Below are 458,952 nucleotides of genomic sequence, written 5' to 3'. Positions count from 1 at the left end.
GAGAAAACAGAACAAATACAACTTTTCAATACCAAGTGCTGACAAGGATGCAAAGGACGGGCCCTTTCACACACCGCTGGTGGAAATGCAAAATGTTACAGCTTCTTTGGAAAATAGTTTGGAAGTTTCTCATAAAGTTAAACACACACTTATTATATGACCTAGAAATTCCACTTCTAGGTGTTTACCCAAGAGAAATGAAAACTTATGTTCCTACACAGAAAATTATATGTGGATGTTTATAGCTATTTTATTTATAATTGTCAAAATTTGGAAACAACCGAGATGTCCAGTAACTGGTTAGTGGATGAACAAATTGTAGTTCATCATATTCTGGAATGCTACTCAGCAATAGAAAGGAACAGATTACTGGAAATGCAACAACATAGATGAATCTCAATGGAATATGCTAAGGGAAAGACACCAGACTCCACAGGTTCATACTGTCTGATTCCATTTATATGACATTTGAAAGAAGGCAAAACCACGTAAAAGAGATTGGTGGTTATTAGAGGCTGGCGATGGGGAAAGGGTTGAATACAAAGGAGCAGGAGGGATGTTTTTGGGTGGGGAGGCTGTTCCATATTTTGATTGTAATGTACATTGCACACTAGAAATGATGAATTGTATTACATATAAATTATACCTCAATGAAAAAAAAGGCTTGAGACCTACTTTCAAATTTAGCATTTATAAAATAGTAATCCAATGATTCCAGGTACTCTTAGAATATGGAAATACTATCTCTGTCTTTTTGACTAATTATTAAGCACTCAAAATGAGAAAAGGAAGCTTACCAAACTTAGTTTGTATAGAAGAAACTAGTGTGAGTATTCCTTTAGCAGAAATCTAAATAAAGTTTTTTTCTGGACATATTTATAGGCCTGCTTGCATATTTGCCTCCCTAATATAGCTGTTAAGAATAAGAAATCTGCCCATTTTCCATTTCAACTAGGAGTGTTTTTCATTTGCATTTTCTGTGTGTATGCAGCATAAATTCTGTTGCCTCATTTTACACCTTTTGTTGTTTCTGACTGCTGCATTTGCAAATCATGTTTAATTTTGTTTGCCCAGAATAACAATGCTTATATATATATATGTATATATTCACACTTCACATTCTTATAGTAATAGAAGAGGTTTAACGCACTTCTGTCCTCTGAGGAAGCTTGTGGTAAAACAGGAGAAACATTATGAATAATTAAAAATATGATATTTACTCCAGGAGAAAGACAAATCTTTGAAAAATCTCTGCTGGCAGAAAGCTTCACAATCAAGAACCACATCCTTATAAATAAATTGCTAGTCTTTTCGGGTGTCAGGGGATTTCACAGTCAGATATTAATGGGATAAAGGTGCTCAACTTGATCATTATACGTGGAAAGGAGGATCGAGTTCCTTCTTGTTCACTGTGATCATTCTTCATTGTTAGCTAACAAGTAGGTACCAGATGCTTAGCTGTGTCCAAAAAAGAGCTATAAAAGAATAAAAGAATAAGCAGGATTCTAGAGTAAAGGAGTTTATTCTGAGAGATTTCATTTCCAAATATTCAGATCTGAGGAAATTAAATTTTCTTCCCATAGAAGCCTGATACCTTGGATGTGATTGGCCATTTGGTTTAGCATATTTTGCATAGTATTACAGAAAAACCTCTCTATTTTCTTAGGTAAGGAATTACAGTCAATTGAAGAAAAAAGTGGTCAGTCAGTCATCTGGGTCTATCAGTAGATATAGTAATTGACTGAGATTCAGTGGACTGGGGAGCCAGCTCCACCTGTGACATTAACTAGCTGTGTGACTTCTGAACAAGTCACTTAACCTATCTGGGGCCTGAGTTTTCATAGGTGTACAATGATGGGGTTGAATCTCATAATCTCTAAAATCAGCTACACTTCTAAAATCATTGCTGATTATCCATGAAATATCCGTGTTAATTTACATGAATACAATGAACTGAAGCTATATTAATATAATTAAATGTTTGATAATACAGAATGTATTTTAAAAATCTGCATGCTTTAGAGTCATTACTATGAACAGTGTGGCAAAGTTCCCATTAAACAGAAGTTTCAAATTTATAGAATCCTAGTTAAATTAGCTTTTTTTAAAAAAGATTTATTTTATGTATTTATTCTGCACCCCTTTTTGTTTGCACTGGCTGTCTGCTCTGTAACCATTTGCTGTGTACTTTCTGTGCCTGCCTGTCTTCTCTTTAGGAGGCACTGGGAACTGAACCTGGGACCTCTCATGTGGGAAAGAGGCACTCAATCACTTGAGTCACCACTGCTCCCTGCTTTGTTGTGTCTCTCACTGTGTTTCCTCTTCATGTTTCCTTGTGGCATCATCTTGTTGCATCAACTTACCGTGCCAGCCCGTTGTACCAGCCCATCATGCCAGCTTGCTGTTTTGCTTGTCTTCTCCAGGAGGCACTTGGAATCGAACCTGGGACCTCCTGTGTGGAAGGCAGTAGCTCAATTGCTTGAGCCACATTTGCTTCCCTTAATTAGCTTTTGTGTGTATATGTGCTTAATATACTTCCTTATTTTTTAAAAAAGACACTTAGATTACATAAATGTTACATAAAAAATATAGGGGATTCCCATGGGTCTTGCTCCCTACCCCTCCCACATTTTCCCACATTAACAACATCCTTCATTAGTGTGGTACTTTTATTACAATCGATGAACACATTTTGGAGAATTGCCATTAAGTGTGGATTATGGTTTACATTATAGTTTATACTCTCTCCCACACAATTTGGTAAGTTATAGCAAGATATATAATGGTCTGTATCTGTCACTGCAATGTCATTCCCAAGTTCCAAAAATGCCCCCATATTACACCTGTTTTTCTCTCTCTCTGCCCTCAGAAGCTCCAGTGGCCACTGCCTCCACATCAATGATATAAGTTCTTCCATTGCTAAAATCACAATAAGTCCATAATAGAACACCAGGACGTCTATTCTAGTCCTCCATTCATTCCCCAATCCTGAGGGGAATGAATCTACTTCTAGTGAGAGGGAGCTTAGATCCCATGGGGCAGATGGATGGGACTATCTTGCTTGCAGTTGCAAATTCTGTTTCTTGGGATGGTCATTATCCATCATCATCTCCTTGTTAGTTGTCCTGGATGAATACAATGAACTGGAGAGTAGGTGTTGTGACTCTGTTGAGATTCAGGGCCCAGTGGACTCATGGATAGCTCAAAGATTTAAGTCTCTTGGGCATATGCCTATCAACTCTAGTACTAACTATAGGTTCAAAAGAAGGGGCAGAAGAGCCATGTGTAGGGAAACCACAAGTGAGTCTAACTCTGCCACACTGGGGAGCATAAATTCCAAAGTAGGGTCCACTGCCAGATCACCAAACTCCTGAGCTATCAGCCCTGCCTATACTGTCTGGATGCCTCAGAGCCCCCAGGAGCCCCACTATTTGAGGCAATATTTACTTTGGCAGTCAATGAGATCCTGCTGAGATGTACATAAGCATAACCCCTGGAATGACCTCAAGACTCACTTTGAAGTCTCAGCCATTTAAACTCATTGTCTTTACCTTTTCCCCCTTTTGCTAAGGTCTGTTTCCATTTGCATTGCTAGCTGATGCTTGATAGTAACCCTTTGGTGCCAGGAAGGCTCATCCCTGGGAGTCCTGTCCCACTCTGTGGGAAAGTTACCTAAATTAGCTTTTACAAGTACTTTTCAAATATAAGATTTTACCTGTAATGAAAATTTTTACACTAATTTTAATAATGCAAAACCCAATTCTGCAATAAACCAGGAAAGAAAGAGATGCAAATCCCTTATAGATTGGTTGAGGTAATTTAGAGATAACATTATGACAATTGTCAATCAGTCCAGGTCCCTTTCACCAATTTGAAATTCAGATTATAGGCAGTGTTTACTAAAATTTTAGACAACAGAGAATTTTCTGATCAACTCCAGGTGGGCATCTGCAATACATTCTGTGTGGATTTTGTTACAGTCAATTGATTTAGAATCCAACAAATTAATTTAAAAAGTCAATAGAGTTAATCTCCTTTCATAGGATTATGCTAGTTGAAAATTGTGATACTTTGGGTCAGTACCAAGTTGAAGTTTACATTTCCTTCCTTCCTTTCTCCCTCATTCTAGTCTTCCTTCCAGAAGCATTTATTGACTGGTTACTAAGCCAGTCACTGCTATTCAATAGCTATCGCAAGCTATTCAAAACAAATAAAACAAAAATCACTGCCCTTTGGGAGGGGAACAATCTATTAGGCAAAACAGATAAATAATTTTTTGATTATAAAATTATGTGACAATTTATTGATAAAGACATACATAAATCATTAGGGGAGAATTTATTTATAGTGGCCTTGTCACACACATGCAAAAGTTTCTTTGAAATTACCACTCTATATCAAATTTCAGAGAAAATCTTTTAACGATTTTGAAGCATTTTTGAAGCTCTAGGTTTACATATGTATATCATTCTCATCCATTTTTGAAAACAGATACAAGAACCTATACTTAAAAAAAAGTCCCTATGGTTTTGTAGTTGCTATTAGTAGGAAAAACTGAAAGTAACAAAGCCACATTTAAAAATTGTTTTTGAGAGAATGGTCATCTGATTTTGGTGAAAATGAAGAGAGGTATGCAATTTTCATACATCTCTGGTGAGGAGTATAAATTGGCATGACCTTTCTGTAGGGCAAAATGGCATGGTATAGCAAAAGGTTTAAAAATGTACATATTTTGATCCAGCAAATTTAGCCTAAGAAAATAACTGAGAATGAATGCAAAGATTCAGCTTTAAGTATATACATATTTAGGATTGTTACATCTTTTTGGTGAATTGACCCTTTTATCACTGTGATGTTCTTTATTCCTACTACAGTGGACCGTGTAAGATTCTGAAGAGAAATCAATAGAGAGATACAAATAAATGAAATGCCTGTTTTAAGAAGTGGAATTCTGGAAAGCATACATTCTTTCACCTACTATTGAGATCTGCTGCTTAGGATTCTGCTAAGGTACATGTTAATTATAATTATAATTATAATTTTTGTAGAAATATCTTCTATTATTAATAGTCTGAGACACAAGACTTCTAATTAGGCATGAAACAAACAACAGTTAACTTTTCCAAAGTGTTCATAATCATATTAGGGGTTTTCTAAAATATAAATGGCTTCTATAAAATCCAAATGATTTATTATATGATCCCATTGGATAAATTTTATTGCTTTCCTAAAGTGGGTGGTTTTGCACTTTATCTTAATATTTTTGAGCACCCTTTGAGTTTATATTATAGCATTTAAAAATCATCAATACTAAATGACTATGCAGAATGCCTAACACAAATAAAGAAACTAAGCTACGTTGCCATCTTTAGACCAAATCTTCCATACCCAATTATCTGGATATTCTGATGAGAATTAATTGAGCTCAAGGTTGTGCTGACACCTTGTGTCTAAATATATTTGAAAGAAATTTTGCAAAGTTAAAAGAATCCAAATAGAAAACATAATGTGCAACGAGTTCTGCTTCACCACTGCTATGGTTTGAATTTTTTCTTGATTATATTCAGTCACCTAATTCTGTGTACTATTGTTTGGTGTTGCAATGTAGAAAAAATGTTCATGTTCTGAGTAATATAATCATATTATAAAAGTAGATCTCTTTAACATATTTAAAACAAAGGGTGTTATCAACACCTTTCACTTTTTCTGTTTCTCTTTAACTCATTAACCATTTAGGAAATAATAATTTTAAATGTTTTGAAGCTAATTGAGAATGGGAAGCACAACCATTTACTGTAATTCTGTACAAAATATACAAGTTTCAAATGTACATAGTTATTTCCACAAAAAAGATTCAGGACTATTAACTTGGTTGAGCACCTACCATATGCCAGATACCGTTCAATGTTTACAAGCTTTGTCATTTAACAAACAAGATTCATATTACATAGGAGCACCTTGGGCAGGTCCCATCCATCCATTCTCCTCTAGGTACCAAAAACTGCCTTTTTGCCACATTTTGAGCTAGCCTGGAAGCAAAAGATAGGCTTAGCTGATCTCCATTTGAGGTCTCTGACATTACTAAATCTTCGTTGAGGGTTCCATTCTCTAAATATTCTTGAGAGTACTGAAGATTGATTACAGAGAAATGGACATGGCTCAACTGATAGAGCATCCATCCACCATATGGAGGTGCAGTGTTCGATCCCCAGGGCCTCCCAACCCGTGTGGTAAGCTGGCCCACATGCAGTGCTGCCACGTACAAGGAGTGTTATGCCACGCAGGGGCGCCCCCGTTTAGGGGAGCCCCACATGCAAGGAGTGTGCCCCATAAGGAGAGCTGCCCCATGTGAAAAAGCACAGTCTGCCCAGGAGTGGCACTGCACACACAAAGAGCTGATGCAGCAAGATGATGCAACAACAAAAAAGAGATGCAGTTTCCCAGTGCTGCCAGATAATGCAAGTGGATGCAGAAAAATACACAGAGAACAGACAAGGGGGAGGAAGGGGAGAGAAACAAATAAAAAATAAAATCTTAAAAAAAAAAAGATTGATTATGTATGTATCTGAGACTTAGTTTTCACTGACGTGTGGGTTGAGGGATAATGCCAGGGTCCTCCTGGAAGCTCACCTTTACACCTATTACCCATCCAATGCCATCTCACTGACTGTGGCCTAATTCTGTAAAAATCTGCCAATATCCTAGTGTCACCGAATCCACTGGTGTCATCATAGGTTGGCTCCAAGTCATCTGGGAATCCATGAAATGAAAGGCAGAATGTGCTCTCATTTGTTAGACTGAGACATTTTCCTACAACAAAGTGGTTGTGGCCTGAGGAATATGTCTTTAATGCTTCAGCTCTTTCAGTTCATAAATGTATGGACACTTTTGCCCCAAGATAGGACCAAATTGGTATGACCTTTCTATAGGGCAATATGCCATGGTTTATCAAAGGGTTTAAAAATGTACATATTTTGATCCAGCAAATTTCAAGAAAAATTGGCTTGGGAGGACTTCTTTTACCAGCTATGGGAACCAATATCCCTTCCATTGAACTTCGGGCCTTGATGCTGAATATGGCTTGAAAGTCTGAACAACAATATATTAGTCAAATGTAGAGAACAGCATCCACTCTTATTCATAGACCTCTTGGAAAAACTGAAGAAAGAAACCAGGCTTAGCTTCTAGGGATGACTCTTAGATCCACCAAAGAATTAGCTGCCGCAGGACTGCCAGCCTGTGCCATGATCAAGAAACTATTAATCAGGACCCTTCTATGCTACATCTTTTGGCTTTAGAATCATTCCACCTCTGTGACAATCAATAAACTACCTGCCAAACTGGAATGCTGCCTGAATTAATTTTCTATTGCTGCAAAAAATAGCATCACACACTTAGTGGATTAAAACAACACCCATTTATGATTTTACTGTTCCGTAGGTCAGAAGTCAGAGCAGGGCTCAACTGGATTCTCTGTTCAAGGACTCATCAGGCTGAAATTGAGCTTATGGCTGGAGTTTCAATCTCATCTGATTGTTCGGATCCTCTTCCAAACTCACAGGTTGTTGGCAGAATACAGATCCTTGTGGTTGTAGGAACTGAGGTCTCTGCTTTCTGGCTGTAAACTGGGGCTGTTCTCTTCTCAAGGTTGTCTGCCCTTCCCTGCCACATGGCTTTCTCCACATGTTCCTTCAGGGCCAGAAGGAGAGCATCTCTCTGATTGCTGGTAAGGACTCACCTGATTTTCAGGTCAGATTTACCCAGGATAATCTCCATAACTTAAAGTCAATTGATTAGTGGCTTTTATTATGTCTTCCAAACCCCATCACCATAGCACTGAGATTAGTGTTTTACTGAATAACTGGGAGATGTATACACCAGGGGTGGGACTGCTAAGGCCATCTTAAATTCTGCCTACCACAGTCCATCTTAGCTGCTGACTGTAGAACCTCACTGTCTTGGCCATGATGTACACCAGCAAAAGGGATGCCTCTTGGTTTGTTTCTCTGCTTACTATACTTGGCATAACATCAGTAAACCTAACTGCAAGGGAGTGGAGGAAATGTAGTTTTTAGCTTTTCAACCTTTGCTGTAATAATAAATGAAGTTGAAATGGATGGTGCATGAACGAATTCTTGATATCTACAATAACCCTGGTTATAGGTAAAGATGACTGCAAATTCTTTGCTATTGCTCCCATTAAGAGATGGAGCTTAATTTCACTCCCCTTGAATCTGGGATGGCCATAGTTGACTGCTTGACAAATAGAATGGGGCAGAATTGACATTCTAATACTTCTGAGACTAGGTCATAAGATACTTTGCAACTTCTACCTGGGCCCCTGGTACACTTGTTCTTGGAGCCCTGATCAACCTTCCAAAAATCCCGAATAGCTTGAGGCCACCATGCTGTAAGGACAACCAAGCTATTGCCTAGCCTGTTCTAGCCTCCAGCCATTCACAGTGGTCCCAGACATCATGGAATAGAGATGAATCACTTTCACTGTGCAATGTTTGAGTTGCTGACCCATGGGTTCATGAGCAAAATAAATGGTTGTTGCTTTGAGTAGTTGCTTACATAGCAATAGATAATTGTAACAGGTTTTGGTATCAAGAGTGGGTTGCTGCTTCAACAAAACCTAAAACATAAGAAATTGGTTTACAATTGGGTGGCAGGTAGAAGTTTCAAAGTCCTTGAGGAGACTGTGTGTAGAAACTGGAAGGAAACTGTTAGTGAGGGCTTGAAGGATGGTGAGGAAAATGCTAATCGAGGCTGGAGGAAAGGGCACTTGAGTAATGTCCTGGAAGAGCATTAGACACATTTTTGCCTGTAGTAATGTCGGGAAGAAAATGATCTCGAGGATCTGGCTAAATAGATTTTGAGGAAAAATGATCTAAGGGCTACTTGGCTTCCTCTACTTGCCTATGATAAAACATGAGACATGAGAGAAGAATTAAAGATACAACTGTAGGCTGAATGATCCAAGATGGTGTCAGAGTAGCTAAGGCAGGGCCCAGATCTCTAGCAAAATAAGGGAGAAGGCATAAAAGTTGTCCGAGAGAGCTGCTTTGGGGCCCTGCAGACCAGGAGATTGCCACATGCATCTCTAGGAGGGACTGGGTATGCAGTGATGGAGAGGCCAGAGGGAAAACCAAGAGGTGACACCCCCATGGCTGGAAAAGCCACCCATCCCCCGCTCCGAGGTAAACCGCTTTGGTAAAGCCTGCGGCTGAGCAGCCAACCAAGAGGGGAAAAGGGCTGAGTGTGGCTTCTCTTCAGTGAATGTAACTACCATAACTCAGTGGTTCAGAAGAGCGAGTGGAAATGGAAGTCATCTCTGTGGAAGGGTTTGCCAAGGGGCGCCATCTGCTGTCCAGCCAAGAAAGTGAAGGGAGACTGGCCTGCCTTTCCTGTTTCTTTCCCAGGCACCACAGATCTATCTGGTCAAACCCCATTAGCGGCAACCTGCCCCAGTTCTGATTACTTAGGGCAATCTTAGAGTTTTAGAAAAAAATTAAACTAAAAATTGAAGAAGATCTGCAAAATAAAACCACTAGGCAAGAGAGAAATTGAATAGAGCAAAATCACCAACATAATCAAATGCCTAGATAGCAAAAGAAGAAAACAACCCATACTAAGAAACAGGAAGATGCTGCCCAGCCAAAGGAACAAACCAAGAACCCAGATGAGACACAGGATTTAAGACAACTAATCAGTGATGTTCACATAAACCTCCTTAATCAATTTAAGGAGATGAAGGAGGATATGTCTAAAGAGATAAAGGATATTAAAGTGACACTGTGTGAGCATGAAGAACAATTTGAAAAAAAAAAGTAACAGAACTTAAGGGAATGAAAGACACAATGGATGAGATTAAAAATACATTAGAGACATATAACAGCAAATTTGAAATGTTAGAAGAAAAAACAAATGAATTCAAAGACAGAATTCTCCCAAAAGGAGAATGGAAGAGGGGCAGAAAAAATATTTGAGGAAATGTTGACTGAAAATTTTCCAAACCTTATGAAAGAAATGAATATCAATATTCAAGAAGGACAATGTACACCAAACAGAAGAAATCCAAACAGACCTACTCCAAGACATCTACTATTCAGAATGTCAAAGCCCAAAGATAAAGGAAGGATTTTGAAAGCAGCAAGAGAAAAGCAACTCATTACATAGAAGGGTGCCTCAATACGGCTAAGTGCCAATCTCATCAGAAACCATGGAAGCGGGAAACGGACTTTGGCCCAGTGGTTAGGGCGTCCGTCTACCACATGGGAGGTCCGCGGTTCAAGCCCCGGGCCTCCTTGACCCGTGTGGAGCTGGCCCATGCGCAGTGCTGATGCACGCAAGGAGTGCCGTGCCACACAGGGGTGTCCCCCGAGTAGGGGAGCCCCACGCGCAAGGAGTGCACCCATAAGGAGAGCCGCCCAGCGCGAAGGAGGGAGCAGCCTGCCGAGGAATGGCGCTGCCCATACTTCCTGTGCCGCTGATGACAACAGAAGCGGACAAAGAAACAAGACGCAGCAAAAAGACACAGAAAAACAGACAACCGGGGGAGGGGAGGGGAATTAAATAAATAAAAATAAATCTTTAAAAAAAAAGAAACCATGGAGGCAAGAAGGCAGTGGTAGGATATATTTAAGGTACTGAAAGAGAAAAACTGCCAGCCAAGAATTCTTTACCCAGCAAAACTATTCATCAGAAATGAAGGTGAGTTTAAAGTCTTTACAGACAAACAAAAAAGATTACCAAGAGACCACATGTCCAAGAGATATTAAAAAGTGTGTTACTGTCTGAAAGGAAACGACAAGAGAGAAAGCCCTGGAGAAGAGTGGAGAAATGAAGAGCGTAAGTAAGAGATACTGACAGGATTAAAAAAGAGACAAAAGTAAGATATGATAAGAGAAAGCCAAGGGATAAAATGGACAAAGTAAATAACACCATTACAGTAGTAACACTGAATGTTAAAGGCTTGAACTATCCAAGTAAAAGACATAGACTGACAGAATAGGTAAACAACAACAACAACAACAATGTGAACCATCTATTTGTTGTCTCCAAGAGACTCACCTTAGACACACAGACACAATCAGGCTGAAAGTGAAAGGTTGGAAAAAGATATTTCACACTAATAGCAATCAAAAAAGAGTGGACAGAGTGGGTGTAGCTCAGCAGTTGAGCCCCTGCTTTGGATGTATGAGGTCCCTCCTAAAAAAAAAAAGAGTGGGAGTAGCAAAACAAAAATAGGATAAATAGATTTCAAATGAAAAACTTATAAGAGATGAAGAAAGTTACTATATATTAATAAAAGGGATAATTCACCAAGTGGAAATAACTATAATAAATATTTATGCACCTAACATATTTGCAGCAAAATACATGAGACACACATTGGCAAAACTGAAAGGAAAAATAAATGTCTCTACAGATTTCAACACTCCACCTTCAGCATTAGATAGAACATCTGGATAGAGGATGAATAAGGAACCTGAGAGCTTGAATAATATGACAAATGAACTGGATCTAGTGGATATTTATAGAGCATTACACCCCAAAACATCAGGATATACATTCTTCTTAAGTGCTCATGGTATCACCAGGATAGACCATATGCTGGGATAGATCATATGTAATTATAAGTCAGATCTCAGTAAGTTTAAAAATATTGAAATTAAACACAACAGCTTTTTTTTCTGATCATAATGGAATAAAGCTGGAAAATAGTAACAGGTAGAAAAAGGGGAAATTCATAAACATATGGAGATTTAACAATATGCTCTTAAATAATCAGCAGGTCAAAGAAGAAATTGCAAGAGAAATCAGTAAATACCACAACACAATGAAAACAAGAAGATAACATATCAAAACTTAAGGGATACAGCAAAGGCAGTGCTGAAATGGAACTTTATATCCCTCAATGCTTATACTAAAAAAGAAGAAAGAACTAAAATTAAGGCTTAACTGCACACCTTGAGGAACTAGAAAAAGGTCAGCAAACCAATCCCAAAGCAAGCAGAGGGAAAGAAATAATAAAGATTAGAGAATAAATAAATGAAATGGATAATTTAAAAAAAATAGAGAAATCAACAGAACTAAAAGTTGGTTCTTTGAGAAGATCAACAAAATCGATAAACTCTTACCTAGATTAACAAAGAAAAAAAGAAGATGCACATAAATATAATCAGAAATGAGAAGGGGGACATAACCACCAACTCAGAGAAATAAGAGAGATCATAAGAGGATAATATGAACAACTGTATGCCAAAAAACTAGATAACACTGATGAAATAGAGCAAGTCCTAGAAAAACATGAACAAACCACACTGACCCTAGAAGAAATTGAAGACCTTAACAAACTGATCACAGATAAAGAAATTGAAACAGTCATCACTAACCTCCCAAAGATGAAAAGTCTAGGATCAGATAGCTTCACAGGTGAATTTTACGAATCATTTAAAGAAGATCTAATACCAGTCTTGCTCAAACTCTTCCAAAACATTGAACAGGAAGGAATGCTACAAACTCATACTATGAAGCTAACATCACCCTAAAACCATAAAAGCCAAATAAATATATTACAAAAAAAGAAAAGCACAGATCAATTTCTCTAATGAATATAGATGCAAAAGTCCTCAACAAAATACTTGCTAACTAAATAAAAAATACATTAAAAATGACACATCACAATCAAGTGGGCTTTATACCAGGTATACAAGGATAGTTCAACAGTAGAAAATCAAGAAGTGTCATACACTAAATTAATGATTGAAGAAGAAAAATCATATGATCACTTCAATAGATGCAGAAAAGGCATTTGACAAAACACAACATTCTTTCTTGGCAAAAACGCTCCAAAATACAGGAATAGAAGGAAACCTTTTCAATATAAGTGTATATATGAAAAACCCACAGCTAACATTGTACCCAGTGGAGAAATACTGAAAACTTTTCTGCTGAGATCAGGAACAAGACAAGGATGCCCACTCCTTCCACTGTTATTCAGTATTGTGCTCGAAGTTCTAACTGGAGCAATTAAGCTAGGAAAAGAAATAAAAGGTATCCAAGTAGGAAAAGAAGAAGTAAAATTTTGCTATTCACTGGTGATATGAGCCTATACTTAGAAAATCTCAGAAAATACACAACAAAACTGTTAGAATTTATAATTTCAGCAAAGTAGAACTTATAGATGATTTCAGCAAAATATGCAAAAAACCAATAGCGTTTCTATACACTATTAATGAGCAATCTGTAGAGGAAATCAGGAAAAAAATCCATTTATAATAGCAACTAAAGGAGCCAAATATTTAGGAATTAACTTAACCAAGAACATAAAGGACCTGTATTCAGAAAACTATAAAATCGTACTAAAAGAAACCAAAAATGATCTAAATAATTGGAAGGATATTTCAAGTTCATGGACTGGAAGACTAAATATCATTGAAATGTCAGTTCCACCCAAACTGATCTATAGATTTAATGCAATCCTGATAATAATTCCAATAACCTTCTTTGTAGAATTGGGAAAGCCAATTATCAAATTTATCTGGAAGAGTAATAATAGTCCCCAAATAGCCAAAAATATCTTTAAAAAGAAGAATGAAGTTGGAGGACTTTTACATCTAAACTTTAAGGCATATTATTTAGTTAGAGTGGTAAAAATAGCACAGTACTGGCATAAAGATAGATTGACCAATGGAATAAAATTGTGAGTTCAGAAATAGACCCATCAAGTGATTTTTGACAAGGCTGTCTAACCTGCTCAAGTGGGTCAGAACAGCCTATTCTGCAAATGGTGCTTGGGAAACTAGATACGCATATCTACAAGAAAGAAAGGGACCCCTATCTCACCCCTTATATAAAAATTAATTCAAAGTGAATCAAGGGCCTAAATATAAAAACCAGAGCCATAAAACTCCTAGAAGAAAATGTAGGGAAACATCTTCAAGATCTAGTGATTGGTGGTGGTTTCTTGGACTTTGCACCCAAAGCATGAGGAACAAAAGAAAATATAGATATATAGGAATGCCTCAAAAATAAACACATTTTTGCTTCAAACGATTTTGTTAGGAAGGTGAAAAGGCAGCTAACTCAATGAGAAAAAATCTTTGGAAACCACATATCTGACAAGGGGTTGATCTTCATGGTATACAAAGAGATCATACAACTTAAAGGCAAAATGACAAGCAATCCAATTTTTTAAAATGGGCAAAAGAATTCAATAGACACTTTTTTCTCAAGTGGAAATACAAATGGCCAAAAGACACATGAAACAATGTTTATCACCACTAGCTATTAGGGGAATGCAGTTCAAAATTACAATGAGATAACATTTCACACCATACAGAATGGCCATTACCAAAAGAAAGAGCAAAATTCTAAGTGCTGGAGAGAATGTAGAGAAATAGGTGGGAGTAAAATGGTACATCCTCTGTGGAAGACAGTTTGGTGATTCCTCAGGAAACTGAATATAGAACTGCCATATGATCCAGAAATCCTGCTACTAGGAATATATTTAGAAGAACTGAAAGCAAGGACGTGAAAATATACTTGTACACTGATGTTCATAGTGATATTCTTCACAATAGCTAAAAAATGGAAACAACCTAAGTATCATCCAACAGATAAATGGAATAACAAGATATATAATATTCATATGATGGAATATTATTCAGCTGTAGGAAGAAATCAATTGGAGAAGAACATCATAACATGGAGGAAACATGAGGATATTATGTTGAGTGAAATAAGCCAGACACAAAAGGATGAATATTGTATGGTCTCACTGATATGAACTAAATACAATGAGTAGACTTATGGAGTTGGACTATGAAGTATAGGTTGGTGGGAGATGGAATGATTGAGCAGGGGAAGATGATACTGGATGTTCATTGAATGTTTATTGAAGTCAAATGTAAATACCTGGTAATGGATGGACTTGATGGTAACACATTACAACGAGTGTAACAAACACTGCTAATTTTTGGATGCAATTGTGGCTGAAAAACATAGTCTAGGGAGGTTAATAGTTGGAGGACAACTGGAGGATAATATAGGAAATGTGTAACAATGACTTTTGGTAGTAGATGAGAATTGTGTTTAATAATATAAATACAGGAATGCCCTACCATAAGGTGTTAAGAATGTGGTAATACATGGGAAAATTTAATATATAGATAAAACTACAAAAACATTATAGTTTTTTTTTGTAGCAAAAGCAAAGAAGGTACTATATTAATGCTAATAAGGAGACATTGACTGTATCATTTACTTAAGCTGTGTTCATCTGTGTTTCTTTCTGAACTCTAAAGGAATAGTTGAGGTAGTTTTTGGAATTAGATGAGATAAAAGTGCCTAGACAGGACTTTTTAGGAGTGATGGCTTCCATAACTTGTTGAGCTGCCTTTTTCTGTTATTTTATTTTTTGAATTTGAAATAAAGTTCGAATTTTTAAAAAGATAAAAATGTTCAATTTTGGAGAATTTCAAGAACATATTATGGAGCCAGGACTTCCTGGGTTTGAAAATAAAGTTGTTTCTTGTCCCCAGGATATTTAAGCAAATGATGCTTAAAGTAGGAAATGGCTTCAGAGCCAAGGAACTGTTGATATGGGTCTGTGTTTGGATTTCATAAATCTTATGAATTTGTCATAAATAAATATATTCAATTAACATACATTACTGAAGCAATATTTAAGTGATATGCAATGTATAATAAATGTGGTAAACAATAAACAAAGTCAGGCAATGCTTTTTAGTCCTGAGATCACACGTTCATTCTAAGACTGAAAATGCTTGACAGTTGATTCTGCATTTGAAGTTTCTAGGTTACATCAGGATTTAGCCCCATGTCCAGGTAGATAACAGATACGGTGATTTCTGTTCAGAGGAAGAAACCAGGAAAGTTAATTTTATAAAGTTGAGAGAAACTGATATATAGCTACAGTCAAGAATTATTTAGTTGGCCAAAGTGATAAATCTAAGTGTTTTTTGGGGTGCCTTAGGGAGCATCTGTACTTTAACAAGGCCTCCTCTATGGGTGATTTCAAAGCACATAAACAGGGAAGCGCATGTGGCTCAATGCATAGAGTGTCCGCCTACTACACAGGAGGTCCAGGGTTTGGTACCCAGGCCTCCTGACCTGTGTGGTGAGCTGGCCTACCCACAGTGCTGCCGTGCACAAGGAGTGCCGTACCACACAGGAGTGTCCCCCACATAGACGAGCCCCATGTGCAAGGAGTGTGTCCCGCAAGGAGAGCTGCCCCATATGAGAAAAGGGCAGCCTGCCCAGGAGTGGCCGCACACACTGAGAGCTGATGCAGCAAGATGACACAACAGAAAGAGACACAGATTCCTGGTGCTGCTGACAAGAATGCAAGCAGACACAGAAGAACACACAGCGAATGGACACAGAGAGCAGACAACAGGGGAGAAGGGGAGAGAAATAAATAAAATAAATCTTTAAAAATAAAAGCACGTAAATGCCCAAGACCTCTCTCTGTGGTGCAGTCGATTAGTGTGCTTGGCTGCTAACTAAGAGGTTGGTGGTGGAGCCCACCCAGGGGAGGCTCAGCACTTTGAACACTGATCCCTGAACTTACGACTCGTTTGTGGGTATTGCCTTGAGAGCAGGTGCTGCTCAGTGTTTGAGCACCTGAGGTCCCACGTTCAATCCCCCATACATCCTAAAAAAAAAAAAAGCTTAAGAACCACCAGCTGCAAGACCTGAAAAAGCAGTGCCTTTTTCCTATACTTTCTCTACCACCCGACTTCCACACGCCCTTCAAGACATTTTGCTCTGTTGCTGTTAGAGAGAGACCCATTTAGAACAAAATAAAAATCAAGAAGCCTCAGAAATAACTTTATTGGGAACAAAATGATTTTGTTGTTAGTTGAATTGAGAAAGCAACAACCACCATCCACTGAAGGATTTCAAGAAATACAGACGAAAAACTCTGGATAAACCAAATGTTTTTTCTTCCTTTCTATGCCTCAAGCCCCAGGTAATTTCTAATGAATTTTGTATCTTTGTAATTTCTAATGAATTTGGCACTATTTTAGTTAACATTTAATTTTCATGCCTTGAGCCCCTGACATATTGAAATACATCACTGTGACTATATTATTCCACCCAATGGCTTTTATGGAAGATATCGTCTTTACTTAATATTAATATTTTTTTTTTTTTTTTTTTTTAAAGATTTATTTATTTATTTAATTTCCCCCCCTCCCCTGGTTGTCTGTTCTTGGTGTCTATTTGCTGCGTCTTGTTTCTTTGTCCGCTTCTGTTGTCGTTAGCGGCACGGGAAGTGTGGGCGGCGCCATTCCTGGGCAGGCTGTTCTTTCTTTTCACGCTGGGTGGCTTTCCTCACGGGCGCACTCCTTGCGCGTGGGGCTCCCCCACGCGGGGGACACCCTTGCGTGGCACGGCACTCCTTGCGCGCATCAGCGCTGCGCATGGCCAGCTCCACACAGGTCAAGGAGGCCCGGGGTTTGAACCGCGGACCTCCCATATGGTAGACGGACGCCCTAACCACTGGGCCAAAGTCCGTTTCCTCTTAATATTAATATTACTGCATTCAGAGCTCCCATTCAATGCAATTTAGCAGGCATTTTATTTCAAAACTATCATATGAAACAATTTGCCCTTCAATACCGTTTATTCTGCTGCTGTCAAAGAGAAACCCATTTAAAACAAAATCAAAGAGAGAATCAGAAATAACTTTATTGGGAACAAAGTGACTGTTTGTAGTTGCATTGAGAAGGCACTGATGACCATCCACTAATGGACTGCAAGAAATACAGACTAAAAAACCTTGAATTAGATGAATAACCAAATACATTTTCGCTTTTAAAAATTTTCTATAAATTATTGATAATCTGTACAGTGTTGAGGTTTCTTAGCCAGAAAATGTTCTCAATAACAAAATGGAGTCAACAGAAGAATCAACAAAAAAAGAAGACCATCTAACTTTGAAAAAATGGGTAAATGCTTAAAGGTAGGAGAGGAAGCTGAGGAGTTGTATCAGCCCTCCTAACAATGGCTCATGTGATGTAAACAGGGAAAAAATCTCCTAGTTTCTTTAAAATCATACTTAAACTTAAAAAAAACAACCCTGACTCATGAACCTTCCTATGATGTATACATATGGCCTCCAAGGTTGTGTGTTTCCTTCCTCTTCAATTAGGGCAGAGGACCACGAAATGGTGGGGGCGCTGTGTAATAGTCACACGGTCCCGACTGAAGGCTCTCATATTAGGCAAGCTTGTTTGACATGTAAATAAGTATTAAAAATTTTTTTAATGTTTTAAAAGCTGAACCAGTATTACTAATATGATTCAAATGTTATACCTAAATAGTAAGTGAATAAAGAAAAGCACCTGTGTAAACCTGCTAAGTTTTCACTATTCCACAACTCATCACTGACATAGTCAACCTTGAGTCAGAAGCTTTTTTATAACTTATTCTGCTTCTCAAAAGCCTATTCAGAGTGACTACAGTGCTCCAGAGTTCTGTATTGTCTCGAGCATCTACATCCCTGTGGTCATTCTTCTCCTGTAGCTATTGTGATTTTGTGAGATGATTCTGCTCTGACTGTTCCCAGCTAATGAGACTAAATGACTATAATTGACCTTTTCCTATTTTCTGTTTTTCTTGCCTTTAAGCCTATAAATGGCAGAGAGGAGACAAGGATACATATGCCCAGTAACTGCTGGTCAAGTCATAGTTAGAATATTTCAAAAGAAGAGGCATCTTCCCTATTCCTAGAGAATATTCTCAATACAGTTAGGTGTCTCAAATATATTAATAGCAAAAAGGACTATATACTACATACTTCTCAGGGATTTCCTTAAAAGTATGTTATCAGGGAAGCGGACTTGGCTCAATGGAAAGGGCGTCCGCCTACCACATGGGAGGTCTGCGGTTCAAACCCCAGGCCTCCTTTACCCGTGTGGAGCTGGCCCATGTGCAGTGCTGATGCATGCAAGGAGTGCCCTGCCATGCAGGGGTGTCCCCGCATAGGGGAGCCCCATGCGCAAGGAGTGCGCCCCATAAGGAGAGCTGCCCAGCACAAAAGAAAGTGCAGCCTGCCCAGGAATGGCGCCGCACACATGGAGAGCTGATGCAGCAAGATAACACAATAAAAAGAAACACAGATTTCTGGTGCCGCTGATAAGGATGGAAGCGGTCACAGAAGAACATGCAGGGAATGGACACAGAGAGCAGACAACTGGGGTTGGGGGAAGGGGAAAGAAATAAATAAAAAACAAATCCTTAAAAAAAAGGTATATATCAGATATGTCCTCCTTTGGACACAGAGTTTAGCAAGATAGCTCCTTAGAACCAACTTTTAAAAGACTATTTCTTGGAAGAATTACAATGCAATTAGATTGTTCTATATACTCTTGGATTATAATCACAGAAAGTATATAGGACTTGATTCTTTTCATAGAAATGTGCTTGTAAGAAGAAAATCAAGCAGACTAATACTTAATGATCTTAAGGTCTCACAATGTTTTCACAAAATCCTTGGGAGGTGTTGGGGAGCCTGAGGAATCAACTAGTCTATCCCTTGCAGCAAAATTTAAATCTCTACTTAATAAGTGATCTGATTTTATATAATACATAAAGTTAATCTAACCATTATGATTGAGTCAAAGTAGAAATGCATTCAATTACACATGTAAATATTCTAATATAAAGGGTTGCAATTAGAATTACATGTAGGTTCAAATAGACTTTCCAGTGATGATGTCTTTGCTCAAAATATTTTAAAAAACCTTTTGCAGTTTGAAAGCCTCTACTTCATTCTTCTCAATACCTTTATTATAACTACTTAAAAATGGATTTGATCTTCAAAAAATATTTTTTAAAAAATCATTTGGAATCCAGACTGTGAGTAAGATACAGGCTGAAACTGTAGGTTAAAACTAAGTAATATCCCTCAAAGGCCATGTGTCCAGCTTTTATTTCCCAATGACGGTCACCATAATACATCACCGCTCCAGGTTCTTTTTTACAATGGGACGTTAATGCTTCTCTCAGCAAGCAGTAGGTTCTGTGTTGCCTCCGCTCATACTTGGGCAGATTTAGTGGGTGTGTCAGTCAACAGAATGGAGGAAGTGACACTTGAGGCTTCTGAGGCTATGTCGCAGTGCCACTCACTCCTGCCTGGTTCTCCTGGGACCCCTACCCTTGAGCCCCAGCCACTATGCTGTGAGGCCTCTCCCAAGGAGAGGGCATGTGCAGGTACCCCACTTGGGCCCTGGACATGTGAATGAGACAGGTTTCAGGTGAGTTCAGGCTCGACCCATGGAGGCATTTCTGGCCTGTGAGTTATTCCAGTTGACATCGTGTGAGTCCGGGATGAGCTGTCTCTGCTGAGCTCTGCCTAAATTGCACGTTCATGTGCAAAATAAATGACTGTTGGTGTTTTAAGCTACTAAGTATGGGGTGGTTTGTTCCTCAGGAATAGCGGACTGGAACAGCTTTTGGTACCTGGAGATGAGGAACTGCCAAAACAAGACCTTAACCCTGTAGCACTGGCTCTGGGACTGGGTGGCGGGCAGTAGCTGGCAGGACCTTGAGAAGCCTGTCAGGGAGGGCTGAGAAGAAACTGAGGAAACCATTCCCGGAAGCCAGAGGAACAAAGACCTCTGTTTTATAAGGGAGGAGAGTTGTCACTATTGTCACCTGCAGTAATGTAGAAAATAGGAAGTATATCTAATGCATTCAATAATCTAGTTAAGGAGATTTGCAGGCAGAATATTGAAAGTGCCACCTGACCTCTCACTGGCTATGAAAAAATGAAAGAGAAGAAAGATAAGAGGACGATTAAATGTAAGAAGCCAGGACTTGCGGGGTGTGAAAATTAAACTGTTTCTCATTTCCAGCCTCTCCAGATGGTAAATGGTGCTCAAATTTAGAAATGGCTTCTAGGCAAATTAATGGTGCTGCAGAAACCATGTGGTCTACGTAAGAAGCTACGAGTGTGACTGGAAATCTCTTTGATAAGACCTGAGAAAGAAAGGTGGTGTTTTACAGACATTTTCAAATAGGCAAAAATTCTAGGGATCTTAAGGAAGTGCCTCACCGGCCCTCCTGTTAAACAATAGCACATCTAAAGCTCGTAAGTGTGCTTTCCCATAGCAGCCCCACAGAGGCCTGGCTAAAGAAGGATTTATCTTGGAGGGATTTCTGTGTATGACTTTTGTCCAATGGATTGAATTAAGAATTGATATGCAAAAATCCCATATGATTTCATAAAATTATACTGATTGGACCGAAAGGGAAAATGACGATACAAAATGAAAAGAGGTCCTGAGACATCCAAACTTCTATGGGCAGGAAGTAGGCTGATAAAACCACTCAGAGGCAAACATGGGCTATTTTTATGGGAAAGGAAGGACTATCAGAGCAGACTCATTTTTGAACATAATGTCAACAGTGCTTATTGCCTGCCTGTCCTATCATCGTATGCTGGGTGTATGTGGGATGTATCACCTGTCTATTTTACAGTGCTTCAGAATTCTACTCAAAGAACTGAACTTAAGACACTGTCCCTGAGGAGTCTCATCCACACTTAGACTTGATTTAAATGATGATATCCTGAACTTTAAGTAAATGTCATATTGGTAAGAGGCTTAGGACTCTTGGAGGAGGGGTTGAGTGTATTCAATATGTGGGAAAGATGGAAACTCTTGTGGCCAGAGGGTGGACTGTGGTAGAATCTATTTTCCAAAGATGGTCACCGTAACATGCTCTTACAAAGTGACATTGGCACTCCTCTCATTGAATTGTGGCGTCAACATGCTAGTCTCTGAACCAAGATAGAACTTTGTGACTGTGTCCACCAATAGGATGTGAAAGAAGTGATGGCATATGACATTGAGGCTAGGTCATAAAAATAACGCACACGTCTGTCTTATTCTTTTGGAGGGCTTGTTCTCAGAAACGAGGCACTAGGATGTGAGGAAGTCAAGCAGCTGCATGTAAAGGTTCCAGCTGAAGTCTCAGATGACAGCCAACTTCAGCCACCAGATATGAGAGTGAGAAAGTCTTCAGATGATTCCAGGGTCTAGTAGGAAGTCACCTTCAGCCTTTGAGTGACCCCAGTTGATGCCATGTAGAACAGACAGAAGCTGTCCCTGGCATGCCCAGTACAAACTTGCAGATTCATAAGCAACCAAGTGATTGTCAGTTTTTAAAGTCACTTAATTTAGAGTGGTTTGTTATGCAGCCCTAGAAAACTGGAACAAAGAGAATGGAAAAACCGTGGCACATCTATCCAGTCATAAAAAGGGAAGAAAGAATTACTGGTAGATACATACCATAATACAGATGAATCTTGTAGACCTTATGCTGAGCAAAAGAAGTTGAACACAAAGAGCACACACAGTTTGAGTGCATTTATTTGAAGTTCTAGAACAGATAAAATTAATCTAAGATGAATAAATTGAATAGTGGTTGCCTCTGAGTGCAACTAAGAAGCGGCAAAAGGAAACTTTTTGGGAAGACAGAAATGGCCCGTAGTGTGATAGAGGTGTGGGTTATAATGGTGCATCTATTTGTCAAAATTGTCCAGCTAAAAAAATTGTACAATTAACATTTGTGTATTTTGATGTATATAAATCTTATCTTAAAAATTTAAAAAGTAATAAATAAAACCTGAGTGGAGGGCAGGGAGTGTGTAAAGATACAGATCATACAAAAATGACAAAATTTTGGCAACTACTAAAGCTGGGTGAATGGTACATGAAGGCTCATTATACCATTCTTTTTATTCTGCGTATGTTTTAAATTTCCCGTACAAAATTTTTTTAAAAGGAAAAAAACCTACTAATTTTGGTATTCATAATGAGGTTTGACTACTAAACAATAATATGTTTTTCTTAAATGGCTGCTAAACAGGCTCTGTAAATAATTCCAAAAGAATATGTTTCCAAAATGTTTTGAATAAGATGGTATTATCTAAATACATGACTAGCATTCCTTGTTTTTAGACTACCAAAGAAGAAGGTTGACTGGATGGACTGTGTGAATATTTGTTTTCACAATCAATTTTCTTATTTTATATGGTTCAACTTTTTACTTTAAGCAGTTTGTACATTTTTTCATTATTTCATAGTTATTTGGAATTACAGATGGAATTAGACAAGTTGAAAGGATGTTATACTGAGTAGGGTAGGCCTTTAATCCAATATGACTGGTATCTTTCTAAGAAGGCAGGAGGAGATACAGACACACAGCTGAGGGGAGAATGTCATGGATTGCCAGCAAACACCAGAAACTAGAAGAGGATTAGGGGGAAGCATGGCCCCACTGACACCTTGATTTGGGACTTCTGGCCTCCAGAACTGTGGGATAATTTTTTTTTTCCCTAGGACATACAGGGGATTGATCCCAGGACCTTGTACATGGGAAGCAGGCACTGACCAATGAGCTACATTCACTCCCAATGAGAAGAGGGGAGTTTTCATTTTTTAAAAAAGATTTATTTATTTACTTCTCCCTCCTCCCTCCATTGTCTCCTTTCTGTGTCCAGTCGCTGTGTGTTCTTCTGTGTCTGCTTGTATTCTCATTAAGGCAGCTCTGGGAACTGATCCTGGGACCTTCCAGAGTGGGAGAGAGGCGATCATTCTCTTGCGCCACCTCAGCTCCCTGGTCTGTTGCATCTTTCATGCTCTCTCCTGTGTGTCTCTTTTTGTTGTGTCATCTTGCTGTGCCAGTTCTCCGCAGGGGCCAGCACTCCTGTGCGGGGCAGCACTCCATGCAGGCCAGCACTCCGTGTGGGCCAATTCACCACATGGGCCAGTTTGCCTTCACCACGAAGTCCTTGGCATCGAATCCTGGACCTCCTATATGGTAGGTGGGAGCCCAATTGCTTGAGCCACATCTGCTTCCCTGTTTATTTTGTTTTTAGGAGGTACTGGGAATTGAACCCCAGAACTCATACTTGGGAAGGAGGTGCTCAACCACTTGAGCCACCTCTGCTCCTCGCTGTTGTTTTAAGCCACTCAGTTTGTGGGAGTTTGTTACAGCAGCCCTAGGAAACTAAGCCATATACCACAGGCATATAACAAATTTATCCAGATTACAAATAATTTGAAATTTGATTAAGCTCAAATTCATATCTTCTGTTTAGATTTTTTTACGTGAGCTCCAGACTTGCACATGCAGTGGCCTACTGGAAATTGTCTCTGGGGTGGTCCCTCAGGCAATCGCAAATAAACTTAGCTCTGTCTCTTCGGAGAGGCTCATCATTTAATCTCTCCTGGTAGAAAGCAACACCCCCTATCTAGGCACCCAAACCAGAAACTGAGTGTCTTCCTAGACGTTTCCCCCTTCTTCATCTTCCACATCTAGTCAGTTACCAAGGCTTGTTCCTGTTGAACAGTTCCTCTTTCTCCTTCTCTACATTCCTTCTGCTGCTACCCTAGATCAGGTTCTCAACATTTCTCACTTAAATTACTGCAACAGCCTATTAACAGGTCTGCTTCCAGATTCTCCCTTTGCTTCAACCCTCCTTCCAAATGGCTACAAGAATGGTCTTAAAGCCAAATAAAGACACCACAAGAAAGGAAAATTACAGACCAATTTCTCTAATGAACCTAGACGCAAAAATACTTAACAAAATACTTGCTAATCGTATTCAACAACACAAATGAATTATACACCATGACCAAGTGGGATTTATTCCAGGTATGCAAGGATGGTTCAACATAAGAAAATCAATTAATGTGATACACCATATAAACAGATTGAAGGAAAAAAACCACATGATTATATCTATAGATGCAGAAAAGGCATTTGACAAAATACAGCACCCCTTCTTGATAAAAACACTCCAAAAGATCGGAATACAAGGAAATTTTTTGAACATGATAAAGAGTATATATGAAAAACCTACAGCCAACATTGTTTACAATGGCGAAATCCTGAAATCCTTTCCTCTAAACTCAGGAACAAGACAAGGATGCCCATTGTCTCCGCTCCTATTTAACATTGTCTTGGAAGTACTTGCACGAGCACTGAGGCAAGAACCAGATATAAAAGGCATTCAAATTGGAAGGGAAGAAGTCAAAATTTCATTATTTGCAGATGACATGATCTTATACATAGAAAACCCTGAGAGATCTACAACAAAGCTTCTAGAACTCATAAATGAGTTCAGCAAAGTCGCAGGTTATAAGATCAATGCGCAAAAATCAGTAGCATTTCTGTACACCAATAATGAGCAAGATCAGGAGGAAATCAAGAAACAAATACCATTCACAATAGTAAATAAAAAAATCAAATACTTAGGAATAAATTTAACTAAAGAGGTAAAAAAGTTATACACCGAGAACTATACAAGACTGTTCAAGGAAATCAAAGAAGACTTAAATAAATGGAATAATATTCCTTGTTCATGGATAGGAAGACTGAATATTATTAAGATGTCTATCCTACCAAAACTGATCTACACATTCAATGCAATCCCAATAAAAATCAACACAGCCTTCTTTAAGGAACTAGAAAAACTAACTATGAAATTTATTTGGAAAGGAAAGAGGCCCTGAATAGCCAAAGACATATTGAAAAAGAAAAATGAAATAGGAAGAATCACACTTCCTGACTTCAAAACATACTACAAAGCTACAGTAGTGAAAATAGCATGGTATTGGCATAAGGAGAGACACACAGACCAATGGAATCGAATTGAAAGTTCAGATATAGAACCTCAGGTATATAGCCATATAATATTCGATAAAGCCACCAAACCCTCTCAACTGGGAGAGAATGGCCTATTCAACAAATGGTGCCTGGAGAACTGGATAGCCATATGTAGAAGAATGAAAGAGGATTACCATCTCACACCTTATACAAAGATCAACTCAAGATGGATCAAAGACCTAAATATAAGAGCCAAGACCATAAAGATCTTGGAAAGAAGTGTAGGGAAACATCTACAGGACCTTGTAATAGGAAATGGCTTTATGAACTTTACACCAGAAGCACGAGCAGCAAAAGAACAAATAGATAAATGGGACTTCCTTAAAATTAAAGCCTTCTGCACCTCAAAGGAGTTTGTCAAGAAAGTAAAAAGGGAACCCACACAATGGGAGAAAATATTTGGCAACCATATATCTGATAAGAGGCTTATAACTTGCATATATAAAGAACTCATAAATCTTGAAAACAAAAAGATAAACAACCCATTTAAAAAATGGGAAAAAGATTTAAACAGACACTTCTCCAAAGAAGAAATACAAATGGCTAAAAAGCACATGAAAAAATGTTCCAAATCTCTAGCTATCAGGGAAATGCAAATCAAAACTACAATGAGATACCATCTTACTCCCATAAGATTGGCAGCTATGAAAAAAACAGAAGAATACAAATGCTGGAGAGGATGTGGAGAAAGGGGAACACTCATCCACTGCTGGTGGGAATGCAGAAGGATCCAACAATTCTGGAGGACAGTTTGGCGGTTTCTCAAAAAACTAACCATAGATTTGCCATATGACCAGCATTACCACTGCTGGGTATATACCCATCAGAACTGAAAACAAGGACACAAACAGATATATGTACACCAATGTTCACAGCAGCATTGTTTACTATCACCAAAAGTTGGAATCAATCCATATGTCCATCAACAGATGAGTGGATCAATAAAATGTGGTATATACACACAATGGAATACTACTCGGCTGTTAGAACAAATACACTACAATCACACGTGATAACATGGATGAACCTTGAGAATCTTATGTTGAGTGAAGCAACCCAGGCATTGAAGGACAAATACTGCATGACCTCAATGATATGAAATAAGCAAACTGCCTCAGAGAGCTAGACACCGGAAAAGAGGCTTACGGGAAATCGGGGGGTGGAGGAAAGATGTGAGTTAACGTCTGTAGGGGTGGAATCTGTGATGAGCTGGTGGTAAGTATGAGCACAAAGAAGGGACAAAATGGGGGCAAGGGGTTACCTTCGGGTGGGGCTTTGTGGGTTTGAGGGGGACTGGGGATGGGCAGAGGGGTAATATTGTCCAAAAATTGGGGGGAGGGAGGGGCAACATATGAACATGGGAGAGCGTCAGGTGTTCGTTGAGAACAAAATGTTGAGAAAATCGTTATCAAAGTATAAGTAGGAGGGTTACCTGTTTAGGATGCTCAGGGGCTATGGTCTGATGCGGGATGGACTCAGGGCGAATAGCTGAAGGCTCATTTTGCCAAGGTGGGTTGTACCATTGGGAAGAGACCCAAGAAGTGAGAGGTGGGGTGGACCCACATCCTGGGGAGGACTAATGCCGTCAAATAGAGAGAACTGTATCTCTAGTGAGAAAGGATGGCTCCCAGGGCATTAGGGTAGTTGAGAAAGTCAGGCCCTGAATACTGCTGCAAGTATCTCTGGACATGGCCTCTCGGGAAATCGAGATTGGCTGGCGTTGTGGGCCCCAAGGGGAGGGGAAAATGGATGTGGAATGGATGGAAACAAGGTAAATATGGGGGCAAGAGAGGAGTTTTGCGAGAGTACAGAAGATGAATATAAAACATGTAATATTACTCCAAAAACATATAGGGGACGACAGACTAATAATGTAAACCATAAGGCAAAACATAGGATAACTAAAAAAGTTAGAAAACTGTATAACCTAAAGTATGGACCACATAGTAAGCACAGATGTCATGTTGTTTGAAAGCTATTGTCTCGGAATCTGTACATCAGTTTCAGGAAATATAATATGAACAAGTTAAGTGATTATCGCTGTGGAAGGGAAAAGGTTTTATGGTGAATCTGGGGAAGTACTGTATATTGTATATATGAATTTCAGTGATCTAAGACTCTTGTGAAGCTAACATTATGTTGGGATTGACTTTACGGGAAGTTTTGGATCACAGAGTGGTTCAACAATGGCAGCGGAGGAATACTGATATAGGATGTTATTGATAGGATATGTATGGTTGACAGGGAGTGTTATACAGGACATATGCCCAGGGTATATAGTAATGTCTAGATACACTCATTGTGGAAACAATTAAAAACAATAGCTGGGGGGGGGGTACTGGGCCCCTGGCCGGGGGGACACTATCGTGGACCCTAGGGGAGCAGCGGCAGTCCCCCAGGTGCAACGGCAAGAACGAGGAAGGAAGGAGGGCCCAACAGTGGGCTCCTGATACTTATGGGTATGCTTTTGAGCCTATACACCTGCAATAAGAATAAGGCCTAGAGTAGCACTGTGCCTGGGAGTTTCCTCCTGACAGCCTTCATGTTACTCAAATGTGGCCACTCTCACAGCCAAACTCAGCATGTAGATGCAGTGCATTCCCCCCAGCGTGGGACATGACACCCAGGGATAAGCCTCCCTGGCACCGAGGGATCACTACCACATATCAGCTGAAGATGCAACTAGAAAAGGACCTTGAATTAAAGGTTCAACACGGATCAGCAGAATATCCCTGTCTACATATAACAACATGACTTCAAAATGCTGTTTGACCTAATGTAAGGGGGAAATGGAAAGGAGAAATGAGAATATAAGGCTATGAGTCTCTAAAAAAGAGTCTGGAGGTTGTCAGAAGGAATGCCCTTATGCACAACTGAGCAGAGTCTGAGAGACAGATAAAGTAGATACAACCCCAGGTATTGGTTCTTTTGAGGGATAAAGAGACCCACGGGTCCTATGGTCATGGCAGATGGGGTTCACTGCCATGGCAGATGGCCCTTCTTTGGAGCTGGTGTTTCTGAGTGATGGAATTGGACTCAGAGGGGATCTCTTTTCACAAGACTTGCATGCTACTTTAATGGAATTGTAGTTGGTGCTGGGGTTTTAGATATATTTAGGGGTTCTGAATCTCTGGACTGATAATATGACACCCAGGCCCAGAGCCTCAACAGACTTCAGCTCCTACACTTTGATTTATTGGACTTACCCCACTCAGCTAACATCGAGTTGAAGAAGGTCAGCCACCACACCATGGAGCCTAGAGTGTCTACAACTGAAAGCAGGAGGAGTGCATCCAGTATCCATGTCGAATCTAAGCCCCCACTTGACATAGATGTGCAATGGACACAACCAATCCAGTGTCCACAGAGACAATGTGGAATGGGTGTGGGAAGGGTAGCCATGGTGGCAGCTGGGTGTGGGGAATGGGAGGAAGAGATGAGATGTGGAGGCGTTTTCGGGATGAGGAGATGTCCTGGGTGGTGCTTCACGGACAATTACGGGACATTGTAGATCCCCCCAGGGCCCACTGGATGGAACATGGGAGAGTGTGGGCTATGATGTGGACCATTGACTAGGGGTGCAGTGATGCTCAGAGATGTACTTACTGGGTGCAATGGATGTGTCACGATGATGGGAGAGAGTGTTGCTGTGGGGGGAGTGGGGGGTGGGGGTGGGGGGTTGAATAGGACCTCATATTTTTTTAATGTAATTTAAAAAAAAATAATAAAAAAAAAATAAAGAAATCTTACATCTCAAAAAAAAAAAAAAAGAATGGTCTTAATAAAATGCAAATTTCATCATGTTATTGTCTTGCTTAAAACCCTTCAGGGACTCTCCATTGCCTACTGGTAAATGTGAAACTTTTGGCAAGGGTAACAATGCCCTCTATGATCTCTTCTCTGCTTATCTCTACAGCTTTATCTTTCACTATTCCTCCTCACTTGTTATGCTCCAGCCATGACAGATGACTTATGGTGCTCCTAAAGCAGCATGCTGCTTTATGTCTTCATGCCAGTGTTCAAACTGCTCTCTCTCTCATCCCACTTTCTTAGAAACTATGTATTTCTCTTTCTAGACTCCTCTCACGGATTATATACTTGTTGAATCCTTTCCTGATGCTCCCCCTGCAAGAGAAGAACTGACCATTATTTCATTTATGACCCCTCAGTACCCTTTAGGAACTTCGATCATTTCATCTTCAACAATTTATTGCCTCTTTTTCTTTTTGTTATCTTATTTGTCTCCTTCTCCTAGACCCCATGCTGTTTTTGAGAAAGATCATATCTTATTTGTATTTGTTATTTGTATTTATGTCCCTACAACTATATACAGTCTCTAACACATAGTTTACATTCAATAACTATTTGTCAAATGAATCAAAGCCCAGGCAAATATAGTTTTATTTGCTATTCTACTTTTATGAAAAAGGCAATTAATAAGGAAAAAATCAAATATCTCAAAATCAGTAGTAGAGATTCAGATTATAAAGTCCTCTGAAAAGTATGCAGATTTCCACAAAGAATATTCCCCTCTCCTCCAAATTTTGTCTGTAATCCTAGCACTTGTAAAACTGGAAAAAACTAATATCCTAATAAAGATTCTCGGATCCTGCTTCTGATTCATTATAAAAATATTTTCAGTGAAGTTTGATATATATTTTTTTGCTTTTAAATTCTCCAGAAAGCTATATATGAATGAATGGTATGCAAAGTAAGACAACGTCCAGTTAACAGCATGTGAAATTATTTGGGTGAATAAAAATGATCTGTGTTGTATATCTCTAGAGCAATTGCAGCACAATACTGTCCGGTGTTTAAAAATATCTCTCAAAAATAATATAGGGTGAATAAAAATTTTGTTTGAAAACCTATAAATACTTAAGATTAATGCTCATAGTCATTTTGTGATTTAGAAATAATAAGTAAGATAATTGGTAAAAATACAGAGCCATAAGGTAAGTCCTTATCTATTTTGACCCTTGATAGACTACTGGAAACAAGCTCAGATTTCATAAATTAAGACCTGGATGCCTGCCCTTTAAGATTGGGAACAAGGAAAGGATTCCTCTGTCACCACTGTTATTCAACATTGTTCTGGAATTCCTAGTTAATCCAATAAGTCAAGAAAAGGAAATAAAACATGTACAGAGTGGGAAAGAAGAAATAAAACTGTCTTTGTTCGCAGACGACTTTGTCTATTATTGTCCCTACAGAAGATCTCAAAGAATTGACCAAAAAAAAAAAAACCCTCCTGGAACTAATAAGAGAGTATAGTAAGGTCTCAGGATACAAGGTTAAAATTGGATTGAAATAAAAAAACCAATAACCATTTATAATAGCACTAAAAAGAAAGGAAGTACTTGGTATAAATCTAAGAAAACATATATAGAGTCTATAGGTGGAAAAACTATAAAACTCTGAAGAAATAAATTATCTAAAGATCTGTATAAATGGAGAGATTTTATGTTCTAGGATTAGAAGATAATCCTAGAAGATTCACTATTAAGAGGTCAATTCTTCCCAAGTTGATCCAATGATTCATGCAATCCCAGTCAAAATCGTAGTAAGCTGTTTTGTACAATTGGCAAACTGATTACAAATTTTATATGGGAAGGCAAAAAGAAGTCTAGAACAGCTAATACAATACTAAAGTAGAACAAAGATTATGCATTGTACCTAATTTCAAGACTTATTATAAGACTATAGTAATCAAGACAGCATGGATTTAGTAAAAGACTAGACATGGAAATTAATGGAAAGGAATAGGGAGCTCAGAAATAGACCCATACAATGTGTCACGATGATGGGAACGAGTGTTGTTGGGGGGGGAGAGGGGGGGTGGGGGGATGGGGTTGAATGGGACCTCACATATATATTTTTAATGTAATATTATTACAAAGTCAATAAAAAATAAAAAAATTAAAAAAAAAAAAAAAGAAATAGACCCATACAAACATAAGTCAACTGGTCTTAGACAAAGGAGCAAAGGCAATTCAATGGAGAAAGAATAATCTTATCACCAAAAGGAACTGGAAAAATTGGACAGCTATATGCAAAGAAATGAACTTAGACAAATTGGACAGCTACATGCAAAGAAATGAATTTAGACATGGACCTTACATCGTTTTTTAAAAAAATTAACTCAAAATGGATCATAGATATGAAAGTAAAACACTCTAAAATTTTTAGAAGAAAACAAAGAAAATCTAGGTGACCTTGAGTTTGGTGATGAGATTTTAGATACAACTCTAAAAAGCATAATCCATGAAAAAAAGATGTATAAGTTGAACTTTATTAAAATTAAACTTTTCTTCTCTGTGAAAGACACTGTTAAGATAATGAAAAGATGTGCCACAGATTTGCAAAACACATCTCATGAAGGACTTATATTCAAATATGCAAAGAATTCTTAAAATGCAATTAGATGAAAACAAATCAATTTAAAAATGGGAAAGGATCTGAACAGATACCTCACCAAAGATTATATATAATGGGAGTTGCAAACTAAAACCAGTGAGATACCCCCCACATACCTACTAGAATGGCAAACAACAACAACAACAAAATGATAACAATAATTGCAGGCAAAGATATGGAGCATTCATTGCTTATCAGAATGCAAAATGGTACAGCCATTTTGGAAGATAATTGGTAGGTTCTTACAAAGCAAAACAGTGTTATCATATGATGCAGCAATTGAGCTCCTAAATATTTACTCAACTGATCCAAAACCTTAAATTTCATGCAAAAACGTGCACGTAAATGTTTACAGCAGCTTTATTCACAATCATCAAAAACTGGAAGCAAATAAAATATCTTTTCATTAGATGAATGGATAAACAAACTGTGGTATATGCATACAATAAAATATTATATAGCAATAAAAGAAATGAACTATTAAGCCCCAAACAGACATGGATGAATCTTAAAAGCATATTGCTAGGTGAAAATTTATGTACTCTGTACCTACATAAGCCAGTTTGATAATTTATTAAATTAGGTGATAACGTATGCATAAGCCAGCTTGACAAGCTACCTAAGGTATGATTCAAAAATGGCAAAAATATATAGAGTTGGTAAAATGGTTATTGATTGCCAGGGGTTTGGAATGAGAACGGGAGAGCTGAATAGGTGAAGCATCAGAGATTTTTTTTAAGGATGGTGTAACTGTTCATTATGATACACTATGCATTTGTCAAAATTCATAGAACTTTATAGCACAAAAAGTGAACCTTAACGTATGAAACTTAAAAAAAATAATTTAGGAGACTGGAGAATCCCATGATAGAATGCAGAATCTGACAAAATGATCTAACTGTATCACAAACACATGGAACCACCTCACTGAAGGAGGCGGGGAAAAAGTTGCTGATCTAAGTAATCTTGGAAATGAGTGGAGTCTGTAAGAATAAAGGCAACAGACGCACTGGACCCTAATTTATAAAGCTGTTTCTCATGAAGGTATGAGTTAATAATTCTGATACCCATAGAACTATATAGCAGAAAGAGTGGTGTAAGCATACTAGAAATGAACAATTAAGTATATGGATGGTGGATGGTGGAAGGTGAAAGCCAGGTTTCTCACTGTTGGGGTGAGAGTTTACAGGTAAGCAAAGGGAGGAAGCTAGAATGATCCACGTGGTAACAGACTAGAGCTGAAAACATCAGTATGAACTCATGTTTAGGTTCTTTCATATGTTCCATATAGAAGTATTTATAGATATGTGCATATACACAGGTTAGTATACACAAATGTATTTCCTTGCTGTTAATTGAGAAGGCCTATATGCAATAACGCCCCAGTAGCAACAAGAACACTTATTGCCCAGATATTGATTTCTAATACCATTCTCTTTATACAAGGACCAGGGTTCCTTGGAGAAATGGCTGGTTCTAGCACTGGGACAGGAAATATACAAGATGCTCCTAGAGCATCTAGTAGTGTCAGAAATTAAGGAAGTGCTAAAAAATTAAAGAAAAGAAAACAACCCACCATGATGGCGATATTCCAAAGGGACATAGAAGCCAAGTGAAAGAACTCCCAATGGCCAACGCTGGAACAATTTGAGTAAAAACTAAAATACAGTAGTATTGGGTTATAACGCAAATGATAAAATATCCATGAGTCCATACTGAATAAACAATTGAATTAATAAATGTAGGAGAAGAGACAAATCTTCCATGCAGAGGAACGGCAAATAATTGATGTAGGTACTCTGTCCTCAAGAAGGCGGGGCATAATTCCTCATTCCTTAAGTGTGGATGCACAGTAACTTCCTTCTAAGGAGGTCAGTATACGAAGTGGGGAAAGAACAACTTTAGGTGGAGAAAACTGAGAAATACTATCTCAGCTAAGTGATCAAGGTCAACATAACAGTGCTAACTCACGCTCACTCGATATGAGGTGCTGGAAATGGCATGTTACCTCTGTCATCTTCCTCCCCTAAACTCATAATTTTGGTGTAATCATGAGAAAAATATCAGGTGAGGAACTTCCTACAAAATACCTGATCAGGACTCCTCAAAACTGTCAAAGTCATCAAAAACAAGGTAAGTGTAAGAGACTGTCTCAGTCAAAAGAATCTTGAGGCGACAATGACTAACTGGGTAACTCCGTACTATCTACATTTTTCCCGTAAATCTAAAGCTGTTCTAAAAGTTCATTTTAGCTTATTTTATTAATTTATTTTTTAAAATTGGGCAAAGAGTAGTATTGGCTTAGTATTGTTTTCCTATTAACAGTTTTAGCCAGGACAGAAAAAAAGATTTATCATTTAGTTAACCTGAACTCACACAGATTATGGGTTTTTTGTTTTTGTTTTCTTTTTTGCTATACAAGAATGCTTTTCCTTTCAGGTCTTACTGAAAATGTTTCTAAAATGTATTTGTATGTTTTCCTGCCTTGTTAAATAATGCATGCTAAACATAATCTGAACTTTCTTGGATGATTCTTTACAATTAAAGCAAATAGTTACTCCCCAAAAGACAAAAAAACAAAACAAAACAAGAAACTCAACTTCTCAAGGTCTCAAACTCAGTTAGAAACAAAGATTCATTAACATCTATTATGCCCCAGATATTGTTCTAGTCAGTGGGAATACAGCTGTGAATATGACAAATAGTTTCTGCTGCCAGGAAATTTACCTTTTAGGGAGAGGATGTGATTTTCAGCTCTGTGACTACGACTGCTTTGTGTATGACTCCTGCCACTTGTTCTAGTCCTTGCTTCTCTCCCAAATTCAAACCGTCATTTGAAATTCATGGGCATTTTTCATGAAACGTCGTTTGAAAAGTGTTGCAAATTGAATCATATTCCCTACAAAGACATGTTTGAGTCCTAACCCTGGTCCTGTGGGTGCGAACTCATTTGTGAATAGCATCTTTGAGTTATTAGGTATCAGATAAGGTGGTGAGCCCAGATTGAATCAGGATGGGCCTTAATTCCATATGAGTGGGAACTTTACAAGGATTGGAAATTTGGATGCGCAGCAGGAGACAGGAGACAGCGGGAGAGAGACAGGTGTGTACTGGAGGCAGAGTGAGCTATGGATTGCTGATAAACCACCACAGAACACGACAGACTTTGGAGAAAGCATGGCCCCACCATCACCTTGATTTTGTACTTCTAATCTCTAAAACTGTGAGATAATAAGTTCCTGCTGTTTAAGCCAAGCTGTCTAGTATCTGTTACAGCATCCCTGGAAAACTAAGACAAAATATCACCATAGCTAAACCTAACCATATCAAGCAGATCTCTACCCATAAAAATCCAGCTTCTTTCTCTCAACTTCAGCATTTGGTAGCACCATTCCTCACTCACCTGTTACTCAAATCACAACTTCTCCTATGCACTTTTCTCTCCCTCCATTTCATTAGTTTTCAAGTCTCAGAAACATTTCCTTTCCAATGTATCTCTCACTAATCTTTTTTCAAGCATTCTCCACCAACCTCAGCTAGGCTACAAGCATTCGCCCACATCTAGTTACTTGTGTATTTAAACATCTGGATTAAGAAAAAAGAGCTCCCTAACTGATATTCTGATTCTTATGCCCTATTATTCTAGACTTTAAAATCACTTCTCTGAATCTTATAGGGTTAAATCCAAAAGTCTGTAGACAGGATTCAAGGGTTTTGATGACCAAACAATCTGACCCTCATCTTGTTCCTCTATTATTTTTGTATCCTTGCCTTAACTTTTGTATGAAAGAAATCTTCTGGAAGAAAATGAGGCTCACCTGATTGTGGAGAAGAAAAGAATTTGTTCTCATTCTTGAAAGAAGGGGCACACAACCAGAAAACGAGGCTGGTGCCCTGAACAAAAGAAAATGATATAATTTATACCCCTAAGTCTAGCCCACAAGCCCTTCCTTTGTTTCTCCATAGATTGGATACTTCAGAGGTTATAGCCTATCCTAGGGGACTAACTTTCCTGCGCAAGTGCCCCAGCATTTTTTTTTTAAGATTTATTTCCCTCCCCCCTTCCCCCCCCCAGCGTCTGCTGTCTGTGTCCATTCGCTGCGTGTTCTTCTGTGTCCACTTCTATTCCCATCAGTAGCTTGGGAATCTGTCTTGTTTTGTTGCATCATCTTGTTGTGTCAGCTCTCTGTGTGTGCAGCGCCATTCTTGGGCAGGCTGCACTTTCTTTCGTGCTGGACGGCTCTCCTTATGGGGCGCACTCCTTGTGCATGGGGTGCCCCTACGTGGGGGACACCCCTGCGTGGCAGGGCACTCCTCATGCGCATCAGCACAGTGCAGTGTGGGCCAGCTACACACAGGTCAGGAGGTCCTGGGTTTGAACTGGGGACCTCCCATGTGGTAGGTGGACACTCTATCCATTGACCCAAGTCTGCTTCCCTGCCCCAGCTTTTTTTTTGTCTTTTTTTTAATATTACATTAAAAAAATATGGGGTCCTCATATACCCCCCACCCCCTCACCCCACTCCTCCCCCCATAACAACAATCTCCTCCTTCATCATGAGATATTCATTGCATTCAGTGAATACATCTCTGAGCACTACTGCACCTCATGGTCAATGGTCCACATCATAGCCCACACTCTCCCACGTTCCATCCAGTGCTGCCCCATCTTTTGATTAACAACTTCCCCCATCACATTCCAACCGTTTGGCTTTTACCTACTCCCTTTGCCAAATAAGGAATGGAATTTAGTGCTGAATTGGTATTGACTTAGCTCTTTCTTGTGCATCCGTTTTACCGGCTATAGAACTGGCTTAACCTGGGAGTGGGAGACTGAGGGAGTAGGCTGCCAGGTTACATTAATTAGTATTTTCTTCCTCCCTGCTTTATATTGCCCTTTATGTGAAAACTAACCTGGTCTCTGTCTCTTACACTTTGCTGAGCTATCTTCTATTGCTTGACTTCTTCCTCTCCTCACCCCATTAATATATTCCTCCAATGTTTTTATTACTTCTGGTCTGTCTCTGGGTTTGGTCTTAGATGAGCCTCTGGCCTTTGAACCATCACTTCATCTTGTGTCTTGGACCACAGTTTAGCTCGTTTCTCTTAGTTTTGTTAAGTTGGAGAGACGATCAAGTATTTCAAACCCAACAGTGATAAACCCATTCCTAAAAGTAACTCCTTCAGATAGTGCTGGTAGGCAGTGCTCATGAGACCTAACTCATTCTTTGGTTTTGGCCTCAAACAATGAGGTGTCAGGCTAAGTTTTGTCCTTTTGGCTATAGGATTAGTACACAGTGCCATCAAGACTTCCGCAGTTGCTAATTTAGAATGAATGAGCTTACCTGTTAGTGTAGGCTGGCTGCTGCAGGAACAAAATAGAAACAAAATGTGTAGCTCAACCATACACCAGACGTTTTTTTCTTGCTCATGTAACACTCTGTAGAACATATTATTGATTGATTGCCAAATTATCTTCAAGCAGTAATTCAAGGACTCAGGCTCCTTTCAGCTTGTAGGTCCACCATCCCCTAGGGCACTTATCATTAACTATAATCAGCTTATAGATGCAGAAAGAGCGCATAAAGAAGGTATTTGACCCGAAAATGACATATATCACTTCCATTCTCATTCCAGTTGGCTAGGACTCAGTCAGATAGCCACAGGTATTTGCAAAAAGCTGGAAAATGTATTCTAACTCTGTGTCCAGGAAGAGGAGAACAAAGATTTTGTTAAACAGGTTATAGTCTCCCTAAGGAAGACAATCTCAAGTCCCATCCAGTTATTGCAAACTTTCCAAAGTCCAGTATCTCTGGTGATGCACTCTCCATTCCATCAGGTCCAGTGAAGTATGAACTGAAAGATAACTGCCCCACACCTTGTCCCTCACCCCCAAATATACAATGTGAGGAGTCCGGTTTCTCACTGAAATCCAAAGGGTGACTTTTCAGGCCCAAAATAGGCATTACAAAGGCTTTTACCTGTCACGTCTCATGGGAAATGTGCACTCCCCACACAGGTGTGGTGCATAGCTGATGCACTGCAGTCTTTCAGGGAGCTGCAGCCAAGGACTCAGGACCCATCTCTGCATTCTTAACTTATGGTCTTCCCCAGGTGCCTCTGCTGAGAACCCCTTTTTGGAGGAAGGAAGGGGTGACCTTGAAGACACTTTTCTCCACTCTGACTCAGTACTTTTCTACTCGTAAGCCTCCCCTGGTGCTGCTCCACGGAGGGACACGGAACATGGGTGTGCTGTTTTGGAACCGTATATACCCCAGAAAAAGACATGCTCTTAGAGTTAATTCATTCCTGTGGATGTGAACCCACTCTAAGTAGGACTTTCTCATCAGCTTCCTTCAGTTAAGGTGTGTGGCCCACCTCAATCAAGATGGGTCTTAATCCTATTGTTAGAGTCCTTTAGCAGAGAATGAAATTCAGAAAGAAAGAGAAAAAGCCACAGGAGGCAAAAAGCTGAACCCAGAAGAGGAGAGACCAGGAGATGCGACCATGTACCCTGCCATGTGACAAGCAAAGGACCCCAGGATCGCCGGCAGCCAGCTCAGAACCCCACAGTCTCTGGGAGAAAGCATCGCTTTGATGATGTCTTGATGCCGTTAACAAACTTCCCTTGTTCAAGTTGATCCATTTCACAGTATTTGCTGAAGCAGCCTAGGAAACTAAAACCAGGAGGGAGCCAGTGCTTTTTCTCTGGGTTAACCTCTTTTCATTTGGGATTTTTTTAGTAAAGACATTATAGGTTTACAGAAAAATCATACAGATATATCCCACTCTCACACTCAGTTTTCTCTATTATTAGCACTTTGCATTAATGTGGTACTTCTATTGCAGTTGATGAAATAATATTACAATTGTACTATTAACTGTAATTCATTGCATTAGGGTTCACTGTGTTGTACGGTTTTATGTTGGTTTTTTTTTTTATTCTGGTAAAATATATACAACCTAAAATTTCCTCTTTTAAGCACATTCAAATACACAATGCAGGAGTGTTAATTATATTCAAAGTGTTGTGCAATTATTACCATCCATCACCTCAAATAGAACCTCTGTAGCAATTCAGTATTAACTCCCCATTCCCTATCCCCAACCTCGCCCCTGGAAATATGTATTCTAGTTTCTGACTCCATGAATTTGATCATTCTAATTATTTCATACAATATTCGTCCTTTTGCATCTGGTTTATTCCACTCAATGAGATGTCTTCAAGGTTCATCCATGTTGTTGCATGTATTAGAACATCTTTCTTTTTTTATAGCTGAATTGTATGTATATACCACATCTTGTTTATTAATTTGGTGGACACTTGGGTTGCTTCCTTCTTTTCACCATTATGAATAATGCTTCTATGTACATTGGTGCACAAATATATATTCGAGTCCCTGCTTTCAAATCGTTTGGGTTTATATCTAGAAGGGGGATTGGTGGATAGTATAGTGATTCTGTATTTTTGGAGGAATTGCTGAATTGTCTTCCATGGCACCTGAGCCATTTTACATTCCCACCAAAAAATGAACATGTGTTCCTATTTCTCCACATCCTCCCCAACACTTTTTATTTATTTATTTATTTTAATAGGAGCCATTCTAGTGGGTGTGAAATGGTATCTCACTGTGGTTTTGATTTGCATTTTTCTAATGCTAATGATGAGCACCTTTTCATGTGCTTATTGGCCATGTGTAGCACTTCTTTGGAGAGATACCATTTGCACATTTATTAATTGATCAATCTCTTGCTTCTATCATCACAGTAAGTGATTAAAGGCTTTACTGTTATTTCCAGTTCGACTGTTTCAATCAGCTACCTTCCACATCTGGCAGCTCAGCTCATCTCTTGACACAATGTAGGGAAGGAAAAGAACAATCACAATAAAAATTTTCAGTTGAAAAGGAGAAGAATGGGCATCATACGGTAGGCACTCCCTTATCCATTATTCTCAATGGTCACCTGCTCTGACTTCTGGGAAGTTTTTTCTTGTCATTATATTCCATGATCTCAGTTGAAATATTTATTGAGAATCATTTCCTTTTTTGTGCTATATAGCTTTCACAGCTTGCTTCATGAGCATGCAAGTTTATCCTGAGTTTCTCTGAAACAAGAGGTAACTCTTTTTAACATTTGTTCTTTGCCACCTGGTTGAACACCTTTGTTTATCTGAGCAGTCTTAATGGGTCTTTGTTACTCAGAATTTTCAGTCATATCTTAATTTTTCTTTAGGAGATACTGGGGATTGAACACAGGACCTTGTACATGGGGAGCAGGTGCTCATACACTGAGCCTCATCTGTGCCCCACCCCAACTCCTAATCTTTGAAGTCTAGAAGTAGACTTTTCCAATCTGAAAAGCACTTAATCTCTGGGCTCTCTCTATTCCTTTCAATCTCTGCTTGAAAACTACTGAACTCTTATCTGAGTTTACTGCTTTCTTGTAACACTTTTAGCAAAAAATATCTCAAATACACAGTTATTCTAGCTCTTTCAAATCATTTCCCCTAAACTACCAGATACGTAGCCACATCCGACACCCTTCAAAGTAAAATAGGCAACTGTTTTACCAAAGTTTTGCCGCTGCAGAATACGGACTTCAAGTTTTTCAGCCTACTCTATCATTTCCTCACTGGTGGCTGCTTGCCTTCTAGGATAGAACCCACTTGAAGGTACCACTATTTGTTTTAGATTCACTTGTTTACAGTAACAAATGGAGCCCAAAATTTATAATGGCTCACCCACAGAATTTTTTCTCATTTGTGTTAGCATTCCAAAACATACTTACATGATTGTCTCTTTTCGATGAAGTAAACCAGGATCTTCTCAACTTGTAGTTCTGCCATCCCCTAGGCTTCCATTTCCCTTTGCAACCAGCCAGTGGAAAGTGAAAGAAGGTATTAAAGCACAATTATTTATAAAAAAGCCTCCTAGAAACTGGTGCACATCCTCTCTTCTCATATTCCATTGGCTAAAACTCAGTTATATGGCCATGCCTAATTTGAAGGGAGGAGGAGAAATATAATTTAGCCATTATGACCAAGAAAGGAAACACGGATTTTGGTGAAAAGTTGACAGTATCTACCACATAATAAAATTTTTCTTGGTAGTTTTCCTCCCTTGTATATATTTTCCTTATTCTAACCAATAATATGCCTTCCTTTTTCCTTTTTTTTTCCTTTTAAGGTACTGGGGCCAGGAATTGAACCCAGGACTGCATATGTGGGAAGCTGGCGCTCAACCCCTGAGCCACGTTGGCTCTCCTGAGTTAGTTTTCCATTTGTTTGCTTGTTGTTTGTTTTTGTTGTTTTTATGAGGCACTAGGACCCAAACTGGGATCTCCCATGTGGGAAGCAGGTACCCAACTGCTTGAGCCACATCTGCTCCCCAATTATTTTTATAGGTTTATGAGATCATTACTTTGTCCCCATTTTTTTTTTGGCATTTAAGTATATTATCATACTATTGTAATTCATTGTAAAGTATTACTCAAAATATTCCACATATTTTACTGAGACCTTTTATTTTTAAACTGGGAACGACTTTATTTTCAAATGGAAACATCATGGAATATTTTCATAATCTAAGGAAAGAAAATGTTGACTTAAATATTATTTTTCATATTGGAGATCAAAGGAGCTATAATTAAACTGCAATTAAAAAAATAAACTTAAGTATACTAACATGGTGTAATGAGTAACTACCTAAACATGCCTGCAACAATATAAAGTGACAACTTAATAATTTGATAGAGTGCAGATGTGCCTATTTTGTGCTGGAATTTCATTTTATATCAACTGTAATTTTGTAAGTCATGACCCAGATGAAAATAACTTTTTTTCAAGTACTAAATAATCAATAAATCATTCCTAATTGAGCCATTGTTTACAATCTCAGAGTAATAATTTTGTGAATGTTGTGATATTGTGTGATTTCTGTGAACAAACTATTATTTTTGCTTTTAAAACCTTCCATATCTTAATGGAATCCAAAACTACTTGGAGGAAGAAGTCAGCAGTAACTACTGGGCAAGGATAGAAATTCCTTAAAGTGTAGTTGGAGATTAAGTTATGAACCCATTTATTTTAAGCAGATATATTTCATTATATGATTGTGTGCTTCAGTAAAGACAACTCATTACAAAATGAAAAAAAAAAAGAACACAGACCAATAGGGCATATCTTGAGCAAATAAAAATGAAAACACAACATACCAAAACTTACAGGGTGTAGCAAAGAGAGTGCTAAGAGAGAAATTTATACTTCCAAATGCTTACATTGAAGAAAGATCTCAAATCAGAGCCCTAACCTCAAAACTGAAGGACCTAGAAAATATGAACAAAATAAACCCAGTGTAAGCAGAAGGAAGGAAATAACAGAGATTAGAGTGTAGACACATGAAGTAGACAATAAAAAAAACAATAGGAACGATGAAACCAAAAGTTAGTTCTTAGAAAAGATCAATAAAACCCACAAACCTTTAGCTAGACTGACTAGGGAAAAAGAGACATCTAAAATCAGAAATCAAAGGGGGGAAATTACCACCAAACCCACATAAATAAAAAAGTTTATAAGAGGATACTACGAACAGGTATATGCCAACAAATCAGACAATTTGCATGAATGGACAAATTCCTCAAAACATACAAACACCTACACTCACTCTAGAAGAAATAAAAGATCTGAAGAGACCAATAGCAAGTAAAAAGATTGAATCGATAATAAAAAATCTCCCAATGAAGTCCAGAACCAGATGGCTTTACTTGGGAATTTTACCAAATATTTCAAGAAGAATTAATACCAATCCTGCTCAAACTCTTTCCCCCAAAATGATGAGGAAAGCACACTCCCTAACTCATTCAGTGAGGTCAAAATCATACTAATACCAAAGCCTGATGAAGATATCAAAAGAAAAGAAAATGACAGACCAGTATCTCTTATGAATATATGCAAAAGTCTTCAATATACTAGCAGACTGAACCCAATATTACATTAAAAGAATTATACACCATGATCAAGTGGGATTTATCCTAGGTGTGCAAGGTGGTCCAATGTAAGAAAATCAATTAATGTGATACACTTTAATAGAATGAAGGAGAAAACCTACATCTCAATTGATGTGGAAAAGATTTCTGACAAAATCCAGCACCGCTTCTTGATAAAAACACTCAAAAAGCTAGGAATAGAAGGAAACTTCTGCAACATATAGAGGGCATATATGAAAAATCTATCACTAACATCATACTCAATGGTGAAAGATTGAACTCTTTCCCTCTAAGATCAAGAAAAAGACAAGGAAGCCCAATGTCACAATGTCACGCTATTATTCAACAAAGTTCTGGAAGTTCTAGCCAGAGCAATCAGGTGAAAAAAAAAAAGTCATCCAAATTGGAAAGGAAGAATTACAACTTACCCTATTTGCAGATGACACGACCCTATCTATATATAGAAAATCCTGAAAAATCCACAACAAAGCTACTAGAGCTAATAAATGAATTCAGCAAGAGGCAGGTACAAGAGCAACATGCAGAAACCAGTAATGTTTCTATACACTAGCAATGAACTATGTAAAGAAGAAATCAAGAAAAAAAATTCCATTTACAATAACAACTAAAAGAATTCAATATCTAGGAATAATTTTAATCAAGTATATAAAGGATTTATATGTAGAAAGCTACAAAATATTGCTAAAAGAAATTAAAGAAGACCTAAATAAATGGAAGGATATTCCTTGTTCAGGGATTGGAAGATTAAATATTGCTAGGGTGTCAATTCTATCCAAAGCAATTTACAGATTCAATGCAATCCTAAACAAAATTATAAGAGCCTTCTTTACATAAATGTAAAAGCCAATCACCAAGCTTATATGGCAGGATAAGGGATCCCAAGTAGCCACATCCATCTTCAGAAAGAACAAAGTTGGAAGACTCATACTTCTGATTTTAAAACTTACTACAAAGCTTCTGTAAGAAAACCAGCATGGTACTGGCGTAAGAACAGACATATAGACCAATAATTGCATTGAGTGTTCAGAAATAGACCCTCACATCTATAGCCAATTGATTTTTTTTTATTTTTTAGGAGGTACCAGGGATTGAACCTGGGACCTTGCATGTGGGAAGCAGGCGCTCAACTACTGAACTACACCGCTCCCTGCAACTGATTTTTGACAAGGATGCCAAGTCCGCTCAATGGGGAAAGAACCGTTTCTTCAACAAATGGTCCTGAGAAAACTGGATATTCATATGCAGAATTAACTGAAAATGGGCCAAAGACCTAAATATAAGAACCAAAACTTAAAAATTCTAGAAGAAAACATAGGGGAGTATCTTCACGACCTTGTTTTAAGCAATGGTTTCTTAGACTTGACACCCAAAGCACAAGAAGAAAAGAAAAAAATAGCAAATATGATCTTATCAAAATTAAAAGAATTTGTATATAAAAGGACTCCATCATGAAAGTAAAAAGAGGAGAACCTACAGAACAGGAGAGAATATTTGGAAACCACATATCTAATAAGGGCTTAATATAGAGAATATATAAATAAATCCTACAACTCAACAACAAAAAGACAAACAACATAAAGATGGGAGAAAGACTTGAACAGACTGGTGGCATTGGATTGGGAAAAGTGGACATAATGGACAAAGGGTATGGGGAAAGGCAGGAAGAGATGAGAGGTGGAGGCGTCTTCGGGACATGGAGCTGCCCTGGATGGTGCTTCAGAGGTAATCACCGGACATTGTAAATCCTCACAGGGCCTACATGATGGAATAGAGGAGAGTATGGGCCATGATGTGAACCAATGTATATGAGGTGCAGAGGTGCCCAAAGATGTACTTACCAAATCCAATGGATGTGTCAGGATGATGGGAACGAGTGTTGTTGGGGGGGGAGAGGGGGGGTGGGGGGGTGGGGTTGAATGGGACCTCACATATATATTTTTAATGTAATATTATTACAAAGTCAATAAAAAATAAAAAAATTAAAAAAAAAAAAAAAAAGACTTGAACAGACATTTCTCCAAAGAAGATATACAAATGGCAAAAATACATGAAAAGGTGCTCAACTTCATTAGTCATTAGGGAAGTGCAAATCAAAACCAGAGCGAGATACCGTTTCACACGCACTAGAATGGCTACTGTTAAAAAAACGGAAAATAGCAAGGGTTGGAGAGGATGTGGAGAAGCAGGAACACTTGTTGCAGGCACTGCAGAAAAGAATTTGGCAGTACCTCAGAAAATTAAGTATAGATTTACAATATGACCTGGCAATCTCATTTCTAGGTATATAGCCCAAATAACTGAAAGCAGGTTATTTGCACACCAATGTTCAGAGCAGCATTATTAAAAATTGTGAAAAGAGGGAAGCAATCCAGGTGTCCACCAACAGATGAATGGATAAACAAAATGTGGTATATACATAAAATGGATTATTGCTCAGTCATAAAAAGGAGATGCTGACACATGTGACAACATAGATGGAACTTGAAGACATCATGTTGAGTGAAATAATCTAGACACAGAAGGACAAATATTGTATGATCTCACTGATAGGAAATAATTGGAAAAAGCAAATTCATAGACTTAGAAACCAGAATATCAGTTACTAAGAGCCAGGGTGGGGGTTAAGTAATGGGCAGTAAATATTTAATTGGTATATAGATTCTGTTTGTGGTGGTGGAAAAGTTTAAGTAATGGATGATCGTGATGGTAGTACAACATTCTGAACGTAATTAACACCTTTGAATTGTATACTTGAATGGGGTTTAAAGGGAAACTTTAGGTTGCATATATTACTAGGAAAAAAACCCCACAGTGAGCCCTAATGTAAACTATGGTCTACAGTAAATAATACAATTATAAAAATGTGCTTTTATCAATTTTAACAAAGGCACCGCAATAATGCAAAGTGTTGACAACAGTGAAAACTGCATGTGTGAGGGGGATATAAGGGAATTTATTTTCTGCATGGTTTTTCTGTAAACCGGTTATCACTGCTCTAACAAAAAAAAATTTTTTTTCATGTTAGGATTCTGGTTAATCTGGTTAATTCACGGGACTAAGGATTCAAAGACAATCAGAGAAAGAGAATGTTGCAACTTTAATTTCTGTTAATTTTAGAGCACCAAGAGTTTAAATTATTTTTATATGCAAAATAGTACTGTTTGTTATACACTTTTGTTGCTGGAAATAATAGGACAAGATGATGAAAAATGAAAAATATCTAACCTAAAGGTTTCTGGGAAGCAATAAAATAACTACCTAATTAAAATATAATAAAAATCAACCAACTACTATTGCCAAATAGAAAATGATTGTGTTAAATAGAATGACAATACAGATATGAATTATGACAAATTCGCATTAAATGAAAGAGTAAGACAGATAATAGTGTATACATAATGCATAAAGATAGTGAGATTGTTTTGAAGATATTTAGTTTCATTCTTGGTTTATTTTTGTATTTTAAAGGAAACTATTCTAAAATGTTTCAATTTGTTTGTAGTCTGTTTTTTTTTTTGAAGGTCAGATTTAACTAAAATTAAAGAAAATAATATGACCCAAACATTTGATGGCAATATTTTATAGCACATTTACACAACAGTCCTTTCAAACCTAAGATCGTAATAGCATTTACATACCTCCATTTGCCATTTTCTCCCATAACTGCAGTATTGTTTTTTCTTGTAATAGTCATGTTAACACTTACTTGTCAATGGTAAGAATCAGGGTTGATTTTTTTGTATCGTCAATAGAGAAGTCAGATCTTACCCATTCCATGTGAGTGCTAGAACGTGAAGAGATTTCTTATATGAAGTAAAGAAAAGTAACTTTTAACCCACACAAAAATTTATTCTCTGAAAAATTAAACTGCCATTAAAATCTTTTCAGAATAACATTAACATTATTTACACAGAAATCAGCAATTTCTTTATGTAATACAATCGTACAAGAAGAAAAAGGCACCGAGACAATCGGTGCAAAGAGAGTAGAAAAGTAGACATGGGAATAAAATGCAACATACAGCACATTTTCAATTACATGAAAATGATCGGATATATGCTCATTCTATAAAATGGATTGCTTCACACACATTTGTTTATATTTTTAACTAAAAATGCAAAATATGTGACAATCATACAACACTGTTTATAACCACACAGACACTCAATTGTATTAATAAGATCCCTTAATGGTTTAGAGAGTCACTAGCAAATATGTTGGAGACAATTTAAGACTAAAGAAAATGTTAATCAGCAGTATATTTCTTCAGGTTGTTTGAGAGTTTTGCTCACAGAGCATTTAAACGTCATCATACTGTTATATCCATTATTAGAAAAATATGTAAGAAAGCTCTGTAGAAACTATAATTTTATTAAGGAAGCTTCCTGAAACATACATAAAGCAAAATAAGAAAGAAAGAAAGAGAGGGGAAGGAGGAAGGAAAAGAGGAAGGGAAGAGGAAGAAAAGAAGAAAAAAAAGCAAAAGAAAGCAACAAAGGGAATATTCAAGAAAATACTTGACTAATTGCATTTTCCATGAAAACTACATAATTTTGAGAAATAAAACACAACACAAGAGTACTTAGCAAAGATGAACCTCATAGAGTTTTAGAAAAAGAGATTTCAACATTTATGAAGACTCTTAAAAATCATATAACTGTACTTCCCCAAATTAATGAAACTGAAAAGTAGTATTTCTACACTTTTTTTTCAGAATTCTTGTAAAAATCTATCCGAAATTTGGTTGTCTCCTCTATGATAGCTTTAAAGATTCCTCAAAATTGTTGCCACTCTATTATGTTAACAACATAAAGGAAAGTCACATTGATAAAATTATGCAGAAACATTATAAATTAATTTTGTAATGCAAGCTGCTGCTGAGATTTTTCTCTTGGTTTACTTAAAGTAATATTTATAATATCAAAATGCTCTTGTTGGGAGCAGATATTGCTCAGTGGTTGAGCTCCTGCTTCCCATATACTAGGCCCTGGGTTCAATTACCCGTGCCTCCTTTAAAATAAATAAATAAATAAAAATGCCGTTGGAACAATCAACATTATTTCTAGTGGTGCTTCAAATAAGTGTTCAAATACGTTAAATACTTTGACAGCCAATTTCTATGCAAAAGCTACTCTGGTCTTCCCTCACACAAGAAAACTGACATAATTCAGAATACTACAAATCCTCTCAATATTTATCTGAAAAGACTGCCCAAAACAAAAACAAGCACCATTTCCCTGCCCACCCCCACCCAGAAGCCCTATGTTTGTATGGTATTCACATCAGCGTTCTTTCTTTCTTTGAAATTGCCTGGTTATATCCACATGTAAAAAACTATAAATCTAAGGGTTTTACAGGACTTCTCACAAAATGTAAAATAAAAAGAATATGCAAGCTAGAGGGGGGAGGAAGACCAAAAGGAGAGAACATGTCATAATGACCTGAAGGTGGCTTCTATTCCATTATAACTGAGATCACACGGAGGTACTGCAGGTGGCATCCCGCATCAGGGCTCTGAGATGCTGGTCCCTTTACGCTCTGGGGGTCTTTCTCTTGTTGGTGCTTATGAATTATTTTCATCAACATTAATAAGCTTATGAACAGGAATCTCTGTCAGGATCTACCCTTAAGGGTACAAAAGGATTAGTTGTTACTGAAAATTACACCATCAAGAGGAAGGTAGCACACTGAGACACTGACAAATGAAGTGGTGTTGAGAGGTTCACAGCCATTCCCTTTCAATCAGACGTGAAAGGCAAAGAGAAATAATACATCTCAGAGATAAAGGAAAATTCCTATTTCCTCATTAAAGAAAACAGTCGTATTTAATATTAATTGCCTAGATTTATGAAAATAAGCACTCCAGCAAATCTGAACATATAAACTAATTTCAGAAAATTATTTTTTTCAGTGTATAATGGAGTATTATATTTCATCTATTGGGTATTCATTTTAAACACAATAAGTATCAGGTGAGACAGCACATGTTAAAGGAATAAACTGAATGGTGTTTAGGGTTTTTCTTTTTAAAGTCATCTTGAATATTTAAATGACAAACTCAAATAGCAAAACTAGGTTTACTGGTAATCAGAATAACAAATAAGAGGGTGAAGAAGGGCTCCAAAATAATAACGTATTATTAGGTATTTAAAGTACAGACTGTCAAACTGACATTGAGAAAAATGTCAAAAATCTTTCACAACTATTGTCACAGCAGTGACTTTGTTCTCATACTTAATTATTTAGAAATATACTAATTTTTATGTACTAAGGGGTTGGAATTCTATAGTAAAATTATGCCAAACTCCTGTTACATTAATAATCAGTTCCCTGCTCTGCTCCCAATCCATACCTGATTTTAGGGTACTACCCGCACTATTCGATGTAAGTGAACAACAACAACTATCACAGAACTATCTTACGGCTAAAGCGTTTTATGCCTTCCTCTTTTAATAAGAAAGCCAGTCTGGCCTCCCTACTGTCCAGTCCACGTGATTAAGAGAAAAAAGTCAGGGTATCCCATTTTGATAGATGTTATTCAGCTTTGAGGAGTTAACATCGGGTATCTAGGGCGAACGTTTACAGATAGGAATGGAAGGAAAGGCAAGGAGGAAGAAAGAATGTAAATTTTAAAAAAGACACACAGAGTAAGCTACAGTGTAAGAGAAAAAGAACTAGATTTTTTACACTCATTTTGGACTAACACTTTCAATTTATCAAACTCTACCACATTATGATTATATTAACCAGACCTCAAGCCATAGATCAGATCAAACACAGTCACAAAAACAGCCTCATTCTGTAATCATATTCCAAATATACAAATAACCTCATTTTTCAGAGGGCTAGTTTAGTGATCCTGGACCTTTGTGGGGGAAAAACTTTCAAAATGTAAAATATATTCACATAAAGACATGCAAAGTACAGAGAAGGAAGTGTGTTGACATTTGAAATGGGGGGCAATAGAAACTGATGTACCTTATCCACAGCATTTATTTTTAGAGAAAGAGGAGGATCTAAGGCTTCTGTATTAACTTGCTCTTTGAAATAGAGGTCCTTAAAAATGAGCACAGTAATAAAATAGAGATTAGAGCAGAGGTGCCAGAAGCATTGGTGTTTCTAGTGAAGAATCCGGGTCTGCAGTTCATCTGATGAACGTGGCAACTAGGAAGCCATTTCGCATGTTGCTCAAGAGAAGCAAGAAAGCTTACTACCCAGAAGACTACAAAAATGCTACCACCTAGGGTTACTTCTTTACATTTGCCTAAAGGTAAGTCTGATTTCCTTTAGAATACTGACAGAGACATAGTATAAATTCCTTACTTAGGAACAGGGCTTTCCATTTTGGTGAGGGTGGGAGGCAGGGGAAGGAGGTGGGGAGGGAGCTGGCAGACACGCTGCTGCTTTGCTAATTCACTTCAGAAACTCCAGAAGCCGTAAGCACCTCAAAGTCCCATCATGACTCCAACAAGTCAAGCTGTTTGACAAAAACTCATTTCCCATCTCTGTATTATGAAAAAGGTTCCAAGCTCTCTTTGTGAGGGTGTAGAAATGAGAATTCTTAAACCAAATCAATGATTAAACATCCAGGACTGTGCCAAACAGTGAAGGAGCTGCAGAGAAGTATATGGCATAGGATTTTTCACTAGTATGCTTCTAATTTATATGACAAGGCTTTAATGAGGACGTGAAAATAAATTCAGCGTTTGAAAGCCTTCTGTGGTAGGTAGGCCTCGTGATTAACCATTTGGAGAGCTTGTTGGGGGTTGATAGCATGTCTGGGACATTCTAACGTGTTACGTCAGGCTTCCCTCAATCTTCTCTTGATAAAGCTACTATTAATTGCAACAGGTACTTTGGCTTGTTTAATCCTCACCGCAGCTCAGTGAAGGGGCTTTTATCACCCTGCGTTTATGAATGAGAAGATGGCTGGCCTGAGAGAGAACATTAAGCTACTAAGTGGCACAATTTTAATACAGAGTTGTGATTCAACCTCTACTATTCTGCCATTATACTTCACTGTGGTCTTTACCCGACAAGAAGAAGCCTCATCTGCAAAAGTAATATCTTGATAAGACCACAGGACTCCTAATAATACAACTTGACTTGAGTATTAAGAGGTGAATTAAGAAAATAAAAGATTACCTCTTGGATACATTTAAATTTGGGGAGATGTATTCTTTTTCTTCCCCTAAATTGCATGGTAATCTGTATGCACACAAGAGAATTTCAAACCAAGGTTTAAATATCTTCATTTGACTTAATTCATTTAAACTCATAAAATAATAAAGGATTGAAACCTTATTAAATGGTACAAGTGGAAAGCAATATAACTGAAAAAAATTCTTTAAAAAATGGCCTAACACAACCTTTCTAACAGTAATGGGCTGAAATAAGATTTTCTTAGAATTCTCAGACTCACAATCTCTGCTTGACAAGGAAAGCTGACAGGGAAGGAGGAAGGTTGGCTGCAGCTATTACATTTTTAAAAAATTCATTAGAAATCTCCTATCTAAAAGGTCATGCTTTCCCCCCTCATCGTACAAAAAAAAAAAAGATGCAGTGTAGTTTATTGTTAAAGTAGCTTTTAAAGTGATCCTTTTTCTATTTTCACAACATGGAATGTGACTCTGTCATCAAACTTGTCTTTTAGATAAATATCTTCTCAGACATGCTCTTTGCCTTATATCTATCAGGTAAAGACAGACTGGAAGGAAATATTTGAACAATAATCCAAAGGAATTTGCAGGAATCATAAAACCACCACAATATGATTTATTATATATAACAAGGAACACTTTGAAAGAGTTATGCTGAATGTGAATGTACAGGAACTCATAATTAAATATCACTTTTTTCTATTCTCATTAAATATCATTCTTTTTCAGGAAGTGCAAGAAAAAGATCAATAACACTAACCCTAGTTTTATGCTCTCTTATTTATCACTATCATACTTAAGGATCTGATCCACAGGCACTGAAATATTCCTACCAGTAATTCTATATAATGAGCTCAATATTCCGTACAAGCATATCTCAGAATTTTCTGGGGAGCTTAATAAAACATAGATTTTTGGGCCCCATCTCAGACCAAATGAAATAGAATCTCTGGAGAAGGAGCTCTATAATACAAGTTATGGTAGCAAGATAATTCTTAAGCACACTAAAGTTTGGTGTTTTATATTTTGATCTTGGAGAGAATATGTACTGGAGTTTGATGAGAGTCTAACCTGTATTTGTACTTCAAGACCTAACCCAGGGGTTTTCTTCTCTAGAAAAATTTTCTGAACTCCTTGCATTTGTACTTCTCTTCTAACTCCCAAAGAAATCTGTGCATGACTCTGTCTTTAATGCTTTAGTATGCAAAATGAAATTACATCTTTCTGTGGCTCTCTTCCCATCTTAGAATGTGAGCACCATGAGGGCAAAAACTTAATCCATCAAATTTATTCTCTACACTGTAGCACTTAGGACAACACATAGCACATATTAGGTATGCATAAATATTGACTGAACGAAGGAATAAATAATATATGCATAACAAAGGATTCACAGAAATTTAGCCTCATATAACAGTATTATTGATTTCTGTCATAAGGAATTTAGTTCAACTCAATATTTATTGTATCCCTACTATGAACAAAGAGGCACATAAACCTAAAGCAAAGAATTTATTACAACTAGGGGAAAGGGAGGCATATGAAATAAAACTAGCTGTAATGCCAGTCAAGCCTTAATAAAGGATATAGAAGAAGCATAAATAAATTGCAATGGAAGCAGGCAGGAGACAAGTCTCTTCTCACCACTGAAATGAGTAAGATGTGGGCTACCAGATACAAGCTACCCACTTCACAGGGTAGAAAGATGATCATATACAATTAAAATTCCTTGGACTCCAAAGAGTAGTCAAGGAACAATCAAACTGATTAATACACTTAAATCAGTATAATTAAAGTCTAAAGTCACAGAGTAAATCAACCCCCAAGTCTTTGAAAACCAAAGTCATCTACAAAGCATGACACAAAGTGCCATTTGTGTCCCAAGAGGGAAAAAATCTTTTTTCCCCCCTTTTATTTCTCTTTCTGGAGGAGCATGTGTGTTAGTGTGTACTTTTCCTAGCTTTGCCATTCAATATTCTTTAAGGTGGGTAGGATTATCAAATTAGTATAATGTTGTCCTGATTTTCTTGGAACAAGGGGATGGCAACTGCAATATGCATAGTAATAAGGAGCATGGATTTTAGAGTAATTTACCCCCTGTGTTCTATGTATAGTGGATTTTATTTTTTAGGAGGTACTGGGGATTGAATCCAGGACCTTGTACATGGGAAGCAGGTACTCAACCACTGAGCTACACCAGCTCCCCTACTCCTGTGTTCTAATCCCACTTCTACTACTTACTGGAAAACCTTGGGCAAGTCTGCTTCAACTTTCTATATTGCAGTTTCTTCATCTGTAAAATGTTAAGATTACTTACCTCATAGTGTCGCTGTGAGAATTAAGCAATATAATGCATTAATGTGCTAGCTCTCAATAAATGATAGTTAACATCATCATTATTATAAATTTTGGTGGCAGAAATTCTGTTTTAAAATTAATTTTAAAAAGTGCTTTACCTTGTGCTCAACATTAAGTGTGCTTGGTGATGATGATACTGATGACTGCCTCCAGTGTAGGTCATAGGTGAACTTAGGATGGCAAATATTGGAAAACAGAAATGAAAACTTTTGGCAGAATAGTAACAATCAATGTGAAAATTCTCTATGGGTTGACTACCTAGTCTATATAGGCAAATGGTGACATACAAATGAATCTGTGTCCTTTTTATTAATATCTGGATATGGATCTTGAAAGAAAATCTGTTGGTGATTACTCTTCCTACTCTACTTAAATGTTCACCTTCGAACAGTTTACTTGAAACAGTCCAAGTTCATTTGAAAGACTAGTAACATTTGGTCCCCTCACCCACTTTTATTTTGAAGGACATGCTCAATTCTATTAGCACGTTCCCTTTTGGTGCTAATCTTACTCTGCAGTCATTGCTTATGCTTCTGATTTAATTGATTAGTGAAAAGAAAATAAGAGAATTGAGAAATTGATTTAACATTGGCCTGGGCATCTGTACACTCTCTGGTCCTACTTTAAGCGTGTATATTAATCAAAGTAGTTTAGACATTTTCTCATTGTTTTTCTTTTTATAAATTGTTTTATTTATTATTTTTGTCAAGAAATATAACATTATTGAGAGTTCGCCGAATGCATAGTAAGAAAATATGCAAATGAAGTTCATGCAAATCGTGGTTAGTACTGAAGACACGATTATCTAACAAAGCTTCTGAAAGTTAAGAGGAATGTTATACTAAGCAAAATTTTTACTGATTTGAAATACACTTTGTTTCCTAGACAGTAATAAACAGCTACATTTTTTAGACAAATAAAGCCTGTAACTCCAGGCTTAGGAGCTCAGATGGATGCCAGTCAATTGCCATATATGACTATCTTATTCTATAATAAAACTTAGGGGATTTTAACAGAACAATAAGAAAGTAGGTTGTCTTTTTCAAGTTTCTGAGCCAACACTGCTGCCAATTAGTAGACTCCTATTTGCTATAAATACTGAGACATAAGATTTTGCCTTTAAGCTTTCATGCAAATTCAAGCACACAAAAAAGCAGTACTGTCTTGTATATTAGATTCAGTAGAGTGAAGTGGGTCTCTTGAGCCCTATTTAATCCTTTTCTAAAAGAATAGACAATTTTGGGGGGAGTAATTACTCTAAGTTGTGTCAATCCACAGGAAAAAAAATGTACATCTTGCTAGGTGTAGAGGAAAATAGCAGCAAATAGCACCCAAAAACAAATATATTTTCTAGCAAATACACAGAAGAGAAAAATAATCCATAAACTTGAAAGCTGTTTTTCTGTTTGGTTATCTGAAAAAGTCAGGGAATCTTCACCTTTAAAAAAACTTTAAAAAATATCGTGTGTGTGTGTGTGTGTGTGTGTGTGTGTGTGGCAGGGGCGTGCATATTAAGTACACAGATTAGATGATTCATAATTGTTGAGGACTTGGTGGCTGGGGTAGAGGTAGAGTACTTTTTGATATTTAAAAATATGTCGATTACTTTTTAGGCCATATTGGATTTGATACTTACATCAGATAAAAGCCTAAGGACTATATCGAGGGACACACACAATTCTGGGAAAGGTCTAAAGAAAGATTAGATTTACCAAATAATTAGTTACATCTTTTCCTCCTCACTAAAAGTGAAAGCACCAAGCTGATCTTATTAATGTGTTTGATTTCTTTTGTTACAGCTACAAATAAGACTGATAACCTTTTTTATTAGGTGGATACGAGTTGTGAGCAATGCAGTCAGTTGTTTCAAAGCCAGAACAGATACTTGCAGCATTAAATGCCTAAATCCAATTTCCCAGTAAAATCTACATAACCCCCTTCAATTCTTTCTCCATACTGTTGCTGAAAATGCTTAAATAAGACATTTGTCTTCTGATTCATGCTCTAACTCTACAACCTGACTCCTTTATAAAAAAACCCTTGAAAAAGCTCATTGACAGAACAAAAGAATAGATTTTCCCCTTTAATGCAACTCGGTAACACCCAAAATAGCATTTATATTTTTTCTTATAGTGCATATGTACGAGTGTATAGACCTATCATTTTTTAAATTAAAAAACAAACATTAGGAGTTCATTGTCTTTTGTTCTTTTAAGGTCCTTCAGTATGGCCAAGCTAAAGTAATAATATCTATGCACAGTTTATATTATTATGGTAATAACAAGGTTAAGTTAGAATAATATATAGTATTTACTTGGGACAAGGAACAATAATATACTGCTTTTTAGTAAGTGGTAAATAGTATGATTTTGTCTAGTTAATTAGAAATAAGAAAGAGAAAAAATATTTTTCATATATATAAAACATATGCATATATTTAATAAAGTATACACATAAAATTATATATTGGGTAAGAAGCAAAATTAAAAAGAAAATAGCTTATAATTTTCCTGATTAACCAGAATTCCTAAATATAAAAACAAATGGAAGTGCTTTGTCATTAAAAAAATTAGTACTTTATATATCTTTACATAACTTCAGAGGAAATAAAGATCTTGTGACGCTATTCTGAGGAATCTTTACATTTATAAAAATTGAAGGCCTAATTTTGCAAATACAACTTTCAAGCTGTTTTAGCAAATTTAACTTACACGAAAGGCACAGGATGACATCACGTTGAAAAACGTATCTGTAAATTTCATAAAATCTAGTCACAAGTTACTAGAAACTGCAGAAGGAATCTCAGGACTGTTTTTAACATGATGTTCTGATTCAAACTGAGAACTGGATAGTCTGTATCACAAATACAAATTGAAGAGTGAAGACGGTTTAGAGAGAGAACAGTTTCTTGTTTTTAATGTTACCTGTTTTATGCAGTGTTGGTTACTAAATACTTAGAGCAGATAATTAAATTTTTCTTTAACTAGAGCTGTTTTCATTTTCAACAGCTTATCTGTTACTTTTCAGCATGTAAAAAACGTATTTTCACATGGCTACAGTTTTAAAGTCAATCACTGAAAGAAATTTTAAAGTAAACCCTGCTCTATTAGCTTCCTACATTGGAATACAAGAATACAGGAAGTGCTTTCAACAGAAAGTTACATAGTTCTACAGTACAACCTGTCTAAAAGACTTGCAAGGGACCAGTACAGTGACTTGGTCTCTTTGGATCAGGCAAAAGCAGAGGCAAATGAAGAAATGAGCTTTATTTTTAATAACATGTAAAAAAATTCCTTTATGAAAATGAATGCTTGTTTGCACTTAGATTTAGAGCTATTAAGAGTAACTGAGGCACAATAAAACTAAGTGCACAGAGGGAAAAATTTTGAAATAAAACAATTTTCAATGTGACTGAAACCCTTCACCTAGATCTGACTTACGACAGAATCGGAGAACTCCTTTTTTATGTTGAAGAGCATTACAAACACCAGGGAGTGGCCAGTCAAGGTTTGTTTTATAGCTAATATGTAGTGTAGTACTAAAGTAGTGTTGTGAGTAAAGTTTTGATTTTTAAAATTCACTTATAATTTTGATTTTTAATGAATGCACCGGCTTTTCTGCTAAAGTAAAATTAACTTCAAAACAAAAGCATGTTATTGGGGAGTGGATGTGGCTTACCCAGTTGAGCTCCCACCTCCCACATGGGAGGTCCTGGGTTTGGTTTCGGTGCTTTCTGAAAAAACAAAAATGAACAACAAGCAAAACAAATGGAAAAGCCAGCTTAGGGAAGCCGATGTGGCTCAGTGGTTGAATGCCAGCTTCCCAAATACAAGGTCCTGGGTTCAATCTCCCATACCGCAAATAAAACAAACAAAAAACAAAAAACAAAAACCCCATCATGTTATTTACTCTCTGGAGGACTATTTGTCTAATGATGACATAAGTTTCTCATTTTCCTCATCAAGCTCTACAGAAATACACCTTTTCTTCATTCATATCAGTATTAGATGCTCTTTCCACGGATTTTCATGTATTTGGTAGAATGTTGAATATGATTCTTCGAAGAACAGCTCTTCTAACGGCGACTAGGTGAAAACAGTAATGTTGTGATCAGAAACAATGCTGCCTTGGATTTTAACTGCACCTTGCGCCCATTCATCAGGACTCTAACAGTGCGTGCCACCTGCATACTTGCTGTCCTTTTGACTCTTTCATTTCAGTCCAGTGATTGAGTTCCTCTTCTCCAGAGCTATTCAGACCTAAAGAAATCCAGCCTATCATTTCTTTTCTTTTCATGCTGCGCTTGTTATACACAGAGAGTATCAGTGTCACATCAGAAAGTTGAAATAGGGCCACTTGGAAAACAAAGGTTTCTTTGTATACGGGATTTGGCTGCCCTCTGCGGATGGATGTCTTGCATTTGGACATCTCTTGACCCATGGAATTCAGGAGAGTTAACTTAACATATGTATCTACGGGAAAAAAAAACACACAACATACCACACATATCATTTGAAACAAACTCAACACAGCTTTCTAGTAACAGTTACTGAGAAGATTCAGTAGATACACTTTATAAGGATATGGTGTATACCATGTTTAATGGAAATTCAATCAATTCTATTTTGCTATAGATGCTAATAAAAATGTGTTAAGTACACAGAATGCTAAGTAGGCAGAAAATATTTTGGAGGAATAGCTGAGCCTCACTATCTCTAGATTACAGTTAGAATTTAAAGGTATACCTCATAATCCTTTCTCTATCCTCCCACCCCCATCCTTGGCCTCCCACTACCACCCATACCCGTGACCCTCCCCATAGAGCTTCACTAAGCAGGACGTCATAGCATTAATAAACACTCAGCAAGCTCAATTAGCCACAACACTGTAAAGCATTCCACTGTGTTTTCAGAGAATCAGAATAAACAAACAGAAATGAAGGCAAATGGTGAAGAAGGGAAAAGGAAGACAAGAATGCAAAGATGACATCAAAACAGCTTAGGATGGAATGTCAAAAAAATCTCTGCATGGATGTGGTTTATAAAATATGTTTTAAAAACATTTAAGGGCCAAAATAAAGCCAAATGTATTAAAGGCTCAAATTTTAGCAAACCAAGTAAGACTTTCTCCTGGTTTCATGCAAGAGTACATTTAATGTGCTTTTTGGATAGTCAAAATAAATACTATAGGGTTTCTTTTTGGCACAATTTAATGTGAAATTTTAAGTATGATCTCAACTATTTTCATGAATTGTTAAAAAAAACCAAATGGATGTGATGTTTAGTGTACGAAGTGAAACATAAGAGTTCACTGCCTGATTATTTGGGAGATAAATCCTCTCTTTTTTAGACCGTGTTTTCAAGTTCTTTAGACTCATGCAAATAGTCTTCAGCATGTTAATCCATCATGTGTACTTCACATAAAAATTTCAATTTTAAGGAAAATTGCAATACTTCTCACAAAATATCTACTTTATTTCTGTTGTATGAATCAAAATACAATGAAAGAAAAAACTTTTATTTTAAAAAGTTTTGCTTATTTTATAGATATCTGAATACCATCATCCATAATCAGAGATAAAGTCTAAGTTAGTTTTATTTAAAGTACCACAGATAAGAAATATGAATTTTTTGGAAACCAACATGGTGGACAGCTTCACTGCTGGCAAGTTTTAGGGTATTTTGTTTTTGCATGAAAAGACAACATCCAATTAGCCTCTACAGGAACTCACCTCGGATTATATAAACCTGTCCACCTATCAAGTGTTTTAGACAACAGAACAGTCCATCTGACAACAGGGGGTGGAAAGCAGTAAAAGAAATAATGACCAGATGTCAATCGTTGGGTGAAAGAGGGTCAAAGGTTAGAATTAAAGAGGAAACGCTGTTCACTGGAGCGGAAGAACACAAAACTTCAGCATTTTAATTCAGGTATAAGGCTGAACAAAAGAGTTGTTGGGAAAATCTTACAGAATGAGAATTTTTAAGGTCACTGTGTATTGTTAAACAAAAATTATACTGTTAAAAGATATCCTCTTGTCCTAAAGCACATTGAACATAGAATTATGCAAATTATCAGACTACAAAGGGCTGAATAAAAGGCATTTTAGGGTCATAATTATTATTATAATAAGTTTTAAGTTTATCCATGCAATATTTAATTTTTCAAATACTTTTATTACTTCCAGTGTAATACAAAATTATGCAACATAAAATATAACTATCAAAATTTTTGCTCTTGAATGTTGCTAATGTTTCTTTGGATGAAAGTGGATTATTCAGTATATAACATAGTGCAAAGCTTAGAACCTAGGTATATAGAAAAGGCCACCCAATCTTATATAAGATATACTGTTTAGAACAAAGTGATAAAACGGTCTCCTATTTTACTTTATAATAACTCCACTTCCATATAATTATAATTATTATAATAATTATTATTTTTAGGAGGAACAGGGGATTGAACCCAGGACCTCGTCCATGGGAAGCAGGCACTCAACCACTGCGCTACATCCACTCCTTCCATATAATTATTTTTAATGTTGGTTTATATTTACTTACTAGTTACTTTCTAGCCAATACCATTAACATCCTGATACTGAAGATGCAGTTGTAAAATAATGGTAATTGCTATAACCTATTCTTTTAACCTGAAAGATCCACTTCACATCGTGGATGCTAATTCTTCTAATGGCCATATCTCAGTTGATTCTTGGATATTTGAGATAATATTGCCTATCTTGTGATTAGTCATTCTTTCTTTACCTGTTTATTACCTGCTCCTCCCCCCCCCCCCTTCATTTTAGTTCTGGTTAGTGTTTCTCTGTTTCTATTACAGCAGCTATAGTAAGGATAGAAAGGCAAACATATCATTTCATTCTGCTACTTCTTTGGATCTCCAGTTAAATATTTATGTAAAAAAAAAAAAAATTAAACCATTTGCTAAAACAGGAGTGGCAAACTGATAGCCTGTGGCTAAATGTGACCCCAAATAATGTTTTGTTGATCTGGTACAGTATTAAAAACTTTTTGAATCTGAATATCTTAAGGCAGGGTGTCTCTCTCGCATTCATCACAGGCCTCAGCATGCTCCCAATCTTTCATCTATAAATTTTGCTCACTTGAGTTATATCCCAGGTAATTTGAGTTTGCCTTCTAAGTGGGCATTAATGAAGCTAATCAAGTCATTTCCAAATCTGTTTATTCAAGTCATTGCTTCTGAATTTTCCCCTCGGTAAAGAAATTCTGAAATTTCTCCTTCAGAGAAAGGGGACTGTAATAATTTCTTCTTTCTTTTAGGTACCTATTTCTGATTTGAGTCTCACAATAATCCTACATCATAGACAGGACCTTAATTCTACCTATAAAGAAATAGACTTAGAGGAGTTAGGTCACTTGTTCAAGGGTAGAAATATGGGTAGAATTCTAACCTACTGATTTGTAATCCAGGGGTAGATATAGTCTATGACATATGTAAGAAGCAAAGCTTCCAATATTACTTGGGGCAAGTCAAACTTATTTTTATGAGTTTTCACCTTCATTAAATGAAAGGCACTGCACACTCAGTTTTTAGGACATTTAGACATAAAGTGAGTTTAATCAAGGGTGGAAAAAGTTTCCCCTCTTTCAGTAATGACACTCAGAATAAAAACACTGCTTTGAGGAAGTATATGAGAAATGCTTAAGCAAATTTAAGGGGCATTAAAATTGAAGACTTCATTTCAATTTTTAGTTCAGGGTGTTCACAACTTTGATTTTAGAGACAGAAAAAATAAGCTACTATTTTTCCAGTTTTTCCCTCACAGGCATCAATCAACAGTTTGGAGGGTGCATTAGGTGACAATTCCTCTGCACTCCCATCACCGCCACACTCTTCACTGAACTGGAAGAGAGAGAGAAGAGAGGAGAGGGAGAGGCAGACAGGACAGAGGTAGCCATCTAGCTTTCCCTTCCTAGCATCCAAGGTCAGTATCAAATGGTCCCTTACTGTTTATCCTAGCAAAGACACTCCATTTAAGAAAAGTCTCTGCTGGCTATACTAGATTATCATTTTAGAGAAGGAAAAATGTGAAGCAACAGTTTCTTAAATTGTTAAGGGAGAAAAGAAGGGGAAATACAGGAGTATACATTAATTCATTGTACTACATGCAGACAGAAAACACATCAATCTTCAGTTAACAACAATAGCTATTTACATTCCTGTTAATATTTGTGGGATATTAGCCACTTTTTAAAACCCTGCAACTTCTTCTAGCATTAGAAAGTAATGGCTATGATAGGATAATTTATTCTAAAATCACTATGAGAAATTAAAAGTACTGTCACCTTACAGTTTATATTTTGAATTTCAAAATTTTCTACTTCCTAAATGACTGGAAATAGAAACCATGAAACAGATTAGCTGATGATTACACCATTTCATTTTGGTTGGTCAAGACAAAATGATGGGATTGAAGCCCTAACACTGAGAGTCCCACAAGTGCAGAAAATACTAGAATTAAAAAAATGTTTTTCACTCACTGGGTGGTCTGTTTGCTGCCAAGTTTTTGAAATGGCTGCCTTTTATCACTTCTGCTGAGAGTCTTCCAGTTGTGGCATTATAAAGCAGGCCAATGAGAATTTCTGGAACTGAGCCATGTTCGAGAGACTGGCATGAAGATGTACTTTCACTACAGGACATTTCTGACATGCTCATTTGGGAATCACAGTCCTGTAATCAAAAATGATATTTTAGTAGTATTTTGCAAAAGGGATAGATTAAAAGATACATTGTTAATTCAGTGTTTATTGGTATTAGGTAGGTAAATCACAATAAAGACAAGAGTTGAAAGTCAAATTCCCAAAACACCAAATTAGAAATATTGTCCTTTGCGTCTTTTAATCCCTAGATCTTTTTTCATTATACATTAGGCAAAGAAATAACAGGAGATGAGAAGGTTTTATAAATTTTTGCATTTTTATATGCAAGTCAGAGAAGATACATTTCTTAAACTCATAGGCATTAATGAACTAATTTCTGAATGTGAAAAATTTCTTAAAGACTTATGGACCTTAAAAGGTCGATCCATATTTTAAACTCAATTACATTAAATGTAAATGTCCTAATCATGTGATTAAAAACATTTTGATTAAACAAACAAAACAAAAGTTTCTGCTATTTCTAAACCAATAAGTATGGTTCTACATCAGAGATGTAGAAAAGTTGAAAATAAAAGGATGGAAAAATATTTACCATGCACATAATAACCAAAAGAAAACTGGTGTTGTTACATTAATACCATTCAAGGTTGGCTTCAAGGCAATAACAATTGCTAGAGATAAAATGGGATACTTTATAATGATAAAATTTTGATTTATCAGGAGGATATAATAATTGTAAATTTGCATGTTTTTAATAAAATGGGTTAAAATATAGAAAGCAAAAATTGACAGAACTAGAAAAAGAAATAGAGAAATTAACAATCAGTGGAGACTTTAGCACTTTGCACACCTCTCTCAGTAATAGATCAAACAAGCAGACAAAATAAATACAGCAATGATAGAGACAACTTGAATATTACGTACGCAAAATTGACCTTAAGGTCATTGTAAAACACCATAGCCAACAACTACAGAATACACATTTTCCCCAAGCACGCTCTGGAATAGCTACAGAAATAAAGGAAATCACAATCAATTTAAAAGGATAGATAAAAACCATTCAGAATATGTTTTTTTAATCAAGAAATAGAAACCATTCAGAATATGCTTTTTTATCAAGAAATCAAACTATTTTCTAGAGAAGAGCAAAATCCATGTATGTTTGGAAATTAAGGATACACTTCCAAATAACCCATGGGTATCTAAATGATAATGAAAGTAAATAAGTTCTTTGAAAAGACTAATAAAATTAATAAGCTTCTGGAAAGTCCAATTAAGAACAAAAATAGAGAAGGCACAAATAACATTTATTAGGAATGAAAAAGGGGACATCGTCACATATTCTAGAGACACTGAAAAGATAAAAGAATTGTATAAACAACTTTCTTCCAATAAATTTGCAAATCTGGATGAAATGGACATATTCCTAGAAAAATACAACTAACCAAAACAGACACAAGAAGAAATAGATCATTTGAATAGTCCTGTAACTATTGAAGAAACAAAATCTGTAACTTAAAACCTTTCCAAAATACACAACAAAACAAAAATTAAAAAAAAAAACCTTTAGCCTAGATTGCTTCACTAATGAATTCTAATAAATAATGCTAGTCCTATAAAAACTCTTCTCAATAGTAAAGAAAGAGGAAATAACCCCCCAATTCCTCTGTAAATCTAGCAAAACCTTAAAATCAAAACCTGACAAAGACATCTTAAAAAAAGAAAAATTACAGAATCCTCTCATCCATGAATGTAGATTCAAAAACCCTGAAAAACTATAAGTAAGCCAAATCCAGCAATATAAAAAAGGGAAATGATATCATAACTAAGCTTGGGTAATTCCAAAAAAAGGGAAATGATATCATAACTAAGCTTGGGTAATTCCAAGAATGTCCTTAACTAACAAAGAGTGCTTTAAGCAACATTATACTTAAGAGAAAAGTTTTGAATGTTTTCCTTTTGAAATTGGTAATGTGACAATGATGCCAATTTTTAGTTGACATTATATAGTGGCGTTCTCAGCCAGTGAAGGTTCTAGCCTTTTTAAAGGTAATTAAATGAAATAAAAGCCCTAATAATTCAGAAGGGGAGAAGATAAAACTGTTTTCATGTACAGATTAAATAATTATTTACATAGGAACCCAAAAAGAATTTACAGATAAATTGCAGTTACATATAAAGGTAAAATTCTAAAAATCCATATGTTCATATATACCACCAAGAAATCTGAAAACAAAATATATTAAAAATAGCATTCATTATAGAATAAAATATAAACTATCCAGGAATAAATACAATAAATGATCCATAAGGCCTCTGTATAGAAAGTCACAAAAATTACTGATAAAAATTTTTAAAGTGCTACATAAACAAACAAATATACTATGCTATTGTATTAGAAGGCTCAATTTTGAAAAATTCTCCCTAAACTTACCTGTAGATGAAATGCAATCCCAGACAAAATCCCAACAGGTTTCTTTGTGTAGCTTGACAAAGCTAATTCCATAATATATATGGAAATGCAAAGGCTCAAGAATATTCAAGAAAAATCTTGAAAAAGAAGACATGGTTGGAGGACTTGCTCTACTGAGTATCAAAATTTATTATAAAACCACAGTATATATAGCAATGCGACAGAAACAATGTTAAACAGAATAACAGAACAGAATAGAAAGCCCATAAGTAGACCTATGCATAGACGGATATGTGATTTACTATGAAGTTGGAACTACAAAGTAGTAGGGAAAGGATGATCCTTTAAATAAATGGTGTTTGGACAACATGGAATTAACTGAAAGTTTACCCTTACTTCAAAACATACTAAAAACGAATTCTAGATCTAAATGTAAAAGGTAAAACAATATACCTTCTATAAGTTAACCTAGGGAACTGTCTTCATGATCTCAGGGTAGGGAAAGACTTCCTAAAGAGGTCACCATAGCACTAACCCTAAGGGAAAAGACTGGTTAATCTGACAACATTAACAATTTCTGAGCTTCAACAGAAACTTTTAAGGTCGTGAAAAAGCAAACAATCCAATGGAAGAAGACATATTATAGCTCATAATGAGCTCATATCCAGACCGTGGGAGGAACACCTGTAAATCAAAAGAAAAAGACAATGCAATACAAACATGGACAGACACTTGGACCAGCCACTTCAGAAAATATTGGCCAATAAATAAACGAAATGATGTCCAACCTTTTTAATAATCAAGGAAACGGAAAGTAAAACCATGAAGTAACACTATACAACAAATGGATGACCTAAAATTAAAAAGTGTTACCACACCAAATGTGGTGAGGGTACAGAGAAATGAGAACTCTCATATTCCCCTGGTGCGAATGCAAAGTGATACTGCTTTTATTTATTTTTTTAAAGATTTATTTTTTATTTATTTCTCTCCCCTCCCTCTCAGTTGTCTGCTCTGTGTCCATTTGTTATGTGTTCTTCTGTGGCTGCTTCTATCCTTATGCACTGGGAATCTGTGTTTCTTTTTGTTGTGTCATCTTGCTGTGTCAGCTCTCCATGTGTGTGGCGCCATTCTTGGGCAGGCTGCACTTTCTTTCGTGCTGGGCGGCTCTCCTTATGGGGCGCACTCCTTGTGCGTGGGGCTCCCCTACGTGGGGGACACCCCTGCGTGGCAGGGCACTCCTTGCGCACATCAGCACTGTGCATGGGCCAGCTCCACACGGGTCAAGGAGGCCTGGGGTTTGAACCGCGGACCTCCCATGTGGTAGGCGGACGCCCTATCCATTGGGCCAAGTCCGCTTCTCTGATACTGCTTTTAAAAATGTTAAAAATGCATCTTGTATTATCTGGAAATTCCACTCCCATGTATATGTCCATCAGAAGATGTGCAATGTTTTTGAAGAGACAAGTGAAAAATGTCCATAGCAGCAAAATTCACAATGACCTCAAACTAGAAACAACTCACATGTTCATTACCAGTAGAAAAGAGAACATAATTTGTGGTGTTCATATAATGGAACACTATTAGGAAACGAAAACCAATTATAACTACATAATGCAAACATGAATTTGAGTAAAAAATGTTGGACCCAAAGGACAGTTAGCCACAAAATTCCATCTGTTTAAAATTTTAAAAAATATATAGATAAAACTAAACTGTAGGGTTTGAGATGTAAGACTAGATATAAAACTAATAGCAAGAAAGTGATTAACATAAAAGTCAAAATTGTACTTCACTCTGGGGCTTGGAAGAGAAGGAACAGTGACTGGGAAGGAACGTGAGGGAGGATTCTGAGGGTACTGGCAATGCTTTATTTCTTGACCTGGTTAATAGCCGCATGGCTTTTGCTGTGTGACCAAAAAACAAGCTGTATGTTTATTTTTTTACATAATTTTCTCATGTGTGTTGGGATTTACAAGAAGAAAGGGTTAGGCAAAGAATTACATGATGCAAGGACACAATACATACAAATTACCATACAATGATAAGATAATTATCTAGGACTTTCATTAAAGATTTCTAAAATCCATTCAGTGAGTGAAAACAACAACAACAACAAAAAAAAACCACACCAAACTATTCCCTATGATATAACAATGTGATTTTTAAAATGTTTTATACAAATATTCAAGTTTAAATCTACTATTGGCTGTATAAGTGATAGAGAAGAATTATTACGTACCTGAGAACTGAATTAACTCATTGGACTAATATTCAGAAAGATGAAATCTCCAGTTTCAAATCTAACTGAACTACAGAGTGTAAAGCCAAAAGAAATATGCATCTTATATTCCTAAATAGGGGTACACAAAACACAGTTTGGTATGCTTTCATGATAGTTGGAGGAGAAAACATAATTTTAGTAAGTTTCATCACTTATGAGAATAGTGTCAAAAAGAAGCTTGAGCACATTTGGGGCCTTTGCTACATTAGGTGACTATACTAGCTGCAGCTGATGGAATACTGTGAAACACATTTTTCATAATACAGGATTTTTCAAAAGGACTAGTTTAACCCAGTGTCAGATAACAAGACGTGATCCTATTATTTACTTCCCAACACGGGGCATGCTGCCCGTTTTGAGCAACAAAGTGATGCCCAAGAAAGTAACAGGAAGGGTCTTTTCTTGCTTGTGAGGAAAACAGCCAACGTCTTCCCACACTTCACTGCTGTACAAGAAATTTCCTTGTCTACAAGCCCAACAAAAAAGCCAGAGGAATAAGATATTTGGTAATCATATTCTATTTTGGTGGGCTCTGTTGAAATAGAGTAGTGTTTTAAGAACAGAAAAAACACTCTTCTCTGAACGAGTTCATTCTGAACTTCTACCTCGGAAGTGCCGCTCTCAAGCCTTTCCTCTCCTCTCAGCGTAACTGCCTGTCCAGAACTGGGAGAGCTGTACAGTCCAGAGCCACTGAACACAACGAAGTCATAAAAGCAAAAATAGACTAACTGTAGTGAAAACCAGTTAAATACAGATGCTGTATGCTCAAGCGGCACCTTTCCTCAGACTTCTCTCTCAGGGCGTGCGCATCAGCTCAGTACATCCAGGAACCTCTGCTACTCCCTCTGCAGATCCCATCATTAACCGATAATTAGGGCTTGCCCAGGTAGCAGTAACTGAGTAATTAACCCAAAGTCCAACAAATTCCAGTCATAATTAGGTTTACTTAAAGGAATAGTCCCACAGCCTCCCACAAGTAACTTCTTCCCATCTAGCCTAAATTTGATTTCTTTTTAATACCTTCCCTTCTTCCCCCTGAGTCCTCTGCCCTGGGGTGAAGGATTATAAGCAATTCTGTGAAAGTAGAGAAGAGTCTATATAATTTTTCAGGGAAAAAATAAGCTCTATAAAATGTTTACCATAACCAGAGTTGATGCTTTTGACAGACATTACATTTAATTAACGGTGCTAATAGGCTAAAATTAGATGGCAAATTGTAAATGTACAGGAAAAAATCATACTCAATACAACAGAACTCCTACTCAGTAAACATGCTAGGGTTTTTATTAACACAGAGCGGATTCCAGCTTATTTGTAACCACTTATACGCAATAATTTTAGGATGAAACTGCTCATCTGTACAATGATAATTGCTTTAAATTTGAATAGTTTTTGTTGAACTTGTTTTCACTGTGGCTGGAAGGTAGTTTTCGGTTTTTAATTTGATTTACACAGGAAATTCTTCCGTTAAGCTTTTCTGAGAATGGGAAGATAAGGGCACCGAGGCTGCTGAAATGCAAAACGCTGCTGCAGTGTGGCTGCTGCCACTGAAGGTGAGCTCGCCTCCCACGGCAGAGCTCCCTCCCTGGGGCCCTGTTCTAGCCCCAGGGAAGAGAACATCTACCAGCTAGTTAAGGAGGAGAGGCAATTTCAGGAGAGGTAAAGTCAGAGCAGCAGAACTACTCCAAACGCCCCTCCCCGCCAATCCAGTGCAAAGAGGAGTCTTCAGTAAGAGCGAAAACCCCAAATCTATCTAAGGCTGGCCAACTGGAACGAGCAAGAGATGGGTGGATAGTTCTAAATTTCAGGGTGGTGTTGGGAGCTAGTCTGCCTAAAATAGTAGTAAGCTTCGTCAAGACACTTGTGGTTGCAAATGACAGAATGTCCAACTTTAACTCGTTTAAGCATCAAAACGGCATTTATTGGCTTATGTAACTTAACAGTTAGGACAGAGGTTGCCTCAGGCACACCATGAGCCAGGACTCAACCCAAGTCACTAGGAACCAGTTTCCCTTCCTCCACTTCTAGGTTTGCTTTCCAAGTTTGGCTTCGTTCTCTGGTAGAGTCTTGCCACTGAGTTGCCAGACGGTTTCCAGCAGTCTGAGTATTCTGGCAAAGAGGAAGCCAGCTTTCGGACTGTTCGAACCCCAAACCCCAGAACTGCATGTTAGGGCATGAGAGATTTAATTCCATGGCTTTGGAATAAAGTCTACTTCATCGGAAGTACACAGGAGATCCCCCAACAAAATCAGGGTACGGGGGTTACAGAAGGAGCCAGGGATGCTAGGCAGGAACAACAGATGCCCACTACGGAGCCCAGCGAAGGGGCTGCTGGGCCCCGCCTTCGGCCTTGGCCTCTGGAGGCTCATTCGCTGTGCGATGCTGCTCTGTGGCTGCTGTTGCTCCACCTGTGAATACTTCCCTAACACACTTCGCTGGGTCAGACCTGTAGCCACTAGCCTTGCAGGAACCAAGGAGGGAAAGATGGCTCCGTGAAAGGGGATATTGGTACATTCCCAGAGCACAGCTTGACATTCAGGTTAGGCTAGGGTGATTAAAGGAAAAAAAGTAGAAAGGGCTTGTTTTTTCTTTCATAAGCTCAATATATTAGCACTGAAAACTGAATAGACCTGATCAGACTATGTAAGATATAAGAACAATTAATTGTAAAACAAAACAATATTTTATATCTTCAATATTTGATATCATGTGGAGATGGTCATGAAAAATTCCTGCTCTGATCAAAATAAATGTATTTTTATGCATGTATATGCACAAACATTATTTTTTGCCTCATTCAGTACAAAATGCTTAATTTGGGGTTTTTGCATATTATGCTTACAAGTGAGATTGCTTTATAAAGTTTCCGTTTTTCTTTTCTCTTGCTCTCCTGGAACAATATCTAGGTTACAAATATACATACACACGCATACACATACGTGTATGAATGTGTAAGCATATGTGTATAGATACATATTTTCTGAATGCAATTTGGAAATGGGTAATTTGGGGGTTTTGCATGTATGTTTTTAAGTGAGACTGGTTTATAATTTTTTAAAAGGTTTATTTTATTTCTCCCCGCCTTGTTTTGGACTTGCTGTCTGCTCTCTGTGTCTGTTCGTTGTGTGCTCATCTTCTTTTTAGGGGGCACAGGACCTTCCATGTGGGAGGGAGGTGCCCAATGGCTTGAGTCAACTCCCCTCCCCCTCGCTGTGTCTCTCATTGTATCTCTGCACTGTGCCATTTTGTTGCTTCTCTTCGTTGTGTCATCTTGTGTAGCTTACCGCACCAGCCCATCGCGTCAGCTCACTGTCTAGCTTGTCTTATTTAGGAGGCACTGGAACCCAACCAAGGACGTCCCACGCCGTAGGCGGACACCCAACTGCTGGAGCCACATCCACTTTCCTATAATTTTCTCTTCTCATGCTCTTATTGTCCAGCTTGGGGTCCAAGTTACCCAAGTCTCAAAAAAAGGTTTCCCTTTCTTTTCATTCTCTGAAATAGTTTATATAGCATAGGAATTATTTTTTCCTGAAGTTGGGTAAAAATTGCCTGTGCATAGAAGAGGTGGCATTGGATTGGGAAAAGTGGACATAATGGACAAAGGGTATGGGGAAAGGCAGGAAGAGATGAGAGGTGGAGGCGTCTTCGGGACATGGAGCTGCCCTGGATGGTGCTTCAGAGGTAATCACCGGACATTGTAAATCCTCACAGGGCCTACATGATGGAATAGAGGAGAGTATGGGCCATGATGTGAACCAATGTATATGAGGTGCAGAGGTGCCCAAAGATGTACTTACCAAATCCAATGGATGTGTCAGGATGATGGGAACGAGTGTTGTTGGGGGGGGGGAGAGGGGGGGTGGGGGGGTGGGGTTGAATGGGACCTCACATATATATTTTTAATGTAATATTATTACAAAGTCAATAAAAAATAAAAAAATTAAAAAAAAAAAAATTGCCTGTGCAACTCAACCATCTTTTCCTTTCTTTTAATGATATCTTTTTGACTACTGATTGAATTTCTTTAATTCAATTTCCATTTATTTCTAAGTTACGTTTGGAAATTTATATTCTTCTAGAAAATTGCTCAGTGCATCTAAGTTTTCAAATTTATTTTCCCAGAGTTATTCTCTTGTGATTTTTAAATCTCCACTGAACTAGCTCTGATGTCCTCCTTCTCATTTATCATTTTCTTTTTCTTTCCTGATCAATATCACCAGGATTTGTCTATTTTATTAGTTATTTCAACGACTCAACTTTTGCTTTTGTTAAATCTCTTTGCTGCTTTTCTTCCCTAAATTTCTGCTTGAAGTTTAATGGTGTTTGAGTTTGAGGGGAGCACCGCCTGTTACTTCACTTCCTATCGGTCTATTCCTCAGTCATGGATTTCTAGCCCACAGGTCTCCTTTGCGCTTCCGTGAATACACCACGCTCATTCTGGCCTTCCACACTGCCATCTTCTTTCTTTGTGGTTTCTATTTCTTCTTTTACCACTTAGTTCATTTAAGGCCTGCTTATTTTAAAATCTCTTTCACAGTGTTTATAAGTCCATGTTGAAGATGCCATTACACTGTTCTTTTGGGTCTGCTGACTGTCACTCGTGGTGAATGATGTTTATTCTCGTATGTCCTCCAATTAGTACAGTATTTACCATTCGAAAGGCACTTAATAAATACTGTTGAATGAAAATGAATGGTGAAAGACATGACATGACATGGGAAAAAAAACTGGACATGGGAAGCAGATGTGGCTCAACTGATAGAGCACCCGCCTACCATATGGAGGGTCCAGGGTTTGATACCCAGGGCCTCCTGACCCATGTGGTGGGCTGGCCCACATGCAGTGCTGCCACACACAAGGAGTACCGTGCCACACAGCAGTGCTCCCGCATAGAGGAGCCCCACGCACAAGGAGTGTGCCCCAAAAGGAGAGCCACTCTGCATGAAAAAAAAGCACAACTACCCAGGAGTGGTGCCGCACACACGGAGAGCTGATGCAGCAAGATGATGGAACAAGAATACGGCGGCAGACTTGGCCCAGTGGTTAGGGCGTCCGTCTACCACGTGGGAGGTCTGCGGTTCAAATCCCGGGCCTCCCTGACCCGTGTGGAGCTGGCCCATGTGCAGTGCTGATGTACGCAAGGAGTGCCCTGCCACACAAGAGTGTCCCCCATGTAAGGGAGCCCCACGCGCAAGGAGTGTGCCCCGTAAAGAGAGCCGCCCAGCATGAAAGAAAGTGTAGCCTGCCCAAGAATGGTGCTGCCCGCACGGAGAGCTGACACAACAAGATGACACAACAAAAAGAAACGCAGATTCCCGTGCCGCTGACAACAACAGAAGCGGACAAAGAAGATGATGCAGCAAACAGACACAGAGAACAGACAACCAGGGTGGGGGGGGAAGGGGAGAGAAATAGGTAAATAAATAAATCTTTAAAAAAAAAAAAAAAGAATAGACAGATTCCCTGTGCCACCTGACAATGCAAACAGATGCAGAAGAACAAACAGTGAATGGACACAGAGAGCAGACAACAGCGCCGGGGGGGGGGGGGGGGGGGACAGGGGGAGAATTAAATAAAATTAATCTTTAAAAACAAAAACAAACTGGACATATTCTGTATTCAGTGGAAAATAAGAGAGGCATTTTGAACTGGGGAGTAACATGCTCGGATCTGTGTTTTATTTATTTATTTATTTTTAAAGATTTATTTATTTATTTATTTCCCCCCCCTCCCCTGGTTGTCTGTTCTTGGTGTCTATTTGCTGCGTCTTGTGTCTTTGTCCGCTTCTGTTGTCGTCAGCGGCTCAGCGGCACGGGAAGTGTGGGCGGCTTTTCGCGCTGGGCGGCTCTCCTCACGGGCGCACTCCTTGCGCGTGGGGCTCCCTTACGCGGGGGACACCCTTGCGCGCATCAGCGCTGCACATGGCCAGCTCCACACGGGTCAAGGAGGCCCGGGGTTTGAACCGCGGACCTCCCATATGGTAGACGGACGCCCTAACCACTGGGCCAAAGTCCGTTTCCCGGATCTGTGTTTTAGAAAAAATAACATAAGGCCAAACATGTGACATCACTGAATGCCTGAGCAGTGATCACAATTTACTTAGTTATGCTTGTGATAGATAAATCTCTTCTTGAGATGATACTCATAGTGTGTCTTTCTGTATATTTTACACCTTGACCAAAAAAAAAATTGTAATTTTTACCCTGTAGCAAAATGCAGACTTTAATATTTTTTTTCTTAATAATCAATCTCAGAACTTTGTAATAATGAGTGTAAGCATATATGATTTTGGTAACCCAATAACTTTAGCACATATTAAGAAGTGACTTTTGTTTAAAAAGTAATGTAGCCTACTTCCCCAAGGTCTTACTGTTCTATCCTATTTCTGAAAATTGCAAAAGGCTTCTTTCTTGGAGATGCTGAGACAGTTGATTCACTGGCAATATGTACTAAGGTAGTAAAAACTCCCCACAAATGATCTCATTTATATATCTGGGGGAGGCTTAAGCCTTTTTAAATTGGTCACGAAACTTACAGAGTACTAGAATCTGTTATTCCTATGCAATTTTGTGCATTCAAAATGTTAAATATTCCCTTTAGTTTTAAATGAAATGATTTCAGTTTGCATTTTTAATATAAGTATAATGTTTTTACTATTAGAAAACTAAGTAGAATGCCAATTAGAACAGCCTTAAATTACTTTTAAATGTCTTCTAAGTTTTGGGTTATATTCTATTATCCTTAGGCTATCGTTTTTTTCAACTGTTGCTAGAAGAATCTATAGAATTTTCCTTTTAAAACATAGATTTAACTATTTAATAACTAAAATAAAAGAAATATATGTCTGTAAATGTTATAAAATAGAAAGGTAATATAGTATACTAGTAACAAAAGGAATCTTTGGGGTCTTCATTTACTATAGTGTGACTTTGGATAAAGTATTCAGCCATTGTGGCTTCAGTTTCCTTTTCTACAAAATGTGTAATAACTGCATCTACCTCCTTAGTAGTTACATCACTTGTTAACATATTGAAGAGCATCAATACATTTATTTGTACTGCAGGCTTAATTAATTATTGTTTATATCTTGAACTAAAGACTCACCTGGCATTTCTCTCCACCTGAGAAGTATCTGAGATTGCAGAGTAAGTTGTTTAAAAAAGATTTGAGTTCATTGGACTCACCTAGGACAATTAACAAGGAGATGATGATGGACAATGACCATCTCAAGGAAAAAAGAGTCTGCAACTGCAGGCAAAACAGTCCCATCCATCTGTCCCATAGAGTCTAAGAGCCCCCCTTCATGCAGAGATGGAGTGGGAATCGCCGTCCCAGAATCCTCAAGATTGGGGAATGAATGACGGAATAGAACAGACTTCCTGCTATTCTGCTATAGACTTATTGTGATTCTAGCAATGGAAGAACTTCTGTCATCAATGTGGAGACAGTGGTCACTGGAGGTTCTGAGGGGAGGGAGAGAGAAAAACAGGTGTAATTTGGGGGCATTTTCAGGACTTAGGAATTGTCTTGAATTACACTGCAATGACAGATACAGGTCATTATATATCTTGTAATATGTTATAAAAATTTGTGGGAGAGAGTGTAAACTACAGTGTAAACTATAATCCATGCTTAGTGGCAATGCTCCAAAATGTGTTCATCAATTGTAACAAATGTACCACACTGATGAAGGGTGTTGTCAATGTGTGAAAATGTGGGAGGGCTGAGGAGGGGGGCATATGGGAATCCCCTATATTTTCACGTAACATTTATGTAATCTAAGCATCTTTATAAAAATCAAAAACTATATTAAAAAAAGATTTGACAATTATAACCCCTTATTTATGTGAATTAGAATTTTCTCTATATTGCATAATTAACAAAAAAACAAATACATCAGATTGAATTTCAGAACAAAAGTAGCACTAAAATATATTATCAGCAATTGTATAAAAATTGTTCAAACAACCTTGTTATTCTTAATGTTTGATATTACAAGTAAATATTATAAAGTAAGACTTCTGTTAGCATAATTCTGCTTTTTTCTGCTGTATATAGTTGGATGACAAATAATATTTCATTTGAAATATAGGGTCCAAATACATTAAAAAGCTTGAAAACCACGTACCACACCGTTCCATCCTAATAACCTTCTGAAGGGTCATTTAAATGACCAAATCTTAAACATTGTAAGATTGTGCTGCCCCCTGCTGACCCAGTTTCTTCAACATATTTTGAAATTTCTGAGAGGACAAAACTTACACTTTAGTACTAAGTTAGGTAATCCTATGGTGGAAGACTGTAACAATGCAGATGATAAAATATTGAATGTAGCTCTAAATAATAAATGAAATTGGTCAAGATACTTAATTACTAACAATCCGATGGTGGGAACAAATGAATAATCAACTCCCAACTGTGTAATATTTAACAAATTTAGAGATATCATTCCAAATAACCACTACAATTACCACTGTTTAAAGTGTTACTGACACCTTGTGGAAAAATAGCAAAATATAGAATTTTTTTTTGCTTAAACTTCAGTGATTATTTCCCTGATTCTTGCACTGAATTAAGAGCAACTTGATCTTTATTTTCCCAGATTAAAATAATATTTGTATTTTGGTTGGGTGCAATGGACTAAAATTACATTGTTCCATTCTGCAAATCTTGGGAATTTTCTCTCTTTTAATCTCACATATACAATCAGACACATTCTAGTGTGTTTTGTTTTGTTTTTTAACTCCAGAAAGTATCTCAAAATTGGCTCTTTCTTTCTTCTAAAACTCCCCTAAGAGTCTTATCACTGAGTAGTGCAAAGAAATCAAAAGAAACAGAAGCAACTCCACCTGTTGCTAGCCCTAAGACTGGGTAACTCTCCTATTAAGAGTCTCATTTTTCTCCATTATAAAATAGAGATTCTTATTCATGGCCTGGCCAGTTAGAAGATAACATATAATATACGGTTTGAATATATTGTCCAGGGTGCATGGTAATGTTTGGATATACTCATAGTGGCAACAATTAAAAACCACAGCGGGGGGGGGGGGTGCTGGGTTCCTGGCCAGTGGTGCTCTGTCGTGGTCCCTAGGGGAGCAGCAACGGTCTCCCAGGTGCAGCGGCGGGGACTGGGAGGGAGTGGGGGTTCAACGGTGAGCCCCTGACACTAATGACTATGCTTGTGAGCTGATAAGCCTAAAATAAGAACAAGGCCTAGAGCAGCATTGTGCCCGGGAATTTCCTCCTGTCAGCCTTCATGTTACTCAAATGTGGCCAGTCTCGAAGCCAAACTCAGCATGTAAATGCAAGGCCTTCCCCCCAGCGTGGAACATGACACCCAGGGATGAGCCTCCCTGGCACCGAGGGACCACTATCAACTACCAACTGATGATGCAACTGGAAAATGACCTTATACGGAAGGTTCAATGCGGATCAGCAGAATATCCATGTCTACATAAAATAACATGACTTTAAAATGCTGTTTGACCTAATGTAAGGGGGAAATGGAAAGGAGAAATGAGTTTATATGGCTACGAGTCTCTAAAAAAGAGTCTGGAGGCTGTCAGAAGGATTGCCCTTATGCACAACTGAGCAGAGTCTGAGAGACAGATAAAGCAGATACAACCCCCAGGTATTGGTTCCTTTGAGGGCTAAAGAGACCCATGGGAGTTATGGCCATGGCCGATGGGGTTAACTACCAGGTCAGATGGCCCCTCTTTGGAACTGGTGTTTATGTGTGATGAATCTGGACTCAGATGGGATCTCTCTTCATAAGACTTTCATGCTAATGTGCTGGAGTTGCAGTTAGTGTTGGGGTTTAAGATATATTTAGGGGATTTGAATCTCTGGACTGACAATGTGATAGCCAGGTCCTGAGCCTCAACAGACTCCAGCACCTACAATCTGATTTATTGGACTCACCACACTCAGCTAAGATGGAGTTGAAGAAGGACAACCACCACACCATGGAGCCTAGAGTGATTACAACTGAAAGTGGGAGGATTGCATCCAGCATCCATGTGGAATCTGAGCCTCCTCTTGACATACAGGTGCAATGGACACAACCAATCCAATGTCCACATAGAAAAGGTGGCATTGGATTGGGAAAAGTGGACATGGTGGCTGATGGGTATGGGGAAAGGCAGGAAGAGAGGAGAGGTGGAGGCGTCTTTGGGACATGGAGCTGCCCTGGATGGTGCTCCAGGGGCAATCACCGGACATTGTAAATCCTCACAGGGCCCACTGGATGGAATGGGGGAGAGTATGGGCCATGATGTGGACCATTGACCATGAGGTGCAGAGGTGCCCAAAGATGTACTTACCAAATGCAATGGATGTGTCATGATGATGGGAATGAGTGTTGCTGGGGGGGGGGGGGGGGGGAGAGAGGTGGGGTGGGGGTGGTGGGGTTGAATGGGACCTCATATATATATTTTTTTAATGTAATATTATTACAAAGTCAATAAAAAAATAAAATAAAATAAAATAAAAAGAAAATGGGTAACTCTAAGATGGGATAACTACTTCTACAATACAATAGCATCTTAGTTAGCTGTCCCCATTCTAGTGCTTCCTGTACCCCACTCTCTATGCACACTGCCATGGGCTGTATGGAGTAGAACATGAGGGATTGGACGGACGGGGAGCGAGCAGGCGCAGGAGAGGTCTCCTCCTCAGTTAGATCTTCCTCCTTGTCTGCTTAGCCTGTTACTTTTGATTCTTGATTTCTGGCTTTGTAGTCCCCTTTCTGATAAAGCTCTTAGGTCTTCCGTCATTGAGCGACCATTTTGGATCAGCTTACCACACACTGTCACACCAACCTCTAAGCCGGGGAGGGAGAGCAGACACTGGCAATCTCGAGTTCCATAAAATGGGCTTTGATGGTGACATACTTCTCAAAAATACTTAAGGGAAGAATGGTGAAGTAAGGACTTCTGAAAATCAGTTCCTCCATGAAAGCAATAAGAATACTGGGGGAAAAACTGCCAAAATAAACTTTTCAAATCTCTGGAAATTAACCAAAGGTTTGCAACCATCAGAGGAGGGTTTATTCAAGAAAAATGGCTGAATCTCAGTAAGAACAATGAGCTTTCTAGTATTTTTCATTTATCATTCCTGGGATAAATTAATTTATCCCCCACCCCTCTCTCCCAGTTCCAGGATAACCTTGAAAACCAAAAGCCTCCTAACTATGGTACCTGTGAAAACCAGCAGTTTAGGAGACACTGGAGGGAGAAGAACAGGTTTGAAGCTCCCTAAAATCCCATCCTCGGTGAACGATCAATATTTTACTTGTATGACAGCTCCCTGAAAAGCTCCATTCTCATGATCTGTCTTTATTGGAGTTTGATCTTGCTTTACGAAAACAGAACAATTGTATCCTTAAGGTATTTGTTGGAAACAATCATTGACATCTGTTTAATAAGGCAACTATCTGAGACAGCAGTACCGACTGGGGCTAACATCTTAGAAAGAAGATCAGGGAATCAGGCAGCTAAAGGGGGCTTTGAAAAGCTAACCCTGAGGTTCTGCACATGCAGACAGGGAACGCCAAGGAAGAGGTGTGAGCTGTCTGCTGCACTGTTGATGGCAAGCCCCAACACACACACAGCCTCTCAGCAAGTGCTAGGGATTCAAGGCATTTAACAGGAAATCTCTAATAGCTGACCACTAACAGAACTGAACAGAGACTTCAGTTACTGCACACAGTAGAGATACAGATTACAGAATTAACCCATGCAAGTTACTAAACAAAAAGCAACAGCAACAAACTCTGGGCGTGAAGATAGCTGATTTCCAGAGTTGCTAATTATAATATTTAAAATAATCAGTATTCAACAAAACCTTGTGAGATGTAAAGAAAACAGGCACACACACAGTAAAAAAAATAAAGCAGTCAATAGAATTTACTCAGAAATTCCTTCTGAGAAAGCCCAGATATTTGGCTTATTAGATAGAACTTTAAAACAGCTATTTTACATATGTTTAAACAAAGAAAATAATGCCTAAGAATTAAAGGAAAGTATGAGAACAATGTCATACCAAATAGAAAATATTCCCTAAGAGATAGAAATCATAGAGTTGTAATAACTGAAATGAGAAATTCAAAAGAGGGACTCAATAGCAGATCTGCAACTGCAAAAGAATGAATGAGCAAATTTAAAAATAGGTCAATTGAGATTATCCAGTCTGAGACCGGAAAGAAAAAAGGATCTGAAAATGTCCCAAGTTTGATGAAAGATATTAATTGCATATCCAAGAGACTCAATGAACTCTAAGCAAGATAAACTAAAAGATATGCATATCTAAACACTAACAGTCAAACTGTAGAAAGCAAAAGACAAAGGGAAACTCTTGAAAGTAGCAAGAATAAAATGACTCATCCCATACAAGGGAATCTCAATAACATTAAGAGCTGATTTCTCATAAGAAATTATGGAGGCCAGGAGGAAGTGGGATAACATATTTTAAATGCTGAAAGAAAATGTCAATCAAGAATTCTATATCCAGCAAAACTATGTTTCAAAAGTGAAGGAGATAATAAGATATTTCCAGATAAATATAAACTGGAAGAATTCATCACTAGCATACCTTCCCTAAGAGAAAAAATGAAAGGTAGTCCCTCAGGCTGAAATGAAAGGCTTAGATTATAACTTGAATCCACAAGAGTAAACAAAACATTACAGTAAAAGTAACTCTACGGGTAAATATGGAAGACAGTATAAATCTGTTTTTGTTTGTAACTTGCCATAGGCTGAATAATGGCCTCCCAAAGATATCTATTTACTAACACCCAGAACCTATGAATATGTTACCTTATATGGCAAAAATGTTGCTGACTTTGCAGATGTGATTAAGTTAAAGATCTTGAGATGGGGATGTTGTTGTGGATTATCTGAGTGAGCCCAATATAATTACACGGGCCCTTACAAGAGAGGTAGAAAAGTCAAAGTCAGAGAAAAAGAGAGAAAGGAAAACCCGATAAGCCAAAACATGTGGACCATAATGAAAACTAAACCCCAAAGAAAACACTTTAAAATATTAGAATGTACAGAGTGCACCAAAGGTTTACAACACACACACAAAACCAGTAAATGATGGTCCATCCAAAGGAAGCAGATAAAAATCCAGAAACCATCAGACTTTGGAAATACTGGACAGAATTTTTAAAAAGTGATCTTCATATGTGCAAGAAGATAAAGGAAAGCCTAGAGAAAGAATTAAAGGCTATCAGGAAAATGATGAATGGACAATATGAGAATCTCAATAAAGAGAGAGAAAATTTTTTTAAAGGAACCCAAACGAAATACAGGAGTTGAAGACACAATAACTGAAATGAAAAATTCCCTAGAGGGTTTCAATAGTAATTAGAGATCGCAGAAAAAAGAATCCGTGAACTCAAAGAAAAGACGATGGAAATGATGCAGGCTAAAAGAAAAAATAATTTCAAAAAGCATACAGAGTCTAAGAGACCTGTGGGACAGCACCAAGCACACCAATATATACATAATCCGAGTCCCAGAAGGAGAAGAAAGAAAGGGGCAGAAGGAACATTCAAAGAAATAAAGGCAGAAAATTTTCCAAATTTAATCAAGGAGATGGATATGCACAAGGAAGAAATCTAATGAACTTGAAATCCTCCATCATCCCTTCACCAGCTGTGCAGGCCAGTCTATGCTCCCATTGTAGATCCTTGATCCCATTGCTGGAGGAAGGAGAGTTACCCTCAAGCATATCCTGGGAGCATGTATGTCTATGTCAGTCCATCTGGTGGCTGCCTGAAAGACTGAACCAGCATGTCTGTCGCAGGCTCGCTATCTGAGAAGTTGCCCTGTACACAGAAGGCAGCTCACAAAGCTCTCCTTCAGAACATGGTAGGAGAATAGTCAAATAGCAGCTGCCTGGGGCAAAGGTTTGCTGCTGTGAGACATACCATGTAATAGGGGAATTCCTAGGGTCATACATGGATGCCCAGGACAAGATGCACGTGCGGGAATTCCAGGGAGGACATTATGCTTATGCCTTGAAAGTTCACTAAACTTACTGTTAAGAAAACTAAGGTCTGAAGGATGGCACTTCCAAAAGCTAATCTGCAATGACTGAGAAAGGTGATTCTTTGGTTCTTTCTTTGTTTCTTCCTCTCTTTTTTGGTTAGTTCCTGGCATTCATGGAAACCTGTGTCAAAACACTAGCTGGGAACAAGCTTAAGGAACAGATGCCTCAGTGCCTAAATTTCAGAGACAAGAAACTAAAATATAAAAATGTTGAGGTTGTAACAAAAGATTACAAAACATTCAGAGAAACATATCAAAAAGTTTTAGAAAATGGTCCTAAATATGCTCAAAGAGCTAAAGAAAAACATCAATAAAGAGAAAGAAATTATAAAAAGAAACCAGAGGTGAAGATCACAGTAGCAGAAAAAAAAAATCCCTAAAGGGTTTCAAGAGCAGATTGGAGCTAGCAGAAGAAAGGATTCATGAACTTGAAGATAAGACAATTGAAATTATTTAGGCTGAAGAACAGAGAGAAAAAAGAATGAAGTGAACCAAGCCTGAGGAAGCTGTAGGAAACCATCAAGTATACCAATATGAGCATTATAGTTCTAAAAGGGGAAGAAAGTGATGAAAGAATATCTGAAGAAATAATGGCTGAAGACTTTCTAAATTTAATGAAAAACATGAATATACCTTTCCAACAAGCTCAATGAACTGAAAACAGGATAAACCCAAACAGGATCATGCTGCAGCATATTATAATCAAACTGTAGAATGCCAAAGATAAAGAATTCCAAAAGCCATGAGAGAGAAGCAATGTATCACGTACAAGAAAGCCTCAATAATATTGTGCTGATTTTTTCATTGAAAGCCATGGGAGCAAAAAGGCAAGTGATATGTCTTATCTAAAGTTCAGAAAGCAAAAAATTGCCAGGCAAGAATTCTAAATCTAGTAAAAATGTCCTTTAAAAAATGAGGGAAAGATTAAGACAGTCCCAGAAAAACAAAAGGTGAGGGGGTTTGTTACCATGAAGACTGTCCCTACAACAGATGTAAAGAGAATTCTGCAGGTTGAAAGGAAAGAAAAATAGACAATAGACTGAAGATGCATGAGGAAATAAAGATCTCCAATGAGGGTAAATATAAATGCCAGTATTATTGTGTTTTTGCTTTGTAGCCCCACAGTGTACTACATTACAGGATCTACAAGGCAAATGCATAAAATTTAATAAATCAGTGGTTTTGGACCCAATGTATAAACATGTAATTTGTGACAAGAATACATAAAGGTGGGGAGATGGAAGGGTATAGGAACATAGTCTGAGTATATGTTGAAGTTAAGAATTAGATTTTGGATATTAAATTTAAGCCTGGAGGAGTGGGTGTAGCTCAGTGGTTGAGCACCTGCTTTGCATGTTCAAGGTCCCAGGTTTAATCTCTGGTGCCTCCTAGAAAAAAAATTAAGCCTCATGGTATAAGTTCACAGAGACAAAAATTAAAGTATAGGTTGCCAGAGGGGCCGTAGGGGTTTACCTCCCCAGGAGAGGGGAGAGAGAGGGATGCAGCCTAAGGCAGATTCAACTTTGGCCAATGAATTTGGTCTGCTGTGTTCCACGAGCCCTTCCAGGCCAGGCGGGGCTGCGCCCTTAAGTGCCCCGGGAGGTGGCAAGGGACCAAAAGACCCAACTCTCACAAACCCTCCCTACTGATCGGGACTGCTTGTTGAGGACACAGAGGGGAGTGGAAAAGGGAGAGGACTGTCATTAAAGGTTTCAGAACAGCCTCAGAGAAAGTCTGATGTAGAAGGCTCTGAATAGCCTTGAGGCAGGATCCTCTGTCACGCTGTTGCCAGCAGCGTTGCAGTGAACACTCTCCAACCAGGGTTTTAACTGCGAAGGCTGCTGAAGAGCACCATCTGCTGGCAGGACAAGGATGTGCACGTGAGGAAAGTGAAAGTAAATAAGAGGCTTTTTCTGACCTTTACAACCTCCCTCCCAAAGGCCCTTGGAAGTGGGTCTGTAACCCATTACTGGGTCCATGACCTGAATTTGAGCAACTAAACAGTAACAATCCTAAACACCTAGAACAGGTTGAACTAAGAATCAAAGAATGGCAGTAACACATAGCCTACCACCACTAAATCCCTACGCAAGAGAGTGAAATTGAGCATCAGAGTAAACTTACTATCATAATCAGATGCCTAGACATCAGCAAAAATGTACAAGCCATACTAATAAAACAGAAGAAATGGTCCAAGCAAAGGAATATATTAAAACCCCAGATAAGACACAGGATTTCAGACAAATAATGAGGTTTTTACAAATCTCTTAAATCAAACTGAGTTGAAAGACAATATGGCCAAAGAGATAAATGGCATCAGGAAGACACTGTGTGAGCACAAAGAATCTGGAAACCTGAACAGAAAAATAACAGAGCTTATGGGAATGAAAGACACAATAGATGCAATAAAAAATACATTAGAGGGAGTGGATGTGGCTCAAGCAAGTGCACGCCTGCCTCCCACATGGGAGGTCTGGGCATGGTTCCTGGTGCCTCCTAAAGAGGATGAGCAAGACAGCATGCTGACGCAACAGACTGGCGAGGCAAGCTGATCAATGAGATGATGTGACAAGATGATGCAATGAGGAGACACAACAAGGAGACACAAGAAGCAGGGAGCAGATGTGGTTCAGGCAACTGGGCACCTTCCTCCCACATGGGAGGTCCTGGGTTCAGTTTCCAGTGCCTCCTAAAGGAAGACAAGCAAACACAGAGAGCACACAATGAGCAGACAGTGAACACAAAACAATGAGGGAGGAGGAGAGAAATAAAAAATAAAATGAACCTTTAAAAAATACCTAAGAGGCACACAACTGCAGACTTGAAACAATAGAAGAAAAATGAATGATGCAGAAGGCAGAACAGCTGAATTTGAAGAGAGAGAAGAAAAGAGAGAGAAAAGAATGGAAAAATTTGAATAGGGGCTTAGGGAGTTGAATGATAATATGAAGTGCAACAATATATGTATCATAGCAGTTCTAGAAGGAGAAGGGAAAAGGGGCAGAAAGAGTATCTGAGGAAATACTAGCTGGAAATTTTCCAAGTCTCATGAAAGAAATGAATTTATACATCCAAGATGTGCTGTGTACCCAATCAGAATAAATCCGAATAGACCTACTTCAAGACATATACTATTCAGAACGTCAAAGGTCAATATAAAGAAAATTCTGAGAGCAGCAAGGGAAAGCAAATTATCACATACAAGGGTCGCCCAGTAAGACTTAGTTTCTCATTATAAACCACTGAGGCAAGAAGATAGTGGTAGGATATAATTAGAAAACTGAAAGAGAAAAATTGCCAGCTGAGAATTCTTCAGCAAAATTGTCCTTTAAAAATGATCGTAAGTTTAAAACATCCACAAATAAACAGAAACTAAGAGAATTTATAAAAAAAGAATCCAACTTTGCAGGAAGCATTAAAGGGAGCCGTACAGCCCAAAAGAATAAGACAGGAGAGAGATAGGCATGGAGGAGAGTGCAGAAGGCAAGAATAGCAGAAAAGATAACCAAAAGGAGTAAAAAGACAGACAACAATAAGAGATGGTATATGAAAGTCAAAGAATAAAATGGTGGAAGTAAATAATGCATTTGCAGTAATATCACGGAATGTGAAGGATTAAACTCCCCAATCAAAACATATAGTAGGCTTACAGAATGGATGAAACAACATAAGCCATCCATATGCTGTCTACAAGACACTCACATTAGATCCAGGGATACAAACTGACTGAAAGTGAAAGGTTGGGTAAAGATACTCCATGCAAACAGTAATCAAAAACGAACAGGGATAGCTATAATAATATCAGACAAAACAGATTTTAAATGCACAGACTTTATGAGATACAGAAGGCCATTACATACTAATAAAAGGGACAATCCACCAGGAAGAAATAACAGTCATAAATATTTATGTGCCTAACCAAAATACATGAGGCAAACTTCGGCAAAACTGAAGGGAGAAACAGATATCTCTGCAGTAATTGCTGGAGACTTCAATACACCACTCACATCATTAGAACATCTAGACAGAAGATCAACAAGGAAACAGAGAACCTGAATAATATGATAAATTAACTAGACCTAACATACATAGAATATCACACCCAAACCAGTGGGTTATACATTCTTCTCAAGTCTTCATGGATCCTTCTCCAGGATAGATCACATGTTGGGTCACGAAGCACGTCTCAACAAATATAAAAAGACAGTAACTATACAAAGCACCTTCTCAGATTATAGTGGAATAAATCTGGAATCAATAATAGATGGGGGAAACAGACTTGGCCCAGTGGTTAGGGAGACGGTCTATCACATGGGAGGTCCGCGGTTCAAATCCCGGGCCTCCTTGACCCATGTGGAGCTGGCCCATGCACAGTGCTGATGCGCAAGGAGTGCCGTGCCACGCAGGGGTGTCCCCCGCGTGGGGGAGCCCCACGCGCAAGGAGTGCACCCATAAGGAGAGCCGCCCAGCGCGAAAGCAAGTGCAGCCTGCCCACGAATGGCGCCGCCCACACTTCCCGTGCCGCTGACGAAAACAGAAGTGGACAAAAGAAACAAGACGCAGCAAATAGACATAGAGAACAGACAACTGGGGAGGGGGGGAATTAAATAAAAAAATAAAATAAATCTTAAAAAAAAAACTGGTATTCACATTTCCAATTATCTAATAAGAATAAAAAAAAATAGATGGGGAAAGGGAAACCTTACAAATGTGTAGAAGCTAAACAACACACTCCTAAACAATCAGTAGGTCAAAAAAGAAATGGTAAGAGAAAGTAGTAAGTGTATGGAGATGAATGAAAACAAGAGCACAACTTATCAAAACTTACAGGATACAGAGAAGACAGTGCTGAGAGGGAAAGGTACAGTCCTAAACACCTATATTAAAAAAGAAGAAAGAGCTAAGATCAAATACCTAATTGAACACCTGGACGAACTAGAAAAAGTACAGCAAAACAATCCCAAAGCAAGCAGAGGAAAGAAATAATAAAGAGTAGAGCAGAAATAAATGAAGTTGAGAACAACAACAACAACAAAAAACAGAGAAAACGAACAAAACCAAAAGCTGGTTCTTTGAGAAGATCCACAAGATTGACAAACCCTTAGGCAGACTAACAAAGAAAAACAATAGGGAAGATGCAAATAAGTAAAATCAGAAATGAAAAGGGGAAGTTATGACTGAACCCACAGAAATGAAAAGAATCATAAGAGAATATTATGAGAAACTGTGCCAACAAACTAGACAATCTAGATGAAATGGACAAATTCCTGGAAACATGCAAACAACCTACATTGACTCTACACGAAAAAGAACTCAACAAACCAATCAAATTTAAAGAGAATGAATCAGTCATCAAAAATCTCCCAAGAAGGAAAAGTCCAGGACCAGATGGATTCACAGGTAAATTCTACCAAGCTTTTCAAGAAGAATCAACACTAATCCTGTTTAAACTCTTCCAAAAAAATTGAAGAGGATAGAAAATTACCCAACACATTTTATGAAACCAACATCACCCTAATACCAAAGCCAGATAAAGATACTACAGGAAAAGAAAATTACAGTTCAATCTTTCTAATGAATATAGATGCAAGAATTCTCAACAAAGTATTTATAAATAGAATCCCACAGCATATCAAATAATTAAACACCATGACCAAGTGGAATTTATTCCTGGTATGGAAGGGTGATTCAACACAAGGAAATCAATTAGCATAATATACCACACTAACAAATTGAAGGGGAAAAAAACACACGATATCTAGATCAAAGCAGAAAAGGCATTTGACAAAATCCAGCATCCATTCTTGATAAAACATTTTTAAAGACAGGAATTGAAGGAAAGTTCCTCAATAAGATAAAGGGCATATATGAAAAACGTACAGCCAACATCATACTCAATGGGGAACGGTTGAAAGCTTTCTCTCCAAGATCAGGGAACAAGACAAGGACGCCCACTGTCACCACTATTATTCAACATTGTACTGTGGTTCTAGCTAGAGCAATTAGATAAGGAAAAAAAGGTATCCAAATAGGAAAAGAGGAAGCAAAACTCTCACTATTCACAGATGGCATGACTCTATACTTAGAAAATTATGAAATATCTACAAAAAAACTACTTATACACATAGACAATTTCAGCAAAATCGCAGAATACAAGAGTGACATGCAAAAATCAATGTGTCTGTATATTAATACTGAACAATGTCAAGAGGAAATCAGGAAAAGAATGCCATTTACAATAGCAACAAAAAGACTCTAATACCTAGTAATAAATTTAAGCAAAGAAGTACAGGACCTATATTCAGAAACTACAAAACAATGCTGAAAAAAATCAAAGAAGTCCAAAACAAATGGAAAGACATTTCAAGTTCACAGACTGGAAGACTAAATATTGTAAAGATGTCACTCATACCCAAACTGATTTATAAATTCAATGCAATACCAATCAAAATTCCATAGCCTTGTTTACAGAAATTGCAAAGGCAATTAACAAATTTATTTGGAAGAGAAAGGGCACCCAAATAGACAAAAGATTCTAAATAAGAACAGTGGTGTGAGAGGACTCTTATTGCTGACCTTGAAACATCACAAAGCTACAGTGGTAAAAACAGCATGGTATTGGCATAAAGACAGACACAGTCCAGAAATCAACCCTCACCTCTATGGCCAACTGTTTTCTGACAAACCTATCAAGACCATGTTATTAGGACAAAACAGTCTCTTCAAAAAATGGTGCTGGGAGAACAGGATATTCATAACCAAATGACTCAAAGAAGACCTTTCCCTCACTCCCTATACAAAATCAACTCAAAATATAGGGAAACATCTTAAAGATCTTGTAATAGGTGGTGGTTTCTTGGCCCATACACCCAAAGCAAGAGCAACAAAATAAAAAATAGATAAATGGAACCTCCTCCAAATTAAACACAGGACTTTTTCAAAAGGGTGAAAAGGAAGCCAAATCAGTAGGAGAAAATATTTGGAAGTCACATATCCGATAAGAATTTCATATCCATGATATATAAAGAGATGCTACAACTCAACAATAAAAAGACAAAGGACCCGATTAAAAAATGAGCAAAAGACTTGAGTAGACATTTGTCCAAAGAAGAGAAACAAACAGCAAAAACAAACAAACAAAAAAACAACACATGAAAAAGTTTTAATGTCACTAGTGATTAGGGAAATGCAAATCCAAACTACAGTGAGATACCATTTCACACCTATTAGAATGACCAGTATTAAAAAGTCAGAGAACGACAAGTGTTGGAGAGGATGCAGAGAGATAGGAACATTTATTCTTTGTTTGTGGGAATGTATTACAGAATGATACAGCCAGTGTGGAAAGCTGTTTGGCAGTTCCTAAAGGTGAATACAGGCTTACTATGTGACTGGGCAATACCTCTTCTAGGTATATACCCAGAACTGAGAACAGTGACACGAAGAGACATCTGCACACCTATGGTCATAGCAGCATTATGCACAATTGCCAAAAGATGGAAACAACCCAGGTATCCCTCAACCAATGAATGGCTAAAATGTTGTATATACACACGATGGAATATTATGCAGCTATAAGGAGAAATGAGGTTGTGAACATACGACAACATAGATAAGCCTGGAGGACATTATGCTGAGTGAAGCAAGTCAGACACCAAGGGACAAATACCATATGATTGCACTATTATAAATTAAATATATTGTGTAAATTCATGGAGTTAATAACTAGAGTATAGGTCCTCAGAAACTAAAATGAGGTTAGAGAATAAACAGCTGAGGGCTTATCTGTGCAGAACTGGTAAAATGGTTGTTTGTAAATCTTTGGAAATGAATAGAAACGGTGAAAGCACACCACAGTGCTATCATATGGGTGTGAGAGTGGTTGAAAGGGAAGTCTAAGGGCATGTATATTAGCAGAAGGAAAAGCTAAAAAATGTAACATGGGACTATTACTGGAATAATGAAAATGCTCTAATAATGACTGAAGTGATGAATGCACAACTATGTGATTATACCAAATACCACTGACTGTTCACTTTGTATGGACCGTATGCTTTATTAATATATAAAATAAAATCGATTTGCTTAAAAAATTAAAGACCTTCATGGACAACTTCTTCCCAGTACAGTTATGTTTTAATTATATCAATTACAGTACATTTACAACCAGTAAATCAAGAGGTGGAGCACTTCCAACTCAAACCTAAAAAAAGGACCACTTCAAATTAACTTAAAAAATATTTTTAAAAATCTTCAAAGTAATTGCCCACACAACAATCTTGTATTGGCATCCCATTTCCTGCCATCTAAGGCAATGCAGACACAGGTAGTACTGAAAAATAAGTGTCCCAATACAAGGTATACAGATGAGGTAATTTACAACAATACAGAAGTTGTTACTCTGTAAACTGTTGCCCCTACCCAACCTTACTCAATTTTGTCTCCCACTGCACATACACACACGGTCTATAAGAAAGAATATGTGAGAGACCATATGTGGCCAGCAAAGCATAACATATTTAGTATCTGGCCCTTTAAAGAAAGTTTCTTTTGGCAGAGCAACAAAATGGAAGAAAAGTGGGTTCCTGTGTGACCATATGGAACAGAGCCTCCCCAGCTATCTCATTTGCTCACCTAGGAAGTGTTACACAAGAGGAAAAATGCATTCTATGAGCTTCTGCATTTTTGGGTCTCTTGTTTAGAGCAAATTAGCCTTATCCTAATTAATGTATCAGTATAGTTTTTTCTTCTACCTAATCTTTACATGTTTGCATTCTTCTGGTTTCTGTATATAACAGAAAAGGTGGTGTACCCCTCAGCAGCTATTGCATACAGAGTTCTACGTATACTTAGTCAGGTTTCATAGCCATACTGTTCAAATCTATAAACTTACTCAAATTTTGGGAACTGCTTTTCCATCACTCCTGAAAGGGGTGCACGAAAATCTCCCATTATGAAAGTGGATTTACCCATTTCGGTTTTATTTTTACTTTATAAATACTTCATTTATTTTTATTTTCTTAAATTGTAACTTTATATATACTTTAAAGCAATTTCATCCAGTACACACAAATTCCAAAACTTGTGAACTGAACATTTTACATTGTGATGTAATGTAGCTCTAGTAAAGTATTGTTAGCAGTATTTTTTAGCTTTGAATGCTATTTATATATCTCATAGCATCTTTTTATTTTCAACCCTTATGTAATGGTTGGGAGACAATTTTGCATATGTCTCTCAGGTTTCTGCACATATTTTGAGTGAGGCACTCATTGCCCTTTGTTTGGACTCTTTTCAGGGATGTCTGGATAGCAAATAGCCTTGGAAGATATGGTGTCTCTCTCCAGAATAAAGAGCAGGTTTGTTTGTAGTGTTGGAGAAAGTGAGCGTCTCTTGGGAACAAAGGACAGGCAGTCTCAGTGCCACTTTTAAATGTCCCATAAGCTCAGGGTTCCTCTCTTGTATGTAACTCACCACATGAGCATGCATCCCTCTGGATCCACCTGCACTGGCCCTAGGCTGACGCCAATGCGGCTGGCTATGCCATGAGCTAGAGAGTCCTTCGGCTCTGACCCAGGGGTCTTATGTCTCCGGCCAGCATCTGTTACACTGTGGCAGGCTAACTTGTTCACTGAAGGTGGTTAAAATCTCAGACCACTCACAGTTCTTGCGATTAATCTTATGTTTTAAATATTAATCTTTTAAAACAATACTCAGGTGAATTTATAAAAATCCATGTGACAATCATGGTCCTTAAGTAGTCCATTTACACATAATGCTATTACTGAAACCTGTTTTAATCTGTCATGTTCTTTTGTACTTTTTATTTTTACTAGCTTTTCTCTATTTTTCCTTCCTATTCTGTTAATTTTTTAATAATCATTTTTTAAGAATAATTTCTATACAAGATGAATGCAGTGATTTTAAGTAACAGTTCAAAAATTTTGACAAATATATACACCTGTGTATAAACATCTCTCAACCAAGATATATAACAAATCCTCAGAAAATGTTTCCTTGTGCTCTTTCTGAATCAATTTTCCCATCTCAGGCAACCACTGATCTGATTTTTATCACTACAGATTCATTTTTCTCTTCTCCAACTTCATACGAATGGAATTATATGGTGTGAATGTTTGTGTCTGCCTTCTTTTGCTCAGCATGTTTTTTTGTTTGTTTTTTTAAGATTTTTTATTTACTTCTTTCCCCTTCCGCCGTTGTCTGCTTTCTGCGTCCATTCACTGTTTGTGATCTTCTGTGTCCACCTGGATTCAGTGTCAGTGGCACTAGGAAACTGCGTCTCTTTTTGGTTGCATCATCTTGCTGCGTCAGTTCTGTGTACACAGCGCCACTTCTGGGCAGGCTGCACTTTTCCCCGTGTGGGACGGCTCTCCTTAAGAGGCGCAATCCTTGCGCGTGGGGCTCCCCTGTGCGGGGGACACCCTTGCATGGCACAGCACTCCTTGGGTGCATCAGCACTGCACGTGGGCCAGCTCACCACGTGGACCAGGAGGCCCTGGGTTTCAATCCTGGACTCCCATGTGGTAGGCTCTATCGGTTGAGCCAAATCCGCTTCCCTCAGCATGTTTTTGAGATCCAATCATACTGTTGTAGCAGTTCATTAATTTTTATTAATTATTACTCCATCACATGACTATACTACATTTTATCTATTCACCTGTTGAAGGACATCTAAGATGTTTCTAATTTTTACCTAATATTAATAGCTAAATAGGGGAGGGGAAAAAATAAATAGTAAAATCTTAAAAAAAAAAAAAAAAAAAAAAGGAATAACAGAAGCCAGGTTTTTTGCTATCCAAGAGGTAGTCACAAATGGGAATAGGGAAAAAATTAGAATGAACCCTGGGGCACTGGATTGAAGTTGGCGGTCTTGTTAAATGCATGGCTTTCACTATATAAATAGGTGTGTGTATGTGCACATACACATATATACTGTGATAGAATAGTAACTAAAAAATAGAGTAAATATTTCTTAAGTCTTGCCTCTATGACTATGAAAATGTGGTGTAAGCGAAGAAAGATACTTATTATGGTATACATCATACTAGTGTAAAGTTAATACTTCAAAAATCCACAGTTTCTGTCATATTTTATAACACCTTCTACTTCTATATTAGAAAGACTATGCAAACAAAAGGAAGAAGTATTTTTTTGAAATTATTCCTGCAATATAATAGGGACAAAATGTATTGTGAACTACGCCACAGGAAACGAAATTAACCTATCCTTGTGGAAAAAAAACAGGTAAAAAGTGGTGGTGATGGTAATAGCAGGAGTGATGATAATGATAATAATGATAATAACACAACTAATATTTAGTTAGTGCTTACTAAAGTCCCAGGTACATTGCTAATTACTTTACACAAATTAAGATCTCAAATCCACTCTCATCAAGGTATTAAGACAATGAGGATTTCAGTTTAAATTGATATACACCTTAAGTTTTAAATTTCTTTTCTTAAACTTTAATTTGGTCTTAAAAATTCTCTCATGTCACAAAACAGACGATTTGAAGATACATTCTGATTTAAACTTTGAATGTTATAATTTACTGACAAATGAAAGAGCAAAATATAATTTATGTTCATTAAAATATGAATATAGAAGCTTTCCTGAGAGTCTTAATGCAACTTCATATTGAATTCTCCAGCCATCTGAGTTATTTCATATAAAGTTATTACTGTTGTTTTGTACATATCCTCATAGAGCATTCAAAGTGGGTCCCAGGAAATGAAATGTTAATAGTTATATAAATAGCAATGCTTTCTATTTCACTTTATAATGATGTGTACTCTTTTGAAACAAATCTTTTAATGCTATCTTCCTTCCCTATGTCACTTTACAGTGTGAATATCAGAAGAGTTGAGGTGGGACGATACTATAAAGAGCGCTTGAGGACTGTTAAAGGGCCACTACCGTATTTTGAGATTCATGTTCCTAAAGGTTCAGTGAAGCCAGGAAGTGCTGAATTTATCAATTCCTGAAAATTTAGTTCTACTGTTTTCAGAACTACAATAAACTTTGTTTAAATAAAGCGAATCTACAGAAAATCTAGACTGCAATATTCTAGGCTACATATAATGAACACTGGTAAAAACTTTTTTCTTGTGGCTATGATGCGTTTTAAATTCTTTTAAAACATTTTGCCTCTTTTTCTGCTTTCAGAATATGCCAATCTTCAGATAAATGAAGTAGATAAGTGATTTTAATATTTTATAATACATCTGAAAAAAAAGTTTTGAAAGAAGTCAAAGACGATGAAAAGATTAATGTTTACTGGCATGTATGACCAATTTTCCTATTAAGGTATATTTCAAACTAATCAATAAACTCCAATTATTACTACAAGCATAACATTTCTGAAGAAACTGTTTTAAAGATGATTTTAAATAGTTAACAATTTGAATAGTTTTTGAAATAGTTTATGCTAACAACAATGCTTTGAGTGTCCTTTTTTTTTTCCCTCTCTCTCCCTCTCCCCCTCCCCCTTCCCTGCTGTTTTTTGTTGTCTGTGTCCATTTCCTGTCCGATCTTCTGTATCTATTTCTCTTTTGGTCTTCTCTTTTTTTCCTCTAGGATTCATCGTGATTCGATCCTGGGGACCTCTGATGTGGAGAGAGGTTCCCTGTCACTTGCGCCACCTCAGTTCCTGGTTTCTGTTGTGCCTGGCCTTCGCTCTCCCCTTTGTTTCTCTTTTGTTGCATCATCATCTTGCTGCCTGACTCCCTAGCGTGGGCACTCGTACAGGTGCTCGGCTCGCCGTGTGGGCACTCACACAGGCACTCGGTTTGCCACGTGGGCACTTGGCTCGCTGTGTGGGCACTTTTTTTTAACCAGGAAACTTTTTTTTTTAAATTAGGAGGCCCCAGGGATCACACCCAGGTCTTCCCATATGGTTAGCAGAAGCTCAATCACCTGAGCCACATCTGATTCTGAGTTTTCTTAATGACATGGTTAGTTTCCTATTAAATCTTATGGTCAGAACCAAAAGATATTTCAGAACTTGGCAGTTTTAGTCCTTATATCTATTCAGGAAATAAGAGTGAAGAGTAAGATACAGAGCTAAGCCATTCTACAGAGAAATGGCAATCAGTGTTGTTTAGGCATTAGAGTCACTGGTAGAGCTTTTCAAAGATAGGGACTTATATCCCACTCCCTGAAATTTTTTATTCAACAGGTCTACAGAGGGCCTGGGCATCTTTATTTTTAAAACTATCCAATTCATTCAAGTGTCACCAGGACTGAGAATCAAGACTGAGTGCATAGCCAAATAAGCATATCAGAAAGTGTGGTGGTTTGAAACTGTAGGTATCCCAGAAAATCATGTTCTTAAAATTAGCACTACCCCAAATAGTGGGATTCCTGGGGGCTCTGGAGACACCCAGGCACTATGGTCTGGGCAGATAGCTCATGAGCTTGGAGACTTGCAAGTAGGCCCTACTTTGGGCTTTGTGCTCCCCAGTGTGACAAAACTGGACTCAGTTGTGAGTTCCCTACACATGGCTCTTCTGTTCCTTCTATTTGAACTTATAGGTGGTGCTGGAGTTGGTAGGTGTACGTCCAAGAGACTTCAATCTCTGGGCTGTCCATATGCCAACTGGGCCCTGAGCCTCAGCAGAGTTGCAACACCTACTCTCCAGTTCATTGGACTCACCCAGGACAACTAACAAGGAGGTGAGGATGGGCACCCATTACACCAAGGAACTGAATCTACAACTACAAGCAAGCAAGTCCCATCCATTGGCCATATTGGACTAAAGCCCCCTCTCAATTAGAGGTGGAGTGGGCATCACCACCAAGAATCCTCAGGATTGGGGAATGAACTATGGACTAGAGTGGACTTACTGGTATTCTACAACAGACTTATTGTGTTTCTAACAATGGAAGAACTTACATCACTGACATGGAGGCAGTGGTGACTGCAGGTTGTGAGGTCAGTGGAGAAGGAAAACAAGTATAATATGGGGGCATTTTTGGAACTTGAGTATTGTCCTGAATGACACTGCAATGAGAGAAACAGGCCATTACATATCTTGCCATAACCTACACAACTGTGTGGGAGAGAGTGTAAACTATAATCTATGCTTAGTGGCAATGCTCCAAAACATGTTCATCATTTGCAATGAATGTACCATACTAATGAAGGATGCTATTAATGTGGGTAAATGTGGGTGGTGTAGGGAGTGGGGCATATGGGAACCTTCTACATTTTTTTATGTTTTTTATCCCCCCCCTTGGGGCTTTTTGTGTGCTGTCTGCTCTTTGTGTCCATTTGCTTTGTGTTCTTCTTTGTACATATTTATTTTTATTTATTCCCCCCTTGCAGCTTGTTTGCTGTCTGCTCTCTGTGTTCGTTTGCTGCGCGCTCTTCTGCATTTTTTGCTTGTCTCCCTTTATGGTGCGTCACCTTGCTGAGTCGGCTCTCTGTGGTGCTTGAGGGCCAGTGGCACTCCACCGCGCTTGTGGGCCAGGGAGCACTCCGCAGCATATGGGCGAGCCTGCCTTCACAAGGAAGTCCTGGGATGCAAACCCAGGGCCTTCCATATGGTAGACGGGAGCCCAACTGATTGAGCCACAGCCGCTCCTCCCCCTACATTTTTAATGTAGCATTTATGTAACCTAAATATCTTTGAAAAATAAAAATTAAAAAACAAAACAAAACAAAAAGAATTCATTCCTGAGAATGTAAACATATTTTAAGTAGGACTTTATGATTAGGTTACTTCAGTTAAGGTAAGGCCGAGGATGGGTCTTAATTCTCTTCTGGAGGTTTGTTTGTTTGTTTTTGAGGTACCAGGACTGGTGCTCAACCACTGAGTCACATCATTTTCCCTGAGTTGGCTCCCTTGTCTGCTCGTTGTTTTGCTCACTGTTTGCTTTTGTCTATGCATTGTTTTTGTTCATTGCTTGTTGTCTGCTCATTGTTTGTTTTCTTTAGGAGGCACTGGGAACTGAACCTGGGACCTTCCATGTGGGAGGTGGACACTCAACTGCTTGAGTCACATCGATTCCCTGGAGTTCTTTTAAATGGGATGAATATGGAGAAAGAGAGGAAGAAAGCCATGGAAGCAAGAAACTGAAAGCAACAAAACATGGAAGAGAAGAGGGAGACCAGCAGATGCTGCCATGTGCCTTACCATGTGACAGAGGATTCCAGGATTGTGGATAGCTAGTCTTCAGGAAGAAAGCATCTCCTTGATGGTGACTTGATTTGGATGATCTCAATGCAAGCTAATAAACTTTCATTGTTAAAAGCCAACACATTTTATCATATCTGCTTTGAGCAGCTTAGAAAACTAAAACAGAAAGATACTAAACTTTCTGATGAATTTTCTGATGAAGATGTGAAACACAAAACTCAAGGCTTCTAAAATGATGGGAAGAAAAGTCTGCCTAATTAAGATGCATCATCAAATTGATTAAAATAGGATTTCACCTACAGTGTGTCCCAAAATTAAAGCTTTAGATAATTTTAGTTTTCAGGAACTTTAAATAAACATTATTTTGACATTATTTATCTCTCGAGCATCCATATATCACATCGTTCTAGAAGTGGTACTCTGAATTTACTCCTTTCCATCTCTAATCTAATGTGGTTTGAGAGGTGACCCAATATCCAGCTCCAGGGCTTCAACAAATCAGTGTAGCCCAGTCCTACAATCATTGGCTCTGGTGTGGGCACTTAACCCAGTGAAACACAATGAGATTCAATAGGGCCATTCTGCAAAGTCTGATGAGGAAGGTGACACATGGAAGATGGAGGTGGAGCTGGAAGGTAGGGAGTGGAGAGAAACCAGGATAGTGGTGATATTATGTGTCACTGAATCAAGCCAAGCCTGAAGAAAGGCCACTCCCTGGATCTTCTATGTGCATAAGTAAAAAAATTAAAAAGCTTCTCTATATTGTTGAAGCCATTTTGAGTTGGTTTTCACTCACTTGGAACAGACGGAATCCTAACTGATAAAAATATTTACTCAGTATAATCTCTTGCTCATTATGAGTAATGTCAGTTAATTAAATGAGGGTGTGGGTTTTTCTAATAAGGAAACTTCTCTTTATATTTTTTCTATCACTTAATTGACACTTCTTCATACTACTACTCATAATTATTTTGTGAATACATAATGAGCATATATCACTAAACACTTGAAAAGGAAACCAAAGACAATAAAAGATGGACAGATTTGATGAAGCACAGAAAACAAATATGCTAAATAATATCCTAAGTCTAGCCCTTACCTCCCTCATATTCACAGTGTCCTTTGGGAAAACATTTTATATGCCAGTGGCTCTATAAGTTTAGTGTACGTGACAATTACTCGGGGAATTTATTTAAAATGGTGATTTCTAATCTTCTCCACAATGAATTCTGATTTAGTGGATATGGTCTTGAACTCCAAGAATCTATACTGTTAAAAGCACTCCAGGAGAATTCTGAGGCAAATGGCTGGTAGAGCTCATCCTGAGAATTTCTGCTTTTTAACTGTAGGAGAGAAGACGTTTGGTAGAGAATCCAAATCACAAAATTTAGCGTTTAATTTTGAAGTTCAAATATTAATTTTTGAGTAGCATTACTAATAAACATGTTCAGATATGAAACAAAAAGATTAAAAGGTAAAAAGCTTGGGTTCTTATTAAAAGAAGATGGAAACAGATTGGGGGCATACAACTTGTAAACTTCTGCTTCCTATTCAGTATAACAGAACTGTTCACTAGTGAATAGACTACATATACAAATCCACCTTGAAAATAATTAATGGGCTATGTCAGAACTGATAGGTTTTAAGAATGAAATAATATACTTGGAAAGAGGAGGGAAATTTAAAGGAGTAACCATTCATTTTATTTACATTCTTCCAGAAGACTTGTTTATGTTAAAAGCATAAATACGAATTTATGAACATACAAACTCGTAGCCTGCTACCAAGATCCCTGGTTGTAAGCTGCAGTGAACTAATTGGTTGCCTACGCAGAAGTCATTCTCAACTTATTTATTTATTGCTAGAAGAGCTCTGTTCCCACTCTGGGGATTAAAGATGCCAGGCACTTGCATTTCTAATCTCTGTTGTAGAGGCTATGGATATGTGACCAAATCCTAGCCAACAGAATCTAAGAGGAAATCTGCTAAGGACCTCTATTGTATTAATAACTATCAACAAAACAGCCACATTATACCGTAACCTCCTCTGCCAGATTCCTCAATGAAGGGTCTCCTTATCAACTCCCCAAGGATTCCCATTTCCAGACTGCTAGAGCCACTGCCATGAGAGGGAGGGTGAGGATCAGAAATATATCTATTTTATTATCTAATAGAAATAAAGCCTAAATGGTACTTAACTTTCCCTAGAATCTTTAGGGCTTTTACAATATTTAGTTGTAGTGCAAATGTCCAAATGCTGTTCAAACATTGACTTAAAAATGAATTTCATGAGCACAACTTTATTAAGTTGGAGATTATCTGTAAACACTTTCTCACCTTTTCCATTTTAAGTGTTCAAACCCCTGCTCTGAGAAAGCCATTCACTAAGGAGTATGACATCATCAACTTCTTCTACATTTTTATATGTAACCAGTATAATTTAGCAAATCTTAAATTGATTTGAGTTATAAGATTTTAGGATTCTTAATGAGTTAATACATTCCACATACATTCTCATAAAAGATTTAAAGGAAATGATGGGAAACATCAAAGAAAAGTAACAGTTCCAGAAGGACCCAAATTTAAAAAGAAATGGCACAGAGAAATAAAGAAGGAATCCAGCATATTTTCATGAAATTATTTTGGTCATAATATACAAGGGAATCCATAGCTTGAGCATTACCCACATGTGACATTTTGAAGCAAAGAGAATGCTGTTTTCAGCAGCATACCAGTGTTGGCCATGAAAGAACACCTTTAGCTTTTTCATTTCTGGATCTAGCTTACATTGTATTTTTGGTCTAAAAATCATTAATATTGACATTTCAGGGATTCTGTGAGATTTTCACATGAAACAAAAACAAATGATTAATAGCTGAGAGAAAAGACATATTCATGCTTTAAACTTAGTTCCATCAACATATTTCTAGGTCAAATTTGGTATTATAAAATGTAGTGATAATGTATAAAGTAATAAAAAGCACAAACTGTCAAGACAGATGGATTTTAATCCCCCCCTGCCTTTTATGAACTATTGACACTGGACAATTCAGTTAACTTTCTTTGTCTGTTTTCTCACCTATAAATTGAGAATAATGGTACCTATTTAAGAAAGTAACTTTGTGGATTAAATGAGTTAATTCATAGCAAGTGCTTGAAATAGTACCCAGCATATGGAAGAAAGCAAGTGAATATTGCTTTTCTTTATCTCTATTTATGTAATTTTTCTCAGAAATAATATCTTCAAATATAATTTTAACTATAATCAAACTCTAGTTATGGCTGACAGTCTTAGTATAGCATGGACTAGATTTACATTTTTAAAATCTGAAAAATCTCAGACCTCTTAATCTGATATAAACACAGAGCCCCTGTCAGTCAGGATTCAAGGAAGAAAGAGAAATCATTTTAGGCATTTTAAGGAGAAAGGATTTAATTCAGAAAGTTAGGTGCTTACACAGCTGGAGGGACGTGATCTAGGTTGGGTCTACAGAAATGACTCCTAAAACACTAGAAGACTGGCCCACCATGAAAGCGGGCAGGGAACCTCTGAGTTAAAGAACATACTATCTTAGCTCGACCAAGGATTCAGGAATTCATTAGTGCCCTTGCTGTAATAGTACCTCTTAACATCTAAGTAGCTGGAAACTAGCTATTAGAATGTTGCTGGAGGGGAGACTCCTTGAACTTGCTTGCCTGAAGCAGCAGGAAGGTGGCCTCTGCCTCCCTCTCACCTTGCAAATGTTGCAGGCATGCAGCTCACTGACAACCTGATTAGCTTCCAGGCCTCCAGGGATTCAGGGAATGTCCTCCCCTGAGGTATAGGGAAGACACTAGAAAGGGTTGGGAGTGTTTGCAGATGACCAATCAGTCAAATACAACACAGTGACTTGGGGACAATCAAGTCACTAGAGTGTAGTTTTCTCACCTGCAAAACAGGGATAAATAATGACACCTATCCCACATAGTTGCAAGGAATATTTAAGAAGAGAATATATAAAACACTTAGTACGGTGAAAATGATTTAACCTCACAATTTGAAAACTTGTTTCACTGTCTTCTGTCAAGCCTTGTAACTGAGAAGTCTGATGCCATTCTTATCTTTCCTATGTATGTTACCTGGTTTTCTTCTCTGAAAACTTTTAGGATTTTATCTTTACTGTCGTGCCTTGAACATTTTCATTTGCTGTTCAGGCCCTTTATTTGGATACTCTAACCCTTCGGTTTTAGCAAATTTTCTTGTATTTTTGATACAACTTTCTCTCTTCTGTTTACTTATTCTTTAGTCATACATCACCATATCTGGGTTGTCTACGTTTTAATCTTTTTTCCCCCATTTCCATTTGTTTGTCTTCTTTTCTGTTTTACGGAGATTTTTTCATCTTTATCTTTTCTAACCAAGAGGTCAGCAAACCTTCTTCTGGAAAGGGCCAGATAGTAAATATTTTGGCAACAAGGGGCAATATGATCTCTGTCATAACTACTCACTGTGCTGTTTCAGTCCAAAAGCAGCCACAGAAGACATGCAATCAAACGGGCAGGCTGTGCGCCAATAAAATTATATTTACCAAAACAGGTGGTGGGCTGGATTCGGCCCATGGGCCATACTTTGCCAATCCCTGTTCTGAAGTTTCTACTGTATGCTTTTTTTGGGTAAAGATTTATTTTTGAAAATTTATTCCCCCCCCCCCCCACGCCTATTGTCTGCTCTCTGTGTCCAATCATTGTGTGTTCTTCTGTGTCTACTTGCATTTTTGTCAGTGGCACCGGGAATCTGTGTCTCTTTTTGTTGCATCATCTTGCTGCGTCGCTCTCCGTGTGCGGCGCCACTCCTGGGTAGGTTGTGCTTTTTTCATGCGGGGCAAATCTCCTTGTGGGGTGCACTCCTTGCGCGTGGAGCTCCCCTACGAGGGGGACACCCTTGCGAGGCACAGCACTCGTTGCAGGCATCAGCACTGCACATGGGCCAGCTCATCACACAGGCCAGGAGGCCCTGGGTTTGAACCCTGGACCTCCCACATATGGTCAGCGGACACTCTATCAGTTGAGCCAAATCCACTTCCCTATATATGCTTTATTTTGCTTATCATATTTGTAATTTATAAAGAGCTTTTCTTCTATGAGTTTTCCTTTTTTTTAGCATTCTCTTTTTGACATATGTCTTCTCAAATCTTTTGGAAGGTACTAGTTTTTAATTTTTTTCTTGTCCCTTCTCCCAGTGGGTATTTATGTTTTCCTATTTGCTTATCCTGGGTTTTCTCTTTCCTGGTGGATGTTTTCCCCCATTGTTTCCTCAGACCCAACTTCCTGGTCATATTTACGAATGCATCACTAAAAAAAGCTGATAAAACTACATTTTAAAACCTCAACTGTTCACTGATGGGCCTAAATGTGATTTGATGGGGAGCCTGCAATTTCCTTGGGGACCCCTAAATGCTAAAATGGGGTGGTCTTTACTTGAGATCACTGAGTTTTTTCCAGAGAAGAATTCAATGATATTCATTGCCTTATGTCTAGTCTCAAGCCTGCCATTATTCTTCATGTTGGATGAAGACAAAATAGTGTATTTTGCTTTTAATCCCTAGACTATTTACGGGGAGGTAGGAATGGATGTGTGGGTCAGATTAGCTCTCTTCTGTGTGCCCTTAACACTAGACTTCCTCCATTCTGCGCAGTTACCCTCCCTCTATCCACAGTCTTCCAGAAATTGATTTCTCTCATCTGCTGATGTCCTCTTTCCAGTTCTCCTTGACTTTGTGGGTATAAATGCGAATGTGTACATATGTGCATACTTATTATCCTCTAACTGGAGATTACAGGAAGAAGAGGAACGAAACCTATGCGGTCAATCCACAATCTTCAATTGAAAAAATAAACCTTTCCTTACATTTCCTTCCAATAGTGCCAGTTGAGGCTAACACATTTAATACATAAGACATGCCACATATTTAAGTTTCTCAAGTCTGATAATATTTTTATAAATTAAGAACCGAGATGCAGAAATTGTGATAACTGGACAGGGCTAAGTATTTAGGAAAAGCTTTGTGATGCAAATTTATTATTTAAATAAGATTTAAAAAAGAATGTTTAGTTCCAAGAGAGTAGTGTTTCTTTTGTACTTTAAAAGCACAACTTTACCCAGGTACTGGTGCTCCTGTAGGAGACACATAGGTTCTACGGTCATGGCAGATGGCTCTGGAGTTCAGTGCCTTGTCAGTGGGCCCTGCTTTGGAGTTTGTGTTCCTGAGTGTAATGCAGTTGGACTCAGATGTGACCTTTCTACAAATATCTCTTCTGTTGCTTTTGCTGAACCTGTGGTTGACACTGGGGTTGGTGTGTACTCAGGAGACTTAAATCTCTGGACTGGCCATGTGCCAGCTGGGCCCTGAGCCTCAGCAGAGTTGCAACTCTTACTCTTCAGGTCATTGGACTTAGCGAGGTCAGCTGACAGGGAGGTGAAGAGGGTCAACCATCACACCAGGGAGCCAAGAGTGCCTACAAGTCCAAGCAGGAGAATCACATCCATCAACCATGTGGGGTCTAAGTCCCCTCTCGATATAAATGTGGAGTGGACATCACCATCCCAGAGTCCACAGGATGGAGGAATAAAATATGGATTAGAGTGGACTTACTGGTATTCTACTACAGAAATATTGTGACTAGTAATGGAAGAAACTGTAGCATTGATGTGGAGAAAGTGGCCATGGTAGTTGCTGAGGCAGGGAGAGGGAAGAAGAGATGTGATGTGGGGGCATTTTCAGGATTTGGGAGTTGTCCTAAATGATATTGCAGGAATGATGCTGGACATTAAATATCCTGCCATAACCCACTGAATGTACTGGGGCGAGTGTAAAGTATATTGTAAACTATAATCCATGTGGTTCAGCAGTGCTCCAAAATGTATTCACCAAATGTAATGAATGTGCCACAACGATGAAAGAGGCTGTTGATGTGGGAGGAGTGGGGGGGGGGGGGCGGGGAGAGAGTATATAGGAACCTCATTATTTTTTAATGTAACATTTTTTGTGACCTATGTATCTTCAAAAAAATACAACTAAAAAAGTTTTTTAAAAAGCACAACTTTATTTATAAACTACTGATACACAAATTATAAATAATATTAATCTGCCGACTATATTAATCTTAGCGATATTTTGCATGGAAGAGTGTTCACCATCATTCACTCTCCTCACTGCTGATATCAGGTGTGGCCACGTGACTTGTTTTAGACCACACTCCACATGATAAGAATAGTTTTATGTTTTTAAAAAGGGTTGTAAAAAGAAAAAGAAAAATGAATATATGACAAAGACCATGTATGGCCTGCCAAGTACCTTTTCCCCTTAACAGGAAAAGTCTGCTGACCCTTTCTTTAGACAATGAAATGTGAGTGGAAGTGGCATGTGTAGTTATGGCAGATGCTGTAAGAGACAAGGGTCATTCGCTACGGCTCTACGGTGACGACCAGCGATGTTTCAGAGATAGCCTCCCCCATCAGTTTGGGTCCCACAGTGAGAAAGATATCGAAGCGAGCCATACTCGACCAACAGTGGACACATAGCATGAGTGAGATAAAAATTTTTGTGGTTTACAAGCCACCAAAAGTTTCAGAGTTTCTCTCAGAATAACCTAGCTAAGGCTGCTTGATAAACTTTGTTGACATAACATAAGGTACTATTATACCTCAAAACAACAGTACTGCATTTATTTAAAGAATGTTTGTAACTCAGACGCCTTAATAATTTCTCAAACTGTATTTCCAAGGAGTTGTATTTCAAAAAACATTCAAGGCCTGAGTTAAATTTAATTTCTGAAAGAACTTTTACTAGCTAAATTGTATTGTTAGATTAAGCACAAGTATGTTTACTCTCCCCTGTTCCAGATTCCTATGTTCTTCCTGATTTTGAAACTTGAAAAACACAATGTAATAATTTTTCTTATGAACTAACATCTAATTAAGGTAACAGAAAATTAAAACACTCAATTCATTCACCTGTAAGAACAAAATAACAACAGTTAATATTTATCAAGTTCCTATTCTGTGCCAAAAGATGTTCTAAGTACTTCACATGGATTATCTCATTTAATTCTCTCAAAAAAATTTAAGGTGCAGGTATTATTATTATTTTACAATTAAAAATAAACAGTGATGTGATCAGATTTTAATTTAGCACATTTTAAGGGAAAACAATATACGAATTAGTATCTCTGTGCCTTCTTTTCCATCATCAGAAATGAGGAAAAGGCACAGCGAGGTTAGGCACTCACCCAAGGTCACACATTGATGAAGAGGTGGCCAGCCAAGAGGCAAATTCAGGCAATCTGGCTGCAGAGCCTACACTCCCACCTCTATACTTCACCAACCTTCCTAAATGGAAATACAGGCTTGGGCTTGAATGTCTAACAATTCAGGCATTAAAATAGTAGACTTCTACTATCTAGTAAGTCTTTGATCTTTTGTGACAAATCACAAATGAGGTTGTATTAGTCAGCTAAAGGGGTGCTGATGCAAAATACCTTTTATAAAAACCAACTGATTTCTGGTTATTTATTGGGGGTAGAAGCTTATAGTCATAAGGCCCTAAAAACTAAATTACTACCCACACCAAAGTCTGTTGCCACATGCTGGAGCAAGATGGCTGCTGGTCCCTGCAAGGGTCCAGCCTTCCTCTTCAGGCTCTGAGGTCCCAGCTTCTTCTGATCTCAGCTGTAGGCTGGTATAGGTTTGTCTCTAACCTCAGGGCTCGTTTCTTCCAGGCTCAGCTGTTCTGTTCTTTCCACAAGGTTAGGCTCTCTTCCTGGGGCGTCTGCTGTGTCTGTGGAGACATCTCTATTCCTGTATTTACTTCCTAGGGCTCCAGCATCAAAAACTCCAAACACTCTCCTCTGTCATGTCATTTTCTCTGGGAGTCCCTGCCTTCTTGGGTCCTACTCTTGGTGGCTGAATCAAAGCCCTAATTTCAATTTAATCAAGTAAAAGTGAAAGCTCTGGACTTAATACAATCCAAGGGGAACATGCCCAGAGGAACAGACCAGTTTACAAAGATAATCCATTATCTATTTCTGGAACTCACATACAATGTCAAATTGCTACAGAGGGTGGCGGACTTGGCCCAGTGGTTAGGGCGTCCGTCTACCACATGGGAGGTCCGCGGTTCAAACCCCGGGCCTCCTTGACCTGTCTGCAGCTAGCCCATGCGCAGTGCTGACGCGTGCAATGAGTGCCCTGCCATGCAGGGGTGTCCCCCACGTAGGGGAGCCCCACGCGCAAGGAGTGCGCCCCGTAAGGAGAGTCGCCCAGCGCAAAAGAAAGTACAATCTGCCCAGGAATGGCACTGCCCACACAGAGAGCTGACACAACAAGATGACGCAACACACACACACACACACACACAAAAGAAACACAGATTCCCGTGCCGCTGACAACAACAAAAGCGGACAAAGAAGCAGCAAATAGACAGAACAGACAACTGGGGTGGGGGTGGGGGAGAGAAATAAATAAATAAATCTAAAAAAAAATTTGCTACAGAGGTTGTGCCGATAAACCATTACTTTAATTTGAGCACAGTTTAAGGGGAATGCCAGGGAAAAATATACCCCACCCCCCAAATAAGCTGACTAATATGAAAAATGTACTTATAATGCACGCTGTTTTCCAAGAACTAAAATTCTAGTACCTCATTCTTGTAAAATGTGCTAAACTATATAAACAATTTTAGGTCTAAGATGTAAAAGAAAGACAAGAATCATTATTTTTCTAAGATCAGAGGATATCTTTAAGTCATAAAACAGTAAGTAATGGTACAATAACTCAAATTAAATTATGACTATTTATTTTATCTCAGTATACAACCACCAATAATTAAAGGTTTTCACAAATCTCATCTCATGTAGTCATCACAAACCTGTCAGGAGGCCTCACTATCGCAATGGCTAGCATGTTTACTATGGAGAATTAACCTTCCACCAGCATATCTTAGCATGCTCAACACCTAAAATCATATATTTCATTCCAGTAGGAACTCCTGGTATTGCAGGGACATGTTCATTTTCAATGACAGATATCACTTAAATCTATCTGCTCAATATAAACATTGGGAAATTTGTATGTACAGGCTTATCATGTATAATATTATGACCAGAATTATCCTTTGCCCTGAATAAAATGAAACCTAACTTTCAAATAGATAAGTTTGGGCTTATTACAGTCTCTCCAGAGTCCATCATAAAAATGTGATTATGAGACTGAAAACCCACTATATAAAAGATTTCTTCAATTTAATTTTTAAAAAAATTAATTTCCTTTGTCCTAGTCTGCATATAGAATTTCATAAGCTCATTACTCCTACAAGGACATAAAAACATCAAATGTAAAGGTGCTTCTTTTTAAAATTAAATTCAAATTTTCTAGAGAAAAAATATTTTTCAGCATTTTTCAGTTCTCCTTAAGTTCTGTCTATGTAAATAGGACCTACTATGGAAAAGTAGCATTAAGCCCTGACAACCTACTGTTTCAACAAATACAAGTACAAATATTTTGGAAGAAATGTCCCCACACTATTAATTCAGTTGAAAAGACCATAAGCAATATCTTTACTACTGGCTGATTATAAAATATATTCTAATAAAACACATTTTCATATCCGCCATTTTTTCAAAACTAGTATCACTTTAAATATTTTTCAACAAATCTTAGTATTTTAAATTATCTGTCAAGAATTTAAAAGTGAATATCTAATACTCAAGGTAACCATTTTGGTTTTGAAACACATTTGTCCACTGGATATTTTCCTGATATTTAAGATTAACATCATGGGAAAAATGAATAAGAAAAAATAAAATGCTGTTTTGTCTGCTAATTTTTCCCTTTGTAAAGGGTGATCTTTAATAACCTCATTCCATGCTATTCTTCATTAATTATTGCCCATTTACTGAATGGTAAGATAATAAACAAGAGGCACAGTGGATACAACTACTATTATATTATTTCAAAACAACCAAGAAGAAAGAGAATTGCTCAAAATAATATAAAAAGGGCTTCCTATAGTATATATAATTTCACAGCTGTTGGTAATAATCCTGGTATTTAGGATGTTGACCATTTAGATCCCCAAAGAGGAATAATTATTTTTAAAGCAATTAATATTTAGAATTTGAATGTTATATTTCCCCTAATTTATCCCCCCTTGATTTTAAATAGCATTTTAGAGTATCCCTAATTATATAATATGCTGCTCACTTGGCCCCAAATTTACTTGTCAAAACCTTTATTCCACTCCAAAATTATCTAATAGTGTTCTTTCTATATAGTGTTTGTTAATCTCTCTCACTGGTATTATAAACAATTGAAACGAGTATCTTGTAAAAAAAATAGCATAAGATAAAATATAGCAGAAGAGGAAAATATAAACTGCACTTTAATTTTCTGGCTTATTTTAAAAAAAAGACACTCAGTGAAAATGAAGTATAGCTGGTCTTTGATAGTTTTTTATAGAGTAGCACTTGGATGGTCCAACTGTATCAATCCCAGTTAAGCTGCTTGATGTGCTTTATTCCCTATACTATACATAAAACACAAACCAGCTTACTCACTCAAATTTCAGTTTGTCCTACTCAGTTTTTCTTCATGCTCAAAATTTCTTGAGACTTGACATTTAAACTTGACCTTTTGTCCTTGAAAACAAGAAATCTGATTTAAACAAAGAGTTTCATTTTATTCCCTATTTTAGCATCTCACTTTCACTGAAAAATTTATCTGATAATTCTTCATGTGAGACTATATTTATTCTTTTCTACCAGTAACACATGCTCACTTTCTCTTGGAATAACAGTCTCCAAGTAGGTCTGTAACTATTTAGCTTTATATGACGGCGAGCCATGACTCATATCACTGTGGCTGTCTAGACAACTGTACTGCACACATGCAACTTTCTCCTTCCTGTAATAATTTTAAACTGTGATCATTTGTTTATCACGAGATTTTTAAATTGCTTAATGATGAAGAATAGTAATCTGCGTTTGGAAAAGTGTCTTTTTTATTTTTATTTTTATTTTTTTAAAGATTTATTTATTTAATTCCCCTCCCCTCCCCCGTTGTCTGTTTTCTGTGTCTTTTTGCTGCGTCTTGTTTCTTTGTCCGCTTCTGTTATAGTCAGCGGCACAGGAAGTGTGCGCGGCACCATTCCTGGGCAGGCTGCACTTTCTTTCACGCTGGGCGGCTCTCCTTACGGGGCACACTCCTTGCGCATGGGGCTCCCCTACGCGGGGGACACCCCTGCGTGGCAGGGCAGTCCTTGCACGCATCAGCACTGCGCATGGGCCAGCTCCACACGGGTCAAGGAGGCCCGGGGTTTGAACTGCGGGCCTCCCATGTGGTAGACGGACGCCCCAACCACTGGGCCAAAGTCCGTTTCCCTCTTTTTTTATTGATAAGGACAGTGAGTGCATTGTAGTGAATATAAAAATGTGTAGCACTACATTTTGAAAGCTATCTGCTAATAATACGGGCTAAAAGATGACTCTTAGAGGGATACAAATATCAATTACAGAGTATTAGCAATAATTTTCCTCTCTTAAAAGCAGAAGTAAAGTTACAAACATCAAACTGAATTAATTGAATCCATTAACATACAAAGATGGGCTATTTCTGAGAAACAGGGATTTTAGGAATTAAAGGTTGAAATTACCTCTATCTAAAATAAGGCCATCAGGGGAGTGGATAAAGCTCAAGTGGTTGAGTGCCTGCTTCCCATATATGAGGTCCCAGATTCAATCCCTGGTTCCGCCTAGGAATGGACAAACAAATGAAAAAACCAGCTCTCTTTGGGGAGAGGAGGTAGCTGAGGGTTGAGTGCCTGTTTCCCATGTACAAGATCCTGGGTTCAATTCCCAGTACCTTCTTAAAAAAAAATGAAGCCATCATTGTAGTAAGCCATGAGGAAGTCTGATCACCCTTGGGAGACTACGGCATTGTACTCTTGAGTGAGAAGTGACAAAGGCATTTATGTTCCTAATTAGCGAGTTTTTATTTCAAAAATAAAACAATCCCTGATGTATTTAATGACCCCAATAAGCATACTTATTCCATCTTAGGTCATTAAAAAAGAGTCCCAAGAGGGCCATTTTAAGAATACTGACACTTAACTCGGAATAATATTATATGGAACTTTTTCTAGTAAGAATTTAAGAATGATCAAGTTTACCTGAACATATTGATGAATCAATTTAATAAGTATTCACTGAATACTTATCTTTTAGGTCTATGAAAAACACCATATAAAACACATGGTCTCTATTCTCAAAGTGTTTAAAATCTAAACGGAAGACATAAAATAAGTTCATTAACAAGAAAATATATGACTAGCTGCCAAAATGAGCACCAGAGGCAATAAATGCTGTAGAAACTCAGAAAAATATGCACCATATGCATTTATTCATCCACTCATCTGACATTTATACAGCAAGAACCAGTACTAGACATTGCATGTGTAAGGACAAGATCAAATCATTTAAATGATTTTAGAAATAATCTAATAAATTTCTATAAAGATGAGATTTAAGCTAGACTTTCAATGAAATCTGAGGCTTGAATAGACTGGAGTCATGACTGGGATTTACATTTTGGTATAATATTAGTGAAGATAAATCCCTGTTGAGCTAAGTCCTCTACTTTAACAACCACCTTATCATTTATTCTCTGTACTTCTTCACTAAAACAAATTCATTTGTTCCTCCTTTTCGGAATCCTTCACTGAGCCTCTGGTACTTCTGATCTATATAGTAAACTCCTACATCATTATAGCTGCTTCTCAAAATGCCAACACCTAGATTTAATTGGAACCCCATTATTCCCTGAAGACACATCACCCTCTGTAGACTTCTCATCTTGCTTTTCCCCTCACAGCCCAAGTATCTCAGGGTCAGGAAGCAAAGTTCCCTGATGCTTTTTCAAATATTACTCTTATTTTCCTTTAAGGTTCATGCCATGCTGTCCTCACAGATATTTTTCCCTCCTGGATATTTTCTCTTCATTCTCTAAACATTTCCCTTTCATTCCTTGAGGACAATGATCCTTGAAGCAATCTTTTCATTTCAACTCTGTCATCATCTTTTGTGACTTCATTGTCCATGTGGGTAACATCCAGCAGCCTGGCCTCTTTTTGACCAACTTAGCCATCTCCAATGCCTTTACTTTTATCCACTCCCATCACCATGATGTGCACCCTGGACATCTGTCATCACATTATATTAATTGAAAACACTCTGCTCTCCAACCACATTCCCATATCCCTCCATACAACTTTCTCAACTACTCCTCTCCCATCACTTCCTTGATATGCCTAGGACTTTCAGTCCACTATCCTTTCTATTTACCCCTTCCTATTAGCCCTTTTCATCTTTACTTCTCTATTCAGCTTAGATTTCATGGGCCAACAATTAATTAAATATCTCCAAATACTCTAATATTTTTGCATCTATGTTCATCTCAGACACATTCATTAATGTCTCTCCTCAACTATATCTCCTATATCATACAATCCATTAAAAATTAATTTATTGAAGTATATCACTCATACATAAACATACATAAATAAGTGTATAATAATAGCTATGAACTTACAAAACAAACATATATAACATCATACAAGACTCTCATAACTCATCCTACCACCACCAACTTGTATTGTTGTTAAACCTTTTTAAACTAATGATTAAAGAACATTGTCAAAATATTACTACTAACCAAAGTATTTTCCCCCCAACCAACCCTATTAGCATTATCTTTGTATCATTTATATATGAACATATATAAACAATTAAATGTACAGTAAAATTGTGAACGTACAAAGCAAACATGCATAACATCATACAGGGGTCCCATACACCAACCCTCCACCAACACCTTGTATTGTTGTGAGACGTTTGTTACAAATTATGAAAGAATATTGTCAAAATCTTACTACTAATCATAGTCTTTATCTTACGTTTGGTGTGCTTTTCCCCAACCCACCCTATTATTATTTTTTAAATTTACTTTTTATGAAAGAATTTATAAACTTCTAAGACAATCATGCACATATGCAGAATTTCCAAACAAGACACCTCCATCAACACACCACACTGTGGGAGAACATTTGCTACAGATAATATCATCTGATTTGCTACCATGTCAATAGAGTACATTTGGTTCACATTTTCCATACTGCCACATTATCAACACAGTATATCTCTTGCATAGATGAAAGAATATTATATTATTACTGCTAACCACAGTCCATAGGTCACTCCAGCTGTATTTTTCCCATGCTTCTTCACATTCCCAACACCCTGCAGTAGTGATGTACATTTGCTCTAGCTCACAAATGACACTCCTGCATCTGTACTATCAACCACAATTCTCATCCACCTCTAGGTTTACTGTGCTATTCAGTTCCTAGCTTATTCTCTAGTATTCTGTCAATTGGCATTTACATAACTTGACTACCATTTTCAGCCGCATCCCCATTTATAAACTGTTACTCACTATGTGTTACCATCCACTCTATATATTTCCACAATTTTACAGTAAAGTTAACTAAAACTTCTATATACATTAAACATCAGTAGTTCATCTCAGTTCTCCTTATCTCTCCTTTAAAAATCCACCACCTGCCACCAGGTCTTGAAGATATTTTCCTACAATTTCTTCTAGAAGTTTTATGATTCTTGTTTTTATTTTCCAGTTTTTGATCCATTTTGAGTTAATTTTTAGATAAGGTATGAGATAGGGGTCCTCTTTCCTTCTTTCAGCTACAGATATCCAATTCTTTCAGCACCATTTGTTGAATGGTCTGTTCTGCCCAAGCTGGGTGGGTTTACCAGGCTAGTCAAAAATCACTTGACCATACATGTGAGATGTCTGTTTCTGAACCATCAGTTTGGTTCCATTGGTCTATGTGTCTCTCTTTATGACAGTATCATGGTGTTTTTACCACTATAGCTAGGTGATATGATTTAAAGTCTGGAGGTAAGGGTTCACTTTTCCTTTTTGTGATGTTTCTGGCTATTCAGGACCCCTTACCCTTCCAAATAAATTTGATGATCGTGTTTTCAATTATTATTATTTTTTTAATGCTGGTGGAATTTTTATCAGGTTTGCACTGAATCTGTGTATCAATTTGAGTAGAACTGACATCTTAATGATATTTAGTCTTTCAAACCATGAGCATGGACTGTTCTTCCAGTTATTTAGGCCTTTTTAAATTTCTTTTAACATTGAGTTGCAGTTTTCTGAATACAAGTGCTTTACATCATTGGTTAAGTTTATTCCTGTCTATTTGAGTTTTGTTTGTCATACTTTACTTTCACCCCTCTTTTGACACTTCTAATTACTTTTATTGATATAACCTTCATTTCTAGACTCTTTTCCAGGCCTCTCTCTCCTGTCTTTTCTTTTCGGGCTCTAACACACCCTTTAGTATTTCCTGCAAATCTGGTCTCTCAGTCAGAAATTCTCTCAATTTCTGTTAATCTGTGAATATTCTAATCTCGCCCTCATTTTTGAAAGACAGTCTTGCTGGATATAAGATTCTTGGCTGGAAGTTTTCCTCTTGTAGTATCTTAAATATATTAGATCATTGTCTTCTTGCCTCCATGGTTTCTGGTGAGAAATCAGCACTTAATCTTACTGGGTATCCCTTATATGTTATGCATTGCTTTTCTCTTGCTGTTCTCAGAATTCTCTCTTTGTCTTTGGCATTTGACATTCTGATGAGTATGTGTCTCGGAGTTGGTCTATTCTGATTTTTTTGGATGGGAGTACGTTGTGCTTCTTGGACATGGATATCTATGTCCTTCAATAGGGTTGGGAAATTTTCTACCATTATTTCTTCAAATATTCCTTCTATTCCTTTCCCCTTCTCTTCTCCTTCTGGGACACCCATGACACATGCTTGCACACCTTTTGCTGTCATTTAGTTCCCTGAGACTTTGTTCAATTTTTTCCATTCTTTTCTTCATCTGTTCTTTTGTATGTTCACTTTCAGAGGCCATTTCTTCAAGCTCACCAATCCTTTCTTCTGCCTCCTCAAACCTGCTATTATATGATTCCAAAGTTTTTAAAATTTCATTGATTGCACCTTTCATTCCCATAAGATCTGCTATTTGTCTAAGTATGCTTTCAAATTCTTCTTTGTGCTCATCTAGTGTCTTCTTAATATCCTAATCTCTCTAGCCATCTCATTGAATTTATTAAGGAGATTTGTTTGAACATCTATGATTAGATGTCTCAGCTCCTTTATGTCATCTGGGGGCTTATCTTGTTCCTTTAACTGGGCTGTATCTTCCTGTTTCTTGGTGTGGATTGTTAATTTTTGGTTGGTGTCTTGGCATCTGGATTACTGGGCTATTTATTTGGGTGCAGTTTTTCTCTTTAGTACAGGGCTTCCTGCCCTTTCTCCCTTGCTGGTTGTGCAGTAGTGGCCAAGGTTGTAATTGGTGCTATAAGCTGTGGAGGCTCAAGTTGTCCTCCTTGAGCCAGGGACCAATGAAGCTTCTTCCAACTTTCTCCTTTGCCAGGGGTAGGGACAGAGTCACAGCTGTGTGGAATAATCCAAGTGCAGGCCTAGACTACAGTTGCCCAGAGAGATTGATGAAGCTTCATGCCCCTTTCTCCCCTGCCTGGGGCGGGGATGGGGTTGCAGGTGTGAGCAGCAATCTATGCAGTGAGGGTCTAAGATGACCGCAGTTGCCCTGGTAGACTTCTGATTTTCAGTGTGTGCCAGTCAAAGGTACATGCAATTACCTGGACAGGCTGGTGCAGGGTCCACCGGCCAACTCCGTGACAGAGGTGAGGCTGAATCCTAGTCTAGGGCTGCAAGCTGACATAGGTGAAAGAAACCAGTTCCTACCATCCTTGTGATTTTTGGTCAGCCAGGCTTCCCCTCAGGCTGGGGGCAGAGTCAAAATGGTGGCCACAAGCCTCTTTCCAACTTGGGCTGATTCACACCCTAGCTGTTCCCAGGGTTATATCTTAGCCAGCCAAGTCTAACAATGAGTAGCCGAAATCAGCAGCCCAACCGTCTCCTCCTTCCATTTTTGGGAAATTGAGCTTCCAATTCCAGCCACAGAACAGCTCCTGGGGTGGCTTGTGCCACCAGAGTAGAATCATCACAGGTCTCCACGGCTTCGCCTGGTAATTTCCCACAAAGGCCGGCACAGATCCCCCTAGCTTCCTCTCTGCTGGAGGTGGCACTAGGGGCCTAAGCTAGAGCTGCAATCTGACCTGGATGAGAAGAAGCTGGTCCCCACAAGCACTGTGATTTTCAGTCTGCCTCACTTCCCCTTGTGCCAAGTATGGAGTTAAGATGGCAGGTCCTGGCCTCTTTCTTTCTTTTCTTTTTTTCTTTAAAGATTTATTTATTTATTTATTTTTCTCCCCTTCTCCCCCCCGCCCCAGTTGTCTGTTCTCTGTGTCTATTTGCTGCATCTTCTTTGTCTGCTTCTGTTGTTGTCAGCAGCACGGGAAATCTGTGTTTCTTTTTGTTGCATCATCTTGTTGTGTCAGCTCTCCATGTGTGCGGTGCCATTCCTGGGCAGGCTACATTTTCTTTCATGCTAGGCGGCTCTCCTTATGGGGCGCACTCCTTGTTCGTGGGGCTGCCCTTCATGGGGGACAACCCTGCTTGGCAGGGCACTCCTTGTGCGCATCAGCACTGCGCATGGGCCAGCTGCACATGGGTCAAGGAGACCCGAGGTTTGAACCGTGGACCTTCTATGTGGTAGATGGACGCCCTAACCACTGGGCCAAGTGTGCTTCCCTGGCCTCTTTCTGACATGGATAGGCTCAAACTTTAGCTGTTCTCAGGATTATACTTTAACCTGGTGAATTTACTCATCAGTAGCCAAAGTTGGTGCCCAACCATCTCTTCCCCATCTTTGGGAAGTGAAGCTTTCAATTCCACCCCCAGAACAGCTCCCAAGGCGGCTTGTGTCTCCAGTGGAGGATGGGTACCAGCCTTCCATTCCTTCAAGGATGATGCAGGATGCTCTTCTGATCTCCTGGAGCCCCCAAACAGGTGCTCCAGCTAGCTCCAGAGAGCTCTGGGTGTTTACTAACTGCCTTGTAGCAGGAGCTGACTCTAGGAGCTCCTTACTCCACCGCCATCTTGATGGTTGTCCTACAATCCATTTTTATCAGATCATTTGCATTAGTGTTTAAATATGCCCAAGTCTCTTTTAACCTCAAAAACATCCTCCCTCGACCCAAATACTGACTTCTCTCTCTCCCTATCTTTACAGCCAAAGTTGGTTAAGATGATATTTACATGATTGCCATTCAGTTTGGTTTCTGACCCTACTACTGTAGCAACACGAGTCCCTCTAAGATCTGTGACCACCATATTCTAAATCTAATGGACAGTTTTCAACACTCATATTACTGGTTCCATCAGCAGCATCTAAGTTGATTACGCTTTCCTTCATGAAATTCACTTTTGGCTCTTTGGCTCTTTTGTTTTCTCTTCCTTCCTACTCAACCCCTCCCTTCTCCAATTTTTAAACTTAGGAATTCCTAAGGATCTTCTCTTCTCACCTCTGAAACAAACCCTTCTACTTCCATGTCTACCTCCTATGTAGGATGTGTCCTCAAACAGAAATATCATACGGAATAAGGTTTAATGTAATATAGACATCTTGGTCATACTGAGTACCCTCTATCATTACAATTTAAGAAAACTTAAGTTTTCCACTATGGCCTTATCCTTCCTCTCATCCTTTTGCCAGGAACTAAGCTTTTTTCATCCTGATCACATGGGGCCTAAATTCTCTTCCTCCCTCTGAAGCCTTCTTAGTTTTTAAAAACTGAAAAGTGCTTATCATAACTCAGTAATATGGAAACAAGAATAGACGTAAAAAAAATTCATCCTGAAATTTAGCATCCACAAATTACTGCTCGGTAAACATCTTGCCATCATTCCATGAATATGTTTAAAAAGTAATAGGAATAGAAAAATAATTTTATACTTTTATAAAAATACTATAGCTATTTTATTTAAAATAATCCATTTTGCTTTATACAAATGTAATATAAGAAAATAAGACAAAAGGAATAGGTAAACCTTTCAAGTATTTCTTTCTCACAGAAAAATTATTTTCTAAATGATACTTCCGTCAGTTAAATAAGGAGAGATGACACACATGGAGCTAGTCATTTTTTCTTAACTCCATTAGGATATTAGCATTCTCATGTTTCCTCCCATCTATCTTATGCCTTCCTTCCAATTTTTAAAAATTGTATTAATACTGCACAGGTTTAAAACTGAGAAGGACACTTTGATACACTGTCAAAATTCCCCATCAATGACAAAACCATTGCCTTAGCTGCTGGGAAAGCTGTCAGTAGACAGCCTTCAGCTTGTCCCTTGGAATTGCCTCACCAGTAAACCTGTAAAGATCTATGGCAGCCAAGGTTGCACCCCTTTGTGGGCAGGCCATAGCCAGTGACTGACTGATGTGGGTGTAAAAGGCCTGGCCATCTCAGCCCAAATGGGGACAACTTGGACGGGCTGTTTTAGAGTTCCCCGTGAGGTTGGAGGTTGTTATTGAGTGTGCACTGCAGCCCAATTTCTCCTTCTGCTCAATCCTACTTCCTCCTTCCCCCCCTTCCACAAGTACTAATCTGAAGGGAACTCCTTAATAAACATCAGGCTTTCAGTGATGAATGCACATTGTGATTACACTAAAAGCCAGTAATTATGCGCTTTGGATAGATCATATGGTATGTGGATATATCTCAAAAAAACTGCTTAAAAACTAATTAATTAATTAATGAGTGTCCAGAAGTAGCAGTGATGTACATCAGGGGAAGCACAGAGAGACTAACTGAAGAAGTTTCTTGTTTGTCTATTATTATAGAAATAATGAAAATGCTCTAATAATTCTCTATTAATGATTGAACAGATGAATGCCCAAATACCACTGATTGTATGTACCCTTTGGATGAATTGTATGCTTTATTAACATGTATCAATAAAATTGATTTAAAAAAACAATTATAACATGAAAAGTGTAAGGATATAAGCAGGCACTGAATTCTTAGAGTAAAGTCATTACAAAGGAGATGACATTGGAGTGGATCCCAAAGACAACAGGAGTTTTCCGGGCTGGGAAAAAAATCTGGCACACTAAGCTCCATCTCAGAATCTGCTTCCCAGGGAATACGACCTACAACACATAGGTAATCATTGATTCTTTCAGAAAAGGTCAACTTTGTTTCTCAGGTCCCTGCTTCATGCGATTCTGTCATACAGGTTCATGCACTCCTTGGCTGGAACAGCAAGTATTCTGTCAGTAAGAGTTATGCCACAGTAACAACTTCCAAATTTCAGAAGCTTAATACAATGACTTGCTTATATCTTGTATATACAACATATCTATTTTGGATTGGCAAGGGAGGATATGCTAATTATACTTCCTCAAAACTGAGAGGAGCTCCAACTCCACACATGCTTCCATAATCACAGAGACATTATTCTGGTTCTTAAAGGTTATTAGTAGAAGATAAAAGCAAATTACATGGCTGTACCCAAGTTCAACAGGGTGGAAAAGGATGCTTCTTCCGCAGGGAAAAGCCAATGGATATTGTGAACAATAATAAAGACCACTAAAGCCTACTCCTCTACCAAATATTTAGTTACCTTATTCTCCTATATGCAGAATGCCCTCATCTTTCTCCCCCTCAAAACCTCCCAAGTTCCATGTATTCATAGTTTTGAGCTCCAAGACTAATATCTCTAGGTGTTGAATACTAGTCTCTAAAGTCTAGATCTGGCTCTTCCTGATAAAAAGGTAAGTTATCTGCCAAAAATTCCATATACCATTGTAAATTAAGGACATGGGAACCACCTTAAACATTTCCACACAGAAAGAAAAAGAATGGGATCACACAGTGGTAAAAGGTCTGTTGCAATTCTGAAATCATACTAAGCAGACATTGTCTTCATTCCTCTCTCTCTCTCCTTGTCTTTCTCATCCATTGGGGGAGAGCTGCACCTTTAGTTCCTTCTCCTAGGGTCATTTTGTCCAACAAAAATGGTTTTCTAGATACCAAAGAAATCCACTTAGTGTTTTAATAATGGATGATATGGTCACACCCTTGATTTGGTCTCTGTAAGAAAGAAATATTCTTTTGGAAGAAAATAAGGCTCACCTGATCGTGGAGAAGAAAAGAATTTATTTTCAGTTTTGCGAGAAGGGGTGCACAACCAGAAAACATGGCCGGCATCCCAAACAAAGAAAAATGACAAAATTTATACCCTAAACCCAGCACACAAGCCCTTCCTCTGTTTCTCCACAGATTGGCTACTTCAAAGATTACAGCCTATCCAAGAAATCTAACTTTCCCACACAAAAGTTTTTGATTAACTGCTTCCCCCATCACATTCCAACTATTTTAACTTTTACCTGATCTTTTTGCCAAATAAGGAATGGAATTTTGTGCTGAATTGGTATTGACTTAGCTCTTCCTTGTGCATCCTTTTTACTGGCTATAGTACTGGGTTAAGCTGGTTTCCTTTGTTCCTGCTTAACCCAGGAGTGGGAGACTGAGGCAGTAGACTGCCAGGTTACATTAATTTTTTCTTCCTTTATGTGAAAACTAAATTAATTTTCATTTCTTACAGTCTCCAATGTTGCTGAAGCCTTGGTGGATCACTGTTGTCATCTCTGTTTTATATGGGTTGGAGATGTACCTTTCAACCCTGTAAGTCCTTGAATTTTTGGATTCTCTCTAATCTCCTGCACTCTTGCTTGCAAATTTGCCATTTTCCCCTCTGAACTCTTCTCATTCTTATAACGTTTTGCCAAGTGCAGCCAATAGTAAATTAATTCACACTACTATATTTCGTTTTTCCCATGTTGTTGCCTAGAACTACAAACTCTCGGTATATCAGCTGCCATTCATGTTAGTGTAGGAGACAGTTTTATGAAATTCTTTGTCACTGCATATTAGTTTCATCTCTGTCTACTGCCTGGCTCCAAAGTCAATGTCATAAAACTTATTTTTGATGTAGGGGCACCAAATTCCTTGTACCAATTTAGTATATACCAGAATGTTTATCTATGCTGAGATATCAACATAATTTTAGCTAGAGATTTACTATTCTCCCACAGGGTGAGGAGTAATATAGTCTACCAAAATAAGGACACCCACTAAGAGTTTGCTTCTCTACAGACCTGAAGGTATTCGTGAAAATTTCCAAGATTTCTGTTGACTCACCAACATGGCTTTTTAGTGGATAAAGTGTGGAATTAGGTGCTAAGTGCATGTCTTTGCTATCTGTCTCCTCATACCATTCCAGAATTATCTACTTTTGCCTTGAATGATTGCTTTTGGTAAATTTTATGATAGTTTTTATTGTTTTTACTTATGTCATGAGGCTTTTAGAGAGAAAAATTCCCTGAGGGAGATTCAACCTAATATCCTCCACTCCCTTCTTTGAAGCTAGTTTGTATTTAAGAGAGTTTTCACAAGAATGGTCTAAGATTCTTTTTTTTTTTATTTTTTATCAGAAACCTGCTGGCTTTTATAGAAGGCACTTATCTGGGATAGAGGCTTACAGTTACAATGCCCTACAGAGTCCAACTCAAGGTACCATAAAAGATACTTTCTCATCAAATGTCTGTTGCTGTGTGTTGAAGCAAGATGACCGGCACCATCTGTGAGAGTTCAGTCTTCCTCTACCCCCTTAAGTCTCCATTGGTCCAGCTTCTTCTGATCGCAAATGTAGGCTGGCATAGGGCTCTTCTCTCTTCCTGGGGCTTATTTCTTTCCAGGCTCAGCTGCTCTGTTCTCTTCACAAGATCAGCTGTCAACTATCAGGTGAATCGTGCATCTCTCTTCTCAAAGCACCTGCTGTGCCTATGGAGCTCGCTCTCTTCCTCTGTGTATCTACTTGTATTTTCTTGATTTAGCATCTGTTTATATAGCCCACCAAGGAGGCAGGGACTCAACCCTGCATGCTCTAATGATGTGGTTGAATCAAAGGCCTAATCTTGATTTAATAGAGAAAAAGTGAAACCTCTGAATTTAATACAATCAATGTGGTATCATGCCCAGAGGAACAGAACAGTTTACAAACATAACCAGTATCTCTTTTTGGCATTCATTAATATTATCTAACTGCTGCACTACCTATACCTGTATCTAACTATATCTACCACATCTACATCTATATTTATATCTTTATATTTCTATCCCTCTATCTATATATCTATGTATCTAAAATGACACTTGTGTATATATCTTTTTTTTTGTTTTTTGTTTTCCTTTTTTTTTTATTGATTTTGTAAAAATATTACATTAAAAAAAAATATGAGGTCCCATTCAACCCTACCACCCCCACCACTCCCCCCTCCCCCCAGCAACCCTCACGCCCATCATCATGACACATCCATTGCATTTGGTAAGCTCATCTCTGGGCATCTCTGCACCTCATGGTCAATGGTCCACATCATAGCCCACACTCTCCCCCATTCCATCCAGTGGGTCCTGGGAGGATTTACAATGTCCGGTGATTGCCCCTGAAGCACCATCCAGGGCAACTCCAAGTCCCAAAGGCGCCATTCTTTTTTAACTAAAATGAATTTTACAAATTGACTCTTTTAAAACTCTGGAAAATCATAGTCTTGGAATCAGGAAACCTTCACTACAGTTCTAGCTTTTGAATCAGTTGGCCATGAGAAACTAGCCAAGTAGTTGATCTCTCTAAATACCTACTTCCTTACTTGTATAATAAGAAAGCTGGACTACCTGATTTTTACTCTTTCAGCCCTAATATTATATAATTATATTTTTGAAAGCCAATGTCTTTTTAAGACAAAAATTGAACATAAATTTAAAAACCTAATTATATAGTGACTTTCTTACAACCACTGTGTCATCCTGTATGTTCACTTTACATAATAAATGAATAGACATTTTAATTACTATTCATGGAATAAATATTTACTGAGGAATATCTATAGGTTAGGCATTAGGTTAAGTGCTAATGTTTAGAACAGTTAACGAGGCAAATATTAAACAAGTAAATTACAGGTATTATAAAAAATTACAAAGAGGAAGGCATTATGAGAGCTATATAAAGGGAATTTTAAAAAATCTAGAAAGGGTCAAGGAAAGTCTCCTGGTAGAAAAGTTTAGACTAGAAGAAGGATATTGAGACTGGAACTATGTATGTGAGGTGCTATGGTTCAAAACACTGACTATAAGAACCACATGTATAATACATAAAAGATTGTAGAATCCACCCAACAAGTAGTGGGCTAATATACTTAGGCTTATGGGGCAGTTGTGAAGAAGAATGAAAGGGAATAAATTACAAAGAGGTTACAAATAGGAAGTGCCTGCAGACTTTACTTGCATATGTTTATAGTTGCCTAAGGGTTTTTGCTGAAGACACCGTGGATTCATAAGGAACATTCTGCCAAGATGACATTAGACTTAAAGAATGTTATCTGACTATATGAGTATTCTCAACCAAAGAAGTGATCTTGAACATCTGATATTCAATCTCACTTTCCTGTTGTCTAGAGCAGAAGTTAGGCTACTTTTTTCTGTGAAGAGTCAGATAGGAAACACTTTAGGACTTGTGGGTTGTCTTAGTTTTCTATTGCTGATAGCAATTTACCACAAACTTAGCACATTAACACGTCACTTATTGTCTCAGTTTCTTCAGGTTAAAAGTCTGGGTTAGCTCAGCTGGGTTCTCTGCTCAGAGACACACAAGCCTGAAATGAAAGTTTCAGCTGGGCAGGGCTCTTATCTGGAGCCTCTTGAAAAATCCACTTCTAAGAGTATTAAGGTTGGTGCGACTCAGTTCATTGAAGTCTTAGTTTCCCAGGTAAAACAAATACCATACAATGGTCTGGCTTAAACAATGGGAATTTATTGGCCATGGTTTTGAGGCTCAGAGAACCGCCAAATCAAGGCATCAGCAAGGTGCTGTCTTCTTCCTGAAGGCTGTTGCAATCTGGGGATGGCCACAGGCACTCCTTGGTCCTTGGCTTTTCTGTCACATGGCAATGCCCAGAGCAATGCATTCTTTCTCTTCCAGTTCAGTTGGCTTCCAGCTTCCCGCTGCTCTCTGTGGTTTTTCTTTCTGTGTCGAATTTCCTTTGTTTATAAGGACTTCAGGGAAGTGGACTTGGCCCAGTGGTTAGGGCATCCGCCTACCACATGGGAGGTCCGCGGTTCAAACCCCAGGCCTCCTTGACCTGTGTGGAGCTGGCCCACACGCAGTGCTGATGTGCGCAAAGAGTGCCCTGACATGCAAGGGTGTCCCCGCGTAGGGGACACCCACGTGCAAGGAGTGCGCCCCGTAAGGAGAGCCGCCCAGCGCAAAAGAAAGTGCAGCCTGCCCAGGAATGGCGCCGCACATATGGAGAGCTGACACAAGATGATGCAACAAAAAGAAACACAGATTCCCGGTGCCGCTGATAAGGATAGAAGCGGACACAGAAGAACACACAGCAAATGGACACAGAAAGCAGACAACTGGGGATGGGAGGGGGGGTGTAAGGGGAGAGAAATAAAAAAATAAAATAAATCTAAAAAATAAATAAATAAATAAGGACTTCAGCCATATTGGATTAGGGGCCACTCTCACCTAGTTTGGGATACTTTAATTACACCTTCAAAGGTTCGGTTTACAAATGGCTCACAGGCACAGGACCAGGGGTTGGGACCTGAACATGCCTTTGTGGGAGACATAATGCAATCCCCAGCAAGGCTGTAGGACAGAGGCTCCTATCTTCTTGTTGACTGTTGGCCAGAGGTGCTTGCAGCAACTAGAGGCTGCTTTCAGGTCCTCCATGTGGCTCCTTCTGTCTCAGTTAATAGAGACTCTCACACTGAATCCCCTTTGTGCTCTGAATCTCTCTACTTTTTCTGCTACCAAGTGGAGATACAATCTACTTTTAAAGCGCTTATATGATTGGGTTAGACCCACCCAGATAATATCTCTATCTCAATGTCAGATGATTACTAATTTTAATTACATTGGCAAAATCCCTTTGCCATGTAATGTAACAATCACAGACTTGTAACATCAAGGATGAAGTCACTGGGGCCACTGTAGAATTCTGCCCTATGCCCCTCATGATTCATGTACATTCCCTAGTCCAAGGCCCCCAAAAGTATCATCCAACTTTAACATCTGCTCCAGTAAAAATTCTCAACATCTAAATCTTTATAAATACCATCATTTCAAAGTCCAAAACCTCATATACATCATCCAAACCTGCTGGGGATAAGGCTCCTGGCGTAATCAACTAAGTACAGATATTGGGCAAAATTCTTCCCCATTTATGAACCTTTGTTACTGAAGAGATGAGTTATCTCACCACAACCCTTCAAAAATACAAAGGTAGGACAACAGTTATGAGATAACAGTTATAGTCATTCTGATGTGGGCTTTGTGTGTGGGCTGTGTGTTCTTCATGAACAACTCTGGGCTGTGTGTGTATGCTTGCTAAAACTTAAAATTCCAGCATAAGCCATGTGTGCATGCAAACAATAAGAACTGCAGCCCCGCCTCTCATAACCATGCTAACCACTCCAGTCTGCCTAGTTCCCGGAAAGCCAAGTTCTGAAGACTGAAAACGAAACCTAACTTTTTCCCCCAAACGCTTCCTACCTCCACCCTTCCCCCACCCCCCCCATACTCTCTGTATAAAAGCAACCTACAAGACAAGCGCGGGGTTTAGGTTTTTGAACAGGAGTTCCTGGGCCCAGCTGGTCATTAATAAATTTTCCTTCTCAAGAATATTCCTGAGTCCTGGCCTTTAATATGCAATCAATGAATCTCTCTACTTCCACAACATTTCCTGGGGGCTCATCCAGGATTCGCAATGAAGGCCAGAGATGGCAGCATTTAACTGCCCCTTTCAGACACCTCTGAGGAAGCTGGGAGGGCTCAGGTGAACCCCAAATCTGGGCACCCCTGGACACCTTTCAGTCCAGAAAGATTGTGAGATCAGCCGGAGTCCTCCCGGGGAAAAATCGGACACACTGAAGGGTTTAAAAGGAAATCCTGAGAATGAAAATGAAACTCCACATGCCAGACAGGTAAGAATTCCCCCGGGGGTGGCATAGTGACAGGAAAGTCTAACTTTAAACGTTAGAAGGGGGGCCTGATCAGCCCCCAAAGAGGACCCCAGTACCTCCAAAAGTACTGGGGTAAGCCGTCTTCTCCAGGTCTGAAAAGAAAAGGAAAAGAAGCCTGATGTTTGGTTTTAGCTAACTGTGGGTTGGCATCTGGTTTTGCCTTCAGTAAAATAGTGAAGGTTTGGTTACAGTGGGAAAGGCATTGATAGACTTAAGCCCCGCTCTCTTGCCTCTGGACCTGGTCCTGCCCTCTGTGCACCACTCTCACCATTTTTCCTCTGTCATGTGGCCATGCAAGTAAACCTGGGCATTTATAATCTATAATGGGGAAGTATAGCTTGTAAATCAGCCCTCTTTCCCTTTTCACCCCCTTCCTCTCTATCTTCACCCCCTTCACCCTATCTGGGATGCCTGATCTGTTATTTCTCCCTTTTCTCTTCCTTCCCTACCTGAATAAATTACTGGCCTAACTCACCCAGCGTGTTCTTGAAATTCATTTCTGCAGCATAGCCAAGAACCTAAATAAAATCCGGTAACATATTTTGCAAGTCAGTCCAGAAATTTATTGGTGAGTGAAACTATGGCCAACAGCCTGTTTAATGTCTTCCTTTGGTTCTCTATTTTAAACGGGTTCATCTATGAATCCCCAAAGGTTATAATCCTGGGAGGGAAGGGACTGGTGCTTGGGAATTCTCCGCGTATGCACCCGCATTCACATCCGTGCCATGCACTCAGGTTTGTTAAATCTGACCCCAGCCAAGATGGCTGGGTCATAGGACAATGGCTTAAATCATGGCCCTGCCAAGACAGAGGTCCCCTGGGAGAGCGCCAGGCCCTGTGAAGGTTTTTCAAGCCATTTTAGCAGCCAGTCTTTGTCCTTGGGCTTGTCTGCCATTGCCTTCTCCTGCCCTCTCACCTAGGGGATAGGGGGTGCATGACAATGATGGAAAGCTGAGGGCTTACCCCTCCCACTGGGTCCCTGCCTTCGCAAACAGCTTTCCCGTCTAACCCCACCCAGGTTCTTGGGGGAATGAAGTAGGAAGGTGGTGGGCAGAGCCAAAAGTAGATGTCGTGGGAATTCCTTTCCCCAGGGCAGTCACAGGCCAGGATACTCTTGCAATTTCTAACCTTTACCCATGTTTTACCTTTTTAACTTCTTACTACTCAATTTCTCTTTGCAGGTTTGTGTTAGAATTCTTTGGAATGTTTTAAAAACTGTGAAACTGGAAAAGTGCCTTTGTCTAGGAAGGAAACTATTGCCTCAGACCCCAAAACCTGTTAGCCAGAACAATTAACCTCTAATCACTTAATGGCTTTTTGATGACTGGTTTAACTGGGAAACTATCAGACAGTAAAGTCATAAAACTAATGTGTCTAAATGTGTCCAAATGTGTCTAAAACTTCTGTAAGAATAGGAGGAAGAAGCATAATTTGGCTTGGTAGCTTTAGGTTGAAATCTAGTCAGCCTGTCTCCCAACTCTAGGACTGCCCCAGGAATGCCCGGTGCCAGGGCTCTTTGATTCCCTGGGGTGGCAGGAATCAGAGAGCATCAAACTTTTCCTGAGATTTAACTCAGGAACTTCTGTTTGGGTCAGTTGGTCTCAGACCCTGTAATGGCCAGGGGTGCCAAGAACCAGGGCAGGAAACTGAATGGCCCCCATTCCTTGAGCCCATCCATTCAGACAAATACCTCCTGGGACAAACATCTCAGGTGCTTTGATTTGCCACTGCTCAGGCCTCCCACCAATTCAGTTTGGGCACATTAATCTGATCACCAGAGGAAACATCAGAAATCCCCCACGCTGTGAACATTTTAGTCAGACTAGGACTCTGGAATGCCAGAATGGTAGACTAAAAGGTGCTTTTTCATTCTTCCTAGAGTAATGGGTGCAGTCTCTAGCCTACCAGCAAACTCTTCGTAGGAGTCTCTTAAGAATCAGAAAATTCTGCCTACTGCTGGTTCACATGGGCACAGTATAGCTGAGAGTAGCCTCTGCATAGAACCCTGAATTCCAGTTAAACCAGTGTAAGGAAAAAAACCAAACAGATAAATCTAAGACCAGAAACCTCATGTCATATCTCCTTAAAGAAATGAGGAAATAAATCTCAAACTTCTCAGTTTAAACGCAATCATGTATATAAAAAGTGTGAATAGTGATCAAGATAAAGAAACCTCATGAGCCATGAATTAGGATCGAAGGGTCCTTGAAATGCTAAAGGAATAAAATTCTCTCTTCTGTTTTAATCTGTGCTTAGTTTTGTGTTCAACTCTGAAATCTGTTTAACTTTGTCAGTTTGCTTGTGCCTAGGAAATCAGATTTGGGGTTCCCCTGTTACAAATTGAATAATGGTGGAAGGTAACCTGGAAATGAGTCTTTGATGGTCAGTACTGTCTTGCTACCTGGATTTAATGTATAAATCACAAGTAAAATTAATTCAATTGCTAAAAAAAGCAGAGAAATTTCACAAAGTTATTAGTAATATAATTCTTGTGGCTTGGTTAATAAAGGTACCCAATTCACCTTAAGGTAAAACTTACTAGAAACTGTAACTCAGAGTTAAGATTACTTATAAATGCCTTTATATTATAAAACAGAAAAAGGATAAAACTGAATTATAACTGGGTGGACTTAGCCTGAATCTACTATTGTAAGTGTAAATTCTAAACTGACTTTACCTTCGTTTATGGTCACTTCAAGCCTAGCCCCACCCCTTGCCTTTGTTTGTAGTAATTTCATAACAGCTTCTGCTCCTATGGTTCAGGGGAAAGCAAACTTGAAACACCCTGTCTCCTGTCCTCCTGGTATTGGTAACCCTACTTTTTCCCATGGCTCCAAGTGTGGACTAAATTGCTGCCTGGTGAAATTCTTGACTCTCGGGGTTCAATGTCCACTCTCCCAGTCCAGCGGCCACTGGAATCTTTTTTTCTCCAAGGACTGGGAAGTGAAGGAGGCCTCCTGCCTTGACTGTTGGAATTCCTAAAAGTGGCAATTCATGAGAGAAACCAGTTTCTCTGAGGCTTCAATAGCCTCAGTAAATATATGTAGAATTAGTCTTGCTCATGCAAAGTTTGCTAAAGTCAAAGTAAAATCTAAAGTTCTGAAGCAAAGGAAAATTGTATTAAAGCATTGGGGACATTGTGGTTATAAGCCATTAATTAAGAAAAAAATTCTTGTGTAAAACTGCATGGTCATAGTGCCAATTTAAAAAATAAAAGCCTTCAAGAAAATCTCTCAAATGTTAATTTACAATTAAACTTATTTTGTAAAAAATGAAAATTTTAAGTAACTAATGTGTTTCTGTGTCAAACTATTCATGTCTGCCTATTTGGTCAGTGTATATCTTCATACATCACGATGATAATATCAAATTAACAAATAATTCTTAAAAGAACTCTATTCAAATTGTTAAAAATTAAATATGCAGTTATATATGTAATGGATATTCCTAGAACCCAAATTAAGACAAGCAGTATGAAAAAGTCATATAGAAATCTAAATATAAAACTACTGGGAAAGCTATGAAAAAAATTCCTTACTAAATTATATTTAAAGCAAATTAAATATATTATATTCCAAAGCCTAGAAGTCAGTATGCTTTTAAGATTATACACTTTTAAAGTTTTATCAAAAACAAGAGATTTTAAACTCCTGTATAGAAAAGAGAAAGAAAAGAAAACAACATTCTTTATTTAAACTATAACAATTTCAACTTATTTAGCTTGAGTATTATCTCTTCAGTTTGTAAGATACCAGGTTAATAGGTTAACATTATATGTATTAGATCTTTAAAATGATAAAGGCTGTAAGTTCATGTTTAATGAAACTGAATTTTAAAAAATGTAAATCTGCCCTCTCCTAAATGTGTGAAGTAAAATTCATTGGTTGTCAATTGTAATCTAAGGTAAACTAACCAGTCTATGTAATTGTGTTTAAGTATAAAAAGTTTATAAGGGCATCTTCCAAATTAAGCATTTGAATGGCTAGTTCTAAACAGCATTATTAATTAAAAATCTAAATTAGTATTAATGGCAAAAAGTAACTTTGTAACAATAAAACCTGTCTGAAAGCCACCTCAATGTGCATATTCAAATGGTGATAGTGAAAAGTTACCTTGATTCCATTGGGAGTCTTTGGTTTTCATTTTAAAAATAAAAAAGTGATTTTTTTCCTCTATGGCTAAAACAAAATACCTGTGTAATTAACATCTTCATGGTAAAAGTGTAAAAGTAAAAAGCAAAGTACTAAAAGTTCATTTAGGGAAGCAGACTTGGCCCGGTAGATAGGGCATCCACCTACCACACGGGAGGTCTGCAGTTCAAACCTCGGGCCTCCTTGACCCTTGTGGAGCTGGCCCACACACAGTGCTGATGTGTGCAAGGAGTGCCGTGCCACGCAGCGGTGTCCCCACATAGGGGAGCCCCACGCACAAAGAGTGTGCCCCGTAAGGAGCCACCCAGCGCGAAAGAAAGTGCAGCCTGCCCAGGAATGGTGTCACACACATGGAGAGCTGACGCAGCAAGATGACGCAACAAAAAAAGAGACACAGATTCCTGTGCCGCTGACAACAGCAGAAGCAGACAAAAGAATACGCAGCAAATGGACACAGAGAACAGACAACTGGGGCGGGGGTAGAGAAACAAATAAAAAAAATAAAAAATAAATCTTTTTTTTTTAAAAGTTCATTTAATATATGACACATTGCATTAAAGGTGTTTAAAAACATATAAAAATCAAGAAATAAACTTCAACATTGTCAAAGTCTCTTGTGCATTCAAACCAGGTGTCCAATACATGCAGGGTAATTCTCCATGTGCGTTATTGGCTAGTTTGGTCACTGACCCCTAATACAATAAAAGTATCTACTACATCTCTGGTCATGCTCTGGAAGTGAATGGGAACTACTTTGCAGTTTCAAATTCCTGTAGCAGCCAACAGTGGCTCAGTACAGCCAAATGTACAATGGATATTGTCTCTAGACTGGCAGTGTTTCATAGTGCCAGAGAGCACTATGTACACCAGGCTGGTAAAATCTATTCCCTAGTTTCTCTCTAGAATTAATGGTGCTGCAGCTTCTGTGAAGATCATGCAAAATGGAACAACGAATACCAAAGTACCGTAAAAGTAGAACTTAAACAAAATTGGCACTATAGCTTGCTCCCATGAAGGAATAACCTGTATGGTATTGCAAACCTGAAGCATAAAGCTATTAATTGCAGCTCAAGAAAAAATTTATGCATTGAGTAGTATATTAATTAGTATTAAGTACTGTACCTATATCCTATCCTAGATATATGTCTGATAACTATGGTAACACTTCTAGTAAATCATATGCAGAAGAGCACTGAACATCTGTTAAAAGTCCTGATCAATTTCATTTTCTGAATAGTTAATGAACATGTCTATAAGATAAAAATGGCCACCTTGCCTAAAAGCAGTAAAGCCAACAGCTTTTTAATCTAAAAAGCCACCAAATTAACTTAGGGGCAACCTCTCACAGTCTTCACCCCGTACCAGGTAAAGAATGTGCTTAGCCCAGGACCAACAGAGGCTGACAGGTAGGTAGTTAATACCAGGCTCAATTACTAGAAACCCCTGAGGAGCAAATAAGGGTGTATCCAACTTTCAACCCAGGTTTCCCTCCTCCCCCTTATTCCAGCACCTGTACTGGTACCTAAAATTCCACAGTGTACCCAGGGTAAACAAACCAGGGCAACGAGCTTAGGGTTCACCCTAGAAACTGATGGGGAGCTTGCTGGGAATGCTAAGATCTACCTGCCAAGAGCAGTGCAGTGCAAAGTCCTTCATGAACTTCACCAAGTCACTCATCTGGGAAAAAAATGCCTTAACCAGCTTAGTCAAATGGGTTTTCAAAAAACAAAGAAAAACAATCAAAAAATTTATCAGGAGTTACTCAAATAAAGCCAAAATATAAAAACTTTACCCTGTAGTTCTGATCTTCCCATAGCTAAAGGAATGTCCAGCTTGGTGTACTAATCCTGAATAAAGTCAGCTACCCAAGAGTGCCAGTTCACCAGAAATGCCTGATAAAACACAAGAGTGCCAGTCACTGGACAGCCTGGAATGTGTCTTTAAGAAATAGAGCTAAGTAGTGTTTATATCAAAATCACCTGTTGGCTTTAACTCTAGCCCAAATTGCTAGGAAAAAGGCAAACCAGACTTCCCTTTAAAAACCTTGCCTCTTTTCATCTCCTTTAGCTTAACTGAAAAAAAGAAATGTCTCTTCTCATTCCTCTCCTCTACTATAGTAACTAATATTGATGATTTAAGCTTACTCCTATTGTTTATTGCAATTTTTCTCTGGGGTTAACCAACAGCATAAAATAACTTAAAAAATTTTATATATATATATACTGTTGCCCACCAACGTTGGAAAGGTGCTGCCTTTGCAGACACCTGACCTTCTCTACTTCTGTGGTCCAGTGTCCTCTTAAAGGGACCATGTATTCTCCAAATTCTAACTAAGTTTGTTTCTTCCAGGATGGGTAGCTTGTTGGCCATGTAAAAACTTCATCCAGCTTCATACAGAATGCCAGATCCGTCTTCCTCCAGTCAAAATGAATTACAGAGTTTTTACACCTTGTCAGGTAGGGACTACAAGCCCATAACCAGCAGGAAGTAGCTACATCAAAAAGATCATCTCCCTTCAGCATCCCTTTAAGATTAAAGGTGTAAACTCTTTGAGGGGGGGAATAAAGCAGGCTAATAAAATAGGGAATTAATAGATCTGGAAGCTGGCAGCGTCCACGTGGACATCAGTAACCCCCAAGATGGCTGCTGGAAAACCCCCACCCCGAGGATTCTATTACTCAGAACAAAAACTTCTTCTAAAAGCAAGAAAAAGCCCCAGATATTCCCCAAGGACTTTATCACTGGGCCCTCACTGGAAAATTAATATATGGGGTAATCAATCAAAACAGCAAACAGCCAAAACTCTTCCCATGCTCTCATCATATTTCCCTGATAACTAGAATATGTGCCTTAGTAAACGATCCGGTAAGAACACAGACAGCCACCCACCTCATAACTCCAACATTAGTGATGCCAAAACCTAACAAGTTAAGCTTGCATCAAAGGGGGGAATGATATAGGCTACGTGTGTCGGCTGTGTGTTTCTTCATGAATAACCTGGGCTGTGCGTGTAAGCTTACTAAAACTTAAAATTCCAGCATAAGCAATGTGTGCATGCAAACTATAAGAACTGCAGCCCTGCCTCTCATAACTATGCCAACCACTCCAGTCTGCTTAGTTGCCAGAAAGCCAAGCTCTGAAAAATGAAAGCAAAACCTAACTTTTCACCCCAAAAGCTTCCTAACTCCACCCCCCATACTCTCTGTATAAAAGGAACCTACAAGACGGGTGCGGAGCCAAGGTTTTTGAACAGGAGTTCCCAGGCCCAGCCGGTCATTAATACATTTTCCTTCTCAAGAATATTCCTGAGTCCTGGCCTTTAATATGCAATCAATGAATCTCTCTGCTTTCATAATAATTCCAGTTTTTAAAGGGGAAAATAAAAGGTAAAGGAGTCACCAGTCTAAAGAAACTGAAATGGGTAAACTTCAGCCAGAGTATATTGATTAGGTTTCAAGGCCTGGGAATAATCCTCTGTAGTTCTCAGCTCCTCTCTCTGGGCTCTCAGTTCTACCTTCTGTGTAATAAGCAATTGATTGCAACTGAGTAGTTTTATCGCTCTGTTTTGTGCCAGTAGAATTTTGATGGTCCAAATGCCTCCTTTAATTTTATATTTTCTCTTTCAGTCTGAGTGGATATAATTTTTTCAAGAATCTGTCGATCTTGTGTGAATTTTATAGAATTATACTGCATTAGATGAAAGCTATACCCATGAATCTTTTTGAGATAATTCTTTGCCTTTGGTTTCTGCTGAGATGGCTGATGGACAAGAGCCTAGAGACTCTGCTTTGATTGAAGTGATCTATCAAGAACATCTTTAATCTCCTAGGAGGGTCTTTTGTATGGCTGAATACTTTGACTTTTTAAATTTTTTGAGGTTTCAGCAAAAGTTGTATAGTTACACCCTCTGGCCTTTTACCAAAAACACCAGCCTTTAGCAGCCAATTCTGAATTTTAGCATCTTTTGCCATCTGGATAGGCTGAGAATTTCCTAATTCATCAAGCTCTGGACCTTTATATTTAACAGTTTCCCCCTCCATTTATCTCTCTCCTCTTCATTTCACAATAAGCAGCAAGAAGGAATCAAACAAAACAGGACCTCAATGTTTTGTTTGGGAATCTCCTCAGTTCAATATACAAGTTCATCATTTACACATTCTGCTTTCCACATAACTGCAGAGAACAATTCTGCTAAGCTTTCTGTTACTACATAAGAAGGATCACCCTTCCTCCAGGTTCCAAGAACATGTTCCTTACTTCCTTCTGCCCTTATGAGCAGTGTCCTGAAAGTCCAGATTTCTACCAATAGGCTATTGAAGGCAACTCAGGCTTTCTCTATCATGCTCTTCAAAATTCTCCTCAAACTTCTTCTAGCCTCACCCAATGGTAATTCTAAAGCTACTCCCACATTTTTAGGTATTTATTATGGCAGCATTCCACTTCCTGCTACCAAAATCTGTATTAGTTTTCTGCTGCTGCCTGAAAAATTGCCATAAATTTAGCTGCTTAAAACGGCACCTATTTATTATTTCACAGTCTCTGTGGGTCAGAAACTCAGGTGGGCTCACAAGGCTAAAACCAAGCTTTCAGCTGGGTTTGGGTCTGGGGAAGAATGTGCTTCCAAGCTCACTCAAGTTGCTAGCTGAATTCAGTTCCTTATGGCTGCAGAACTGCAATGCAATTACTAACTTTTAGCTGGCTGTTAGCCCAAAGATGATGTCAGCTCCTAGAAGCTGCTCTCAGGTTCCTCCATGTGGCCTCTTCTATCTCAGCAACAAAGAATCTCCCTCAGGTCAAATGACTGTCATGTTTTGGACGTCTCTGACTACTATGTCTGCTACTAGCTGGAAAAAAATTTCTGCTTTTATAGGGCTCATGTGATTACGTTAGGCCCACAAAGATCATCTATTTTAAGGTCAAATGATGAACAACCTTAATTTCATCTATAAAGTCCTATAATGCAATTATAGGAATAACACCAAGAAGAGAAAGTCATGGGGACATCTCAGGATTTGCCTACCACACTGGTCTTATATAGTATCTGTTGCATGTTTGTCTTTACTTAAAAAAATAGGTTACAATATTTATTTAGAAACATTTAGGTCTACTCACCCCTTCCTAACAATGAGGCCATCTGCAGCCCCACAGATGCCATGACAGCCTTTGTGGAAGAGAACTAAAAGGTATATTTTTAGGGTACGTACTGGTTCAGAAGTAGAGAAAGAGAAGTTATGAAAATAGTAAATAAAAGGACAAAATTGGATCCATGGTAGGCCAGTCTTGTACAATGTGGTCTCTTGATCTGTGGGCTCTTCCCTCACATGACAGAATTATTTGCTTACTCAAGGACAGCTGTTTTCTCCAGTTGGAGAAGACTGGAGAAGGTCAAGAAGGGCGCGAGGCACTGTGGTGGGTTGTGCGCACCACTGTGATCTGTGGGCGCACCTCGGTGGCAGGAGCAACACCTGGACCTGTAGCTTCTCTAGCTGCAGTTCTCCAGAAGAACTTCTATTCTTGTCTCTCAAGACCTTTTTCTGGGAGTTAGTACAGATGGGAGAGGGCAAAACCTTGATTCCATCCACTGTTTCCTCATATTCTTGGCTCTTTCTGTTAGACTGATATCTTTTTTCCACATTTCTTCAGGCACAGGAGGGGACTCGATTATAGGTTTATTATAGTAAAAGAAAACAAATAAGAAGAAGCCAAAAGAAGAGTTCACAGGGCAAGGTCTGGGAGGGTCTCAAACATAAGCTTCCGTGTCTTCCCCACATGGAGTCAGGACGTGTCACCCTCGTGGCACAGCAATGCATCCTCTCAATCACGGAAGGTCCTTTTTATTGTGCGTGTGTGTTTAAAAATAACCTTTAAAAGCATTTTTACAAAACAGGTCACAGGCCAGCTGTGGCTCACAAATTATACTCTGCCAACCTCAGTAAACAGCAGTGATTCTCAAACTGTAATTGTAACAATCACCTGTAGAGCTTGTTAAAACAAATTGCTGGGACCAATTCCCAGAGCTTCTCATTCAGTAAGTTTGGAACAGAGAATGAACATTAGTACTTCTAACAATTTCTTAGATAGTGCTGATTTTGTTGGTCTATGGACTACACTTCTGAGAATCACCAGTCCAGAGGGAGTGTATCAGATAAGACCTGCAGCTTATATACTAATTTAAAGAACCTCTTATCCCAAGAAGAAACACATTATATCTTTGTCAAATATCAACTTTGCTGGACATCAATTGATCAAGAATCATGTGAATTATATAAAATAAGCCCAGGATCTAATCAAGAGTCCTATACTCTGAGAATAGCTAGCTAGCGACTCTACAGAGATTTTGCTAATTTAGTATTATCAGAGGAGGGTCTGTGAGTGTGAGGATGAAGTTTCATTATTAATAAATCTAAAAAGGTGAATGAGGAATAAATCTGGGTTGAGGAAAGGGAAAAAAAGCTATTCTAGAAAACTACTACAGAAAGGAATATAGTTAACAAAGATGCAATAGAAGAAAGTAATTGGGATCATACATTAGGAAAAATTAAAATACAAACAAAATTGAGTATATGAGAAATATTCAAATTACAAAAGGAATCAGTTAGGGTAAATAGCGTAATAGACAAGATTCCAGCTACTGAGTATGGCTTAAGAATAAGGCTTAAGAGATGTCTAAAGCAAGTATATATTAAATCACATGATATTTCAATGTGTATTAGTCAGACATTTTATGTGAAAACACCAGACGCTAACTACAGGTAGAAATAAGTTTTGAAAGGAATTACTGGGAGGGCTACAGAGTTCAGCTTCAGGCTATGCATTCCAAGAACAAATCACAAACTGTACTGCAGAACTGGTCTGATGGGAACCCTACTGATACCCCCACTGGACACTCAATGTGCCAAGAGCTTTCTGTACCGTAACTGTCACTGCCCTAGCACTAACACCATTTCTGTGCCAGCAAAACTATTTTAGAATTACTGCTGTTTCTGAATTTCAGGTGCCTCCACTATCAACTTAATGGAAATGACTGTGAGTGGCAGAATTTAGGTTACATGCCTCATGCCCTAGCTACAAAGGAGACTTGGGAAAGAGAATTCTATAGTACTTACCTTAGGGAGATGGGACTCATTAGTTGGGACTTCCCCAGACATTAGAAAGGTGGTTGAAAAAGTGCTGAGGAGTAAGAAAGCATAAATGTCTACCCCCAAATGTTGTATATTAAACATGCAAACACTCATCTAAAATTCACCCATTTTTGTTCTTAGCGTACTCTTTTCCCAATAAACATTAGTAGAATCAGATATGGATGGAACCTTAGAAAATATTTGGTCTAATCCTGTCATTGAGAAACTTGATGCCCAAAGTGATTACATAATTTATCCAAGTTTACACGGTTAGTTAGTGGAAAGAACAAGTTTTTCAACTCAGTGTAATATATTGTCTACCATACAATTATCAAGAAGCCTTATCTCAAACTAATCTTTATTTTGATGTTAAATTTTAATCTTCCCCTCAGAGAAATTCATTGTTTGATTCTCAGACACTAATTTTGGTCTGGTCCAGAAAAACCGGTATTTTTTCTCTCCATGTATTGATTCAAATAATTGCTTAAAACTAGCTATAAAACTAAATTTGACATGCAGAATTCTATTTTTCTATTATGATTCATGAAAATAAACTAATTAAGCTTTAAATACATTTTGATCATAGTTTTTAAGATTTTGGTAGAATAATTAAAACTTTTCCTTGCCAAAAGCTAATAATATTTTTGCAATAAGAACAATACTAATTATTCAAAAGCTACTGGAATAAATATTTAATTATTAGCATATCTTTCATACATATTATTACATCTTATAAGAAAGAGCTAAACTCACCCAAGTAAATTAAAATGACATGATTTCTCCAGACATTAATATCAAACTTTAAGCAAAAAAAGAACATTAACCTTATAGTATAGATAGAATATATACATTCTAACAGTTTGTATTTTTATGACCAGACAACTGGTACAGTTTTTGAGTGTTAATCTCACAATTATGGTGTGCTGAGTTGTTTTTGGCCCAGAAGCCTAATAAGGAAGCAATAAAGTTTTGAGAAGGTGAAGAAAGAAGAAAGGCAAGAGGGAAACGGACTTTGGCCCAGTGGTTAGGGCGTCCGTCTACCATATGGGAGGTCCGCGGTTCAAACCCCGGGCCTCCTTGACCCGTGTGGAGCTGGCCATGCGCAGTGCTGATGCGCGCAAGGAGTGCCGTGCCACGCAAGGGTGTCCCCCGCGTGGGGGAGCCCCGTGCCGCTGACGACAACAGAAGCGGACAAAGAAACAAGACGCAGCAAATAGACACCAAGAACAGACAACCAGGGGAGGGGGGTAAATTAAATAAATAAATAAATCTTAAAAAAAAAAAAAAAAAAAAAAGGCAAGAGAAAGAAACTCAACTACTGAATTTCAGGTGGTGTAACGTAGAGAAAAAACTTTTCTGAGAGTAGAAGATAGTTTTATTCTTTAACTTCATGATTTAAACTTTATGCTTTAGAAACTATTTATCTAGTATTTTTTCCTTTCTGGGAACATTCCTCAGAAATTTACTAAACCTGCAAAAAAAAATGATAGATGCAATAACCACAAGCTAGCATGTGTAATAGAGGTGCATAAAGAATGGGATTATTTAGCTTGACCAGAGATAAAACCGTATTATTTTCTATGGCTTCATTTTCTTTGTGACATGAATCCAATAAACACAGAATTGAAGTACATAAAGCAACACAAAATACATACCTCTTAATGATACAGGTCCAAAAGATCAAGTGCTGTCTGGTTTAAATTCAATGAAACTCTAACCTTGGACTTATATTTACACATTTAAAAGTTTAAAAGCAACCTTAAGATATTATACCTTTATTTTAAAATATAAATCTACTCCAAAATCTGTATGATAATATTACTAAAATGCTTTAAGTTCAATATAACAGGAGGGAATAAATAAAATTTATAATTTACACTTACTCCACATCAACATTTTCTCATAACCTAAAGAAATTTACAGCATAATGTATCTCTCTTGTTTAAACAAATAGGACAGACATGTCTCTCCTGTGAACTGCAATGCATTGTGGGAGTTCATCCACAAATACGGCAATAGACTTGTATATGATCAGAAGCTGGGGAAAGAAAGAGTAAAGGGAGAACTAGCTTAAAGTGGTAAGCTTAGGTCTCCTCTCAGAAATACCTCAAAATCTTTGTTTAAAAAGAGTGGAAAGTATAATGAAGTCAGATTATTTTTGAATCTCTAAAATAATTTCACAGCTGTTCCAGGAAGATAATCAGTTATGATCTAAGTTGTACCTGATATTCTATAAAAGCAAGTAATTTATGCAATATAACAAATAAGTTATGGAGCTAGATAGTTCTTAAAGTATCACATACTTTTAACCTGGAAAGAAAATAATAAATTTTATAAGGAATTCAGATGATGTCATAAAACCATTTAATAAATATTCCAAAACTCAAGACTCTGGGCTAGACCCTGTGAAGGACAAAATAAGATGCATAAAATAAATCATATATCATCTTCAAGGACAACTTTTATAGATGTGAAAAAATTATGTCTATCTATCTATGGCTTAGAAATTTTGTAAAGGTATTATTAGTATGTACAAAATAGACTGAGAAAGTTGTTGGTTGATTATAGGTTTGAAAAAATGTGTATATTATATATCATGAGCATAAACTATATTCAGGCTATTTGATGAGATACTCACAGAATGATTGTAAGAAGGTTCCAATATCACAGGTAATGACATTTTCCCTTGAAGATTCAATTTTGTTAAATAAAAAATCTTTTCCCCCACAATCTTTTCTTTTTTCATGCGATGTACACCATACAGTCTGAACCGAACTGCGTAATTTCCAATCATCTCAGATTCGACATGATTAAATTTGAATGTTTCTGTGAAGACAGGGCATGGTCCTCTCTGGATGCTGGTTTTTGCTCTCTGTTTTTTTATAGGTAGAAGAACAAGGTGTACTTGCCATGAGTTACCACCTGTCCTGTTATATGTTGGGATGTCTGTGACAGCTGTCACTGTTACCAAAAGCTTCTGTTCTTGTGAGTCATAGTCAAAAGTCACATCCAGTGTGCCATATTTAGCTTCTGGCTCAGGATCAAAAGGTTTAGGAAGCTGTGAAGATGATCCTTGAGCTGACATATCCTAAGAAAAGCAAATTTAAATGTTTTCAGTTTTTAGCTCTATTATTTACTCTAGCATGTAAATAAACAACTGATTTTCAGAAGGGTGAGTTCACTACCACAAAGAAAGTAGTAATAATTAACAGTTGACAACAACCTAAAGCTATATCTATAGGGCCAAAGTAGTTTAAACAGATATGTTAAACTCAAAATCTTCTACTAAATAGAATTTAACATTCGCTATCACACCTGAGAGAGTTGGAGATATATTTTCATAAATAAGACAGAAAATATATTCTCTAATGTTTATTGCTATTTCTTTTAGTAGAAAATTATTAAATTTTACTTTCTCCATTATTAACAGTGAATTTGACAGCTCAGTGTTAGTGTGGAGAGAAAGAAAACACAGATAAAAAGTACAATGCTATTAAAATTTTGAGACCATTTTCAGGGTTTGCTCTAAAATGCCCCCATCTGTAACAGAACATAAATACACCTGGACTTGAAAATCAATGGAGATGTGAAATACAGAAGTATAAATACAAAGGTCTCAACATATTTGTAGCCAAATACACCTTCTCCATAATAAAGACCATATTTACTTTAATTTTTGACCAGAATTAAAAACTACATATTATTTTCTAAAATAATTATTGAAAATGAAAGAATACACATTTTCACAAAAGTTCAAGAAAGACTGAAGCTCTGTTTTAATTATGAAATTAAAAGGAATTGTGCCCATTTTACCTGCAACTGTCTCAAATTTCTGCAAACTGAACCATCTGGAATATAATGGGGATTTTGGCTAGTTACTCTCAATGGAAACCCTGGTTTCTGATCTTCTGCCCATTCAAATATTTTAATAAGTCTTAAATGTCATTTAAAACATGAATAAATTTTATAATTTGACCATCTTTCATTAATTTTCTCAATTTTTATTTAGTGCTCACTGTGGCAGTGACTAATATAACCCCCAATATCTTTCCTTTGTCCATTTAATCAAAAGAACATCCGGTGTTTTAGCTGGAAACACACTGCCCAGCAGGAGACTATACTTCCAAGCCTCTCTTATATGCTCATGTGGTTCAGCTTTGCCAAGGGCTGCAAAAAGAAATTATGTGTCAAATATAAAGATTAGGTTTTACAAAGAAATTGCTTTGTAAAGCAATTCTGCTCTCTGTCTCTCTCAGACTCCCCGAATGCAGACACACAGACAATATAGGTCATATCGGACCATATGAACTAGGACAGTATCTTAGAAGATGGCTGAGTGACATAAGAAAAGGAAATGGGTCCCTGAATAATGCTGCAGAGCAAAGCCACCTGCTCACCCTGTGTATCTGTGGACTGTTGATAAATGCAAGAGAAATAAGTTTCTGCTTTTCAACCATTAAATTTGGGGTCTCTTTGTTATAGCAGCTTAACATTTACCCTAACTCTTGTACCTACTACGTGCCAAGTACTATTTTAGGTGGAGAGAGGTAGCAAAGAACCAAAAAGACAAAGTCTTTGACCACCTCAAATTTATACACTAGCATATATAGTGACCCACTAAACATCATATATGGGAAAAAAATTGTAAATGAAGGCCATTACTTGGGGAAAAGCAACATATCTTTATGGAGAAATTTAGAGGTTTTATACAATATAAGATCAGGGTAAAAATACTCTTATTTTATAAATCAAACAAACAAAAATGTACAGTTTAAATCAAAATGTTTTAATGTACATTACTTTATAAATGGAAATTAAAGATTATTAATTGCATGTCTTTAATATTTCAATGAAATATTTTATAAAATAGTATAATGAGATCTAAGTATTTCAAGAAAATACAATTTTTATAAGGTTCTAGATGTCTACTTTTGAATTTTATTACTCTTGGTGTCTCCCTAATCTTTTCTGGGTAACCTGACAATTCTTGCAAAACCCAGAGGGTGGGACCTCTATGGATAAAAGCTACTATTTGTATTTTGCAGAGAGTTAATAAGAAAACAATCCTTCCTTTCAAGGTACCTAAATCAAATTAAATAATCTTCAGTGGGCAACAGGTCATCAATAGCACTTATGAACTTTCCATGGAATTCTTCTGAACTCTCTCTCCTCTTCCAGTCCAAGTGCATAAGTAGATAGGTTTTAAAATAGCTATGTCCTGGATTAAATTAAAAGGAAAGTAAGAATTTTCTATTTGGTAAATAATAACCATTATATTTCCATTAACAGGATGATAGGAAGCAAAAGAAACTCAGAAAACCAGAAGAGTGAATTTTATACTAAGGCCATAGTCTTTGTGGCAGTTTGAGATTATTTTATGAATCCCAGAAAGAGAAAGATTATGTTTATAAACTAATCTAGTCCTCTGGGTGTGATATCCTTTAATTGCATTAAATTCAGTTAATTGGCCTTTAATTACATTACCTGTTAAGACGCTTTAGGGCTTTTGATTTGACTATATCAGTAAGGCAAGACTTGAGTCCCCACCCCCTCGCTGGGTCTGATATAAACAGACTCACACTGATAAGACACAAGAAAAGAGAGAGCTCGTCCTTTTTGATCCTGCCATGTGATAGAAAGGGGAAGGCTCAAAGAGCTGAGGCCCTTGGAAAGAGATTAGCCATTTGCTTGATACCTTATAGCTGAACTTGGGAAGAGCGTGGACAGACAAAACTGATATAGGAGGCCTGAAAAGAGAAGAGCCCTATGCCAGCTTGCAGCTGAAATTGGGAAGAAAGCAGAATAGTTGAGCTGAGAGAGGAAGCCCAGGGGGGTAGGCAGAGAGCAGGCAGAGATCGCCCGCCATCTTGCTTCAACACGTGGCAGCTGACTTTGGTGAAAAAGTGCCTCTTACGGCACCTCAAATTGGACTTTTCATGGTATTGGAAATGTAAGCTTTTACCGCAAGTAAATACTCTTTATAAAAAGCCAATATATTTCTGGTACTTTGCATTGGAACCTCTGTGGCAAATGAAAACAATATTCTACACCTAAATACTTAGGTAATTTTTATATACAGTATTGCTGAATATTCAGTGCTGTTATATAAGACATGAAAACAAACATTATGGAAGAAACTCATAAGAAATGTTGACACAGGCAGCAAGTTAGTAGCTCATGAAATATGAGAAAATTCATAGGATGTTTTAACTATAATTAATAAGGAAGTAGTTTGTGAGAAATAGGTAGAAATCAGAAGACGTGTTATATATAGACAGTAACTACATTAATCACCTGTAAGACATGCCAAAGACAGAATAAATAGAAAATATGATGCAACAAATGAATGCTACCTATAGAAAGAGATGGAAGGCTCAAGCCATGATCATGCCACTTCTGGGCTGATAGCTGTGTCACACATGTACTTTACCTAAGAAATGCAGATAAAACCTTCATCTGTTTTAGTCTAGTAGGATAACTGGCAAGTTTCAGTGGTGGCCAGGTGTACTTGCCCCTAAATCTGACTCGTAGAACGAGTGTGTGTTATTGATTCAAGGCAACTTAGTTCAAATCTCAACTCTGGTCCTTGTTATGACACCATCAACAGAAAGGGGTGAATAAACAGAGAGCCTGAGAGAGAACATATGAACATTGCATAAACCAAGATTCACACCATGTGGTCCTTCTATCCACTTGTACCCTGTCCTAAGCATATTAACCTACCTCATCTTGCTCCAATTACTTCCTGCTTTTTATTTGAAACAGATTCAAACATCCACATGCACCCATGCATGTGTATGTACACACACACACATGGGTGGGTGACTTGCACATAATGTGAGTAACTTAATTTGCTCTGTGAATCCTCTGGGATAGCTTGCCTCACGGTGTACCTGTAAGGTACTGCTGCATTAAAGTAATTTTCCACACAACAATTTAGATTAAGAGGGGCAATATAATATAGTTGAGAGCACTGTTTTTGTAGATCAGCAGACCTGGGTTTGAATTACAGTTGCACCATTTAAGAATTGCTCTTGGGCAAACTGATTAACTCTGAGTCTCAATGTTTTCATTTGTAAAATGGAAAAAATAACTTCCTGAATATGTTAGAATTAAATGAGCTGACTACAGAAAGCTCACAGAATAATTCCAGGCACAAATGGTGATAGTTATTATTGTTGTGTTAATGCCACAATCCAGGCTCTACTGCTAACTTGGCTCTCTATATAGTCTTCAGATTTACAAAACAGATCTCAAACTAGTTAAGGTGATAGAGCAAGAGAAACAGTTTTTGTGGGGCATCACAAAATTCTAGTATTAAAATCAATCAATGTCGAATTTTCTTCTAAGTCAGATACTATAATACTAGAAATACTAAAAAAGTAGTAACATATACAAAGTGGTTTTTTTTTAAATTTAAGAAGAAAAACTTAAAATTAAGGAAATTCTATCCCTAGCTGTTCTCTCTATTGGGAAACTACCTCCATTATTTAATTTTGGCAGCAGATCAGACAGCTCTAGGAAGAACACTGACATACTACAGTATTATGAAATGTTACTGGGGAGAAAGTTGTGAAAATTTGAAATCGGGAACTCAAAGGAATGTAAATCCTAAAAGTAAACACTACCTTATGAAAACTTAGATTACCTTTATAATTTTCAACGTAATAGAAAGATTATAACAAACTTTTTAGAACATGGCAAGACTTCAAAAGTGCAGCACACCTATTTTGGTTGTTCCTTTCATATTTTTGCTCCAAAAAAGTAAGAAACTTAAAAGTCTACCAACTAAGCACTCTGAATGCATGATGCAGTGGAGTCAAATTTCATTAGTAAAGCTGATCCTCACTCATTCCTTCCACAGTCTATGGTATGAAAAACAGTATTCTGAAAGAGCTACGAAACAACATTAATCAACACATTCCAAATAGTAAAAAATCTAAAATAAAATTTAAAAATAATTTAAAAACACACAAACATAAATAATAACCCCAAGGTGAAACAAATAATTAGGTAATTGCAGGATGTTTATATAAAGCAAGTTTTAAAAACCCAACAACCTCTCTTGAGGTTGAAGCCTAAGTAAGGGAAGATGGTTTTTCAGTCATGTCTGTTTCTTTATTTTTAATCTGTTTTCCTTTTTGAGGGTAGTTAGGGACTGGTGGGACAGCCCTGAGAAGTTTGTTGGACAACAATTAGATCAAGGATGGAAACTGGTACCATAAGCCGCAAAGGAGAAGATAGCGATGTAATCAAGTCTTCTTACCGAGGAGCATGTATCATTATCCTCCAAATAACATTTATTTTAAAAATTCTATGTGATTTTACTTACTTCTGGACTCAGGACTGCAGTGCTGTCACTTGGAACATCTTCTTCATATCCTTTATTATGAAAACTTTCTATTTCATGACCTGTGCTTCCTTCACTTGGGCACTTGTTATATGAGCATCTTGGACTGTTGCTGCAGTGGGAAAATTCACATTTACTGTCCCCAATTTCTGAGGGTGTACATGAGAGGTGGGGAGAACCACTGTCATCCTGATATGGTGGTGGCTGCAATTCATCCAGTGGGGGTGTTCTTCTCATTCTCTGAATGCAGTTTCCTGACAATGATTAAGAATCTGGTCATTGTTTCCACTTAGCCTCAACATAATAGTACAGTCTACTGTAAATAACTTTAAAAAACTGGATGAAAGTATTTGTGGCAATGTAACTACTATGAGATACACTAGTAAGTTTTCTTTTTCCCTAGTTCAGACATAGAAACAAAATAATCTGGGTCCCCAATCCTATCTTGCATAATAAGATTAGGAAAAATAAAGTCATATGCTAAGAGATCCTGGTATGTACCATGAAAGCCTGAGAGCGATAAATATTAGTAAAACAGCTTTTTAAAATCTGGTTCTCCCTCTTAAAACAATCCTGCAGTGTACCTACTTCATAATCTAGTCACTTGTGGTCTGTGGCCTCTCTGGCCAAAGCCATTAAAATACAGTGAGTAAGAACACATAAAAACCTCATTTAATTTCTTCAGTTCCTGAGTTGAACTTGAACTAGCATTCAGCTTAGCAGTGTCAGCAGCTGTTTGTCTGCATCTTTCCTGGATCTAGAATCCCAAGATGAGGTGTGCTGTGAATCAAGGTCCAATCTCCATTGGAAACTTCCATAAATTAGCAAAGACAGAACATGTTCTGCCCATTCTCCATTATATGGTAAGTAACCCCATCCTACTCGACATTTACACCTATATTCCTTCTTGTCTACAGAAGGTATCTATTTCCACCTCAAGCAGCTAATCTGAAACTACATTTTCTTTTACTCTTTAAATATTCTCATAATATTTACATCAATGATTGAGAGCAAATATATCTGTAAAAGAGGATGGAGGTGGGGTTGGGAAGGGGACACAAGGAAACCGAGCTCCACATACAATTTAAGAATAGGTAAATCTGTGTAGACAAATCCTGAATGCAATATCAGATATTAAGCTTAAATATGCTCACTTTTTTCTTTTAATGAACTACGCATCTTCTTTTTCAAAAGGAGGCCCTGATAAAGGTAGTTTGTATTAATAAAATGCTTATAATGGAACTCAGTTCAAACATTCAACAGTTCCTCTCTTCTTCCTAAGATAGAAAAACTTTACACAAGAACTACAAGCCTCATTTAAAAATTACCACAATGCCTGCTTCAAATGGAAAATATTAATTTGCATGAATTAATATTTACATATTTGTTTAGAAGTCCCAATTTTGGAAAAAGAAAATGAAATGTCTTACCTAGTGAGTCTAATAAACTAGCTTTAGCTTATAAAACAAACAAAAACGAGAAAAGCTACTGAATTAATCGCAGCTAAATTAAAAGATAGATTAGACAGACACTGCAGGCACTAACCAATAAAACACAAAATTACAGAATGATAGGCACGGTTGGTTATTAAGCCAATCCCATTCATGACCTCCGCCTCTCCCAAGCCACTTTCCAATTAGGGGTGACCAATGAGACCTAAACAGAAGATTTCAGAGAGGAGCTTCCAGGAAAGCTTGTGCCTTCTTGATAAGCAGGCAGACTCAATGCGTTTACCCTTTTTGTCCCTTGCTTTTCCCCTTCCACCTGCCTGGAGATGTAGCAGTCTTACTGTGATAGTGAAGTTACAAGCATTAGAACGAAAGCTAAGGATGGAGAAACAGAAAAGTGGAAAGAACCTGGGTGTCTGAAACATCACTGAGTATCTACCACTGTCCCCACTCCGACTTCTTGATGCCTGAGATAAGTAAATCCCTATTTGCTAAAAAAACAAACTGAGAGTTGGATTTTCTGTTTTTGTTTCTAAATATATTCTTGATTTGGTACACTTGATAAATTAGGAACTACCCCCACTTAAAATATATATATTTAATCAGCCATTGAATTAAACAAAATGGTAATACCTAAATATTTACAATATGAAATCAATTAAAACATTTCCAGTATAGTGGTTCCAGGAGCCAGCATAACGTTTCTTTCTTTATTTCTTTTCTTAGAAGAGAGGCAATCTTTCCCATAAGTCTCTTAGTATATTGCCCCAGAGATTGCACTGGACAGAACTGGGTCACGTGTCTTTTCATAAACCTATCACAGGTATAGGACATGGGATTATAATAATTAGCTTAATCAGAAGTTACCAACAACTGAAGCTGGGGATGGAACCAGCTTCATTGTTCATATCTACATGGCAAAGAGTAGATGCCTGAAAATACGTAGGGTTCAAGAAGAAGGAAAATCAAGTAATTATATTGTTGTTTTCATCTTTTTAGAATATCTTCCCTCTCTTCGGCTCTTTTTTCCTTACTAGCCTTTCCACTATAATAATCCTTCTTTCAACTTTCTTTTGATGTTGATACCACCAAGAGGGCCCATTTACCCAATGCACACAGAAGCAAATACTGCGTCACCAGGATTTTGAGAAAAGACAGGGTTTATAGCGTGGTCAGTCACCAAGGAGACTGGAGGCAAGCCTCAGATCAGTCTCCCTGAACAAGACGTGCGCTGGGGTTTTACACAGTCTGGGGAAATGGCTAAGGATGGGATGAGATGGTGTGGGACAATTTAGTTTGGGAAGGCGGCTGAGTGGCATGGTTAGGACGATGTGGGCCAACCTGTTTGGGAAAGGTGGGGTTAACCAAAGCATGCTCAGCTGCAAGCTATCCTTGTTCTTAAAATGGAGGCCCAGCATGCTCAGTAACTAGGCTTCAGCAGGTGCTGCAAGGAAGAGAAGAAACAGTAACTTATCTTGTGGGGCAGCAAGCCTCCTACATGAGGAGGTGGACATTTGAACAAAAGAGAATTAGAAACTTCTACAGATCAGGAAGAGAGGGGCTACTCTGAAAAGTGGGTTAGTAAATGGCAGTTTCAAAAGGGTTGCTAAGTGGCAGTTGCAGTCCCCCCGGTTTCAGCTGGCACCTTCCTCAATCTTGAGGAATCAGGGGCGATGATCACTCTAGCTACTTCCTGCTGACTCTGGGGCCTAGGCTGGAATTCAAGGAATAGAACATCTGGAGGCAAGCTTGGGTCCTGGGCTGAGGAGGTGGCTCTGGGGTGTCCATTCCCCTGCTTCATCTGGTTGTTCAGGCACAGGCTGCTCCCTCTGTTCTCTGAGGACAGCAGCAGGGTAGAAGAGCCCAGTGGACCGCAGGCTCTGGGATACAGATTCGACAACGAAGTTTAGAACTAAAAGTCCAAACATAAGAAGCACTGCTATACTATTATTGGACTTCAGCTGAGTCCAATACAACTTAACTCCCACAAGGTTGGTGTAGTTGGGTTATTAATCGTATGCTGCCAGGCAGCCTGACTGTACAGCTCTTATATATTTAGCTCAGTCTGGCTGGAGGTATTTATCCAAGTGCAGCAGAAGTGTTTGCTACAGTGCATAATCCTCCTGGCTCTGCTAAAATATAGTCTAAGGCTATCTGATTGTCCATGATAACATGTGCCAAAAGAAGCTCGAATAGCCTCAAAAGTAGCAGCAGTGGAGGTGGCAAGTTCCTCAACTGATAGTTAAAATTGTATAAAGTGCTTCATGGTAAGCAAATTCAGCTCAAGGAGCTAGTAGTCCTAATCCTAATCCAGCTATGCTTACGCCTGGTGACTGTTCATGCTGGAAATGGTTAGTATGTTGGTATACTGAAGTATTTGGCTTCAAATATCCTAGAGTACATTGGCCTTTTAACCAAATATTTACACATTGGAACACTGTGACCTGGGTATCAAGTATGCCTTCTTCAAATCCTTTAAAAGGCAAATAGTTCATGAGGTTTCCACAGATACTTAATACTCATGGACTCATGGCCATGGAGACAGTTACGTTTTCTATAACCAGAGTGAGGGTCTGTATAGTTACTTTATGATAGGCAAATTTCCCCCAGGGGGCTACAAATCCTATACTGCCCCTTTGTCAGGGCTCAGGAGACTAGGAAAGTAGTAGGAGTTAAACCTTGGTTATCTGTAGTGGCAATGTCTAGGCCATATTCTCTCGTTATCCAAACACAAAAAAACATGTACCTGAATGGGGCACAAACTTTGGTCCATTGTTGATTCCATGTAGCTACATGCCTGGTTTTTAGAGTCCAGTTGTCCCTAGGTCTTTCAAGAGCACTGCTGCTCAAGGCCTTGCACACTGTGGTAGCCTGCAACATCTGCTTGAGACTCACATAGAGCAATCCTCCAGAATGACCTCCTGACTCAATTTGAAATTTCTTAGCCATAGAAACTCTATTCTGTTTTAATATATCCCCCTTTTGATCAAGATCCTTCTCCAAAAGCATCACTGACCAAAATTTGTTATTAACCTCTTAATGCCAGGAGGCTCATCCCTGGGAGTCACGTCCCACCTAGCGGGGAAGGCGGTGAGTTTATTTGTGGAGTGTGGCTTAGAAAGAGAGACAATTGAGCAACAGGAGGTTTTTCTTCAGGGGGTGACTCTTAGGCATTAATTATAATAAAGCGTAGTTTCATCATTACAGAAATGTTTCATAAGTACAAGCTTCGGGGTTAAGGGCTTGGCTTCTAAGCATAGTTCCTTTCATGAGGAAGGTTCATATATTCCAGAGTTTATTTTCATCGGTCTCCCTCTTCCAAGTTCAAATGGGGATAATTTGTTTTCCAGGAAGGAGTAGATCTTAGGTTTAAACCTTCCAAAGTTCCTTGTTTACAGTTTTGATGCACTGGGAACCTATCCCAGGTAGGGAAGTTTAATAGTTCCATGTTTTCCATCCCCAGTCCAGACCTAACACTTCGAAATGTTTTCAGGGTGTTACATCAACCTGCACAGAATACAGAGTCCTTATCCCCTATTCTAAGTTCCATGTCAAATAAAGCTGAGTTAGGTTGTCTAATTAAACTGACCAAGAAGGTTAAATCATGTAGTGTGCAGTAAACTGGCAAAGAAATTAAAGTCCTAAAATACACTTACCCTGTATTCTGATTTACCTTAGTCCTAACCAGATCAGCCCCACTCACATTTCCATTGAAGTCTGTTCCCTTTTTCAGCTTCTTCAACAACTGCTGCATGGAGGAACGCTGCTCCTGCAGTACCTCCAGAGCTGGGAAACTCCAACTCTGAGCCTCAAGTATCACAAAGACACCCAAAGTTCCAAGGAGCTACCAGGTCACACAAACATGGAGCAAAGCACCTCAATATTAGAAATAATGACCACAACCCAGGAACAAATATTGCTGCTACAAGAGCTTACAATCTAGGCCTTAATTCCCTTATTTGAATTTTCTAAAAGAAGCTATTTCCAGAAATAAAAACATGTGACAATTAACTTACACTGAGGTCATCAACCACAGACCACAGCAAAACTTTGTTCAGTCTCACCTTTACACTTTTCTGGGGGTATGTTAATTAACAGCAGAACATAGTTTATCTATTGGACGTACTTCTCTTTTAAAGTCCCTCCTTGCTGAAGATGAAACTATCCTTTAGCTGACATCATGTACTTTTTAGAGAAGCATCAGGGTAAAACAATGTCCCTGACAAGATTTGGTTGTTCTTGTGACACGCAGAATTTTCTAAGAACAAATAAAATCATGCCTAATAACAAGAGTCTGTTGTTTAATACCATGCAGATTGGGACCAGGGCATATCATTGACAGTGAGACCATTGCCAAATCTCTAGGAATTCTATACAATTTCTAAATATTCATATGAACGACATTTCACCCATCCTAATTCAATCTAGAGAAGGCTAAAAAGTCCCTTTTCATTTAACATTTCCCATGCAAACCAGAACATAGCAAACGAATTTAACTTTTTCTAAGGCTTCCTTTTTCACAAGGTGAAAGAATAAATCCCCTATGATTTTCATGGAGCCCTCTACAAAATATTTTAAAATTCTTTAGGGTTTAGCCTTGAGAAGAGAAAATGTCAAAAGTCATCAGGTTTGAATATATGCTTAACAGGAAAGTGGATCACTGTGAAAGAACATTTGATTCCTTATTTAAACAAGGTTAGGGAAAAAACTCAGTTCTTTTAAAAGCAAGCAGACTTGTTTTCTAAAACAATAAAGGAGGATAAGGTCAAAATAAACATCAACAAGAATATATTCTGATATGACATTTTTGTCTTCTAGGCAGACTATACGATGGAAAAAAATATTTTTATAATTTCTCACCAGTAAGTCTAATAATCCAAGGAAACCTCATCATTTTAAGACAGAAATTCAAACTCTATTTTTGCATGAATTTACTGTTTGATATGAAAGCTCTTAAAAATTATACATAAGCCTATCAAATCTTAGCCAGCATTGTATGTGACAAATAAAAGTTGTTTAGGTTTTGTCTTATACATTTCTGTTTCTCATTTTGGAAAAACCAGTCATTTTAATATAGGACTAAACTATGCTCCTTTTCCTTAACAAAGTAAACCCTGCATACTTTATATACCTCTTTTCTGGTACCTTAAGTTACCAAAAGGATCTCTGAATTGTCTTCAAACACCCTACATAACACAGAAGTTCTTAAAATACAGTTTTTCACAGTAGTAACTCGATTTTGTTAGGCACAAACTTACATTTTACATCATTTTAAGGATTAATAAATATAATGTGGCTTATTAGTAGGCCTACATAAATTTAGGGAGAACATACCTAAGTAGAATAAAATTGTAGGTTTTTATTGTATTTAACACTGAAAGCTGAGAAGACAGCTGTTTTTGGGACGATTTTCAGAAATATTGTTTTTTTCTCAGACCCTTTTATCAGTATTCCAGTAACATATGTTAATAATAATTTCCAAAACAGTTTCCTGAAGATAAGTAGGGAGGTCTGGTTTATTATTACGGCTAAGCTACGATTTAATTGCAGGTTTATAAAAGCAGCCAGGTTTTTCTATATTTTTCCTCCATTGTAGGTTAAAACCCTCTTTGTTCTCATAACATTTCAAAATTATGAACAACCAATCTCAAACGCATACTGATTATCAGGCGATGGGAACTATACTACAATTGTTTAATTTGTCTTTAAGCATAACTCAGGAAAACTCTTCTATAGCTCTCAAAGACATTTTTCTTTATTTACTGGACCTTTTGAAATTCAGGTAATTGTATTTAATTACCCCCTTACTACTGTGGCTACCACCACAAAAATATTATTAGAGAAAAAATAATTCCAAATTGGGAAATTCCCTTGGAGTGCCATAGTGAATAAAGACCCTTTACAGGACAAATGATACTTTGCAACATTTTCATCGTGATTATCACATTCAAGTCTCAGAACTAGTAGAAAGTGCTCCAAGCCAAACCCTTACCTCCCCCATGGCTGCTCTAACTGGCTCAGTTTATACACTCACCATTTGAATTGTTTCTATATTTGGAGAAGAGGGCTAATGAGGGTAATGGATTTAAGATAAATAAGCTGGCCCTAGTACCTATGAGCACCCATATTTCCCCATTTTAATTGTTTCTAATTATCAGATCTATTTGCCTAAAGATATGATGGGGACAACTGGAGAAGCCTCTGCTGTTCCCGGGGCAGCCTTCACAGTCACAATGAAGGGCACTTTGCTTTCTTAGAGGGAAAAGAGCATTGGAGGGGGTGGGGGGGGAGGTGGGGGGGGTTGGGGGGGTGCCGCTTCGTGATGTTCCCGGCAGTCCCCCCTCCAACGCCAGGCTGTCCACAGCAACCACAAGCACCAGCACCCCGAACCCCGGTGCCCAGAAGGCCAGAACAGTCAGGGCCAGGAGCTTGATATTAAACCCCTCAAGCTCGATAATGTGCCTACATTTTTTTAACATTGATATTTAATTCTATGAAAACTCTTTTTACATTGGAAATATTAGAAGTTCAGTTTCTTTTCTGGAACTCCAGGAGTACTAATCTATATATACACACACACAAGTACGTGCTTATTTATCTTTAACTGATTTGAATAGAGCTCTTTTAAGAATTTTTTAAAAATTTGGTATTACCATCTGCAGGTAGGAAAAAGTATATATTAGACAGACAGACACACATAGAAAGCTTATAGCTTCAAATGAAATCTTTAGTCGTGAGTCACACACAAAACCACAGAAACAGAAATAAAAACTTTTCAGTTCAAACTATAATTTTGTGCCTTTTCTGCAAATGTGACAGCACCAGCTTGATTCTTAGTTACAGCATGTGCACACTCTGGGAAAAGGGAGTCAGAATGTTGTGCACTAACAAAATATCTTATAGCCAGTATACCAATAACAGGGAGACAAGAGTGGGACTTGAACCCACACCCGAGTGAGAGCACTTTAGCACCTGACTCTCACATGCCTGGAACCTGAACCCCATATAACCTGGTTGGACTAAGGTGGGACTTGAACCCTCAACCTTAACCCAGTAACGAGAGTGGTACCTGAACTCATAACCAGAGACCAGACAAATTTTGCATAAGAGTAGGTACCTTACCAAAGTTACTCACCCAGAAGATGTCTTTATCTGGAACCATTTCTTTTCTCAAAACTCAACTGTGCCAAGGGCCAATGATGCTGATGGTAATGGGACAAAGTCCTGGTGTTCAAGCCTAGAGACCACCTGGTCCAGGCTGCCGCTCAAGGTCAACGACTGGAAAACTCCGTCCTGCAGGGGCCATGGAGTCTTGGACAGGGGTCTTCATGACTGCCCCTTTGTGGCTGCCAAATTGATACCACCAAAAGGGCCCATTTTCCCAATGCACACAGAAGCAAATACTGCGTCACCAGGGTTTCGAGAAAAGAAAGGGTTTATAGCGTGGTCAGCCACCAAGGAGACTGGAGGCAAGCCTCAGATCAGTCTCCCTGAACAAGACGGGCGCTGGGGTTTTATACCGTCTTGGTGGGCTTAAGGAAATGGCTAAGGATGGGATGAGATGGCGTGGGACGATTTAGTTTGGGAAGGCGGCTGAGTGGCACGGTTAGGACGATGTGGGCCAACCCTGTTTGGGAAAGGTGGGGTTAACCAAAGCATGTTCAGCTGCAAGTTACACTTGGCCATAAAATGGAGGCCCGGCATGCTCAGTAACTAGAACTTGTCAGAGATGGAGCTGGCTTTAGCAGGTGCTGCAAGGGGGAGAGAAACAGCAACTTACCTTGTGAGGCAGCAAGCCCCTCATGAATAAACATAAGGAGGTGGGCATTTGAACAAAATGGAAGGAGAAACTTCTACAAACCAGTAAGGGAGGGGCCGCTCTGAAAAGTGGGCTAGTAAGCGGCGGTTTCAGAGGGGTTGGTAAGTGGCAGGCTCAATGTGACTAGCACAATATAATTTCTGTCCAGTAACAGTTATCCTTTATCTCCTTTGGTTTCCTTTATATTAGGTCCCCGCCCAGTTGCCAGCCAACCAGGGTACTCAGGTGAGCTCCGGTCATGTGGCTCAATTACGTTTAGTGTAACTGCTCCAGAGACCAAGACACAAGTCACCCAGAAGAGGTCTGTGATATTTAAAGATGTTACGAAAGCTCAATGGGTTGATCTTATTACTGTTTCCAGGGTTTAAGAGAAACGATTTTTTTAAAATGTGGATTGCAATGTTTAAATTATTTTGGCCACCATGTCCTCAACATTTTGGAAATAATATCACACTTTCCTCCTTTCTTTTGCATTTTACTTTCCAATGTGAAGAACAAACAAAAGTACCTGGAATAAAATGTCATTAAAAATACAGTTTTTGAGGTATATTCGTTTTTTAAACTTTTGCAATGATACCTCTTTTTTCTCTAATTGAAAACTACATCAATGGTGTCTAGACAGTGTAATAACTAAGAGATGACTTAGATTTAATTGATACTGGAAAGCTTTTAAGACAATTGTTTTATAACGTAATATAATTTCTCTTACAGTTGTTAAACTACACTGTAAACACTGAGTTTTAGAAGAAATGTAGAGTGCACCTATCAAACACCGAAATGATGATGTCCTACATTACTTTGCTCTTTATTTTACTACCTGATTTCATGCGCTTATTTTTATGGAAATTATGTATCAGTAAAAGAATTCATGTATGGGTATATTTTAAGCATTTTAATTTATCACCTGCATTTGGCACAGCACCTAGAAAACAAGACAAAATGTCCTCCTACCCTAAAAAATTAGAATGCATGCATACATAAGTATTTAACCCGTAGTTCTAAAAATTATGCTTTAAGAGAATGGTTTAAAGTTTAAGAACCAATGCTCTAAAAAAGGGTGAATAACTCAACAGCTACAGAATATACATTTTTCTTTTCAAGTAACCATGGAAATTTATCAAAATTGATCATGTACTGGGCAATAAATTAAAGTCCAAAACATTTTAAAAAAACCAGATGCATAAACAGGATGTTCTTTGACTACAGTGGATTTAAAATTGAAATCAGAAACAAATATATAATTAGAAAATCTATAGAAATCTAGAGAAAATAACTAGAAATTAAAAATATACTCCTAAATAACCTATGGATCAAAGAGAAAATCACAATAGGAAGTAGAAAATGTACTAAAAAAAATTATAATGGAAACAATTCATATAAAAACTGAAGGATGTGGCTAAAACTTCATAAAAGGAAATTTATAGGCCTAAATGCATACACTAGGAAGGGAAAGACTGGAAATCAATAATCTAAGCATCAAACTGAAGAAGCTAAATAAAAACACTACTCAGTAAATTAAACCCAAAGAAAGTAGGAGGAATTACATAATAAAGAACAGAAATTAATAAAAAACACTCACATAATAGAAAACATCAGTAAACCAAAATAAAATTCATTGAAAACACTAATATAATTGATAAGCCACTGGAAGAGGTTGGTCAGGAGGAAAAAGAGACATCATAAATTATTAATAGCAGGAATGAATAAAAGGACGTCACTTCAAATCATATGGGCATTAAAAAGAAAATGAGCATTCCCGCCACCCCTTCGTTTCTGATGTCCACTTGGTGGGGCAACGGAAGGTAGGGGTTGGCACTGGAGGTGGCAAGGGAAGCTCTAGTGGCCCAAAGCAGGCTATCAGAGCTCAAGCGGGATGAGGAGGAGGTCCACGTGCTCAGTGCCTGCTCTTTTGGGGCCCAGGAGAGGTAAGAAGGGTGGCCAGTCAGCGTACAGCGTGAGAGCCAAGCAGGGTGAGGAGGGCCTTCATTTCAGAGTGGCCAGGGGTGAGATGTCAGAGTTGTAGCAGGGTGAACAGGACATCCACACATGAGGGCAGTGTTAGAACCCACGCCAGATAAGGAAGGCCCCGTGTGGGGAGGCAGAGCTTCAAAAGGATAAGGATTCCTTAGGGAGGAGTAGACTGGCCTGGGATGAGAGCCCAAAAAGGGAGAGGAAGGTGTCCACACCGATGAAGGGGAGCAGCTCAGCAGGAGGAGCCAGAGCCGGAGGAGGCTCAGAGGACAAGAGGTGACTGGTGGGGCTGTCAAAGCCCAGGTAGGTAGGAGGGCATCCAAGCAGGGGGTACCTGATGAGGGATATCAGCATGTGACCAGGGTGAAGAGCACATCCGCAGAGGTGACCCAGCAGAGGAAGCCAGAGATCAGAGCCTAAAGGCGATGGGGAGGATGGCCATATGTGAGGGTGGCCCAGAGTATGGTTTTAGAACTCGAATGGGGTGAAGAAGGGAACCATCTGGGGGAAAAGGGAAGTCCTGGAGCAGCATATCAGAAGTCAAGCAGGAAGTCAGAGCCTAGGTAGGGTGACGAAGGCACCCACGTATGGGGCAAGCTGGCATGGGGTGTTAGGAGTTCTGAGGGGTATAAGAATACCCACAAGTAGGGGATGTATACAAGGGATCTCGGAGCCCAAATGGAGTGAGGTGGGAACGTATGCAGAGAAGGCACATGTGTAGGCAGGGGAGACAGATCAAATAATAAATACATTAAGGCTAACGCGAGCCAGGTCACTCACTATTGGAGAAGGGAGTAACAAAACTGGAATGAGAAAAAAACAGAACACACTCTGTGATGCTTGATAGAATTGGAAATATCAGTGTGAACTCATAGTTTTTAATACATAGAAATATAGAGTGTAAATATAATCAGTATATTATAGAGTATGTGTGCATATTTACACTTATACATACACCTGTACATGAATACCTGAGCTCAGTCACTGACAGGGCTTGGAAACATCAATACCTCAATAGCAATGAGCACATTAAATGCCCAGAGAAATGAGGACTCCTTGGAGAAATGGCTCATTCCAGGGTCAGAAGAGATAAAGCACAAGACGAGCTAGAAAAGCTTGCTGTGGTGAAAGTGAGGATGTGCTGAAAGAATGACAGGACATGTCAAAAGGACAAAGATGCCAACTTGAAGGGAGACTCTCACTGATCAAATCCTACTGACAATTTGAGCTTCAAAATAAGTAACTGTAGTCACAACTACACATAAAGAATAAAACAGGAAGCCATGAATCTATACTGAACAAATAAACACATGAATAAATTAAAAATATTTGGAAGAAGATATGAACATAGTTAAGGACCTTCCTATAAAACGCTTATTAATTACAAAGAGAAAAATAGTAACTTTATAGTAGACAGGTGTGGTAGATAAAAACTTAATGAAGGGATCAAAGTGACCATTTTAGGTAATGAGACAATTCAAAACTGTGCACAACCTGGTAAAATGAAATTAGAGGTACAGCATTGCTTCTGTGGTATTCCAGGTAAAAGTGTATAATATGAATCTAATAGTGAACATTATCAGACAAAATAACTGGCTTGTAATCTTCAAAAGAGAATAACTGAAGAACTATTCTAGACTGAAGTAAGGTAAAGAAAAATGACAATGAAATGCAAAACATGATTTTGAACTGGATCCTTTTTATAAAGGTCATTATTTGGACAACTGGTAAAATCTAAATGGAGTCTGAGGATTATATATCAATGTAAACTTCCTAATTTTGATGTTTGTACTGTGGTTATGTAAAAGAATTTCCTTGTTTGTAGAAAGTACACAATAAATTATTTAGATGTGATTATCAGGTTAGCGACTTACTCTCAAAAAAAGGACTTTTTACTATACTTCCTTCTTTCTTTGATTTTGTTAATATTCCCAAAAGATCATTTCCATTAAAAAATCTTCATATCTCATAAAAATAAATTTGAAAATAATATTGATATTGATAAACTCCTAGACAAAACAATCATCAAAACAGACCAAGAGTGTACTGTGGAAGAGAGCAGAGTAAGAGGCTCCAGGAATCAGTCGCGTCTACAATTAAACAAGCAGTAACCATCTGAATCAACTCTTTCAAAACTTCAGAATCCAGCAGAACACTGTATAGCCTCCAAGAAAGAGCAGGAGAAAAAGGCTGGTAAATTATGGTAAAGACCAGTAAAATGCTCGCCCTGTGCAGCGGTTACTGTGACCATCCTCCACCCTAGAGGCAGGCAGCAGTGGGGTCCAGCCTGTGGCATAGCTTCCTGGTGCCAGAAAGGGACAAAAAAATCCACTTCTCCAAGATCAGGCTGATCATAGCTTTTGATTAGCTATTTCAGGTCAGTGGGCTCTGAGGGGAGGCCCAGACAAAGACTGCGGAGGAGACTTAAAGACGATGCGCTTCCTCAGAGCTGCGGAGGACAAGTGAGGGGCTGCTTCTGCTGGACAAGTCAAGAAAGGACAGCTTTGGGAGCAGTAGAAGCAGCCCTGGAGCCCTTCCTGGCCCCTCCCTCATCCCCTCTCCAGGACGCTTTGGAGCCAACCTGTGCACCCCTTGTGGGTCCCTGGACTTGTTTCGGCTAGGAAAGACCTACTAGGGAAAAATCCTCAGTGGGAAAGGCCGCCTTTCCAGAATTTACCCTCCAGGCAAAAGCAGCTTGAGACAATGAAGGCAGTGTTAGAAACAGTTGAGGCCGATGGCCTGGGGGAAGGCTGACCTGCTTTCCGTGCAGCAGTGCAGTGTTCAGGGCAGGGGGTAAGTCTGTCTCCAGGGAAGTGGAGGGGGCATTCAAGCTCCTGAAGACAGGGCAACGCCTAAGGCCACTAGCAAACTCAAGCGCAGGACAAGGCGCTGCCACAAAAGGCAGGAGGACCCTGTACTCTGCATTAGCCTTGGATGGCCCTTCCTGAGAGGAGGACTGACTTTCAAATCTCTGTAATATCACCAGTGGTTACAAGCTCAAGAAACAGACATTTCAGGAAATAAACCCAAGAGTTAAAAATTTTAAGTATTAAAATGTACAGTGTGCAAACAAAAGATTACAAGACAAAGAAACAGGAAATGATAGCCCATCTAAAGGAAGAGGGGGAAAAAAACCACAAAACACCAACATAGAAGACCAGACTAAGGACATACCAGTCACAAACATCTTAAAAATGATCTTCAAAAGCTCAGGGAGATGAGGGAAAATACAGAGAAAAAAACTAAAGGATAAAAAAACAAAAACAAAACACAAACAAACCCCTAAAGAATGAAAGGAAAACAATGTGAGAGTTTCAGTATAGACATAGATTTTTTAAAGGAACCCAACAGAAGCACTGACCATAACAACTGAAATGAAAAGTTCCCAGGAGGGTTTCAATAACAGATTGGAGCTGGGAGAAGAAAGAATCCACAAACTGAAGAAAAGACAATTGAAGTGAGTAAGGCTGAGGAGCAGAAAGAAAAAGAATTATTAAAAATTCAAGGAGCCTCAGAGACCTGTGGGATACCATCAAGTGTACGAATATATGAATTATAGGAGTCTCAGAAGGAGAAAGGGAGAAGGGGACAGAAGGAGTATTAAAAAAAATGACAGCAAACTTCCCAAATTAGCAAAAGACATGAATGTGCACTTTCTAGAAGGCTAGCGAACACCAAAGAGGATAAAGTTGAAGAAAAATATGCTCTGTCATATACTGATCAAATTCTCAAACGCTAAGGCCAAGGAGGAAGTTCTGAAAGCTGCAAGAGAAAAGCGACCAGTTACATATGCAGGAGTTCCAATTAGCTTAAATGCTGATTTCCCAAAAGAAACCAGGAAGGCAAGAAGGAAGTGGTTTGAAATACTTCAAGTGCTGTAAGAAAACACTACCAACAAAGATTTTTATATCTGGCAAGACTTTCTTTTTAAAATGAGGAAATATTAAGATATTCCAAGAGAAATAAAAGGTAAGGAAGTTCATTACTACTAGACATGCCCATACAAGCAACACTAAAGCTGGTTCCTTCAGACTGGCAGGCACTTCCTACAGGTCTTAAATGCAAAATGCATAAAAACTAATGCTAAATATATGATTCTGGACATAAAAAGTCCAAAGATATCATTGGTAATAAATAACTAAAAAGGTGAGGGGGCAGAGGGATATAGAAATAGTGTATGCATATGTTACTGAAATAAGGTGGTGTATTAGTCAAAGGGCTGCTGATGCAAAATACCAGAAATTGGCTGACTTTTATAAGGGGTATTTATCTGGGATAGGAGTTTACAGATACCAGGCCATAAAGCATAAGTTACTTTCCTCACCAAAGTCTATTTGGAGCAAGATGGCTGCCGACATCTTTGAGGGTTCAGGCTTCCTGGGTTCCTATGTTCCTGGGCTTGCTTTTCTCTGGGTTCAAGGTTCCTTTCTTTCTCAGGCTGGCTTCTCTTTCCTCTTCATGCTGACTTCCCAGGACTCCAGCTTAAGTTTTCAGCATCAAACTCCAACATCAGAAACCCTTGCATCAAAAGCTCCAATTCTGTCCTTTGCCATGCCTTTTGGGACTCAATGCCCTAATGACATAGCCCAATCAAAGCCCTAATCACAACTCAATCATTCCCAGATACAGATCAGATTATAAGCATAATCCAATATTTCTTTTTGGAATTCATCAATTATATCAAACTGTGACAGGTGGTATCAAATCAAATACGACTATTATATATTTAGGATATTAAGTTGTAATGTCATGGTAACCGAAAGGAAAAGAAATGAAAAATATACCCAGATAGAAATTAGAAGAGACTTGATATGGAGCAATAAAAAAAATCATATACATATGAAAGTAGGCATGAAGGGAAGAACTGAGGGACAAAAAAAGGTATAAGCCTTACAAAGACTAAATAGCAATATGAAAGAAGAAATTCTACATTACCAGTAATGACTTTAAATGTAAATGAATTAAACTCTCTAGTCAAAAGGAAGAGATTGGAAGAATGGATAATAAATGCATTACCAGCTATATTCTGTCTACAACTCACCTTAAATTCATAGGTAGGTTGAAAGTATAAGGATGGGAAAATACATACCCACACAAGTAGTAACTAAAAGTTTCGGTAGCTATATTACTATCAGATAAAACAGACTTTAAATTGAAATATGCTATGAGGGACAAAGACTGTATATACTGATAAAGGGATAAATTTTAAAAGACATGACAATTATAAATATATATGCACCTAACAGCAGAGCCCCAAAATATATGAAGCAAATATTTCAAGGCAGAAATTGACCACATCTTACGTCATGAAACAAGCCTCAATAAATTTAAAACTACTGAAATCATACAATGCATTTTCTCTGATCACAATGACACTAGAAAATAATAACAGAGGGAGAAATGGGAAATTCACAAATATGTAGAAATCAAAAAATGTTCTCTTAAATAACCAAGGTATCAAAGAGGAAATCACAAGTGAAATTAGGAAATATCCTGAAGGGAATGAAAATGAAAACAACATACCAAAACTTACGGGATGCAGCAAAGGCACAGCTGAGAGGGAAATTTATAGTTCCAAATACTTACATTAAAAAATAATACTAGCAGAAGTATTATAGAGGTATGACAGTGGTTGAAAGGGAAAGTCTAAGGACAACTATGTTACTTGAAGGAAAGCTGAAAAATATAACATGGGACTGTATAACATAGTGAAACCTCATGGGAAGTACAAAAATGGGTAATATTGCATATATAACTGTTTTTACAAAATATAAACACAAACTACAGAGACAGAAAAAGAATAGCAGCTATGTACAGCAGGGGAAGCATAGATTGAGAGGTGATAAGATTTGTTTATTTGTCTGTTTTTTGGTTTATTATTAATATTGGAATAATGAAAATGCTCTAATGATTGAAGTTATGAATGCACTATGTGATTATACCAAACACCACTGATTATACACTCTGAATGGATTTATCCTTTACTAATATGTATTAATAAAGTTGATTTGTTAATAAATAAAAAGAATAAAGATTTCAAATCTAGAAAACCGTTAACCAGGCGATGGGATGAGGGTAGTGATTAGGGAATTAAAATTTAAAATGTTCAGAGTTTCTATTTGGGATGCTAGAAAGGTTTTGGTATGGATAGTGGTAATGGCAGCATAATATTCTTAATGTAGTTAACAGCACTGAAATGTATATTTGAATATGATTAAAAAGGGAAATTTTAGGTTGTATATATGGTACTAGAGTAATTTTTTAAAACCCCATGGAACTGTACAACTCAAATAGTGAACCCTAAGTTAAACCATGGACTACTACCACAGTTAACAGTACAATTATAAATATCTGCTTTCCTCAACTGTAAAGAATATATCACACCAATGCAAGGTGTTAATAGTATGATGTCTATGAACTTCATAGCGTATGCATTATTGTTCTGTTAACCCACAATTTCTTTATTAAAAAAAAAGAGCCAAAAGAAAATTACATAGTCATATCTTTTAGAGAAACTGAATCTATCATTTTGAAATATTCTCAAAAAAGGAATTTCAGGCCCAGATAGCTTTACTGATAAACTGTACCATTTAAGGAAGCGGGAAAAAACCCAACGATCTTCCAGAAAATCTTTCAGATGAAATTAAAAAAGAGGGAACACTTCTGAAATCATTTTATGAGGCCAGCAAAGCCTTGACACCAAACACTGAAAGAGTGTCATACATTAAAAGTATAACCCAACCCCTCTTGCAGATACAAATACAAAAATTCTCTATAAAATATAGCAAACCAAACTGAGATTTACATAAACAGAGTACGATAAACCAAATTAGGTTTATAATAAGAATGCAAAGTTATTCTACAAATGCAAAGTAAATATAATAATTGAAAATAAATTTAACTCATCACATTGAAAGAATAAAGGTGAAAAATAATTTGATAATAGATTTTAAAAAGCATTTGCGCTAACTAGGACTAGAAGAAAACTTCCTTAATCTCTCATTAGGAGTATCTACAAAATCCTACAGCAAGAATCATATTTAATGGTGAAATGTTGAAAGCTTTACCTCTGAGATCAGGAATGAGGCAAGGATGCCTGTTATCACCACTTCTATTCAACAACGTACAGGAGGTCCTAGCCAGTGAAATAAGGCAAGAAAAATGATATGTAAAAGGGGGGGAAGGAAAGAAATACAATTATAATTACTCTCAGATGATGATTGTGAAGTAGAAAACCTAAAATAATCTAGAGATAATCTATTAAAGTTAATAAACTTAGGAAGGTTGCTGGATATGAGGGCAATATAAAAGTTAACTCAATTTCTATACACATGCAATGAACAATTAGGGAGAGAAATTTAAAAACAATCCCATATACAATAGCATCAAATAACATCAAATACCTAAGAGTAAATCTAAGGAACCACCCTGCTGCTATTTTTTCAGTTCTTGAGTTTACAATGAGAATGAAAGCTCTTAGCATTGGCAGAATCCGAAGTGTAGCTATAAAGTTTAGGAAGGGACAGGCAGAAACCTTTGGAATTTCCTTTCTCCAGCAACATGGCATTCCTGGAGGAAAAGTTAGAGATTTGAGAATTGCAGGTATGGTAATTTCCTTCACTAGTTTGTCTACCGCAAAAGTTAACAGGCTTAAAACGAAATAGATTGTCATAAACTTAATTATAAGTTGACTCCAGCAGAGTTGCCACTCCAGATGGAGTCTCCTATTGAGTAAATTAATATAGCCTTGGTATTTCTTCATAACAATCCAGAAAGACCACCAGGTTATTTTCATCTGGTAAGGCCAACAGTATCTCTCTGTTGTTTCAGGGTAACATAATAAAATACTCTTGTTCTATGCCATAGTATGTTTTGCAGAGACTTCAGTTGCCTCAGCATTCAATACTAAATCTCCTTCATCCTGTTCTTGATAAAAGGACCTGAAGAGTAGAAGAGTTGGGATATGAAGTCCCTTGGTAAAATATACGTGTACAGAATTGAGAACAAAATCCTATAAAAATGCAAGCGTTTGCCACCTCAAGAAAGCTCCTGAGGACTCAGGGGCAGGATAAAATATTCCTCCTAAAGTCAAAGAGATTTATTATCCCTTGTGCTTCCTTCCACCAAAGAGACAGTTTTGTTGGCCTCTTTACATTTGAAAACAGCATACTTGGGTAAACAGCTCTGATCCATTTATAAGGTGGTCTAAAAAGCTTTAAGTTTTTTTTTTTGGAACACCTGTATATCCTTTATTCAAATTCACCAATTGTTATTAACATTTTACCCCATTTCCTTTTTTTTAAATCATGTGGATTATAGTTTACTCTGTAGTTCACACTCTCCCCTGGTACATTCAGTGGGTTATGGCAGGATATATAATGTCCAGCATCTGACCCTGCAATATCATTTAGAACAACTCCAAAGTCCCAAAAAACACAGAAGTTTTAATTTTGAGTAGAAACCAGAGCAAGATAATTCTATACAGATGATCTAGGGTATAGTAGAGGAAGATCTACCATTGACCTTTAAGATACAGCAAACCAAATGGTGCTCAGATATCTACAGTAGGTCATGATGCTAAAAAGTGCTATTGGAAAGGCCTGAAATAGAATTGAAGTGGAAGTGAAATAACTCCTTTTGTACATCACATTTTATTAGAAGATAAGAGTTCAGATTCATTTTTGTACCACATCTTGAAGCTTTAGTCTTTGCCCACTTTATTTTTATCATGGTGGGAAGTCATCCCTATTTTCTACCAGTACAATCTGAATGAACTATGAATTCATTCCATGTCATGTCTTGATTCTTAAAACTGTGAAGCTAGACCACACTCACCTCAGAAAGAGAAGTCAAAAGTAGTTCTTGTTGGAGAAACAGCTCCTGGCCTACTATTAGTATCAAAAAGAGACACCAAATATCAAAGTGATCATAACCTGTCCAGAAAGAAGTAGATGCCTTACTTAGCTGTAAAGTTGGGGATGCTCAGCTGCACTCTGTCATCAGGTAGAAATGGCATATATTAGATGAGGGCCAAGGAGGTTCAAAGACACAGGTAGGTATCCTACTTTCTCTCAGCCTATATTTTTATCCTCAAGAAGAATACACCATGACTAGCTAACTGAGGATAAAAAAATTATGTTTAGTGATATTCCAATACCAGCCACTAGTGGAATGCTTTGGTATTACAGTCCCTTTCTGAGGTGGCATTGAAAGACAAACTACTTGAGTTTCACCTTGGCTTAGAACAAGGGTTGGTATCTCATTGCTGGGTAATTGGCAACAGTCTGGCTGGCTGTAAGGATTTGGGAGGAGAAAGACTGGGAGACTGAATGGCTCTAAAGACTAAAAATATTTATGTTCCAAATACAATTTAAAACAAAAATATAATAAAACCACTAAAAAATGCAGCAGATAGAATGATTTCTGAAAATTAGTCCCCATATATGAAGCCTAATTCTTTCTCAGATTGAAAAAAATGTTTCTAAATTTTATAATTGCATTTACTCTACTTCCTTGCTTTCTTCCTTAGACTGAATTCTCGTATTGTGAAACAGCAATTGAAAATCTAAACATGCAACATTAACTTTTCTCTTCACTGTAGGAATAATATCAAAGAATTTCTACAATTGAGCTCAGCATGACTTTTGTCCAGATGAATCTCTAATCCCTATTCTTAATCCTATTGCTCTTATTCAAAAGATTTTTGAGATACTTCATTATCATATCCTTGTAAGGTTCTAATTCAACCCCCCATTATATTAGTTTTAGTACTTTTGTTTATTATGCTTTATGAAAGTACATGCCTTAAGTTTTAGTACTCTTCTATTAAAAATGTATCACAGCAGCGGGAGTAGCTCAATGACTGAGCACCTGTTTCACATGTACGAGGTCCTAGGTTTAATCCACAGTATCTCACAAAAAAACAAACAAAAAAAACCCAACATATCACAGAAATATCACAAAGTAGGGAAGAAAATCAAACAACCATTATTTTTAAAAATTGCCTTCCACAAACAAATGTGACAAAGCGTAAGAAGAGTAGTTAAAATAATCTGACTAGGCAATACAGATAAATGTGAAAATAATTTAGGATTTCCTTCAGGGGATACTGGAGAATATCTTGTTTACAAGAGTGCCTAAATAAACGAGATGACATCTGCAAATTCCAACCACAGGTCCTTTCATATAGTACGCACCCAATAAGTATATTTTAAAAAGCATAATAATAAGCATGTGTTCATGCGGTCATGGGATGTCACCTCAGTGGGTGGAGACCCACACAATAACCAACAAAATATTAAATTCCCATCTGGGGAGTCCTGCTGCATTCCCTAATAGAGTGGCAAGACTCTGTAGAGTACACAGGCAGTACAAAGTGAAAGAGGACTAGACCCGACTAGACCCTTGATATTAATGTTTGTACTTATGAACTTCATTCTTGAAAACTGAAACTTAGTAATATCTATTGCCTAAGAGTCACCTACTGAAAACCAACTTGTTACTCAAATGTGGACTCTCTCTAAGACAAACTCAACAAAGACGCTCAATGCCCTTCCCCTGCCCCCACCCCCAGAATGGGACATGACTCCTGGGGACAGGCCTCCTTGGCACCAAGGGATTATTACCAAGCACCAAGTAGCAATGTGTTTGGAAAAAGACCTTGTCCAAAAGGGGAAATATTAAATACAAAAGAGTTTTTAAGGTTAAGAGATTTCATTGTGAATTAGGAGGTCACTCCAGAGGCTACTCATTAAATATATGTCCCAGAGTCTTAAATCTTTGGTCTGTTCATATGCCAGTTGAACCCTGAATCCTAGCAGACTTGAAGCCAACACCTACTCTCCAGTTCATCGGAGGACAACTAACAAAAGGATGATGATGGACAATGCCCACTCCACAAAACAGAGAGTATCTATAACTACAAGCAAGACAGTTCTATTCATCTGCCCCATGGGACCCAATTGGGGCAGAGTGGACATCACTACCCCAAAATCCTCAAGACTGAGGAATGAACAAACGTAAGAGGAATAAACAAACATGCAACTATGGACCAAAGTAGACTTATTATTATCCTTTTAATGGAAGAACTTGTAACATTGATATAAAGACAGTGGTGACCAGAGGTTCTGAGGGGAGGGAGAGGGAAGAATAGTTGTAACATGGGCATTTTGGGGACACTGGAATTGTTCTGCATGATAATGCAATGACAGATAAAGGCCATTATATGTTTTTTCAAAACCTATAAAATTGTTCAGTGCAAAGTGTAACCATAATGCAAACTATAGACCATAGTAGCAATGCTTCAATATGTGTTCATCAGTTGTAACAAATGTACCACACTAATGAAAGATGTTAATGGGGTAACAAGTGTGGGGGGTGGGAAATATGGGAAACTCCTAAATTTTATTTTTTTTTCCTTAAAAATTACAGCTTTGAGGCATTTTATTATTAAAAAGTTGGTAACTATATACATAAGTTTATATGAACTTAAAATTCATAAAGCATTTACTTTATTTCTTAGCTTGACTTTCTAGTAAATCTTCAGCTTCATTGATTTTTGGCTGCCAAATAAGGAGATCCTCCCTTATCTGGGTAATTTAAGAGCATCTCTTATTTTTCCTTCATTGGCAGTAGGGCTTATGCCTAGTATCAATGCTCCTTCCTGTTTTTCCATTTTGGGCTCAAACCCACCTCTGTAGTAGCCACCACTGAAGGCAGAGTTTGGGAGACTTTGAAAAACTCGCTTTACTTGAGGCTCAACATGCTTCATGGCTTGCAAAGCCTAACAGCCATGGAAGCAAATTTGGTTCAACGGATAGAGCATCTGCCTACCACATGGGAGGTCCCAGGTTCAAGCCCAGGGCCTCCTGACCCGTGTCATAAGCTGGCCCATGCTGATGCATGCAAGGAGAGCCCTGCCACGCAGGGACGTCCCCCGCATAGGGGAGCCCCATGCGCAAGGAGTGCGTCCCGAAAGGAGAGCCGCCCAGTGCGAAAAAAGTGCAGCCTGTCCAGGAATGGCACCGCACACATGGAGAGCTGACGCAGCAAGATGATGCAACAAAAAGAGACAAAGATTCCTGGTGCCACTGACAAGAATACAAGAATACACAGAAGAACACACAACAAATGGACAGAGAGCAGACAACTGTGGGGGGGGGGAAGGGAGAGAAAAAAAAAATCTAAAAAAAAACTGTAATGGCCTGCGAATCCTGCAGCGGCAACTGTCGGTCCAGCTGCTACCACTGCACTGACCGTGGCTCCACCCTGGCTCCTCTGGCTCCAGCAGGGGCATGGTTCATCCCAGCCCAGAGGCCACAGCCACCCACACCTCTGCTAAAAAGTGATGCTCACTCCTCCAGCAGCTACAAACCACCCAAGCATCGGCAACCCTGGAACAATGTCCAGGAGAGCCATTTCCTATTTTCAATGTAACTGTTACGTACTAAAATTCTTTTAAGAATAAAGAAAAAGAGAAAGAAAAAAGCACAATAAATCAATGAATATATTTAATATATAATGGATGAGATTTGATTGGTTATATGAGAAGATACCATTAAAAATTTAATTCAATTAAAAAGTACATATATTAAGGTATAAACTATTTTATTATGTTGGTAGTCAATAAAATTAACTTTGTTCTAGGAAAAAAAACACACACGTGGGAGAAGGAAAAGTTAAAATATACAGAGCAGATATTTCAAATTCACATCTACAAAATCACTGAATTTTCCTAAATTACCTAGCAAATTTTGAGGACAAAAATAAAAAGATGATTGGTATTCCTCATAAAAAACTTATAAAATCTAGGAGTAAATTCAACAGTATGCAACTTTTTCACTTTTAAAGTAACATGAGGACAACTCAATATCAATAGTTATCAGTAGAATATCTTCTTTTTACTTTCCTCAACTATACTAAAACTATAAGACTCAGGCAAACAATAGGCTTTTTGTTAGATCAATTCCGAAGAAGAAGACTAAAGAAAACATTCTGGAAGAATTCAGTAAAGTCACAGAGGGGTTGGTAGACATTATTCTCTATCATCACCTTGATGAAAAAAAGTAGAATCAAGAGTTCTGCTTCTTTGAATATGAGGATCACAAGTCAGCAGCTCAAGCCAGATACCCCCTGATGAGAGGAAAAGTAAAAGTATGGGGAAAAGAAGTTACAGTTGAATGGCTTGACCCTGTGGAAGAACCAAATCCATCATGGCAAAGACGAAAGTTTTATTTGTGAGAAATTTAGCAACTACACCTACAGAAGAAATACTAGAGAAGTCGTTTTCTGAATTGGGAAAACTTGAAAGAGCAAAGAAGTTGAAAGAGTATGCATTTCTTCATTTTGAAGACAGAGGAGCAGCTGTTAAGGGCATGGGTGAAATGAATGGCAAAGTAATAGAAGGGGAAGAAATTGAAATAATCTTAGCCAAGCCACCAGACAAGAAAAGGAAAGAGTGCCACACTGCTAAACAGGCCTGCAAAAGCACTGGGTGTGAAGATTATTACTATCACCTTCCTCCTCACATGCCACCGCCAGAGGTCGGGATCATGGTGCGGGGAGAGTTGGATATGGCTACCTTCCAAATTACTATGGCTATGAAGATTACTATGGTTGTGATTATCACGACTATCGTGGAGGCTATGAAGACCCCTATGACAACTAAGATGATGGTTATGCAGTAAGAAGAAGAGGAAGAGGAAGGGGAGGGCGAGGTGCTCTACCACCACCTAGGGGACGGGGAGCACCACCTCCAAGAGGAAGAGCTGGCTGTTCTCAGAGGGGGCACCTCTGGGACCACCAAGCAGTTCTAGTGGTGTCAGAGGGGATCCTGCACAACAGCAGAGACACCATGGTTCCCATGGAGCTCCAGACAACTGTGGGGACAGTGTAGGAGGCCAGAGAAAGGCTGATGGGTACAACCAGCCTGATTCCAAGCACCATCAGACCAACAACCAAAAAACTGGGTTTCCCAATCCATTGCTCAGCAGCTGCTTCAGCGAGGTGGCAACTATTCTTCTAACTATGGTTACAATGATGACAACCAGGAATTTCATCAGGATACTTATGGGCAACAGTAGAAATAGACAAGTGAGGGCTTAAAAATGATATTGGCAAGATAAGACTAGTTCTAGATCTACATTCTTTCAAAAAATTGGCTTACCTTTTTTATCCTTTAAGAGGCAAGCTGCTGCCATTTGTATTGAGCTGAAGAATCACTGTTGTGTATATAATCAAGTCTTTATTTTTCCTCTTTTCATAAATGCTCTGGGACATTATTGGGCTTGCAGAGTTCCCATATTCTGGGAGTTACAATGCTTTTATTGTTTCAGGCTTCAGTTTAGCTTTAATACAAGTTGGGCACACTGTTAAATCCTGATTTTGCACACTTTCATTTTTTTGAAATGAAATTTATCCCAAATTACATAGGAGTATGGTGTGTGCAATAAATAAAAGTACAAACTCTAGTGCTTTGTCTTGGTAGTTTTAAGAAATTAAAGCAAGCAAATTTAAGATTTCCTGTGTTGTGTATAACCTATAACTATCTGTTTTGCACTCCTAGAAGTATATTAACTATGTTTTTAAATTGTTATAATGTCATACCTTTCTGAAATCTTCCCTATATAATTTGTTCAGCTTAAATGGCAAAGCCTTGACAATATGTTCTCTAATGTGACTGTTTTTCCAATTTCTTGTTCATGTAAGATTTCAAAAAAACTCAAATATCTATTCAAAACATTTAAAAAAGGGTTGAGCCAATGACACCTTTAGATAAACAAAAGCTGAGAAAATTTATTGCTTGTAAAGAAATACTAAAGAAAGAAACACAGGCTAAAGGGAAATAATATCAGATGGGAACTTGGACCTACAGAAAGGAATGAAGTGATTCGGAAATGATAAATGCATAAATATAAAAGACTATGTTTTAAAACCTCAAACAAAAATGCTCCCAAGGGCTCTAGGGACATCTGGACACTATAGGCAAGGCACACAGCTATATGAAATCACTATCCCTTCAAGGGGTCCTGTTTGGTAATATGTGATAATCTATTTCCCCAGTGAAACAGAGATTGACTCATTTATGAATTCCCTACTTGTAATTCTTATACCCCTTTATTTAACCTATAATTATCACTATACCCATTAAATATACATCTCAGAGACTTAAATCTTTGGTCTGTTCATATGCAAGGTGAGCTCTGAATCCCAGGGAGTTGTGGCCAAACCCGACTCTCCAGTTCTTCAGACTTGTCCAGGACAACTAGCAAAATAATGATAATGGACAAGCCCCAGCCCAAAAAACAGGGAGAATCTACAACTACAAGCAAAACAGTTCCTTCCATCACCCGGTAATATCTAAGACCCCTCTCAACTGGAAGCAGTCAGAGCAGACATTATCCCAAATTTCAAGGTTGAGTAATGAACAAACACAGGGTGGGGAGGATAACACGGACCAATTTAGATTTACTGTTATTGTAGGTATTAGCATATGGTAATGGAAGAACTTGTTACGTTGATATAAAGATAATGGTTACCAGGGGAGGGGAAGGATGACTACGTGGAACACAGCATTTTCAGAGCATTTAGAAGAATTTAGAACAATTCAGTTCTGCATGATACTGCAATGACAGTACATGACATTATGAATTTGTCAAAACCTATAAAACTGTACAGTGCAAGGCGTAAACCTACAGACCTTGATTAGTAACAATGCTTCAAAGTGGTTCATCAATTATAACAAATATACCTAACTAAACTAAGATGTGAAAAATAGGAGCAAATGTGTATATGGGTGGGTGGGTGTAATGTGGGAATCCCATCTACTTTTGATGTAACTTTTCTGTAATATAAAATTTCTCTAAAAATAAAATTTATAATGAAATTTTTAAAAATACTGTTTTACTTTTCATAATTCACTTAAAAGACAAGTTATCATTAGAAAAATAATAATGTTCTCTATTGGTGTATATAATTTATTCAGAAGTAAAAGATAAAACAATCAAAGGAAGGAGAACAATACTGTTATTAGGTTATACTATTTGTGAAATGGGAAGCGATAAGCAATTAGTGCAAAGTGTCAAATGGGAGATGAGAAAATACAAACATGAAGGAGAAACTATGAAGTGCCAAATGTAAAGTGTAGAGGTATAATATTGAATCCGAATAGACACTAATAAATTAAAAATGCCCTAAAACGACCACTGCAAACATAATAATAATAAAAAAAGATATGCCTAAAAACCAACAGAGAAAATAAAGCACAATATTAAAAAAATATTTGATTAACCCAAATTACGGCAAGGAAAGAACAAAGGAGGAACAAGAAAACATAAGGAACAAATAGAAACAAAAATCAAGATAGGAGAATCAAACATAACCACATGGGTAATTAGATTAAATGCTTATGGGGCAAATAATCCTTCAAAAGATCAGAGCTGTCAGATAGGATAAAAAAGCAAAACCTAACTACATGCTCTCTGTAAGATAACTACTTTAAGTATACAGATAAGTTGAAAGTAAAAGGTTAGAAGATATATCATGAAAAAACATCCCTAAAAAACTACAGCGATCATACTTAGATGAGACAAAGTGACATAAAGACTATAGGTATTATAAGACATACCTATGAAACTCTGTAATGGTAAAAAGAGCAATTCACTAAGAAGACACTACAATGTAAAATAGCTATGTACCTAGTAAGAAATTACCAATTACCAACACACAAAAAAATTAAAGTTGACAAAATAAAGGGAGAAATAAACAAAAAGAAAACGAGAAATTTTGATGTAATAAATAGCACAAGTAGACATTAGGTGTTATATAGATCCAAACATGTCAACCAACTTGACCTGAGTTTGAGAATACAACTCAAAATAAATATGAAATACACATTCTTTAGTGCATACAGAATTTTTACCAAGATAAACCATATGCTAGCCCATAAATCAAGTCTCAGTACATTTTAAAAGGTTGAATTATTACATAGCATGTAATCTAATCATAAAGAAATTTAATTATATATCATTAACGTGAAGCTACCTAGGAAACCTCAACTATTTGAAACTTAAGCATGACTAAATAAACCATGGTTCCAAAAGAAATTACAGGAGAAATTAGAAAATATTTAGAACTGAATGATAATGAAAACATAGCATTTTAAAATTTGTGAGATGCAGCTAAATTATTTCAAGGAAAATTTATACATTTAAAATATCTACATTAGAAAAGAGGAAAGGATTAAAATTAATGATCTAAGTTTTCAAATTAAGAAACTAAAAAGAAAATCAAACAAAACTCAAAGTGAAGACAACATATAAAGGTGAGAGCAGAAATTAAAGAAACAGAACATAAAGAAAATGGAGAAAAATAAAGTAAAAAGTTGGTTAATTGAAATGATTAATCAAATTGAGAGACCCCCAGTAAAAAGAGACAATATGACAGGCCAAAAAGTAATGATATATATGATAGCACTACAGATCCTACAGGTATTAAAAATATAATAAACATGAACAATTTTGAGACAACTTGGAAAAATATGGAAAAAACTTTGAAAAACACAACTTATCAAAAGTGATTTCAGAATAAGTTAAAAATCTGAATATATATATCTTTTCCCAAAGGAAGAACTCCTGGTCCATATAGTTTCACTGATGAATCTTAGTAAAACTGAAAGAACAACTAGTACCATCTTACACAAACTTATAAAAATATGAAGGAGGAAGCAGGCATATTTTTTACATCAAAATGTAAAATGTAAAATGACAAATATATCATAAGAATAAAAATACAGACTAATATTCCCTATAATACTCAAAAATCCTCAAAATTTTATTAAATTGAATAGAACAATGCATTAAAAGGATAAGATACGATGACCAAGTAGAATGCAAGCACTGTTTAACATTTAAAAATTAACCTAATCCCACCACATTTACAAAATTGTAGAATGACAATACAGGCTGAAAAATCATATAACAAAATATTGCACACAATCATGATTAAACTGTGGAAACCAGGAATAGAAGGAAACTTCTTCAGTCTTATAAAGGATGTTTAGAGGGAAGCAAACTTGGCTCAAAGGACAGAGCATCCGCCTACCACATGGGAGGTCCAAGGTTCAAACCCAGGGTCTCCTTGACCCGTGTGGAGCTGACCCATGCGCAGTGCTGATGAGCATAAAGAGTGCCATGCCATGCAGGGGTGTCCCCCGTGTAGGGGAGCCCCATGCGCAAGGAGTGTGCCCCATAAGGAGAGCCACCCAGTGCAAAAGAAAGTTCAGCCTACCCAGGAGTGGCACCGCACACATGGAGAGCTGACTAGCAAGATGACACAACAAAACAAAAAAAGAGACAGATTCCAGGTGCTGTTGACAAGGATATCAAGTGGACACAGAAAATGGACACAGAGAACAGACAACTGAGGTGGGGGTAGGGCAGGGAAGGGGAGAGAAATAAAAAAATAAATAAATCTTTAAAAAAATTAAAAAATAAAGGACATTTAGACAAATCTGCTAACATCAACCTTAAAAATGAAATACTGCTCACTGTCCCCCAAAGACCAGGAACAAGGCAAGAATATCCACTCTCACCATTTCTATTCAACATTGTTTTGGAGGTCCTACCCAGTGCAATAAAGTAAGAAAAAGAAACAAAGATTCACAGAAGATTTGAAGGGGAATAAAGCACTTTTATTCACAGATGATATGATTATCTCTGTGGAAAATTCCAAGATATCCTAAAAAAAACCACAACTGCTATAACTTATAAAGTCAATTTAGTAACCTTTTAGATTATACGGCCAATAAACAAAAATCAAGCAGATTTCTATAATCAAGCAATAAACAATAGGAAGTGAGGTTTTAAAAAATAACATTTACAAGAGCATTAATGATCACAATTTTCAGGAATAAATTTAATAAACAATATGCAAGATGTTTACATGGAAAATTTAAAAAAACAATCCTGAGAGGAACTGAAGACTTAATATAGATATATACAATGTACATTAATTTCAAGATTCAATATTATATTCCCACCAACAACGCAGTTTCCTATTTCTCTGTATTCTTGCCCACATTTGCTATTCTCTTTAAAAAAAAAAAAAAATAGCCACACTAGTGGTGGTGAGGTGGTATCTCATTGCAGTTTGAATTTCTCTAATGGTTAATGATGTTGAGTGTCTTTTTATGTGCTTATTGGCCATTTTAAAATCTTCTTTGGAGAAGTGTCCATTCTAGTCCTTTGCTCATTGGATTGTTCACCTTTTTGGTGGTGAGTGGGGGGAATTCTTTAATTTTCTGGATATTAAACCCTTAGAAGATATATGGTTTCCATTGCTCATTATTCTAATGCCTAAGAATTACTGTTTTATGAACCTATTATAAAAGGTATAGCTTAAATACTATTTTCTAATTGTTTTTGCCAGTATATAGAAATACAATTGATTTTTTGTATATTAACCTAGTACCCTAAAACTTCCTTGTGATTTCCTAGAAATTATTATATAGATAACCATGTCTTCTGCAAACAAAGACAGTCTGATTTCTTCCTTTCCAAACTCAATGACTTACTTCTTTTTTGTCTTTTTGCACTGAATAGACACTCAAAATACTAAACAGGAGTTATGTGTGGTAATCCTTGTACTAGATTTTCAAGAAAACATTCAATATTTGATCATTAAAAATGATGTTAGCCCTGTTATTATTATATTATTATTTTGTATATGCCTTTATTAGATTGAAGAAGTTTACTGAAAGGTTTTATCATGGATGGGAATTGGATTGTGTTCAGTACATTTCTCGATCAAGTAAAGTATATAACCATATGATTTTCTACTTTATTCTATCATGTGGAAGAATGCACTGATCGATCTTCCAACAGTAAACTAAATTGACATTGGTCTGATTTTGTTTGTTTGTTTGGCTTTTCGTTGGAAAGTCCATGTCTGGCTTTGCTCTCAGTGTAATTCTGGTCTCATAAAATAAATTGGTAAATGCACATTGTTCTTCTATTTTCTAAAAGAATTCGTGCAGAACTGGTACTATTTCTTCCTTAAATGTATGCATCTGGACCCAGAGTTTTCTTTGTGGAAAGGTTTTAAACCATAAATATAGGGCCATATATTAATATATATTAATATAATAAGATATAGGAAATATCTTTCCTCTTAAGCAGTCATTTGTGTGCTTATCATGGAACCTATTTCATTTAAGTTGAATTTTTTGGCATGAAGTTACTCTTAATATTCTTTTATAACCCCTTTAATGTCCATAGAATATACAGTGTTATACCACTTTTGTTCTTGATGTCTATCATTTATGTCTTATATTTTTCCTGGTTAATATGGCTAGAATTTTATACATTGCATTGAGTTTTCTAAGCATTAGTTTTTGGATTCAGTGATTGTCTCTTTTGTTTGTCCATTATCATTGCCTTTCCACGCTTATCTTTCTTATTTCCTTTCTTCTGCTTACTTTGTTTTCTAGGTCCCTAGTTTCTTATAATGGAAGCTTACATGACTGATTTTTGACTCTTCTTTCCTTCTAATAAAAGCAATTAATGTTATAAATTTCCTGCCAAGCACTGCTGTAGCTGTATTCCAAAAATATTGATATGTTGTTCTTTCATCTTCATTCAGTTCAAAACATTGTTCAAACTCTACTTCGGCAACCTACTACTTGTGTGACCGTGGGCAATCTGTTTATGTCTTTTTTGTTTTTATTTCCTCATCTGTAAATTAGAATATAATAACATCAATCTCATTGGGATTTCTGAGGATGAACTAAGTTTACGCATAAAGTGTTTAGCACATTGCTTCATAATAATAGTCAGAAAATGTTATAATTATGGTACTGGATTAATTAATACAACAACCCTATGAGGGAGGTAAGGCACAGAGTGTATAACTGAGTTGGTCCCAGGTCTCTTCATTCTTATTTAGTGTTCTTGAGAAAAAACAACAAATTCTAAATTTGTTTGTAGATTAATTTTTCAGGAATTCCATCTTGTATAGAACATCATGTTGTCTTACTTCAGCTTTATATAAAAAGTGATCTTAACAAAAAGGATTTTCCAAAAAGCATTATAAACATATATATACACATACACACCAAGAAATTAGATAACCTTTATGAGATTGACAAATTCCTAGAAACATACAAGCTACCTATCCCAACTCAAGAAGAAACACAATCTCAACAGACCAGTAACAAGTAAAGTGATTGAATCAGTAACCAAAAAACTCCCAACAAGGCAAAGAGCAGGCCCAGGTAGCTTCCCTGGTGAATTTTACCAAACTTTCCAAAAATTAACACTAATCTTGCTCAAACGCTTCCAAAAATGTCATGAGGAGGGAATACCCCTAACTCATTCTCTAAGGCCAGCATCATCCTAACACCAAAGACCAATAAAGATACCACAAGAAAAGAAAATTAAAGATCAATATTCCTTATGATTATAAATGCAAAATTCCCCAACAAAACACTAGCAAACCAAATCCAACAGCAAATTAAAGAGTTATACACTATAATCATAGTGGTATTTATCCCAGGTAAGAAGGGGTGGCTCAACATAGAAAAATCAAGTAAAGTAATATATCACAGTAATAGAACAAAGGTAAAAAACAATCAGCTCAGCTGACATGGAAAAGACACTTGGCGAAATCCAACACTCCTTGATAAAAGCACACACAAAAAGAGCAAAAGAAGGAAACTTCAACAAGATAAAGTGCATATATGAAAACCTCTCAGCTAACATCATACTCAGTAGTGAAAGATTTAAAGCTTTCCCTCTTTGAGCACGTACAAGACAAGGATGCTCACTGCCAACTATTATTCAACAACTGACTGGAAGTTCTGGTCATTGCAATTGGGTGAGGGGGTGATCGAGGACAGAGAGAGAGAGAGAAAGAGAAGAGGAGAGAAAGGCATCCAAATTGTAAAGGAAGATATAAAACTTTCCCTATTTGCAGATGACATGATCCAAATAGAGAAAATCCTGAAAACTCCACAATAAAAATACTAGAGCTAATAAAGGAATTCAGCATTGTGGTGGGATACAAGAGCAATATACAAAAATCAGTAGCGTTTCTATACATTGGTAATGAACAATCTGAAGACAAAATCAAGAAAAAAATTCCATTTAAAATAGCAACTGAAAGAATCAAATACCTAGGAACAAGGTTAACCAAGAAAAAATAAAATGTGCTCAAAGAAATGAAAAACAATCTAAATATATGGAACGACATTCCATGTTCATGGGTTGGAAGACTAAATATAGTTCTGTCAATTCTACTCAAAGCTATTTAAAAATTCAATGCAAACCCAACCAAAATTTCAACATTCTTACTTGCAGAAATGGAAAAGCAAAGCATCAATTTATATGGAAGGACAAGGGCCCTCAATAGCCAAAATCATCTTGAAAATTAAAAATGAAGTGGGATGACTCATACTTCCCAATCTTAAAAATTATTACAAAGCACAGTAATCAAAACAGTATGGAAATGGCACAAGGCCAGACATACAGACAAGAAATGAAACCGAGATTTTAGAAATAAATACTCATATCTATAAAAACAACTGATTTTTTGACAATGGTGTTATGCCCACTCAATGGGGGAAAGAAATGTCTTTTCAACAGATGGAGCTGGGAAAACTGGATATCCAAATGCAAAAGAATGAATATGGAACTCTATATCACAACACTGAAATAAATTAACCCAAAATGTATCAAAGACCTAAATATAAGAACCAAAATTATAAAACACATAGAAGAAAATGTAGGGAATCATCTTCAGAACCTTCAGTTAGACAAGGTTTCTTACAGATTATACCAAAAGCAGAAGAAAAAATAGATCAATGGGACTTCATCAAAATTAAAAACTTTTGAGTATCCAGGGACTCCATCATGAAAGTAAAAAGGAAATTTTGGAAACCACAAATTCGATAAGGATTAAATAAAAAATACACAAAGAAATCCTACAATTCAACAGAAATACAAATAATCCAGTTTAAAATATAGGTAAAAGGCTCAAATAGACATTTCCCAAAAAAAGATATACAAATGGCTAAAAAACACATAAAAAGATGCTCACCACCACTAGCCATTAAGGAAATGTAAATCAAAACCATAATGTCATACCATTTCATTTTTTTGTTATTTAAAACAACAACAAAAATAAGTCTTGAAGATGTGGAGAAAGAGGATCCCTCAATCACTGGAAGTAGTAGTGTAAAATTGAACAGCCAATTTCAAATAGTTTGGTGGTTCCTCAGAAAATTAAGAATAGAATCACTATATGACCCAGCAACCTGCCTTCTAGGTATAACTCAAAAGAACTGAAGGCAGGGACTTAGGTATTTGCACACTGCTGTTCATAGCAGAATTATTTTATTAACAATTGTAAAAAGAGAGAAGCAGCCCAAGAGTCTACCAACAGAGGAATGAAGAAACAAAATTTGGTATATACATAAAATAGAATATTATTATTCTGTTATTAAAAAAAAAAAAAAGCAATGAAGTTCTAATGTATGTTACAACCTGGATGAACCTTGAGGACATGATGTTGAGTAAAAATGGCCAGATACAAAGGGACAAATACTGCATGAGCTCACTTATCTGAAATGATTATAATATGTAAATTCACAGTCAGAAACCAGAATAAATGTTACCAAGGGCCAGGGTAGGGGTGGGAAATGGAGAGTTAACACTCAGTTCATACACAGTTTCTGTTTGGAGTGACAGAAAAGTTTTGGTAACAGATGGTGGTGATGGTAGCACAACGTGAATGTACTGAACATCACTCAACTGTGCATTTTTAAGTAGTTAGAATGGAAAGTTTAGGTTGTATATATGTTACCAGAATAAAAATTTTGAAACACCATAGAACTGTACAACATAAAGAGGGAACCTTAATATAAACTGTGGACTATAGTTAACGGTGTAATTATACTAATGACATATAATCTGTTATAACAAAGGTATTAATGCAAAGTGTTACTAACAGGGAAACCTGTGTGTGTGAGGGAGGAGTTTCTGTAAACCTTCAACTTCTGTAATAAATCTACTTATACCAAAAGTCATTTAGCAATATATTCCACACCTTCTATATTAGCATGGCAACTTAAATGTATAGCTTTTACTTTGGTCCCACCTAATAATCAATATTAATCATGACCCTAAATTATCATTAAAGATTCATTTAAGCTAAGCATAAAAAACAAATCAGAAAGATTTTCATAAAATTTTAAAGAATTCTCATGCTTAAGGAAGAATCTCCAGTTGTCTTTGAGATATGTAGATAGCCAGGGGTTAACCATATTAAAACTGCATTACAGAAGCTACAAATCTAATAGAATACAGCTGACTTTATTATTTTATATTCTCTTGTCTGCCAGCATCTAAAATATGGCCATCAATAAATGAATGTAAGATTAATACAATTAAATAATGAAATCACAGCTATTAATTATCCCATTGTTTTATTTTATTTGTATCAAAGATAACAAATAACATTATTTCCATGTCAGTTTTAATTTAAATCAATAAATAATTTTAAATAATAAATTTCAGCTATATTTGCATTATTTAACAGCCCAAATCAGAAAATAAAATTTGTGTGTGATAGCAAATGCAAATAACACAATAATTGGTCGTGTAACAGAAACCAAAGATTTAATTTTAAAATTAAGCCTGCTGAGCTTCTGTATACATATCTACATAAATAAATACATATATATTCTATTTTTGCTATGGATAACTTTGTGAGAAGTTTGTTTTTTCTTTCATCAAATGAAAAAGAAACAAATACAGAAAATGTAATTCAGTTCTGGCCTAGAAAATATACACAGATTTACATTGGATGATGTCAACACTGTAGCTTTCTGGAAGTATATACCAATAAAGGTGAGAATGAGAACTAATTAATTAGCCTTTACATATGACATAAATTAGGAGTGTGATCACAGTTCTTTGAGGATAAAACAATAGAGCAGTTTTCACTCCCACTCTGTGCTAAAAGACTTCAGGCATTCTGAGAACTTTCCTTTTTTTTCATTTTTATAGCACCAAGTAATCAGACAATTTAGAAATAGATGGCTGAAATAGTAACAATTTAGAATTATGAAGCAGTTAAGTGTTTCACGATATTGATTTAATATAGCGATTACAGACCTTTGTAATTCAGCAAGAAAGGCTTTGTTTTCTTGTTATTCATACTGAAACTATACAATAAGAATACCTCTTCATTTTCACAGAAAAGGGCTCAAATTAGAAAAAATTTTGCATTAATATTTTGACCACTGTTATGAACTGACCATTGAAATTTATCACTTTGTAACTAAAAATAAAATGAAGCACTAAGGTTGAAAAAGGTTGTATAATGTTAGAATTTTGATTAGCAATCACAGCTGCACCAGAATTAGTTTCTATAGCAACAGGAAGAAATAATGTGTTGAATTGCAATGCAATACAAGATTATTCTTTACAGACTGCAATTCAAAAGGAAATCTTTAAAAAATTTTGTCTTAAAAGACTTATTAATCTTTTATTCATTATAATTCTCTAACAGAAAATACTTAATTATTCTAGTCTACTTTTCTTGAATCCTGTTTCGACTCATTCAAATTTAAAATGCCCAAAAAAGATAAAAAATTTAATATACCCGAACAATAAGAATTTTGTCTACAGTCTCATTTGCATTTTAAAATAAAAATGCATGGTATCATTCCTGCACATTATGTAGACAGAAAGTACTTTTCCCAGGTACATTTATAATCTATAAGGACAAGCTTAAAGGGTGCTGTTCTGAATAAACTATGTGGCAGGGAAGGGATAAGAATTAAACGTGATTAGCAATTTCTATGCTTACATCAGTATGAAACTCAGCCTCCCTTTTATCAAAGCACACTCCCATGTCCAAATTATAATTTAGAAACTGTACTACAATGAGTACTCAGAGTGTACATATCCCTTTTTAAGTAAAAGAAATGACAATCATTAAACTTCAATGCTGCCCACATTATTTCTCACAGTGAATATTATTTCACTGTATCCACTTCCACTCTAGCTATTTTTGGCAACTAATTAAAAGCATATGCCTAAACCTTTTATGTATTTTGCCCTTATAATGAGACCTATTACTGTGGCTTACTCTACCCTCTGAGTTCCAAAGTATCTTTGGAGTTACCATGGATACCAGAGACAAGCATTCTTCTATAACTGCTTTATGTGTCTCATCAAACACAAGAAAACTGACATAGCAGGAATCTAAGCCATCTAGACTGCTTGAATTTCTCATTGTTTGTACCACTACTCACGCTTTAAAAAAAAAGAAAAAGGAAAAAAAAGAGGCTATAAATATCTTTGTATTTAAACAAAACAGGCAACCAGCAGGTTATTTTAAAAATGTTAATCGATATCAATCATTAGGTAGAAAATGAGAGGTAATAAGAAAGAAAAGATACAAACATTAAAACAAACCAATACATAAAAGCATCAGTAATTTATAGAGTCCAGAGTAAAATCTACAGTCCAAGTAACCTTGGATTTTGAGGTCTTAGGTAATGAAAACTTCTAATTCTATTAAAGACAATATCTCATATAGACATTCATATTACATAGGCCATAAAAGACTTCAGGTGACATCCTTTATGAGACCATACAGATTGTTCAGGGTTAAGTGCTAGCTGGAAATAAATAATTACAAAATGGCATAGAAGTTATTTTATTATCAGGTAAAATCTGGACTATCACAGAAATCATCTCTTTCAACCTATACTTCTTTCTTACTCTAGCAATCTAAATGTTTCTTAATTAAAACTTTATATTATGAGATCTCTTTTTTAAAAAAATCAGGAATTGAGTATTGAACTCATCTTCTAACTAAATTATTTTTAAGAAAACTCTTTTTGTGACTTACATTTTAAAATAGTAAAAATATGTATGGCATGGTGAGGTGGCATCATGAAAATGAAAAGACAACCTACTCAAAGGGAGAAAATATTTGGAAACCACATATCCAAAAAGGGTTTAATATCCAGAATATACAAAGAAACAATATAGCTAAGGAACAAAAAGATAAACAACCCAGTTAAAATATAGGCAAAAGGCTTGAATAACCATTTCTTCTAAGAAGATATACAAATGGCCAATAAGCACAAGAAAAGATGTTCAACATCACCAGCCATTAAAGAAATTTAAATCGAAAGCACAATAAGACACCACTTCACACCCACTAGAATGGCTACTATTAAAACAAAACAAAACAAAACAAAAAAACCCAGAAGATTACAAGTGTTGGAAAAGATGTGGAGAAATAAGAATGCTCATTCACTGCTGATGGGAAAGTGAAATGGTGCACCCCTGTGGAAGACAGTTTGGCACTCTTTAGAAAGCTAAGTATGGAACTATCATATGACCTGGCAATCCCACTACTAGGTATATACTGAAAAGAACTGAAATCAGGGACTCAGATATTTGCACATCAATGTATTTAGTGGAACTATTCATAATTGCCAAGAGATGGAAGCAACCCAAGTGTCTATCAACAGATGAATGAATAAACAAAATGTGGTATATACATACAATGGAATATTATTAAGCATTAAAAAGGCATGAACAGACATAAGAGGGAAATACAATTAGATTTGCTGATATAGTAGTTGATGGGTTTAGAAGGTTGGGGGAGGGATGAATAAATGGAACACAGGGCATTTTTACAACAGTGAAATTGTTCGATATCACACTACAATGATGGACACATGACATCACACACTTGTCAAACCCTACAGCAGAAAGTGTAAACCACAATGTAAACTATAGACTTAGGTTAGTAGCAATGTTTCAGTATTGGTTCATCAATTGTAACAAATGTACCACACTAAAGTAAGATGTTCATAATGGGAGAAACGATGTGTGTGGGTGGATATGGGTGGGTATATGGGAATTCCCTAAACTTTTGGTGTAATTTTTCTGTAAATCTAAAACTTTCCTAAAATTAAACTTTATTATTACAGAAAAGGGCAAAAGACTTGAACAGAATCTCTTCAAAGATATACAAATGGCCAGAAAGCAAATGAAAAGATGTTCAACATCAGGGAAAAGAAAAAAAAGGAATTAGGTTCTGATTCATGCTACAACATGGACGAACCTTAAAGACATCCTGATGTGGCGTGAAACAAGCCAGACACAGAAAGACAAATATTATGTGATCTCAATGATGGGAAGTAATTAGAATAAGCAAACTCAGGGTCAGAATCTAGACTACCGGTCAGTAGGGGCTGGGTTGGTAGTAGGGGATGGGGAGTTAATGTTTAAATTGTATAAAATTTCTACTGGGGCAGATGGTAAAGTTTTAGAAATGGATGGTGGTGATGGTAGCACAACACTATGAATGTAATGAACATCAGTGAATTATATATGTAAATGTGGTTAAAAGAAAAATGTTTATCATAAATGTTACTAAAAGAAAAAGAAAAAACATAGGACTTGTAGCTATTTAATATCATTGATGAATTCCAAAAAGAAATATTGGATTATGCTTGTAATCTGATCTGCACCTGGGCATGACTGAGAAATGATTATGGCGGTGGGGTGGGGACTCACAGATAAAAGGCATGGCAAAGAACAGAGTGGAGGGTTTCTGATGTTGGAGCTTTGATGGTGGAGTTTGATGCTGAAGAGCCGGGAAATAAGCTCACAGAGGAAAGAGAAGCCAGCCGCAGGAAGAAAGGAACCTTGAACCCAGAGAGAAGCAAGTTGCAGGAACGTAGGAACCCAGGAAGCCTGAACCCTCACAGACGACGGCAGCCATCTTGCTCCAAATAGACTTTGGTGAGGAAATTAACTTATGCTTTATGGCCTGGTGTCTGTAAGCTCCTACCCCAAATAAATACCCTTTATAAAAACCAGCCAATTTCTGATATTTTGCACCAGCACCCCTTTGGCTGACTAATACAGGACTGTACAACACAATGAACCTTATTGTAAATGATGGACTACAGTTAATAGTACGCTTATAAAAAGTTCTTCCATGAATTATAAAAAATGTACCTCACTAATACAAGGTGTTAATACAAGGAGTAACAACCCAATTAAAAAATAGGAAAAAGACCTGAACAGACATTTCTTGAAAACAAAATGCCAAAAAGCAAATGTAATGATTGTCAACCTCACTAGCCATTAGGGAAATTTAATTAAAAAACACAATGAGATGCCATTTCACAACAACTAGAATGGTGATTATTTTTAAAATGGAAGATTACAAATTTTGTAGAGTATGTGAAGAAATAGGAATGCACATTTACTAGTGGTGGAAATGTAAAATGATGTAGCTGCTGTGGAAGACATTTGGTGGTTCCTTAAAAAGGAGAGAATTACCATATGACCTAGCAATCCCACTTCTAGGTATATTCCCAGAAGAACTGAAAGCAAGGACTTGAACAGATATTTGCACATCCATGTTCACAGAAGCATTATGCACAAATGCCAAAAGACGAAAGCAATGCAAGTGTCCTGAACAGATGAAAGGTTAAACAAAATGTGGTATATACACAACACACAATGGAATATTATTCAGCCATAAAAAGGAATGAGGTTTGATATATGATACAACCTGGATGAACCTTCAAGACATATGTTGCATGAAATAAACCAGATACAAAAGGATAAATACTGTATGATCTCACTGTTATGGAAGAAATAAAATAAAACAAATTCAGAAAGTAAGAAACTAGAATATAGATTACCAGGAGCTTGTGTGGGTTCAGGGAATGGGGAGAAAAAGCTTAAAGATACAGAATTTCTATTTGGGATGATGGAAAAGTTTCATAATAGATGGTGTTGACAGTAGAACAACATTGTGAAATAACTAACAGCACCTGAGTTATATATTTGAATGTGATCAAAAGGGAAATTTTAGGTTTCCTAATGACCCTAGAATAAAAATTAACAAAAATAATCTCTAGGGCTGTACAACACAGTGAACTAAAAAGTAAACCATGGACTATAATTAATATTACTATTATAAAAATGTTCTTTCATCAACTGTAACAATTTTACCACACTAAAGCAAGGTGTTAATAATACTGTGGTGTATGGGAACTCTGTATGTTATGTATGCTTGCTTTCTAAACGTACAAATTCTCTAATTTAAAAAAATTGATCATGATAAAATCAAAACAGGATAAAAAAGTATAGAAAAATGGGGGGTAATTGAAATAAAATAATGTTAGAAATAAATTTTAAAATATACTCATAGCAAACATTGCCAATATTGGATGTTGAAGCAACCTATTTAAGAATACAGAATGGCTGAATGTTAAAGTATGGAAAAAAGATATACTTGGCAAGTACCAATGAATAGAAAACTACTTAAGTTTATCATACCAAATGAAATAGTCTTGAGACCACAAAAAAAAAAAAGAGCCATAAAATCAAAGGGATAAAGAGGGTTAGTTACCACATAATGAGAGAAAAAGTAATAAAAAAGATGTAAACTTATAAACATACTTTAATAAATCCCTAATAACACATCTTTAAGATGTTTAAAGAAAAACCGACAAACAAGAAAAAACTGCCAAATCTACAATTATAAAATTATAAAATTTTGCACATCTGTCCCATAATTAAAAGATAAAGCAGAAAAAGATTAGGAAGTATACAGCAAATCTGAACATAATTAGTAAGCTTGATCCAAAGGATCAAGAATTCAAGAACACATATTCTTTTCATAGATACCTTGAAATACAAATACACCTGTAAAAATGACTGAAAAAAAAAAAAGTCTTAAGAAATGCCAATCCTCAGTATCACATAGATTCTGTCATCTGATCACAACACAATTAATTTAGAACTCAAGAATAAGAAGATTTTTATTTTCTTTAACTCCATACATTTTGAAATTGTCTACATATCTAGATTTTTTTAAACTTCTACTTAACCCACAAACTAAAAAAGAAGTTGTGATAGATGTGTGGAAAATGACAAAATACTGTATCTTAAAACATGTGGGATACAGTTAAAACAATATTTAAAGAGAAATGCATAGTCATAAATGCTTACGTTAACAAAAGGCTAAAAATAATAAAGTAAACATCTGGATCAAGGAGTTAATGAAAATATAAATCTAAAGAATTAGGTAAAAGGGACAGAATTAATGATACTTTAAAATTTTCAATGGAGAGGACTGGCAAAACCAAAACTAAAACCAAGTTACTTGAAAGAATTAAGACAAAGAGACAAACCCCTAATAAAAAGATAAAGCAAAGATAAAAATACCACAAATACAATGTGATGACCATAATTCTGAAATCTTATTAGCGAATTCCTGCGAAAATATAATTGGCCTAAACTGACTCCTGAGGAATTAAGAAAATAATCAAACCTATAACATTTAAGTATTAGAACAATAAAAATTTACACACACAAAACAGAAATTACCGTGATTTTACAGATTAATTCTACCAAACATTTAGAGGTCAGATATTCTCAGTATTATATGTTTGAAGGAAACGATAAAGAATAATCCTAAACTCATTTTATGACTTTAGCAAATCCTTGATTCTGAAACTGAAACAAGAACAATATGAAAAGTGGAAAGTTTAGATAACGCTCCTTTAGGAATATAGTTGCAAAAGTCCTAAAGGGGTATGTTACCACGATGGCGCAGTAGGAAGTTCAAAAGTCCCATGCCCCCACAAAAACACTGGAAAAGAAGGAGAAACTGTCAGAAGAAACTTTTTCAGAACTCTCGAAAATAGTCAAAGGTTTACAGCAACCAAATGAATGCTGAAACAAGAAAAATGCAACTTAAAAATGGTCGGAAAGCCTGGTGGTGCCTTGCTAGCCCATCCCCACCTTCTCCCTGGCTTTGCATAGCAGTCTTAAGCGCACAGCCCTCGCTCCCAGTAGGGGTCACTAGACACTGGTCCCAGAGTGAGCAGAGCACACTTTATCCATAAATTATGCTGCAGGATGTCAGCTCCAATCTGTCCGGAGAACTGACCCAAGGCACTAGTTCTTCTCTCACCTATATCACAACTCACTTAGGACAAAGAAGCAGCAGGCATGGCTGTGAAAGCAGAGAAGGAAAAAAGCACAGTGATCTGGGGCAAATGATTATAGCTGGGACCGACAACAGAGTACATGAGGGCTGGGAAGAAAGACTGCAAATTTTCTGTGGGAAAAAGGGGGCATTCAGAGAATCCTAAAAGCAGCAGGATAGAAATCACATACAAGGGATCCTCAATAAAATTAGGCATCAATTTCTTATCAGAACTTACGGCAGCAAGAAGGCATAGGGATGACATATTTTAAATGCTGAAAGAAAAAAAACCCGAAAACTAGCAACCTAGAATTCTATATCTGGCAAAACTGTCCATCAAAAAGAGGGAGAAATTAAGACATACTTAGAGAAACAAAAGCCTAGGGGCTTACCAATACACCTGCTCTAAAAGAAACACTTAAGAGAATCCTTCAGGCACAAGAAGGTATATTAAGACAGTATCTCAAACTGGTATAAAGCAATAAAGATCTCTGGTAAAGTAACTACATGAGTAAATATAAATCCCAGTATTACTGTATCTTTGGTTTGTAACTCCACTTTTTATTTCTTGTATGATTTAAAGTACAAATGCATAAAAGCTAATTATAAATCTGTATTTTGAGGCACACAATATATAAAGATGTAATTTGGGGCAAGAATAGCATGGGGGCGTTACAGGGTTAGAGAGGCATAGCTTGTGCATGCTCAAGTTAAGTTAGTATCAAATCAACTAAGACTGTTATAGCTTGAGGACGATAAATAAAAGCTTATGGTAACCACCAAGATAAAAACCCTAAAAAAGAAAAAAGAAATGAGAAGGAAATGGTTTACCAAAAGAGACAAAGCACAAAAACTTGAAGTATAATTTTAATGAGGGACAAATAAGGTATAACACACAGAGAAAGTAAACAGTAAAATGGCAGGAGTAGGTCATACTTATCAGTTATTGCTTTAAATGTTAAATGATTAAACTGCAATCTAAAGGCAGCAGTTGGCAGAGTAGATATAAAAGCATGATCCAACTATGTACTGTTTACAAGAGACTCACCTTAACTCCAGAGATACATATAGGTGCAAAATGAAGGCATGAAAAAATAATCCATGCAAATAACAACCAAAAGGAAGCCCCGGTGATCAGATTAGTATCAGAAATCTATTTAGGGAAGCGGACTTGGCCCAGTGGTTAGGGCGTCTGTCTACCACATGGGATGTCCGCGGTTCAAACCCTGGGCCACCTTGACCTGTGTGCAGCTGGCCCATGTGCAGTGCTGATGTGCGCAAGGAGTGCCCTGCCGCGCAGGGGTGCCTCCCACGTAGGGGAGCCCCACACGTGGGGAGTGTGCCCCATAAGGAGAGCCACCCAGCGGGAAAGAAAGTGCAGCCTGCCCAGAAGTGGTGCCGCACACAGGGAGAGCTGACGCAACAAGATGATGCAACAAAAAGAAACACAGATTCCTGTGCTGCTGACAACAGAAGCAGCAAATGAGACACAGAGCAAAAGAGGAACACGCAGCAAATGGACACAGAGAACAGACAACTGGGGCGGGGGGTGGGGGAAGGGGAGAGAAATAAATAAAATAAATCTTTAAAAAAAAAAAGAAATCTATTTAAATTAGATTTTAAGTAAAAAACTATTATATAAGATAAAAATAAGGATTTTATACTGATAAAATATATTAAGACTTGATAATTATAAATATAAAGATACTTGAGAACAGAGCTCCAAAATATATGAAGCAAACTCTGACATATTTGAAGGAAGAAATAGTTCTATGTTAATGGTAGGAGACTTCAATATGCCACTTTCAATTTAGACAGAAAATCAATAAAGAAATAGAGGACTAGAGCAATACTATAAATAAACAGACCTGATAGATTTATATATAAAACATCATGCAGCAACATAAGAATGTAATTCTTCTCAAGTACCATGGATCATTCTCTAGAACAGACATTATGTTAAGCCACAAAACATGTCTTAATAAATTTTTAAAGACTGAAATCATACAAAGCATGATTCTCCAACCACAACAGAATAAACTTAGAAAATTCCTTTTGTTAATTAAATTCATACATCTGAAATTAAACGACACAATTTTAAACTACCAGTAAGTCAAAGAAGAAATAACCAGGAAAATTTAAAAAGATTTGAGACATATGAAAATGAAAACACAACAAACCAAAATTTATGGACTGCAACAAAGGTGATCAGAGGGAAATTTATAGCTGTAAATACTTATGTTAAGAAAGAACAGTGATCTTAAATCAATGACTTAACTTTTCACCATGAGGAACTGAAGAAGAGCAAACTAAACCCAAAGTAGCAGAAGGAAGGAGATAATAAAAATTAGAGTGGAAAGGAGTAAAGACAGCAGCAAAGTAGGGCGTTCAGAGTCAGCTCATCTCACAGTGCAGTAATCAGCAACCACTACCTAAATCACCTGTTTGGAGGGCCCAGGAAACCAAAAGAGCATCTGCAAGATCCTTGGAATAATGGAAGGAGAAGACTGCCCATCTGCAGTGAAGATTCATGATTAGAGCATTCCACGCCCTGGAGGCCAGTGCCCATACTCTGCCAGTGGATGCCTGGGGAACTATTCTCTTGTGGGAATTGGAAAGCTCCATCTCCCCAAAATAGGGGAGGAGGATACTTCAGTTACTGGTTAGTAAATTCAGCTGGCTAGCATCCAATCCAAACTACAGTTAACGTTTGAACTTGTCCAAGTGGGTAAGAGGCTGGTAGCCCCCATTTTAACTCTGCCCCCAGCATGAGAGGATGTGGGGCTGAATGGAAATCACAGTTAGTAGGATCTGGTGTCTTTCTACACAGGTCAGATTGCTGCCCTTTCTTGGGCTCCTGTCCCACCTCCAACAGGGAGGAAGCTGGGGAGACCTGCACCAGCCTCTCCAGGCAACTGCAGTCGCTTTCAGCCCCCATGGACTAAATTTTTGGGCATACCAGTGGCTCCATCCCCACCCCTGACAGGGCAGGAGGAGGCACAGTGCCACCTCAACCTCTCTGGGCAGCTGCGGTTGGATTAGATTGCTGGATACACCTGTGGCTGCCCCAGGCAAGGTAGGAGGGGGACCAGTCCTTCATCAGTCTTTCTGGGCAACTGTGGGGAGTTTTGGCCCACACCACATAGAATACTACCCAAATATTTGACCCCATCGCTGCTCCAGGCAAGGGAGCACAGGGTGGGGAGCTTCAGAAGCCTCTCCACACAACTACAGAGGCTCTTGGTCTGCACTGCTTGGATCACTGCATATGACTGCAGCTCCACCCCCACTCCTGGCAGGAAAGTAAGGTGGGAGAAGCTTCCTTGGTTCCTAGGGCAACACAGGTTTTCTAGAAACACACACACACCCTACACTGACCCTAGAAGAAGTAGAAGACCTCAACAAACCATTCACAAGTAAAGAGACTGAAACAGTAACCAAAAACTTCCCAAAGATGAAAAGCCCAGGACCAGATGGCTTCACAGGTGAATTCTACCAAGCATTCGAAGGTGACCTAATACCAGTCTTACTCAAGCTCTTCCCCCCCAAAAAAAAATCTGAACAGGAAAGAATGCTTCCAAATTCATTCTATGAAGCCAACATCACCCTAATACAAAAAAACAGAGAAAAACACACACCCCCAAAAAAAGAAAATTACAGATCAATATCTCTAATGAACACAGATGCAAAAATACTAAAAAAAAATACCTTAAAACCCAATGTAAAAGCACATTAAAAGAATTATATACCACAATTAACTAGGTTTTATCTGAGGTATGCAAGTGTTTTCAACATAAGAAAATCAATTAGTGTAATAAACCACATTAATAAATAGAAGAAAAATCACAAAATCCTCTAGATTGATACAGAAAAGGCATTTGACAAAATACAGCTTCCTTTCTTGATAAAAATACTCCAAAAGATAGGAATATAAGGAAGCTTTCTCAACATGGTAAACTACATATATGAAAACCTTTATCTTGCACTGCATTCAATAGTGAAAGATTGAAAGATTTCCTGCTGAGATCAGGAACAAGATAAGGATGCCTACTGTCACCACTGTTACTCAATATTGTGCTAGAAACTCTAGGTAGAGCAATTAGGCTAGATAAAGAAATAAAAGGCACCAAAATAGGAAAGGAAGAAGTAAAACTTTCGTTATTTGCTGCTGATATGATCCTATCATCTAGAAAATTATGAAAAATCAACAACAAAGTTACTAGAACTAAGAGATGACTTTAGCAAAGTGGCAGCGTACAATATTAATGAGCAAGCTGAGGAGAAAGCAGAAAAAACTTTCATTTATAATAGTGACTAAAATAATCAAATATTTAGGAATAAACTTAATCAAGGACAAAAAGGACCTGTATTCAGAAAACCACAAAACGCTGCTAAAAGAAACTGAAGAAGACTTAAAAAAATGGAAGGACATTCCGTGTTCATGGACTGGAAGACTATCTTTAAGACGTGAATTCTACTCAATCTGATTTACAGATACAATGCAATCCCAATAAAAATCCCAACTGGCTTTTTTACAGAAATGGAAAAGTCAATTACCAAATTTATTTGGGCAATGAGGGGCCACAAATACCCAAAAATGTCTTTAAAAAAAGAATGAAGTTGGAAGACTCTCACTTCTAGACTAATGCATATTACATAGCTACAGTGATAAAAACACTGGAACCAAATTGAAAACTCAGAAATAGACCCTCAAATCTACAGTCAAGTGATATTTTAATTGTCTTTTTAAAATTGAAGATATATAGTTTTTTTTTTTCAGTCAAGTGATTTTTGACAAGGCTGTCAAGGCCACCCAGCTGGGCCAGAATAATCTATTCAACAAATGGTGCTCAGAGAACTGAATATCCATATCCAAAAGAAAGAAAGAGGACCCCTTCCTCACACCTCATATAAAAATGAACACAAAATGTACCAAGGACCTAAATGTAAAAGAGACAACCAAAACACTCCTAAAGGAAATTTGTAGGAAAACATCTTCAAAATCTTATGGAAGGCAGCAGTTTTCTTAAACCTTACATCCTAAGCACAAGCAATGAAAGAAAAAATAGATAAGTGGGACCTTCTCAAAATTAAACACTTTTGTTGTTCAAAACTTTTACCTTATCACTGGGAGAAGGAATAGCTCGGTGGTTGAGCACCTGCTTCACATGTATGAGGTGCTGGGTTCAATTCCCAGTACCTCCTAAAAAAAAAAAAACTTTGTCAAGAAAGAAAGAAAACCAAACATTCAGGGAAGAATACCAATCTTTCTTAAACTCTTCCAAAAAAGTCAAAGAGAATGGAGTATTTCTTAACTCATTCCATGAGACAAACATCACTGTATCAGCAAAGTCCAAAGCCAGATAAAGACATCATAAAGAAAATTACAGACCAATCTCTCTTTAGAATATAGACGAAAAATCCTTAATAAAATAGTAGCAAATCAAAGCCAAAAGAACATAGAAAGCTTAAAAGTCTTAGAAGAAAACATAAAAAATCCTCACAACCTTGGATTTGGCCATAATTCAGACATGGCAACTAAAGCATGTGCAACAGAAAAAAAATTAGATAAACTTGAGTTCATAAAAATAAAAAACTTACATGCATCAAAAGACATGGTTAACAAGCAAAGAGACATCCTAAGGAATGGGAGAAAACAATTGCACACAATGTATGCGACAAGGGTTTACAACCAGAATATAGAACTCCTATGAGTCAAGAATAAAAAGACAAATAAGGGGAAAGGATGTGGCTCAAGCAGCTGGGCTCCCCTCTACCATATGGAGGGTCCAGGGTTCGATGCCCAGGGCCTCCTGGTGAAGGCAGCTGACCTGCGTGGTGAGCCGGCCCACGCAGAGTGCCAGCCCACGCAGGAGTGCCACTCCACACAGGAATGCTGCCCTGTGCCAAAGTGCCAGCCGACACAGAGAGCTGGCACAGCAAGATGATGCAACAAGAGACACAGAGGAGAGAAAATAAGAAGATGTAGCAGAACAGGGAGCTGAGGGGCACAAGAGAAAGATCGCCTCTCTCCCACTCCAGAAGGTCCCAGGATCAGTTCCTGGAGTCACCTAATGAGAATACAAAAGGAGACATAGAAAGAACATACAGCAAATGGACAGAGAGAGCAGACAACGGGGGATGGGGTGTGGGAGGGAGAAATAAATATATAAAATACATCTTTAAAAAAAAAAAAGACAAATGACCTAATTTAAGATGGGCAAATGGCTTAAACAGACATTTCTACAAGATGATACACAAATCGCCATATGCGCAAGAAAAAATGTTCACCTGTTAGGAAAATGCAAGTCAAAGCCACAATGATATACCACTTCACACCTACCAGGATGGTCATATTGCTATAATAAAATATGGAAAATATGTGTTGGTGAAGATGTGGAGAAATCAGAACCCTCAGGCACTGCTGGTAGGGTTGTAAAATGGTTCAATATTGTAGAAAATAATTTGGTTGTTCCTCGAAAAAATTAAACATAGAATTACCATATGACCTAGTAATTCCACTCCTAGGTATATACCCAAAATAACTGTAAATCAGGGCCTAAACAGATATCTGTACACCAATGTTCATAGTAACATTATTCACAATAGTTAAAAGAAATAATCCAAATGTCCATCAATAAAATATGGTATATACATACAATGGAATATTACTTGGTCATAAAAAGAGGAATGAAATTCTGATACATGCAAAAACATGAATGATCTTTGAAGACATCATATTGATTGAAATAAGTCAGACACAAAAGGACAGATATTGTACGATTCCACTTATTTGAACTATGCAGAATAGGTAAAACCAGAGACAGAAAGTAGATTAGACATTATCAAGGGCTGAGGAAAGGGAAGTTAAATGCTTAAAGGGTATGGTATTTTTGTTTTTTGAGTAATAAAAAATTTTGGTAATGGATGGTGGTAATGGCTTAATACTGTAAATGTAAATAATGTCGCTGAGTTGTATATTTTAAATGGTTAAAATGGCAAATTTTGTTATATATGTTACCACAAAAATTATTTGTTGCATCCTCTTTTTAATTTCTATTTTTAATTAAATTTCAAGAAGTTTATTTTTTCCTCTTATAAAGAACCAATTTTTAGATCGACTCATTGATTGCTCTGATTTTTTTTTCTAATTCACTTATTTTTGCTTTCATTCTCTTTTGTACTTACTTACAAATTTTTTCCCTTTTAACCTCTGTTATACTGTTTTTCTTCTAATTTCTTGGGTTGGCTTTTATGATGGAGACTAGGGATTAGGCACTTTCTTTTTTTTTTTTAATTTTTTATTCATTTTTTTAAAAAAATATGAAGTCCCATTCAACCCCACCGCCTCCCACAGCAACACTCTCTCCCATCGTCATGACACATGGATTAGGCACTTTCAACATCCATTCTGACTTTCTTCTATTGTGCCTTTCTATACTGCAAAAGGTAGAAAGCAAAAAACTAGATTTCCCAGGTTCCCTTTACTTGTGAGCATAAGACACTCAATTTGCTGGCAAACACTGTAACAAAGTGATGTTGTCATGGAGCCTCTAGTTACAGCAGTGACTTCTCACTTAGAAAGGCAGCCCCTCACGTGGAAGAAGTAAAATCTCCCTTGATGTCTGAATTCTGTGATGTGGTTTTAAGAGTAGTTTATAAAGCTTAGACTAGAGCAACACTGTTCAAAAGAAATACAATGGGAGCCTCAATCAAACCACTTGGTAATTTTGCATTTTCTAGTAGCCACATTTTTTTAAAAAGTAAAAAGAAACAGTAATTCATTTTAATATATTTAATTTAATCCAATGTACCAAAGTATTATCATTCCAACATGTAATCTGTATTTTAAAATTAATTAGATATTTTACACCCTTTACTTCATACTAAGTCTCCAGAATCTGCTGTGTATTTTACACTTATGGTATATCTCAATTCAGACTTGTCACATTTCAAGTGCTCAATGGCCCCATGAGGCTTCTGGCTACTGTACTGGACACTGCAGAATCTAGAGCCTATTTCTTCACATTGCCCAGTGATTCTACAACCTATTTAATGGTCTGTGATAAATCCTTCCCTGCTTGAACTAGTAAGAGTGGATTCTGTTCTCTTCAACTAAGCTCTGACTGAGACAGATGCTTATTTGGCTTATTTAATTCTACTAATAACGGAACAAAGCATTTAGGCTTTTGTTGCATCCCATGAATTTTAAGTTGTCCTAGAATAGGACTTTTAGTAAGTCAGAAGAAACAAGAGACCTAGTTAGCACTACAGGGCAAGGGGCTCTACTCTCAGAGCTGGTAATAGTAACAAGAAATGTACTTGTCTTGAAGATACTTCACTTTGTTGTTGCTTTTTTTCCCTTCTTTTTTTTTTAAAGTTACATTAAAAAAATATGAGGTCCCCATATACCCCCCTTACCCCTTATCAACAACCTCTTTCATCATCACGGCACATTCACTGCATTTGGTGAAAATATTTTGGAGCACTGCTGCACCACATGGATAGTGGTTTACATTGTAGTGTACACTATACCCCAGTCCACCCAGTGGGCCATGGTAGGACATACAATGTCCAGTATCTGTTCCTGCAGTATCACCCAGGACAACTCCAAGTCCTGAACATGCCCCCACATCACATCTCTTCTTCCCTCTTCCTACCCTCGGCACCTACCGTGGCCGCTTTCTCTACATCAATGCTACAATTTCTTCCATTACTAATCACAATAGTTCCATAGTAGAATATCAGTAAATCCACTCTAATCCATACTCTATTCCTCCAGCCTGTGGTCCCTGGGATGGTTATGTCTGCCTAAAACTGCAAGCAGGAGAATTGCATCCATCATCCCAAGTGGAATCTAAGCCCCCTCTTGATATAGAGGGGGAGCTGAAGATACTTCACTTTGAAGAGGTAAAAACTAAAGTCACCCTCCAGAGATACGCAGATGCTAAAAACTTTAAGTCCACTCTGTCAGTTCCATGCAAGATAAAACACCCCTTTTGAAGAACCATGGTGTGACGGCAGAGGGGTGAAAACATTCTAGGATCATAGATGACAGAACTTCAAAGGAGTAAAATGAAGAGAGGAGTCAGAGAGGAATAGTCCTGTGCCTGGCTCAGGTAGATTTTATAGGGAATAATAGGCAAGTTGATGAGAAAACCTAAGAACTGCTTTGCAGTATCTTTGGGCATTCATCTGATAATAATAAAATGTTCTTTGCGGTAAGGCACTACCTTCACACCCTTCCAGACTAGCATTACAGCTAAGGATTTATATATTATCTCATTTAATCTTCATAAAAACCCTCTGAATTAGGTCTAGAGATTTCCATGTAATAATGAGAATACTGCAGCCCAGAGATGGTATGTATCTTGTCTGAGGTCACAGAGACCATAGGTGGTAGAGCTAGGATTTGACTCCAGGCCTCTCTGCTCCCATGACTTTAATATTCGATTGCCTCCTACCACTTGACTACTACTAAATAGCCATTCCTAAACCTTCTTAACATTTCAAACTTTCCTTCTCTGCCTGAATTGTGAGGGAATGACACCACCACCCATCCAGTTTTCAAGTCTGAAAACTTTAACTTATCCCTCACATGTAATAGATCAAATTCCTTTAAATTCAACAGAATTTCTAAATCTGTTTCTTTCATATCATCCCCATATTACATTTCCTCAGTTGAGATTTGTCTATACCACCTGGATTGCCCTAATATTTTCACACTCTGTTGGTTAGTCTCCAATCTCTGCACTTATTCTAATATATTCTCTCTATAAAACCTCTTAAAATCTGCAGTCACTCCTGATTGTTCAATATGTGAGGGTAGATATTTACTTACTTTTGTATTCCAAGCCCTACATATAGACTTAATTTTCTGTGCTTTCTTACCCACATGTTATACGCTTACCAAACTAAGCTATCAGAGTTCCCTAAAAATGCCCCTTTTGTTTCTATGTGCATATTGTTCCCTTAACTTAACATTTCACAACTACATCAGTATTAGGAAGAAATCAATAAAATACACAAAGAAGAAACCCTAAGAGGAAGAAGGAAAGATGATTAGCAATTAGAAAATCAAATAAAGAAAGAGTTTTGGTGCTTGATACCCAATAACAAATATTCACCTTCTGCCACTTTCAAGTTCTTTCACATGAGCTACTGAAATAGAATAAAGAAACAGAATATAAATTCTGCCACAGATTAGGATGGATGTCCTTGGGAAAGTTACTTAATAACACCTAGTTTTAATTTCCTCATGTTTAAAACAAGAATACTAGTATCTCCCCATAGCAGGGGTTCTTAATAAAGGGTCCGTGAGCATGAACTGAAATTTTTTTAAAAAATTCTTGTGGGGACGTGTTGGTGTGGGTGTGAAATATTTATTAAATAATACACAGTATAGTGTGGACTTAGTAAGGGGTTTGTGGTTTTCATCTGACTGGCAAAGGGGTCCTTGGAACAAATAAAGTTTAAGAACCCCTGTCCCATAGGGTTGCTGTGAAGATTAAATAAAATCTCTTACAAAGCAAGGGTTCTTAACCTTTTTTGTCTACGAACTCTTTTGCCAGTCAGGTGAAAACCACAGACCCCTTCTCAGAATGTAGCAGCAGATAGTTTTATGACACTCAAATAGTGTCAGGCCAAACAACGACTGTAATTTCAAAGTATGGATAAGAGTAAGTGATTTTTCAAGATATGCAACAACTGTAATGTGATATGAAATAAACACTACTGTAATCTATTGCATACGTTCTTAAGTGAAAGAAATGTTAGATTTCAGTTAGAGGTTAGAGAAAATACAGATAATAATTTGATTTTTTTTCAATTAGACCCCTGGTGGAAAACCTGGTATTAAGTGTCTATAATAAGTAGCAAAGGGTCCTAGTACATAGTAGGCGGTTAATACAAAGTTAGAAATTGTCAGTAGTGACATTAATTTACATCAACTAAGCCAAGTACTGTTCTAAACCCTAGGTGGTTGGTATCCCTTTTTTTTCCCCCACAAATGAGTAAACACACAGACAAATTACATAATTTACACAAAATTAGTTATTAAGTGTCAAAAATGAGATTCAAATGTAGGCAATCTGGCTCTACAGCCTGCACTTTTAACTAATATACTATATTGTCTGTCAACAATACTGCTAACTGACAATGTATCTATAGTTCTAATGATACATTTAAAATATTATTGAAAAACATTTAGAATTCACTCTGAAAAAAGTAGAGAAAATGAGAGAAAAAAGTTTTGCTGGAGTGAGAAAGTGAAAATCCAGATTTCAAATAATTTGGTAAAAATGGATATGGAGGCTTTGCTAGTCTTTAAAGAGAATAAATACAGAAAGGGAAGATGATGTTGGTACAGAGTCATTCAAAAGATTAGAAGACCATTATACTTCAAGTGAGTTATTTTTTAAAGTACCAGAAAAAAAAAAAAAGAGGAGGAGGAAGAGGAGGAAAAAGGGATAGAAGGAGGGAGAGGGCGAGAAGGATAGAAGGATGGACTTTGTTCAGACTGGGAGATCTAAGAGTGTTTAAGAAGAGAAGGATGGGAGTCACGGAAGGAAAAGAATTAAGTTGCGCAATAAAAAACAATACACTCCACAAACGGTTAAACCATGGATATAGTTAATAGTACAATTATAAAAGAGAGCTATTATCAATTGTAACAAATATTCCACACCAGCTGTTAGTTAATAACAGGTGGTATATGGGAATCTTGTATTTAATGCATGATTGTTCTGTAAACCCACAGCTTCTCTAATAAAGAAAAGAAAGAGGGGTTAACTGGTAGCTGATAACTGATAACTGATCCCAACCAAGGCCAAATGGAGAAAGTAGCAAAGGCATAGGACAATTCTCTGACCTCTAAAATAAAAAGAAGACATGATAGATAAACATTTTAAAAATATTTTGAGATGGAAAGGAAGGGCACTGAAAAACTTTACACTGGTAATTATAAAGAAATCAGGAAATACCCTTAAAATATCAGAATTGGGAGTTGGTAGGGAGGAATTTAACAAAAATTTCTAAAGTTCATATGGAAGAATTAATAAACAAGAAAGATCAGAAACAACCTGTTTCTGATGTCATAATATATCATTAGACACTGTAATAAATAGAGAAAATAATTAGAATAAAGCCCTATAAAAGATACAAGTCTAAAGAGGAATATAGTATAGTAAATAAGTATTTCAAATCATCTGTTAAAAATTCAGATTATTCAGTAAATAGCACTGATAAATGACTAGCAATTTGGAAAAAAGAAATCAGCAAAATAAATCTCAGCTGGATCAAATATTTTCAATGCAAAAAAAAACCACATAAAAATACTGGAAGAAAATATGAAGAACATTTTCTATAACCTCAAAATAGAAAAGACCGTTCTAAACATAAAATCCAGAAGCCATGAATGAAAAGAATGAAAAATCTGCAATGTAATACTAAAATTCTGGATTAGCAAGAATCACAATAATATTTTTTAAAACTAGAAGATTTTTTAATATAAAATAGGACAAAAGCTAATTATCTTAATATCCATCAACTGTTATGAATAAGAAAAACACTATCAACCAAAAAGAAAAAAAAAATTTCTGACAGTCATGAATATATACATATATACACACACACATAGCACATAATACAAATACATAATCTATGAAAATTAAAACATTTACTATCAAACCCTAGAATTAGTAGTATTTTCAAAATTAGAATAAAGAGGTATAGTAATTTTAGAAGAAATGTATATTTAGAAATGAAAATTGGAAATACAGGAACTTAAAATTGACTGTTTTTCCCTAACTTGGAATGGGAGTGAAAGATTTAGGATTTTATGAAACTACAATGTTAAATTATAATGTTTAGTTGTACCTATTAAAATGCTAGAATTCAAAGTGGACATCCTGAGGGCCAGGTGATAAAGCTACCAATAAAAGCTTTCTACCTATTGCAAGGTATATTGAAAATAAACCATTTGCAGAGATCATCCTTGTACAGTTTTACACTGCAAGAATCAAATTTCCAAATATGCACTTGGTTATTAGTTCTATTTTTAACTTGCCACTCATATACTGTCATGTACTTAAAATTCAGAACATGTTTACATTATCCATCCAGCAGGCTAATGCAAGTGCATACCAGACAGTCATGCATAATTCAAATCAATATCCTTAGGCTTGCAAGGCTAAGTCAAGCTGCCTTTAAAAAAGCTAGGGTATGACTTTAGCATGAATAAAGTACACCTAATTTTTCTTTTTATCTGACAAATTGATACTTTCTACAATGAAATGCCAAAAATGTAAAGTCACTGTACAATAGACCTTTACACTATTGACAAAAGAGATAATTGAAACATAAATAAGGCAACTACAGTAGTTTAAGGAAATTAATTCTAAGTAGGGAAAGAGAAAAAGCTGAACAAAATTCAAATAGCAAAGCTCACAAGATAACAATAGATTATATGAAGTTTTGCCAACAACCAAAATGTACCTAAGCTACAAAATCAAGGATCTAGGTTATACCATGAATTGGGAGTTCTTTCGACACTTAAATTCAGATAATGGTTTTGATACAAGTAAATTTAGTTTTATTTAAATTCCTTAAATAAAAACCCACTACTGAATTTCTATAACCAGCAATATGTCTAGAAATGACCCAGATCTAGAAAAGCTTGAGTCTATCAAATTTAAGTTGAGACTCACTGGCTAAACATGTCAAGATAAAGCACTGAATACCCATTATACCAGAACAGACTCTAGTTTCTTGTCACCTTTAGAATGGATATTTGCTTTAAAAAAAAAAAAAAAAGGAAAGATAATTGGGTCTTAGTCTATAAAGTCCATATTTGAGACCACCAAAACCATAAATGTTTCCCAATAAACTGAAATGTGACACATAATTCATTAGTCCCTGGATTAACAAATTCTCAGAAGTAAGAAAAAATATATATTTTTTGATAATTTTTCCTCCCAGAAGCTTCAGATTTAACTTGTCATTTAAAGAAACCCTCCAGATATGAGTAACATCATTGCTGGGGCAACCCAACTGAATTATAAAAATGTTACATTGTTCCTATACAATATTACAGATAAACCTAACATAATATCCTCTACAATGACAGTCCATTAATGCCAAGGTGCAGTAATATGAAAGATGAAATTGATGGGATAGAGAAAAATCAAATGGTATCTGAGATAATGGAAAAAAAAAAAAAGATTAAATGGCAGGTATTTGGGAAAAAGGCATGGAAGTTTTTCCAAAGAAGGCAGAGATTCTAGTCGAAGTACAAAGCATGCATCTTTTTAGTTTTCTTATACAAAATTAAACAAAAGTTCAGATGACAGATGACAAATAAATTAAAGATATATTCATGGATAAAAACCCTAATTTAATTAGGAGCTTAGAGATAACAGTTTTGGCCAAGTCTGTCTGATACCTATTCTGCTAGAAGTGACAAAAAATAAGTTTTATAGCAATTCAACTACTAATTAATGCTAGAGAAACTGATATACAAAAATTCAAAATCACAACAGCAAAAGCAAATGGAAAACTGTCCATGGCATACCAATGTCGGTAGATGTTAACTAGTACAGCTGAGAACAGTGTTGACAATGTGCCTTGGATGGTTCAATCAGTTAGAGAAGCAGAGATTAGAAGGAGAAGTCAAAAAGAAAGGAGCAGCCTGGCTAGCTTGAGAGTTAAAAAATGACACCCCTTGAGGGCTCCCTAAAATAGCTGAAGGAGTGGGAAATGAAAGACAGTAGTCTCTGCACGAGTGGGTAAAGCTGGCACTACAATGATTTGGGCATTAATGTTAATGTGATCTTATTCACATCCACATGCTGGAGAAAAGTGGCAATATTTGGTTACATACATGTTCTATTTTACTGGCACATATATATACATGATTGCTCTCATTTGAGATAGGAGGGTGAATTTATTAACTCTTAACCACCAAATTCATTCCTACTCTCTACATATGCTCTACATAACTCTAATGCTGATCCTCGCTAATTACAGAACATAGTTAATATTTCACTATATACGATGCATTTATATTTATTGCATGTTTTATAAATATACTAAAGTAAGTTCAATTGATTTTAAATATGTAAGCTGTTTATTAAACAGTCACAATCCAGTGGAATATAGCATGAAGAGTTTAATATTTTTCTAACCTCATTTAACTATGTGATATTCAATTTCCCCAGTGTGCCCTTAATTTCATCTTAAGGCAAGCTCATACATTCCCACTTTCAGTTAGTAAAGGATCTAAAGATAGTAGAATTTAAACCTCCATTCCCAGGTTTCTGTATTTCATCTCATCTCTACACCTAAATTTTCTAATTTGTAAAACAGATAATAGTCCATAGCTCACAAAGTTTTTAAAAGTTTAAATGAGTTCATACAAGTAAAGGGCTTTACAAAGTGCCTGCTAAATTGTAAGCACTCTGTAAGCACTGGCTTTTATTATTCCCTCCCCCTGATGCCAATTAAGTTTTGCTCATGCAAATTTGGATGGGAGATGAAGTGTGGTCTGCATTTTAAACTCTCCTATTCTAGGACCTTGAAGTACAGGGAAGATATCTTCTTCTCCTCGCTCTCCTATCTATAATTACTCTGATGTGTTGGAGTAGGGCAAAGAAATAGCAGAAATTGCTAAGATTGTCTTACTGGTTACTCATATGTGGTGAGGAATACCTCAAACCTCAATCTGGTTCTGCCAAAGTGGTGGTTTCATTATAACTGATGTGCATAATTCATTTGGGTGCTGTTCAGCTTCACATCAGCCTCCTGAGTCACCAAGGACCTTCTTAGAATAGGGCATTCAAGTCTTCCATTGCGGTCAGCAATCCACAAACCCAATCTCCTCACCAGGTACAGTATCTACTTCTTGGAGCCTGGCCGCCTTTTCAGTCCCATTCCTTCTATCTCCTCATCTTCTTTCCATGTTCTTTCATATAGAGCCTCAAAAACTTCTCGGTATCTGCCAAAGATTTCAAGTGCCGCTTAGAAGTGCAATGGAATAAAAGAACATCTTGGTGTCTGCCAAGGATTTCAACTGCCACTTAGAAGTGCGATGGAATAAAAGAACAGTTAGTATACTATCTCCCAACTTTCGAGCAATTCCCTTTACTTTCCACCAGACTTCTTCTTACACGGAATGGGAGTGGAAGTGTGGCAGGTGGATAGATATTTGGGGACAATAGTCTGTGCTACCTTGTAATAAATACTTACAGAAGTGTTTGACCCAAATGGTCAGTGGCTCTTAGCTCTAGATTTAGGACAAGGGTGTGAGAAGATGAGAACTTAGCACTGTCTTATTCCACCTTCCGTCATTCCAGAATGACAAAAATCCCTTTTAAAAAGTCCCATTAAACATTCTGATACAAATACAATTAATATAGGGATAAACTATCTTCCAAACATTGCTGAAACCTATTGTAGGAACAGGTTTTGATGCACAACCTAAAAAAGATAAAATGTTCATGGAGAAGCATACAGGTACAGAAAATGTGTATGCATTCTCTACATCCTGAAGGATGGTCATTTTATTTTTGCATATATGAAGGAGGATTCTATTGTCAAACTATAAGGAAGGAGGAGTATTGCTAACTGTCAAACATGAATGATTATCCCCTTTTGAGGGCAAATCATAATGAATGCAAAGAGGGAGAACATAAAGCACATGAAAGAATCAAATTAAAGAAGTCCAAATATATAAATCATTAATAAAATTAGTGCTTTGTTATAATAAGGAAGACAGAAAGCTTTTAATTGGAAAAAGTCAGGTTCATGACTTTATTTCAATTAAATAGAAAAATCATTGATTTATTAAATTCATACCCAGCAAGCAATATGTGAGACAATGGGAATTCACACAATGGGAATTCACACATAAATCTGTAGGACTATTTGTAGGAATGCTTCATGGCAGGAGTTGGCCTTAACTTTGACCTTGAAATACAGACCTAAATAGGCTGAAAGGGGGTATGATATTCCAAATTGGGGTTCAGTATCGACAAAGATATAAAGTCAGAAATAAGCATGATGACCACAGGGAAAAATAAGGAGATTAATTAGAGAAAGTGCTAAATAATGTGAGGAGGGGTAAATTTAGATGCATATTCTACCTTGTGTCTAAGTTGGTCTTCAATCTTTTAACTATCAATACTATTAACTAGTGGTTTTCAAAATTTCTTTTTAATCATAGAACACTTTGTCCAAATAAAATATGAAAAAGAGGCCCTCATTTGAACCAACAAAACATGAGATAAGAAGCCAAATCTCTGTTCCCCTCATTTTTAATTTCTGCCCCTTACTTTATCTTACTACTGCAGCAAATCTTCACCAAGGTTCCAAGGAATCCACACATGGAACACAGTTATTGTGGATTTTTTTCTCCCAATTAGCTTTTAGTTAGTCCAATTTTCACCTAATTTCATACAATATAGATTCCTTTACTCATGACTTCACTGCAAGCTCTTGAGAAATATCAACTCCATAACAGCTACATGTGGGACACACCACTCTAGCAATACTGTCACTAAATATACTCTGAAGAATATAGACTTATGAAAATAAAGCATTAAAGAGAGAAATTGAACATCAGAGTAAACTCAGCATCAGAATCAGATGCCTAGACATCAGGAAAAAATTACAAGCTATACAAAGAAAAAGAAGATATGACTCAGGAAAAGGAAGAAATAAAAGTTCGAGATGCAACATAGGATTTGAAACAGCTAAATCAATGAGGTACATACAAATCTCCTAAATTAAATCATGAAGTTGAAAGACAATATGGCTAAAGAAATAAAAGACATTAAAATGACACTGGGTGAGCACAAAGAAAAATTTGAAATCTTGGATAGAAAAGTAACAGAGCTTATAGAAAAGAAAGACACAATGAGTGAGATTAAAAATATAATAGAGGCACAAAACAGAAGATGTAAAATCATGGAAGACAGAATCAGTGACATAGAGGAAAGAATAGCTGAAATTGAAGAAAAAAGAATGGAAGAAAATGAGCAGGGGTCAGGGAGTTGAATGATAACATGCAGTGCACCAATATACGTATTATGGGAGTTCCAGAAGGAGATGAGAAGGGAAAGGAGCAGAAAAAATGGCCAAAACTTCCTAATTCTCATGAAAGACACAAATATATGTATCCAAGAAGTTAAGCATACTTCAATTAGAATAAATTCAAACAGACCTACTTCAGGACATACAATATTCAGAATGCCAAATGCCAAAGATAAAGAGAAAATTCTGAGAGCAGCAAGGAAGAAATGAAGATACAAGGGATGTCCAATAAGACTTAGTATGGATTTCTCTTCAGAAACCATGGAGGAAAGAAGGCAGTGGGATGATATAATTATAGTACTGAAAGAAAAAAATTGCCAGCCAAGAATTCTTTATCTGGCAAAACTGTCCATCAAATATGAGAGATCTTAATATATTCACAAACAGAAACTAAGAGAATTCATAAATAAGAATCCAGCTCTGCAGGAAACACTAAAGGGAGTTCTGCAGCCAGATGAGAGAGAGGTTGGAGGAGAGCATAGAAGTGAAGACTATCAGAAAGGGTAACCAAAAAGGTAAAAAGATGGACAAAAATAAGATATGACATATGAAAGCCAAAGGGTTAAAATGGCTGAAGTAATGCCTTTACAGTAATACTGAATGCTAACGGATTAAACTCCACAATCAAAAAACATAGGCTGACGAAGTGGATAAACAAACATGAGCCATCCATATGCTATCTGCAGGCCACTCATCTTAGACCCAAGGATGCAAACAGACTGAAAGTGAAAGTTTGGAAAAAGATATTTCATACAAATAGTAACCAAATAGAGCAGGAGTAGTTATACTAGTGTCAGACAAGAGAACTTAAAAGCAAAAAAGTGATGAGATGCAGAAGGTCATTATATATCAATAAAAGGGACAATCCACAAGGTAAAAATAACAGTTATAAATATCATGCACCTAACTAGGGTGACCCAAAATACATGAGGCAAACTCTGGCAAAACTGAAAAGAGAAATAAGATACCTCTACAATTATGTTGGAGACTTCGACACACCACTCAAATAATTAAAAGATCATAAAGAAACAGAGAACTTGAACAATATGATAAACGAGCTGAACCTGACAGACATACACAGTACACTGTACCCAAACTAAGCAGGTTATACATTCTTCTCAAGTGCTCATGGACCTTTCTCCAGAATAGACCACATGTTGGGCACAGCCCTCAATAAATTCAAGAAGACTGAAGTCATACAAAGCACCTTTTCTGATCATAATGGAATGAAACTGGAAATCAGTAATAGGCATGAAAGGGGAAAATCTGTAAATATATGGGGCTAAACAACATACTCTTAACTATCAGTGAGTGAAAGAAGAAATTGCAAGAGAAATTAGTAGATATCTCAAGAAGAATGAAAACAAGAATGAACATACCAAAACTTACGGGATACAGCAAAGACAGTGCTGAGACAGAAATTTATAGCCCTAAATACCTATATTAAAAAAGAAAAAAGAGCTAAAATGAAATAACTGAGCTGAAGAAACTAGAAAAAGAGCAGCAAACCAATCCCAAAGCAAGCAGAAAGAAAGAAATAATAAAAGAAAGATTAAAACAGAAATAAATGAAATTGAGAAAAACAACAACAAAAACAACAGAGAAAATCAACAAAACCAAAAACTGGTTCTTTGAGAAAATCAATAAAATTGCCAAACCCTTAGCAAGACCAGCAAAGAAAAAAAGAGAGATGTAAATAAATAAAACCCATAATGTAAGGTGGGACATTAAAACTGACCCCACAGAAATGAAAAGGATAAGAGAATATTATGAGAAAATGTATGCCAACTAATTAGACTACCTAGATGAAATGAACAAATTCCTAAAAATGCACAAACAACTTACAATGATTCTACAAGAAATAAAGGAGCTCAAAACCAATCACAAGCAAACAGATGGAAAGAGTCATCAAAAATCTTCCAACAAAGAAAACTCCAGGATCAGATGGCTTAACAGGTGAACTCTATCCAACATTTTGAGAAAAATTAATACCAATCTTTTTTAAACTCTTCCAGAAAATTGAAAAGGAAGGGGAAAATTACCCAACATATTTTATGAAGCCAACATCACCCCAATACCAAAGGGGAGTGGTTGAAAGCTTTCCCTCTAAAATCAGGAAAAAGACAAGAAGGCCCACTGTTACCAATGTTATTCAACATTGTGCTGGAAGTTCTAGCTAGAGCAATTAGTCAAGAAAAAGAAATAAAAGGCATCCAAATTGGAAAAGAAGAGGTAAAACACTCACTATTGACAGATGACATGATCCTACATTTAGAAAATTCCAAAATATCTACTACAAAGTTACTTTAGCCATTAAATAAGTTTCAGCAAAATGGCAGGATACAAGGTCAACACTCAAAAATCAGTAACATTTCTATGTAATAGGAATTAACAAGCTGAGGAGGAAAACAAGAAAAAAAATTCCTTTTACAATAGCAACAAAAAAACACAAATATCTAGGAATTAGTTTAACCCCAGAATGTAAAGGATCTGTATTCAGAAAACTACAAAACACTGCTAAAAGAAATCAAAGAAGACCTAAACAAATGGAAGGATATTCTGTGTTCATGGATTGGAATACTAAACATCATGAAGATGTCAATTCTACCCAAATTGATTTATAGATTCAATGCAACATCAATCAAAATTCCAAGAGCCTACTTTATGTAAATAGAAAAGTCAGTTACCAAATATATTTGGAAGGGAAACAGGTCCAAAATAGTCAAAAACATCCTAAAATAGAAGAGCGAAGTTGGACAACTCATGCTCCCTGACTTTCAAGTGTATTATAAAGCTACAGTGGTCAAAACAACATGGTATTGGCACAAAGACAGATGCAATGATCTATGGAATCGAACTGAAAGTTCAGAAATAGAACCTCACCTTTATGGTCAATTGATTTTCAATAGGCATTCCAAGTCCACTTTTCTAAGATAGAACAATTTCTTCAATAAATGGTGCTTGGAGAACTGAATATCCATAACCAAAAGAATGAAAGAAGATCCCTTTCTCACTTCCTGTGTACGAATCAATTCAAAATGGATCAAAGACCTAAACATACAAGCCAGGACCATAAAACTCCTAGAGGATAACATAGCGAAACATCTACAAAACCTTGTAGTAGGTGGGGTTCTCTTAAACCTTACACCGAAAGCATGGGCAACAAAAGAAAAAAATAGATAATTAGGACCTCCTCAAAACATAACATTTCTGGGAAAGGGTAGCCTACTCTCTGGGAGAAAATATTTGGAAATCACATATCTGACAAGGGTCTAACAATGACCCAATTTTAAAAATGTGCAAAAGATCTGAACAGACATTTTTCTAAAAAAGAAATACAAATGGCAAAAAAAATACAAAACACATGAAAAGATGCTCAGCATCACTGGATATTAGGGAAATGCAACTCAAAACTACAATGAGATATTATTTCACACTTACTAGAGTGGCCACCATTAACAAAAGAGAAACTACAAAAGTTGGAGAGGATGTGGAGAGAGGAACATTTATTCACTGAGGGTGGAAAAGTAGAATGGCATAGCTGCTGTGGAAGTCTGTTTGGCAGTTCCTATGGAAGTTAGATGTGGCCCAGCAATAACTCTTCTAGGTATATATCCAGATGAACTGAGAGCAGTGACATGAACATACATTTCCACACCCAAGTTCATAGTGACATTATTCACAATTGCCAAAAGATGGAAACAACAGAACAACCCAGGTGTCCATCAACTGTCAAACTGATAAACTGTGATGTATATGCATGATGGAATATTATTCAGAAGAAATGAAGTCATGAAGCATATGACAACATGGATGAACCTGGGGGACATTACGTTGAATGAAGCAAGCCAGGTACAAAAGGACAAATATGTATGACTTCGCTATTATGAGCAAACTCATGGAGTTAATAGCTAGAATATAAGTCACCAGAAAAGGGAATGTGGTTAGAGAATGGAAAGGTGAGGTTTAATCTGTGCAGCATTGGTAAACACTTGTCTGTAAGTGTTTGGGAATGAATAGAAATGGTGAAAGACATAATAAGACTTGGCAGTAGTCGTGTTAACATACGGGTATGATAGTACTTTGTTTTGAAGCAATGCAAATGCTCTAATAAAGAGAAAATGCATGAAGCAAACTTTGACAGAAATGAATGGAGAAAACACAGTTCAAAATCAATAGCACGTGTTGTGGTTTGGAGCTGTACGTATCCCAGAAGAACATGTTCTTAAACTTAATTCATTACTGTGGATGTGAAACTTTTGATGAAGTTATTTCAGTTAAGATGTGGCCCAACCTAATCACAATGGGTCTTAATCCTTAATCCTTAATCTTAATCATAAGAAGAATGAAATTAAGGCAGAGAGAAAAAAAGCCAAGGGAAGTAAGAAGCTGAAATTCAATGGAATCTAGAAAGAAAATGAGAGGCCAGGAGATACCACTCTGTGCACCGCAATGTGACAGAGCAGCCAAAGTTAGAGGATCACCACCAGAGAAAGCATTGCCTTGACAATGCCTTGATTTGGTACTTTTCCTCCTCAAAACAGTGAGCCATTAAATTCCCATTGTTCGAGCTGACCCACTGCATGTTATTTGCTTGAGCACAAGGAAACTAAAACAGTAGGGGATTTTTCATATACAACTTTCAATGATGGATAGAACATTTATACATATGATCAATAAGAAAATGGAGGACGTGAACAATATTATATACCAACCAGACCTAAAAGACATATAGAAAACACTTCACCCAAGAGCAGCAGAATATACATTCTTCTCAAGTGCCCAGAGATCATTCCCTAGGATAGACCAAATGTTGGGACACAAAACAAGTATCAATAAACTTTAAAAGACTGAAACCATATAAAGAATCTTGAGATGATTTGGAGCTGTATTTTCCCCAGGAAAGTATGCTCTTAAAGTTATTCCATTCCTGTGGGTATGGACCCATTGTAAGGATTATCTTTCGTTGAGTAGGATCATAAGATGTGATCCACCCCATTCAGGATGGGTCCTAATCCTCTTACTAGAGTCTTTCATAACAGAATGAAATTCAGAGGAAGAGAGAAAGCCATGAAAGCAAGAAGCAGATGGCAATGAAACCTGGAAGAGAAGGGAGAGACCGGCAGATGCTGCCATGTGCCTTGCCATATGGCAAAGGAATCCAGGATTGTTGGCAGCTGGTCTTTGGGGAGAGAACATCTGCCTGATGATGCCTTGACATGGGCATTTTTCTCAACCTTGAAGCTGTAAGTTGTAAGCTAATAAATTCCCACACTAAAAGCCAACCTACTTTTGGTATCTGCTTTCAGCTACCTAGCAAATTAAAACAAATCTCCTCCAGCCACAATGGAATGAAACTAACAATCAGTAACAGAGAGAGACCTGAAAAAGTCACAAATATTTGGAAATAAACAATATACTATTTAAAAAATCAATAAGTCAAAGAAGAAACCACAAGAGAAATTAGGAAATGTATTGAGAAATATTAAAATGAAAACAAAACCATATGAAAATTTATGGGTTATAACAAAGGTAGTACTCAGAGGAAAATTTATACCTGTAGACGCTTACATTAAAAAAGAAGGAAGGGAAACAGACTCAGACCAATGGATAGGGCATCCGCCTACCACATGGGAGGTCTGTGGTTCAAACCGCGGGCCTCCTTGACCCGTGTGGAGCTGGCCCATGTGCACTGCTGATGCGCACAAGGAGTGCCCTGCCACGTAGGGGTGTCCCCCGCGTAGGGGAGCCCCGTGCGCAAGGAGTGTGCCCCATAAGGATAGCCACCAGTGTGAAATAAAGTGCAGCCTGCCAAGAATGGTGCCACACACACGGAAAGCTGACACAACAAGATGACACAACAAAAAGAAACACAGATTCCCGATGCTGCTGATAAGGACAGAAGCGGTCACAGAAGAACACACAGCGAATGGACACAGAGAGCAGAAAACTGGGGGAGGAGGGAGAGAAATAAATAAATAAATCTTTTTTTAAAAAAGGAAGATCTCAAAACAGTAACCTAACCTGTAGAAAAAAGAAGAGCAAAACCCAAAGTGAGCAGAAGGAATGAAGTAATGAAGAAAGATACAGAGACACACAGGTTCCATGGTCATGGCAGATGACTCTGGAGTTCAGTGCCTTGTCAATGGGCCCTACTTTGTAATTTGTGTTCCTGAGTGCAATGGAGTTGGACTCAGATGTGACCTCTCTACACATGCCTCTTCTGCCACTTTTACTAAACCTGTGGATGGTGCTGGGGTTGGTGTATAATTAGGAGACTTGAATCTCTGGATTGATCATATGCCAGCTGGGCCCTCTGCCTCAGCAGAACTGTAATCCTACTCTCCAGTTGTTTGGACTTACCCATTTCAGCTAACAAGGAGGTGAAGATGGTCAACCACCACACCAGGGAACCGAGAGTGCCTACAATTCCAAGCAGGAGAATCGCATCCATCAACCACATGAAGTCTAAGTCCCCTCTCGATATAGATGTGGAGTGGACATCAACATCCCAGGGTCCACAGGATAGAGGAATAAAATATGGATTAGAGTGGATTTACTGGTATTCTACTCTAAAACTATTGTGACTAGTAATGGAAGAAACTGTAGCACTGATGAGGAGAAAGTGGCCATGGTAGTTGCTGAGGGCAGGGAGAGGGAAAAAGAGATGTGATGTGGGGGCATTTTCGGGACTTGGGGTTGTCCTGAATGATATTGCAGGGACAGATGCAGGACATTATATATCCTGCCATAACCCACTGTAAGTACTAGGGGAGAGCGTAAACTACAATGTAAACTATAATCCATGCTGTGCAGCAGTGCTCCAAAATGTATTCACCAAATGCAATGAATATGCAATAATGATGAAAGAGGTTGTTGATGTGGGAGGAGCAGGAGGGGTGGGGTGTGGATTATACGGGAGTCTCATATTGTATAATGTAACATTTTTTTGTGATCTATGTATCTTCAGAAAAGACAAAATTTAAAAAAAGAAGGAAAAAAAAAAAAGGAAGAGTGGAGATAAATGAAACAGGGAATACAAAACCAAAAGAGAAAATAAACAAAACCAAAAGTTGCTTCTTTGAAAATATCAATAAAATGGACAAACCTATAGTTAAAACTGAGAGAAAAAGGGGGGAAGGCACCAAAAGTTAAAATCAAAAATGAAAGTGGAGATTTTACTACTGACCTTAAAGAAATAAAAAAGATTAAAAGAGAACTGAATGTACAATCATATACCAACAAGTTAGATGTTCTAGGTGAAATGGAAAAATTACCTAAATTGACTCAAGAAGTAGTAGAAACTCTCAAAACAGACCAAAACCAAGTAAATAGATTGAATCACTAAGCAAAAACCGCCCAGCAAGGTCCAGGCCAGGGGTGGGCTTGGAGACACGTTAGGTTTGGGAGACAAGGATGGACCTCTCTGGGCTCAACTGCTGGGCAGAGAGCATCTCACAGGGGCCCGACCAGAAGCTAGGACCACAAGATTCCCGATGGTGTCCATGCCGTTCAAGTAGATCTGCAGGGAGTGATGCTACAGCACCAGCACCCAGACACTCATCCTGAGGACCCGGTACATGGTGTTAAACCTGCTGATGGCAATTTTGCTGACTGTGGAGGTGACTCACCCAAACTTAATGCCAGCTGTCAGCATTCTGTATGAAGTCATTGGAAATTATATTCACCTGAAAGAATGGCTAATAATGCCTGTATTCTTTCTGCGATCTCTCTTCTTATGTTTATAATCAGTTCAGTGCTGGTATATGGAAAGACTTATATCAGGTGAGTTAGGAATACTTCCAAACTCATTTTCTGAGATCTGCATTATCCTAATTCTAAAGCCAGATAAAGAAACGACAAGAAAAAACATTAGAGACCAATATCCTTTATGAATATAGATGGAAAATCTTTAACAAAATACTAGCAAATCAAAGCCAACAGAACATTAAAAGGATCAGACCAAGTAGGATTAGACCAAATATGACTAGGCTAAGTAGGATTTATCCAAGGGATGCAATCGTGATTCAAAGTAAAATAATAAACCAATGTAATATAACACACCCTAATACAATGAAGGAAAAAACCCACCTCACCATCTTGAATGACACAGAAAAGACATCTGACAGAATCCAGTGTACCTTCTTGATAAAAACACTCACAAAACTAGGAATAGAGGAAACATTTTCAACACGATAAACAGCATACATTAAAAACCCACAGCTAACATCATACTCAGTAGTGAAAGACTGAAAACTTCCCCCCTAAGATCAGGAACAAAACAAGGATGCAGATTTTCACCACTGCTATTCAAGATTGTACTGGAAGTTCTGGCCAGAGCAAACAGGCAAGAAAAAGAAATGAGGCATCCAAGTAGGAAAGAAAGAAATAAAGCTACCCTTATTCACAGATGACATGATCTTATATAAAGAAAATCCTAAAGAAATGAGAGAGCTACTAGAGGTAAGAAAGGAATTCAGCAATCCCTGTAGGAATGTGATATTTCTTTTGATTTACTATTTTTCTAGGTAGGGGAAATTTTAATGGCTTCCAATTTGCTTTTCCTACCATAAAAGCCCTCACTCCACAAGTCAGGGAACCAATGTGGAGATTCTGCCAGTTTTTGAATATACCTATTCCAATTATGCCTTCTGGAACTGGGAAAAGAACCAAAGAATGGGTCCAGTGGCCCATTGTGAGATGGAGCTGAATTAAAACACCAACAACCGATTACCTGACCTCCGTAGGCTTCTACTCTTACTAGATCACAGTAACATTTTTGGGTTCCCTGGAATTAATGTCAGTTTGAGAAAGGGTCTAACAGTCCCCATAAGGTCTACTCACTTCATTTTCCCCAGTGCACAATCACCCAGGTAAAAGGCTGTAGGTCCTATTGGGGAAGGCTGGAAAAAGGAACAGTATAAATTTTTGGCAGTGTAACAGGGTCCTTCACCAAGAGAATCCAGTCTTTCCTTCACAGAAAGGGTTCTGGATCTGTAAACTGGCTCAAGACTGGGAATTGACAGAGGGGCTGTGACTCTGCTTTGGAGACTCAAGTTAGACTTTTGTTCACTTGACCTAGAACTCTTCTACTCATATAGAACAAGAAAGGATTTAGTAGATTTCCCATCTATTTCACTTCTTGGTATCCCATGATCAACTAACCAATGCCGTAGTTCTATGGCAAATACTACTATGATTACTGCTTTGACTGCTGTCCCTTACGGAAGCCAGGCCAAACTTGTCTTTGGCGATTGTGTTGCCAGTTAGCTTTTACCAATCTGGAATCTTATCATCCCCACTGTGTTTAAGGATCCAAATTCACAGCACTATCTGACCTACAGAGAAGAGCAACCACAGAGCTCTTCAGAGATGATGGAGTTAGTCTCACAAATTTATTCCTCACAGTCCTGGTGAAAGGGGTGTGTCCTCTGGACATTCCTGGAGTGGGTAAGCAGGTCTCACAAGGTAAATCCATTCTAACATTCCAATCCCTCTGAGCTTTTGGATCCCCTCATCTACATTTTACCAGGGCCATTATGGCATTTCAACTTCTGGTAATGTAGGTGATCTTTTGGTCCATGTTTCAGCCAAACATACAACCAAGCTGTTAAAGCCTTTCTAATTCCTTGAGCTACAATACTGAACTCAGAATCGCTGCTTAGAGGGCCCATATGAATAAATTCAGCCTGACCCAACTTCACGTTCCTTCCACCACAATCCCTTACCCTTAATACCCATTCCCACCTATATTCCCCTTGATTCCTGGCCACATAAACTGGAGAAACCATGCAGCTCTTTTGGAGTGTAGTGCACCTCCTCATGGGTCACACTTTGTACCTCAACTTTCAGAGCATGATTAGACTTCAGTGGAGATACAGGTCTGGAAGAAAAAAGGAGTTCTGGAGATGGGTCAAGAGGGAAGTAGCCGTGTTTGCAAGCCAGTTACCTCAGGGCATTTCATTAGTGTTTCATCTGAGGAAACAGGATTAATCTCTTCAGATGGCAGTATGAGGGCTGATACTAAGGAGAAGCAGGTATAGGGTTCATCAGGCAAAGCAAGGTTTATCTCTTGGGGTAGAATCTGACTCCTTCCTCAGGGCACACTAGAAGTCTGGTGACTGTTTCCTCAGAGCAGACCATTACAGGTTTATCTGGCAAAGATGACTCAGCAGAATCTAGTGCTTCAACATCTTCACCATCATCATTATCAATTCATGCCCCCATTTCAATTTTCAAAATCCCATTCCTTCCCCATCACTGTTCTTACTTTAACAGCAGTTATCCTGCAAAGTTGGGAATTCAATTTATGTTGTAATTCAGCCACTTGTACAATGGGACTGCAGCTACAAGAAATGAAGAGTTTCTGTCAGGGCACAAACAGAAACTTCATGTCCTTCATGCAGAGCTTGAGCTGGGAATTTAAATCCTTGAGCTCATTCCTTCTTTAACAGTCATATCAGGTGTACTTAGAAACAATCAGCCAACACCATAATACTTAATTTCACAAAGCTTTGTTAAGGTATCAGATACATTATCTCCTAGCACTGCCTTGCCTGCTATAAGGATTTGAGTAGCAGGATCCAATGGTGATATTTTACATATCTCTATTGACAATTCATAGCATGGATAATTAGTGCCATCTTTATCACTGGAAATAGAGGTATTAGGGTCTTTTAACCTATACTTTCATGTGCTTATTGGCCATTTGTATATTTTCTTTGGAGAAATATCTATTCAATTCTTTTATCCATTTTTTAAATTAGTTGTTTTTTGTTGAGTTGTAGGAGAGCTTTATATATTCTGGATATTAAACCCTTATGAGATATATAACCAAATATTTCCCCATTCTATAGGTTGTCTTTTTTACTTTCTTGATAATGTCCTTGTATTCACAGAAGTTTTAAGTTTCAATGAAGTTCATTTTATCTAGTTCTTTATCTTTTTTTGCTTGTGCTTTTGGTGTAAAGTCTTAGTATCTATTGGCTAATACAGATCCTAAACATATTTTCCTATATTTTCTTCAAAGAGTTTAATAGTGTTAGCTCTCATATTTAAGCTGTTGATCCATTTTGACCTAATTTATGTTTTGTGTAGATACCCAGTTTTTCTCCAGCACTATTTGTTTTTTTTTAATTATTTATTTATTTTTTTAAATTATATTTAAAAAAATATATGAGGTCCCATTCAACCCTACCCCACCCCCCCACTCCCCCCACAACAACACTCTCTCCCATCATCATGACACATCCATTGCACCTGGTAAATTCATCTCTGAGCATCACTGCACCCCATAGTCAATGGTCCACATCATAGCCCAGACTCTCTCACGTTCCATCCAGTGGGCCCTAGGGGGATCTACAGTGTCCCGTAATTGTCCGTGAAGCACTATCCAGGACAACTCCACGTCCCGAAAACGCCTCCACATCTCATCTCTTCCTCCCGTTCCGCACACCCAGCAGCCACCATGGCTACCGTTCCCACACCCATTCCACATTTTCTCTGTGGACATTGGATTGGTTGTGTCCATTGCACACCTATGTCAAGTGAGGGCTTAGATTCCACATGGGTACTGGATGCACTCCTCCCGCTTCCAGTTGTAGACACTCTAGGCTCCATGTTGTGGTGGTTGACCTTCTTCAACTCCATGTTAGCGGAGTGGAGTAAGTCCAATAAATCAAAGTGTAGGAGCTGAAGTCTGTTGAGGCTCTGGGCCTGGGTGTCATATTATCAGTCCAGAGATTCGAATCCCCTACATATATCTTAAACCCAGCACCAACTACAATTCCAATAAAGTAGCATGCAAGTCTTGTGAAAAGAGATCCCCTCTGAGTCCAATTCCATCACGCAGAAACACCAGCTCCAAAGAAGGGCCATCTGTCATGGCAGTGAACCCCTTCTGCCATGACCATAGAACCCGTGGGTCTCTTTATCCCTCCAGCACTATTTGTTAAAGAGACTTTTTCTTTCCCAATGAGTAGACTTGGCACCTTGGTCAAAAATCAATTAGTCATATGGTACCTCAAAAAATTAAATATAGGGAAACGGACTTTGGCCCAGTGGTTAGGGCGTCCGTCTACCATATGAGAGGTCCGCGGTTCAAACCCCGGGCCTCCTTGACCCGTGTGGAACTGGCCATGTGCAGTGCTGATGCACGCAAGGAGTGCAGTGCCACGCAAGGGTGTCCCCCGCGTGGGGGAGCCCCACGCGCAAGGAGTGCGCCCGTGAGGAAAAGCCGCCCAGCGTGAAATGAAAGAGCAGCCTGCCCAGGAATGGCGCCGCCCACACTTCCCGTGCCGCTGACGACAACAGAAGCGGACAAAGAAACAAGACGCAGCAAATAGACACCAAGAACAGACAACCAGGGGAGGGGGGGAAATTAAATAAATAAATGAATCTTAAAAAAAAAAAAAAAAAAAAAAATTAAATATAGAACTACCATATGACCCAACAACCACAATTCCAATCTATATCCAAAGGAACTGACAGTAGGGACATGAACAGATATTTGTACACCACCGTTCATAGCAGGATTATTTACATTAACCAAAAGATCGAAGCAACTCAAATGTCTACCACATGAATGGATATATAAAATGTGGTATACATATACAATAGAATACTACTCAGCCTTAAAAAGCTGTAAGTTTTGATACACACTACAGCATGGAAGAACCTGGGGGACAGCATGTTAAGTGTAACAAGATAGACACAAAAGGAAAAATAATGTATGAGTCCACTTACGTGAAATAACTAGAAAATTAGAAAATGCAAATTCAAAGAGACAGAAAGTAGAATACATGTTACCAGGGGAAGCTAGGATGGGAATGAGGAGTTGATGCTTAATGGGTAGAGGGTCTCTGTTTGGCATAATGGGAAAGTTTTGATAAGGGATGGTACAACACTGTGAATGTGATTAATGCCACTGAAATGTATGCATGGAGTGGCTGAGCTCCAAAATTTTTTGTTGTATATATATTGCCACAATTTATAAAAAGATCAATTAAAGTGATAATGACAATTAAATGCAATACTGGACTGGAACTATTAATGGAGAAGAAAATTTCCAAAAGGACATTACTGGGACAAATAGGCAAAAATGCAATACTGCATGCTTTAATCACTGTACATTTTCTCAACTTGTTAATTACATATCCTTTTATATGCATAAAATTTATACCCTATTAAGAAATGCACATGAAAGTATTAAATAATAAAGAGCAAAATGTATTCAAGCTATTCTTAAATATTTGGAAAACAGAAAGACAGATAAATAGAATGATAGAACAAATATGGCAAAATATTAAATGCTGCTAAATCTGGATATCAGAGTAAGGGTTTTAGTGTATTCTCTATTATTTTATTATTTTTTAAACCTTCCTATAATTTTGAAATTATTTCAAAACAAAATTAAAAAAATCTATCTCTGGGCATATCACAAAGCAACTAAAAATTACTGTTGGGAAGTGGACATGGCCCAATGGATAGGGCGTCCGTCTACCACATGGGAGGTCCGCAGTTCAAACCCTGGGCCTCCTTGACCCGTGTGGAGCTGGCCCATGCTCAGTGCTGACACACGCAAGGAGTGCTGTGCCACGCAGGGGTGTCCCCCATGTAGGGGAGCCCCATGCACAAGGAGTGCGTCCTGTAAGCAGAGCTTCCCAGTGTGAAAGAAAATGCAGCCTGCCAAGAATGGCACCGCACACACGGAGAGCTGACACAACAAGATGATGCAACAAGAAGAAACACAGATTTCCAGTATCGCTGATAAGGACAGAAGCGGTGACAGAAGAACACACAGCAAATGGACACTGAGAGCAGACAACCAGGGGAGGGGGAAGGAGAGGGGAGAGAAATAAAAAATAAATCTTAAAAAAAAATTACTGTCATATAAATTAGTGATTTACTATAGTAAAAGAGCAATATAATCCTATCCTCTACATATGAAAATTAAAAGTTTAAGTAAAAATGTTTGTCTATATTTATGTAATATGGACAGCAAATTTCCATGTTTTGATGTAATATAGCTTCCTTTGATCTGGGCTATGTGTTTAAGTGCAAATAAATGCAACGGAAATTTTTGTAGTCATGTAGCAGATGTTATAAAAAATTGTAATATTGGAAACTGTAAGAAAATGTGGAGGATATTGTTCTTGGTATTTAATAACATACTTAAAATTGAAAAGTAACAAATTATGGATTAAATTTAATAAAAGGCAAGCTTATGAACTTTTAATAGCCATGTGAAACATTTTTTTATTTAAAAATCTAATTAGGGAGCAAATGTGGGTCAAGCGACGGAGCTCCTGTCTCTCATATGGGAGGTCCTGTGCTCAGTTTCTGATGCCTACAAAGAAAACAAAAAAAACAACTTAGGGAAGCCGATGTGGCTCAGCAACCAGTTGAGTGCCAGCTTCCCACATATGAGGTACCGGGTTCAATCTCTGGTATACATACATATATATAATTAATTTACAGACCTCTTGTATTTCCTACTAGCAACCTTTTGGATGGACCCTATTTATTGTGCTTCCTGTTTGTCAACTCTTTATTATTATTCTATCTTATATTGTCTTAGAATGCCCTTGTTTCTGTGCTTCAAACGCTTTTAAAACTTAAAACTTATTCAAAATAGCTATGTGTTAAAAAAAACCAAGATCCTAAATACACTAAAAATTGTATAATAGGAATACAAATAAATTTTAGAGTCACTTAATAGATAAGAGCTTGAAAAGTCGTTGTTAGAAATTTGTTTAAAAACAGAGTGATCCTGACAGATTTGAGTGCGTGCGTGTGTGTGTGTATACATACATATATAAAGGGTCCAAAAACTAACCTAAGTAGCAGACAACTAGAAAGTTCAATAATCTGTTAAAAACAAAGATATAGTCAGCAATCTCTATCACACTGATTATAAAGAAAATATAACTAGTATAGACACAAAGTTAATTAATATTTTAAAGAAATCTAATATTAGTATTCTAGAGAAAGCAGTCTGAAAGGTGAATATTTACCCTAAGGAGGCTGGGGAAATGGATGTAGCTCAACCACTGGGCTCCTGTCTACCACATAGGAGGTTCAAGGTTCAATGCCCAGGGCCTCCTAGTGAGAGCAAGCTGGCCCATGTGGCGTGCTGGCCCACGTGGGAATGCTGTACCGCCAAGGAGTGCTGTCCTGCGTGGGAATGCCACGCAGCACAGGAAAGCCACCTTGCGCAGCAGTGCTGGCTGATGCTGAGAGCTAGCATAGCGAGATGATACAACAAGAGACACAGAGGAGAGAAAATAAGAAGATGTAGCGGAACAGGGAGTTGAGGTGGCACAAGAGAGTGATCACCCCTCTCCCACTCTGGAAGGACCCAGGATCAGTTCTGGAGCCACCTAATGAGAATACAAGCAGACACAGAAGAACACACAGCAAACAGACACAGAGACACTGGGGGGGGGGGGGGGCGGAACTGGGGTGGAAGGAAGAAATAAATAAAATAAATCTTAAAAAAAAATAATAAAGGAGGTTGGTTGTATAAACTATGGTGCATTCACTTAACAGAGCACCCTATATACATTAGAATAAAAAAGAAAGGGATGAAGAACTCTATGAACTGACATGGCCTGATTCCCAAACTATCCTGGTAAGTGACAAAAAAGAAGATGCAAAAGAAAAAATACATACATATACATACATTGTTTTAGTTTCCTCATTGCTAAAGCAAATACCACGTCAATGGGTTTTTTAAACAATGATTCAGAACACACTGGCTCACAGTTTTGAGGCTAGGAGAAGTCCAAATCAAAACATCCTCAAGGCCAAGCTTTCTTCTACAAATGAGGACATACTGAGGCTGGCTGCTGGAGATCCTTGGTCCTTGGCTTCTCTGCCACATGGCAATGTATGATGGTCTCTTCTGGTCTCTCCCTTCTCTTCCAGATTCCACTGACTTTCAGCTCCTGGCTGGACCCTCTGTGGCTTTCTCTGTGTCTGAATTTTATTCCACTTATAAAGGACTCCATTAATAGAATTAGGCCCACATTTTAAGGTGGGCCACACCTTAACTGAAGTAACCTCATCAACAGGTCCTATTTAAAATGGGTTCACACCCACAGGAATAGATGAAGTTAATATGATGCTTTCCTGGGAACAAAGCTCCAAACCACCACAAACATACACACACCATGCTGCCTTTCATATTACAATGAAGAGGAAATAAGAAAACACACACACACTCACACATTTATTTTTTCAAACTGAAACATAGGAAGGATAAGCCAGAAACTAACAAAAGCAAGTGCATGAGCATAAGGTAACAGTAATAAAAAGGGAATGAGATTTATCTGAGTATACGTTTTTATTTAGCTCATGCTTATGTTTTACATATTCAAAAAGAATTAAATAATAAAGATGGAAAACACACCCAATATTGAATAAAGCAGAAAACTATGAATTGAAAATTGTAGCAAATAGATAACTAACCAAAAAGAAGAAAATGAAAAGAATTAATACAGATAACTTTTGAACACAATACTCTGTACACCCTCAGGACAAAAAGAATACAAAAAGGTCTTGAATTTTATTTAATAGGTTTGTTTTTGGTAGTGGTACTTGAGTAGCAATTCCCAAACTATTTGTATGTACTATATGACTGAGCAAATACATAAATACATGAATTTTGTTGGGAACCAGTTCTTACTATAGGTGAAGGGAGAAACAAATACAGAATGGGGAAAGAAGAACTCTGTAGTGTTAGATTCTAATTAGTGGTATCATAATGAACTCTGTCCACTGAAAGGGCCTAGAAGCAATGACCCCCAGTAGTCACACAGAGATCTTGGTTTCTAAATGCCATTCTTTGCAAAAGGAACAAGGGCTCTTTAAAAAACAGCTGATTCCTGGGGTGGGCAGGGAAAATACAAGATGAGTCTGGCATTTTTGCCAAAAAAAAATATTTAAAGAAAGTTAAGTTTTCAAGAGCTGATGGGGATGTGTCAAAAAGATACAGGACTTGGGAAGTGGATGTGGCTCAAGCATTTGGGTAACCGCCTACGACATGGGAGTTCCCAGTAGTGCCTCTTGGAGAAAAGGAGCAAGACTGCTCTGATAGGCTGGCACGACAGGCTGGTGTGGCAAGGTGATGCCACAAGATGATGCAACAAGGAGACACAAAGAGGAAGCACAATAAGTGACCCAATGAGGCAGGGAGTAGAGGTGGCTCACGTGATTGAGGACCTCTCTCCCACATGGGAGGTACCAGGTTTGGTTCCTGGTGCCTCCTAAAGAGAAGACAAGCAGACACAGAAAGTCCATACAAATGGACACAAAGAGCAGACACCAAGTGCAAACAGTGAGGGGCAATGGAGAAATAAATAAATAAATAAAAACCTTTAAAATAAAAAACATATAGGACTCAACTTATATAAATGAGGCCAAATTTGGGACGATTTGAGCATTAAAATTAAAACTGAAAGGAATGGATTATAATACATTCAGTAAAAAAAAAGAATCCATGAGTTCATAATAAAATTAAAATAGAATCTCTTCTTTATAGAACAACATCAACTAAAAAGTGCAAAAAGAATGATGGAAATAGAAAATCATGATTATGCAACCACCATAGTAATAACTGATTTAGGCCAGAAATGCTAAAACCACTGGGTATTGAGGAACAGGATATTCACAGTCTCAAAGTACCAACATACATTACTTACTCCTTAGGATGTGGAAAAAGAAGCTTTAAAACAGAGCGATCATTAACTCAAATGATCAGTTAGACAAAATGACATCATGTGACCCCCTGATGTAATACACTGAGGACACTTTACCCATGTAGTATTCCTGCCAAAAATGTCAAACTGAAAAGAGTGGGGCAATTTGGGTACTCATATTTTGCATAATATATAATTGGCATTCCCACTTCTTAGCTATAGGCAACCTATGTTTGCCAATTACAGTATCTTATCAAAATATCTCAGGATATTAATCAGAAATGCACCCAGCACTACCTAAATCAACTACTTGGGGTGACACAGGAGAACAGAAGAGCATTCAGCAACATTCTTGGAAAAATAGGAGGATACTGCCCATCTGCAGTGAAGACTTGTGAGTAGAGCACTCCATGCCATGGAGGTCAGTACCCATGCCCCACTGGCACCACAAGATGCCTGGGTAGCTATTCCCTGGCTGGAGTTAGAAGCTCCATTTCCCCAAAACAGGGAAGAAAGAGATGGTGGAACACCAATTCCACCTACTGATTAGTAAATTAAGCTGGCTAAAGTCCAAAAAACAGCTGCAGTTTGAACGTACAGAAAGAAGCTGGTAGCCTCTGGTTTAACTCCAGCCCTGGCATGAAGGAAAGCAGGGCTGAATGAAAATCACAGTGATGGTAAGGATGGGCTTCTTTCTACCCAGGTCAGACTGCTCAGACTCCAGCCCTGCCTCTCACAGGGAGGAAGTTGTGGGAACCTGCACTAGCCTCTCCAGGCAACTGTAGTCACCATCCTGCACAACAAGATTGCTGGCATGCTTGTGGCTACATGTCTGACCCCAAGAGGACAGAAGCAAGGTGGTATTTCCCCATCTTTTCTGGGCAACTGCAGGCTCCAACTCCACAACCATCAAGGGAGACAGAGCAAAAAAACAGATGAAAAGACCTGAAAAAACTCACATTGGCTAAATACAAGCCACTATAAAATTCCAAATTAAATTCAATCAAGTATCAAAAAGGGGGGCTAGGACACAGCAAATCAAATGGAAAGTCCCAGACTAAAGAAAGAAACTGAGTCCAGAATAAATACACCTAGTAAATCAGATGCAGAAAACCAACAAAAAACTACAATCCATACCAAGAAACAGGAAAATAGGGCCCAGTCAAAGGAACAAAGTCTCCAGATGACATAAAGGAGTTGAGACTAGAATCATAGATGTTCAAGCAAATCTCCTTAATCAATTCAATGAGATGGCTAAAGAGATTAAGGATATTAAGAAGACACTGAGTGAGCACAAAGAAGAATTTGAAAGCATACCAAAAAAACCCCAGCAGATCTTAAGGGAATGAAAGGTACAATAAATGTAACTAAAATTACACCAGAGGCATATAACAACAGATACGAAGAGACAGAACAAAGGAAGGTGAGCTTGAAGACAGGGCCTCTAGAAGCAAACATATAAAAGAACAGATAAAGAAAAGAATGGAAAAAACTGAACAGAGTCTCAAGGGACTAAATGATGGCAAGAGATATCCAAACACATTTGCCATGGGTGTCAAGAAGAAGAGAAGGGAAAAGGGGCAGATGGAATATTTGAAGAAATAGAAAATTTCCCAACCCTATCAAAGGACATAGATATCTGCGTCCAAGAAGCGCAATGTACTCCCATCTGAATAAATCTGAACATACCTACTTCAAGACATATACTAATCAGAATGTCAAATGCCAAAGAGAAAGAGAATCCTAAGAGCAGCAAGAGAAAAGCTATTCATTACATACAAGGGATGCCCAATAAGATTAAGTGCTGATTTCTCATCAGAAACCATGGAGGAAAGAAGGCAGTGGTATGACAAATTTAAGATATTGAAAGTGAAAACCTGCCAGCCCAGAATGTTTTATCTGGCAAAGATTATGTTTCAAAACTGAAGGTGAGTTTAGAATATTCACTGATAAACAGAAACTGAGAGTTTGTAACCAAGACATTGGCTTTGCAGGATACTAAAGGGAGTGCAACTGACAGGAAATAAAAGACAGGAAAGAGGGTTTGGAAAAAGTCTAGAAGTGAAGATTATATCAGTAAAAGGTAGTAAAAGTATAAAAAAAAGTGGTGAAAATAAGATATGACAAATAAAATACTAAGGTCAACATGGGTAATGTTAGAACTGCCTTTATGGTAATATTATTGAATGTTAATAGATTAAACTCCCCAATCAAAAGACACAGACTGGCAGAGTGGATAAGAAAATATGAACCATCTACATGTTGTTTACTAGAGACTCACCTTAGACCCAAGGATACAAATAGACTGAAAGTAAAAGGCTGGAAAAAGATATGCCACACATGCAGTAACAACAAGAAAAAAGTTGTAGTACTTATATCTGATGAAACAGAGTTTATAAGCAAAGCTGTTATTAGAGACAAGGAAGGACATTATATATTAATAAAAGGAGCAATTCACCAGGAAAAAATAACAATCATATATGTATATGCACCTAACCTGAATGCCCGTAATAACATGTGGAAAAGATGGGCAAAACTTAAGGGAGAAACAGATGTCTCTACAATAACAGTTGGAGACTTCAATATACCACTCACAGAATTGGATAGAATATGTGGGCAGAGTATCAATAAAGAAACAGAGAGCTTGAATAACATGATAAATGAACCAAAACTAATAGACACATATATTAATAGAACATTAAACCCCAAAACAGCAGGATATATTTTCTTCTCAAGGGTTCATGGTTCCTTCTCCAGGATAGATCATATGTTGATTCACAAAACAGGTCTCAATAAATTTAAAAAGACCGAGATTATATAAAGCACTTTCTCTGATCATAATGGAATAAAGCTGGAAATCAAGAAAAGGCACAAAAAGGGAAGATTCACAAATACATGGAGATTAGAGATTAAACAATACACCCTTAAATAATCAGTTGGTCAAAGAAGAAATTGCAAGAGAAATCAATAAATATGTTGAGATGAATAAAAATGAGACAAAAAAAATGAGAACACAACATCAAAACCTATGGGATGTGGTGAAGGCACAAGGGAAATTTATAGCCATCAGTGCTTACATTTAAAAAAGAAGAAAGAGCTAAACCAATGACCTAAATGCAGAGCTGGAGGAACTAGAAAAAGAACAGCAAACTATTCCCATAGCAAACAGAAGGAATGAAATAACGAAGATCAGAGCAGAAATGAATGAAATTGAGGACAACAACAACAACCAACAACAACAAACACACAATAGAATAAATAAAACCAAAAGCTGGTTCCTTGAGAAGATCAACAAAATTGACAAACCCTTAGCGAGACTGATTAAAAAAAAATGAGAGAAGATGCAAATATATAAAACTAGAAATAAAAATCGGGACATTACTATTAACGCCAGGGAAATAAAAGAGACCATAAGAGGATACTATGAACAACTGCATATCAACAAACTAGACAATGTAGATGAAACGGAAAAATTCCTAAGAACATATGTACAACCTACACTGACCCTAGACTAAATAGAAGACCTCAATAAATCAATCACAAGTAAAGAGATTGAAACATTCATCAAACTACTCCCCAAAATGAAAAGCCCAGGACCAGATGGCTTCACTGGTGAAATTTTATCAAGCATTCAAAGATCTAGTACCAATCTTACACAAACTCTTCCAAATAAATAAACAGGAAAGAATGCTACCAAAGTCATTCTATGAAACCATTATCACCCTAATACCAAAGCCAAATAACGATATTATGAAAAAAGAAAATTACAGTCTCATTTCCCTAATGAATGCAGATGCAAAATCCTCAGCAAAATGCCCATTAATTGAATTCAACAACACACTGAAAGAATTATTCATCATGATTGTATTAGTCAAGTTCTCTAGGGAAAGAGAACTGAAAGGAGATACTGTAAATAGTATGAGATTTTATAAAATTCTTTCACATGACCATGAGGATGCACAAGTCCAAATTCTGAAAGGCAGGCTGCAAACCAGGGGTTCTGATGAAGGTCCTTGATGAGTTCCTAGGAGGCGCTGGCTGTATGATGTAGAGCTGGGAATTCTCTCTCTGAATGCTGAAATCAATTCCCCTTTTAAGGCCTTCAGCTGATTGGATAAGACGTCATTCACTGCTGACAGCAATCTCCTTGGTTGATTGTAGATGTAATCAGCCATCTATCCAACTAACTCACTGATGATTAAAGTCTATGAAATGTCCTTGTATTACAAGTAGCACAGTGCTTGCATGACCAAACAGCTGAGCACCATTACCTGGCCAAATTGACATATTAGCCTCAGAATCACAAAGATCAAATGGGTTTTTACACCAGACATGCCAAGGTAGTTCAATACCAGAAAATCAGTGTAATACACCACATTAATGAAGAAAAATCACAAATTATCATTTCAATTGACACAGGAAAGGCATATGACAAAATACAGCATCCTTTCTTGATAAAAATACTCCAAAATATAGGTATTGAAGCAAACTTTCCTAACATGATGAAGGGCATATATGAAAAACCCACAGATATCACTGTACTCAATGGTAAGTGGCTGCAATCTTTCTCATTGAAATTAGGAACAAGACAAGGATGCCCATGCACCACTGTTATTCATTATAGTGGAATAGGTTCTAACTAGAGCAATCAGACAAGAAAAAGAAATAAAATGCATTCAAATTGGAAAAGAAGAAGTAAATCTTTTGCTATTCACAGATGATGTGATCCTATACCTAGAAAATCCTGAAAAACCTACCAAAAAACATCCTAGAGCTAATATATGAGTTCAGCAAAGTGGCAGTATACAAGATCAATATGCAAAAATCTGTAGTGTTTTTATACACTAAAATAAGCAAACAGGAGGAAGTCAGAGAAAAAAAATCTATTTATAACAGCAACTAAAAGAATCAAATATTTAGGAATAAACTTAACCAAGCATGTAAAGGACCTGTCTTCAGAAAACGACAACGCATTGTTACAAGAAGATCTAAATAAATGGAAGAACATACCATGTTCATGGATGGGAAAGCTAAATATTGTTAAGATGTCAATTCCATCCAAATTGATATACAAATTCAATACAATCTGGATAAAAATTCCAAAAGCCTTTTTAAAAGAAATGGAAAGCCCAATTATCAAAATTATCTGGAAGGGTAAAGGGGCCCCAAATAGCCAGAAACATCTTAAAAAGGAAGAATGAAGTTGGAGGACTCTCACTTCCAGACTTTAAATTATATTATCTAGCTACAGTGATAAAAACAGTATAGTACTGGCACAAAGATAGAAATATAGACCAATGGAACCAAATTGATGGTTCAGAAACAGACCCTCACATCTATGGTCAAGTGATTTTTGACAAAGCTGTCAAACCCACTATTCAACAAACAGTGTTGGGAGAACAGGATAACCATATTCAAAAGAAAGAAAGAGGACTCTTATCTCACACTTTATTTAAAAATTAATTCAAAATTGATCAAAGACCTAAATATAAAAGTAGGGAAACATCTTCAAGACCTGGTAGTAGGTGGATTTCTTAAACATTAACTGAAAGTACAAGCAACAAAAGAAAAAAAATGAATAAATGGGACCTCCCTCCTCAAACTTAAAAACTTTTATGCTTTAAAGGACTCTGTCAAGAAGGTGAAAAGGGAGAAAATTATTTGGAAACCACATATCTTTAATTTCCATGCTATATAAAGAGCTCATACAACTCAACAATAAAAGAACAAACAACCGAATTAAAGAATGGTCAAAAGACATAAACAGACACTTCTCCAGAGTAGAAATACGAATGGCAGAAAAGCACATGAAATAATGTTCCATATCACTAGTTATTACGGAAATGCAAATAAAAGCTGCAATGAGGTATTGTTTCACGCCTCATAGAATGACCACTATTAAAAAAAAACACAACAGAAAACAACAAGTGCTACAGGTAGAGGTACACTCCTTCACTGTTAGTGGGAATGTAGAATGGTAGAGCCTCTGTGGAACGCAATTTGGTGGCTCCTCAGGATGCTAAATCTACAACTGCTGTATGATCTGGCAATCCCTTTAAATAGGAATATATCCAGAGGAATTGAAAACAGTGACGTGAACAGACATTTTCACACCAATGTTCATAGCAGCATTATTCACAATTGTCTAAAGATGGAAACAACCCAAGTGCCCATCAAGTGATGAATGGATAAACAAAATGTGGCATATACATACAATGCAATACTATGCTGCCGTAAGAAGAAATGAAATTGGCCCACATATGACAACAGGATGAACCTTCAGGACATTATACCGAGTGAAATAAGTAGATAGAAAAGGACAAGTATTGTATGGTCTCACTAATATGAACTAAATACAAAGAATAAACACATGGAGTTAAAACCTAGACTATAGGAGATAGGATAAGGGCTGAGAAGGGGTACTGCTACTTAATGTATGTAGAATTTTTAATTAGCTTTACTGTTAGTGTGGAAGTAGAATTAATGGCACACATTATAGTGAGCATAACTAACACACTGGTTTATAAGTGGGATTGTGGCTGAAAGGGATAGTATGGGAATGTTAACTCAAAGAAAGCTAGAGAATAATCTAGGGACTGAATAACAGTGAACTCGGAGGATGAGGAGTGTGGGTAAGAGTACAAATACAAGAATGTCTACTATGAAGTAGAAGAAACTTATGTCACTATTACAAGGTGTTAAGAACATGGTGGTACATGGGAAAAATACAGTTAATTTAAGTTATGGAGTACAGTTATCAGCAATATTGTAATATTCTTGCATCAGTGTCAAAGAAGGTACTGTATCAACACTAAGTGTCAATAATTCGGGATAAGGGATTTTTTTCTCTTGGGCTAAGAAAAATGTTCAAAAACTTACCGAGGTGATGACTGTACAACTCTGATGAAAGTGAGAGCCACTGAGCATGGACTTTGGATAGAATGTACAAGGCATGGTACTGTACAACTCTGTGAACCATGTGGTGGGAGAAGGACTGAGGTTAACAATATAAATATGAGTGTTCCTTCGTGAACTACAACAGATGTGCAATACTAATACAAGGTGTTAATAATAGTGGGTGTATGGAAAAAATATACCAAATGTGAACTATGGATCACAGTTAGTGGTAAAAGTCTGAGAATGTTCTTTAATAATCTGTAACAAATGTTTCACAACAATGCAAGGTGTTGCTGTAGAGGTAATGTATGGGAATTCTGCACATGATATATGATTGTTTCGGAAGCTCACAACTTCTCTAATAAAAAATATGTATTAAAAGGATTACATTATGGTGGATCTAAATTAATTGGAATCATTAATTATCTATATTAAACAATAGCATAAAGCTACAGCAATATAAAATAAATACTATATTAATTGATTAGTTAATTACAGAGTGATTAAAAGCAGAGGATCTGGGGAGTAGATGTGGCTCAAGCGCCAGCTTCCCACATGGAAAGTACTGGGTTCAGTCCCCAGTACGCTCCCTGATGCCTCCTAAAAACAAAAAAACAAACAACAAGCAAATAAACAAAAGACAACTCAGGGGAGCTGATGTGGCTCAGTGGTTGAGCACCAGCTTCCTTCCCACATACAAGGTCTAGGGTTCGATCTCTGGCCCCAGTACGTCAAAAACCAAACCAAACCAAAACAAAACAACCAGGGGATCTGGAGTCAGACAGCGTGATTTGAATCCTGGTTCTACTACTTACAAGTTATATGATGCTAACATAATTTTACAGTTTCCTCATCTGTAAAATGGGGAAGACATTACTACTTAATTCTCAGAGATTTATAAATTAAATGTGTTAATGTACACAAAGAGATTAGAATACCACTGTCAACTGCTCAAATATATGCACTTGAATGTTCATAGAAACATTATTCAGAGTAGTTGAAAACTGGAAATGCCCTAAATGTTCAGCAACTGTTTCAAGAATAGACATTATGTGGTGTATCTATTTAATAAAATACTATTCAGTAACAAAAAGAAGAAACTACTGACACATACTTTGTCAAAGGATGAACTTCAATAATATTATGATAAGAGAAAGTAGCCAGAAAATAAAATAATATTGTATGATTACATTTATATGAAATATCTAGAACAGGGAGATCAAGAGAGATGGAAAGCAGATTATGGGTTGCCTGACAGTCAGGGTAGGAAGAGGGATTAACTGTAAATGGGCATGGGGGATCTTACTGAGGGACTGAAAATGCTCTACTGATTTATGGTAATAGATGTACCAGTTGGTAAAGTTACTAAAAATCATTGTATTATACCCTTGAAATGAGTAAGTTTTATGATATATAAAATATACCTCAATAAAGCTCTTTTTAAAAATACTAAAAAATGTATTCAATAAACACTAGCAATTATTATGATGATTCAAGTAGTCTTCTCTGTATCATGTAATTTATGTTATCAAATAAGCCAAGATATTAAAATAATGTTTCCCAAAGACATTTAGAACACACAATAAAACTTGCTAAATGTTTGAAATTAATCAAAAGGATCCCTAAAGTCTTATAAAATCTAATTTGCTTTCACATACTATGGTTTTATTCACTTATAGCTGATGTTTTATTTGATTCCATTTACAGTATACTTATTACTGATAAATACACACAAACCTAACACTATCTCCAAAGGTTATTTGAAACCAAAGTACAGAAAAATGAAAATTTTCATTTGGTAAAAATTGTTCTTGTTTATTAATGTAGGTTTACTCTTACTTCACACATGAAATCGCTAAAGGAGGCTTTTTTCCCAAAGCCTTCTTCACACAGAAAAGTATTCCCTCAAAAATGCTGGTAGCATTTTTCTTTTTCAAAGTTCATTTTGTCTAGATGGAAAAAAAAACAAAAACAATAACAACAAAAAACAGAATATGTCCTCTCTTAAAGCATACCAAACTTATAAATTTTAAAACACATTCATTTGAAATGTAAGAGTCTGAAAGAAATGAACTTCAGTTTACCTACATTCAAGGCATCTCATATATTTTTTTACAGAAATCTAATTAATTTGGGAAAAGCACTTATGTTGAATTAAGCACTGTTTGGCATAAACAGACTTTGGTTTGACAAGGTTTTACAATACATTAGGAAAATATTCTGTTGACTAATTTACACTGATGATATTAACTTCCACATTTTTCAATTATCAGAAACTTTCAAATGAATGTGTGTAGTTTCTAAATCTAAATACTGTTATTAAAGAGAATCACTTCCTGGAAATTCCAAGGAAGGAAAAACTTTCATTATTAGAAGAAAAAAGTCTGAGCAGCAAGATACCTTTAATATCAAAGCTGTTAGACTGAAAAAGAATAAATCTGCCACATTTGCCGGAAGAAGCAACCTGATGAGTTTTGAAATGCAAACAAAAAAATTCCTGTGGTCTTAACTCATTAATAGATTGTCTCAAGCAAGGGAAGTTTCACACGAAAGGATAGATACCAACAATGGCTTAATTGGGGGGGGGGAAGACTGAGGTGAAATTTCTAAAGGGTCTCAAAAGCATTATCTGAATTAGACCTTCAGAGAGTAAAACACAAGTGTCTGTACAGAACATTTTGTGTTAGTTAGCAACAGAAACCAACTAGAGCAACTTTAAGAAAAAGAAAATAAATGCAAAGGAAAAACCCAAGTATTTATCACATACTCCAAGAAATGACTGAACAACTATGCCTCCAAAAAGGCAGGAATCAAGCTCCTCTAGGGGTCCAAAAGCAGAAGAATGTGCACCTTCTCTTTGGAACAGCGGATCAAACAGCTTACAGCCAGAGGGGTAAGGTCATGAAAAGCAGACCTAACAATTCCAGTCCCACCCCTGTAAATTAGATAGAGTTATCTAACTAGCAGAATGGGGAACTGCTTTAAATTGAAAAGCCACTACAAAAAGAGCATAACATCTTAGAAGATTTAAACATACATTCCATATCCATATTACTGAAATTTACCTTGTCAAAATTATGCTCAACAACTCTGATAAAAAAAAATTTTTAAACCTGGAATAATCTGTGAGGCAGATTTGATGGCAGTGTAGTAGATAATAAATAAGCATCACTACAACAGAGTTTCTGGTTTTAAATAATATCTACATATGTATGATTCTCAAATTCCTATTTCAAGGCCAGAGCCTTCATCTGAGTAACAGATCCATACTCTGACCTGTGAATTTAGTATTTCTAATTGGCTATCTCCAAGCTATCAATGGGTCCAGAAAATCATTATTCCTTCCCTAGGCTTTCTCATCCCATCCGTACTGCTCAATCAAGACCCAGGAACCTATCTATCCTAGATTTCTCTTTCAGTCAGCCCTCACACTGAATCCACAACTTGTTGATTCTATTTCCAAAACAGGTCTGAAATCTCCCTATTTCTATCTCCACTGCTACGACTGTAGCCTGAGACAACTGTGTGTTACTTGGCTTATACTAACAGTGTTCTCCTATTAACCCAATTTCCACTTTTTAAAAAAATTAAACATCCCTCTAATTGTTAAACTAACTCTGTACACAGTTTAGCTCATTTGTTTCATCATGCTTTCAGTTTTTAGGGACTCTGTATTTTACTTAATTCTGTTTTAGAATTACATAAAACAAGGTTCTGTCAGAGAAGTTTAGCTTCCATCCCTGTCCCCTCTACCCTGTTCCCTCCCTCCCTTGTAAGTATTGTTACATGTTTTTGTTTTTCCTTCCATTTCAAAAATCTATACATAAGCAAATACAAACACACACACCCTTTCTTAGGTAAAAGGTAGCCTAGGACCTGCACTGTTCTGCTCCTTGCTTTTGTCACTTAATGTAGATCGGACATCTCTGAACAGTAGTATAAATATTAAACATCCATGTGCATATACTCACTCCTTCCCCTAACACACGTTTCCTGAGAATATTTTTCCTCTGTAAATTACAAGGCTTCATCTACCTCATTATTAATCAGTCCATAATCAGTGATCCGTTCAGGGTTGATGTTCAGCCATATAGCCCTAGCAGAGCTTTGGTTTCCTCATTTGGACCCTGTTCAACTCCTTTTTTGAGACTGGCTGGTGCACAAGCAAGTGGCTACCGTTAACTCCCACCTCCACGACACCACAGGGCCTCTAGGCAGTCGACCGAGGCCTCGTATCTGGCTCCGCCAGGAGTTCTAGGTAGCGGCTGCCTTAGCACCCACAGTAGGACCTGCCCCGTATGTTCCCACAGACACCAGAGGAGAAGCAAGCCTTGGCACTGGCGCCCCACAAGACACACTCAGTGTCCATCTGGTCCACCCAAATTGTGGCCACCGACTCCTGCCTGCATGTCCCTCGTGTAACTCCTGAGAATTGCAGCCCTGGCTCTGAAAGAGTTAAGAAGAGCAGAGGGATGGCTGGTAATGGGGGTCACTGCAGGCACCCATAAGTGGAGGGAGATCATGGAGGCCAAGCTATTTGGGGCTACAGAAATGTCCTGGGTAGGGAACCCCTTTTTCATGTTCTGTTGAGTTTCAAAAACTTACTGAATATTCCAGCAAATACCAGAGTAACAGTAGTAATTTTATTAATAAACTGAGAGCTAACCCTTATCCTCTGTTTCCTGGCTGGCACTGTTATAAACAATTAATAACTCCTTATATTTATTATCATCATGCCCATTTACCAGGCAAGAAAGCATGAACACAGAGGAGGACGGCAGAGCCAGGATTAAAACCCATGACAACAACAGAGTACAAGCTTTCACCCTCTCTCTCTTTCTTTCCCTCTCTCTTCTTGCTTGTCTATTCTGAAGGATTAGGTTCAACATTATTAAATAAGGTACTGCAATAAATTATTTTTGTTACTTAGTTGGTAAAAAAATCAGGGAATATATAAAAATGTTAGACAATAATATACAGAGAAGAAAATATTTTAATATAATTGTTTAGTTGAGCAGAAGCTGATAAAGGATTCTATACCATGAGAAATTTCATTCCGATTAAGAGAAAGTTTCTAGTTATTGAGACTGAAAGTTAATTAATAACTACAAGTTTAATGGGGAAATTCCCAATGCAAAATTAGGCTACAGAAAAGCATATCATTTAGTTAGTAGCAGCAGCATCAAAAAAAAGATCACATCCACAATTTCTAAAAATAAATGATTTTCAAATTACTAGAATAACTTGATCATTGATCCTCCCTACAACTTACAACATGTGGTAATTAGGTATATAGATATATTTTAATTTATCTAGAGGATAAAATGAACATATAGTTCCATTTTTATTTACTTTATTCACATATTAATTTATATTACCATGTCAGTTTTAAAATATTTTTTATATCATCTCTGGATCAGTGTAATCTTCTTAGAGATGTATGGCACCATTAATTATTTACAGCACAATATAAAACACAAACAAGCACAAAAATATCCAGATCTCCTACTAAAAGTACAAGCACAGAATGAAGAGAGCATCTCTGAGCAATGAAGTTCAAGTACAGTCGTGAAGGAATAGAGAAAGCTAAACAACATGGTAGAAAAGAAGACTTAAGAGAGTATTAACAACTTTATCCATAAGGAAAAATCAGAAATAGATTAAATGCAAGTAACTAGAAATTGCTATAAAATAATGGTACAGTCATTTAATATTATGTTGTACAATTTGTACATCTGATTTGCATGGAAAACCATTACTGTTGAGTGGAACCAAAGTATGCTACAACACACTGTGCAAAGTAGAACCCCATTTTGATTAAAAAAACATGCAAAGACAAATATCTAGAAAAGCATAAAACAAAATGCAAGCAATGGTTTTCTCATGGTGGGTATAGGACAAATTATTCTCCCTTTTGATTACCTGTAATTTCTATTTTTTATTAATTTATGTTATTAATCCATTAATAGATTAATAAATATAATATTAATTATTTTATTAATCTATTTTTTATTAATTAACTGAAGATATTAATATATAGGTTAGAATAAAACAGTAATGAAGGAATTTGGTATAAAATTACAGAAAAGGCAGATTTTCTCACATTACATTATATAAAATATTACAGTAGAGGTGTTCTGTGCTTTATCTCTGAGGCCAGAGAGTCTTCATCTGAATCCTGGCTCTCCAGCATACTCGCTATATATAACCCTGGACATGTTATAGCCTCACTGTTTCACTTTCCTCATCTGCAAAATATGGATACTAACGGAACCTGTCTCTTAGAATTACTGTGAGGATTTACAGATTTAATTTATATAAAGCACTTGGAATAGTGTTTGCCACACAATCACTCAATAAATTATGCAGTACTATTTATAGAACTGTAATAACTCTTCGCAGTGTAGTGAAAATACGTATTTTCAGATTTCAAAGTTTCAAGGCAAACTGGTTTTTTAGCTACTATAATTTCAGAAGTGGCTGAGTAAGCTTAGAGAAATCATAAATAAACTTAGTGCAAATGCACGGTAAGTGTGTACTACACACAATATTTAGAATTGGAAACATGACAGAGTAAACTAGGGAAACAGTATAGAGATATCAATCAGTTTCTAGTTATAGTCTTCACAATAATGATTTTAAAAGGAAACCAACAGCATTGATTCATTCTTCAGTTCCAGTATTCATTTGTAACTATTTACACTTGTCGTGATAGATTTTTTTTAACTGAGAAGTACAGAGTCACTTACAAAAAAATGAAAGATGTGAGAAGTTAATATCATAAATGAACAGTTATGATTTTTATGTTTTAATGAAATTAAACATGGAGTTTCTTTTATGTGAGGGAGAAAAACATGACTTGGGAATGAGGGATAACCAAAGTGGGATAAATCTCATGAAGTGCTTAGAACAACCTAAGGGTAACAGACAGTACTACTAGAAAGGTAATGGTAGGGAGAGCTGGACAGTGACATAAACTTTGCCCACTTTACAATTTTTCCTAAGGCTACCATAGCAGTGCATAAGTCCATGAAATTCAACTGTGTTGGTGTCATTTTGTTATGTTGGTAACTATTCAAAAACGCCCAGAGAGGTTTGTAGCATAACAACAAACCTCTCCAGTTTTGTTTGAATAAGCCTAACAGATAAAGTATCATATTACCAGTGTTTTCCCAAACTTTCTAGTATTATGTCCCAAGGATAAGAAGTCTACATACGAACTGGGTCTTATTGCTCTGTGTAGTTTGCAGAAATGCTGCCCAAGTTTTGCTAAATATAGTAGGCATAATAAGTACTTCAGTCTGGGTTTGAGACCAAATATAAGATATTTTCCAGTTGTATGATTCTTTCTTTTCCCAGGTGGCCAAAAGCTTCAAGAGATTCTCTTAGAACAATGAGACAACATTCTTGAGGAAAACCAAGAGTTTCCTTATTCTTGTACCAGGTGGTAAAGTACCTCAAATAGTATACTACAATGGTCAAGTAGCTGGGCTCTGGACTCAGCCAAATCTGCATTTGCAGCCCAGCTTACAGCTGTGTAAATTTAAGCAAGCTAATGTATCCAAGTTTCTGTCTCCTCAAAACTGGGATAATGCCAGTAAGTACGTCACAGAACTTTTGTGAGGATACAACTTAAATATTCCATGTAAAGACTTTGTCAGTGCCTGACAGACAGTAAAATAATGAATGTCACTATAGTCACATTAATAAACAGCGCTCTGGCTTTCATTTTAGGACCTGCCCTTTGTGCTGTTTCAGGTTTCCACTCCACCCTAAAGCAGGGAGGGTTTGTCCAGAGCTCCTGAGTTGACATAAACACTAGGCACCATCATTGGAGGCAGCCTCCAGTTTTCCACTGTACCTCCTTAGGAGAATATCTCAGTCTGGAGCACCAAATAGACCTGTGTCTCTCATTAGCAATGGTTTCCTCTGACATCTACCTTTTTGGTAAGTTTGAACTTATATTGAACACAGATACTCTAGTCAGCTGAAACCACCTTGTCACCTTATTACATCTAACTGGTCATTGATAAGCACAGAGGTAGGAAGATTGTTATCAGTCCATTTGCACATGAACACTTCTGTAATGCTCTCCAAATGTCTCCAAGATTGATCACCTTTAGGCTTTATTAAGAGAAACCTGCGATAAAGTGTCAGGTCCCCCTAGAGTGATTACAACTGAAAATGGGAGGATTGCATTCAGCATCCATGTGGAATTTGAGCCTCCTCTTGACATAGAGGTGCAATGGACACAACCAATCCAATGTCCACATAGAAGAGGTGGTATTGGATTGAGAAAAGTGGACATGGTGGACGATGGGTATGGGGAAAGGCAGGAAGAGATGAGAGGTGGAGGTGTCTTTGGGACATGGAGCTGCCCTGGATGGTGCTTCAGAGGCAATCACCGGACATTGTAAATCCTCACAGGGCCCACTGGATGGAATGGAGGAGAGTATGGGCCATGATGTGGACCATTGACTATGAGGTGCAGAGGTGCCCAAAGATGTACTTACCAAATCCAATGGATGTGTCATGATGATGGGAACGAGTGTTGTTGGGGGGGGAGAGGGGGGTGGGGGGGTGGGGTTGAATGGGACCTCACATATATATTTTTGATGTAATATTATTACAAAGTCAATAAAAAAAAAAAAGAAAAAAAAAAAAGTGTCAGGTCCCATTAACTGACTGATTTCTGTTAGCACCATTCTTCCACTTACCAGACATGCCTGAACCCCAAGCAATGGACAGAGCCCATGTGCAATATTTAGTGTATCTTATTTACTCACGTGGTTACGAAATAGTTTTTTTTAAAAGCACTGACCTGTTCTCTGGTTACAACACCTTCAGTTTCATTTTTTTCCACTAAGTTGTGTGATCTCAGTAAAGTCACAAAACCTCTCTGGTTGTCAGTTGTTTTTTTTTGTTTTGTTTTTTGTTTTGGGGGGGGGGGGTGTCAGTTTTGTTATCAATAAATTAAGGATATTTTTAATGTCTATCATCTCACGCCTATCATTCTAGCTACGTGCTGCCGGACAAGTATCTCAGACAAAAAAACAAAGCAAAACAGCGAGAGATCTATATAGAGTCCTCACAGAAAAACACAGCAATTCTACCAACTCATTTTAAGACTGAAACACAAGTGCTCAGGGCCATTTCCTATGGTTGTATAGTTTGTGCAGTACAAAAAAGTGCTGAGGGGTTACTAAAATTCAGCCTGTGTTGGATTTGCCAAGTCTTGGACCTGAAGGAAGGGATAGATGACTTTTTCTTCTTAAATAGGTGCTACCTGTTCCAGTGAACCTAATTCTTATGGTGTAGTGATTGTTCAAAGGTGGTAGCTATTTTTAATTTGCCTACCTAGTGGTGGTACCTTTATCTAAATTTCATAAATATATCTCATCTTATAGAATAGAGGCAGCCTGCAAAATAGCACTATAAAAGAATTCTACACTATCGGGAACAAATGTTCTTATCACATAAAAAAGATCTTTGAAACATCAAAGATGCAATAAAAAGTCTTCGAAATCAAGTATCCTTCAAATTGGTCATATTATAAATATATATACAATAAAGAATTCTTCAGAGAGGAAAAAACCTGAAATCAAAGAAATAGGTTACCAAAACTCTAAATATCTAAACCATGGAATATATTTAACTTTATTCTCAATCACTAAACAGTTTAGTGTAAAAGGCACCTGGAAAACAGAGAAGTTTTTGTACTTACCCTTCTCACAAAGAAACTGAAGAAACAAAACAGTCTTTATAAAGCAGTTAAAATGCACTTAAAGCAAATACAAAATAAATTTTTATTCTTAAGCAATGAATTATTTTAAAAGTAACATTTAAATAAAAGGAGTAAGGAAATATGCTTATTCCTAATTTTAAAATAACATCAAAATTAATAGCACTGAGTTCCTGATGTAGACATATAATAAAGTGAGTAACCTATGTGTGTCTATATGGGTTATATAGCCTAAGACAGAAGTGATGCTGATATATTTCTTTAATAGCATTTTAACTCACCAAAAAAAAAAAAAATCATGTGATTGAGATAATATAGCTATGCCACAATATGTAACTATAGTGTGGTAATCTCTATGAACTGAGAATGAAAAAAGACATTCTAATAATTTTACACTAAATTTACTATTTCTCTTTTTAAAATTGTATTAACAATAAAATTGTATTAACAAAGAGGCTTATTAAAGCCTCTTCTATATAATACAAAAATAGAAAGTATTAATTAGCATGAATGGAATTTCAAAGGTTGGTCTATTCTACCAATTTAAACGAGATAGCCACAACCTACTAATTGAGTCTGAAATCTTTTTTAAACAAGAGAATTAGAAAACACCCTTAATATCAAGAGCTACATAGTAAAAATAACTTAAAATCGTGAACAAAAGGAATTTGACATGTTATATCATTGTTTATTTTTCCTGGAAAAATTTCTTGTAGGTATCATCCTTTTTTGGTAGTTCCAAAAAAAAAAAAAGAAAAGGAAGATTCATATGGCCACCTAGAGAAGAAAAATGATTAACAAATATACCATCACATTTTCTTATTTTTTCTAGAATATCTGAATCACAATTCCAGATTCATAATACATAAACTCTTCTAATGGGCCTAGTGTAGGGGATAATCATGTATGTAATAGAGATGAGGAGGGTGCTAAAGTAGTGGGAGTTAAACAATGTTAATTTTACAGTGTACTTGACAAAGTATAGTTTTTATAACTTTCTCTGTGATCTTAGGATAAAAGGTACTTATTTGATCTAAAATCTCTTTTTACTTCTATAACGAGTTACCGTGAGGATCAAATATAATAATGTACAAGTATATAAACTATACCACAATAAAAGTTTATTTTAAAAAATGTACTAATGTGTACAGAAGCTAACAGTATCAAGCACACGGCCAAAGCTCAATAAATGGCAACTCTTAGTACTTGTTCACAAAGTTCTCTGTACTGATCTCTACTAATCACTATCCAGACATTCCCTAACCCTCTTTACTCCTACAGATTTATTTCCAACATTGGCTGCTATAAAGCTTCAGATTGATGATGAGAAATGGACTAAAGGTTCCTTATCAGCACTAATGAGGTTAATCACAAATCATGTAGAAATGGACTTTTAAAATATTCTTCCTTCTACTTTAAAATTACCTTTAATTATCTCAACCCACATTAATCAAGCCTGACCTTTATAAACTCATGTGGTGAAAACATGCAGAATAAGGGTCAGAGAGTAAAGACTGAAGTATAACCTACTCTCTTCATCCCTTTACTTAACCTCAGGAAAATGAAACAAGCCCTATGACAAGAATTGTACCCAGTGGTCCCCTTAAGAGATCAGTCACAAAGTGAGCAGTGTTTCTACAGAGAAGAGTCGGCTGTGCCGAGGCACAATCACCTGGTGGAGATCAAATGTGTATGGAGGCAAATCCCCCTCATTCCCACATATAGGCTAGAGGAGGGTTACTACTAGTGGGGGAGGGGGGGAGACGGAGAATACTTGGGTTACAAATCCCTTCAACTACCTCTCTCTCTTGACTCTGTAAGTCAATAGAGTGGAAGCAGTAAGAAAATGTAAGCAGAAAATACACACCTTTTTTTTTTTTAACCACGCACTCTCTCCTTAATGTTTGATCTAACTTTTATCCTTATGACTCTACCAAAATGTTAATTGAATTGAAAGTCAATTAACTGAATTGAAAGTCAACTTGTTAGACAAATTCAAAGGGGCTTGTTTGAATTCTCATCCTCCCCAATCTCTCTGCAGTATATGGTACACACTACCCACCTCCTTTCCTTCTTAAAACTTCTTCCATTCTATTTTTCTCTTCACCTCTTTTACTCTTTCTTCTGTTTCTTTCAGTGACATGCTTAATCTTCCAACCAATAAAAGAAAATGATCATCTGATCTTTTCTCTCCATACATTCTTCTTCATCGATATAATCTATCCTCATGATTTCTATCCTCTAAGCCAGGGATTCTTAACCTTTTTTGTTCCACGGACCTCTTACTAAGTCCACACTATACTGCATATTATTTAATAAATATATCACACCCGCACCAACATGACCCCACAAAAATGTTTTCTTGAATTTCAAATCAAGCTCACGGACCCCTTCTTAAGAACTCCTGCTCCAAGCATATGATCTGAAAGCCTCTCTCCCTAACCCCGTTCCTGATTACAAGTTCTGCAGCCATTATAACTGCTTAAATATCTGACCACACCACATATCTAAAACCACTCATTGTATCTCCTGTTCTCCCCACAGCTAGCAACAAAATAAAATATCCCTCTCTAGATTACCTATTTACATGAATGCCTCCTTCATTCTTCTGATCATACATGCTATAAATCAGTGTCATCTTTGACACATCTTTCCGTCTTTGTAATGTTCCAAATACATTTAGTTCCTAAATTCAGCAAATTCTACCTCCATCATGTCTCTCCTCTCCTCTTGTAGCTACCACTGTAATTCAGATTTTTATTTCTCACTTAGACTACAACAAAACCTTCTTAACTGGTGCCTTTTACTATAGTTTAACTGCTGCTAAATTAGTCTTTCTTGGTTCCTTACTGAAAAATTTTCAGTGAATTCTCACTGGCTACAAATTAAATTAAAACTTCTTAGGGAGGCAGTCCAGGCTTTAGACCTTATCTCTCCAATTTTATCTTCCATTCCCCCACACACATGAAAACCTATGTTGCAAACAAGTAGATTCCTCTCTGCTCTTGAAACATTCCCTACATTTTACCACTTCGTACTCTGGAGTAGACGAAGTCGCTTCTACCTGAAATAATTATTATAGTTATTATGCCATACATTATATATCAAACAAGTAAACAAGTTACTTAAGTGTGGAAATAAACATGCTTTAATTACTGTCAAAACATGTACTTATTTCTCTTAAAGAAAGATGTAAAAACATGTAACATTAGACTTGCAGATTCCACATAGTCTGAGTTCTAAAGTCAATTTCAGCATATAATGCAAAAATCAATTAGAGACAAAAAATAATCCTTGAAAATTCCTTAAATTGCCTTTAGGGGCCAGTGTAATATGGTACTGGCTCTCAATAAATCCATCTCTGTCAGTCTTTCCTGGTATATTAAACAGACCACTGTTTCTTCTGTTGGGTGCCACATTAAGTTATGTGGCTATATTTAGGGGACATGTTTAATGGAAAAGCTTATATTGGTACACTGGAATCATATTCAACACTGTGAGAAAACTGATAGAGGAACTGATTCCCTCTGAAAGAAGAGTAGATTCATGTCTCCAACCTCATGCTTGCTAGAGTATATGTTCATTACGGAATAAGGGCTTGAATTTCCCTGTATTTAAATTACTGAGTGTTCAGTTTGGTGGGGGGTTGGTTTGTTTTGGACTTTAAGTTGAGCCCCTAGTTTTTAATTCGAATAAGTTATATTCCCAGAACTATGAGCTATCTATCTATTGGGCAAGCACAGATGCCAACAATTTTAGGTGCAAACAATCTATTTTCTAATACTAAAATTTCTGATTCAAAAATAAAATAACTTGTCTTACCTTCATCTATTGATGCTTCACTACTGTATCCATCATACTCTGCAGATAGAGGACTGTACTTTTGCCTTGTTTCCCAAGTATAGTTCTTTTGTCTAGAATCTGCCAATGGTAGTCTGGAATTGTGTGTTCTGGATAAGGCCTCATGATATTTACCCAGTGCTTCATCTTCACTTTCAGAAGATGAACCATGTTCATCTTTGTCCATGTATGAATTATCTATTTGGAATGACAGGAAGAGCACATGACATTTACAATGCAATAAAGTAAGATGAAGTTGCAAAAGTTACACATAATACAAATACACACACACACAAACTGACCTTGCAGCTAAAGAAAAATACAATTTTTTAATTTAAGAAGCCCAGGCTTTAGATTGCATGTTTTAATAGAAAAAAGATCAATTTTGTATATTCTAAGAATATAAATAATGTTAGTCACAGGAACTTTTCAACCATATTATAGATAAAGGAAATTGTAGTGCTCATCATCATATAAAATTTTTTCAAATGAAAATAGATTGTCTGGAACACACACAAAAAAAAATGCATTTCATACCAGCACTCAGTGTCTGTCTCTCTCATACCTTAATGCTAAATTTAAAACATTAGGAAAACATAGAAGTTAGTCAAGGAAAGCAATTAGGTTTAAAAAAACAAAAATCAGGTAATGCACAAGTTATAAATGCTAGCTAATACATATAAATCTAACTCAAACCATCAAAATTTGAATTAACAAGAGACAGTTTTGGTTATCATCTTGGACAAAAATCTTTAAACTGACAATTTCCAGTTAGCAGGGTACAGAGAAATGGGAAGACTTATATACTATTGGTGGCATTATAATGGGTATAATCTCTTCTAGAGAGCTTTTTGACAGTATAGATTAAACTTTTAAATCTGCACAGTCTTTGATCCATTTCTAGGATTTTATTAATTTCATTCTAAGAATTCAGTCTAAGAAAATAATTAACAGGTGAGCAAAGATATGCTTAAGATAATTCACTACAGCATTATTCATAATAGAAAAGAGAAAAGCAAAAACGAAATAGCCTAAATGTCCACCAGTGGGCTTTCATTAAATAAATTATGACATACCTATGTAATGACATAGTATGGCGTCATTAAAAATAAGGAGGTGAACTTACAAGTACTGATAGGGAGAAGAAAATCAAAACACTATGTTAAAAGAAAAGAGAAGGCTACAAACTAGTAGATATACTTGTAACCCCATTAAAATATATATGTATGCAGACATATATATTTATACACACACAAAAACATACAGTATGTTTATATATACATGCAAAAATATCTAGAAGTATACAAAACAAACTATTAACATTCATTACCTGTGAAAGGAGGGATTACTAGAAAAATTTTACTTAACTCTACACCTAAATTTCAAACAAAATTTTCAAGTGTATGACTTTTATGATTTTTATAGCACTAGTGACTACCATTTTTAAAAAACATTAACAGTTTGAAACTGCACCATGTTAAGATTCATTTAAACCAAGACACAACCTGCTTAGAATTATAAAAGTAAAGCGATCAGAGCAGTTAAAATTGGTTGGTTCAATCTAATTATTTTTCTCTTTATACTCAGCTGAGATCATTTGTACTACAGGAATCAAGGTTTAAAGTTTGGATGGGGAGGCATAGATTAATTTTAAAATATAGGACAGAATTTGAATGTTAAAAGTAAGGAAGCTTAGATGACATCTAGTCTAAGTTTCACTTCTATAGTTCAGTAAAATAAAGCCTTGAAAAAGGTAAAGCTGTAACCAATATCATATTTTGTATTGTACAATATACACCACCAGACACATGTGGCTATATAAATTTAAACTCAAAATTAATTAAACTTAGAATCCAGTTCCTCAGTGGTATTAACCACATTTCAAGTGCTCAACAGCCACATATGGCCGGCTAATAGCTACTATATCTTAACAATGCAGATATTTTTAGAATTTTCCATTACTGCAGAAAGTACTAGTGTACAGCACTGAGATGATGGCAGAGCCAGCCAGAGAATCTAGGCCTTCAAATTCCCAGTTCAGAGTTTTTAGCACTTTGTGGGATAACATGCTGGTGGGACTTTTAAGACAGAATTAGAGCTCTGTGCCTTTTGTGGAAGAGTAACTAGAAATTCTATGGCCAAACTTCAACTATTACAAAATTTTTCCTAGAGAAGCTCTGCATTCAAAAATAAAGAAGGAAACTCTTCCTCCTTTTTCCATACCTTGTATAACTAGTAACAAGGTATTTATGTATTTTTATTTGTTTTCATTAGCAAGCAGGCTAGTACCTAAAGAAACCAAAAATTTCTCAAATATTCCATAATATAACCCATGCTAAATGTGTTATGTTCCAAAAATTGTTTTAAAGTTGTGTATTAATACCACTGGTGGAGAATTAAAACAAAATTAAAATCCTATATTGCTACTTGTCCTTATTACTAGTGTCCATGGATCAGCTAATCTGTAATTTTCTGGGGGAAAAAAAGTAAACTATTCTACTTTATTTTTTTTTATTTCTTTATTTTTGCTACCACCAAAACTAAAACAGGGCTGTCAAAACCCACTGACTCTGACATTCAAAAATCTGCATTTAGAATAGACTCCAAAATAGACACATTATCAAAAAACTGGAATTTTAAAAAAAAATTAGCTCCTTTATCCTGGATCAGCCTTTACTATATCATTTAAAAACCATTTATACAATTGATAAACAGCAGAAGATCCCTTTTAGGTATGCAGTCTTGTAGCAGAACTGAAACAGTCTTACTTTTATTTATTTCTACTACTACTCAGGTTTTTTTTGTTTATCTAACTTTACAGAAAAATTCCAGATGTATATTTTACAAATAAGTGCAGTGTATACTTTTGGCCTTTTGATGAGATCAGCAATAAAACAGAAATTATTAAGGAATTACCAGAAGTAACTGTTAGCAGTATGAAGCAATACTGCAAACAAAACCAAATAACTGTCAACTGTTTTAAAATTTATCACAGATATTATGGGTAAATACTCTAAATTCTTTTTTGAAATCTTAAATCTATAAAGAGAACTCATGATTAAGAACAGATTGTTTTGTATACTCATTGTAAACATAAAGCAGCCATGTAAAATTCTTAATATATGGCTAAATGAATAAAAATATATATCTTAATGCATGTTAATAAGATCTACTGCCAGCAAGAAAAAATATAAAACATTTCATATAGAATACTATTATGATACATTTGAAGAGTAGCATTGTATAAAAGATTTAGGGAGAAGTTAAAAAACTAGAAAATTTAAAAATCTATCTGTGACAGTTTGAAGTTCTTTCAAGAATCCCAAAAAGAAAAGATTACATTCTTGAACTAATCCATTCCTCTGGGTGTAGGGCCTTTTCGGTGGAATTATATCAACGAGGCATGACTTAGATTGTGTCTCTGCCCTCTTACTGGAGGCTTTGTATAAATGGAGACACACTGAGAGAGACACAGAGAAAGGAAGCCGCCATTTTTTACCCTGTCGTGTGAGAGAGGACTCGAGGATTGTGAGGTGCAAACCTTAAGCATGAAACCCCAAGACACAGAGCCCACAGAGCAGTCCAGGCCTGAAGAGATGAGCCATATGCCCAAGAGCCCACAGCTGAACTTAGGAAGAAAGTACAGCAGCTAAGACTGAGAGAGGAGGTCCAGAAAGAGATAAAGGCTGCCTGGCTGACCACAGCTGAGCTCGGGGACACAGCAGATTCTGGAGGGGAAGGCTGGGACCTCAGCAGAGATGGGCTGCCATCTTTACCACGTGGCAGGACACCAGGATCTTCAGCAGCCGACTTTGGTGACAAAACACATCTGACGGTGCTTTGATCTGGACATTTCAAGGCCTCGGAACTGTAAGCTTTTACCTTAAATAAAATACCATTATAAAAGCCAACTCATTTCTGGTACGTTGCATCAGCAGGCCTGTGGCAAACTAAGACAGCATTTGTAACATGCCACATAAACATCAGATAAAATATGCACATTACTTAAGAACCATGGAGTTTCTGGTTATAAAATAAATGGAAGGTAAGAAAAATTAAGGACACTGAATTGTTGGCCAATTAACTCAGGAACAAGGGGTAATACTTTTCTTGGTGTACAAATAACATGAATGCTCTTGAAATGAGTGAGGAAAAAAACTGAATACTTTGGAAATACTTTAGAACTATCTCTCAGTAAGATTCAAGGAAGTCTTAAATTAGATAAATAGACATGTAAAGGAAATTGGAAGATGTTCCCTAATTTAAAAAAGATTAGAAAATTTGACCACTCACATCAACATTAGGAGACCTCACCTTTTTCTGGTATTATCTTAGAATAGTTTTCATCTTTATTTTTTGCTTTTCCTTTCTTGGCAAATATGGCTTCATTTTTCATTGTCTTTATGTCTCCTTTTATTTTGTAGTATTTTGTTTGATTTATTTGTTCTTTGTTTTTTTCATGCAACCTATCTTTCGAATTAGTTGATGATGCTGGATGTACCTCTTCTTTTGTAATAGGTTTTTGTATCATATGTCTACCGTTTGTCGAAATATCTTTTGAAGAAAACTTATTTCCTGAACATGCTTTCCCTTTTAATCCTTTACTTTTAATATGATGTTCATCTTTCTTTAAATGATCAGAATGACCGAAATCAATGAGATGTTTATTTTTATTGAAATGCCCCATTTTCTCTTGTTCTCTTCCCAAAAAGACATGCTGAGATTTAGTATCTTCTTCTAGTTTACGGTAATCTGTAGCAACATATTTCTTTTGTCTGTGTAGTATTTTTATTCCACTGGTTTTCTCTTGATTTCCTTTCATTTCTAAATATTTTACCTCCTGTAAAACATTCTTACCATTAGCAGAGATTCCTGATCCAATTATTTTACACCTGTCAGTACTTTCAAGTTCTTGACAAGCAGATCCAGCCCACATATTCTGATTGAGAACTGATGGCCCCCCATCACTCGCACGGCCTTTAAAAGAATCATCGGCATTACCAGTTTCATGATATTTTGATAGAGTCTGCTGCCTATCGTTAATATGTTTAAATATTCCTTTTTCATGCCTATTTTGATCTTGTTTTTGTGAAACTGAAGTATTATGACAATTTATTTGTTTTGTTCTGTGCTCTAAATTGGACTGTGCTTTTTGACAATTAGAGTCTTTGGAGACTTCTGGTAATGTGATATTTTCTTGTTTAGAAGTTTCTCTAGCATCTTCTACTACAGAGTTTTCATCTTCTGGGTGAAAGCCATTTATCACACTTGTTACCTGTGCAGTAACTGAGTCAGATAAAGCATGGCTGACCTCCCCGACAGCCGTGGTCAAGTCCTCCACAGCACTGCTGATTGTGTCCACCAGAGAAGACACCGAAGGGAGATTCTGCTGAAAATTTTTGAAAAATGCCATTTTCTAATTCTTTATTCCTAAAAGATGAAATAATGGAATGTTCTCTTCTCAAATTATCAAACACTTTGAAACTTGAATTTAACACTTACTTAAACGTTGCTATTCATCAGCTCAATATTAGTATTTCACATAGCGGCTTGTAATCTTTTAGTAAATACATTATGTATTGGAAGAAGTATGTTGATGTAAAGACTCTTCCGGAAAAAAAAATCAAATCACTTGGTTTAAATGTAATGACATTTTCCCCACTCCACAGCTATCATAATAGCAGCAAGAAAATAGTTTCCCTCAAATACTATTGTTTATACCTGCAAAGAAGAAGTATAAAAAGGATTTTTATTATGTACTTTAGTTTCTTTATTAATAGTCTATATTGGGGAACTATTATATCTTATTATCATACACTACCAATTTCATTTTAAATTAAAATATTAAGAGGAAAAGATAACTCATTAAAGAGGAACCAAATGGGAAAACATAAATTTTGTGAAGAGTCTGGAAGAGGGGAGGGCAGAGGAAAAACCACATGTTGAATGGCTCTTACATGGAAGCCACTGTGATTTATAAATTTTATCTTACTGAATCTTCCAATAATTCCAGGATATAGATATTAAATTCTTACTTAATAAACAGAAAAAAAAACAAGGCTCAGAAAAACTAAGAAGGCCCTCAACATCCTTTCAAGGGAACCTCAAAGTCAAAACTATTTTTATACTACTACCAAGGCAATACTTAAATTTTTACTCTCATTTGCTCATGAGTGAACACTAAGATTTTCCAGACGCTACATGGCAGGGTGAATTCAGAAGTAGCTATGAGAATCCAGCTATTATCTTTTACAACAGACATTTAAAATATTTGCAAAAAAAAAGTATAACAATGCCAATTTTCTCATCATTTTTGGTTTTGGAAAAAACAAAATATTTGGCTTTATTTACAAAGTTACTTACATTAATATTTAATAGTTTATTTTTTATTATAAAAATATCTTTAAATTTTTCTCAATTGTAACTTCAAATATGGTAAATATCAATAGATATAAGCCACATAAACAAAAGCCCTTTGAGGTCCTCAATCTGTAAGAGTGTAAAGGGATTTTTGGGAATGACCCTGAATGAGAATGAGAATTTCTGCATGATAATTTCTGAATCAGAGAATTATTGGAGGTGACTAAAAGAGATCTCTTTTAATCAGCTCATTCTACAAAAATGAACAGAATGTAAGACAGGGATGATGTACGAGAAACAATGGACTTAATCATATCAAAATCATATAAAGTACTATAGTTCCTTTCCCAAAAGTCAAAGATCTTTGGGGCTATCACCTTTTAAGTTATCAGAAGTAAAAGAAAAGCATCTCTCCAACATATATACATAAGAAGAAAAGTTTTATGGTTACTTTGCTATTGTTCCTCAGAATCCTTCTAAATTAATACCTTGCTTTTAATAATTCTCAACTTGCTCATACTATCATTTATATAAGCCAGTTTTCAGAAATAGCAGAGAAAGAACTCTTATTATAATTAAAAGAATAACGTCAAGGAAAACTTTTCCATAAAAGAAAGAACAATATCAAAGCCCTCATAATGATGGCATCTAGTAAAACTAATATTTAAATTGTATAATGCCTATGGTGCCAAAGGAGGGCATGGAACACTACTTTTTATAATTAAACTCTATCAACACTACTTTTTAAAAGTAAATTGGAAAAGCCACGTTATCCAAATTATATATCAGGTGAGACTTTAAGAGCAGGTAAAGAAAGAGGGTCATCATTTTCAAAAGTCCTTTAGGGACAGGGTGAAAAAGCTCTCCAGGTTATCTTGACAACGGATTTAAGGCATACAAAGCATCAAGCTACTTCCTTCTTCCTAAGGCTTATCTGTTCATATTACAGGCTCAAAAGCATACATTATATATGAAAAATTAAAATGTAATTATGACAGTAGACAATCTTTATGCAATACATTAGCAATTAGTGGACAACAAGAGGATAATTGAACATTAGTTACAATAGATCTTTTACACTTACAAGATAGTAGCTCAAATTTTCATATACTATATATTTATTATGTTTTATTGCATATATTTTTAAACCAAATAAAAAATATAAGAGCAGAAATAAAAAACAAACAAGAGGAAGCAGAGCAGTGACACGATACTTACAAATTTTATCTTGCGAATTCTTCCTTGCATTGCATCCTGAACCAAGATCTGGAAACCCGCCAACATTTTCAAAACAGAACTTCTTATTAATATAGAGAAAAAGGAGCAGCATCAAGATAATAAACACCCCAACAGCTGACAAAAATCCAACTGCCTCTGGTGATACTAGAGAGAAAAAAGTCACAGCTGTAAGCATTTATTTTTTTAAAGCTACAAATAAAAAGGAAACCCCACAAATATGTTAGATTACTGCAGTATTAAAAACATATTTTTGATTGTTACAATTTTAAATAGTTCAGTTTATAAGAAAAATAAACTGTACAGTTTAATGGTGGTTGTTGAATTCATTCAACAGCATTCATTAAAATCTAACAGTTTCCCTAGAAATTATGTTGGAAAAAGTAGTCTTAAAAGAAAGACAGAAGTCTATAAAATAAGCAGTTATTGTATGTTTGATGCATTGAAGAATATTACAAAAAATTTAACAAGAATTAGAAAGACTATTTGCCATGAAATGGTATATTGCTTAATCAAACTCATGAGAAACTGCATTATTATTTTCTCTAAAAGCATCAATGGCCCTTACTTACTAAATAAATTCTGTATTCTCTAACCTGGCTTTCAACACTCCAGCCTTTCTTTTCATTGTTACACTCCAGTCAAATGATTCCACTCCCTGGAAGCAGACTTGGCCCAGTGGTTAGGGTGTCCGCCTACTACATGGGAGGTCCACGGTTCAAACCCCGGCCTCCTTGACCCGTGTGGAGCTGGCCCACGCGCATCGCTGATAAGCGTAAGAAGTGCCCTGCCACGCAAGGGTGTCCCTGCGTATGGGAGCCCCATGGGCAAGGAGTGCACCCTGTAAAGAGAGCCGCCCAGCACAAAAGAAAGTGCAGCCTGCCCAGGAATGGTGCCCCACACTCGGAGAGTTGACGCAGCAAGATGACACAACAAAAAAAGAAATTACAGATTCCCGGTGCCTCTGATAAGGATAGAAGCAGTCACAGAAGAATATGAAATGAATGGACACAGAGAACAGATAACTGGGGGAAGGGGGGGGAGAAATAAATAAAAAAATAAAAAAGATTCTACTCCCTGCCTTAGAATCAGCGACCTGCACTTCCATACTACTTGATTTTGTTCATCCTCTTGCCCTTGCCTAGAATGCCTAGTCTTCCCTCTACCATAGGTCACTCATTCACTCAACCAACAAATATTTTTGGAGCATCAACCAGGCAGTAGGTGTCGGGATACACACAGTTCCTGTCCTCCACGAAGACGCTAGTGAAGGCAGTTATAATACAGTGCAGTAAAGGCAATGGTGGGAAGCCCAGGGGCTATGCACACCACAGCAACTTAATCCAGTGCTGAGGCATGGGTAAGCTTTTCTGGAAGGTATGCCCTCTCTGGTGATAGTGTAAGAAACAGTCAGAATTAGCCAAGTCAGAACTATTCAGGCAGAAGAAACTGCATATGTAAAGGCGCAGAGACAGGAGATCACTGTATTTCCAGAAACTGAGCAAAACTTTATTATAAAGAGCTACCAGATACATAAGTCTCAGAGAAAAGACTGAAGTCACCCAGGGAGAACAGAGTGAAAAGAGACAGAATCTTCATCTCCAGTTCACAGCTGTTCTCTCCTTCCTTTCAATGTTGGCATTATATGCCACTCCACCAGTCATTTGGAGTTAAACAGGAAACTAAATTTTTGTGTCCTCATGGCCTTACATATAATACTCAAGTATTAGCTGAGTATGAATCCTTAGCCTTAAACACCCCCTAAAACCTACAATTTATCCTTTCTTCATCCCTCAAGCAGCACTAAACTGCCATCTCCTCCAAGATTCTTTCTCTGATCAGAAGAGCTGTTGGGAACTAGCATCTAACTCATTTGTTAAAAATGAAATCACCAACTGGTCAATGGTAAGTGCTTCATTATTTGTGAAAGTTAAGCCTCCAAGACACAGAACTGAACAGGACATCACAGTCTTCTCAAAGCTGCGTTAACAGTGTTATGGTAGAGATGGAGCAGAGAGGGATATCACAGGGGAGGGGCAATGAGAGGGGAGGGAACGGTGGGCATGCCATGGGTTGTATCCGGGTATCAGGCAGGTGCTGAGGGACAGATCGTGCTGCTAGAATCAAGTTACACCCAAACATCAGTCCTATCCGTGGCATTCTCAGGTTGGAGCATGGACAAGGAAGAAAACAATCTTTTAATAAAAGAAGTCATGTCACATGTCGTAAAAAACAGTGGTGTGCATGAATTCTAAAAGACGAGGTAAAAATAAGAACAGAAGAAATATCATCAGCATCACTAGTAGCCAGGAAGGTGGAGCAGGACCGAATCTGCTGGGAAGCAGCGGAAGGAAGCAGTACTTCAATATTACATTCTAAACAGCAAACATACATAGAAACTTCCCTGTTATCCCAGGTACAAACACCTTTGGAAATTTGACTCCTTAAGAGGCCTCACAAAATTAGGTATTAAGCAGCCTAAAAATCTCCCTTTTCTTGAAGACCAGGTGAGAGGGAAAAACCGTGCTTACTTCATTTAAGAAAGAAATGAGAAAGCTAGTATTGCTAATAACAATAGCAACAAACACATATAGCACATATGATGTGCGATTCACTATTCTAAGCAGTTCACATATATTAACACATTTAATATTCACAATGGCCCTATTATTATCCCCAGAGATATTAAACTATGTGCCCAGCTACCAAGTAGGAAGAGTCAGAATTCAAACCCCACCAAGCTCCATAGCCTGTTTTTTTCTTTTTTTTTTAGACTTATTTATTTTTCTCCCCTTTCCCCGCATTGTCTGCTCTGTGTCCATTCGCTGTGTGTTCTTCTGCATCCGCTTGCATTATCTGGCAGAACTGGGAAACTGCATTTCATTTTGTTGTTGTTGTTGTGTCATCCTGCTGCGTCAGCTCTCCATGTGTGTGGCACCACCTGGGCGGGCTGCACTTTTTTCACGCAGGACAGCTCTCCTTGTGGGATGCACTCCTTGAGCGTGGGGCACCCCTACTTGCGGGTGCCCCTGCATGGCATGGCACTCCTTGCATGCGGCAGCACTGCACGTGGGCCAGCTCACCACACAGGTCAGGAGGCCCTGGAGATAGAACCCTGGACCCTCCATATGGTAGACGGACGCTCTATCAGTTGAGCCACATCCGCTTCCCCACAGTCTGTTTTTTAACCACTGCTCTGCTTCTCCTCCCGCCTTCTCTCCTTGTCTGTTCTTATCCCTTGCCTCAAGCCTTAGTTCATCTCCTTTCTTTACATTTTTAACCTAACTTAGCAGGAAAGAACAACTATAAATAAGGATAATGTAACAGAGTATGTACTATAACTGAGGTATGAATATAAAGCATTACTGGAACACAAAGAAGAAACACTACCTGGGGAAGTTACAAAGGGCTTCGGAAGGGAGATAACACTTGTGCAGGGCTTGAAAGATTAATAGAAACTCTATAAACAATAAATGGGCAGATGAAATTTCATGGCAGAGACCCAGAAACAAAATGAACAAGAGTCATGACTATGACAACCTCTATACACACCTGGCATCGAATAGACATTGTGAGAATTAATGGATGTATGTTCAAAAAAGATAAAAAATATACCAGAGGAGGTGAGACTAGAAATGAAAGTGGGGTCCAAATTGTGAAAGAAACTTTAATGCCATTCTCAAGATTTTATACTTGGGAAGCAACATGATTACAGGTTTGTCTCATAGAATTATAATGCTGAAAACAATTAGAAAACTGGAATACAGCAGGGAGTGAATGGTGGCAAGAAGTCAACTTGAGACAGCTGAAAAGTGCCCAGCAAATTACAAAGTTCTTAAACTAAGTAGCAGCAGTGGTTAAAAAAAAAAGAGGAGTGAATTCCAGAGTACTTTGTTCAATCGAGACTGATAATGCCTTGATCAACAAGATGTATAGGATGAGGAAGAAGAGACAGAAAAGATAATTTCAAAGTTTCTACCTTGAATGAGTGGGTGAATAGTAATACCATTAACAATAATGAAAAATGCAAGGGGAAATACAAACTGAGCACAGGGAAAGGGGGCATGGGGAAGGGTAAAGAAAAAGGAGAGACACAGATAATAAGTTCAGTTTTGACAAGTTACATCAGAAATACCAGGAAATATTTAATGCCAGTGCCTAGTAAAGAGCAGGAAACCTGAATGTGGTACTCTGGTGAAGGTCAGGTTAGTTATAAAAGATAATGGGAGCTTTCCCTATTCCATGAGAAAGATTTCATAATACTTCACTCACTAAATACATATCAAACTGGCAAATGATATACAGTGCTAGGCTTTCTTAATGGTAAATCTCTTACATTACAAAATTTTAGATAAACAAATGTGTAACTTTGGACAAATTTTTAAAAAACTCTTTCCCCACTAGGAAAAGATGAAAGAGGCCTGATATAAATACACTACCGACACAACTTCCTTTTTATTACCCATTTTCTGACTAAATGACCATTTCCCCCATTCAATGTAAATATTTTACGTATTTAAAAATTAAAAAGTATAATATGGTTGTGGCCAAGAAATGTAGTAATAAATTTTCTAATGTTGTAAATTAATTTTCTAACAGAAAATAGTAAAAAGATTCAGACTTCTATTTGTCATCCTTAGCTCAGAACTGAAATATTTATTACTTCAAATGATGTGATGATACCAGAAGTTGGCTATTAATAATTCTAAATATAAAAATTTTGATAAATCCTAGCTGTGCATAAAACTGCAATTAAAAAACACACTGAAATTAAACTAAAGACATGAATGCCTTACACCTACAATAAATGATTAAATAAAATTACACTAATTTAGGCCTCATTGATATAAAATATATTTTCACTGCATATAAGATCAAAATTTCTCCCTAAAATGCTATCTATTCAAAGAATCTGCATATAAAGTCATTCTGCATAAGTATTTCTGAAATTATGGTTAATTTACACATAAACCCATTCTTTTTAAGCATTCTATATCATCCACTATAGACACATCAGTGGTATTTAAAATACAGATTAATTCTTAAGAGGGAACTTCAAAATTCCTATCAGCATACAGTGATTAAACATAATATATATATTTGAAGAACTGAATCTAACTAATTTAACAATAACTTAAAATTCACTTATGTTTCACTTTCACAGAATCCAAATTTGCAAAATTCTAATGTTTTCTCAAAATAAATATATGAATTATAAAAATGGAATAATAATTTTTCCCATTCCAGAGACTTTTGCAAACTATTTTAAAATTAGTTTTAGGATTATGCTTAGAAACCAAAATCATAATACACCTTTTTATATCATATGAAAAGTTAATAAAATAAATAAGAATTTGAAAATTACAGATATTCTACATAACAATAAGCTTGATAGTATTAGTGGTACTCAACAAAGAATTAAGCTGTCTGTGAGCTATATGAATTATCTAAAAGCAATACTGCAAAGTGATGAAGGGCACAAAGTATCTCATTAGAAAAGACAGTTTAGTTTGCCTGAGGTTAATGATTATTTATGTTATATAAACTGAACTGGCTTTACTAGTTCTTTTTATTCTGTATATAGAAATGAATATATTTACAAAAAAAGACAAACTTTTTTTAAAAACAATACCACTGTTGTCAAAATTCAAGACTAAATAATAGTAGTCAAATTCATTTTAACTTCTGATGTACTGGCCATTGAAAGAAAATGATAAAACTATAGTCTTATAAAATACAAAGAAAAAGTAAATACATCTGAGTAGGAAAGTCTTAGAGAATTCACTTAAATTTCATTTTAGAGTTTGTCATAAAAAACATTTTCTATATTACTTTTATGAGAAAAATACTAGGATACACATAAATAATTAAGTATGAATATTTGGCACTGAGTCGCAGGAAATAGTTATTTATTAAACTCTAATATTTTAGTGTTTATTCATTTGCACCACAATAATACTCAACATTAAATAAAAGGCATTTCTATGAAAACAAATTCATTAGAACTTCTAAAATAGACTTTATGAAACCTACATTTTAAATGCAAAATTAAACAAAAAGTACCTAAGCTTTTTAATTTTTCCTTAATTTTTAATCTTTCCTTAAAAAAGAGAGAGAGGTGGGCTAAAAAGAAAGAACTTACTGTTTGCAATGTAAGAGCTGTACTGCTCATTTGTCCTGCTGGGTATGAAATGCTTGTCCCCTCGCCACATGTCATGGATACTTTAATAATTCATTTAATAGATGCAATTCTATCTCTTGACCAAAATACGAACTATGTAAGAAATCAACTTGCATCTTAAAAGAAATATGTGTTTTCTATTTGAAAGCCCTATATATATTTTTTAATCAGAAAAATTCCACAATTTGTTTTTCTTTGGTTTAGATGTAAAGTAGAAAATTAATTAGCGATTCCAAGAAACAATGTAGGAGGATAAAGATTAATTTGATAGGTTTAAATTTCCTTTTGCAACATCTCAGTTACCTCCACAAATAAAATCCTCCTTAAACATTTTATATAATGATATAAATAATGAAAATTGGAAAAATAACATAAATATCAAAGAAAGGAATATAATAATACATAACTTTTAATTCTTGGGTTTTATAAAATAATCCATTAAAAAAAGAGCATTTACTGATAAGCGATATAACTCACTGCTGAGAAACTTAAAGGGCCAAGTGACAACAGTGGTGTGGGAAGTTGCCTCAGAGTTGAGAAATAAAACTGACTCCCTGAATGAAACAGTTTCCAGGCCAGGTTGATGCAACAATGCTACCCAACTTGTTTCACATGGTAAATCATCAATAAACTTTACTTACACTGAGTATAAGTACCATATAGTAAATTGAAATTCCATTCAAATATCATAACAAATAAATACAAAATCAATCTTGAAAAATATTGGGAAAAAAAGAAAATTCAAAGATTTATTAAGTTTAGAAAACTAAATACTTAACATACTTTACCATATTAATAATAATATACTTCGTGTATTTACATAATGTATTTAAACCAAATACTTGTAGTATTACCAAACATTCTCTGGAGGAGATATCTCTTCAGAAACACTTTTCATTTGAAGCTTCAAAATTACAATTACAATTAAGTTTAGACTAAGACAGATTTATTTTCCTGGCAAATCTCCCCTAAAGCAAAGCAAAGTCATTCTTTTGAAATATAAATTAGGGCTAACTGCCTCAAAAATTTTTTACTGCCTATTCAGTGTGCATGAATTCCTCAAAAATATCTGAATGAGTGCTAGGGATAATATCTGAGGCCACTTACTCCTTGTTTGCTTTTTTGTTGATTCTTTGCTCTTCCTTTTCAGTTACCTCTTCATTGCTGAGTAAGATTCTGAAAATTTGTCCCCAATTGCAGGAGAATCTTCTAGTTAAAGCCAATTTGTAATGTCAGTTTCAGATATGCTCGTTTCAGGACTAATTCATATCTATCAAAATTCTGATAAATTAAAGCAGTTTCTTTCAAATCTTTTAAAGAGATACCACCTTCAACCTGAATTTTAACATGTCAGCTAGTTGCCCTCTTAAAAGTGATTAAACCATTCTTTGCTCACCCTTAAAACATTTCTCCCCTAGACCTGTTTAGTTTAGAACTGTGCTGAAAACATTGCATGGTTCAAGGGCATATGGCTTCACTGGGTCTGAGCGCATATTCATGCTATCAAAAGTCTTTAAAATTTACAGCATATCATATTTTCTTATCACTACTAAATAAACAAGTCCAGCATGTTTTAGTGATAAAAATCACAACATCATATTGTGCTCCTATGAGACTACAGCATTTTGAATGTTAAGGACCATTCACTCACATTCCCAACTCAAAACGTGGAGCTTCATTTGCTGTGATGTCTTCCTACCTTTTTTGTTGGTTTAATACATGTATAAGATATAGTGAAAGCAAAAATATTTGAAATTTTAAAGAAAAACTACATCCAAGAGTGTAGAGCTTTGCAGATGGGATACCTTCACTCTCATCTCAGTTGCAGAGTTACTGAGCAACCATCGAATAAGCCTGGCAGTGATGAAGCAGAATTTAAATGGAAAGCTGTTTGAATCTTGACCCTTAGATGTCATAAATGCAAATTTTAAATCATTAAAGTAGGGCCTAATTTCAATAGGAAATGTTTTATAAAATAAGGGAGTAGTGCTGCAAGTTAAGGGTCACTTGAAACCAAATGAGCATCTGAAAAACAGCAGAAGAAAGAATGTGTCGATCAAAAAGAGCAACTGAGTAATGGAATGATGAAATTTAGAAAGAAATTTGGTGGTGCACGATGAAACAACTTTAGGACTGTCCATTTTAACTGGCTATTTAGGGAGATAGTATGTAATTTAATAATGATACTTTTACAATTTAAATAGATAAAAATAAAATAAAAATTTTGCTGAAATTTAAAAAATAAAACAAATGCTTTTTGCAGGTATCATCATGCTACTCCTAGGGAATAAGTGTTCTCTTTTCTATCAGTGGAAAAGTATGAGAAGTACTAATTGTACATTAATTTATTAAATAAATACTAAGAATAAGAATGCAACTCTGAACAAAACAAATGTGGCCCCTGAATTCATGGACCTAATAAGATACAACACCTAACCCGGATTTGGAGAGCAGAGAAAGCTTCCTGGAGCTAAACTGAAATAAGATGACTTAGTAAGATTAATCTGGAAGAAAGAAGAGGAAGGGAGTAAAGCAAAAGAAAGAAAGAGTATTTAAGGTCAAAAGGCCCAGAGGCAAGAGAGAATGGTACCTAAAGGAAAAAGAGTAATAGCTACAGCATAAACAACGGGAAAAGCAGCAGAGGACAGTGAAAATTGTTAAGGAGTTTGAGCTTTATGCTCAGCTCCTCTGCCATCTCCACAAGGCCAACTGTAGACTATCAGGTGTACAGCTTGTTTCTCTTCCCAGGGTCTTCTCTCTTTCCTCATGACCAAGCTCCTCTGTGTGCTTACTTCCTGGGGCTTCAGCTCAAAACTCCAACCCCGCTTCTCAGCAGAGCAGTTTGTCTGTGATTCCCACCCACCAAGGGGTAGGGATGCAATAGCCTGCTGATGTGGCCCAATCAAAGCCTTAATCATTATTTGATCAAGTGAAAGTAAAACCTCTGAATCCAATACACTCTACTATGACCAGAGAAAAAGACCAGTTTACAAACATAATCTAATATTTCTTTGTGGAATTCATCAATAATATCAAACTGCTACATCACCTAACAAATTTAGATTATTCATTGATTTTATGAATACATAAAAAGGCAGCAGTCCATATACATGCTTTACCAAATGATCCTCTTCCAAGTAAATGAAATATGGATTGTGGATTAAATGCCACATGCTAATTATTTTTCAAGAACCACCACAATAGTTGCATATGTGATTGAGTGTTGAGACAGAGAGATAACAGAGAGATAGATAGGTAGACAGAAAGAAAATATACGAAAGGATGTAAGATTGTATACAAGACTCAATGACTCAGAATCTGCTTAAAGAGAAGCACTCCATAGAACCGTGTTATTTAAAACCTTTAACAACTATCTGAATGAAGGAATTGAGAATAAGTTCATTAATTTTGCAGAAGGTCCTAGGAACACTAGCTTGGGCATGAGACCTCAGCGTATTAAGGAAACAATACATCAAAACAAAATGAAGTTCTACATGGTTAACTACAAGGTTACTACCCCACCAGAAGCCAAACACTGATAAAGGTTAATGAAAATATCTGCTCAGTAAAATGTGGCAAAAAAAAAAAAAAAAAAGATTTTAAATAATGATACAAGTCAAATAAAAATCAGCACTGATATTATACTATCAAATTCTTCTTAAAGCAGCTATGGTCTCTAACTTCAAAATAAAACTAAAAACAGTAAGAAGCTTCAGAGAAGAGCAATTAAATTCATCAAACGAAAATAAAAAGTTCCTATACCAAATATGAAAATATATTATATTGCAGAAAAACAGTAAAAAGATATATAAATTTTCAATATATACAGATCATATAGATAACTTACTACAAAATCTATCTTTAGAAAAAACAGATAATGATCTACAATGATATCCATAAATTTGATTACAGAAATGCTATTTAAATGTAAGGATTAAAAATGACAACAGGCTACCAAAAAAGGATAGAGAAGTGGGACATACGGAAATCCCCTATATTTTTATGTAACATTTATGTATTCTAAGTATCTATAAAAAATAAAAATAAGAAAGTATATAAAAAAGGAAAAAAAGGATAGAGGAATATAAAACTTAGGGGATTGAGATTAACAACTGGCTTGAGAGAAAGGCGAAAAAGATCCTATTTTAAACAAGTCTCAAATGGCTAAAGTTATTGTAATAAAAATATTTAGAAATTACATACCCATTGAGGAATTTTGAGAATTTTCAAAATAAGGAAACAAATAAGTGGTGATAGATGATAATTAATTAGGTAACAACTATAGGAAATCCAATGGCTCAAAAAAAAATTTTTTTTAAAGAAGAGGATAGATTTGAATCTATTTCACACTAAGGAACAAATTAAAAAGAAACTAATAGAAAAATAGCATTTGTTACTTATAAAGGAAAAAGAATTAACACAATTTTTTTATTAGTAAGGATCTGGTATTATTTAATGAACAGTTTAGAAGGGACACTAGTTTGAAAGTCATAGTAGAGCAAAAGAAAGGGTTTAGATACCATATCCTTCCCTTCATAGAAACTTTTATTTTTTATTTTTTTAAAGATTTATTTATTTCTCCCGCCTTCCCCCCCCACCCCGGTTGTCTGTTCTCTGTGTCTATTTGCTGCGTCTTCTTTGCCCGCTTCTGGTATTGTCAGCAGCATGGGAATCTGTGTTTCTTTTTGTTGCGCCATCTTGCTGTGTCAGCTCTCCGTGTGTGTGGCGCCATTCCTGGGCAGGCTGCACTTTCTTTCGCGCTGGGCGGCTCTCCTTACGCATAGAAACTTTTGTAAGACTACTAGATTCCACAATTTTTTGAGGGGCAGGGTTGTGTGGAGCAACTGTGCTGCTGGGTGTGTGAGCTTCTCTAAATAAAGTTCTAGGTCCAGGCTGGTGTGAATACCTAAAGGCCAAGTCAGGATTTTTACCACTATGATCACTAAGTTAAAGAGAATGAGTCCACTCCTCTTGCCTCTTACTCTTTTGGCACCAGACTCCTTCAAATCATTTGAAAATTATTTCCCACATTCTTGCCCTTCTCTGCATGTGAAGGTATTCTTCCACCCAGCAGTTAAAGTTTCAAAGCAGTAAAGGAAGAAAAATATTTCTGAGAACTAGATTCCAATCAACTTTGTTACTTCTTAGAGTGTAATTTTGGGCAAGTCACTATTCAGTTAAATGGGTGGGTGAAAAATAACTGACCAAGTGGACCACAAGTTGACCACATTATTCTCTCTCTTTAGGGTGAAAATATCAAGGGGTTAGAGGTATAAACTACTACAGCAATTCCTTTGTACATATTAGATGCAAATAGTCTTACAATTAAAAGAAGGGAATCAGAGTCCTCTGAAAATCACCATTGAAAAACAGAGAGAGCTTTTACTGGTTGTCTAGAATAAATTACTGATCATTCCCATATCAAGGAAGTCATTTCTAAGGCAGAGTTGCTAATTTATAAGAGGTGTTATAATGTTTCCGTCCAGTCCCAGGTTCTTACGTCACTCCAGATCTTACTGGATTAAACTGCCCTTCTCTGCTTCCCTTCCCTTTTCACTTGACACTACAGATTCTTCTTAACTTTGCAGAACTTTCTCTGATATGGCCTCTCCTAGAAAGGCTTCTCTGACATTAAGGCTGGGTTAGAGGCCATGGATCAAACCTGCCAGTTTCCTTGTCTGCCTCTCCTGAGAGCTCCCTGGTGTCAGGTACTCTCAAACACAGTCCATTCCCTCCCTAATGCCTAACCCAGCTACCAGTCTAGGACAGTGCTCAGTAAGTATTCATTTTAGTAAACTAGGAGCTATTTTGTTTTATAAAAAATTTATAATCTATGCTCAAAAAATTAAAACTCAGATATTTTACTTAGAAATTCTAACACCGCTAAGGAGTATAATGTAATGGTTTACGGGAGCATGTTACAAAGCACTGACAGCAAATGAGTGAGCAGCAACAGTTTTCCAGAACAGTATTATTTTTGACAAGTTAGGTGATAACTGATCAATGTCCTGTTCTCACTCTAGAAATGCATCTATTTTTCAGGGCCTAGAGGGCCTCTATGAGGGGGAAAACGAATTCAGGCATAGCAGTGATCAGTCCATTTTTTAGGTCCTGGTACACAGAAGCCAAATTTGAATGGGATAGGATATAGAAACAACTTTCAAATTTTACACTGGAGAAAACTCCTCCGAACAGTATGATGTTAACAGAATGTCATATTACGAAACCTATATTCCTGATACTAGAGTACTTGAAAAGCTGAAATAGCCATTAAAGAGTGATTAATGAGCACAGAATTAAAACTAAAGGGAGGAAAATGCTCTACCAGACATCAAGAATAATTTTAGAGCTAGAGTAATTAAAACAAAGTGATATTGCATAGGGTTAGACATTGAACCAATAAAATAGAATGGACTGTCCAGAAAAGACTTGTGCATGTATGGTTACTCAGTTGGCTGCAAAGCAATGAAGGAAGAGAGGGGAAGGAAAGAAAGAAAAATGAATTCTAACAATAGAACTGTGGTCCCACAAAACCTAAATTTTAACTACATATAGGATGATGGAACAAAAAATGAAAAAAGATGGCAGAAAGCTTTGACAATTTAACTTGCTTATTAAAATTGGGTTTATACTCAAATTTTACATTGACAATACTTTTAAATGTTCTAATTGCTTATCTATCTTTTATATGTGATGAAAAATCATCACTGATAAGTTGAATTTTTAAAACAATATGAATTGAAATGAAGATATACATTTATCTTGCTTAAATAAAACTTGTATCTTGAATATTTAAAGCACCAAAGACTTCAGTGTTAAATTTAATCAGCAGATAATCACTATGCTCAGCGTATGCTCTTTCCTAAACAGATTTTTTAATTAACCATTAGATGGCACCATCTATCTACTAGTCATCCTAACTCTGTACTAAACTCTCATCTTCCCCCACATGCTTAAAAAGCAATGTTAAACATATGAATATAATATGATGAATACAGATGAATATAATATACATTAACTTTTACCATTGTCAAAATTTGTTTTAAACTGAAGAATATTTATCTAACTACAATCAGAAACGTTAAAACTTGAAATAAGTTATGCCATACAGAAATCAAGCTTGGGTTTCTAGGATAACCATTCACAAATTATAAATAGAGAATGCCTTTTCTTAAGCTAATTCTAAGATACAACTAATTTCCTAATTTTCTTTCTTAATAAATTTACTTTTTATATCTTTTCATTCACAAACATAGACTGGCAAGTTTCTAATTCTACTCAGTGATCACATTTCTGTCTCCTACTGAGCTAATTTTAATTTCATCTTGTTTCCCAGTCTCTATCTTGAAATCCTCAGCTCCAGATTTTTGTACAGTCCATTTACATATCAAAAATGACCCCATTCTGATCATCACTTTTCCACTGTCAGTTAAGACAAAGTAATGGATTAGATTTACACTACCACCTGAGGCTACTGGAAAAAAATAAAAGCAGACAAAATATATGAAGATAGTAAACATCAGGTAACAAAGGCTAGTGATCAAAGCAAAGAAGAAAAAAAAAATGCAGTGAGCCTAACGGTTACTGTTACAAGCTTATTGTCTGGAAGAAATTCCAGACTGCGGGCAGAGAGGCAGAACCCAAGCAGAGTCCAGGGGTATCCCTGAGTTGAGAAGATGAACCTGGGAGTTCAAAGAAACCAAGGCTAAAATTCACATGGCTTAGTAACGGAGAATGAAAGTTGCAGAGAGAGAACTCAGGATATCTGCAATGAATAAACCCATGAGTAAGCAGCTGAGTCCTACTCAGGACATTCATGGGAGGAACCTATCAATGGCTGGGAAAAGAACCCCCTCCCCCTAAAATGAGGATTGGAGGAAAAAGTGACTAAATCTCACACAGGGCAAGAGCTACCAGCTGGAATGAAAACCCTCCAATTCCAGGTGTTATGGACTAGAGCCCTAAGACGTATCTAACCTCAGAAATAGAGAAAAATTAACTGACTAAATGTTGGCCCAGTCCTACATAACAAAGCTTAAAAAGCAAGACCTAAAAGGAAGACAGTAGTTCTAAGTAACGCAACCTATTCCAGAAAAATGCTCAAGAAATGAAAATAATAAAATTCAAGCAAGGGAAACATTACAATGTCTGGCATCCAACAAATAATTACGAGGAATACAAAAAAGAATAAAGATCTATAATCAATAAACCAATCGAAACTGACTCAGGAGCCTTCGAGGAAGATGACATTGGAGTTGGCGGGCAGGGCTCAACTCTCTTATAAAAACAAGGGGGAAAGGCAAAAAGCTGTCTGAGTGACCTGCTGTGGGGTCTTCACACCAGAAGAGGACTATGCCTGGGAAAAACCCACAGCTCACTGTGGCCAACAAAGGAGAACGGGCATGTTCCCCCCTGAAAGGAGTGAGAGCAGCGGAAGGCAGAGAGTGGTTTCCCTTGGGCGAGTCTGGCCAGTAGAGCCCATATTAAATTTCAGTTCTGGCCAGACCAGAATCACCAGCAAGTGGAGGGTGAGACACCTCTGTGGAAAGGATCACTGAGGAGAGCCATCTACTGGCAGGCTGGGAAAAGCAGTAAGTGAAAAAGCTTTTTAAGAGTCTCTCATGTCCAGGCACTCCTAAATCTGGTCTGTGACCCAAGAGGGGGTCCCTGGCTGTTTTGAGAACTTACGCTGGCAATCTTAAAGATTTAGAATAAGCTGAACCAAAAATCAAAGAAGAGCCATGAAACAAAACCATAGGTAAGAGAGAGGGAAATTGACAGAGTAAATTTACCAACATAATCAGATGCCTGGACATCAGCAAAAAATTACAGGCCATACTAAGAAACTGTGGCCAAGCCAAAGGATCAAATCAAAAATCCTGAGGAGACACAGGATTTAAGATAACTAATCAATGACGTTCAGACAAATCTAAATCAATTCAAGGAGTTGAAAGAAAATATGGCTAAAGAGATAAAGGATATTAAGAAAACACTGGGTGAATATAAAGAACAATCTGAAAGCCTGCAAACAAAAGTAACAGAGCTTATGGCAATGAAAGGCATACTGGATAAGATTAAAAATACATTAGAGGCATATAACAGCATGTTTGAATTGGCAGAGAATGGAATTACGGAATTGGAGGAGAGAGCATCTGACCTTGAAAAGACAGGAGAACTGAAAAAAAAAATGGAAAAAATGGAACAGTGTCTCAGGTAAATGAATGACAACATGAAATGCACAAATATACATGTTATAGGTGTCACATAAGGGGAAGAAAATGGAAAAGGGACAGAAAGAATTATTTCCGGAACTAAGGACAGAACACTTATGAAAGACATAAATATCAATGTCCAAGATTAATTAGATCCAGAGTAGGGAGAGTGAAGGTGACACCTCAGTGTCCTGAAAGGACTGGCCTGGATGCCAGACATCAGAGAGAATGCTGCCTCCACCCCAGTACTAAGAAGGTTTAGACTGTCCCTCAGAGACTGGGGAAGGTGTGGCCACCACTCCAGTGTTCTTGGAGGGTGAGGTCTAGGGCTTGGCCACCATCCAGATGTTTGATGAGGATGAAACTCAGAAGATGGCGCCGGACAAACCCTTGGAAGGGGTAGACCCTCATGAGGCCCCGAGGAGAAGACGACATCATTCGAGAGATGATTCATGTGGACTGTAAAACCTAATGGAGTTTTGCCCAGCAGGTTTTTGGGCCCATGGTGCCTATTTTCCTTCTAATTTCTCTTTACATAATGCACACATTTATCCTATGTCTGTCCCTCCTTTGTATATTGGAAACAAATAACTTGTTTTCTAAGTAGCCCAGATCTACAGCCAGAGAGGACTGTTGCCCCAAGAAAACATGCATGCTTATTACTGACTGCTACGAAATTTTTGTACTTAGCCTTGCTACTGAAATGATTTAAGGTTTTGGAAATATTGTGATGTAACTAAAGTATTTTGCATATGGAAGGAACATGTCTTTTTGGGATTCAGAGGGTGGAGTGTGACAGTTTGAAATATTTTTATGAATCCCAAAAAGACAGGAGAGAGGAGGCAGGAAAGAGACAAGCCCGATGCCTGGTTGCTAGCAGCTGAGCTGGGTTCCAAGAGGTGATGCGCCTGGAGGGGAAGGCAGAGACCTAGGCGGAGAACGCCCACCACCCGGCAGGTGACTTTGGGAAGAGAGAATCTCTGATGCTCTGATTTGGACATTTCACAGCCTCGGAACTCTTAAGTTTTTACCCAAAAAAATCCCCTTTGGGAAGGAGATTTGGCTCAACTGATAGAGCGTCCGCCTACCACACAGGAGGTACAAGGTTCAAACCCAGGGCCTCCTGACCCGTGTGGAGCTGGCCCACATGCAGTGCTGATGCGCGCAAGGAGGGCTGTGCCATGCAGGGGTGTCCCCCACGTAGGGGGTGCGCCCCGTACGGAGAGCTGCTCCGCGTAAAAAAAGTGCAACCTGCCCAGGAGTGGCACTGCACACACAGAGAGCTGACACAGCAAGATGACACAACAAAAAGAGACAGATTCCTGGTGCCGCTGACAAGAATACAAGCAGACACAGAAGAACATACAGCGAATAGACACAGAGAGCAAAGAGCTGGGGGGTGGGAGGGAAGGGGAAATAAATAAATAGATCTTAAAAAAAAAATCCCCTTTACAAAAATCAACCTATTTCTGGCACTCTGCATGGGGGGCCCTGTGGTAAACCAAGACAAAACAGCAGTTGGAGGCTCCAACACGCCACTCTCTTGAATGGACAGTCTAGACAAAAGATCAATAAGGAAACAAAGAGCTTGAATAACATGATAAATGAGCCAGGACTAACAGACATACACTGAACAGTGCACCCCAAAACAAATGCACATACATCATTCCCAGGATATACCATATATTGAGTCACAAGACAATAAATTTAAAAAGACTGAAATTATACAAAGCACTTCCTATGATCATAATGGAATAAAGCTGGAAATCAATAACAGTCAGAAAAAGGGAACATTCATAAATGTATTAAACACATTCGTAAAATAATTAGTAGGTGAAAGAAGAAATAACAAGAGAAATCAGTAAATATCTCAAGACGAATGAAAACAAGAACACAACATATCGGAACCTATGGGATGCCACGAAGGCAGGGTTGAGAGTGAAAATTATAGCTCTCAATGCTTAAACTTAAAAAGAAGGAAGTGCTTAAACTGAAGACCTAACTGCACACCCAGAGGAACTCGAAGAAAAGCAACTACTCCCAAAGCAAGCAGGAGGAAAGAAATAACAAAAACTAGAGCAGAAATAAATGAAATTGAGAAGGAAAAAAACAAAAGAATCAACAAAACCAAATATGGTTCTTTGAGAAGACCAACAAAATCGACAAACCCTTAGCTAGACTAACAAAAAAAGAGAGAAGATACAAATAAATAAAGAGCAGAAATGAAAAGAGGGCATTACCACTGACCCAGAAGAAATAAGAGAGATCATAAGACAACACTATTAACAACTACATGTCAACAATTAGATAATGTAATGAAATGGACATATTCCTAGAAACACGCAGACAACCTTACACTGACCATACAAAAAACAGAAGACCCAAAGAAACCAATCCCAAGTAACGAGATTGAAACATTCATCAAACAACTCCCCAAAATGAAAAGCCCAGGACCAGATGCCTTCAGTGAATTCGAGCAATCATTTAAAGAAGATATAATACCAATTGAGCTCAAACTTTTCCAAAAATTGAACAGGAGGGAACACTACTAAATTCATTCTATGAAGCCAACATCACCCTAATACCAAAGCCAGACAAATATACTATGAAAAAAGAAAATAATAGACCAATGTCTCTAATAAACAGATGCAAAAATCCTCAAAAAATACTTGCTAACAGAATTCAAAAGCACATTAAAAGAATTATACACCATGATCAAGTTGGTTTTATCCTGGACATGCAAGAGTAGTTCAACACAAGAAAACCAATTAGTGTAACACACTACATTAATAAACTGAAGAAGAAAAATCACATAATCATCTCAATTGACACAGAAAAGGCATCTGACAAAATACAGAATCCTTTCTTAATAAAAACACTCTGAAAGATAGGAATGGAAGGAAACTTTCTGAACACGATAAAGTACATATATGAAAAACCCACAGCTAATATTGTACTCAATGGTGAAAGACCGAAAGCTTTCCCACTGAAATGAGGAACAAGATAAGGATGCCCACTGCCATCACGGTTATTCAATATTGTGCTAGAAGTTCTACCAATAGCAATGGGGCAGGAAAAAGAAATAAAAGGCACCCAAATAGGAAAGGAAGAAGTAAAATTTTCACTATCTGCTGATATGATCCTATATCCAGAAAATCCTGAAAAATCTACAACGAAGCTACTAGAACTAATAAACAAGTTCACCAAAGTGGTAGGATAAAAGATTAAGGAGCAAAAATCAGTAGTATTTCAATAAGCCAGAAACGAAAGAACAAATATTGTATGGTCTCACAAATATGAAAAAATACAGTAAGTAAACTCCTGGAGTTAAATGATAGAGTATAAGGTACTAGAAAAGAGAAGGTGGAGCTGATATTCAGTGTTTAATAAGGAGGACTGTAAACATGGGAAAATGGCTAAAGTTGATGGTAACACATTATAATGAATATAATCAACACTGCTGATTTATAAATGTGATTGTGGCTGAAAGGGGTAGTCTAGAGAGGTTAATGTCAATTAAAAGAAAGCTGGAGGATAATCTAGGGACTGTATAACAGTGTTTCAGGGATGATGATGATCGTGGCAATACTACAGTGTTCCTCTATTACAAGGTGTTAAGAATATAAAGACACTACAAGAAAAGAAAACTACAGACCAATCTCTCTAATGAACTTAGAAGCAAAAATTCTTGTAAAATACTTGCTAATCAAACTCAACAACACATCAGTCAAATTATACATCATGGCCAAGTGGATTTTATCCCAGGTATGCAAGTATGGTTCAAAATAAGAAAATCAATTAATGTAATATACCACATTAACAAATCAACAGAAAAAGTCACATGATCATCTCTATTGATGCAGAAAAGGCATTTAACAAAATATACCATTCTTTCTTGATAAAAACACTTTGAAAGACAGGACTGGAAGAAAAGTTCCTCAAGATGATAAAGGGCATATATGAAAAACCCACAGCCAACATCATACTCAATGGTGAAAGGCTAAAGGCTTTCTCTCTAAGATCTGAAACAAGAAAACGTGACCACTGTCACCACTTTTAATTAGCATTGTATTTATTAGAAGTGCTTGCTCAAGCACTTAGGCAAGAAAAAGAAATAAAACGCATCCAAATTGGAAAGGAAGAAGTAAAACTTTCATTATTTGCAGATGGCATGATCCTATATGTAGAAAGTGCTGAAAAATCTACAACAAAGCTTCTAGAGTTGATAAACAAGTTCAATAAAACGGTGGTATATGAGACTAATATGCAAAAATCAGTAACATTTTAATGAGCAATCTGAGGAGGAAAGCAAGAAAAAAGTTCCATTTATAATAGCAAGTAAAAGAATTAAATATCTAGAAATAAGCCTAACTAAGGATTCAAAGGACTTGTACTCAGAAAACTATACAACATTGCTAAAGAAAATCAAAGAAGACTTAAATAAATGGAAGAATATTCCATGTTCACGGATTGGAAGACTAAATGTCATTAAAATGTCTATCCTACCCAAATTGATTTACATAATTAAAATTAAATGAAAAAGAAACAAATTGATTTAAAGATTCAAGACAATCCCAATAAAAGTTCCAACAGCATTTTTTACTGAACTGGAAAAGACAATTATCAAATCTATTTGAAGGGAAGCCAATGTGGCTCAGTGGTTGAGTGCCCACTTCTCACATACAGAGTCCCAGGTACAATCTCCAGTCCCTAGTACCCAAAAAAACAAAACAAAACAAAAAAAAAACACACAACATAATTAGGGAAGTGGATATGGCTCAAGAAATTGGGTGCCCACCTCCTACATGGGATGTCCCAGGTTTGGTTCCTGGTGTCTCTTAAAGAAGATGAGCAAAAAGCAAGCTGACATGACGGCTACCACAACGAGATGATGCAAGAGGAGATGCAACATGGAGGCACAACAAGCAGGGAGCAAATGTGGCTCAAGCTATTGGGCACCTCCCTCCCACATGGGAAGTCTTGGATTCAGCTCCTCATGCCTCCTAAAAAAAGACAAGCAGACACAGAGAGCACACAACGAACAGACACAGAGAGCAGCGAGTGAGCACAAACAACTGGGTAGGGGAGAATAAATAAATCTTAAGAAAAATTATTTGGAAGGGTAAGGGGCCCTGAATAGCACAAAAACATCTTGAAAAATAACAAAACTGGAGGAATTATACTACCTTACTTTAAAGCATACTACAAAGCAACAGTGGTCAAAACTGCATTGTACTGGCACAAGAACAGAGATGAACTCAAAATGTATCAAAGACCTAGATATAAGAGCCAAGACCATAAAGCTCCTAGAAGATAAGGTAGGGAAGTATCTATAGGATCTTATGGCAGGAAATGGTTGCATAACTTTACACCCAAAGCGCAAGCAACAGAAGAAAAAATAGATAGATGGGGCCTCCTCAAAATTAAAAACTATAGTGTATCAAAAGACTTAGACATGAAAGTGAAAAAAACAACCTATTCAATGGGAGAAAGTTCTGGAAACCATATACCCAGTAAGGGTTAATATCGAGAATATATAAAGAAATCCTACAATTCACCAAAAATAAGACAAATAACCCAATTTAAAAAGGGGTGAAAGACTTGAATAGACATTTCTCTAAAAACTTAACTTGTACAATGGCTGAAAAGCACATGAAAAGATGCTTAACATCACTAGCTATTAGGAAAATGCAAATCAAAACAACATTGAGATATCATTTCACCCCCACTAGAATGGCTACTATTTAAAAAGAAAAGAAAAGAAAACAACTAGTGTTGGAGAAGATGTGGAAAAATAGGAACACTCATTTATTGCTGGTGGGAATGCAGAATTGTGCAGCCACTGTGGAAAATGGTTTGGAAGTTCCTCAGGAAGCTAAGTATAAAGTTACTGTATGACCCAGCAATCCTGCTACTTGGTAAATATCCAGAATTGAAAGCAGGGACTCAGACAGATAATTGCTCACTGATGATCACAGCAGCATTATTCACAGTTGCCAAAAGATAGAAGCAATCGAACAGTCCATCAACCGATGGATGGGTAAACAAAAGGCAGTATATGGAAGCCGATGTGGCTAGGGCAACTGAGCTCCCACTTACCACATGGGAGGTCAGTGGTTCAGTTCCTGGTGCCTCCTAAAGAAGACAACAAGCTGGTGCAATGGGCAGGCAAGCAAGCTGACACAAGAAGATGACACAACAAGAGACACAAGAAGAAAAACATGAGAGACACAACAAAGCAGGGAACAGAGGTTCCCGGTGCCTCCTAAAGAAGCAAGACAGGTAGCTGATGCAATGGGCAGGTGCAACAAGATGATGCAACAAGACACACATGAAGAAAAGAACAATGAGAGACACAATAGAGCAAGGGATGAAGGTGGCTCAAATGATTAGGCACCTCCCTCCCAGATCAAAGGCCCCGGGTTCAGTTCCTGGTGCCTCCTAAAGACACAGCACACAGCAAAGTGCAAACAACGAGGGAGTGGGGAGAAATAAATAAATTAAATAAATCTTAAAAAAATAAAAAGGCTGTATATATGCACGAGGGAGTAAAATTCAGGCATAAAAAGGAATAAAGTTCTGATGCATGCAAAAATATGGATGAACCTTGAGGCATTATGCTGAGTGACAAATATATCACTGATATTAACCAATTATAGTAAGAAAACTCACTGAGTTGGAATCTAGAATATAGTTTACCAGGAGAGATACTGGGGTCTGAGAACGGGGAATTAATGCTTAATTTGTACACAATTTCTATTTAGCTTGATTGCAAAGGTTTAGAAATGAATGGTGGCGATGGCAGCATATTATTGTACTATACTAACAGCCTTGATTTACACAGTGAATGTGGTTTAAAGGGGAAACTTTAGATCATATGTGTTAAAAGAATAAAAGTTAAAGGATAAAACATAGGATTGTATTTGAACCTTCTTGTAGGCAACGGACTACAATTAATAGTACAAATGTAAGTAGTTCTTTCATTAATTCTAACAAATGTATGACACTAATACAAAGTGTTAATAATAGGGGGCAATATGGGGAAAAATACACCTAACGTAAACTATGGACAATAGTTATTAGTACTATTTTAATAATCTTTCACCAATTGTAACAAATGTAACTACAATTTAAAAAAATTATAACTACAAAAAAGTGCTATCATCCATTGTAACGAATGTCCCACACCAATGCAGGTAATGGTGGTGGGGTGGTTTATGGGAATCCTGTATTTTGTACATGGTTGTTCTGTATGCCCACAACTGCTCTAACAAAAAACAATTAGCATGGAAGGGGACGTGGCTCAGTTAACTGGGCTCCCACCTACCACGTGGGAGGTCACTGGTTCAGATCCTGGTGCCCCTAAGAAGACAGCAAGCTGGTATGACAGGCAGGTGTGGCAAGCTGACACAACAAGCTGACACAATAAGAGATGCAAGGACGAATAAACATAGAGACACAGCAAAGCAGGGAGTAGAGGTAGCTCAAGCGATTAGGCACTTCCCTCCCACATCAGATGTCCCAGGTTCAGTATCCCAGTGCCTTCTAAAAAAAAATAATGAAGATGAACAGACACACAAGTGAAAAACAACAAGGGGGTGGAGAGAAATAAATAAAATAAATCTTAAAAAAATTTTAACAACAACCAAAAAAAAACCCTGACCCATGATAGGATGCTATGTAACAGCATAGATCACTTTTGTCATTAAAAAACATACAGGGAAGCAGATTTGGCTCAATGGATAGAGTATCTGCCTACAACATGGGAGGTCCAAGGTTCAAACCCAGGGCCTCCTGACCTGTATGGTGAAGCTGGCCCACGCACAGGGCTTATGCACACAAAAAGTACCATGCCATACAGGGATGTCCCCCATATAGGGGAGCCCCATGCACAAGGAGTGTGCCCCGTAAGGAGAGCGACCCCATGTAAAAAAAGTGCAGCCTGCCCAGGAGTGGGGCTGCACACATGGAGAGCTGACGCAGTAAGATGATGCAACAAAAAAAAAAACACAGATTCCCAGTGCCGCTGACAAGGATACAAGCCAACACAGAGGACCACACAGTGAACAGACACAGACAACAGACAACTGGGGGGTGGGAGGGGCAAAGAAGGAAGGGGAGAGAAATAAACAAAAAATAAATCTTAAAAAAAAAGCAAAAAACATACAATTTTTTCTAATGTTAAGAATTAGCCCATAGTTGCAACTAAATTAAAACTTTTCATTTTTTTCAACTTCTACTCCTATGAAAACTTTTTTCTCTCTTACTATAAAATTTTGGATTCACTTTCAATTTTTAAAGTAATTAACAGATCTCCTATAATAATGTGGCATTGTTTAGAGGAACTGGAAAGTTTCCCAAAAAGCTTCTGTACAGACAACTGGTAAAGCTATGTGGGGAATCCTTTAGCTCACTAAATTAAGTTCCAAAATTTTTTAAATGTCCATTTTCCACAGGGAGAGGGCTTTATCTAGAATGCAGGTCTCTATGAAGGACATGAGAACAAGTAAAGAGAGTGAATTATCCAGAAGCAAATGCATGGCACTCCAAAAGAAAAATATTTAATGTGTTATTGAAAAAGCCAGATGTACTCTAAAATACTTGTTATATAGATTCCATGCCCAACTTCTCAACTTTTATTAATTTAAACCTTTATTTCAATGTTCACTAAAAGTCATTTTCTTTCTCTTATTGAAGCTTATGATTTGTTTTAGAGTTTTACTATTCATTTCTTAATTTATAACGATTTAAATTCTCTAACTTGTGGAGTATTTTAAGGTTACTTTTATATTTTTTTAATTTCTCATGTCATTAATGTTCAAATTTTTTATTGCTTTTGAAATTTCATCTTTAAAAAACAATATAGTAGGAGTGACATCACCAAGATGGCAGAATGGTTCTGTCCACCCACAGAATTTTTAAACAAGCAAAAATAGGCAGAACTAGACCATCTTTCTTGGAGCTCAAAACAAAACAAAACAAAACAACAGACAAAAAAACAAAACGGTTCAAGGGTTGCAGCAGAGACTCAAGAAACGACTATTTAAAAACAGTGGGAAAATCTCATGGCACCATTGGTGGCCCTTTTCCCACCCCTACTTGGCTTGGTGCAGAGCAGAGCCGGCCTGTGCTCTCAAGCAGATCCCTGATCCCAATTCCAGCGAGAGCAGAGTAATCTCTACATTCATACTGCAGAGCATCTTGTCTATACCAAGCTGTCTGGTGACAGCCTGAAAGACTGAACCAGGGCACCCACCAACCACTTGCCTTCCTAGACCCTGCCCTGCAAACAAAAGCACCTCCTGAAGAAGGCAAATCAGTATAAGAAACAAACAAATCACGGTGGCCTGGGGCAAAGGATTACTGGCTTTAAGGCGTACAACAAAGTGCCCAGGGCCAGGAGAAAAAACCATTTCCTAGGGGTAGGGGGGAATTAAAAAGCAAGTAAACAGGGAAGTCCTAAAGCCTCAAGGATATGTCCAGGTCAACAGACACGTTCAGAGAAGGCCAGAGAGGTCCCTATGCCTTGCCTCAGGTCCTTCCTTAAGATGGCCAAGTTCTAAGGAGAGCATCAGCCAACACGAAGCCACTCTTCAAGACAGCGAAAGGTGTTTTATGTTTGTTTGCTGTTTTTTGTTGTAGTTTTTAGTTCCTGGCATTCAAGGAAGTCTCCCTCCTAACACTAGCTGAATGCAAACCAAAGGACTTAAATCTTCAGGGACTGAATCCTAAATCAACACATTAAGAAATCAAAACGTCTGGTGGGCAACAAAACATTACAAGGCAACGATAGTCCATTCAAAGATAAAATATCAGAAATCATGGACAAAGATCAGGCTTTGACATGCCACACAAAGACATTTTTTAAATGGTCTTAAATATGCTCAAGGAGCTAAAAGAAAACATGCACAAGAACTAAGGGATATTGGGAAAACTACATGAACAAAATGAGTTTCCATAAAGAGAGAGAGAGGAAAAAAAAAAAAAAAACAACCAGAAATACTAGAGGTGTATACCAGAATAACTGGGGGAAAAAAATTCCTGAGACATGGATAAGATTCTCTTCTCTCTCAGGAAAATAACTGCAGGACAGGCAGAAATGGCCTGGAAAAAAAGTTTTTGAAGGTTTAGCACACCAGAGGAAGGCTGGACAATGCCCAGAACAGAAAGGGACAAAGGGAAAGAATCGCGATGGCAAAACCATGAGTTAAAAGTAGAAACTGCTGGCACCCTCGCCCACACTGTAGACACTTGAATTCTCAGGCTTGAGGCCAGGAGCTACAAAGTGGGCCCCAGGGACCCACCTCCAGGAAAGGAGAGAGAGAGAGGGACACAGTCTGAGGATGACTCAGCTACTGATCCACAAATTTGGCCTGCTGTATCCCACCAGCCCTTCCAGGCCTGGGGAGGGGCACACTATTGTTTGTCTTGGGTGCTGGCTCTGGACTAAGATTCCGGATTTAAGAGACCCAACCCTCTCAATCTCCCTCTCTACTAACCGGACTGATTCTTGAGGACAGAGAGGGGAGCAGAATTAATTCCTACCCGGGAAAAGGGAAGGGGCTACAGCAAAGGTTGAACTGTCTCTGAGAAAGTTTTAATTACAAGGCTCTTAGCATCCAGGTGGGAATGTATATAACATTGATCCAGCCCCTGTTACAGCAAACACACTCAGATAAGTCATTGAAATGAGAGGGCTGCCAAAGAGCACCATCTTCTGGCAGACCAAGGAAGCACACATGAGGAAATTAAAACTAAATAAGCAAGCGAGGCTTTCTCCGGACTTTATAGCCTCCCCCCACCCAAGGCCCTAGAAAGTGGGTTTGCAATCCATTCCTGGGTCCAGAGCCCAGTTTTGAGCAACTAACAGGGACAATCTTAAAGACCCAGGTTGAACCAAGAATCAAAGAATAGCAGTAACACTCAGCCTTCCGCCACTAAATCCCTATGAAAAAGAGAGAAACTGAGCATTCGAGTGAACTCACCATCCTAATCAGATGCCTAGATATTAGTAAAACATTATGAGCCATACTAAGAAAGTAGAAGACATGGTCCAAGAAAAGGAATATATCAAAGCCCCTGAAGAGATGCAGGATTTGAGACAACTAATTAAGGAGATGTACACAAATTTCCAAAACCAAATTAATGAGTTGAAAGACAATAAAGCTAAAGAGAGAAATGACATCAAGAAGACACTGAGCGAGCACAAAGAAGAATTTGAAAACCTGAAGAGAAAAGTAACAGAGCTTATGGGAATGAAAGACACAACAGGTGAGATAAAAAAACACATTAGAGGCATACAATAGCAAACTTGAAATGATAAAAGAAAAAGTGATAGAGACTTGAAATGACAGAAGAAAAAGTGATACAACATACGTGTCATGGGAGTTCCAAAAGGAGAATAGAAAAAGGGAAGAAAGAGTATTTGAAGAAATAACAGTTGAAAATTTCCCAATTCTCACAAAAGAAATGAATCTTACATGTCCAAGAAGCACAGCATACCCCAATCAGAATGAATCTGAATAGACCTACCTTAACACACTTAGAGACATACTACTCAGAATGCCAAATGTCGAAGACAGAGAAAATTCTGAGAGCAGCAAGGGAGAAGCAAACCATCACATACAAGGAATGCACAGTAAGACTTAGTACAGATTTCTCATCAGAAACCATAAAGGGGAGAAGACAGTGGTATGATACAATTAGGATACTGAAAGAGAAAACTACCAACTGAGAATTTACCAGCAAAATTGTACTTAAAATATGAAGTTGAATTGAAAACATTCACACACAAAAACTAAGAGTTTGTAAAAAGAATCCATCTTTGAAGGAAATATTATGATAAAGGAAGCCCTAGAGTCTGAAAGAAAATGACAGGAGAGAGAAACTTAGGAGGAAAGTATAGAAGACAGACTAGCAGAATTCTTACCAAATGAGTAAAAAGACAGGCAAAAATAAGATATGACATACAGAAACCAAAGAATAAAATAGTGAAAGTAAATAATGCATTTACAGTAATATCACTGAATGTGAATGGATTAAATTCCCCAATCAAAAGACAAAGGTTGACAGAATGGATAAAAAAAAAAAGTCAACCATATAAATTCAAAAAACTTTTAAGACCTACAGAAGGCCATTATATATTAATAAAAGGAAAAATCCACCAAAAGATATACAAAGAAGTCATAAACATCTATGTACCTAAACAGGGTGCTGTAAAATACACGAGACAAACTGGCAAAGTTAAAGGGAGAAACAGACTCTACAGTAATCGTTGGAGACTTCAACACCCCACTCACATCATTAGATAGAACTAGACAGAAGATCAACAAGGAAACAGAGAACTTGAACAGAATGATAAACGAGTTAGACTTAACAGACATATATGGAATGTTCCACCCAAATTCAGCAGTCCATACATTCTTCTCAAGTGCACATGGATTTTTCTCTAAGATAGACCATATTAGGTCACAATATAGAGCTCAATAAACATAAAATGATTGAAATTATACAAAGCACCTTCTCAGATTACAATGGAATGAAACTGGAAATCAATAAAAGACAGGAAGGAGGTAAACTGGTAAATGTGTGGAGGCTAAACAACACACTCCTAAATAATCAGCGGGTCATAGAAGATGCAAGTGAAATCAGTAACTACTGAAATGAATGATAATGAGAACACAACTTCTCAGGACTTATGGGATACAGGGAGCAGCTGTGGCTCAAGGGTCAAGTGCCTGCCTCTCACACGGAAGATCCCGGGTTTGGTCCCGGTGCCTCCTGAAAAAAACGAAAACGAAGAACAAGATGGCAAAACAGTAAGGAGCTCCAAGAGTCAGCTTATCCTACGGGGCAGTTACTAATCACCCGGAGCGATATAAAGAACCTGTTTGGGGGACCCAGGTGACAGAAGAGCAGCCTGCAACATCCTTGAAGTATGAAAGGAGGAGACTGCCGTCTGCAGAGGATTTGTGAGTTCAGCCCTCTCTGCTGTGGGGGTCAGTGCCTGCGGCACTAGCCACCTTGGGAACTATTCTGTGCCTGAAGTTGGAAACTCCATTTCCCAAAAATGGGGGAGGAAGACATGGTGTGGCACTGACTTCAGCTACTGATTAGTAAATCCCACAGGATAAAGTATAATCCTAAGAAGAGTTAAAGTTTAAAGCTGTCCAAGTGAGAAAGAGGCCAGGAGCCGCCACTTTAACTCTGCCACCAGCAAAAGGGAAGCAGGGCTGACTGAAAATCACACTGCTTCTCAGGACCGGCTTCTTTCCACCCAGGTTGGAGTGCAGCTCTAGCCTAAACCCCAGTCCCACCTCCAGCAGGGAGAAAGCTGGGGGGACCTACACCACCTCTCTGGGAAACTGCAAGCCAGGTAGCAGAGGCTGGTGTCCATCCTACTCTACCAGCACAAGCTGCCTCAGGAGCGATTCCATGGGTGGAGTTTAGAAACTCCATTCCCCATAAAGGGGGGAGGAAGAGACGTGTCCCCAACTTCAGCTACTGACTGGTGGATTCGGCTGGCTAAAGTATGATCCTAGAAACAGTTCGGGTTGGAACCCATCCAAGCAGGAAAGAGTCCGGCAGTCTCCATTTTGACTCTGCCTCGGGCATGAGGGGAACCTGCTGACTGAAAATCATAGTGGGATTAGGGACCGGCTTCTTTCCACTAAGATCAGACTGCAGCCCTAGTCTAGGCTCCAGCCCCACCTCTAGCAGAGAGGAAGCTGGCAGGACCTGTACCAGGCTCTCTAAACACCTGCAGGTGCTTTTGGCCAGCACAGACTGAATAGTCGGCCGCCTGGGGCTGTATCCCTGCACCCCAATAGGAGAGAAGAGGACCTGGGTTTCCTCAGACTCTCCTGGCAACTGCAGGCGTTTTTAGCCCAGATGAACTGGTTTGCTTAGCACCTTTGAGTCCATCTCCACCTCTGCTCCCCCAGAGGATAGGAGTGGGCTGGTGTTCCCACAGCCTCTCAAGGCAGCTGCAGGTTCTTTTGGCCCGCACAAACCCAACTGTTGGGCACCTGGAGCTCCATCCCCACCCCCAATAGGACACGAGACAGACTGTGTTTGCCCAGCCTCTCCGGGTAAGTGCATGCGCTTTTGGCCCATAGAGCCTGGACTGGTGGGTACTTGTGGATCCACCTCACCCCCAATAGGAAAGGAGGGGATGAGGTCTCCATAGTCTTTCCAAGCAACAGCAGGCACTTTTAACCTGCACAAACAGGACTGCTGGATGCCTATGGATGCACCCCTATCCACAATAGTTTAGGAGGGGTTTGGTATCTCCACAGTCTCTTCAGGCAATGGTGAGTATTTTCAGCCTACAGGAACTGAACTGTTGGGTGCCTATGGACCCAATCCCATGCCCTAATAGGACAGGAGGGGACTGGTGTTTCCTCAGCTTCTCCAGGCAAGGGCAGGTACTTTCATCCTCCTGGGTCTGAAATGTTGGGTGTCGGGGGTTTTCAGCCTCTCAGGGCACTGCAGGCATATTCAACACACACAGATTAGATTGTTAGGCAGTCCAGAGGATCCATCGCAACACCCCCCTGGGGTGGGGGGTCAGTGTTCTGCCACTTTAAGCAAGCAACTGTGGTCATTTTGGGCCTACAAACAGCACAGATTTCTGCCCACAACTGCAGCTCCATCCCAACCCCATGTAGGGGAGGGAAGGGTGTGAAGCTTCATCATTCTCCCTGGGCAACTCCACAGTCATGTCTTATACGATGTGGATTATTACACATGTCCCTCTCGCTGGCAGAGGAGAAAGGTAGGAAAAGTTTCATTAATCCTGGGGAAATGTGGGCAGCTACAGTCTCTATAGCTTGCAGAACCAAATACATTCTTGGCCCCTGCTACATGACCAGCAAGGAAGAAAAAACAAAAAAAAACCCTAAACTAAAAGGAGAAAGTGCACCCAGAATAAATACATCTAGTAAGCCAGATGACAAGACACCAATAAAAAATTACAATCCATACCAGGAAACAGGAAATATGGCCCAGTTAAAGAAAAAAGAAAAAGAAAAAAAAAAGAAACAAGATAAGCTTGCAGATAACATAAAGGAGTTGAGACAACTAATTACAAATGTTCAAACAAATCTCCTTAATAAATTCAGTGAGATGACTAAAGAGATTAAGGATAATAAGAAGACATTGGATGAGCACAAAGAAGAATTTTAAAGCATACATAAAAAAATAGCAGATCTTATGGGAATGAAAGGGGCAATAAATGAAATTAAAAATACACTGGAGGGAAGCAGACTTGGCCCAATGGATAGGTCATCTGCCTACTACATGGGAGGTTCGCGGTTCAAATCCTGGGCCTCCTTGACCCGTGTGGAGCTGGCCCATGTGCAGTGCTGATGTGTGCAAGGAGTGCCATGCCATGAAGGGTGTCCCCTGCATAGGGGAGCCCCATGCGCAAGGAGTGCGCCCCGTAAGGAGAGCCTCCCAGTGCAAAAGAAACTGCAGCCTGCCCAGGAATGGTGCCGCACACAGAGAGAGCGACACAGCAAAATGATGCAACAAAAAGAAACACAGATTCCTGGTGCCGCTGATAAGGATAGAAGCAGTCACAAATAAATGCACAGCGAGTGGACACAGAGAGCAGACAACGGGGGAGAGAGGAAGGGGAGAGAAATAAATTTAAAAATAAATAAATAAATCTTAAAAAATACACTGGAGACATATAACAAGAGATCTGAGGAAGCAGAGAAAGGATTGGTGAGCGTGAAGACTTGGCCTCCAAAAGTGAGCATACAAAAGAATAGATGAAGGAAAGAATGGGAAAAATTGATTGAACAGGGTCTCAGTGAACTAAATGACAGCAAGAGATGTGCAAACGTACATGTCATGGGTGTCTGAGAAGGAGAAGAGAGGGGTAAAAGGGCAGAACAAATATTTGAGAAATAATGGTAGAAAATTTCCCAGCCCTGTTGAAGGACATAGATATCCATGTCCAAGAAGCACATCGTACTCTACCAGGATAAATCCGAATAGATCAATTCCGAGACACATACTAATCAGAATGTCAAATGCCAAAGACAAAGAAAGAATTCTGAGAACAGCAAGAGAAAAGCAATGTATAACATATAAAGGATAGCCAATAAGAGTAAGTGCCAATTTCTCATCAGAAACCACAGAGGCAAGAAGGCAGTGATATGATATATTTAAGACACTTCAAGAGAAAAACTGCCGCCAAAAATTGTATATCCAGCAAGATTATCTTTCAAAAACAAGGGAGAGTTTAGAATATTCACAGATAAACAGAAACTTAGAGAGTTTATAATAAAAAGACCAGCTTTGCAAGAAATAATAAAGGGAGTATTATAGCCTGAAAAGAAAAGACAGGAGAGAGAGGCCTGGAAGAGAGTCTAGAAATGAAGATTAAAGTAATAAAAGTAACTAAAATTGTCAAAAGAGTGGTGAAAATAAAATGACAGACAAAATCCAAAGGTCAAAATGGGTAAAATAAGAACTGCCTTTTCAGTAATAACATTGAATGTTAATGGATTAAACTCCCTAATCAAAAGACACAGACTGGTGGAACTGGATAAGAAAATTTGAGCCATCTATATGCTGTCTGCAAGAGACTCACCTTAGACCCAATAATACCAATAGACTGAAATTGAAAAGTTGGAAAAAGATATTCTACACATGCAGTCACCAAAAAAAAAAAAAAAAAAAAAAGCTGGGGTAGCTATACTTATATGGGATGAAATAGACTTTAAAAGCAAAACTTTTGTTATTAGAGACAAAGAAGGACATTACATATTAATAAAAAGTATGATTCACCAGCAAGAAATAACAATCATAAATATATATGTACCTAACCAGGATGCCCCAAGATACATGAGAAAAACAATGGCTAAACTGAAAGGAGAAATAGACATCTGTACAATAGCTGAAGACTTCAATACACCACTCTTATCACTAGATAGAACATCTGAGCAGAGGATCAGTAAAGAAACAGAGAGCTTGAATAATATGACAAACGGACTAAACCTAACACACATATACAGAACACTGTACCCCAAAACAGCAGGATATACAGTCTTTTCAAGTGCTCATGGATCTTTCTCCAGGATAGACCATAAGTTGGGTTACAAAGCTGATCTTAATAAATTCAACAAGAATGAAATTATACAAAGCACTTTCACTGACCATAATGGAATAAAGTTGGAAACCAACAAGAGGCAAAAAAAGGGAAAATTCACATATACATGGAGATTAAACAACACACTCTTAAATAATCATTCAGTCAAAGCAACTGAAATTAAGAAATATCTTGAGGGAAAACGGACTTTGGCCCAGTGGTTAGGGCGTCCATCTACCACATGGGAGGCCCGCGGTTCAAGCCACGGGCCTCCTTGACCCGTGTGGAGCTGGCCCATGCGCAGTCTGATGCGTGCAAGGAGTGTCGTGCCACACAGGGGTGTCCCCCGCGTAGGGGAGCCCCACGCGCAAGGAGTGCGCCCATAAGGAGAGCAGCCCAGCGCGAAGGAGGGAGCAGCCTGCCAAGGAATGGTGCCGCCCACACTTCCCGTGCCGCTGACAACAACAGAAGCGGACAAAGAAACAAGACCCAGCAAAAAGACACAGAAAACAGACAACCAGGGGAGGGGAGGGGAATTAAATAAATAAAAATAAATCTTTAAAAAAAAAAAAAAAGAAATATCTTGAGACAAATGACAATAAAAACACAACATATCAGAACCTACGGGAGGCAGTGAAGACAGTGCTGAGAAGGAAATTTATAACCCTCAATGATTACATTAAAAAAGATGGGGAAGCAGATTTGGCTTAACTGATAGAGCATCCACCTACAACACGGGAGGTCCAGGGTTCAAACCCAGGGCCTCCTGACCAGTGTGGTGAGCTGGCCCACATGCAGTGTTGATGTGTGCAAGGAGTGCTATGCCACGCAGGGGTGTCCCCCACATAGGGGAGCCCCATGCATGAGGAATGCGTCCCATAGGGAGAGCCGCCCCACGTGAAAATAGCCCAGCCTGCCCAGGAGTGGTGCTGCACACACAGAGAGCTGACACAGCAAGAATGATGCAACAAAGAAACAAACATTCCTGGTGCCACTGACAAGAATCCAAGCGGACACAGAAGAACACACACAGCGAATGGACACAGTGGGAAGACAATGGGGGGTGGGAGGGAGGAAGGAGAGAGAAATAAACTAAAAATAAATAAATCTTAAAAAAAAAAAGATGATAAAGCTAAAATCAATGACCTAACTATACATCTGAAGAAGCTAGAAAAAGAACAGCAAACTAATCCCAAAGCAAGTAAAAGGAATGAAATAACAAAGATTAGAGCAGAAATAAATGAAATTGAGAACAAAAAAAATAGAATTAACAAAACCAAAAGTTGGTTCTTCAAGAAGATTAACAAAATTGACAAACCATTAGCCAGTCTAAGAAAAAAAAGGGGAAAATAAATGAAATAAAAAATGAAATTGGCAACATTACTACTGACCCCACAGAAATAAGAGAGATCATAAGAGGATACCAAGAACAACTTTATGATAAAAAACTAGACAATGTAGACAAAATGGAAAAATTCCTAAGAACACACAAACAACTTACACTGACCCTAGAAGAAATAGAAGACCTTAACAAACCAACCCAAGTAAAGAGATTGAAACAGTTATTAAACAGCTGCCCAAAATAAAAAGTCCAGGACCAGACGGTTTCACAGGTGAGTTCTGCCAAGCATTCAAAGAAGATTTAATACCAATCTTACTCAAGCTCTTTCAAAAAATTGAACAAGAAGGAATGCTATCAAACTCATTCTATGAAGCCAATATCACCTTAATACCAAAGCCAGATAAAGATATGAAAAAAAGAAAATTACAGACCCATTTCTCTAATGAATACATAAACAAAAATCCTCAATAAAATACTTGCTAATCGAATCCAACAACACATTAAAAGAATTATTCATCATGATCAAGTGGGTTTTATGCCAAGCATGCAAGGATGGTTCAACACAAGAAAATCAGTAAGTATATAATACACATATTAATAAATCAAAGAAAAATCACATTATCTTATCAATTGATGTAGAAAAGGCATCTGACAAAATACAGCATCCTTCCTTGATAAAAATACTACAAAAGATATGAACTGAAGGGAACATTCTCAACATGATAAAGGCCACATATGAGAAACCCATAACTAACATAGTACTCAATGGTGAAAGACTGAACACTTTCCCATTGAGCTCAGGGACAAGACAAGGATGCTGATCACTGTTGTTCAATATAGTGCCAGAGGTTCTAGCCAGAGCAATGAGGCAAGAAAAAGAAATAAAAGGCATCTAAATCAGAAAGGAAGAAGTAAAACTTTCACTATTTGTAGATGGCATGATCCTATATCTAGAAAATCCTGAAAAATCTACAATGAAGCTGCTAGAGCTAATAAACGATTTCAGTAGAGTGTCAGGATACAGGATCAATATGCCAAAATCAACAGTGTTTCTATACAACTGTAATACACAATCTGAGGAGGACGTCAGGAGAAAAATTCCATTTACAATAGCAACTAAAAGAATCAAATATCTAAGAATAAACTTAACCAAGGATGTAAAGCACTTGTATTCAGAAAACTATAATGCATTGCTAAAAGAAATCAAAAAAGAAATAATTGGAAGAACGTTCCATGCTCATAGACTGGAAGACTAAATAAGTATTATTAAGATGTTAATTCTACCCAAATTGATACACAGATTAATGCAATTCCAACAAAAATTCCACCAGCATTTTTTAAACAAATGGAAAACACAATTATCAAATTTATCTGGAAGGGTAAGAGGCCCTGAATAGCCAGAAACATCTTAAAAAGGAAGAGTAAAATTGGAGGACTCTCACTTTCAGACTATAAATCATATTACCTAGCTACAGTGTTAAAAACAACATGGTATCAGCATAAAGATGAACACACAGACAAGTGGAACTGAATTTATGGTTCAGAAACAGATCCTCACATCTATGGCCAAGTGATTTTTGACAAGTCAATCAAACACACCCAGCTAGGGCAGAACAGTCAATTCAACAAATGGTACTGGGAGAACTGGGTATCTATAACCAAAAGAAAGAAGCCCCTTTTTCACATGTTATACAAAAATTAACTCAAAATGGATCAAGACCTAAATATAAAAGCAAGAACCGAAAGCTCCTAGAAGAAAATGTAGGGAAACATCTTCAAGACTTGTGGTAGGTGGTGGATTCTTAAACCTTACACTGGAAGCAAAAGCAACAAAAGAAAACATGGATTGGGAAGCGGACTTGGCCCAGTGGTTAGGGTGTCCGTCTACCACATGGGAGTCTGTGGTTCAAACCCCGGGCTCCTTGACCCGTGTGGAGCTGGCCCACGTGCAGTGCTAATGCACACAAGGAGTGCCGTGCCACGCAGGGGTGTCCCCTGCATAGGGTAGCCCCATGCACAAGGAGTGCGCCCCGTAAGGAGAGCCACCCAGTGCGAAAGAGCCTGCCCAGGAATGGCTCCCGCCACACAGAGAGCCGACACAACAAGATGACACAACAAAAAGAAACACAGATTCCCATGCCGCTGACAACAACAGAAGCAGACAAAGAACACACAGGAAATAGACACAGAGAACAGACAACTGGGGGGTGGGGATAGAAATAAATAAACAAATAAATAAATCTTTAAAAAAAGAAAGCATGGATAAATGTGATCTCCTGAAACTTAAACATTTCTTTGATTCAAAGAACTTCATCAAGAAGGTGAAAGGCAGCCCACTCAATGGGAGAAAATACTTGGAAACCATATATCCAATAAGGGTTTGATTTCCATTCAATATAAAGAGATCACACAACTCAACAATGAAAGAACAAGTAATCCAATCCAATTTAAAGATGGCCAGAAGATTTAAAGACATTTCTCCAAACAAGAAATACAAATGGCCAAAAAGCACACAAAAAAATGTTCCGTGTCACTAGCCATTAGGGAAATGTAAATCAAAACAAGAGGGAGGCGGATGTGGCTCAAGTGATAGAGCTTCCGCCTAACATATGGGAGGACCTGGGTTTGATCCCTGGGGCTTCCTGGTGAAAAAGAACAGAAAGCATGCCCACAGAGTGAGCCAGTGCCACACAATGAGTGTGAGTGCCACGTGATGATCCAGTGCCCGCACAAGTGCCTACGAGGTGACCCAGTGCCTGCACAAGTGAATCACACAGCAAGATGATGACACAACATAAAGAGAGACAAGGGGAGAGTCAAGGTGAAACGCAGCAGAGATCAGGAACTGAGGTGGTGCAATTGACAGGGAATCTCTCTCCACATCAGGAGTCTCAAGGATCAAATCCCCGTGAATCCTAGAGGAGAGAAAATGATAAGAGAAGACAACACAGACAGCAAAAACAGCCGGGCAGAGGAGGGGAAGGGGGAAAATAAATAAACAAAACTTAAAAAAAACCACCAACAATGAGATATCATCTAACACCACACAGAATGGCCACTATTAAAAAAACAGAAAATAAGTGCTGGAGAGGTTGTGGAGAAATAGGAACACTACTTCATTGTTGGTGGGCTTGTAAAATGGTGAAGCCTCTGTGGAAGACAGTTTGGCATTTCCTCAGGAAGCAAAATATAGAACAGCCATATGACCCAGCAATTCCTGTACTAGGAATATAGCCAGAAGAACTAAAAACTCTGACATGAATAGACATCTGCACACCAATGTTCATAGCAGCATTATTTACAATTGCCAAAAGATGAAAACAACCCAAGTGTCCATCAACCAATAAATGGGTAAACAAAATGTGGTATATACACACAATGGACTATTATGCTGCAGGAAGAAGAAATCAAATTGGAATACACATGATAACATGGGTGAACTTACTTCACTTATGCTAAGTGACATAAGCCAGACACAAAAGGACAAATATTACATGGTCTCATTAATATGAACTAAATATGAAAAATAAACTCATGGAGTTAAAACCTAGAGTATAGGTCATTAGGAGGTAAGAGGAGGGTTGAGAAGAACAACTGATGCTTAATGTAAATATAAGTTTTAATTAATTTGACTGTAGAAGTGTGGAAATGGATAGAGTTGATGGTGACACTTTATAGTGAGTAGCAGCTGGTTTATAAATGGGTTGTGGCTGAAAAAGGTAGTCTGGGGAAGTAAACATCAATTGAAAGAAAGCTAGAGAATAATCTAGGAACAGAATAACGTAGTGAACCCAGAGGTGGATGAGAATTGTGATTGATGGTACAGATGCAAGAGTATCTTCTGTGAGCTAGAGCAGATGTACATCACTATTGCAGCATGGTGGGAATGTGGAGAAGTATGGGAAAATACAACTGGTGTGACCTATGGACTGTGATTAACAGCAATACTATAATATTATTTCATCAATGCCAAAGACATACTACATTGATAACTGGGGGTATGGAAAAGTGTGCAAAATGTATGATGTAGACCATGTTTGGTGGTAATAGTCTGATGATATTATAAACTGTAAAAAATATTCCACCATGGTGTGACATGTTGGTGAAGGGGTGCTGTATGCGAATTCTACACATTTGCATGATTGTTTTGAAAGTTCATAACCTCTGTAATAAAAACATATTTTTAAAAAAATAGGTGGGTTGGGGAAAAAATACACCAAATGTAAGATAGGGACTATAGTTAGTAATAATATTTAGATGACACTCTTGCACAGTTTGTAACAAATGTTTCACAGAGTGCAAGGTGCAGGTGGAGAGCTGATGTGTGGGACCTCTGTATGATGTTATGCATGTTTATTTTGTAAGCACAACCTTTACTACATACTTGTAATTTATGCACGTTCATGTATGAATGATATATTTAAAAAAACAATATGCAAAACAAATTAAAAAACAACTAAGGGACGCCAATGTGGTTGAGCACCAGCTTCCCACATACAAGGGCCCAGATTCAATCCCCAGTCCTTAAACCTAAAAAAAAGGAAAAACAAACTTACGGAATACATTGAAGGAAATCTTGAGAGGGAAATTTATAGTCTTAAATGCCTATATTAAAAAAGAAGAAACAGCTAAAATCAAACATCTAACTAAACAACTGGAGAAGATAGAAAAGAACTAGCAAACTAATCCCAAAGCAAGCAGAAGGAAATAAAGATTAGAGCAGAAATCAATGAAAATGAGAAAAAGCAATAGAGAAAATCAACAAAATCAAAAACTGGTTCTTTGAGAAGATCAATAAAATTAGCAAACCCCTAGTTGGACTAACAGAGAGAGGATGCAAATAAATACAATCAGAAATGAAATGGGGTTATGGGAAGCAGATTTGGCTCAATGGATAGAGCATCTGCCTACCACACAGAAGGTCCAGGGTTCAAACCCAGGGCCTCCTGACCCGTGTGATAAGCTGGTCCACGTGCAGTGCTGATGCGTGCCAAGGAGTGCCGTGCCACACAGGGGTGTCCCCTGCATAGGGGAGCCCCACATGCCAGGAGTGTGCCCTGTAAGGAGAGCTGCCCAGCACAAAAAAAGTGAAGTGCAGTCTGCCCAGGAGCAGCACCGCACACACAGAGAGCTGACGCAGCAAGATGACACAACAACAACAAAAAGGAGACACAGATTCCCAGTGCCGCTGACAAGAACACAAGCGGACACAGAACACACAGCGAATGGACACAGAGAGCAGACAACTGTGGAGGGCGGGGAGAGGAAAAAGTAAGGGGTTTATGACTGTCCCCCCAGAAATAAAAAGGATCACAAAAGGATATTATAAGAAACTGTATGTCAACTAGACAGCCTAGATAAAAAGGAAAAATTCCTAGAAATGCACAAAACCTACACTGATGCTACAAGAATATAAGAATTTAACAAATCAATCACATTTTAAGAGATTGAATCTGTCATCAAAAATTTCCCAACAGGGAAGAGGACTTGGCCCAATGGATAGGGCATCCGTCTACCACATGGGAGGTCCGCAGTTCAAACCCTGGGCCTCCTTGACCCGTGTAGAGCTGGCCCATGTGCAGTGCTGATGCGCGGAAGGAGTGCCCTGCCACGCAGGGCGTAGGGGAGCCCCACACACAAGGAGTGTGCCCCGTAAGGAGAGCTGCCCAGCGTGAAAGAAAGTGTAGCCTGCCCAAGAATGGTGCTGCACACACAGAGAGCTGACACAACAAGATGACGCAACAAAAAGAAACACAAGATTCCCGTGCCGCTGACAACAACAGAAGCGGACAAAGAAGATGATGCAGCAAATAGACATGGAGAACAGACAACTAGAGGGGAGGGAGAAAGGGGAGAGAAATAAATAAATCTAAAAAAAAAAAAATTTCCCAACAAAGGAAAATCCAGGACCAGATGGCTTCACAGGTGAAGTCTACCATGCATTTCAAAAAGAATTAACACCAATCCTTTTTAAACTCTTACAAAAAATTGAAGAGGATGGAAAATTACCCAGCACGTTTCATGAAGCCAACATCACCCTAATACCAAAGCCAGATGAAAACCCTACATAAAAAAAAAAATTACAGACCAATCTCTCTAATGAACATAGATGTAAAAATTCTCAAAAAAATACTTGCAAATAGAAACCAACAGCATATCAAAAGACTTATACATCACAACCAAGTGGGACTTATTCCTGGTATGTAGGGCTGGCTCAGCATAAGAAAATCAAAGAAAAAAAAAACCACATGATCATCTCAATCAATGCAGAAAAGACATTTGAGAAAATCCAGCATCGTTTCTTGATAAAAACACTTCAAAAGATAGGAATAGAAGGAAAATTCCGCAATAAGATAAGAGACATATATGAAAAACCCACAGCCAACATTGCACTCAATGGTGAAAGTCTGAAAGCTTTCCCTCTAAGATCAGGAACAAAGACAAGGATGCCCACTGTCACCACTGTTATTCAACATTGTACTAGAAATTCTAGTTAGAGCATTTAAACAAGAAAAAAAAAATTAAAGGCATCAAAATAGAAAAAGAGGAAGTAAAACTCTCACTATCTGCAGATGACATGATCCTATATTTAGAAGATTCTGAAATGTCTACAACCAAGCTACTTGAGCTAATAAATGAGTTCAGCAAAGTGGCAGAATACAAGATCAACATGCAAAAATCAGTAATTTTTTGTACACTAATATTGAACAATGTGAAGAGGAAATCAGGGAAAATTCCATTTACAATAGTAACAGAAGACTCAAAAACCTAGAAATTGATTTAACCAAAGAAGTACCGGACCAATATGGAGGAAACTACAAAATAATGCTAAGAGAAATCGTTGAGGACCTAAGCAAATGGAAAGACATTCCGTATTCATGGATTGGAAGACTATAATGAAGATGTAATCTTACCCAAACTGATTTATAAATTCAATGCAATACCAATCAAAATTCCAATAGCCTACTTTACAGAAAAAGAAAAGGCAATTACCAAATTTATTTGGAAGAGAAAGGGTACCCAAATAGCCAAAAGCATTCTGAAAAAGAAGAGCAACATGGGACAAATTTCCCTTCTTGACCTTGGAACATGTTACAAAGCTACAGTAGTCAAAACAGCATGGTATTGCCACAAAGACAGACACATCCATCAGGGGAATAGAATTGAGAGTCCAGAAATAAACCCTCACTTCTATAGGCAATGGTTTTTAACAAACCTACCAACTCCATGTTAAGGGGACAAAACAGTCCCTTCAAAAAATGGTGCTATAACACCATTTGTTATAATATCTATAACAAAAAGAATAAAAGTGGACCCCTATCTCACTCCCTATATAAGAATCATCTCAAAATGGATAAAGATCTAAATATAAAAGCCAGGACCATAAAACTCCTGGAATAAAATGTAGGAAAACATCTTAAGGACCTTGTGGCAGGGGGTGGTTTCTTGGATCTTACACCCAAAGCACGTGTAACAACAACAACAAAAAAATAGATAAATGGGACCTCCTCAAAATTAAACATCTTGCATCTCACAGGACTTTGTCAAAACGGTGAAAAGACAGCTGACTCAATAGGAGAAAATATTTGGAAATCACATGTCCAATAAGGGATGTTCTTCAGATTGAAAAGGCTAGGACACTAGACAGTAGATCAAAGCAATATAAAAATAAAGATTACTGGTAAAGGTAACCATGGGGGCAACAATAATACAATAGTACTGTATTGTTGGTATAAAACTCTACTTTTTACTTGTTACAGGTTCTAAAATACAAAGAAAAAAAAAAAAAGCAAATGATAAATCTATGGTTTTTAACACACAAAGTATAAATGTAGTTTGTAACTAGTAAAACAAAAATGTGGATGAATGGAGGAGTACCAAAACAGTGTATGTGTATGTTACTGAAGTTAAGTGGATATAAAATTTAATGTGACTGTAATAGATTCAGGATGTTAAATTTAAGCCACATAGTAACAACAAAGAAAATATCTGAAAAATTTACACTGAAGGAAATAAAGACTTGAGATGATTCACTACAAAGGATCAAATAAAAACAAAGTAGGAAGTAAGACAAACTGAGGGACAAAAAAGGTGTAAGAATTACAAAAACTAAAGTGCAAAATGGCAGAAGAAAGTGCTGCATTATCAGTAATGACTTTAAATGTAAATGAACTAAACTCTTCAGTCAAAAAGCAAAGACTGGCAAAATGGATTTAAAAAAACATGATTCAACCATATACGTGGTTTAAATTCAAAGGCACAAGTAGTTTGAAAGTAAAAGAATGGAAAAAATATCCCATGTAAATAATAAGCAAAAGAAAGCTGGGGTACCGATACTAGTATCAGACAAAACAGATGTTAAATCAAAACTGAGCTGGAGAACATGCAAGAAATAGGAACCCTCATATATTGTTGGTGGTAATATAAAACAGTAGAGCCACTGTGAAAAACAGTTTAGATTTCCTCATAAATATAAAACTATTATATGAGCTGATAATCCCACTTCTAGATATATATACCCAAAAGAATTGAAAGCAGGGACTCAGACAATTATTTGCACACCAATGCTCACAGCAGCATTATTTCCAATAGCAAAAAAGTCATAAGCAACCGAAGTGTCCATAAATAGATGAAAGGCTAAATAAAATGGGTATATGCATGCAATGGAATATTATTCAGCCATAAAAACGAATGTCTGATAACTGTTACAATGTGGATGAAACTTGAAGACATGATGTTGAGTGAAATAACCAGAAACAATAGGACAAATACTGAATGATTTCACTTATATGAAATAACTAGAATATGCAAATCCATAGAAACAGAAAGTAGATTATAGACTTCCAGAGGCAGGGAGAATGGGGAATGGGAAGTCAATGCATAACGGGTGCCGAGCTACCACAGGGGTAATAGCAAAACTTGGATAATGGATGGATGAAGGTGAAGGTAGCTCAACAATGTGAATGTAACTAAGGCCATCCAATTGTATGCTTGTATACAAATATATGTTGTATTCATTTTGCCACAAAAACAGATAAAAATATGTGTCAATAAGAAACTCATAGAAATCTGTGTATGTGTATAAAAATAAAAAATAATAGTATCTTCTTGATAGTGTAAAATATCTTTTCCCCCATTTTTCCTTCCTTTTTTTTTTAAAGCTTATATTGAACAAAGAGAGAAAATGTAATTATTTGTAGAACAGTTAATCCTCTACCTGGAAAAATTTGAAAACTAATCAAATATTATACATCAGTGAAGTGGTCAATTACAATATAAATATATAAATCAGTATCTTTGTTATATGCAAAAAATAGATAGCAATAAATAAAGCCCATTCACAACACCAAGAAAATATATAAAATACAATAGTTAACTTAAAAAATGTGTATGGCTATAAAACTTTACAGGGAGACATTAGGGAAAAAAAAGATGAAAGAGACCTACTATGTTTCTGATTGAAAAGACAACTGCATTTAGAAATTTAACTCTATCATACTAGGTCTCTTTTGGGGGAAGGGAGTTGGACATAAATTGTCGGAGGGTATGCTTGACAAAGTGATTCCAAAGGTCATCTGGAAAAATAAGCATAAGAGAATAACCAGGAATTTTTTTTTAAACAAACAATGCAGGAAGTCCTTTTCTAGCAGATAACAGAAGTCAAAATAATGTAAACAATGTAATAAAAGTGATTCCAGGTAAGATATACAAATAAATTTTTAAAAATTTAAATATATATTCTGATCCATGCATTTACTATAATTTAGTGTATGATCTCAGCAAGGGGTAGGAGAAGGAAATCCTTCCTTCAGGGAAAAAAGATGAGCTATTCATTAACTGGTATTTGTGTAAGTTGCTAATCAGAGAAAAATATACAACTGGCTACTTCCTTTATACCTTAGACTGAAATAAATTCTAAGTGAATTAAGTACTTAAGTGTTTAAAGTCTATATTTTATAGTAATTAGAGAGTCACTGAGTTGAACAACCAATTCTTTGGGGAAATTATCTCCAAATCTAGACCATGTCACCAGCTAAACCACTTTCATGTTGTAGATGTATTTCTTAAAGGTTTGTTTGTGGTTATCTAACTCTTGGGGTTGAAATGTAGATAAAATGAAGCATATTTTAGCTAATGTATGGAAATTGTATTCTGTAGATATTTTCCATCTTGAAAAGAGTCACAGGCCAGCATAAATAATCAGAAAATTAAATTTTATTTACAAAAGAACCCAGGCTTAAACATATTTTGACACAAGAAATTTTGTCTAACTAAAAATAAGTATTTAAGACTATATTATAATTAGTATATATTCCACTCCTCTGCCTTGATCTTAAAATGAAATGGGTACATAAGAAAAAAAAGTCCCATCTTCCCTACCCTGCTTCTTAGGAGAGAGAAACCAAAACTAAATAGGGTCTTTCTGTAAAATGCCTGGACCTTTATCATCAAAAGAGACTGCAGTGGTTGGTATGCATGATATCCACTCTGGTAGGATGATCTCGGGAATCCATCCCTATTACTCTTCTCTCAAAAATAAGCACACACTCGCACACGCACCCTGGACATCTGAGCTACAGATAAGCTAGACATCTATTCTTAGAAAAAGCAAACCCAGACCGTAAGAGCTTTCTCACCTGGGTGCAAGTGCTGGACAGTTAAAAACATTTCTAGTCCATCTGTTATAATACCAATAAATAAACTTCCTTTTTCAATTTCAGATATTAAAGAGTACATAACTTAGGTGAACAATGTGAAATAGAGAAAACATGAAACAGGCTTTAAATTTCTGAAGTTGGTCCACTGATATCATTCTGCAAAACATCATAGTCACGATTATTTTATACTCACACACACACACAAAAATCCAACTAGTTCAGTATATTAGTCAGCACTCTCCAAAATAATGTAAACATTATGAGACTTATTCTAGGATTTAGCTCATATGACTGTGGGGATGGGCAAGTCTAAATTCTGACCGCAAGCTGGGAACTCTGATGAAGATTTTCAATGAATTCCACAAGAGAAGTTGGCTGGCTAAGTAGAGTTGGAAATTCTTCCTACTGACTGCTGAGATCATCACTTCTTTCAAGGCCTTCAGCTGACTGAATGAGACTTCTCTCATTGTTGAAGGCAATCTCCTCAGCTGATTGTAGATGTAATTAGCCATAGATAAAGTTAACTTACTGATGATTTAAATTCATGAAAACCCTCACAGTAACAATCAGGCCGCTGCTTTCTTGACCAAACAACTGGACACCATAACTTAGCCAAGTTGACATGTCACAGTCCACCCCTTGTCAACTTGGCACTCATACACATCTCCTTAAACCATACTTAATCTCTAAATAAAAATAATAGTCATATTTTCATTGAACAATGCAACTATTATATGCAACTGTCAGGAATATAACCAGAAATGTACTCTTTCTCCAGAAAAGGGTGCAAGTCTTTAGGTAATATTCACTCTTAAACTTGATATCCTATAACTTAAAGACATGACATAAAGTTAATACAACTTTTATTATATGACAAGGGGTTAAGACATGGAAGAAAACAAAGATTCTCGGCCATTAGGAGTCCTGCCTAAATTGGGTTGATGCAGTTTTCCAGTGACTTCAATCACTAGACATGGTTGTGCTATGAAACATCCTAAGCAATCTCCTGTGCTTGAGGCAAACTCTTCTTTACCTCCACTAATTTAGAAAAATAAAGGAAGGAAGAAGGAAGAAAATGGTACTTTTAGACAGGAGAATTTCCCAGACAGGTAAGACTGGCCAGGCACAGCAGAGGCTCTCACACTGTCTTCACCATCTTGTTATTCTTCATTTTTATTATGGTTACTCTAGATTCTCTTACAACTGTGAACCTTCTCAATATATTCTCTCCCTCATCCCTTTCAAATTCTGTCTGCTTTACTCACACAATGCTGATAATAACTTAAAGCAGCTTCAATTTGGAACATAAAACTAAAAATAACAAGCATGAATCAATGTGGTAGGCTCTTTTCCCCCTGGATGCACATAAACCTCTCATTAAGAAGTTCAAGGAAGCTGAGAATGAATCAAAGAAAATATGTCCATGATTTCCACCTTCTATTAAATTGTAAACGGATATGTGTCATTTTAATTATAGCACCAAAAGTTCTATTCTTTGCTACCATCTAGACTCTATAAATTCACAACCTAATTGAAAATTCTTGAGCCAGGAAAAAAAAAAAGCTTCAAATATACTCTAACAGAGCAGCTACAAATTTAAGGTACTAAGCAATTTACTGGTCCCCTCTATTCAAGAATATCTCTTAATCTCTTATTAGCACCTACTAGAAAGTTTTGCCCATACCAAAGGGAAAGACACCCATCCTAAAAACAGAAAAATTTAAATTAGTATAAATGAAAAAGACTATATAAAGATGATTTTTTAAAATATATATATTTATTTTTATGTATATTATTCATTACATAATGTTTAGTAACAAAATAGTAAAGGAGAGGAATAGGACAGAATTATGACATTTACATAATCTTCAATATTTCATATTTATGTGTTAATCTGAAAAAAGAAGAATGGTTTTACTGGGTTTGTATAGAAAATGAACATGGAGGTCTGCTTATATGCTAACACCCAAAGATTAGTAGTCAAAATTTTTCATACCAGCAGCCACCTCCTTGTTGAAAGATCAGCAGTTCTTCTTATACACATACTACATCATTTAAATGAGTTACTGAAACATTCTGGAAAGCTCATGTTACTAACTTACTAAGCAATTCTCATGCATTTAAATTCCTAAATATCAAACCACTTAATGAGGAATACAAACAATTAGCACATACCTTTCAGAATACATATAGACAACATAGACAACCAAGCAAAAAATTCCACTACTACCCAGCTCTTGAAAAGTCTGCATACAGGTCTACAATTTTGTAATTTTTATATTAAAAATTATCCCCTACATTTGCAGATACTTGCTTAGTATTCCCCCAAAATAGCTTAAAATACCATGAAAAGAGGGAAAAGGGAAATACCAATGCAGGAGGAGGAAGAAAGAGAATAAGGCTGTCACCCAGCTGAAAGGAAGACTCTGAGGGCAGTAAGAAGATCAAAACCTAACTGGCTTTGCACTTACCCACAAAGCAATATCAGCCCACTCAAAGAAAAAAGGATAATACATACAGAAACACTACCACATCTTCCACAGGCTCGGAAAAGCAGAAACTAAGTTCAGCCTCTCCTAGTTCTGTGGACTACAGTCACTGCCTCCAAACTGCCCCTCTTAGGCCTTGTCCTCTTCACAACTGTGTGAGGATGAGGAATGCTGAGACCTGGACAGACAGGCTATCTAACCCAGCACCATCATTTGTACGCCTACCATACCAAGCCCATCCTGTCACCAACCATACAAGGCTTTACTCTCAGATGGATAACTACTCCCCCCAAGATGTTAACTGATGAGGTTTAAGTTAGCATTAGAATCATATTCATAAGAAAGTAAACAGGTCACCTAGAACTAGGGATGAGCTGCAAGCAACCCAAGAACCACAGGTAGCGAATTTAGCTTCAAAACAGCCTTTGATTTAAATGGGATAAAAGATTAGAAAGTTGATTCTGTGCTGCCATTTCTCAAGTATGCCCAGATATTTAGATTTTAGTGTCTTAAGTGACATTTTTCAGTCAAGAAAAAATATAGCAGGGCAGCGGACTTGGCCCAGTGGTTAGGGCGTCCGTCTACCACATGGGAGGTCTGCGGTTCAAACCCCGGGCCTCCTTGACCCGTGTGTAGCTGGCCCATGTGCAGTGCTGATGCGCACAAGGAGTGCCATGCCACGCAGGGGTGTCCCCCGCGTAGGGGAGCCCCACGCGCAAGGAGTGCGCCCCATGAGGAGAGCCGCCCCGCACGAAAGAAAGTGCAGCCTGCCCAGGAATGGTGCTGCACACATGGAGAGCTGATTCAACAAGATGATGCAACAAAAAGAAACGCAGATTCCTGTGCCGCTGACAACAGAAGCGAACAAAAGAAGGATGCACCAAATAGACACAGAAGAGACAACCGGGGTGGAGGAGAGGGGAAGGGGAGAGAAATAAATAAATCTTAAAAAAAAGAAAAAGAAAAAAGAAAAAATATAGCAGGCAATAAATTTGAATATCCATACTTTTTACCCATGGATTCAATAAACCCAACTTTATTTTTAAAGAAAAGGAAGGAAGCACATATTTTTTTTTCCTGAATTGCCAAAAAAAAAAAAAAAAAAAAACACTGTTCTCTCCTGTTCATCTAACAAATACAAGAATCTTTTCTACAGTTTCCAAAACTGATGGTTATTCCTGTTGGATATCATATATTGATTTGAATATTCTAAGTACACTCAGTAATACCATAAAAACATAGTTAGTATACAGAAAACACTAACAGGCCAAGACCATAGAGGAAATTGTATGCCATAAATACTAAAGATCATTTTCCAGGTAAATATGACTTGGGCATATTAACATAAACATTAACCTGAGGCATATCATTTTTATAACTGGGGGTTCATAAAGACGTAAGACATCTAAAATATCTACCAAAGGAAGAGAACTTCAGGTGACTGAAACTTGTACATGAAAACAGAAACCCATAAAACTAAAATTACAATATGTAAGCAGAAGCTTGTTTATTGAAATGTAATACACATACCACAAAATTTACCATTTTAAAGTACATAGGTTTTTTTTTAAGATTTATTTTATTTATTCCCCCCTCCCTTGTTGTTTAAGCTTGCTGTCTGCTCTCTGTGTCCATTTCCTATGTGCGCTCTATCTGCTTGTCTCCTCTTCTCGTCTTCTCTTTAGGAGGCTCCAGGAACCAGTCAATCACTTCAGCACTCAATCACTTGAGCCACCTCATCTCCCTGGTTTGTTGTGTCTCTCATTGTCTCTTCTGTTGTGCCAGCTCGCTGCGTTGGCCAGCTCACCTTCACCAGAGGCCGTGGGAAACAAACCCTGGACCTCCCATATGGCAGTCGGCAGTCCAATCACGTGAGCCACATCCGCTTTCTAATTTATTAGTTTTTAACATAGTCACAGAGTTGTGCAATCACCACTACTACCTAATTCCAGAACATTTTAATTACCATTCTCCCACCAAAAAAAATAATAACAACAACTAGACTGATCTCTTGAAAAGTATAAATAGCTGAAGCAAACCTGGCAAATGAACATAATTTTTTATTTAGGTGGGGAGTCTTCAGGGGTTCACTGTTCTATCAACTTATTTGTATTTAAATTTTTTCATAATGAAAAGGAAAACTTGACAGATTAAAATCCTCCAATGAGATGGACTACTGATGTTTAATGTATGTGGAAATTATAATTAACTTTACTATAAAAGTGTGGAAATACACAGAGTGATGGTAAAACATTATAGAAAGTAACAGCTGGTTTATAAATGGAACTGTAGCTGAAAAGGGCAGTCGAGGGATGTAAATGTCAATTGTCAGAAAGCTAGAGAATAACCTAGAGACTGAATAACACAGTAAACCCAGAGGTTAAGCCACCTCCATTCCCTTGCTTATAGTATCTTATAACATCTTGTACTCTGCTTACAATATTGTACAAAAGTTTTAAAATTACAAAGAATAAATTCATCAATATTTTCCTTCCTGGATTGTGCTTTCTGTGACTTGAGAACCTATGTCTCACAATGAAATCTTAAGGATAATATCCCAAATATTCTTCTTAAAAGTTTTGAAGTTAATCCAACTAGAATTTATTTAAGTTTATAGCATGAGGCAGAGATCTTTTTTCCCCCCATATGGATAACCAATTGTCCCAACACCATTTAATAATTAACCCACCCTTACTCCACTGAATTATCACGGTTGACATAAATTAAGTTTCCACCAATACACGGACCTGTTTTCATTCTCCATTTTGTTTCATTAGTTGATTATCACTAGTTTGTCTGTATTTGGGCCAACTGCACACTACTTTAACTATAACAAGCCATGAATATCAGCAAGGCAACTCTCCAAAGCAAAAATTGCCAACTGCCTCCTAATTTCCATCCTCTTGTTCTTCTTTTTGATTATAGAACCAACCCCTCAGATTTAGCTTGAATGGCCACCCAGAAGAACTATCTGTTCTCAGACTGTGAATAAGAGATGGGCATGTGACTAAGTTCTAACCGACTGCATGTAAGTAGAAATGATACAGTTGCAACTGCCGGATCATATCCCTAAAAGGAGCTGTTTACACTTTTCTCTTTCCCTCTTTCAGAGGCTGGAATGTGGACACAGCACTGCAAACACCCCAAAGAAGACAGTATCCTAGAGGATGTCAGAACAGGATAAAAGGAATTTATCAGTGTCACCTAATCCCAAACTATCCTAGCTTTTTACATAAGAAATAAACTTTTCTACCGTAGTTACTTTTTCCCTTATAAAACAACCAAATGATTATCCCAATTAATATAAACCCCCACTTTGTTTCTTGACTTCAATATCAGCTCTATCCCTTCCTTTTTAATCTCATACTTATTTCTCTGTCCTGACTTACTGTACTGGCTAAGATCTTAGGTACAATGATGAATAGAAGCATTCATGTTTCTAATGTTTCATTATTCAGTAGTTTATTATTTTTGATAGCTTCTCTTTACTAGGTGTGATGGTTAGGATAAAGTGTCAGCTGGGCCAGGTAATTGTGTCCAGTTGTTTGGCCAAGCAAGCACTGGGCTAATTATAATACAAGGACATGTATAATTATAATACATGGACTTCAGTCATGAGTGAAATAATTGCATAGATGGCTGATTACATGTACAATCAACCAAGGAGATTGCCATCAGCAATGAGTGACTTTTATACAATCAGTTGAATGCCTGAAAAAGGGAAGTGAGGGAAACAGATCTGGCTCAACTGACAGAGCGTCTGCCTATCACATGGGAGGTCCAGGGTTCAAACCCCAGAACTCCTCCTGACTGATGTGGGGAGCTGGCCCGCGTGCAGTGCTGATGCGCGCAAGGAATGCCATGCCACACAGGCGTGTCGCCTGTGTAGGGGAGCCCCATGTACAAGGAGGGCACCCCGTAAGGAGAACTGCCTCGTGCAATAAAAGTGCAGCCTGACCAGGAGTGGCACCGCACACATGGAGAGCTGCCGCTGCAAGATGACACAACAAAGAGAGACATAGATTCCCGGTGCCACTGGCAAGAATACAAGTGGACGCAGAAGAACACACGGTGAATGGACACAGAGAGCAGACAACTGGAGGGGGGAGGGAGAGAGAAATATAAATAAATAAATAAGTAGGAAGTGATTTCAGCATTCAGAGAGAATTCTCCAGCTCAACCTAGGACAGGCAAAATCTCCTGGGAACTCATCAAGGCCCGTCACTGGAGCCCCTGGTTTGCAGACTGCCTGCAGAATCTGGACTTGTGCATCCCCACAGTCACATGGGAGAATTTTATAAAATCTCACACTATTTACAGGTATCTCCTGTCGATTGTTTCCCCAGAGAACCCTGACTAACACTTTGGGTTAAAGAACTTCCCTGCCACACCTAGCTTGCTAAGAACTTTCTTTATAAATGAGTGATTTCATCAAATGTTTTTTTGTTTTGTTTTGTTTCCATTGAGGATATCATATGGTTAACATGATAAATTATATCAATAAATTCCTATGCAGCATTCTTGGAACAAACTAACTTGTCATATGTTTGTCATGGTTTTTTTTTCCTTAAAATATCTTTGGGGCAGTGGGTATGGCTCAAGTGGTTAAACTCCTGCCTCCCACATGGAGAAACCAACTCAAGGAAGCCTAGGTGATTCAGTGGTTGCACACTGGATTCCCACATACGAGGTCCTGGGTTCAATCCCCAGCCCATGGTACCTCAAAAAAGATAAATAATTGGATTTGGTTTGCTAATTCTTACATTTATAGTTTGAGGTAAGATTAGCATGTATGTTCCTCTCTTATACTGTATTAGTCTGGTTTAGTTTCAAAGCTATACTATAGTTTCATGAAGTAATTTGAGTTAATGTCCCATTTCTTCAAGTCACTGTTCTTTTTTTCTTTAAAGGCTAGATAGTGGTTGCCCTCCTCCCCAGTAAAGAATTACTGATTATTTCAAGTCTTCTATCAGTTTCATCTATAATTTCAAATTTACTATTAAAAAAGTATATACCCAGCAGAACTGAAAACAAGGACACAAACCGATATATGTACACCAATGTTCATAGCAGCATTGTTCACTATTGCCAAAAGTTGGAATCAACCCAAATGCCCATCAACAGATGAGTGGATCAATAAAATGTGGTATATACACACAATGGAATACTACTCGGCTGTAAGAACAAACACACTACAAACACATGTGATAACATGGATGAATCTTGAGAACCTTATGTTGAGTGAAGCAACCCAGACATTGAAGGACAAATACTACATGACCTCAAAGATATGAAATAAACAAGCTGCCCTAGATAGCAAGAGACTGAACGATAGGCTTACAGGAAATCGGAGGGTGGAGGAAGGATATGAGCCGATGTCTGCAGGGGTGGAATTTAAGACGAGATGGTGGTAAGTATGAACACAAAGAAGAGATAAAATGGGGGCAAGGGGTAGCCTTTGGTTGGGGCTTTGCGGGTTTGAGGGTGGCTGGGGAGGGACGGATGGGTAACGTTGCCCAAAAGTGGGGGGAGGGAGGGGTAGCATACGAACACAGGAGAGGGTCAGGTGTTGGTGGAGAGTAAAATGCCGAGAAAATCATATCAAAATATAATAAAGAGGGTTATCTGTTTAGAATGCTCGGAGGGGAGGGTCTGATGCAGGACGGGCTCCTGGGGAATGTCTAAATGCTCATTCTGCCAGAGTGGGTGACACCATGGGGTAGAAACCCAAGTAGTGAGAGTGGGGGTGGACCCACATCCTGGGGAGGACTAATGCCATCAAATAGAGGGAACGGTATCCCTCGAGAGAAAGGGTGGCTCCCAGGGCATTGGGGCAGTTGAGCAAGTTAGGCCCTGAACACTATTCCATCTATCTCTGGAAGTGGCTCCTCAGGAAACGGAGGTTGGCTGTCACTGTGGGCACCAAGGTGGAAGGGAAAATGGACGTTAAATGTGTGGAACCAAAGTAAATGGGGGTAAGAGAGGAGTTTCTTGAGAGTACACAAGGATGGTTATAAAACATGTAATATTACACCATAACATATAGGAGATGACAGACTGATAATGTAAACCATAATGTAAAACATAGGATAACTAAAAATGTAAAGAACTGTGTATCCTAAAGTATGCACCATAATGTAAGCGCAGATGTCACCTTGTTAGAAAGCTAATGTCTCAGACTCTGTACACCACTTTAAGTAAATATGATATGAATAGGGCGTAAGAGTATCACTGTGGAAGGGAAAAGGTTTTCTGGTGGATGTGTGGGAGTGCTGTATATTATATATATACATTGCTGTGGTCTAGGACTCCTGTGAAGAAAAGCTGAATAATTAGGGGGGGGGGGGAAAGAAAAAGAAAAAGATAGGATGTGGAATTTTTTCAAGTCAACATTCTTTATCTAAGTTCTTTATCTAACTTTATCCAAGTTCTTTATCTATCCTTTAAACCCATTGCTATATGCCATTCCCTAGTAAGGGACCATGACATTATATTGGGCTTCAAATTTCGGGGAGTTCTGGATCACAGAGTGTTTCAACAATGGCAATGGAGGGATACTGGTATGGGATACCAATGACAGGTGATATATGGCTGACAGGGAGCTGTACAGAACATATGTCCAGGGTGCATGGTAATGTTTGGATATACTCATAGTGGCAACAATTAAAAACCACAGCAGGGGGGGTATTGGGTTCCTGGCCAGTGGTGCTCTGTCGTGGTCCCTAGGGGAGCAGCGACAGTCTCCCAGGTACAGTGGCGGGGACCAGGAGGGAGTGAGGGTTCAACAGTGAGCCCCTGATGCTAATGACTATGCTTGTGAGCTGATAAACCTAAAATAAGAACAAGGCCTAGAGCAACATTGTGCCTGGGAATTTCCTCCTGTCAGCCTTCATGTTACTCAAATGTGGCCAGTCTCGAAGCCAAACTCAGCATGTAAATGCAATGCCTTCCCCCCAGCGTGGGACATGACACCCGGGGATGAGCCTCCCTGGCAACGAGGGACCACTATCAACTACCAACTGATGATGCAACTGGAAAATGACCTTATACGGAAGGTTCAATGCGGATCAGCAGAATATCCATGTCTACATAAAATACCATGACTTTAAAATGCTGTTTGACCTAAAGTAAGGGGGAAATGGAAAGGAGAAATGAGTCTATATGGCTACGAGTTTCTAAAAAAGAGTCTGGAGGCTGGCAGAAGGATTGCCCTCATGCACAACTGAGAAGAGTCAGAGAGACAGATAAAGCAGATACAACCCCCAGATATTGGTTCCTTTGAGGGCTAAAGAGACCCATGGTAGTTATGGTCATGGCCGATGGGGTTAACTACCAGGGCAGATGGCCCCTCTTTGGAAATGGTGTTTATGTGTGATGAATCTGGACTCAGATGGGATCTCCCTTCATAAGACTTTCATGCTAATGTGCTGGAGGTGCAGTTAATGTTGGGGTTTAAGATATATTTAGGGGATTTGAATCTCTGGACTGACAATGTGATAGCCAGGTCCTGAGCCTCAACAGACTCCAGCACCTACAATCTGATCTATTGGACTTACCACACTCAGCTAAGATGGAGTTGAAGAAGGACAACCACCACACCATGGAGCCTAGAGTGATTACAACTGAAAATGGGAGGATTGCATCCAGCATCCATGTGGAATCTGAGCCTCCTCTTGACATAGAGGTGCAATGGACACAACCAATCCAATGTCCACATAGAAGAGGTGGCATTGGATTGGGAAAAGTGGACATGGTGGACGATGGGTATGGGGAAAGGCAGGAAGAGATGAGAGGTGGAGGCGTCTTTGGGACATGGAGCTGCCCTGGATGGTGCTTCAGAGGTAATCACTGGACATTGTAAATCCTCACAGGGCCCACTGGATGGAATGGAGGAGAGTATGGGCCATGATGTGAACCATTGTCTATGAGGTGCAGAGGTGCCCAAAGATGTACTTACCAAATCCAATGGATGTGTCATGATGATGGGAATGAGTGTTGTTGGGGGGGGGGGAGAGGGGGGGTGGGGGGGTGGGGTTGAATGGGACCTCACATATATATTTTTAATGTAATATTATTACAAAGTCAATAAAAAAAAATTAAAAAAAAAAAGTCATTTACACTTCTAGGATTTTTAAAAATTTTATTTGAAACTGTAATTAGATTCCCTTTCATGTGCCTAACATTGCTTACTTGTGTCTTCTGTCATTTTCTTATTAGTCATTTGAGAGACCTTTCTATTTCATAAGCCTTCTGAAAGCAATGACATTTGGCTCAGTTGATCTTTATTGTACCACTGCTTTCTATTTCATTTTCTCTTTTTTTTTTTAATTTTTAATGTTTATTTTTAAAGCTTTAGATTATGTAAATGTTACATAGAAAATATAGGGGATTTCCATACACGTCATCCCCTCTCACTCCCACACTCTTCCCTATTAAACAACATCTTTCATTAGTGTGGCATATTTGTTACAATTGATGAACACATATTGAAGCTTTGCTACTAATCATGGTCTATAGTTTATGGTTTCCACATTATACCACAAAATTTTATAAGTTTTGACAAAATGTATAATGGCCTATATCCATCTTTGCAATGTCATGCAGGACATATAAATAAGTTCAAATGTTCATGGGGCATTGTCTTAGTGGGTGGAGACCCACATAACAATGAAAAGAATATTGAATTCCCATCCTGGGGAGTCCTGCTACATTCTCTAATAGAACAGCAGGAATCCCCCGAGTTCATAAGCAGTGCCTAGTGAAGGAAGACAAACCACTACACTGGGCCCTTGATATTGATGATTATACTTATGAACCTTGTCGGGTGAAATGGAAACTTAGCCTAGTATTATAGATTACCTAAGAATTGCCTACTGAAAGCCTCCTTGCAGCTCAAATGTGGCCTCTCTCTAAGTCAAACTCAGCAGATAAACACACTATCTTCCCTCTCCCCTGGTGTGGGATATAACTCCTGGGAATAAGCCTCCCTGGCAATGAGGGATTATTACCAAGCACCAACTAGCAATGCATTTGGAAAAAGACCTTGACCAAAAGAGGGAAATATTAAATACAAATAACTTCATGGCTGAGAGATTTCAAAGTGAGTCGGGAGGTCATTCCAGAGGTTACATTTATGCACATCTCAGGAGGATCGCATTGACTGTCACAGTAAACAGCGCCTCAAATAGCAGGGCTCCTGAGGGCTCTAGCGACATCTAGATACTACAGGCTGGGCAGACAAGCTCAGGAATTCGACAGCCCCTGTCAGTGGGCTTTACTTTGGAATATATGCTCCCCAGTGCAACAGACTCATTTACGTTTCCCTACACATGGCTTTTCTGCCCCTTTTACTTGAACCTATAATTAACACTATACTTATTAAATATATGTGCCAGAGACTTAAATCTTTGGTCTGTTCATGTGCTGGTTGAGCCCCAAATCTCAGCAAAGTTACAACACCTTACTGTCCAATTCATATTCTCTTTATTCTTTCCTTCTTTCTACTTTGTGACTTTATGAGCTTGCTCTAACTTCTTGTACTAGAAGCTTATCTATTAAGTTTCCATATTCTCCCTTTCTAATGTAACGTAAGCATATTTTGTTTTTAAAAAATGGCTGAAAATTCTTCAACACAAATTGCATCGTGAAGTTGGGTCTATGTCCTCTTCACCCCTTGAATCAGAGGCGGCTTGTAACTGTGTCAAACAATATGGCAGAAATGATGCCATGTGCCTTCTGAGGTTAGGTCACAAAAATGTTATGCAGTATCTACTTATCTATTAGAACACTGACCACCATGTAAGGAGTCACTAAATGAATCTACAGGTCTTATTTTCAGTTCCTGCTGTTTTTAAAAAAAAAAAAAAGCTTTACTCAGATATAGTTCATGTAACACAAACTTCATCTTCTTAAAATGTACATATCAGTAGCATTCAGTATATTCAGAGTTGTCCAATTATAGCCACTACCTAATTTCAGAACATTTTCATTATACCCCACCCCCAAAAAACCCTATACGCTTTTACAGTCACTCCCATCCCCTTCTCCGCTGAATCCTAGCAACCAGGAATCTACTTTCTGTCCTTATGGATTTGCCTGTTCTTAAAATTTCACATAAGTGGAATTATACAATATGTGGCTTTTTGTATCTGGCTTCTTTCACTTAGCATAATGTTTTGGAGGTTCAGTCATGTTGCAACCTGTATTACTACTTCATTCCTTTATAAGGCTTAATAATATACCATAGTATGAATATACTATGTTTTGTTTATACAGTAATCAGCTCATGGACATTTAGGCTGTTTCCACTTTTTGGATATTAGGAATAGTATCTGCTCTCTCTGTTTGCCAAGGCTGCTGTAACAAAGTACTAGGTGACTTAAACAAAAGCAGGACCATGCTTCCTCTTAAGGGGAGAGTCCAGATGTTCCATCATCTCTCCTGGCTTCTAGGGGGTAGCCAGTAATCAGTAGTGTTTCTTGGCTTGTGGTGGCATAACTCAATCCCTGCTCCCTCACATGGTCCCCTCTTGCTCTCTGTCTCTACATACTGTGTCCAAATTTCCTTTGCTTATAAGGATACCAGCCATACTGGATTACAGTCCACCCTAAGCCAGTTTGGACTTTTCTAAACTAATAACATCTTCAAAGAGACTATTTACAAATGAGTTCCACATTCACAGGACCAGAGATTTGGACTTGGGCATGTCTTTCTAGAAGGCATAATTCAATACAGAACAGCTGCTATGAACATTGGCATATAGGTTTTTATGTGGACGTATGTTTTCAATTCTCCTGGGTATATATCTAGGAGTAGAATTGCTGGGTCTATGCTTAACATTTTGAGGAACTGCCAAACTGTTCTCCAAAGTAACTGTATCATTTTACAATTCTACAAGTAATGAATAAGCACTCCAATTTCTCCACATGCTCATCAACATTTGTTATTTCTTTTTTTATGTTAGTTATCCTAACGGGATAAAAGGGTATCTCATTGTGGTTTGATTTGTATTTCCCTAATGACCTTCTATACTTGTGATCTCTGAGGGTTCCCCAGCTTTTCTGTGCTCAAGAATGTGTTTAAAGGTATGTTTGCTAAATTTTTTCTAGCATTTCATGTGTTTAACAGCAGAAAGACTCAGATTATCCATGTTAAAATATTACTGGGAAAATAAACCCATGTTTCTTTATCAGGCGTTATGTTTATAACTGTGCTAACAGAAAAAGTGTTTGATAAATGCTTTCCAATTAACTAATAGACATTAAACAAAAATTTTAGTGATTAATTCAGCCAAATCCCATCCAATCATTCATTCATTACTTCCATAAACACGTATTAAGTATTTACCATAAATCTTATGCTATCCTAGGCACTGGGGATACAGTAGTAAACAAGTCATCACAACTCTCTTTTAGAGTATATATTCTATTGGGTGAGACATTTGGCTAAACCCAAAAAAGTAAATTTTATAAATGATAAGTGCCAATTTAGATAGATGTTATTTAATAAATAAATAAATAAAGTATATAATTGACATGAAAAAAATAAAAAGGTATGGGAGGGGCTGCTTTAGTGTGTGATTGAGGTGACATTTGTGATAAGACCTGATTAGAAACAGTCATTCAAAGAGCTTGGGAGGAGAGCATTCCAGGAAGAAAAAAAACAGCCTATAATAAAGTCTTGACCCAGAAACAAGCCTGGTACAATTAATAATGAGGGAAAAAAAACACAAAATGACAAAGGATAGTGGGCAACAGGGAGTAGATATGAAATGAAGAAGATGAAGTGGGCAGGGGTCAGATTATGCAGATGTGGTGGCTGAATAATGGACCCCCAAAGATGTCCACATCCTAATCCTCAGAACTTATAAATGTTCCCATTTATGACAAAGAGTTTTCATAGATATTTACAAAAAGGATCTCGAGATGGGGATATTATCCTGGATTATCCAGGGGGACTGATATATCGCAGGGATCGTTATAATAAAAAGTAGGCAGGAGGGAAGTGGATTGAGCTCCACCTACCACACGAAAGGTCCTGCATTCAGTTCCCAGTGCCATGGAGAGCTGATGCAACAAGATGATGCAACAAGGAGGCACAAAGAGGAAAGACAACAAGAGACACAACAAAGCAGGGAGCAGAGATGTTTTAAGAGATTGAGCACCTCTCCCCTGCATAGAAAGTTCCGGGTTCTGTTCCCAGTGCCTCCTAAAGAGAAGATGAGCAGACAGCAAATGGACACAGAGAGCAGACAGTGAGCACAAATCAATAGGGGGGGGTACATTTTTTTTTTTTAAGTAGATAAGAGATCAAAGTGAGCAGGAGGCGGTGATGGGACAACAAAAGCAGAGGTTGGAGTGATGTGCTCTGACGATAAAGGAAGGGGCCACAAGCCAAGGAAAACAGGAGATCTCTAGAAGTTAAAAAAGGCAAGGAAAAAGATTTTCCCATGAAGTCTCCAGAAGGAAGATTATCAACACCTTGACTTTAGCTCAGTAAAACTGATTTCAGACTTCCAGTCTCTAGAAGTGTAAAGAATAACTTTGTTTTTTAACCAAGTTTGTGGTAATTTGTTACAGTTGCCATAGGAAACTGATACAGATTTTGGTATTTGGAAGTGGAGTGCTACTGTAAAAAAAACCTGAAAATGTGGAAGTATCTCTGGAATTAGGTAATCATAGAAGCTACAAGTATTTTGAGTCTGCCTTGAATAGCAGAAATAGGGATGGTAACAACTCTGCCAGTGAGAACTCAGAAAGAAATTAGGAGCATGGTAGACAAAGCCTATTTCATCTTAGAGAACATCTAAATCATCATAAACAGACCATTGGTAGAAAACAGACCACTGGTTAAAAATACTGCTTGTCCCCCTCTCGATGTAGAGGTGGAGTTGGACATAACTATCCCAGGGTCCACAGGATGGAGGAATAGAGTATGGATTAGAGTACTGATATTCTACTATGGAACTACTGTGATTAGTAATGGAAAGAAATTGTAGCATTAATGTGGAGAAAGTGGCCAGGGTAACTGCTGAAGGTAGGGCGAGGGAAGAAGAGATATGATGTGGGGGCATTTTCAGGACTTGGAATTGTCCTGAATTATATGGCAGGGACAGATGCTGGACATTGTATGTCCTGCCATGGTCCACTGGGTGGACTGGGGGAGAGTGTAAACTACAATGTAAACCATTATCCATGTGGTGCAGCAATGCTCCAAAATATATTCCCCAAATGCAATGAATGTGCCATGATGATGAAAGAGGTTGTTGATGTGGGAGGAGTGGGGTGAGGGGGGTGTGGGGTATATGGGGACCTCTTATATTTTCTGAATGTAACATGTGAAAAAAAAATAAAGAAAAAAAAAAAAAAAAGACCAAAAGAAAAAAGTATTGCTTGTGAGGGCTCAGAGGAAATGAGAAATATGTTATTAGAACTTGGAGGAAAGGAGATCCCTGTTATTTAGTGGCAGAAAGCTTTGTGGAATTGTGTACTACAGTGATATGGAAAGCAGAACTTGAGAACAATGGTCTTGGCTATTTAGATGAGGAGATTTCCAAGCAAAGTGTTGAAAGAGTAGCCTGATTTCTTCTTGCAGCTTATAGTAAAATGTAAAACGTGAGAGGAAAGAGATAAATTGAGTGAAGAACTGTTAAGCAAAAAGGAACCAGGACTTGATGATTTGGGAAATTTTCAGTCTGCCCAGACTGAAAATGACACTAAAATTAGGAGATTCACTGTCAAGAAAACTACCCTGTAGTGAAAGCCACAGGTGTGCTTGACAACCTTCCGCTAGTGCCTAAGAATGAACAAAGGGTCACAGTGGTTAGCGACAGCAGACTCTGAAGAGAGTAGGCCTGTGACGCTCAGACATTCCCTCAGCCATCTCAGCGGAAGTCAAAAATAGAGATGGAATTATCTTAGAAAGACTATATGGGGAAGACTGAGGAAGGTATAGGCTTGTGTAGTCAAGACTTGCATTTTAGGCATGCCAAGCTTATATTCTAACAGACATCCAGATAGATATATCAAGAAAGTAGTTTGATATAAAAGTCTTTTGATACAAGTTGTCCTGATTCAAGGACATGCAGAGCTGGATTTAAAAATTTGTGTAGCATTTAAAACAACAGAAATAGACCAAATCAAACAAAGGGAAAGGATGAACAGAAAAATAAATCAAGCCCAGGACCAAACATTGTCTATATTCCAACGTTTAGAGGAAAGAGCCAAACAGCTAAAAAGAAACTGAATGTGATGTCAGGGATGCCATTATATGAGAATCATTGAAACTAATTATAATTAAAATCTGAACAAAATTTGCCATGCCAAGACCATAGATGTATATATATTCTACTTTATATAACCTTCAAATGTTCTACTCTGTGCAAGTCCAGCTTAAAATGCAAAAGCTTTATCCTGGAACATTATTAAAAATATTCAATAGCTATGGGACACCACTAAAAACAGTATAATGACCTGAATGCTAAGGGGATATACAGATAAACAAAGAGTCAGAAACCTTGCTATTACATGGTTATAGTGTGAACAAATATTTTTTAAATTTAATCATAGGCTTGAAATTTTACAGAAAAAAATGGAAGGAAGTAGATAAAGCTGAACTAATACAGAGAACTGGAGATAGCAATAAAGAACAGCAAGAAGGGCCACTGACAAGGCGTGTTCAAATCATTATCTATTCCTACCTATAGCAGTTTGATATAGTTATGAATTCCAAAAACAGATATTGAATTATGCTTGTAATCTGATCTGTACCTGGGCATGATTAAGTCATGATTAGGGCTTTGACTGGGCCATATCATTAGGGCACCCCTTAGTGGGTGGGGACTCACAGACAAAAGGCATCGCAAAGGACAGAGTTGGGATTCTTAATGTTGGAGTTTGATGCTGAAGTTTTAAGCTGGAGCTCCGGGGAAAGAGACAGAGCCATTTGCCTGATAGTCTACAGATGACCCTGTGGAGAGAGGCAAAGCCTAGAGAGCCTCATAGTCTCCTGTTGACCTTGTGGAGAAAACAGGAGCTGAGCCCAGAGGAACCCAGGAAGCCTGAACCCTCGCAGCTGTCGGCAGCCATCTTGCTCCAACACGTGAAAATTGACTTTGGTGAGGGAAGTAAATTACACTTTTTGGCCTGGTATCTGCAAGCTCCTACCCCAAATAAATACCCTTTATAAAAACCAACCAATTTCTGATATTTTGCATCAGTACCCCTTTGGCTGACTAATACACTACCTATACTAATGTTTTCTCTATTGTGGCCTTTTTTCCCCTCATTGTAGCTACAAGAAGCCCTCTGCACAATTTTGTTTTCTTCTCCCAATCTGCCTCTATTCTTATCTTGGTTCTCTCTTCACCTTTAATAGCTTTTGATTCTAACTAATTTGTACACTGTCTTTTGCTGTCCAGTCAAATGAATTCTCTGTTAAGGAAAAGTTTTAGTGGGAGGAGGTAATAGATATACAATTATTTAAAATATTTTAAGTCCGGCTGAATATATTATAGTAGCAGACTGAAAACGCTTAAATAGATGAAGAAAACAAACTGTAAAAATGTATCCCCTCCCCCCATTCCCAATTTTTGGTGAATCACGAATCAATATCACTTAAGAGTATAAGATTCATAACTCAAAATTTGAAATTTCAGGGAACTGACTTCAATTTCCTCCTTTGTGGTATCAGAGGAAAAATACATAGATAAACTACACTTTAGTAAAGGAAGGAGATTGTTTTTAAATGAACAGTAACTATAGGCAGTGACACACAGATAAACTAGGATAACCGTGTCAAATGATGGTAACACAAATCCACCTATTATGTCTATATTCTAATAAGGATTAAACTTTTTTTTAACTTTAAAGAAGCTGAGGTTTTAAGAGTTGTTAAAAACTTAGTAAAAATATGCTGACATTTCCCTGGCATGCCAATTACCCTCATGATACACCATTACTAGACTGTCCCAAACCTCCTTAAGGGAAAATAGTAAGGAAGGAGATGCTACTAGTTGGCCAGACTCAGGAGAGCCAAGTCAGTTTGCAGGAGAGAGGCAAGAAAAAGAAAGTCCCCCAAGTTTCAGAGGAGTCAAGAGTAGTTCTACATATACTCCCCAAATAGATTTATGAGTATTCCTTCCCCTGACTTCCCCAGGTATATCTTTTCCTTTCTTCACACCATTTCACAGATGTGTGATTATTTATAAAGAGTTGTGGGGACTCCCAAGACTTCTCCTGGTTCTTCCAAATCTAGAGAATACCTGATTCCTTGCCGCCAACCTAATAACGAAACTACCTTTCCTGGGGCTACCTTATTGAACCACCCAGCTGTCAGGTGGCGCCTTCTAAGGAACCAAGGACAGTTGTTGGTGTCAAAGGATGTTGTGGTCTTTGGACATGTTCCCGATTTGAATTTCAGCCAACTGCTCACATCTCTCTGATGGGGTACAGTAAGAGAATAGAAGTCAATGGGAGATCAGCATGCACTCAGATTCCAGATTCTGAAAGGGAACAAAAATCAAACCCTCCATTCTTTGCCTCTTCACCGTGTCTGAAAACCAATATGCTCAAAACCAGGCTTTAACAGTCCATCAAAATAAAGTAAACGAACAAATCTCAATACCCACATAATAAGCAATATGCACTTATGGATGCTTAAGTCTCTAATACAAATAACAAATACTGATTTTATTAAATGTTATGCTTTACAAGTCCAAATTATCTGCCACGTTATCAAAATGTATTATGTACTATAATATGTTTATTTAGTATTTAAGTATTCATACAGAACATTTACTTACCTTTCCTAATACAAATAAGTTCATGTACTCCACAGGTTCTTTCTCCACCTGTTAAAAAAGATTTTATTAGAACATAAAAAATAATCTGAGTTCATTACATAGCTTTAAATCAACTGCTAGAAATGACTTCAGAAAAAAGTTCCCCAATTCTTCTCTTGAAACTTAACTATATGAAGATAACCTGATATTTAGATTTTTCCTAAACAACCCAGAAATTAAGACCTTGTACAGTCTTGAAGAAGCTTCATTCAATTATGCTATTTTAAATTGTAAGCACCTCAAAGCAGACATCACCATTTCCTAATTACCTCTTCACACCATCTAGAAGAAAACACTTCAAGGCAGAACTCACTTTTGCATCTAAGCCTTAGCATATATAGGCAAGTTATTACCGGAGGGTCAACTCTATAAAAGCACTATTTGTATTTTATCTTATATAATCATGTTGGATAAAATAAAATGTGGCCCTTCCCCCATTCTCTAGTAGTCAAGTCTTATAAATATATAATAGTAAAACAAATTTAATAAATATAGTATGGATAATAAAACCAACAAATTTAACCCAAAAAATTACTTTGATTAATCTAATTTATAAGAGTAATTGCATTTATTAATATATAAATACATATTCCCTTCATATATAATGCCACAACTTTAACATAAGCTGAGTAAAAGTTTATAGTGCTATATATATATGTATGACCTTATAACAATCCTGTGAATTACTTTTAAACCTTGCAAAATAAAAGTATTAAATAATTTAATCATTTTAGTTCATCATACAAGCTTGTGATAAGCACCTCAGTTATAAGAAACATCTCTTACAGCATAACATGAAAAATAAAAACTATATCCATTTTTAAAGTAGGTCATTCATCTTGGAACTGAGCTAAAAAAAAAAATAAGAAAACAGTATTTCTACCACTAGAACTACATTCAAACTTGTCTGTAAATGTTTTATTGTCAACAATATAGATCAATCACTGGTTATCTGGAAGACAGACTTAAAAAGAAAAAAAAAACTTAAAGCTATAGTTATTTGTAATTGAATTATAAATGAATTATTAAGAAGAGGAGGGAAAAACGGATGTGGCTCAACATAGAGCATCCGCCTACCATATATGAGCTCCAGGGTTCAAACCCAGGGCTCCTGGCCCATGTGGTGAGCTGGTGCACACACACTGCTGCTGCACACAAGGAATGCCATGCCACACAGGGGTGTCCCCTGCGTAGGCGAGCACCACGCGCAAGGAGTGCACCCAGCAAGGACAGCCGCTCCGCGCTAAAAAAGCACAGCCCGCCCAGGAGTGGCGCCGCACACACAGAGAGCTGACAGCAGCAAGATGACACAACAAAAAGAGACACAGATTCCTGGTACTGCAGAGAATGCAAGCAGACACAGAAGAACACACAGCGAATGGACACAAGAAAGCAGACAATGGGGGAGGGGAGGGTAAATAAATAAATCTTAAAAAAAAAAAAAATGAAGAACACCTAACTTAAAGCTACAATAGTTTATAAATGAATTATTATTCAGCATAATCCCAATGTAAAATACAGTGAAACCTTATTAACTGGAATATTACCAGTGAGCAATTACTGATCACTTGCTCAGTCATTAAATAGTTGCAATGAGGATATTTACCAAATTATAAGAAGACACTATTTTCAAGATACTTAGAAGAATTCATGTAATAACAACATCACTACAATGTATATTGAAGTCACCACGGATGTTTTCAGACTACTCAAGTATTTCTTATACAGTCATTAAAACATGTGTTCTAGAAGGCAGCCGTTGTAATTTAATGTTATATACTTAATTCACGTAACAAGGCTGCACTTTGTAAAGCCTATAATTAAAACTAGATTCATCCCCATATTTAATATAAATTGGTTAGGTTTTACAATATACATCTAATCTTAAAAACAGCTGCACATTTTTTACATGGTTTAGTATTAAAAGTAACAACTATTATATTATCTGTAAAACTTTTCTCAAAACTGCAGAATGATAATGAAAGCTATATCCGACTTTAAAAAGGTTTCAATTTATCTTAATCAATGAAAAGAAACTCATAAATAAGAAAAATAATAGTTATTTAGTTTTCAAAGTAAAAGTACAATTGCCAAAATACTCTCAAAAACCACACAAATAGAAAAAGCAAATAGATTAAATAAAACAATGCTCTACTATTCTTGGTAAAATTCTAAATAGGGAGTGGATGTGGCTCAAGAGGTTAAGCACACGCTTCCCACATGGGTGGGAAGTCCCAGGTTCAGTTCCCAGTGTCTCCTAAAAACAAACAAGTAAACAACAGAGAAAACTCGGGAGCCAATGTGGCTTGATGGTTGAATGCCATCTTCGTACACATGAGGTCACAGGTGCAATCCCTGGTCCCAGTACCTCAGAAAAAAAAATATATAAATAACAATATTACACTGAAACACACATAGAAATCAAGAGCAGCCACTATTATTAATGAAATGGAAAGAATATTAAGGATTAAAAAATGCCAGATATTCGATTGAAATATAAGAATTTTTTTTTTTTTTTGAGGTACCGGGAGCTGGCGATTGAACCTGGGACCTTGCACGTGGGAAGCCACCACTCAACTGATGAGCCACATCAGCTTCCCTGTGTTGGTTTTTTCATTCGTTGTGCCTGCTGCTTTTGTTTTTTTCAGGAAGCACAGGCAACCAAACCCAGAACCTCCCACCATGTGGGAGGCAAGGGCTCAACGGCTTGAGCCACACCTGCTCCCCAATCATTTTAAACGGATGAAAGAAGTAACACCAAAAAAAGTTAAATAAATTTTATTATACTATCAGATAGTGAAATTCAACATTCCTTTTGTCCCCAATCCTTCCTAAGACCAGAAGGAGCATAAAATTTTAAAAGTGCACTATATACATTAAATGAATACGACTTGATGTATATGTTTGTTTGAGAGTGTGGCTGGGTGCAGTCCTAGCGTGGCTTGCTGCCTTTCCCGGGGACACGCAAATGTATCTTGTGCTCAGGGCCAGGTATCGGCCTGGCGGATAAAGCCCAATCCCCCAGAAGATGAGGCAACTGCTGGGGCATTCCCTCCCCTACTGCCGGGAGCACATGGACATATTCACTGGAGACTATCTGATTCTGGTGGGCTTGTTTTATGTCATCCAGATATGACAAATACATCCAGTGATCTATCTGACCCTGGAGGGGAGAGAATTGGGTTCCTCCGCTACGACACACACACAAGAGAAGAGTGCTGCTCGGCCACAGACGGAGGGCTCCAGTGAAGCTGGCCTTGCTCTCTCTCTTCTCTCTGTGAGTAACGTACGTTTCCATCAGCGCCTGTGCGAGTCGTGGGATTCTGCTGGCGATCCCGGCCCCTGTGCTGGAGGAGGCTGGCATTTCTTTAGGCATCTCTCTTTCTGACTGACAGAGTCAAAAGGCTCAAAGGTTTTTTCAGTCAGAGATAGGGTAAACACTACAAATTCTATGCCTTGTTTTATCTCTAAAAGTAAATCTGAAAAGTTTCCGAGAAAACTGTCAAATTTGTAACCAAAAAGCAAGTCACTGCAGACAGATCTTGATTCAGATATGGTGGTAATCCGAAAAGTGATCTGAAGAATAAACTGCACAAGGAGGAATGATTACGTAAAGAAATCATTTACTTGATCCCTTTATAACAGGGGTTCTTAACCTTTTTTGTTCCACGGACCCCTTTGCCAGTCAGGGGAAAACCCCGAGAGACCCCTTACTGAGTCCACATTATACTGTGTCTTATTTAATAAATACCTCACACCCACACCAACACGTCCCAAGGATAGTGTTTCTTTGAATTTTAAATTCAAGCTCACTGACCCCTTGTTAAGAACCCCTGCGTTATAAAGTGATGAATTTTCCATTAAAATAAGTAATCACCTCAAAAATGAACTCTTGTATAACATAATTTTTGTATATCAAATTTACGTTAAAAGACATAACAGTAATGGAGACTTAAAGACCACATTAGGGAGAAGCGGACTTGACCCAGTGGTTAGGGTGCCTGCCTACCACATGAGAGGTCCAAGATTCAAACCCCGGGCCTCCCTGACCCGTGTGCAGCTGGCCCATGCGCAGTGCTGATGCGCGCAAGGAGTGCCCTGCCACGCAGGGGAGCCCCACATGCAAGGAGTGCATCCCATAAGGAGAGCTTCCCAGCACGAAAGAAAGTGCAGCCTGCCCAGGAATGGCACTGCACACCACGGAGAGCTGACACAAGATGACACAACAAAAAGAGACAAAGATTCCCGGTGCTGCTGATAAGGATAAAAGTGGTCACAGAAGAACACACAGAGAGCAGACTACTGGGGGGGAGGGGAGAGAAATAAATAAATAAATAAATCTTTTTTTAAAAAAAGACCATATTAGGATGACAAATTTAAGCAGAGACCAGAATCGGAGATGAAGTTTTCCGGCCCATCTTTTACCGATAAACAAACTGAGACATTGAAAGGTTAAGTAAATAAAGTTGACCAGGGTCAATAGTTAATTGTCAGAGAAAAACAAGAACACTATGTTTCATATGGTAAGAAAGAAAAAGTGCATTTTATTCACTTTTATGAAAAAGATGAAAATTATGAAATCGTTTTCAATCCTTTTAAGGTAATTTAAATAAATGTGAATTTCTCTAAAAACTACACTTGGAGATTTTACTAACATTGCCCTTGAAATAATCATCTTAACAACATGGAAATGAGAAACGGATAGAAAATGACAAGCTTAGTCAGAGTTACCATCTCTTCCCTCAGGCAAACCCATGTAGGGACGTAATGGAAACTGGCATAATCCTCCACAACTGGCCTAAGTAGAGGGGGAAGTGGCAAGGGTGCATGTGGGCACACTCACACGAGTGCTGTGAATTTGTGCACATGTGCCTTGTGTATGGATAACAGTGAATGTACCAAGGAAGTGGGCATTTAAAAGGGGGGAGGCGGGGAGAAGAGGAGAATACATTATCAAGTATGTGCTCTTCCACCAGGCCACAAAAGGAAAAATTGTAGCGATGCTATGTGCCCCTTAGAGCAAACCCAGGTATCCAAACATGGAATTAAACTCAAAGATTTACTTCCTTCAAAATGGCTCTAAGATTCCTATTTTAAACTAACTTCCTTTTATTTTGACCTAAATCACCATAATATACAGGTTTTATGAATTTCTTCAATGTTCCCTCATCTAAAGCTCCTCTTCCCAAACATATCAACATAGAGTTGCAGCCTTTAAATGAATGCCTAGCTTATACTGATACATTCTGTCAGAGCTAAAGATGCCTACATTGTACATAAGAAGTATGAAACTTAAAATATTTCCAATTAATGATGCAACCCTCCCCCGATTTAAACCATTTAGTCCACAGTCACTACCTCCTCTTGACACCTTTTAGTCTTATCTCTAATTAAGTCATACAAGGAATGATATGCAATTTTGATCCCTAACTGAAAAATCACAGTGTTATGGAAAGATCATGGTCTCTGAACAAAGCCAGACTTCAATTCTAAAGCCAGCATCAACTCGTACTTACTGTCTTTGTAAACTTGTGCTGGCTACTTAATCTTTGGAGTAAGAAAAAAATACAAACTAAAATCATTTGTAAAATAGTAATAATAGTATTTATACCCCAGGATAGAAGATAGGCTTCATTTAGTTTATTAATTCTGGTGAATTAGTAGTAGCTGCTGAAATGGGCATAAAAGGTGGTAAAGAAGAATTCTGTAACCAAGCCCACACCTTGTAGGAGAGATTCCTTAACAGAACATTTCTCTGCTATAGTTGAAGGAGGGGGAGCAGCTGCCATGCATTTGCTACCCACAACTGATATAATGGATTTACTAGCCTGGCCCATGGTGAGCATCCAAAACAAGTTAAATCCCTCTGACTTCCTCACAAGTATAATACAAAATTCAAAGAAAACTCAGAAATCGTGCCAGAAACAGAAAAGACTCCAGTATTGTGATTTCTTCCCTTCTATGGTACCAGTTATCACTTAATTTAAACACCCTCTCCTCTATAAATATTCCAAAATAAACATAAATCTTCTAATACTTCTTGTCCTCTTTTTAGAATTTTTCTTGAAAAGATAAAACACAAAAATAAAAAAACTTTCAGGCCTTCCTCACTGAGTGTTAAACTCTCAAGCTGACATTCTGGTACTTTATGTTGTTGCTATACAATAACTATAGAGTTAAAATAATTTGAATAAGTCCTCTCTATACTTATTTTCACAAATTCATTTTATATACAATATTCCTAACCTTCAGCAGCCTAAACTTTTGAGATACATGCTCACCATCACTCCAGCATCACATAGACTAACTACATCTCTTTCCTCTTATAATTTGCAAAGCATGCTAAACAGTTTTCTCACTTGATCTGATCCATAAGTTCCTATGTATTTATTTTTAAAAATTTTCTAAAATGTAAAATTTTTTCTTATAAATTTAATATACAGTTCACAAATATTATCCATTTTCCTGGCTTCTGAGCCACTTTTTGTTGTGACTGTCCAAAGCTCATTAACATAATATAATAAAACCATGTGTAAGTATTTGTTCACAAAAAGGTATTCTACTTAATTTTCTAGTTAACTGAGATCATCTTTTTGCTTTGGCTATTGCATCTGATTGGTTTTAAAGCCCCAAATATGCATTACTGTATTAATAAGTTCAAAATAGTTACATAACTTAATATTCCATAATACTCTCTATCTCATGATGACTCTGAACATTACTGTGCAAGTCAATTGTAATCCTAAAAATGTAAAAATAAGAAATTATTCTGAATAGTTGTTTGGCTCTTAGAAGTTTCTTTTTAAATAAATACCTAACAACTTGCGTGGTCACTATTTCCTTCTTCTAAAAAATTGTCAATCAGGGCTTCCAAATCATTAGGTTTCAATTAAGATTTTATGATGTATACATACAAATTATGCATATAATAACTGTACTCAAAAGCTTGAAATATTTAGAGTAGTTTGTGCAATCCTGCATTACCCCTCTATAGACATTCTCACTTTATGTATTAACTTGCTAAGATTTGGGAAGAAAAGAATGAAGTCAACCAAATGGAAATTGAATCCATAAAAAAACAATCTACTATAGTACTACATATATACGATATGTAGATAACATAAACTTTTCGAAGAAAGTGATAATGCAAACAGTACATATTACTCACAAGTTATATAAATAAGCCAATACATATTTCTTTATGCTTCCCACAGGGCACACACTGTTGCATTTTATACTACCTTGGAACAATGAAAAATGAAATGCTTCCTAATATAACTATTTCTTAAGTATTCCCCACTTGTCTCTACTTTCATTTACTGTGTTACAAAAAGAACCTAGAAAAAATTATGAATTACTCAAAAGTACTTGCAGAGATCTCTGAACAAACCTACCTAAATATATCCACGTTTAAAATCTGATATATAATCTCTACAACACTAGAAAATTTATTCCTGCCATAAATCCAAAGTATCCCTCCTTTCAAGAATATCAGTGATTAAAGAGCTATAATTCCTCTAAAAGTACACTGTTCAAAAACTGCCTCACTCAGCCACAGACTGTGGAGAGATGTAACTTTCTCATGATACTATCCCCTATATACATAGTAATATATCTAATGATAACAGGGAAAGCTGAAAATGGGTATGATGTTCTCCCTCAGGACTAATAACCTATTTATATTGGGGTGTTTTTTTTAATTCCCGCTCCCCAGTTGTCTGCTCTCTGTGTCCATTCGCTGTGTGTTCTTCTGTGATCACTTCTATCCTTATCAGTGGCACGGGAATCTGTGTCTCTTTTTGTTGCGTTATCTTGCTGAGTTAGCTCTGTGTGTGGGCGGCGCCATTCCTGGGCAGGCTGTACTTTCTTTCACCTGGGTGGCTCTCCTTACCGGGCGCACTCCTTGCGCGTGGGGCTTCCCTACGCGGGGACACCCCTGCATGGCAGGGCACTCCTTGCATGCATCAGCACTGCACATGGGCCAGCTCCACACGAGTCAAGGAGGCCCAGGGTTTGAACCACAGACCTCCCGTGTGGTAGGTGGACGCCCTATCCATTGGGCCAAGTCCGCTTCCCTATATTGGGTTTTGTAATTCAATATTTCAAACACCTTTTGAAAGTATATATTCTGCCTTAGAAATCTTAGGGTCAACACAAACCTTAAAGATCATCTCAGAATTGTGCTGATGACTTTAAAACTATAACATATATGAGAGTTTGTGGCAAATGTAAGGTGTACTATGAATAAAAATTGTATGTACACATATATAAATTCTCTCTAGTTCAACTTTCTTTTACAATTAAAAAAAAATATTTCCCAGAGAGGTTAAGCAGTTAAAGTTAATATGCCTAATAAACAATAGGGGTGAATATCTTTACTTCAGCAAACCATTTTGCAAAGAGTTTTCTGATATTCTTATGGAAAATGTGGATTGTATGAAGGAGAGGCATGGGCCAGATCACTAAGGACCTGATTTATCCTAAGGTTTTAAATAATTCAGATTGTCCTTTAGAAAGATAAACAGTAACGGTCTGGAAAATGTATTAGAAGGAAACTTCAGGGTGGAGATAAGACTGGTTAGAAAACTAATGCAAGCCTCTTAGTGAGAGATAAGGGTATAAACTAAAGCTGTAAGAATCATTAGTTTGGGATGTAGGCTTGGCAGGACTGGGCAATCAATAGGATGTGGGGTGGGGGGTGAAGTATAAAACAGGGCTGATTTCCAGGATTTTAGCTTGGATGTCTGGTGAGTTGAAAATGCCACTCAGATGGTGAATTTGCAGAGAGAGAAAGAGTATGGAGAGTGGATTTGATAGCTACAGGTGACAACTTTATGGTTTTGAATGTCCCAAGATAATATTTTGGATTGCTGTGGAAGAGTCAGGTGAAGAGTACCTAGAAATATAAATCAGGTAAAGTCTATGTACTGGTGTACTGGCGGTTGATGAAGCCACGGCAGTGCATGTAATTTATGACGTTGAATGTACAGAATTCCATTATAACAACTCAAGAAACATGTGTTAAGTACATATTATATTCAGGCATTGTGCAAAATCTGAAGAGTATAAAAATGAATAAAATATTATCCTCTATATTATCCATCACAAGAATTTATAATCTGGGGAGACATATTTTGTAAACAAGTGGTTACACAATTGATGTGTGCAATTACAGAGTATGGACAAAGTAGAGGCGAGAATAGGGCTGAGAATAGAAGCACAAAAACTGTAAAGTCAGGTAGATGAAGAGATAATGAGATGTATGTAATCAAGAGAGGGGGAAAAAACTTCAAAAATAGCAAGTAGCCACAGTGAATATGCCAGGTAACAATTACATGTCTTGATAAGCTAGACTAGAACAATGATTCCCAACCTGTAAGACAGGAATAACTTCTTCACCTCTGACTGGAATTATGTTAGATCAATCTGATACCATGATTATCATTTGAGGAAATGAATGAGTAGTCCAAATGAAAGAGACTTGATGGTTTGGGTTGATAACAACCTCATTCTGAGTCAAAACGAAATTACAAAAAGGGCATCTAATATTAGGCCACATTAACAGGATTATGCACAAGTCGAGTTTTAATATATGCTATATACTAATTAAATCTAGAATGGTGTACTCACACTAAATTTCAAATTTTAAAATACAGAACTACAGATGATCCAAAGGAGGGATATGGATGTTTTCTCTAGACGAGAGAACACTAAAGAACTGTCTTTAAATGGGAGAAGGGCTTATAATGTATCGCTCCAGAAGGCAGAACTAGGATGGTAAATAGAAATAACTTTCAACTTCTTTTCCGCATAATGCTTTTTACTACTCAGTTGATTTTTAACCTCTAGTAAAAAGTAAAGTGAGGAAAAGAGGTTGAGAGTACTACACAGGAAAACAGGAAAATCAAAGATTACAGGTAGAACTTATTCTTGGTGCTCCTCATCATCTTAGCTATAGCAGATGTTTGAAGCTGTCTGATATGTCTTGCACATAACAGGGACTCAGCCAGTCTCCTAAACAAAGAGAAATAGAAACAAAACTAAAGCAATTTTGGAGTCACACAAAAAGAAGACTCTTATGATATATGCTATCTGTGACTGGTCACCTAGATGGAAGTGTTTTGAAAAATTTTACTCAGGAGGAAAAACATATAATTTAGATAAATGATACAGCTACAGGTAACTTGCATTCCATACAGATGAACATACACACAGGAACTCACAGGGAAAGTATACAAAATCCTTTCATTGTGTGAGGTAATCTAAGAATGAGATAGGGACTGGAAGATGCTCAGTCTTCCTAAACATACATTAATTTTCCCAATATCCTCCGTAAAACATTGCAAAATAAGAGACTTCATTCCAGTTATACACTTCAGTGCCAACTTAATTTTTATTAAGCTGCTTTTAGAAAATATTCAGAGTGTGTGTGTTTTAAAGAGATATCTATTTACTTATCTTTCATAGAGGGAAAAAAAACAGTCTTGTGAGTTGAGAGGGGAAAAACCACTTGAGGAGGAAATTAACCTCACCCCAAATTTCCTGGTCCCCTAAAACAGCAAGTTGGAGGACTGAGACCGCAGCCCAACCCCGGCCTCGAAGTCGGGACCGGGAAGGGTTAGGAGCGGGACAGCAAAACTAGACTCCCAGTTCGGTAGAGAAGCGGGTACTGCGCGAAGGTCTGCCGGGGCGGGGGCCCCGGAGGGCGGTGTCCGCGCCCCGCGCCTGGCCCGCCGGGCCCGCGCGCTCAGCTGGGCCGCGGGAGGAGGCGGCGGCCGCAGCCCCGCACCTGCCCGCCCGAGCAGCCGCTCCCTGCCGAGCCGCCGGCCCAGGCCGAGCGCGAGCCCCGCGTCCTCCGGGCGCCGCTCCGCGCTCCCGCCTCCCGGGACGCCGCCGGCACCCCCGCGCCCCCGCGGCCGGCTCCCCGCCCTCGGGGCATGCCCCGTCCGCGCCGCGGCCTCCCGGCGCCTCCGCGGCGCCCGCCGGCCGCGCGCCCTCCCGTGCCGGCTCGGCCTCCACCTACCTTCAATCGCCATGATGCGCGCGCCATGGACCGCACCAAGCGGACGGCGGGGGCGGCGAGCGCGGGAGCGCCGGGGGGCCGGCGAGAGCGCGGGCGGCCGGGGCGGCGGGGTGCGCGGCCCGCAGGGGCGCCGCGGGCGGGGCGGGGCGGGGCCGCGAGCGCCGGGAACGCGGGCCGCCGAAGGAATGGAACCTTCCCGGGCCGCGCCGCCGCCGCCGCCCGTGACGCCGCCCCGCCCTCGCACCCGCGGCCGCCGCGAACGCGCCGCGATTCAAAACGGGGGCTCAGTCCCGGGATGCCCGGCACCTGCGCCCGAGACCCGCCGGGCCCGCAGCGAGCACGTGCGGCCGCTCCGGCCCCCTCGGCGGAGCGCGCAGGGGTCCGCTCCTCCGAGGTCCCGGCGTGCGAAGTCGGTGGAGGAAGGGAGTGGGCCAAGAATGGGGTCAGGACCACGGACAGGTCCTCTCGCCTCAGAATTGGGCCCCGGGGTTCCCGCACGTTAGTAACTCGCTCAGATTTGGTAATATGAAGGTGTACTGTGTTGTGTTTTGCCTGCATCACCGAAATATTCGTCTCAGATCTTCGCTGTTGGGTGGAGAATCAGCCTTTTGGCTGCCCTGAGGGCAGCAGCTTCTCTCTCTCATTCAAACACAGACGCACACGCGCGCACACACTTCACCCCCTAGCCTAGCTCCTGAAAAGACCTAGAGCTTGCCACCACGCTGAGCTTGTTCTACCCCTTGGAGACATGAGTTGGCATCTATCAACGCTTTTGTAAACACACATTTGAGGTCACATAAAAGTAGTGGTTTGAGGTCACATAAAAGTAGTGGTCTCTGACATACGTGACAAAAGCATGTCAAGTGTAAGTTTTTTAATTTGCAAATACATGGACATTATGAAAAGTCACAGCAACCCTGAACACGGCAGCAATGGAGGGTTTAATTTTTACCTGAGACGCTTGGACTACTCAATCATTTACCCAACTCTCAACTTCATTTGGTACTTTGAGGACCTGAACAATGAACAGAACAAACAATATTATGAAACAGGTAGTTAGTAATTCTCCCTTTCTGAGAAAATGCTACCTCCTAGTGCAAAATAGCTATACTGGGGACTGAAAAAAAAGAAGAAAATATTTTGCACTTATTTAAGCAAGGATGAACTGTAAATCTAGAGCGGGAACTGCATGTCTTCTGTTGCTTTTGGATAATCTCTCTCTAGTCATTAGTTCAGTGAATATCTGTTGATCTCAGCACTGTACCGAAAGCTAGCTACAAGCAAGGGTTGTTACCGGAAGTTCAAACAAGACACCATCCTACACAGAAAATATTAAATTGCCTATATTTTAGGAATGTTCCATGGAGGGTAGAGGGCGTCTGCGTGTCTGTGTGTGTGATAGATATCTGTGGAATTCTGGTAAAATATGTTTAGTGTCAAAGACATTTTCCACAGGTAAGCCCCCTTAAAACAGATGCCGAAACCCCACGACATTGGTTTGAACTCGAAACCATAGCTCTGGGTTTGTGGTTTCAGGCTGGCTCTGAGTAATCCAATTGCTCAAGAATTTCATCTTGAAAGCCAGAAAAATCTTAATCATCATTTCATTACCACTTACATAAATTACTATATACATAACCAAATTTATTTATATGTGTTTCTCTTTGTGTGGTGTACTTGAACATCAAATGTCAAATCAAGGAACTTGTGTCAAAGCTACTCAATATTGATGATATTTTCCCCAGATTTCTTTAAAATACATGTTTAGTCAGATTGCAGAATTCTCTCTTCCAGCATTGCCTTTTTTTAAAAACTGTGCTCTCCAAATATAGTTGGAGAATTTCTATGAGACTAGGGTTGGAAAATATCATATGGATCACTCAACTTCCCAGTATTTCATATAGCTTTTTTGTTTCCTTAGCAGCCACTTGAAATTGACATTTAGCTTCTTATATAATTCTATTTCTAAAGTATGTCATGGGTTGAATATTTCTAAATGGGGAGTGTCAATTCTTTATAATTTAAATGTCATCTAGACACTATAGGCAGGGCAGATAATCTCAGAAATTCAGCACCCTGTCAGTGGGCCTTACCTTGGAATATATGATAACTTATTCCTCCAATTATTGGAGTTAGATTAATTTATAATTTTCCTACATGTGGTTCTTATGCCCCTTTTATTTGAACCTATATTTACCACTATGCCCATTAAATATATGTCCCAGAGACTTAAACGTTCCAGCTGTTAAATGCCGGTTGAGCCCTGAATCTCAGTAGAGTTGCAGCCAACACCTATTCTTCAGTTCATCAGACTCACTCAAGACAACTAACTAAAGGATGGTGATGGAAAATGCCCACCTGAAAAACAGGGAGTATCTACAACTGCAAACAAAAGAGTTCCTTCCACCTGCCCCAAAATATATAAGGCCCCTCTCAATCTGAAGCAGAGTGGGCATCACCATCCCCAAATCCTCAAGACTGAGGAATGAACAAACATAAGGGGGAATGCAACTATGGACTAAAGTAGACTTATTATTATTCAAGTAATGGAAGACCTTGTAACAGTGATATAAAGGCAGTGATCACTAGAGGTTCTGAGGGGAGGGAGAGGGAAAAATAGGTATAACATGGGGCATTTTGAGGACAGCAGAATTGTTATGCAAAGCCCATAATACATTTTGTCAAAACCTATAAAAGTGTGTAGTACAGGGAAGCGGACTTGGCCCAGTGGATAGGGCATCAGTCTACCACATGGGAGGTCTGCGGTTCAAACCCCGGGCCTCCTTGACCCGTGTGGAGCTGGCCCATGCACAGTGCTGATGTGCACAAGGAGTGCCCTGCCAAGCAAGGGTGTTCCCCATGTAGGGGAGCCTCATGCGCAGGGAGTGTGCCCCATAAGAAGAGCCACCCAGCTCAAAAGAGTGCAGCCTGCCCAGGAATGGTGCCGCACACACGGAGAGCTGACACAACAAGAAGACACACCAAAAAGAAACACAGATTCCCGGTGCCGCTGATAAGGATAGAAGCGGTTACAGAAGAACACACAGCGAATGGACACAGTGAGCAGACAACTGGAGGTGGGGTGGCGGGAGAGAAATAAAATAAAAATAAATCTTAAAAAAAAAATTCTAAAAAAAAGAAGTGTGTAGTACTAAGTGTAAACCATAATGTAAACTACAGATCATGGTTAATAACAAAGCTTCAGTATGAGTTCATCAATTGTAACAAATTACCACAGTAATGAAAGGCATTGTTAATGGGGAAAAGTGTTGGAAGGGAAGGGGCTGGGTGTATGGGAATCCCCTATATTTTTGACATAACATTTATGTAATCTTAAACTTCTTTAAAAATACAATAAAATAATTTATGTATTTACCCTTTATTAATTACATACATATCCTGCCTAAAAACACATATTGTTTCTAATTCTGACTTTATAGTGCCAAATCAGCTTTATACACTTTAAAGTACTTGTGGATATTCAAAAGCTTCTTCATTTTTAATTCTTCATTATTTTTTTATTAATGAATTATTTGCAAAGTAGTTTCCAAATATATCATTTAAGGAACTATTTAATTTGCCCATCTGGCATTTTGGAGGTCGTTAAAGGCTGAAATGGGAAAAAGGAAAATGAAAGAAATCAAATTCCCTTTGTTGTGATTATGAAATGGAAACATGTTCCTGGTATTTTAAATTTCATCTCTGTTTTTCATAGAAGTGTTATTTTAAATTATAGTTTGGTTTCCAGGAAAGACACAAAACTTAATTACCCAGTGACATGAATGAAACATTACTGGAAAAAGTAAGCACTGAAGAGGAATCATGTGGGAAGATCAACACAAAGGGGAAACGAAAAGTAATTTCACCTATATTAGTTAAGTAGTTTTCATGTCCCAAACAAAACAACTAACCACCATTAAGAGAAGTATCATCTTAATAAACAGTGTGTTCCAAGTTACAGAAGTTCCCAATGTACTATTTTATGATGTTTTTTTTTAATGTCTATAAAAGTATTTATTTTTAATTGTGGTAAAACACATGTAACATAAAGATAACTTAAACCATTTCAAGTGGACAATGCTCTGACATTCAGTACACTGACAGATTAGTCTCCCTTCCCGGGCTGCCCTGGCTTCTCAGGCCCAGTTAGCCCAGTCATGGCACCGGAAGACTTGGAGCTGACAGACTAGGAGACTGGTCCCGACATCAATGCGCTGATTGGCAGAACAGCCCCTCCTCTGAGAGACCCGGGGCCTCTGTTCCACCGGGGGCCAGTGGCCGAGCAGCACAGGGTGCGGTTCCTGGGTCCCCTCGTGTCCTTCCTTCCACCTGGGTCACTCTCACCTGGAACTCTGCGTAAGAGGCCTTGAAACAACACGGCCTGTTTGCCCTGCAATTGTCTGAGGAATCGAGGGGATTTCCAAGTACAAGGGATTGAAGTAATAAATGAATTCTGCAAGGTGGCAGAGTACAAGATCAATAGACAAAAATTGGTAGTGTTTCTATACACAAGCAATTAACAATTTGAACCAAAAAATAAGAAAAGCATTCCATTCACAATAGCAGTTAGAAGAATCAACTATCTAGGAATAAATCTAACAAGGGATATCAATGACTTGTACTCAGGAAACAACACAATATTGCTGAAAAATAAGACTTCTATAAATGGAAATATATTCTGTGTTCATGGATTGAAAGACTAAATATCATTAAGATGTCAGTACTGAGACTGCTTGCCTCTTTGCTAGGTCCCTCTGAAGGGATGGAGGACACCCCTGAGGCCCCCAAATACTCGATTCCATGACTCTCTACGCCATCGAGGCTGCTTCGGAAACGGATGCTAATCTGTAGCTTCATGCCTGGCCTGAAGGGCAAATCTCGCCGCCCCCCAGGCCCCTGCTGGAGCTTGCCCCTGACATCCCCGGCACCGGCTTCCAGTCCTTGCGGCTGCTGGATTGCTTTATCTGGAGGTACAGCAGCAGGAAGCAAGGTATGTTTTATTTTTCAGGTCACATTATTTCAACTTTACTGCTAAAGGCTATTGATTTCATGGGTGTAGCTTTTGCCATTGGCTGCCTTACAGACGTCTTGTATTGGCTCCCATAGCCTTTTCATTTCTACTCCGGAGGATTTTACAGATACAAGGCATTGGCAAATAAGTGTTTGGGCTCTTCCTCTGCAGTGGTTGGGCCTCTATTTCTATTTCTTGCCTCTCGTTTTATAACAGTGGTTCCTTGGAAGTTGGTTAGATTGAGTTGGGTGGCGCAGTGCCTGGCAGGAGGGGTGTGGGAGAGCAATCAGAGGACAAAGAAGGATGAATTCTGATGTGCCCTGAGCCCGAATAATGGCCAAAGGATCCTTCCACAGAACGGAGGCACCGAGAGTCTCACAAAGGCCAAGGCCACTGGTGGTCGTGAAAAATTACCCTTGAAAGTCCCTTCAGCCATTTTTGTAATCTTTGTAATCCAATTCTCTTCCAAGGTAGAGTCAGTAGGGGATTTACTGAGTACTGCTATATAGACACTTGTACTTAGAAATATCATCCCCCTCACACACACAAAAAATCCTTAAATCTGGAAATTATACTAGTCCAGAGTTGAAGTGACAGATTCCTGAGATCAGCTCAGCGATAGGTTGGCCCAAAGGGAAGGCAATGCAGAACTTCACGAAATAAAGGACAGAAAGAGAGACACAAGCGAGGAGATAAAGTTGGGACCAGGGGACACACAGCTTCTGGAACTGCGACCCAGACCCTGGTTTCCACATCGTATTTATTGGTAACTACCAAGCAGCTGTGTGCTAGCAGAACTGCAACATCATCTACAATAATAGGGAACTGCAACATCTACAATAAGGAACAGGGCATACAAAGTTCAAATACAATTTAAACTCTTTCCTCCACAACAGAGGAATTCTGAACATTTGTCTAGCTCCATTCAGCTTGCAAAGAGTTTTCCCTCCCATGATTTCACTGGAAGCCCACAAACCCTTATTGTCATTTCTTTGCAATTGATATTTTGACAAAACTGGCTGACAGCAGACATTTAAACCCCACCTTCGCCTTGCACGATCAGGCTTTTTGTCCGGTGGTCCACCTTGCTTTGTCTACATGTAGAATCTGCATTCATTTTTTGAAGCTCCTTCAGAGGGATGAAGGGTTTGTGTGCCCATGGGTGGGGTTGGAGTGGGCAGTGATTGAGGAGGGGACAGGGCTACACCCTTGAAGTTTGGGGGGTGCCCTGGACATCCTGGCACAAACCTATGCCCACCCAAATCCGTTTATTCCTTCAGGCAATACTTATTTCCTTTGCATTCTTCATTGAATGAGATAGAGGCAGTCCTTGTCTGGTGGAGCTTAAGGGCTCAAAGTTTTTTGAAATCAACGTTTAAAAAAAATTACAATGTACCTACATTTATTGGGCTCCTATGTGTGCTGGGTACCCAGTTACAGAGGACCTGCCTCTTTCCAGAAACTCCTATCTAGTTACATGTAGTAATTACATGTAGTAACACATGTTGACTGATCAATACTTTTACTCAGGCACCCAGAGAGCTATCAACGGTAACAGGTGGAAAGTACAATGGTGGAGTGCAAAAGGGAGACCCCAAGAAATTGACTGGAATCACTTGGGGTGAAGGTTGTTTTTGGAGGGGCAAGGGTGTGGGCACCCAGGCTGTCACCCAAGGCGCTGGAATTCCAGGTGGGGAGGGAGGGGCCAGGTAAGGCCAGGCATAATCATAGGCCAAAGGAAAACTTAAGAAAGGGAGTTCCAGGGTCAAGCTATGTTTTTGTAAGGCTGTAAATCATAAGTTTCATGCTGTGAAATTGGGTGAGACTGGTTTAAAGTCTTTCAAGCACTTAAGAGGTACCAGTCTACTTAAAAACTATTGATGAGCTAATGAGGGATTGTTGTAATTTTTTTTTTCAATTTCTTGAGGTGAAATTCACATAACATAAAGTTAAACCTTTTAAATGTACGACTCAATGGCATTTGGTACATTCATAATACTGTGCAACCACCACCTCTATCTAGTTCCAGCCATTTCCAGCACTTCAAAATAAGACCCTTTCCCCATTAAGCGGTATTTCCGCCTTCCCACCCTCTCCCCCGCCTATCAAATTGCACTTTGAAAAGGTGAGTCTGGCTGCTGTGTGGAGGAAAGTCTCAGAGGTAGAAAATGTCCCATAAACCTGGGATGCTGCAAGGAATCAGTCACACCAATCCGTGGACGCGAAAGACCAACCAAAAAGACCAGGGGGCCAGAAGAGGTGGCAAGGAGAGGTGCTGCAGGCTGCGGGCGCATTAGGAGCTATTGGGGGCTGGGTGGAGTTCCAGGTGGGAAGAGTGCCAGAAAGCATGGCCACAGGCTGGCGACTTGTTATGGTCTGTAACTCTGGAGCCCTTCAAGAAGGAGGAAAGCTCCAGAAAGATGTACGGACACATCTGTACACACTGGGTCACAGAGGCCCTGAAGCCGGTTCTGCCTCCATATAGAATCTCTAGCTTAAAAACCTGCAGTGGGAAAGCAGATGTGGCTCCACTGATTGATTGGGCTCTCGTCTACCATATAAGAGGCCCTGGGTTCACTTCCCAGGGCATCCTTGTGAAGGCAGGCTGGCCTGTGCCCCACAGAGAACTGATGGCCCGCATCCTGAGAGCGGTTACAGCAAGATGATGCAACAAAGGGAGACAAGCAGACACAGAAGAACGCAGTGAATGGACTCAGAGAGCAGACGGCAAGCAAGCGGCAAGGGGGGGGATCAATAAATAAAATAAATCTTAAAAAAAAACAGAAACCCTGCAGTGTTTTTACAACCGTGGGCCCTGTGGGTGATACTGTCCCAGTGGAAGTCTGGGCCCCGCGGAGGATTCAGTGATGAAATTTGTGTCACACCCTGTCTGCCCTAGTGCAAATCACATCATGTCCAGCAGTCCAGCCAATCCTCACAATCACCCCCTAAGACCATGCGCCCAGTAGAACTTTCTGCAACCATGGACTTGTTCTCCATTTCCACTGCCCATTATGTGAACCACGAAACATCTGGGGCTATCAAGTCCTTGAAGTGTGGCTAATACCACATTGGAACGAGACTGTTAATGTAATTTTAGCTTAAATTTAAGATAGAAAACCCATACTCAATTCTGTTGTAAAGGCTTTAAGTATATCTGGAACAACTGGGATATGCAGCTCTACTTTTTTGACCAAATTTTATGAAATCTAAATGCAGATCAAGTATTTCTGAATTGCTATTGGCTGAAAGTATAAAATATACATCAGCTTTCAAAGGCTTAGTGGGAAAAGAGATGGTAAAATATCTAATTTCTTATGTTGATTACATATGAAATGCTATCTTGGCTATGTTAGGTTAAAATCTGTTTCTTTTCTTCATATATATATATAAGTACTACCCAAAGCAATTTATAGATTGTTTTAGCTAAGCTGCTCAAAGCATAAAATGGGCTGGTTTTTATTAATGGGAATTTATTAGCTTAAAAGCTTACAGTTTTGAAGGCATGAAAATGTACAAGGCATCATCTGGCAATGCTTTCTTCTTAAAGTCTGGTTGCCAGCAATCCTGGACTCTGGTCACATGGCAAGGCACATGGTAGCATCCACTGGTCTCTCCCTTCTCTTCCAGGTTTCCTTTCAGCTTCTTGCTTCTTTGGCTTTCTCGCTTTCTGAATTCCATTCTCTTACAAAGGACTCCCATAAAATTAAGACCACACTGGCCAAGCCTTTACTGAAGTAACCATATCAAATGGTCTTAGTTACAATAGGCTATATCCACAGGAATTGATTAGCTTCAGGAACTTGATTTTCAGGTGTACATACAGTTCCAAACCACCACAATCAATTTGATTGCAATCCCAATCAAAATTCCAACAACCTTCTTTACAGAGTTAAAGAACCAATCATCAAATTTATGTGGAAGTTTAATGGACCCTTAAATAGCTAAAACCATCTTGAAAAAGAAGTATGAAGTTGGAGGACTCACACTATCCAACTTTAAAACTTATTGCACAGCCATAGTAAGCAAAAGAGCATGGTACTGGAACTCTAACAGAACATGCAGTCCAACGGAATCGAATTGGGAGCTCAGAAATCAATCCTCTCACTTATGGCCAATATATTTGATAAGGAGGTAAAAACCACTCAGGTAGAAAAGAATAGTCTTCAACAAATGGTGCTGGGAAGACTGGATCTCCATTTGCAAAAATAAATAAATAAATAAGAGGAGGAACCCTACATCACATCATACACAAAAATCAACTAAAAAATTGATTAAAGACCTATATATAAGAGCTAAAATTATCAAACACCTAAAAGAAAACTTACAGAAGCATCTGTAGACCTTGTGTTAGGCAATGGGCTCTTAGTTGTCAACCTAGAGCACAGGAAAAAAATAGGAAAAACAGATAAATGGGACTTCATCAAAATAAAAAAAAAACCTTTTATTTCTGAAAGACTTTATCATGAATGTAAAAAGACAACCTACATAATGGGAGAAATATTTGGAAACCACAAATCAGATAAAAGTTTAATAGCCTATATCTTAAAAAAAATTGTTCAACGTAACAACAAAAAGACAAGCAACTCAATTAAAAAATGGGCAGAAGACGTGAACAGATATCTTTCCAAAGAAGTTACACAAATGGTAAAAAAAACACATGAAAAGTTGCTCAACATTAATAGTCATTAGGGAAATGCTAATCAAATCCACAGTGAGATACCTTTTCACACCCATTAGAATGGCCGCTATTAATAGATGGAAAATAACAAGTGTTGGAGAGGATGTGGATAGATAAGAGCCCTCATTCATTTTTGGTGGCAATATAACAATGGTGCAGACACTGTGGAAGACAGTTTGGTAGTTCCTCAGAAAGCTGAGTATAGAACTACCATATGACCTGGCAATCCCACTATGCAGGACATACCCAAAAGAACTGAAAGCAGGGGTTCAAACAGATATTTTCACACCAGTGTTCACAGCGATTACTCACAATTCCAGAAGACAGAAGCAAGCCAAGTGTCTATCACCAGTGAAGGGGAGAAACAAAATGTGATATGTACACAAATGGAATATTATTCAAATCTAAAAAGGAGTGAAGTCTTGGTACATGCAACAACAAAGATGAACCTTGAAGACATCATATTGAGTGACATAAGCCAGGCACAAAAGTACAAATATTGTAGGATCTCACTGATTTGAAACAATTAGAATAAGCTCATTAAGAGTCAGAACTTAGAATATATGTAACCAGGGAACAGCCTGGGATAGGGAATGGAAAGTTATGCTTAACATATACACAGTTCCTATTTGGAATGATGGAAATGTTTTGGTAATAGATGGTGGTGATGGTAGCACAATATTGTGATTAGAATGAATGAACAGCACTGAAATATATATCTGAATATGATTAAAAGGGGAAATGTTAGATTGTTTATATCATAACAGAACTTAAAAACAATTTTAGAAGGTACTGGGAATTGAACCTGTACTTCATACTTGGGAAGCAGGTGCTCAACCACTGAGCTACACCTGCTGCCCAGAATAAAAATTTTAGAAAAATCCATTGACCTACACTTTCAAACAATAAACCCATGTTAAATATTGGAGTTTAATTTAGAATACAATGATTTTTTAAAAAGATTTATTTATTTAATTAATTTCCCTCCCCTTCCCCCCCTCCCCCACCCCCCTGCTCCCCCCTGCTCCCCCCTGCTCCCCCCTGCTCCCCCCCGGTTGTCTGTTTTCTGTGTCTTTTTGCTGCGTCTTGTTTCTTTGTCTGCTTCTGCTGTCGTCAGCAGCACGGGAAGTGTGGGCGGCACCATTCCTGGGCAGGCTGCACTTTCTTTCGCGCTGGGTGGCTCTCCTTACGGGGTGCACTCCTTGTGTGGGGGCTCCCCTACGCGGGGGACACCCCTGCGTGGCAGGGCACTCCTTGCGCCCATCAGCACTGCGCATGGGCCAGCTTCACACGGATCAAGGAGGCCCGGGGTTTGAACCGCGGGCCTCCCATGTGGTAGACGGAAGCCCTAACCACTGGGCCAAAGTCCATTTCCCTAGAATACAATGATTAACAATTGCTATCGTCAATTGTAATAAATGTTCCATACCAATTCAAGATGTGATTGATGGGTTCATGTTTGGGGATTGTGTATGTCTTGCATAAGAGCTCTGTAAACCCACAACATTTCTAATTTTAAAAGCTCAAAAAATATGTACTAGAGATAAACTTATGAAATAAAATAAGAATAAGCTCTGATACCAGAATGTTATAGTTAATGCATTAAAATAAATATGTGACTATAATTAATACCACTAGGTTGTACACTTGGAAGAGGTTAAAATGGGAAATATTGAGGTGTATAGACATTACTACATAAAAAGTAAAAAAAAAACAAAAGAACAGCAGTGCATTGACAATACCGTGTAACTTTCACCACTATTTCCAGACTATTTTCATCATCACAAACCAAAACTCATATTCATTTAACAATAAATCCCCATTTCTCCTTTCTCCTCACCTCTGGTAATCACTATTCTGCTTTCTATCTCTATGGGTTTGCTTATTCTAAGTATTTCATATAAGAGAAATAATGCAATGTTTGTCCTTTTGTGTCTGGCTTATTTCAGCAACATGATGTCTTTAAGTTTCATCCATGTTGTAGCATGTACCAGCACTTCACTTTTTTACAACTCCCCCTTCCTCGCTTCCCCCATTAACAACATCCTTCATTAATGTGATACATTTGTTACAACTGGTGAACAGATATTGAAGTATTGCTACTAACAATGGTCTATAGTTTACACTTTGCTCCACACAATTTTATAGATTTTTGTCAAAATATATCATGTCCTGTATCCGTCAATGCAATATCGTTCAGAAAAATTCCAATGTCCCCCAAAGGCCCCAAGTTACACCTATTCTTCCCTCTCCCTCCCCCCAGAACCTCTGGTGACCACTGTCTTTATACAAGTTTTTTCATTACTAGAATCACAATAAATCTACTTTGGTCCATAGATGCATTCCTCTGTTATGTTTCCTCATTCCTCAGGCTTGAGGATTTGTGGCTGGTGATGCCCACTCTGCTTCAGATTGAGAGGGGTTTAGATCTTTTGGGGCAGATGGAACTCTTGTTTGCAGTTGTAGATACTCTCTGGTTTTGGGATGGGCATTTTCCATCACCATCCTTTTGTTAGTTGTCCTGGGCAAGTCTGATGAACTGAAGAGTAGTGTTGGCTGCAACTCTGCTGAGATTCAGGGCCCAACCTGAACAGCCGGAAGATTTTTTAGTGGGTATAGTGCTAGTTATAGGTTCAAGAAAAAGGGGCAGAAGAACCATATCTACCTATCATCATTTTATTAGTAGACAGAGAAAATTTACTTGATGACTGAAAGAGTATTCCACCTTCTAGACATCCACCTCGAAATATCTACCTTCTCTTTTCCAAGCACTTCTCTCTTGGTTCATTTCTCTGAGGTTCCCTTAGAGCAGCAATGTCTAAAATAATTTTATGCAATGATGAAAAATTCTATAACTGTGTGTCCAATACAGTGGCCAATAGTGTGTTTGAGGAAGTGAATTTTCATTTTGTTTCATTTACATTAATGTAAGGTTAAATAGCCTCATGTGATTCGTGTATTACTGTACTACTGTATTAGGCAGCACAGTCTCAGGGCTACAGAATGGACATGGCGGTGTTCAAGGAGGACTGCCAAAGATTATTTCATGGGTCCTGGGTGGAATAAATTGTAATATCTCTGGTAGGAAGAGAACAGTAATAATTACCCATGTGTGGAAATTCTACCTGATGACATGGTACAGTAAGAAAATAGCTCTGTCATGCCTTGTGGAGAGAGTTAAAAATTGAGATGGTGTAGTCGATTGAATAGTATCCCCCAAAGATTCATGTGCACCCAGAACTTCAGAACGTGACCTTATTTGGAAATAGGGTTTTTGCAGATGAAATTAGTTGAGATGAGGTCATTCTAGTTTCGGGTGGGCCCTAGATACAATGACTGGTATACTTGTAAGAAGAGGAGAGACACAAGGAAGAAGTCCTATGAAGATGTAGGCAAAGACTGAAGTTCTGTAGCTACAAGCCAGGGAATGCCAAGGATTGCTGAGAGCCACCAGAATACAGGAAGAGGCAAGGAAGGACTCTTCCCTCCGGCCTTCAGAAGGAGCGTGGTGCAGTCGACACCTTGATTTCAGACTTACAGACGCCAGAACTGTGAGAGAATACATTTCTCTTTTAAGTAATTTGTTACAGAAGTTCTAGGAAAGTAATAGAGATGGGAAAAAATAATAAAAATAAATAGAAATCAGGTAACTCCTTTTTTAAAGACATGCGACTTACCCCAGTATAGGCAGCATAATAATAGCTAAGAGGAAAAAAAAAAATAGAGCCTTCTAGAATTGTTTTTGTGCACTTAGATCAAATGATAGTTTCTATCCTACCACCTAAAGCTTTAGAGGTAGCACAGACTCTACCAAAGAAAAGAAAGAAGGTAGCAAATAGCAGAGACACTAGTTTAGTACCCTACACTTTCTTTCAATTACACCTTTTGAGTCTTTCATGCAGATAAAAAGGCACCCTATATTTATCTTCCTTTTCTCCATAGATATGATGTGCTCCTGTATAATCTCTGTTATAATTTTCTAATAGCTGAATGGGGTAATCATTATTGGCTAAATGTATATAATTGTTGAAAGAATTATAACACAGCATGATACTGACCTGTCAGCATGGAGGAGTGAACAGAGCTTCTAAATATATAGACTAATTTAACACAAAGTGATCAACAAGTACAGGCTTAGTGGGATTCAAATTCTAGTGGCTAAAAGTTATTATTCACAACAAAGTATATTATTTTATTCTAGGTAGGAGCACTTAATTATATTTTAAAACTTTTTTCCAACTGGATGTTTCCATGATAATGACAAGTGATACGTATATAATGACTATCACTGAAAGGTCAAAAAGTATGTCACAAACCTTTTAAATGACATAAATATGTCACCCACTGGTAAATGAAACCACCTACCATGGAGAAAGCAGGGAACAATATGTAAAAGGCCTCAAGAACATGCATTCAAGAACATGAATTTGACACTTAAGAAAATAAACTGATAGTCTGAGTCAGATGATAAAAGGATCTTCTGCTGAAGAAGTACATCATATCTCCTAGTTTATTTAACAGTAAATGTTTGGGTCTGACTCAGACCAGAAATTCTAAAAAGGTCCCTAAGAGCTTATACTGCTTATACTTATCAAATACAAGAATGTCAAACATAATTCTTTGTACAAAGTAGATTCTCAATAAAATTTTGTTGAATGAATAAATAAATGGTAACAGGCTTAGGTGTCATGGATCCTGCAAACCGGTAGTTCTTCAGCTTTGATGTACGTATTTTCACAACATTTGAGTAAAATAATCACTGATGATTGTAATAGAGCAAGCAAAACTAAAAATGGATATAGAACTCTAGACACAGAGTAGTAGTTCTCATTATCATCTTCCTAATTATTTTTTCCTAATATAGAATTTCTCTTGAGTTAATTATATACTGTTATGAATGAAAGGGAAAAATTTCATTGAGTTTAGCATAGTATAACATGCCATACTCTGGCATTTTTTTAAAAAGCTTATTGGTGTTTTCGATTTTAAGGTAGACTAATTTATTAAAGGAATTATGGAATATCTTTTGAGGATTCAGAAAGATGGCCACAGAAATCAACTAAAAGACACTTCCGACTTTTAAATGATATGCTGTGGTTTAGAAGTATATTGTGAGGATTTAAGTACAATTTATGTTTCAATTGCTATGACATGTTTTCATTTCATAAGGATGCTCTTGAATTTAAAAACCACGACAATATCTGATTTTTAAAAAAACATGCACTAGTAAAAAACCTAAGTAATCCTATTTCTCTTCTAAAACTATATGCATATGTATTTTGTTTAACTTTCAACAGGAAAAACAATGTATAGCTATTAGGCTACTACTACCTTTACCACCTCCAATCCACTGCATCTTATTGTTACAAATTTACAGGGAGTGGGGGAGTGGAATATATTCCTTTTCCAGATGCTAAGTCATGTCATTTTTCTTCTCCAGAGAGTCTTCCTCCAACCAAAATTATACTTGAATGAATTTATCCCTACATTACTAAATACTCATCCAAATCAGCTCAACATTTTTTGAATACAGACTAAATTTCAGACTAGAATATAATAAGCCTAGAAACTCTATAGGAATCCAATTCTAAACCTTCTTTTAAGCACCAGACACTTTACATTTTCCAAGGGTTACTTCCACCTGTGTGCCCAAAAGGCTTTTCAAAGGCAACATGTCCATAAGCAAATTCACTATATTCCCTTAAAAGAAATTGTTCCTCTTCCTTTATTGTATTAGTCAGAAATCTCTAGGGAAACAGAACACACAGGAGATATTTGTAAATAGAATGCGATTTTACAAAAATGTCTCATGGGACCATGAAGATGCAGAAGTCCAAATTCCACAGGGCTGCACGCCAGGAACTAGGGTGAAGGTCCTTACTGAGTTCCCCAGGAGACACTGGCTATCCGAAGTAGAAATGGGAATACTCTCCCTGAATGCTAAAATCACTTCTCCTAAAAGGCCTTCAACTGATTGGATGCGGCATCACTCACGGCTGACACAGTTTCCTCAATTGATTGTAGATATAACCGGTCACCTATGCAATCAACTCTCTGATGATTAAAGCCCAGGAAATGCCCTTGTATTACAATTAGGCCAGTGCTTTCTTTCATTATTATTTATTTATTTTTAATTTTTCTCCCCTTCCCCTCCATTGTCTGCTCTCTGTGTCCATTTGCTGTGTGTTCTTCTGTGTCTGCTTGCGTTCTTGTCAGCAGCCCCGGGAACCTGTGTCTCTTTTTGTTGCATCCTCTTGCTGTGTTAGCTCTCCGTGTGTGTGGCACCACTCCTAGGCAGGCTGCACATTTTTTGTGCTGGGCAGCTCTCCTTGCGGGGCACACTCCTTGCGCGTGGGGCTCCCCTATGTGGGGGACTCCCCTGCATGGCACGGCTCTCCTTGTGCACATTAGCACTTCGCATGGGCCAGCTCATCACATGGGTCAGGAGGCCCTAGGTTTGAACCCTGGACCTCCCATGTGGTAGGTGGACATTCTATCAGTTGAGCCAAATCCGCTTCCCCCAGTGCTTTCTTGACCAAACAATTGGGCACCATTACCTGGTCAAGTTGACACATTAACCTAACTATCACACTTATTCACTACGTTATTGATACCACCATTTACAAAGTCATCCAAATCAGAATAACTCAGAATCATCCTTGTGTCCCCAATTCTGCAAAGTTCCTCAAATCTGTAGATTCTGCCATTATTGAATCAATATTCTACTTTTAACCCATTTTCCTAATTGATGACCTCATCATCTCTTTTCTACATTATTACAAAGATCTCCTAAATCATCTCCCTGCTTTGACTCTCTTTCCTCCTTCCCATATCCACCACAAATTCATCTTATTCAATTCCATCAGTTACACTTCTAAAATATATACCTAATCATATCATTGTTAAATTAAAAATTTCAGATAACAGTGCTGAGAGGGAGAGAGAAGTGTTATCTGTGGACCAGAGATTTAACAAATTTCTAAGAAAAAGGAGACTAGGGCAGCATAGATGGATATACCACAATGGAGATGTATTAACCCAGAATTCACACAGAAGAATGTTGAAGCAAGGATGAAAGCTTCCTCTCGAATAAGCCCCAGAAACCCTTAAGGATTGAAATGTGTAGAAACGAAGTAAAGAAGCAGATTCTGGGGCAGATATATGGCTTAATTGAAGAACAATCAATGGAATAGATGGTTTAATCCAGCTTCCTCAATCTTTCCTACACCCACACTTGTGGATGACTTGGCAGAGGCCAAGGATAAAATCAGAGAACACTAAAGAAATTGACCATCCATCTAGGTAAGCCTTCTAGTGTTGCCTCCCTGCAAACTAATGTTCTCCCTGTGTTGATATACCAGCTTTCTATACTAGTCAGTTTGCCCTTTTATTTTAAAATATGAATAAAGAGGCAAGAAGTTCTAGATATTTGTAAAGGATCTAGATGAAAAATTGACGAAATGACCCCAAAAGAAACTCAGAGATTTTCAAGAAAATATTAGAGGCTGCTAATGAAAGAAAAAAAAAAAAAGAGAAAGAAATCAAGAAAAAGGAATGTTATTGAAATTTTAATATATGATAGTTGAAACTGAACATTCATTAGAAGAGATAGAAATGGTATCACCACTCTGGAAAACAGTTTGGCAGTTTCATAAAAAGTTAAACCTATACCTATCACACGATCCAGTCAGTCCTCTCCTAGATATCTGTCCAGGAGAAAAGAAAGCATTATGTCCACACACAAAGACTTTTACATGAGCATTCATAACAGCTTTATTTTTATTTGTCCAAAACTGGAAATAATCCAAGGGTTCATCGGCAGATGATTGGATTAACTATGGGATAGTCATACAATCAAATAACACTCAGCAATGAAAAGGAATGAACTATTGAAACAAACATCCTGGATGGATCTCAAAATAATTATGCTGAATGAAAGAAGCCATGGAGGAAAAAGAGTACATGCTATATGATTTCTTTTATATAGAAGTCTGGAAAATGCAAACTTCATAATCTATGGTGACGGAAATCATTGGTTGCCTGGGGGCAAAAAGGGTAGAGTGGGGAGGGGCAGAAGGGAGGAATTACAAAGAGGCACCAGGAAACACTTGGTGGTGAGGGCATGTTCATTATCTTGACTGTGCTGATGGTTTTAGAGCTGGATACATAGGTTAAAATTATAAAATTGCCGGCTTTAAATATGTACAGTTTACTGTTTGTCAATTATAACTCAATAAAGTGTTTAGACAGTGAAGCCAGAAAATGTTAGAAGATTAAAAAAAGCAAACATGGAAAATAAACAAAAAAATTAAGACCCACAGAAGATCAGTTTTGGATGTCTAGTGTTTGGTAAGAATATCACAGAGAAAGAACACAGAATATGGAGCACTGATAGTCAAAGAAACAATGAAAACATATTTTCCAGATCTAAAGGTGGTGTCTGAACATTAGATTTAAAGAGCCCTCAAAGGGCTAAGCACACATCTAGAAACATCCTATGGTATTCCAGAGCATCAAAAATAAAGATTTTGAAGTTTCCAGAGAGGGAGAGGATATGGCTCAAGTAGCTGAGCACCTACTTCCCACATGGGAGGCTCCAGGTTCAGTTCCCGGTGCCTCCTAAAAATGAAACAAACAAACAAAAACAAACAGTAAGGAAACAAATGAAAACACCAACTCAGGGATGCCACTGTGGCTCAGTGGTTGAACAATGGCTTCCTACATACAAGGCTCCTGGTTCAATCCCCAGCCCCAAAACTTTGAAAACAAACATACAAAAAACAAAACAAAACAAAACAAAAAATTTCCAGAGATAAAAACAAAAACAAAATGAAATGAAACAAAACAAAAATTTCCAGAGATTAAAAATGAAAGCAAAACAAAGCAAACTAGTCAACTCTCCCCCAAATTAGATACAAATTGGTATGAGAGGTCTCAAAAATAAAGTGGATGCTAGAACTAAACAATGCTTACAAAATCCTGAGGGAAAAGTGATTATCAACCTAGAATTCTGTATTTAGTCAAACTATCGAAGTTGGGGACAAAATAAAGTCATTTTCAGACATGCAGGAATACAAAAAGTCTACTTGAATGCACACTTAAGCTAGTTTTTTATTTTTTAACTTGAGGATATTGCCCAACAAAATGAGAAAGGAATCAAAACAGCAGCTGTGGATTCAAGAAACTATGAAATTTATGAGTATATTGAAAAAATATCACTGGATGACAGGCAGCAAACCTAGAAAGCAACAAATTTAAATTAGAAAACAAAGTCTGGGGGAGCAGATGTGGCTCAACTGATAGAGCATCCACCTACCATATAGGAGGTCCAGGGTTTGATACCCAGGGCCTCCTGGCCCACGAGCAGTGCTGCCACATGCAAGGAGTGCCATGCCATGCAGGGGTGTCCCCCACATAGGGGTGCCCCACGCTCAAGGACTGCACTCCGCAAGGAGAGCCCCCCATGTGAAAAGCGCAGCCCACCCAGGAGCGGCACCACACAAATGGATAGCTGACACAGCAAGATGACACAACAACAACAAAAAGACACAGATTCCTGGTGCCGCCTGACAATAATGCAAGCAGACACAGAGGAACACACAGTGAACGGACACAGAAGGCAGACAACAGCAGGGGGAAGGGGAGGGAAATAAATAAAATAAATCTCTTTTTTTTTTTTGAAGATTTATTTACTTTTAAAAATTTATTTCTCTCCCGTTCCCCCCCACCCCGGTTGTCTGTTCTCTGTGTCTATTTGCTGCATCTTCTTTGTCGGCTTCTGCTGTTGTCAGCGGCACAGGAATCTGTGTTTCTTTTTGTTGCGTCATCTTGTTGTGTCAGTTCTCTGTGTGTGCGGTGCCATTCCTGGGCAGGCTGCACTTTCTTTCCCGCTGGGCAGCTCTCCTTACGGGGCACACTCCCTGCGTGTGGGCTCCCCTATGCGGGGGTCACCCCTGTGTGGCAGGGCACTCCTTGCGCACATCAGCACTGTGCATGGGCCAGCTCCACACGGGTCAAGGAGGCCCGGGGTTTGAACTGCAGACCTCCCATGGTAGACGGACGCCCTAACCACTGGACCAAGTCTGCGCCAGTAAAATAAATCTTAAAAAAAAAGTCTGAATATGTTCAAGAAGAAAACTATGCCTATTCAACAACTGCTATATGATAAATCTAGAAGATTTCTAGTTATTATGAAAAAGGAATGTTTATCTTCTCTCAATAGATAAAAGAAAGGCAATTAGATAGTGTAGGGGAGTAGGGTTCTTTCCATCTAAAGCCATATGGCCCACATATGAAGCAAATTAAAATATGACATGAATTTGAGTGATTGAAATAGTTTAATATAAGAAAATCCATTACCTTATTACCTGAAATATTTTCTTTTTTGAGTTGCATTAATTTAGCAATATGGTATTATATTTTCCAATTTAAAATTCTAATCATATAACTTGGATCACAGTAAAAATATTTATTTAATTATTATATTATAAATATCACTTATTTGTTCTAAGGTGTTAGAAAAAAATACTGAAGACTTACTATACAAAAAAGAATGTAAATGTTATAAACTTTGACTTCAAAGAAAGGATATGGCCATCAGACTCAGAAGTGAAGAAAAGTGATGAGAGAGGGACAGTTTTCAGAATAATTTCTCTCATCTTACATAATGGAGTGTTAAAATTTTTTTAAATAAATTTAAGAGAAGTAGAAGTTTTATTTTTATTTTGTTTCATACCATTCTAGTACATAAGTATGTTTTACTTTTATTAAAAGCAAAAACATAAATTAGGTGTCCCCCTCATTTCCACTGGCCTCAGGATAAAATCCATACTCTGTAGTGTGGCTTATAAAGCCCTTGACAATCTAGTTTTAAAAGGCTTTTTCCAGCTTGTCCATCAGAATTCCTGCATCTGATCACCTCTGGATGATAGGCTTAAAGGAAATTGGGGGGTAGAGGAAGGATGTAAGCTGACACCTATGTGGGTGAAATCTATGATAAGCTGGAGGTAAGTATTTGTACAAGGAAGGGATAAAATGGGGGCATAGGGTTACCTTTGGGTAGGCTTTGCAGGCTTGATGGGGGCTAGGGATGGGAGGATGGGTAATATTGCACAAGAAATTGGGGGGAGGGTGGGGCAACATACGAACATAGGAGATTGTCAGGTATTTGGTTGAGAGTATAATGCTGAGAAAACGTTTTTAAAAATATAATAAGGAAGGCTACCTGTTTAAGATGCTTAAAGGGGATAATCTAACGCAGGACAGGCTCCTAGGGAATATGTGAATGCTCATTTTGCCATAGTGGGTTATATCACTGGATGGAGACCCATATAATGACAGTGAAGGTATACCCACATCCTGGGGAGGACTGATGCCCTCAAATACAGGGAATTGTATCTCTCAAGAGAAATGGTGGCTCCCAGTGCATTAGGGCAGTTGAGCATGTCAAGTCCTCAACACTGCTGCAAGTATCTCTGAACATGGCCCTTTAAGCAATGAAGACTGACTGTCACTGTGGGCCCTAAGGGGAGGGGAAAGAGGTATTGAATAGATGGAACCAATGTAACGGTGTGGGCAATAGAAGTGTTCCACAAGAGTACACAAGGATGGATATAAGACATCTTAAATTATACCAAAAATATATAGGGGCTGATAGGCTAAAATGCAAATCATAATGTAAAACATAAGATAACTAATAATTTAGAAAATTGTATAGTCTAAAACATAAACCACAATGTAAACACAAATGTTACCTTGTTTGAAAGCTATTGTCTCAATATCTGTACATCAGTTTCAGTAAATATAGTATGAATATGTAAAAAGATTATTGCTGTGGAAGGGAAAAGGTTTTATGTTGGATATGTGGGAGTACTGTATATTGTATATATGAATTACTGTGATCTAAAACTCTTGTGAAGATAAGCTTAATAACTAGAAAAAAGAAAAGAAAAAGATAGTACATAGACACTGAGGAACAGACAGAAGTAGTTGCCTTGCCAATTTGCATACAGGGCAACACTTACTGCAGTGATGGAAGGCAAAACATCAAAAACAAAGCTTTTTCATTTTTAAATTTTTTGATACCCCAATTTATTTTTACCTTAATTTTTCTAAAGTAATATGTATTCTATATCCTACCTTTAAACTCATACTATATTCCATTTTACTATTAATGGAACCTGGCAATATTTTGGGCTTCACTTTTGAATAAGTTTTGGATCACAGAGAGGTTCAACAATGGCAGGGGAGGAATACTGGTGTGGGATGTTATTGACAAGGGACACATGGTTGGCAGGGAGTTCTACAGGGCATAGATCTAGGGTACATAAAAATGTTTGGATATTTTCATAGTGGATACAATTAAAAACAACAACTAAGGGAGTGCTGAGTTCCAAGCCAGAGGAGCTCTATCACAGTCCCTAAAGGAACAGCAACAATCCCCCAAGTGCAACGGCAAAGACTAAAAAAGAATGAAGGTCCAACAATGAGCCCTTGATACTAATGACTATGCTTGGGAGCCTGTGCACCTGAAATAAGAACATGGCCTAGAGCTGCAGGGTGCCTAAGAGTTACCTCCTGAGTGCCTCTGTGTTGCTCAAATGTGGCCAGTCTTGAAGTCAAACTCAGCATGTAAATGCGTTGCCTTCCCCCCAGCGTGGGACATGACTCCCGGGGATGAGCCTTCCTGGCACCAAGGGATTACTAAATACCAGCCGATGATGTAACTAGAAAATGACCTTGAATAAAAGGGTCAACTCGGACTAGCAGAATATCTCAATCTACATATAATACCAGGAGTTAGAAAGGCTTTTTGACCTGAATCAAAGGGGGAAATGGAAAGGACAAATGAGTTTATATGGCTATGAGTCTCCAAAAAGAGCCGGGAGGTTCTCAGAGGGATTGCCCTTTTGCACATCTGAGCAGAGTCCCAGAGACAGATAAAGTAGATACAACCCTGGGTACTGGTTCTTCTGAAGGCTACAGAGACCCACAGGTTCTATGTTCATGGCTGATGGAGTTCAGTGCCATGTCAGTTGGCCCTTCTTTGGAGTTTGTTTTTCTGTGTGATGGAGTTGGACTCAGATGTGATCTTTTTTTCACAAGCCTCTCCTGTTACTTTTACCAGAACTGTAGTTGTTGCTGGGGTTTAATATATACCCAGGGGACCTGAATCTCTGGACTGACCATGTGATAGCCAGACCCTGAGCCTCAATAGACTTCAGCTCCTACATTCTGGTTTATTGGACTTACCCCCCTCAGCTAACATGGAGTTGAAGAAGGTCAACCACCACACCAGGGAGCCAAGAGTGCCTACAGCTGAAAGCAGGAAGATTGCATCCAGCATCCATGTGGAATCTAAGGCCCCTCTTGATATAAATGTGGAGTGGACACAACCATTCCAAGGTCCACAGGATGGAGGAATAGAGTGTGGTTTAGAGTGGACTTACTGATATTCTATTCATGAGCTATTGCGATTAGTAATTGAAGAAAATGCGGCATTGGTGTGGAGAAAGTGGCCATGGTGGCTGCTGGGGGTAGGGAGTGAGAGGAAGAGATGATATGTGGGGGCATTTTCGGGACTTGGAGTTGTCCTGGGTGGTGCTGCAGGGACAGTTACTGGACATTATATGTCCTCCTATGGCCCACTGGGTGGAATGTGGGAGATTGTGGGTTATGATTTGGACCATTGACCATGAGGTGCAGCGGTGCTCAGAGATGTATTCACTAAATGCAATGAATGTCTCATGATGATGGAGGAGGTTGTTGTTATGGGGGGAGGAGTGGGGTGAGGGGGTGGGGGGAATATGGGTACCTCATATTTTTTGAATGCAATATTAAAAAAATAAATAAAGACAAAAAAAATTAAAGTATTCAAATGGCAAAGATTTAAATGGTTGATAATACTTAGCATTGGCAGAGATCTGGGTAAATCAGCATGATCCCAAATGTTGGAGTGGTTAAAGGAGAGTGGCAGGGATAAATTGGTATAGCCTTCTGGAGACCAAACTGGCAATATTTATAAAAAAATTTAAGATATGTACTATATTTTTGACCGATGATATTCTAATTTTATGAATTTCTTTTAGGGAAATAATTAATTTGGCAAAACTACAATTTTTTTTTCGTTTACAAGAGTAAATAATTAGAAAGAACCTAAATGTCCAGCAACAGGTGTCAATTAAATAATTTTTGATTTAGCCATACCCTATAACACTATGCATTTATTACAACAGTATAAGGTAAAGCAACATTTATTGACATACAAAGATATCCATCATATATTATCATTGTTTTAAATCTATCATTTTGAGGGCTTATTCTCTCCTAGGCACTTCATTTACATCTCATTTAATTCTCATCACCACCCTATAAGTTATATCCCATTGTAAGACCAGTGCTATAAGTAAGGAAACTGAAGTTCAGAGCCATTTGGTAACTTACCAAGGCCACAATTCAAACCCAGGGCTACTGACTCCAAAGCTCACATTCTTAATGTCAGTGCCATAATGTCTATAGGTTATATGCCAGTTCATATAGTATGAGTCCATTTATTACACATAAGAAATATATATAATATTGCATTTTAAGGTACAAAAGTGTTGGGTGGATATAAACCAAACTGTTAACAGTTGTTTTTCAGGGAGCCAGAAGCATGAACTAGACTTTCATTTCATTTTATCTTTCTGTGGTCTTTGAATTTTTTACAACTAGCAAGACTAGCATTTCAAATTTTAAGTATATAATTACAGTCCAAAAATAAAGGCTCAAGTGGCACCTCCCCTCCTCTGTGATGCTTCGCAAATCACCCCCCCCCCCCCAATCAGTGGTAAGAACTCTGGTGACATTTTGTCTTTGCATTCATTATAAAATTTAGAGCGTTGCTTCATAACTGAATGGGTCTTAGACTGAGCTCTAAATTAGCGACCCTGTTTCATTCATCTACCTGGTGTCCCCTTCTTTGAGGAGACTTAAATGGAAGTTCCTCAAATAGAGTCAGTTTGAGTTAATGGAGCAACCTGGCCTGTGGGAAGAGAGAGGCATTGAACCCCTCTAGTCTGTGCTCCCCTTCCCTTTGTTTTCCTGAACAGGGTTTGCCTGTTCTCTGTTAGGGGCCATTCCCTTTGATTTAGCCTCCTTTCATGCCTGAGGCTCAGTTACATAATCACAGCTGAAGTTCTTTATTTTCTCCAGGTTTTCTATTGGGGCTAGAAGTTGGCAGGTCATTTAATGTTCTGAACTATATATCCCAGCAGATGGGAGAGCCTGGATCCAGGTGATCGTTTTCAAGACAAAAATCAGACGATACCAAGGATCCATAGACCAAAGTAGGCCCTGAGGATAAGCATCTCCAAATTGGAGGCAAAGGCTGGATCACAATGTTTCTCCTCTTTTTCCTTACAGTGCAGTCATGGGAAGGTCTAGGAAAAGCCCTAGCCTTGAACTCTCAACTCCCTCACGCTTACCAGACACCACATAATGACTGTGACTTTCCCTAGTGTTTATTAAATAAATATAGGCTTGTGTGAGCCTTCGTGCAGAATATAAAAGTACTACCCCTAAAACTTAGTTTTATAGTTTAAATGGCTGATCTATGTTCTCAGCTTATCCGAAACAATAAGCCAGAGGTACCCTGGACAAGAACTCTATCCGGAATGATGCACTATTTGTGCCACACTTGCACAAACCTACAAGTGACTCACCCCTTCAATCTGGCACCCTAGGTGCCTTGCTTACCTTACCCTTAGTTCTAACCCTGGATCTCTGCCCTCTCTCCTTTCCTGGGTCACCAGAAATGGGAGAGGATACCTGTAGTGATAAATCCTTCCCCACTTCCAGCACCAAGCTTCCCCAACAGTAAAAAAGTATATAAGGAATGAAAAATCCTCAATACAGCCCTCCAATAAATGATTAAGAACAGGATGAAAAAGACTTAGTCCAGATGCAGCACAAGTGGGAAAAATCTGGAGCCCAATTTGCATACATAGGGTGCCTACCAAAATTATTAATGTGATTTAAGGGTGAAATTGTATTATATGGTATGGTACGGTACGTTATGGTACGGTATGGTATCTATTTATTTTTGTTTTGTTTCTTCATTTTTGTTTTTTAGGCTGCAATTTTAGATGCCTGTTTTCTATGACAAAGAAAGCAATAACCTCATACTTCTCTGCCCTAGGAAGAAAATACCTGGAATGAATTCAGTAGCAAGGTATGTCTAATTATATTCTATGAGAAGAGGTTTAAAAAAACTGATAATGTTTAGTCTGAAGAAGAAATGACTCAGGGGCTCCATGATAATTGTTTTCAAATATTTGAATGGCTGCCATATGAAAAGGAATCAGGCTTATTCTGTATGGTTTCCAAGGTTAGAGCCAAAACCAGTGGGTGGCAGCTGCACAGAAACAGATCTGGGCTTTGTAAATGCCTTGGTGCCTGGAATATTATTGTTATGAATAATCCCTCTTGGTTTAGTGTGTATAATAATTGGATTTTTACCACCATAAAGCAGATTGCAATCATATCCTACACACAAACTCTGTTGGAACAGAATTATGTTAACATGCCTGGTCAACAAAAACATTAGAAGGATGGTGGATTTGGGATGCTGCCACCCTTTCTCCTTCTCCTCCCTTGGATTTTTTTTCACCCTGTGTTGGTGGAGGCACTTGGGATAGTCGAAGATGATGGGTTTTGCCCAGATGGACTTTCTTCTTGCCACAGGACATTCCTGGGACCTGTGCCATAGTCTCCCCTTCCTTAACTTTCCCAAAGTCCAGTCTACCCATAGCCTCCATTTGATCCCAGCCACCTGCTCTCAAAATCCAAAGGACCACATGCTGCTTTCACCACAGGGACCAGACCTTATACCTTAGATGCTCTGTCTCTCTCTGCCCCTCTTCTCCCTGCCCCTCTCTCTTCTCCCTCCTCCTTATTTATACTTTTTCTTTAGTCCCTAAAGATTTGCCTCTAGTGTCCCTACATTCAAAAAACTAAGGTGGAAAGCAAGAGATGCTTATATGGGCACTTTCTACCTCTGAGTCTCTATAATTCTAAAATAAACTTGAGTTGGAAATTAACATGGCATGAGTGAAGGGTGGTGATGTTTCTGAGAGTAAAGGATTTGCAATGGGGAATATTGAGTCACATTAGAAGGCTCTGAACACCAAACTGAGGAATTGAGGCTGCCCCACCTCCCAAATCTTGTAGGGCTTTTCGTAGAAATTGATATGTTCAAAGCGATGTTCTAGGCACAAAATTGCAAGATGTAGTAGAGGATTGTTTGAAGAAGGCAGAGAATAAAGGCAGAACCTAATTAAAAGATAATATAGCAGTCCAAGCAAAAGATGATGCAAGCACGGACAATGGCAGCAGTTGTGGGAGAGGAAGGAAGAGATAGATTGGAGAGGCATGTTAGAAGAATTTTGAAGGTATTTCATGTCCTAGACACTATTGTTATAACTGTCCAAAACAACATAGCCTTTTTTTGGGTGTGTACTGCCTTCTCCATCTCTTGCTGTGTGATTCTGGAGGGAACTGATGTGCATCTGTGAGAATGCCCCCAGCAGACCTCTTACTACAGAGAGCATAACTGACCATGGGCCCTGCTGCAGCACTGTGAAGTCCATTTCCATGTTTGCACCGAGGCCACATTCTCACAGGCTGCCAGTGACTGGTTTGACAGGGATACCAAGGCAGATCTAGCACTGTCAGACACAGGGCTCATTTGTCAGTCAATTTTGGCTCTAGGACAACTCATTAGCCTTGAAGAAACGTCCATACATTCCCCAGCAATCTAGAATATCCTACCCAACTTTCTCTCTCTCTCTCTCCCTTCCCTCCATCTCTCTTTCTTTCTCTCTCTCTCCTCCCCCCTTCACTCAGGGTCAGATTGCTTTGTAGTCTGATGATTTCTCAGTCTTTTCTATCTCCTTCCCTATTTCCTTTCATACAGGCATTTCCTCTAATAAAATCCTTGGACATTTAATTCCATTTTGACATCTGATTCTTAGAGGATATGGCCTCAACACAACTGTGTTCTCTCTCTCTCTTTCTCTCTCTCTCTCACACACCACCCCACAGGGGTAGCACAGTTGGGAAATCACTGAGTATAACATTCCACTAGCCACAGTAATTGGTTCAAAGAATAGGCACGTGACATAAGCTGGACCAATAAAAATGCCTCCCTGAGACAGGTTGAATTTAAACAATTTAAAGTGGAGGCGAAACTCAGTTTTTCTTTATGCATATGGAACTGAGGGTTGTTACCTCAAATCTGCCACTGGCCAGGTCTGAGTCATGTGGAAAATACCCAGTGAGTATAGCTGTTGTCCAGATGGAAACAGAAAGAGCACAGTCCATAGCACCAGTTAGTTCCCCTGTTCTACTGCCTGAGGTCCCAGCTGTTCTCCCCACCCTTTTTTTTTAAATTTAAGCTGATTGGAATTTCAAACATTGTCACTAGCAACCTAAAGATTTCTAACTAATATATCTAGTGACAAAACAGATACAGGATTAAGTAGAGAGTAAAAAGAAAAGTTAATTCTAAAGCTGTCAGCATTGGAGACCAAAATGATGGTGCTATACACAGAAATATAGGAATTAGAAAAATTTCATGAGAAATGACTGAGTAAAAATAGGATACCTGAATGAGATGTGCTCTAGGTTACTGAAGTTGTGGGAGAGTGTGGGCTTGGTGTGGACCATTGACCACGAGGTACAGCGGTGCTCAGAGATGTATTCACCAAGTGCAATGAATGTCTCATGATGATGGAGGAGGTTGTTGTTATGGGGAGAGGAGTGGGGTGAGGGTTGTGGGGGTATATGGGGAACTCATATTTTTTTAATGTAACATTAAAGAAACAAATAAAGAAAAAAAATACCAAAAAAAAGAAAAAAGAAAAAAAGAATATATCATTAGAGAGGCATTTCAAACATGAGATAAAGGGAAAGCACAGATTTGCTCATTGAAACTAAAATGTAAAATTAGTTTACCAAGTAGTAAACTGGACTTTTGAAGAAAAATGAGATGATTGTTTCCTCTATTTTTATTTTGTATTATTATATATAACTATATGAAATTGTTTCCTAACACACATATCCTTCATGATTATGGTTTAGTAATTTGTTCAAATTAACTGTATTTTCATTTGTTATAACAAAGGTACAAATCAAAGTAATGGTTAAATAACACAAATAATACTATGTAGTATAAATGTTTTCTAATGATATTCTTCTGTTATAATCACTTAAAATAATAATTTGATATATCTAAAAGAATTTGAATGGAGAACAAGAAAACACCCTGCTGATGTACCATTACAACTGTTCCAAAAAGAAAAATTAACTCATTCTGAAAGCTAAGTTAAAATGAATTAATTTTTTTAGATTTTGCTCCATGAATCCCATTCCCAAGTCATATGATAACATCTTGCTCTTGGCATAAATTTTTAAGTGTCCAGTGTTTTTGCTTTAACAATGATCCATCTGAGGATGCAGAAAAAAAAATTTTAAAGGCTACTTTTTGAGAGATAAGGCACTCCTTTCCCAGGAAAGCGATTAAGCCAGCAAGTGATGAGGTGGCTATGATAATTATGATATTTTGCCGTGCTCTCATTGATCTAAATTCTCAATTTACATCTTTCACTAAAAACTTTTGGCAGGAACTTCATAACCCTTGCCAAGAGCTTACTTTGGCGGCCATCCAAGCTAGTGAGTTAAGCAAAATGTTCCCCATACCAGGGTATTAAATGCCCAAGTCTTTCTTTTAAAGACCTGCTTTAATACATTCATTTTTTTTTGGCTACTGAAATAAAGTTAGATTTTAAAAAATACAAAATAAAAAAGACTTTCTATCCAAGCATTTCTCAATGTGTGGTCTTTAATACTACATCACTACCACCTGGGGGGGGAGGCGGGTGTTAAAAACACAAATTCTCAGCTCCCATCTCAGATCAAATAAATCCGAATCTCTGGGGGCAGGACCTGAGGGACCAGTCTTTTTAAAGCATCCCACCCAAGCGATCTGGATGTGCGTCAAAGCTTAGAATTGTTTCCATGAAGACTGATCATAAAGGCAGAGTGCTTTTTGCTCTCTGGATGATTTTAAATTCAGGAATCTAATACATACTGAAGCATTTCAATATAAAAGGTATTAAGTTCTCAGGAAGAAACATTAGAGAAACAAATCGTTTGTGGCAGCTTCCTCTTTCAGGACACACCGCCCCTGCTTTGAGAACAATTCTCCCGGCTGTCAATGGGGTTTGTGTAGGATACCTCAAATCTTGGGCATTACTGTGTGAGCCAGGGTAGATACCTAACCCAGATAAGCCAATCAGTCCCAGTGTCTTATTTGTTCTGAGAAAGCAAAACAACACGACAGTTGGGAACTGTCCCCTTAAGTTTGAAACTTTAGAATGAAGTTCACAAACCTTTGACACTGAGGTCCCCAGAGCTACACTATTCCTACCCTTAGCTGAATGAAGCCTGGATTAAGAGAAGATATTTCAACAGTGAAACAATAACAGGATAAAAAGGGACATTTGGAGTACAAAAAAAAAAAAGATTGAAAATAAGATACCTTAAAAATTCAATACAAGAGTTGGAAGATAAAGTTCAATACATTTCACAGGAAGTTGAGTAAAAAGACAAAGATATAGGAAATAGGAAAAAGAAGATAAGGTGGCACAGAAATTTCAATATAAAAATAAAAAAAGGTGAGAGAAAGGGAAGAATAGGTGTAACATGGGGCATTTTGGGGACATTGGAATTGTTCTGCATGATATTCCAACGATGGTTACAGGCCATTATACATTTTGCCAAAACCTATAGAACTGTTCTGTGCAAAGTATAAACTATAATGTAAACTCTAGACCATGGTTAGTAGCAATGCTTCAATATGTATTTATCAGTCGTAACAAATGCACCACACTAATAAAAGATGTTGTCAATGGGGGAAAGTGTGGGAGGGGGAAAGGGTGGGGTATATGGGAATCCCCTTTATTTTTGATGTAACATTTATAAATCTAAAGCTTCTTTTAAAGATAACAATTTAAAAAGAAAAAATTAAAAAATTAAACATTTTCAGAAAAATAGAAGAAGAGAAGAAATTATTTAAAAGAAAAATTTAAGAAAATTTTCCACATCTGAAGGACATTTTACGGATTAAAAGTATCTGTACAATTGTTGAAAATAGACATATGCCAAGACACATCTCATGAATTTTTAGAATACTGGGGATAATAAGATCAGAAATCAGATGTATCACAAGGTTAAGAACAATCTGGTACATCATTTTGCTCAATAAAATGAATCAAATTGGTTTTAGACTTTTCCAATAGCAAATCTATAAGCTAGAAGGTGATAAAGGAATGCCTTCAAAATTCTGTGGGAAAATTATTTCCATCTAAATTTCTATAAACAAACAAATTATAAATAAAGTAGAAGGGAAGAATAAAGACATCTTCAGGCATGAAAGTTCTTGAAAACTCTTAATTCCTGTGCACCCTTTCTCAAATAATTTCTTGGAAAGTTCTCCAACATAGTGAAGGAAAGAACCACAAAAGAGGGAGGCATGGCTTATAGGAAATGGGAGGTCTACAATGTGAGAGAAACTCTTGAAGCCCCAGGAGGGTGGTAAACTGAGTCAGGGAAATATGTGGGCACCAGATAGCTGACCAGGCCAGGTCAGAAGCCTCCATGAGAGTGATTTCTTCACAGATGAAACTGACTTGATGTGCCTGAACATCTTGCAAAGGTATTTAGAAATTTAGGATTGAATTAATGCTGGGCACATAGAAAACTAAGCAGGTAAAATTAAAAAGTTGATGATTTAATTCAATTTGCAGGAAATGGAATGTAATCATTATTTACTACATGGCTTACCTCTGAATAGCAATCACTTAATCATAACAATGTAGACATTGAGAATTGATCTAACCAAAACATAGTTTAACAATTTTTGGAAGGATAAGAACTGTGGAAAGCGTGCATGTGTGTGGTAGGCGTAGGGAAAGGAAATAAGAGCTAAATCCTCATTTTTCATAATTGAATAGATAATACCTAAAAGCAAAAAATCAAGTGGTAGCAACTCAACCATGTAATTTAGACATGGAGATAAATACCAAAATCATCAGCTAAGTAAGGGTAAAAGGTTATCTCTTAGGAGGAAGAAAATGGCAGAAGAGGACCAGGAAAATGCTGTCTTTTATGAAAAAAACAAAAAACAAAAAAACCCTGTAGAACTTTTTTTTTAGGAGGTACTGCAGATTATTGAACCTGGGACCTCGTACATAGGAAGCAGGCATTCAACCACTTGAGTTACGTCTGCTCCCCTATTTTACTTTTTAAACTATGTGCACACATAACTTTCTTTTTGAAAGACGAGTCCAGAAAAATAATAGGGAATTTATTGGCTCATGCCATAAAAATGCATAGTCTGGGAAGGTTTCACAATTAGTTTATCAGTTTGAGCCCTCTGGGAAGCAGCTGTCACGACAGAGGTAGACGTGCAAGCCATTTATTGGGAACAATACCCATGAAAGAGGAAGGGGAAAGGGAATAGGAGTAGATATAAAAGCCTTCAGGGAAGCAGATTTGGCTCAGTGGTTAGGGCGTCCGTCTATCACATGGGGGGTCCGCGGTTCAAACCCCGGGCCTCCTTGACCCATGTGGAGCTGGCCCACGCACAGTGCTGATGTGTGCAACGAGTGCCGTGCCACGCAGGGGTGTCCTCCATGTAGGGGAGTCCCACGCGCAAAGAGTGCGCCCCGTAAGGAGAGCCGCCCAGCGGGAAAGAAAGTGCAGCCTGCCCAGGAGTGGTGCAGCACACTCGGGGAACTGACGCAGCAAGATGACGCAACAAAAAGAAGCACAGATTCCCGTGCCACTGACAACAACAGAAGTGGACAAAGAAGAACACGCAGCAGATAGACACAGGGAACAGACAACTGGGGCAGGGGGAGGGAAGAGGAGAGAAATAAAATAAATAAATCTTTACCAAAAAAAAAAAGCCTTCAGACCACAATGCAGGTCTGATCCCTGTGAAAGGAGAAGGGGAAGGGAGGAGAATTGCTTTGGCCTGTAGTGCTGCTCTGAGTAAGTTTTCTTAGTCCAAGAGTGAGCTCCAGAGCAAAGATTACTTTTTAGAGGAATTCTCCTTTGAGTAGAAATGACCAGACCATAGTCTTGCCGCCTTGCTCAGTCTGTGGCTGGGGCTGCCTGGAGAGAGTGCTTCCTGGTCTTGAACACTGCAGCATGTCCTTCAGCATCTCCATGGTTCTCTTATAGTCCTTTCTTCCTGAGGATAAAATCAGAAGATGGAGATGAGTGTGATGAACTACAGCACTCATCATTACCATTGATTATAGGGCTGTAACTGGTACTCATCATTTTCTCCTTCACTTTCCATTCCAAATTTCCCTCATGCTGAGCTGTCACTTCCCAAGGTCTTGGAGGCTTACCAGGTAGTGTGGCCCAAACCTTCAATTATCAAGCCAGAGTTGCTGCACTTTCCATTCACAGTCACAATTGGCCAAGAGAGTATCAAGAAGCACCTAAAAGGACCCCTGCAGTCCGCAGACATTCCTCTCTGTCCTGATTGTGTAACAGTAGCCTCACCTCCTCCCAATAATTGGAGCCAATGACCTCGGCACAGATGCTGACTCCTCTTTTCTGCTGGTCCCTGGACATGGGAGTTGAAAATACCCAGGCAGCCACTTTAGCTTGAGGTTCATAGGACCCTGGCAAGAGTGCTCCCTGTTTGGGGACCAGGACCTCTATCTTACAGAGCCCAGAATTGTGAAGGAAGCACAAAGTGTCCCGGTGGGTCACTGGAAATGATGGTAAATGGGGCTGCTCCTGCTTCTTGTTTTGGTTTCCTAGGCTGCTTAAGCAAATACCATGAAATGGTTCAGCTTAAAAACTAGAAATTCATTTACTCAGTTTTGAGGCTGGGGAAATGTCCAAATCAAGGCATCATCAAGGCTTTGCTTTCTCCCCAAAGATCATGGTGTTTTGCAGCTGGCTGCCAATGATACTTGGTTTCTCTGCCACACGGCAAGGCGCATGGTGGCATCTCCTGAATGTACAATTCGCCAACAACAGAGACCAATGTTGAGCTCTGAATTACTTCTGAGTTTGGTATAACAACCATTATATTAAACACTGAGTTGAACACCTAGCACATATTATGTCATTTACTCCTCCCAACACCACTCAGATATTATTATCCCCAGTCACTCAGCTAGTGAGGAGCTAACTGACTGAAAATTCACGTGCCCTTAATCTCTGAATGATATTGCTGCATTTTATGAATGCTGCCAAAATGACCTGGTGTGGTCATTTTTTTTCTGTGTATTATTTATTACTGGGAATTAATCCTTCTTGGGCCAAAAATGAATCAGTCCTGGTATCTTCCTCTACTACCTCTTAAGCACATACAGATAAAGATGGGAAAAGAACAAGGATAAAGAGTTCAAGCTCAAAAGTTTCGTCTGAGAAATAGATGTTTCTTGTCTTTGAAATGAGAACAAAATTTAATTCCTCCACTGGATTACCCTAGGCTTTAAATTAGCATTCCTGTATAAAGCCTTAATTTCTTAAACTTTGTTTCACTGCCAAGAGAGAACTCAACACTTTAGGATCAACCTACTTTGTTGGAAATCTTAGGTTTCCTTGTCTTTTGAATTTCTCTTGTGTACTCAGGTAAACTGTGGAAGGACCATACTGGCTGGTGGGCTATATCATATATTCTCCATTCTAAGAGGTCCTTTGTTCACACTTTAACTTTTACAGATAACTTGTGCTCTCAATGTGTACATTTAATGTGCTATTTCTTTTCATTTCCAACAAATATCTTATTAAATGATGTATATCTTACAATGGATAAATTTTTAGAATTTAAAAGTTTTTAATAACTTTGAGTAGACTTGCTAAACAAAAAACAATTTTTCTCTATGCCTTTGCTTTTTCCCTGGTAAACTCAGTCTTTTCTTCTCTGCTTGCTGAAATCACCCATCCAACACAACTGAAATTCCACTTTCTCCATGAAGCATTTCCCAACTTAGAAAAATGTCTGTTGCCTCTGGGCTATTTGTACTTTTTAAATACCTCTATTATATAATACCTTTATTTTATTGGTGTTATAATTTTTGTTTAAAACAACTACTCTACTAGATTGCAAACTTCTTGAGGGCTTTTTGTAGTACATAGAATTTGAGTTTTTATAAATTGGGTCTCAAAAATTCTTTATTGAATGAACTGAATTGGAATGACTTTGCAGTCCACTAGAGGGTTTCTGGATTTTAATATGAATGGGTACCCAAGGATTTCCAGATATTTGGGTAACAAATATCTCCAAAATAAAAGAGAGACTTCAAACAAACAGAGAAAAGGAAAACTGAAGAAGTATAAAAAGAAAACAGAAGTGTTTCATTTAAATCTCTAAGATTAATGCCCTTAGAGAGGAAAGAGAAATATTTTACCCCCACACATACAAACATTATTGAATCATATTTAAAAGGTAGAATCAAAGAACAGAATTGAGCTCTTAGAATTTAAAAATCTCCTAACTGAAACTAAAAATTAAGAGCGTTGAGAGATAAATAGAAAAAGAGTTGAACAAAAGGAAGGAAAATTAGAAAATCAGTCCAGGTGATCTAAATTATCTCATATGGGTTCTAGAAAAAAAGAGCAGAGGAAATGGAGAGGAGGAAATTATCAAAGAAAACACCAAGGACCTCCCCTAGAGTTGAAGGACGTTAATTGTTTTTATTGAAAAAGAGCATTAAGTGCCCAGAAGAAAGAGGAAAGAAGAAAGGGAGGAAGGAGAAAGGAGGGAGGGAGGAAGGAGAGAAAGAAAAGGAAAGAGAAAAAAAAAAAGAACAGAAAGGAAAAGAAAATTAAATTTCAATAGGGTTAAAAGAAAATTTTAAAATTTTTCTAGAGAGAAAGAAAACAGTTCACATACAAGGAATCTGGAAGCAGTGTTCTAGTTATTTATTGCTGTATTACAAACCACTTTACAACTTCGTGGCTTAAAATAATAATTTATTTAGCTCATGAACCTCCTGCAGGAGTTATTCTCAAGGAAGCTCACCTACATGTCTGAGAAGTTGGTACTAGTTGCTAGCTTATTTGGAGCTAAGGGCCAGAGACCTGGATTCCTCTCTATGCAGGTCTCTTAATGGGCTGCTTGGGCCTCCTTACAGCATGGTTGCTGTGTTCCCAGAGCAAGTATCCCAAGAGACAGGAAGTGGAAGCTTCTGGTTTCTACCAACACAAATGGCACTTCTGCCACATTCTACTGGACAAGAAGTCAAGGAGTCTAGATCCAAGTGAAGTTGGGGGAAGTTGGGGGATGATGGAATCCTCTAGGTTCTTGGATATGTTCGTAAAAGAATTTAAGAAAGTGCCTGTTTAGTTAAGCCAGTAGTTTATTGAGAAATGGAAGAAGAGAACAGGATTATGCACTGAGATATTGATGCAGGCTCCTCTAGGCAGAGAGAGCCTTTGTGGCTTGTGGGCTACCTTTATTAAGCTATTATTTACTCCTCCCTTTCCTAATGTTGGGGGAGGGGCCCCAGCTGTTTGTTGTTCTGATTGGTTATCCCACCCGTTAATTTCAAGGGGGCCTATGGTGGGGCCCCTTGAGGGTATACAGGGCTTTCCCTTGACCCTGAACAGCATCTCGTTCCAATTTCACTCCAAATGGGGTTCTCATGGCCCATGTCTCACGGGGTCCTTCTGGCAGCCTTCTTGGTGGCAGTCTTTCCTTCGGGGTTTCCAGGTGGGCTCCATGGCCATGTATTTTGCAACCATGCTTTTCTGCCAGGTCTTAGACTCATCTTTCCTTTTCCTAAACTAACCGGCCTCATGGGGGAGTGGGGGTGCATGGAGTCTAGCTCTCATTGAGAGGGGTGTCAAAGAATTTTAGGGCCATATTTTAAAACTGCCCAAGGGTCCTATGTCCACAACTCTAAACAGGATACTGCCACTCACTGTCACAAGAGAAATGGCATGATCCTGATCAATGTAGACTAATCAGGACTCACCCCTGGAGCTGGAAGTTTTCATTCAGTTATATTGGGGAGAGGCATATACCCAAACTCAAAATTGGTTATGTAGGAAGAGGGAAGAAGGGAGAAGTTGCTGGGTAGTCAGCAAATGCCAACATACTGATATTCCTTTAATTCAACTTTTCTACCTTGTTTTTATATTTCTAGAAAGACTCCTCAAATCCACCTAGACTGAGGAACAGTATAAACACACACACACACAAATGCATATACATGCAAATATACACACACATAAACTTTATCAGAGGGACTTGAGATCAAGAAATTAATTAGTTACTTATTTGTACTTAGGTCTAGTTGCTATATATTAATAGCATATTAACAAGTATATATTAAATCTTATGTTTGCATATAAATTTAGTTTTCATTTGGTTAAAATATTAAACTCTGCTAATTCATGCTCAGCCTTTTTAGTTTGTTAATCTTGCAGAATAATTGCCTTTCCACCGCTATTCAAATGTTAGAAAAAACATTGGATGGCAGGAAAAACACCCCACTGGCCACTGTGCCTCTGCCCAGGGTTTTGTCATTCCTTCCTTCCTTCCTTCCTTCCTTCCTTCCCCTTATTCACTGTCTTCCTTTCTGTGTTGTTCTTTCAGCACAGACTAATGAATTAAAGATGGAAAGAAAATGAGAGGTTATTATAAAGCAAAAATGCAAAGGAGTGGAAAAGAGAAAAATCAAGAAACTATTACCTAGATGATATTTTGAATCCAATTTTAAAATGGAGAACTGTCAAGCAATATAATCCATTGTTTAAATAAACATATATGAAAATATAGCCAGTGGAGCAGGTGTAATTTGGTGGTTGAGCACCTACTTTGTATGTACAAGGTCCCAGGTTCAATCCCTGGTACCTCCTAAAAATATGTGTGTGTGTATATATATATCCAAACAAAATGCAGATTGTATGCAAATATACAGACCAGGCTGTTTCAGGCAATATTTAAGACTGTACAAAAGACACTATTAGACTCATGCAATAACCAAGAGACTATTGAATTCCCATCCTGGAGTAGCAACAGTCCCCCAAGTACATGGGCAATGACTGGCAAAGGAGGATGGTCCATTGATGGGCCCTTGATATTGATGACTATGCTTATGAAGATTTTGCTCTTGAAATTGAAACTTAGCCTAGTGTTGTGGGATGCCTAAGAGTTGACTCCTGAGAGCCTCCTTGTTGCTCAAATATGGCCTCTCTCTAGGCCACAGCATGTAGATGTGCATATAGATGCATTGTCTTCTCCTAAGCATGGGACATGAGTCCCAGGGATGAGCCTCCCTGGCAACGAGGGATTACTATCAAGCACCAACTAGCAATGCACTGGGAAAAAAACTCAAATAAAAGGGGGAAAAGATAAAGACAGATGAGTTTATATTGCTAAGAGACTTTGAAGTGAGTTGGGAGGCCATGCCAGAGGTAATGCTTATGCACATGTCAGCAGGATCTCATAGATTGCCAAAGTGGATACTATCCCAAATAGTGGAGCTCTTGAAGGCTCTGGAGACACTCAGGTCCTATGGTCAGGGCAGACAGTTACAGAGTTTGGTGCCTTGCCAGTGGGCCCTGCTCTGGAGTTTGTGCTCCTGAGAGTGACAGAGTTGGACTCAATTATGGCTTCCCTACATATGGCTCATCTGTCCCTTCTATTTGAACCTATAGTTGGTGCTGGAGTTTGTAGATGTATATCCAAGAAACTGGAATCTTTGGGTTGTCCATATGCCAGCTGGACTCAGAGCCTCAGTGGAGTTGCAGCACCTACTCTCCAGTTCACTGGACTCACCCAGGACACCTAACATGGAGGTGAGGATTGACAGCTACCATACCAAGGAAACAAGAGAGCCTGTGAGTGCAGGCAAGAGAGTCCCATCCATTGGCTTTATGGGATCAAAGCCCCCTCTCAATTAGAGGTGGAGTGAACATCACCATCCCAGAATCCTCAGGACTGGGGAATATACTATGGACTAGAGTGGACTTATAGGTATTCTACTGTGGACTTATTGTGATTCTAGCTAAGGAAGAAGTTACAACATTGATTTGGAGGCAGTGGCTACTGGAAGCTCTAGGGGCAGGGAGAAGGAAAAACAGGTGTAATATGGGAGCTTTTTCAGGACTTGGGAATTGCCCTGAATGACAGTGCAGTGACAGATCAGGCCATTTTATATCTTCCCATAACATACAGAATTGCGTGGGAGAGAGTATAAGCTACAATGTGAACTATGGTCCATGCTCAGTGGCAATGCCCCAGAATGCATTTATTAATTGCAATGAATGTGCCACACTAATAAAGGATGTTGTTTATGTGGGAGAATATGTGAGGTATGGCGAGTGGGGCATATAGGAATCCCTATATTTTTGGTATAACATTTATGTAATCTAAGTATCTTTAAGAAAAAAAATTAGATGTACCAAAGATACTGAAAAAAAAAAAAAGACAATATAACAAATTGAAATATGATAGCTCATCACTATATCCAGGATTTAATTGACACTTTTCTTCCTAATCAGTCACTGGTTGTAAGTGATATATTAAATATTTATCACTCTGAATTTGACCAGAAAACCAAACTTCTAATATCCTGATATGGAGTTGCTATAAACTTTTATCTCCCAGAAACAAAATGTAGTTATAAGCTCACATTGACATTAAAAAATAAACAAAAGATAGTCAATTCTCTCTAATTAAAAATGTCTTGGGGAGGTTTTATTCACTTCTTGAGGTATAAGCCATGCCATACTGTTGTTTGAAGAATATTTTATCCTCTTTGTATAAATTTCCTTTCATTAAAAACTAATTGAATAGTTTCAGAACTGTAGGATATAATTTCAATGACATTTATGAACACATTTATTTACAGCCTTAGAAAATTAGCCCATGAATACACCTTTGAAAGCTCAAGTATCAACTTTTTAGTATACATTATGCTATGGGAGATGGCTCTTTTGTTCATTAGCATTTTTAGGGTTTTAGTAATTTAAAAGGATTCCTTCTCACCCAAAATTAATCATTTCCTATAAAATATGAATTGAGATCAATTCTCATTTCATACATTATTTTCCCTTTTATTTACAGAAGTAAAGGCCATGAAAAAGAAAAATAAGATTTGCAGCATTGTGGCGCCAATGTAACATATGCAAATTCTGGACCGACCTCAGGCTAGCCAGGCATTTTGACTTGTTAAAATTAAAAAGGAGGTGAAAACACAGAACAGCAAAAATATCCTGAGTGGTACTGGAGTGTGATTATCCACACCTTTCTCTGAATTAGGGTATGTTTTAGGAATTTGAATCCTACGTTCCATTTTTATTTTACTTTGGGTTTTTGGAAATGGAGATTATGAACTGTCCCTGCAGCTGCAGTGCTTTCTTCACCACTCCAGACTCAACTGTGTGCCTATCTGAATCTCTGCAGACCCAAGAGTTATGCATCACCAAGTTAGGTGGGAATAACTAGGGATACCTGGAAAGTAACTGAGATGGAGAGTTGCCTGTGGAAGGTTTATTGGGAACACTCAAAGGAGACATGTTGCAGTGAATCTGGCATACATAAGTATGCTGCTTGTAGAAAGGGAAATCAATACATCCTTCTGAAGACTAGTTATCAAAAATTTTTAGGGAAGTGGATTTGGCTCAACTAATAGGGAATCTCTCTACTGCTTGGGAGGTTCAGGGTTCAATCCCAGGGCCTCCTGACCCATGTGGAGCTGGCCCATGCACAGTACTGATGTGCACAAGGAGTGCCGTGCCACACAGGGATGCCCCCGTGTTGGGGGAGCCCAAAACGCAAGGAGTGTGCCCCATAAGGAGCGCCACCCCACGTGAAAAAAAGTGCAGCCTGCCCACAGACACATGGAGAGCTCACACAGCAAGATGATGCAACAAAACGAGTCACAGATTCCTGGTACCACTAACAAGAATACAAGTGGACAAAGAAGAACACACAGCGAATGGACACAGAGAGCAGACAACTTGGGGGGTGGGGAGTGAGGGGAAGGGAAGAGAAATGAATAAAAAATAAATCTTTAAAAAATAGTTTTAAAATGCTTATTGCTCATAACTCAGTAATTGAAAAAGTGAAATTCATAGGAAGAAGTTAGGAATGTACAGGGTACCTCTATGACCTTAGGTAATAATCTTAGGAGAAGCTAGTACTTAGCTCATGAAGTGCCCTTTGGCGACAAAACTGGTTTGATCCAGAATGCCATGTGTGATAGGCTTTGGTTCTTACTTTTTTGCCCTGACTCCAGCAAATGAACTACGGGCATTTTGTTAGATAAGGCGATAGAAAGACCATCTCTAACAGCAGGTATCTTCCTCCAGCTCCCTGTCTTTGTGGCTAATCACAGATTTATAATTTCAAAGTCATGTGGCTTCACTGAGCTAAACTATATGCTGTTCCAGAAACATCACTGATAGACCTTCTTTAAAAAACAAAACAAAACCAACAAACAAAACCTCTCAATGACTCAGTCTCCAGCCCTCATAACTCTAGCTTTAGGCCTGTTTTGGGCTCTTTCCTCCTTTTTTTGTCCTGCTGTGCTTCCTTTTGCTTCTCTCTCAGCCTTATCAACATTTTTTTTTTCAGCTCACAAAACTGTCCGCTGCTACCCAGTGTAGAAACCTCTAATTTAAGGTAAAACTCCACCATGATACACTGTAATCATTCTCTTCTGTGGTGGCTTGCAAACCTTTGTTGATGTTTATGGAAAAGTAGGTAAAATTAGTAGAAACCATGCAGTAAAAATTCAGTATGATTTGTCAAAGCAAAGTCATTAAAAAATTCTTCCCTCATGAAGTTTTAAAGTATTACTCAAATTATATTGATGATACAGTTGAACTCTAGAAAACCTACTTCCCTCTCTAGCCTTGCATCAGATTCACATACTCCATATTCTGCCACCGTCTCCGTGAACCTTCCCTATCCCTCTTTAGTCACTGAGGGAGGCGTTGTTCTCTATGCTCCTTCTGAATGTATAATATTGCACATAAATTTATTAGACCATTTCTTATTTTGAAGTAGTGATGTTTACATGTGCTGTTTCCTCTATACCATAGGCATCTCCAGGAGTTTGCTGAATGAACTTAGTTCTTTGTGCAACTCTGACAGTCAGTTTCCAGTTATCCATGCTAATGAAGGAGAGAAAAGGCTTAGGAAATGATATAAAATAATTGACAGTTCTGAAATCAAGATCCCTGATTCTAGAGGCTTTGTATACTTGGGAATGTAACCCCACACTCAACACTAACAGCTAAGCAACTAGGAGGGTTTTAGAGGAAAATGTCAACTGATTCAGGCTCTCTGCAGGCTGGATTAGCCAGTCATGGAAAACTGAGTAATACTGATACAGGGGAATTCACTCTGCCAGAATGTCTTTGCATCAGATTCCCTATGGTCAAATGTCTTCTACTGTCAGAGCTACAAGCCATCAGTTTCACTTCATTAAAATTGCAGGCAATTAGATATATCCTATACACATTGACACCAGCTTTGCCCTAGGATGCATAGGAAATAAGTTTGAAAAGGCCAGCAGGTCTACCCTTGGGGAGGGTCTTGAATGCTATACTCAAGAGTTGGAGTTTTGAGGAGTGGTGAACATTTTAGAGTCATAGTTTAGAGTCATAGAGACTCTATAGTCAAGAGAGCCATATGCTCAGATATGACTTAATGATGATCCTTGGATGGCAACACAAAGGCAGGGGGAGGGCAGTTAGGAAATGGTTAAGAGAACAGGTGAAGAAGAAAATCTTTGAATGGAAGTGGGTCACATCTTCCTTTAAGAAAGAAAGGGGAAGGATTGTTGATTAATTACAGAAAACTGAAGTGAGGCCCAGAGAAGCTAGGAGAGTTCATTTTAGATGACCTCCAACTGCTCAGATAGGAGGTGAAGGTGGGGAAGTGGACTGTGTGCAACGGATAGAGCATCCGCCTACCACATGGGAGGCAGGGTTCAAACCCCGGGCCTCCTTGACCCGTGTGGAGCTGGCCCATGCGCAGTGCTGATACATGCAAGGAGTGCCGTGCCACGCAGGGGTGTCCCCCACATAGGGGAGCCCCATGCGCAAGGAGTGCACCCCGTAAGGAGAGCCGCCCCACATGAAAGCAAGTGCAGCCTGCCCAGGAATGGCGCCACACACACGGACAGCTGACGCAGCAAGATGATGCAACAGAAAGAGACACAGATTCTGGGTGCAACTGACAAGAATACAAGCAGACACAGAAAAACACACAGTGAATGGACACAGAGAGCAGACAACTGGAGGGGGGGCAGGTAGGGGAGAGAAATTTTTAAAAAGTCCTTTTTAAAAAAGAGGTGAAGGTGAGGAGAGGAACAAAAGGGTTTTTTTTTTTCTATCTTTCAACTTTGGGAGATCAGTTTGGTTTGAAACAGGCACTGTGGAAATTTTGAATAAGCTTAATGTATTCTATTAGTCACTTTTATCCAGCAGGAACGATTATCATCAGCAATGCAATTTAGAGGCATTGCTTCGGAGAAAAGTCTAAGAAAGCAAAACGCAAGTTGCTGGGATGGGAGGCAATTGCTGCAGCATTTTTGCTATGCCCCATGAATGTGCTTCTTTGTTTTCTTTGATTTCTTTTCCTCTTTCAGTCACTTAGCAAGGATGTAGTATGATCGATATTCAACTGTATTAGTCAGCCAAAGGGGAGCTGATACAAAGTACCAGAACTTGTTGGCTTTTATAAAGGGTATTTATTTGGAGTAGAAGCTTATAATCACAAGGCCCTAAAGAGTCCAACTCAAAGTACCATAAGAGATACTTTTTCACCCAAAGTCTGTTGCCACATGTTGATGCAAGATGATGGGCCGTATCTGCAAGGGTTCAGCCTTCCTTCTTCCTTTTAAGGCTCCATAGTTTCAGCTTCTTCTGATCTCAGCTGTAGGCTGGAATAAGGCTCATCTCTCTCCCTAGGGCTTGTTTCTTTCTGGGCTCAGCGATTCTAGTCTCTTCACAAGGTCAGCTGTAGTCTATCAGGCTGCTCTCTCTTCCCTGAGCCTCTGCCATGTCTAATGAGCTGTCTCTCTTCCCCTGTGTTCTTCTCTGTATCTGCTTCTCTGGGTGTTCTTGATTGATAGCCTACCAAACAGGGCAGGGACTTAACCCTGTATGCCCTACTGATGTGGTTGAATCAAAGCCTTAATCTTAATTTAATCAAAGCTATCTCAGCTGAATCTAATACAATCAAAGGGTATCAAACCGAGAGGAACAGACCAATTTACAACATAATCAATATCTCCTTTTGGAATTCATAAATGATATCAAACTGCCACATCAACCATCATTCATTCCTTTAGGTTAGTTGGAGCGCCTAATACATGCCATATACTGTTCAAGGTACTGGGGTTAGATCAGGGAACAGATCGTATTAGTGAGCAAATCCCGCTCTCATGCCGTTTACATTTTAGTTGGGTAGACAAACAATAAAGAAGTAAGCAGCAGGGAAGCAGACTTGGCCCAGTGGTTAGGACATCTGTCTACCACATGGGAGCTCCGAGGTTCAAACCCTGGGCCTCCTTGACCCATGCAGAGCTGGCCCATGCGCAGTGCTGATGCACGCAGCCGTGCCATGCAGGGCTGTCCCCGTGTAGGGGTGTCCCCGCATAGGAGAGTCCCACGTGCAAGGAGTGTGCCCCATAAGGAGAGCCGCTCAGCGTGAAAGAAAGGGCAGCCTTCCCAGGAATGACGCCGCACACACGGAGAGCTGACACAACAAGATGACACAACAAAAAGAAACACAGATTACTGTGCCGCTGACAACAACAGAAGTGGACAAAGAAGAACATGCAGCAAACGGACACAGAGAACAGACAACTGGGGTAGAGGGCAAGGGGAGAGAAATAAATAAATACATCTTTAAAAAAAAAAAAGAAGTAAGCAGTAATACTAATTGCAGATATTGATAAGTGCTGTCAAAGAAGTAAGTGCCAGGATAGTGTGACAGGTTTGGAGGAGACACCGTTCTCGCTGGCAGTTGGGGCATGCCTCTTTGAGAAGACAGCTGGGCTGAGATCTGAGATGAGAAGCCCGCATGTGTGAAAACCAAAGCAAGGGCCTCGGGATGGACAGAACACGGCGCTGTCACTCTGAGTGGGAAAGAGCTTGGAGTGTCTGTGCAACAGCGAGAGGGCCAGTGTGGAGAGCACAGTGCAGCCAGCAGCACGGAGAGGGAGCTGGATGAGGCTGGAGGAGTGGAGGCAGAAAGATGTGGCAGCCGGAGCCCAGAGCCAGGCGCTGGGAACCCGCGTGCTACGCTGGGCTCGGCCGTTCATTTCGAGTCACCCTGGTCTTGGCTTGCTTGTTGCAAGATGAAAGCTTGGGCCAGATGACAGGGACTCTAGCCTGCTGCCGGGGGTGCTTCCTGTCATCTGTTTCAAAGTGAATCTTGAAGGTTCTTTCCACCGACCTGCCTTGTGTGGCTCAGCCCGAGTTGGGCTCTGTGCTCACATTCTTTGCTGACAAACTGGCTCCAGATTCCTTTTCTAACAGTATTTTCCTCTACTCTTGAGGACTAACTCTTGAGCTGGGCTGCTCTCCTCCCCGTTCCCAGAACACGAGCCCCTCCCCGCATCTCCCCAGCTCTGCTTATGCACAATAACCTCTGTCAAAGGAAAAACACTCGCACTAGACCGTGTGAAACAGACCAGGATGACTTTAGTCATGATGATAGGGGAGAGAGGGTAGATCCCTCCTCTAAGGAGGGCAGGGCTGGTTGACTTTTACAGCTAGGGCAAAGGCAACGGGAAAGTACTGGCGGGTCATCTGGTAGACGAGCTCTGAGACGAGGCTCAGGGAAGACGGTAACTTGGAAGAGCTGGCATCTGAAGTAGTTTTTTTCCCTTTTTTTCACTGTTTTCTGCAGTCTGAGTTGTTTTTCTTTGCAGCCCCTCAGCTACAAGATTAATTTCAAGGTAGTCAGGGTAGGAGAGGGTGCTGGGCTCGAGGAGCAAGGCCCATATCTTGGTCCAGAAAAAAGAAACCAGTCTTGGTCACCTCTGTTCTTTTTTTCTTTCTGTTCACCTTTCACCCATCCTTGAAGCTGAGATGAAATCCCACTCTGCTCACAAAGCCTTCATGAACCTACCCATCCTGGAGTCCAAGAGAGCTTAATCCCCTCTGCTTGTGAGTAAACACATGCCATTAGCTGTTTTCCATGGTCATATTTCCATCTTCACAATATTCTAACCCCTTCAGGATGGGGATGGAGACTTAGGAACCTTCTTGCACTTTACTGTACTCAGCACAAGAGCATTGCAATGGTAAGCACTTAATGAAGAGTTAACCAAAAGGCTCTAGTTAGTGCAGCATATGCATTCACTCAGCAACTTTAATTTCAATATCCTCGACTTTCATTTGCATAAAAGAAAATGGGCTTTGTTATGTGGTCAGTGGTATTTACCTGTGAAAATACTACAAATCTGAGAAATATCCATCCTGCTTTGGGTGGAAAAGGTCTATAGTAAAGTATTACAGCGATTAGGCCAAAAGCAAAGCAAAGAAACGAAGATCTATAAGCCATATCTACTGTCATGTGTATAAAATATTTAGTGTCATCTTTGTCACGTGTTATGAGGTAGGTAATAATATGGTCAAATTCCCAGTGTTAAATACCCCAAGGACTAAAGAACTTATGAAGGAAATGAATAATTTGTTAATGCTTTGGAAATGAAGGCTTTAGGCGAGCAGAGCGGTGTTCCCTCTTCTTAATAAATGTAGATGGATGTGTTTCATGATCATTTAATATGCCTGGAATAAACTCCCACTTTGCATCTGGCAAGTTTCTCCCTTTGTATTTACTAGATTTGTTTCTCTAGACTCTTTCATTTCCAAAAACCTCTGAGAACCACCAAAGTACAACTTCAAGGCAACCCATGCCTAGTTACTAAGTTCTGAGAATAAACAGAATACAGGGGCAGAAAGAGCATCAGGAAATTGAGGCCCAGAAAAGTCCATGCAATTGATGGTGGGATTAGGGCTAAAACTTTCTTTTTAAGATGCTAAGTACAAATGTAAGTGAAGTGAATTTTTTTTTTAAGATTTATTTATTTATTCATTTCTCTCCCTTCCCCCCCGCCCCGGTTGTCTGTTCTCTGTGTCTTATTTGCTGTGTCTTCTTTGTCCGCTTCTGTTGTTGTCAGTGGCACGGGAATCTGTGTTTCTTTTTGTTGTGTCATCTTGTTGTGTCAGTTCTCTCCGTGTGTGTGGCGCCATTCCTGGGCAGGCTGTACTTTCTTTTGCGCTGGGCGGCTCTCCTTACGGGGCACACTCCTTGCGCGTGGGGCTCCCCTACGCGGGGGAATCCCCTGCGTGGCAGGGCACTCCTTGCGCGCATCAGCACTGCACATGGGCCAGCTCCACACGGGTCAAGGAGGCCCAGGGTTTGAACTGCGGACCTCCCATGTGGTAGACAGACACCCTAACCACTGGGCCAAGTCCGCTGCCAGTGAAGTGACTTTTGTCAATTACCTTGGTTAACATGTATGAGTTATTTCTGAAAAAGAAAAAAGAAAAAACGTTTTTAGTTTCGAATTCTAGGCTCCTAAACAACAAAAATCAAAAAAGTCTCCATCTTCCTATTTGTTAACTGCAGAATGGTTAGATTTCCAATGGCAGCCGCTTACCTATTGGGTTGTGAGGCTTTTCGGGGGAAAGCATTTCTGCTCACTTGAGGCACTGCGGTCAATTGGGCTTACAGGTCCGTGTGTCCCGGGTGTCAGGGACATTGGAAGCAGGCCTCGCGACCGTCCAAAGCAGTTGTCTGGGTTGTTTTGGCATGGACTCGAGCCACAACCCCCAGTGTTTGAAACACACACACAAAAGGAAGAACTCATCATCTTCAGTACATTTTGCTCTGCCAGAGCACACCACGCAGCCAGGCGATTCTCCTATTGGTTGTCGTGCCAAGCTACCAGAGCGGGCAATGCCGCAGGTATACTGTCCAGATCTCCAAACGAAAGCAGTAGGCCTACTAAACAAGGGTTGTTTAGACAGTATTTATATATATGGTTTATAATCACTGACAAGTCCTGCAGGTTAACTGGTCCATAACAATAACTTCAGCCTTGATACAGATAGGACTAAAGAACTGAAAGCCCCTGTTCTAGAAATGGAGCCAGGGGTTCTGGCCTTAAAACGACCCACTTTTTCTGATGGTTCGATAAAATATGTATAAGAATCACTTACCGGAAAAGGTACAAAAATATCAGCTATATTAATGACTTGGCACGTGCCCCAATAAATTCCCACCGTGTGGGGATCTCTGGTGCAACCTGAAATAGAGACATTGCCTGGACAAGGCTTCTCAGCTCCCCACTGGAATCTGGGCTTTGGGCGCACGTGAACATCCCAGAGGACAGGGCCACGTGGGACACTCAGGGTGTGCTCTGAGCCCGTGTAAGCAAACGGCTGTAGGTTGAGCACTGCATCACACAGCATCACAGGCAGGGGAGACCCAGTTCTCCTTATGATGTGGACAAGGCAGCTGCAATGGGCTCTGCTTCATCTAGAAGGAAGAGAGATGTGGGCAAATGAACCAGATGCCCTGCTGGGCCTGGCTCATGCTTTCCAGGCTAATAACTGTACCGGCTGTAAAAAGTCCGGAATTAGTCATATGTCCTCTGTGGGGAGGAACCAGCACAGACTGGAGACTTGAGCAGTTGGTGGATGTTCCCTCCTCTCTTGGTGGAAGTAGGAATATGGGGAGAGGAATGTGGAATCTCCTTCCAACTGATTATGTTGTTTCTGTTTTTAAAACAAAGAAAATAAACTTTGCTTCAATATTTCAGAGTTCTAAACCCAGGTCAATTATTGATAAAAACTGTTGAGAAGATGATAGAGTAAATAATTACTGCTTATCTCAACCTGGAATTTTGGGTGCCTCGCCCTCTGAGGTGAAGGTAGAGTGGGAAGTGTGGTATTTGGAGGAGGTCACCATTGTTTATTGGCTGGTAACCACCTCTTTGAGTCTGCTTCTTCACCTCTACTTGGAGATCATAAAGTCTACCCTAAAGAAGGTAAACAGCACATAGTAGACACTCAAAAAATGGTATTATTAACTGCTCCTGATTTTTCCATGGGTATGGATACTCAGAGAATGAAACATAGTCACTGGAGAAGAGAAAAACTATGGCTAACGAATAAACTGTTTCCCTCTATCCAAGTGTAAAAATAAAAGAGTCTTGGGAAGCAGATGTGGCTCAAGTGATAGGGCCTCCACCTACCATATGGGAGGACCTGGGTTCAATCCCTGGGGCCTCCTGGTGAAAAAGAGGAAGAGAAAATGTGCCTGCATGGTGAGCCAGTGCCCTCATGGTGAGGCACGTGCCCGTGTGGTGAGCAAAGTGCCCACGCAGTGAACCAAGTGCCCGCACCGCGAGCCAAGTGCCCATGTGGTGAGCTGAGTGCCTGTGCGGTGAGTCACGTGCCTGCGTGGCAAGCTGAATGCCCATGTGAGTGCCAGTGAGCCAGTGCCCGTGCAAGTAAGTCACACAGCAAGATGATGACGTAACAAAAGAAAGACAAGGGGGAGAGTTAAGGTGAAGATCAGCAGGGACCAGGAACTAAGGTGGTAAAATTAACAGAGAACCTCTCTCCACATCAGAGGTCCCCATGTTCAAATCCCAGTGAATCCTAGAGGAGAAAGATGAGAAGTGAAGACAAAAAGAGAAACAGATACAGAAGATAACACAGTGAATGGACACAAACAGCAAAAACAGCAGGGCAGGGGAGGGGAAGGGGAAGAGAAAAAAACATTTCCAAAAAGAAAATGTAGAGTCTTAATAAGGAGCAAAAGACAAATAGCTCATTTAAAAAACAGGCAAAGGATTTGAATAGACATTTCTCCAAAGATAGACAAATGGCCAATAAGTGCATAAAAAGATGCTCAACATCATTAGCCATTTGGGAATTGCAAATCAAAACCACAATGAGACAAGAATGTGGAGAAAGTGCAACTCTCACACATTGCTGCTGGGAATGAAAAATGCGGCAACCACCATGGAAAACAGCTTGGTTCTTCCTCAAAAAAAAGAAAGAATTACCATAGGGCCTGGCAATTCCACTCTTAGGTATATACCCCAAAGAACAGAAAGAAAAGGCTCGGACACTTGTACACCAATGTTCACAACAGCGTTATTCACAATAGTCAAAAGATAGAAATAACTCAATTGTCCATTGACATAAGAATTGATAAATATAATGGAATGCTATTCAGCCATAAAAAGGAATGAAGTTCTGATGCATGCTACAACATGGGTGAACCTTGCAGACATTATGCTAAGTGAAATATGCTAGACACAAAAGGAAAAATATTGCACGATTCCACGAATGTGAAATATGTAGAATAAGCAAATTCATAGAGATAGAAAGTAGATTAGCATTTAGCAGGGGCTGGGAGCAGTTGTTGCTTAATGGGTAAAGAGATTCTGCTTGGAGTGATGAAAAAGTTTTCATCGTGGAAGGTAGTGATGGCATTACAACATTGAAAAAGTAATTGATGTCATTGAATTGCATACTTCGAAATGATTAAAATTACAAATTTTATGTTTTATATATACGTTACCACAATTTTTTTTAAAAATGCCTTTTATTAAGCATTATCTAAACACACATGAACGTGTAAGAAAGCTACTGCCATTTATTTAGTATCCATTGTTTACCAGGCACTTTGGTATACAGTCTATATACCTTCTACCGGGTAGCTGACACATAGGCAGCACTCAGTAAATGTTTGTTGATGAGATGAATAAAAGATCCTCAAAACAACAGGAAAGTAGGCACTGTTACCCCTATCTATGAGGGGAAAAAGTTAGCTCTGCAGAGTAACCTGGCCAAGTCACCCCGCTGCCAGGTGTTAGAGCTAGGCATGGAAACCAGCCCTGATGACGGCAGAAACCTGCAGCACTGTTTGCACTACTGCACGACGTGCCCACAGCTTGCATGCTCACACACACCAGGCTGCTCAACACAACCCTCCTGACCTACGCATGTCTCTTTTATGAATCTCTGCTGGTAGTGCTGCTATCGTATGCTAGCTTTTTAAAAATCACTGTCAAATTCAGGGAGATAGATAACTACATAGATAGGGATTTCATGAGGGATTAATTAATAAATATGAAAGTTAATGTCGGGAAGCGGATTTGGCCCAGTGGTTAGGGTGTCCACCTACCACAGGGGAGGTCCAAGCTTCAAACCCAGGGCCTCCTGACCCGTGTGGAGCTGGCCCACGTGCAGTACTGATGCGCACAAGGAGTGCTGTGCCACACAGGGGTGTCCCCTGCATAGGGGAGCCCCATGTGCAAGGAGTGCGCCCCGTAATGAGAGCTGCCCAGTGCGAAAAAATTGCAGCCTGCCCAGGAGTGGCGCTGCACACACGGAGAGCTGACACAACAAGATGACGCAACCAAAAGAGACACAGATTCCAGGTGCAGCTGACAAGAATACAAGCAGACACAGAAGAACACAGCGAATGGACACAGAGAGCAGACAACAGGGTGGGGGGGGGGCAGGGAAGGGGAGAGAAATGAATAAAATAAAATAAAATAAGTTAATGTCATTCATAGGGTCTATATATACTGAGTAAATAGTTATTGTATGAGGCTCAATGAAAATATAAAAATCACCTGCATGTGTTGCACCTTAGCAGGGAAAATGAAATGACTACATGGATATTTATGATACAAGATGGAAATACATAAACGCTGTATAATAGATGTAGAAAACGTGCCCAAGAGTTCAGAGAACAGAGAGATTGAAGACCTGCTAGCCAGGAAGATAAGGTCAGCTTCGTGAAGAAAGTTCACAGGTGAAATGGGGCTGGAGGAAGGGGTACAAGTAGGATGTGTGGATTTAGGAAGAGGGGAAGGGGACTCCCAGGGAGGCAAATCGCATAAGCGAAGAGCAGCAGTGGGTGTGTACAGGAAACTGCCTTTTCCGTTTGGCTACAGACATGAAGGAAAATGGGGGATTTAGATTAGGAAGATAAATTTGGGACAGATAGTGGGGTGAAGGGAAAGAGGCTGGCATTTTATATAGCTAAGAAATTTAAAGTTTATGGTGGGCAACTGGTGAAGGGTTTTTAAAAATGGGAGGGATCTGATCCCATGCTGTCTTAGGACATAACTCCAAAAGCAGTGTGTAAATGGGTCAATCTAGGGAGGGGCCTGTGGCCAGGGTGGCCAATATTGAGGTTCATCAAGATTTGAGGCAGGAGGAAGAGGAAAGGAATGGTGGGGCCAAATGATCAGAAATGTTGTCAGTAAGGGACTGTGACAGAGGGCGGCGGCATGGTGAAGATGGCAGAACACTGGGCGCTAGCCTCTGAACTGCCTACCCATGACTCAGGGGAAGGGAACAGAATTCCTGGGAACACACCACGATAGGTCAGCTCTGCCAGCTAATGACAACCCAATAAGGCAGACTCTATTATCCCATTTTGCAATCAGGGAAATTTGACTCAGAGTAATTTGGTCAAGGTCACGCCCTAGATCTCCATGGGCTTTAGTTTCCTCATCTATAAAAGGAGAGTGATGGGCTAGGTCTTGGGTCCCTTTCAGCTCTTACATCAGATGAATCTGTAACTCTTGACCCTGAGGAAGATACAGAAGTAGAATCAGCAAACCTGATAACTAACTAGGTGTTGGGTGAAAGGGGAGGGATGGTGGTGGGAGGAGGAAGTGTCCTCTTAAAAGGAAACACCTTTCCAGCCCTGGGTGATTGGGTAGATGGTGAGATCAGTAACAGAAACTGGAGCCACAGAGAAGGAGCAGAGGTCAGTTTGGAACTAGCTGAGTCTGAAGTGCTGACAGGACCTGCAGCTGTGGATGTACTCATGGGAGATCACACAAACACACGCACCTGTTCAGAGATTCCTTCTTTTACTGTCTGCCCTTCCTTTATCTCTTTGTACTCTTTGTATTTCCTTCCTCCTTCCCTTCCTTTCTCTTCTCTTTCTTTCTTTTCCTCTTTTGTTCTCCTTCATCCTCTTTTTATTTTTCCCAACTGAGTTAAAGATCTGAGGATGCCTTTTAAAACTGAAAAACTATAAAATATAAGGAGCTTTTATTGATATTATATTTTCTTACAGGGTGGTTCTCAATTGGGGTGAGTCTGACCCCCTCCCAGGGAAATTTAACAATGTCTGGGGGCACTTTTGATTATCATAAGTGGGGGTGCTACTGGCATGTAGTAGGTAGAGGGCCGGCTTGCTGCTAAACATCCTACATTGTACAGTGTACCAAATGACCCCTCCCCAGTAAGAATTACCTGGCCCAAAATGTCAACAGTGCCATGGTTGGGAAATTGCTCTGTCTGATGGTGACGAATGCAGCACTGCAAAGTTTCACCAGTGGCCCTAGTTTAAGGTAGGGAAGACTGGCTTTTTCAGTCAGAAGTCAGGCCATTTTAGAGCGAGCATTTTGGGAATCTGGGATTCTTGCAATGTTTTGTTTTTCATATGTAAAACTAATTAACATTTATTGAGCACTTGCTATGTGCTATATTTTTCCAAGTACTTCACAGATATTAACACAGTTAATACTCCCTACAATCCTTTGAAGTAGGAATTGATATTATCCCCATTTTATAGATGAAGAAAATAGGGTTAGACAAGTTACAAAGTTGGCCCAAGTTCACACTGCACATAGGACGCAAGCCAGGCAACAAACCCAAGCCCTCTGGCTGCTGAGCCACATACCAAAACGCTTTGCCACACTGCTCTGAACAGCAAGATGGCTGTGCTAGCCAGCATTCTCTAAGAAAACAGAGTCCACAGGAGATATCTGTAAATATTATGAGATTTTATGAAACGTCTCACGTGACTGTGAGGGTACACAAATCCAAATTCTTCAGGGCAGGCTGTGAGCTGGGAACTTCGATGAAGGCCCTCGATGAATTCCCCCAGAGCTGGCTGTCTGAAGTAGAGATGGAAATACTCTCTTCTGACTCCTGAACTCATCACTTCTCCTTCTAAGGCCTTCAGCTGATTGGATGAGATGTCTCTCATTGCAGAAGGCAACCTCCCCAGTTGACCACAGATGTAGTAGAGCCATAGATGCAGTCAACTTACTGATGATTTAAGTCCACAAAATGTCCTCACAGTAACAGGCCAGTGCTTGCCTGACCAAACTATGGACACCATCACCTGGTCAACTTGACACAAGAGCCTAACCATCCCCACGACCTTCCTATGAAGACACCAGTTTGGCCTAGTTCTTTCATGGTTTCTCCAAAAAGGCCTGGATCATAAAATCCCATTCAATACTTTCTCATTAAGTCTTGCTTCTCTTAAAATACTCTTAATTTCAAAATGACAATGGAATACAGTCTGTGATCATGAAACAGAGACTTCTCTCTTTCCAAAGCTAATTGACTACTAAAGGATATAATTTCCTTAGCAAGATAACTGTGTGCCTCAGTTTCCCCATCAGTAAATGGAGACAATAACTCTATCATAGGGCATTTCTGCAAAGGTAATATGAATTCATCCAGTGCTCTTCCACTGTAGGCTGCTGCTGCCAGTCTGTGAATGTCTGCTACTGGTCCCTGGAGAGAGAAACTCAGAGATTAAGAGTAAGCATTTAGAAACTTTGATAGCAATTCGTCAGAGTAATTTTATGTGTGTGGAATCTAATATTTTTTAAAAATTAAGCTTAAGTTTTGCATCTTTTAAAAATTTCACTTCTCTAGTAATTAATTTTTTATTGAATTATACAAAAACATTGACCTGTAACTGATTGGAAATTTACAACAACAAAAAATGGTGGTTTATCAACACAGATAGTGTGAAAGGCACTGAGTTAATGTGTAGTGCTTAAAATAGTACCTGACACTTATTAAATGCTTCATGAATGTTAGCTAATAATAATATAGTGGCACTATATTATAACAAAATGAGCTATCCATCCCAAAGATGTACAGTCTTGAGATTTATCTTACATCATTTGAATTTATCCTCAATTCTATTAAATCTCTTTCCTACAGCATGAGCCATTAAGAGAAGTGCTACTATACTCCTAACTCATTTATCATGTATTATCAGACACTACAGATTTTCAGAGTCAATGTCTGCCATTGGTCTCCAGGGGAGAATAACCAGCCTAGTGCATAGGGATTCTGGAGATTAGGCTGCCACAAAAGTTGACACACTCTTGTGCCCCAGCTGCTAAAGGATCAGTGTCCCTGGCTCATCAGCAGGTGGAGGGGCTGCTTGCTCACCCTGACCTCACTGTCCCTCCGATGTTCTTCCTAGGATGTGGTTCCATGTCCCTTCCCTGAAGAATTATGCTATTTAACAGTCCAGGCATATTGGATCACCCCGTTGATCCTCAGTTTCCTGCAGTGAGGCAGTGGAAGCATATATTTCAAATAAAACAAATTCCTGGTTAACAGACATACTAGTATTGAAATGGTTCTCTCTCTTATAATACTGACTGCCTATAAATTTTCATTTAATGCATCAGTGGGTGGGAAAAGGGAAGAGAAAAATCCAATCCATGCAAGAGCACGTCTGAGCAGAGTCCCCATTGACTTCCTGGAACTGCATTTTCCTCCCTCCCTCTGGCCTTCTCTTTCCCCTCGCAAACCTGCATTCGAATCATATCACTTTCATTTGGAAACCCCAGTGATTTTACAAGGTCATGGGCAGGCAGGTCCTGACTCTAGCTAACCTCATTGTACCTTCAAATTAATGCTATCACTCTATCTTTTGGCTTCAGAATTTCTTGAAAATTTCACAATGCCCTTTAGGATCATCAAAAGTACGATAGTATTGGAATCACAACATACCGGTCTAGAACGATTTCCCTAAACACTCACTTGGCTCAGCTGACCAGGCCAGGTACCCTCAGGAACAGCACTATGTGGGTCCATTTCTCCAGGAGCTTTTCATCCTGAATGGGAGTAAGAACTGCTTGGAGAGCAGCGAACCTGGGCTCACACATTTCCTCTTTATTGGAGCTCTGAGGGAGGGCCTCTTGCCCACTTAATCATTCACATCATAATAAAACCTCTTTGCCCCAGAGGCACGCCACTAGATTTCTTTTGTTAAAATCTCATTAAAGCCTGCTTCAGCCTGTAATAATTTGCTAATAGATGGCAGTGCTATTTGGCTGCTATTGGGTTTCCTTTCATATCTTCTCAGGTCTCATAATTGTTTCCTTATCTCCAAGGCATTTCAGTTGTCACTGAAGTGTAGCAGATGCAGTGGCTGCTGCAGACCACTTGGTGAGCATCCTGTATTATCTCTGAGGAAAGAGATGTCTCATTAGTTTCTGTCCTTCCCTCTTTTCTTTTAAAGCTGTTTCCTATTCAGCTGAAACATGGCTCTCGTAAGACCAGGCCGAATTTCCAGGCATTTTCCCTGCCCAGAGGTCTGAGTTAAACCTACCTGCCAAGGGTCTCTCCCTCCTGCTGGGTCTACACAAAATGACCAAGCAAACTTTTTTGATAAAAAGTGTTTTTCTGAGTATCCACCCAAATGACAATGACTAAAGCATTTTCAGAGGCAGGTGACAGAGCCTATCTGTGGATGGAGAGGCCCAAAACCTCGCAGGGTCTCTGTGGAAATCATGTGGGCTCATGGAGGCAGAAGGGCTTTGCAATCGGTAACCTAAGGAGATGGGGGACAAGGAAGTGCTTTGGAGGACTCTGGGTTCTGCCTGGATTGGGGAAGACCCTGGTGGCCTCAAGCCTGAAGAGAGACAAGAAGTACTTTTAGGTGGCGGACTTGGCCCAGTAGTTAGGGCGTCCATCCCGGACATGGGAGGTCCACGGTTCAAAGCCCAGGCCTCCTTAACCCGTGGGGAGCTGGCCCATGCACAGTGCTGATGCGTGCAAGGAGTGCCCTGCCACGCAGGGGTGTCCCCGCGTAGGGGAGCCCCACGCGCAAGGAGTGCGCGCTGTAAGGAGAGCTGCCCAGCTCAAAAAAAAGTGCAGCCTGCCCAGGAATGGTGCCACACACACGGAGAGATGACACAACAAAATGACGCAACAAAAAGAAACAGAGATTCCCGTGCCGCTGACAACAACAGAAGAGGACAAAGAAGACGCAGCAAATAGACACAGAGAACAGACAACCAGGGTGGGGGGGGGGGGGTAGGGGAGAGAAATAAATAAATAAATAAATCTTAAAAAAAAAAAAAGTACTTTTAGCTACCACCACATCTACCAGTCATGAATTCCCTTTATAAAATACAAAGCAGAGTGGGGTGGGCAGGAATGGGGCGTTAGGTGTTTATTTGTACTGCTGTGTCTGTCAGTCATTTCTGCCACCAATCAGATGGCAAGCGTTAGTGCCGGGTCGCAGGTCGTGCTACGACCTCTCCAGCAGTTACGGGGTAAAATCTTTCTGATGAAATGCTCGAATAATGATTATAATGGTATAATAATGTGATTATACCAAATACCATTGGTTGTACACCTTGGATGAATTATATGCTTTATAAATATGTATCAATAAAATTGATTTGTCAAAAAATGTTGGAAACTGAGGCATAGTGGTTTTGCAAAGAAAGACATGCTGTTTCCATGGCTACGTTTTTAACATAGGAATACAGCAATTAAGCCTTTCCGGTCAACAGGACAAAGTCGTCCGCAGCAGGGAGAAATATGAGCAAACACACCTTGCAGTTTGAAAGGAATACTAAATCTTTGAACTCTGGGATAAGTTTTTAAATTTACGAGTATTGTTAATGTGTAGCTATACTGCTTGTGCACATGATAGCTTGAGTATATATAATGGTACTTGTAGAAAATAAAGTTGTCTGAGGAGTCTCTACTCACAGACCCCCTGATCCCAGCTCTCTCTCTTTTTCTCTTTGTTTCCTTCTTATTTTTCTCTTTCTTTCATTCCCGATACCCTTTGGGCCCAAATCTCCAACATCAAAGAAACAAATCTTTCTGATGAGTTGATAGAGAAAATGGAATTCTGTAAATACTACAACAAATAATAACATCAATAAGCTACCATTTATTAAGCACTTTCTCTACCTGGTACTGTTCTAAGATGTCTACATATATTAATATTAATCCCCTTACTCATTATACAACCTTATGAGACATATATTATTATTATTACCATTTTAAGAATGAGGAGACTAAAGTATTTGACCCCAAGCATTCTGACTCTTTGCTTTGACCAAGCTGAAATATATTTCTATTTCCACAATAAACAGAGGGCCAGTCTACCTCTACTATGCCAATCACCATCAAGGTCCTTGGATTGGGAAGGTAGTTGAACTGAGCTGAGTTATTGGCCAGCTAGATCACAATTATTGTTCTGCTCTCAATCGGACTTTAGACCTACTCTTTCAAAGAAGGAACTTGTTATGCATTGATTTGTGCCTCCCCCAAAAAGATATGTTGAATTCTATACCCAGTACCTCAGAATGTGAAATAAATAAATAAAGTCGTTACAGATGGAATTAGGCAAGTTAAAATAAGGTCATACTGGAGTAGAGTGGGGCCTTAATCCATTATAACTGATGTTCTTATAAGAAGAGGAAATTTGGACACAGACAGAGGGAAGACTGTCATGTGACACCTGAGACAGAGAATGCCAGGGATTTGCTGGCAGACCACTGCCAGAAGCCAGGAGAGAGGCATGGAACAGATTCTTCCCTAGAGTCTCCCAAACTGTGGGACAATGCATTTCTGTTGTGTTAAGCTACCCAGTTTGTGTATTTTGTTATGGCAGCCCTAGCAAACTAAGACAGGACTTAACATTCGGGTCAGTAAGTGGCAGAGGGCATACCAGAAATAAGGCATGGAGGTATAAGAAGTGTGCTTCAGCCTGAACACAGCAAGGGGAAGTGGGTGGGGCAGGTGGCGGGCTTCATCAGAGAGAAGGATGAGAGGCACTTAGACTACCTAACAGGCCATTCTTGGAAACTTGAATTGTATCCGGAGAGCAATGGAGCATCCATGTAGGGTTTAATCAGGTACACAACACAATCAGATCTGCTTATGAGAAACCATGCTGTGGCAGCATTGCAAAAGATGGATTAGGGACATGCGAAGCCAGAGGGACAGTTCTTACTACTGGAATGGTCCAAGGGAGAGATGACAGGGCATAAATCCTCAGGGAAGGAGGGGCCAAGAACAGAGACAGTAAGATACAAGGTATAAGATTTCATAGGTAGATAGTACAATGATGATGAAGCAGCTTACTGGCAATATTCCCAGGTTTGTGTTTAAAGTGACTAGGTGGATTATGGCACCAATATAGATCATACAGGTGGAAGAGCAGACTGGGATGATGTAGGGGGATGTTAATGACCTCTGCTTTATTTATTTTTAAAGATTTATTTATTTCTCCCCCCCTATTTTTTTTTTTTTTTTTGGCTCACTGTCCACTCTCTGTGTCCATTTACTGTGTGTTCTTCTGTGTCTGCTTGTCTTCTTTTTAGGTGACCCCGGGAACTGATACTGGGACCTTCTGGAGTGGGAGAGAGGTGTTCAATCTCTGGTACCACCTTAGCTCCCAGGTCTACTGTGTCACTCATTGCCTCTCCTCTGTGTCCCTTTTTGTTGCATCATCTTGCTGTACCAACTCTCCATGCGGGCCAGCACTCCATATGGGCCAGCACTCTTGTGCAGGTGAGCACACCATGCAGGTCAGCAATCCGCTCAGGCCAGCTCACCATGTGGGCCAATTTGCCTTTACTAGGAGGCTCTGGGAATCAAACCCTAGACCTCCTATATGGTAGATGGGAGCCCAATTGCTTGAGCCACATCTACGTTCTGACTTCTGCTTTAGACGCCTGAGTTGGTCCTCACCTGGAGAACTCTGAGGGGAGGCTGTTGACAGTACAGTTGGATGTCGAGTTTTGAGCTGACAGAGAGTCGAGAGCAAGGACAGAGACCTGGAGGGTTTCAGCCTAAAGATGGCAGATGAAGTGGGAGCATGTAATTGTCTATATTTAGTTTAAGAAGAAATGAGGGCCAAGGACGGACAGTAGTGGGGAGGATAAACTAGCATCTGCCATGTGGGACAGTGCCTGGAAGAACTGAGCAAAGTTCTGGAAACTTTGTGTGAACCATGTTTGTAGCACCTTGGTATACTGCCTGTTTCTTTCTTATGGCAAATGGTGAAAAAACAAAAGGGTCTCTTTGTTTGTCTTTGAGAATAGCAAGGAAGACTGTAGCTTAAAGCAGCTAGTAATCCACTCAGAAGTTAGTCTTGAGGGGCTAAGGGGCACCTGTGAAGAGGAAGGAAAGAAGCTGATCCCTGAGGGGTGCCCCTGGGAAACAAGGTGAGCGAAACCAAGCCCACTCAAGCTGGACTGAGAGAATCCTTGCCTGGCAGGAGACACCGCACCCACCCCCGGTTCCCAACCACTGGGTATTCTGGGCTTAAGAAATTGTCTTACTATCTTCCAGAGAACATTGGACAGTTTCCCCAGATCACTAAATGACTGCTACAAATACCAAATGGGGGCCCAGGGGGCTTCCTTCTATGGAAGACATGGCTTGACAGACACATGGGAGAACAGGGAATTATTCAGCATCCCCAAGCCCCAGGACAGCCGGGTGACCGGTATTCCTGCTTTTTCTTCCTGACCGAATGCAGAAGGCTCTAGGAGAAAGTGTACCTTGAAGACACTTTGAAGTCTATCACCTTTGCTTTATGGAGACCAGCTGTCTAGACTGTACACAATGGACCTTGCAAAGTGTCCTAGATTGGTAAGCTCCCTAACTGCAAAGATTGGGTCATCTATTTACTAAATTTATCTTTATTAAGACTATGAAATAGGTGATTTGTCTTCAAATCCACTTTTGTAAACTTTCTGGAATTACTACCCATCCTCTTCCTGCTTTTTTTTGTTTATTTTTTGTTTTTTGTCCTGCTTTCTTTATATTCTCTTTCTCTTTAACACAATCCAATTTTCCTTTCCATCAAAACTCATTCATAAGGAAGTGTTTCAAATCATGCATACTGATGGTGCTTAACAGGGCTGCCATATACAGTTGTGCAGGCTGGCACTGTGTAATTCCAGGAGGCTTGATGTCTGGTACTTCCGAGGGATATCTTTAATTGGGCAGAAGGCAAATCTCAAGCTAAGGAATACTCTAAAATGGTGGAATTCTAGTCATCAATTGGGCAGATGAGAGGTTTCTGAGAAGGACTAGAGGAATCGTTCCCCAGTCCCTGAAATCAAGAAGGCAACTGCTGCCCCTGATGACTCAGAAAGCTGTTCTTGTTTCCAGTGTAACCTCATAGGCAATTAAATTCAATCCCGTGTTGGCATTAAAAAAAAAAAAAAAACCAATTGCCATTATGTTGAAAGACAGCAAGTGTCAGCCATTTCCCCCGGGCTGCCCTCTCTGTAGACCTAAAGCTTTTCTCCTCCGCTAAGGTTAACTTCCCCACAGAGATTTTATATAAGCCAGAGTCATTTGAGCTCATTGAACCTGGGGGATTTTTCTACTTCCCAAGTAATCTTTTGGTGAAAAAGGGCTAGCTCTTTGGAATACAAATTCTTAGCTTGAGGTTGCTTGAGTGGAAATTTTTAACAAGCAGTTCCCTCGACTACAAAGGCATGTAAAATGTGACTTTCTTAATGTGCATGTTCCCACAGGAGCTAATAAATGGACAGTACTCTGGTATGGACACATCCTATTACTCAGCTTGATCCTAATGTCACTGGCAAAAAACCCATTTGCTGCACTAGCAAACAGCCAAATTCATTATGTCCAGCTACATGAATAATACCCAGACAGATTGTTGTTGACACAGACAGAGTGAGCGCTGCTCTCTGAGGGATGGCAGGGCTGCCAGGCACAGCAGCCAGCATTGCCACGGCCCTCCTGCCGCCCCCGTGGGGTCCCACTAATCAGCAGCTGCCACGTGCTGCTGATACTGTGATGTACGGCAGATGCAAGACACCTTCTTATTTCAGAGACAAAAAAATAAAATTTAAAAAGGACACCAGGAAGGAATAATCTCCAGGTTTAGATCGGGGAGGAGGTGAGGCTCAGCAGAGGATGAAAGGCTATTCTGTTACCCACACCTGCCTTCGCTCAGCGCGCTGAAAACTAGGTCATCATTCTGCAGCCTGCTGGCCATGGTGGCCCTTAGGCTGAGCAGGGTCTCGGAAGGACATGTGGTCTGCGCCCTGCCTTGGCGCAGAAACTCCCACGTGCCCAGCCGGGGTGGCGAAGACCTTCCAGAAGGGAAACCGCACATCCCTGTCACTCACTCTGGGTAGGCACAACCCTATGGGGCAGGGGTTGTTAACCTTTTTTGTTCCATGGACCCCTTTGCCAGTCAGGTAAAAAAACCACAGACCCCTTACTAAGTCCACACTGTACTGTGTATTATTTCATAAACATATCACACCCGCACCAACACGTCCCCACAAGAATGTTTTTTTGAATTTCCATTCAAGCTCACAGACTACTTTTTTTTTTAAAGATTTATTTTTTATTTATTTATCTCCCCTTCCCCACCCCCCACAGTTATCTGCTCTCTGTGTCCATTCGCTGTGTGTTCTTCTGTGACCGCTTCTATCCTTATCAGCGGCACCGGGAATCTGTGTTTCTTTTTGTTGCGTCATCTTGTGTGTCAGCTCTCCATGTGTGCGGCACCATTCCTGGGCAGGCTGCACTTTCTTTCACACTGGGTGGCTCTCCTTACCGGGTGCACTCCTTGCGCATGGGGCTCCCCTCCGTGGGGGACACCCCTGCGTGGCACGGCACTCCTTGCGCACATCAGCACTGCGCGTGGGCTAGTTCCACATGGGTCAAGGAGGCCGGGGGTTTAAACCTCAGACCTCCCATGTGGTAGACGGACGCCCTAACCACTGGGCCAACTCCGCTTCCCCAGACTGCTTCTTAAGAATCCCTGCTATAGGGCAAATCTGGGGAGGGTTCCTGGATGCAAAGAGCAACAGCCCTTGAGAAAGACATTCCTTTAGCCCTCTTTGAGAATTACAATGGCCAGCAGGGTCTCCAGAGAGAGGCCTTGCCCTGTCAAGCCTGAAGCGATGTGACAGACCCATCAGGCCGTCCCCCTCCAGCAATCCCTTCTAGACCTGACACTGCTTCCATTTTCCTGAAAATCCCAGACTGCTCAGAAAGGAGGTAAAATCATTCCCCCAACTCACACATCCTATTAAGCTTTCCCTGGTACCCAGGAAAGAATTGTTAGAGTGTTCATCCTTTCAAAGGATTGCTGTGCCAACTGGCTATGCTTCCTATAGGTTCTCAGCAAAGTTATTTTCTTCCTTTTCTTTTTCTGCTGACCTTGAACTCCAGGAGGGCAGTCCACGAACTCCTGATTGAAAAACCTTCTCCATGAGGCTCTTCCTAAACCCTTCAACCTGAGGTGATTCCCCATCCTTTGTACCTCAAAGCAGTTTGTATCCTACTGTCACTTCATTCATTCATTCATCCATTTGAGCATCTATTGAGCACCTACTATGTGTGAAACAGGCATTGTTCTAGGCAGTGAGGCACTACCTAGACAAGATAATGTCCTGATCTCATGACGCTTACATTCTAGGAGGGGAGAGATTCAGTCAACAATTTCTAGCTCTTACTGCTGCTAATAGAGCCAAAGATTGTTACAACTGGAAAAATAAAAACGATAAGTCTTTCAAATTCTCTGATTCAACCTTGGTTCAAATTAAAACTATGTTACAGAGGTATTCACAGCCTTGGGTGAAAATAATCCTATCATAGTGAATAGTGTCTACGCTGACTCTAAGTGTTTACCTGAGGCTGCCAGCCTCCAAAATTATTTTGTGACCCCCAATTCCCTACTTCTCCTTTTCTAAGCAATCTTTATTACTCCAAGATAGTTGCTTAACTAGGTATTAGAGAGAAAGCCATCTTATTGAATTACTTCATACTAATGTGTGACTGCTAATTAAGCCTTAGTCATTCACACATGTAGGTACTTACCTTTTTTTTGGTAAGAGAATCCTTACTTTTCCTAAATAATATCGAGAGTTTCAGCCTTCAATATAAAGTGGAACAAAGAAGGCAACATAGGAGAAGTTTCTCTGAGATTGTAAGCTTTGAGTTTCCTGAGGGCAGACTATCTTGTTTTTAGGTGCTCAATTACCTAACCCAGTCATTTGCGTGCCTAATTAATATTTATTGAATTGAGAAGAATGGAGAACTACGGAGAGGATAGGAGGTGGGAGGGAGGGCACAGAGCCAAGGGAAGGAGAGGAAAGAAAAGGTGGGAGGGAAAGAGGAATGAAAAGAAGGGGAGGGAAGGAGAAGACAAGAAAATCTGAATGAGAGAAGAGAACTAAACAATACTCTAATTACGGTACAGAGTCCAGTTTCTTTTGCAGTGAGTGCCCTCAGAGAAACTGTAGCAAGGAAGAATTTATTTCCAATAGAAAGAAAAAAAAAAACAACCAGCGTCTGCTTCAGAGTGCCAACCAGAGAATGGAGCCAGGAAATGCTGAGCCCTAAGGAAAGATATTGATCAAACCCATAAATTTCTCTTTTCTAGCACAATACAAATGACTCATGACAGATGACCGGTCACCCTCAATTAGTCTCCCTGAGGGGCCCCTGGACCCAGGGGAATGAGCCTATCATCATCTAACAATCACAGGAATTCAGAAACTAACCCTGTTAGGATTACAGAAATTGATCTCTGTAGATTTAATATAATTAAAGAGTCTGCATTCATCTCTACAAGACCACAGTGGAATTTTCCACTGAAGCCAAACTAAAATAGAAACTTAAGAGAAGTGGAGGTCAGAAGGCGGGGAGCTGGGACCCATCAGTTTCCTTTAGGGTCTCAGGAAATAAGGGAAGAAATCTTTTTAGCTGCTAAAGAAGAAAAGTGTAGCAGCAGACTCTGGCTATAAGGAACCCAAGAGACCCAATGCTCTAGAATTCAGAAAGAAATGGGCGCAGGGCCTCTGAGCAGTGGAACATTTGAGCAATATCAGCCGAAGAACCAAAGAGGACTGGCATCAATTTTGCCAAGATACACCTGAGGGAGTACATTCTGTGCACTATGTGATTGGCCTGTGCTAGACAGGTATATCAGAAATAGTTTTGCTTAGTCCACAGCCAATAAAATTGTGGGCATTTAAATGTTTGTTTCAATCCACACCAGCAATGAAACCACAATGTCTGGATTTAGGCCAAACAGAATCCTGACCCTCACTTACTGGTTTTATGACCTCGGTCAAGCTACTTAATTTCTCTTCTCCTCCATTTCCTCATCTGTAAAAGGAGGGAAGGGAAATCTCGCTATTTCTCTACCATTTAATTGCCAGATACTAGACACTTTACAAATATATTCTCTTTTCCCCTCACTATCCCCATTTATGGTATCCGTTATTATTAGCATTTGACAGATGAGGAAAATGAGGCTTAGTGAAATGAATTACCACAAGTTTTCCAAGGTCACACAGTTGGCATTAGAAATGGAACCAATACCTGGCCTGACTTTGGGGTCCATCACGGCGTTGCCTCCCAGCAGCCCTAAAACCATGTTGTTGGATGAAGATAGGAATCTTGCAGGCTTCTGTTCAAATTCTGCTGGGGGAGCACACTCCCTCCTCCATCACATTAGGACCTAGAAAAAAGAAGCCCTCTCTGTTTTATTTTTGGAACTAATGAAAGGCACAGGGCCTGTTTGTTTGATTTTATCTTGGGAAACATCAACCTCAGTCACCCGGTCTCCAGTGAACAGAACTGCTATAAGGAACTGCCATTTGCCAGCTTTCTTTGGTACCCTAGACATGGTGAGTGCATTGCCAAAACAAAGTCCCTGTTTCTGTGGCCCACTGGTGGCTGCAACCTTGGAATTCAACCTCCCTGGCTTATTAAAAGAACAAATTACCCACCATGAGAACTGCAGAGTGCATTCAGATGGAAAATGGTCTCCTTTTCGTGAAGTGATTTAATTAGGAGCAATTTTCCCATCAGCTCAGTTGTCAGGTTGAGGCAGCCACTGCGAGGAGCATTTGGCCTATGTCGTCCTCCCTTCCTCCTTTCTGCTGCCACCTGATGGAGAAGGAAGAAACTGAAACCACATTAGGAAAAAAACAGTTCAAGCTGGTAAAGGAGACAGACCAGGTCTGATGCCCATTTTGTAAGATAATCAGAGACAGTCTTATCGTTTTGAGCCATAATTCTCTAATTTGTAGCATAATCTCCAGTACAATGATTTTTCTGTGCCTTAGCTTCAAGAGCTTCTTCCTTCTGCTCCTTGGCCCTGCAGGCTGGTGGCTGAGAAAACAGAAATGAACTTTACAGCCACCCTTGCTGCAAGTGTATTCCTAGCAGGATGGTTCACTGGTGGAAGGTAGACTCCAGCTGGGTCTGTGCTGTCCAGATGCTGAAAATTTTCTAAAATTGCATGGTGAATCTGGTTTAAAAAAGCCAGAAAGGCCTGTGTTCCATTCTGGACCAGTCAGATCTTGACATTTTTGTGGTATTTCCATCACATGTCAGCACTGAAATATAAAGCACCTTGATCTGCATAGATAAGTCATTCTACAGCATCCCTGTAAGTCTCCCTTCCACAGCTTCCCAGATTTGGGAACAAGCAGGATGAGAATCCCCCAGACACCAATGGGAGTTTGTTGTTTTTTTTTCAATTTCTTAGAAGGAAGACAAAGGATGTGGTTTAGGATTAGTGACTGAATGTACGTGGGTGCTGAGATCATCAGAGCCTGATGAGATCAGAATGGGGAGAATTCATGGAGAAGGTGAGTTCTGAATGTGGTTTGAAAATACTTGATGGATCTTTGGCACATATCAATTTTTTTTTCCTGAGAAAATCAAATAATTAAAAATTCTTTTGACTCACTTATGAAAAGTGACAGTAGAACTGTAATCTTCCATGGGGAAATATTTGTTCACACTGTTGCAAGAAAGCATCCCTTTTCATTTGATGTGTCATTAGGTGGCATATAAGTAATACTGTGATTCAGAGCAGTGCTTTTCAAATTGCAAGTTAGATCTTTTAGTGGGCTGTCATGTCAGTGTAATGGGTCATGACTAGGACTTTTAAAAATGAAATAATAGAATAGAGTAGACGAGAGAACACCAGTTTTTAAGTACAGGTGTGCTCTTGCACACACACTAGGCGGGAAACGGACTTTGGCCCAGTGGTTAGGGCGTCCGTCTACCACATGGGAGGTCCGCGGTTCAAACCCCGGGCCTCCTTGACCCGTGTGGAGCTGGCCATGCGCAGTGCTGATGTGCGCAAGGAGTGCCGTGCCACGCAAGGGTGTCCCCCGCGTGGGGGAGCCCCCACGCGCAAGGAGTGCACCCGTGAGGAGAGCCGCCCAGCGCGAAGGAGGGAGCAGCCTGCCCAGGAATGGCGCCGCCCACACTTCCCGTGCCGCTGACGACAACAGAAGCGGACAAAGAAACAAAAGCAGACAAAGAAACAAGACGCAACAAATAGACACCAAGAACAGACAACCAGGGGAGGGGGGGGAATTAAATAAATAAATAAATCTTTAAAAAAAAAAAAAAAAGTACAGGTGTGCTCTTGCACACACACTAGGTTATAGTTTAAAATGTATCTCCTACTGTAGGTCATGGAACTCTAAATTTGGCATCAGAAGACCTGGGTTCTAATCTTGGTTCTTCCATGAACTATGTGACCTCCAACAAGTACTTAATTTCCTTTCTCTAAACTGTTTCCTCCTCTGTGAAATGAAGGACTTGGGTACATTTCTAAGCTTCCGTGATTCCAGAAAACATAAAAAAATATAAATTTACTTCTGGAAAAATGTACTCCTTTCCAAAAGCAACCAGAAGTAGGTCAAAGATGCTCTGAACTACCTGTATCAAGGCTCCAGTGATGAGCAGTTATAGGACAGTTGACTAAGATGACCCGTTTGATCCGCCTAGCCACATTCTCAAAAGAACTTCAAGTTTATTGCAGATTTTATGGGATGGATGTATCAAGTCATGATGATATTTACCTTTGCCACAGATGGCCAGTTCTCAGCCTTGAAGTACAATCTATCATGGACCAGTCTGAGTCAGGACTTCCTTGGGGAGTCATGACTATCATTTCTCAGAGAAATGCACTTTAGATGATCCTCCCAATTCTCTGTATATCCCACACACATACCATACTGCAATGTCCTTAAACCTGATCCCTTGTAGCATCTGAAATTTGGATGTAATGGAACTTGATTGAAGTCTTGATGAATCAACATGATTATAACAATTACTGTGGTGTTTTATAATTATGTATTTACCTGTTTGTCTCTTTCTTTATATTGTTAGATTCCTTGAAGTCTAGGATTTAGTCATGTATATTGGTAGATTGCCCAACAGCAGGTACCTACCTTGGCACATTCCAGGCTCTCAGTAGGTTTTGCTGAAATTCATTTGATCTCTGGAAGAGAAAGAAGAAAAGATTTTATTTAAAATAAATAAATGGTTGGTGTTATTAGTATTATGTTTGGAATCTTACATTTAAATATAGTACATGTGTATATGTTTTATCAGAGAAACTCACTTCTAACCTAAAGGAATTATTAAAGCATAAAGGGACTTTAGAGATCATCTTGACTTGGGGTTGGCAATCTATGGTCAGTGGATCAAATCCAGTCTACTGCCTGTTTCTTTAGTAAAGTTTTATTGGACTATAACCACATATTGTCTGTGGTTACTTTTGGCCTACAACTGCAGAGTTGAGTAGCTGTGACAAAGACCGAGTGACCCACAAAACCTAAAATATTTACAGTTGGGCGCTTCACAGAAAAAGTTTTGCTCACCCCAGATCTCAAGTACTACTCTCATTTTATATACATGGAAAGCAAGGCCAAGGAGAGGAAATGACTTGCCCAGTCTCATTAATGACACAGCTGAGACTATACTCTGAGTCTCCACTGTCCTGTTTCTCTTTTTGAAAATTCCATTTTCTTCCGCTGAATAACAAAAGCTCACTTTGAAGATCTGATTGAGAAGAAACCAAGGAAACCTCTCCTGTGTTCTGCTTTGCTAAGGAAATATTTGTGAGCTTCCTCTCTGAGTCAGTGGGTGTCATCCTGCTTTCTCATCCATGTCCATTTCATGGAGTGGTAGGTCTTGGGCTGAACCTACCCAAGACATCCTTGGATTCAGACATCCTTGGGCATGTTTGGAGAATCATGGCAGGGGGCTCCTAACAGTCCTTTCTCAGAAGCCTCCCAGGATAGAGTTTATCTTATGGAGCAAAGAGTACAGTTGTACAAATCTGGTCCATGTGAGAGGAGCAGAGAAACTCAGATGGTTTTCCCGAGTCCTAGGGAGAAAGGGCTGCAATCAGGAAAGAATTAAAACTAAAAGAGTTGTTCCACTAGAATCTGGAGGGGTCATGGAGGATATGAAACAGTAAGGAGGATTTGTGGCCCTTGTTCTGGTGGTTTTGGCACTAAGTGCCAGTGTCTATGGTTGTTTCCTGGTGGCTTTGTGGGCATATGTGATATCTACAAGGGAACTCCACACAGCAAGCTGAAGAAGGACTGGAGATAAATGATGGATGCTAGTGATCACCCAGAGGATTATACTATGTGCCCATGTGAAAAACTCCTTGGGTTCCCCTAGAACCAGCTGGGAAAGAATATGAGGAGGCTAAAGGGTTCATAGCAGCAAATGAGGCTGACACAGAGAAATGTTATTTTAAAAAATTCTGAGCTAGTATAGCAGGTGGAAATAACAGCTTCTGCCAGTTTTAGAGTGTCATAGAAATGAGTTTGGGCTCTTCCCAAACCACATCCTTTGCAGCAGAAGTAAAGCCTCCAGAGTTCTTTTGCTATGTTTAATAATCCTGGTTCAATAGGGCAGGGATATACTCCAAGTCATTCAGCAAGCAATTCCCTGCACTGTCAGATACCACTTGTCTATAAATAAAGTCAGTATAGTTGATGATGTTGGCAAGGCTGACCTAAACTTGAGTGGGATCCAGAGAAACTACTTTTGGCTTGTGAGAGCAAAAGTAAAACAAAACAAACACTCATTTAACAACCATGATTCCCATCCATGAGAGGAAATACTGGTTTATAAGTCTAGGGCTTAAAAAAAGTCAATGAGAGGTATGCTTATTCACTCCATGAATGTGGTTATTTCGCTGAACTAGAACATGGAGGGAAGTGTAAAAACGGCAAAAGAGTAAGGGGAGGAAAAGTAGGCAAGGTTGTAGTTTGGATTAGATCCCTTCTGGAAATCATTTTCTGGGCTTACATAAGCTCATGTATGGTGACTCGATTTATAAGCAAGTGGTATCTTATAAAGAGTAAAGCTATGCATTGGAAAAAGTATCCAAAACTTGAATATAAGACAATAATATTATGTGTGCTATTATATTTAATGTCATATCATAGCACAGTCTGAAAGCCCACCTGATGTTCTAGGGGAAGTCACCTAGTTAGACTTACTAATTACAAATGATGAGAGCCCAAACTCCGCAAAGGAAGGTGTTAACTTGAGAATATTGATAGATTTCAAATGGCTTTATTCACTAGAGAGGCAAATGAATTCTGTCAGATTGAAAACATAACCCTAAGGGGTTTGATCTTTTTGCCATTTAGGACATTAACCAGTTGGGTATTATTTTGCAAACTTACTTCCATACCCTTTCTTTCAATGATCGTATAAACCAGTCTTGTGTTCTCCTGTGATTTGGCTCTGTCATCCTGCTGGTTACCCCAACAATGAGTAAAGTGAATCTTGACTACATATTTGCGTGGGAGTTGTGTTTATAACATTTATTTCCATTTTTTTTTTTACATTTTAAAATTTTGTTTTCTTTTTTCATTTATTATTATTTTATATTTATTGTTTGTGTTTTATAGCCTTCTCTCCCCTCAAAATTTACCAGAGGCTTTCTTGCTCATAATTATTCACCTTGTTCTCTATGCATCATAAGGAATTTGACTAACCTGGCTTTCATTTCTCAGTTGGAAGATTAGAAGGTCTCTCTGTTATAAAAAATGGAAGTTCCCTTCATTTCCGCTTCAAAGCCAATTAACTTCAGCAAGTTGCTTGGGGACCTTTTGGGCCCCATTGTGCCCATTACTCCATCAGAAGCAAGGGCGTAGCCCTGTCCTTAAGTATCTTACAGACCAACCAGGGAGATGAATCGCATGGCTTTTTTATAATAGTCATCCACATCGAGACATTGCTATGGCATGCTCAGACCAGTTAGCAACCTTGAGCTCTGCGGTTAATTTGATATTATTCGAGGATCTAGGAAAACAGGAAGCAAGAAAGATGTCTGTAGCTGTAACAAGTTTCAGCCTCTCTTGGCTCTTACCCAAACTAATCGGTCTGGGAGATTGATTTCCCCTCTAGCTAGCATCTTGTTCAGCATTTCTGCTCATCATGCTTCTAGCGTTGCTTCCTCAGAGGACTGTCCATCTTTCCTAAACCATCTCTTGCTCTCTTGATAAATCGGCACACAGGTGCTGGGGAGGCAGAATGGAAATTCAGAAAATATACCTGATTAACAGACATATTCTCTCCTTCCTGTTACCTTGACTGCTCACATAAGAGAGGATCATCAGGTAGCCTGGCAGTGACAGGGAGCAGTGCGTGCATGTGGACGTGTGTGCATGTGCACGTGGGAGGACACTTGTGCTGCTGGATTTTGTCTCGGTTCTTGGCTTAACTGCAAGAAATGAATTTCAAGAGCATGCTGCATTGATTAGGCCAGTAATTTATTAAAGTAGAGAAGGAAGGGAAATGGGAGAAAATAACAGATCATGGGTCCCAGGTAGAGAGGAAGGGGCTGAAGAGTGATAAAGAGGGCTGATTTACCGATGACAATTCCCCATTACAGATTATGAATGCGCAGAGCCAGGGCCAGTTCACTTTCCCGCTGGTCTTTTGAACTATTAATTATCCCACCCCTTTGCTAATGACACGTGAGGAGTCCCAGCTGTTTGCTGTTTTGATTGACTACCCCACCCATTAATCCTCGGGGAGGGCCCAATGATAAGGCCCCTGAAGAATATCAGGGGCTTCTCCTAGCTTCTCATTCCCAACGAGAGAATCTCGTGAGAGTCTTCCAGCAGCCCTCTTGGGAGTACTGGGGACACCTGTTAGTGGCGGTGGTTTTTCTGCCAGGTTCAAGATCTGTCTATTGATTCACTCTCTAGCCTGCTTCATTTGGGGTAAAAGGGAGATTCCTGGGATGAGTTTGAGGGGAGAAAGCTTCTAAGGAAGCAGGGAGTCCTCTAATCTCCCTGAATTCTTGTAGGCCCACTTTTGGGGGATATTTTGGAGTGATGCTGATTTTACTATCTCTTCAAGGTCAGAAAATCCAGTGTGTTCAGTGTTAATAGAAAGAAGAAAAGGAGGAAAGCAGAGGCTGTATCACCTACATGTTAATTTGGATAAGAAATTGAGAATTGGGGGGTGGGGGTGGGGGCAAGGTCCGGCCAGACTTCTGTTAAATTATTTTATAAATGAAACGTGGTTTGGATCTCCCAGGCCCTTCAGATCCAGATAAGATTTGAACTGTCTGGATTATGGAAAAAAAGCTAGAGTCCTCTCCCAAATTTCTGCGAATTATTAGGGAATCTATATTATCTTATTCAGCTCTGGTTCCAATTTTCTGCTCCAGCGGAGTTCTTGTTCTCTGCCCTAAATCTTGTGGCTGCTCCTTTATTTTCACCCTGGCTTTAACCCAAACATAAAAGAACTCGGCACCCTTACCTTGCTTTCTACAAAGTAACCATCACACATGGAGACGAAGATTTACATGCAGCAACAAAATCTACCGAAACTTGAGTATTGGATGTTCCTAATCTTAAAAGGCCTTTGGTCACCCTGCCTTCTTGCTCTGCCACACCTCCCCCCTCCACCCAATTCTCATGTTCTTTTATGCAAAGGTAGTGTGCCACAATAATTAGGAGCCTGAAGCAAGCCTGCCCAGATCCATGTCCTAGGCTAACCCTCACAGCTGTACACCTCAGGCAACTCACGTCACCTATCTGGGTCTCATTCTTTCATCTGTAAAATGGAGATGATAGTCAACCCACATCACAAAGCAGCTGCGAGGATTAAAGGAGATATATATTTATATTTAGAACAGTGCCTGGCTCATAAGAAAGTTCAGGGAACTTTCTCGGGAAACAGATGCCACACTTAAGTGAGTTTTTAAGGAAAGTTTAATAAAGAGTCAATTCACAAAGATAAGGATGGGTGTGGTTTGAAGCTGTATATATTCCAGAAAGACATGTTCTTAAATAGAATCCATTCCTATGGGTGTAATCCCATTGTCAGTAGGACCTTTTGATGAGGATACTTCAGTTAAGGTGTGACTCACTTCATCCAGAATGGGACTTAATCCTATACTGAAGTTCTTCACAAACAGAATGAATGTAGAGAGAGAAGAAAGCCACAGAAGCAAGATGCTGAAATCGATGAAACTTGGAAAAGAAGGGAAAGACCAGCAGATGCCACCATGTGTCTTGCCATGTAGCAGAGGAGCCAAGGATTGCCGGCAGCTGGTCTTTTGATTTAGACATTTTCTTGGTCTCAAAACCTTAAGCTAAAATGTAGTGTGTCCCAGAAAGAAGGCACTGGAGTAGGCAGGCAATGCTCAACTCTCTCACAAAAACAATGGCGAAAGAGGCAAAAGCTGCCTGAGGGACCTGCTTTGGGGGTCAGTAGATGAGGACAATGATACAGAACTTCCAAGACGGTGAGGGACAGAGAGACAAAGAACCTGAAAGAAGAAACGTGAGTTACCAAACCCCCATGGCACCCAGGAAGGGCTCGCCTCCCCCATTCCCAAGATACTAAGCTGGGGTAAAACCCCTGGCTCACTGTAGCCGACTGAAGAGGGGAACAGACCTCTTCCTCCCTGCCAGCTGTTACAAGGGATAAGGGCAGGGGAGTTCAAGGGGCTTCTCTTCAGTGAATTTGACCAGCAGAGTCTGCTTTGAGACTTGGCACCGGCCAGACAAAAACACAGGTAAGCAGAGATTAAAACATCTCCATGGAAAGATGAGGTGACAAGCGCTATCTGCTGTCCAGTCTGGAATTTGCATGGACAAAAACTGGGTCTGCCTGTACCCTAACTCATGGGAGAAAATCTGTACCACATTAGTGAGTCCCTGGTCCAATTTTGATAACTTAAGCTGGGCAATTTTAAAGGTTTAGAATAAGTTGAACCAAATATCAAAGAAGGGCTATGAAAAAAAAAAAAGGCAAGAGAGAGAAGCTGGCGATTAGAATATGTTCACCAGCATATTCAGATGCCTAGATATTAGCAAAAATTACAAGCTGTACTAGGAACAGGAAGAGATGGCCCAGCCAAAGCAATAAACCAAATATCCTGAAGAGATACAGGATTTAAAACAATTAATAATAATCATGCAACTCTCCTAAGTCAATTCAAAGAATTGAAAGAAAATATAACTAACGCAATAAAGAATATTAAGAAGACATTGGATGAGCATAAAAAAACAATTTGAAAACCTGCAAAGCAGACCTTACAGGAATGAAAGACATGGTGAATGAGATTTAAAAAAATATTAGAGGCACATAAGAGCAGATTTGAATTGTTGCAAGACAGAATCAGTGATTTTGAAGACAGAACATCTAAGCTAGAAAAGACAGGAGAACAGAAAGAGAAGAGAATGGATAAAAATGAAAGAGTGTCTCAGGGAATTGAATGACAGTGTGAAACACACAAACATATACATTATCGGTGTCCCAGAAGAAGAAGAAAATAGAAAAAGGGCAGAAAGAATATTTGAGGAAATATTGACTGAAAATTTTCCAATCCTTAAGAAAGACATAAATATCAATATCCAAGACAGACAAAGCATCCCAAACAGAATGAGACCGAACTGACCTACCCCAAGACACTTACTATTCAGAATTACACTTATCAGAGATAGAGGATTCTAAAAGCAGCAAGAGAAAAGCAAAGCATCACATACAAGGGAACTTTGACAAGATTAAGTGCTGACCTCTCATCAAAAACCATGGAGGAGAGAAGAAAGTGTTATGATATATTTAAGGTACCGAAAGAGAAATATTGCCAGCCAAGAATTCTATATCTGGCAAACCTGTCCTTCAAAAAAGAGGGTGAGTTCAAAGCTTCACAGGCAAACCAAAACTGATAGAATATGTTGCCAAAGACCAGAATTACAAGAGATACTAAAGGGAGTGCTGCAGCCATAGGAAAAAACAAGGGTGAGAGACTTAGAGAAGAGTGTAGAAATGAAGACTATTAGGAAGGGTAAATTAAAGGGTAAAAAGACAGGAAATAGTATGATATAACAGAAAGCCAAAGGACAAAAGGATGAAATTAGTAATGCTTTTACAGTAATAACATTGAATGTGAATGGCTTGAACCCCCCAATCAAAAGACATAGACTGATAGAATGGATAGAAAAAAAATATATATATATATATAAAAGCCATTTTTACATTGTGTACAAGAGACTGACCTCATGCAAATAATAACCAAAAAAGGAGCTGGAGTAATATAGGACAGGATAGATTTTAAATCCAAAACTGTTACAAGGGATGAAGAAGGTCATTATATATTAATAAAAGGAACAATTCACCAAGAACAAATAACTACACTAAAGGACATGCATCTAACCTGAATGCGCCAAGATACATGAGGCACACACTGGCAAAAATGGAGAATACATGTCTCTAAATAATAGTTGGAGACTTCAATATACTGTTCTTAGGATTGGATAGAACATCTGGACAGAGGATAAAGAAACAGAGTACTTGAATAATATGATAAATGAATTAGACCTACCAGACATCTAGAGAGCAATGCCTTCCAAAACAGCAGGATATACATTCTTTTCATGTGCTCATGGAAGCTTCTCCACAGTAGACCATATATTGGGTCATGAGAAAGTCTTAACAAATTTTAAATGATTGAAATTATACAAAACACTTTCTCTGATCATAATGGAATGAAGCTGGAAATCAATAATGGATGGAAAAAGCAAAAATTCATAAACATATGAAAATTTAAACACACTCTTAAATAACCAGTGGGTCAAAGGTGAAATCGCAAGAAAATTCAGCAAATATCTTGAGATGAATGAAAATGAGAACACAATATATCAAAACTGATGGGAGGGGAGCAGATGTAGCTCAAGTGGTTGAGCACCTACTTCCCACATGGGAGGTCCCTGGTTTGGTTCCTGGTGCCTTCTAAAAACAAAACAAAACAAAAACAAACAACAAGCATCAAAAGAAAAAACCAACTCAGGGGAGATGATGTGGCTCAGTGGTTGAACATATTCTTCCCACATACGAGGTCCCAGGTTCAGTTCTTGGCCCTGGTACCTCAAAAAACAAAACAAACACACAACAAACCCTATAGAACACTGCAAAGGCAGTTCTGAGATGAAAACTACAGACCTCAATGCTTACATTAAAAAAGAAAGAGCTAAAATTGAAGATCTAACTGCACACCTGGAGGAACTAGAAAAATAGCAAAGTAATCCCAAACCAAGGTGAAGAAAAGAAATAGTAAAGATCAGAGCAGAAATACATGAAATCAAGAACAACAACAAAAAAACAATAGAGAGAATCAACAAAACTAAAAGTTGGTTCTTTGAGAAGTTCAACTAAATCGATAACCCTTAGCTAGACTGACAAAGATAAAGAGAAAAAATGCAAATAAATAAAATCAGAAATGAGAGGGAGAACATCACCATTGACTCTGCAGAAATAGAAATTATAAGAGGATACTATGATCAACTGTATGCCAAAAATCTAGACATTGTAGATGAGATGGAAAATTCCTAGAAACACAGGTACCACTGACCATAGAAGAAATAAAAGACCTCAACAAACCAATCACAGTTGAAGAGATTGAAACAGTCATTGAAAACCTGACAAAGATGAAAAGCCCAGGACTGAATGAATTCATTTCACAGGTGAATTCTGCCAATCACTGAAAGATGATCTATCCCAGTCTTGCTCAAGGGTCTTCCAAAAACACTGAACATGAAAGAACACCACCAAATTCACTCTATGAAGCCAGCATCACCCTAATCCAAAACAAGAAAACAAAAAAGAATAAAAAAAGAAAATTACAGACCAATATGTCTCGTAAATATAGATCCTCTTGGTTGATGCAGAATTGGCATTTGATAAAATACAGCAACCCTTTTTGGATTAAAAAAACCTCACAGAATTCCAAAAGATAGGAATAGAAGGAAGCTTTCTCAATATGGTAAAGTGCATATATGAAAAACCTACAGCTAGCATTGTACTCAATGGTGAAAGACTAAAAGCTTTCCTGCTGCGATCAAGAACAAAACAAGGATGCCCACTGTTACCATTGTTATTCAATATTGTGCTAGAAGTTCTAGCTATAGTAATTAGGCTAGATAAAGAAATGAAAGGCACCCAAATAAGATAGGAAGAAGTAAAACTTACGCTATTTGCTAATGATATGATTCTATATCTAGAAAATCCTGAAAAAATCCACAACAAAGCTACTAGAAGTAATAAATGAGCTCAGCAAAGTGATGGGATACAAGATTAATATGCAAAAATCAATAGTGTTTCTATATACTACTGATGTGCAATCTGAGGAGGAAATCAGGAAAGTCTATTTACAATAGTGAATAAAACAATCAAATATTTAAGAATAAACTTAACTAAGGACATAAAGGACCTGTGTTCAGAAAACTACAAAACATTGCTAAAAGAAACCAAAGAAGACTTAAATAAATGAAAGGACATTCCATGTTCATTGATCGAAAGACTAAATATAGTCACAATGTCAATTCTCCCCAAATTGATTTACAAATTCAAAGTAATCACATTAAAATCCCAACAGCCTTTTTTACAGAAATGAAAAAGCCAATTATGAATTTATATGGAAAGTAAAGGGCCCCAAATAGCCAAAAATGGCTTAAAAAAGAACAAATTTGGAGGACTCTCATTTCCTGAATTGAAAGCACACTACTTAACTACAGTGGTAAAAACAGCATGGTACTGGCAAAAAGATAGACAGATTGACCAAAGAAACTGAATCGAGAACTCAGAAACGGACCCTCACATCTAGAGTCAAGTGATTTTTGACAGCACAGTCAAGTCCTCCTAGCTGGGCCAGAACAGTCTATTCAACAAATGGTGTTGGGAGAACTGGATAGCCATATCCAAAAGAATGAAAGAGGACCCCTATCTTACATCTTATACAAAAATTAACTTAAAATGGATTGAGGACCTAAATATAAAAGCGGCAACGATAAAACTTCGGGAAGAAAATGTAGGAAAACATCTTCAAGATCTTGTAGTAGGCAGTAGTTTCTTGGACCTTGCACCAAAGCATGAGCAACAAGAGAAAAAAAGAGATAAATGGGACCTTCTCAAAATTTAACACTTTTGTACCTCAAAGGACTTTGTCAAAAGGGTGAAAAGGCAGCTGACTTGATGGGAGAAAATATTTGGCAATCACATAGCCAATAAGGGCTTTATATCCATGATAAAAAAAAGATCATACAACTCAACAATAAAAAGACAAAGTATTTCATTAAAAAATGAGTGAAAGACTTGAAAAGGCAGTCATTCAAAGAAGAAATACAAATGGCAAAGAAACACATGAAAAAATGTTCAGCACCACTAAGGATTAGGAATATGTAAATCTAAAGTACAATGAGATATTTCACACCTATTAGAATGACCACTATTAAAATTCAGAAAACGATAAATGTTGAGGAGGATGTGGAGAGACAGGAACGCTTATTCCCTGTTGGTCGAAATGGAGAATGGTACAGCCACTGTGGAGGACTGTTCTAAGGAAATTGAATATATACTTGCCATGTGACCTGGCAATACCATTTCTAGGTATATACCCAGAAGAACTGAGAGCAGTGAGAGGAACATACATCTGCACACCAATGTTCATAGCAGCATTATTCACAATTGCCAAAAGTTGGAAACAACCCAGGTGTACATCAACCGATGAATGGATAAACAAATTGTGGTGTTATACATATTATTATTATTACTGGAATAATGAAAATACTCTAAAAATGACTGAAGTGATGAATGCATAACTATGTGATTTTTCCAAGTAACTTTGGTTGTACACTTTGGATGGACTTATGCTTTTTCAATATGTTTCAATAAAATTGATTTGTTAATAAAACACTGTAAGCTAGTAACTTACCATTGTTAAAGCCAGCCTATTCCAGAGTATTTGCTCTCAGCAGCTAGGAAACTAAAACAGTAGGGTTAGGGGAAACTAAGAAGGATGGTGGCGCACCCCCAGGAAAGAAGAAGGAATTTAGAGAGTGAGCTTTCAGAGAAGATGGCAGAAGGGGAGCTGTGGCCTCCTCTGAGAAGGCAGTCACGTCCTCCATCCCACAGCTCAGCAGGAAAACAGGCAGGAGAATAAATGCTTACTGATCACAGGATCTCTCTCTTTCCTCTGGAGCTCTCACTGGCAGAATCCACCTCCCAGCCTGAGAAACCCACTGATGCAATCTATAAGAATTACCTCCTGGGGCACCTGGCACGGTGGAGAAGAGGCAACATGGACCAGTACAGCAATTATTCTCATTTGGACTAATTTAGTTTTCCCTTTGTTTTGTCCCCTCCTAAGAGCCCTGTCCCAGGGTCAATCTTCTAGAGCCAAGCTTTTCCCACTGAATGGTCCAATAAGGTAATTTTCTTGCAGGTGGTTTGCTTCTTAAGAGGTTTGGGCACACGGAAGCGGATGTGGCGCTAGTGATAAAGCCTTCCCCTACCATATGGCATGACCCAGGTTCCATCCCTGGGGCCTCCTGGTAAAACAAACAAAAAAAAGAAGTTTGGGCATAATTTTTTTTCTTAATCTCACACTTTCTTTGTAGTAAAATACTTGCATTCTGTTGCAGAGATGCCTCACAGATTTTCTCCTAGAGTAGTCAGAAAGGGATTCTTTAAACATCTAAATGTTTTCCCCAGGTTACTCACAGAGATGGGAACGTCTATAGTAATACAAAATAAAGTATAAATTATTATCTGGGTAAGTTACCCTGCGTTGTTTTGATGGAGTGTAAGGAAACCACCCCACTTACCCCTCTCAGGGATGGTAGAGCAGGAGTTCTGACGGGGCAGGAGCAAGAACAGGGCCCAGCTGGCATTTCCTCTGAGTTCGGATTTCGGGGGACAAAGGCAACCCCACACAGGATGGCTGCTGGGTTAATTTCCTTTCCATGCCCCTGCCCTTCAAGTTCCTTTTCCTTCTGGGGACTGGAATTGGCATAACCAGGTGTAGCAGTCTTTGCCCCAGGTTTCAAAACCCTTAGAACAATCCTGGGAAAAGTCCCTGCCCACCCACAGGGGTGGAAGAACTCTGACAGGTGTTCCATATCCACTCCTCTTCCTGCTGGACACCTCCTTACCCAGCAGCTGGAGATGGAAAGGGAAAATACGCAAAGCTCCGTTTCCAGGGGGCAGGGAGGCTGCTTTCTGGGAAATGATTAGGACCCGAGGGAAAAGCTGCACTCAGACTTGAGTATCTTGTTTAAAAGGATGAATCTGCCATTGTGCTGGAGCCCAGGTGACGCAGGTGGCCTTGATGTGCAATGCCTTCATTCAAGCAGTTCCCAGAAATCCATCCTCCTCCAGGAAGGCTTCTTGGGCTTTTTAGGAAAAAAAAAAAAAGACAACCAGTGTCCTTCCTGTTAGAAAACTTTGGTTTTCCCTATCAGCCTCAATCCCTACCTCCAAGACACCACACACAAGGTGTGGATGCTTCATTTTGTGTCTGGAGGTTTGTGCCTTTATCCCCCTCTAGAAGCACCTGACGGCTCCTCTACTCTCCATTCTGAGGAGCTGCCATTTGCAAGCCAGCATATCAGATCCTTGTTTGGGGTGAGTGTCAGTTCTCCTCTTCTGTATATTCAAGGAGGTTTACTGAAAGCATACAGTAGCGTGGAGAACATGACAATGATTACGATAGGATAACAGCCCTTAGGCCATAGATATAGACACCCAATGTGCAAGCTGAGAAGAAAGCATGATTAAATTTGATAATCAGCGGTGGAGATTTCAGAGATTGCTGTGTGAAGTGAGTCTTAAAAGATAAGTGAGGTTTCAGCAGGGGTCAAAGTGGCAATTCCAGGCAAAGGAAACAGAATGGTGAGATCTCTGTCTTCCGACTCTGCACCACTTGAAATGATATTTTATGGAGTGTCCATTTTGTCTCTTTCATGCACTCTAAGCCCACGCGTCTGGAAGCATGTTTGTCATGTTCACTGCTGTGTCCTCCGTGCCCTAAACAATTCCTGGCACACTGTGTGTGAGAATGAATGAGGCAGCGGGTGGTCCGCGTGAAAGGAGCCAAGGGCACTCGTATGTGCTCCAAATATAAGAATGTGGTTTCATTTAATCCTCACACAAACCCAAGACAGACATCAATATCTCCACCTGAACACATAAGGAAGCCAGGGTAAGGTCAAAGGTAGGCAACTGGCCGAAGGTCACACACCCAGTCAAGATAAAGCCGAGATTTGAAATCCAGGCTTTTGGGTTCCAAAGCCTGGATTATGCCAGGAAGAGGTTAAGAAAGGCCTGAACCAAGTAAGGCTGTGGGCAGGGAATTAGAGGAGAGCTCAGGCTTAAGAGGCGCTGCGCTGAAAAAAACCTGTAAGACAGACTGAAAGACAGAGCTCTCCTGGCAAATTCACCTCCGTGGGACCGCCTTCCCCACTGCAGCCAATCACACGGGATTATGGGGCATGGCCTTTGCTACTGCCTGATTAACTTTGGGAAACTTGCCGAATTTCTCTGAGCATCTTTTTCTTCTGTAAATGGTGATAAATCACGTGAGATGTATATAAAGAACCCAGGACAGTTTCTGGCCCATAGCTGGCATTGAATAAAAATTCACTTTTCTTTCCCCATGGTCTCCTGATGTCTTCTAGCCTGGAAAATACCAGAGAAAAGACCAGAGAGGGAGGAGCTGCAAGGGCACCCACCCGGGCACAGGCGCTGCCTTAGGAAGGGATCAAGGGACTGGCTGGGCCTGGGACGGTAGATGAATGAGAGCCTGGAATAGTGCCCAGGAGAGAAAATTTCCCTCTCTGTGAGGAAAACCGAGGCCCTCTGGAGTGAAGGTTCAGACAAGCAATGGCAATTCTAAGAAGTAGTTGTCAAGCTCTTCTCTGCAAAAAAGGTGTTGTCTGAGCTTGGGGAGGGGAAGCCCAGGGTCCATTTGGCTTGGGTCTCATATATAAATTTGCTTCTACATCCAAATGAGGTTATGTGTAACATTTTAATTTTTGGTTTGTATTAAGAGTGTTAAAAATTTTTTTTTATTGTTTGGAAGTTTAAATATGTCATAGAACCTATTGAGATTTTCAATTCCTTAAAACATAATGTGGGAAATGGACTTTGGCCCAGTGGTTAGGGCGTCCGTCTACCACATGGGAGGTCCGCGGTTCAAGCCCCGGGCCTTCTTGACCCGTGTGGAGCTGGCCCATGCGCAGTGCTGATGCGCGCAAGGAGTGCCCTGCCATGCAGGGGTGTCCCCCGCGTAGGGGAGACCCACGCGCAAGGAGTGTCCCCCGCGTAGGGGAGTCCCACGCGCAAGGAGTGCACCCGTAAGGAGAGCCGCCCAGCGCGAAGGAGGGAGCAGCCTGCCGAGGAATGGCGCCGCCCACACTTCCTGTGCCGCTGACGGCAACAGAAGCGGACAAAGAAACAAGACGCAGCAAAAAGACACAGAAAACAGACAACCAGGGGAGGGGAGGGGAATTAAATAAATAAAAATAAAAATCAAAAAACAAAACAAAACAAAACAATGTATACTGCTCTGCAAAAATCGTTTCATAACATAAATACACTATAGGATCATTTTTTTAAGGTGTTAACATTTAAATATAAACAAACTATACCACAATTTTTGGTTAACATAAATATCTTCATTTCCTATATGTTGGAGTTGTCAAAAAAAAAGGCAGACAGGTGCCTGGGGTGAGTGAAGAGCCGGTTCCAGTACAGCGCTTGCTTATGGCGCCACCTGGTGTTAATAACTCATACAACGACAAGCCTCCTGATCCTTAACAGTGGGATTTGCTGAATGAAATTCTCCTGCTATTTTCTGATGCAGTCTGTGTCACTTTCTCTTTTCTTTCACTTGCCAAGTGTGAGAATCATCAGCAAGGATAACTCAAAATAATAGTAGGTGCCTTATAACTTTTCTTTTTTTCCTCTTTGTAATTTGGAAAGAAAGGTCTCTATTCCACACTAGCTAATATATCGAGCAATTACTATGTACCAGGTACCATGCCAAGTACCCTCATGGATTAAGTAATTTCATTATTAAAACAACCCAATGATATAGGCATAATTACCACCCCCATTTTACAGATGTGGCAACTGAGGCACAGAGATTTCAAGGAATTTGCCAGAAGTCACATAGCTAGAAAGCGGCAAAGCAAAGATTTCAAGTCAGGCAGCCTGGCTTCAGTGCCCATTTTAACCACTATGTTATATTCCTTCTCTGCCTACGTTTCAAGCAAAAATATCTTCTGAAGTTTTATTTGGATTGATAGTAAGAGTTTGCTTAAAGCTTAATTGACCTAGAACAAGAGTTCTTAACCATTTTGTTCCACAGACCCCTTTGCCAGTCAGGTAAAAACCATGAGCCCCTTAGTTAAGTCCACACTATACTGTGTATTTTTTTAATAACTACATCACACTTGTGCCAACACGTCCCCAATAATGTGGGTTTTTGAAAAAATTTCAGTTCAAGCTCATTGACACCTTGATAAGAACCCCTGACATAGAGGGTAGACAAGAAGTAAAATATGCCTTAAATAATCCTATAATTTGAGTCATTAATCTTTCAGAAGCAGAGATTCCCCTTTAGAGTGCCATACAGTCCACACAGATGACATACAAAACGAATAAATTAATATTTGTTTGTAATATTTCTTTCCCCATCCCCTGCCAAGCCAAATGAAAGAAAATATGATAATCTCCCTTATACCCTTAGTTCTTCTTTTAAGAATTCAACAATCCAGGAGATCTTTCCTTTAAAAGAGTAATATCTACAATTTATTGCCTTTTTTTTTTTTAAGAGATAGAATATGATAGTTTGATACTTCATGGACCTGAGAAAATTATGTTCTTGTGAGTGTAAACCTATCATGAGTAGGGCCTTTTGATTAGGTTACTTCAGTGAAGGCATGGCCCAGGGTGGGGTTAATCCTCTCACACTTGAGTTCTTTATAAGAGAATGAAATTCAGACAAAGAGAAGAAGCCAGGGAAGCAAGAAGCTGAAAGCAAGGAAACCTGGATGAGAGGGGAGAGACCAGCAGATGCTGCCATGTGCCTGCTATGTGATAGAGGAGTCCGGGATGCCAGGCAGCTGGTCTTCAGAAAGAAAGCATCACCTGATGATGCCTTGATTTTTAGTTTTCTCAGCCTCAGAACTGCAAGCTTGTAAACTGGTAAGTCCATATTGTAAATGCCAACCCATTTCTGGTATATTGCTTTCGGCGGCCTAGCAGATTAAAGCAGAAAGAAGCAATTGTGAACAACAATGTGTGTTCTTGGAGTCATAGTATCTGGGTTCAAATCCTGACTGTGCTAGAGACAAAGAAAGTTACTTCACACTGATAAATTTCAGACTCCTTCTTTGTAGAATGGGGAAAATAACGGTGCTTACCTAATAGGTAAGCAAGGATTAAATGATTTAATATATGTAAAAAGCTTAGAAAAATTTCTGGCACGTAGGAAGTGTTCCCAAAAATGTTAGCTTGCATTATAATGTGCCAGAAGCTTTCCAAAGCAGATTAGCAACAAAATCATCTTTCTATGCAAAAGTTCTATTTGTATATAAATTGTTGGCTAACATTATTATTTGTACAGAAAGAAAGGAATTTGGGAGGAAATACACCAAGATGTTAATAATAGTTACCAAGCATTACTGCACTGATGAAGTAATGTTTTTTAGTTGTTTTCCACATTTACTGGTCTTTGTTGAATGAGCATGGGTTTCTTCTTAATAATTAAAAAAAAAAAGATAGGGACTAAGGATGATAGGCCTGGAGAAGTCTCATAGAAAACATGATAGAAATTCTTTCTGTTTGTTTGTTTTTTTATGATAGATGTCTTTGGATAACATGGGGAAGAGAAAGAAGACCTGTAATGTATAGCTGCAGAAACAGAAGTAGGACAGATGGATGGAAGACTCATGGAGTCTCTAAAAATCTGAGCTGATTAGAAAAGCTAGTACCTCAAGAAGAGGCTAGAAGACACCCTCTCAGAGATGACATACAGGTGATTCTTAGATCAAGTGGCAGATTATATCACAAGACCTCTAACTTCCTACTGAACTGGGGACTCTATGATTCATTCCCTAATTTTGCTTTGAAATGTGCCAGAAGAGATGAAAAACAGGTGATCATCAGTTTTCAGAGTTGAAGTCTCGTTTCTTGCCAACTATTTTTCTGCTACTAGCATTGTTTCCATGAGTCCTACGAGAAGACACTTGCACTTGCTCATCCTAGTCAGAAGGCAGCAAAGTCAAGAGGCACCTTAGAGCTCTGTCCCCACTGTTGGCACGTGGGCAGGCATCAGCCCTGATGTACAGAACCCTCTGTTGGTTCCTACAGAGAACAGAAGAAAGAACAGGCAGAGTATTTGGAATTCAGAAGTCTGTCGTCCCATTTTTGTCTTCTGTATCAGTAAGGAATTACAAACAATAGAGGGCTGACCTCAGTGATGTAATCAAATTAGACTTATGTTCTCATAAAGAAGGGTGCAACGGTGGTTTGGGACTCATATGGCAGCTCCACAAAATAATCAAAGAACCAGCCTGCTCTTTCTGCTCTACCACATTCAGTGCGGTGCTTCTATCCTCAGGAGCTCCAGCCATCACTTCTGTATTCCAAGCAGGAAAAAGGGACAAACAAGGCAAAGGGATGATTCTTTCCATTATAAAGAGCTCTCCTAGAAGCTTGCCCATGATTAGTGCTTATATTTCTTGGGCCATTCCTTACGGCCAGGAGCTGGAAAACGTAGTATTAAAGCTGGGCACTTGGTTACCCCAATAAAATTTCAGGGTTTTGTTTCTAGGGAAGTCATGAATATTGGGCAAATCACTTGCAGTCTCTTCCACTTTCTGATTGTCCCTCTGAGGGTGAGGATAGCAGAAATTATTCCTGAGCTGATAAAGATGATAAAACAGAGAAGCAGCTGGGGCTTGCCCAGAGCCAGGCTGTTGTGGTAATGTTGGTCCCAGCACCCAGCTCAGGGCACGCACTGAAAAATAATTGAGAACATGAAAGGCGGAAATCTGTGAACATCTGTGGGCCACCACCAGCTGTGAGCCGAAGGCCGTCTCTTCCTGGGAGTCCAACTGGCAGCTGAAAGAGGCCACAGAGGTCAGTGAGGACGAGGGCTACAGGATACTAGGACAGATGCTGCAGTTATAGTGCTCTGTGTCATTCCCTGGGTTGGCAAGAGGTAGACAGCTTTGGCTTTGGATCAGCTGGGAGAACAGATGGGCAGGAATTCGGTGCAGCTTCCAAATGAGCCCAGCAGCAGACACTGCCTTCCTTCCCTCCCAGTGTCAGCAGAGGCTCCCACTCCCACCTGGTCAGTCAGCTGCAGTGGTCCAACACCGAAGACCACAACAGCTCAGCCAGGAGCAGCCTAGGAAGGTACCATCCTTCACTGACTATGAGGGACCATCAGGAGACAAGCAATCAGGATGACACCTGGATTGAGCTGTCCACCTTTAAAACAGGTCCAGGGACAGACTTCTTGGCACAGGGCCAACAAGCCCTTGTGGCAATCAGATCGCAGTCCTGGACTCCTTTTGAGCATGGGGATCTAACTATTGAAGTAACCAGCCCACCTGCCTGGCTGGAGCCTGGGGTTCTCTTCTTTCCCTTGTCCCCACTTCCCTTCGGAATAATGGTGATGTGGCCAGAGGAGAGTAAGGGGAACCCAGGGTTGACCCACAGGGAAGTAAAAGGTCACTGTAGAGGATGATTCTGAAGAACAAGCAAAGCGAGCAGAGATAACTCCTTCCCACACTGGAAGAAAGGAAGGCTCACAGATGGGAGGTGAGAAACAAAAGACGGGATGGGAGGATAGGAATGTGCGTTCAGCTTCAGAAACAGCATTTTAGAGTGACTGTAAGTAGCAGTGCCAAAGGGGGGTGTAATTGTGGTTGAAAGGGCAAGTCTAGGGTTGTGTACGTCACTAGAAGAAAAGCTAAAGGATGAAACGTGGGACTGTTTAGCACGGTGAACCCTGTTGTAGAAGATGAATGTGTTTAATAGTACAATTTAAGAACGTTCTTCAATGAAGCAGAACAAATATATGTTAGAAACAGAAAATGTTAATAATAGAGTGGTAGCTGTGCTAAAATGCACCTAAAACAAACTATGGACCGTAGTGAATAATATATCAATATTTTTTCATTGGTTGTGAAAAAAAGAGGGAGAAGTATCATAAGTGACAGAAACCAAAGTACTGCATATTGTTTGGTTCCATTTACATAAAATGTAAATATAAATAAATTTACAGAGATGGAATTAGATTAGTGGGTATGTATGGTAGGGGCTGCAGAGAGGGACTGAAAGGTAACTGCTAAGGGGTGAGGAGTTCTCTATGGAGGAATGAAAATTCTCTAATATTGACTGTGGAGATGAATGCACAACCTTGTGATTATACCAAAACCCACTGAATGTATACTTTGGATGGACTGTATGATATATGAATATCTCAATAAAATTGCTAAAAATTGCAAAGAATTTTACTGCAAGTCTGGTTAGAGCACATAATATAGGAGAAAGAAATGAAAGTTTTTAAGAAAGAAATGCATTTCTTCTGCTCAGCTGGATATGGTGGGGTTAACTTGGAGGGAATGATAGGCTCAGTAAAAAAGAGCATGAGCTGTCCTCTCACCTTCCAAAGGTTATTGGTACATCTACTCCCCCGTCACTGACTAAATTAAGAGCTGACTGATATGTATTTAGAATTCTATTTATTCCGGTTTCCAGAAAAGCTTTCTCAAAGAAGTCTGGAGTAGAAATTTGGTACTGACTATAAACCACTACCATACTATTTTAAAGATATGAAGGAGAGGAGTGGGAGAAGAGTGTGAAGGCATTCGAGGAGGCCCCATTCCCCGGCAGTGCCCCTGCAAGGAGCCGTCCATGCATTTCCCCTACATTTCTCTTCCACAAAGCAACTTCCGCCTGATAGCCACCTGCAGGTTGCACAATGAGGCTCTTCAGATGATTATAAAGAACTTCCAGCTTCTGCTTCCTCACTCCAGGCCCTCTGTCATCTTCAGACCACAGACTCATCAAATCTCCACCCTGGCTGCCTCAAGATCTGCTCATGGGGCCTTGGGAAGGCTGGGCAGAAGGTGGCCAGCAGGTTCCGGCACCACCTGCCTTTCCTTCTCCTCTCTCTGCAGCCTGGCTCCTGGCCTCCACAAGGGCACAATCAGGGCTGAGAGCCTTCATGCGCCCCTCTTGGCCCTCTGGGGTGTGAAAAGTCAGCAGGGACACACACCCCATCCCCGCCGGGGCCATCTGCACTCAATTATAAGCCCTCTGGGAGCCAGCAGAGGGCTGTTTAGCTGCTGCTGGTTCTCTATGATTAGCTTCTTCTTGTTTTTTGAATATTGCATATGGTGCAGCCAGCTGTGGGAAGCATTTACAATTCAAAGCTTTTTTTCCCCTCTAAAAGGAAACTGCTCAACTAGTTATTACCATGGGGAAGAAGAAAAGTTTTAAGTCTTACTTTCTGGATAAGTTCCCTTCCCTACCTTGTAAATCCACTGCTTCCCAGGACTGGTACCACCTTTTTTTTTTTTCCTATTTTCTACAGTCTTGCAAAGAAATGCCAAGAGACTGTGTAATTACAGCTCATGCATTATTAACCATAGACAAGGAGTGTCCCTCTTTCTTATTTGTATGTGTGAAAGACTGGTGTTAACAAGGCATCCTTTTAAAGAAACCATTCCAGAGATTCACCTCTTTGCAATCAATTCAGAAACCAGGCCAACTTCTGAGGCTTGCCTTCTTTCCTAGGTGCTGAGCCAAGAACAAAGGAATACCACTCTGTACCCACTCAAAATCCTCAGGGTTCTCTGTGGACAAGGAGGAGTTGGGACAAAGGGCTTTGCAGGACTTCAAGGAAGATGGAAGATTAAAGAGACGAAGGACTCAATTCTGTCCCAGAAAAATAGCTAGATGATAAGCAGAAACAGACTGGAAAAAACGTTTTAGAGTTTAGGGCACCAGGGGAAGGTTGGACACCACCCAGAAGAGAGAGGGACAAAGGAAAAGAACCTGGATGGGAAAATTCTGAGTAAAAGCTGCAATTGCAACTGCTGGCACCCATCCCTGCATCCTTGGAGCAGACAGCTTTGAATTCTCTGGGCTTTGGCCAGTGGCTATGGACAGAGGGGGCTACAAAGCCCCATCTCCCCAGGAAAGGGGATAGAGAGGGGTGCAGTCTAAGGATGACTCAGCTTTAGGCAGACAAATTTGGTCTGCTGTGTGCAGCCAGCCCTTCCAGCCCGGGTGGGGCTGTGATATTGTTTGTCCTGGGAGCCAGCAGGGACCTAAAGAGATCCAACTCCCACAAACACCCTTCTACTGACTCCGACTGTTTGTTGAGGATGCGTAGGGATGTGGAATTATTTCATACCCCAGAAAAATGAGGGGGCTGCCTGCAAAGATTGGAGAATAGCCTCTGAGAAATTTTGATTTGTGAGGCTCTCAATAGCCTTAAGGTAGGATCCTCTGTCACAGTGCTCCAGTCTGGGTTGCATTGAACACATTCTGCTCGGGATTTGAACTTAGAGGGCCTCCAAAGAGCACCATCTGCTGGCAGACCAAGGAAAATGCATGTGAGGAAATTAAAAGTAAACAAATGAGGGAAACGGACTTTGGCCCAGTGGTTAGGGCGTCCGTCTACCATATGGGAGGTCCGCGGTTCAAACCCCGGGCCTCCTTGAGCCGTGTGGAGCTGGCCATGCGCAGCACTGATGCGCGCAAGGAGTGCCGTGCCACGCAAGGGTGTCCCCCGCGTGGGGAAGCCCCACGCGCAAGGAGTGCGCCCGTGAGGAGAGCCGCCCAGCGTGAAAAGAAAGAGCAGCCTGCCGAGGAATGGCGCCGCCCACACTTCCTGTGCCGCTGACGACAACAGAAGCGGACAAAGAAACAAGACGCAGCAAATAGACACCAAGAACAGACAACCAGGGGAGGGGGGGGAAATTAAATAAATAAATAATTCTAAAAAAAAAAAGTAAACAAATGAGAGGTTTTTAGGACCTTTACAACCTCCCACCCCAAGGTCCTTGAAAGCAGGTCTGCAACCCATTCAATTGAATCCTGGTTCAATGGCCCAGTTCTGAGCAACAAAACAGGGATAATCCTAAAGAGCAAGACTAGGTTGAACCAAGGATCAAAGTATGGCAGTAACACACAGCCTCCCACCGCTAAATCCCTACACAAGATAGAGAATTTGAGCATCAGAGTAAACTTACCATCGTAATTAGGTGCCTAGACATCAGCAAAAAATTATAAGCCACACAAAGAAAATGGAAGATATGGCCCAAGCATAGGAATATATTAAAGCCCCACATGAGACACAGGATTTGAGACAACAAATCAATCAGGTTCATACAAATCTCCTAAATCAAATTAATGAGTTGAAAGACAATATAGCTAAAGAGATAAAGGACATCAAGAGGACACTGGGCAAGCACAAGAAGAATCTGAAAACCTGAATAGAAAAATAACAGAGTTTATTGGAATGAAAGACATAATAGGTGAGATAAAAATACATTAGAAAAAATACTTTCTCTAATCATAATGGAATGAAGCTGGAAACAATAGTAGATGGGAAAAGGGAAATTTCATAAATAAATGGAGATTAAACAACACACTCTTAAGTGGTCAGTGGGTCAAATAAGAAATAGCAAGGGAATTCAGCAAATATCTTGAGATGAATGAAAATGAGAACACAACATATCAACACCCATGGGACACTACAAAGGTAGTGCCAAGAGGGAAATTTACAGCCCTCAGTGCTTACATTAAAAAAGAAGAAAGAGCTAAAATTGAAGCTCTAACTGCACACCTGGAGGAACTAGAAAAAGAACAGCAAAGTAAAGTGAGAAGATTGAAAGAGTCATAAAAAACCTCCCAAAGATGAACAGACCAGACAGATGGCTTCACAGGTGAATTCTACCAATCATTCAGAGACAATCAAATACCGATCTTGCTCAAGCGCTTCCAAAAAAACTGAACAAGAGAGAATACTACCAAACTTAGTCTATGAAGCCAACATCACCCTACTACCAAAACTATAAAGATACTACAGAAAAAGAAAATTACAGACCAGTATCTCCAGTAAATATAGATGCAAAAACCTTCAACAAAATACTTGCAAACCGAATCCAAAAGCACAATTAAAAGAATTATACACCACTATCAAGTGGGTTTTATCCCAGGTATGCAAGGATGGTTCAACAGCAATCAATTAATGTTATAAACTACACTGACTAATTGAAGAAAAAAAATGACATGATCCTCTCGATTGATGCAGAAAAGGCATATGACAAAATACAACACCCTTTCTTGATAAAAAACACTCCAAAAGATAGGAATAGAAGGAAGCTTTCTCAATATGGTAAAGGGCATATATGAAAAACCTACACCTAACACTGCACTCAATGGTGACTGAAAGCTTTCCTGCTGTGATCAGGAACAAGACAAGGATGCCCAATGTCACTACTGTTTTCAATATTTTCCTAGAAACTCTAGGTAGAGCAATTAAAATAGATAAAAGAAATAAAAGGCAACCAAATAGGAAAGGAAGAAGCAAAATTTTCACTATTGGCCAATGATATGATCCTATATCTAGAAAATCCTGAAAAATCCCCAACAAAGCTACTAGAACTAAGAGAAGAATTCAGCAAAGTGGTGGGATACAAGATTAATACACAAAAACAGTAGTGTTTCTATACACTAACGATGTGCAATTGGAGATGGAAATCAGAAAAAAACTTCCATTTATAATAGCAACTCAAACAATCAAATATTTAGGAATAAACTTAACCAAGGACATAAAGGACCTATATTAAGGAAACTACAACACATTGCTAAAAGAAACTGAAGAAGATTTAAATAAACGGAGGGACATTCATGTTCATGAATTGGAAGACTAAATATCATTACAGATTCAATACAATCCCAATAAAAATTCCAAGAGATTTTGCAGAAATGTAAAAGCCAATTATCAAATTTATTTGGAGAGGTAAAGGGCTCAAAATAGCCAAAAACATCTTTTAAAAAACAATGAAGTTGGAGGCCTCTCACTTCCTGACTTTAAAGCATATTACTTAGCTAAGTGGTAAAAATAGCAACATACTGGCATAAAGACAGACCAATGGAACTTAATCGAAAACTCAGAAATAAGCCCTCACATCTACAGTCAAGTGACTTTTGACAAAGCTGTCAAGTATACCCAGCTGGGCCAGAACAATCTATTCAACAAATGGTGCTGAAAAAACTGGAGAGCCATATCAAAAAGAAAGAAAGAGGACCCCTCGCTCATACCTTACACTAAAATTAATTTAAAACAGATCAAAGAGCTAAATATAAAAGCAAAAACCATAAAGTTCCTAGAAGAAAATGTCGGAAAACATCTTCAAGATCTTGTGGTAGGCAAGAGTTTCTTAAACCTTACACCCAAAGCACAAGCGACAAAAGAAAATAAAGATAAATGGGACCACCTCAAAATTAAACAATTTTATACCTCACAGGACTTTGTCAAAAGGGTGAAAAGGCAGCCAACACAATGGGAGAAAATATTTGGAATTCACATATCTGATAAGGGTTAAATGTCCATGATGTATACAGAGATACTACAATGCAACAATAAAAAGAAAAACTACCCAATTAAAAAATGGGCAAAAAACTTGAAAAGACAACTGTCCAAAGAAGAAATACAAATGGCAAAGAAACACACAAAAATATGTTCAACAACACTGGCGAGTAAGGAAATGCAAATCTAAACTACAATGAGATATCATTTCACATCTACTAGAATGGTCACTATTAAAAAGTTAGAAAACTGTTTAAGTGTTGGGGAGGATGTGGAGAGAGAAGAATGCTTATTCACTATTGGTGGGAATGCAGAATGGTATAGCCACTATGGAGGACTGTTTGGGAGTTCCTAAGGAAGGTGAATATAGACTTGCCATGTGACCTGGCAATACCATTACTAGACATACATTCAGAAGACTGAGAGCAGTGACACAAGGACACTTCTGCACATTGATGTTCATAGCAGCATTTTTCACTATTGCCAAAAGATGGAAACAACCCGGTTGTCCATCAAATGATGAATGGATAAACTGTGATGTATACACAAAATGGAAAATTATGCAGCTGTAAGAAGCAATGAAGTCATGAAGCATATCACAACATGGATGAACCTGGAGGACATTATATTGAGTGAAGGAAGCCAGACAAAAAAGTATAAATACTGTATGAATGCACTATTATGAACTAAAAATATTGTGTAAACTCATGGAGTTAATAATTAGAATACAGGTCACCAGAAAATAGAATGAGAGTAGAGAATGGAAAGCTGATGGTTAATCTGTGCAGAATCAGTAAAAAGGTTGTTTGTAAATCTTTGGAAATGAATAGAAATGGTGAAAACACATCATAGTGTTTATAACTAGTACAGCTATTAAATGGGTATGACAGTGGTTGAAAGGGTAAGTCTAGTTGATGTATATTCCTAGATGGAAAGCTAAAAAATGTAACATGGGACTGTATAACATTGTGAAAGCTTATGTAAAATACGAAAATGGGTGATATTGCATATATAAGACTGTTTTTACAAAATATAAATACAAATAAACTAGGGAGACAGAAACAGAATAGCAGCTATGTATGGCAGAGGAAGTATAGAGAGATTGGGAGGTGATGAGTTTTTTTTAATTACTGGAATTATGAAAATGCTCTAAAAATCACTGAAGTGATGAATGTACAATTATATGATTATACTGAATACCATTCATTGTACACTTTGGATGGATATGTTCTTTATTAATATGTATCAATAAAATTGGCTTGTTAAATAAAACATTAGAGGCATACAAAAGCAGACTCAAAATGACAGAAGAATGAGGCAGAAGACAGAACAGCTGAAATTCAAGAGAGAACAGATAGAAAAGAATGGAAAAAATGAGCAGGGGTTCAGGGAGTTAAATGATAACACAAAAAGCAATAACATATGTATCATGGGAGTTCCAGTAGAAGAAGAGAAGGGAAATGGGGCAGAAAGAGTGAGGAAATAATAGTTGAAAATTTCCCCTCTCATGAAAGAAATGAATATACATGTCCAAGAAGTACAATGTACCCCTATCCGAATAAATCTGAATAGACCTACTCCAAGACACATACTACTCAGAATGTCAAATGCCAAACATAAAGAGAAATTTCTGAGAGCAGCAAGGGAGAAGCAAACCATCACATATACGGATGCCCAGTAAGACTTAGTGCAGATTTCGCATTAGAGATGAGAGGTGAGAAGACAGTGGTATGACATAATTAGATTAATGAAAGAGAAAAATTGCCAACTGAGAATTAATTCTTTATCTGCAAAATTGTCCTTCAGATATGAAGGTGAGTTTTAAATTTTCATAAATAGAAACAAAGAAGTCTGTAAAAAAGAATCTGGCTTTGCAGGAAACTAAGAAAGTTCATAAAAAAGAATCTGGCTTTGCAGGAAGCATTACAGCCCAAAAGAAAAAGACAGGAGAGAGAGACTTGAAGAAGAGTGTAGAAGGGAAGACTATCAAAAAAGGTAACCAAAAGAGTAAAAAGACAGATGAAAATAAAATATGACATATAAAAGTCAAAGAATTAAATGGTGGAAGTAAATGATGCATTTACAGTAATGTCATTGAAATGTGAAAAGGATTAAACTCTCCAGTCAAAAGATATAGGCTGAAAGAATGGATAAAAAAACATGAGCCATCTATATGCCACTTAAAAGAGACTCACCTTAGATCCAAGGATACAAACCAGCTAAAAGTGAAAGACTGGAAAAAGATACTCCCCACAAACAGTAACCAAAAAAGAGTAGGGGTAGCTATACTAATATCAGACAAAGACTTTAAATACAAAAAAGTTAAAAAAGATACAGAAGGCCATTATGCAAAAAAAAAAAGGGACGGTCTACCAGGAAGATATAACAGTCATAAATATCTATGCACCTAAACAAGGGGCCCCAAGATACATGAGGCAAATTCTGGCAATACTGAAGGGAGGAATAGACATCTCTAGTCTTTGGAGACTTCAACATACCACTTACATCACTAGATAGAACAAAGAAGACAGAAGATCAACAAGGAAACAGAGAACTTGAACAATATGATGAATCAGTTAGACTTAACAGACATATACAGAACAATGCACCCCAAATAAGCGGGTCATACATTCTTCTCAAATGCTCATGGGTCTTTCTCCAGGACAGACCACATACTGGGTCACAAAGAGGTCTCAATAAGGATGAAGCTGGAAAACAATAATAGACAGGAAAGGGAAAAATCTGCAAACGTGTGGAGGTTAAAAAACATACTCCTAAATAATCAGTGGGCCAAAGAAGAAATTGTAAGAGAAATTAGTAAATATTTCAAGACGACTGAAATAAAAACAGAACTTATCAAAACTTATGGGATACTGGGGAGCGGATATGGCTCAAGTGGTTGAGTGCCTGCTTCCCACATGGGAGGTCCTGGGTTTGGCCTCCAGTGCCTCCTAAATACAAAAGTAAAAAACAAGCAAACGATAAAAACCAACTCAGGGGAGCTGATGTGGCACAGTGGTTGAGTGACGGCTTACCACATTTGAGCACCCGGATTTCCATCCCCTGGCCTGGTATAAAAAAAAAAAAACACACCAAAACTTAATGGGATACTGCAAAGGCAGTGCTGAAAGGGAAATTTATAGCCCTACACATCTGTATCAAAAAAGAAGATGTAAGTCACATAGTTGTGCATTCATCTCTTCAATCATTGGAGCATTTCCATTATTTCAATAATAAAACAGACAAACAAGAAAATTCTTATATGCATATTACTAGAATGAAAGCTAAAAAATGTACCATGGGACTGTATAGCACAGCACAACCTCATATGAAATATGAATAGGGGTAATACTGTGTACTCAGGACTTTTTCCTTGAAATTAAACAATGTACATTAATGTTACAAGATGTTAATATGAGGCCAAAATACAACCAGAGCAAAATATGGACAGTAATGTATAGTAACATATTAATAATCTTCTGTTAAGGGTAAAAAAAAAAGGGAATATACGAAGTAAAAGAAACTATACAAAAGGTACTATATTTTGACTCCATCTATACAAAATATAAATACAAATAAATTAGAAAAATTTAAACAGAACAGCAGCTATGTATGGCAGGGGAAGCAGGGGAAGCCGAGAGACTGAGGTGATTATTAAGGGGCACGGTTTTTGTGTGTCTATTTATTACTGGAATAACGAAAATGCTCTAAAAATGACTGAAGCGATGAACGCACAAATATGTGATTACACCAAATACCACTGACTGCACACCTTGGATGGACTGCAGGCTCTATTAATATGTATCAAAATTGATTAAAAAAAAAAGCAGTTGGTCGGGCTTAGCTACAAGACAGTATTAAAATTACTAGCGGTACTTAATAAAATGCAGATTTCTGAGGCTACAGCACGGAGGGCTCGAAACCCAGGCTCACACAAGTGGCGATCCAAAGAGGTTGAAGATGTGGCAGTCTTGTGAATAGTGATAATCAGAGCCATGCGATTAGTTGTGATACAGGGAAAAGATGATGAAAACAGAAGGCAATGGGGGTGATCACAGTTCCTCCTTACTCACACCTCAGAACTTTTTTCTTCTTCCTCACAGTAATAACAATTAGCTTAGCTCTTTTCTTTTTGAGGGGCTCACAAAGAACATTTCTGGTCTCATAAAACACAGGCTCTACAGTAAAGAGCAGCACACGTGTGCCAGTAACCTCAAGGCACATTATGAATGTAAAAAGGTCCTCCTAGCATGGCCTTGGTTGGCTTCTTCCAATCACCTAACTTCTCTGGAATTCAGTTGTGTAAGAATAACTTTACCTAAAGAGAGATCTGGCCTTTGCCCTTGGCTTCTGTGAGGTGATATCTAGGCCCTCAGAATATCATGCCTCTAGGAGTGTCTTTGTTGCCGCTGGAAAGTTAAAAAATGTGATTTACTCCCAATACTCCCAATCTCTGACCATTGATGGCACGGGACCAGTGATACCACAATTGTGACGAGCACACCTAGAGCTTAAATCTTGGTTTTTAAAATAATTTTCCACTAAAGAAAAGTACAGAAATGCTCAAAGTATAAGGGGGACATGTCAAAAGGACACAAGAGCCAGCCTGAAGGTGCTCCCACTGGCGATATCTGAGGCCATGTAAGCATCTAAACAAATAATGATGGTAATGGATTATAACCCATTAAACAGAAGAGGAAATGAGTCCACACTCATAAAAATCTAATAAATAGAGAGAGAAGGAATAGCTCCAGAGTGGAAAAGAATGGAAACTACTACCTCTAACAACTGTTCAAAGTTTGCCATCAGCAGGAGTGTGACAAATTGAAATGCTGTGCCACTTGGTAGGATGCAGTGAAGACACAGCATCACTTTTGTGGCATTCTGGCCAAAGATGCATAACCTGAATCTAATCACAAGACAGCCTACAAAATAACGAACCTGTAATCTTCAAAAGTGTCAAGGTTATGAAAGTCGGCAAAAAAACTGGGGCATTATTCCAAAATGAGAGACTAAAGAGACATGACAGCAAAGGTAATATATAACTCTGAACTGCATCCTTTGCTATAAAGGACATTATTAGGACATTTGGTAAAACCTAGGGGTCCAAGGATTAGCTGGGAAGAGACAACAGTGGCAATAGCTGCATTATGGTTATGGAAGAGAATGCCCTTAGGAAATACATATTAAAGTATTTGGGGTGATAGGACCATCAGGTTGGCACTTTACCCTGAAATGGTTCAAGAATTTTAAAAAAGTACTTGTAACTCTTTTGTATGTTGAGGATGTTTCAAAGTAAAATTGTTTAAAGTGTAATTTCCTCTTCACTTTTATCTGCAGTGTAACTAAAAAAATGGTGATAGTGATGATGAAGATATTGAAAATGGATGTAAAGAGTTTGAACAAAATTATTTCTTGAAATGTTAAGGTGGAAATTGCTATTTTATATAATATGGTGTTTAGTGTGTATATTTTTAACTAAGTCAAAACATTCACTATTATGAGTTTAAGGAGGATCAAGGAATGAATATACTTTTTCAAAAAAATATTTTATTTATTTCTCGCCACCCCCCCTTGTTGTTTGCACTCCCTGTCTGTTCTTTGTGTCTGTTTGCTGTGTGCTCTCTGTGCCTGTGGTCTTTTTTTTTTTTGAGGTTCTGGGAGTCAAATCCAGGAACTCCTATTTGCAAGGGAGGCACCCAATTGCTTGAGCCACATCCACTCCCTGCTTGTTGTTTCTCTCATTGTGTTTCCTTGTTGCTTCTCACTGCGTCATCTCATTGTGTCATCTTGTTGCATCCGTTTGCCACGCTGGCCTGTTGTGTCAGCTCTCTGTCTTGCTCGTCTTCTTTAGGAGGCACCAGGAACTGAACCCATAACCTCCCATGTGGTAGGGAGTGCCCAACTACTTGAGCCACATCTGCTTCTCTGAACATACTTTTATAGGTTGAATTAAAGAAAAACAGTTTTGTAAAATCTGTTGTGATCTAAAATCATGATGCTATTTGGCAGCAAGAAATATTCCCATTTCTCAAAACCAGTTCGTACAAGCAATTGCGTGAATGCTTTAAGAAAATGTCAAACAAATATGCAAATCTGAAGGAACTTACCATTGTGCTAAATTATAGGTAAAATCATGAAAGCATTTAAGGTTCACAAAAAGATTCAGAATTAGAAGTCCCCTTCTATGAACTTCTCAGAGTCCTTCCAGCCTACTCTTGATCCCCCAAAGATATGATTTACCAAGATGTGGTTTACATTTAACTTTTCAGGAATACATGACCTGAAAAGAAAGAAGTATCAGATCACACTGCCTGGTACTCTTTTCCTCTATCAACCTCTCTCCTGTATTTGTAATCACAACAGGGCACAAAGAGCACAGAATTGAGTGTTGCATATCATGCCGCCAAATACCATTTTTAGTCCAAAAAAAAAAATCTCATTTTTCTCCAGTGATAAAGAGGTGGACATTCTTGTTGGACTGTAGCATCTGGGCCGCCCGTTCCACACCAACCACAGTGGCCAGCCTCTGGGCATCGTACTTGGAGTAGAGGACAGTGCAAGTCCATGTGGCTTCTTCTCCTCTACTGGTGGCTTTCAGCATGTTACAGATTTCACTATAGAAGTGGGCATATGTGGGCAGTTCATAGAATATCAGGTTCCTGATGCCTTTAATTGTATACCTGTTATAGAATGGGCAAGACAGGGAATACATCTACTTGAGAAATAATTTATGGAAAAGCTAAGAGTTTTGTATAAGCAAAAAGGGGAAAATAATGACACATAAAACAGATAAACCAAAGGTATTCTAGTTGGAGCCTGAAGGGCTTAGTTTTATGACAACATATTTCCTTAAAATGATGACAAAACAAAACTGTATTTCTTGAGCCTACTAAGGGTAGGCTGGGATAGAGTGGGGAAGAATAGTAGACCAGGATTATAAAGTATTATAAAGATTTTTAAGAAAACTTAAAAATCAAGCAATTGTCCTTATAAACAGGCAAAATAGAATATTCTGTAATGGAGACGAGGTCAGACTTGGAACATAAAATAAACTGCAAACACTAAGTGCATTCCCATTAGTCTTTTCTTGTCACCCTGTAGACATGTTAATTCCATGGCAGATGTCCCAAGTTCATCCATTTACAAAATCCTGCCTGAGGCCCCATTTGGCATTATGGGAAAGCAATTAGTTTCAATAGCTTATGCATTTCCACCTCTTTCCCTGCTGCATAGTTGCGCATGGTGGTAGTGGGGAGTGTAGACCCCAGGGACTCATCATATACCATATGGTTGGGGTCAAGGTCAACTGTTCTCTCTGGGCCTCCATAACACAAGAGCTTATACATTGACAAGGTTCTGATTTTTCCTTGTTACACTCTCTCATACACTGCTCATGTTAGACTCCCTTGGGACTTTTATTCACAGAGGATAAGCTTTCCTTATTTTTTTATCCCATGGCTCACCCTAATCTCTCTGGAGATCTCTCTCCTCTTCTACACTGTAATTGTGATCCATTACTTGGTTCATCTCTCCAAAAAAGGAATTCTAAAGGCTTAATGGGCCTGAATAAACTGTTCTTCCTGGCTAGTTATCAAAACAAACAAAACACACATTAGGAGTTCTGTTTCTGCTTAATATGTAGACAATTCAAGAGCAGACTGCTCCCATACCAACAAAACAAAGCCAGATAATCTACAAAAGCACTCCTTTTACTGTGCCCAGAGAAGTGATGTCACAAAGTAACTGGGTGAATTGAATTCAGTGGTATATTGTGTATGGTACTAACTGGTCCTCGGGGAAACGGGGTGCAAGGATTTGGAGCATTTACCGATTTCTGGGGTGTAAATATTCCCAAGACCCATTTCAAATGTGACAGTTTGGAATCCCTGGGAGCCCTGGCCACTCCCTGAGTTCACATTCTCTCTCAAGCCCGCTCTTTTCCATGGGCCTCCGCTTGGGAGCTCAGGAGAAAGACTGGACACAAGGTGGAGACCTGAGAGAGCCCCCATGGTGGCGTACAGGCATGAAGCCCCCACCCCACCTCCCAGCCCCAGCCCTTGTATGAAGTACAGGCCTTGAAGCTCCTCCACCCACATCCCAGGCAAAGGTAAGCTGCTGGCAGCAGGAGGGTGGGTTGAAGCAAAAGCTATCTGTCTTTAATGGAAGGACAGTAACTCTCCATGCTGTGCCGCCCTCCACACCCATGAGAATTGAACCCAGTAAAATGCAACTGCAATCAGACCCTGGGAAAGGGGTGGGAGACCTGTTCAATCCAAGATCCTGCCTTGAGAGAAACAGAGGTCTGTTACTACTGGGAGATATGCAGGAAATTCTTTCCCACCAAGACTCCCCATGGATTCAAGGCAGAGTTTGGCTGTCATGGCAGGTGGGAGTGGACAGGAACCCTGTGAATGTCCTGCCTCCAGAGCCCAGAATAAACAGAGCTCATCTCAAACCAAGTTGTACGAGGAGGAGGACCTCCAACCCACTGCAAGTCTCACAGAAAGCAGCAAGAGCAGCCTGCTGCTGCATGAGCAGCAGAGTGTGGAGAGAGAATCCCCTCTGCAGCACAGGTGTGTGGGACCTGGGGAAAGCTGGGAGGCGAGCAGAAGTGCTGAGAAAATCCCTTTGGCACCCCAGGCCCCACTCTAAGCCCACTGTGTGCTGGAGAAAGCCAAAGTCTGTGGTATATAGATGGTAACTGGAGCAACAACAAAATCCAAACCCAGTTCGGCTGCTGACTAGACTGACTCAACTCCCACACTGACCTAACAAAAGAAAAGAAGCACCCATTTCAGGGTGAAAATACTAGTCACCCCAGCCTCTGCTTTCTATAGAAAATTTTGGGAAAGGAAAAAGCATTAGAACAACGTGGAGTCATTTTTGTCTCAAGTCAATGACAACAATTTAATCCGAGAGATTTTGCAGAAATGGATCCTTCTCAAACACTGCCAATGGAGTATACATTATTACTCCTATAATTTTTCTGGAGTGGGAGGAAAAGATATGGGGAAGATGAGAAGGAATAAATAATGACATTGTATATCAAACTTTTAATTTATAGTCTTAGAGCTAACAAGTTTCCTTCTCAAAAATTCTTTGTGATGGGAATGCACAACATTGTGATTATACTAACAGCCATTGATTATATACTTTGGATAGATCTTATGGCACATGAATATATGAAACTTAATAAAAAGTATTCTAAGGAAATAAGCAGCTATGCCACCAAAATATGCATATGGATGGTGTTGGCAGTATTATATATAATACAGAAAATAAGGAAACAAATCCTTATTTCCATTAAAAGGAAACTGGGTTAATTATATATCTGTACAATGGTATAAAATGTAACCATTGAAACGGTTGTGCTATAAACTGCCCAGATTACTTATTAATTATAGAGAGACCTAACAGATCTGCCTTAACCAAATTATTAAATTTAGCATCACTAAAAATGGGATAAAGTGACTTTATGTGACTCTTGATCAGATGTGGTAGGAGGGAACTGGATATGGCTCAAGTGATGAGGCCTCCACCTACCATATGGGAGGACCCAGGTTCAATTCCTGGGGCCTCCTGGTGAAAAAGAAGAGAAAGCGTGCTTGCGCAGTGAGCCAATGCCCACATGGCGAGCCAAGTGCCCAAGCAGTGAGCCGAGTGCTCACGTGGCGAGCCGAGTGCCCACATGGTTAGCCAAGTGCCCATATGAGTGCCCGTGTGGCAAGCCAAATGCCTGCATGGCAAACTGAGAGCCCATGTGGTAAGCCAGTGCCCGTGCGGCAAGCCAAGTGCCTATGTAAGTGCCCGCGTGGCAAGCCAAGTGCCCACACAATGAGCCAGTGCCCGTGCAAGTGAGTCACGCAGTAAGATGACACAACAAAAGAGAGATGAAGGGGAGAGTCAAGGGGAAGTGCAGCAGAGACCAGGAACTGAGGTGGCGCAATTGGCACGGAACCTCTCTCCACATGAGAGGTCCCCAGGATCGAATCCCAGTGAATCCTAGAGGAGAAAGATGAGAAGAGAAGACAAAAAGAGAAACAGATACAGAAGATCACATAGCAAATGGACACAGCAAAAACAGCAGGGCCAAGGCAGGGGAGGGGAAGAAAAAAAATTATATTAAAAAAATCTGTTTCTCATTAAAAAAAATAAAAAGGATGTGGTAGGAAAGTCACAATATCACTTACATAGAATTCTTACTAAAATGGTTCCCAAACTTTGCCGCACATTGGACTCACTTGTTTTTAATTTTGCTTGTAAAATACTAATGCTTGGTCCTCATCCCCAGGCATTTTGATTTAATTGTTATGAGTGAGCAACTTGGGTATCTGAATTTTAAAAGTACTCCAAGGGGATTCTAATGTGCAGCAAAGTTTGGGAGCCACTGATCTGACTGAAAGGAAACAGAAAAATCCAGAGTGGGATGTTATATAGGAAATTGGATTGGATGCTTTGAAAAATGTCAATGTCATGAAAAAGAAAAAAGGCTGATCAGAGTTTCTCAGCTTCTGACATTCTGGGCCAGTAACTGCTGGGGGTCGCTGCCCTCTGCACTGTAGGATGCTAGCAACATCCCTGGCTTCTACCACTAGATGCCAGCAGCACCCCCCAGCTATGACCACCAAAAATACCTCCAGATACTGCCAAATGCCCCTCAGGAGACAACATTGTCTCATGTTGAAAACTTCTAAGCCAGACTAAGGAAACAAAACAAACACTTAACCAAATGCAATGTATAATCCTTAATTGAATCCTCGATTAGAGGGAAAAACAACTATAATTGCCATTTTGGGTCAAGCAGGAATATTTGAATATGGATTATATTAGATGATATTACAGCAATATCCACTGGTATGACAATGAGATTGTGGTTGGGTAAAGGAATGTTCTTGCTTTTAGAAGCTACATGCAGAAATGTTTGGGGATTAAGTGTCATAAACTTACTTGCAAATGGTCCAGGGAAGAAAAAAAAGAGGTGGAGTGTAGAGAGGGAGGGAAGGCGAGCGAAAACCTGGGAGTGTAAATTGTGGCAAAATGCTAACAGCTGGTGAATTCGAAGTTAAAGTTCTGTTACAGGGAAGCGGACTTGGCCCAATGGATAGGGAGTCTGCCTACCACATGGGAGGTCCTCATTTCAAACCCTGGGCCTCCTTAACCCATGTGCAGTGCTGATGTGCAGCTGGCCCATGTGCAGTGCTGATGCGCACAAGGAGTGCCCTGCCAGGCAGGGGTGTCCCCCGCGTAGGGGAGCCCCACGTGCAAGGAGTGTACCCCGTAAGGAGAGCCGCCCAGCGCGAAAGAAAGTGCAGCCTGCCCAGGAATAGTCTGCACACATGGAGAGCTGACACAGCAAGATGACGCAACAAAAAAAGAAACACAGATTCCCGGTACTGCTGATAAGGATAGAAGTTGTCACAGAAGAACACACAGCGAATGGACACAGAGAGCAGAAAACTGGGGGAGGGGGGGAGGGGAGAAAAATAAATAAAAAATAAATCTAAAAAAAAAGTTCTCTGTTACAATCTTACAATTTTCTTTTGGTATAAAATCTTTCAAAATAAAAAGTTGAGGGCAGGAAGATGTGATAAAGGTGTACATATTAATTTTAAAATAGATCCTTGATATACAAATACACATACCAAAATGCTAACATGTTTGCATTTATTTTTCAATGAGTACATAAAACATTTAAGGTCAAGAAAAACATCTCAATGTCTACAGAATGATCCCAATTTTGATATTTAAAAAAATGCCTGAAGATGTATGTGTGTACCCACACATATTTTTCATATAAAAAAAGATGGGAAAAAATTACAACAAAATGGATATTTGTATCAAGACATTGAGATTATGGGTGAGTCTACCTTCTTTTGTAACCCAGAATTTCCAAGTTTTCAACAATAAATGTGTAGTACTCTTAAAATCAGGTAAAACAAAACAATAAAACCAACTCCACTAAGTGTGAGATTTTAAAAACTCTCTTACTTGGTATTTTAAAAAAATCTCTCAGTCCCAATTTGTCCACAACAGAGACTAGGTATCTCCTGGAAATAGAAAATGTGGCCAGGGTTCCATCAGATGGGGTGGTTAGTGCCGATTTGCAAGTTCACAGCACATCTTCCCCTCCACCCTATCTCTTACTTTCTTCTACCTTTGCAAAGGCTTCAGGTCTTCAGTGACTCCTATGAATATGGCCTAATATCCTGACAGGACATAAATCTAAGGACATTGTGTATATCTATCTTCCCTGCTATAATGTAATAGAATAATGAGGCAATCTCAACTGACATGACAGGGTGGCTGTCATGTCAAGACCAGGTCTACTATTTCTAGAACTGGGAATATCACATAGGAGAAATGGGTATTTAGAAACACCAGGCAGCCTTTCCAAACTATAAAACTCACCACTAGAGTTTCTCACTTGCCCCTCAGTTGAGAATCCTTTCTACGATGGTTAAACCACAAATGAGGATAGGAATGCAGAGGAAAAGAGCTCTGAACCATCCTCTGGGACAATAATGATGGAAGCCTGTCCAGTTCAGAGATTCTACTGTTTTCATCTCCCCCAAAGAAAACAAATCTTCAGATTGAAAAATTTTTGTTAGCTTATAAATGAATTTGAATCTTTCTAACACTGTCTACTGCTACAGAGACCATGAAAACAGAATTTCAGAGTTGGGTACTCTACTTTAAAATACATGTACTTTTCCCAAGGTCAAATAAAAGACGGAATCACAAAGGCACTGCAGAACAAAATGCCCATTGTCACCTTGGTAATCTCTCAAGCAAAAGATTCTATAGTTGGACACCTTGAGATAATTAGCTGTTGCAGAACACTGAAGCACATCATTTCCACTCATCTTCAACACTGGAAACACCCATTAATCTGGTCCAGTTTTTATATAACAAGATTTGACCTTATAATGACACTGGGGGCAAAACTGTTTAGGAAATAAATGAATAATATGAGACAGGGGACTGTCTGTTTACTTAAGTGAAAGGGCTCCACTGACACTATGCCCTCTCCCTGGAAAGCTGCTGAGATATCTGAGCAGGACTCATCACAGCTTAATTCAATCTTGGCTATCAACAATCACACTGGGAAGCTTTCCAGTCCATCCACTTCATTTAAAGGGACTGCTTTCATTTGTCAAGCAGAAAGGAAACTTAAGTGCTTATAAGATCTGGTTAAGTGTAACTCCCCCCAAATCCTACTTCCCAACATGAACAAAAACGACAACTTGCTCGAACAAAGCAAATAAGCATGCCAAAAAGCAGGCACTCATTAATACTCTTTGGCCAACTGTCTTGTCTGGGTAGCCAAGAATGGAGTCAATGAAACAAAAATATAGTCAATTCTCCACTCTCCACTTACAGATCAACTAAGTCAGCAAAATAAACTGCCCAGGCATTCTGCTGGGATTCCTCCCTCCCTCTCCTGGGAATCAGAGCAAGTCCTCAGTGCACCAGCCTAAATTCAGCATAAACTAAAAGGCAAGGCGATGCCAAGGTGCATGCATCATCCAAAATGCCTGGCAGGTTTCTGGCTTATCTATTTGGGATTCTCTGAGAAAATCCCAACCACCCTTGCCCCCAATCAGTATACACGATTGAGAGTTAAATTCAGAGGACATCATTTTTGTGAAATCAGGAAGGAAGAGGTATTAGAGTACAAGTTCCATCTCTACCGGGAAGGGTTTAAAAAGGTCTTTTCTATTTGGTAGCAGAAAGAGACTTAGCAAAACAATAAAATACCTGAGTTCTGGGACCATGCAGGGGCAGCAACTATCCCAAAAAGTAACAGAGGGTTCGGTTTACTAATACTCCAGTGAGAATATAATAAGGCTTATCTGACTTATTTTGTCAGTAACATGGTGGGGAAGGTAAAAACAAATACTGAACTCTTTAAGTATTCAACTCTAAGCCTTTCATCCTTTGCCTCCTGTAAATGTGGAGGAGCCCTTAGCCCCAGTTCTCCTTGCTAAGGAAGTAAGTGTGGGTGCACCCCCAAAGGACACACTGCCACTTTCTGAACCCTTGACACTGCGCTCAGAATTCCATCCTCCCAGATGATGCAGACCTCAATAATTTTGTCTATGCTTATAGGACAGGTTCCTCCCTGGCCGTATTCACTTGAGTGTCCCTCTCTAGGCCATCCAGCTCTGCACTGACTAGATGTGTGGAGCCACAACTTCAGGAAGCACCCCAAGTGCAGGCCCACCCAGACCCACTGGCAGGGCATGCTGTACTCACCTATTTGTTTCTATGATCTTTCCTGATAATGCCCATTTTAGGAGGAAAGCCACTAACCAACAAGAGTCTGCTGTTTTCCCTCCAGAAAGGATGGTCTATACCTGGCACTACTTTACCTTTTGTAGAAATGGAAGCGCTCTGTGAGGAGCAGGAACTGCTTCTCTCCTTGAAGGAAGAAGTGTCTAGCCCTGGAGACACCAGACTTCTGGGTGTACTCGCAGATGTGGGTGAAGTTCAGATCCTCCTTCTTGAAGTAATTTCGGAGGCGCACGAAGTCAAAGTAGGAAGGGACATAGATGAGTGTGTGCGACATGACTGCATCACGATACTGAGGCAAAATCTTGTTCACGAAAAAGTTAAACCTGATTTGGAAAGGAAAAGGGCAGAGTTAAGGCTCTAGAATTTTGCCCACAGCATTACCATTAGCTGTGTGACCCAGGGTAAATCACAGCCTCTGTCTACCTTACCCAAGAGGACGGTATGACTTATCTTATCTCAAAAAAGATGGTTTTAGGATAAACTTGCTAAGAACATTAAAAAATAAGTGCTAACCCTATTTACTGTTAAAAAAACAAATGAGGGAAACGGACTTGGCCCAGTGGTTAGGGCATCTGTCTACCACATGGGAGGTCCGCGGTTCAAACCCCGGGCCTCCTTGACCCGTGTGGAGCTGGCCCATGCGCAGTGCTGATGCGCGCAAGGAGTGCTGCGCCATGCAGGGTGTCCCCCGCATAGGGGAGCCCCACGCGCAAGGAGTGTACCCCGTAAGGAGAGCCGCCCAGCGCGAAAGAAAGTGCAGCCTGGCCAGGAATGGCGCCGCCCACACTTCTCGTGCCACTGACGACAACAGAAGCGGACAAAGAAACAAGACGCAGCAAAAAGACACAGAAAACAGACAACCGGGGGAGGGAGGGGAATTAAATAAATAAATCTTTAAAAAAAAACAAAAAACAAATGAAATGTCATTGTATTCCAGAGAATTATTCTAGGAAGTACATAACCACACCATTCACTCACTCAGTCAACAAATGATTACTGAGCACCATTACGGGTTTGAGTTGTGCCCCACCAAAACACATGTTCAAAAGTCCTAACCCCTGTAATGGGACACTTTGTAACATTAAGGAGTGTAACCACAGAATAGTGAGGAGCCTGGATTTACTGACACTGCCACTAACTAGCTATGAGATGTAGGCCAAGTCACCATTTCTCTCTAGGCTTCAGTTTCATTCTCTGTCAAGTTGGGTTCAATTGAGTTCAACTATCTCATCTAATTTGGCACATGGTAATAAACAAAACTAACTGAGAATCCAATTCTAAATCTGTCTGCCAAAATCTCCTTGGCCCCCAGGTACCCAAGGGGGCTGAAGAGGGGTAGGTTACCTGGCATCAATCACTGAAGCTAGGTTTTCAGCTTCCATCCTCTGAAAGACATGTGGGAGCTGCACCAGGACATGACTGATGGAGCCTGTCATTGGGACGTTCCTCACGGCCACCTGCCAGGAGTCAATGACCAAAAGCTATTGTTACCAAAAGCTCTCTTCTTCTGCCTCATCACCCAAACAATGAACAGTGCTTCATGAAGAGTCCAGAGGAAATGAGAGAGAACCTACCTGGCCTTGCGAATTGACGCAGTACTTGTTGAACACTGAATTGATCTGGGCATCCTGCAGGGCCCCGAACAGCAGCGTCTGGCGATAGTACTTGGACCAATTATTGAGGCTCCACATCCGCACTCGAGAAAAGTCCACCCCATGTGAGTCCAAGGGCAAAAGGTTCATGTGATTCATCAAATGCTTTGAACAGAAATTACACTACAATTAATAATTATTGAGTACTTACATGCCAGATACTAAGCATTTTAAAAGTCTATCATCTCATTTAACCCATGGAGCCATAATATCACCTTCCAAATTACAACAAGGAAACTGAGGCTCAGAAAGGTGAGGAACTTGCCCATGGTCAGCTGAACACCAACAAATATTGGTCACTGTCTGGACCTTCACAAAAGGATCAAAAGAGGACCTACAGGAATACTTCTGTAACAGAAACTTCTGAGTTCCACCACAGTCACTCTGGGTTCCTTAGTCTGACTTGGACAAGGGAAATGACATAAAACAGAACTGTATTCCCTAATTGTATATAATGGCTCTCAAAACATCAGGAATATTTCCAGTACCATTGCACCTGCCTTTTCCTCAAATTATACAATATGACTATCATCAATATGCCTTTTCCATTTTTGCTATATTTTCACCTTATAATACACTGAAGGGTAACGCGTGCTATAAATGTATTACTTAATTTATAAAGAAGTATCTCCTTTATTTGTCCCAAACTTCTTGCTAACTTCAAGTCCTGGGCTTGTAGGAGAGATGAGTTCTCAGGTGCCTTTAAAAAAGAAAACTCTATAGTTCTGTGTTTGTGCCAAAGCATAGACTTTCCATGCTAAAACTGACAACACTGAAGAGTATGTGTATAGGGAGAAAAAGATTACAACACAAATTACTGTAGGGGGATATTGACATCCTATTTTTTTTTGCAAAACAAGATTACACATTAAGAAATCTTAACCAATGTTTTTTCCATTTCTGCTGAAGATTAAACTAAAGAGAAGGAGCATAAACTATATGAGGAATTCCTGGGAGGGAAGAATTTAAATAAACCAACCACGCTAAAGTGGACTATCAGCAGAAAGTGAGCTTTAACAGGAAGAAATCTTTTCTGGAGACTTGAAAACACCAACTAGACTTTTTAATTTCTCTGGACAACTTAATTATTAACCAATTTATTGGCAGAAGAAGGGACAGAAGGCTTTTTTCGAATGGGAAAATGTAGAGTATTTTCCTGTTGCCAAACTAACTGGAGCTTAACTAACTTTTAACGTGGGTTTAAATAACCCTGTAAGACTTAAACCATGGAGCTCCTTGTCTCCCTAAATATGAATGCTGTCCCTCTAAAGGTGAATATCCAGCATTACCAGGACATGCTCCCAGTTCTGCATCAGGTAAATGTCAGCTTGATCAATGATGAGCAGCTCAATAGAAGACAAAAAGTCAAAATCTCTCTTCTTCTCTCCTTCTCCACCAATGATGGTCCTTAGGCCCAGAGGGGAGGCAATGAGAATGTCCGAGGAGTAAAAGGGAGCATAGAGTCGGATGCTCCTCTGAAGTACTGCAACACCTACACAAGACAGCCAAGGACATGTCAGTTCATTACGCACCAAGCCATCCCCTTCCACTCTCTAAAACCTTCCCCCTCTTGTATCTGCCACCTCAGTCTCTTTTCCCATTGTCACATAACCATGCTCGCATTGCTTTATTTATTAAAGTAATAATACCTCCTGCCTCGCACCATGGGTACCTTCTAGCTTCCACTCTCTCTTTCCTTCACCATCAATCTTCTCCAGAGAATTGTCTCTACTCTGAAGTGACCCATTTGTTGCTCAATCCACAGCAATCTGCCTCTTGATTCTCAGGACTCCACTGAAATTACTCCTACTAGGGTCACCAGCAGCACTCAGTTACCAACTCAATGGACACTTTTTAGTGTTTCTTGTCATGAATGCACGAGAGGTATATCGAATACCCTCTCTGAAATGCTATTTTTGTCTTGCTGGTGGTTTCCAACCCTTCAACAGTCACTTCTGTTTCTACCACTGATCTGGTCCTTATCTATCTTTCCAGATGCAAAAACTTATTCTTCCACAAATCCCTGGATTCACTGTCATTTCCTCTCACTCTACATAAAGCTTTAGGAAAATCTACCCATTAACCATGGCTTTAACATCACTTTCATACAAATTTACATGTCTAGCCCACATGTCCAAAACCAAACCCCAGCTCCTGCCCCCTCCCCTCCACCTTCTCCAGCCATGTAGAAGCATGCATGATTCTTATTCACCCTGATGTCTCTGTCCCTGCAGCTTCCTGTCTCTACTCCTGTCACCCTCTTTGTAACTGGCTAACTCCTACTCAGTTTTCAACTTAGTACAGATATCACCTCCACCAGGAGGGACTCCTGAACCATCCTGTCCCCAACATGGGTAAAGGAATTTGCTTTAAATGCTCCTGGAACACCTACTACATACTTGACCCTAATGCCTACTATCCTATTCTGTGTGTTCCCCACCAGGCTGGACTTCCTTCATGAGAGGAACCGTCACTGTGGAAATGCCTGACTCCACGCTTCTAGCCTCCAGCTGTGTGCGCCACACCAGAGGTGCCGCAGAATCTCGGTTCTGACAAGGAGGAATTACCAATCCTAAAGTGGTCATCGATGTTGCCAGCAAATACGGCTTCGTAATCCTCAGGCCTCTTCAGGTTGGGTGGTCTCTCCTCAGGATCTGAGCCATATTCTCCCTTAAATCTCTTTTTGTTGCTCACAATCATTTTCTTCTTGCTGTCGCCCTCAAGAAGGCTGATGAAGAGCTGCACGACCCGTAAGGCGGCCTCGCGGAAAGGCACCACTATCAACACCTGCGGAGGGGCAACGACAGCCTGCTCACGGCACATCGGGAGGGATACCAGCTCCCTGTGACTTGCGTGAGGCGGCTGAGCTCAAAAGCCCCTGGCTGCCCCCGGCCAGGGACCGCATCGATGGCACCCCTGTGGCACAGGGCCTGGCCCGGGACTCCAGGCTGGGCACTGTCCACATCCACAGCACCGTGGAGGCATTTCTCCAACACGATCTGGGAAACACCTTTTAGTACAAGCCAGTGTCATTAACAGATATGTCCAGCAGTAAAAGCCTAAAGGCATAAATGCACACTGAAGGCAAGATGCTACTCATCATCTCTCTCTCTTTCTCTCATAGAACACAGCATAGTAATTTTATCTGTAAGACCCACAGAAGAAATTTATGCTGGATAAATAAAGGAATGAGATGGAATAAGTAGAAGAAAGAGAGCTGATGTGTAAGAAAGAAACAATGCATCACTACTTTTCTAGGACATTCCCTTGGCATATATTTCAGAAATGAGAATGAAGCATTTCTGAAATAAGACCATATCTCAATATGTAAATTAGGACTTGGTCTTCCAAGTGTTTCCAAAAATGCTTAAAAGTTACACCTGTAGAAAACAGAAGGTGGTTGAAATGGCTGTTTTTTAACTACCCTTTTGTAAACAACATAATCAATGGAAATAACCCAGGTCAAATCATGCAATCCACCAAACTGTAAATATGCTTCATGGGTAATCTGCCTCCTATTCTTCCATGAAATTCTAAAGAGAAACAAATAACTGTAAAAACCTGATGTTCAAGATTCCAGTATCTGCCCAAAAAAATGATAATGTGATTCCATCAAGGGAAAAAGACTGTGAAGAACCAAGGTAGACGCTCAGAAGGAAAATGAGCACAAAGAAATGCAGCAGATACACGAGCAATCAGCTTGGTATACTGCAGGGACAATAAGCCAGGAATCAAGAGGGCTGAGTTATTGTCCCATTGTGACACTAAGTAACTGTTTGGACCTCAAACAAGGGGGTTGGCCTAAGAAATCTCTAAATGCCGTTTCAGGATTAAAATCCCAGAATCCTGTTAGGCTCTAATCTAAAAAGATCGATCTTCATCAATATGGAGAGACACAGGCTAAGGGGAGGGACAACACCTAGCACCACAGTTTCATGAAAAGTACAGACAAAATTAGAAGACATTTCCTATCAAAGCCCCAAACCTACTGAAGCCTAGGCTTATGAACACATGTAAATGTAAACTTCACTTCAGACAGCAATAACTAGACACTGGAAAGTATGAACAGGGTTTTTTGTTCAAAAGTATTCATATTTACAAGGCTTACTGAAGAGATTCCTTGGTTCTGGTCCCATCTCAACTACTCTTTCCTGGTTAAGGCCTTCTACCCATCTGGGTCTCCATCCTTAGCTGTAATATGTAGGAATTGGATAAAAGGCTCATTAGGTCCCTTTTGGCTGTGGCAGTCACAAAGAAGAGATTTGTAACAGAGTGTTTTTATATATGTTCATGGTTTATCTTTTTTTTTTTTTTTAGGGAATTGAACCCAGAACCTTGTACATGAGAAGCAGGTGCTCAACCACTAAGCTATACCTGTTCCCTGGGGTGTTATCTTTAAGGGGAGTATCATGGAGGTACCTCCTACTCATAAATTTCCAGTTAGATCCACCATCATAAACAGTCCACTGGGCTGGGTGCCGCCTGTTCTGACACTACTTGGGTCATCCCATGTGCTCACTCTTTGGCTCACTCATTTTTTCAATTGATTATTAAAACACCTGAGTACCTGCTAAGTGCCAGGCACCTACAAGGCTCTCCGGCTGCCACTCACCTTGGGCCTTGTAAGCCCTTGGTCCCTGAAGTCATCATCATCACCCACTCCGAATTTCTGGCTTCGGCGTCTGCTATTGTTGCCAAGCACTTGGGCATTGGCTTTGAGGACGTGATTCAACACATGCAAGCAGTAGACATGACGGATCTCTTCCCCATTCTTCAGGGCAGTCCTTTCTGGATAGAAAAGGTCCTGGTATGAATTCATAATTAAGAAGAGTTCTTTCTGGAGAGGAGTGAAGGGGCTTGATTTTTGGGGACCAGATAGGAACTGGCTATTGGTCTTGGTCCAGGTGGATTCCAGAGGTTTCTGGAGATGAAGTGTCTCTAAGTCAATGTCCTTTGGAGGTTTAAATGTTTCCAACTTCTGAAACTTGGATGAAAAGACAAGCTGACCCAGGGTGGGCCACTAGGGAAGAGAGATCAAGAGCTAAGTTAGAAATGAATAATAATAACCTTACATTCACAAAGCACTTTATAATTTACAAAAAACTTTCAGGATATGTAGATCATCTCATTTAATCCTTACAAGGACTCTGCAAGATAAAGATTTTAATAATCCTATTACAGTTTAGGAAACTCTGAAGTCCAAAGAGGTTATAATGATTTAAAAGTTTACACAAGAGGGAACAAAGCCAAGGCTCAGAGTTAAGGTTTCTGACTTAAAATCCGAGCTCTTTCTACTCTGTCAGTTTCCCAATCTGACCTGTGGAAGATGCTCTCTAAAGAGTCAAAATTCATTCTAGACCAAGGAGCCCTATGATCAGATAACTTTGGTAAACACCACTAAATCAAGTCCCTCTCAGAGACTCACAATGCACATTAGCAGACCAAAGGCTCTGACGAGTCCTAGAACAAGAACTCGGTTCCACTTTAACCCAGACTTTTCCAAGTTTATGTGGGTATGGAACAATTTTTTTTTAAAGCCATACCTATTAGAATCCTAAGGAGTACTATTTTTATGAGGTACCAATTTGGGAATCTTGGCATTGCAGCAAAACTGCTGAACTAAAAAGGCTGACCTCAGCAATAAAAAGGAGTGAACTATTGATACACATACCACTGTGGTGGACTGAACTGTGCATGTTCTTGGCCTTGGTCCACATGCCGGTGGGTGTGGACCCATTATAAAATAGGATATCTTGAAGATGCTTCTTCAGTCAAAGTGTGGCTCAAGTGAATCAGGTTGGGCTTTAATAGGGATCGCGGGAGCCCTTTACAAGCAGAATGAAATTAAGACATAGAGAAAGCCACAGGAAGATGCTCGAAGTTGATGGAACCCAGAGGAGAAAGGAGAAGACACTGCCATGTGATGGAAAAGCCAAGGACCAAGGGTTGATGCAGCCAGCCCCAGAACACCAGTCTTTGGGGAGAAAGGGTCACCTTGCTGATGCCTCATTTTGGACTTCCAGCCTCAAAACCGTAAGTCAGTAAATTCCTGTTGTGTAAGTCAACCCACTGTAGGGTACTTGTTTTAGCAGCCAGAAAACTAAGACACATTACCTAAAAACAATCTCAAAAGGTTACATACTGTATGATTCCATTTATGTAACACTATTGAAATGACAAAATTATAGAAATGGAGAACAGATTAATGGGTGCCGGGTGGGAGTGGGACAGTGGGAAAAGGGAGGTGGGTGTGACGATGAAAGGACACCACCATGAGGGATCCTTGTAGTGCTGGAACTGTTCTGTATTTTGGTGAATATTGAACTCTTAGAGCCAAATACACATACTTGAATGACTATAAGTTTAGCTGGGGAAATCTGAATAGGATGGGTGGATTTTTGTATCAGTGTCAATTTCCTAGTCATGATATTTGATTATAAATAGTTTTGCAATATGTTAACATTGGGAGAAACTGGGTAAAGGGTACACAGGATCGCTCTGCATTATTTCTTACAACTGCATATGACTCTATGATTATCTCAGAAAGTTTCCCAATTTTAAGAGGTTTCAATTAAAAAAAATCATGGTAAAGTTTTCACAATGAATAATGGTGATGGAGGCACCATTTTGTGAATGTAATTAACACCACTGAACTCTGTATTTGAAAGTAGATAAAACATGAAATTTTAGTTTGTATAGAAATTCCCAGGAAAAAAAACAACACTGTGCAACTGGGGAGCAGATGCAGCTCAGCAGTTGAGTGCCCTCTTTGCATGTACGAGGTCCTGGGTTCAATCCCAGTACCTACTGAAAAAAAAAAAAGAACTGTACAACACAAACAGCGAACTCTAAAGTAACCAATGGACTATAGTTAGTAGTATAATTATATCATTTCACCAACTGTAACAAAAGTACTACACTAATCGAAGTGCTATACTAATGTAAAATGTTAGTAAAAGTGAAAAGTACGTGTGCGAGGGGAGTATATGGGAACTCTGTACTTTCTGATTCTTCTGTAAACCTGCAACTGATCCAATAAAAAATAATTTTAAAAAGAAAAGGATGAACCATTCTCACGAACATGGTGGTGAAAAAAATAAGAGGGAAAAAACTGCCTATATCTGAATAATTTAGTCTGACTGTGTCTCAGATATTTTAAACAAATGAGTACAGTAGTGATACTCTTTTGCTGAACACTTACTGTGTGTCAGTAAATTAAATTACTTTGAGATAGACACATTACTGACCTTCTGAACAGATGAGGTTAGTGGACATCAAAGAAGTAGATTAACTTGCTCTAGGTCATGTGACAGTCTGCTACAGATGCTAGTCTAAACACTGATGTGCCTGTCTCCAAAACCATTCTTAGCCACCCCACCAGGTATCTGCCTTCCACACTCCAGCCTCCTAATGCCTTTTTGAACTACACTTGGGCCCCATTAGGCTCTTCCAAATTTCCTAACCCTACCAAGCCATCTACCACCAGAGCCGTGCCATACATTCTGAGAGACCACTGAAACCTTGAAACCCAAAACTATTGTTTTATTGGGAGCTTTTCTCCATTTGTAACTGGGATGATCAAACAGCACTTACTTTTAGCTGGTGGGTAGTTTTGGAATTTGTGGCAATAGCCTGAATTTCTTTCTCTTTCAGTTCTTTGTTCACATGTTGTAGAAATGTATCTAGTTCAGAAATAAAGAATGCCAAGAACATTAAAGCAAATGACATTGTTTTTGTTCTTCCCAAGTGAATGTCATACTGTTCTTCATGGTATTTAGTCACCCTCTTCCCTCATCTACTTTCTCCATCCTCCAACCCAGTTCACAGCTTAAAAGCTTTTGACAGGTTCATCTTCCTAAAGCAGTTGTCTAATGACAATACTTCCCAGCTCAAAAACCTCTGAAGAAAATCTAACCTTCTCAGCCTGAAATTTGTACCACCCTGATATAATTTCTGAACTACATGGCCCTTAAATTCTTTTGCTTCTGTGCTTCTCCTGCCTTCAACTAGAAATTCTATCATCTCCTTTATCCTATTTTTGCATATCTAAATATCATCAGTTTACTGTAACTCCCTGACTCAAAATAAATACTTCCCAAGAGCCTACTGACAGGCTCCACTAAGAGGCCAGGCATCACTGTCTTCTTTCGAGTATCCCACACCCATACACCCTAACACATAAATGTGCATGTCTTAGCTCATCTAGCGTATTACAAGATCCCTGAAGGTAGGCTCCATGTCTGATCTATCTTGCACTGCAAGACACACAGAAGTGCTCAATAGTGAACTGAGTAGAACAAATGATCCAAAGGATAACACCTGCTTTCCGGGTTACGGTCAGTGCTCTGGGTGGCCACCTAACCTTCTCTCTCAATGTCACTCACTGAGAAACAGAGCAAAATTAAACGGCCCATTCAAGGATTAAAATGGTAACTTAAAAAAAAAAAAGAGCTAACTTCAGATGCAATGGACCTTGTGCTAAACATCTAAGATAAGTGTGAACAATGGGATGGGACAGAAGGCTTCCAGGTGCCAACATATCTGTACAGGCAAAACAACCAGAGAAACCCTGAGTTAAGCTTCCTATTGTCTCCTCCAGGGTTTTATAAAGTTTTGATAGTTCACTGTGGGGTGTGTGCTCCAATTCTACTAAATTCTGCCTGCTACCTCTCTCCCACATAATAGCCGATAGAAACAAATGAGCCAAATGAGGACAAAATTTCAGCTTCACTATGGTAAAGCTCGTTTGAATAATAGCACTGGGATCGATGAAGGCAGCCAGGACTCAGAACAAGATCACCCCAACTTGCCCGCCCAGGTGCTGGCTGAGAAACTGGACCTGAGAGAGCAGAGACCTGCCGAAGCCTGCCACAGACAGGCTTTGTCTGAGCGACAGCCATCTGGGCCCGGGTATGCCCATGAGCCAAAGAGATGGAGCTTTTTGGCTTCTGAGGCTCTCTTTGTTAATAAGGACTAAACAGATCAGTCATTCCTATGTCTTACAAATGTGAAAACTTACTGCTTCAATATAGAAGAGCAAGTGTGGAAGACAGAAAGTGGGAAATATTCACCCAACTACTTCTATCTGAAGAGAAAAGCAGCAGTCTCTCCTGACTCTAAATGTGGAAATGTAAGGCTTGCCCTGGGGAACTGGCCTTCCCCACTATCACTCTTCAACTATTTGTTCTCCTAAATGTCCCACTCCAACCCAAACTTGTCTAAGTATTAAATAACATAAAATAGTTGTGAGGCATATCTTCTCCCAGCTCTAGATCTAGCTGGGAAACTGAGTGCTTTTATTGCAGCGGCTCTTACTAACAGATTTAACTTGTGTTAGCAAACAACCCTCTACTAAGCACATGGCGAATGTGAACACTACCCATTGTGCTCTGACCTTGTGATGCTTTCGGAGAACTGCCTCTATTTTCCTCTTCAAGAAAATTGGTTTCCAGGCTGAACAGTGACTCGTGTTTTATATCTGTGAACTCCTCAGGTGATTCTTGCTGTGATGTGCCAGGCAGCCCTTCCCCATCTTTGGCGTCAGAGTCAGCTAATAAGGCCACATCTGCAATTTTGAGAAATGTTTTGATTAATTATTTACTCATAAATACTATTATACTTCTGTTGACAAATTTAATTCCTTACCCTACAGCAATGCTACGTTCACTGCTACTTGTGATTTATTTTTAAACAAATTCAGGTGGAAGGTATATAAATGTCAAAATTATGCCTGAGGGGAGTGGATGTAGCTCAAGTGGTTGACTGCCTGCTTCCCACGTATGAGATCCCAGGTTCAATCTCTAGTACCTCCTAAAAACAAAACAAGAATGAAAAAACCAACTCTCACTGGGGAGCAGATGTAGCTTGGTAGTAATACTCCTTCATCAATTGTAACAAGTGTTACAAACCAATCCAAAGGTGTTGGTGGTGGGATGGTGTATGGGAATCCTGTATGTTATGCATGGTTGTTTTGTAAGTTCACAACTTCTCTAATGAAAAAAAAAAAGCCAGACACAAAAGGGTACATACTGTATGATTCCACGTATATGAAATTCTGGAACAGGCAAAACTGCAACAGAAAGCAGATCAGTGGTTGCCTGATGTGACGGGCAGCCAACTGACTACAAAGAGACAGGAAGAAATTTTTAAGGAGGTAATGAAAATGTTCTATATCTTGATTTTGCTGGTAGTAACATGGGTGTACGTATTTGTCAAAACTCATCAAACTTAAAATGTGTTTTATTTTATGTAAATTAGATCTCAATAAAGTCGATTATAAAGTTAAAGAAAAATGCCACCTGGAAGTCTGGGTGAGATAAAGTTCCCTTGGGCTTTAAATCTCAGCTCTTCCCCAAAGTTGTCCCTAATTTACCGATAGCAGAGTGTGATGACACTGTATTTCTTCAACACCTTATATGTTGCTCTTCTATACAAATCTGCTGCTTGAAAACTATTGTATACTTTTATGTCTATATTTCATTAAATCTGTTTTCCCTAAAGGAGGAACAGTAACCTCTTCAATAAATTGAGACCATCACAAAGAAAAAAATGTTCTCCTTGAACTAGGACTGATGACTACCTGAAATCATAAGTAAAAATGCTTTCTCCGCATTTTCCTGGTGAGAGGGTCTCAAATTTTCATTAAATTCTCAAAGATACCATGCAACCCATCAAGGTTTAAGAATCTCTGCTATAGATGTGCTCTCACCCAACTCCCACAGGACAGGGCCCTGTGCCCAGGGAGCAATCTGTCTAGGGTCCTGGCAAAGGTGAGCTCATACCAAAGACACCTACCATCCCGTATTTCAGTAGACTCTGCTGCCGTCTCTTCTTCCACATTGTCATCACCATCAGTATCTTCACTGCTCATTTCTGCCTCATCTACAACACTGTCTTCTTCTTCTTCTTCTTCTTCTTCTTCCTCTTCTTCTTCAGAAACATTCTTTAATGTAGCAAGTAATTTGTGGTACCCTGAAACTTGTTCTGGTTCATTCTCTGCTTCACTTTCAGAACTTGAAGAATCCGAACTCTCTGTCTAAGGGAAAAATGAAAATTTTAGAAACAAAAGCCTATTGTTCTCATCAACCCTACATCTACCATCAGTCCAACAGTGTAACAGGTTCAGACTTAGCTCACTAAAAATTAATTTTGCTGCAAATATTACCCAATTCTATTTAACCAAGCCCAGCACCACATTTATTTTAAATTAGGTAATCTAGCTATGATTCCAGCAGTTTTTCATCTTCTCCAAACTGTTAATGCCCCACATAGGAAGAAAACTGGCTTTTAAGATATAGAACGTTAAGTTATAATGAGATTCACTCTATGTCCCAGACATTAGGATGCACATTTAAAAGATCAACAGGAGAAATTACAATCCAACATAAGAATGTAACTTCTTTGAGTTTGAGGTACTAAGATATGACCTTTGCTCAGTTTGCACAGTATTTGTGGTTCCTTTTATGCTGAGCAAACCAGATAGTTCCCCCTTAGGATTCACCAGAAGCTTCTGGTTGGCCCCCTTAACTGGCCCTATTTAATAGGCTAGTCTCTCTGAACAGTTTCAAACGCTGGCTTCCATATTAATTACCACATTGGTATTTTCAGAGGCATCTGCATCCAAAACTAAGCAATACTATTAAATTAATAGCTTAGACATAAAATCGAAGAGAGTAGAAAAGTAAGCAAGCTTTATTATTATATATAATCTTAAAAGGAACAACCTAGAAGCCACAATTATAAAGAAAATATAAAGCATTACCAGTTGACAGATCTGTGGTTTTGCATCCTTTCTGGAAACCCTGGGAAGAAATAATTAATGTTAAACTCTATTAGTATGTAGCAGCTAGAAAAAAAATTTAATGATACAACTTTTAATGAAAATGAAGAATATACCATTCTAAGTACACTATAATTATACTCAGGTAAAACGATTTATGCAGTTGGACAGAACCGTAAGTGTACCACAAATCGATAATTATTGATAAATGAAAAGTTTAGAGAGATTCACGACAGAACCCGTTAGTCACACAATAACTGTCTCTCATCCAAAAGAAAGAGACTATTTGGGGCTGTTTGAACCTCAGGGTTCACCTTTTTCCAGAAAACTTCTTAATTAGAACGTCCCACCGATGGCTAATAAGGCAGCCCAGAGTGGTGGAATAAGCACTAATTTAACTATGAGAGTGTTGACAAAGATCAGAAGAATCCACAACTACCGAAGCACAGACTGCGCCAGATAATATCAAGCAATCCTCTAAACACACAAAAACCAAAAACCACCTTGAAGGATCTCTTGATCAGGTCTTTTAATATACAAAGACCAACCCACACAGTGGGCCTGCCTTCTAGCATGAAGTTACGGGCTCAACAAAGGTAGAAAGACCAGTGAAGAACCCCCTGTCCTGACGGAGTACCGTCGGAATCGTCTACATTCGAGGACCCGCTGGACCCGACTCCGAACACCGGGGCGCTAGGGTACGCGTGAGGAGAGGCGGGAGCAACCCCGTCACTATCTCCTGGGAGGCCGCCAGACCAAACTCGGAGAAACTCCGGTTCCCACTGGGAAAGACCCTGGTAGCACTGGCCCCAGCCCCGCCCCTCCGGACCTGTCATAGAAGGGATGCTCCTCGCCGAAATCCCGAAGATGCTTCTTCTGCTTTTTAGTCAGGGTATTGAGCAGTTGGCTCTGGCTCCGGCTTCCGCGTTTGCCCATAGCGAAAACGCCAACTATGCCCACCTTCAAAGATTCGTGTTATTCCCGGGAAGTCGTTCCGTCAACCAACCCACGTGGGCACGCCGACGGCGCTTTACGGCGGAAGCAGGTTGCCATAAAGCACAGCCGCTTTACGTCGCGCTTCTACGTCAGGCGTTAGAACTTCCTTGTCCCTAGTCTGCCCCCTACAGAGGCTCCTTGGAACTACACGCGCGCGGGCGCATTTATTCACTGAGCCGCAACGCTTTAGAAGATCGGGCTTGGGGCTTCCAGGGGGGCGGGTGGGTACTTGTGCTTATGTTTTGGTTATGGGAATCACCTGAAGTAATGTGGGTAGCGGATATGGTTGCTGGCGGTGACTTTATACTATGCTAAAAAATGCCAGCTAACTTGTAAGGATGCCTGACGCATCTCCCTTTATCCTCGCAACTGTACACAAACAGGCCCTGATATAAGCCTGATATTGCCGATGAGGAAAGTGATGTCCAGAGAAGATTACACGCTAGCCGGCAAGTCAGGAGGTGAAAATCCAAGTTGGATGCGACCACAGGATTTTATCCACTAGGCTGTATCACCTGCGTGTGCTTTATCTACCAAGAATGGCGCTACAAGGGTGAGATTCCCGCCCCATACCACTCCCGCCTTTTCTGAAAGTGTTGGGACATATCCTAGAAACGAGTCAGAACCGACACCCCTCATTTTACAGGAGCAGAAACACATCCAGACAGGCGAAGTGACTTTCCAGAAATCACCCTGAGAGTCAAAGTTAGAGAAGGCAGAAGAATGCAATCCGGTGGCCTCGGTCAAAGGCGAATGGAGAAACTTTTCAGGGAGAAGGAACTCTTCTATTTCTTGATCATGGTTGTGGTTACCCATCGTAACCAAAAGTCATCAAATTGTACACCTAGAATTGGTGGATTTTATGTATGTGAGTAACCAAAATAAACAAGGGAAAAAAGCAAAACTGGACTCAATAGCCCAGCGATATGCAGAGGGCTAGTTGAAACCACAGGATAAGATGAGAAACTTTTTCCTAATAGCAACTTATAATGTTGTGTTCTGTGAAAACGAAGTGTGAATTCATAGACTGCAAAGTTTTCCAGAGTATTTAAGATAAAACAGGAGACATTAAAGAGAATGTTCACTGGACCCTGTTTTTAGGGGTCGTTTGTGCAAAAATTTGAGGTTTGCCCAGTACCATTGTCACAACTATGGGGAGTTGTAATGAAACTCCTGGCATCCTGTCATTGTCCGTTCTGGTAGCATCTACTACTACTTAGACTCTGGGAGGCTGGGGTGGGGAAGGTGAGGACAGGGAGCAGGAATATGGAGAAAATATGCAAAGTGGGTGGTGCCCAGCAGCTGGCCCTACCAAGAACCCATAAACAGCCATCTGTCTTCTGTCTAATTTCATGATAAACCGTACAGTCACTTATGTCAACAAAAGGCTGTTTGCAAAATGTCATCATATATTTTAAGGCGCTAACCACGGTAATCCTGGCCATAACAATAAAGAGCTATAGTTTTTTTTCTCCTCCCACCCTATCCCAGTGCTTCAGCTTCCCTCCCCAGAGGCAACGAGTTTCTTGGTGTTCTTCCAGAGCTCTTCCAGAAAAAGCCACGCTCCTGAGCACTTGAGGTGAGTCCTGAGTCATTCTTGGTTTCTACATTCTTGTAGTTCTGTGTGAAGTTCTAGACCATTCTCACATTCTGGCAAAAATGTGCTCTAGCCCCACCCAATCAGTCTCATCATTGGCTCACAAAGCACAGAAAGAAGTGATAATTCACTGAATATATTTATAGTAACCTTTGACAAAATAAAAGGGGACCCTTTGTGAACTCTCAACCTTAAAGCCAGAACTTGAAACATTTATTTCCATGTTTCCAGTCTCTTAGTGAAACCAACACAAAGATGTACATACCAGTAAGTGAAGACCCTAGGAAAGTTCTAATGATGTGTTTTAATCCCCTGCAATTATGATGATATATGTGGTTTGAAAGACCTTTTGTGCATATAGCTATATACTTGAAAGACAAACCACTTTCTAATACAAACTACAGAAAGTAAGAGGTCTATCTGATATTCCCAGCCAACCAGGGGGAAGTACAACTGAGGGCACATATAAGATACTTGGGATGTTTCAAATTGGAAAGTTATGTTTATCTCAAGGGCACATGTGTTTAAGAAATGTTGAGAGGGAGAAATGTAAAATCCAAAAGTATGAATCTCTAATGATGAAAATTCATATATCTCCACTTCTGGTTTGGGTAGCTTCTGGGGGAGGTGTTTGTATATGTGTGTGTGTGTAGGAGGGTGGGCATGAGAATCTTCTTGGAGGCCTTTATATCAGAGTTTCCTACATATAAGATAATCTCCTCCACCACATGTATTCACACCTGTCTCTGCCCACATCCAAAGCAGTCAGGCTTCTTCCTGAGAACACTGGCAGAAATCAGTCTTTCACTGCTCTTAAAATGAAATGAGGGAAGCGGATGTGGCTCAGCTGATAGAGTGTCCATCTACCATATGGAGGGTCCAGGGTTCGATCCCCAGGGCCTCCTGACCCGTGTGGTGAGCTGGCCCACATGCAGTGTTGCCACACGAAAGGAGTGCCCTGCTAAGCAGGGGTGCCCCCGCGTAGGGGTGCCCCATGTGCAAGGAGCATGCCCTGAAGGAGAGCTGCCCTGCATGAAAAAAAGCACAGCCCACCCAGGAGGGGCACCACACACAGAGAGAGCTGATGCAGCAAGATGATGCAACAAAAAGAGATGCAGTTTCCCTATTCCACCAGATAATGCAAGCAGAAGCAGAAGAACATACAGCAAATGGACACAGAGAGCAGACAAGGGAGGGGAAGGGGAGAGAAATAAAGAAAATAAAATCTTAAAAAAAAAAAAAAAAAGAAATGAGCTCATTCATTCATCCAAAATAAATTTTTTTTACCAAAGTCTTACCATGTACCAGGCATTATCTAGCAGCTGAGACTAAGAAAAAGAATAAGACCCATTCCCATTCTTCTCAAGGAGTTCACAGTCTAGTCAGAGGACAGATAAGTCCACAGATGACAATTGCAATACATCGAGATAAATGATGAACTGATAAATGCTGGATGCTAAGGAAGCAGTGAGGACAGGTGTCTACCCAGTCTCAAGGGGTCTGCTCTCAGGCTGCTGTTGGGCATCTGTCCATCAGTCACATTCATTGAACACTAATAACTCAAAATTTATCTAGAGTCCAGGACTTAGGCTGTATGAATTGTTACTGCTATCCTCATGACCAGCTTGTGTCATGTATTCAAGACAGGATATGAGGGATATAGGACAACAGGAAATTAGAAAGAGCTAGGTTGTCATAGGATTACACAGCACTTATTGTGTATGCAGCAATATGCTCTTTTGGTGGAGCAGACTTTAGAAGATATGTATGAGAATACAAAAATCTTTGTAAGGCACTAGAATACACTCTACATAATATAGAAATAGACATTATTATTACATTTAATCTCTACCCTTTCTATTTATTTGTATGCATAAGAAATACCCGTTATCTAAAAACAGACCAACACAAAGCATGGAACGCCATGGAACACAGTGAACCCTAAGTTAAACCATGGACTGTGGTTAATAGTACAATTATAAAAATGTGCTTTCATGAGTTAAAACAAATGTACTACACCAATGCAAGATGTTAATAATAGGGTAGTGTATGGGAATCCTGCATTTTATGCATGGTTTCTCTATACACCAACAACTTCTCTTAAAAAAACATCCAAAGCCTGACAAATACTGACCTTTAATAAATATGTTTTCTTGAACTTGTTGTGGATTGATTTTCATTAGCCTGAAACAGAACTATTTTATCAGATTTTATCAATCTGGTTAAGAACAGGCCTAAAATACAGTTAGACCGGATAATGGTTTCTATCACTGTCTCTAGTGGAATATACCTATGCAATTTTTTTCCACATTGTTTGGCAATGGCTCAGTGGTCATGTGTTCATTCATTTTTTAAACATTTATTAAGCAGTTACTATGTTACAGCCACGTACTAGGCTAGAAAGATTCAAAAAGCTCAGACCTTAAGTGTTTTCCCTCTATAATCTCATTGTCTAGTTGGGGAGACAAAGCAATAAACAAATAATTACATTGTCATGAGCTAAAAGCTTTGTAAGAAAGACATATAGCGTGTTAAAGGAACCCAGGGGATACAGAAACTCATTTTACTATGGAAGAGAAGGAGAGGGTCATGGGGAGCTACAAGGGGATTGGCTGAGTCGGGATTTCCTGGGTGGACAAGTAAAGAAAGAACATTCCAAGGAGAGGAAATAGCATGAGCAAATGCTTATAGAGGTGTGTGCTTGGAAAACTGCAAGTTGTCCATGTTGCTGAGGTGGAGGGGCAGGAAAAGAGGGGTTGGAGAGGCTGCTGGGTGAGGGCCAGTCCACCAAAGGCCTTGCACGCCTTGCTGAGGAGTTTAGGGACGATCCCATAGGAGGTGGGGCTCCATTAATGTATGTCAAGTAAGAGGGTCATGTGATCAGATTTGGACTTTGGAGAAATCACAGTGAGGTCTGGTGTGGGTGACAAGCAAGGCTACTAAATCTTCCTTTCTGATGATGTCCCTGAGCAGTTAGTTTGCTGCTGATGCTGTCCACTGAGTCTGCATAGGCTTTTTCATCCTTTTACTGAATACTCCCTTCCACTTCTCAACATCTCTTGAAACCAATATCTGAGTCTGTCCCAATATAATCATCATAAATCGAGACTGTAGTGAATTCAGTTTATCAGCAAACATTGATGAAATCCACACCATCAATGCTGGTCATTCTGAGACATCTGGTGACAAGGTGATGGGATCACATGGGCAAACCTAACGGTTCTGATCCCTACGGCTCTAAACTTCCTATGTTCTCTCTTTATCCCTGTGGCCTCAGACACAGCCGCATCCTTCTGCCCAACAAGTGTCAAGAAAATTCAGTTCAGTTCAGTGTTATGTCGATGCTTTACTGTGAGCTCTTCTATTCTGGACCCAGAACAAGATAGATGTGACTTTATCTTTGCCATTGGGAAGCTGACAGCCTGGCAGGGAAGACAAGACTAAAACAAAATCAAATGACTAAGAAGGTGCAAGGATAGATAAATCTACCAAATGGAACAGAATAAAGAACCCCAAAACAGAGCCAACACATATGTAGTCATCTGATTTATGGCAAAGATAATTCAATGGAGAAAGGACAGTCTTTTCAATAAATGATACTAAATCAAGTGAGTATCTATATAAAAAAACAATTAACTTTGAGCCAACTTCATACTTCACAGACTGGATCATAGGCTTTATTTTGGAAAAAAAAAAAGAAAAAAAAAAAAGGGAGAATATCTTCATGACCTTGAGATAGGCAGATTTTAGGTACAAAAAGGCACTAGTATTTTTAAAAATCAATAAATTGGACTTTATTAAAATTAAAAACTTCTGTTTCATCAAAAGAAGCCATTAAAAGGACAAAAGACAAGCCCCTGAATGGGAGAAAGTATTTGCAATCTTGTATCTGACAAAGGATTCTTATTTAGAATATATAAAGAACTTCTAGAAATCAATAAGAACAAGATAAACAATTCAAATAGTTTGAACATGCATTTCAAAAAGTTACCCAATAGCCATTAAGCATATATAAAGGTGATCAACATCATAACTCATTAGGGAAATGATTTTAAAATTTCAGTGACGGGTTCAGTCCCTGGTGCCTCTTAAAAAACCGGGAGGTGAGAATGGTCAACCACACACCAGGGAACCAAGAGTGTCTACAACTGCAAGCCAGAGAATCGCATCCATCAACCATGTGGGATCTAAGCCCCCTCTCGATTTAGAGGTGGAGTGGGCATCACCATCCCAGGGTCCACAGGATGGAGGAATATAATATGGATTGGAGTGGACTTGCTAGTGTTCTACTATAGAACTGTTGCGACTCAACAATGGAAGATAATGCATCACTGATGTGGAGAGGGTGGCAACAGGAGTTGCTGAGGGCAGGGAGAGGGAGGAAGAGCTGTGATGTGGTGGCATTTTTGGGACTTGGAGTTGTCCTGAATGATATTGCAGAGACAGATAAAGGACATTGTTTATCCTGCCATAACCCACTGGATAGACTGGGGGAGAGTATGAACTAAAATGTAAATTATGGTCCATGCGGTGTGGCAGTGCTCCAAGGTATATTCACCAAATGCAATGAAAGTGCCTCACTGATGAAAGGGGATACTGATGTGGGAGGAGCAGGGATTGGGGGGGGTGGGGAGTTGGGGAGTGGGGTAAATCGGAACCTCTTATGTTTTGTTTTCTAATGTAACATTTTGTGTGATCTATTTATCTTTGAAAAAAGTAGACAATAAAAAAATAAAGAAAAATAAGAAATTACTTCAAAACAAGTTTTAAAAAATCATGAGAAAAATTAAAAAGCTGCCAGAGACTAAAAACAAAATGAAACAACAACAACAACAAGCAAACAAATGAAAAAACTAACTCAGGGGAGCCTATATGACTCAGTGGTTGAGCGCTGGCTTCCGACTTACATAGTCCCAGGTTCAATCTCATGCCCCGGAACCTCAAAAAAAAAAATTCTATGAGATATCATCTGACTCAAAAGAATGGATAAATTCAAAACACTCGGGGAGTGGATGTGGCTCAGGCAGTTGGGCACCTGACTCCCACATGGGAGATCCAGCTTTGGTTCCTGGTGCCTCCTAAAGAAGACAAACAAGCAATGAGCAGACAGTGCACAGACATTGAGCAAAAACAAAGAGCAGATGAAAAAAAACAATGAGAAGACAACAAGCCAAACAATGAGCAAGACAGTGAGCAGACAGCAAGCAAAAAAACCAAAACAAACAGGGAGTAGATGTGGCTCAAGCAGTTGTGTGCCCACCTTCCACATGGGACGGCCTGAGTTCAGTTCCTGGTGTCTCCTAAAGACAAATAAACAAATGAGCAGATAATGATCAGACAATGAGCAGACAACGAGAATAATAATGAGTAAGGCAACGAGCAGATAGCAAGCAAAAAAAAAACACACAAGCAGGGAGCAGATGTGACTCAAGCTGTTGGGTGCCTACCTCCCACATGGGAGGTCCCTGGTGGCTCCTAAACAAGAAACAAATAGACAATGAGCAGGCAACGAGCAAAAAAACAAACAAAAAACCAAAAAACACAACAAGCAGAAAATGCTCAAAAACAATGAACAAACAGAGACAAGGGAGTCATCTGGGGGGAGAGGGGGAGGAACACTGATGTTCCAGTTACTCTGGTTGTGTAATAAATTAGCACAAAGTATAGTGGCATTAAAACAACCATTCAGGGAGCAAATGTGGCTGAAGCAGTTGAGCACCTGCTTCCCACATGGGAGGTCCCTGATTTGGTTCCTGGTGCCTCCTAAAAAAAACACACACACACAAACAACACACAAACAAATGAAAAACCCAGCTCAGGGGAGCTGAGGTGACTCTGGTTGAGCATTGGCTTCCACTTAGGAGGTCCCAGGTTCAATCCCCAGCCCTGGTACCTCGAAAAACAAAAACCAAGCCAAAACAAAAAAAAACCCAATCATTTATCATGTTAAGGAGATTGAACAGGACACAGTGGGCATGGCTAGTCTTTGTTCTACAATTTCTGGGACCTCAGATGAAAGGCTTAGAGGCTGGGAGTTAGGATCACCTGAAGGCACATTCACACACATCTGGCAGTTCATGCTGTCAACTCTCCCATTTGCTGGGCTTTTGGCAAGAACCTACACGCATGGCCTCTGCATTTGGCCTGGGTGTCCTCACAACATGGTGGCTAAGTTCCAAAGCTGAGTGTCCCAAGATACAATAAGCCAGGTAAAAGCTGTATTGCCTTTTTTTTTTTCCTTCCCAATTTTGTTGATACATATTAATAAAGCATACAATTTATCCAAAGTGTACAATCTATGGTATTTGGTATAACCACATTGTATTGCTTTTTATGACCTATTCTTGGAAGACACACAGCATGACTTTGGTTGCATTCTGCTTATCTAGATGGCCACAAAAAGGCTCACCCAGTCTCAAGAATTAAGGAAAGAGAATCCCTTTCTTGGTGGAGAAGTGACAAGAGTCTGGAAAAAACATGTGGGACCAGAAATATTGCTATGGCTATTTTTGTAAAATACAATTTTATGCAACTAATAATGTGAAATGCTGGTGAAATATGGAGCAAATGGAACCCAAATATTAATAGTAGGATTGTAAATTGGTGCATTTTGGAAAACAGATGGCTAAACATACATACACCTGTGACTGAGCAATTCTACTCCTTGGTATATATCTAAGAATGCATATGTGCACCAAAAACATGCACAAGAATATTTATAACAACTTCATTCATAATAGCCCCAAACTGGAAATGAACCTTTATTGTCCATCAGTAGGAGAATGGATAAATACATTAAAGGATAGCCATACAATGAAATCACCCTACAAAGAAGAATAAACTGCTGCATGCAATAACTTCAATAAATCTCCGTCATAATGTGAGTGAAAAAAAGTCAGACCCAAAAGAGTATATATTCAGTGAATCTGTATGATGGTCAAGAACAGCAAGCCTAATCTATGGTGATATAAATCAGGATAGTGGTTACTGTTGGGTGGAAATGGAGGGGTAGGAAGGAGCCTTCTGGAATGCTGGAAATGTTATATATCTTGATCATAGTGAAGGTTACATGGGCATAAACATAGGTAAATTTCATTGTGCTATACGTTTAAGCTTTGTACATTTATGATATACCTCAAAAAAATCTGAGAAAAGCCTTCCCTCCCCCCTCCCCCCCAAAAGTCCTTGAGGACCATATATACAAAATGTTGGATTTTTTTCTTGGGAGCATGAAACATTTTTGAGCAGGGAAATAGCATGACTAAGGACTACTTGTTAGTTTGATTAAGAAGTCAAGAAAATGAAGGAAGTTTATGCCTATAAATGAGATCCAAGAAAAATAAGTGTGAAACCTGGAATTACCGGTCTTCCCTCTTCATAAAGTATGAGCATCAGACTGGTGAGAAATTTGACCTGGGAGTTCTGCTTTGGATTCTGGTCCTGGCACCATCCTCAACAAAGCTTCTAACTTCAGGTATGACACTTTTCTTCACTGGGTCTCCATTTGCTGTTTCCTCAGTAAAAGGTCAGAAACAGCAGGGTTCCTGAGGCCCTTGTGAGTTCTGCTTTCTGTGGCCGCCTCCACAGCGGTGGAGTTAACCATAGGCTAAAGAGCAGGATTTAGGTACACTCTGGTTGCAAGAGGTTGTTAATCTTTAAAAATGGTCTCACATATCAGAGAGCTAGGCATAGCAGTAGCAGCCTCTTCCAGTAGCAGGGCAGGGAGTCCCTGGCAAAGCCTGTCTTACTCCTCGCATCAGCCCACATCAAGGGGCATCTTTACACCCATTCTGTTACACCCATTCTGGTTGGAGTGGCCCAACGGTCTTGGCTGCCCACACCTGCGTCCTCTGGGTCTCTGTGCCAGTCTCCTTGAAATGCAAATTGAAAAACTCTTGTAAAGCAAAAAGGGAGGGAGGTAGATTTTGTTATCCAATTAGGGTCAAAGAGACAAGTGAAGTGTTTTGTTTTTTTTTTTTCAAATTAGAAAATCACAAGTGCCTTGCAGGCTTTCTTCACCTCTTCTCATTATAATGATTGACAGCTCTGCACAGCCAGTGGCTTGGTGTCCTGGGCAACTTTCTACAGAAGGCAGTTAGTTATGCTATGATAGTAAATAAAAGCAGGCAGTTTCACATCGGAGGACTTGGGTTTGTGTCCTGCCTCTGTCGCTTCTTAGTGGTGTGACCTCAAACAAATCACTGACTGATTCTGCACCTCAGTATTCTTACCTGTGAAACTGGGATGATACCCCTTAGTGGCTTGCTGGGAGGATATATAAACATTTCCCCAGTTTCCATTTATTCCTTGACTTTTGTCTTTTTATTTTGTGTTAAAGGTTAATTCTGGTTGTACTCGGTTTACTATTAGCAATCACAAATCCAATAGACAGAAAAAATAAAGAACATATTTTGCTATTGTATAAATTATAAAGCACAATCTTTGTTTTGGATATTAGCACTAGAATCATTTAGCGTGCAGAGCCCAGGGCCTGGATTTCAGACTACAGAACCTGAAAGGTGGAATTTGCTGATATAGCTATTTGTTTGCTGTTGATGTAGAAACGGCTACATGCATGTAGCAGTAGACAGTGTAAAACCAGGGCCCTGTCTTTCCTTAAATGGAAACTCAGCCTGAGATGCCCGCAAGTTTAACGTCTGAACCATACCCTATCATCTGCTGGGGAATTTTTCTATCTGTTCCATTGCTCCACTCACTTCCTCACTCATTCATTTAACAACTATTTATTAAGTACCCAGTATATGCTAGGTGCCTCCTGTATGCTTCAGATACAGCAGTGAACAAAATAGTAAAAATCCCTGCCCTCATGTCGCTTACATTCTAGAGGAGGAAGGCAGACAATAAATACACAAATAAATATATAATATGTAAAAAACTGGGGGTGCTGTGTGGTGTTCTATTTTATACATGGTCCTCAAGGAAAGCCTCCCTGATTAGATATTCAAACAGACCCCAAGGGAGGGGCGGGAAAGACCCAGGGGGACATCTGGCTGATCACTCCAGGCAGCAGTCACCCAGTGCAAACGCTCTAAGGGCAGAGCCTGATTCGATAGGGGACAGCAGGGAGGCCAGTGTGACTGTAGCTTAGTGAGCACGAGGAAGAGTGGGAGGGAACTGGGGAGCAGACCATGTAGAATCTTTTGAGTTATTTGAGGAATTTTTGCTTTTATTTTATACTAAAAATTTTTATTAGAGAAGTTGTTGGTTTAAAAAAATTTATTAGAGAAGTTTTGACTTGTATTTTTTAGTGATATTGGAAGCCACTGCCATTTTTGCAGAAGAGTAGCATGATCTGACTTAGGTTTTAAGGATACTTATGGTTGCTATGTCGAGGATAGAACATAGAAGGTCAAGAATGGGAAGAAGAAATTTGGTTGAGAGACTTGCAGTATTCCAGGCATGAATTGTAATGACTTAGACCGAATAATAGTAAAGATAACAAGTGGATCCATTCTAGACATTTTCTGAAGATAGCAGCACTAAGGTTTCCTGATGGATTAGATAAGATATGTGAGTGGAAAGAAACAAGGATGTTTCCAGCATTTTTTGGCCTGAGTAACTGAAGGATGGCCTTGCATTTCACCGAGATGGGGAAGATGTGGGGGAGCAGGTTTTGTGGGGAAAGATCAGGAGTTGAGTTTTTGGATCGGTTAAGCTCAAGATGCCTATTAGACATCCACATGAAGTCCAGGAGGCTGTCAGGTATGTGTGCACACCAGCAGTTCAGGGCAGAGAGCCGGGATGTGGGGATTCAGATCTTTTCAAAGCCTTGACACTGAATGAGATCACCTGGTGTAAATGGAGAGAAGGAGCCTGAGGAATGAGCCCTTGGGCCCTGCAGGTTTAAGGGGCCGGGGAGATGAGGACAAACCAGCATGGTGACCAAGAGCAGTCACTGGAGAGGAAGAAAGCTGGAATTGTGTTCCATTTTTGACTGGCTCTTCTCAGGAAAGGCAGGATTGCAAAATGGTTAAGAGCTAGGATACTGGAGTCGCATAGATCTGGGTTCAAATGTCAGTCACACATTAAGTATTAAATGCTTTTTACACTTTGTGTATGCCATGGCATCCA

General features: G+C 38.7%; 3 protein-coding genes, 1 long non-coding RNA gene and 1 pseudogene across 13 annotated transcripts; 2 read left to right on the top strand and 3 right to left on the bottom strand.

Moving 5' to 3' along the window:
- Positions 1-52,023: 52,023 nt before the first annotated feature.
- On the bottom strand, positions 52,024-326,087 carry SYT14 (synaptotagmin 14). 3 transcript variants are annotated; one of them, XM_004476234.5, is made up of 9 exons: positions 325,962-326,087; positions 314,900-314,947; positions 251,098-251,262; positions 243,502-243,717; positions 143,959-144,230; positions 138,265-138,714; positions 62,180-62,369; positions 59,392-59,448; positions 52,024-58,132 (listed from the first exon to the last, which is right to left on the bottom strand). In XM_004476234.5, exons 1-9 carry the CDS (start codon positions 325,972-325,974, stop codon positions 57,819-57,821), a joined length of 1,725 nt encoding a protein of 574 aa, XP_004476291.1. In that variant the 5' UTR covers positions 325,975-326,087; the 3' UTR covers positions 52,024-57,818. The 3 variants fall into 3 exon arrangements, with proteins under 3 accessions (XP_004476291.1, XP_071063810.1, XP_023439770.1); XM_071207709.1 differs by lacking the exon at positions 59,392-59,448 and adding an exon at positions 324,854-324,952 and having other exon boundaries at positions 325,962-326,006; XM_023584002.3 differs by lacking the exon at positions 59,392-59,448.
- LOC139436353 (heterogeneous nuclear ribonucleoprotein R pseudogene) lies at positions 167,413-169,295 on the top strand (annotated as a pseudogene).
- On the bottom strand, positions 247,820-248,991 carry LOC139436352 (uncharacterized). Its single transcript, XM_071207769.1, has one exon. The coding sequence runs from the start codon at positions 248,930-248,932 to the stop codon at positions 247,820-247,822; it is 1,113 nt and encodes a 370-aa protein (XP_071063870.1). The 5' UTR covers positions 248,933-248,991.
- Positions 326,088-372,767: 46,680 nt separating the features above from the next.
- UTP25 (UTP25 small subunit processome component) lies at positions 372,768-447,310 on the bottom strand. 8 transcript variants are annotated; one of them, XR_011645560.1, is made up of 18 exons: positions 447,097-447,310; positions 446,250-446,289; positions 445,283-445,523; positions 443,883-444,053; positions 442,082-442,170; positions 439,101-439,508; positions 437,056-437,275; positions 435,778-435,980; positions 434,411-434,593; positions 434,181-434,293; positions 432,914-433,159; positions 405,739-406,305; positions 404,847-405,648; positions 394,033-394,082; positions 391,564-391,723; positions 391,154-391,292; positions 380,957-381,074; positions 379,527-380,284 (listed from the first exon to the last, which is right to left on the bottom strand). XR_011645560.1 is itself a non-coding variant. In XM_004476235.5 (12 exons), the coding sequence occupies exons 1-12, from the start codon at positions 447,201-447,203 to the stop codon at positions 424,978-424,980; spliced, it is 2,265 nt and encodes a 754-aa protein (XP_004476292.1). In that variant the 5' UTR covers positions 447,204-447,301; the 3' UTR covers positions 424,069-424,977. The 8 variants fall into 8 exon arrangements, 1 of the variants encoding a protein (XP_004476292.1); XR_011645562.1 differs by lacking the exons at positions 379,527-380,284; positions 380,957-381,074; positions 404,847-405,648; positions 405,739-406,305 and adding exons at positions 372,768-373,235; positions 373,366-374,246; positions 396,984-397,134 and having other exon boundaries at positions 447,097-447,301; XR_011645561.1 differs by lacking the exons at positions 379,527-380,284; positions 380,957-381,074 and adding an exon at positions 389,823-390,165.
- Positions 447,311-447,410: 100 nt separating this feature from the next.
- On the top strand, positions 447,411-448,208 carry LOC131273161 (uncharacterized). The gene is made up of 3 exons (XR_009180323.1): positions 447,411-447,484; positions 447,647-447,816; positions 447,910-448,208. It is a non-coding gene; the product is annotated as an uncharacterized lncRNA (long non-coding RNA).
- Positions 448,209-458,952: the final 10,744 nt, after the last annotated feature.

This window comes from Dasypus novemcinctus, chromosome 13 (genome assembly GCF_030445035.2).
Source record: "Dasypus novemcinctus isolate mDasNov1 chromosome 13, mDasNov1.1.hap2, whole genome shotgun sequence".
Taxonomy (NCBI): Eukaryota; Metazoa; Chordata; class Mammalia; order Cingulata; family Dasypodidae; genus Dasypus; species Dasypus novemcinctus.
The sequence above is the reverse complement of the archived record's forward strand: the minus strand, read 5'-3'. Positions and strand labels throughout refer to the sequence as shown.

Excerpts from the sequence above, each read along its gene's own strand:
- LOC139436352 (XM_071207769.1), bottom strand. The coding sequence starts at position 248,932 with ATGGCATTTTTCAAAAATTTTCAGCAGAATCTCCCTTCGGTGTCTTCT.
- SYT14 (XM_004476234.5), bottom strand. Across the intron at positions 62,370-138,264 it reads AACCTTCTTACAATCATTCT|GACTGTGATTCCCAAATGAG; the intron begins GTGAGTATCTCA and ends TTTTGATTACAG. Across the intron at positions 58,133-59,391 it reads ACAGGTTTATATAATCCGAG|ATACATATGTTAAGTTAACT; the intron begins GTGAGTTCCTGT and ends TTTTTCCCGTAG.
- UTP25 (XM_004476235.5), bottom strand. The coding sequence starts at position 447,203 with ATGGGCAAACGCGGAAGCCGGAGCCAGAGCCAACTGCTCAATACCCTG. Across the intron at positions 437,276-439,100 it reads AAGGGCTTACAAGGCCCAAG|GTGTTGATAGTGGTGCCTTT; the intron begins GTGAGTGGCAGC and ends GCCCCTCCGCAG. Across the intron at positions 434,594-435,777 it reads AGAACTGGGAGCATGTCCTG|CATTTGATGAATCACATGAA; the intron begins GTAATGCTGGAT and ends TTCTGTTCAAAG.